This window comes from Aphelocoma coerulescens (genome assembly GCF_041296385.1).
Source record: "Aphelocoma coerulescens isolate FSJ_1873_10779 chromosome Z unlocalized genomic scaffold, UR_Acoe_1.0 ChrZ, whole genome shotgun sequence".
NCBI lineage: Eukaryota > Metazoa > Chordata > Aves > Passeriformes > Corvidae > Aphelocoma > Aphelocoma coerulescens.
In genome coordinates this window covers 25,865,874-26,427,331 of record NW_027184085.1, presented here as the reverse complement: position 1 = coordinate 26,427,331, position 561,458 = coordinate 25,865,874, and the positions used below count along the sequence as shown (strand labels likewise).

At 41.8% G+C, this 561,458-nt stretch overlaps 6 protein-coding genes across 12 annotated transcripts in view; 2 read left to right on the top strand and 4 right to left on the bottom strand.

Moving 5' to 3' along the window:
- The window catches only part of DMRT1 (doublesex and mab-3 related transcription factor 1), a 56,684-nt gene extending 1,382 nt beyond the window's left edge, over positions 1 to 55,302 (bottom strand). Inside the window, exons 1-4 of the mRNA XM_069001602.1 lie at positions 55,018 to 55,302; positions 51,720 to 51,903; positions 32,335 to 32,618; positions 22,684 to 22,846 (exon numbers count right to left, since the gene is read on the bottom strand). Coding sequence (XP_068857703.1) covers positions 22,684 to 22,846; positions 32,335 to 32,618; positions 51,720 to 51,903; positions 55,018 to 55,302 — 916 coding nt within the window. The remainder of the gene's footprint in view (positions 1 to 22,683; positions 22,847 to 32,334; positions 32,619 to 51,719; positions 51,904 to 55,017) is intronic.
- Positions 55,303 to 74,130: 18,828 nt separating this feature from the next.
- On the bottom strand, positions 74,131 to 203,916 carry KANK1 (KN motif and ankyrin repeat domains 1). Of its 2 annotated transcripts, XM_069001036.1 has the most exons (13): positions 203,833 to 203,916; positions 171,318 to 171,448; positions 124,475 to 124,591; positions 98,059 to 100,710; positions 88,022 to 88,240; positions 87,061 to 87,169; positions 85,845 to 86,054; positions 84,472 to 84,559; positions 81,582 to 81,801; positions 78,750 to 78,892; positions 78,019 to 78,219; positions 75,734 to 75,832; positions 74,131 to 75,115 (listed from the first exon to the last, which is right to left on the bottom strand). In XM_069001036.1, exons 3-13 carry the CDS (start codon positions 124,509 to 124,511, stop codon positions 75,053 to 75,055), a joined length of 4,041 nt encoding a protein of 1,346 aa, XP_068857137.1. In that variant the 5' UTR covers positions 124,512 to 124,591; positions 171,318 to 171,448; positions 203,833 to 203,916; the 3' UTR covers positions 74,131 to 75,052. The 2 variants fall into 2 exon arrangements, with proteins under 2 accessions (XP_068857137.1, XP_068857136.1); XM_069001035.1 differs by lacking the exons at positions 124,475 to 124,591; positions 171,318 to 171,448; positions 203,833 to 203,916 and adding an exon at positions 101,657 to 101,854.
- Positions 203,917 to 223,461: 19,545 nt separating this feature from the next.
- On the bottom strand, positions 223,462 to 313,527 carry DOCK8 (dedicator of cytokinesis 8). Of its 4 annotated transcripts, none has more exons than XM_069001483.1 (48): positions 313,250 to 313,527; positions 295,308 to 295,410; positions 290,929 to 291,104; positions 287,888 to 287,959; positions 284,476 to 284,599; positions 283,525 to 283,737; positions 283,046 to 283,131; positions 281,804 to 281,870; positions 281,400 to 281,549; positions 280,687 to 280,767; positions 279,737 to 279,896; positions 279,002 to 279,141; positions 278,675 to 278,768; positions 277,376 to 277,538; positions 269,708 to 269,825; positions 267,950 to 268,020; positions 267,141 to 267,279; positions 265,528 to 265,629; positions 264,688 to 264,783; positions 263,339 to 263,573; positions 262,242 to 262,406; positions 260,315 to 260,490; positions 258,500 to 258,595; positions 257,455 to 257,550; positions 256,512 to 256,661; positions 253,970 to 254,083; positions 252,885 to 253,040; positions 250,035 to 250,174; positions 249,290 to 249,459; positions 247,845 to 247,990; positions 246,959 to 247,141; positions 246,209 to 246,344; positions 245,528 to 245,615; positions 243,725 to 243,821; positions 242,887 to 243,021; positions 240,793 to 240,945; positions 239,585 to 239,743; positions 238,721 to 238,821; positions 238,088 to 238,280; positions 233,393 to 233,536; positions 232,424 to 232,555; positions 230,680 to 230,814; positions 230,024 to 230,113; positions 229,361 to 229,597; positions 228,577 to 228,720; positions 227,427 to 227,533; positions 226,417 to 226,584; positions 223,462 to 225,812 (listed from the first exon to the last, which is right to left on the bottom strand). In XM_069001483.1, the coding sequence occupies exons 1-48, from the start codon at positions 313,300 to 313,302 to the stop codon at positions 225,749 to 225,751; spliced, it is 6,318 nt and encodes a 2,105-aa protein (XP_068857584.1). In that variant the 5' UTR covers positions 313,303 to 313,527; the 3' UTR covers positions 223,462 to 225,748. The 4 variants fall into 4 exon arrangements, with proteins under 4 accessions (XP_068857584.1, XP_068857585.1, XP_068857586.1 ...); XM_069001484.1 differs by having other exon boundaries at positions 283,525 to 283,734; XM_069001485.1 differs by lacking the exon at positions 313,250 to 313,527 and adding an exon at positions 300,859 to 300,905.
- Positions 313,528 to 321,360: 7,833 nt separating this feature from the next.
- On the top strand, positions 321,361 to 343,248 carry LOC138102977 (zinc-regulated GTPase metalloprotein activator 1A-like). 3 transcript variants are annotated; one of them, XM_069000831.1, is made up of 15 exons: positions 321,369 to 321,590; positions 322,718 to 322,804; positions 323,677 to 323,773; positions 324,972 to 325,063; positions 326,134 to 326,193; positions 327,247 to 327,284; positions 330,405 to 330,451; positions 331,212 to 331,298; positions 332,053 to 332,097; positions 334,605 to 334,661; positions 338,035 to 338,086; positions 339,924 to 339,992; positions 340,093 to 340,158; positions 341,930 to 342,059; positions 342,727 to 343,248. In XM_069000831.1, exons 1-15 carry the CDS (start codon positions 321,479 to 321,481, stop codon positions 342,798 to 342,800), a joined length of 1,113 nt encoding a protein of 370 aa, XP_068856932.1. In that variant the 5' UTR covers positions 321,369 to 321,478; the 3' UTR covers positions 342,801 to 343,248. The 3 variants fall into 3 exon arrangements, with proteins under 3 accessions (XP_068856933.1, XP_068856934.1, XP_068856932.1); XM_069000832.1 differs by lacking the exon at positions 342,727 to 343,248 and having other exon boundaries at positions 321,361 to 321,590; positions 341,949 to 342,053; XM_069000833.1 differs by lacking the exon at positions 342,727 to 343,248 and having other exon boundaries at positions 321,361 to 321,590; positions 341,914 to 342,000.
- A 13,735-nt stretch (positions 343,249 to 356,983) lies between these two features.
- PGM5 (phosphoglucomutase 5) lies at positions 356,984 to 432,171 on the top strand. The gene is made up of 11 exons (XM_069001855.1): positions 356,984 to 357,333; positions 363,855 to 364,017; positions 366,557 to 366,703; positions 370,069 to 370,194; positions 372,714 to 372,904; positions 373,800 to 373,954; positions 405,762 to 405,877; positions 414,588 to 414,723; positions 415,671 to 415,854; positions 419,209 to 419,343; positions 430,601 to 432,171. The coding sequence occupies exons 1-11, from the start codon at positions 357,073 to 357,075 to the stop codon at positions 430,688 to 430,690; spliced, it is 1,704 nt and encodes a 567-aa protein (XP_068857956.1). The 5' UTR covers positions 356,984 to 357,072; the 3' UTR covers positions 430,691 to 432,171.
- A 7,142-nt stretch (positions 432,172 to 439,313) lies between these two features.
- TMEM252 (transmembrane protein 252) lies at positions 439,314 to 442,484 on the bottom strand. Its single transcript, XM_069001382.1, has 2 exons — positions 442,064 to 442,484; positions 439,314 to 440,212 (listed from the first exon to the last, which is right to left on the bottom strand). Exons 1-2 carry the CDS (start codon positions 442,414 to 442,416, stop codon positions 439,918 to 439,920), a joined length of 648 nt encoding a protein of 215 aa, XP_068857483.1. The 5' UTR covers positions 442,417 to 442,484; the 3' UTR covers positions 439,314 to 439,917.
- Between the last annotated feature and the right edge of the window lie 118,974 nt (positions 442,485 to 561,458).

Below are 561,458 nucleotides of genomic sequence, written 5' to 3'. Positions count from 1 at the left end.
TAATACTAATGTTTGTGTAGCTAACTGCCAGCATCTGCCACGGGCTTCTTGTACAACAATAATAGTGAAAGGGTAACATTAGTGCTTCCCGGGTTAATTCAAATTCTGTTCATCAATAGGAAAATCTATGATGTAATTAGCAAAATGCATCGGTGGTTGAGGCAGTTGGAGGGAAACTAAATCACAGCGGGAGCTCCATGAGCCACTGACACCTTTATCATCAATACTGTGTTCTGGATTTTACTGTTCAGTGGAAAGTATTACCAGCCTGTGGTCTTTTAAAAGAGAATATTGTTTACGGCCATTGCTTGTTTTTCAGAAGCCATGATGAATCTAGTACAACTGCACAAAAACAAGGAATATGAAGTTGAGGCTTAAACTCTGTCCTGCAATCACACAGCTGTGCCTAAGTGAGCTGCTCCTCCACACTTGAGCCCTGGGTGCTTGCAGACTGGGGACTTCTAGTAGCCCTGAAGTTCAATGAAAAAGATGAGGTCAGGCTTGACTTTGACAGCCAGTCAAATCCAACAGGATTCAAGGAAAGTAAACTGCACCATCTGGATTTAGCCCATTACTTACGAGAAAATTAGAAATACGCTCTTAAAAAAACACCAACACTCCATTTCTGTAGTATCCCGTGTTTTTGCAGTAACTTTCATTTGCAGCTCAACTTCCAAATTTGTTCTGTTTTTAAACACAACACTGGTTACCAAGAGATGGAAAAGACATTATGAAGTTGACATCACACACACCATTTTCACCTACTAAACCCATGCACAGACAAAATAGCAATTTCCATTCCTTTCAGGGAGTTTTGACCATTTTTGATATTGCAGAACCTGGCTCCTTGATTTAATGCAAGTGTCTCATTTGATGCATATAAGGGACGACTAAGGCTCTAACATCACTCTGCCAAAGCAGACTCTATTTACTTTTAGATCTGACATAAATTTTTTAACTCCAGGGAATGGGATATTAACCCTATATTACATTTTTTCCCAGCTAAAATACAAAGAAAAGAACATAGTGCTTAGACATGAGGGAGTGACAAGGTAGTCAAGGCAATTTCCAACAGTTTTTAAACATCCAGCAAATACTGCTAATTGGTTTAATGACACAGAAAGAGGAATCTGGTCTGCAGCATCACGTATTCCTTCGCTGTGTGGTCAAATGCACAGAACAGCCAAACAGGTCTCCAACACTTCCAGGCTTCAAATAACCAATGCACTGATTTGCACTTAGAACAGGCTGGAACTGCACTTACATAACCTCGTGGTTGGGAACAACTGTTTAAATTTTTACTTTTTTCTAGCTCACCAATCCTGAAACCAAGAAGTGCTGCAGAATCAGAAATGATCCTTGTAGGTTTGCAAGAGCTGAACTCTCTTCTGCCATGAGAACATACTAGGAGATTCCTAATGGTGTGTTTTCCTACCTTTCCTTTTTAGTGTTTAAGCAGGGCTGATGGTGGAGCCCAAGGAAAAGTTATATCTGAGTCCTCCGTGTCTGGTGAGGATACTAGTTTCCTTCCACTTCACTTTCTCTATTTAAAAGTCATTTTACCACGGCCTAAGAGCTCCTAGGACTTGAACCATGTGTAAACATGCAGGTTACAAGAAGTAAGTGGAATAACAGAGGAACATTTCTGCTCCTCTGCAAGGGAAGCAGCACAAACATATTCACTGTGAAGGCCCAGTCTGCACCACACTCCCATGATCTGAAACACACACCATGCACTATATTCCAGGTGAGTATGTGGTTCATGCTTTGACTATGTAACGACAGAGCAAAGACGCTCTGTAGGTTCACATGCCAGTGTCTATGGGGAAATCACCTTCAGAAAATGCAGAGTTATCACCTCTCCCGATGTGCCCTACAGACTAGCTCCTCAATGGTAATTCACAACTTTAGGTTGTGCCTGCCAACAATTGCAGCTTTGGTAGGATCTGGCCAGGTCTAGCATCAGGAATCATCCCTTTCTCCATAAGGTACCTTGCATTATATAGTAATGCAGCCGGCGTCACCTTGGCAGGGCTGGCTGGCTCAAGGGCTCAGCTCTCTAACTCTTGGAACCTCATTCTGCCCTGATTTAGCAAAGCCCAAGTTGTGTGAAGGATTAGGACATGCTGTAAGGATTCTGTGTTTCTGGACTCCAAGAAAAAAGTATCAGGGAAGCGACTGAGGTTAAAAGGGGCTAATTTTTTGTTTACTCCCAAGCAGCCAAATGGTCAAGAAGTTTATTTTAAAGGATTTGTTAGTAATTCTGAGCATGCATGTGCCTGAAGTGATGGGAAGGCCCATTTTTAAATACTGAGATCTATAAATCTCTGTGACAAACTTGCAGGAAGTGTTTTTTTTTCCCCCCAACACAACGAATCCTACAGAAAACCCACTCAACATGCTACAGTACAGATGTTAAAACCCTACCACAGCAAAACTGCCGCTTTGTTTTTGTGGTCTATTTTTTGAGCAACTCTGTGTTTCATATAAACCTGCTGAATGACAGAGAGGACAACTTTTTTCGGTAGACAGACAACCAATCTCTTTCTTAGCATCTCAAACGGTGGCTCCTAAGTCTTCTGGATCAGTGAAGCTCCACCAGCTTTTCCACTGACTTCCAAATTAATCAAAGTTTTGATTGTCAGGCAATTTGGGCTACATATCCTGGTCTCTGAATATACACAGGGATATGTAATAAGAGCCACAAAGATTTTGTGACACTACCAAGATTTACCTGGAACAGGTAAGAGAGCTACTTCTGCATCCAAACCCGAACTGCTTTATCAAACAGACCTCCACTGCAGTCGACAGTCACTGAAGTCAAGCAAGGTGCAGTGAGTAGGGGCAATGCTGATAAAAAGTACATGATACTCAGACTGGGACTTGTAGCTATAAAAAGGCAGCAAAAAGGAAATAAGCAATTCTGTTCCAGTGTTTTAATCACACAGCAATAAAATGTAGAAATTCCAAGTTCAAAGAAACAAAATCCATGCTCTTTGTGATTTAAGTATATGAATTTCATCTGTTTGCGGCTTGCGGCTGATCCTCCTACAGTTGTTGCACAGCCTTTATCTGTGTAAAAAACAGTACCAGAATTGGGTCTGTGACAGTTCAAGACCACTCCTTGATCTAATTACCTTTTACCCTTGGGAAAGCACCTGAATACTTTTGAGCCCTATGAATCTGAAAAAAAATTCAGCTAGTATCACACAGGAAAAAGAAGTGAGAAGGGATCCCAACTATAAACACAAAACCTTGTGTCTTCTGACACTGGAAACTGCATTGACTTTTAACTTGAGTGATCCCCAAAATTCAATGGACTGAAAAGAATAATACACTTTCAGTGATGTGAGGAATCAGGATATTCATGCTTGAAAGGTAAGTATTTTCCTGAGTTTACATTTAGAATACTATTACACTCTAAATAAGGAGCAATTTGTAAAGACTTAAAGTTGAGTGGTCCAATTCATTTTTCAAAACTCTTTCACCTTTCTCAGGGAAAGAGAAGTGAGTAAGCATGTCAGTCCCACACACTGATAAGGGCCATTCACATTTTCCTCATGTGCACACTTGTGTGTCAGCACAGCCACACATGTAGAATGAAGAACTAGGTGCCACTGGCACTTGATGGCATGGGAGCATCACTAAAGCATGCCTAAGTTTTTGGCATGAGGGTGGACAGGAACTGCTCTTCACAGTACTTTCTCCTCCAAAGCAGTTTCCTCTTGCAAATATTACTGCTGTTGCAAGCAGCAGCTTCCACTTCAGGCTACAGAGATCCCACATAAAAAGCCAAAACTCTTGAAAACCAGACTGGCCTATGAAACCACTGATGGTGTCCTTCTCCTCCCTCAGGCCTCAACTGAAGGTCTGGACCAGGGGATAGCTTCCACAGGGACAAATCCTGGAAGCCCACTTGAAGCCAAGGGTTTTTGCTTGCTGCGGCTCTGGTCACCACAACACAGTGTGAGTGCAGACTTCTTTGCAGCAGTGTAAGAATGATGCACAGCAGAGTGTAAGACGAGGAGGCTGATACCAAGTAGTTTACAAGGGGAAAAAGAAAACTCAGCTATGGGTCTGCCTTGAAACTGACCTCCACATATTACTCTGACCAGCTGAAATGTCTTTGGGACTTTTCTTGTGATCAGTGTCTTACGGACTCTTCTCTGCTGACCGCAATGTGGACCAATTTGCAAGAGCATGGGACTGATGCTCCTTTTCTGCTTTGCATACTATAAACGCAATGGAAACCCGTCCAGTTCTAGCAATATATGCCTGTGGACATCTTCTGGCTGACAGGAAGTACAACAAAGAGAGCTGCTTTTTGATGCAAAAATAAAAACAAGCCTAAGGATCTTTAAATACATGCTCCATCTGTGTCTCTTAACACAGGTATACTATTTCATAGTACAGCCCTTTTCCCCTTCTCGAACACTTACCCTCGTCACTAACGTTTAAGGCAATTAGGATTATCTTGGATGCCCACAGTAGGGCACATTTATTGTGTATTTTCAAATAGCATTAATTTTTGGCATTAGGAACTCAGGATAAAAGGTAAAGAGCTGAATAGAGATCTTTATTCAGTATGCTTTACCACGGATTATCTCATTCTTTTCCAGTTCATGCTTGTAGTTTTAGCAACTAAGAACGAAGGGCTGTAACTGATGTAATTAGAAACCAGAAGCTGGAGGAAATATCCTCCTGCTGACTCCCTCACCTCTGGTTTTAAATTCTCTTACAGTAATATGTGAAACAATCAAACAAGGCTTTCTACCTCTCACCCACTACCAGCTAGACAGACAGGATGCAAAAATGGTATTTGGGAAGCATTGGCTTTTTTCTCAGACTCCAAAACATGGCTTGAAACTACACCTATCTTCTACAAAGCAACTGCCCTCCATGCCTGCATGCCCGAACTGGAGCAGAGCAGTAGTGATGGACCAACGCTCTCTCCTATCACCAGCTTTACATTCTGTGGCTAACTTACTGTCATTAAGCCACTCCTGCAGGCTAGGAAAGGCAGAGAATGAACAATCTCAGAAAAACTTCAGATGTGCTGAGGTGTGTACCCTTGCTTTGAATGACTGAAAGGCGACGTGCAGAATTCAGCTGATAGAAGCTCTCTTTTTGTTTGGCAGAAGTGAATGGTTCCTTGCCTCAAGTGCTCACTCTACTGAGCCAGGTCCCAGCCAGGTAGACCTCCACAGAAACCTCCCAGGTTTATATTCCACTGCCAGGAACCCTAAAGGCTAGTTCTCTCAAAAATAAAACATTATTTTAATCATTTCACAAAGATTTTGTGCTAGAAGACATGAAGAAAAACATTCTCCAGCATCTCAACATAAAGCAGGCATTTCCCACTGCTGGGTAACAAGGTAAAACAGGCATTTGTGTAGATCGTTTTTGATTCATTTTTAAGTGAAAACATTCTGTATGACTACACATAAAGCATGACAATTTCAGCCACAGAAGAAGCTGGGATGAAGTTTGACTTGACCTATTTTTAGCTGGTAGTAAGACTACAAAGAAAGGCATCATGATTAAATGCAAAAGGCATCTCCCTTTTCCCTCCCTAGCCTTCTCCAGTCCTTTATTTAATCCTTGTCCTGGGCACACAGCTGCTCTGCAACACGGGGAATTATAATGAAGAACAGCTGTTGTATTGCCAGTACTGCAGAGATGCACATGCTTCTCCTTCGGGCTGTAACTCTTGACAAGCAGACCTACTTTTGGAGATCCTTACTTCTGTCAGACATTCACATTCCACCACAGGACCCAATGGTTTGCATGGCTGTACTCTACCTCAGAGTACAATAGGACTTTCTGAAAAACAGAAACCAAGCCACCAACAAACCATTTAAAGACTCAAGATTAAACAACAGCCACAGAAACATAGGGGGAGACACTGATTTCCAGCAAAGGAAGATTTAAAAAGTGGCTGTGAGGGATAGGGGGTATTTGGACATCTGTCACTAACTGAGGAGCAGCAAGGAATCTCAGAGGAATGAAGCCATTTGCTTCATCATGTAACAAGACTGTGACAAAGCTGGGACCTTAAATCTCTTTATTCCTCGAAGTCAGATACTACTTCTCTATTCCACACACAACACTGGAGACTGAGTCTCCATTAAAAAAATATGTCCCTGGTGTGTTATACTCAGAAGACTGAGAAAAGACAAGCAGCATTGAGAAAAAAAATGACCTTCAAATCCACTCTAGATTGTTTTTCTTACTCCTATAGTAATCAAAACCTGTTCTAACAACAAGATTAAAATAAAAGGATCAATCATTTCTCACAAGAAATATGAAACTATCTTGCCAGCTGCTGGTGCACAGGCCCAAATTTCCTTTTGAGCATTTTATCCTGCCAGGACTGGTTTTGCACAAAATTGCTGTGGGGCCAGAGTCTTACAACTCCCTAGACTGTCCCACTACTGCGCACAGTATAGAGGCAGGTCTTAGCACCCCACATGCCTCTCCTGTGTGGCCACCTTTGAAGCCAGATCCATGAAATGAACTGTGTTTACAGAAGTTTGTTTGGGTCTCCCCCCCCCTGCCCCAAGAAAAGAGAACAAACCACAAATCAGAGTCACAGGAGGCCGCACAACCATGTGAATGGGCAGCAACCCTTGATGGCAATGCAAGAATAGCAACAGACTGCCTGCAACTCCAAATCTTTCACAGGAATCATAGAATACTTTGGTTGGAAGGGATCTTCAGGCCATCCAGTTCAACTCCCTTGCACTGAGAAGAGACACCTCAAACTAGATCAGGTAGCTCAGAGTCCCATTCAACCTGACACTGAATGTTTCTGTGAATGTTTCCACACATGACCTCTCTGGACAACCTGTGACAGTGTTTTACCACCATCATTGTAAAATACTTCTCCCAATATCTAGTCTGAATTTACCCTCCTTTAGTTTAAAACCATTATTCCTTGTCCTATCACTACAGGCCCTACAAAAAAGCCTGTCATGCCCTTTCTTATCAGCCCCCTCTAACTACTGAAAGGCCCCACTTAGGACTCCCTGGACTCTCTTCTCCAGGCTCAAAATGGACCCATCATCCATGTGAGACTGTTGAGGGAAGAAGGCCACCTGAATCCCTCTGTCCTGTTCTAAGTTTGCAGAAATACATGATTTCAGCAAAACCAATCAGTGGGTTAGATTTTTCCAAAACAGAAGTTTCTATCAGAACAATTTCCAGCCAGCTCTCAAGAAGAGAACATGGTATTGTCTCTGAGCACCCTAGAGTTCCCTCAGACACAGTTAGGTGACTTCATGCTAATTTTATGGAGACTGCTTACTGTCCACCTCCTCCTGGGGTCTGCATCTTCTCCTATGCTGAAGATGCCGGCTTTTCCATACATCCCTAACACCACCTAACCAACAGAAAATGCCACACAGAGGTGACTGAAATGGACATCCACAGCTGCTCTTAACGGCAAAATGGTTGCACATGCTTATCAGGGCCGTTGTGTGGCAGCACAAGGGAATGAACGGGCAAAAGGCTTTTTTGTGGGATGACTGCTGATACTGAGGGTGCAGATGGAGGTGGGGACCGATTCCTGTTGCAAGGCAAGACCTCACAGGCTACACCTATCTCCTAGAGCAACACAGGAGACAACTAGAGAGAGTCCTGATTCCTCATCCACATCACTACAATACAGCAGCCCTTGTTTTCTTAAGATATATTTAAAACCTATCTATACAAGAAGTTCTTTGGGAATAATTACCTTAGAAGCATCAATTGTCCTACCTAAAAATGCACTGCCATTTGCAACAGCTGAGGCAATTAAAAGTTTTTTGAAAAACATGGTTAATTTGAAAGGAAAGAGTGCACTTGAGACTCAGGATTATGTTAACAAGTAGCAGAGTATGTGGAGACACAAAACAAAAGGCACAAAGTTTCTCCCCTGTGTAGCTATACTAAAGGAAAGAAACAGGATTCCAAGAGCTCTAATAATCACATAAAACCTTTTGGTATTCAGCACAGAAATCCAAACACAACACTGTTTTGGCTGAATGTCTCTCCATTCTTGGGTCAGAAAGGCTGTTAATCTTCACTAGTGTATCAGGAACAAAAAAAACAGTTTGCACAACACCAAGACTAGCAATGTAAATGTAAATGTTAATATGGTCACTTCTCTTTGTATTTCATTGTTGCCAGTGTCACTTTCAATTTATAAAATTAGGATGAAATCCATGCTCAGGGTCATCAGTCTTAATATTCAAAGCATAACCAAATAGTTAATAATGATGGACTCAACTCTTTCAGCTTTAATGATTTAATTTTAGAAAATACTGTCTTAGTGCAACATCCCTATATTATACAGCTTAAATTTTTTTTTTACATAACTTGCAAGCTTTTGGAAGTCAAGAGGTTACTAAGCAATCAAGTCAAATACTGCGTCTAATGCAAGTGATGTGTTATGGTAAATACAATATATTTCCACTTGCAAATAGATTTATTTACTTTTTAAATTCTCTTATAATTCAACTGTCTCTGCTGGGAAGGGAGAAGACAAGGATCTGCAACTTGTACCATACTTGCAGAAGGAACAGGAGGTTTGTCACTGATTTCAGCATGAGCAACACTGTACTCACCAATGACTGTGCCCAAAATTGAGTAAGAGGAAAGAAATAAAAAGCCTTATCATCTATGTCTTACAATTCAAATGAATCTGCAGTTTAAAAAGCCCAGAAGGCTTTAAAGTGACTTAGCATTACCATGGCATTACCATTTTTAATATTAACTTTAATTTGATGCAAGTTCAGCAGATCTGCTGTAAAATGGTTCAACGAGTATTGATGAAATACACAGCACAAGATGGGTATGTGCAGAGTAAAAATGTTGCTACTTATTTTAAAGTGAGATTTATTCCCCTCAAAGTTGAGGAACCCTGCTGCAATAAGTCACAATACTTGAGTAAATAGGGACAAAAACAGAACACAAAACACTTTTGGGGTAGTCAAGTAAGTTAGATGAAGTTTCACACAACATTAGGCTTAAGACAGATCCGATGTGTTGTATTTATATTCATTTCCATGAACACAATACAAGTAATGCTGAACGTGTGCCATCAGCTGGAGGGCACAGGCTGTGTCTAATGATGCTGCTGGTGCTGCCAGCTGCATCTCCACAAGCCCACTGATGTCCTACAGCCCACCTGGTGATGCCCACATGGTGGGAAGGTCAACCCACCAGTATCCAGCATTTTCTTCTGGATTCTGACAGCAGCAGCCTTGGTTCACACTGGATCACACTGTTACTGTCTACAAGCTGTAGGGCCAGAAGGGCCCAAAACCCTTGGTTGTTTTAGACTCCTACTAGAGTACTAGGTCCTCTTGTGCCATCCTTTCTTACTAATATTATAGGAATGGGAGCAAGTGTAGCCAACAAGTTTCAACATGCACTTTCCCTGCCCTTGCCCAGCACTCTCTGAAGTCCAGATGGTGAACCTTAAATCATGCTTAAGTGGCAGAAAAGTTCTAAAATACTTAAATAGATGAACAGAAAAACAGAATTTTACTACTGGCATCTGTTGTAGAGAAAATTTTAAGACAGGTTTCTGGGGCCAATACAGACACTGGTGGCTGCATCAAAGACTGCCTGCCTTCAAGGAAATCACTCCAAGACTCCATCTCAGTTAGTTTCCACAGTGCTGAATGTAACTCTGGTCAGTAAGGAAGTGGTTCGACACTCTAAGGGCAAGACAGGCAGGATGAGGTAAGTGAAAACTGGAGCTCATCCTCTGCTGCATCATACAGCCCTGCTGCAAGCCACCACGGACACGGGGCAGTGAAGGAAGTCAAGAGCATGGGCTGCAAGGAGCTTGCACTACACAGGAACTCCATACTTGGTGCTGTTCAGGGTCAGGACAGGGGTTTTCCCCCCCTCTCTTGAAAGATAGGGAAGGCGGTCCTACTCCACACGCATAGCTGAAAGGCAGAGCAGTTGAAGGCAGAAAGAAAAGCAGATGAAATGATCCAAGCTGGAAAGTTAAGAGTCACAGCTACAGAGGTCAGCCCACAGCTGAGAAGGGGTAATTACTTTCAAACTAGGGGCCAACCCACGTTCCCCCCTCCTGAGGTCTTTTTAACTAGTCAGGCAGTTGCATACTCATTTCGGGTAGTCACAGGGAACCAGTGCATCCACCTAACAGGAATACATCAGACACCTCCTAACAAGCCAGTGTTACTTCACTCCGATGTAGACTCTGTTGGCACAAACCTATGTGCAGTGTTTATGCCTTGGAAAAATTAAGAGACTCAGTCCAGAAAATTAAAGATCCTGAAAACACTTGTGACTCAGGGAAGCATTAGGGCAAGATGTGTTGGCAGAGATAGCTTTACGAGCTAGAAGTTCATCTTTATCCAAGGGAGGAAAAAGCAAAAATTAACATGAGTGAAGTCTTGATTTAGAGTAATTAGGAAAATTTATACTATATTTAGGGATACACAGCTAGCTCCAATCTGACTCAAGACTGACATTTATCAAAATGTGGTGTTTTATAAACTCAAAAGCCAATACAAAAACAGTCGCTAAAACATCTAGTATAGACATCTACTCGTTCCAGGGTGGGAAAACAGAACCCTCCTTGCAGTGTCTGCAATTGCTCTGAGACAGAACTTGAAAGGCAAAATGATTTATAAATGAATGGGAGAGAGCTCTCATTGATTTTTCTTTTCCTTTTATGTCCAGAAAGGAAACAAAACTACCGACCAACTGGACTAGGATATTCTTTTACTTTCAGCAGTCTGATACATGATTAATGCTATGCTTGGAATAAATAAACAACCTACACACAGCATAGGGGTGTGATTCAGACCTCAGACAAATCTTCAACTTGTAAAACTGATTTAACAGATACTGTGAGATGAACATCAGGCATGCAGCTTGGAAACTGGCATTGTAAAATTATGAGAAAGCAGGGAATAAATGCAAATATATAAATGCCAGTGTTGAAGAAACTAAATTATAACTGTTTGGTTTATTTAAAAATGAACTACAGGGAATAATCTGTTTAACCTGGCTCCCACTCCTTCCTGATCACATAGTAAAATGAATCCCAACAAATTAAGTGTTCAATTCTCAACATACTTCAAAACCAATCTCAAGATTTTGTCAGACTTTTAAGAAAAGCATATTTTAAAAATAAACACTCCCTCCAATCCCTTCAAACATTTTTAAAGGGAGCTGTAATCCGTACACAGAGGCTTTCAGCTTTTCTCACATCAGCCTGTGGGTACCAAGTGCAGAACCTTTAGTAGCAGAGGTGGGGTACACTGCAGGGAAGGGTAGGGAGCTGATGGCATTTGCATTGTGGCTGCACCACTTTGTGTGTGCTGTGACACAACGGGAATGTGCTCAGCAAAAGGCAATCAGTGGGCAACCACCCTGGAAGAAACCACCAGGTCTCTTCAGTCTTCTCCTTAGAACACCAACAGCACTAAAAGTTAAAATGTGGACACCTCCTAATTACAGAGAATAGAGCTGAGTCTCTCTCCTGTTCCATTATTCACAATCAGCATTAATATTTATGTATGATCATAATTTACACATGTGGAAGCAGTGAGGGGAAGCAAATTCTTTTACAGCACGCAAAAAAAGTTCACTGGCTTTGCACCAGTATAGCTTGACAAGTCTGGTATTTTTCCATTTTTCCAGTGAAGGAACCCTTTGCCTTGTTCTTCGTGTATTCTCAGTACTGCAGAACACCAAAATGTCACAAGCAGAAAACAGGTATAACACCGGCATGTCTGATCTACTTCAACAGGTTTGGAAGAAACGAAATGTAATTTATTACAGCCTATTTATCTCTGCAACAATTACCCTTCAAAACCCAAAGGAGAACAATGTAATTGAAGTTACATGCCTTCTTCCCTGCAGAAACCTCAAACAGCCTCAGGCACAAGAGCCAATACAGATGTAGTACAAGGCATTAAAAGAGTGTTGGATGCTGTAGCTAGCAATTATCCTGGTATTTAAACAAATCTATCGCTCATCAGGAAAGCGTTTACTGCAGTAGTCGGAGCGAGACAGGCTGACACGGAGCACAGCTACTTAACTGTCCCCTCCAGCGATTACACTTTCTCAACCTGAGTCATGTCAAATTAAACAACTACACATTGACTTTTCACTTCTATAAACATTAAGGTATGATTGACAATTCTTGGATGCTATAAGGTAGTCATTATAATCAGCCAACATACTGTTAGCTAATTTGTGGTGTAGGTATTTTCCCCTATTCTGAGCCATTTCTTCTGGACTATTTTTACAGTGCTCTATAGATAACATCTGCTCTGGCTCTTTGCAGGGTCACCGTAACAAAATGTCACCAAGAGATCTTTGTGTGAGAAAATAACATATAATTGACTTGACCTGGTCTACAAAATACCATTTTTTTTCTCTTGGTCCTGGCCCACACTTACCCATTTAATTAAAATTCGGAAATGTCTGGACAGCAACAGCTGGATGCTAACACTGCACTAAATACCGTTAATTTAGCATCTAGAGTATTTTTCCCAGTTCCTACCCTGACTCATGGAGATCTCTTTGGTCTATGTAGAGCAGACATTGCAAGAGCAAGAAGTCACTTTGCAGAATGGGAAATTAAATGACAAGTTCTACAGAAGTGTTCTGAGTACATATTCATAAAGACCTCCAGCTTCCTGAGGCTATTACAGCATCCCTATGACAGGGCAGCACTTACTAATATCTGAAGACTGCAGCTTAGTAAAGTTACTAGAAATCAAGCAGATACATAAAGCAGTCAAGGTTGTGAAGAAATACACCCCTTTGATTTTATATGCAACATTCTGCTGCCTGAAACCACTATGTTATAAGTGACAGTTTCACTATCTACCCCACTAATTCAAGCCACAAAAGTAATGGTGTCCAAACCTCCTCCTCTCAAAATAAAAGGAGTAAAAAAAATTTCATAAACAATACTGTATCATTAAGCTAATTATGAATACAAGTAAGATTAGAATGCTATTGGTAAGCCTGGAAGCCTCTACACTTGCATGATTAGTCAGACTGATGCTTTACCTTCATATTGGCTGTAGCAGACTCAAAGTGTTGGGTTTTTCAGATAAATGTAACAAATCAACCAAATAAAATCAGTACTAATAAACACATTTGTGAAAACTGTTCTGAGCTAGAAAAGTACAATTTCACTGCAGTATTAGCACTTAAAGCAAAAACAAGTGTAGGAACTGAAAATAGCTGAGGAGGACAAATAAAGTATAGTTATCTCTCCTGTCTGGTAGTAACAACTGCAGTCCCACTCCTTTTTGCACTTCTTTGCACTATATTTAATACCTGAGCATGGTCTCAGAAATCTAAGATTAAATATAACAGTATTTCAAATGTATCTCCCCTTCTGCTTGAAAAGTCAGGCAATAGTAAAACCAAAAGACTTCAGTGAAGATTCCAGAAAATGACAGCTTTGTTTCAAACTCAAAGCAGTCACAGCACTGAAGACAATGAAATACAGCTTAATTCACAGGCTTTGCAGAACAGCACTGAAATAAAATACATGAAATCACAGGAAGCACTTAAAAACTTCACTGGTCTGTCTCAAATAGTTTCTTTCTTTTTCATCAGTTAACTACCACCAAAGTACCTAACTTTTACTGAAGCAAGTTACTGTCCTTGTCTGTAGGCCAACCAGTACAGCATGCTTTCCACTTTATGTAGCTATTACTGCATAACTCCAGAGGTGTTTCTCAGACCACCAGATGTCCAAGACAGCATATTTTATCTCCAAAGACTCCGTCTCAATTTACTGATACATGAAGTGTCTTGGCTGCGTTTTGCACTGACTTCCCACTTACATAATTGGAAAAAGGCATCTACTATTTTATCTTATTCTCAATGACCTTGTGTCCACACTGCAATTGAAAGGGCTAACACAAGCACGGAGAACATGTCCAATCCCAGCACATGGCCATGTGTGCAGTAACTTCCACAGTTTTTGTATTTCAAAGCTCTTGCCCAAGTTTTCCCCAAATCTTCTACTCAAAGCTTCATCTTCCAAGCTCTAGGAGACATTCACACATAAAACCCCCCACAAAACCCAAACCTGTTTGGCACTGTTTCAGTGGTTACAAGCCACCTGCATCATCTCTTTGAAAAAATAATTTTCTGAAAATAAATATCTACTTCACTGAAGAGATAACGCTAAAATGCAGCACTTTAACAAAATACTGAAATATTTATTAAGAAACAGCATAAACATTAAGACAGGGTCCCACCACAGAAATCTGTGAGGGTCTGCAGTCTTTGTACATAGAATGTGCACATAGTGTATCTATATATCCATGTATATCGATATAGGCACCCACACACAAGTGCAGGTATGTGTAGATTATATATATTATATATATAAAGCTAACTTTCAGTCCTCAGAAAACAAAAGCTATCCCCATATAACAGCCAAATTCCTACATAACTCAATTTCGACATCTCATCTGGTGTGAACTGCACTCATTCCTAGTGTAAACCCCAGCGCGCTCTGCAATGATATACTGTAATGTCACATCGCAATCTGGATTTACTATAAAGGGCTGCTGACGAGTTTCAGAGCAGTAAACATTGCTGCGAGGTGTATTTCACACTGAGCTGGTTTTTATGAAGAACACTTCACCGCCCAGCCACGGCACCCAGATGATGAATGGTGAAAGATGCATGACAAGCTTCATCATTGTTTGTAAATCTTAACTGTTCCTGCTCACTAACTCTGCAGGCAATTTTCAAAGACAGCGGCCGACAGAAGGACAGCACAGCTTTCCTGAAGGTTATTCAATCTGTACTTGGCCTGAGCTATGCCTGTGAGGAGCACTGGAAATAAACTCGTCGGCTACATTGAAGCATAGAATTAAAAATGTTTGACGGGCAGGCACACTGACAATTGCCAAATTAAGAAAGCCCATTAAGTAGCCTTGGTATCTCTCCCCTACCCTGGTCCACAGGGTTACATTCATCATGTGCAGGGAACAAACTTCGGTATTATTTACACATGCAATATAAATATGTATATTTATAAAACAGGCACAGTGAGTTATGGGCTGTCTGGTCCTGCTCCCACGCGACGATTCATTGTTATCCTGTGCGTTACACACAGCACTCCAACATCCCCCAGCAACTTTGCCCACTGCTTGTAGGAAAGCTACTTCCCTTCTGATAGAAGTTTGCTTTTGTGTCGGGGGAAAGGAAAAGACACAAAACTCCTCATAGCATGCAAGCATGGCAGTGGGAACAGATGTTACCCTTCTTTGTTTCCCGAGATCATTCTGGGAGCAGCACCATGGACTGCAACAACCCCTTGCAAAGAGTCACAATTCAGATCCCTGCAAGAAGCAAGGCCAGCCTACACTACAGAACCTTAATAATTATTTTTCTTTTCCCTTTTTCTTTAGAGCTCAGTAACAAATGCTTCTTTTGCTAGAGTTTCTCACAATCTGCACAGGATTAATTTATAAGCAGAAGCTGCAGAAGAACTGCAGCTCAGATGAAGACTCTCACCTGAGCTGCAAAACTGGCATGAACTGCAAGGTGGTCTAGCCAGGCTCTCATGCACTGAAAAGATACGGAATATGGAGCTCTCTCTTCTCTTAACCAGACAAGTTACGACATAAAGAGCAGCTCATATATGCAGAAATTTAAGTCCAGGGGTGCAGTGGGTATAACCCACTGGTCTCTCAACATGTGGCTCTAAAATGCTTGTAACTGCAGGAGGCACTGAGAAACCTCCCTCTGCTAAGAGAATGTAAAGCAGAAGAGGGGAGGTGTCCAGGGAAAGCTAACAAGAGCCATTATGTACTCCAGGATAGCAGCCTAGCAGGTGCACAGAGAGATGCTGATGCCCTGTGCAGGCTCTCTGCTGCACCGTCAGTGAGGCTTTCCTGACTGGGATTGATGGGACACCACAAACTTCTTTTCATAGAAGGCAACTGAAGAAAGCAAATGTAGTGCTTTGGATCTGGCACCTGCCTTGGCCAACTGTACCACTGATGTGAGCTTCCTCAGAACAGGACTTTCATCAAACCCGTGCTTTACCATCTCAAGGCCTCCAACTTGTAACAAAATGCAGGCTTCAATTTCAAAACCCCTGCACCCTTTGATCCACACGAAATACTAAACAACGGACAAATACATCCCATGAAGAAAAACTTCCTCTGACAACTACCCAGTCTGACCCCCTTCTGGGTGCATGTGGTTTTGCAGGTGTGGGGGGATGGGGTGCCACTGGCAACTACTGAGAGTTCAGGCTGTCCCACTCTCTCTTGCTAGGATGCTAAAAAATGAAAACATTCACACACAGTTTCCATGAGAGCTTAAAATTCCTGCTAGGGGACTCTAAAGATGCAGTCCAGAAATACTGCTTTTATACAAAAACAGGTGGAAAGCCTTCAAAAATAGTTTTTTCTACTGCTCTTGAGGAAGGATCAGCAGCTTCTCCCAGATCAAAGAGCAAGCGTTTGTCAGTCGCCCTGACATGAATCAGCAAAACCTGTGAATCAGCAAAAGGCATGAAACAAGCCTGTAATTCTGCAATCACCCAGTGCAAAGCCGCTCTGTGTGCTTTTGAGTGAGCATAACATAAATGTTGCATTTGGAGAAGAAACTACTAAGATGAGCCTTTTAATCAGGACTGAACTAAAGCAGAATACACAAAAAATGCTCATATTACTTTATTTATAGGAATTCCCATCAGACCATATAAAGTTGTTTTAATATTGTTCAAATCTTCACTAATACAACCCCATTTAGAACACAGACCACTAATTAATTTATAAAAAGGCTTCAGTACACAGAAAAACGAGTAACCAGAGCTTATACTGAATATGCCTCACATTCCCAAATGTATTTTGACAGCTGCTGTTACAACTATTGAAATTATCAAGTATGATTAATACCGTCATGAATCAGGGTTAGCAACCCGATTAGTTTAAAAGATAAAAAAATGGCCACGCTCAACAGCTGTCTGTTCAGCTACAACCAAAATTCAAATTTTTATTGAAAATGACATGTTAAAAAGTCATTTGCCTAAAGAGATCGATAGAACATTGCCGTGCACATGCAAAACCAGCAACGTAATTAAGGCATGCAGAAATGCAATATGGAATCTGTTCACCATCCTTGTAATCAGTGCCAAAGGGAAGCTGCATGCAGCATAGCCATTGAGGACTGTAAGGAGAAATGAGAATGCACAAAAAAAAAAGCAGCTGCCCCAAGTTCAAGTGACCCACTTGAACTAACTCTTCAAGATCTACAGATTTTTATCATCACCCCTTTCCTCTTCTTTGGTGTTATTTCAAAATCTATTTCTAAGAGTTTGATGTAAAATGATAGTGGAAACTAGAGTCTTGAGTTTTCAGCAAACACTGCTTTTGCTCTTTCATCATTAAGGACAAACATTCTTGAGTAGAGGTCACTTTTTAAGCAAAAGATGCAGACAGACACACATAACACACAAGCTAAATACGGCTGAACTTCTGGGTGCAAACTTTCATCCTCCCCATAACACTCTGCTGCTGAAACCCTTCCAAACTCAAAACGATTTCTGGTGATGCTCTGCAAAGAGGTAGAAAAGGAGTAGAAAGACAGAGTAGAAGAAAAAGAGCAGAGCAGGAGTACAAGAGGTACGTCTCACACCTGCTAACACCTGTACTGCCTGGGACTGAAACAGCTATTCTTAAGCTTACACAGATTGTGGCTAGCCAGCTGACAGAAGAGAATTTGGGCTATTTGATGCAATTGTTCCCCAATTCCGAAGCACTTTATTAGTAGAGCTTTGTCAGTGCATCTTCCCAGCCAGCTGCAAATTAAGAGCAGACAGGGGCAAGGCTTTTTGCTGTTCCTTGAGGTAATTTCTCAGCCATATCAAACCAGCCTGCTTTGTTTGCAGTGCTGGATTTTTAACTTTGATGCTTGCAGAAAGCAGTTCAGGTCCAAGGAAATTGTCTCAGTGACCTTTTGCTTACCACAACTTCTTGACCTCTCTGATCCTACCGCCAGGTGCCTGTGGCTCTGAATTGTTACTCATGTGTCATGGCATTCACTTCAAGGGCATGTGTTCATGCAAACATACGATATATTGGAAGCCGCAAAAAAGGGGAATAACTCTGGTGCACAAAAACCCAGTTGGGAAGAAAACATCATATCTTTCCATCTCCCAAGCATGTTTCTGGGGCACACAGCATTCCTTGCATTCCAGCAATGTTTTTGTCAAAGTGAAACTTTTTATCTTAAGCAGGGAGACTGCTTCCAACATGCCCTTTCTTGTGGATCTACTGGAGGAGGCTCTTCACAGAGCTGCTCCAGTTTGGCTGGGCTTCTCCTGTGACTCAGTACTGTTGTTGATACAGCATCCAAGCAGAGAAGCAAGGATGAGTCTTTAAATGCAGATCCTGGAAACATCTGTGTCACTTTCATTTCCACAACTGGGGATACCTGCTATTTGAATTCTAGAGAAGACTGTGAACAAGTGTTTTAGTGCTGGAAGCTGTTATGCTGACACAGAAAACCTGTTACCAGAAATGTTCTTCTTCATAAAATCGTGTTTGCTTATTTACACAAAATTGCTGATGTTTTCTGCATCAAAATATCATCTTTTCTTCCATGTGTTTGGGAGAACTTTCAGACTCCTACTTAATGTTTAAGCTGCAAACGCAGCACTGCTCAGTGCTTCATTCCTTGTGTTTCCAACACTCATGACACCTAGGACAGGAGAACAGAAATTCAAACCTGTCCAGCAGCTAGAAAAAAATTTTAAATGCAATATATCTTTTTCACCATGGCCAGACGTGGTGTAATTATCTCAACATTTCATGCAATGATGATAGACGAGGTTTTACGCTACACCAACTTTAAGACCAGGTAACTACTCTAAAATCTGAAGTGTCTGCAGATACAGGGATGTTTATCCTTTGTATCTTTGTATTTGAATGTTAAATTTTTCAGCCACTTTCCCAAACCTGGAAAACACTTTCATACAGATAAGCAAATGCTGAACTTTCACGCAGTGGAAACAGGACACAGAGTGAGACGTGTGTTGCGTGTGCTTTCTTGCTCTCTCAAACCAAGGGCTTGTGCAGGTCTTTCACAAATAGAAATGCTGGAGAGGCTGACTGAAGAGCATGCAAATGTCCCACAGAAATCAATAGGAATGAAGTACTTGGTTTTTGGAGACGAAATACCTTGTTGTGTCCCACTCTCACTTCCCCTCTTCTCGTCTTCCAAAACTATGCTTTGGATGCACATGCACAAGATTTGACAACAACTTCTCACATGTATTTTCCTCACATTGCTTTTGCAGAAAAAAGGAGAAGGAAATTCTGCAGTACTGAGTATAAAATGCCCCTCCTACCTAGAAACTACCATCTAAAACTTAAAATTGGTGATCTAAGGAAGCCCTCTAAAAGCATCCTTTTGCCATTTGTCACTGGTTTATCAACTTTTTCTCCCCATTTTCCCCAGTTTCTGTTGAAAGGGAAGCAGCTGTGCTTAGCTGGAAGCAAAACATTTTACTTGGAAACACTTCAGACTGCAAGGAGGTTGACTGATGGTATTTTGCCACTCAGAAAATGTCAGCCCATTACTATATGCAAGACACTGTTAACATGCCATGATGGTCCGGCACAAGTGCTAGAAGCTTCCTGAGATCTTCACACCATTGAAATACAGTGTAGATCAGTGATCTGCTAGTTCATCTCTCACCCCTTTTACTGTAGCTAGTCTAAGTAGGCAGTTAATGTACCAGAACAAAATTAGTTGAATGGTCAGACTCAAATACCAAGACAACACATGAACTGGCAAAGCCTCTACAATGCTGAAGTTGCAGCTGAAGTGTGGGTAATAGACTGTATGTGTGTGTTGCAAGACCACTGCAGGTTTGTGCCTGAATATTTAACAGCCATTTTTTGCTTAAGATGCACATTTAGGAAACGTGAATTTCCTAAATTTGAAAATGTGGCTAAAAAATATTTTTTTTATTTTGACCTGCAGCTCTTCTAAGCACACTGTTACCCTCCTGCAAAATTTCTGGGTTAACCATACCATACCATAAGTCTTCACAGAGATCTTAAAAATATAGTCACAGCCTTGCTGCAGGAGTTTAGGTGAAGTTTTACAGTCTACTTATATAGCAAATTAGATTAGATGATCCTCATGTTGCCTTCTGGATCTAAAATCCATCAACACATATTTTTAGAAGGAAGCCTCTGAGCATGATTACCACTTCAAACATACAGAAGGAATGAATAAAATACGATTTGTTTCTTTAAAACATGCACTGGAGTTGGCTTCAGCAAGTAGCAACCACTAACCCTGCAGAAACATGTTACTTGGGCTTCATAACAAAGGAGTCAGGCACTGGACAGCCCAACAATCAACAGAGAAATACTTAAGAATGTGTCTTTTATAGGAGACAGCAACTGAAACATGTGCATCAATACTTTGGGGAAACGACCCACCCTCTTTAATGCACAGCATCCACTCAGCACTCACACAGGTGACAATAAAGAGGCAACAAACCTCCAACCCTCTGAGGTCTGTGAAAAGCACCAGAAGAAAAATGTCGTGGGAGAGTAAATCACGTATTTACTGGGGATGTTATTTTGTCTGTAGACAGAAGAAGTAAAAACAGTCATCTCCTCCAAGAACATGTGTAAGAAAAAAGAAGATGCTTCTAAGAAGCCTGTTGGCTATGATGCTGCTCACAGGTTCAAATTTCTTCCAAAAACATTAGTGCCTCTTTCACCCACTAGCTCCCTGCTATGGAAAAACACTTCTTCAGAGTCTGGAAAATGCTGTTTGATCTCAGTAAATTACATCTCACTGCTTGTCGGTTTCTGATTGATGGTGTAACTTAGGGAACAATATCTGTGTATGGAATAGTGTCTGGAGAAGCAGTCAGGGATTATTGAAAATACAGTATTTATGCAGTTTAAAAATCAGTGGAACATTACGTATAATTTTTTTCTAGAGTGATGAAAAATTACTGAAGTGCATTTGGGAACAAAGGGTATAAGGTCTTTTGTCTATTTTTAAAAACACTTGGCTGGTAAGACTTCTCAGTGAGTTAGTAGTGATGGATGCAAGAAAAAGTGTCAACTGCAGTTGAGCATAAAACCAACTGCTTCTCCAACCAATGGGCAGAAAGGAAGACGTCACTGTTCAGTGGTGGTTAGAAAAGAGGGAATAAAATAAAGTTGAAGAAAAGAGAAGGAAAATGGACCAAGGATCACTGATTTCTCTAAGCCATTTAAAACTACTAGAGAAGGAGGAAAAGTCTAAGGTTTTATCGCACCATGTGCTGTTTCTTCATCCATCTGATATGTCACAGTTAGTTGGAAGACTTTCAGAAACAGTCACTATGAAAGAACAACCATCTCCTCAACATAAATGATTCTGGAGTTAGTGAATACAAGGGCTCAGTGCTGACTTACACAAGCCACAGGTATGACTTCATACACACTTCACCTTCTAAAACATCATTTGGATCCTTAAGGTCCTGTCATGACACAACCACATGACACAAACTAAACAAACACCAGGACTTTAGCCACAGAAAGACCACTATGGAACCTACACGACATACATCCTTCCACCAGACAGAAAGAGGACAAGATGGACTTCAATGTAGAAGGAGAGAGAAGGAAATGAGGATGGATGCTGTTACCAGTGCTGTGACTCTGAAATAAAAAACCAAACAAAAACAACCCACTAAAACTTGGCAGGTGTAAAGTAAATGAAAAAAAATACTTCCCACAGACCTTACAAAATTAAACTGCCAAGTTCACTGATTGGTACAGAGAAACAAAACACATGAAAAGCTTATTGTCCTGGCTCAGGATACCTTTGAATGCCAAAGAGTGTGAAGATTTTGTTCTCTGTTTCTCTTCTTATTTCTCTAGCATCAGTTACTGACCAGATTCAGTGATGGAGAGGCAGCTCAGTAGAGTTGGACTACTCCAGCAAAGCCATGCTAACATCTGTGTTAGCACTGTCTGCTATGGGAGTAAGGAAACAAGGAAGCATGAAAAACACTGTCAGAACAACAAGGTAAATTCACCAGCGCTGGAAATTACTGCAGATTACAGTAATACTTAGGAGAGCCTGAAACACAATATGGAAAGGAAGATTTATCTGCAGTAGTTTTAAATTAAGCAACACAGTATGATGAGTTTGAAAAAATAAAATGGAAGCAAGTCTGCAAAGGGCTTCATTATATGGTTGGGATGCAGGAGTAGTTCCTACATGTGGTTAAGAAAGGATGGCAAAGGCTCAGTGGGAGGCCTGTGGAAAAAATCACAGCACTTCTGAGAAGAAAGGTAATTCTGAGGTTAAAGATCATTTACTCCTGTGAGAGAGTCAGGTGGTAAGCACCAAACACAGCACCTCAAGTGACTGTACAACTTAAGAGACATACGTAAGTGCAGAAGGTACAACTGACTGGACTCCTGAACCAGGAGGCTTCTGAAGTAAAAGACGCGTGACTGTACACCATCAGCCTTCCACCACTGCCACCATGCTACAAGCCTTCCAGTAATCAGCCACTATCTTTAAAACAGCTACTCTATGATGCTTAGCTTCCTTCCCAGCAGCAACCTACACCTCCTGGGTGCAGGTCCAAGGCAAGGTGGTGCCACGTACCCCAGTGGGTGCACTTACCTCTTGCTCTCGACTCCGAGGAGGAGGGGATCTCCTCAGGGGTCAGGATTTGGGGGAGGCACATGGGAGCGCCAACCCCCTGTCCCAGGTAGGAAGCAGGTGGGTAGTAGGAGCACATGCGGTACTGGGAGCTGATGGCGGGGTGTCTCTCCATGCCCTTCACCTGTCAGGAGAGAGAAATGCAACAGCAGCCTGTGAAAGCCAAGCCCCAGTGCCACAGGGGAACCCCACTATCCCCTCCCTCCACCCCTCCACGGCTTTGATGGAAGTCACAGTGGGTGCATGAAAAGTAAAATTCTGACATGCTGGCCTTGGGTTTTTGATTTGGTGGGTTCACAGTCTGCCCGCACTGACCAGCTACAGGTGGTGTGGTATGAGATGTAACCCAGCAGCAGCAGCAGCAGCAGCAGCAGCAGCAGCAGCAGCAGCAGCACACCTACGGCTGTTTTATCTTACTGCAGATGGAGATGCATCTGGCACACAAGCAAGTACCTTTCATGCAAGCAGCTTCCTGCCGAGTCTCCAGCTTATGGCAGAGAGAAGAGTAAGCTCCTAGCCAGTGTCAGAAGTGAAGTGTCCATCCAGCTCCTACACCTCCCCAGAGACTAACCCATCTCAGACTGGTGGTAACTGCTCTGCCAGGGACCTACTGGGTGGCTAGGGAGGACAGTCCTATCGACCGACTCCCACAGGATATGCTCCATGGCATTGAGCAGCGACACACAAAAACAAACACACTGTTTTTCTTGCAACACTGTAAAATGAGAAAAATATTTTCCTGAATTACTGAAAAAAAACAAGTTGTGTTTAGACTATACAGGAGCCGGTTTTGGAGCCACAACTGGACACCAGCCAGAAGTCTGCTATGTCAGCAACGTGTCCACCAGATATGCCTTCTACCTTCCACAGACTGCAGCAAAGTGGCAACACTCAGAAATCAAAGTTTGTCCTACTCTGATGCCCTGAAATCATCTAAACCGATCTCCTCAGAGAAGTGGTAAATATTTCATAAATTTCTGTTTTATGAAAGAACTATCAGCTACTAGTATTTGTTACAAAGCCCTACAATGCAACGTGGCCTCAGTGCTCCAAAAATGCAGCCAAAACACTTTACGAGATTAACATTTTCAACAGGAAAGGTAACACTAGCTGGTTTCCCTAAGTATGCTGGGAAGTGACTGATTGAAAGATGAAAAGCTTCTGGGCAGAGACAAAATACCAGAGTTTCGCACCAGTTATTGATAGCAGTAGCAACAATAATGCACACCCAGCTATGCCATTACACAACGTCTGTGTAAGCTGACATGCTTGACAGCCTTTTCAGAGACGTCTCACCTCAGGTCTGCCAGCTCCAGTGTAGCTCCCTCGGGTCTGAGCCAGCAGCGCCTGGAGCCCTATCCCTCAGCCCTTCCCAGGCTGCAAAGCTCAGAGCCAGGGAGCAGTGGAGGCTGGGTGTGTGAACCTGCTGTCCCAGATGGCTGCCCCATGCCAGCAGACCTACAGGGTCTGGTCCTGGCAGTAGGAGCCACTAGCACCTCCCAGAATGCGGTCACCCCTTGTTTTCCAGGGGTCCCTGTAAGAACTCCATATTCATTTTCACATGCCTAGCTGCAAATAATGTGTCCCGAGCCACATAAAATCCTGTTGGTGCTCTCTGAGGCAGATTTGCAGTGAGATTAAGTGCAGAGAGAGAGAGAGCATGGTGGCTGTTCACAGGGAAGCAAAGTGCACCTCTGCCTGACTTCTGACAGCAGCACACTCACATATTCTTGCACATGTACTGGGTGACTTCCTTTCAGCCTGTAAAAGTTAAGAGTTTTTGTATTATAAATTAAAGCAATACTTAAAACTTTTTGTTTTCTACCTTCACGTGCAGAAAAAGTTTCATCCAGAATAAATAGTAAATTGCTCTTCAAAATTTCAATGAGTCATCCTGAGGAAGCCTGAACTCAAAAGAACCACTGACATTGGCTCTCCTCTTATGATAAAGGGCACTCTCCTCTTTGAAAACAAGACTCCCTCAACAAAACCTTGCCTCAGTGCAATACAAACTGCCCAAAAGCACAATCCAAAGGGCATTCTGAACCGGCGTATCTGCAAAGCTCAACAGCTCTGGAAGTACTGGGAACAAAAAAGCTGGCAAACTCCTCTCTGTCTGCTGTGTTGCACACACTGTCTTCCTTCCCCTGCTGGGGTAGGGCAGCATCCATGGACCACACGTCTCCACCTCTCCCTTGTGCAAGGCCATGTGCACACTGGTACAACTGAGAAAAGCTTGCCTGAAGGAGACAGCATTATTTCAGCTGTAAAAAAATGGAGGGATCCCTCCCTGGCACCAAACCGCTCATGCACACGTTTCCCCTCCCTGTAGAGTGGATGCAGTGATCCGCCTCCTTTCAAGGATTTTTTTAGGGGTTTTCTCCATTTCTTAAAAAAACAACTCACCTAAAATCTCTAGATGCAATGAATTACTACTATTATTATTATTAGTGTGTGGTAGCTGGCTAGCAAGAGACATGTTTTATAATCTTATTACCCACACCAAGTCTATGAACCACAGTTCGACTGACAGCCAGAGGCTTGGCTGTGCAAAGAATATGCTGTGTATTAACCACTGAAGAAAATCTAAAAGCTTTTGGTTTTGTTTTATTAAACTGTTTAGAATCCACACCACAGTAAATCTGAACCATAAGGTTGCCTTTTTATAGTGCTTAGCAATCCTGTTTTACAGTAACAATAAAAAAACAACCAGTTATAAAAATTCTTGACCTTAGCGCTACCATTAAAAAGCGGGCTTAGGAGACCACTATCTCATGAGAAGGGACATTTGGTCTGTATTAACTCCTGCAGCTCTGTGGAATCCCTACAGGTTTTTGGGTGCTAGAAAGGGAGATCAGGACAGCCTTGGGGAGGCCCTGGAATATTCAGATTATTTTCAACCCAGGGCAGTTCAGCTTTCCAAATGCTAGACTCATGTACCAGGTTTGGGATCCTGTCCTCGGTCCTGTCCAGGGGCAATGCTGGGGTCATGCAGGTATCACAGGAGGAGAATGCCTGGCATTTTGGTGTCTCTTTCTGCCTCCCTTGCCCCTTCCAGCCCTACAACAAAGCTGAGACAGGCATGAGCTGGGGAAGTTCTACAAACCACTCTGGTTTGTATCACTGCAGGGTACACGCCAAAATAACAAGGCATATTTTAGGTGAGCAAGAGTTGCAGAAGGGAAGGGCATGCACTAGTCTTTGCAGAGAGCAAGCTGAGCTCCTAAGTCGCTTCCCTTCCAGCCACACACTGCTTGTGCCCTGCTCCAGCTGCAGGATTCACCAAGTACCTCACAGACTTTAGTGGGAGACACACATCATCAGAGCAGCACAGTTGGTCTACGGAACATTTACAGGCTCCCCTAAATTGTACAACACAGCACATACTCAGTAACGTTCTAAAAGGTGTACTGCAAGCAACAGTGGGATGCTTACACTTCATGAACAAATAAATATGGCCTGATTTGAAGACCATGAGTGCATTGGAAATTCCCTCCCTGTGCCTTGTAAAGCCAGTGTGAGGAATTGAGAGGCAGCTACAGTTTGCCCTCGTACAGATAAACTGGAAACAGGACTTGTTCATCACTGAGCAAAACAGTCAGTGCAGCCCTCCAGCTGTGTCCAACAGTGACAAAACACATAGCAAGATCCAGGAAAAACACCAGGGAAACAACACTCTTGCATCAGACCATTCCTGTAAAAAATCTTTATCAACAGCTGGTGGAAGAGCATGTAAAGCTCAGTTCCTCTTTCCAAGCTTCTGGCAGCATCTGCATAACCTCTACATATCTTTTCATGGAGAAAGAGCTGAGGGGAGAAGGTAGCCAAACCAGAAACAGGAAAGTGACAAAGCAGGCACCAAGAGGTGACTCACTTCTCTAGCCTCAGAGACTAGAAAATTGTCCTGCCCTTCCCAGATATTTATTTAGGCAAAACATCACCTGTGTAATTCTTTTACTTGCAGGAGCTGCCAGACTCGATCTCCTTGTGAGCCACTGTTATTTTAGCAGTAGCTTCACACTTTGCAGTTGATCCTGACTATGGCGTTTATTTCCAAGAAAAACAAATAGGAAGAGGTCATGGATGCTACTCCTGGGTGACAAGAGCTGCAAAAGTTTCAAAGCAACACAGGAGATCAAAGTGCAACCCTTCAGCTCTGCCACTGGTGTGCCACATGACCTTGGCCAAATCATGTTACCCAGGATTTCCATCCTTTTATTTCACCCATGAGTCAGCAACAGCTTCCTTCAACCAAACTCAGTAATTATGGAAATACCAGAGAAACTCTTAAAAGTTTAACATAGCCTTCTCCTTCTGTCTTGATCTTGAAGTCAATCTTAGTGGGCATAAAACTGCATTTGCATCATTGCTTGTGAACAACAGAATTCACAGGTTGGTTTTTGGCATGGGCAAGAAGGCATCCACTGGGCATTGAAATCGAAATTCAGGCATCAGTAATCTCCCCTCTGTCACCTGTGAGCTGTGTGACTGTGGCAAGTTATTTAACACTTCCCTGCCTCAGTTTCTGCATTATAAACCAGGTTTGCTGCTCTCTCCCACCTTGCAATACTGGGCATGTGCTGACCCCTCACAACTACTGTTGCACTCATGCTGCCCAAGGTGTTTCATTCCTTAAACCAGCTGAGCATGTTTTCCAGCACAAGGAAAAAATGAGACTATGATACCCTGCCTTGACTTACTTTGATTTTAGTACAGAAAATACAAGACACATCTATATCTGTCCCTCCTTGATAGACAAACTTAATTAACCTTTGCTATTCTGTTCCACCCCATTCTTTTAGACAAAGGCAGTGACCCATAAACAATATGTTACCATCAGAATCTCAACTGCAGTGACACCTAGAGATATAGCCCTATCAGCAGTATTGGAAAATAAACCACTTAGATTAGCTCCCTCCAAGAAATATGGATTGCATTCATGTCACACATGAGCTATCAGAAACATGAGGATACTTTTAGCATAAATCTGTAGTGTGAAGGGTATGTTATGAATACAGTAGATAATTCACTGCTTTCACATAAAATTGGGACTGTCTTGGGTGACTTGCACAATGTGTATATATTTAAACACACATGCACACATTTTACACTGACTTGTGAAGAGTAAGACTGCAATTTCTGTAAGAGAGACAGGCTTTTTGGAGGAAAAACTGGGCCAGAAACCAGAAGCAGGTGGCAGAAGTTGAAAAGAGCCATCTTTTTTTACTAGCAAGTGGCTATGCTTCAAACTCCTAGCTGTCCTATCAGTCATATTCCTCTGGATTGAGTAAAAGAGAATTTTTTCACATTTAGTAGTTCTAAGAAATCCTTAAAAACGAGTTTCCTACATCAGCAATACTAAATATTTCGTTTCCAAATGGTAAATGTAAATCCCACATTAGAAAATGAGTTAGAATTTCCCAGTCTCTCTCAAGTATTTATTTTTGCTCTAAACTGGTGTAAAAAAAAAGCAGAGGTTCTGGAAGTGAGAATACCGGTTTGCCAAGTTGCACTAAAGGTGGAGGGAAAAAAAAAAAAAAAAAAAAAAAAAAAAAAGAAATTGCACAAAATTCTGAAATGTGTCCAAAACCTCCACACTAGCGTTAACCCTTACCAGGACCAGGATGCCTGGAGTTACCAGAGTAACAAAGAAAAAGCAGCCACTTGTTCCCAGGTGTGGGGGCACATTCTGCACCTTGCCAGTTTTTAATGGTTTAGCTGTATGAACCAAAGTTTTAACATTTTTTGGGGATGATGTTGACTCACCTCGAGTCCAGATGAGACTTGTGCTGTGGATCACATGCCAGCACTCTGTCATCTTAGAAAATCAAGTCTGATTAGATTCAGATGTGTCCCTCAAGGTTTTACTTTTGCTGTGATAGAAAATGCTGCAATCACCCCATATTTTTCTATTGCAGTGAGACCAGTTTCAGAAGCACCAACTTCCAAGTACATCAACCTGCTCTAACCTGCAGTATTTTTGTTGGCAAACTGATGTTACTGTTAATTGGACTGAATGCACACAAACTCCCATTGTAATGAGCAAATACAAGAGCTTCAAGGGAGACTCCAGATGCTCACACAGGACTGGAGTGAAAGGAGATGTACAGTAACCATCAAAACTGCTACACCTCCTACCAACCTAGGCTTGTCTCTTCCTCAGGTGCAACACCAGACATATCTGATTATCTGCCTTAGAGCTGACAGGAGCAGCAGAATATAAATGACCAAAGGAGTCTCAACCAAAACAATGATCTTCATTACGCTTATCAAATCGTGATGGATACAGCTTCTGGTGTGACTGTCTATAGATGAAGAAAACCTACAGAGAAATATACAAAATATTTGCACCTTTATGAATCCACTCAAGCATGTGAGCCTCTGCAAAGAACAAAGACTAATGAAATCTGACATTAATCTACATTAAAGATTCAGTGATTCAGTTTATTTGCTGATGCTCAATGATGCATTAATCCTCATCTCATCCCACACACACTCACATGTTTCCTCCCTGGCTATTCTCTTGTGCTCCCTAAATTCTGAAACAGCAGACAACTGGGCTGCTCAAGGCCTTGTCTGCATCCAGAAGTTAGCTTACATTAAATATGCAATTCTCCCTGTGTGGTTAAAGTTGTTCTAGGATCCATGAGCCTGCACGAAGTGAGCCTGGAAAAGCCAGGTGCCTTGTCTACCCAGCTTAAACTAGAATACCTTCCAGTGAGCACACCGATGACTTCTACACTCAAATAAACCCTCCTGTGAACTCAAACCTGAGCAAGCTGCCCTAATTTGGTTACAGCAGGCACAGCCCAGCTATGATTCTGGCAAAGAAACAAAGATCAAAAACTTTGATCAAAACAGTTATAGCAATAGAAGTTAGATAAGAATATTCACTCCTACCGGACTCTGGTTTAAAAAAGCCCATTCATGTAAAAAATAAATTCAGTCAGTACAACCAGCCCAGCAGAAGTCCCTGCATAGGTAACAGCTATGTGTTTCCTCTGAGGAGGATAAGCATGCACAGGTTTGCCGGCAAAACCTCCTGAATGTGTAAGCAAGGTCTGATTCCTCTTTGAGGATCATGCCTCGAATGAAACCCTCCTTTAATTCCTTACTGTGCTTGACAGAAAGCTCATCAGTTATTCAACCCCCATTTAACACTATTTCTGTGATCCTTCCTGGCTGGTAACCCACATGCACAGAATTGATGTTTAACCATGTGCAGCAATGGAGACCTCGTTCCCCTTACAACAAACCATCTTCAGTGCCACATGGAGTTTTACAACTTCTGCATCACTGCACCCACTGCCACCAAATGTTTTCTAGCCTCTCACTAAAACTTTTAATAATTATTTGTGCAGTGTTATGCTGTTGTAAGAGTATGCAAACCCTATGACTCAGAACTCTTTCAGCAATAACAATCCTACTTGCAGATCAGTCTGAGAAACAGCCTGTAAGTTACATAACACTGCCCTTGAACTACACTCTGCCCTACTGCCCAGGAGAAGTGGGTCCTGGGTTTAGGACATTTAGAAGCTGCGGAAACATCACTTCTGCAGGCAAAAAGCAGCACCTTTATTCTCTCTGCTCAGACATCTAACCAAAACAGCACTGAGGGATCCCAAAAGGCCTGCTCTAGAGAAATTAAAATCTTAGATGTGCTAGATAACTAAATTCACACGAAGGTGAATAGAATCATGTGATATATCCCACAAGGGACATCCACAGCTTTGAAGCTGCTGGTAGAAGGAAAACAGTCCTTTCTGACAACAGCCATCTCTTTTTTCCTTACTTACCTCTTCAGTATCTCACTAATTTGAGTGGCACTTAAGCAGAAGTTAGTTTCTGAAGGGCCTGAAGATAAAAATTAATGGAAACCTTATTTCTTTAAGGGGTGTCAAAGGTTCCACAAGCAAAAGCCAATCTCCCAAGTGAGACACAGACTCTCTAAGCCAAGACTTTTTATATAAATGACAGTACATGACAACAGAACCATGAGGACACCACATCTTCATTCCAAGGTTTAACATATTTTAAATCAAACACTAAGTGCTAGGTAAAGTGTGGGACTAGCAGCCTGCAAAAGCATTATTTTCCCAAGGCAAATGTTGCCACCCTTCACGTGTGTTGTGATGGTGTCTCCATGCATCAGAAAGCTAAGTGCTGCATGCAGATGCTTGAGAAATAACCTTCTATCTGAAATACTCTGCTATACCAGATTAACCCAATCAACCAAAATGAAAGAGTTAAAAAAGCACTTGGCATCTCACTCCATTACCATGCACAAAATCCTGTAGCTTGCCTTGACTCATTTTCCCCTTGGTCTGGTGATCAAACTCATCAGCTAGAGAGGATGCCATCCACTGAAAAGGTGTACCTTCATGTATCAACACACCGAGAGAAGAAAGCTCTCATGGCATGGGCTTGCACCGCCCATGAGTGCAAGGAAGAGAGACAGTTTCTTATCCCATACAGCTGTACTCATGGCAAAAAAAGGGACATGGAATACTGATAAATGCTGCAGCAATTGTCATTGCCCTGGCATTAGTTTCAGCTCCTCAGTATCAAAAATTAAAATGTCCTTTCAGAGCTGGTCCCTGTGCCAGAGACACCTGGCTAGAGAAACTCTCTGTCAGCAAACAGGACGACCTATCTGTTCCCTTACACAAGGATGTTTTGGTGGACATTTCATTGTTGAGTGGTTTCACAATACAGCCTTTGCAGAAGCAGCCTGCCCTGTCTTGATGCTCTACAGAAAAGGTCTGCCCCCTCCTGTCCTTACACAAGGAACACAGGCATACACAGACCCAGAGGGTACAGCCTTACTAGTTCAATCTCAGACGGAAAGAGCATCTCTGCAGTGCAAAACTAAACAGTTTCAGAGTCACTGAAATGTTTCCACTTTGCCAAGAATCCCCCACTTTGGCAGATTTCTCCTTTTTCCAGTTTCTGGCCAGTACTGAGTTGGATGCTACAATTATCAAGTCTTAGAGTGATTTGCTTTATATCCTAACGAAGTACATAGAGCTCTGGTTTGAACCTCTCAGGTACTGCCTGTAACGTGAACTACAGAAGTCAAAAGCACAAGCTCTGAAGCTGTCATTGCCAGAACACATAATCAGCAATATGCCATGTCACATTCAACTGACTGCAACCAAACCACTGTACAACAGTGTGGTCTCCTGGGTCACCTCAGCACCTCAGATGTGAAACATGGAAAAGAATACATTTCTGAAGAGGAAAGGCTCTCAGAAATTACACCTGAGGCTCTCAGGATGCTATGTTGGGCAACTAAGTTGGACTCTTTTTCTGGAAAACAATCTATAATCTACTGTGACATAATACAGAAGATAAAATCAACTGAGTGCTCTTTGTGCTTGTGGCAATTTATCCATACCATTATCACTGTCCAACTATGTAATTGCTTTTGTTGTGCTGCATTGCAATCACCCATTCTGTCTAATTTTCTTAAAATGGGTCCTAATGCCACCCTGGAATATGATTCTGGTTTTGCACTGCCATGAAACCAGCAAACAGGAGGTCAGAGACAGGTCCAGGAAACAGCTTGCTGTCCATCTCACTCTTCCATGTAACACCTCTGTAAGATCATACCTGCCACTGTTTTCCTGACTGGCTTGGCATGTATGTCGCTGGGAGGCTTCGAAGGCTGTTCTTCATGGCCGACCCTACAATCGTACCCCCTGTCTCACTTGAGGAAGGCTCACTGGCCACTGCCATCTGGTACTGGGAGTAGTTGTACAGGTTGTTGTAACAAGGATACAGGGACGGCTGGTAAAAACTGCTGTAGTAGGCGGAGTCCACAACCAACTCAGATGTGCTCTCCAAGTGCCCTCTGCTGGGGATGGAAGGGATGTCCTGGATGAGCATCCGTCCCTCTGGAAAAGAAAAAAAAGACCATTATCTTTCACCTTCTAATGAGCTACTACTCCTCCCAAAGGCTGGACAGAGAGTGCTAAGTAAGAAGAGGTAGGAGCTGAAAGTGAAACACGGCTGAGTGTTTGGTGGAAACTCAAGCGGACCAACAGCTACTCAGAGTCCAAGACTGCCACTTACATGCACCACAGACCGGCAAAACAGCACACAAAACCAACTGCAGGTTAAGACAATGCTCTGAATCCTCAATCAGTATCAATTGCCGGGGATAATGATTTACATCACCTAACTTTGCAGTCTATTACTTTTTACCCTGTAACAGTGTGCTAAGTCTCTTGTAACTCTCTAGAAGCAGAAAGGAACTAGCTACAGAATGACTCCTTGCAGCCAGTGTCCTGAAGGTGAGAGGACACTTTCTGAACATGCCTCTAGGAAGGGCAAACAGCGCAAGGCAAGAGAAGCTGCAGTAGGGAAAGTAGCACAGGATCAGCCAAGGTGTCCCAGAAACCCACATGCTACCTGTGAGCAGTAAGGTCCTCAATCCTTGCCGAGCCTTCAAACCCAAATTTTGCTCCTGTACCTACAAAATCATGAAGCAGAGCAAGATCCCCCACCAGCAGCAAAGGAGAAGGAGGAGAAAGGTATTGCTCCTGACTTGCTGCATCCACTCTGGAGTGCCTCCAGACCAGGGGTTAGCTGGCTGCACTCCCGACAGGCAAGGCCTGCCTCCCTGTCATTCCCTAAGATGGGGATGCTTCTCAGACAATGAGGAGCCATAATTTCCCCACTCCACTGCAAACCAGTGCCTTGTAATATTTGCAAGCATGAAAAATGGAAGGTGCTTGTTGGTACTGTTGCACACCAAGTTCCCTCTGATATGCAGTATCAGTTGCATTGCCAAGCCAGACACAACAAAAACCTGCCACAATCTTATACACAATTACAAGGGAAAAAATAAAATATCTAAATCCTGCCATATCTGCAGCTCTGGTTCCAGTGTGCATGTCTGTGACCCTGCCCTGTACCAGTCCTCTGTAAGGAGCTCCTGCTCTTCCCATGACGTTTGTCCAACTGTTTTGTGGAGGAGAAAACAATGTAGCTTAAAGTATACTGATGAGCTCCAAAGAGCTACTGGTATGGACATGAAGCAGCATGGGCAACAGGCACATAGGAAGTAACAGCCCTAAGCGACATTTCAGGCAGGCCTAGTTTGCTTTGGATCTTTCTCTTGGTGTACCTGTATCTTGGTTACTTACCTGCAGAAGCAATATAGTGGCATTTACCAGCCTCTCAGAGCCATGGTAACAACTTCTACTGTACTGTGTATTAGCTGCATACTAGATCCAATCACCAATTTTACCAGTTACTGCCATTTATAATGCAATTCTGTTTCACTTCTTCAGCTGTAATGAAAGCTTTCTGCAATCATGGATGATCTTCTTCCGTGTCACTAAATTACACAGAGCCCCCATTTGGTTCTTGCTGACATTCTGTTGACATCAATGAACCATACACATTTATTAGCAAAGACTGTTTTATGCCTCCTGCATCTGATTTTTCAGCTGGCCTTGTTTATCTGGAGTATTTCTCAAATTCGCACACAAAACAGAAGTGCCTGCAATGCCACAGAAGACTTTTCAGAGTTTCTGCACTTTCATTTTTATAATTTTTTAAATTGCTATTATTCTGCTTCTGGGCAAGACTCTTAGATCCTTTTGTCTGTGTCTTTGATAAAATCAGAACTTAGACCACTGGCATAGCACAAGCCTGACTTCCCTCCCTAAATTTACCTCTCAAATAAAGCTGCATTCTAATTGTTCTGCTTTAAATGCTGCAAAATAGAAGCCAAAAGCAAAATCCTCCAACACGTTCCTTGCTGGGATACAGATTTCATATGACAAAGACATGCAAGGCAGTTGTCCTCTGAATTCCTGACAGGGCTGTATTATGCTGTACAAATGCACGATTTCTTCTAAAATCTCTGCAGTCTTTCAATTTACAGTGCATCATTAGAAGGGCTACTACTCCCCATTAAAAATACTAGCATCAGGAAGATGAGGTGTTTTTACACCTACGTGATCTGATGAGGGGATCAAGATTATCCTCAGTCAGTTCACAACAACAGTCAGTCAGGCAGAAGTGCTGATCTGCTGGAGGGTAGGAGGGCTCTGCAGAGGGATCTGGACAGGCTGGATCATGGGCCAAGGCCAGCGGTGTGAGGTTCAACAAGGCCCAGTGCCGGGTCCTGCCCTTGGGTCACAACAACCTCAGGCAGCGCCACAGGCTGGGGCAGAGTGGCTGCAAAGCTGCCCACAGGAAAAGGACCTGGGGGTGCTGGTGACAGCAGCTGAACATGAGCCAGGGTGTGCCCAGGTGGCCAAGAAGGGCAATGGCATCCTGGCCTGAAGCATCAACAGTGTGGCCAGCAGGACCAGGGCAGGAATTGTCCCCCTCTACTCAGCACTGGTGAGGCCACACCAGTATCCAGTTCTGGGCCCCTCAGTACAAGAAAGGCATTGAGGTGCTGCAGCGTGTCCAAAGAAGGGCAATGGACCTGCAAAGGGTTTGGAATACAAGTCCTGTGAGGAGTGACTGGGGGAGCTGAGGTTGTTTAGCCTGGAGAGAAGGAGGCTCAGGGGGACCTTATCACTCTCTACAGCTGTCTGAAAGCAGATTGTGGCCAGGTGGGGTTTGGACTCTTCTCCCAGGTAAGAAGTGGCAGGATGACAAGAAACAGCCTCAAGCTGTGCCAGTGGAGGTTCAAGCTGGACATCAGGAAGAACTTTATGGAAAGGGTTGTTAAGCATTGGAAATGGGCTGCCCTGGGAGGTGGTAGAATGACCATGCCTGGAGGGTTTCGAGAAAGGGCTGGATGTGGCAGTAAGTGCTATGGTCGAGCTGACAGGTAGCAATGGGTCAAAGGTTGGACTCAATGATCTTAACAAGTCTTTTCCAATCTAAACAATTCTGTGATTCTGATTCTGTAATACACAGGAAAGATGAGCCACCCTACATCCTAGCTAGCAGCTAAAAGGAAGAGGGGGAGAAAGTAGCAGGTTTTGTTGCAACTTTTGGAAAGGCCTTATGCACCACACTTCCTAACATGGGACAAGATGGGCTAGGCTAGAACAGAAGCCCTACCCATAGCTATCCACCAGATCACACACACAGTCCTGACATTCCTGATGCTTCTGTGACATTCTAGTGGCTGTTAGTGCTACAGCTCCCTCCTGAAGAGCAGCAGTGGCAGTATTCTGCTCCAATAAGAAGGAGAAAAATTAAAATGCTTTTTGATTGTTTTTTCCTCTTTTTATCTCCTATCTGTGGTTTGCGCTACCATCATTTGGCACCAGAGGTGCAAAAGGTTTGACTTGTCACACATTTTCCTTTATGTAGCTGCACAACACCCACCAGTGGTACAGAACTCAGGGGCTGTTACAAACCCACCAGGAGTGTCCTCTGCTCTCTTTCAGCTGTCCCTCCATGTTCCAGTAGTCTTTACACTACTATCAGCTGTCTCCAAAGCTGGTCTGTAGAGCTGGCTCATTCAGCCACGCATGCACCCATGTCCATAAATCCCCCAGCATCAGCAACCTGGGGCATTTTTCTCTTAGAAACACAGAGATATGAAATCCATGGACCTTTTAACATCTCTGGCACACAACCCTTCTGAGCTGCAGGGCCACGCCATAGAGATGTGCCCCAGCAGATTGACAAAAATAGGAGCAAAAGGAAAAGTTCAAATGGAGGGAAAGACACATCCAACTCCTTGAAGAACTAGGAATCCTGTGACAGCACTGGAAATACAGCTGGAAGAGTCCGTTTTCCTTTAATCCCACGAGACATCGTGCTTCTGAACGTGAAAGGATAGACCTATAGCAATCAATGTCTGCAACCATCTAGCTGGGGTTCCTCTGGCTGGTCCTTGGCCCACACCTGTAAGGCTAGACTCCTACCTACCAGCTGAACCTTCCTACACCCATGCCTCCAGCAGCTCAACCAGCCAGGTGCTCTCCTCCAGGGAGCCTGTCAGCCTGCAACTGTTTTCTGCCATCAAGTACAAAATACCCAGCTTAAGAAAGCAGCTTTCAGCTGATTTCTTTCTTTCTTCCAAATGTAATTCAACACAGCTGAATGGCTCTGCTGGCAAGAAGAGGGTCCTCCCCTGCCATAGAGCTTGCAGCAGTACAACACCTGCACATCAGGGTGCAATTTAAGAGGAATTAAGCTCTCAAGAAGGTAACCCCTGCTGCACTGTCAGGCTCCCACTCTGCCCCTCCACCTGCACTTTAAAACAGGAGACTTGCTGCAGGAGCTGGGTAATGCTTTGGCTGTCTTTACTCTCTAGATGGAAAAAGTAGGAAGGGCTCCTAGGCCTTCCTCTTGCTATTACACACAAGTTTTAATATTTTGGAAGTTGCAAATAGGACATGATCAAAAATGGGACTGAGCCTGTACAAGGAGGTATGAAAATTAGAGTAATAGTAACAAAAAAAGAAACGGTTGAAATTCTCACTCAGATTTTGGAACACCAGATCTACTAAGTAGGGCCACGCAGGCTCTCCATCCATGAGCAACACTTCTGCAGTGAGACCAGAGTACCCCTTCATGCAGCTGTGCCCTTGGATCTCTAAGTTCTTTTCTCTCTTTACTAATTCCTGTAGAGAACTGATGCTACTTTTTTTGCACTATGTACACAGTGTGAAATATGGCCCACTCTTTCATAGAAGATCAATATGATGCACAATAAATACTGTTATTGATCTTGCAGCGTTGTAGACGACTCTCCAGCTCTATGGCATATTAATAGTAGTTAACCAGTAATTCATTTCAGGGTGGCTGGTATTTTCTTTTAAAGAAGGTGAGTACTAGGGGTCAGTTACACATATAGGTCTTTTACATTCAGTAACCTATGATGGGCTCCTGCCTTCGCTTAGCAGAGCATGGTGAAAAACACTGGTCCAGTCCTTAGCTAATGTAAACCAGTCTCAGACCATTTACTTCAATAAAGCTATGGCGATTTACACAAATTGCGGATATGCATGGCAAAATCAACGCAGAGGCCAGTATATAGATCATTCGGGACGAGAAAGGAGAAATGCCAGGTAATTTACAGGAATTTCTATCATCATCTCTTTCTCACAGAGGCAAATGTATTTTTAAGGATATATACTGAGAAATACAAACACTGAAATTTGAAGGCTGCATAAAAGTGAGTATTTTCTATTCCTACTGGTACTGTTAATGGCCAGTTTTACATCTTATTATACGCTGACAATGTTAATTTAAGTATGTCTGGGTAAGTGTCTGATGTGAGGTCAATGACACAGAGTCCATACTACTAGACTTTCTCAGCATGTGAAACAGGGTGGTAGCACCAAAGTACCTACTGGGAATAGTTTCTGGACCACACAGAAATCTGGGGGAGATTGTTAGTCAGCTTGTAACAGATGTACACCAGGAACTGCTTTATAAATCAGGATAGCAGAGCCACATTTCAAAGTCTGGGAGCAAGCAGCAGCATGGTTCAATTTACTCATGTGGCATTAAACCTGATTAGTCTCCATCTGATTGTGTATTTCAGAAAAGGGACTTGTATATGCATTGTGACAATTAAGAGAATTTCTCTGCCCTCATTTATCGGCATGTGTTCTTATATAAAGCAATGGTTACCAGTTTTTATTTTTACTATGCCTACAGAGACTCTGCACATAGACAGCTCTGTTGGTGAAACTTGACTACTCAAGTAACACACTGACTCAAGGAGCAGGCAAACACCGGCCAGTGAGCCGTTCAGCTACTGGTAAGTTTCCATTTCCTGTAGTTTTCAATTTAGAGTGACTGTTTTCACCAGTTTTTGTATCTTCCTGCAACCCAGCTTCTACAGCAGGGACAGCTGTGCCATTAAAACACACACAAAAAATTATTCAGTCAGGAAACATCTGCCTTCATCTGCCTCACACCTCAATGGAATCTTACATCTGTATCTGACAATTTCTCCTTGCTCAGTACATAAAGCATTGATACACTCCTATGAGCTGGTTTAGCAATATTAAGTCTTACAATGCATTAGTTTAGTTCATATCTGGCTTTGAGGTTGGACAGTAGCCTTGAACAAAGTCAGAGTGAAATCACTCCCTAGCATCATAATCAGAAACTCTGGTACAATGTGTTTCTCCCACCAGACAATCATGACAGAGCTATTTCAGATGTCTAAGAAAGCTGGCACCATTACTTTCTGCTGAGAAACTCTGCCTCCCAAGGAAAAAAACCCGCATGCTTGCTCTGCCTTTGAGAGGAGTATTTCTGTTCTCTTCCTATTAGAAGTTGTGGATTATCTCTGGTTCCAGCATTGAACTTTTAGCTTGATATAAAGTTAATGTGCTAGACAATGTTCATTTCAGGCAAGGCTGTGGGGTTGTGTAATTTTCTGCCACCCCCAAAAAAGGCCATTATCTGTAATTACCCATTACCATGCATAATTATTTCCTCTATTCTGGTCTATGGCCCCCAGGACTTCATGATGTTACAGCTCACTGCATTATCTTATCAAATTTGTTAAGGAAGCTTTTTTGACCTTTTGAGCACTTGTCACAGCATACACAAAAGCTGGCAGTAAATTGTCTAAGCATGTAGTGTGTGATTTATTATTTGTACTTTGCATAGCGATACCATACAAAATATTACACATGAACACCTTCCCTATTCCCACTCCCTGCTTTAGATAAAATAAGGAAAGTAAAGGAAACCCCTTCAGTAAGAGAAGGAAGGGAACGGGAAAAGGCTGGAGTCTCTCAATGAGAATTTAAGGAGCATGACAGCAACAAGCGGCTAAACTTGAACATCAAGCTCTGAAGAAGATCCCAGCTGCCTCCTCTCCAATTGCACCGTTTCTCTTTCTCCTCTTCCTCCAGAGTCTATTTCATTTTGTTTTCATAGCTTTGTAACCTGCTGATCCCTGCTCTTTCACACCGAAGGCCATTCTACTGCTCCTTCATTATGCAGAACACAAACCACCCCACCCCCCATTCACAGCTCTGGTTAATGCAGTACAGGGTCTTGAGACAAATTTGGCTACAAGCAACGTCCACAGAGCAGGAGGGGAGACTGCCTGTACCCCTCCTGGAACCTGGTTTCTGACGGGGCTCTTTTACTCTCATTCACCTATGGAAAGCCACATCTGCAGCCCTCCCAACTGTTTTGACCAGAAAGCTTTTCAGAAACTGCGTCTTCTCCTCTCTCCATCAACTGCCAGTTTTATGGCCCTCTTCCAACATGAAATCTGGTGCTTCTTTTTCCTTCTTGTTCAGATTACCTTCCTGGACAGCCCTGGGTATGCAGCTGTACTCTAACATCTATTAGAGAGAGAGATGGAAAATATCAAGTAGCAGCCATATCAGACATGTGGGCTAACAGCAGCCATGTCTCCAGGTTAGGAGTATATAGCATAGCCAAAACACCTTACTGACACCACAGTACCTCTCCAAACCTAACCAGAAATATACATCATTCTTCTCAAAGCAGGAATACACACTTAAACAAGCAAACAAACAAACAAACCCCAAAGTGTGTGGTCTAGTAATTCTGAGCCTCTTGTAGGCCTCTGGCATCTTCCTTGGATCTGAAGTGTGCAAGGACCAATGTATTTCACCTCTTTATCACAGCTATGCCTTATCACCTGCCAACTCCTACCATCCCTCCTACCACCTCCTCCCACCACAGCAAGACGAAACAACCAGTCACTGCAGCTTTCCTGCAGTGGGTCTGACAACTAGGGCTGCATGGGTGTCCCAAAGAATTCCTTGCTAGGTGCAGCTGCTGGGCTGTTGAGTTCAACCAGCATTACTGGTGAGGAGCTGGCATGACGGCAGCAATGTCTGCGGGCACAGGGCATGTGATCTGGAAGGAAATTGTGATATCTGCCAAGACATCAACATCTGTGCTCTCATGCTTCTCAAAAGCTACTTGATTGGAAGAACTCAATTTCACTTGGAAGGAATGGGTTATTATTCTTTCCTCCCCAGTTCTACTTCTGAAGGGCTAAACCAGTTCTAAGTGCGACAACAGACTTTAATAAGAACAAAACTTGCCAGAAAGAGGCATAACTGTTATGCAACAGGGATAACACATGTCAGGGAAAGCTGGGAGACCTCATAATTAAGGTTATTTCCTATAGTCTTTCTTGAGCCTTATGCTGAATTCATAGGATTTTGCATTCCCAATGCTGCTGCTGTTCACAACACCAAACCTACCCCATGAAACAACACAGAAAACTTCAACTGGAGCTGGCACAGTCTGGCAAAGGCATAAGCAATCAGAACAATCATACTGGAGATTAAATAAAGATTATCTAAGGGGATCACTAAAATGTAACATAAACTGCTGACTTTCACTCCAGTACATGTTCTCTGGTCTTTTAATCATTCCTTTGTCTCCTGCCTGAGCTATTCCGAGTTCAAGTCCAGGTGTGTGGGTCCAGACCATCACTACATCCCCATCACTAGCTACAAAGAGAAATCTAGGGAACAGTACCAACAGGGAAACAGATGTACTTCCCTTGTCCCCTCTCCCAGCTTTCCACTGGTTTTGGTTCAGTGACGCCCTTCCTTCCAATATTCATTTTGAGCCCACTTTCTGGTATGTACCATGCTCCCAGGGAAGGAGTCCCACTAGCAATAGCTCCATGACCATCTCACCAGCTTTCTACCACCACATACCTGCCTAGAAGGACTGTGCCAGTTTTTGCTCATCCTCTTTCACCAGAACCATTAACATTCAGCACAATACCCCCCAGGATCACCAGCTGTGCAGTGACAATGTTTCTTCGGGATAGACTTCTCCATTTTTCACTTCTGGTATGGGTTAAAATGGCTTTTGCTTGCATGTGACCAATCATCTAACCAAGCCTTCCTGCAGTGCACTTTTGTCTTCTGCAGCGTTTGCCAGTACGTGCACCTTTCCATCACCTACCAATACAACCTGTGATAATGGCAGATCTCCTTCCAAGACACCAATGGGATGATAACAGAAAAGAGCAGGTTCCTGTGAGATGCCTCTAGAAACACCACTGTGTTAAGATTCCCCACTCAGACCTACAAACAAATAGGGTCATTCTCCTTAAAACCACGTAACACATGCAATACTGATTTTCTGTCCATTCAGGTTCCTAATCAAAATGCCAGAGGATACAAAAATCAAATGCCTTGCAGGATTTGTGACTGCATCAGTATGTCACTTCACTAAACAATTCTGTAACGATAAAAGACTACCAACTTGACAGAATCTTTACCCATAAACTTCTGCTAATTCATGTTGTGTGAACATCATTTAACAGCTGCATTTCTCCCCTTCTTGCATATTTCATTTTGCCGTGGATTGTTCCACTATTTTAAAAAAACTGGTATCAGGCTGATGGATTTGCAGCCACCTACCCTACCACACTCACTTTTCTTGAAACACAGGCATGACATAAGCTTTCTTTCAAAATTTAGGAATTTCCCCGATGTTAGAAGACTTACTGGAAATCACAGAGTGGGTCAGGTTGGAAGGGACAGCAGTGGGTCATCTGGTCCACCTACCCCACTCAAGCAGGGTCATCCTACAAAACATTTTACAGGATTGTGTCCAGACAGTTCTTGAGTATGTTGGAGGGAGACTTCCCATATCCTCAGCCAAGCAGGTGTTTTTTTTTCTTTTTTCTTCCTAATACTGCATATGAGTTGTCCAATCCTGCTGATTTCAGTTCCTTTTGGAACTGGAATGTCACCATCTCCATATACAGCAATAATACTATCTGTCTTTTTTCAAAGCAAGGACCAGAAAAAAATTCTTGAGCATTTCTTCCTATCTTCTATATCTAAAATTATTCCATAATGTGTGAAATTATTGTTAACATGGGGTGTGTGCTTCTAACACAATTCAAAAACCCTCTCAATTTCAAGATTTTTGGTTAATTTTAATCTTCACACAAACCTGTATTTTTAAAAAAAATGTGATTTGTGCAAAGAAAAAAAAAAAAACAAGGAGAGAGCAATTTCATCTAGAAGACGGCAGCTTGGCATAGTAAGTTTCTCAGTCCTACACAGAGACCCAGTCCAGATCCAGCTAAGAGAAGCTGAAATACCTCTGATTTCAGCAGAACTGGAGAAGGCACATTTTGTTCACATTTAGTGTACACTTAATAAAAATGATCTGCTGCAAACATTTAGCGTGCAACCTAATAATCCTCCTAATATGGCAGTAGAAATAAAAACCTACAGAAAACAGTATTTTATTTCCACAATTAATTTAAGTTCCAGGCCTTCAATACGGTATCTACAGCAGCAAATTCAACTTTCAATGTCTCTGTCACTGACTACAGCAGAGCAGTCGACCTTTTTATGTGAGCTGGGGGGCAATGCTTGTTTTTTCTTGCACTTTTGGTCACCGTAACACAACTATAGCAATCGTATTCAAATCTTTAGCAGAAAAAATATGAATGGCTTTGGAAAAGAAAATACGTTCAAAATCTTTGAATATGGCTTCAACTGTGAAGGTGCTGGACACTATTTTAATGCTCCAGCATATGTTTGTCCACACTGAACTGAGACACCAGGATTATTTACATATCTGAAGCTATTAGCATGTGTGACAGCTAATGGGATCAGGACCAATAAAATCAGTGCTTCAGAAAATTAAAAGCATGAGAAACGAGGACCACTTTCAATCCTCAGTATAAAAGCTGGGAGTATGACTACTGTGTGTGCATATCTATGCATACATGTTAATATTCACCTTGAGATACTCGATTCAAGAAGGAAACTTACAAATATTTAACTCTTTGTGTGCAGACATCCAACATGCTACTGAAGTGAGTAACGGAGACAAAAATAAAAATCAACGCAACTTTTAAAAAACAGAGGAGGAAATTAAAAATTACAGTAAATTAGGAAAGAAAACCAGATTTCTGGACAGTGATGAAAAACAGCCCAGACACATGCAGGGGCAAAGAAGCAAATTCAGAGGAGGAGACAGACACTCGGTGTGGATTAAATCTAAAGGGATTTAAGTCATTAACAAGAGATCAAAGAAAACATGAGAAGGGAGGGAAAGCTTTACAAGTGTCTGAGATAGGAGACCTTGGAGGAAATATGAATAGGATAAAATCACTATGGCTCACACTAAAAATAATAAAGGGAGTAGGACGATGGTTGGAATTAGCTGGAGCCTGTGCTTGGTTATAAGCTATTATGATGACAGAAACCCAAAAGTTTCTACAACAGACTAAACAGAAATAACAGGAGGGCTTTTTAACTCAACCTAATATGTGATGCAAAAACTAGTATCAGGAACAGTGAAAAAACACTGCAGACACCCAGCAGGCCTGAGCAAGTGAGCAAGAATCACATGGATGTACATGACTGCCAGTGTTGCATGGATGCAACAACATTTGCACCCAGAAAATCTGCTTCAGTGCAAATGCAAAAGGATCACCAATGAATGTCATTCACGCATAACTGACAGAAATGCACACTGACTTGAACTACAGCTGCGTAGCAGCTGCTGAGATTCAGCTGTGCCCATTACTACAGACATCCAAATCACCAAAGAGTGGCTTATTCTGCAAGCAATAAAACAGTAGGAATAAAGACTAGAGACAGGAATTAAAACAAACAAAAAAAAATCAGACATCCAGTTTCACTGAAAAGGAAGTCAAGCTCAGTACTTAACTGACTCTGGGCAAGCTTTTCAAGAAAACACAGGACAGATGTGCATGAACAGTGTTAGTTACTTAAGTAAAGGAGCTGTTCACAACCCTAATTAAGATTAGGAGGTACTCAAACTCAGAAGAAAATTTAGTAAAGTTCAATAAAACAGATGAATTAGAAGAAGCATATGAAAAAGCATTCCTACAAAAGAAACTTTCAAAACTGCATCTTAGTTCCCATGTCATTAAGTGCCAAACCTACTGTAAATGGAAAATGGGTGAACAGGCTGAAATAGGAAGTTAATTGATAAATTAAGCAAATGAAAGCAGTCTTCAAGGTAAAAGAAAGCATGTGAAACAAAAGGAGAAGCAAGAAATCAAATCAGTGTTCAGTTAGGGAAGCGTGCAGTACTCCTTCACTCCTCACTTATATCTTTTCTTTGAAACAAAGAGCCCCACACATTCAGAGAAGTTATAATAACTGTTTCAAGGACACAGAAAGGAACAAGAGGCTAGCTGAAGATAGTGTAATAATGTGCCCATGGAGAGTAAATTCTTAGAAACTCCTAGTACATTTTCTGCTCCTGCTCCACTCCTTATCACAGTGTTCATAATAATAAATGGAAAGCACAAGCTGGCACAGATAACTCTCTAAATCTGAATGTACATATCCAAATGCCAGTGTGACAGAGGAAGAGATTCCAAGGCACAAAGAACAATAGGATGTGCTGACCAGCCCTTTTACTTTAGGTAGGGAAAAGAATCTGGTGCTAGGACAGTGTACAATGGCAATGTCTGTCCAGCACACAGCAAACACCGCTTAGCAGCTATCTTGCTCTAACCATAGATCTGTGTCTGGAAGCCTCATGTGGTGTGAGAAAAGTTGGACAGCAAGATGCTGAAAACACACAAAGCCCTATGGTGAAGTATTTTTGAAAATAAATAATAAAAAAAACCCTAAAAAAAAAGTCTACTCCAAATCCTTTTGGGGAAAAGATTCTCTTCTGCAATGTGGAAGAAGGACAGAAGTTAACTGCTGAGCTTCCTGTGTTTTACCTCCATCTCAGGGCTGAGCAGCCCTTTTCTCTCAAAGTAAGGGAGTCTGGGTAGGTCATGATCATCCCTGTCACCACTGCTCCCCTGCAGAAAGCTCTCCCCAGCCCCTGCCTCTGGTGAAGACAGCCTTGGACAAGGTTTGGAGTACCACTTGCACAGAAAAAGAAAAGCAATCTCCTCGAGGGTTTTCCAAATCTGTTTACAGTTCTATTTGTTTTTACACTTCCAGTGAAGCATCACACAGGACTGAAAGCCTGACAGGAATAACAGAACTTCTTAATTTACAGACTTTGAGAACTGACACTAGTTCTACCCTGTTTCACCAGTATGATGGAAATACCACTCTTTTGACAAGGGTCTGTGCATCATTGAATGAATATATACAGCACCTCAAACATTAGCTCAGTTAAAACACAGGCACCTACACACACTCATCTGCGTGTGCAAAGCTGCAATAATGAATACTGCTTGAAAAGAGGAGCAGGGAAAGTGCAAGCTTTGCAAGAGAACTGGAGAATTAACTGGAAACATCTAATCAGGGATGCAGAGCCCTGTAACATTATGATTTATTTAACACAGTTGAACAATGGCTGGAGGCAATGAATCATATAGGAGATGACAAAGCTGCAGGAGATTTCCGTCATCTACTTTAACCTGCACATTGATCAGAGTTTACCCCGTATTAATCACTTGAGATCATAATCTAACACACTCTTAAACACCTCTCCCGATTATGCTTCACTTACCCCCTTGTCCTTATGCAGGTCACTCCACTGCTAATTGCACTTCTAGTTAGGAAAAAAAGTGTCTAGTGTCTAATCTAATTTTGCCTTTTTTTAGTTTCAAGCCGTTGCTCCTTGTTATGCTGTCTCAAGCACTGTAAATAATCCCTCCCCCTCCTCCATATTATTACCTCTCAAATATTTATAGACTGTTTATATCCACCCTTAGTCTCCTTTTCTACAAGCAATACATCATTTTTGTCACCCTTCCCTCTATCCTTTCAGATTTATCTATGTCCTTTTATAATGAGATGCTCAGAACTCCTCTACCGTTTCCCCAAGTACAGTGAACCCAAAGCAGCAGAGAGAAGCTGACTTCAGAAACAACTCCTTTTTACACAGCTCTGAGAAAAACATGTTATTTTAATAGGAATTGAAAATTACAAAGCCACAGCCACCACACTGTGGAGTGCTTTGTTCATTGCATACTTTTATCAGTCAGGAATTAAAAAATCCTATTAAGGGTAAGTTTTATCCTAAATCAAGGAAAGATTGTTGAAAGCTCCCGTAATACTTACTTAGTCCAGCTTGGAAGAGATTTAGTAACTAAGAAAACTACTATACAGGCAGAAGACCACTTCCAGCAACTGTTTCCCAAGACAAAATCTAACTTGCGCTGTGGGAATCATGTCAATTCAAGAGAGGTAAGACAGTCCACCAACTCTTAAAAGAGACACATACAAATGTGATTCTTTTTGTCTTAACTGCAACGAACTGGAGAAAACCAGATGATGATGGATTAGTTATTCACAGGTGAAGGACACAAAACTTCTTTGTTAGCTGTTACAATCCAGTAAAGAGAGGTCATGTTTAACTACGCTCCTTACTTTTGAGCAGAGATTTGCTGACTGTGGGAGAAGCCAGGGAAAAGCACCAGGAAGCAATGGAAGGAGGCGGCAGGACCAGGAGGCAGCCAGCAACTAAAACTGCTAAAGAAGCAGCCAGGGGTGCAGCAGGAGAACATCATCCTTAGAAAGTAGTGAGGAGACCAAGAGAAAAGCAAAGAGCAGGAGGATGGTAACCACTGCAGACCCACCAAGATCTCTGAGGGCATGCAGCCATCATGTTAGTCCTGGCCCAGGCAGCCAAAGCAGCTACTGCCACCTTCTTACTGCTCAGCCTTGCTGAGGCCTGCTGCCACCTGAATAATCAATCCCCTCCCCCTCCTGATATTCCCCACTATGTTCTCCATAAAAAAAAAAATCTACCATTGAGTAGGTCAAAAGGGTCAGAAATTCTTTCACAGGCTTGCAAATGCTTATCAGTATTGAGGCTGGCTGAACTTCAAATTTCAGTATATTGGCTTAATGTCAACACAAGCTAGGAGGAATTTCAGAGATTCACACAACAGTCTAGTTTGGAAATGATCTCTGGAGACCAGCTGGCCCAAACTTTACTCAAACCAGAGCCAGCTTCCCAATTGGATCATGTTGCTTACACACCATCCAGTCAAGGTTTGAGCCTCCCCAAGCATGGAAACTCCAGAATCTCTCTGGATAACCTGTTTCAACCCCTAAGCACTCTCACAGTGAAATGGCCATGGCAGCTTTCTCATGACTAAAATGAGGCTTTTGGGATGAAACTGAAATTCTGACAGCACATGACACTATGCTATAAATACTAAAGACCTTTCTTCAAAAAGAAAATTTCTCACTTTTTTTAACCAGGCTACAGTATCTTTCAATTATAACAACTATTTTTTTTTCAACTCATCACCTATGCAGCACAACAGCTGCAAGATCATGGCATCAATTTTTGAAATCACAACACAGTGATCAAAAAAGTAAAGGAAGAGTAAAGAAGGCATGGTAGAGTTTTTGCAGACAACTAGGGCACTGAAAATTCAAAGGGATCTCAGTACCATCATACATTAGGCACTGTATTACTGCTGACCTCACTATAAAGATAAAAGATAACGAGCAGATAAAAGAGCAAATAAAATCCCTTCTACTTGTCAAACAGTTTCAAAGTGAAGGCAGCACCTACTTAGAGAAAAAAAGAATACTATTTTGTTTCTGTCAAATGTAATAAATGTAACAAAGGGAAATAACAAATACAAGCTTACTACTCACAATTGTTGAAATTATATGTTTGTCAACCAGTGATACTAGGAAGGCACCTGAACACTGCTGTCATTGCAAAGACAACGGGGAAACGTCCACAACAGAGCATAGGCGCAGGAGCTGGCATTTTGCATCACACAGTAATCCCATCTATATTGGATGCTTCTAAATTGGGCCAACAGCAGTGCAGAGCAGCAGAAAGAAGGGGTGCTTTCCAGCACCTTCCAGTCATCTGGTGACATATGTTGCAGCCACTCCACTGGCCAAATGCCAAACATGACCCTTAGTCCGTGACGACGACCAATATAACGAAGAAAAGGTGAAATGCATTCTCCTTCCTTCAGTGTGAGAAGATTTCTTTCTTTTTTTTTGATAAACTAAGATGTTTAATGACCACATTTGCCTCCCCTCTCTGCCCCCTGGTGACTTCTAAATATTAAAATGGCAGAGGCTCCAAATTGACATAGACCAGTGAAGAACACAGGTGTTATAAAATGAGCATGTCTGAAAAGCACATTCTACAGGTTCTACCATAGTCTTTCCTAAATTTTGCATATCTGTTAACCTAACAAGATGTAACTATCCTGCTGAAGGAAGGGCAATTATGTCAAATGACCTGGGATAATGACTTCTGTTGCTCCGTACAATTAAATGGCCTTTTCTTTCAGCAACCTACAACTTTTTAAGCGGAAATGCACAGGAACAACAAATTCTGTCTGTAAGACACTCTACTAATGCCCTGAAACCATGGTCTGCTCCCTTCCAACTACCCTGCAAATTCCCAGTTTGCTTTTGAGTGGGAACACACACTCCATCCAAAATAAACATGCTTGACATGGTTAATGTCCAAACACCTATGCTATGACTGTGATAATTCATTTTTCCCCTTTTCAAAAACAGCATGTCACAATGGGATCTGAAAAACTGCCCCTGGTCTCCAGGTATCATACTATTTCTGATCTGCTAATAAAATGGATACAGCAAGCAATGACTCTCTCTCTGGCACTATGTCTGATTTGTGTGACTCCTTCACACATTACTCCTCTGCTGGCAAACAATGCTCCGTGTGATGCGAGTCCAAAAGAAGAACTGCTCTCACAAGCCAAAAACCTTAGAGGAGGAACAGAATTACCACTGTCAAAATCACCTCTTGCCCAACCTAATGTGTCACACAGGACATGCTGCAATCCCAGGAGCCACCGCTTCCCCTGGGGCTTGCAGGGAACTGCTGACTCCCCATGACATGAAGCGTTTCACTTTCTCTGCTTGCTCTAATAATTACTGCAAATTCATGAAAAATCAGCACCTCAGCCTACCAACCTGAGACAATGACACTTGCTCTGATGGGGTCTTCATTTTGCTTGCAGTTTAGAGTACCAACAAAATCATAAAACAGCAATACAAGAATCCATCAAGTACCTGGTCCTCAAACAACCCAACACATAAAGCCAGAACTTAATGTCACTTGGCAATTTCTCACCTAAAAATAAAGGTCTTTATGTGCTAAAAAGAAAAGCCTAAGGTCATTTAGGCTGTATTCCTCACCAAAGCCTGTAGTCAGACACCTGATAAAGCTATCCTACAGGTCTGCATAAATGCAGAGCACCTTCTCCAACTTCAGAGTCAGCATGCAATCACTGGTATCAAATCAAAACCCAGAAGTACTTACATTACTTTCAACAGATGAACCTAGCAAAATTATTAGGGACGTAACTTTATTTATACAGTGTAGTCACCTCTGAGCTAAGCACAAATGTCTGTTGCTACTTAGGTGCCTAAAAGCAAAACTATGAACCTGATTTCCTATTCATTTGCAGATGTTTCCATTTCTGGTGAACAAGGTTGACCCTGTCTTGATTCTTGACTAGAATCACATCTTCTTTCTGGAGATGAAGCTGTATTTCAAATGTTGCCATTCACAATCAGCTATTTATTTGGACACAAATAATAACAGTTAGTTATTTAGTAAAATGCTTGAGAAACAATGTATTTAAATTGCTCAAAATCCATTGTAAGAAAGATGACTGCTCTGACCAAAAATAGTCAAACAATTCAAATTATTTTAAAATTAGGCATTTTATGTTTTCAAGTCCTTATTCAAGCATGTGAATTACCTTAATGTTTGGTCAATGTTTTTAATTAAAAGACCATAATTTAATTCAATTAATTAGCAAATATTAAAATGGGGTTAATAAATTAAATACTGTCATCTAAAAAACATTAAGATCAAAGGTTATGCCAGTTTTGTCAACAGTAAAATTATTTCATTCTTTGGCCTTTCTGTATAAGCAAGGATCTTCTTGTCCTCCTGAGTTACACACAATCTCTACACATTACTGAATATACTACTTTAATCTTTAGCCAGCTTTTTCCATGTCTACAGACAAAGCATGCAGTAATGCAAATATGAAAGGAGTAACTGCATCAATTCAAAGGTGACACTAACATAATGAAAACAAAAAAGCTAATAAAAAGCTATTTATTGCTTTATTAAGCAGTTCTTTTCAAACCTTCCCAGCAAAATTCCTCTACAATGGTCTGAAACTGCCTGTCTGCACTAGATCCAACAAATCCATCTGACATACTTTTAATGGCCTGCAAAACAGAATAACGTCACTTGACAGACACACTCATGCACTGTCCTTTTTATAATGCAAGGCATTGCCCACTTTAGAATCATCTTTCTATCTGCCAAGTATATTCACCTGTATTACTGACGTATACAGATGATTAAAAATGGATGAAATTTTCTTTTATCTATATTTGTTTGCTTTTTTTCTATCTATACACAAGAAATCAATTACACCAGCTCCTTTCTTCTTTCTTATATATGTTCAATCACTGTGCCTGTCAGGCACAGTTAGAAAAGGGAAAAAGCAATTTGCATGGAAAAAAACATTTTGCCTAGAGTCTTCACTTGCACAGCACCTTCAAATCCCATCTGTGCTTAGCCATGCTTTCACTGAATCTACAAATATTGTCGTTGTTGTTGTTTTGGGGTTTTGTTTTACAAGTGTCAAATGCAGTAGAGTAAGTTGTAGTAAAAGAGAAGGACTGTTATCAGTCTTTTGTAGTTCATCACACCATGCCACACAGAACCAATGTACCACCACATCAAGTCATGTCTGCTGCTCTGAAAACTCTTGAATTTTGAAGATGCTACACAGCCAGCCAAAACACACTTACCATGACTGTGGCAGGAGTATATGTTTTGGGACAAAGGACAAAAGCTTCCCATAATTCTCTACTTGCAGTCACACATCCTATTGAATTTTATTACAGCACCAGTCTGTGTAAAAGAAATTTTGATTTTCAAGTAAAAATGATCAATTAAAATATTAAAGACTGATACTGGATCCTTCCCTTTTGCTAGTTGTACCAAAAGTATATGCTGCTATTGGGGAGAGGATTCTCCACAACCCTGTCACTGCAAAGAGGTGAACAGGTGCCAACAGCAGGCATAGGCAGTGCTGGCCATTGTCCCCAGCCATGAGCACCGCTCTCCCAGCACTTCACCTGATGGTGTACTAGCTGCTGTCATGGCTGTACTTGCTGAGTGCATTGGGCTGCTGCTTTCCAGCGAGAGGCAAGAGCTGCCACCACTGTTCTTCTTAACAAATGTCTCCGGGACATTAGGCAGGGGCACTGGGTGGCTGATTCCAAGTTCTTCTTCCTGAGCTTGCTGTCTTCTTAGTGCAACCTGAGAACAAAAGACAAGACATAGTGCATGCTCTGTGGTTTTGAGCACAATTTATACTGGCAACAATGACAGATTCAAAGCTGGTTTTTCACTCTTTCTATTCTGAGTAGTGTTGATCATAGAATTACTAAGGTTGGAAAAGACCTCCAAGACCACTGAGTCCAGTCTTCAACCAAACACCACCATGTCAACCAAGCTACAGCACTAACTGCCAGGTCCACTGGCACTTTCAGGGATAGTTACTCCAGTACTTCCCATTTCAGCACTTGACAATCCTTTCTATTCTTCCTGATGTCAACCTGAACCTCCCCTGGCCCAGCTGGACGCCATTTCCTCTTGTCCTGTCACTACTGGTTGTCTGGAAGAAGAGGCAGACCCTCGCCTTGCTACAACCTCCTTTCAGGCAATTGCAGAAGGTCCCTCCTGAGCCCTCTGTTATCCAAGCTAAACAACCCCACCTCCCTCAGCCACTCCTCATATGGCTTACTCTCTAGGCCCTTCCCACAATCCAGCCAGGGGGTACAGAAGTATATAAAGATATTAAAAACCAACCCCTTTTGGTGTTCAAGCACATATAAACAAGCCTATGAAATGCTGGTGACATACATGTCTTCCTCCACCAAGGCCAGACAAAGACATATTACAGCTGACTACACTTCCCCAACACAGCTGCTCCTGGGACAAACACACTGCAGAAAGTGTAGTCACTACCCTCTTCTCTGCTGATACATAGCTGCTGGGGCTGAGAAGTTAGTCTGCTTGCAGGGTTCTGCTGCGCCTCTTATCGATATAAAGCAGCTCTTTATGAGGGCTTATATCTGCAATCTTCTGCTCTATCCAGGCCTGCTAGGTTCCCTGCTGGCTCTTTGCTAGAAATTTCCTCTTCAAGGAAATTTCAGCACACAGTACCCTGTACACAGAGAACCATTAAGGAAGAAGCATGGCAAATGTGAAGTGTCATCCTGCAAGCAACTCAGACAGCATCACACATACTGCAGACAGCTGGGCACGTCTGGAGAAGCTGGAGCTTCCCATTTCTTTCCCAACACTGACAATGTTCCAAAACCTAGCTGGTAGTGGCCAAGTCTATAGGCACTACACAGTTTCGATGTGGGTGCACACAAACCATATTCACTGCTTACAGACAGCCCCTTCTGCCTCACCTGAACTAGTAGATCAATTTAACCCATCTGTCCACCCATGCCATGTGTGTAGGAGATAAATATAACACTGCTACAGCTACCTACCCTGCTACTTGTCAGGTGACTGATTTGCATCTTTACCTGAACCTTGGAAATCTGTTCCAGATTACAGACTGGGATCATGAGCTTTTCTTGCTGGAAATTCTCCTGAATATCTTGGACAGGACTTCCCTACATTTTCATGTTCAAAAGCCACACTTTCTCCTAATACAGATGTATAATTCTGTTAACAGAAATTAGTACTAGCCTTTGCAATAAGAGACATCCCAAACAGAAGGTGCAGACTTGCAAACACCACTGAAACTTTGACTTCACAAGCCAATAACCTTGACCTGTAAAATTCCACCCGCATCAAGGGACTCATTGCAGAAATATATCAAAAGGGGGAAAGACAGACTTTCAATGTGTAACTCCTACACAGATAAGGTTTAGCTAGGGAGGCTTTCAAAGCTACTTTCAAATACTAGGCAGGGAAGAGAATACCCCCAGGAGGGCCATCACCAGAGCCTGCTAGCAGGAGGCACCCAATGCTGAGAAGCAAAAAGAGTCTCTGTTGAAGGGGATGCTTGCACGGGGAACACTGCACTTTCTGCTCCCTTCTCCGAGGCAGACAGCAAAGGGATCCACGTTTATTATCCCATGGTTCACACCAGGCAGAGAAAGCGCATGTAACTTGGGCATAACAACAATTTCTGGACTGCCATACCACCACCAAGGAGGAATTGTTTAAATGAACGAAAACTTACTACCATTGAGTTCTGAGGACGTTTTATATACCTGCACTGAATAACAGAATCAAAAAGCAGGGAAGGATTTAATCCAGGGCCGCTTAGGTTTCTAAAACCTGTCAGCCCGACACACATTTTATGCGCGATCATGGAGCTCTGAGCACACATCAGTTGCAAAGTGACGCGTGCGGGTGTGCAAGCACTGCCTTCCCTCGCACCAGCAGCCCTAACGCCTTGTCAATAATTTGCCCGCAGGGGATCGTTTGCACTAACGAGGGCGTACAATGCCCCTCGCAGAGCTCAACTACTCCAGCAGCCATTACACGCCCAGGACTCCTCTTAATGAAGTTTGCAAGATGAAGATCGCAAAGGCTAATATAGCCCTGCATTAACACCCCGGAGTTGTGACTTCAGCGAGACTACCCAAAGAAAAAGTTACTCCTACCCTGAACTGGATACCGTTTGTTTTCTTAGCCCTCAAAACACTGAGCCCTCGTTTAGATTTAAGATGACACACCTACACAGCTAACTGAAGAGCTGCTATATACAAAATTTAGAACAACGCTGTCAAAAAAAACCCCAAACATTAAAAAGTTAGAAGTGCGCTCAACTGAAGCCACCATCATCAGGAAACACAATTACACTGAATCTGAAAACACCGGCGCAAAATATTCTCCATAAGCAATTAGCTGGCTAGATTATTCATTTTCTAGTTAAAAGCGAGCTGGAAAACGACCACTGACGGTAGCTTAGGGTCCCGCTCCATGCAGGTTCTACAGCCGCCCACACCCTGTGGAGCTGTCCACAGGGCTGGGCTGCACCCGGCTCGGGGGAGCGGCGCTCGGACGGGGTGCGCAGCTGACCGCTCACCGTTGCCGCTCGCCCCGACTGCAATCCTCCGCGCCTTTGGGGCATCTCTCTTTTTTTATGGAAAAAAAAAACAAAAAAATTTGAAACAAATACAGCGAGAAGTCTCGCAAACATAGGAACGCGGCGGTGTAACTCTTGACTCCAGTCCAGGGCGAGGCTAACCCGCGGCTGAGGTCTCGCAGCGCTGCGCACCGCATCTCGGCGCGGCCGCTTGGCCCCGACGGGCACGACAAACCCTGGGCACGGAGCACACACACGCCCCGCTGCCAGCAGCGCGCCGGAGGGCAGCCCATCCCGCTACGGGCACAGCTCACCTGCGCTGCCATGACGCGCTGCCGCTCGGCGATCAGGATGCACTTGTTGCACTGGCAGTCCCGCCACATGCAGAAGCGCTTGTGTCCCTTCAGCGGCGAGGAGTAGCCGTGGTTGCGGCAGCGGGCACACTTGGGCAGTCGCGGCCGCTTCCTCCCGGCTGTAGCGCTGCCCCTGTCCGCCGGGCCGGCTGCCATGGGGGCCGCCGCCTTCCCGAAGTTGCTCGCCTTGTCCCCCGGGCCCGCGACGTCCGGGGGCTTACTAAAGGCCGGGGTGTCACTGGGCATCGCGGCAGGCGGGGGACAGCCGGCAGAGCGGTCCGCGCGGTGCTGTCCTCCCCTCTCCTCTCCTCTCCTGTCCCGTCCCGTCCCACCACTCCGCACGTTTTGGCGGGCAGCACCAGGCGGGCGTCGCCCCTCCTGCCGCGCCTCCCCCACCCCTGCTCCTGGGGGGTCCATGCGGCCGCGAAATTATTTCTTGCTATCCCGAGGGAGCGGCCACCCTTCCCTCTGCGCTCCTCCCTCCCCCACCAGGCCGGCCTGTGGCGGCAAAGGCGGGCCCCGTCCAGGCCGGTCGCAGTCGGATGCACGGCGGAGCGGTGGGTGCGGGGCCGGGGGTGGCAGAAGTGCTGCGGGGCTCGGCTCAGCCGCGCTGCCCGGCAGGTCCCGCACGACAGAATGCCCAGGCCCCCGGTCGGGGGCGCTCCGCGGCCGCCCTGCGGCCTCTGCCCACCCTCCCTGCCCCGCAGCGGCCAGCGCAGGCCGTGTCCATGGTGGTGATGCCGGACGAGGTCTGAGACAGCAAGGCGGAATCGATACAGAGAGGCCCGTGCTTAAGCCCAGTGGTCCCTCGGGTTGGGCAGGTCAGGTTTGGGCAGGCGACCAACATGGCCTAGCCCAGAGAGAGGTGTGACACCCGAATAAAACACCCGAGTTGCCACAGCTCAGCTGCTCTTTGTTGTGAGGCTGCTGGCGTCTGGCTGGACTGCATCCTCCCTTTACGGGTTACCTCGCAGTCGTATCCCGCAGTGTGTATAAAGACACCTTGATCAATATCTGTGTGGGCAGGTGATTCCAGCAGGAATCGGGGCAAGTGAGAGCATGGTGATAACACGGTAGCCATCACCTCTGGAGCTGGTGTGGGTGGCAGAGTGGCTGAACTCTGCAGGGGAAGACAAGCGAAGATGCTTTTCTTTACATAGGCCGCCCTTCCAACTTGGCACTGTGATTTATACATGCATGCAGCTCTACAGATATTATTTACAGTATTAATATTTCCTCTGTTACACCTTTAAATCTTTCTGGGCTCAACTTTAAATGACGCTATCTTCATGCTGAAATGAAACTATTAAATTACATCTCAATCTAAGATGAATGACAACTGTCAAATGAGTGACTCAACAGAGATGAAGCAGAAAGCATCTGAGATTATGTGAGGCTGATTTATAAAGATTGCATAAAGATTTCTATAACCCCAGCTTCATGACTCAGCATATCAGATGGCAGTAAGTTACAGTAGGTAGAAATTTATTTCTGCTAGAAGAAGCCAAGAAAGGCATCTCTCTCTTTGTGATCAGCTAACTCCAAGCTAATTCTGCTCAGACTGAGCCTCCATGCTGGAAACAGTGAGTGCCTATCTCTCAGCCTGAAGAAAGCCCCAGATCCTTGCCGCTTGATGCTTTGCATTAGCTTTTAATAAATGACATTTAAAGAACTTTTTCCTTCATGGTACAACAATGGAGACATTTATGGCGCTTTCCATCCTCCAGAGAGACCTCATTCACACCCTCCTGTTAAGCCCCAGTCACAAACAGTCAGACAGTCCACAAGTGAAGGCCGAGCACAAGCTGTGTGGGCTTGGTATGACCATCATTCAACTCACAGAAACTGAAACTTTTCCCTTGCATCACTTTGCTGGGATTGACATTTCTGATGTCAGTAACTGCACATTTTCCCACAAGACAAGAGAATATGCACACAATGTTTAGAGGAAGAAAATTGGGATTTGCCTTTACATGTAGTGGCACATATCACTAATGTTTAAGGGAGGTGAACAGTGTAGGCATACTTAGCTTCACATATCAAAACATAAAACTCCACCCTGAATGAAACCAGTTGAGATCTTCTCAAGTCATATGGGCATTGATCAGTTTCCAAAATTTTGTCTAGGAGCAAGCCTTGAATATCCAGTTTGTGAAGTTCAGTGCATGGTGGAACACACACAGAGGAATGTTTTCAGGTTCTCCCCTACAAATTATCTTAAAGTCAATTGAAAATGCAAATTAAAAAGTAGATGAAAGGAGGCTAAATCAAAAGACCAAGAAAGGCAAAATAAAATAAACCCAACAGAGGTAGGAGAAGAAAATCAGAAATGACAGCAGGGGTGGAAAAGGAGAAAAGGTAAGAGAAGGAGAGTACATAAAGCAGACAAAGACAGACAAAGGAAAAATAATATCAGTCACCAGGTGTTTATATATGACTTTTCACTAGAAACTTTAGTGGGACAGCCAACCTCAAAGATGAATTACAGGATGCAAAAAATGCAACAGTTCCAAGAAGAACATTCATTTATCACTCTTTCATGTAACTAGTATTTTCTCCTCCTGCTTTTCAGGCCAACTGCACTGATCTGTATTATCCATAATGTCACAGAACCTACTGTACAGAAGAAAATATTAATGTTGTTAGTACCTGTTTGGTGTTTTGTGTTCTGGATGAATACCACCGAAATATATAGATGCCTCATGAATACAAGTACATGATTGATCATTTAATAATGAATTGCTTTAGTTTTGCTAGCTCAAGTCACACTTTAAGTATGGGTTTAGAGTGCAATGTTTTTCTCCATTTTTTTAATGGGTATTTGGTGAGGTTGACAACACATTGCTGGATTTGTCATCTGTGGAGTCATGAAGTAATAGGAGATGGTCATAAACTGCCGTTAGTCCTAAGACGAATCACAATGACCTCACTGCAAGTCTTCAGGAAATTTAGTCATTCATTTAATGTACGTCTGGGCATCTCTGGTTTGAGTCTGTCCAGTGATTATGTCAGTGACTTAAGATTACTGCAGTTTGCTGTCACCTTTGGAAATAACTGTAATTAATATTTCTGATAAAAAAAAATAAGAGGAATCAAAAGACATTTTTGCTTTTCTTTTTTTTTGTCTTAATAGATATCTGATAGTTGTCCTTTAGCTTTAACTTCTTCTTTAAAGTCCAAAACAGCATCTGTTAGTGATGATCTGTCCTTTGCTGATTCATGCCTTTAGCTGATCTCTTGAACCTTGCAAAAATATTTTATTTGCTAACAAGATTATAATTTTGAGGGACAAATGTGGGCAAGACGTGATCCCACCACATTTCGTATGAGTCAGCAATCCAGTGGGGAGATTACAAATTAAAAAGGATTTAATTCTAATGCTGTTGCCTGGGAAGTGATGACCTTCAGTTTCACAGAAGTCAGTGGGGTTGAGTGCATATCATTTTAGAGAACTGCTAGACCTGATTCTGTTTAATTTTTCTTTTTCCTGTCAGTGGGTCAAATCAGAGGGTTTGTGAGATGTTTTTGACTCTGACAGATCATTTTATAGACTGTATCCCCAGGGCTAGTTTGTGGATTCCCAAAAGAGCCTCAGCTGCAGGAGTGGTGAGAGATAGAAGATAAAGCATGCACACTGCCAGTCTGCATTGTTTGAAAACATAGATGTGTCCATAAACACTCTGGACATTTTGAACAAAATATCAAAGACAGAGGGAGCCAAGCAAAGAAGGGAAACCATGCCAGCACATTCCCTGACGCACTGATAGGAGCTGGGAAGCTCCTCAGTGTTGAACTTTAGTGTTTGCCTGCAGCTTTGGGTGTTTTGGCTGCCCTACAGCCATCTGTTTAACAGAATAAACAGGTGTAGAGGTACTCTCGTTTCTGCTCCTCCAGCTATGTCAGTCTGTACATGGGTTTACTCACGTGGGTCATCGGCTAGTTTTCAGCTGGTTTACTTGTGCCAGTAGTCTCCCATGCAAGTGTATTCGCTGGAGTGACAGACATCATCACAACTAAAACACTTGAAAAGATACTTCAGGAAAAATCCAGTAGGTGGCATAAATAAGCCATGCATTTTTTATTTATTTTTTTACTTTCATTTGTACACATGTGCAGTTCTCTTTCATTCATTCCTTATTTTAGTCCTCCTTTAACTTACAGGGAAGCTGAAGTTTTGTCACTTGGCTCTTAGAACTTCATTCCCCAGGCAAAGTTTTGTATTCAAGCAGAGGATTTTCTCCATGCTTTCTGGAAGCATATAGGTTTTGGGGTTGTTTTTCCTCCCACCTCTCTATTTATGTTTCTAGCAGTTTCTGTTTCCAGGTTATACTACCTGCAGATCTTGAACTGCCTGCACCACAACAAAAGGAAAGGGTTTCTTACTGGGCAGATATCTGAACCCAAACCTTGCCTTGAAATGCTCAGTATTTACTAAATTTTATAGTCACCCTTACAGCTGTTCTCTCAGACACTTCTCTGTGATGATATATTGAGTACTGGCACCAAGAGCATTACTCCAGATCAGTGAATTCTGATAAACCACTGATGGCTTTTGCTAAAAGTCATTTCAGTCAAGCTGAATCTTTAATTCAGACTTAAGATTTTTAAGTGCCTCAGCCTTCCTTGCTCCAAAAATGTTTCTGTGGCATGGGCATTTAGGGATAAGGTTTCAGTGTGCTACTTGGTTCTCTTCTCCTCAAACTCCTTTTTCTTCCCCCCCCCCCCCCCCCCCCCCCCCCGGTGCCCAGGGCTCCACTCTCACTGAGTGAACAGCTAAAGCAATGTATAGTGCTGCCACCATTTGGCTATTTGCTGCCTTTCCTCAGTGAGAGTGAGGAGACTCCTTGGGGTGGTCCACAGCTTGCCAAGTGAGCTCAGGGCTGTCTTTCTGCATCAGCCCCAAAAGCTGCTCTGCTTGCAAAGACTACTGGTTGTAGCAAGATGGGACAAATTGTGTACACTCTTCAGCACCCTCAGTTCATGTTTTTTTCTCTTGGTACAAATCCATACTCACTGGGAAGATAAGGTGTCAGGGGACCCTTCTCCAAAGGGTGCAAGAAGGAATGTTGGCAGGGAACAGCATCATGCATATCCCAAGTTGAAGAACAGGCCTCCCATAGCAGGTGACATGCCTTAATGGCCACTGAAGCAGCGTGTTTATTCACACTCTGCTTACTGGTATTCTTCCAATAAGTATGGGGCAAGAGAGCCTTCACATCAGTAACTTCGGATGAGCCACAACTGAGAAAAGTGATGGGTGCCTAAGCAGAGATGTTTGTTTGCAAGATACACATTAATCAGAATCTAGAGTTTAATGGTCCAAATGTCAGGGTTATGGTAAAAATTATTTATGTAAAAATAAAGAAAAGCCTACCTGTTACAACAAATGGCTCTTCCCCTTCATGGCTGTGAGTCCATATCAAGCTAGGTAGCATCTATTGTTAAAACGATTCTGGGAATTATTTTAATTATTTTTCTGGCTTTCTTTCTCTTTAGTTGCCTTAAGAAAGTTTTATTAAGGGCTATGGGAAGAGCTTTCTCTTCTAGTAAAGAGGGGGGAGATGTTGTGGTGGTCAAGGCCACCACAGAAGTGACCAAGGAGTCACCAGGCCCAAGAACAGCGGAGGTCCACTGGTGGGCAGGTACTAATGTACAGAAGTGCCTCCGTGGCCACTTCTGCGGTGGCCTTGCCCACCACAACATCGCGACTGTTCCCAGAGCATCCTATGAGAGTCTGCCTGGGCAGAGCGTAGACAGCTCTTGCACACTCATGCAACACCCGGGGCGGGTAAGCACATACACACACAAGCACTTCGGTGGACCACACCGAGAACAAAGAGGCTGGAGGGGCTCTTTCTGTGGAGTTCCACGGACACAGCTTATTCCGTAGGTGAAGGGATCCAGGGACAAAGAGCCTGGATATCACAGCGTCCAGGGATTAAGTAAGGGGAGGAGAAGGGGCAGAGAGAGGACCAGGGACCAATGGAGAAAGAGCCGAGGGGAGGAGCATAGGGGGGGCCAGGGTACACAAACCGACGGGGAAACATGGAGGGAGGAGTTGGGATACAACAACCAATGGGGTGTCGAGGAGGGGAGAACATTCTGGAACTAAGACTTATAGGGAAGAAAGGGGGCGGTAGGCCAATGGGCCAACTAACTGGGAGTAATCTACATATCACGACAAAGGACTGTGGGAACTCACTGGGACTACCATGGCATTTCTGTACCTTAGTACCTGCCCACCAGCGGACTTCCGCTGTTCTTCGGTCTGGTGGCTCCTTGGTCACTTCTGTGGTGGCCTTGACCACCACAACAAGTCCAGCGAATGAGATTGTCCCACACTGCTCAATAAAAATAGGATTAACTGGAAACAAAATTCACTTTGTTACATTATGCCAAATATAATACAAAACCAAAGCAGTTTTCAAGTTCAATGAAGCAAATAGAATGGAGATACTTAAAAAATGCATATGTTTATCATGTTTCCACCCTGACTAATTTTACCAATAACAAAAAATTAGCATTTTTTTACACTAACATCTACATTCTTCGTTTCCTCATTTGTTCATGCAAATTGGAATAATTTCATTGCAGACATAAAGGCTGAAGAAAACACCCTGTGAGCCACTTGAAAATTTCAGTCATTGTTAATAATTGACTTGGATAGCTATTTGAAAGCATTATTAGGCCCAACGTATAAAATAGAAGTTAAAAAGCAAGTGTGGAGAAAACCACTGAACTGCTTCTTCCCAGTATTCATTGTTCATTTTAGGCACACTTGAAAATTAATTGGATCCAGTGACTTAGAACATTGAAGATTCTTGCATGACTCATTAAGCTGACATTTCTAACATTCCTAATTCACACAGTAAGAATGATAGAGTCGCATAAGCCATCTATACATTTGAGCTCCTTCATCAGGGTAGGACTACTGAAGAGAATGCCCTTAGTCTTGAATATCATCATCAATTCAGCTCTAAGACATCTGTAATGGAGCTGAGTTTGATAGACTGCCAGAATATGAAAAACTAAGCTCCAGCATCTTAAAAATAGGCAACACAATTAATTGCTAGTTTTTTATTTATGGTCTTTAATGTTTTAATAGATACAGTTAAATTTCCACTTCACTGAGCAAACCAATTGGGATTTAAATGAAGAAATAGATCATTTCAAATTATAAAGTGCTTGCTTTATTACCTATGCCTTCTCTAATGGTGCAAGTTTTTATTATTTTGCATTCTTGATCTTCAGAAACTTACAGCTGCTGAAACTCTGTGGTTCTGAAGGATGGTTACAGCTGAGGTAACAGAAGGGGTAGGTTTTGCTATGTCAATTTACTATCCCTCCAGTTTTTTTATTTGTGTATTATTATTTGTTGCACATAATTCTGATGCTCAATAGAAGCAAGGTTATTGTTACAATATCTCCTTCTGATTTATTTTCATCTTTTTTCCTTAAGCCTAAATAAATATATTTTTCACATAATTTACTGCTCTCAGGGGAGTATTCTGTGAGACTTCCCATTAAAATCAGTGAGTGTAGCACACATGCTTGAGAGCAAAGTGTTGTGCTGCTCTTCCCCCATTTCTTCCCATTTCCTGTGGGAAGCCTTTCAGATCCACTGGGTGGGGCAGGGGTATCAGAATTGCCTCCAGAAACAGCTGAGCTCTTCCAAATATTTTAATCAAAGTCAAATGACTGTTACTTAATCAGTCATGCTGTGAAATGACCTGATGTGAGCTGCTGACCTTTCGCATTTCCTAGAATGGGAAAGAGGCTTTCTTCTTTGCTGTCAGCTGGCCTCTCTTCCCCTGCACCCTCTCCCATTCCAGCCTCCATGCCCCAGAGCTCCTAGAGCAACTGAGCAGTTCAGAGGTGGTCCCTAAATGCTATGGACAGTGAATTGGGTCTTTCCATCTTCAAGGGTTTGTGTTGTCATCTCACCTCCATGATAGGAATCCAGTCCAGAGAAGGGACCTGGGAGATCTGGGTCCCAGGAAACCTATGCCTATCAAGTAAAGCTTTACTTAGTGCTATCAAGATAATCAGAGCACTTAGTTGGCTTCCTTAGGCAACAGTTTTCTTCTATCACTTGTGTGTCTGTCAGCAGTGTTGGGGTTGATGATCTCTGTACATCATATGTGCACATTTGGTAATTAACAGTCATTGAGTTCCTCTGATACTACTGGTGAGAAGCTGGTAAGGAAGATGACACACTTACAAATGTGTTCAAGTGTTAAGCTATTAATTTTAATTAGGCTGGCTTTGTCAAGACACTGAGATACCTTGAAAGGTGATGGAAACACTGTATAAAAACTAATTAGCCATCTTAATTTTTTGTCATTTGTATGCAAACAGGGCATTTGCAGATGCCAGAATAAAGTTGTTCTGAGCCCAGCTCAGCCATCCCAGCTAAGTGCATGAAAATATTCACATTGTCTGAGTAAAATATTTTAAAATATCCTCAGAGTTTGAAATTGTAACAGATAGCACATGATGAGGTTGAGAACAAAGAGTATCTTCTCTGCGTGGTTGTTTAAGTCATTCTTTTCTCTTACCTAATTTCAAGAAACCAAGGCATGGAGATTGCCTTTTCACTGGAAGGCAGCTTCTGTGAATTCACAATAATGACATCTAAGAAGATTGTTCATTAGGCACCTAAGGTAAGTAGGGTACACCTCTAGTATTGCCGGAGTCTCTATTATAAACATAATAGCCCATAATTCCTCTTTGCAGGACTCACTGTGTTCTACTGTCTGAATGATACATACCTTAAATACCTGCCTGGACACTCACTTTGCTTTATGGCCCATCAGCTTGCTGATGTTTTGGTCCTCTGGGTGAAGAATACATGCCTTAACCAACTTTGAGTAGCTGTTTTTTCTTATGTGCTGTTGTGAGATCCCTCCTGTCTTTTTTCAAAACAAACTTGAGGAATAATGTGAAAATTACACATAGAGACACTCATGTACCTGGGTTTTTTTCCTTTTTTTTTTCGGAAAGAATAGTCCCTTGGTTACAATCATGGTATTGTTAAAGTAGGAGCTGTTATCAAGGGTGGCAATGTTATTAACAAAGAATATCTTGTACTTTTATTCCTATTCAAGAATGTATCTAAAATAATTGTTATTATCAATATTAACTTCTAGAGGGCACTAGTTAACTACCTAAGATGGTCAAAATAACTGATGTCCCAAACCAAGTCATATGAGATTGCACTGTTGATCATACTTCAGAAGTGGACCAGTGATGGTGGTGGTGGTAAAGGGAGACAATGGAATACTAGAATTCAGGAATGGCCTCAAAATTAATACAACCCTTTTCCTAGCAGGGGACAGAAGGAGTGACTTCTGCAAACTTAGATCTATTTGGATGCTACTGAAGTAGTAGGAAACACAACGTCACTCTGATGAGAGACTCACTAGTTTACTCACCATCAGCAATGCTAGAGAGAAGTAGAGAGGGTAGGGATAGAAGAGCTGCACATTTTCCCTGCAATTCTAGGCTCATGCTGTGCCCAAGGCTTCATTTAAAGTCAAGGCTAAGTTTCCACATGCAGTCTCCTCTCTACCTTTGCCCCACCAGTATCTCAAGAAAAGACACGGCAGTTCAGGATGACAACCTAGGCATCCTTGTGCTGTTGTTTGTGCTTTTTGTTCAGCTTTAGGATCAACACACTCGGCTGTGCTCAGCCACAGAAGAGGATCAGCTTTGCTCTCTGTGGAGGGCAGTCACCTACTTCAGGTACTTTTAGGCAGTCTGTATTACATTTCAGGATTAATTCTTTGGAATAACTAGTTCCTCAGGTCGAGTATTTATGCGTTGGACAAGCACGTCCTACTCAGCTTGTTTTCGTGTTTCTCAGTAACAATGCATGACAGCAGCAGACCATCAGAACCCCTGTTCAGGTCCATGATAGGTGATATTTTCAGGTTTGTTCCTGCCTTTGAAGAACTTTTTTTCTTGAAGTCTTGAGGAGAATAATACAGAAACCTTCCTGCAGTTGGAAAAGAGTTAGTTACAGCCATCATCTTTGCTGCTGTAAGTTAGGGCTAGTGCCCCTTTTGATCTGCTCTCTGGTGAGGAGTGGGGGCTGGGGTGACCTGTTTGTGTGAAATATGTCTCCTGCACCAGATTTCATGGCAGGTAATTTTGTTGGCATCCTCAAGAAAATCACCCTGTAATTTGAAGAGAACTTTAATTTCTAGAGCAGAGGTAGATCTCAGAGCCTGGGTAGCCATCCAGTACCTCTTGGGTAGACTAGTTCCTTACAAGTGAAAGAATGCAACCCCCAGAGTTTTCTCAGAAGGTAAAGTCAGGCTCCTGAACTTCTTCCATGTTGACTTGGTAGAATAGCTGTAGAAATCCTGTGGTTTAGCACAGGGTTACATGGCAGGGTTCCTTTCTCTGCCTATGGAGCTTACCTTTCTGTTAGCAGTTGTTTTACAGTGTTCATCCCTTCTTCCAAAGGCAATTCTGGGCTGCAGGGCACAGCATTTTTCCATCTCCTGACACCAGATCTTAGGTGAGAATACTGCTTGGTCTCTTTGCACAAAATTTGTGTAGAAAGCAATGGGCTACTAATTCAATGTTAAATTAGAGAAAATAATTGTGACCAAGATTTGCATGTGTCAGCTCATACATGCAGCCCTGATATGTCAACACTTGAAAGGGGGTTATTAAAAGAGGAAGAATTAATGAACTAATACCAGAATACTGAAACAAACAAACAAAACCCCAACTCAACCAATCAAAAAACCCCAACCCAAACTCAAAAAGAAACACATAAACAAAAACTCAAACCCCAACAAACCCCTGTAACTAACTGCCCTGTCAGAGAATCTGGCTGTTGTCTTCTGCACGCCTGCAGCAGTGCTGGATTTATCCTGTCTGCAGAGGTCTCCCCACTCCACAGAGAAGTCATGGGGAAGGCTGAGGGAGGGGGAACAGCCAGCATCTGCTAGGTTGCAGCTGGGCTCTCCATCAGATCTACAGGGCACAGTGGGAAGGCACTGGATGATTTTGTTATCCAGCTTAAAGGAGGCATTTACAGTCATATCTGTAGCATGTTTTCATAAACTCACACATACCTATTTTCATATGAATATGTGTCTTCTTTGCTTTCAATTCTTGACCATATTCTGACCAAATATGAGTTGTGTGAAGGCTGGAATAGGCAGTTACCATGTGAGACAAAGAGGGAAACAAACTCAATATTAATTTAATTCATTTTAAAACTCACCCAAATTTCCTGAGAACTAAAACCTGGTTTTGCAGAACTAACCTGGAGAGTTTTCTGTATCTCTTTGCCTGTCTCTTTGCAAACCATTCGCAGAGCTTATTATTTCAGCACTCGCATAATGAGAGATGTTCTAAATTCCTTATTTACAGGATTTGTCTCTTATCAAAACAAAACTACCCTTTTAAACTTCTTCCTTATTTTCAACTTTCAACTTTTTAGCAGCTGTTGTTTGCTCTGTTGAGGGTGGCAGACTTTGGACCTGTCTGCTGGGGACACTGTGACTGTAAATGGTGTCAAGTTGCATTCCATCTTCCAGTGTCAGGTGCCTCTGCTCCACCTGAAATGGACAAAAAATGTACAGATCATTTTTTGTTCTCATCACACTGCTGATTTTTGTTTAAGCAACTCTCTGGCAAGTTCTCTTTTAGTGTTACAGATTTCCAACTTTCTATCGTGCCCACAAATACATAATACTTTTCCTCAGTTGCTTCAGTCTGGTATTGCAAAAACAAATCTCATTTTGTCATACTGTGTTTCTAATCTCTCCCAATCTCTTTGTGCAGCTGTTCTGCTCACACTTCTCCCAAATCATCAAATGCAGAGGGCATAACATGCTTCTTGCTCCTCCTGCTAGGCTAGTGATGCAGATTAAGCCACCACAATAAAGAGCCCCTGAACAGATGTATCTGGTTGGACTGGAAAATTCTCATGATAAATTTGCAAGAATGAGTGCATGGCGGTGGAGTGGGGCAAGCCATTTCTAGGGCCAGCCCCTGCCTGCTCCCACCTCCTCACTACCAAGGGATTGTAACTGTCTGACACTCACCCTTGGGACTGGGGAAAAGTTGCCTTTCCAGCAAAATGCCCAAGAGCAACGCAGGGGTGCTGCAGGATGACTGCCAGACACAGCAGGTGGTTTTTCATGCCTCAAAGAAAGGTGTGATACCATAGCCCGGAAGAAGAGAGGGATCTTTCCTAATCTGCCAGTTCCGCCATGACGTGCAAATGAAATCTCATATCTTCACCTCAGTAAAGTTAACATGGCTCAATGAGGAAGGACAGCATTAACTGGGGGAACATGAGCTACCCTTCCAGCTCTGCAGCTAGCCAGAGCTCTAGAGAATGCAGCAAGGGCTACTTCTGCAGCAGTGCTAAAACCATTAAGTGAAAAGTTGAAAAAAAATTACCAGTACATCTATTAGAAATACCTCTTAGCTACTTACATTCAAATCAGCACTTAAAGATTCCAAAGCACACATACAGCTTTGAAATAAATGTTACCCCTTCTATTATCTAAATAATAATCCTGCAAATGAGTGTAATGGTGTTTGGAGTACATGGAGATTGAGGTTTGTCATTCATGGCTGAATGTATTTAATATACTCTGCTTAAGTATAATGAGGCCCTTATTTATAGGTCTCTGCATAGAAGTCCTTGAAGGGCAGTTTTTATTGCAAGAACTATTTTAAAAGGCAGTTTATTTTTTCTGGTGTTGGCTAACCAAACATACATAGATATGGTTCTCAAGAAGAATGGCTACCACTCACCAAGTGGCATAGGGTGAAGCAACAAGGCACCGGTGAATAAAATGATAGAGAGAAAAAAAGGTCAATCAAGCTTGCCTGCCATGCCCCCACTTGCTTTAAGGCCCCAGGTGAAGTGCTCACAGGAGGTACCAACTACCTAAAGACTCCTGTTTTCCCTAATAACCCTCTCATTCTTGAGATCTCTTCAAGAATGATGCATAGGGTGGGAGTTTTGGTGTGTGGAAACATGCTTTTTCTTTCAACAGGAAAAACTGAAAATAGTTAAGGAAATGGAGCGCTTACAACAGAAGTTTTGAGAATTCATTAATCACCTGTAGTAAGGAACCATCTGATATATTGACAAAGGTTTGTTGTACTGGGTTTATATAGCCAGGTTTTGGTAGCTGGAGTGCCACAAGGGTGGCTTTTGTGAGAAGATGCCAGATGCTTCCCCACATCCAGTGCCAGCTGGCTCCAAGACAGACCCCCTGCTGGCCAAGGCCGAGCCCATCAGTGATGGTGATAGCTCTTTGGGCATAATTATCACTGCATCCCACAGTGGTAGGGAGGAGGAGAGAGATCCAGCAGGCAGGAATTGTGCAGCAAGATTGATTTATTTAATTATTTTACAAACTCTTTTATAGACTTTTTTTCTTCATAGTCTAATTGGACAAAGGATCAGCCACCCCCTGGGGTGATTGGCTAAAATCTTAAAACATCCATTGTCAAAATATTTTTCTACTATACCATAATCATAGTTCTACAAGGTTGCAGGTGTTCATAGCTTATAGAACTTCTGCTATTATCTTCCATGAGAGAGAAAAGTATCTCACAGCTTAGAAAGAAACAGGAAAATTTCTTACTAACAGCATTTTTGTATCCACATGTAATATATATAAGAAGGGGGAAAAGCTGCTCAGCAACAGCAGCTAGAAGAGAGGAGTGAGAACATTGGAGAGTAACAGTTCTGCAGACACCAAAGTGGAGAAGGAGGGGGAGGAGGTGTCCAAAGTGCTGGAGCTGAGGCTCCCCTGAAGCCCATGGTGCAGACCATGGTGAGACAGCAGTGCCCCTGCAGCCCATGGAGGTCCACGGTGAAGCCGAGATCCACCTGCAGCCTGTGCAGGACCCCATGGCAGAGCAGGTGGATACACAAGGGAGGCTGTGACCCTGCTGGAAGCCCACTTGAGCAGTCTCCTGTGTATCATAGAGAGAGGATGCACAGGTCCTGCCAGGAGACTACTCCTGCCTGCTGGAGCAGCTTTGTTGGCAGAACTCATGGCCTTGTGGGGGACCCACATTGGAGTGAAGAACTGCAGCCTATTGGAAGGATTCAAGGTGGAGAATTTGTGGACTGTCTCCCATGCGATGGATCCCACACTGTAGCAAGGTAAGAGGAGGGAGGAGCAGCAGAAGCAACTTGTAATGGACTAACTACAACCCTCATTCCAGTCCTCCTGTGCCGCTGGTGGAGAGGAGGCAGAGAATTCAGTAGTGAAGTTGGGTCTGGGAAGAAGGGAGGGGAGAGGGAAGGTGTTTTAAGATTTGGGGTTTATTTTCTTGTTATCCTAGTCTGATTTGATTGACAGTGAATTGAACTAATCGCTCTGAGCCTGTTTTGTCTGTGACAGTAACTGGTGAGTGATCTCTCCCTGTCCTTATCTCAACCCACCAGACTTTTCTCTCTCCCCATACCATCTGAGAAGGGAGTGACTGGGTTGTTCAGTGGGCATCTGGCATCCAGCCAGGATCAACCCACCACAGATGTATACAGCTGTAAGACAATACTACTTTGAGCATGACTTACTTATGTGCTTTGTTTTTGTTGCCTAACAACCTGTCAGGAAAACAAATATGCTGTTTTACAAACAACTTTAAGCAGTGGTTACAATCCTCTTTGAAAAAAAAAACAACCCACCAACAAAATCTTGTGTTTACTGAGTAGTTTCTTACAGATAGGTTCCTAAATATTTGTGCAGGTAGCATGCAATTCTGCAGCTCCTTAAACAGCACTTTACTGTCCAGTGGTGCCCAAGGTACTGACACATTGGATGATGTTACATGAACTAAATAAAAATTGCAGCAACTGATGGAAAAAACAGCAACCAGGTGGCTCAGCTTTAACCAGCACTTCCGTTCAGTGCATGTGTGCACAAAGACACAACAGACAAAGTGAAGTAAAACAGGCAGGAATTTTAAAATTTACTTCCCCAGGCATTGCATTAAGTTGTGAATAGTAAAGGCTAATACTTCCACAATTCCAAACTGAAATACAAAACAAACCTGAACCTGGGTACCCCTTTCCTCTAATCTCACTGTGGTCATTTCTAAAAGCATTTAATGCAAAATCCTCCTTGCATGTCTTCCAACATTGCTCTTTGGCCCCTTACTTCTGTCCCTTGTCCCACATCAGGCCTTCAGACACAGGCCCAAGCATCAGCACGTGAACTGAACAACTGAAAGCATCTCTTTTTAGTGAGGAAATGTTTGTAATTGACACACCTGGGTGCCAGCAGAAGAGCAGGAAGGGATGAAGTTTACAGACTTGCATGCAGGCAGAGTCCACTGAGGAGAGCTGTCTGCAGCTGCAGTAAGAGCATGAATGCTTGAATGTTGTTTTGGCCAGCTTTGCTGGTGCCTTTCAAAGGCAGGAAGATGCCTGTAATGTTTGGGCTGCTTTCCTTCCAGGAAACAGCTAGTCCTGTGTGTCAGGGATTGACGCCAAGGTTTGCATTAATTCACACCATGGTTGAACTGGACTTGTAACAGCCAGACTTCTCAGCCAAAAGTATGAGACACCAGGAGAAATGGACTAAAAAGCTATTTCTAGAATAAATTGAATTCTTCCAGCTGTATCAAGAAGATAAAACCTCTGCAAGTATGTCTTGTAAAAAATGCTTTCTTCAGTTGCTTTTAGATGAATGTTTTGTTGGCTGATTTCCATAATGTAAAACTCTACACCAGTAACTCTCACCTTTTAAGTGGCAGACTCACTTAAAGTATAACAATGTATCTGGAAAAAGACAGTGCCATATTTTACAGTCTTGAAAAAGTGCCAGATCTCTTACATATTCACTGACAGTCAGAGTTCAAAGGTGATGACAACATCATGCTTGGATATGCTGAGAGTCACTCATCATCTGACCTGAAAAACAAATGCCAGCAGGAGTGTGTAGGGGGAGCTCAGGTTAGAGCTGGTATGCATGGTAAACCCCTTAATCCCAGCACTGGTGATAAATGCCATCCAGCATTACTAGGTGGAATTAAACTTGGCATCAGGGGCATCAGAGGATACAAACACTTTTGGGAGCCTCCTAACTATTTCCTGGGGAAGGGCCCGACTTCCACAGTATGAAGTACTTCAGGTGTCACCTCTTGGAGCTGGGAGTACCATTTAAGAGAACAAAATTCTAAGGGAAGTAATTATTCTTTATTTTCTTTTTCTTATTATTTTTTTTTAAGTGCTTAATCATTAAGTCTACCCAAATAGGATTTTAAGCCAGAAGTTACATTCACTGACTTTAGTAAGATAGTCAAGTTAATTTTGTACTTTTCATTTATATTCACTAACACATACAAAATTTTGGTTCCTTTCAGCAATCTTCCTGATATGGCATACCACAACAGCCTACTTTATCATACAGCTAAAACTGGGGTCACTTTTCTTTAACAAGGTGTTTTAGCCCAGGAAAATGAGGTTTTGAGGAGAAACTGAACATTGCACAGAAATGCAGAGCTCAAAAGTTTCATCTAACATTTTCTGAAGCTATAGGCAGTTAGTTTCTTTTGCTACCAGGAAAATGGCAACTAAATAAATGCAGGGACTCCAAGTTGCATAATCTGACACTTGTATGGTGTCAGGGTGGTCAGATTCCTCCACAGGTTTCTGTCACTTAGAAAATGTTTTAATTTCTGATATACCAGTTCTATTCAGGGGTGGGAGAAGAAAACAAAAGAAAAAAAAGGAAGAAATGTTTATTCCACATTACTCCTCTTATGCTTTTTTTGCAGGTATTAAAGTACCTTTGGTGACTCTCGCTGTGTCATCAGTCACCCAGACTACCAGACGAGTTGTTTTAAACCCTTTTTATGATAGCTGCACATCCAGGAATCCCATCATGCCCAAGACTCCCACTGATTTTTGCAGGGAGAAACAGAAACCTGTTCCAGCATGGAAAATAACAGTCATGGCCCTCTGCTCTGGAAAGCTATATTCATGGGCATTTTACATTCTTTTTTTAGCTCCATTACGTACAAAGAGGGAGTTTGGCTATAGTTTGTACAAATAGCACGTGCAAATGAAGCTCAGTAGTAAGGTAAGAGCACAGCAACAGAGACCATAGTTTAAAAACTATTTTGGGGGTAAAGATCCATTAGACGTGTTACTAATTAACCTATTTCCTACGGCAATACAGAGGCACTACTGAAGAGACCATTTATCAGATGGCTCAGCATACTCTTTATCAGTCAGACTTTGGAGCATAATCTACATGCTTTAAAACTGCCTTCATAGCCTCACAGAACCACAGCACATCTCAAGTTGGAATGGACACATGAAGTCCAACTCCCCACTCCCCTAAAGACTACCTAAAACTACTGTCATAAGATAAAAGTCAAGAGTTAAATGTGTGATCACTAACACCCTTAAAAAAGCACAAGTAGTCTGGCTTTGGTCAACCCAGTGCTAAATAAAAATTACATTCTTGGTAAAACTGAAATTAGAAACCTTCTCGTGTTCCAAATTCTGTCCTGACAGTATGTCTCTCTGCTAGACAAGAATTTGATCCATGAGATACAGGCAAGCATGTATAAGTAAGTGAACTGGATTTTCTGTAAAATTAGATTAAGTTCTGGAGAAAGATTAAAGCAGTCATCCATTTTCTCCACTTCATCAGCTTGATTTGTTTATCTCTAGCACCGTGTGTATTTTAAACTCATGAAGACAAGAACAGATTCTTGCCTTTGCTTTCCAGACAGTTGGTCAGCTGGGGCAGGAGATGGCAGATCAACAGATCTGAAAAAGACTCAGAAGCAACTCTTGTCATGCCCAAGCCAGGGAGATCCAACTTGCACTAATTCTGTTTAATGATAAAACCACCCAGATCCTAAGGGAATGAGGAATTCATTGGGAAGCTGGCACTGCCGTTGTGTACTATGTATGATGCAATCTCAGGTCATTGGGTGGGTGCCTCACAACTCAGCTCCTTATTACACAGGACAGCCTACACTCACTGACTCTTGACAGATGGCAAAGTGAGCGACATTTTTCTGGTTTTTTGTTTGTTTTTTTTCAGCTGCTGCTCTCTTTGCTGTCAGTCTTGTGTCAGAGGGAAGACCTTATTTTCACAGTGATTTGGCTTGTTGGGTGATGTACCTCTATACCTGTAGCATGTAGGATCCAGGTGAGAGAGCATCCGCACATTATTAGATGCCAAGTGAAGAGTGAGAAGCTGGCCAGAGGAGTGCAAGAGTAAAAACTGACTGACCTCAAGGGGTGGGGGGGCTTGTTTGGGACCACTGTGCTATGTCCCCCCCAACAGAGATACTTAACCTGCCCTTTGTCCAGGAGACACAAGAACTGGGGTACTAGCCTAGCACTGGTCATCACACCGTACCTGCAGTGCTGGAGCAAAGCAGGTCTGACAGAGCTCACAGAAACTTCTGGGCAGGCCAAGTCACCCAGTCAATGTAGGCCAAGTGAGAATGACTTCAGTGAGTCCCTATTTCAAAGGGACTTTGTAGGAAAAGCTGTTTGATAAGGACTTGGGGAGAGAAGGACAAAGGGCAGAGAGTAACAGAACTGTTCAGATCCCTTGAAGGAAGGCACTGAGGTGTGTTTCTGTCTCATCAGGTAGGTCAGAACTGACAAGGATACATAGGCACTAGCTTAGGACTTGCTTCAATGCCATCTATAAGCTTCAATGCCATCTAAAAAGCATCCCCTCCACCAAGCTGCCAGGATTGTTTGTAAGATAAAGCTCAAAGGCTTTTATTTCAGTTGATAGCTACTTTTCAGTTCAAGTAAACTGCTTGAACACAGTCCTTCAACACCTCCCCAAGATGCTTCACAAGGTTGAGAGGTCACTTCTTAACCAAAGGGCAAAGGGTGCAGCCTTGGCAACATGTGCAAGACCAGCAAAGGTGGATCATCTTGGGCAAAGTTCCTCCAGTCATCAGGAAAAGCCTCCTGTGGGCACTGTCCAGTCCTCCCTGCCATGATTTACCAATTTAGCTTGTTTTCCTGCTGCAGTTGTAATGTGCAGCATTTCTGGATGATGACAAATCACAAGTAAAACAGGAGAGGAGTAAAACAGCATAATGAAATTTTATTCTGAAAATACGGCAAGAGTCTAAGGCACTTCAAACATTTCAATACACTTGACTAAAGTGAATGTGACAAGGTAATAGCATTCCATAAATACTCACCAAGAACTACACTCAATTCCACTCAAGGGGAATATACAGCTGGTACCCCTAATTTTATTCTCCAATAAACATATATGGAGCTTATAGACTGACACAGTTAATAAAAATATGGTAACAGGCATGTAATTCTTCATGTAGGTTTTAATTATTAAGGATTATAAAATGTTGAAAATACTGTGTGAGTTAATTTTATAGATACTAGTATCTTTTATATAAAAAGTTATACATTATCCCCAATTAGCAACAAACTTAGTGAACTTCAGACCTGACAAGAGGCTCTATCCCCATTACCTACCCACTCACCCACCAGCTCAAGATCCATGGAGCTGACTACATAAGCAACTGCAACTTCTGAATTTCAAAGTAATTAAAAACATGAAAATCATGTTGGAATGAAATTTATGAAAAGTTTACTGTGATGAAGTCTAGGCACAGTAAATACATTTTAGAATGACTAGAAATAAGCCACTGGGACACCCCTGCATCGACAGCTTTAGAAGTCTTAGTTTGCACATTAACATACGAAAGGATAATCTACAACAAAGAAAAACAGGATTTATGCCAGTGTACAGAAAGATGAGTATGTGAGCAAAAGAACAGTTCTGGCTAAGGTTCTTCACTGAGCACTACTTTATGCTTGCTTCAAGTTTACAGTTTTCTATCTTTAGCACTAGATCTCTGCTTTCACTTCGCTGGTGAGTTCAGGCACAAGACAATTACATTCAGTATCTGTCTCAGTAAAACAGTAACATTTAGCAGCTTAAAGATGGCATAGAGATTTTTTACAGATATTTATACACTACTACTCAAACGTGGCTCTGTGGGTGGGACCAGGAGATGTCCTCCTGCTAAGCCTAGGAGTGCCCTAAAAAAGAAGAAAGAAGAGTTAATCAAAATGAAATTATTCCAGCCAGCTGATAGAAAACACAACACTCAAAGTTACTCTGTTCAATTCCTTACCTTTAATTGTACAGATAATTTCTTTTTTTTATTTTAGGAAGCAAAGTGCCAGCTATTGTACAGCCTTTTAACTGAGAGCACACGTTGTTTAGACAGTGAAATGTTTAGCAGCAGTTTATCAGGAGAGTGAGTCAGGGCTAAAGAAGAGGTGGATAGCTGCCAAAACACCTAGAACAGCTATGTTTCAGTTTCCAGGTCAATAATTATCATTAAAATGATACAACAGCACCTCGGCGCACTAGCCAGAATCAGTGAACCTTGCTAGTGAGCTATCTGTACCCCCTGGTAATTGAGAGGAGAAGCAGGAACTATCCCCCAGCCAGGCTTCAACCTTCTGCAGTCACCATGTATTTTAAAACGCACATTCCACTTAACAGCACAGAAATTCTCTTATGAATAAACTCAAAATTTCATGTGCTGTACTGCTGTCCAGCTGTCAGGGAGTACACTTCTTGTTTACATTTCACTATATTGATCATCAGCAGCAAGGCAGAACATAAACTACAGGAGGTTGTGTACTAACCGGTGACTGGGTTTTGGAAAAGTTGACATGGGCGTAAAGGAGAACCGCTATGTCCTTATGTCCAGCTTCCAGGGCTATTGAAAGTGCTGTGCTGCCATCCTGAGAGAAGAAAGGGAGAAACAAAAGAATTAGTGCTTGTACGCTTTAACAGATCTCTTAAAAGCCCTATCAGCCCACAGAGAAGTGAAGTTATTGAGGCCCTACTGCTCATGCAGACATTAATTTAGAGTCTTGTTTAATTTCTTTTGTTTTAAGGCTTGCACTGCTGTTTTATGAGGCAGTCCAATTGTCAGAGCCTCATAATTTCTCTCAACGAGGAGTCTCGATTATTGCTGTGGAAGAATGAGCACACCATTATCACAATAATGTTACCATGTAGTGCTGTGTAAGATCAGAAGATTGGGCTGTCTCAGAGAAACTACAGTGTCAGTAAAAAGCAGAAGAGATGATAAGGGAGGGAAGAATGCTCGTCAAATATAATGATAATTGCTGTGTTAAAATGATAATTTTTGTGGCATAGCTCCCATCAACACTAAGAGGAATTGCATTCATCATTTCAAATGCTCCTTGATGGAAGTCTAAATACAAACAAATGGACTTTCCTAGTCAAATACTGCCACCTCAGTTTCTCAGAAGATACTATTGCTTTCAAAAACCCCAGCTCTTGAGGGTTTTAGAAGCAAAAAGTGCTTTAGCTGAAAGAGTGTTTTACTGATCTGCTGGTTTTCATTTGGACCATGTCTGGTCCAGGAAGAAGCAGATGTCAGGAAACCTGTGATGTGAACCTGCTGCTTGGTTCACTGCTGGGCTTTTGGCTGTTGCGCACAGAAGTTTCTACAAATAATGCCAGTATTTGAAATGTCTCACGGGGATGGAGCACACATTCCAGCCACTGCTGTAGCACTGGTATTGGAACAGCTGGCACCAGTTTTTAAATGATAAACTCTTTTTCCAGCATGGTACACAATGGACAGCATCCACATGGAAAGTCTTCTTATGAGACTAAAGGGAGCAATTATCCATAAATCTCATTGTCCTGAGCAGACAGGGAGCTGGAAGAGCTGTCTGCTACAATGCGATATAATGCATGACAAATGCACAGCACTCACTCTCCAGTCAACACAAGTTCTTAAAGAGAGGTGCTGAACCACTGTGGCACATGTTAGTGGGATGATGCTCAGCTGACTACTGATCATGCAGACTGGAAGGGCATCACTGTGACACTCAGAATGGCATGGGGAATGCTAAAAATCTCAATCCATGAATATGGACAAATCCATGAATAAGCAGCAGTCAAACTGTACTTGGGAAACTATCACACTGGCCTCAGTTAAGTATAATGTCCCCATAAAGACTGTTAATTAGTCATTTTGTATCTAATAGTGCCAACAGCATCCAAGCAGCAATAATCTAGACTGCCCCCAAAAATGTTTGTTAGACTGAGGTCCTCTTCATTTTCCCCTCAGGCCAGATATTACACACTGCTAGCACTACAAGCAACTGAGCTGCCTCCTGTAGCAAATGATTGAATGAAGAGAAATTATGTCTTTGCCTCTCTGCAACAGCTTCAACAAATAACTACCCACTGCCCCCCAAATCCCAAACCCAGGCTCCATTTCAGCGTTCACTAGGAAAAGCAATAGGAAGACCAGAGAAGTATTCAAGAAATGTTGTTAACAAGAACATAGTACTGGCAAGAAACAAGCTAAGTCAACGTTTTCTAGCTTGAGAAAGCTATATATCAAATTGTCTCCTGACAGTGTAGGCTGCAATGATCCCTGCAAACAAGAAATATGCAGGTGTCTCACTTGGCACTGAAGTCACAGTCTGTATCTGTTTATTGTCAGGACAGTGTAGCTTCATGGCTAAGACTGAACCTATGGTCTCAAAAGTCATGTGTGACAAAAACACAGTGTGAACATCCTGTCAAGAGAATTGTAGCACTGATGTTTGCCATGGGCACAGAGAAGTAACACAGCGAGGCCTTAACTCACCAGATAGGGTCCTAACCAAAAACTGGAAAACTCCTTTGAAAGGGGAAAGGAATGTCAGAGGGAAAGATATTTTACTATGAGCTAACAATTTTTTTTTTCTCTTTTGGCCACTAAACACCTACAGCTAAGCACAGAAATAGCTACCAGGTAGGTCTGTTAGAAAAGTAAAAATACTAGCCAAATAATCACAGCACTTGCTATCATTAAACAGAAGATTCATGTAGCTGGTACTTTGGTACTGAGTCAGGCATTCACCCAAGCAGATTTCAGAAGCACTGAAAGGCAACTCACATTGTCCTCCAGGGTGCTGTTACACCCAGGCTGAGCCAGCAGAAGCTTAACAATCTCCACATGTCCATGCTCACTAGCGCACATCAGAGCTGTAGAGCCCTCATCATCCTGGATATTGACATCTGCACCACAGGCCAGTAAAGCTTTAACCATGTCTATCCGGCCATGACTCACAGCTAGCATCAGTGCAGTCTGACCAGCCTGCATGGAGAGAAGAGGAAAACCCAAGTCACTACAGAGACAATCAGTGACAAAGCATGAACACTTTATTTCTTCTGGGGGGGAAAAAAAAATGTTATTTTGAACAGTACTCTCAAGGCTTTGGTTGCCATTATTTAAACACCTTTTATGGGTCATATATCTCACATTCACGTAGATATTTATTGAATTAATGGAAGACATCCAATCTATTTTCAGACAACTGTAGTTTTTTCAAAGGAGCAAAATGTTGCAGAATTTGTAAATGCCACCCAAAATTCAGTAATTCAGTACTTTCACACAATAATCAACCTTCATTTTTAGAAGAGGTCCAGACCTGAGGCTCAACCATTCTTCCACACCTCCATTTTGTATACAGCAATCAAAAACATACATAAAAAACCCACAGATGAAGAAAGCAAATGAGAGCAACATTTGAGCTGACAGAACAGGGATGGGAGCATGGAGGAACAGTAAAAAAGGCAAGAGGAGTACAGCAGTAGGAACTGTGCCTCCTGAACCGTTTGACTGACCTGGCTGGCTTTAGCATTCACATCCCCACAGCTGAACAGTTCCTCCACTGTCCTCATGTCCTTCTCTGCTTCCACAGCTGCAAGCGCAGCAAGCATGATGGGGGTATAACCAGCCTTGTTCTGATGATTTACATTACAGACATCTGCAGAGGGATGACATAATTTCTTCAGAAAGCAAGAACCCAAAAAGCAGTAATTGTGCTAATCAACTGAATAAAGTGTCAGTAGAGCGTCCTATAAAAAGAAAAAGTAGCAACTGGTTTCATAATGGATGCAATTCAAGGGAAGGTGAGAAGAAAAAAATAAACAGAGGAGCTCTTGAACCTGAGAAAGAAAATAATTCTTTTGCACTATGTGTACAACACAAGAGACAACACAAAGACATTTTATATATTATCATTTAGAGCTTTATTAGTACATTTATTTTTCCTTTTGTAAAAGCAAGTGGTCTGAAATTTGACATGATATTCAGAAACACTGTCAGGACAGTCCTTAAGCTCTTCTCCTAAGGGCATTCACACTGCAGAATAAAAATGGTCCAGCAACATGGTCAGTGGAAAAGCTACTTCTCTTCAGCACAAACATTTTCCTGCAACTGGTGTTATTTTAAAAATCTCCAAGTGTATTTCAACGTGTTTCGGAGCTGCCAAAAAAACTCCCCTTTAAATTAAAGACTGCTGCCAGTTCCACAGTGTATTTGACCATGAACAAAACTGCTCTGGCAGCAAACACAGGCAAGTCCTCTGACCAGTGCCAGCAACTGACAAGAGTTCTCCTTTTTGTTCAAACCTTGCCTCCAGTCTGTCTCTGTTCCTAAAATTCTGCAGAAATTCAGCAGTGCTTATTTTACTGGGCAGCAGAGTTTTCAGTGTGCTCATCATATTGGAAAGCAGGGACTCAGATTTACGTAAACACTATCTGTAGACTAGGGGTTAAATTGCACCACAGATATCTTAACAAGCAAAAGTGGTTTAGGAAATTTTTCAGACTTAACGACAAAAGATTTTTTTTTTCAGTGAAAACAACACTTCAGAAGCAATGCAAGTGCAGATGTAAGATACTGCAAATTTTTTCATGTTTGGTAGACATCAGTGATGATACCTTATACCCAGTAGACCAGTACTACTTTCAGACATCACTTCTGTGAAGCCACTGAAGCCAGAGAACACAATACTCTGCTACATGCATTACATCATGAGTAATGAATAACTTGTAGAAGTGGTGTGTTCCTACTCTGACTAGACTACTTCAGCAGAGTTTTCTGAGGTCACAGTCAGCTCCTTCTCTATGTGGCTAATGAGCGAAACTGTTCTCCTGTTTGTTCTCTTGGTGAATCTGCTTCATGCTATGGAGGATTCTCTCATCTTGTCCACTCTTCCCACCAAACACAGACACAGAGTTCTTGGACTAAGAATCTACCTGTGATACAACCACACTGCAAAGCTGACCGTAGTGACCATTCAGACACAGTCCACAGGAAGTTTGTTGAAATCTGAAGGAATCTGCCTATTTGCAAGCATTTCCAAGTACTGGCATGAGCAGTGTTCTCCTGCAGAGAGAAGTACCTGGGCACTAGTCATGATTGTTAGATTTTACAGGTAACACCCCTGGTGTTCTCACAGGCATACACTAGCAGCTATAACCTACAGTTATAGGTTATATACAGGAGTCATGACTTACAGGAAGAGATGAGCATGTTCCTGCTACTCTGAGACACCTAGGGAAGCAGAGGGGCAGCTCCCTCCCACCACACTGTGCTGCAGAGCCAGCCTGCCCCATTTCACCACGCTTCTGACATTCCCTGAATTCCCCTGCTGTGACTCACTCTTCCTAAACACAGACTGCCTTCAAAAGGACCAGAGATTTCAAAGTGCTCACTTTCCTGCTGAGGAAGTCTCTCCATGTGTGACACATGTGCTAGGTTATCAAAGCTGAGATTTGTATCATTAATATCCTTGTTTATCTGATGCTACCCTTCTGGATTTATTAATATTGCTTGGCTTACACTCCAGACATGTCACTGGCCTAGTTAAGCCTTCACAACCAACTGTGACAGGTTTTTCAACTAGTTTAGAGAAACAAACTTCACTCAGGGAGCAAAACCAGGATTAAGCAGATTAAACATCCAGCCTGGGACCAGTTTCAGTGTGTGATACCTTCTGCTGGATGCCATCTGGCACACTGCATGTGGGGAGCAGATGCTCCAGAGTCTCCCCTTTGCCACTACTCTCTCTGCCATGTGTGTTGCAAGGGGATCAAGAAAAGGAAGCAACAAAAGCAACTACATGAAGCAGCATCACATTGCTTATGGACTCAGAAAATGCTCTTCTGAGACAGAATGCCATATTGCTTCAGTTTCTCAGGAAAGCAGCACAAATAGGTCCATGTAGTGGCCAGAAAAAGCTTCTGCACTGCTCTAGATAAAGCTAGACTAGTTTGCATGCTCAAGACAGGTATTGAGGTGTACCTCAATGCATCTTCCTCCATCAGCACCCTACAGAGTGCTGAGCAACAGCTGTGCTGCCTCCAGAGAAAACTGCTGGAGGCTGGTGCTGCTGAACTTGGGACTACAGTCCAAGAGTCAGGAATCTACCTATCTCAACTCTGTATATAATTCACTTAAGTGTTTTTTTAACTTCTTCAAGAAGCATCACCTCCAAAGCTAGTACTAGAAACAAAGATTCTAGACCACCTAAGTGAGCCACCATATAACAGTTAACAGTTAGAACGCCTGCTGGAAGAAGACCAAACTTGACCTCTAGCCCATCAAGGATTTCACCCGTGAGAATTGCAAACCCAAGAATAATTAAAAAAAAAAAAAAGCAAACCTACTTGCATCCAGAAGAAGCTTCACAATTTCAAAGTTAGAATGTGAGACACTGTAATGCAGAGCTGTGTTTCCGTTTCCATCTGCCATGTTGATGATATGTCTGAGGACAGCAGGAGAAATCTCTTCAAAAGCAGTTATGTAGTCTCCAACCATTTCAGGGACAGCTGACTTCTGACTTGAGACACGAAACCATTCATGCTGGATGGTATTTAAACAAAACCTCTGCCGAAACCAAGACAGAAAAATTTACATATGGACAATCTATTTAAAGGATTTTCCATCCCACAAGTCAGCAATGCAGGTCAAGCCTTTTTTAGTTCAATGTGGGAAGAAAGTATTCAACACACAAACAAGATGTACAGACTGAAGCTTCCCCTCTGACTACAGCCCACTTTAAAACACCAATTTTTTACTTCCTCTCACTTCACCTGACTTTCAGGAATGGTTCACCTCTGAGGGCACAGAATTTTAACATGAGAGTACTCCCAGAATTAATGGTTATCAAATACTGGTGAACAGAAAAAAAGACTTGCATAACGATTTCCATCACATACTTAACTAAGCTTATGAATCACTGATAAACTCAAGACTTTCTCACTGGACTTAAACAGCATGCTGAGTCAATTAGGCCCAGTTCTGAGGCACAAATTATCAAATGCACAAAATATATGAGAACTGGATGGACAGCAGTTCTGAAGAAGAAGAGCTGAGCATTACAGATGATTACAAACTGAACCCAAGACAACAACATCACACTGTAATGTAAAAGGTAAATACTGTTTTGGGGTGAATAAACAGATTTATAGCTTGCATAGCATGTGTTGCAGTCCCTTCCTTCTGCCTAGTACTGTGAAGACACCAGGTGGACTCCTTTTTCTGGTCTGATCACTGAGTAACACAAAATATTTGGTTGAAACAGTTTTGAAGATAAGCAGCAAGAATGAACCGAAGTCAAGGAAATCTGACCTACTGGACAGACAGGAAGGACTGGAGATGCTCTGCTGAAAGAACCGCTGGGGAAAGAAACCCTGTAACATTTGTTGCAGAAAAAAGAAAAAAAAGAAAGAACCCGTTCTTCACCTGAGGGCTGGCTGGCTGTAGTAATGAGATTTCAGTTGCAATGAGAAGATGCGGGCTACACATTCAGGATAAACTTTCCCATTGGTATGGACTGAGACTGGAGGACTAGGTGACCTGTCTGTTGTGACAAGGTAGGTAGAGCAGATCTCACTGTGAGCCAGGAAGGCTCCCACAGTCACCGCCAGTTCTGACTTTGAGACTGACTGGAAGGACCACCATATCTCCTCACCTACAAGGTGGCCAGTAAATTCAAGGGCAATTTTGCAGAGACAACATTCAGAAAGCTTATCTAGCCTCTAGGGAAAACACACCGGTAGCTCTAGAGGTGGCCTGTGTCTGGTAAAGAGAAAATATTCTACACACACCAGTACTACATATATATCTGTACTACATAAACACATTTACAGAATATTTTACATCAGTGCTACTATAATGTGATGTATGTATTTTGTGAACATGGGGAATTGAAACACGAAAGTGCCCATAAACCGACACAATAGAATATTTTTTATTATTAATTTACGCAGTACTGAGTGCAAAATACCACTAAGAAACTATTTTTAGTCACTTATCACACACATTATTAAATAAACAACACACTTTTTAAATTCCATTAATCTATCACATTCAAAAAGGTGCAGTCCACAACTTTTTCTGGTGTAAACTGCAGCTACAAGAGCTGAATATGTTGGAAGAGGTTGGGACAACTTATACAGATCCTTAGCTATACTGACATTTAAACTGTTTGGACAAGACTTCTGTATAAGCAGACAGACAGAGGACAAGAGCTGATTAGTCTGCAGCTTCCACCTACAAAGCACTGTTTATGCTGAAAAACACTTTAGGCACAAGAAAGAAAAACGTAAATTCAAATTACACTTCCAAGGCAGAGATCATCATGTGGTTATGCCATTTTTGACACTTTCAACTCCAAGAGGGCCTAAAGCATTTGTTGTTTGAATGCCTAAACTACTGAAGGACAAACACAGGATTAAAAACTATCTGTCACAACTGTATGAAACAACCTTTCAAAACATTCCCTGGACCACAGATGTCAGAACTGGACACAGACAATACTACTGTGTCATACAGACGACATTATTGTCTTTAAGAAGCTGCAGATGCTCTATAGTAGAGGAGAATGACAGTGAACTGTTGCCTTTTATATGCACAAGTGTAACAAATGCAAAACTCAATTTCGTATCATTAAGCAGTGTTCCTTTGCTTTCAGACTGCCCTCACAGAGTAGCATAGGCAATCCCTCTATGAAGCATTTCCAATAAGGCAAATACCATTTTGTTTCTTGAGACTTGAGTATTTAAGTATTAACAACGAATCCTCCTTACTCTCTGCAGCACTGATAAAAACCACCCGTGCAGTAAACAAGACAAGCTGCATCCCTGTGCTTAGAAGGAGGCAGATCACCTGGTGTTTCAGAACAGACTCTGAGGTTTTGTCATAGGAAGCAACAGGCTCCTCACCCACTGCAGTCTCCTAATGCGAGGCCTGAGAGCTGCCCAAAGCAGTGCTAAACCAAAACAACCACAGGAATAACACAGGAACACACAGGTTGTGTTGAAACCACACTTTCATGTTACTATTTTTATGCATGTGCCGTGAGACAACAACACTGAAGCACACCAGGTATATCCTCTGGATGAAAGTGTACTGATAGAAAGAGATTTGTGAGTCTTGTAGGAAAAATGAAATCCTCTTCTGCCTACCACTGTGGTTTCTGGTAAAACCAGAAGTTACCCCTCCCTAAAGTTTTCCTGTTGCATCTCAGGGAGAATTTTGACCTGTATTGCTTACCACGTCTTTGTTGGTTAATGCCTTAGGGTCATCAATGTTGTTTCTCAGCAGGTTACAGGCAGAAAGCATCTTTTCACTTAGCTCATATCTGAGGGAGACAGCAAAATACATGGCATGTTTCAATTTTCATCTTAGCATTTCAGTACAGAAACATTTGTTTTTCTGAAAGTTCTCTGGGAATTAAAGTTTCCAGGCAAGCCATCTGCTCCCACCATGCAGAAACCACGCTGGCAGCTCTTCTCACCGACACTCCCTCCACACTGAATGGAGACAAATGGGGGAAGAGCAACAGGAATGAAGAGTGGGAAATACATCACTTTTGTGTTCTAAGACTTGGCAACCCTTCTAGTGGAAATTCTCACCTACTGCTATATGACTGCAGAGCACACATTATACGTTGTGTGCTTTGATTACTTGATTAACAAGGAGCAATGCCAATAGTTGTGATGGAAACAGAATTAAGCAGTGGGAAAGAGCTCAAGAGGCGCCTCCCTGCCAGCTCCCATTCACTGGAACTAGCCTTTCTCATCCCACCCACTCTGGAAATTTACTCTCTTTCTCCAGCCCTCTTTAATTTTTACACTTCTACTCCCTTGTCATTACAAAGTTCAAAAATAAGGTCAAATGCCTGTGCCACATGTATACCAGGCTGTAGCCAACCATCCTTGCCTACAACCTGCACAGAGGATAATGGCAATTTTTCCAGAAAATTCTCCCAAAAATGAGAGAAGCTAACACACTCGTGTGTAAAGTGGGCATTTTAGCCCTCATGGGTTACAAGCCAGCTGGTAGTACTTCTAGAGTAATGAAATTCTCCATCACTGCATGGACCATGGCCATGCATGGCCACGTGCCCTGCCTCTTCCCCTTGAAGGGCATTGCCAGAGCAGTCAGCTTGAAAAGAACATGCTCTTTAAATACACATGGCTATCTAAGCTGTCTGCTGCTCTTCCTCCCAATCACCCCTTGCTAGTGTAAATATAAATTAGAGAGCTCTTTTGAGAGACTGCTCATCTTTTTATGCCACCTGTAAAATAACAGGCTATGCTACAGTACTCAGTAAGCTCAGGGCTCTTCAAAACACACAGCTCCAGGGCCTCCAAGCTCTTAATTATTAATTTCTGCATCTCTTTTATTGAACAGCTGACAATTACAGATAACTTGATGCTAAGCTACATCTCCAGTGAAACATGACATTAATTTTGTTTTAGCTCTTTTACTGTTATTATTCCACCTACATAATTTTCCAGGTTAGCATGCTGGCAAACCCATTTTCTATAAGATATCCCTTCACTGTCTCTGTTTATACTTCCATGCCACGAGGCAGAGGTGACCTCCTTGGAGGCACACTCTGGAGAGGGTGGGCAGCCTACCTCTCTCTGATTTCCACCTCCTCGGCCTCACACTCTGGGAGAGGACTGTCCTTCTCTGCCCCCACGGCGCAGACCTCTGCAGCATGGGGGGTGGGCTGCTTCTCCTCTGTGTGCTGGTCGCAGGGGTACTCGTGGCCCTCGCACTCCTCCTCCGAATCTGAGGAGGAGCTCTCCTCGGAGCTGGAGTCGTCGCTGGATGTGGTCTCATACCTACAGGGAGAATGGGCAGGGGCAGAGGTGCTTGCTCAGTGCCAATCCATGGTGGTGAGTACCTGCTTGCACTGGCACAAGTAGAAAAATGTCTTGCAAAAGCTTTGTCCTCCTGTTTTCTACTAAGAGACCTCTTCTACTCACTGCACTCAGTGTTACTGGCAACTGACACTGTCATTATTATGTACACAGTGTGTAATGAAAAAAGACCAACTTCTTTTAAACATAAGTCTTAACATTTTGTCAAACGTTGCCTTATGCCCAAAATGAAATTACTTTATTCAGAGTAAATTGTGTTGTTGCTTTACTAGGCAGATATAAGTAGGGAAGCTAACATACCTACATTCCCTCACTATAAGCAATGGTATTTTTATCTAATATATAGGAGATTAGGTAAGTGAGATATTTAGGCGACATACTGCACAAAGCATTTGTACTGAAGAAAAACTAATCTAAGGAAAGGGCTAGGAAAGGTATATAAAAACAATTTGATTAAACCATTTTAAAGGTCTTTGCAACATTCTCGAAAGGCAAGTAATATTTTTTTTAAAAGGACAATTTTCCATACTGTTCTCTGTATCTGTGTAGAAAGGTCTCTGTGTTTATTTAACACAAAGGCAGAAAAATTAATTCTAGGGCAATGGCATCTCTTGCTGTATTGTTTAATAATATAATGCTGTGCTTGTCAGCTGCCAAAGATATATACAAGTTTTCCTTACTAAAGCATTGCCTGAGAAATGTCCCCATGGCTAAGGTTGTTTCATTTTCCTGTGTTATATCTGGCAGCAAATCTCAAGTATTTGAGACTGATGCCATATATGACTTGCAAGCACAAGAGGATTAAGAGGAGCTCAGCTGTTCCATTCTTCCTTCTGATCCTTACACTCAGCAGTTGCACCCCAGCCTGAAGGATAGGCCAAACCCATGCAGGCGCTCCTGGGTTCTTTCTCTTCTTCCCACTGTGGAGGTGCTACAGTGACAGATGTTTTGGAGAAAGGTCTCTTACCCGCCATTAATGCCGACAAACTGCAGGTTCTTCTTGGTGTTGCTCAAATCCTTCTTCCCATCCCTTTTCTTCATGATAGATTTGAGTGTGTTCTCATTATTAGCACATACTGTTAGAAAGGGAGACAAAGCACTTCTATCAGTATAAATCCGTAGCCGTGCTTTGAATGCAGCAGCATTAGATGATTTTTCAAAACAGCTCTCTATTTTTCAACAGCTCTCTGTTAAGTGTACCATCTGAAACTGGGTTTTCTAGTATTTATGTATATACAGTCATGGTATGACATGCACACTGGAAATACAGAAGAACAGCTTCAAAATCAGCTCTGGAAACTAGTTAAGCCTAACTTTCCCATCTTTCAACATGCTGCTGATCTTCATGATGCTTTAGAAAACTTCAAGAAAAGACACGGGCTTTTTGCTTTTCTTTGCTATTTGTGAAAAACTTTTAACACTGAAATTGGTTATTCTGTTAACAAAATCTTAATTCTTAGTGTCAGAGACCAGCAGCTCCTTGCCAAAATGAACACATTAATACAGACAGCATGTTTAACAATACAGACAGCATATTTAAAAAACTATTCAACAGGGTGGGTAGGTTCAGTCAAGGAAGGCCTTTCAGATTTAGTATTCAATGAAACAACTTTTAAACCAATCTCTATGCATAAGACAGGTAAAAACATGCATAAAAATTTAAGTATTTAAAAAAAAAATTATTAACCCTTTATCTTTCAGTAGATTTTTCTTATGAAAACACTAAATGGCATTTCACTGATGTGCTACAATCTGCCATTTAAAACCTAACCACTACCTGCAGACACAGGGTCTCACACTGTGACTTTCTCCTTAGCTGCATCTTTTCTTGCTTTTGCTTTTCTGAGAATATTGAGAACCTTCTTTAACTGTATTTCATATTCAGACTCCACTAGCATGACAAAAGGTGAATGTGAGCCAGTTATTACCATAGAGACCTGAAGCAAGCTGATCATCCGTCAGGTTAATTGGAGTGAGAGCTTTATCCTGAGGAGAAAAAGACTTCCTTCCCCGAGCAGCTTCCACCAGGGGAGTCTTCCTCTCCTCCTGAGTGGGCACAGTGTCCTGCTCCAATTTCAGTGTTCGCAAATTTGAAGTTAAATGTGTGTTTGCAAGTTGGCCATGAGGGATGTACTCCAAAGTAGCACCTGCCAAAGAAGACAGTAGGCATCAGAGAGGAGTCAAACGAAAATATTTCCATCAATACTGTGATCAACAGAAAAAAACCCAAGCTGGAAAAAAAAGGGCACTGCTTGTGCTTTTAAATACTCTTTTCTGAAAACCTAACAGGAAAAAGACTGTAACTGCTTTCAGAAAATGCAAAAAAATGGCCATGAGTTTTTCTTTTGATAAAGACATACAATACAAGGACAATCTATAAAGATACTGGCTTTAAAAATGCATGAAAGGAATGGTCCTTCCTTTTCCTTCTCTTTCAGTATGAGCAGTGACCCCAGCTCCTGCCACCCTGGCTCAGGGTGGGCTCACTGAGCTGCTCCTCGATGACAAGCTTGAAGAGCACAGCACATTCACAGGCTCTGCAGGGTTCCTGCTGCAATAACAGTAACCTTTTTATGGCACTTGTTTTTTAAAAAATGTCATTTTCCATGAAAGCAGAAATTTTTCAGGAAATTTTCCTTTTTTCCCAGTACTCTAGCTAATTCTGAAAGCTTTGTGCTTTGCCCAGTTACTGAGACAACTGCAATGAACTCCCCACACACTACATTTCTTTTTTTTTTTTTTTTTTTTTTGACAGGATTGTACTGAGCTAGTAGCCGTATTTAAATCAAATTCCAAATGTTTGGGTTATACTTTTTTCCCTCGCTGATTTGCTGGCATTCACTCACTTTTTCCCTTTGTGTATTTAAAAGGCAGTGCTAATTACGCACAGACTTTTACAGATTCCCCTGGAGTTACTCCAGCTGTGCTATTACAACTGCTCTACAAATCTGCACAAATACTTTTGTTTGTGCAACACACTGAGTGTTTTTTACACTTGTATGCCTCCCTAAGTGATATTGTTAGCCTTCAAGGAAAAAAAAGCTAAAGTTTAAATTGCTTTAAACACTATCACTTTTTTTCTTTCACTCTCTTCTTGCACCCATGATGCGTGCCTCCATATTATTTTTTGCCTTTGTACTTACCAAGAATTAAGGCACAGCCTCCTCATTCAAATACGAGCAGCACTGCACAGGGTGCTAACACACTGTAGGTAAGGTAAATTCCAAACCCTAATTTTTAGACACATAGCTACATCTCTGTCTAGCAAGCTGTTCTTGTTAGACTGCCTTTCCCCCTTGTTACTTCACCTCAGTGAATTTTTCCTACAACAGGACATAATGAAGCTGATTTTTCCAAACACTGTCACTTCCCAACAGCTTCCTCTTTTTTGTTCCCGTTCCCACCCAAGCCTCTGAGTTACCAACCAAGCCTCACCCCGCATGCATTTCCCAGGGCACCTTCTTCAGTTGTGAGAGCTATTGCCCAGTTCCACCACTACTTACAGCTTCTCCAACATACAGGGGAAGCTGTCTGCAGGGAAAGGCATGCAGCAGGGTATCGACAGTCATGTCACTACAAGCACAGCAGAAAAGCTTTTTCTTAAAGAGTGAAACGTGTGTGTGTGTGTGTGTGTGTGTGTGTGGTGTAAGAAGGTGGCAGCCTCCCAGGGCCCTCTGGGTAGCAGCAACCCTTCTGGAGACATGTCTGAGCACTTGGGCACCCATGAAAAGCAAGAGGGAAGTCCTGCCCTTGCTCCCCTACCACTCCCCACCTTGCAGCACTGACTGACTTTGGTCGAGTCTCTTCCCAACAGCAAGCATCATCCCTCATCCAACAGCTGAGGAGAAGAGGGCTGCCAAGGTGATGGAGCACCAAGCCAAAACTAATGATTTTTAAACTCCCTTAAATGAAAAACAAGGGAACTGTCTATCTGCTTGCTCGGAGTGGTAACAGGTACAATTAAAGAGTATAAAACACAGTAACCACTTCCAGCTGCAGCTGGTGGTGGCTGCCTGGGCTGGTTTTACCAGGTCACCCCTTCTGCTCCAGACTGGCCTCTGAGGACATGGGAAGGAGTGGAGGAAACCTGCTTTGAAGCATCAGGGATATGCAAAGATTCCAAAGATGCCCAGGTTTGCTTTCAGCAGAACTGTCTGCATCCTCTGCCAGACATCACAGTTCTCCTACAAAAGCAGCTGTGACAACCATGGCGTGTCCGGAGGGGCAGGTGGGCTTGTGCATGCCAGAGCTGAGGGCAGGACTCTGGCAGGGCTGTGTGGGGCTCCAGCCTGATGTGAACCAGCAGCAGCACCTGGTGCACCCTTGTCATCCTCCTGAAGCCCGAGCCTGAATTTCCCCATGTGTCTCCCTCCTGCCCTGGGACAGGCAGGGGAGGGAGCTGCAGGATGAGACAGAGAGAAAGGAGGACAGTAGTAGACTTCTCTCCCCTGACTCACAGCCTTTCTTCAACCTGCCTCCAATGCAACAAGATCTCAGTAGGTTCTCTCTTATGGTTCATGCATCATTGGCTGAGAAGCACCACACTGAATTCAGGATATAGGGCATGATGTCTGTGCCTTCTAATGAAGAAAAAAAGGGTTCTGTTCAGCTGGCCCCTGACAAAAGAGGATTACATCAAGACTCGAGGGTAAGGAGACAACAAGTGTGCATTAGGCAAACCAGTCAGAGCACTCATTCTCCCTGCAAAGCTCTTAGATGTCTACACTTACTGCATGCACAGTACCCAATGATGAGGGGAAGAGCTTTGGGCTTAACTCAGCATTAATGCTCCAAGCAGTAAATTAGCATTTAATATCAGGTCCCAGGCCTTCCCCTTTTCAAGACAGCCAACATAAAGACACTTGGAGAGCACTGAGTTTAACCATAGAAAAACAGACAGAGGAAGGAGCTGTGCCACCCAACATTATGGTCAATGATTTAACAGATTGATCTACTGCTGTGCAAACCAAAAAGCCGAATGAGAGGAGTTCCTTCTTCCTCCAACAGAACTGCAGGGCCACTGTTGGGGCTGGAGGCAGCGCACAACTCTCCAGCATGGAAATGAAACCCTGGCTGAAGTTCACCACCAGTCCACACAGATCTTAAAATACTCTTCCTCTCACTTCACAGAGCTCTCAAGTATGGTTGAGCAGAATCCTTCTCCAGGTCACGAAGCACACCACCAACAGCAAATTCGCCAACAGGTCAATACTTAGTCAGGCACTGCCTCCAGACAGAAGCCCTCAGGCAGACTTCCCCTGATGATACTCCTTAGTTTACTGTTCCAGGCAAATACTGCAAACTTGATATAAGTTTCTAAGTATTGATATAGAATAGCAAACTACAGCAGGGAGCTGTCAAGAACTTCTAATGTATTTTGCAACATAGTGGGGGATTTTGGAAAAGTTCAGGAGTAATTTACAGGCAAAAGTATGACAGAACAAAACAAAAAAACTTGCTGACTTCAACTGTACATAAACACTTACACAGAAAGCTGCTCTCATCAGTTTCAGAGGGAAACAAGTGATTGAAGCACCCTCAGTGGTTTAGCTCCAGTGGTTTGAAGGAATGAGAGAGCCTATTTTTAATTTTTTAGAAGGAACCTCCTCTCATAAATCACTTGTGCTTCTTTTGAAAATCTCACCAATTAAAATCAGGGTGACAGCAAAACTGCTACAGAGAAGCAGCAGTTACCCATGCCATTTCTGGCACCTATAAAATCTGTCTACTGTTACTAAGATGCAATTTTCCTTCCTAACTGCAGACCTTCCCTCACATTTATGACAGCACAGTCATGCTGTTAGCTGGTTCAGGGGACTCAATAGATTATTCTGAATTTGCAGTGAACTCATGGTAACAGAAGTCTGGCCTTCAACTGCTTTTGAAAATTTTCCATTTAGTTTGATGGAAGCAAACCTAAGTATTATTATAAAAACAATTTAGCCTGACAATACTTTTATCCCACTGGAAACCAAGAGAAGTGCAGACAAGGCCGGGGGATTAAATAGCATCAGGATGAGAACGTAGCTCTGGCTGGAACATCACAGGCTTCTAGCTTAAAAAAGCACACGAGCTTATTACTATGTGGTAGCTCCATAAAGATTTTATTTTTAACATGTTGGTGGTCAGTGCAAGCATTTATTTGCACAGTATGTTTATAATGGTCAGTGATACAACCTCTACATTCCCTACTAAAGACAGTGCACAAGTATCGTCTGGAGCATATCTAGCAAGGAAATACTTCTCTTTCACACTGCATGATTTCTTCACAGTAGAAATAAGCTCACAAAATTATTTTAACTGAAGCACTCAAAGTCTCCTCCAGTGGTTTTAAATCTTCATGCCTAAAAAGTCATTTTTTTTAATACAAATAATTTTAATCTGCTTTCAATTTGATCTATTTTTCAGAACTGTTGGAAGAAAAAACCCCATTCTACTAAGGTAAATAAAAAGGCAGTGATGAGCAAACATGTTATGTTTAAACATTTACAAAGATTGATAGTAACCCACCCAACCAATAAATTCAGTACCTTCAGAAGACTAGAGCGTAGTTGCATTTTAAAAGGTACTTTTGAGCCATTCCAGGTTAAAAGTCAGTGAATTTAAAAGTTCTAAACAAAAAATTGCCACACATGGGCTTCTTATACAATACACTGACAGAAGGCAGATTCTCTTGGGGCCCAGGCATAGGTAGATGTTGAACTACCATTCAGCTCCAGGCAAAACACTCCTAATAGGATGAGGGCTGTAGTAAGAGGACTACAAGAACAATCTCATTTTCACTCTCTCTTTAGCTGTTTTCTCTGTGCTGAGAAGTTGCTTTCTATCCCCAAATTGGATTGTGAATCCAGTTTGTTGAAACTGTAAATTAAAACCAATTCCTTTCCTTAAATATGACTGACCAGAAAAGATCACACATCTTTGAGTCAGCTAATCATCTTATTTATGAAACACACTCTTTTCCTAGACAACTGTGTGTGAAGCTCTGTGAGACCCATTCCTCATTTTCCTGATGAGGGGTGGATCACAGTATCTCATGATGCTGGGCACAGCAGGAAGGTCAGCTCAGAGAACTTCTTTCTTTCTCATTCAGAGGATTTGATTTTCTCAGCTGAAGCTTTATTGTTGCTGAAATATGACAGTACTTCCTTGGGAAAAATGGGAATCTCTTGCCATTAAGTATTCATAGATGTGCCTGTTACCATGGGAGCTGAACTCCAAGCAGAGCTCAGTGCCTAAACATTATATCCCTGTGCCACAGCACAGGGAGAGAACTAGGGCTCTATCTAACAGACAGCCTAGCAGGCTGCAGCTTGCCTCTCTCTAAGCAGCAATAAATTTGAAGAGAAAAATAATCTATGCTGTGGCAAATTATGCTCTTTGCTAACTGAAGCAGAAGCCAGGAGACAGAGCAGCTTTTAGATTCAAACACTGCATGTAGTGTGCTACCAGAGAACCAAACCAGCAAATATTGTAATGCTAATAATGACAACAGTAAAAAGCTTGTGCTAACATAGGACCAGGGAAGGTGTATCAAACTTCTCTGAAGATGTTTAGGGAATTTAATTCAAATAATGTCTTTATAGGGCAGTTACTGACCAGGTCTCTGCTCTTCTTCTGATATAACTGGATGGCTATTTAAAACCGAGAAAACCCTGCTAAACACCCTAGCTAGCTCCTAATAGAGAGGTTAGTACCATTTTTGAATGGCATTCCCATTTGAGCTTTCCATATTGTCACAACTAGCAGAAACCACCTGCCACATGAAACATGCAGAGGAGGCACTGTGTTCCCTGAAACACCAGCCAGACACATGTAAATAAACAGTACTCATGTGGCACGTAAGTGGGACCAACTGCATGGCTGCAGATGCACTACCTTCCAGAGAGTGTGGAAAATGCTTCACATATGTCAGTCACCTTCTTCCCAGCAGACTGATGGATGGATCCTGTTTGTTACACAAGAAGGAACATCTGTACAGAAACTTAATCTGCTGATTAAGGCATGCATCCATGGCAGAGTTGGAGCTTAGGGCTTCCTCCACTTGCCTGGACATAGGTACAACCACCGCAATTTGTAGCAACCCACAGCTTCACACAATCACCACCATACCTGTGCCACATCAGCACAGGCTTCCGAGCCTCAGGCAAGCCCCGAGTCTTCAACTGCAATGGCGTGGTCCATGCTGCCAGGAAAGAAGTTGCTAACCTGTCAAACTACACAGTATTCAAGAGAAAGGGCTGCCAAACACAAGACCTGTAAAGAAAAACAGCTTTCTCCAATTTCCTGCATTGTAACTGACAACACAGGAAAAGATGACCATGTCCACACTACCTCATTAGTCCTACACACTGATATGGGAGAACCAGGGCCTTCTCACATTACCATCATTCTTTTGGTCTTTCCATTGTCCCTCAGCCTGCTTCCCCAGCTCTGGTTTAAATTTAGAAGTTTAAAATCTTGGAAGATCTTTCCACCAGATGGCACATCAAGATGTCCTTACCCTCAAGATTTTCTGACACTACTTGCTTCCCACTTTCTTTCACTCCCTGAAGTTTTAACTCAAGAAGCTGCCTCCTTCCTCATGATGATTCATTAGTGTAATACTTCCACTAGGATGCTCAGCTAGGATTGTTCTAAAAAGCAACTGTAAAACTGATACCTGAAGATCACTGAGGCAAAATAGTCATGCATTTTCAGGTCAAATGTGCTCAGATAGTTTTTTAGGGCATGGCAGATCTGTTGTTTTTAAATACCATTCTCAAAAACTCCCTGCCACTGAAAGACATCCACCTACAGGACTTGTAAAAAGTCCATGTAATTAGGACCCGCACAAGTGACGTTAGGCTTCTGGCAGGTATCTTACAAAACACATCATACGAGCATTCAAATCTAACATCCTGAAACTTCTTTAAAAATACAGTACAACAAACAGAGGAGATGAATGCACTCATCTCCCTTTAGGCTTCCTATATGCTGTCTGGTCTAAGAATATGGATCAATTAGCATCTAGGCTTATGACCCACATCCATATGGTTAAGCTGGACACACAGGCCGCCAATGGCAGCTAACATGACTTTGCAGAGTGGAAATGCACTCATCTGGCCAGTAGGTCTGAATTCCCTCAGGTCACTAAGGCTTCTGAAAGACAGTACATACGTAAATAGGAGTTGCCAAGTTACAGAACGGAAGGTGATTATTTTACAGCAAGCAAAATACCAATTGCTAATAGACTCGGTTCAGAGATCATCTGAGAGGTCTAAGGTGTCTAGGGATGAAAACTGCCAGCCTTTGTCCTGTTCAGCAGGCTCCAGCTTTCCTGCCTGTGTCTCCATCACCTGCCACAAGCTGTGTGAGGGAGGGTGAGATGGCAGAGGCCCCTGCAGCACACCTTGTCTCCCCAGCAACAACAGGGAGAAAAATCTGCAAAGCTGAGAACTTGACTAATGTGCTACCTCAGAAGCAGCATAGACCACTGAGCCATTAGCATGGCAAACTGGTACCCAAACCACATGCCTCAAAGCCAGCTCAGGTATTTTTGCCCTAAAAGAAACTGGCCTCTAAGAGATGCTTCCTAAGGATGCTCTTTGAATAAAGCATTAAAGATGATGCTACTGATGCTAACTGGAAACCAGAGGCTTCCGCCTCTATTTTCACCCTGTTTTTCTAAGAAAATGAGGCTTGTGAGGTCACACTTCTCTCAATAACTTAAACTCGATTGTTTATTTGAACTGAACTGGAATAGAGACTCAGTGCTCTGAAGGCTTTTTGTGTTTACACAGGTTTTACAGAAATCAGTCTGAGATTCCAGGCATGGAGAAAGGGGCACTGGCTGAGTTGACACACACAACACCTGAAAAGCTACATCCAAGAGAACTAAATGTGAGGAAGGACTTACTAAGAGCTCATAAGCTATCATGAGATACTGATGCATGGAAAAAAAAAAAGGCTTTATTAGTTCAGTGACTACAGAATTATTCAAGTTAGCGCTTCATTCAGCAAAACATCTTTCTACAGAAATATGTATCACGTGATCTGTAAAACTGCAGGAACACGCAGAAGGACCAGCAGATAAATGTATTAAAGGCAGTATTTTCAAAATTAATAGAAAGAGATGGGGTAACATTTCAGGCTTAAGACCTCTTTTCCACTCCAATTCTCTGTGGGTCTAAACTGTTATAGCCCATAGCTTGATTTATGTATGCAGTCCAGGCATGTAGTTCTCACCAGGGACTAAAAATAAAGAAATTTTACACTCATCATCCACAGCTAAAGATAATGGCATTACAAACGAAAATAAAATTATTCCAGAATAATTTTATCAGGAATGTGAAATCTGAATCCAAGTATGAATATTTTTAGTAAATATGACCTATTTCTCCACCTGTGTCTAAATACTTTCAAGCCTCTAGACTACAAATTTGATACTGTGCAGTAAAAGCTGGGAAAGGAATTAAGGATTTACAGCTAGTGATAACTCTGGTTCACTGTTTTCACAGACACTTTTGCTGTCTGCTAGATACCCTTATTATTATTGTATCACTACTTGTAAGAAGACTAGAATATAAAGTGCATACCAGTAAGATAAAAACATTGCTTATATAGTACCATATTGCATGTATGCAGACAGAATATCATATATTTTCCTTACTGCTACATAAATGTTGCTTATTCCTTCACTATGGGAACCTAAACATTTTACCTCAGCTCATTAAATGGATGATTCTATTTAGCACATAAACACTGAAAACAATCAGATTTACCAAGCTGCATTTTAACAAAAATAGGTAAATTTTAAGACAGTAAGCAAGCTGCAAGAGCTTTATACAGTTATCTGGATTAGCCAATGACATTATGCTGACATTAAATAGTACTTACTCATGGGTTTTGTCCCGATTCAGCATCTACAATACAGATGCATTGGCACCAGTTTTTCCCTTCTCCTTAACCTCTTCTTTCAGTCACTGTATGGCAGGAGCAAGAAAGAAGTATCTAACAGCCACTGCCAGGCATTACATACTGGTTTCCAGGAAGCCACCATTTATAAATTTAATAGTGATGTGGTTGGATTCACCAGCAAGGTACTAGAAAAAAATGGCTAAGTTTTAAACTAGAGTATCAGACACATAAAAAAAAAATTAAAAAGTAATCAACTCTACCCCAGGGAATAAAGAAATCCCTCAAACTAATTGTGTATACTTTAACATTAATAAATAAAAGGCAAGGAGTATTTAAATCCTGATTCTTGCCTTTCCTGAGTGTCACCAAAACCTCCAGCAGTAATTATGCCTTTCAAACACGAGGTTGTAATTAGGGATTACGACAAACAGTTACTGGAACAGAGAAAGCCCAAGATGTGGTTTCTGTGAAGCTCTCTGGAGTTGCCTATTATAAAGCAATCAGCCCTGCTGGAATGGGGAAAGCACCCCACAGGTCTCTGTCTGAGCAGCACAAGGAACAAAGGCAATGGAAGAAACACTATGAAATCCAGGGAAAGGTCTGTGGAAACAAGTCAGTTTGATACAGACACTGTATGTGACTTTCAGCTCCATCCAATCTGACACTGCTGTTTTTAAAAACATGCATGCCAAGTTTAAAATTCCAAACCCATGGGCATTAACCTCAAATACTCCTAAAGTTATAAAATGAAGTCAGCATGTTGCACAGTGGTTAAACCCTTCGTAATTTTAGACACCTTTCTTGCATGGTCAGAGCTATGGCACCATCATCAGGACCTTCAGAGCCTGCTGGACTGGGAGAGATAAAACCACCTGTGGTTTTTCAGCTACCAGTGATGGGCTGGACAGAATACCCAATGGGCACATTCAACAACAATGCTCTGTGCTTCCTTGGGGAGGGCTACACAGTGGCTTCCAGACTAAGTGAGAGCCTAGTAGGCAACTGATCTGCAGCCCTGCAGAAGAGCTGGCCAATGCACCAGACATGTGCCGGACGCCGGGCTTACCTGACGGGGAACTTCTCTCCATGCACTGCTTCTGAAGGTCCAGGCTCCGCAGCTCCTCTGTACTGGCGTATTTCATGACAGAGTTGATGGAGGTGAGGGTGCTGATGAGCTGTGAATTCAGAGAGCCAATCTGGGAGTGGGGCTCCCCAAAGGCTTCTGCCAATTCACTGTAATTTTCAGCAAGCAGCGTCTGCTGTTCCTGCAGCAGCTTCTGCACACGTTCAATGTAGTGATCCAAGCCTGTCCTCAGCTCAGGCGGAGGCAGAGGGTTCTCCAACTGACCACTGACTGGGTCGCACACAGACTCTCCCCCAACACCTATGCTCCTGGTGCCAGTCGGGACAACCGGCAATGGAGGGGGTCCACAGGCGATGCTCCTCATTTTCAGACCAACCAGGTAGTTCTCATAAACACTTATCTGTCCAATGCCACAGTCTTTGGTTTTTATTGCAGAAGGCTTTTCAAAGCCAGGGTGGCTAGAGAGCACGGTGCCGACTCCAACTGAACGCATCTTAGTAGACACGTGTACGTCCTTCACCCGGCCATCCCCGACGGCCACACTCCGCAACTCCACACTGTCTGTGCTGGTCTGCTTATCGCAGCTGCTCAGAGTGGTGTTAGTCCCACAGTCCACCAGGCAGGCCACCTCTGTGCTGGTGCACTGGCTCACCATCTCCAAAGCAGTGCTGGTTTGCTGGCTAGCTGTGGAAGGCATGGCCATCACCATCGCCTCTGCCCTGGGTACAGCCTCTGTGGCTGTTTCACGGGACACGTGTTCCTTGGGCACACAAACCACCACGTTCACCGAGCAGTCCCCGCAGCCCACAGACCTCACCGCTCCAACCGCCCGTGCCATCTGGCAAGGGCTCGGCACCTCCGCCAGCTCCTCCGTGTTGACACCTGTCTCACAGATGCTTGTCTCTGTGCCCACTGACTTATCATGCAGCTCCATGGACCTCTCCGTACCCTGATCTTGCACCTCTGCCCTCTCCCTCACCAGCCATCGGCTCATCAGGAGCTCGGGGCCCGCAGCCGCGCACCGCGTGGCGGGTCTGCAGGAGGTGCCGATGCTGCTCATCTGCAGATGGTTTCCCACTGACGAATCAGCAACCTCCACGTGGTCTCCCACCATTTGGTCTCTCGTTTGTACGACAGCCTCCACCATCCTACTGACAACATGGGGCTGAGCCATCACGGCTTTATCCACCTTTTTTCTAGACCCAGCTGCCTGCAACTCCTGTTTTAATTTGGTCATTTCCCTGTCATGGGTGGTTTCCTTTAACTGAACCTCTAGTCTGTAAATCTTCTCCTTAAGGGCTTCGATGGTCTGCTGCTGAAGCTCTATCTCTTTCTCAACCTCTGTAGACAATCCGAACATGGCCTCTGTCACCCCAACTCCACACTCCCTCATTTCTTTCTCTGTTCCCACAGCTACTTCTTTGTGTTGCCTTGCAGATCTGTTGTATATAACGACATCGTTCATGTTCTCATCAGCACCCACAGCAACAGATCGGGCTTCTTTTGCCAGACTTTCTCTGTTCACCCGAAGGTTTGCTGGACTTTCATAGTTGCTATCTTGGATTTTTTTCTCCAGGGCTTGCATCTCAGCAGTCAGCTGTCTGAACTCCTCTATCCTCTGAGAGCTCTGTTCCACACTCTCCATCTCTTCCTCACAATCTATGTACAGTTCTCCACCTCTTCTCACCTGAGACATGTGTTCCCACTGCTCTGCATTTCCTGCACTGTAGGATCGCTTTCTGAAACCGTATGTGTCGTTTTGAGTGGCTTTCCTGTGGTTTTTGAGCTCAGCCATCATGTGCCTCTTCTCCTCCTGCAACACTGAAATTTTGACCTGCAGCACAGGAATAGTCTTCACTTGTTCCTCAAGCTCCTTGAGACGCTTGAGGGCAACTGCCATTTGCTCCCTAATGTGCTGCAGATGCACCGGGCTCACATTGGTGACCGGCGTGGATATTCCAGAGCTCATGGGGCTGTGACGAATGGAACTGCCCAAGGAGGAGCTGAAACAGACGCCATAGTCGCCGTTCCCCTGATACCCATTCTGCAGGTGCTGAGACATGTGACCGTACCCACTGGATCCCACGAAAGAAGGGAGGGAGCTTGTGGAGCCCATGCCTCCAAAGCTGGAAAGTCGAGGCCTGCGGACATCTCCAGGTGTGACCTGCATCATCCTCTCCTGCTCCAGTCGCCTCCGTGTTTCCATGAGGGTTTTTGTTACAAGGAGGTTGTGCCGAGGAGGCTGGGGGGAGGGAGGAGGAAGCTGTTTATTCTCTGGGACAGTTAAGTAGGTAGGAGATACTTCAAAGGAAACTGAAGGTTTTGCAGGGACGGACAAGGTTACTTGACTCCTTGCTGCCGAAGACTGCTTGTTTTCATCACTGTTTGATGAAGAGAGAGACTCTGTGGAGGTCCAGCCACTGCACCGGCCACCAGAGTTCTTGGTACCCACTGAGGCTGGTACAGCTTTCCTCCTCTTTCGTATATTTAGTTTCTTAATGGTATTCCCCTTTTGTATATCATCCACGTACTTCAGAAAATCTAAGTCTAGCTGGTAGCCATAAGGTGTTTCCACAAAATAGGTGTCTTTCCGTTCTTGTTCATCTTCTCCATTTATAGTACCTTCCTCTTTTTCTGGAAAAGAAGAAACAAAATCAGCATTCAGTAAACTACACACTCACACACAAGTGCAGAAAGACGTGTGTTCACCGCATGCCGGAGGCAGAAACTGCTGCTGCAGCTCAGCGAACAGACCGACTTTCCGCTGACTGACCCTTAACACTAAATCCCGATTAACTTTTAAAAAGTTAATCAGTGGGGTTTCAAATGCTGAGAAGTGCATACCCACATAAACGCAAACATATGCATACACACAGATAGTGTCTGTTAATGAAGGGGTACAGTCAGTAGCTCAAAGCTGTCCTTGCCCAAATCCTTCCAGTCTTCCCATGCCTCACCGAGCTTCCACACATGCTATGTTATCATGTAAAGACCACAGGATTACAACGTACCACACGAATCATCTGGAGACCAACTTGTCTAGAGGGTGCATTCAAGCAGGTGATGGGAACTCTGACCCCACTCCTTATGCAACCAATGCCATTAGACTTTACACAGCTCTGCAGCGCTGTTTTATTGCTCTAGAAGTGTGCTCTCAACTCAGCTCATATTACTTCCACCAGCACCTCTGCCTCTTTCATTTCAAACTCCGTGAAGCCCCCACCACCATGACAGGCAGCTTAAGTCCCTTCCAGCAGGGTCCCGAACCCCACTGCTCAGGGACAAGAGTCATACAAGAGGTGCACCCACCTGCCCTCCACACGCAGGACTCGCCTGTTCCCGAAGTAATCTAAACAAAACTTCAATACATCTGCTGGGTTTTCTCAGGCTGCATATTTATATGCAGCACTGCCATACAACCTGCTCCTCCCTGGCCTCATACTTGCCAGGAGTAAAAATACAAATAAAGAAAAGAAAAAAAAAAAAAAAAAAAAAAAACCAACAAAAAAAACCAAAAACGGAAAAACAACTATTGCAAGTTATGCGCTGGAGGAATAATAAAAGCCGGCTTTCCGGTTACCTGAGTTAGCCACATGTCTCTGCCCCCACACTGCAAATTTTCCAGCCACGTACGGCTGTCCCAGCTTCATGTGTCACACGCCAGAGCCCTGCCTCCCTCCAGCTCGCTCCTGCTTCGCCCCATAAGGAAGAGCCGTCGCCCCCGCGCTCCGCCCGCCGCGCTGCCCCTCCGCGGGCTGCTACCGTGCCTGGGCGCGGAGTCAGCGCTCCCCTTCGCTTCTAAAGGGAGAGCTTTGGGAGCCGCGTCTTCTTAAAGGAATACGAGCCTCAGGGGAGGAGGACGTAGGGGGCAGAGAGGGGAAAAAAAAGAAGCTCTCGACTTACTGCAACTACAGGAAGTGACTTAATGTTGCACTAAAAAGGTTTTCGGCGGGGGGCGGGGGGGGGAGCTCTTGTTTTTCCAGTCTCCTTGGCATACTTAAGAAAAGCTTTGCCTACAGACAGTGTAACTGCCTTCATGGCGATCCGTCAGGCTTTTGGCTGCCCCAGGACATCCTGAGCAATAGATGGGAGGAGGGCACTGCTCAGAAGAACCCACCATCCCCAGTTCGGGAAAAGAATAGAATGGAGGCACAGACACAGGCACGCACATGTGAGAGCCACAGCAGTGGGACCGACCAGAACACCTCAGTACCTCGGTTCTGCAGTGTAGACAGACGGTTCGACAGACACAAACAACGCACCCCCCCCCCCCCCCCCCCCCCCCAGACCACATGTTTCTGGTGAAAGACCAGAGTGTCAGTATGGTGTGGTATTTACTTACAGATACACCCAAAATAGCCATCTAAATACCAGTGGAAGCAAAAATACATGCATACAAAAACACTTCAGACACATAAGGACACACAGCTAAGTTCTGTCCAGTAGGAATGCCTCGATGTTAGACAGGGGAAAAATCTCCAGGACTCCTGCTGCCAAGAGAGAATGAGAGCATATTCTCTGAATTACTCTTCCTCCCTGAAGATTCTCATGCTGGCTCCATTCCCGGCAGACAAACAACTCTCCTTTCCACACCCCACGGCTCCACACCCTAGGCTGGTCCCGCCTGCACCCTTGGTTTGGCCCCACTCTCTTGTCCCTCATTCCCTGTACCCTTCTGGGTTCTTTTTGCCTTCTTCCCATGCTTTGGATTTCTCAGCCATTTTCTCTACTTACATCCATTTGCTTGCACCACCAATTATCGGCCAAAACCTGGTTATACTCTCACCCCTCATCTCAGGTTTTGTCCTAGTCACTTTACCCAGCCCATGTAAATTCAAGCTCCATTGGTTTTACCTGTTGTCCCATTTTTCCCAGTTCCTTTTCTCTGCTTGTCTTGGTCCTTGTCTTCCTACCCAGCAACACCTCTGATTCTCCCATCACTACACCAGTGAAGTCAAACAATTTCTCTGAACTGTCCTTGGGCACAATGCTTAAGTGCTGGATGAGGGAGGGAAGAACAGACTCTTCCTCTTTGGAAGGCCTAGGACTTAAGAATTAATGCACCTTTGGAAAAATATTCATAAAACCTCTAAAAAGACATGCAAATCTCATGTTCAGTCATGGGAATCAAACTGGGATCTCTAATGTACTTTCTTCTTCATGGAATTAAGATTGCTCAACAGAAACCTATAAAAAATAAATAGTAGTAAAGAAACAACCACACTGACACTGAATCACTCACTAAACTTCTCCACAACACGTGCAGACAGCTCGGTGTCTTCACAGTGGAATTTCTCTGGTCCTCAGCTGAAGCTGGCAGCAGTGCCAGGATGCAGTTTGCATCTGGTGCAGCACAAGACGGTGCATGGAGCTGACTGCCTACTGCTTCTCCTTAAAACAACACAATGGACATTCCACCAACGCAATCCCAGTATTGTCCGTTGATCCCTGGAGACGCTTCTTGATACGTTAAGACAAATGAGGATAAGGCATGCAATCCAGTACCACCAACACAACACTGAGGCAGCATGCAGGAGCTGTGCCAAGCCTTTGTGCATTTTGTTGTCTCAAAGAAAGGGCCAAAATGGGTGTGCCTGTTAAATATGAAACAAAACAAAATGGATGGCTGTTCTGAAGCAATAAAAATGGTTTTGTTGGTTCCAAAAGGAAAAAAAAATATATAATAAAGATGAAATTAATGAACACGTAAGGCTGCAGCCCTCCTTTTCAGCCCTTACGTGGTGGATGAACCATGGATACTTCCTAACTTTGGTGGGTGAGTACCAAGTGCTACACCAGCAGGTACCCCAGATTAACCTCAGAGGAAGCAGTGTCCCTCCATGCCCAAAGACCTCAAGTGAGCAAAAGATTCCTATGCCCACACACAGAGAAGTATTACAGCAAACACCACACTGTACAAACACTCTTGTTAGGCTCCTTGTCTCATCCTTGGCCAGGTGATCATGGACACTGCTAAAGTTAGAACTATTCCCTAGGCTCTGCAGAATATCAGGCAAATATTAATCACGTGTGCAGATGCACAAACACATACACTTCTGTCTGTACAAATGCTGCAATACACTCCTGTTTTCATAGAAAAGGAAGGTTGGAAAAGACCTTTAAGATCATCAGGTCCAAATGCAATGAGACACAAACACACCATGTTTTAAAGCCAGTACCAGTGAAGTAGAACATTCTGTGAAGCATAGAGACCTCGCTGTGGTACTGTCATTATTAATGCATTTCTCCAGAAGTATACAAAGACTTCATTTCCCTCTCCCTGCTGCAGGATAACCATGGGCAGGACACAAGTGGCATTTAAAAAATGTACTCCTCAAATCTCACTTTCTGTACTGCTGGGACTGGCTCTGTTCAAACATTCCAGTCTTGCCAACTTCTATTAAATTATATCCTATCCAATGCACTACACAGGAACATCAGTATATTAAAATATTGAGTCTGCTCTACCTGAGTCCACACTAACCATGGCAGCTTCCAGACCAGGAGAACTGGAAAAAGAACAGAATATTTAGTTTCTGTGCTACAAGACTTCTCAGGAAGACAAAAGCAAGGGAAATGTGGGCATGCACTGAGTTTTGGTTCTGCAAGCCAGAAAAACTGTATTGTAGAGCTGCACCTTGGAGGATTCAAGGGCAAAGAGAAGCCACTGAAGATGTATTTCCAACACTGAAAGTCTGAGGTGCCTTGAAAAATATAGACATCCCATGTTAGGCCTGCTCTCCACATCTGGTTATGATATCTGCTCTAATGCATTTTTATCATGGATCTGACTGCTACTAAAGTAGTCTTTTTCACTGAAATATTGTTATGAATAACAGTCTCCTTCCAGAGTTGTGGCATATGATAATTCATAAAGAATGCTGCAAAGGAAAAAATACAGAGGCAACAGTTGGCATAAATGGAGTCAAATCAGTATTTTTGTATGATCAACTTCAATTTGAAAGGTTCTCTGGGGCAGGAAAAGGAATTAAAAAAAAATTTCTGACTTTTTGATTCCTTACTAGAACAGAGGAAAAACTGGTGCATTTCCCCCTTCTCCTCCCACCTCCAAAACACTACTTTTGTTCCTTTCTTTTTCTTCTCTTTAGCATATATAAATGACTATCAGTCTCACCTTCTGAAAAGAGCCAAAACTCATGAGGCCACGCACTTTTTTTAAAAAAAAAGCAGAACTGAATATTTGGCCATTTTTTCTTTCATTCTCCTTTTCAAGTGTTGGGATTTGAATGTAAGTTAAACAAAACAACCACAACAAAACCTCTTGGAAAATAGACCTTAACCTTCCACCCTCGTTTTATCAGTTTTCTCTTGGCTAGCAGTATACAGAAGATGACATGAAACTACTTGCTCCCAAACAATTCAGTATAGCTCTCTCCTGCTTTCAAAAATGCTAGTGGGGAAAAAAAACAAACTAGCAGTTGACCTAAAAGATTTTTATTTTATTCCAAGAATCTAGAGGGGAAAACTTACAAAAACAGCAAGTAATTTCTGTACTTTTCCAGACACAGCAGGAGCATCAAGTGTTTTATTTTTCCCTTTGCAGTTAAAGCACAGGTGTGGAGTACTCAGTGCCCCAGCTGGCTGCTCATCTTCTGCAAGGAGGAGAGGCATGGCAGCACAGCAGCCAAGCCACCAAGCTGCTCATGATCATACCCAGTGCTGCATGCTGGGATGACCCAGCTCTCCTTGTACAAGAACACGGCACAATTGGACAACTGCCCAGAATGCTACACTGTACTGTGGATATGGCTGGTAACACCTTCCTCTCTTTTTCTGCCATGCAAAAACAACCAATAAATACTGCCTTGTAAGGAAGGTAATCTGTTTTGCTCATGCTCAGCTACAGTTATGCCCCAAGCAAACGGGATTTAACTCCTGATGCACCTGATGCTGTTTGGTATAGGGTATTACAGTCCAAACCAGAACACCCCAGCCAGAGAGGGATAACAGACCCTGCTATCAAACCCACACTTACAGGTGTGGAGGATTCTCCTGTTACAGAGGAGCACTGACAGCACATTTTACCAAAGAAATAAATCTCCAGTGTAAAATGTTTGCTGCAAATTTAATCTGAAAGAAAAATAAGGAGTAGAAAACTGGGAAAACAGTTATATATGGTTTATAGATTACTTTTCAAAATTTATGTGTCAATATCCCGGCTGGAGAGCTGACTTCTAAATATGACACATAAATACTCGGTGCTTAGGGTGGGGGTTGTAATCAGAAAACGGGGGATAGCAACTTCCCTGATGATAACAGAGAAGGGCTGAAGCAACGCCACTGTATAATAAACAGGGTTTTATTTCACGATGTCGATGCTCCAGCTCAGGTATTTGCACTGGTAAGCCGCAGAGATGTGAATTAAGGACAGCACCTTAAGCCAGTGAACATAAGCAGCATCAGATGAAGAGAGATGGTTCAGATGGCTGCTGTGTTTTGCTTGGGTTGTGAACACAAACACCAGGGCACTGGGCTAAGATGGCACATTTACCGTGCAACACTGGTAAAAGAAGGAATTTAAAGAATCAATCTGCTCTTTTAATACCATGCTCTTTCTCGAAATACGATCATCACAGAAATAGGAGAAAAACTCAAAACCATCACAGCCACAATGCAAATAACATTAAAAGCATCACTGCATGCCCTCATAGAAAGTGCCTCTCCAGCTTTCTTGCAGGCCCCCCTTAGATACTAGGAATGTTGCTGGAAGGTCTCCCTGGAGGCTTCCCTTTTCCAGGCTGAACAACTCACAGTTTCTCAGCCTGTCTTCATAGGAGAGATGCTCCAGCCTTCTGATCATTATAATGACCCTCCTCTGAACTCACTCCAGCAGGTCCACATCATTCTTATGCTGGGGGATCCAGACTTGAGACACAGTATCCCAGGTGGGGTCTCACAAGAGTGGAGAAAAGGGGGAGAATCACTTCCCTTGGCCTGTTGGTCACATGTCTATGGATACAGCCCAAGGTGCAGTTGGCATTCTGGGCTGCAAATACACATTTCTGGGTTATGTAGAGCTTCTTGCCAAACAACATCCCCAAGTCCTTCTCCCCCAGGCTGCTTTCGGTCCATTCTCTGCCCAGCCTGTCATTGTGCTTGGGATTGCCCCAACCCAGGACTTTACACTTGGCCTTATTGAACTTGAGGACACAGGCCCACCTCTCAAGCCTGTCAGTCCTTCTGGATGGCATCCCTGCCCTGCGGAGTGTTGACCACACCATACGGCTTAGTATCACTCACAAATGTGCTGAGGGTGCTACCACTGATCACGTCACCAATAAAGACATTAAACAGCGCCAGTCCCAATACTGACCCCTGAGAGGGGAGTCACCGATCTTCATTTGGACATCGAGCTGTTGACCCAAACTCTTTGAGCGCAAACACCCAGCCTATTCTTTTTACATCCATCAAATCCATGTCTCTCTGGTTTAGAGACAAGGATGCCATGTGGGACAGTATCAAATACTTTGCATAAGTCCAGGTAGATGACATTGGTCAATCTTCCCTCATCCCACCATCCACTGTAACCCCACCACGGAAGGCCCCCAGATTTGTCAGGCATGGTGTGCCCTTAGTGAAGCCATGCTGGCTGCCAACAACCACCTCCTTATTTCTCACGTACATCATTTTCAAGAGGACCTCCTCCATGATCTTGCCTTGCACTGAAGGGAAACTGACTGGCCAGCTCTCGCTTTGGTACTGGTGATCAGATGGATGCACTAGTCACTCACTGTCACCTCCTCCTCAGGGGTCAATTCCTCAACCATAGAACTATTTCTTAACCTTGCAGAGGTTAAGAAGAGACTCTAGCTTCTCTTATTCTTCCTTTTGGTACATGTTTGCCAGCTATGACAGAGCATTTTGGTATCACATAGGAAATGCTGAGAATGCTCACCAGCCAGCTAATCAAAGGAGAATATATGCAGCGAATAGCCTTTTTGAACGGGGTCTTTCAAGGTCACATTACCTATTTTTACACCATTAAATGTTTTCTTTCACATAGTACAAAAAGACTTACGTACAGAAGTTATATCTGAACATCACATAACCACAGCTAAAAATTATTTCTGTGAGCTGAAAGCAAAAACCACCTTCCAAAAACACACCTCTTAACCCTCTCTAGTCTTTTTAATGTCTAAAAGTTTTACTTCTAGAATCTCTGAACTGAAAACTTGCAGCTCAAACAGAAGTTCATTTAAACTAGAAAATACATACTATAAGAAAGGTGTGCAAATTAATTAACCCTGAATTAAAAAAATAATCTTTTTTATGAGAAATATGTTCCTGGGGAAGTAAAAAGCACAACCATCTTGAGAGTGACTGCAAAATGCCCTCCATTAAAAATTCACAAAATCTGCTTTATATTATTGACAACTCCCTTATTTGAGGCTGATAATAAATGTCCTTTTCAAAACACTTGGAATAGCTTGGTATCTGGCACTTTGGTGCTGGGACATCTTGTGTGTGCACCACTTCAAGGCCATTAACCAAAAAAACTAAGAGGCCAGGCTGTTTTGCCTCCATCCCAGTTCCTGACTCACAGGTCCCAAGGGCAGTCAAACTACGAGTGGCAGGAAGCAGGGCATGGGTGGGAAGGGATACAGTCATTAGCTTAGTCTGCTAAGCGCCCCACCAGCAGCAAGGAAGAGCAGAGCAGAAACCATGATGGTGACTGCTCCTGTTGCCAACAGCACTGCCACTTCTGGATAGAAACAACTGAAAACAGTGGCCACTTTGGCCAATTGCTGTGACAAATCCAGATGAGGGTGTCCTGGGGCTTTGAGCATGATGAGCAGGTTTACTATCAGGCAAGTCAGAAACAGCCTTAGTTGCATTTCACTAATGTGCTTCCCAAATCATCCTCCACCAATGCCTCATTAATGCCCATGTCAACCAATGTAATTGAGACAGAAACAGCTTGTCTTACACTGAAAGCAAATCACTGAATTGGTGACAGGGGCTCAGTTGACTCAAACAGAGAAAACGCTCTCCCCTGAAAGATGTACATTTCCTCATTGTGAACTTAGCCTCCTGCTCTCTCAGTTATCACTGAGAAGAACAGTGAGGTGTCATCCTTTACTTCTGAGCTTGAAATGGGGGGCATCTCTGTCCTGTTTAGTTATGCTGGAAAACTAGATGCTAACATGGCAAGTCCACACCAGTATGAATTTATTCTTTTCAAGCACTTGATTCCCTGCACTTTTTTTTCGTCTTGCAGTATTTGTCTACCTGAAAACTGTCCTTCATCATTCCCTGAAATATTTATTTCATTCACATTCTACCATCTGCATGCTTTTTGGCTCCAAGCATATGTGTGAAAAATGAAGAGCATTCATTGTAAAGATACTCTCCAAATCAGAACAGCTCAGGCCTGACAAAATAATCTGGTTTTTAATAATGTAAGGCAAACAGTAGATACCAATCTCAGGTTCCTCACAGCCTGGGAGGAAGACATGCAGTGATCTACTCAATTCAGTGGGAGAGAAGTTCCGTTTCACACCATGGCCCTCTCCTTTATGAAAATGCATCCCAACAGATCTGAGCTTCAGACCCCCACAGTCCTCCTTTCTGTAAATACATCCCAATAGATCTGGGCTAACAGTGTCAGCCGGTGATGCTGATGAACACGAGGTTGACTCCCAGTGTTGATGAAGCACCTTGCTGTCCTCTGTGGCACAGGAGAAACCCCACAGCTCCCCTACTTCTCTTGCCAACTCTTGAAAATGTGGCACACCTGCCCCACTCTTCCAGCAGTACATCATCCTCTGCTGCCTTACACTACTTCATTATCACAATAAAAGTGACAAAGGAAAAAACAGTTACAAAGTCCAGGGCTTGAATCCACATAGTAGGATGGGCTTCACAAAACTCAGGTAAAAGGCTGGTAAAGCAAGAGGAGCAAACCCCCAAATTTTTATCTTCCTTCCTTCCTTATCCAAATCATCTCCCCAAAGGAGTCATGGATGCAAGCTGGCTGTTTGCCTGAAAACATCTTTTTACACAAAGGTGCATCAGTGTTACCTGCTGAAACACGAGCAAAGAAGGCTCTATTCGCTGTCTATCCAAGAACAACTGAATCACAAACCCAAAATATTTAGATTTATAATGCCATTACCCTTCTGTGCTTATAAGTCTGAAGAAGTGAGAAGTAGAGAACAGATACATAGGGCTATTGTAACAGGAATAACCATCAGGAAAGAACATGGACTCCTGGGATATAAACCTGCTGTGGAGTATTAAAACTGATTTACAGTTTCAGTTTCGTCTTACAGCTGTGCAGAGAGTGGAAAAAATGTAAGAATTGTCTTCTGCAAGAATGCTTCAACAAATATTTGTTGTTATGAGTCCTGGAAGGACATTATTTTGTCACATGCTTGCCTCCATAAGAAATATGGTTTATGCTGCACAACCAGTATGATATTTCAAATACTGGGAATTGTTCCCTCCTCCCCTTTTTTATATTAATCTAGTATGGATTCCTTCTATGACATGTGTATTGCTTTCCAAACTTCAAAAGCCTAAAGGATTTGTATTTGCCAAAAAAATTGAAAGCTTTTCCTCTGCATTTAAAACAGTTCAGAACAACAAACTGATTTTCTCAAAGAAGTTAAAAAAGGAATCACCAGATTAAATATGGAAAAGGTCATTATTACAATTAATTCTTTATGTACATTCTAAATAACTAAAACCAGTGGTTTATAATTGAAAGTCTATGAAAAATATTCAAAATTAGCAACTTTGAGGGCAAACCTTTCTGCTTTTTTTTTTTTAGCTACCTTTCTGCTTTTGAAATGATGCTTTGCAGCAAATAGGTTCACAGCCCCGCTCCCTTCACTGGAGCTTTCACAACACCGATCTTCCATGAGAAAACCTGGGCTTGTTGAAGGGAACAAACTACTCTGTATGTAAGGACAAAAACAAAGAGGCTACCAGAAGTGCCTGAAACTGCAAGTGCAAGCTCTCTTCAGATGGCAGCACTTGTGAGACAACCCGACTCACCCAGCACCGTCAAAAACATGAAAAAATCCCTCTACCCATCCCAACTTAACATCCTATCAGAACATCAAGGGTTGGTTTTAGCAGAGCCAGCCCCTCACCCACACCCATTCGAGGATCTCACTCACCGATCCATGAGAAGCAAACCCCTGGATGTTACTGTGTTCAGTTTTTCAGAAAATTAAGTCTGAAGCACACTTCTCCTTTGCCTTAAAGGGACTGCATAGTCCTGACACATCAGCAGGCAGGGAGCCCAGTGGTTGCTACAGAGCATTTATTTATACTCATTTGGAATTTCCTGAGACAGTCCCAGCCCGGCAGCCAGCCCAGCCCAGCGCCAGCGGTTTCCTTCACAGCACTTCACATGCTGTGCAATGCCTCTGGTTCCCCAAGGGTTAAAATACATTAAATGGGCAGCAGGACAAAAGGAACTGTACCAGATGACACACTAAAAAGATGCTAGGTTTTTGGTTTTGTTCTTTTCAGAAGAAGACAGATTTAATTCCCAAAAGGGAATTATAAGTTCAGGTCACTTCTCTTCCACTCTGTGTTCTCCCTTCCTCCCAAGCTCTTTACCCCCCACCTCACTTATTTCTCACTCCCACATGTGGACTGAGAGCACAGAAAGGTTCATTGATATAATTTGGGCAGAACGATTACCCATGTTGTAACCACCAGTGCTTGCAATTTTGTCTGTGTTACATTCAATCTTGTTTTATTTACGCTTCTCAAATGCAGGTTATAATTTGAAGGATAAAAATAAGAAGTTCTAGTATATGTTTTCTTTTTTTTTCTGAAACACAGCCAAAATATACAAGATATCCTTCATGCTAGTAAAAGCACTTTGAAAACAATGCACAGACATATCTGATTTTTCCATATTCAATTTTCTTGTTTCCACATAACACCAAGTATTAACTCAAGTAAGTATAACTGGGATTCCAGATGCAAGACGACTCACTTCTCAGCATCACAAAAAGAGCCTCAAAGCCCTGAGCTCCATCTCTTTTCACCTCTGCTTACAACAACAGTTGCTGTTAAAAGTGACAGACTCATTTAACAAGGGCAAAGGTCCTAAGACTTCACAGGACTAAAGGAAAATAACTTTATTTCCATGTTTTCCATGCAGATTCCCAAGAACAGTTAAAAAAAAAAGGCAGGACGGGGGAACGACATGAATTCTAAAAACAGTTTCCAAAATCACTGCAGACTGGAAGAGCTGTGCTTCAAACAGAAGTAGGATCTTGTGCTGAAATGGCAGGAGCAAGGTCCAAGTCCTCCACAATGCCTTCAGCTAAAATTACACAGACTTCCAATAAAAGTGTTTCCTGAATGTCTGATGGTTTCAGTGGCATTTAATATGAAGTAATATACAATACTTCCAGGCATCAGCTTTTGGACTCTAAAGTAGGTCCTTCCCTCTAGGTAATTTTAAATTTATTTCCTTAAATTACAAGTCATTGAAGTATCCAGTATAAAACATGAGCTCAGAAGAAAAGTCTGAAGAACCCAACTTGCTTCATCTGTGGACCACAAAGGTACGGAACTGTAATTGAACTTGGTTTGCTCTGTGCTCTAACTACCCCATGCATGAAGAAAAACAGCTGTCCATAAAATATTCTTTGGGAGCAGTTCCTAACTATGGTTTGAAGTTTCTGCTAGAAGACAGAAAAACTCTAGGGCAGCTGACACTCAACCCATGCTTTCAGTTCAGGGAAAAAGCAAAAATTCAGCTCTTGCAACACTGCCTGGAGCCTGCAGCCACGACTTTGTGCTTGCTGCTCTTCAAGCCGTATCATTCAACCAGCCAGGTGGGAATGAGCAGTGCAGAGCAGCACTGGGTGTTAGTGATGGGCATCTCTATCTCCATCAGCAGGTTCTTCACACCTGGGGAGATCATTAAAATAACCATCTAGTTTTCTGTTGTGAAAACAAACATGACACTCGGAATAGCGAAGTGAAGAGAGAGAATGGCCAGAACATTCTTCTCAAGAGTTAGGATTCTGCTCAGAGGAAAAAAAAAAAAATCTCTTAACATTATATGGTTTCATTTTTCTAAAAAAAGACAGCATGATATCCTGTTTAGAGAAGAACAGATTTTAGCAGCTGTCTCCACATGCTCCATCTGTTTACCATTACTCTGTGGTTTTGAGGGCTCGACATTTGAACAGGCACTTCATCAAGTCATGCACCTTGAGTGGACTGTCCTCAAAACTCCACGCTGAAAAAGACCTGCCACGAGTGCATGTAATAACCCACAATGAGTATCAGCACATCAGCTCTTGTCCAGCAATTCAAATATGGAGGCACATGTCTGGGTTAGCACCAGTAAAACCTAAAGGCAAAGAGTATATATGTATTTATTTTCTTGGCCTTTGAGACCATTAAAGTGTCAAATAAACTCACTCAGCTACTGTTTGCAGTAGAAACAAAACTGAGGTCAGAGCACAGCTCCCCAGTGACCAAAAAAACCTGACTTGGTCTGAAGCAGAGTCAGTGTAAGGTTTGGTGTATGGGCAGCCATCCAGCTGATAAATTCTTATCTAAAAAGCAGGTTATTTCACACCCCTTCTGAAAACAAAAGGCAGAGAGGGCACAATGGTTCTGTGAAAGGCAATGGATGAAACACAGCTCTTTAAAACACGTGCCTCCAACAGACCATTTCCTCAGCAATGGAGTTGCTCTGCTTGGAAAGAATGAAATAATCTGCCTGATTACAGTGATACAGTCCAGGGGAGCACAGAGCTCGGCCATACACACCACTCTCAGGTTTATGTTCCTATCCCCGAAAACAGCTGCTGCATTTTGATGAAATTTGGATATGGGGTTCGTCTAGATTTTAATTTGTGAAAGAGTGGGGCATGTGCTATTTTGTTGTTTTTTTTTTTTCGTTACAGCCTTCCAGAATTTGGCAGCTGGTTTCCACAGAATTATTTAAAATCTGCTAGCCTTTGAGGTCAGACATGAAACTGATCTGGCCCAGCCATCTCCTTCCTAGCAGATGCCTCTGGAAGGGCATAAGAAGAAAGCAAACATACAGCAACATTCCTCCTCTTGGCGTAGAGAAACCTGCAACCCAGAGACTTCCCAAGCTGGGGTGGCCCAGGATGGGTTTTGAGTCACAGTGTCAAATGTACATTTTCAGGTGCAACTGATAAATGCACCCCATTATTATCATTATCTAGTAGAGGTTCACACAGAATGAACTTCAACTACTTGTTATTTTGTGTGTCCTCAGGTAAGTAACAATCCCTACTGTTCTCCCAATGTACCTGCTTGGTAAAGCTAATGGTAAGAAATCTTGTGGGAGCAAGTAGATCATTCAAGCCTTCGAATCTCATGAAATATTTTTTGTCTTGGAATCATAAAATCACAGAAACTTTTAGGTGCCAACAGACCTTTAAGATCATCAACTGTTAACTCAAGTTCACCACCATGTCCTTTCCCATGCATTGTGTCTACCTGTCTTTTCAACACCTCCAGGGATGGTGTTTCCACCACTTCCCTGAGAAGCCTGTTCCAAGCTTGGCAAGCCTTTTGGTGAAGAAATTTTTCCTAATATCCAACCTTCCCTGGCACAACTTGAGGCCTTTTCCTCTCATCCTGTCACTTGTTGCCTGGAATAAGAGGCTGACCACCACCTGGCTACACCTTCATTTCAGGGAGCTGTACGGAGTGATAAGGTCAGCCCTGAGCCTCCTCCAGGCTAAACAACCTCAACTCCATCAGCTGCTCCTTAAACAACCTGTGTTCCAGAGCCTTCACCAGCTCTGTTACCCTTCTTTGGACACAGTTCAGCACTTCAGTGTCCTTCTTGTACTGAGGGGCCCAGAACTGAACAGGGATTTGAGATGTGGCCTCACCAGTGCTGAGTAGAGGGGGACAATCCCTGCCCTGGTCCTGCTGGCCACACTGTTGCTGCTACAGGCCAGGATGCCATTGGCCTTCTTGGCCACCTGGGCACACCCTGGCTCATGTTCAGCTGCTGTCACCAGCACCCCCAGGTCCTTTTCCTGTGGGCAGCTTTGCAGCCACTCTGCCCCAGCCTGTGGCGCTGCCTGGGGTTGTTGTGGACAAAGGGCAGGACCCGGCACTGGGCCTTGTTGAACCTCACACCACTGGCCTTGGCTCACTGATCCAGCCTGTCCAGATCCCTCTGCAGAGCCCTCCTATGCTCCAACAGATCAACACTCCTGCTGGAGTTGGTGTTGTCTCTAAACTGTGTGAGAGTGCCCCTGATAATTCCTCATCCAGATCAATTATAAAGACATTAAACAGAACTGGCCCCAGGGCTGAGCCCGGGAACACCACTGGTGACCACCCACCAGCTGCACGTAACTCCATCCACCACCAGCCTTGGGGCCTGGCCATCCAGATGTTTTTTTACCCACTGAACAGTGGGTAAAGCCACTGAGCCACAAGCAGCCTATCTCTCCAGGAGAATGCTGTGGGAAACAGTGTCAAAAGCCTTACTTAGTCCAAGTAGAAACATCCACAACCTTTCCCTCATCCACTAAGCAGGTCACCTTGTCGTAGGAGATTAGATCAGTTAACCAGGACTTGCCTAATGGGATCCATGGGAAAAACTACACATCCTATTAATGTGCCATGTAACTGATAAACTGATAAGCAGTGCTTGCAGTACATCACACAGGAACAGGACTGAAAATGGACAGTAAAGCTGGACTGGATGAGATGCTACACACAATTTCATAAAGAGATGTCTCTCCTGCTGCTGTGGTGCTGTCTTGTTCTATGGGCTGAGATGGTCTGGCTGAGCCATGTATCTGTAGAGTTGCAGCCTTACAACTTTTCTCTGCAAAGGGACAGTAAGTAGTTTTCTCAGAATTGTCAACAGTGTGTTTTTCACAGCACTGAAAATGGGTTGCAAGGAAGCAGAGGCAGAGGAGAGTTGGGTATCAGTCTGTACTCTTCAGGGTATAGACATGGCGAAGTCCCTGTGCATCCCTGGGGAGAGCTGGGGTGAAACCAAGCACTGGAAAAAAGCACTGAGAGCAGTATCGGGGAACAAAAAGGGAAGGATGAGCATCCTGGATGGCAGACACACTGTCTGAGAGAGAGAAAGGGACTAGAACTGTAACTAATGATGACGAGGGAGAATAGTCAAAGTCTAAAGGGCGATGCAGAGGATGCATGGGCATGTAAGCACATCAAGTCCTGGCAATCTTAAAAGCCATATAACAGCCATCTGTCTCCAAATACAAAAAACAGAACAGGAGCAGAAGAGAATTATTCTAGACAGGAATACCTTTTTTTAACTTTGTAACTTAAGATATGGAAAAAATTTAAAAATTAAAGAATCACACTTCTGCTGGAGGGAGAGGAGAAGAGGGGACAGGGAGAAAGGACTTAGCCATGGACTTACTGAAGTAAAAAATCCCTGCTGATATTTGTAGGCCCTTGAAACCTGACTGCCCTGATCTTGTCTTTATACTTGTATCATATGCAAATATTAGTCCACTTTTTTCAACCATGGCCATGCGCTTTGCTGTATCTTCTTGCACTGTATTTTTTTTTTTTGAAAGCTGCACATTCTAGCTTTACCAAGCAGTGTACATGAAGTGTTAAAAATTGACCTATTTGCTAGTATTAGACCTGAAATTCCAGTAACAGCAGCAGAGTTGCACAAGTGTTTCCTTTCTATTATTTGATCTGCAAACCATATGACAGTGCTCCAGGCAGAGAGGTTGGCTGTGTGAAGCAACGGTAGGGAAGGGGCTAGGAGTACATCAACAACATGCCCCTCAGCAGTAAGAGACTACTCTAGACAAGGGATGTCTGGTTTACATAGGGAGTACTGTCTGTTCCCAATTATCAGGTAATTTAATCCTCACCCTAATCTGACCAAATCTTCAAACCCAGATATTAAAAAGTACCCCCACACACACACTTTCAAACAAATACTGAAGGTCAATACAAAAATATCACAGACAGGTCCTATATATTGAAGGAAATCAACATATTGTTATAAAGGAAAAAGATACAGGAATATATTGATTTTAAAAAGAGGAGACAAATACATAAACATTAATTACAGTGCAAGATAACTAGGGAGGAGACATTGGGCAAAATAAAGGGATGGACTGTGAGAAGGGGTAAGGGTCACGTTACCTACTTCTACAGGTAAGAAGGCTTTGCAAAAGGTAGGGAAGGATGGACAGAAAACATGAAAGAGTATATGACTGGATTGCACACTCACCTACCTCTCCAAACGTCTGAGCATTTAGCTTTGTCGAAGTCTGTGTGAAGAGTCAGATGAAGAAAATTCTCAAGAGACTGAGGATATGCTCTAAAGAGTTTTAGAGTTAGAGAGATAGGGAGCAGGAGAGCCCTTTTTGGACCTGGCTGATCTGCTAATTCCCCCCAGACACCCCAACCTATATCCCACAGCAGAGGTCAACCACTGCTTTCTGCCAACATAGTAAGTATAATTTCTGGATGAAATCAGAGGAGGCAATGGCAGAAAAAAAAGGGGAGGCTGGATACAAGCATGCTTCTGTCCCAAAGCTTAGAGCTGGTTACACTGAGACATCCCGGCAGGAATCCGTACTCTGCTACCCAGGGGAGTCATGTTACCAGAGGAAGGAAATGGAAATACAGCAGCAATGCCAACGTGGGAAGTCCGAGTGCTCCCTCACCCCCTAGAAGTGCTGTGAAAACATGATACAGGAAGGGCTGCCCTTCTGTCATTTCTAATACAAAGCCTTACAAATGGCTCAAAAGAGTGGGAGGAGAGAGGTGGCCACTAGAAGAAGCTTCCCAAGGACTTCTGCTCCAGTAGTAACGCTTTTGTAAGGAACATATCTAAATGCAGCCACTCAAGTGTTTACAGAAGACAGCCAACTGTCATCAGACTATTTTCATCCAAGTCATTTTCCAGAAGGACCCTGTATTTTTAAAAGAAACAAATACCTTCCCTTCCCACAGGGAGGACATTCATATGCATTATTCATAAATTGCTTTCTGCAGAAGAATCTGGGAAGTGAGGAATACTGTAGAGTAGTTTAGGGAAAGATTTACTGAGTTGTGTGTATCTTGAAAGAGGGGGAAGGCAGACAATGAAGAGAGAATAATTTTTCAAGTCTGGAAAAAGTTTATCCTTGGTGTTTTTCCTGTGACACGTGCCTGCCTACTGGTGCTTGCTCCTTACCCTCACCCCAGCTGACACCAGACAGTGCAAAGCAGTGACTTCCACCACGAGAACTTAGGGGTTTTATCAGTTTTAGTCTCCAGTTCAGTAAGGCGGCACGGTACCACAAACAGCAAGACATGCCTGATGAGTCCCTAGAAAACTACTGGCTTTAAAATACAAGAGGAGCACCCTTGAGCTGCCTCCCAGGGTGTAAAGGGCACGTATTTCCACAGGGAGCAGCAGCAGACCACAGGAGAAGGTCCAGGTACTGCCCACACAAGTGCATCACAATGGCTCAGAGAGGGAAAGCCCGCATTGCTCCATGAGCAAGCTTTCATCAGAGAGAATGAACAGTCCTCTGCCTAGGTGAGATGTAAGAATCTTCTGGGCAGCTGCAGAAGATAATCCAGAACATGACACAACTGTGGTAATCGCTGAAGAAAAGATAGATCAATTAAATCTGTTCCTTTTCTCACGGCTGCTTTGGCCTCCTGCAGAGCATCAGCATCTGTGTATAATGGCTTTGTATCTTGGACCATCTCTTTCCCATCCCACGTAATTTCCATTTCTAAGGACTGGGCTACCCAGAGCAGACTCCTATGTTCTCAAACTCCCAATGACACTGTATTTAGCATATCCTTTCTAACTTCTTCCTGGCCCTTACCTTTCCACCAGAATCCAAAATCAGACCTGTAGCACATTATTTGGGCAACAAGTCCTGAGTAAAAGAGGATGCATGGTCCCTGGTCCTCTGCAGTCTCATAAAGGCCTTTAGGTTGGGCAAATGTAAGTCAGTGCATTTTTAAGCTTTCTGCTGCTGAGGCAAATGCACCCTTGGATTACAGGCATTAACTAGCAGTTGCAGAAACACTTACTAATTCAAGTAAATTCACAGTGAGAGCACGTGCTTCAGCTCCAGCCATCTGTCCTTAAGGCAGATCTGGCATCAGTGAATGTACTACAGCATACTGATGAAAATTCTGATACAACTTGTGATAGAGATTATGTGAAATCACTGGAGGCTCACTCAACCTTCTCCCCACAGATTTCAGGGTCCCACCCTACCTTGTTTTTAAATACTGGGCACCACCAGAGTGACTCACAGGATCACTTGTGGGTGAGGCAGCAGCCTGGATCCCAGTGACAGCCATCTGCCCATCCCAAAAGCTCAAGATTGCAGGCCAGTTCAGCAGGCTCTCCTGATGGCAAGAGCCTCTCACCAGCTGCCAAAACACACCTTGGGCATATGCCCATCCCCATTAACTCCAAGAGTTACTGGAAACAGGCTTGGAGCAGGGAGCATGGTAAGTGAGGAATAGGTCTAAATAGTCCCTCAATACACAGTCCTGACTCGAACAAATTACCCTTGCATGGCTGATTTGCTAAAAATACAAACTCACCTGAATCCTGGTCACTTGCATCTGCTAAACTAAGCAAACTCAGAGGCTGCTGAACGCAGAGCTTGGTGTGTCAGTGGCACTGCAGCGATACCTCAGTGACAGCCACCCTGCAGGAAGCAGCAAGAGAGGCTGGCAGCTGGGCTCTTGGGGCAGGCATCTGCAGTACTCAGGAGTAAAGGCTCCAAGCAGACAGACTACTGCCTTTCAATTAAACACTTTCAACTGCTAATTTCTTCATGTCTGTAAGTTCCCAGATTGATGGTCTGTAATGAAGACTGGTGGATATTCTGCTAAAGTGAGTAACAGTGGTAATGTTCAATGCACAGCATTTTCTGCTTAGACTATATTTACATTATGAGGCTAGAAATCATGCAAAATTCCTTGCATATTGCCTAATATGAATGAGGAAAATTGAATCAAAGGAGAGACTGTAAGTCAAATAATACAGTAACTGAAAGAAAAGTGTGTCTGCAAATCTTTGGTAAGAGTTGTTACAAATCAATGCAGAGGATGTGTGATTAAAAACGTTTGCTCTAAGGAAATGTGTGTTCTATTTATTAGCTTCAATTAAAAGGGTTAATAAGCTAGCTGGGGTTTTCATAATACTTTTCAACAGTTGCTTAAGCATTTATATACCAGCAGATGGAAAACACATTTATTAAACATTTGGTCTTTGAGTCATGCTGACGTTAGTATCTCAAGCAACATTAATTCAGGCAGCAGCTTTTTGTAATGGCCTCATTCTCTGACTAACTGGTGCACAGTTATAACTTCACACAGGAGTCAAGAAAACTGCTCAGATACAAAGAAAATCTGACCAGAAGCCCACAGGGTGCTCCAGAGTAACTGTGCACATATAAAATATGCAGAGGGATGCCAGGCTGCTGCAGAGGAAACAGCGGTCCAAATATGGTTTGTATCTCTCATCAAACCACCTGTGGTCCCAGAGGCCTGGCTTGCTCTAGGGAATGGAGCTGGATGCCCAGGTCAGCTGGGAGTGAAAAGAGTAAACTGGGAGCAAAGACACTTTGACAGCTGCAGACTGGCTATTACAGCAGCAGTTCTTTGCTTTACAGGTGTAAGGACACGAACAGTAAAAATGATGTTCAGGTGCTACAATGCCACTGCTTTAAGAATTGTGCAGGAATCTAAAGCACGGAGAGGAGTTAAATATGCAGAGAAACAGCTCGAATGCGTGCAAGATGTAGTGCTTCTGTGTGTAGAGAGGCATGTTAAAAATGGAATGGGAAGGGGTGAAAAGATAAAGCCATACGCTAGACTGAGGAGAAGGCACAGACAGAAGGGAGGAAAGAGAAAGGGTCAGGGAAATCTCCAACACTACGTAGAGAAAACACTATGCATTTGCTTTACTGCAAAAGAAAGGGTTTGTGCAACAGCCTTGCTATACTGACCCCTGCAGCCCATCCTTCCAAGAAAACTGGAAATGCTTTTTTGAAGTCTGTTATGAAATGACTGACAATTCTGCAGTCTCTGGATACAGAGAATGAGGTGCTTAGGGAAGTCAAATAAAACAGATGTTTTTATTACAGTTAGTGACAAATACAGTTTTTAATCCTTTATCTTTTTAAAATCAGTCTCCTATGTTTGTTTTGCTGCTTCCTTGTTTTCCACATCAGAATAAATAGAATTAGACTGGAAGTTTATTCAGAACTTTCAGAACATGTGTTTTGCAAAAGAGTTTTCACAAACCAGTTGTTAGTGAAAGGAATGAAAATCCATCCAGAACTATTTTCAAACTTCACTGTAAGTTTTCTGCTTGTGCACTGTGCTTTTTGTAGCTGACTGGAAGACACTTCTACAGATACCACTACAGAAATGTTAGCAGAGCCTCATTAAATAGATGAATTATGCATCAGTCCTAGCACGCACAGAAGGTAACAATTACTGGAAGTTTCACCCAGCAGTTAATGGAGACACTAATACTATTTAGAGAAACAATCACCTCATTTATTTTTTTTTCTTGTACTATGCAAAGAGAAATTAATTTGTATCATGTACCAAACCAACTGCAGACTCCCAATAGCTCCCCACAGACAGAGGGTATTTCCCAGCTCCTGAGGCAGCTTCTTGGATGACTGCACAACATGCCCTGGACTTGCACTGCACTCCTTAACTCTGGTGAGTTTACTGGACTGAGCAGTGAGCTCACATGCCACCAGGGCAGACTCTAAAGAGCAAACAGTTACGACTATCCAGCACCTGATAAAATAAAGCAAATTTTTCTCCGAGCACCAATTTATCTATCACTTTATCTATCACTAGTGTCACAGAGAATTCAGCTCTTTTCTGAGCAGACAGCACAGCTTTGACAAAGTCTAGTCCAAAATCACTACGAAGTCACAAAAGTAATTCCCAAAATGGATAAAAATGAACAAATAAGCTTGCAGCCCAAAGAAATACAGTTCACTACAAGACCTCTGTGCAGTGAAACTGTGAAGAGTGATAAAACTTTTAAGTCAGCAGCAAAAAAAACTATTGACAAACAGTACTGAAGCATAAACCTGTCTCTCTCTAAACTCTGTCATTTATTCACCACATTTAAGGTTCATCTCTTTACTGAGATAGGCAAGAGACAGAGAAACTTACGATAGGTGCTTTCATTATAATATCATCACTTGCTTTGTAGTTTATCTCCCATACACACTCACTAAAATATTTACAGCAAATGTACTTCCCATAAATATCCCTTAAAAAAAATCTCTATACAAATGCAAAATAGCTAGATCCTTTCCTGGAAATAAGTTCCAAATTCAAGCATTCTCTACAGATTTCATCTGCAGCAGCAGTAGTCCATATAGGCTTGTACACTGAAAAAAATTACCGAAATGGCACATAGGCATAATCATTTGATAGTGCAAGTACTCACATTCTCGAGTTAACCAAAGCAAACCACTGCTTCTTAGTCACTTCATACTTGAATGAAGCTGAACATGTGGTCAGACTTGCCAAAATATTCAAGTAACATAAATGCAGCTTAGTAGTCCCTAACAAGTCTTTCTAGTTCTTTTTCCTGCTGCTGATTGATTCAGAGGGTGCAGAAAACACCACCCCTGAAAGTTTGTCTTTCCACTCTTAGAGCTCCATGCAATTAAGAAACTTGCTTCAATACCTCCAACGCCCAGATCAGCTCCTGCTCATCCAAAGGCATGCTCTCCCAGGCAGCACAGCAGCACAACAAATCATAGGTATTTGCAGCCCAATATTCTGTCTGTTATGAACTGCTGAGGATTTGGAGACACGGGCGTACATAGCTGCGTGTTAGAACGCCAGCCTCAAGGGTTTGCAAAGCCAACAAGTCCTGACAGTTTCTGCAAAATGTTGTCCAATTTAATTCTGAATTAAATACTTGCAATTTATTACAGCGTCTTTCTACAAATAAGGGAACAAACAGCTTTATCCTGCAAGAAGCCTTGTTTGCATAACAATCCTGAAACAAAAACTTCATCTTGCATTAACACATCCCCCAGTACAAGCATTTAGATTCTTTTAGACTTACACGTCAGCCCACCAACTTTTTCAATAGACAATTCTACTGCAGGGAGAAAAAAAAATTAGTAAACCAATCAGTAACACTCCATGCCCAATTTTTCTTTCCTTGTAAGCAGAGGAAATTTTTCTGCATGACTTAAGTTAAAGGCATATTACAAAGAAAAGTCAAGTTACATGGGGGGTTTAGGCAGCAAACAGCTACAGTTAAGTCACACAGCAGAGGTTTTGCAGTCCACTTTCTCAAAAGGATTACTGAAGGTTACAAAAGGATATGGTTTCTGTCTTAAAGAATATACTTCTAATTATATAAAAAGGGGGTGGGGGAAGGGAATAGGAATATCTTATTTCAGCAGATTTAACATTGGTGAATTTAACCTTAAATCATCAACTGATAATAGTAATTCCAAATACTTAATGTAACTTTCACTAGCCTTTAAAAGAAACTTCTTGTTTTGCATAAACTGCACATAATGACACTCCATATTTCGACTGTCCTGCACACAAAATGTTTTAATCCCATGCTCTAATTAGAGTAATTCTACAGTGAGTACAGTGAGCAACCAACAAGCTCCTGCCATGCACTTGAAATTTTCCATGTAATCCTACTGTAGCAGCCTCAGCTTCAGTGGGCTAAAACTGTTTGTGCAGTGATCAGAAGAGGAAAATATTGACATAACCACAGGAGGAACACTGCTGCTGTGCTGTTATCAGTCGTTCTGCAATCTCTGCCCCCTCCTGACCTGCCAGCCCTCCTCAGCAACCTTTGAACATGCCAAGCAATCCATTTCACAGAGTATCACCCAACCAAAACAGACATCTTGGGAGCTTCTTAAAAATAACAAAAAAGTGAACACCTCTTCAGGATATTGCCTGAGAAATGTTTTTATGCTTTGCGGAGAAGCAAGCAACAAAAATTAGACTGACCAGTAAGGGTGACCAGGACAGGCTGGGTATTTGATGTGCAAGAGTTGGTTAATCTCACAAATTAGTTACAGACACAGGGTAACAGCCACATGATTCTGCAGCAAAGCCCTAGGCCTCCCAGAGTCTAGAGTAAGCCCCTGCAGGTCCTTGAGAGCAGAGCACACTGCATGCTGAATGACTGAGTGCCAGCCCTTAAGTCTTCCCAAACAACTTTCCACATGATAAATATTTAAAAGATTATCGGGGTGGGGGATGGGGGGAACAGATGGGCTCTGATCTACCAGGAAACATGTTTTCAGTATTTAAACTGCCATTACTTCCTTTTCCTGCTCGCACAATGTAAGAATTTTTTTAATTAATAATCCAAAGGGGGAAATTGTTCCCGTTTAGTTACCTGTAGCACTGCCGTTAGTATTTGCTGGGTAGGCCATGTTTGCTCAGTGACACATCCACAGCTAGGCTGTTTGGTGTCATGCAAATGCCATGCATCAAGTCCAACCAGACATGCAACCTGGAACAAACAAGTAAAAAGCAGTTAAAAACATGTAGTTTTAAGAAGTTAGGTACATTAAGACATTTCTGAGTGTTTAAAGTGTCATCTTCAGTCCAAACTTCAGCACAGCAGTAACATGCTCCTCTTAAATCAGCATCCTAGCTATCACAATCCCCAAAGGTGTCCAAGTGACTGAAGCTGAACTGTGGTTCTTTGAGAACCTCCAGATCTGTCGTCAGTGAGGATCTAACTAGCTGAATTTGCAATTGGCCTTGTTTTTTTCTGGCCTGCCCTCAACTTTTTTGCAGCTGGTCTTTAAACTCCCCTGTACCACCACAGATTCCTCACATTTGCTAGCATGTGTATAAAGTTTTAGATTACCCAAGATCTTATGTAGGCAGGGTTAGAGGATTTTTTTAGGTGGAGAGCACCTACAGAAGTGCGGTACCAGCAAGTGGGGGACCAGTTGCAATTTCTGAGCTCAGACGTCCCCCAGGGGAGGTGAGGGAAGAAGAACCCTCAGATGCAGCCAGAGCAGGCATCTCCCTGCCTGACAAACCTAGACACTGACACCTACTGTGTGGAAGCCGGCAGCGTGGGGGGGACCAGAGGTGGCACGGATGCTGTCAGGAATGGTGCTCGTCTGACTACTAGACCTCTCCACTGCAAGTTCAGCAACGGGTTCTCTGGGTGTTAGGTTTTCTTCCAACCCAATCATGGCAGATTGAACCAGTAAGCAGCACTTGCCTGAAGCTCAGGCTGCAGGTACAGAAAAAGGGCACATTTGGCTGGTGAGAAGAAGCCAAATGAGAGGTAGAGACCAAATCAGCAGCAGTTCTGTGGCTAGCTGCCTGCTGGCCATCTCTGCAAAGCCAGACTCGTTAGCTCTGCAACAGGGCTCCTGGCTCCTCCTTCCCTGCCCACCTTCGGTGCAGGGGGCAGCCTGACTACAACTTTCATGCTCGGAGCAACAGATCTGACTCATATGAGGCTGCAGAGATGCCTCTTCGTGAGTCTGCTGCGAGTTTTCTGCAGTCCAAACAGCATTTCATTTTGTTGACTCAGATAGGTGGAGCTTAGGTGTATGAAGAACACCCTGCTTTGCCGACCCCTGTCTGACTTGGGCTGACAACTCCTCAACAGACTAGTCACATTTTTCCAATTATATTTGATTTGGCTCTGACAGTATGTGCAGGGAAGTATTTAAAAGCTAAGCAGATTAGCAAAGTAAAAGAAAATCAAAAATTAATGAGCACAGGCACCATGTGAGATACATTGAGTCAGAGATACACTGACTGATAGAGAAGCTGGCTGTCTTTAGAAGCTGACAGAGCTCCATCACACAAGCTAATACAGCTTCACTTTCTCCTTCAAGGAACACATGCACAAATGCCTTCATTTTTAGTACAATCCTGATACCAATTTCCCAAGAATACAGAAATATCTTCATTGCAATTCCCCCTTCCCTAGTTCTGCCATGTATGCTGGCATTTACCATCTCTTGTTCAGTGGAGGGCAGGACATGAAGCTGCCATAAAGACTGTATAAGTGAAAGGCTACAAACAGCAAAATAAAGCAGGAATCCAACACAGGCCATGATGCAGAGAAGCCTATCACAAGATTCCAGGCATAATGACAATTATAAAATTTCTGAAACAAAGGAGCACGACAAGAAAAAAATAGAAAAACATTTTGCTGGCAGAGTTTGCAGCCAGGACAGAAGTTTTAAATCTGTGAACTTTTAGGAAAATATTAACTACTTCCTTTCAAACAGAGATATTTTAAAGCATCACTCCTGTCTCTGCTTGCTCTAAGGATATAAAGTTATGTTTTAAGCTGAACACAGGCAATTTTTACTGAGTCACAATGAATGCTTACTAGAAAATGATCTACTGTCTCCATGTGAAGTTGCTCAGGACAGCCACTGTCTCAGGGCAGGCTGCACTTAGCAGGGCATCAGAGTCTACCAGCAGTGTATCCTGGTAAAGATAACTGATTTACCCACTTCTAGTTTGTTCAGCATAGCTCTGTGCTTTCTCAGGAGCATTAACAACAGGTGTGCTTCCCTGCTTTCATTATATACACTGTACAAGAGTACCTGAGAGCATGCACCCATGGGTAAGAGGGGATCCTGGGCGGGGATGCACCTCTTTTAGGTGCAATGCAGTCCCAAATATGAGTGGGTCAACCACAAAAATGAGGCCCGACTGTGGCGTGCCTCATCATGGGTTTAAAAGTAAAATCTGTTAAAAACACTGGTCACCATTCACAGGCCCACATGAGAAGAGCTTCCCAATAGCAAGAAACAAATGTAATTGGGTGAGAATTGACATAAAGTTAATAAAAACAGTGCTGAAAGTCTAAACAAGGCCTAAGATCTACATTTTGTTGTGGCTTGAAGAGATGTAATTGACCTGTTACAAACTGCCTTGTGGGTATGCTTCTATTAGTTTCAAAGCTATGCAGGCTTGAGTACCTCAAGCAAACTTCACTTGCTGCTTCAGAGCTTAAGTGAGGATTAATTAAATTATTCAGGAAGCATATTCCACCCAACAGATAGAAACAAAAAAGAGAGAAAAAACACAGGATCTAATAATTTGTTAGCTAAGTGGAAGGATTTATAATTGATTCCTTTCTTTCTTTTTTTTTAAAGATTAAATGTAACAGGAATTGACAATCTGCCTATTAAACAGCTCTTTAAGTACAGAAAAATATCTGATCTCGCTCAGCAAACTCATGAAGGAAGGGAATTTTCTTAAAATGTGCTTTGAGCCATACATTGGGAAGTGTATTTCTGAAATAGCAACAACACATACATGGATCATTTTTAGAATGGTGCCACATGTGATTCCCCAGCTGCACATACCCCAGAAGCTGCATTTGGACACAAGTCTCTCATGTGGGCGAGGCGCAGGACAATACTGGAGGCCAGCTAGAATACTGAGAGGAGGAAAACAGCCTCCTCTATAGCAAAGCATATTCTCTCTGGTAGAGACATCTTACACAAGAAAATTAGTAGAGGAGCTTGTATATTCCTTTCCCAACTCTTCAGCTCTTTGCCCATGTGTTTTTACATGCTCAACCCATGCTTGCCTGTGAATACTGTGATTTACAGATCCTAGGGCAAATGCAAAACAAGCAGAGACTAGCCATATGAAGAATTATTGCTCAATGAAGCAGTTGTTTAAAGTGTTTTGCATTAGATATTCAAACTCTCTTCTGCCCTGAGGTTCAATAGCAGAAAACTTAAACACACATGATCCTCAGTTTCTACAAACGTTCATGACATCCCAGAATTTACAGGTTTTTCCAGAATGGTGATTTTTTAGGCAGAACATAAAGCCTATGTCCTAATCCTGTCCTAGGCACAAGGGAAAAGAACCACGCTCCTCTTTTGTGCTGCATCTAGCCAGGTCACCGACAGCTATTCTAGTGTTTCAGCACTAGAAGTATCTGAGTACTTATAGATCAGTTCTGGCACCCATACAGCAGAACTACAGAAATGTAGTAGCCTCAAGAGGCACAGACCTTGCAGAAAATCCAGGCTCACACTTCAGTCTGATGTTTGCAGGAGACACTTAAGATAGAAAACAGTTGAGGTTTGGTCTAAGAGCAGCTGTAGAACAGCATGTTGGCAACACAGTAATTAGAGGAGAAATATAACTCAGCTCTTAACTCAGAAAAGCAACCCTGAAAGTCCTCCTGTCCAGGGCTGAGGTCACATGTGGGAAATGGTGATGGGCACACACTGGTTTGTGGGATTCAACAAGACAGATTTTGGCTTCCCAGGCAAGGAGGCTTTAGGCTAAATAAATAGGTATGTAACTTCTTTTTTCCCATGGCATGCAGATTCATAAGAGCAAACAGTCACATCAACCACTCCAAACAAGCTCCAGATCAACACTGTATTTTGAACCACATACAGGGTGAATGTAGCTCGGACACTACAATTCTGTTGTTTAAGATCTGGATTAAAAGTGGGAGCACTGTAGGTCAGAACTGTGAAGGATTCAAAGGTACTGGCTCCCAGTTGTTCAGATGGATTCAGTCAGGGGATGGTTCCAGAAGAAAAACCAGCTCTGCAATCCTATCCAGCAAGTGCAAAGTGGTGATTAAATGTCTTAGGGTAGAGGGGTTTGACAGAGCAGGTCGACCCATGAGATGCAATACTCAAGAAGAACTGGTACTGCTCCATTCCTGCTATACATCAGTGCCAACAAGACTTCTACCTGAGACTTCCCTCTCACATGTGGGTCGTTGGCAGTAGAACTTGCCCAGTTTCATTCTGCAAGACTCTGATAACATTTGCAAACAAGAGCCAAGATACATGCAAAACCCATCTAAAAACATAGATGGTAATTTCTCTAGCTGCAAGAAGAAATTGGCACTGGGAATCCCTCCTGCTCAGCTGGAGTGGTGAGCACTTTTCAAACTTGTGCTTCTCTACAGGAAACAGGAATGTCTGCAACCTGTAGGTACCAAGTATGCCAGGTGCAATTTAAATGAAACAAGGTCTGTTGCCAACAACAGCAAAGGAGAAAGTATGTGGGGAGTTGCTCTGTGGTTGGTATCTACCCTGGGATAATGACTGTATCTCCCTGATACTTTCTTTTCAATCTCATTCCTACTTTGGTTGTGTTCTTCTTACCCTTATATTTATCAACACGAGTGGCCAATAAATTGAAAGGCAACTTTTGTAAGGGAGAAATATCTTTTTTTATGGATGCTATTTTAGAATTAAAGATAAAGAACAAGTAAGAATGCAGGCATATAAGGATTTTTTTTCAGATCAGACACAGTAATCAACTTTGCGATAAGGGTTGTGAATGATTTTAAATTTTACTTAATTATTTAATAATATAACAATTCACCCATTCATATACTTTCTACAGCAAATGTCTTTCTAATGTTGCATCCAAATCACAAGCAAAATTATGCAAGTTGCTGTTCAAGTCTCACTAACTGAACAAAATAAATCAGTAGCTAGGCCACCCTAAAATGCAGAACGAAAAATCCCCTGGGACCAGTGTTTCCTGCAGCATCTCTCAGGCTGCAGTCAGCTGTGATTCAGTCTCTCCATCACAAGATACAGAGATGATTCTTACTATATGCAGTGTGACAGGTAATTTATTTTGGACAATATTTTAAGTAGTCAACCAAAAGAAGTCACCTCTCACTGTGGGTTTTTTTTCTGCAGAACCTGCAGTAGGATGAGAGCAAAAGAAGCCTTGTAAATCCTTTCAACAAGCAAGTTAATTAAGGAGATATGGCTACGGTCAGCATGAATTTACCTGCCTGCTTTCCTTACTCCCTCCACTTATGGCACTGGTCTGTAAAAAGGTCTTTCTTTACAGCAGAGCTCCAGGCAAAAGCTGAGCTAAGCTCTGTTAAGAAGAGAGTGATGGCTCAGAAACTCTGGGACCTGAGTCAGCAAGCTGAAGAAAAGAACAGTCAGAGTGCTCCCAGCCAGGGCAAATGCTTCCCTTCTGTCAAAAACAACAACAAAAAAATCAGACCCAACTCTAAGCTTTGTTGCTTTTGAAGTCCCAGCTAGTGCAATGTCAGGCTCCAATTCTCAAGCTATGTTGGAAATTAACATAAATCAGTTTCATGGGGATTCCCTCAGTTGTCTTCTTCCCCAGCCCCCCAGCCTCTATCTCAAGCAGAGTTGCATTAAGCTTCTCTGCCCACCTTGTTATTGTCGGAAGTGGAGAATAAATGTGCCACCTTCAGTAATGCAGGGGTCTGAGGGGTTTTCTTCTGCATACTTGAAAATCGTCTTCTCATCTCCTGAGAAGGGCTTCCACAAAGCTTCTGCTTCACTCTCCCAAGCCACCTACGTGCTGCACAGGAGCAGGGCTTTACTGGGCAGCTTTCAGTACAGAAAATGCCTCAGAAAATGGATATACATGGAAATATTTCCAAGGCACTGGATCCTTCTGGCTATTCGAAATAACCCAGCAATTTTCTGAATTTCTACAAGTATTGCTTTGTCACATTTGCTACCGATAGCAGAAATGGTCTACCATCAGCTGCTGGGTTTTAGTTTCCCTTCCACATGGAGTTATCCCAGTAGTGTCTGGAGAATTCAGAAGAGAAAGCAGCCATTCTACACAAGCCACTCATTGACTTGCTGGGGAAAGAAAGAGAAACAGTGAAAGGATTTCAAAATAGTACCCAGCAGAAATAAACATAATAAGCATTCTATAGAGGCAGACAAATGATCCATCCAGACTATCTTGTTTTCAATAGTAGCAACAACAGATACTATTTAAGGCTAATACAAGTGCCTGATGATGAGTCCATGCTTCTGTATTCTCCCAGCATCAACAATTATTGGATTTGGAATATTTAAAGGTATGTCCTTAGTATGCCATTTTAATATTCACATAAATTGCCTGTGAATTTGACTCTTTCTGACCCTGCTGCTGCCACAAGCTTCTGCTGCCTTGTGGGACAGGAAGTCCCAGGCTGTCAATACCCGCTGCATACTTTTTTCTTATTTTAAACTGATGTTTGAGAAATTTTACTGCTACCAAATTCTTGCATTGCAGGACTTGGTCAAAATCAGTGCAGATTCAGCTTATCCGCACCCTTTGTGATTTTATAAACTATAACCTTCTCTCTCAGCTCATAAGCAACACAATCTCCAGCTCAATTTTAGTTGCCCTTTCTGTACCCTTTCATGTACAAGTCACCATGTGGAAAATCCTGGTCATGAACAGCATCTTACTAAAAAGTTGTCTGCAAGAACAATCTTTCAAAATGGTGCAAAGTACATTAAATTTTGTTAGTATAACCAAGCTTGGCTGTAACAACTAGCTAATGTGTGGGAAGGAAAACCTCAGTTCTAGTAATTCTTGTTAAGGAGTTAAGGCAAACAGAACTTATCTGCAAGCACAAGCAGCTTTCCCTGGTATGGACCAGAGGCTGGACACAGCCCTCCCAAGTATCCGAAAAGACAGGTCAGCCAAGTGGACTTTTGGTGACCATACCTGTTCTCAGAGATCCTGCAGACTCACTGTCAGCCAGAAGTGGCAACTCTTGCTATTTTCTAACTATCAGGATCACCATTCATTAGTAAAAGGAAATCATTGTATGGATTCTGTAAATCATAGTTGGCATGCTTTTGTCACTTGTAATAAGGAGGACATCCTGTCCATACAAAACTGGGTGACAGTCTGAGGACTTGGTGGTCCTTGTCTAATATGCACAAGCATGATCTTCACTCACGTGATCTCAGCCTAAACACAAACATGTATGCTTGGATGACACCCATGACACAGTGCTGCAAGGCCCCCCACACCCTACGAGCATTCTCAGACCACCCATCTCTTCTGGAAATTATTCCTGACAACATCATTGTCATCATATTACATTATGGAAGGAAAAAAAAACACCTTCAGGAGACTGCATGGTTCTGCAACTCAGAAACCAATTTCTGTTTATATTAGAGAAAAAAAATCAACTAAAAAAAGAAAGGCAATCCAAGGTAGAAAAAAACAACTTTTTTTTTTATACCTGAAATTCCTAATGGATGATGTAGAAGACACTCCCTTTTATTTTTGCCAGTGAATAATGAGTTACATAAAAGTACATGAATTCAAGCCAGTATGATATTGCTATGGGTTGTAATGCTTGCTGCGATAGGGAGCCCAAAGGATGCAACTGGCCTATCCGCATTTTTCTTGTGGAAAAGCAGGAGGGATGAGACTCCCATGGCTTGAAATAGTTCAGTCTGATCATTCTCCAAGAGGGAAATGAAACGTGTGCTGAGTGGCATTTTTATCTGCTCTGACAAAGACTGAAATCCAGCATGAATAACAAAAAGGCTTCCAAAAAGTTGGGAGAGAAATGAATGCATGTTGGGGATGATGCATGCATGCCAGTTGCAGTATACCTGTGGCCTCCCAGAGCTGACAATCCTGGAATTGCTCTGTCTGGGACAAGAAACAGTTCCACTTTCTTCTCTACAGCATGTATATAAACTACCTGTCACATAGTTCACTCAGTGGAGCAGGACAAAACACAGCATCCCTTCCACTCTATCTTTAAACATTACAAGTTGTACAACAGTTAGAAAAACACATATGCAGATCCCCATAATTTAAAATTAATTCACTTATTCAAAGAGAATTTACAGGTAGACAAACTTGAAGGCTGAGATGAACAAACCAGTCATGGATGTTTATGAAAGGGACTGTGATCTTGTTTAGACTTTGCATCTAAGACAAACTGCAAGGATTTTAAGGCACAAACTCTGATAAATAGGCAAATCTAACTCTTCTGTAAAGTACCCAAGTATTTAGCCTTCAGTGACATTTCATATGTAATGGTGCAAGCATGAAACATACTTAGAGGTGGACAGTCAAGTCTCAGTCTGTCTCTTCTTCTGATTTTAGGTCTGAGATGCTATACCTAATCAGACTAGCCATAAATCTGCTATGACGAAAGGGCAATGATATGGGACAGCTGGCAAGTTCAAAGACAAATACTTTTGTCTAGCAGCATTTGCCCATGTAACTATTCACCTGTGACCCCAGCTGAAGGTGTATCTTTACCTGAGAAAGCTCCAGCAGATAAGCTTCGTCCCCATCTAGCCCTAAATGCCGCTTCCTCCCCCACAATAATACCCAAATCCTGGTGTCTCTTTTCCTTTTTTTTACTACTAATATGGGTACTGTGGACCGTGCTATCAACCTTACATGAACAGAGAAATTACAGGCTTTTTCCACAATGAAAGTGGAAAAATGTAGGTGCAAGGAGACAATATTGTAAGGACCAGGCTCTTGCTTTTCATCTATCCCAGTTTACAGCAGAGGACTTCAAGTCTCACTCTCCATTAGACTCAGTCTATAGCCCACACTGCCAACATTTCATCCCCAAGTGCTAGACTGGGTCTACAACCTCAATACTAACATGGGCCCATTTCTCTTCAAGCTGCTTGAAGTGGCCCTTCAGAAATACAAGGGGACCCTACTTGCCACAACTCTTCTATTGAGACCACAATCCCACAGCTTCAGCATGGCCAGGGAACACACTCCACACATCCTCCAGGCTGCTCCATCACATAGCATCCCTCAGAAACAGCCAGCACATGTGCAGGTTTTTTTACCACTTCCCTGAACCACAAACCATCTCTTGTGAGGCTTTCCACATTCATTCCAGGGGTGAGGAAGTTTCCCTTGTCCTGCCTCCAAAGCCACCACATGTCCACACCACTATGGACTGCAAGCCAGCACACTGGCAGGAGGGAGGCAGGATATTACAGCAGCAAAAACCTGCCAGAGGCTGCTCCTCCACCCCACCACATGCTATATGGCCTCTCGGTACTGGTATCTGGCAGCAGCTGCAGTGAAGCATGATGGAGCCAGTCTAGCTGGGTATCTCCATACTTTTCCTGCTCAACAGCTCACAGAGAAAGACTTGTCAGCTTGCCAGGCAAGTGTCAGAGCCTCTGCATTGCATGCGGCCAAAACCATTTTGCTACGTGTGGACACCTACAGGGAACTTACCCACCCAAAAGAGGGGACCACAAGTTGGGGCAATGCACTTGTCCCTCACCAGGGATGTTCCTCTCTGCAGCCCAGTCAAACCAACATTAAAACAACCTGTTCTTAATGCTCTGGGACTTTGTAATTTAATCTGAGTAAATTTAGATCAGCATAGAGTTTACATAGAGTTCATTCCTCCTTCTCAGTGAGAGAGTGAACTAACACTTGTATTAATTATTCACAGCATCTTCTTATGCTCATGCTCCCTTTTTCAAACAGATGTACAGTGGCAAGAGAGTCCAGTGCAGACAAAAGTGTGCTGATCAACTTACTGCACAAGGAGTTTTCACCTTAGGAAGCCAGGACTCACTGAATTATGTCTCTCCCCTGAAAATTCTAATCTAAAGCCCTGCATCTGGTTACTAGCATGAGGCACACCACTGCTGTGCCACAGGGTGCCAGGCAGGAGAGGTGCTGACAAGCTGCTGGGACATGTGTGGTACGACTGCTGTGTGCAGCATCGAGGCTGGCAGTGCTGACTCTCATTTCTGTCAGTCACATCCAAATAAACTCAGCCTTCATTCACATTGTCTGTCAGCCAAAACTGTATCTCAGCGCTGACATGAGCTGCAACAATCAACAAACAAGGGGCCATCTATATCTTACAGCACGTGTTAAGTTAGAATTGAATCTGTAATTCCCCAAATGGTGTATGGATCTGAAACTCACCCTTGTTATAACCCTGAGACAGTGGATTGAGTCCACCACGATCTGCAAAAACTATACCTTTAAATGGAGATCCATAAATATGTTGCCTTTAGTCTTTATAGTTGATCTCTTATTAGACAGCAGAATGTTAATAAAAAAATGGCAAAATAAGGTGTATTTTTATCAGTCACCATATGAGCAAACAGACAAATAAATGGCAGTGCATCTTGCACAACAAACCAAATCCTGGTAAAAAAGGCAACGCAAGAACTTAAGCTTCTGAAGAGCAATACAGCAGTATTGTCACTGAAACAATGCATCCTCGATGTGATTCATGTGTTTCTTCACAGAAGACAAGTCCTAAGCAGGAAATTATGTGGTGTAAATAAAACTAAAACTAATTCAGATGTTCTTAGTAATAAAAGAATGGCTTTCATATTCACTTGTATTATTATCCTGAGAGCAGAGCAAGCTGCTGCACAATTATCAATGCCTACCTCAAACCATACCACAAAGGTCCTAGCAGAGGGGCACTTTCTTTGTTCAGATTATTCCCCCCAAATGGTGATTCCCCAGAAAACTAAGCCATACTTGAGCTCTCCCCAGCCCCAGTGCCCATGGATTTCTGATATACACACAGCCACAGCAAACAAATCAATACAGAGCTTAAAAGCACATTCATCTATCTTCTTGGAAGAGCTGCAAAACAGAAAATACACAATTTATTTATACCTGGCCCCCTTTTCCCTCATTCCATGCATACTCCAAAGACAGAAACTGAATTTGAACAAGGGCTGTCCCAGTCAGATAAAAAGGAATATTTTCAAGATTTGGGTTCTATTTTTTTCAGTCTGAGCAGAACTTAAGGGTCCCTTCTGCAGCCACTGTAATTTCCTTACAAAGTCTAAAAATAACCCTTTTTGGCAATACAGCTAATCTCTTACTGATTTTAAATCTTGAGAAAAGTTCTTACACAGGAGAGGGCTCTTAAAGTAGATGTTCTCTCCCTGGCTTTTTTCTTAAGATAGGCTGAATTTCCTTTTTCCCACCTTACTTATCTGGAAGATAAGATCTTCACTTATCTGTGAATAATTTTTGCTGTTCTGTCACCAAGGATCTATGCACCTCTCTTGGGGCTAATCAGCCCTAATTTTTATCTGCTCCCATTCCTTGGAGTAACAACTCCAGTGCCTAAAAGCAAGCAATAGGAATTGTTACACTTCTTTATATTTTTACTGCAAGGGAAGACAATAGACAACCAAAACCGCTACAAAGCAGCACCGCATGACAGGATTAAAGACCTTTGCAAGTCCTCCTTCTCCTTTTAATTTCTTAAGTTTCTAAAGCTATCTAATCACCATATGAGGAAATACCAGCGTTAACTCTTTGTTCTTCTCTGCTGTGCTGAATGGCCTTTTTTTTCCCCCCTCCTCAATACAATAGCAAAAGCAAGCACAGAGTTACAACTGAACGTCTGTGGACATATGTATTGCTAATTATTAATCCATGTTTTGCCCTTTGTTTCTAATAATGTACATCCAGTATCAAAATGTTGCCAAGAAAATGAACAAAATGAAGGCTGCGTGCTGATGTTAGCCTGCAGTGAAGTTACAAAAGCTGAAACAGGCAAAATTTTCATTAGGTAAACAGTTCATTTTCCATTCCCTACATCTGAATGCCATCACATATATTGTATATACATACTTATACAAAGGGCATATTCCTTTGCTATTAAGCAATAGGGTAAATAATAGATTTAAGATATTAGATTGCACAGTATTTAGAAATATTCTGTATTTCCCTATTCAAAAAAGCAGTTCCTCTTGTGGGGAGGAAGGATGTCATCAAGGTGGGAAGCTCCCTGCAATCATTGAAGCTGGGGAAATACCTTGTTGAGAAGAACGTGATCCGATTTTCAAAGACTGCATGAGTACAGGCACAAAACCTGCTAGAGTTTACCTCTACCAGAACAGAATTGGCCGTACAAAATACTTCTTGTAAACAGAACAATATTTCCAACAAAGTGTATCTGCTTCACCAGAAAATTATAAAGAGAAAAGAGAAGAAACATCAGGTAAACAATGCTAAGCTTGCAGAAGACACACCTTAAGATGTGAAATGAACACTGTGTGAATTATTATTTTAAAAATATGATTTAAGAAGCAGACTATATTTAGGTATGTAACAGGGTATTACAAATAAAATGCTTTATTTTTGCTATATATTAATTATTTTACAGCACAGAATTAATTATTCGTAACTGGGAGAAGAAATACAAACCCAGATGAAAGTTATTTTGAGTTATCTGAGGACATTGGTATGCTTCTTACCTGCCGCCATCACACTGAAGAACAAATGCTATGAAAATAGGACCTTTCCAAGAAAGGAAATACTAGCTAGGTCACACATCAAAATAAAGTTCTTAAAGGGTGAAAACCAGCATTTGTTTCCTTATAAATACAGCTGAATTCATCATATGATAGCTCAGGCACATGAGCCTCTGAGAGCACATAGACGAGCACTATTTTCATCAGCAGCTGTCAAGTAAGGCATGTTCTTTAAGAGCCAATTTTAAGAAAGCTAAACGACACTTAAACAACAAAACTCCTATGGAGACTTCTTCAGTTTACATTGTCTTCACTCCCACTAAAATTAGGAAAGCAAAAGTTAAACGTGGACAGGTCTAAAATTAGGTCAAGCCTTACTGGGCAACATGCATCTCACAAACTGATGTGCCAAGTCACACCAACTTCTACACTGTGAACCGTGCTTGCAGCTAAGAGTGAATAAAGAAGTGGATGACTGCAAATTTTATCCTTAACTGAAGTCTTGTAGCTGCAGCGTAAGACCTCAAACCTTTGCATGTATCTCTCCGCTTAACTAGAACCAACTCTCAGCTGATTTTAAGAGAACTGTGATATTTGTCTTTTGGTGCATAAATCACACATGAACAGTTGCTCTAGAATAACAACTAGGTAGCTATGACTGCTGACAAAAATTTTGGTGGGTAGCTTTTTTTTTTAAAATTTTTGTAGATAAATACATGGGGGCTTAACATACTGCAGAGTAACATAAAAAAATCAGGGTTATTTTATTGTATTATAACTCAGATACCAGAATACATTCTTGAAAAAGTGTGATAGAAATAGGAAGAGTTAACTTAGTGGCAGACACTGCAGTGTAAAAAGTAGACTGCAGACTTTCAGTGGTACTTCTTCATTTTTCTTATGGAGCTCGTTGCAGGACTTGCAGAAGCAGCAAAGGACTTTCAAAGCTTACTTGGAGAACTGCTGATAATCAAATTACAGCAGGGACTACCAGAGCTGCAAGATATGTGAACATCCCTCTCTGTGATCTAGTCTGCTCCCAGCTGCCAGGAAAGGAGTAGCATAAAAAGCAGTTGAAACAAATTTCTTAGCATCAGTGTTTAACAGCAAGATTTCTCAGTCCATAACTAATGGGATTTTTGTCTCAAGTAGGAGTTGGCCTCTCACACAAGAACTATAAAGATGAATCAAGGTTTTCAAGGTGCCTCCCACCATCATCTCCCTATCAGCTCAGCGACACCCACAAATGCACTGCTCTTCATGGTGTTTACCTCTCTCTGCTGAGAGCTTGAGGCAGCTGGCCTTGCTGCAGGCCAGGCATATAAACCCTGACTCCATATATAAGGTGACCTACGGTTGCTCTGGTGCTGCTCCCTTTACAGCTGTGTATTTTGGAGCTGGGCAGTTTTTAGCTCATACGGAAATAAACACAGCTGTATGTGTGGACACCACTCCATCTCCTCCCCTCCTGAAAGATTTTACATGCATGTGGCTGCTATGCTCAAAAAACCTGCAGAAACAAACATTCCCCAGAGTGCCAATTAGCAAGTATATGTATGGGAAGGCAAAACCTGAACAGGTATAACATCTGGCGTCAGCAGCTCTTTGCTCGGAAAGCAAAAAGCATTAAAGGTTAAAAAAAACAAGAAAGAAAAAAGGCAGCTTTAAAAAATTCCACTTTTGTTTTATTGACTTGGCAGCAGTGAACAGTGGCAGAAGGAGTGCAACTGTGTAGAGAACATTTTGTTCATTCTCAGCAGCACACAGGTTGTTGAGGCAAGGTGGGACAGAACAGCAGAAATTACTCCCTAAACCTGTGAAGACATCAGCCAGCCCCTCCCAGAAGCCATGAGATTAAGGTGTATTTACATTGCTGCAATAACAAAATAGCATTCAAAGCAACAATGATGATAACACACATTAAAAAAAACCTTTAGGAATAACTGCTACTCTATGCATATGAATACTATCTGTAAATAGAAATTGCATCTTATTAAAAAGTGTTGATAAATACTGCAAGTTAGAGTTGACTCATGATAGAAAGAGACAACTGCTGTCTAAAGACATAATTAATTTCTACCGGTGAACAACTTTAAAGGCATTAGTTCCAGAAAATAACTATTGCAGGCTGAGCTTTTATAGTTACTTAGAAATTAGACGTTACTCCATTTGCCCATTTCTGGAGGGAGGACACAATAAAATCAGAGACAACAAGCAGCATGAAGATACTTGGACAGTCCTTCAGAAACATTTTTAGTCCCACCCATTCATCATGCAGAGCAAAGTACTGTAGCATGTTCGACAAGCCACTGCGCTCATCTACATTAGCACTCATGATGAGGATGACAAATTCTTGTGCTCTTTTTTCTGTGCAGCATTGAGAAGCACTTGGTCTTGCCAATATGAACTGCTGCTACTGAATAGAGCTCAATCTCATCAAATTCCAGCTGGGCTACTGAACACCATCCTCTTTCCAAAAGTGGGACACACTCTCCACAACACAACTGCAATCCTGCATGGTATCACTGAGTGGCAGCTCCATAGCTTTATCTGTGTATAAAGGAACTTGGAAAAACCTGACCCCAAAGAAAAATAGCACCTCAGAATGAGATTTCAGAATACCAACACAGATTATTTCATAATAAAAGACAGTTTCCACAAGAACAAAAGTTATTTCAACACACCCCAATGGCAATCATATTTTCAACAAAAAATTGCTTTTTTCTTTTTAAACAAAGTTTCACAGTTCCAGAAAATGACCTCATTAAAAAACTTACCATGCACTAAAAAAGTTTACCATTAAAAAACTTGGATGCCCTCTTCAGCATTACAGTGATTAATTACAGTAAAAAAATCACTTTTAACATTCAAATCACAACACTTAAAACCTATTTGTGCAACACTATGAAGCAATTACTTTTTTTTATTTTCAGCTTTGGTATCAAGGCATGTGGCTTCTGCTCCCAATCAGGTGGAACCTACACAGCTTATTCCCTAATTCGCTAAAATCATCAGCGGGCATAGCATTGCATACCTCTACAGAGCAACCACTAAAGGGAGTAGGGGGAGAATAAACATCACGCTTCCCTCAGGGCCAGCTGTGTTTTGCATCAGCTCATAGTTCCAGCATGGGTGGAAATTTGCATTAGTGAAAAGTAGGAGGAATAAATAACAGGAATAAAAGATAAACAAATCTCCCAGTGAATGTGTTTTAATCATTTCCTGCCAACTCTCCCACACCAACCTCTAATCCCAGATGAGATTATTTATTAATTTTATTTATTTATTGCCTATTCTTCATGCCCTAATCAGTCCTGGTTTTGATCTTGCCAGATCTGTTGATTAAATGACTGTTACTTATGTGTATTACAAAATCAAAAGGCATCACAATAACTTGTGGCAGACTTATGCTAGTGCTAGTTTTAGCAAACTTTTGTCAGAAAATTTCTGAGTCTCTGTACAGGTGCAAACAGGAAAATACCTCTGCTCTTGGCAGGACCGTAGCTCCTGCCCCCATACCGCAGGTGCTGCAGCAGACTGCTTAATATTCCCAACCAATGCAATTCAAAGTGAAGCAGGATAGGGAGATGCATTGCAAGCCAAGAGATACGCTGTTTTTGCCAGGAACATCTTCTACGCAAATATGGAGACCAGTCAGCTAACAACGGCAAGATCTAATGGAATAGTGAGGACCCTGTTTGGTTTTCAAAAGGCAGGAATCCACTCAAGCAGTTATGCTAGTAACATGCTAGACTTTAATACTCCTAAAAGCCTCTGAATTTTGACCCAAATACCAAGATCTGTAAGCCTCCCAAGATGCAGGGGAACAAGTTTCACAGGCGATGATAGCTGCTCCCACACAGCTTGTGGTCTGCACCACTACTAGCTTGCAGTACCTTGACTTTGCTCCTGCAAGATGGTTAAGATCTCACTGCAGGCCCATTCAGGGAGTGAAAACAGCAGCAAAAACACCCACAAAGAGATATTGCCAGTTTAGTAATTGAGTAATTTATTTCCCAGACCAGCCTCCAGCGCTGTGCCCTGCTGAAGACAGCGTGCATATGCATATTCCCCAAACCAAAGCCTGGGCTGCCCCATCCTGCCCTCCAGCCCAGTTCTACAGCCCAGCCATTTCCTTTAGCTTTATTCTAGGCGATACTGGGAGCTGACAAACTGAAAGCTAACACCAAGCACAAGGTATTATTATTGCCCCCTATTTTGCAGAATGTCAGAGGGAGTATTAACAATAGGCAAGCACAGGATGCATAAACACCCAACTTTCCCAGGCATTAGCAGTAAAAATGTGAAAGCAGCAACCCATGCCAACTGATAAGCAGCTGTTTCAGTAAATTCACAGCAGAGTTGAGCCCAGGTTCAGAGCAGTTGCTGTGAGCTCCCACGTGAACAGTGTGGCTAACATCATATATATGAATCTGTTTCTTGGTGTGTAACCCACTCTGGAAATGGTTTAATTGCCCAAAAATTGACTGAATGATTGAACTTCATTAAGTGAAACCAGAATTTTCAGACAAAATTTCTCCCAGATGGAGAAGTCAAAGTTGTAAACTCTAACTTTATTACTTGCTTCCTATGCTTAGTCAACCTCTCTGGCCAAAGCCTTTCAGCTGCAGATGCCTCTAGTATTTTGCAAGGTGTGACCATTTTCCATTAAGTAGTCCAAGACTCAATACATAAAAAAAGAAGGTATGTGTATTTTTTGCTCTACCTGGAAATACAAGTTTTTCAGCACACCTTCAGCTATTGAAGGCAGAAATGGCTAAGGCCAGTGTGAAATCTGGAAGTAATTTCAATCTTATTTACTGACAAATGGTGATTAATCAATAGATAAAAGGACTACAAATCTCATTTCCCAGCACTATGTCTACTTCTTCAGGAAACTCTATGTTCCTCTCAGTTGAAGCTGATTCAACCAGTATTTAATCAAGATAATTTTCTAAAAAACTGTGCTGAGAGTACTGGGCAGTTTTCTTTGCAATAACCCAGTCTTTTCCTACAGAGGCTTCACTTCTGTGGGAGACATCCTATCAGTGAGACACAGCTGCACAAATCAAGCTTCCCTTTGCCCCTAGTGAAGGCACACAATTTAACAATTGTTCCTGTCAACAAATTCCTCTTCACTTACTCACAGAAATATACTTGACTTCAAGCACATTCAGCCCGGTGGTTACAGTATAATATAAACCAGTCATTACCCAATTTTCTGTAACTTTTATATTATAGCATGTATGCATTTCCATTTATCTTTGGTAGACCACAGTCTTTTCATTGGCACCACTAGCTCACTTTTAAGGTCAGCTGTAACTCCCAGCTGGAAAGAGGGGTTGAGTTTTCTGTTTGTTTGTTTAGGACCACAGTGTGAAATAAAGAGCCATAATTCTTAATAAGCACCCTTGGGGAAATGGTCATCCAGAAATATTCCCCTATACTGGATACACTGTATCGTACACAATAATGTACTGGTAGAGGAGATCATGAAGGAGAAACAGAGCTGAAAGGATGTGTATTTTTATTTATTTATTTTTGCTAAAAAAGGGGAGTAGAAGAAAAAGTAATACATACTAGTTTTGTTATCCTTTTCAAATACAAGACAGGCAGAGAAAACAGATGGTTTGTATGAGCTGAAAACTGAAGCATCCTTTTTCCATATTTATTTTTTTTTTAACTCATACATGTTGTGCCGTTTATGTACCAAACCAGCTGCATTCTCTTTACCCAGAATAGCTTTCCTAATTTTTGCTCTGAGACTTGTCACTGCTTATTCATTTCAGAAGGACACCTGGACACTTAGATATATGTAGACTAATCTGACCACATAATATGTTGTGGCACTAACCTCGTTATCTATCTCAAAACAAGATAAGGCTAGAGATTTGACTTGTTCTGTATTTAAGCAAAATCCTAGATGTTTAAAATAAATAACTCAGTATCTTCTCATGATGACAGCTGAATGAACTGCACCCTTGTTTAAACCACAACATCAATTAGTCTAACAGTTAAGCAAAAAGTGACATTTTTAAAATGGCTGAAAGTCCAATTTTATTAGTAGAATGAAGGATGGCAACTTTGTGCATGGCTGTGAATTGTGGCAGAGACACATTTAAGAGGGAAGCTAAAGCAGGGGTGAGAAATTGAGCAGGTACCAGCAGAACCACAGACGAGACCCACTCTCTGCCCAGTAGCCTGCAGGATCATCAGAAAGGTTAGCTGAGGCTGCAGTCACAAGCTCTGCTTAGATGAGACGTGCTACTTCAGCAAGAGCCTAATCTTTGTCTAAGTTTTCAGTTATCTTGTACTTAGAACACGGCCCTTTTTCAACCACAAAGATTCCCTGGAGCAGCAAGATCAGAGTTTCATGTCCAAGCAGTAATTGTTTTACGCAGTCCTTTAGCTTTGCTACTCAGTCAAAGCAGAGCAATTGCACAAGAAATTCCTTTATAACATCTGTGCTCCTTCTTTGCCTGCCATGTCTCCCCACAGATATACTTTAAATCACTGTCTAGGAGGACACAGCTGTGACAGAGCACCAGAATCTTGCAAATTTTCATCCAAAGCACTGAAATGTAGACCAATCCTCAGCAGTGCCCCTTACAGGCATTCAGAGAGAGCAAGTATATGTTACTGAATTTGTTTTCTTTGCTTGAAAAAAACATAATCTGCATCTGAGTGTCTAACTGGCTACACCATAGAGCAATTTCTCCCTAAGAAACTTGATATTAAGAAGCTTAATAAACAATAGGCAAAGAGCAATGGACATTAGAGAATAATTACTCATTCCAATAGCATACATTTGTGGACAAACTAAGTTGTATTCATATTAAGAAATAATACGGTATGTTAACAAGCAGACATCTGAACAAGACAAGGAAAGAATATGGACCCTGCAATAACAAAAATTAAGCTTGTTAAGCTCAGCAGTCTGACCATTTTATTTCTAGTTAACTGACCTTAAGGATTAAAACACTTTTATATTAAATATATTTACATTTTTAAAATATATTTAATATATTTAAACCAATAAAATGTATTTTATATTCAATACATTAAGAACATCAATTAAATGATTTTATTTTTTCCAAACCTGCTTGCTCTCTTCTCAGTATTTTTACAAAAACAAGGTGCATTTTTATTTGAAAGGTTTTGTTATATAGACACACATAACATTACATGTGTTAGTTAATAGGTATCAGGTTTGACAATCTGCAAGCCACAATTTATTCCTACTGTTGACCGACTGGGGTTTTTTTAATGGTTATTCTTTTATTTCATACAGATAGCACAAGCCATTGAAAGATGCTGTCACTTTAGTGTAAGAGCATCTGGGTATTGGATACATATCTGCAATTAAAAGTTTCATAATTCTCTCCCCTAGCAACATAATTAGCTTTACCTTAAAACCTTTCTGATAATTGGTCTCAAATCACTAATCTTGATTTTTTATTTGCATTACGTATGAGAGCTAAAGGACATACCACAAAACCACTTGGTGAAAATACACTTTTACACATCTAAAACAAATCTAAACTTTCTGCAGAGGTGCCTGCATGGCACTTTTTCTCATAATACCTAAGAGTTGAGTAGAAACAGTTTCTTACACCTGATAGCAACATTTTTCCTAACTCAAAATAAATGCAAGTGGATTTGTCACTAATTATCTAGACTTTCTTTCCAGGTGAAATCCCTTCTCTCTTCTGGTAAACAGGTCTTGCAAAAGAGAAAATGTGGGACCACAAAGTCCACCATCTCAGAGACGCATGCCTTGGCATAAATGGCTCAGGACAGGGATCACTATTTTTCCCAGCATCCAACAAGCTCATGACCATCTAGTCAGAGGAGAACTTCAGATACCATGTCTCAGTTCAGGTCTGCTCTTCAATTTCTTTCAATGTAAAGCAGCACTACTGAATTTCAATAAAAGACTGCCAGTGTTCACCAGGATTTTACTCTCACATTGGCACTCAGATGTGGGACAAGCATCCTGATTTAACTAAGTTTATCTACTGTGCTTAATATTTCACCTGTATAGAAGGAATATTTTTCTTAATTACGGCTTCATTTCGATAATTTGATAATATTTCTTCAAGATAGCTGCAACTTGATACACCTATTCATCCACTGCTAACCCTGGACCAGTAGTAATGTGTAGTCACAGCCCATAATTCTAGCATACTTCTCAATATTTAGCAATTGTCCCTCTTCATCCAGCAGAATCCTCCTCAGGCTTGTGTCTGCAGGACAGAAGCAACACATCTTTAGAAGTGTGTAAATGAACACTCAGCCCTGCAGGACATCATCGCTTCTGAGATGTAAGAGGAGGAAATGAAAAGGAGAAAAACACAGTAATCTGCAACTCTGAAAACTGGCACCTCCTACACGAGCTTTTCAGATCTGGAATATACTTTTTTCCCCAGCACAAATGTGTGATGGACAAGCAATGAAAAGTGATTTTGCCCTCACTATAAAGTGATTTTATATAGAATACTTTCTAGCATCAATCTTACGATTTTTCTGAATAAAGCAAGTTTCCCATTGAACTATCCACACTGCCATCTAGTGCAAGAAGCTGGGTTGTTGTTTGTTTCTTTTTAAAGAGATTAAACTGCTAGTTTTAAGGGAGCAGATTTTCAGCGTGTTTATCCCATACAAAGAAGCGAAAAGATAAAAATTGCAAAACTCTTCTCCTGTATTTTCAATGGCCAACAAAAATGATCTTCTACTTTCGTAACTGCAGACCATAATAGCCAAAGGTGTGAGATCAGCATTGCAAAAGAAGACTTGTTCACGGACAGAAATGAGTTTATTATTAAATCAGGTATTGGGAACAGAAGAGGTTTTTCTGTTTCCTTTTTAATAAGCACATCAATTATACAGAAACCAGGGTGTGTCTGGGAACCTAATGAAATGCATCCAGCAACTGTCAGCCCACGGGTAAAACACACAGCCTCACCCCGAGAGGATGGCAGATGTTACAACAAAATTATTATTTGCGTGTTACACTAATCATTACACTACATCTGAAGCCAAATCTCTGCTGGCTGTCATAGCTGTCAAAAGCAAACTGCACAGGACAAGGGTTACACAGCTCTGCCTCTTCCTGCAATGGCTTGTGAGCCACTGCTGCCAAGGGCACAGAGGGACAAGAATGATCAGATTAAGGCAGCCAGTGGCACCTTGGGTCAGTTTCTGCCCATCTACCTGCTGGGGGCAAGGCAGGAACACGGACATGGCCCTGGTCACCTGGTGCTCGACACCCTGCCAGAGCAGGTTATCATGGGATGCTGAGGGGTCCACACTGGCTACTTCTTAGCCACCTTTCTGGTCAGCAAGAGGTGTAAGGAAATCACATTACGAACTAGGAATTGAACCTGACTCTTTCAGGCATCACCGTCTGGCACCCAAAAAAGATGCATATTGTTAAGTATGAGTTATTTCCGAACCAAGGAGTTTTTATGTCTCTAATGTTTAGCTCCTCCTTTAATATTAAGCGCAGAGGCTTTCCTCTGTCCGGGAGGGGAAGAGATGGAGCTCCTCCCTGGGGTCAAAACTCAGTGATTGCTCCACGTTATCCACTGCAGGAGCCTGCCTGCTTTCTCCACCAACTAATAAAGTTGATGAGGAAAATGATGAAACCTGCCTCTTGGATTATATGCCCAAATTACATGACATTTATAATCCATAAGGCTTTCACTTCACTTAGAATAAAGTGATGCCTTCACAGGACCCTGAATGCATCTGGTTTTTAGCATTTTGAGTTTTTCTATATGAGAAGCAGGAATGTTTGTGCACAAACGAATGCCCCCCTCTAGTATGGTATCTGCAAAAAGCTACCTGTAATAGTGCAAAAAATCTTTAGATAGCAGCCTGCTCACTTGTGACTTTTACTATGCGCTGAATTAGTAACAAAAAAATTACACCAGAAGATCTGGTGTCTAAATAAGCCCCCCTACCCATGGCTCTCAACCAGGACAGTAAAACAGTTACATTGCTCAGTAACCCTGTGAGATCAGAGTGGTTTTCCTGCTATGAAAGAACAGCTCTCCTTAGAGCAAGTCTTCTGCATGAGTTTACTTTCCACTTTGGGACTGAAGACCTTGAGAGCAGTGACCCAGTGACGCTCACTCTCTCAACAGCATCCCAGAAAACAATGGAAAGGTCTTTCAATTTTGTTATAAAGAAGTAAGTTCCACCAGTTTACAAAAATCATACAAGTGTGGAGTCTAAAGCTTCTTAAAAGAACAAATTCTTTGCTAACTAATTGGCACAGTCTGAAGAAGACTCTGTATTTTCATCAGATATTAGAGGGTTTTTCTGTTGTCCCTTAAAAATCATTGGAGAGGATCCTGTAGAGTGCATAAGCCATGGAAAGCAGTTGCTTTCTGTGCCACTTAGCTCACCTGCACTGCTAAACAGCTCAGAGATGTAAGATCAGCAGTCAGTGGACATGCTCTAGTCTGGCACCTTTCTTTCAAGTGGAATTACAAAGCTTTTTTACTTGATAATAGGACAGAGTCTGCTCCCAAGGGCGTGGATTGCACTGCAGAGAAAAGTAAACTAGTCCATGGCACAGATAGCTGCCTGGTAAATCCTGTCACCTTTGTGACCAAAAGACTACAACCTGCTGTGTGTGGACAAGGAACCAATCTCCCCTATCTATTCTTTTGCTGTCCTTCATCAACAGAAAAGCTTTGTCTGAAACTGCAGAGATCCACTACCTACAGTTGAGCCTTTATCCAAAAATAAAATTTAAAAAATCCCTCACTTTTGTGAACTTAGCAAAAAGTAAGAGGGGGAGGAGGGTAATGACCCAGTCAAAGACACCATGGTAAGTAAGATGACAGCAGTAGCCTCCTGAAAGCAGTCACCACTAGCTGTGCCAGCTGCAGGGGCCATGCTGGTTATCTGTTCCAGTCTGTCTCAAAGTCACAATGGTCACCTGGTACCATGAATTTAGGAGACTTTACCTTTACCTGTATCTCCACCCCACTTTACCTGGGTCCAGCCTAGCCACAGCCCATCAGTGGCCACCTGGAGGGACACTACTCAGGTCACCTAGTACCAAGCAGACTCCTCAGTGCCATTTTACCCTGCAAATAAGTCCTACAGAAATTTGATCAGTCATAAAGCTGGTGAAGAAACAATCCTTTGGTTTGGGAGGGGGGAGGACTTGACAACTCCTTGGCCAGCTCACCAGATTGGCAACTCAGGTCTTACCATCTGCAGGCAGAGCCAATGAATGGTGATGCTGATGATGATACAGCAATTAAGAAACCAAACCTGAGCTGCAAGAAAGGAGAGGAATTTCACTGTCAGAGAGTTTCCTCCTCTCTCACACTAAAACAATGACTACCAAATGCTATGAAAAAAACAAGCAAGTCTTTGTTAAATATGTAAAATCCCTAATCTTGGATATTGTATGCACAAGCAAAACAGGATCTCCTTGATTCCTGCCCCCCTCCTCCTCATGCAGTGCTAGAAATACTCAAAATACTTCAAAATGGGAGACAAAAGACATATCTAGAAGTTCCACAGTCATATTTTTACAGTTTAACAAGAAGCCTTCAACAGCAGCAAGGAAAACCAAGTATTTTTCCCAGTATTGAGCCATCAAAACAAGACTGGGCAAGAAGGAGAAATAATGTACATTACCAATATACTCCCCGACACCACATTTAAAGTATTCTGTAATTTGCATTTCAGTAATTTTTTAAATTATCATTTGAGATACAAAGATGCTGCTTGCTACTCTAGGGAGAAAATTTGTGTGGCCAAAGCTCAACTGGAGTTGAAGCTGGCCAGTACTGTGGGGGATAATAAAAAGTGTTTTAAAATACATTAATAGCAAAAGGTAGTGCAGAAGTAACATTAGCCTGTTGCAACATGAGGATGATCACTTCACAGAGACATGAACTTCTGCACAATCTGCTGCTCCAGCTGGATCCCCGTAAATCTATGGGGCCTATGGGATTCATCTGAGAATATTTAAAAAGCTGGCTGACATCAACCACAAGGCCTCTCTCATTGATTTTTGAATGGTCTTGGAAATCTGGAAAGGTCCCAGTTTCCAGGAAGGGCAAGAAGGATGAGCCTGGAAACTACAGGCCTGTCAGAGTCTCACTTCAGTGCCCGGCAAAATTTTGGAGATTACTCTGTGAGGTATTGAAAAACACCTGAAGGACAACACATTCATTGGTCACAGCCAAAACATGTTCATGAGGGAAAAACCCTGCCTGTCAAACTTAATTTTCTTTTATAACAGGGTAATGCACATAGCTGATCAAGGGAAGAAGAGTGATGTAAAACCTTTGGATTTCAGTTAAGTTTTTGATACTATCTCTCACATGATCCTTCTGGATATGTCATGCAATGGGTGAGCAACTGGCTGATGGGCTGAGCACAAAGGGTTACAGTGAATGGGGTGGCATCAGGCTGGTGACCTGTCACTGGTGGGGTTCCACAGGGCTCCTCCTTAGGGCCAGTGCTCTTCAACATCTTCATTAATGACTTGGAGGCAGGACTCAAAGGGATACTAAGCAAGTTTGCTGGCGATGCTAAACTGGGAAGAGCTGTTGAAGGCAGAGAGGCCCTGCAGAGAGACCAAGGCAAATTGCAGGACTGGGCAATCATCAATCACATGAAGTTTATAATAAAGTGACACATTGTCTCAGTTTTTAAGACAGAACTTCAGGAGGAAACACTCCAGTGTCTCCTCTGAAGGGAAAAGGGCCTCCCTTTTTTTCCTCCATCGAGACAAATGGGTTACAAGAAGTGAAAGTGGGAAAAAGAAACCACAGTTTATTAACACTAAACAAAACAGGGTAGAACAGGATAAAAAAACCCTCAAAATAGAACAAATGCCCAGAGAGGGAACAAACCCATGGGCTTGGACCAGCCAGGGCCACCTCTCAGGCTCCCCGGACTGGCGAGGAGGGAAGGGAGGCAGTGAGGGAGGGAAGTGAGGAAGGGAAAAAGAGCAAGAAAAAAAAACAACAGAACTTTTTTCCCCCTAGCTGGAACACAAAAGAAACCCAAAGAGCAGCACAGCGCTCCCGGCGCACTCCCTGCCGAGCCCCACCGAGCCCCAGAGCCCCCGAGCCGCTGGGCCCCGTTAAACTGCCCCCACTCGGGCCTGTGGCCCCGGGTCCATCCTAAAGGCACAGCGTCCTTGGGCACTGAGCGGATGGTCAAGGAATAAAGCGGCTTCATAACATCACCCCAGGACACACATCTAGCACCTGGGACAGGGCAAGCCTGGATGTACAGACAGACCGGGATACAAAAGGCTGGGAGAGCAGCCCTGTGGAAACAGATCAGTGCGTCCTGGTGGATGGCAATTTGAACCCGAGTCAGCAGTGCCCTGGCAGCCAGGAGGGCCACCTGTGCTCTGGGGGCATCAGGCACAGCATCGCCAGCCAGGCAAGGGAGGGATTGTCCTGCTCTGCTCTGCACTGGGACAGCCTCACCTCCAGTGCTGGGGGCAGTTTTGGGTGCCAGAAGGATATAAAGCTATTGGAGAGTGTCCAAAGGAGGGCCACGAGGACGGTGAAGGGCCTTGAGGGGAAGCCGTGTGAGGAGCAGCTGAGGGCACTTGGTCTGTTCAGCCTGGAGCAGACTGAGGACAGACCTCACTGCAGTTACAGCTTCCTTGTGAGGGGAAGAGCAGGGGCAGACTCTGATCTCTTCTCTGTGGTGACAGTGACAGGACCCAAGGGAATGGCCTCAAGTTGTGTCAGGGGAGGTTTAGGCTGGATGTCAGAAACAGGTTCTTCACCCAGAAGGTGGCTGGGCACTGGAAGAAGCTCCCCAGGGAAGTGGTCACAGCACCAGCCTGAGAGAGTCCAAGAGGCCTTTGGACAATACTCTCAGGCCACCACTCACATGGTGTGATTATTGGGGTGTTCTGTGCAGGACCAGGAGCTGGACTCTATGATCCTTGTGGGTCCTTTCCAACTTAGCATATTTTATGAATTTTTACTGGTGTGAGAGAAAAACTTCCATTAATAAAAAGACATTAAATATGTGGTTTAAAAACTATGAACAGATTTACAGGAAGCAAATGTTTTCTAAGTTTGCAAAAACTAGTGGATGTCAGGCAGGATAAAAGAAAAAAATAAAAATGAGCTGCATTCATACAACCCAAGTAGTTCATGAAACTCCTTGCCACAGGATGTTACTGACTGTGCTAAAAGTCACCCAAATTTAAAAACCCCAGATGGAAGAAAAATACAATGTATTTGTCCACGAAAGGTTGTTGAAACAAGCAAAGATTTTTTGTGGCTTAAGAAAGTGGACCATAAATTGCTAGAGATTAGTGGTATATTCTCGGAACGCACTATATGCCTACCCCGTTCTTATGTTAAATTCCCTGGCCACATTTCCCTGGTCACAGACTGAACCCTGTGGACCTTGACCTGATCCAGTAGGGACACATCTGTATAAACAAAACAGAATAAAGTGACAAACGGAAAGTACCACTTCAGATCATTTCTTCCACTAGTGGCAGCCTTAACAGAGGCAGTTTGAAGTAACTGTGTGATTTTGAAGTATTCAACCTCATCCTTTTATGGACAAATGCACGTTAAACTCTGCAACTCTAGAAAGAGCCTAAGGATGGTGTAGCATACCTGCACTTCTCCGAAAGCTTTTCAGACAGCTGGCTTCCTGGTTTCCTTTTTTTTTTTTTTAAATCAACACTTAGCATTTCAAAACTATTTGGAACAACATTTCAAAGAAGGCACAAGCTCTGTATCCCATCTCCAGACACATGCCAAAATTTACCCATAATTGCTAACTAAATTTCAAAGGCATGGAAATATTTTACTAGCTCTCCATCAGGTTGTGCAAGTGTCCATAGACAGACACTGTTTGTGGGGGTGTTGTTCATCTACCAAAAGGCCTTTTTCTAAGGAATGCCTAACCTAAACTACACATTTGAGAGAAACCTGGCAAATCTAGGGATTATCACAGACTAGGAAATCAAGGATCTTTTCACTCCCACAGCAAGCTGTGTTGAAAATTTGTTTTTCTGAGATGGAGAGGAAAATCTGCACACCTTTCTAATTATAATGATTTATTTATATACACACTATGTTATGAAAAACAGTGTTTGCAAAGGAGGCCATCCTGTTGAACAGAGAGAGAGAACATCCTTCAGGGCATACTCATGCAGATTTACACTGATATTACCTGATAGCTGAGTCCTAAAGCAGCCTGGCTCTTGAGAAAAACAGAGGTGCTTGCTGCCAAACTGCTGAGGCTGCTCACCCTCCTCACGACTGCTGCATAGACTCCTGGGAACTTCTGAAGGTTGCTTTGTTCATTCTTGGCTTATCCTCACTCTAAGTTTTATATCTTGATGATTATTTCATGCAGCACCTTCTTCTCTGCTGAGCTACCTACTGCACAGCACCAGGATTTTCAGCAAAGGAAGGGCAGAGCCCTAAAGGAAAGCCAAGCCTCTGGAGCAGTTTTCTGCCCAGAATATGCTAACACTTATAAAGCAAAGCCTTTAACATATTTTTTTAAAAAACTGTTCAAACAGGTTTCCCATGAGCATGCATGAATACCAAACTGCATCACCTGCCATCTGCAGGCAAAAGGGCAGCAGACTTGTATGCACAGAGTGCACGGTTCTCACCCAGGCATCAGTTGTGTCCTCATCACAGATGCCTTGCATCAATCTCTGCGTTTCAGTAACTGCACTTACTGTACAGACCTGTGAACTCCATCTGTGCTCACCTTTCTGCCCAGCTCACGCCTCACAAGGAGACAAGGAATCTAGCAGGAGACTGATTAATGAGTCATCCAAATGCTTAGACTAATTCCCTTAAATATGATTTTGAAGCCAATGCAGAATGATTTCTGTAGTATTAACACTGTGCAATATTAACACTTTTTTTTTTTTTTTTAAACAATCCAGTGCAGACTAGATTAAGAACAATCCTATTTTTTCATATTGGTCAAAACTGTCAGTCCTGCAAGGCATCTGACAGCTAACAGACTAGTTCATGTACCATATCTTTCTAGGGGATCTAAAGACTCATTCAGCACATTTTGGAAAGACTGACCAAGAACACTCCATTCTATACAACAGACACAGCCATGAGTTGTGGAAAACCCTAAGTAGACAGAAGAGAGCATGTGGAGCACCCCGGGTGCTAGGTGGGTAACACCACGTAGAGACGATGCTGCTGAGTGTAGCAGCATAGGCAATGCCCCACTGCAGCCAAAGGAAGGCAGCTGGCCTATAGAGAGACCAGGCACTGCTGCACTCAGAGAGTCACGGCAAGTGCTGCACAGTGATAAAAACTCTTGTGTTTCCAGACTTGTTCTGCAGGTAGTGCAGAAGTGGACTCTAGGATGATACATCATTCCAAGTGCCCACCATGAATGGCTGCTGTGCTCACTGGAAGCACGCCTTTGTTCAGAGTGAGGAAAGCACCAGGAATTAGGACAGGTATTGTAGTGCTATGACGGCGCCAGCTCTGCTACTGCACAAGTGTGCCAGCAAGGGCTTTGTCTAACTCCCAGGATGGGATCCAGACTGCTCGGGTGCTCCTGCACTGAGGGTGAATACTGCAGTGTACCTCTGATTTCCTTCTAGTTCAAGGCTATGAGTGGCCCATAAATAATGCCAAAGTCCACCCACTCACCTCTTCCCCTTAGCAAGAACATTTTTGGCAGCGTTAATATGGATGATGTAGAAACCCCTGGGAACTGTCTCGCTATATATCACTGTCTTTAATACTTTCATTGTGAAGTGAACCATGCTTCTGAAACCTTAAGGCCAAGTTTCAAAGCTCATGATTATTTTGGAAGCAAGTTGCGCTTTTATGCATAAATACCAGGAGACAACAGAAAGACTGACAGAATTCATCAAGAAGCCAATATACACACATGGAGACAGTGCTTAAATGCAACTTTTAACCTTCTCATTACTCAAAACCTGGACATGCGAGTACATATGCAAAAATCTAATACAAGAAAAAAAATCCCAGCAAACCAACATGGAGATTTCTCTCGTATCTTGTTGCTGTCATCTAAAACCTACAACAGCACTGCCAAAATAATTCTCTTTATTAAGGACAGAGTGTAGACAACATAGAAGAAACCATGACTTTCAATCAACCAGGCACATTAGAGCTGCCAAACTATCTTTCCTATTTAGACTAATTGTCACATCACTGATGTGTGCCTAAAGTCTTTGGTTTCCTTCCTATGTTACATGCATCTGGTGACAGGCTTGTACTGGAGATCTATGAAAATGCTTTCAAGCATGAAGTACTGCACTGTTGGGATTAACATAAAATTCTCCTAACAAAAGAACATTGCACCTGTGGAACAGTTGTTGATTATTAACCTGCAGTGACTGAAGCTGTACAGCAAGCTCTTACTATACTTCCATATATCCTATGTAGAGTATCAAATAAGGACAGAGTACCCAAGCAGTCTTGCAGAAATTAAACCATTTTGACAGTGCTACTTAGAGTGTCCTTGTGTGTGTAGTGTCACAGAAGACACATGGGGAATTGTGCATACCAGATCTGATATAAATGGTGTATGTTGGCTGAAATAAAAACACCAGTTAAATTTATCTGCATACTGTCTCTTGGTAAGGCACCAAACTCCACAATAAATAACATTATTCCTTGTAGCTTGTCTGTTCTTTGCCATTGATATGTGATTCTCACTATCTCAGTTTCTCTAAATCTTATCTCCTCCCTTACAGAAATCCAAGCCAGCAGCCCTACTTTCCTTCAGAAAGCTATTTGATACAAGTAGACCAAAAGGAAAAAGGGCCCCATTTCCTCTGCAACCTCTCCTTCAAAAAGTGAAACCTGGGCACTGGCATGTGAATTGCAAGGAAACCTCTGCTCCCCAGCCAAGGCAGAGAGCAGAGCAGACAGCAAGGCATCCCCTTGCAGACAGCCAGCAGCAGTCTGCAACACCAGAGTCCTGCACACACCTCAGCTGACCTCGCTGGCTGTGGAAAAGAGAAGTCTTTCTAGCCCTGACACTCTGCCTGAATCTGAAGGCCCCCTGGGTGCCTTTCTGCATCTAAAGATCAGTCTAGCCATCAGGGATGAAGCATGTAACTGTCCCTCTGGTAATTCCAACATATTTGTACTGCAACTCTTATTTTCCAGGATTAATTGCCCAAAGAATGAAAAGGGACAGATTAGTCCATTCAGTGGTTGTCCCAGCATGTCATTCAAAAAGCATGACTATCACCTGCTTCCTCATTTCTATACCAAATTTTAATTTAAGGAACAAACAAGAAAGCGGCAGCAAAATTTTGCAGCAGCAGCCTTGCTCCACTTGGAAGGGAGTCATAGTGCTTTTGTTACCTTTTCAGTTTCTAATGGAAAGGATCTTTTTCATAATGAAACAGCATAATCATTTTACAGTGCCTTGTAACAGACAATAATGCTACCTCCATCTTATCTCACCTGTAGAGCCTGCAACAGAGAACATTTTGCAACAACAGAGGTAAGCAGACACTGGACAGTATTTCCAGGTCTGTTCAGGATACCAACACCTATCAGCTTTTGAGAAAGTCTGAATTTATGGGGTCTTGATTTGTTCTAACTGCTTGACAGGACACAAACACTGCTAACACCTTTTAAAATTAGCCTGCATGTAGTTGAAAATGCATTTTCTACAACCGAGAGCCACCTAATGGACACTGTCTGCCACATCTGCCCCAAGTGCGGCTCCAGGCCTTGAATATAGAGCACACATAGGATAGAACTCTGCTCCTACAGAGCTGTTACTGGGTTCATGACTTTGGGAACTGTGACACCTCAAAATCTCCTGAATTCCACAACAATGTACCATTTTGAAAAACAGACTCACAGAGATTAAGTGACAAAAACACACCAATATTTTCCAGTGAAGAAGTTTATTTTCTTCCTAAACATGCATGTTTTTATATGCAGTGTGTTAGATTCAAGAACACAATCTCTTGCTTCCCAAAAGAAGAGGGAAAGCAATCTGAATATGGATATATTCATGGCTATCAGTACCTCAGACAGAGATGCCTGAAAAGCCTCTGCAGGTATTCTACCTTTTCCTGACCACACAGGAGGAAAGAAGATCACAGGTACCCAAGATTACCAGTCAGCTTTTATTGGCTACAGTAAATGAACAAGAGAATGTACCCATGATCTTTGACATGCCTGAAGGTCATTTCTATAAGAGATTATTTTTATGGACTGAAGCATTAACAGCTACTGTCTCCTGAAATGAAACTGAGTAATTTTACATTTCACTCTTCATTCTGGTATTCACCCAGTCATTCAAATGGACTTCTGCAAATGCACACTGAAACCCAGCATTCAATATTTCCCTGAATTCCTCTGTGTGAAGGAAAAAAAAAACAACAGTGGACATCAAAACAAAAAACAATTAAGGTAAATTACCACTGTCATGCTGTTCTGTCCTATTCATTATCCAGGTTCTCACTCCAAGTCTCATTCAATTGATTAATTTCACTAACACAGTAGAAATCTTTCTTTTGTCAGGTTAGTTTTCTAAGCAGCATGCTGAATTAGCACTGCTCACTTTCCAAACTGTGCATTTATCTTGTTCTCCCTGTCTTTCCAGGGCACAACTGTCCCACCTTGACTCAAACTAGGAAACTTCTCCAGCTGAAGAACCTGCTGGAGGACAGTCTGCAGTACGCAGAATACACATACATACCTTCTTTTTCTATTTTCCCTAAAGAAGAATCTTTTCCTAATATTCCTGTCTTCTGTGGCATCTGTCCAGCCCAATCGGTGCCTTCCAAAACCACAGTACAATACAAACCTGTACTTCCTGCACTCAGTAAGAGTGATAGCCTACTCACTCCAAAGATATGGCTCTAAAACATATGCTAAATATTTGCAGGGGGAAGCAAGGCCACTCTGGTTTTGAAGTCCAGTGCTAAAGAAAAGTGTATGTTTTACAACCTCAGTAACTATGAGGCTGTCAGTAGGGTAGGATATACAACTGCTAGGTCTTGTTGATAAGCTGAAGAACACAAACAGCCTTGCAAGAACTGTGATCACTGACCACCTGCTGAGGTACTGCCACCTGAGGCCACTCACCACTCTACTCACAGAAAAGCTCACAACCAAGGCTGACCTACGAGATCAGTGCTGCCCTGTCTCTGCAGCACATAGGGCTGAGGGAGCACAGTAACCTCAGCATGAACACTGTAACCTCCACACATAAACAATTTCAGAAAAATTCTGCTAAATGCCAGAATATTGCTTAAAATTTGCATTTCTTCCTTTCCTGCACCTGTGTTGTGGTACAGTGTACTAAGAGGGAGAGAACATTACAGCTCTTTAAGTGACAGCTCCCTTGACTTACTTAATCCACTTTATGCCATTGCTTCTCAATGGGAACACTGGCAAAATACTGTGCTGCAGCAGTATTAATGATAAAATACAATTATTGAATCAGAATGCTGTTCCAAAGCTCTCAGTGGAGAAAACACAAGGAAGATAGGAATTATAGAATATACAGGGAAAACAGAAGAAAAAAAATTACACAAGATAAAAAAATCCTTTTACTTTCCATTTTCTCTCATGATGAGGGAGGATCCATCTGCAGCAAAACAACAAATAAAATCTACTGCAAAGTTCTTGTGTTCTTACTGAAGCTTGTTTTGCTTTTCCAATTATTAATTCCTCTAGTGCCACCATAGTTGTTGGGGTTTTAAGAGGACTAGGGTTTTTTTTTTTTCTGTTAAAGGAATTTTCCCCCATTCTGTTACTAAGACAACAAATCGCTGGGTACTTAAGGAAAGACAAAAGAGCTGCCCACTGAAGGTGGGATGGGCCTGGCTACTCCTTTGTTTCACCTGGGTGTTAGGAGAGAGAAGCTGCAGAGGGAGAAGCTGCTGGTTCTTTTCGATCGTTCTTCCTTTTTCTGCGGAGAAAGACCCCAGGATCCCCGGCCCACCTTCCCTGCCCCGCTGGAGGCCGGGCTGTGGCCGCCCTGCCCCGCTGCTGTTTCGAGCCTTCGCTGCGTTGTAGCCGTGCTCACCCTGCCTGCCCAGAGCTCCGGGGGGTTCCCTGTTTGGATACATCTCATCTGCCACCCGGGATTTGTGCTCATCCCTGCCGTTCCAGCCTGCTGTTCCCGAGGGTCCGGCCAGACACCGGGATCAGCTGCCCAGGGGTTTGTGAAGCCTTTGTCCCATCCTTCCCGGGATCCCAGGGCCCCAGTGCCGCGTGCTCCCCGAGCTCGCTCCGGAGCGCCCCCTGCAGCCGCGGGGGAACCATCGCACCTGCCCTGCTCACCGGGAGCCGCCAGCGCCCCTGCCGGCTGCGAGCGGAACTGCACCCGAGGGGAAAGGGCCCGACAGCCGAGAAGGCTGGGACCGGGTTTGGGATTGTTTGCTGTTACTGCCATGGTTATTGGTGTTTGTTTGCCTTGTTATACACATATAGATATATAATAGTAAAGAACTGTTATTCCTATTTTCCCACATCTTTGCCTAAAAGCCCTTGATTTCAAAATTATAATAACTCGGAGGGAAAGGGGTTACATCTGCCATTCCAAGGGAGGCTTCTGCCTTCCTTAGCAGACACCTGTCTTTCAAACCAAGACAATAGTATTTATTGAGGTTTACAACAAAAACAGCTGTAGGGTGTACAGACTAACTGAATATCAACACATTTCCAACTATAAACTAGTTTTAACCACATCATTACTAAAAAGAAACTCTCAACTTACATTTGGGATTTACAAACTAGAGACAAACTAAACAGCTTTCATAATTTTAAACACCTTTTTTCTGTTCTTCCCTGGCCTGATGAGAGACAGCTGTTCCCTGTTTGAGGAGGAATGTTAATTACTGCTAAAAACTCATACAAAGGACACCATCACCTCTGTTTTGATATACTTTACAAGAAAAAAAAAACCAAAAAACTTATTATGTACTCCATCTACCTCAGTAAAATATCAATCTGTTTCTCCAGGTTTGTCTAAAAATTGTTCCACTGAGTAAAAGGCAGGGAAAAATGAATCTTTATCAGAAATTAGGAGGAAGGGGAGAAGTCACTTCTGAGACACACAGTGATACCATACCTCTGGGAACTACTTCTGACTTTGGTTCTTCAACATTAAAAAAAAAAAAAGAATATTAGAATGGGAGATAAGCATGCGATATGCAAGATGTGCGCTAACGCCTTTACAAACACTTAGATGGGTGAGGGCCTTTAGGAGGAATGGGTGGTAATATCTTTGAAATGGGCCTTAATGTCTCTACCAACCTCACACCCCCAAGTTTGTTACAGAACCTAGACAGTTTGACTCCTGAACTTTAGTGTAATGGACAAATGGGTCCACACAAAGTCTATTCCAGAACCCAGATAGCCTGAACTTCTGAACTTTAAAGGAAAACGACAGGTTGAAGGGGGGAATACATGGTAGGTGGTTTGGGCAGGCTGTACCTTCCGAGTACCTCAGCCGAAGGGGAAAGAAAGAGGGCAACATGCAGCCAGGAATTTAGGATAAAAGGAGGCTGCACCCTCCGAAACCTCAAGAGAGAAACCCCACAGCCATGTGCCCCAGTAGACTCTCTCCCTTTATTCAAATAAAGTTGCAGACTCCTCTGTTTCCTTTATGGATGCTGACTTTTCATAGTGTGATACTCTGCAGACATGAAATAGGTCATAATCTCTTCATTTGGATTAAAATGCTATGAAGAATGTTAATTTTCAGAGCCTCCATCTCTTTCTTCTTGGTCTCCTTACAGACTAGTTCTGAGATATTTTGTGTGTTCCACCTTCTATTTCAAGTAATGTAAATATCCTCAACTTTCCCAGAAGACTGGTTTTCCACTATGATCCATACACCATTACAAGCTTTACACTGCATCAAAAGACTTCAAAAGTGGAACAGTGTTTGGGCTTGTGGTCTTCTCTTAAGTCCTGTTATCTTCTACATATCCTTCCTATCCCCTTCTTCCAGACTCTTATATTGTCCCATTACGTGCTCCTGCCTGTGCATTAATTTCTTCCATTAAACTTTAAATTTAAAGTTCACGCATTTGGAGACCAAGGCTCAGGGTAGAGTTCTCTGGGTAGCAGCTGCTGTGGTCAGTTCTTATCTGACTTAAATGAATCATGTGTCCATCACTCTCAGAGAGCCTTTTCAGAAGTGCCCTACCCAAGAAGATTTTGTAGTACTGTGTTAGGCAACTCTTAATCACCTACAGAAGAGGAAGCATGAAAGTCAACCTCTGAAGTTCTTTACAGCTAAAATAATTGCTTTCAAATTCTGGGATTAAAGCTTTTGTTGCTCAATGCATTAGCAATCTTGAAATTAAAAAAAACACAATAATTGCCCACCTCTAAAGCACATGAAGAAGTCTTTACATAATTAAGTTACTTTACATCAAAAAAGACTGTAAAGGAAGGTTAACACCATAGCTAATGCTGAGCTAGTATGAGCTAAGTAAATGACTTTTCTTCCGAGGAGCAAACCTGATACAGAAGAGATGATCATGGCTGCAGAGTGAATCACCTCTCTCAACTCCTTCAGACCACAGTTCATTGCCAGGGTATGTCCCTACCTTCTCCTATGTTTAGAAGGCACCTTCACCGTCAAAATTCCTTGAGCTTCTCAGCTGTTTTTTCCCTAGTTGTCTAGGAAACCTTTTCCTATTTCCAATACACTTCGAACAATTACTCTTTGACCACTGATAGATCATAAATTGTTTCCGATACCTAGCAAAGGACACAGTGCCCTAGTAGCCCCCCTTCTTTTTAACATAAAGAAAAATTGTTTGTGTTGCACAAAAGGAGATTTCCATTTTAAATACATTACTGATTCTTACTGCTGTGCATTTTCAGTTAAAAGAGAATGCACAGCTAACCAACCTCAACAAAGGCACACCGTTGTGCATTTAAACCTATGATTACCTGCTTAGTCTGCTCTCAGTCACTACTAAAAGGAATGTTGGAGGTACCTTAAAATACACAGTCAAAAGTTAAATAAATACAAACACATAAAATAATGAGATGCATACTTCTGCTGTAAAGTTACATTAACCAAGCCAAACTCGTCCCTGAACAGAAATGCCATCAATTACTGACTTTGAAAGGCAGTCACCTGGATTCTCCGTCTCTCCTTCTGAAATATGCCTTTTTTTTTTTTTTTTAAAGCAGAGGGAGCTAGAACTTGAAGCAAAATGAAGGGAGCCATTAACCTGAAGTGATATGACAGAGAGACAAGTTTAGGGTGGTAGCATTTCTCACAAATGAGGGGTAACCTGGCAAAAAATACCTTCCTCTTTCCTAGAGTTTTTAATTTGGCCAGAACGAGCCATAATCCATCATTCACTGAGGACAGACTTAAAATAAGATCTCTTGCTACTCTGTTGGATTTGGCACAGGAACTCTTTTACCCTTTGGGAATCATGGACTCACTCCAGCAATGGAATGGAAAATTCATTTTTTACCAACCCTTTTAAAGTTATTCCAAAGTTTAAAAATTGGTTCAGAAAAATCAACAATGCAACATTACAGGTTTACTTCTCAGGGAATTAACCTTAAGGCTTTTGATAAATATTTTAACACAGTAACAACTAATCTTTAAAAAAACTCCCGGACAAATTTTCCTTTTACACCCCAGGGACTGCCAGCTACATTCAGCTAAAATAACTCCTAAGTGCCTGTGCCCACATTTGTCTTGAATGTTGATGACACTGTTCTCATCTGAAACTTCACTCTGATCTTTAGGAAGCAACAATGTACATCTTTACCTTTCATCTTTCTTTAGCACAGAAAATAATTTATAGCTGCTGTTACATCTCTGCTGAGGCTGCTCCAGTCCCTATGTGGAAGCAAGGCAACAAAAGATGTCAAAACATTCAAGGCCAAGGCAAAGAAAACAGAAAAAGCTGGAATAAAACCTGAAATCTCTTGTGATTTCACTCCAAAGTAAACCACAGGCCCCTTAAAGTGGTAGGTACTTCAAAACTGTAGGGGGGAAAATTCCTTGTGTATAAGACACATTAAGCCCAGTCATTCATGGCATACCTTTAAAATGAAGCTCTTCAACCCATTCTGTATTTTGAAACCTCACAAGCCAGCTCTGCCTTTGCTATAGGCACCCTACAGAAAGCTTTCAGGAAGGCAATTTGTCTAGCACAAAATAAATGTAACAATAGAAACAAAACTGCATTTTTATAGCTCAGTTTTCCAGGTGCACAAGAATATCCCAGGTTAAACCAGAAGAGGAAGGGTGAGAAACCTTGAAGAACAGCTGAGGATCATGCTAGAGCCAAATCTTATTTACTCAATTTTCTATTTCATAGCAAATTTCAGCACTAAAAAAGCAGATCATGTTTCAGGTACTTAAAGCTTGCAGTGAGGCAACACGTAACCGCTCATTCAATTATTTTGTAATTAGCCAGAGGTGCAATCATTTTCCCAAACAACATTACTCAGTTTTTCCCTACCTAGCAATTCTTCTGCCATATCTAACAATGTTTTGTTTATACTGCATCCAGCTTTGATGTGTTTGCATTGATGTATACTGGGAAAATCTCTGCTGCCATCCCCTAGCACCTCATGAAGAGCAGCACAAAAGGGAGGAGGAAAAGGAACAGGAGGAAAACAGGAAAGCAACCTGCCGCTCTGTGTTCTGTACACATAGCAGAGGAGTAACATGCCTTAACCACCACATTTAATGGAAACTGCATGAACATTACCAGCCAAAATGGTTGTTGGAAGAAGAAGGGTTAAAAAGTGCTCTGCATTTTGCAAAAAGGGACTCGCCAAGTTCACTGTGGAAAGATCATTAATAGAGTCTTCTAGAAGGACAAAGCATGATTTATCAGGGTTACAGACATTAGGCAAGGACACAGCACTACTTAAAGCACGTTTTGCAGAGAATTCATTACAGCTGAAAGTTCTAGGTGAACTCATTAAGAATCAGTTTCTGCTAGCTCAGAGCCTCTCAGAGCAGGTAACTGCATTGTTGACACAGTAATTTGACAGAATCAGGGGGTTCATTCATTGTACTCCTCATCTCTTTCAAATTAGTGGAGGACAATACAGTGTAACAACAAAAAGGAGGAAAGAGATTTTGTCCACAACGATGTCTCTGTGATTCACAGAACGACTGTGTCCTGGCTGGCTGATGTAATCGAAGCACAAGGCACCTGTGTTAGAACCAACACAGGTTTTGCACTAGTAATCAAACCTGGAAGAGGCCTCTGAAGTTTGTCCCCCTCAAACAAGCTTAATACAATTTTTTTGTACCAAGAGAAGGGAAAGCAGGAGTTTTATTTCCCTTTTAGTAGGGCATACTGCAACCTGTCAGAGACAAAGCACTTGGTGTTACTCCTGGGTGGGGATGGATGCAGTGACACGTTTTACTCTCTTCCCCTATGCTTTTAAAAAGAAAATATTTTAGGCAGTGCCTTCCAAAAATAATTGAAAGATTTCCCCCCTTTCCCCCATTAATTCCTATACTGGAAAGAAAAAAATTTAACATCCTCTTTTGATGCATTTGAAAAGGAAATACCACCTTAAAAGTAACAGAAGGTTTCCAGGTAACTTCTGTTCACAAGCCACCTGCCTCACTTCTCCCCTACCACTCTTCCATTTATACTGACTGCTAGGAAAAGTCTCTGGTTTCCCTTAGACAAACTATGCTTTTTATATTTTATTTACTTGTTTTTAAATCAACTACTTTCAGGTCATTTTGCATCATGCCATTCCCATAATGTCTGTAGCTGTCCCTGTATTTTGAGCGTGGGCTGCAGAGATCAGTCACGTGAAGCTGATCTCTTACCACCTCATCCATCTCACTTTCCTCCACAATGGCCTACCCAAGAATTCTGGATGGTAGCAAGCAGCACTCAGGTCACTTGCACAGTACATTTCTAATCTAGGTACCTTTCCAATAGTCACTTGACCTTTCTGGACCAAGGCATATTTTGTTAGTATGAAGAAAATAAATGTCAAATTGCATTAAAGCTCTTTTGTGTTTGTTGGACTACTGAGTGACTTCTGGGGAGGGGGAGGGGGTAAATGAAGAGGTCTGAGTAACACCATCCATGCACTGCCTGAAGAGAGTGGGCAGATGCAGAGGAGAATCCAACCCCACAGTACTTTGGGAGACTTCCTTATCTTACAGTTTTTCATTTCAGTAGCTTCTAACAGTGCCAGTGAAAGATGCTCTTTTTAAACAAACAACAGGAACAAAGGATTTTCAAAATTGCATTTCACTACCAAAAATTACACACACGCTCATACTCCCAAACTGTCTAAAACCAGAATTGTAAATAACATGGCTGAAGCCTGCACTTCTGTAAAAAACCAGAGCTGCACAGTTGCTCCAAAACCAAAACCACAGGCAAGTCAATGTCCAGATGTTTGTATTTTCTGTAGGATCAAACCAAAGGTATCCTCTTCAACCAGCACAGAATTTTTAGATGTCTGTGTAACATCTGAACTGTGCAAGTATTTAAACTGTGGTAAAATTTGCCACTTTGACTTACCAAGTGAATTACCACAGATCTATTGGGTGACCTATAAAGAGAATCTCCTTTTTCCCTTCCATGACAGCGTTCTATGGAGCCACAAAATTAATGATGTAGAATATCAAAATCTTCTTCAAGAGTTGAAGCTTTCATTTAAATATTCACAGCCTCAACACTGCTTTAAGATAAATGATTTTATATTAACAGTAAATGAGTCAGATTTACAAAGTCAGTAAGAATTCATAAGTTTTGCATTTTAATCACTCATAGCCAGTGTATTTGATTTACTCCACAATTTCCTCAGAAAATGAAAAAGTTTTGAAGAGTGAGTTATTCTCAATGTAAATCTCTAGCAAGCCTCTGTCAGCCATGTTAGTCCTTTCACCAGTGGTTTTTCCTGCCTTCTGACTGCAACAACACAACCAGTTTAATTACTTCATTACCTAATGATTTGTAACCTTAAAAGATTGCAAATATATGGAAAGTTAAACTAATAACCAGCAATTCTCCATGGAATAGAGGAAACCACTGTAAATATCAGTATAACTTGTGAATTCCCTACCCCTACACTTCTACAAAGACAAAAGTAAAAATCTGTAGAGGTCTGGAATACTTCTACCAAAGGATATGTATGTACCAAACATAAAAGAGGGAAATAAAATTCCATAATTCTAATACAATATTTGCTTGGCACAAATTGTACATTCCCTTGGCTGTATTACAGTAACAACCTGTGGGAAGCTACCATTCCAAAAATTGTAGCTTGAGAAGAAGTTTCAGCACTGGACATTTGTTGGGAAGACTAAGCCCCTTGTAGTTTTGCTGGCAAGTTGGGGTTTTTTTACTTATATATTTATTAATTTCCAGTTTTCAGCAGTTCATTGTGCCTTCGTTCAACTACAGGGAAAGAACTGTTTAGTTTACAGCACAGTTTTATATGCAAATTACATTCAGTAGAGTCTCCACTCATCATAAGTGTCAACAGGAAAAAACAGCATGACAGATTTAAAGCTTGAGATTTTTTCAGAAACTTTGAAGGAACACTGAAATTACAAAGCATGCTGAACTCACTGTAAAGCATTTTTTCTAAGCATGTGCCAAATGAAGTATATTAAAGTGCTTTTTCTTCTAAATGTGCTGTGAGACTTCATGCTCTATTTTCTAGTTCTAAATATCTGAGATAATTAGGAAAGTTCTGTCTGCTGCATGGAATCAAACTTACTGTTTGCTTAGGTCCCCCTGAATTTAAGTTTGCTTCTACTCTGTGAAAATATTTCTATTACATTTAGTAACACTGGAGACAAAGCAAGTTTTCGACCCCAAACAAATCAAAATTCAGAAAATTCGGAGTTCAAAATGAAGAGATATTTTACTGCCAATAGGAGGAAAAAAAGTCTTAACAAATCAGCCAGTTGCTGCACTAACAACGTCAAATAAAGAAATTGTAGAGCTTATTCTACCCTTTATCGATAATGCATGGCTGCGCACAGACAATTTATAGCTGTTTTCCATCACTGGGTATTGTGCAGTACTAAATTAAGTCGACAAAATTCAAGGACAGTCCACCCACACAGCTACTGTAAGCCAGCCAGGCCACTTTGAATAAACATTTTAAAGGCATAAAGTGAGTTTTATTAGCATGCTGAGACACAGTTCCTAGTGGACAAAGCGTCTCCCTTGAAAAAGTAAAAGTACATTTAGCAGAAGGAAAGATTACCCTTGTGCCTTACATGTAGAGAAACAGCAAAAGAGGAAATAAAAAAGAGATAGGTAACGGCTCAAAACCCTAAACTTGTTAAGACTAAAACATGAAACAAGAGAATTTATTTTCTATACTAGAAACTGATTGTCATTCTCAAAAAATTCTGAGAGGTGCTGAACTGGTGTAAGGTTCTGAAGGCAAAAGAACTAAAACCCAAAGATGTTTTGGCAGGATTTTTTTTTTTAATGTTTCAATTGTTCCAAAGATTATTAGAATTATTTTTTAATCGTTCACAAGTAATATAAATCAGAAAAGTACACAAGCCTTTTATCAATATAAAGATCTAGTAACTGTACTGAAATAACTCAGCAGCATTTATTGTGCCAGTAAAAGAAGTGAGGGGTGGGGTCCCTTCCACAGACCAAATTCACCAAAATATGGTATAGCACAGGCTGGTTGCTTTTGGTCAGTACCACCACTTCCAACCACAGTGGGCCCCCAGCACCTGAATGCCTGAAATGCAAGAAAGCACCAAGGAACTTGGAGCACACCACATGCTGGCCACCAGCAGCACAGGACGCAGACGCAAGGTCTACACATCCAACAGTCTTCCCCGGACTCTGCTCCGGCAGTGAGCGATACGCAGCTGGGGCCTCCACCTGGGCCCTCCTCAGCTTGGTTTCAGACATGGAGTCAGGTGCAACCAGCTACAAGGTGGATGGCAGCACCACCAGGAGGTGGGTTTGGGTCACACCGCAGACTTCTACTGCTGTTTCTTTTACAGCCAGGCTACACAGATAGCTTCCCTCCAGGAAGTGCTGGCAAGCATGAGGTTCGTGACAACCTCTTCATACCCAAAACACCACTCCAGCTGGGACCCTCCAGGTGTCTCTGGCAACTGGCCTGACAAGATGACAGGGAAAAAGTCCTTCTGTACAATGTGGGAAGGTGGAAGCTGTAACACAGCACGGCTGGGTAGCTTGATGGCCCTGTGGCACGTTTAAGCACAACCACAAATAAGGGGAGGAAGGATGAAAGAACCAGAGCTTAAGCCACAACTGTTTGAAGTTAGTCAAGTGAAAATACCTGGTCAAATTAAAAAAATGCGACTGTATTTATTGTGCAGTCAATTGAGAGTTGTGCAGTCTGTTGAGAGAAGAAAATCAATTCTGTTCGGTGGTATTTGGATTTGAGCAAAGCTTAACTTCACTCACAATACATGTACTTTCTCAAAAATCAGATCTCCCTTGCACATGAAAGTATGTCAGGGACCTCTGAAGCCAACTAATCAGTGTGTAAAACTCCAATTTAACTGCCCCAGCAAGCACAGAAAATTCAGAAAGTGAAAGGCCGGATTTCAAGATAAACAGAAGTGTAAAAAAACTGCAGCTTAAGGACCAGCTAAACAAGGCGATTGTTGAGCATTTGTATTTGAACCAGTCTGCATTTTAATCTGTCAGAAGTAACAGGTTTTCTTCATAAGGTTGGTTGTTGTTTTTATTGTTTTCCCTCTTAAATAGGCTGAGTTTCTGCTGTAAAAAGTGAAAATGCTGTTTTGAGTCTGATGATATTGCAGTAAACCCTCATTTTTACTTAAATCAAGACTAAATTAAGGCTACAGGACACAGCTTTGAGAAACCCCAGGCAATCCCAGTGAAGCAATCATGGTTTTATAAATGGAAATTAATTTTAATAAGTCTGTTGCTCATCTCACATTGCCAAAGTCTGTGATCCAATTAGAAGTGCAGTGCTTTAATGATCTGCACAGGGATCACACTCAGTGAAGTTCAGAAATAGACAAAATGCTCTTGGGCCCTCTCCATGGAGTGTATCACACCAGTGAGATGCTGGCTTTGTAACTCACAGGCAAAAAGCATGGGGGTGTTCACATTAGTACTTCAAGTATCAGTACCTGTATAAATGCAAAATGCCTTGAGCACTATGAAATGTTGTGTTACCATCACAGCACACATGCTCTTCAAACACTGTGTTTTGCAGAGAGAAACTAAGCCCACTTCTCCCAAGACTTGCTGAATTAGTAACTCTACATCTAGTGTACTGAGATTTCATTGTTAGCACCTCTCTGTGCTGATGGCTATTGCCATTAATGCCTCCCCTGCCCTCTCTAACTGCCCAGTGCTACTGACGTGTACAGGACTGCTCACCACGCCACTCCACCCAAGGACAAGCAAAGATGCATTTGTATCTATGTATGTATGTAACTTGGAGGGTACTTAAACTCAGAGCACCTGAAAAGGAAATCTCTTCACCCTGCTTCTCTCCATATCCACAGCCTTGTGACAAGAGCTGACACTGTCCACTTCTCAGTGACTTTACCTAGTGCTCCTGTGCTTTCCAAGGCAGTCAGCAATCATCCCCGTTGTCAGCTCCCTGACAGCAGACACAAGTCTGCTCTGGATTTTCCAGCCTTTCTGCAATCATACTCTTCCTCTCTGTCTGCATGTGTTTTCTTACAGCACCCTCCCTCATCTCCCATCCTGTACCTTGCAGGGCCACCCATTGCACCCTGCTGGACATCCAAGCTGTGACTGCCCTATGGTACTGGCAGCTGCTGCAGTGCGCTGGCAGGCCTGGGGATCTTCAAAGACAACCTAAGAACCCCTATGGGCATATATACACACATTTCCTCCACTTCAAAGCACACGCTTGGCTGAGGGCATCCACTTCTACAGCCAGAACATAGCTGCAGCACACAGCCACACGGGAACTGGGACCAACCTAATCACAGCAACAGTATGTTTCCTTATTTTGCCTTCTCTAAGCATTTCTCCTTCTGTATCAAAACACTTCTTTGCCACCAGCAAAGATAAAATCCACCTACAGATGCTTTTCCTGGTGAAAAGAATAGTCTCCAGAAGAGCAAGAGCCCAAGTACACCCAAGTGAAGAACAGCATCCTGCAAGGAGGAACAGACACCACTCTATGAGCGAGAGCCCAGGGCCAATCCAAAATGCGCTGGTATGAGGCCTGCAGAGGAAGTGCACACAGGCTTCCCAATCATGGCAGCGTGTCCCAGGTCTGCTGCAGCACCCTCTGCCCCCTTTCTGAACTCCTTTTTACACAACAGAGAGTCAGCAGAGTTTGGGTGTTTCCAACTACACACACAGACCTCTTAACGCGTCTAAAGTTCATGGAGTAATGAAGAATGGCAGGAGATCTGCTTTTCCACACTTTCACAATTGGGGAAAAACAGCTGGTGCCCACATGTCTTTGGAATCACTAGGTTCAGGAGCCCTTTACCTGCCCCAGAAGCTGGCAGCAATTCAAGTCCACATCTGTAAGCACCAAATCTACTCCACACTCAAAAGCCAAACGAGCCATCCCCCACTGCTTGTTTGCACTCTGATTAACACAGTAAAAATAGCACAAGACAAGCAATTAGCCATCCTAGATAATAACAATTGTCAAGAGACTAAATCTTTCCTCTTTAAAAGAGAAGTTCAGTTTTAGGTGTATCTTACCCCTCATCCAACTCTGCAGCACGCTGCAGTGTATGTAATAAGGTGGGCAGGCAGTGACACTCATCAAATGTAAATAAAAACAGGATTCACCTGCCACTTCAAACAGCAGCTGTCAAACATGAAGCAATCCAGGAGTCAGTAGCAAAGAGCCTTTACCCAGCTGGGTTTCCTTTCTTAGAGATTTCATTCAGGCCATGCCTTTGGTGTTGCTCTTAACACTGATCTTCGCACAGGGAAAAATAAAAAAAAGAAATCTATACAGCCCTGTCCTCCTGGGGTATTTACACACAGTCACTGGTCATCTGCAGCGATAAGAGGCCATGCTGCTCGCTGGGCACTGCACAAATGTGGTACTGACTGACTCCCTGACAGTCTGGTGTCTGGCTGCTCTGCTATGCTGCTGAGAAAATGCAGCAGCACTACAGTGCAGCTGAAAAGGCAGCCATAAATCCAAAATATGCGTACAAAACGGGGTAATTAATGAAAGATCACAGCAGCAGTGTCTAGTCAAAGCAGAATGGTCACTTTTCTAGCGACAGTCATGTTTAGCTTGACAGCCTCATTCTTCCTGATGGAGAATTTGTCTCAGCAGGGTATTATATAGGGACTGAAGACCACCTACTACTAAATAATTATTAATACATAGATAGAAGGACTAAGATATTCTAATGGAAAGATACCCAAGCACTTAAGAGTGTAGAATTAATGACTTAGGAAAAGAAAATAAATTGTTTCATAATGAATGTTTCTTCAAATTGCATGGATTTTGTCTTACTGAAGTCAGTGAATCAGCTTCTAACCAACAAATACTGATAGCTGGGTCCAATACAAGACTTCAGGTTCATATAGTTTTGTGCTGGTTTTGGCTAGGGTGGAGTTCATTTTCCTCACAGTAGCTGGTAAAAAGCTATGCTTTAAATTTGTGCTAGTAACAGGATTGATAACACAGGGAAATTTTAGTTATTGGTGATGAGTGCACGCATAACGTCAAGGCCTTTTATTGCTCCTCATACCACACCACCAGCAAGGAGGCTGGGAGTGCACAAGAAACTGGGAGGGAACACAGCCAGGACAGATGACCCCAGCTGACCAAAGGGATATTCCAGACCATATGGCATTACACACAGCATATAAAGCCGAGGGAAGAAGGAAGAGGGACCATTTGGAGTGATGGAGTTTGTCTTCCCAAGTCACTGTTATGTGAGATGGGGCCTGGCCTTCCTGGAATGGCTGAACACCTGCCTGCTCATGGGAAGTGGTGAATTAATTCCTTGTTTTGCTTTGCTTCCATCCTGGTTTTTGCTTTCCCTATTAAACTGTCTTTGTCTCAATGCACGAGTTTTTCACTTTCACTCTTCTGGTTCTCTCCCCCATCCCACTGGTGGGAGAGTGAGTGAGTATGGGAGTGAGTATGGGAGTAAACCACAATAGATTGATTAGACAGCAAGAGGTGGGGCTAGGACAGTCTGTGGAACCATGTCTGTCTTCTTCCTGCTACCCCAGCAAAAGAAATCATATCTTACCTTAAAAGACTGTAACAGAAGTGCCAGTCTCTACTTTCCTTTAGGCCTTTTTAAACATCAGAAAATGCAGCAGATTCAGCTAATTCAATGTTTCAGCATTTGACAGCACATTCAGGAACCTCAGAGTCTTCCTACAAGGACACAAATTAGAAGCACCAATTAGTCATTGCATATGTCATGCAATGTATCTTATGCTTAAAACTGCTGATGCCTGGTAGGGCCATGCTGCTGAACAATAAGGAAATTACCAACAACCACAAAAATTAAAGACTAAGTTATTTTTTGTTTCCAAGGTGAAATGCTCAAGCACACTTCAGCTACAGCACCCTGAGGAGAAAGCATGCATCTCGCAATAGCTGTGTCACCCTGCCCTGCCTTCCCAATTTAAATCTTTGTTCAAACAACAGTCCATGTGAATGCACAGAAACAAAGCTCCAGGCATGTCAGGATACACCAGCCACACCAGTTACAGAAACAGAGCAGTAAGTGTTTGCAACCTGGTACTAGTTTGAACGGGGAAATGCATCAGAAGCCCATGTGAGCTCAGTATTAGCACTTCATAAGCAAGGATCTTGATGTATGTGGAAGACACATGGAGGTACTTCATAAACTACAGGATAAGGAGAAACATTTACAGATGGACTTGGCTCATTTCCCCGGACAGGCTTTTCTCAAAATTCTCATCTTACAAGCACTCAACCTGTACTAAGTAAAGACACTCCAACTGTAGCAGAGTTCAGGCCTGCACCACCACGGCACATAAGGCAGCTCTCTTCCTCCACAGCAACTCAGCAAAGATGTTCCACCACTAAGGTTTGGATACTTGTTTTTCAGCTCCAACACGTGTTTAATCCCCCACAAGAGCAAACTTCCCAAAAGTAGAGGCACATCCACACACACCCCAACACGGTTCCTTGCACTGAGATATCCTGCCTCACAGCCACTCACAGGTACAGTCCCATTCAGCTGCACCCTGAGGTGGTGCCAATGTGTAACAGCTGCACAATGATGCCACTTTGACACTTGACAGCTATGGAGTGATGGGCCAGCAGAAAAACTTACCTATATCTAGCATGGTTACTCAAGAGAGTTTTAAAGATTATTTTCAGGCAAAAGACACTTCTTATCATCCAGGTTGTTAAGTACTTCCCTAAAGCATTGGTACAAACATACAAAGTGACCTCTGTCCCAGTTTGTAAAATGACAGCGATTGGGGGCTTAATGGAGTGGAAGCCAATCATATCAGGTAAAAATTATAGAGGCTTTTATTATAAATTAATAAAAAATCTAGCACTGGAAGCATGTCACAGGCCAATGCGCCTACACAGAGATAGATAGATTGTTCTAACCCTACACTGTTTACAAATCCTTTAAAAAGCTTCCTAAGGGTTAATTATCTTCATAAACTAAAATAAAAAATAGCATTTGAAAGGAAACTACAAGGGTCCATGTCTTTGGAAGGAGTGGAGGGGGAAACTAAGTTGGACACCTACATTTGTTAAAAAACAGAAATCCAAAAGCCCCAATCTTAGATAAGCTTTAAATTAGTATTCAGTGTTCTTAAGTTACTCCAAGGAAATGGCAATCAATTTCTTCCCCCCTCCTGTTTCCAACACTTTCTCAATTTACTTTTACTTTTAGACATTTATGTAAAATATGAACATTTTACACAGCAAGTTACCTATTCATGATACCTTCAAAATGCCTGTCTTATAATGGGGGTACATTCTAAGATGATTACAAATATCTCCATTTACATAATAATAAAGACTGCAATGCATAAGGAAACTTGAGATTACAGGAAACAAACTATATCCTTGGAGCTCTATATTCACAGATTATGGGAAGTACCACAATCATTGCTTTTCTCTATAACCTCCTGCACTACACTTCTGAATAAAGCAGTACAGCAGTTTCCAGATGTTCAACCAGCAGTTATACACCCTGGGCCACTGTTCAAGGACACAAAAACCTGTCTTTCAAACCCCTGCTGCCATGTGTCCCTATACCATGGTGTCAAGATCATTCAGGTATTTCTCATGGGTTAATTTTTCTCCAGCAAATTTCACATTCTGCACATTGTCCCACAGCTAGCATAAACGCCCTACTGGGTACTCTGTGTAATTTAGCTGAAGAGAGTTTATGCCCACACCTGTTCCAGATCAGCCTGAAAACACAGTAACTGTGCAACACCAAAGGCCAGAACCAGGATGCAGCTTGAGCCCCAAGATGAACTAGTAACAATGTGGAAATTGATCCTTTTTGTCAAAGAGAACTGATCAAAAGTCAGAAATCCTTTAGGAGCTAAGATTTATCACATACTGTACTGTTTTCCACACCAGATAGAAAGAATGCTTCAGTTTCACTTTTTACCCCAAACAAATCACAGCATGCATGTGTACACAATCATCTGACTCCTACACATCCAAGCACAACCAAAACAAAAAACAGTACACCATACACCCATTTTTTCCCTTAAGGGAAGAACAAACCACACCTAACAGGTATTAATAAAAACACCAAACATTAGAAAACATTCTGTTACAATGGGTATTTTAAAAAAATCTATGTAACATTAAGCAAAATTTAAATCTGTACAAAATGGATGGATGTATCTCACATTAAAAAAGTAACTGTTCTTCTAAACTGCCTCACAAATGGCAATCTAATTTCATTTCCAGCCAGAAAATTTACTCAGTGATTAGCATGACAGTGTTAAGCAGAAGGAAAGAAAAGCAGAAATTAAAACAACATCAAACAGTTAAGCAGAGATATTGAATATACAACAGGAGTGCATTTACTGATAAAGTTGTAATTTTTACATAAAGTTCAAACCTTTGTAACATTTTAGATATAAGCAAAACTTGCTGTGTAACAGATAGTCCTTAAAATCCCAAAGACATGGTGTTAACAATTCTTAACAAAAGGTCCACATGTTTCACAGCATACTTCACTAGCCTGACAAGTTCCCTACAGATGGGTAACACATGTATTCCATCTTCTCTCCTTTTCCATTCTAAAACTGTTCAACACCTCCTCCCACACACTCCTCCAACACACACACTTCCCTCCAGCAGACAGCAGCCTGATTCACTTATCTAAAGAGGAATTTATGCTGGCCTGAAAAAACACCAGCCCCCTCAACTGCAAGGACATGCCTGGATAGCTTATTGAGATATGCTTCAGATGTTGTGTCCAACAAGCACTGCTAAGTCAGCTAGAGATGTCCTGCGTAGCACCAGAAGGGTAGTTACATTCTCGGTGTGAAGGAGACATCATTTTAAAATAAATCTGAGTGTAACATTTCCAGTGGTAAAGATACTATTTCCTGGTGAACATGTTCTACCATTTTTGGTCAGAAAGCCTTTAAGTTGTCAAAAGCACTATCCAGCCTTGGTACATTTCACTGACGTAAGTTCTCATAATTACTAAAGAAAATAACTAAGGCTATGTCTGGGTGGCACAAAGCACCATGCTAATTACCCCTTCAGAGACACTAATTAATCCGGGCAGGGCACCACAGTAACGTGACTGCTCTGCCTGGGGAATCTCCCAATGCGGATGTATCGTGCCATTTGGATACCCGCCTCCCACCCCAAGCAGTCTCTGTCAGATGGAAGAAGAGTCTTACACCAGAGATGAGCCCTCCATGGAGGGGTGTTTCCTCCAGAGGCTGTGTGTTTTACTGAAATCGACGATCTTCAGCACACAAGAGTGAACTGCACCAATTCTTGACAAACAGTAAAATAATCGACAAGCAATTACTGAGCATCCTCGGCTGCTAGGAGGAGCAACCCTCTCAGGGTATACCTACAGACAGTCTCCTGGGCCCCAGAAGAAAAGGTTCAGGTCAGCATCTCAGAGGAGCCACGTGTAACGATAATGGTGATTGTCTGACAATCAGCTGCGGCCATTCACGCCACATTTTAACAGACACATTTAAAACAGACCACGGAGAAACCCCTCTAGCACTAGCATAAATGTTCTCCATTTAGTAAGCTCCGAGGAGCAGGTAATGGTGCGGTTGTTAGCAGGGCAGAAGTTACACTGTTGCCAAAGTGACTTTGCTTTCAACTTTCTGGCAATAAAACAAGCCCTGCGCTAAAGCCAGAACACTTTATCTACTGTACCTGATGCGACCTCTTGGTACCGAGAAGTGCTCTTCACGTACTGCAAATGGACTTTGATCTTCTTTTGACTTGTTAAAACACATACAGTAAGGAATAACGTACTCAGCAGTCGCTTAAAGCACCTGTCCCAACAGGAACTGGTTTTTGAACAACCAGAGTGCAACAGGGAAGGGGAACACCTGACACACAATACAACCTGCAGGAGAACACAGCCTCATACCTGTCCACAACAAAGAATGAAAAGACACAGAATGGTCATTCCCTGTGGCACAAACAAGCAAAAAGAAAGTGGAAGTCTTTTACTGCATGCAGAACAATTTCAGATTCTGAAGAGCCCCTATTGAGTCCCCTTTCTCCTCCTCACAAATACACATTCAAAAATTAATAATTTCTGAGACAATCCTGTTCTTTTGGCCTCTCTCAACAGAGACCTTCTGCAAAGCCCAATAATTCCGGAGGATTTACTTAAGTGACATGGATCACGTTGCAGGTAAATGGGATACACCAGCTCAGCTAGAAGCGGCAGGCAAGGCTGGCTTCTCACGTGTCAGTCACTTTTGCACAGACAGAGGTCACAGCACAAGGAAGGGCAGCTTCACCTTGGGTTTGTACCACTGTGTTCAGAAGTTGGTGACTGCTTTTAACACGTGGGCTGTTTCTTGTGGCAAAAGGACAACTGTCCAACAGAGTGCACTGCTCTGAGACAGGGAGAAATCACATCGATTAAACAGTATCAAGAGTCCTTGAGACTTTCATGGTCTCAGCAGAGAGGATAAATACTCAAACTTAAGTCTGCCAGATACAGCACAGATGAATAAAATACTATAAAAAGCATAATAATTCACTTATGATAAATTAAACTGCATTTCATGAATAGGTGTTAAAGCAACGGTTTGCACACTTACTTTCACACTTACACAAATACTTCAGCTCATGAAAAATATAAAGGTGTCATAAAATACACATTTACTACCCAATCCATTCCAAAAACATTCACAAATGTTGTCAAAACATATGCTGTACATCTGAGTTTAGGACTGCCTAATAAAAGGCTGTCTCCTTCAAAATACTTTCTTCTACCCAAAGGCTGACTGTGAGTTGTACACAGTAAAAGTGACAAGACAGGTAAACACTTCAGTCTCCAAATAACAAAAACTGGTCAAGATTGTGACAAAACCCACCAAGCCATACAAATGTGGGCTGGACCTTAATGCCTTTAGCTGTCAAGTCAGGTGAAGTTAACTCAGCATTCAGTGTACACTCAGAGGTCAGATACATGTTCCATACCCTCCTCCAGTGCCTTCCCTACAGAAACTGTGGAGTTCAAGCTGGGCTTTGTGAGAGGAGACCTTTGCTTGGTAGGACAAACAATACCATGACACAACCACCACTGCAATGCAGATGTTCAGCTGGCAGACAGAGATCTGAGTTTTAACCAGAAATGGGCAAAGTTCTGAAAAGAAACAGCTCAAATATCCACTCCAACAACTGAGGCTGCTGCCAGAGATGAAGCCTCACTGACAGTGCTAGAGTTCACCCAGGACTTTCTTTTCTCCCATCTGCAGGGAGACTGCTACTTGTGGACTTCACTCATATAGGGGATTCACACCCAGCGACTGAGGAGATAGTCATTAACACACCCCAGCTTTGTTTGCGAGGGGTTTTTTTCCCACACATGCCCATGTGCAGCCAGATGTAATTCTTTGTTCTCTGACTGCAAAACTAAGCTATCAAATCTCAGCCCAGATTTTAAAACATAATTTATTTCTTATGGCTCTAAAGCAGGATGGGCTCTACAAGGCCAGTTTAGATGGGAGACTTGATGTTAGGCACTGAATGGAGGGAGAAGAGGGTGTCGCAACAGAAGCACTGGTGTGAAGTTACCTAAAAGAGTGGTTCAAGAAAGAAGGAAAACTGGAAAGACCCTCAGCTACCTATCATCTTCTTTTAACTTTCCTCAATACATCAATTAAATCCTGTACTACATCTCTTATCCAGTTACATCCTTTGCTTGTTTACATCACCATATAAAATACTGCTGATAAGCAACAACACACATGATAAATCTGTGCTTGCTTCCTTAAGGCAAGCAGAGATTAGGAAAGGGCATGAAGGTATTTCTTTTGTCTTGCAATGAAAAGAAACTGGAAAGGTGGGGAATGAAACTGAAAGGCATCATAAAACACTATCTTGCTTGCCTTGTTCCCAGGTGAGACAGCCTCTCACCTCTCTGTGAGACACATGATGCTCCTGAGGACAGCCACTTGCTTACTCCTCTGGTTCCATCTCAGCTGGACAAGCAGAGGAAGGGAGGTAAAGGGGCCTGGAAGCTTTTAAAAGGCAGAAGATACTTCACTAAGTATCTTAACCTTTAAAATTCAGTTAAAGATACAGAACTGATAGACAATCTCCAGGAGCAGCAGATCTGAAACACTAGTAACATTTATGAATCCCAAAAATGTTTAGTTGCTAGATTTCAAGTGACAAAAGCAAATCTCTGTAAAAACTCCTTTGTGCTCTTTCCCCATCCACACAGAGCATGAAAACATTCCCAGCCAGATGTCAGTCACCACTACACTTCATGGGTGTAACACAGCTATGGCTAACAAGAGGCAGCTGGTCTGCTCTAGAAGCATGCCAAGAACCTGCACCTGCATCCTGCATTAGGGAATTCGTCCTTCACATACCCATCTCCATATCTAACCCTGAAAGCTGAAGCTCCCCTTACTCAGGGACAGGCAACATCCTGAGACTTCAAGTCAGAATGACAATCAACAACAGGGCTCACATCTTCCTCTGGCACCAAGTCAAACCCTGGACCAGGTCACTGTGCAGCTTGGGGTTTCCATATGCATGTTACCTAGCTGGCCTTTAGGGATTTTCAAGTGGATCTTAGGACTGTCTTCCTAGTGATATTCTAAAGTTTATATTCCTGAAGAATGGGAATTTTGGAAGGCCTGTGGTGGACCAGCATTCAAAATCCAGAAATGTTTGGGAATAATCTTCAGCACTCACCACATGCTCCTGTAATAGCTTCCTGTAACAGGAAGTTATGATACTGAACCTAGATGAGAAAAAAAACTCCATCATATTTTCAGCCTAAAGCTCTGAAAACACAATGAATTGATGAACCCCAAGTTGCACAGTGCTATTGGGTTGCACACTCCTCACTGCAGCAGGCTGCAACAAGAAGGGTCCTCAAAAGTTACATGGCGCTGAGGGCCATTGTCATGGCAATACTGTTTCCCTTGTGCAAAAAGAAAAAAAAGCAGCTATGACAGCTGTCTCATCAGATGTTCTGAATCAATTACTTGAAGAAGAGCTAAAAGTAAGGTCATTTTGAATTTACCTCCGGTGAACCAAACTAATCCAGAATAACTACTGTATGTTCCTATGCCTTCAAGAGCACCACGTTCTAGACAAAACAGTCTCTTTTTAGATGAGAGATGGTAGACAAAAACAGCATTTCCAAGGATTCAAAGACCAGGAAAATTATGTAACCAAGTATGTGGCCTCAAGGAAAAGGACAGATTATACCCCAGAGTTCCACCATCAGCTCTCAACAGAACAGCTTTCCCCAATTAAACTTCAAGCCAAATCACGGTAAGACATTTGTCAGTGTCCCTAAAAAACAAAGCAGTTTGTCCTAGCATAAGGAAGGAAGATTAGCAAGGGGAGGACAAGCAGGACACAGGCAGCGCTGGTTAGGATGTTCTTCTCTTCTGAAACTTATCATAGTTTGCATATTCAGCAACAGCACGGAACAGGAACTCTACTACAGGCAGCATACACAAACGGCAATACTTTTGGAATCATAAAATGGTTTGGTTTGGAAGGGACACTAAAGATATCTAGTTCCAACCCTCCTGCCATGGGCAGGGACACCTTTCACTAAACCAGCTTGCACCAAGCTCCATCCAGCCTAGCCCTGAATGTTTCCAGGGATGGGGCATCCACAACTTTTCTGGGCAAACTGTTCCAGTACCTCACCACCCTCACAGTAAAGAGGTTTTTCCTAATATCTAATCTAAACCTACCTACTTTCAGCCTTAATCCATTCCCTCTTGTTCTGTTGCTACAACCTCTTGTAAAAAGTCCCCCTCCATATTTCTTGAGGGCTCCCTGTAGGTACTGAAAGGCAGCGATTAGTTCAACCTAAAGCCTTCTCTTTTCCAAGCTGAACAATCCCAATTCTTTCAGCCTTTCCTCATAGGGCAGGTGCTCCATCCCAATAACCATCTTGGTGTCCCTCCTCTGGACTTTGTCCAACGGTTCCATGTCCTTCCCATGCTGGGACCCCAGAGCTGGATGCAGCACTGCAGGTGGGGTCTCACCAGAGCAGAGCAGAGGGGCAGAATCCCCTCCCTGGCCCTGCTGCCCACGCTGCTTTGGATGCAGCCCAGGACACATTTGGCTCTCTGAGCTGTGAGTGCCCATGGCTGGGTCATGTCCAGCCTCTCACCCACCAATATTCCAGTTCTTTCTGAGAAAAAATAACTAGTGAGAGACTCTCATTACAATATTACAACACTCTCTCTCCACATATAGAACATCACCCCCCTCTCCAAAACATTAAACACTAGATTTTCATGCTCCAGCTCACAGACATTAAGGCTGTAATCTAACAACATTCTTCCAAAGTAAACTGGGGAAAACACATGTGCAGTGTGATTGTCACTGTGTGTTTCTCTTAAAATGCTAAAAAATGTCCCCTACATGCACTGTCTGCCCACACAGTGCATAAAACATGAGTGTCACTAAGCAAAGTGACCTCAACCAATTCTGCCTGAAAAGTTGCAGGCTCTCATTTGCGAGGGCAGCCAGCAAAAGACAGGGGAGGGAGAGCACAGAATGGAAATGCAGATGAAAAAAGCCAGCACGAGCTTTGCAACACTACTTTATCATCTCAGCGTGCTTGCAGGTATTCAAGGTCACCATGGATGAAAAATCACAAATTTAACTGTTGTCCCACCACTGCTTCTGCCGAGCAGAATTTGACTTGTGTGGGACTGTTTGGGTTACTGCAGCAGTTTGCAAACAGTTTGTTTACCAGAAAGAGACACCAACCAGGCACACACACACACACACACTTTAATACTCCTTCTACACTAAGTACTGCCATTCAAAAACAAATCACCACTTCATGCCACAAGTCCTCTCCCATTTAGATATGTTTTAAAGAGTCCATTAGATTGTAACACCAAAACCTACCCAGTGACACAAACCAGATCTGATTTCACTGTTTCCTGAAAGAGCCAAAAAAAACAATATTAAAAACTTACAGGCTGTTAGTCCACCGTTTCTCTCTGGCACACGGTACATTATTTAACTGCATTGCCTGAAACAGTAACTTGACCTCTCTGGGAAGGTGGGCGGTATTATTCAAGCTGAAACATTAGAAACATGCATAATTACTCTGGCTATTTGCCACACATTCTTTCATCCGTAAACCAATATGAATGGAAGAGTCACACTGACACTCCAAGCTTAGATCATATCCCAGCCATCAATTACGAAGATTTTTCATGAGGTCCCAAGAGAACAAAATTTTTTAGGGCCAGAGAAATTCTCTGGACTTAACTGTGCATATGTTACAAAGACAAAATGTCAGTGCTACCAACTCAAAGCCAAGACTTCAGCAGGCTAAACCATGAATTTTGAGCTTTCTGCCCCAACACTGACAATACTGTAATTTTGTTTCCTTCAACCCCACACACCCATTGCATTCATTCATGGGGCACTTCTGAGGATGCCTGCTGTAGCACCAGCCACATCCCATCATTCATCCACCCATTCCTGCAAGGTGTTGCCTCACACACCTGTGGGGTGCCTGCCTGCTCCTCAGCAAACCCAAGGACTTTTGGCAGAATCAGACCATCCATAGGGCTGGTTGGAATAAAAACCCACTGGAAGGTAAACAGGCAGATGAAGCTCAAAGAAAAGAGACCATGCTTGTTCCTGACTCCAGAGGGATCGGCAGCTCATATCATGGCTGCCTAAGCTTATGGCAGTTATGGCAGAGCATACCAAGTGCCCTCTGCATATAGCCTTGTCTTCCCTTCAAGGATAAAGCAGCATTCACCTTTCAAGTTTTGGGTGGCAGAACCAGAAAAAAAAAAAAAAGAAATACTACAAGCCAATATTCACAGCTGGAGCTGTGAAATACATAAAACTGTCAGTAGTTTTAAGGCTAGAAAACAACACAAAAAGCAATTTTTTCTGAAGAAGGAGGAAATGCCATTCACAAGAGAGAAGAACTGCACACACATGTCAAGTAACAGTCTAGCTAAATTCCTGCATCCCTCAAAATCAAGACCCAGCTGCACTCCTGACCAAGTGAGATGCAGCAGTATCTACAACTGTTCTGATCCCAGTTGCCCCTGAACTTATTTTGATACCAACATCCACATCGTGCTGTTCTGGGCAACATGTAACTTGACTAACCCCTTGCTACAATGGAACTTCCAGTGTTCTTGATTCAGCCCATTTCATTCTTGGTGCTTGGCACAAATACACGTGGAATAGAAGGTATTTATTTCAGCTAATTCCCCAGGCATTAGGGACAATGCATGCATCTGGAACACTGTTCCAGCAAAGATACATGAGTAATTCTAGAATCATTCTTCTGATTTGTTTTTCAAGCAGCCCAGCTCCCTGCATCTCTTGTTTGTCATATACTTCCAAAACTTTGGAAATCACAGCAGTGCATATAGTGAAACACCTCTCAATATTTTAAGTCAGAATTTGTAGTTTCAACAATGTGTTTTCCCTTTATGCAGGATAACTGTGGATGTCAGGGGATACAAGTTGCCAAGGTAACCACATAGAAAGTAAAACTTCAGGGGCAACATTTTCCACATGTGTTTGAAATCTCAAGATACAAAAATTGGTCAGTGCCAAGTTATTTTGACTACATAACCAGAACTTGCTGGTGACTTTTTTGGCAAGTTTTAAATATGTTTTTGTAAACAATGGTTTATGCAGAGTTTAAAACCTGCATACCTTCTTACACATGCATGAAAAATGTGGACAGCTTTATTGTGAAGATTTTCTCCCTCTTCCACATAACCTAAAAACAAATTAAAAGATGACAAAGCAACCATCTTAAGCCTTACCTAAAATATCTATTCAAAAGGTTTGAGGTATGCAATGAAAATGCTTTAAGTCAAACAAAAGTGGCTTGTAGTAAAGAGAGGAAACAGAACAAAGATCTGAGTTTCCATCAAATACTGGTTGCAATCATTTAATTGCCACCGTTTAAGAGCAGGAATTTCTCCAGTCTGTTTCAGTATTTGCTGTTCCAGTAAATAAAAATAAAGGGAAAAGTCAACATTATAGTTTTAAGGTTCCAATTTTGAAGCGGTTTGGTAACAACCTTCCGCAAGTCATTCTCATGGAAAAGAGCTGCTAGAGCACAGAGCTAATTAGGGCTTCTCAGTTAAGCTCTTTCTCCTGCTTTGTTCAGAAAACCTGGACAAATAGCTTATCCATGGATAGACCTGGGGGCCTTTCACAAATATTTTGTATTCCACAGCAAGCTTAGGCACATTACATAAACATCTGGAGTACGCACTAGGAACACGAACCTCCCTGCTCTGCCCTGCAGCAAGTGTCTTCATGACACTTTCATCAACAGTGACAGAAAGAAAAAAGTATTATTGTGGGCTTCCATCCAACAAAATGTTGTCATCTATAGCCTGTCTGTATGGACGCAAGGATTTGGGGCAAAAGGGAGGAGGGGTAATTCAGGTGCGTAAACAACTGTTCTAGTCTTCCTTCTCAGTACTTAAGTTCTGAGAGAAAGAAGGAAAGAAAGAGCCCTGTATCATTATTAAAAGAGAGACTATTTCCAGAATAATTGGAGACTAAACTGCTTTGAGGTAAAGCAACAGTGAAAACAGATACGTTCATATTTTCCCTGGAGGTGCAGTCCGTTTTGGAAGTGCTCTTAGCATACCAAAGTTAAGATGAAGACAACTCATTCTGATGTGCTCTGGCACCGCCTCAGACCAAGAGCAAAGAGAAAACCACAGACGCTTTATGAAAGAGGGAACCTGCAAAACATCTCTGCTGTGTTGACCATGCCAGGGCCCACAGCTGATAAACCAGTTGCTCACAATACAGCAGATAGCTTGATACCACATTTCACAGCATAGCTGGATTTGAGCCAAGAACCTACTTGCTCTGGGAGCCAAGCTATATAGAAGGAGGGAAAGGCACATGCTTCCCCCAAAGTCCTAGAACAGCAACATCAGTGCCTTCAGTTTCGCTGCAATTCTGCTGGCATCTTTGCAGTCTATCAAGCCTAACCACTGAACTATTTTTTTTGTGTGTTTATTTTTAAAATCTGTAGAGCTGTACTTTACTGTACATTGCAGCAACTGCATAAGAGGTGCAGCTTAGCTACCTCAAAATATTCCCTTCACAAAACCAGGGAAACAAAGTCTCTCTTCACTGCTTCTCCACAGGAGAGCACTGAAGGCTTCTGGTAAGAAAGACAAAAGCAACAGCAGACAACCAGTGTGATAAACTACCACTCACATTTTACTCTAAGGAGTAGTAATTAGTCATTTAAAAATACACAAAATCCATGCATGTGTTAAAACATGAAAGAAGCTGTCCTGAGAGCTAGATGCTCCTCTGAGATCACATTTCAAAGCAGTGCAGTATCATTCTGTTAATCTTTTGGGAAAACCAGCATGGATATTCTGCTGCAATGTAATTAAGGCAGGAATTCCAGCCCCTCCATTGTGACCTTCGCAGAAACCCCAGGGGTCAAGAGCAGTAGCCTGTACCCTGCTACAGTGCTAATATAGCTGTACTATAAACAAAAAACCTCCTGCAACAAGAGTACCAACAAGTTTCAGGGAGGAAAAGGGGGACATGTAGATGCACTCAAAGATACACCGCCATAAAACGGCTTCTACCACAACCATAAGTGAAAAGTTGTTTTTCTAAAGGCTGTTGCAGAAATTTCATTTTTACTATGTAGGTGGAAAAAAGTTGACATGTTTACTTTCATTTTTTATTCTCAAGAAATATCCATGCTTATCAAAACAGTAACTAAAGACTTGCTTTCTTAGAGCAATGTTTAGCGAACAAAATGAAGACAAGGGAAAGGTGACTTCTTGCTGTAACTGAGAGAGGGTAGGTTTGGAGAAAGTGCTGGGTTTTTTAGCCCTTGAGCCACAGTAACTCCCTGGTGAAACTTCATGAGCACAAGCAAAGCTGCAGCCTGCAGTGACAATGCTAACTCTTGCCCTTCATACTGTAGCAGTTGTGCCCTCTGTCCCCAACACCTCTCAGCAGTGACCAACAAGGACTGCCCCAGCCAAGGGACAGCATGGACAGGCAAAGTGTGCAAACTGGGAATGGCAGCAGCCCAGCTCCTGGTTGAAACTTTAACTGAACTCTACTCAGAATGCTTGGCATAAACTGGCTCAGGCGGGCCAGTAGCAAATCATGACAAGAGATAATCAGGTAGGTTTTTTTCTCATTCTTACCCTTTGCAATCTGAGAACAGTGAAAGAGGACACCATCTAGCTAGAAGGTTGCTAATTAATTCCTCCTTACCCAGGCACTGCAATGCTTCTAGCTGCAAAGTACCTGCTTATCTAGGAATAAGCACTAGATAGCATTTTAAGAATGGGCTTCATTTGTTTTGAAAAATGCCATTAAAAAGGCACAATCATCTCAAGATTTTCTCTATCAGCAGCGAGAAAAAGTGAAAGTAAAGCACAATCACTCTTGCCTGACTAATTTTCAGAGCACCAACTTACCCTGCCCAGTGAGTTTGGTGGGAGGTCAGCCTGCCAAAGGCATAGATGCTTTTAAAAGTATAATGAGATCTCACATCTCTTAGCTGAACAAGTTTCCCTGAAATAAACTATTTCTGAACAAGTTGGAGCAGGGCAGATATGCCTTTCTGTAAGGACCAAACTGCAGTTGCAAGTGACCTGGGTAAGACATGGGTAGCTAAAGCACTTTAAAATCAAGGAAGCAAGACTCTGTTGTCTTAAGTGTCAGTTATCTTGGATCAAAGGCTAAAAAAAGCTGCTTGGGTATAGCACTAACACAAGAGATGAGTCAGACAGAAGATACAATGGAAAAACACTCCACAAAAAGAGTTCAGCACACTTTTCACACTATGGATCTCAAGCATTCTGTGAACAGCAATGGTTTGCCTACTAAGGCTGCTCTGTTAGTACTATCACAATACACATAACAGAAGTCCCAACAGCAAAAGTCAAAACCCTTGGCTGTCATTAGGCAGACACATCCAGAAGTATCTTCTGAAATATCTGCACTCAGTTGTAACGTTCTGGAGTGGCAAAGCAACACCACAAACATTAAAAATGTATAGAAAAATCCACCTGCATGAAAAAAGACTCAATAATCTAACATATGTTTCTCCTTTTCATTCTATTTATGACTGAGATGTCCCTCATTTTAGCTAGGACAAAAACCATGGAGTTACTTAAATTCATATTTTGGGGTTTTTTTAAAATGAGGAAGGACAAGTAATAAACTGGTGCCACACCCAAAGTAGCTCTAATCTCATTGCCTTTTTCCAGTTACATCAGTAGCTCCCAGCACTACTTCTCTTCATCTCTTCTTTACCCAGAGTAAAGCAGGAGCACCAAGACCACGTATTCACAACTGCATGAGTACAAGTGGGCAACAGGCCAACTGGACAAACACAGGCAATGGAAATTTTTTTTGGTGTGTTATCACCCTCTAGATACACAGAGCTCAATGCACAGGAGATGTGCAGCCTAGCCAGCTGTGTTTTCTCACACAAAATTTTCATCCCTTTGTCCCCATCCTTTTCTTTCTACCCTCCCACACAGCAATTTCAGCCACCTCTTTTTCCCTGAAAAAAAAAAAAAAAAATTATAGTTTCTGGCCTTACCACAGCATACAAATGTCATTGAAATCTGAGAAGCAAGAATGTTCTACTTTGTTTGAACCTGAAGACACCTGCAGCTCAGTCTCAGGTGAGCAATTCAGAGCCAACAGTAAGAAAATGAAAATGTCAAGGACCAGATACTTTCTTAAAACAAACCAGACTTTGTGCTGGGCAAACAATAGGAATACTATTTGTTTTGCTTTCTTCTTTTTAAAGCAGAGACCTTCATTGTACAACACATCATTCTAGTTAATGAGTCCCTCTCTTCAAGCTCCTCTCTGACAAACTTACTAGCTTGAAGCCCTTCTTTGGACAAGAAGTCAGGAAAAGGTCAGCTAGAAGACCCTGCAGATGCAGCAAGCTGGATCAAGAACACCGATGTCCAGAAGCCAGGCTGGATAAGCAGCTGCCCTCTGGTTGATTACCAGGCATTTCACACCAAGGCTATTCTATCTGAAGAACATTACAAAGAACAAAAAGCATAGGGACACATTTCCTACTACATTCTGTTACTTCTTCGAAAAAGCAATAAAATTTCGTTCTTGAGTGTGAGAATGAGGGCGAGTCCTTCCCTACTTGGAATAAACACATTTGTGCACATTCCTTCCTTTCGTGCTGTGTACATCTCTACTTGGCATTGCAAGCTGTTGCAAGATGACTCAGCTTGTTACTGATTAACATCTCAAAGTCTTTTCTGTGTGCCTCAGTCCAACTCTCCTCATATCCATCAGGCATCCTGAGACTACGCATTTCTTTCCATTTTGCCCTCAGGTGCACCAGACAAATACTAACTCAATAGCCCAGAGTTCACCATGTACTACCAACTTTCTTCCCCCACCTCTCCAGAATACAAGATACCTGATAGATACTGGCAGCTGAGCCACCATGCAATGTATCACTCATTTGTTTCTGGAGAGCAGGGCCTGGCCTTCCTGCCCAGAGAGGGCATGTGTGCACATACAGGGTGGGGAGTTCCTTTAGGGTGACTGAAAAACACAGTAGTTCAAATCAGAGAGCAGGGAAAAACTGTGTACTTTAGTTTTGGGTATATTTCACCCAAACAAAATTTTTATAGGAAAAAAACCAACCTGTTCATAAATTTTGAAGAGAAGATGTCCATCCTTCATAATGGGACTGCTGTCTTGAATAGTCATACATAGCTATGTGTTCTCATGGACAAAAGGAATCACCCCCCAAAGAAGCTTTCTTATAACAGCTTCTAAAAAGTGATGTTACCCAGCCGCTACCTCACTGCCTTGCACCCTGACCTCCCCCCTCCCACCTTCTCCTCAGGCATCAACACAACCTTACTCAGCTTTATTTCCTCACAGAACACATTCCCTAGCTGAAGACCACCTCCATCTGTGCCTGCAGCTGATGCTTCTCCCACCAGCACTGGCCCCTGCACAGACATGCACACACCTGTCCCAAGAACAGCACCCTACCTGTGTGGTAGGGAACAAAGGAATCCCAGGCACAGGATCTAATCCCTTCTCTCTACTCTACTCCCACAGCATGGCATTTCCAACAAAATATTTGCAAACACACAGATGCACAAGCTGTGAACGCTCCGAAGTCCTGCCCAGGGGGTCTTACTTTACCACATTTTTGCAGGGCACGATGAGCACCCGTAAACCCTGCAGTTCCCAGAAGCCCTGAGAGGAGTGCACACGGGAAGTCACATCTCCACAGTGCCACAAAGCCACCAAAGGCCAAGGCAGTGCCAAGTGACAACAGTGCAACTGTCTTTCAGACACAGAGGTAGAGAGAAGGCAAAGAGAGAAGTCTCCGTCGACAGTGGAAGCTTGTTTGCTGCTTTCAGAATTATATCAGGAGATGAGCTAAGACACCTTTTGCCACCTGCACACAACTTCCTGGCACACCTGATCTAATTTCAAAATGTGATCTTTAACAGTCCATGCAGCCTGTTCTGTAAAATTAGCAGTGTCAACCCCAGTATTGTTCGGGTTATAGCCAAAAACCACTCCTGTGCCAGGACCACTCAGTCACAATAAATATCAGACAATATTTACATATGCATCAAACCCACAGTTTGGCAAAAAATTAATTCACCCAAGACTGCTTTGATCGTCTGACAAATCATTTCCTGATTAAAGTTGAAACAACAAAAAGGACTTTGGACATCAACCAGCTGTCACACTTGTGTTGTGAGCTGGCACTAAATCCCACAAAGCCCGGGAGGAAAGATTTAGGTGGTGGGAGGGGAACAAACGGCCTATTTGCATTCACAGCATGTGGGAAGTTCCTTCTGGAAAGGCAATTCCTTCTCTTGGTACCTATCTGAAGCAAGCTAATGGAACAGGGATCCATGAAAATTTACCAAAAGGAAAGCAAGCAACTGCAGGACACTTTAGCAGTACTGAAGTATTGCAAAACTTGTTGGATGTACTACAGCTGGAGGTGTTATGTGTTAGAGGAGATTTCTTTTTGGGATTTTTTTTGGTGTTTTTGGGGTTTTTTTTTTGCTTTGCTCTCCAAAGGATGCTTAGAAACCGACAAATTTCCAAATGCAATGACCCATTTGAAACCTCTGGGCCTGAGCTGACTGAGAGGAAAACAAAAAATGAGCTTAACAAAGATCTGAGACAGCAGCTGGGAAAAGTGAAGGCAGAGCTGAGGTCTAAGTCATCTCCTTTTTTCCTACTAAAATGAAGCATTCACAGTTACTTGTAACCATAAAAAAAGTCCTGATGCTAGCACACTTCTTTCAACATTCTTCATCAGATAAGTCTCTCAGTTATTAATATTTACCCGTGCTTCTACTGGCAAATAGAGCATTTGGCAATTAAAAAGAAATGCAGCTTGGGGGGACGCAGATTAGAAGCATATTTTGCTACATAGTTCTGATATGATGAACTCTTAATTAAAAATAACACCAAGAAAACCCAAACATTATTAATCCAACATGCTGAAAGAAACAGTCCACAAAACAAAGTAATTTCTTCCAAGCTTCAGCCTCATTTTTACTGATGTGTTTTATCACCAGGCTTTGAGAAACTGGTCCCACCATCTCATTAAATCAACAGTCCATAATACACAAAATAAAAAAGAAGAGACTGACTAACCCCTGAGATGCTCTTGATGCCTTGGTGTTTATTAACTTATTTTTACTAGACGTGTCATAAAACCGAACTCCTGAAACTTCTCTTTGTGACAGACTTGATACTATTCTTTCTCATTAAGTTTTCTCGGCAGGCAACTCTCAGATGTGCTGCTTGACCTGCCACCTGCCTACTTCCAACGAGATCAGTATCTTCAAACTTCGCAGCACAAAGGGACCAACTTGATCAAACTCATGCCTGGCACTTTGAACTGCCTAACACCAGATCCAGAGCTGACATTACCCCAAGCCTTTCACAGGGCTCTGTTGTGATGCAAATAAAGTACAATCCCCAGACACAAAAAAGTCATTAAACCGGAATTAGGAGCTATAAGTAACTGGCAAACTGAAGGAAAAATCCGGGTTAAAAGGAACACCAAGGAAAGACCTACACAGAAAGTGGGAAACGGCTGTTTACAATTACACTTCAGCAAACACAAGGAAACAGGTATGAGGACCGCAGTGCTCTACAGCAGGCAGCTTCCACGGCAGGCTCAGCCGACTTCGCTTCCACAGCGTGAGCTGTGCACTCACGTCACCCTTCTCCCCCATAAGCTTGACAGACTGTGCCATCCAGCTCTGCCCGTGGGCTGAGAGCACTGACAGCACTTTAACTTTGCAGCCTCCTGCTCAGCCCGCCAGTCATGCTGGCCGGCAGAAGAGGCCAAGGCCAGCAACCAGCCAGCTCTGGGAGCGACCTGGAGCCAAAGCCAGCCAAGCTCCCAGCAGCTCCCCAGCTGCTGACCAAACAGGGAATTGAGCAAACTGGGCAACAGCAGAGGAAACACATGCTATTAGGTCAGGAGTTAAAATATCTCAATGACCTGCAACTTCCATCATAAACGAGGGCTGATAAATGCCAGAGCCTTAGGGAATACAAACTCATTTACAAAAAAAACCCATCCAGGCTCTGATGCAATTTCTATCACTTCCAATAGACAGCAAGACAAAAGTAAGAAGGGTTTTCTTCATTCTGAAAAAAAAAAACCCTAAAAAACAAAACAAAAAAACCCCAACCAACCAACCAACAAAAAACCAACAACAACCAAACAAAAAAACCCCACCATGATGTAAAATGAAGTTTTCCAGAAAGCATCGAGGAAATGGATGGGGCTAGTGGAGATCAGAGAAAAGCTCAGCATGCTAGTCTAGCAGGACAAACACTACCTCTTTTTTCATGATAAGAAAGTTAACGAGGAGCCTCTTTGCCTGTAACTCCATCTTCAACGTCAGCACTAATCACCTCATCCATCAGCACCATCCAACTTCTGTCCTGATCAGGCCATCCAAGATGAATTGCAAATCCATCATACAGCAGAACAGCCTTCTTTCCACAGTAGCAAATCATAATTCATACAGGAGTAGTCCCAACACAAATTGGGGCTATTCCTGACCCAGAACACATGCGGTCCTGTAACAACCAGCTGTGAATTAACATGTTAACAGTGAAAGGAAATCAAGAGACCCGTTCAAAAAATTATACAAAAATCAGGCTAGAAGAGTGTTCACAGCTAAGAAAACACCTGACTCCTGCAGAAAGCAGGAAGAGCTTAAAAGAGCAAGTATGTGCTTTGTGCCACAGGCACAGCTGGTCACAGCCCATGGCCAGGGGAGAGGGCAGTGAGGAGGCTAGTCCACAGCCCCCACTACCCAGCTGCAAACAAGAGTACTCACTAAAGCAACCGTGGCACTTCAAGCATTTCTGCTGTGACCCCTGGTCACTACATGGTTTATCCCAGGTTCTATTCTGCTGAGAAGACGACAAAGTTCTCAGAAACTCAGGGACAAGACAAGGTCATGCTAACATTCCTTGCCAGAAAAACTTCTCTCTGCACACTGCCAAATAGTAGTACATATAGCTTTTATTAGCTACACAAACTTTCTGTGCAATGCTGAGCCTTGAACTTGGTACCAAGAATAGGCCAGTATATCTTCTTTTCCATTTCCAAACTAGAACATTTTGTAAGACTGCAACAGCCTAAAAAGTCGTGGCAGTTGCCCACTGCTGCTGTTGTTATAGTGAGAGGCAGCTGTGTCCTTTTTTCCCCCCCTCAATTCCAATGGGGAGAAAAGGAACTGCACTACTGGCTCATTACTCCTGCTCCTGCAACAGCCCCATGAGACAAGGTTCAAAACTAGCAGAAATTTGATGACAGGCCGAAAAAGTGAAGCAAAGGACAGTTTCTCAAGTAAAAGCTATACTTGTCAGATTGGACAGAGGAGCCTGAATTCTATCAGAGACAGCTCTTTCACTTCTCCCTTTTATTTCTTCAATTTTCTTCTCGGTGACCCCCCTTCTCTGTATTGTCTTAGAGACTTTGATTGAACAGAGCATGCATTCAGGGTCAGGGTGAAAGAGGAGGAGCAGGCATGACTTGATGGGCAGCGAACAAAGTGTGCGCTAGATAGAAAAGTTACAGGAAATAAAAGGAGTCTGGAGGGCTGAGACAGAGGAATAGCAAAAGTATGAGAACAGCCAAGATGCTTCACAGACATGTCTGGGCAAACGTTCAAGGCCATGAGGTAAAACTACCAGAAGCCAGGAGTTACATTATGCTTCTTTGTACTGCAGTAAAACCTACCCTGAACATCTCCAGGGAGGGACCCATGGGCAACACCACAACTTCCACTCCAGTGACTTATTCAGAGATGGGAGAAACCAGCTGTATTAGATATCCAGGACTCCCCTAATCCCTCTTAATCAATAAGCAGCTGGTAATCAACCTGACTTAAGATGAGACGATGGGCACAGATGGGCAATGAACTCACAAGGTTAGTCATGAGGGTGGCTGGCCAGCACGGACTAGTTGGAGCTGTGCATTGAGCATGTTTAACCTCCAGTATCAAAGCCAGTATTTCTAGCAGGGGTATCTTCAGCCTCCTCATATCTCAGAATATGCAGTCAGAAACTTCCTGCTAACTCTCAGAATTATTCTACTAATTCTCCAAAACCAGCAGGAAGTTGATTTCAGTTTTTCTGAGGAGACTGTGCTGAAACCCGCATTACCATGAGCTGCTCAGCCATCCTGCTCTGGGCAGATGATGTTCTCTGTGTGGCAGATGGGGAGAAGTATCATTCAGGTATCTGACTTGAATTTACCTCTGTATGCAAGTCAAAACCACCTCAACCATAGTCAGCCTCTTTCTAGCAAAAGCCAGGATAACATACTGCAGTTAAATCCGTACCTGAAAGCCACCACTGCTTTAATTAGATTCAGTCAAATCCAGGTCTTTGCAGTCTAGACGCGGTTTAGCAAGTGCTTTTATGTGAGTAATTCATTGAGAGAGAATACATGTGAAGTTCTATCTGGAACTTACCTCAGTTTTGGCAAAAAAATAGCTGGATTTTGACAGACCAAACACAGTCCAACCTAAATATTCAAGCATCAGTCCAAGGGAAGATTTTACTTGACAAAGGAAGGAAAATGTTCCTCCTTGAGCCTAAGGCTTTTCCAAAGTTTAGCCAGCTGCAAAAAGCTTTCCATTCAAAGCAAGAGCATTGAACATGACAATTTTGTAACACAGTACAGACATGAATTTTGAGGCAATACAGAATACAGACTCCATCCCTTACTCTGGCCCCTCTTGCAGTCTCTGTAACACTCTGGGTTTTTGACGAAGGTCCAGAGACTAAAACAAAGGCGAGAGAAAAAGCACATGTGGAGTAACTACTGCTTCTGACCTATGGTACATACACACTGGTCACACACCTATTTACAGCAACTTTATGCAGGAACATCAGGGCAGCTTTGTGGCTTGACAACTTCTGCACTGAAATCAAAGGGATGAGATGCTCCAGCTCCAACAAAGTCAGTTTGATTAAGCTCTAATATAGATACAAAATGGCTGTTTGCTGACAGCCAATAAAATTGTTAGTGCTCATAGCTGTGTATAAATGCATTACCACTACTTTTTATTTGTGCAAAGAATCTCTGGATTAGCACTAGTAAGACATGGGAAACACCGCACTGTTTCTGAAGACTGGATGTGGAAGAAAGTGCCTTACATATCCAGCTGGTTCTTCTACAGGGCAACACCAGTATCACAGGCCAGACAGTCCTCCTTGCAATGAGACTCTCTCAGCACTGATGCAAGAACAGCTGTAACTGGACACTGTGGTAAAAGAATATCAGACAGTTCAATTAACAGTTGGACTTGAATGCACCAGTATGCATAAAGCAACCCATAAATCATCTCATTTTCACTCAGAGTTGAAGAGAATTGTTATTTTCTGAAACATAGTAAGGAAACAACCCTGGCTCACTTTTGTGATGCAAATTAGCAAGTTGCTTGGAGGAAGAGGTGGGGAGGAAAAATCTTTTAACTGAAATGACAATGAAACTTCCTCCCTACATAATAGTCATAGACACCAGTTCCAATGGAGTCTCCTCCAGGACCCAAACATTCTCCTTCAGCCCAAGCACAGCCAACCCTCTGGCTCCTGACTGCACATTCTCCTCATTGCTGCATCCATCTGCCACCTCACTCACTTGCAGTCACCAAAGAGACTGTGAACCACCCAGAACAGCCACCAAATGTGTTACACTGGGGGACATAAATTGCTGCTCTTCCATGAAGATGTAGCTACAAGCAAACTTTTTTACCGAGCAGTAACAGCCTCCAAAGCAAAACACCACCCCAAATGAAATGCGGCTCAGGAATGTGAGCTATGTGGGCAGGGGGGCTCTGATGGATATAAAGGGAGGACAGGAGCAGGCAGGCTGCTTTCACAACAGTGGTTTCCTAGCCAGAGCAGAGGACCAGCTTAGCCGCCTCCCTCATCCCACAGTGCACGCAGAGCTCGGGAATGTGAGCAATGTGGACTGGGGGCCAGGGGGCCTTGCTGCCCAGGAGAGAGGGATGGGAGGGAGTACCAGGGGAGCAATACAAGAAGACCAAGAGGCAGCTGGGGTTGCTGCATAGTTGTAGTGCTCCTTTTGGGGGGAGCAGGGGGGGAAACCTGTGGACAGGTCGAACGGCTCAGCTGCAGGCTGCAAACCAACAAGTGTTCCTTCCTGTCCCAGTCACCCTGTGCTCATGGAAACAAAACTTCAAATGTAGCTTTGCAATAAACCTGTCATTAATTCTACCAGCTAAAACAAACTGCAGGCCCCTCCTGGTTTTGGGCTAGTTGCTGGCATGAAACATATACCTGCACTAAGACTAATAAACACATGCACTTAACACATCCTGAGCCAGAGATTTAATATTCAGCTGTACAAGCACAAACCTTCTCTCCCCCAGGCTAACGAAAGATGGAGTTGCTACAGGTAACAGCCCTTAAACCCTGTCAAGTCTGCTTCAGCCAAAACCAACAATCTCTTACAATGTGAACAATATTCTGTCAACCGCTTATTTTTAAGCTTCTTGAAGAACTCCATTTTATTTCGACCATATTTGCTTGAACCCCATGTCCCAGTCCAGCCACTAAGTGACTGAGCACTATCTGGCTGGAGCAGCAGCTTCCCAGGAGGGGCACCTCCCACTGCCAGAGTGAGCACCGACTGCATCTCCTTAGCACGCCTACCGCATAACTCGTGACAGTCATGATGTGTGCACGGATACAAAGAAGGGTTTGTTTTCCTTAAATTTCCTCAGTGAGAAGGCTCCCGGCAGCCACTTGTATTTTTGTTGATGTGATCCTGCAACATTGCTTAAAACCATGACAGTGGGCACAAGTAGCAGCAGTGATGGGATGAGAAACTGCAAGAAAAACACAAAGGAGACATAAAGACTCAGTGCTAAATCACAGATGGGATCAGGACCAAGGCAACTTCCACTACACACACATCAGAACCCTTGTCTACTTGAAAAAAAAACCATGGGTAAAGCAGCCCATAACACCACAAGAACAAAGTAAGAAGCATACATCAAGTTTGTCAGTCCAGTTAAACGATGCTGACAAGATACAGAAACTGCAGCTAATCATGCCTACATCTTTTCCAGCACCTCTTTGTTTCAGAGAGATTTCATCTTAGTCTTGCAGGTGATTATATCTCATCTTCAAATGTTACTGACTTGTCATGCACAGAAAGCCATGTGAGTAGGCTGCTGGCAAAACATAAGTTGAGAAAAATGGTCAGTGATGCCAGAGTAAGACTAGCATTCATCTGAGGAAAGAAAATCCTTCAAGAGCTTATCTTCAAGAAAAAAAAAAAGAAAGCAGCAACTTGAAAGTTTAAGAACAAGTTCAGCCCCACGTATCAGGAAGGAATGGAACTTAAGCTAAAAATCTCTTCTTGTATTGCATTTTCTAAGCCTTAAGATTAGTCTGGGGAAAAGACTATTGTTTTAAAAGTGAAGTTATTAATTGAAAAATGTGACGTGTGATTTAAAAAAAAGAATACCATAAAGTAGCTTAATTCTAATCACGTTCATGTAAATCCAGACTGAACACCTGAAAAGAGCCAGATGACGTTCAATGCCTTAAAAAATGGAAGAAAAAAACCCAAACCTGTCTCCCCTGCTCAGGAACCCTAACATTTTACAGTTTGATTTGGATTTTGTCCCCTTCTCTCCTTTTTGGTTTGTTTGTGCAAAACTAGGTATTATGAACAGAGTTTAGAGTAACTTGAAAACTTAAATTTCTATTAACTTCATTGTGAAGCAGTTTCAAAACTGAGTAGTAACAAGTGCTTTTCATTCAGCAAGCTCATTTCCTGTTGCTAGACTCTACAAGACAAGATGCTACTGCCAGACAGAGAGAAAGCTGAAAAATACAGAGCAGCAAGAGAAGGGCTCTGAAAATCACAGGAGGCTATAGAAATTCTGCTTCAATATAGCTGTAAAATCCCACCTTGGTAAAGCTGCATGATATTCCACAACATCCAGATGAAGTTTTGACAACTGTCTTCTGCTTTGTTAGGATCTCTCCAGCCATTCTGCATCCATATTTTACTTCTGCTCTCTTGTGCACTTACACCACACAGAACAAAAAAGCTAAGCCTGGCCTGCCAAATTACTTCTGCTTCCTGTCCCTGTTTGCCCCAGAAACCCAATTACAAAGTTAACTCATGCTAATGGAGCCTGAAGGGATGTGCACTCACACTCAGCTATATGACAGGTTGCAGTGAATGAACAGCCTGATTTTCACCCTGGTTTGGTATCTGAAATGTAAACAGTGCACACTGAAGTTATCTACTACAGAATGGCAGACACATCTGGGTGTATCTGTGGCTAATTGGAGTGAAAAGTCAGATTCCAACATATGAGTCATTATCCACTGAAGCACTCTGCTTGAAAACAAAACAAAACAAACAAACAAACTCCCCACAGTAGGACTGACCCCTGAAAGAAACACCAGTTTCTACTCTGAAGAAAGATTCAGCTAAACTAAACATCTTTTCTTAGCAGGTATTTTGCTGTGTTGATTGAGGTAGATACACTCTGGGGAAAAAAAACCAAGGCTCTGCTCTAGTACAGCCCTCCAAAAACTGAACTGCAGTGGGAAGTAGATTATGTCGTAACTTATCAGTCTACTAACACTGCAAAGGACACTGAAGAAGAACTGAAACAGCTCTGTCTACAAACACGGGGGTTAATAACAAAGCACTGGTGAGAAAATACCCACAACCTTAAATTGAGTGTGCCAAGCTGCAAAACAGAGAAGACCTATCAACTCTTTGATTCTGATTTCTCTTCTGTTGGAAGCCTGGAAATTGGGTGAAAAATTCCACAATAATATTTCATTTAGTAACTATGAATGAGTCAAGCGTCCATGCTTTTGTCTCACGATCAATATCTCGACTATCCTTCGTTACTTTTTATATTCTAATTTTAAAACACTCAAAAGTGTCTACTTAAATAGAGAGAAAGGCTCCCTAGTCTGAATCCAAATGTTACTTTCCCCAATCACTGCACCCCTTGGCAAATTCCCTCTGGGGAAATACTGAAGAGCCACATAAAACACTCATGTATGTATCTTTCTTTCACTGTCCAAACTAGTTTAGTTCAGTATAACTCTCAGAGATCCTCTGCATCAACATATGCTGAGACAGGAAAGCATCATTTGCAGAGAGTTCACTATTGTCTGAGGTCCTTGGGGGCTTTTTGACACAGCTGTTCCAAAACAGCTCTGGAATGAGCACCATCCTTTTCTCATTTAACAGCTCATGAAGTGAATGAAAACACTGTGATGGAAGCCCCACCATGCACAGCCATGTTTATGCACCTAAACAAACATATTCAACCTCTGACATTGTCTCACTTCAAGGAAGACTTACAGCCGTTAACTGGGAAAACAGTTGCCGTTAAAAAAAAAAAAAAGAAAAAGAAAAAGAAAAAGAAAAAAAAGATCAGAATAGCGTGGAGGAGATAATTGTTTTAAACTAAACTCTTCATTTTTGAGACTAACAGGTTGCAGGCTGGTGGCATGATGAGTAGAAAATGCAAGATAGGAGCTCTTCCAGTCCCACCCACAAAGCAGGGTTTTGATGATCAGTGCTTCTGATCATCATCTGCCAAAAAGGTTCTAACAGACCAAAGTTTAAAACACATCATATGGATTTCCAACTGCTCACAGGCTTGGGAGGCAATCAGAGTACCATGATTTCATGCCTATTAATTTCTGACACATCCCGGTACTACCGCTGAGGCTTCCCACCCTCTCATGCTATGTTGGCACAGCCCGTGGGACACTGTGCACACATCAAATAGCCGGGGCTGGGGGGGAGGGAGGGAGGTATTTTAGCATGTCTGTTTCTAGCCAGATCAGTGTTCCAATCTGTTTTGTCCCACAGCCACATAAATATTAGCACCAACAGAAAGAAAGTGGCAGCAAAAGTGCAGAAGAGCTCACAGCTTTCAGCCAGGCACAGGTTTACTGCCTGTGGCACAGGCAGCTGCAGTCAACAGGAAAGAGCCAGGAGGTGCAGAGATTGGTACGGGTGCTGAATAAAACAGAAACATTTCTGGCACCACTTGGCAATTCGTAGTGCAAAATTATCTGAGTCAATCTGGGCAGCATCCTCCTCCTTAGTAATGACAGTGCAGAATTGGGAAGGGATTGGACATAGTTATAAATCATGAAAGAGGCCTCAGTAAAACAGTTCAGTTTTTAACAGGCCAAACAAGACATTATTTGGAGGGGGCTGGTGGATTATGTAAAAAAATGAAAGGTGCATAAAAGCTAAATCAGTTTGTCCCTATGTCAAGAAGTGTTGATCAAGCTATCCAATTAGGAGGCTGAAATGTGTGCACACATGCTACAGAACTCAATGTCAGTGCACAGGAACCATAAAGGCTATCAGCTCAGTAAAACCAAGGCAGGATTGATCATTTGTGTGGGTAACAGCCCTACCTGCAGCTAAACTTAGGAATACTACTTGAAGTATTCAGGAAAAAAAAGTCCAGGGACTTAGGGTTTAAGAGTCAATGTTCACTAATTACAGACCCACAGAAGACATATGGGATTGATTAGCCCTCACCAGTCTTAGAGGTAGGGGTACCGTGCATTTGATAAAAACCTCTGGTACAGAACCTCTCAACCCAAGGCAGCCTTACTAGGGCTAGGAATCTTGTCCAATAACCAACATTTTGACTGTTTGTTTGAATCTTCTTGGAAACCCAGTAGCAGTGCAACCCAGACCTGCTTCACGTAAATGCATGGGACCCTTTGGGCCAAGAAGACGGTAGACCAGTAAGAAAAACTAAGGTCCTTGGGATGAGGAAAGGGTACCTTTGGGCAGCGAAGAACTCAACAATAAATCCTTCTGGATTTCCACAACCAACACCTTAAGGCATCTACAGGCAGGAAAGACATCATCTACTTCAGAGCTCTAGCACATGATGAACCAGGCCTAATACATCACCAGGCCAGAGCAGATCAGCAATCCATCCCATGAAATGTGGTGTCACAAACATTTGTCCAAGAAACCCAGTGAGGTGCCCCCACTGCCCTCCTGGTCACCAACCACCTCCAAACACCACAAAAAGATGCCTATAGCTCCCAGCATACACAGATGGAGAAAAAGACATATTACACATATAGGAGACTTCTCTCACTGACACTTCTTTCCTGAGCAACTCTGCGCGTCACACAGCAACATCCCAGTGCTCCAGGTCAGCACAGACATCTCTGTCTGTGTGAGGAATGGGACAGAGGCACCATCCCTGAGCCCCAAAGCAGGCTGGGACAACCCCAGTGCCCAACACCCTCCCAACATCACCTTCTCCAGAATATTTTCTGGAGATGCCTTGTTTTAGGGAAAGGCAGTTACAGCCTCCAACGCATCTGGGTCTAGTTTTGGCTCCTGTGTGCAATAGGGAGCCCATACATCAGAAGAGTATGGGAACAGTAGTTGGGCTTTTAAAAAGACCAGACTCAGTTTGGCAATGCTTATCCACAATTAAGTTGCAACTGATCTTGTCCGACTCCTCTGTCTTCAGTCTACTCGCATCTCTAAAGAATTAAAGGGACATTGAAAATACACATTCATGACTCATGTTTAATTGTCAGCTCTCCTTCCTCAGTACAGCTCTAATTAGAAATCAGAAACACATTTTTGAGCTCAGAAAGACACAAAAAATTGGCATTAACTGACAAGGTAAGCCTGTGGGAGTGTTTTAAGTCCAATGGGATGCCGCCTTCTAAGTTACACTTTAGCCAAACTAGTCATTGGGCTTAATACAGGGTTCAGAGCCCAGAGTCTGTGGCAGCCTGAAAGAGAGATCAGATGCTCTTGCCACCCCACCTGAAGGACAAATTTTTTTTCATTACTGTCAAAGTTCAGAAAGCATTTCCTATATTCACTACAGCATCTCACAAGCTATTTCCTTTTTTCCTCATCATGGACAAGTACACCCTTAATGATGAAAAAGTGACTATCACCACATAAATCTTTCTGCTATCTGGAGTTTGCCAGGGAACCTTTGGCAAAGTAAAAAGATAAACATGACCTGAATCACTATTCAGATTTAACCACAAGTCTCAACACTACTGTCATGATTGCAGATACAGTTTCCCAAAGTAAAATACATGGGCAGCATTCAGAATTAGAGAACATGCTAGATAGACCTTATGAGTATAATTCACAATACAACACTGCTAGGAGTAGTCTGCATAAAATATATAAACTGAAAAAAAAAAAAATCAATTATGCCAACTGTTCATTCCTGACATGTATTTATTTCTCTTCAGGTACCAGTCTTTTGACAGCTGGGAACAGTCACATAATTTGCATGTTATTTCCCCTCAATATATAGCCTCTATAATGGGAGCAAGAGACAACTGTGGAGTGTCAGAGTTGACAAGCCTAAGTGGTTTTCCTTGAGACGCCTAAATGCCTTTTTACAGCACCACCAATTATTCAACCATGCAAGCAGATACTATTAAGATACTTAAAATGAATCATTTCCCACTAGACTCAAACACATTATAAACCTCATCATAAATCTCCATCTCTAGTCAAGATGAACGTATTTAATAATGTTCATACTTTTTTTATTTCATAAAGGCTTGTGAAATATGGTTATATACATAAGGCTTATTAAAATAGAATGTGATTTTTAAATATATTTTTAGATAGTTCAAACAAAAGACTTCTCAAATTCTGTAAAAGAATTATAGCTGGCATTTCAAGTCATCCGTAAACTACATTTACTGCACCTTTAAGAAGTTAGCCGGAATCATAACTTTTTGGAAGTAGTTCATTGCTATTTCTTGTTGCAATTCCACATGAACTTCTCCTGATCATTATGACATGAAAACCTAGTCATTAGCTTAACACTTGTCATCTTGACACAACCCACCAAAATTTTAGATAAAATTCATACATGTGCACGTACATACACACAAGCTTTCAAGCCACTTTCCAAGTACTATGTTTCTTCCCTTTCTAAAGTGCAGAGGAGAATTTGGATGGATGAACAGTACAAGCAATGATGCCTGAAACACCTCCTTTGGCCCATGAGTCAATTCCATTAGCTAAATGACTAGGAAAAAACCCTCCTTCTCCATGACCTACCACTTCAACAGTTGCTGACGCCACCAGAAAACCTGCAACTCCCCCTCAGTTAACAACTAATGTTTTAGCAACTAAAAGCACAATCAGATGCCCGTTCCTGACAGCAGCTCTGCATCATTTGCAAAACTGACTCTTCATTTGGACGTTTTCATTTCACTTTCAGCATCTATTATTTAGACATGCAGGGCACTGCAGAAATTGATACGGCAAGCTGTACCAGAAGCTTACAAACCTGAGAAAACTGCCAGAGTGAGAAAAACCAAACAGATGCTGAGGGGGAGCTACTGGACCAACTCATCTCACACTGAAGTCATTCGTGCTACAAGAAATACTTCCACTGCTGGTTCTCCCAAGGAGGTGGGATTTTAAAGACACACGTAAAACCAGTCCACATTCAGTTTTCAATCAAAGGACGAAGCTTTGTTCTCAGTTTCTCCAGTGCAATTTTAAAGTAAACCCCAATCTTGAAAGAAAGCAGGTGAGCACAAATTTAAGAACTAAGACACTGGGGACTCCTATAAGGAGTGCTACAGAAGTTGTCACTAAAATACACACTACAATATGAATTTCCTTCTAGTTAGATCACAAGCGATGAAAAGGGACAAACCACGCTGTGATGTCAGACAAATGAAACAGAGTTCAATGTAACAACAAAATTCCATTCAGCAAAGCCACAGATTTTGAGGGACACAAGAGCCTGCATCCATCTACCCTTCAGCCCAAGCCGCGCTCTGGCAATTGGGGTTGTGCCGCTGCCCCTGGCACTGGTGTGACCCACACTCAGCACTGTGTGGAATGCTCATGCAACAAGTTTCCACACCCAATCGCCCTGCACCTCCGTGCGCCACAGCTGCACCCTCTCTCAAAACGCACAGGGGAAGGACACAAGCTTTCCTGTCATATGACGATATCTCATCTCCTGTTGAGGACACAGTTTTGGGGTAGAATCCCATTTCACTTGGTCACTAATAGCTGGCAGATGTTCCCAGACAGAAGACAGACAAGACTTCAAAGATGCTGCTTGCAGCACGGATTGGGTGCAGCCCTACTCCTGTCAGCCAGCACCACTGTGTCCTCCTGGCTCCCACTCCCTTTGGAAAACTGACTCTGGACTTGAAGACCCAAGCAGCACTTCTAAGGACTTGAAACACCACCTGAACAAAAATGTCAGGGCTTTCTCTGCACATCATGAACACTTACTAAATTAGTTTGGCCTTTCTAAAACTCACATTAACCCAATCAGCCCCCTCTCACTCTTCTCATATTTTCTCCTTTTTTCACGACTGACACCGATGCAACCTTTAATAAGACCCACTCTGACACAAGGGGTGAAATAAAAGGGTAAGATACAGCCAATATGTTTAATCAGCAAATTGTCATGCTATCTTTTATGGCCTGCCAAGATACAAGGTTGTCAACTATGCTACTGAACTGCCAAACAGGCTTTAGCACTACTTAAATGTTTGAGGGCTTTCATTTAACAAAAAGCACACTGTGCTTGACCTTAACATAGGTACAAGAGAAGTTAACTCAGCTTGGTCTTATGTGTAACTCGGGGACAAAGCAGTCACAAGAATGTCACTATCATTACTGAGGCTTGTAATTACACCTGAATCACTTTTTACACGTAAATGTGTATCAAGCTATAGGGTCCCACAGCGTTGTTCCAGAAAAATTAAGACTGTTTTCAAACACTTCAAGGCGTCTTTAATAGTTTGCGAGTTGGGGGTTTTTGGTTTTTTTTTTTGAGATTCGTGAAGAGCAGCCAAAGTTTCATGCACTTTCATGTACTAAGCATCAAAGCCCAAGACCTTCCCCTTGTCCCCTCCCCCTACCCCAAAAAATTTCTCTACTCTTTTGAAGTGCCGGCTTACAAGTTAGTGACGGTCCATTTAAACAAAGCACCGGTGAACACTGCTCTCACATGTGATCCACTCCACCCCCTCCTCTCCCCTGCCCAGGTGCTTCCCACTCCACCTGGCAGCGCTTCCCTCGGCGGGGGAGCCGCCGGCGGGGTCCCGCGGGCAGAGACGCGCCTCCCTTGCTCCGAGAGCGGGCGGGATGCGGCGATGCATGGAACACGCGCGTCTGTGCCCCGCTTGGCATAATCAAGCATTTTCACTCAAAACGGGGAGGGCTATCAAAAACTCTTCGCGACACGCTCACATACCGGACCGCCGGGACCGCCGTCTTCCTGCCAGCGGGGCAGCGCCGTGGCTGACCGTCCGCTCCCCGCTCCCGACAGAGCCAGGAGTTCCCCGGGGGCCGGGGGGAACCGCGCTGCTCCTCCGGACGAGAGGGGCGGCAGTAGCTTCACCGCCGCTACACTTCCTCCTCGCCCGAGCGCCCATCTCCAGCCCCATCCCGTCCCATCGCATCCCCCGCCGCTCACCTCCGGGCTCCGCGTCCCGGCGAGGAGGTGGTGGTGGGGCTCTCGCGATCCCGGCAAAACTCCAGCCCCCCTCCTCCGTCCCGCCCGCCGCGCCGCGATCCGCAGAGCGCTCCGGCCGCCGCTTTGTACCCGCGGCGGCCGCACTGCGGCTGCGCGCTGCCCAAAACCAACACGGCGCCTCCGGCCCCCGCCCGCCCGGCGCTGCGGCCGCCGGCCCTCGGCATCCCCCGGCCCTCGGCATCCCCCGGCCCTCGGCATCCCCCGGCCCTCGGCATCCCCCGGCCCGGCCCTCCTGCGCCCCGCGGGACGGGGGCGGGCGGGAGCCGTGCGCGGCGCGGCACAGCGCGTACCCCGCGGAGCCCCGGCGGCGCGCTGCGGGGCGAGGGCCGCCGGCGGCAGAGAGGAGTTTTCTTGCCCCCCGTTTGAGAGCCTGGGTCGGCGGCTCGCCGGGATGCGGGAGCTCCGTGCCAGGGAGAGTAGGGTTACCGTCGGGGCTGCGCCTGGAAATTCAGCATCCTTGGGAAAATCTGCCTGGGGCTTACCCAAGTGGAGTCCGCGATGTGTGCGGGTTGGAGGGACTGGTTCGAAGCCCACAAAAGGAGCGTCGGCCCCAGCAGGTCCGATAAAGGGGGTCAGATCCGATACCTGCCCAAGGCTGGTGCACAGCCCAGTGCCCAAGGGATTGGGATTCCCCAGTGGAGGCTGTCGTGTGAAATGCTTTCTTCATATTGGAGCCTCGGCAGAATGCGCCTTCCGGCTGCACTGGGTTGGATGGGGTCCTCGGCAGGGCTTTCAAAGAGCAAAAGGGGCATCAGCTCCCTCTGCTCTGTTCTGTGAACCTCAGCTTAGAAACAAAGTTTTTAGACTTCTTCCTTGATTTTTACTGACCGGAACAGGCGATCTCTAAAGCCTTTTCAGCTGTGAAAGGATACAGTAGTCCCTGCTTTTGTGTGCCTTGAATTTTTTCGCTTACGGGTTTGAATATTCGGAATGGATTGATGAGTGGTTTCTTTCACTCCTCCCACTCTTATCTCAAGCGCTATCTCCATTGCCCCGGGGCTCCAAGGTCTCCAGGAGCAAATGATTCAGAAGCTTTGTGATGATGCCAGGAAGGGTTTCACAGGACAGTCCCTCCCGAATACAAGTCAGAATCCACAGGCCAGGAATGAGCAAGATGCAGGAGACTCAGCGAAGTCAGGAGTGTGATAACACCCGATTTTCTTTTCCAGCTCCGGATATATAGGACCCTGCGAGGTGATTATTGTGAGTTACTTCACAGAGCAAAAGGACACAGCTGAGGTGCACCATTCCTTGCTTTTTCTGGTTTTCCCTGTAATGTGCTATCAAATGCTGGCAACTTCTGATCCTCCCTTCTCATTTCTTTCTTTCTGTGTCATTCCTCTGCTTTTCTTCTGCCTTTCCCTGATTAATTCTCCCAAAGCCCTGCATATTTCCAGCTTTTTTTTTTTTCAGACATGATACCTGAAGATCATGAACAGAGACAAGTGAGGTTTCTCTCAGTGAATATTGATTCCAGATTAGACCAAGGAGGATATTAAGGAAATTTGAAAATCTCTGGGGTTTTTTTCCCCTATGGACCCCACTGAAGTAGTGGTAGACAACAAATGTTAGGGTTTTCTTGTTCTATAGAAAGCTAATAGGCTCAGTGACATTTCCATCTAAGTAATTTCCAGTATTTTTTCTGAAATCTCTGAAGCCATTAAAACATTTTAAAGATTAAATCACATCAAATATTTTTCTAAGTAAAGCTGCTATGACGTTGATGTAAACCACCTCTCAAACCACTGAGCTTTTAGTAAAAAAACCAAACATTTTTTATACATTTTAATTCAAACCCACATATTTTTAGAAATATTGACTGTCCAAATTTGCAAACACAATTTGCAAAGCAAGAGGCCCTGCAGCTCTTTAAGATGCTAATAGTTATTAATCCTGACTGCTAACTTCCCATCTAGAGGCTATTCTTTTATGGCTGAATTACCAGCTCTAGAAAAAATGGGGTACTGATGAAAGAAGTAATTGAGATAAGAGTGAGCACCACTTACCTTTTTTTACATTAACAACCAAAAAGAAAGTGTATTCAGACTAGCAAGCAGCTCCTTACCATCAGCTTATTCATCTGAATAGTTGGGTCAGGACCATGTTGTACCAGAAACTGTGCAAATAGAATGAAAGCACTCAGGCAGTGAACAGAGCAAGCAGATAGGACTCTGTCCACTTCTTCCACTTAATCCTTTTTTTCAAGAGCTGCCAGCTCTTGACAGTTAAAACAAATGAAATTAAATAAAGAAGTCAATTGTTGCATTACCTATGTAAGAAGACAGGAGAAGTCGTTCATTGTGGTCATGCAGTGGATGGGGCTTTTTGCTTTGATGGTGCAATTAAAACCAGCAGATCTTGGTTCACCCTTCAGCTCCTTGGAGCTTATCTGGCCCTGCAGAGAGCTTGCAGAATGCACTAACTGGGAGCCTGGGGATCTGCCAAATAGGGCAGAGGGGTGTATAAGGGAGCCCAAAGTGAGGAGGGCCAGTGAGCACCTGCCAATCTGCTCCATCTGCCCAGCACATGTATATAGAGAAGGCTGGGAGAGGGGACATAGATTCTACCCTGTAGAGCACCAAAGAGAGAAACTTGTCTCTCTCTAAATTAGCCCAGCCAAAGCCTCAAGGACAAAGGGGGATGAAGATGTCATTGTGTTGCTACTCTTTCACAGGTGTGATCCATGGGGAGTAGGCTGCTCCTTCCCAGCTGGGCACTGGCACTGGCCTTGTCACCATCAGAGTTGCCTGTGCAGCTCCCACCATCACCCGGGGCTGTGGGAGTGAGTGTTTGCCTTGCTCAGCCTATGCACCAGCAAGAGACACTGAGGAGAATAGGTGCTTTTGCAGGGCTTTTCTAGCTCCCTGGGGTGTTCTTGATTTCGGATCTGCTCTGCCAGGTAGGAAGTCTGGACTAGTGAGCATTTAGGAAAAAAAGCCCCTACAACCCCTAAAATGCCCAAACCCACCTATTTCCATCAAAAAGCCAGATGCCCCATGTCTGAGTAGGAAATCATAAGTGGCATGTCTGGTAGTAAGTAAAGGTAATACTTTGAAGAGAGAGAACACATCGTATTTTTTCCATGATCTGGTCCAGATAAACATTGTGGTATGCTTTGACAGAGATTTCAGGGTGCTCACAATACAGATAAACCCTATGCACACGTAGAGCATATGTTCAAAACAAGAAGAGCTTAAGAGAAATCATCCTGCCCTTCTGCACTGCATTGAGCAGAAGCTCAGGCAGAGTGAGTTCCCATGGACTGTCAAGCCCCGTCCTTCTGGGTTTTAACATTTCCCATGCCTGAAACCTGTTTTGTGTTGGACACCCCACACAACTTACTCAGGAGCCACTGGGCCAGCCCCATCAGCATCCTCTGTGCTGGAAGTGCACCTGAGTGCAGGTGATCTGGGGGCTAAACTTAGAGGCAGGTTGCATCAACCCTGTTGCCAGCTGTGGCCCGTGGCCTGTGTGAACATGTGGAAAGGAGGGGGATCAGACATTCCCTCTGCTGCTGTATCTGGCAGAAAGTTTTTGCTTTGCTGCCACTGTAGAGGAGCATGAGAGGCCACAGTTCTCCTAGATGGGTTGCCTTAGGTTGTCCTCAAACTGCAATATATGTCTGTGGCTCCACAGCAAGCAGCTCCTCAGCACACTAACTCATAAATTGCATCATTTCCCTTCTCCCACCTTTCTCCAACCTCAGAAAATTGGATGCTGTCAGTTCCACAAGGCTCACAGCTTCAGGGAAGCCCCTGAAGCCACAGCGAACTTCATTTGTTTTGTTGTGGTAGTGGAAACAGCCCTGACGTATAAACGAATCTATACAATGAAAATTTTATAAAAGGAATAATTCTGATTTTGCCAAACAAAACAAAAAGTTGAAATGTTCTTTCCATAGGAAATGGTAATGCTTTCCCATGCCTTATTTTGGCTATTCTAGAAATACCACTTACCTGAAAAAAACACGTATTTTTTTTTTACCCCAAAGGATGACTTGGCATGTAGGAAGTGGCGTTCAAGCACCACCTAAGCATGACCAGAACACAGTGACCCTACCACCCCTGCCCTCCAATTCCTCCCTGCCTTTGTGGTGTGTCACACTTAGAGGGGCTGAACACCGGCAGGGCTGTGCTGCTGGAGTATCCCCCCTCTGAGGCCTCAGGTGCACCTCTGCCTCTGAAGGACACTTTGAAGTGCTGACAATTGCCAAGCAGCTGCCAGTGCCAAAGCTGGATGAATTAAATAAAACCCTATTTAAAAAATACTGGACTTTTGCTGTCCTGAATATTCTGCACAGCACAGTGGAAAGCAGGGGTAATGCATTGCACTGGTGGGAATGACCCCATGCAGTGGGCATGGCAGCTCAGAGGCAGAGTAATTCTCTCCACTGCAAGCCTGTAAAAGCCCAGCTTTTTCTCTCTTGTGCATCTGCCATTCTGACTTGCTTTTAGGGATGCAGCAGTTTCGGCAGATGTACATTCTGTCTCTCTTTTCCCAGCATGGGACCCCACTGGCAATTCACACTGCATGGCTGGTTTCTGCAGAGCCCCATCTGCAAAGGAGAGATGTTACCCAAACACTAAAGAGGGCAGGCCATTTCTTCTGCCCTGGTTCAGGGCTGACATCAGTGGCAGCAGGGAAGAAATACCATATGCTTGCCTGAGAGTCCAGAATGAAATGAAAGAATGCAGCAGTGCACCTGATTTTCCATTATCAGCATTTCAGTGCTGGACGGTATGTGTTGCTGTTGCTGATTTTCTTGGATCTCACCATTAGGCCTATGGATATTTGAGGCAGAACCATGTTCTTGATTTGTGCATGAATGCACAGGAATGCAACTCCAGAAATCATTTACTAGATGAAATGCAGCACTTCCCTTTCCCCTTATCTTTGGAGAAGCAGTGTCAAAATATGCCCCGCAAGGTTTGAGCAACTCTAATAAGACAGAGGAAAAAGTTGCCACCAAACTTTTATTCTCTGAGGTATTTTAAAGAATGCTTGATTGTAGAGGGATTCCTTGTGGAACAGGGGCATATGATACCCCTGGAAAGATTGGACAACCCAGGGTTGCTGAGGAAAAACCCCTGTACTGGCCCCTGGCTGCAGGCAAGCCTGGAAGACACCTGGCTGCAGACACCCCTGAAAGTCCTTGGCAAAGTTATACACTGGTCAGCTCCCCTGCGGATCAGAGGCCGTCAAGAGGGACTGGGCGTGAATCTTTGCAAATTGGATATGAGCTTGGATAGTTAAACAATAAAGTGGAGAACGATGCTCAAATCGTATCGGTGCATGGCTCGTTACTCTGGCCAGCTCTTCAGTACTCGAGCCCCAAAACCTGGTGCCCGAACAGGGACTTGAGTGATTTTTCACTTAAATGTGGTTTGGTTTTCGCTTAAATCCGTTTCACTTAGATGCAGCAAGACTCCGAATCATTGCAAGGATGGTGAGGAGCCTGGAGGGCTAGAGCAGGAGTGTCCCGGCAAAAAAGTTGAGCCAAAGACCGGAGCTCGCATGGCCAAGCGAGCCCCTGCAGGTAAGAAGCTATGGAATACGAGGCTGGCACTCGTCTCCTAGCCAGTATCCTCTCTAAGAGAGGCGAGACTGTAAAAGATCGAGATCTTTATGCCCTAATTACGTGGGCCATCAATCATGGACATTTCAATATGCACTTCGCTTTTGTCCTCCACCAAAGAGTGGTGGAAAGTTGGAAACAGACTGTGGCTGTCCATGATTGAGGGTGGAAAGGAAGGTAAAGAAGCTAAAGCTCTCGGATTAACGTGGAGAGCCGTGACTAACACCCTCGCAGAAATGAAAGCAGAGAGGAAGGTGGCCATGGTGGCCATGGAAGCCCTGGGGGGTGGTGGCCCCAGAAAGGAAGGAGACAGGGGTTTCACAGAGTGGCGGCCAGAGACCAGGGCGGAGTCCAGGGTTGCGCGATTCTTTGGGCTGACCATGGGTAGACCAATGAGGGGAACAGCAGCACCCGTCCGCTCACTGCAGGAGCTGCTGGACCTGGCGGGGAAGGAAATTACCCCTCTGAAGTCTGAGGGAGAAATGGCTGCAAAGGTGGAAGCGCAGGCTCCCGACCCTGGGGGTGGGGCACAGGTGAGCAGAGGAGAAACGAGTGGTCCTAGCTCCCGGCTGAAAATGGCAGCACATCACCCCCCTGTGCTGGACAGCGGATCATCGTCCGACTGCGAAGCAGCCTCTACGACTTTGTCGCCCGCAGAGCCAGAGCCAGCCAGGGCTGCCGGGGGCCAGCCCCAAGAAGAGGAGAAGCACCAAGAGATGATGCATGAATTAATGAAGAAGCTTGCTGAATTGTCTATGCGTCAGGACGCACTGGAGTCTAAGGCTTGTGAAACCACACCATCAGCACCGTGGTGTCCTGTGGACCCACCGGTCAAGACAGCCACCAGAACTCCTACATTCCCGTCGGGAGAACCGGGCACAGGGCCTACGGCCCCTCCCTTCCCGCAAGAGGAGTTGCAGCCATCACCTCCATCAGCCCCGATGGTGAGGACTGACCCATTGCGAAGGAGATGGAATGGAGTTGTCTGTAATGCAATCATTGAAGGAGATTGGCAAGCCGTAGATGCCCTGGCCTGCCCTGTACTGATGCAAGGGGACACTGCAAAATGGGAACCCCATGACTGGAAGATCTTGCAGCAAGCAAAGCAAATGGTCACCATGCATGGTTTATGGTCCAAAGCTACACAGAGCATCCTGCAGTTTATCTTTACAGCAGATGTCCTGTGTCCTAATGATTGCATCAGCATCACACAATTGTTGTTAACCCCTTCATAGTTCCTGCTCTGGGAGCGAACGTGGAAGCAGCTAGCACAAGAAGCTAACAAACACCAAGGTGACACACAAGACCCACTGTATGTGATCCAAGCTGACATGCTAACTGGGAACGGGGCTTTTGGAGCGACAGTGACGCAACTGACCATGCCCACAATCATTCATCAGTTGTCACAGACTCTTGCCCATAAAGCCTTGTTGTCTGTACCTGAAAAGAAGAAGTCCCCTCCGTATGCAGCAGCCCCTCTGACAGGGGCTGTCAGAGCCATATGGTCAGTTCATTGACCGTCTGTCAGCAGCCTTGAAGGACACAACTGAGCTCTCCAAAGAGCTCCAAGAGCAAATATTCCAGACCCTTGCCTTTGAAAATGCTAATAGGCAAACTAAGACAATTCTTGCTACACTCCCCAGGGAGCAGGAGTGGATGAGATGCTCGTGCGTGCTAGCCATGCGGAGCAGTTGTCTCAAACAGTTGCATTTACTGCAACGCTGCAGAATGTCTTGCAAAAACAGGGACAAGTCATCGCCACAGCACTGACCAGAGGGGCGCAAAGAAAAAAGGGGGCGAAGGCCGCTGGCCCACCTCCTGGTCCCCAGACAGGCAGAGTAGCCTGTTTCCGATGCGGTGAAGAGAGGCACCTGAGGCACACTTGCTGGAAAACAGCGTGGTGCCACAGCTGCAATTCTGGCAACCATGCCACCATAGCATACTGCCATGTGGGAAATGGCCAGTGCAGTGCAGTGGGGCCACGCACCAGGACACAAGTGAGCACCCCAAAGAGCCACGAGTTGAGTGCAACCCTGGTGGTTTCCTTCACCGGAACTAGCCAGCCACCCGAGGGAGCCTCGGAGTGGACGTGGCAACCTCAGTAGAAGTCACACTGACGAACCACCAGATCACCCTGATCCCGACCACAGCCAAGGGCCCCTGTCATCAGACGGCCCTCGTCTGGGTGGCCTACTCGTGGAGCGGTCATCAACCAGCCGGCAGGGAGTAGTGGTGCTCCCTGGAGTCATCAATGCTGACTACACCGGCGAAATTAAGATCGTGGCCTACATGCTGCAACCACCCATGACTATCCTGCAGGGCAGTCACATTGCCCAAATCATCCCCATTCCCCTAATGACCAACGGGGGAACCAGCAACAGCAGTGTCCGCGGAGACCACACTTCTGGGTCCTCTGGGTTTGATGTGTTTTGGACATTGAACCTGGCCCAGAGACCTCAGTGGCAAGTGATCCTGCGAAGAGGGGCAGAAGCCATCAAAATACAGCCGCTGTTCGACACAGGGGCCGACGTTACCATAATTAACCAGGCAGTATGGCTACCTGGTTGTTGACTGGAAAAACCAGCAGCCATGCTGGTAGGGGTGGGGGGAACACAAATCCCCCAAGTAAGTGCAGCCCCAATTACCCTAGAGTCTGAGGACAATGAAACCATTGTGTGTTGCCCCTGTTATGAAGCTGCCTCAGACCCTGCAAGGCCTGATTGGACGTGACATCCTTGCGCAGCTAGGCCTTGTGCTCACCACAGACCAGCATTTATGCTGACAGCCGCTGCCAATCAGCCACCCATACGGGCTCTCACCTGGTTAACAGATGACCCTGTCTGGGTTGAGCAGTGGCCAGTAACAGACGAAAGGCTGACAATAGTAGAACAGCTTGTTGCAGAATAGCTAGCGGCAGGACACATCAAGCCTTCAGTCAGCCCATGGAACACCCCCATCTTTGTAATCCCAAAGAAGTCAGGAAAATGGCACCTCCTTCATGACCTTAGACAAGTGAATGCGCGCATGCAAACTATGGGGGCGCTGCAACCTGGGCTACCCGCTCCTACAGTGATCCCAGCGGGATAGCAAATCACTGTAATTGACTTAAAAGACTGCTTTTTCACAATCCCACTACATCCAAAGGACACAGAATGTTTTGCCTTTACAGTGCCCACAAAGAATCACAGTGAACCTAAGAAGCACTACGAGTGGGTTGTCCTACCCCAGGGGGTGAAAAATTCCCCCACGCTGTGTCAGCTATATGTTGACTGGGCACTATGTCCGATTCAACGACGCTACACAGAAGCATTCATCTACCATTACATGGATGACATCCTGATAGCTACTGCTAAAGAGTTCCCAGATAAAGAGATGCAATGGGTCAGAGAGCAACTGTGCGAGACTGGATTAGAGATCACCCCCAAGAAGATCCAGCGGACTGCACCATGGAAGTACCTGGGCTGGCTCATATCAGAATCGCAAGTTAGGCCCCAAAAGATGGAGCTAAACACAGAAATCTCCACACTCCATGATGCGCAACGGCTGCTAGGGGATCTGCAATGGGTCCTCAGAGTCGCGGGAATCACGAACACTGACCTCGCCCCCTTCCTGCCATGGCTGCATGGGACGAATGCTGCCGAGCCTTGAGAATGCTCCCCGGACCAAGCAGTGGCTCTTGCCAAGGTCACAGATAAGCTGTGGCATGCATGGGTATCACGCAGAGAAGAAGGAGTCCCACTCGCCATCCTCATCACCCTGCTCAGTGCAGCAGGTTCGCATGCCATCATCCACCAATGGCAAAAGAAAAAGGGGGAGGACATCCGGATTCTTGAATGGATCTTCCCGCCGACTCAGCCACGCTTCAGACTGCAGTCCAGGGTAGAGATGGTGGCGCTTTTAATCCGAAAGAGTCGTGACCGAGTGGTGGAGTTGGACGGCAGGGAGGCAGAGGACATCAGTATACCAGTCCGGACAGGGGACTTGGAGTGGATGCTACACCATGCGGAGGCACTGCAAGAAGCTCTGCTTGGATTCACCGGCGTGGTCCATAACAAGCCCCCACAGGGAAGGCTGGCGCAGTTGCTGGGGCGCTATGAGTGGCTGGACCACCCACTAAATGTAGAACGGCCAGTACTAGGGCACACAGTGTTCATGGATGTGGGGAGGAAGATGAAGCGGGCCGCCTGTGCGTGGAAGGAGAATGACGGCTGGAAGACTCATGTCATAGCAGGAGAACCAGCCGACAGCTTGCAAACACTCGAACTGCGCACCATGGTATCGGCCTTACAACAGTGGTCGAAGGAACTGGTGAATGTAGTCAGCGATTCCCTATATGTCGTTGGAGTAGCCCAACGGATCCATGATGCAGAAATCCGGCGTACCAACAACGAACATCTGGGCAGACTGCTCATTGCATTGCAGCACACCCTGCAACAACGGACACACCCCTATTGTATCCTGCACGTTCGGAGCCACCAGTGGAATATCGGGCTGGGAGAGGGCAATGCCTGCGCAGACGAGGCAGTGACCTGTGCCCCCATAGTGCATCTCCCGCCTGCGAGCACTTTTGAGCAAGCCAGATGTAGCCATGATTTGTTTCACCAAAACGCAAAATCCCTGCAGAGACAGTTTAGGATCCCGCTGATAGAAGTGAAAGGCATAGTGCGGGCTTGTCCCCGCTGTAGCCATCATGGCCCAGGGTTGGGTGTGGGAGTTAACCCCAAGGGTTTGAAAGCCCTCAAGCTCTGGCAAATGGACGTCACTCACATCCCTGAGTTCGGCCGACAGCGCTGTATCCATGTAACAATTGACACTTTTTCACACTTCCTGTGGGCTACAGCTCAGACAGGAGAGAAGGCATTGCATGTGGAGCGGCATCTGCTCTCTTGCTTTGCAGTAATGGGGATACCCAAAAAGATCAAAACAGACAATAGGCCAGCATACACCAGCAGTTGCCTAGCCAGATTTATGCAGCAGTTGGGGGTAGAACATATCATGGGAATCCCACGCTTGCCCACTGGTCAGGCAGTGGTAGAGAGAGCCCATTGTACACTAAAAGAATATCTGGGCCGACAGAAAGGGGAAGAGATGGAACCAAGTAAATGGCTAAGCAAAGTGCTGTTTACATTGAACTTCCTCTCTCTGGCCAGGGATAGGGAGGAGCCTCCAGTGGCAGTCCATCATCAGACAGTTGGTAGGGGAATCGAGCGAGCTCTTCCAGGAATAAGTGTTTTGTACCGTAACCCTTGAACGGGGTTGTGGGAAGGTCCCAGCCCAATGCTATTTAACGGCCAAGGATATATGTGTGTTTCCTCCCCAGAGGGACTGCTGTGGGTGCCCAGCAAGTGGTGCCGTGCTACGCATGCAGGACCCCAAAGCAAGAAGGCGCAGTCAGCATCGGCTCCTGAGGAAAGTGACGCCACTACTACAACAGCTGGAACGCTGGGACCCCCATCCCGAGAAGCCTTGGGAGAGGCTGCAGATGTGGCTGAGTGAGGGGGCTGAGAACTTCCTGGTCCACCACTCTCTGTAGTGGGTGAAATAGTGAGACCCTGTGGCGAATGTAACAGCTGCCCTCGGTGGTTGCTAGTGACTTGTGGTGGTTGTTGGCAGACCCTCTGGATACACAAGCTAACGTTAGAAAGCAGGTGGTATACGTGCCCGCCTTGTGCAGACTGTGATCAAAGGTGGAACCAAGAAGGGGAGTTGCATAAATTCTTGGGTATAGCACCAGACACAGAGGCAGAGTGGGGAATTGTTTTTGACTGACCTGAGACAAGGGCATTGGCGGACATCTTTGATCGGCTCTCCACACATTTAGACTGAGTGAAGGCAGTACGGAGTGTGGCAGTGTTAGGGCAAGAGTGTAGCACACAGGTTCCTGTCCTGTGGCAGCATGTGGTGGCCCCTGAGCACTGGGAAGCGACAAAGCAGCGCTGGGCCTGCAAACATTCTGAGAGGTTTGCTTCTTGTAAGCATCCTAACCGGGTCCCACGCAATGTTGACAGCAATCCAAAAGAGACAAAACATGTGGGTCACCCTAGCTAATTTAACGGGGCAAGACTCCATGTGTCTGAGCCTGGCCACACCAGGGGACCCATTTTGCACCTGCTTAATTGGGGTCCCATATTTCAACCCACAAGACATTGGAGGGATGCTAGACAACAGCTCCCTGATAGGGAACGCCACAGGCAATGGCAATTGTTCAGGGCTGATGGGACTCAAGTCTGCGCAGCAGCCTGTCTGCTGGCAAGGTGCACTCTTGAAAAGTATCAATGTCACCATGGGAACACCAGAAGAGTTAGACCTACTGGGTTCCACAAACCAAACTGGGGATGGTTACATGACATTCAAGCCTCCTACTACCAGTCAAGTAAATGTTAATAGGCACCTTTGGGCCACTGTTGACCCTCTTGCAGACTGGTTTCTGAGAAACTACGAGTCCGAAGCAATTTACTACTGAATCAACCTCACAGGTCAAGCCCTGAAACGCCTCCTCGGTGGTACGTTCTTAATATGAAGGGACTGTGCATGGAATGGGGTTCCCGCCAGCCCACATGGGGGACCATGCTACTTAGGGAAACTCACCCTGTTCTGTCCAAACCTGCATCAACTCTTAAATATCACCCACCGCACTGAAACCAGGGTGAGGCATTCAATCCATGAGCTCAAATGTAAAAAGAATGAAGAGCCCGTCTTTTGGAGTTGTGGTATAATTTGGCTAGCATCTATGTTTGTACCTGGTGCTTCAGCAGCTAGGGCCCACACAACATTACACAAACTTGCTTGCTGGGCGAGGGATGAACTAAACGTAACTTCACAGATGCTTGATAATAAAGTGGAGAACAATGCTCAATGCTCAATGCTAAGCGCAGATGTTACTAGTGTTAGGCATGCGGTATTACAAAATAGGGCAGCCATTGATTTTCTACTATTAGCCCACGGCCACGGTTGTGAAGATTTCCAAGGTATGTGCTGTATGAATCTTTCTGACCACTCTGTCTCAATTCACAGGCACCTCTCTGACTTCCAGAGGGGCCTGCACAACCTTCGGGAGACAGACGACCCTATTGGAGATTGGCTTAAGGGTCTGGGTATCACTGGATGGCTGCGTACCTTGGTAGTAGAAAGCTGCCGATTGCTATTTATATTTATATTAGGCTTAATAGTATTTGGGTCCATTTTTTCTTGCATTAAAGCGGGGCTGTGAAAGATCATCGACCGGGCCTGGGTTGCCCAAAAAGAAAACAGGGGATGTGTAGAGGGATTCCTTGTGGAACAGGGGCATATGATACCCCTGGAAAGATTGGACAACCCAGGGTTGCTGAGGAAAAACCCCTGTACTGGCCCCTGGCTGCAGGCAAGCCTGGAAGACACCTGGCTGCAGACACCCCTGAAAGTCCTTGGTAAAGTTATACACTGGTCGGCTCCCCTGCGGATCAGAGGCCGTCAAGAGGGACTGGGCGTGAATCTTTGCAAAGTAGATATGAGCTTGGATAGTTAAACAATAAAGTGGAGAACGATGCTCAAATCGTATCGGTGCATGGCTCGTTACTCTGGCCAGCTCTTCAGTACTCGAGCCCCAAAACTTGATTCCCCAGAGCTCCCAGACCTTTATTTTTGAGCAGGGCAAGGAGGCCACTGCAGTTTAATGTAGTTGTATTGTCAATACAATGAAGTTGTGCAACCAAGCTCAGTCTCTGCAAAAGGCCTTACTTGGACTTGATGTATGTCACGATTCATCTGAGAGATTAACAGAATAATTTCCTTAATGGATATGTGCATAGAGCAACTGGGGTTTTGAACTACACTGGAGAACCATGCTGAAGCATAAAATTATCACCAAAGGTCTATTTGGATGCCTGTGCTGGGGGAGATGAGCAGGTCTGCATGACAGTTCTTGAGAGGCAGAGTTGGCCTGAATGAGGTTGGATATTCACAGGATACCTGTCTTACATGCCAGGGCAGGGGGGAAACATTTTATAGCACCCCAACAGCAAACTGGAGACCTATAGTAAAAGGCAAAAGCAATAACTGTAGGAAAAAAGCAGGACAGAAAAACCATTGTCAATTTCTTGCTGGAACAAGAAATTTATAAAATCAACTCCCAAAATTAGACTCATTTGATGCAATCCTAAATTTGTGCGTGTTCAACCCAAGGAATGGCAGAACGAAGAAATGCATTATCCCAGCATTTGTTTCCCTGATGTGTGGGTCATTGGAGGAGTTTCTCCTTCATTTTGGCTCCACAGCAGGATATAGGTAAGTCCTGAGGCATACTTCGAAGGAACTCTACATTTTACATACAAGGCATTTGGAGTTTTCTATGTTTATACACTGCAGATTCTCATATTAAAATGTGCTCTGTGCAAGAATTGGGCCAGCAAGGACTGCTCTTCTGCACAGACAGATTTGTTACTTTGTACAAATGATGATTTGATTCCTATGATCATGATTTGATTTCATCAAATTCATTAGACAACTCTCCTCTTAGAATGGGGTTTCTCAACCCTCATTCTAGTTTCAAATTCATGAGAGGATTTTAACTTAGAGGCATGGTATATTATTTAAAGAAATAGGATCAGGATATTTAGGGCCTTAACTGTAAAAATGCAAGAAACAACTTTATGTACTTGGGCATTTTGTCGAGAAGGGTGGTGGAGCCATCTTCTGTCTTTCTCACCTGCTGACTGACTTAAATAAGGACCCATCTGATGGTCATTTAATGACGGCTCTCAACACTAAAGGTCTCACCTTGACTGGAGATCAAGCTGAAGAAGACCACAGGTGTTTTTTTCCTGTTTTGAAGACATTAGTGTGCAGCTGCTTTGCAGAGACTAGGGACAGTTTTTATCTGTTCTTGGAATGTATGCCATGCTGATTAATCTGTGCTTTATAGCACTGGTTGTGGGTGTAGATCCTCTCTCATAACTCACAGAGATTTCTCATCCTGAAGCATCCGACACTGGCTGTTGCAGCAGCAGGGGTGCAGCATGCCTGCTGTAATAACACTGTTATTTGTGTTTCAGTGAACTCGTGACTAGCAGTGTAAGCCTTCAGCCTTCTACCTACTGACAACACAACCTGGCACAGACAGTTAAGTACAGATTCATCCATTAAACAAAACCATTTCTTTATTTTTGGTAGCCAGATGCTTCAGCTGGACCTGACAGTTGTTGTTTGGACACAGGTATCTTCTCACTGCTTCAGGTATCCTCTCACTGTCTCAGACCACCCTGGAACACATGGAGAGTCCCAGTTTTTAATACATGGTGTGCAGTTCTCCCTGGATGCAGGGAATGCACCTTGGTACTTTATTCATGCCACTGCTGAGGATTCAAAAAAATAAGTTAATCCCCAAATGACTTCTTGAATTTGGGCAGCTTTCCGTCCTCCTTCCAGCAGTGGCATTGAGCAGCTCTGTCAGTGTCCTGTGCTGGCATGTCCCAGCTCTCCTGCATGGTCCTTGTTCCCAGTATGCCCCTGCAGCCAGCCATGCCTGTGGAGCTGTGAGCCACTCCACCACTTTTGTGGACACTCCTCTCTACACTGAACTGTCTTACTCAAACCACACATAGGTTCACAGCAGTCAGGTAAAGGGATCTTGCGCAGGGAGTGACAGCAGTCGGGGAGAGCAGGGATGGGAACTGTTCAAAAGACAATGCTGAAGTTAAACAGAGGATTAAACAAGTTCCAGTTTTGCAACCACAAGTACCTATGTTAAATGCTTTTCCTTACTAGGCTGTGGGAATGACCAGCATTGTAGGAAGGCTCAGATAGCCTTTCTAGGAAGATTTTCTCCACCACTGAAACACTCTGAGTGCTCTCACAGCAGCTGATGCCGCAGGGCCAGTGCCCCAGTGACGGTGCTTGCCTTGTGAGCAGGATCCCAGAACTGCAGAGCCACTGGGGGGTACATTTGGGGTGCATCCTCCATCAATTAGTAATGGAGAAAATTATCTGTGAACCAAAACTAGTGGAAATAATGGGACATGCTGCAGTTCCCTGTGTTTCCTCAAACTATGCCTGATTATGAATTTATTTCCAAGCTATATAATTTCTATCCACAGCACCCCTTTTGTGCACGGGATGTGGAACAAGTGGTCACTCTTGGCACCCATTACTGCAGGAGATGTGCAGGGCCATGTCACTCCTCCTAAACAGCCTGAATCCTCCCCTGGAAGCAGCAATCCCAATGTTTATTCTGCCTCCTTCAACGGAGGGATGAGAAAGCATGTGCCTTTTGTTTGTTGCTTTTGCAGTTTCCCAGTTCTTGGTGGAAACTAGCAAAATCCAGGAAGTCAGCATTAAAAAAATCAAAACAAAGTGAAACAAACCAAAACCCACATAAACAACAAAACAAACAAACCCAGCCCACCAAATCCACAAAAGCCTCACAAAACCTAAGAATATTTTTATCAGGAAAAGAAAAATAGACTTTTCCCTATTTTATGTATTTGTTTAAATATTTTGTGATTACTTTTTGCCTGACAGCTGCCATTAGTGCACAACAGTCCTCAGTTTGGTGCTGAGTGTCCCACATGGTCTAGAAAGTGAGATGCATTCAGCAATTTACCTTGCCCTTTTAAAGAACTGCTTCCTTTGTTCCCAGCAGTGTGTTGGGTTTTTGATCTTTTCCTCTCTGATTGCTTATTAACGGATGGATTTCTTTCACCCAGCTGCAGCCTTTGTCCTAGGCTGCAGCAGGCCTTGGGGGCAACTGGGTCTCCCTAGAACCTGAGCTGAGCAATCCTTTTTACACAGTCCTGTATGCTCTTTAACCTGACACAGATTACAGGAGTTTTGCTCTTCCTAATTCAATCAATGGTTGAAGCCTCTTACATAAACCAACCTCTTTGAAATCTTTTAGACACTGTTGATTCAAAATTATTCTCCCAATGTTAAAAGCTGGCAGTATGAAGTACAGTGAAGATGCCATCCTTCCAGGCTGCCAAGAAATCTCCAGCCTCTGAGGCAAGTGCTAGCAACTTAATTTTTGTAAAGTTGTTCTTGCTATCAGCCCCTTCCCTTCCCTTCCCTTCCCTTCCCTTCCCTTCCCTTCCCTTCCCTTCCCTTCCCTTCCCTTCCCTTCCCTTCCCTTCCCTTCCCTTCCCTTCCCTTCCCTTCCCTTCCCTTCCCTTCCCTTCCCTTCCCTTCCCTTCCCTTCCCTTCCCTTCCCTTCCCTTCCCTTCCCTTCCCTTCCCTTCCCTTCCCTTCCCTTCCCTTCCCTTCCCTTCCCTTCCCTTCCCTTCCCTTCCCTTCCCTTCCCTTCCCTTCCCTTCCCTTCCCCTGGGAAAAATGCCTCCTCAAGGGTTTAGATTTGAGCCTGGGATTTTATGCCTTAACTCAAAAAGGAGCACACTCCTTTGGAGCACTTCCAGCCTTTCTCTGGTACCTGAGAAAGGACTGTTCATCTCTCTAAAAGCTGACCTGCAAATAAAGGAAGGGATGGGGTTTTGTCCATACTTCTTTTCTTCACTATGTATTAAGTCCAGGAACAGTTGTTTGCTTGAGGTTCTTAAGGTTTTAAGATAGCTTTCTGGCACTTTCAAATTCTAGATGTATCAGCAATGCTAAGCTTGCATTTGTTTGTTTCTTGGGTTGTTTGTTTCCACTGAGCTCTTCTTGGGGAAAATAAATTTGCACAGATGTTCACATTTGGGGAAGTCAGAAATGTGTGATAGGAAATCTTCCCTTCCAGTTGTTTTGCAGGTGTTTATTAAATGCACAAGACATAGTCCTCTTGCCATCCAGCTGGAACACCTTGTCCCTTTGGTTATTTAATTTCCTTTTGTAATTTGCATCCTATTAACAGTTGCATGTTTAGAAATATTCCATGAATAGAGGCTGATAGTGAAAAACCTTTTTTCTGGAACAAGACATAGTTCTAAATGAACACAGAAAAAAAAAGGTGTCTAGTGATTTAGGTATCTTTTAAATCCATGAAGGGAAACTTAAAAAAAAAAAGTAAAATTCAATTTTTTTTTTTCTAAGGAGAAAATTTTGTTTTGAGGGGTGCAAAGCATCAAATTGCTTAGAACAGTCAAGCTGAACAAAATGTTCAAGGCTTTCTAAATTATTCTGATAAAAGTTACTATTGAGCATATTCAGGGTTTTAGTTTACTTGGTTTGATCAGCTAAACACTTAGTTTGATGTTTTCAGGATTTTTGACTGACCAATATTGAGGGACAACATTGTTTGCAAAAAATTTCTTCAAGGTTAGTTTTTTAATTCTTGAACACTTGCAAAACAGTCTGGTTTGTAATGAAAGTGAGTAATTTAAACCAATCCCTCAGTAAGAACATAAGGAGTCACAGAAACATATTCAATACACTATGTGAAGTGCTCAATGAATGCCAAAATGTACTGTAACTTTCCAAAACACTAACTGGGTTCTACTGTGAGAGTGTATTGTCTGTATTCATGTAATCAAAAAGGACTTTTTCCACAGGGGCCCCTTCTCCTTTCAGTGCACTGATTAGACTGGAGCATTACCCAACCTGAGAGGCCTTATTCAAGACCTGTTGGTTATTTTTCAGTCACTCTGTTTAACCCATTTAAAGGATGGTTAGAACATAGTCAGCCAAGCAACTCCCCAAACCACCCCACTCCCAAATTCAGCACTACAGGCAACACCCTATGAACACTGCTTGTACATGTTCCCCTCTACCAGAAGGCATCAGCACCATAGTGCAGTAAACCCCAGTAAAACTGTATTATTTTCATAAGAACCATTGCTTTGAGAAACACCTGAAAGCATCCTAGCTGGCTCTGTGTCAGGCTGTGTGCTAAGCTTTAATTGCCCTTTCTGAAATATTTGAGGCAATACTTCCAACAGACAAAAACAACAAAAAAAGAGTTTAAATGTTTGCTTTTGCTTTTCCAAGCCTTCACAATTGGTGGGAAACATAATGAGAAAGCATTCAGCTTCCCAGGAGAGGTCAAGTAAACCAGACCTGCCAATTTTAAGTGACAACACTGCTTTTCTCTGTAGCAGGCACAAGTGTGGCTACTCCTACTTATAGCTGTGCCTGTTCGGTCCATCACCTCTCAATGTCATGGTTTCTTTCAAGTAGCATGAAAGGTGTGCTCCCTGTATAGATGCTGTTCTGCAAACCAGGAAATCCAGCATTAGGGCTGCCCATGTAGGATTCGTAGTGCTGACCAAAAGCATCTACCTCAATGGTTCAAATGTTTTCAAAACGCGCTGACATTTGTACTTCCAGGCATTATTGCTGCCTTTTCACAGCCGGCACGGACTCCTTACATCTGCCTGATGTGCAAGTGTGTGCTGACACCTGGTCTGGATCGGCTGTGCTCTCCTGCGGCAGCGGGGCTGTGCACAGACCTGAGGCTGCTGGTCACTGCCTTGCCACCTGTGTGCTGCTGCAGGACGGGGCATGGCTGATGTGGTCAACTCCTGCTGAGCTAGAGGATTCCTGTGCCAAATTCAGCACCGTGCTCCTAAAAGCTGGTGCTTGCTGGTGGTAAATGCAAGGAGTGAGGGAGCTCTGGTGAACTCCCAGCCAAATGTCTACGATGGTGTAGTGCTCACCTGCTGGTTCCCCTTTGACAGCCTCAGCAGTTTAGCCCTGGACCTACCTAGTCTGGACACACAAAACTCTCCCTAGTCTTAAATCACCCAGATGGTGAGTTCAGGAATCAGGCATATTTCTGCTCTACAGCTACAGCCCAGAGGAAGAAGTGAGGGCACTTCTGTCACTGAGCTTCCCACTGACATTTTTCACATACATTGAATGAGAAACAGAAGTGGGAAGCAACTTGCTGCTTGTAATCCCTGCAAGACACAATTTGTCCTAAAGACAGACAAACACATAATCTGCCCAAATCTTTATATTTTTTGCTGAATGATGCTTCTATAAGAAATGTTCTATAGAACATTTTCTATAAGAAAATGTTGTTCCTACTGAAATTTTCTTTCCAGCTGTATTCTATTGAGGTATAAGATGCAACACAAAGGCACTTCGAAGTATGCTGTTTAACAGTTGCTTTATTGCAAAATGAATATCCTAAGATAGAAAGTTTGCTTCACATAGTTCAGCTCTTGAAAGAAATGTACAAGCCACGTTCCATTTACAAGGGATGTGAAATGCAAACTGAGGGCAAGACTGGCCATCTGATTGCAAGGTGCTCATCTTGTAAAATGGGAGTGAAGAGTCCATCAGTATTCATATTATCCTGAGTATTACTTCAATTCAAGGAACCAGTTCATTACTTCATTACTAGTTTATTGTACACCTGTAAGGGGTTTTGTTTACCTGAGGTTTCTGTTGGTTAGGCTGTAAAGGATAAGTATCTTGTAAACAGCGAGGTTGAATTGTGGGGTTGATAAATGACAGTATTATGACCTTTATCCTTAACTAGCAGTTAAAAACAACAGATAAGGGGCTAGGTTCTGATAGGCAGAGATCTCATAGCTTCAAAACTTTAGGAAATTAGTAATCTTTTCAATCTAGAATTGTTTCAGAGCAACTTGAATATAGAGAAGCCACTTTGACATAGAGGCATCTTTTGCTTTGAGCTTTTTACACCATTTGCTTATGTACTTTGGATGTGTTCACTTCAAAATCAGGGAGTACTTATTCCTGATTATTTCATTTAACAATACAATGAGTGAGGAGGGAAATTATTTTCTTATACTTCAAGTTCTGTGTAACTACAGGGTTTATTTCACCTATTTCCACATCTCATCTTGTTTGATGATCATCCATGCGGATCTTCTACAAAGCACACTGAAAATATGATACAAGTATCAAGGAAGCGCTTAGAATATTCATATTATCAAACGGCAAGGCTGCAGGTGGCTGTAAAAAGTCAAAATGTTTCCACTAAAAGCCAACAGCCTCAATCTCCCTTACACTTTTGGTGCAAAGAGGCCTTGCCTTTAGAAACATATGGCATCAGCTCTGAGAAAGTTCACTGTAACTTTTTAAAATGAAGTACAAAGGAAAAAATTTTGTTGAATTTTATCATTAAATTCAGTGCTTGGGCAAATGGAATTGGTTGCTTTAATCAACATTAAAGTATAATTTCCAAAACATTGAAGAGGTGGCATAGAGGAAGTAATATTTAAGACGTTTTCATAGATCTTTGTTTCAAAATACTAACATTATGTGGTAAGCATAGTTACAATAAAAATTGTAGCTCTTCTACTGCCTCATAAAAGGAGTTCCAAAAGACCAAAATGAGTGCCAAAGTCCTAATTTATCCTCTCTCTCCGCATCCTCATCCGCAAAATTATGTGATAACATTTCTGTACTTCAGAGAGGTGCTGTAAAGGTTATTTAGTAAGATGTTTGCTGAGGACTCAAAAAATACCAAGTACTAGGTATTATAAATTATGTGCTAATTTCGCTTAAGCAGCAGTAAAGCCTTAGCCAAGTGATTTGCAGGAAATCCCCATTGTGAGCTTCTGTAGTTAATTTTGGATAAGATTATCTACATAAGAGCTTTATGTAATAAAGAATCAGTCATAGCTTAGCATCTTCTTTTTAAACTATTACTTGTTAGCTCTGCTAAATATGTCACAGATTACTAACTGCATGTCAAGTCGCTATAATGCATGTCCCTATACTTAGAAGAAAATTTAGAAGATCTGTAAGAACTATTTATTACTACTTCTTGATTTTCATGCTTTGGTTGAGAAAACTTGTGCAGAACTCCCTGCAGTTAAGGACCATGACAGAGATCTGTTCAGAAACTGACTGAGGAAATTACCCTTTCCTAGAGCGCTAGCACAGCAAACACTGAGCAGGTGACCATGTCCCTCCTCATTAAGACAATATTTAAGCATGTGGTTAACTTGCAGAATGTGCTTCATTGCCAAAAGCACATGGATAAATGCTGTCTTGGAAAAGGACCATAAAAACATATAATTTGTTGTTATTCCTTAGACATGTTATTTGGATTCACCTCAACCAAACCATGTGAAGTTCTATGTCTGTTACCTAGTCATGACTGACTTCATGCCACTGACCACTCTAAGGTCCCCCCCCCCCGCATTAGGTGATTGTTGTACAATATATACAAAAGTATCTAAAAAGCATCCCCTTCCTTTCCAAGCCTTCATGATATGTGCTTGATTAGGAATTATCCCCTAGTTTTCATTCAGTGATCTTGTGTAAATGCTCTTCTGCATGCTATCCAGAAAGCGCACATGCTGTCTTGTGACAGATTTCTGATTTCATAGATGCAGAATAAATACTCTGTCACTTCTTTCTTGCAGCATGAAGCTCTTCCTTGGCTGAAGCAGCTAGTTCTTAGGTGCTTTGGGAAGAAGTCTGGGCATCATATTTCCTAAAACTGTGGTTACGAAAAGATTCCCTGAAATGAAATAGATTAATAAATAAAGTTGGCAAATGAAAAACAATCAAAAAATATCAGTCTTGTGAAAAGGAGCTGAAACATGCTCTATGTTGGCAGGTCAGAGTTGTCATTTCTTCTCCTCCCACCCCACACTGGGCACAGTGGCGTTGTGAAGAAGCATATATTCATAAGCAAAGAACATTAGACTCTTCTGTCTCAGTCATGTGACTGAAAAGGATTATGTTTTCTGTAGTGAAAGGACAACTCAGTCCATGCAGCTTAAGACCACATGGTGCCATACTTGTTCTATCTCCTTCCTGGCTTCAAAGGTTGAAGAAATCACAAGATGTTTCCAGGAACTTTGTTAGGGTGAGGTGGAAGTCTTATCTAATGATGCATTAAAATTACAGAAATCCTCTACCCCTGCAATGTGGAGCTTGAGAAACACAGCTAACCCTACAACTATCTCCAGTGGAAGTCAGCAGATTTTCTTTAATCAACAATGGAGAGGGCAGTGTATATTCTGGCTTGGTTTTAGCTGCCAGTAAAACTCCCCTTCTTCCTTGCAAAAAAATAGCATATTTTTGTATGGCCACAACAGATAACCCTGCCCTAACTATACCTTGTGCTGTGGACTTTCACTACTGGTTTGTACAGCTCTGGGATCTTCCTCTCAATCATGGGCCTAAGGTTCTCCTTCAGTTTTGTGTAGTTTCTTTTGAGCTCCTGATGATACTCCCGCTGGTCAGCAGTAATAAGGTGCTTGTTTTTCTCCACTGCTTCACCACACCTAGGCAAAAGGAAAGAAAAAAAGACATGATAAATATAATCCACTTCTGTTAAACTCATTCACTTTGTGTTAGGTGATTTGCATGGACAAGAATCCAGTTCCTTTGGTCTAGGCATTCCTCTGGTAACTTGTCAAGACTAAAGTGATAATGAACTAGTAAGAAAGCTCTGTCTTTTCCAAGTACATAAATTGAGATGATATTTTTCAGATATTAGGAAAGCATGAGTGAGCTAATAAAAAATAAATTTCATGACTGCAGAATACTGAGCTAGCTGCCTACTTACTGTATAAACAGATGAATTGGCAATACCAGAAATTAGAAGCTGTAACTTCTGCAGAAGACTTCCTTTTATTTAACTCAAACTTACCCTTCACCAAGGAGGATATTTTTGACTAAGGAGATGAGCATCTTCATATGTGAATATGCTTGTTGAGATTTATAAACAGGACATGTGTCTGCCACTACCACTGTGTCTGCTTGACAGATAAGGTTTTCTTATGAATGGCTTTCTACATAAGAATGTCTTTTTATTAAAAATGAAATCAAGGCAATAGTCTGAAATGTTTTGATTTCAATAAGATGTTGGAAGATAAAACAAATGGAAGATCTTAATTTATGCATTATTAGTTTAAATTGTTAAAGTGTTTCTTCCCTTTGAGATGCAATGCCCACCTAGGCATTCACATGAAGCAGAGATAAGAAGGCTGGTCCAAGTGTCTGAAGCAGGAGATGCCAGGATTTATGATGCTAACTGCATAATTCCTCAGTTATATTTGCGTTGCATTATTGCTAATATTGAATGTATTGATGCAATTCAGCATTTCAATTTTGTTTTACTGACCTCATTATAAACTCTTTGAAGCACAGCCTCAGCTTGTTGTGATGTCGATAAAGTTTGGGGTCTGCGGGAATTTCAGCCAGGAACACTTGCGCTACCTCTAGTGGTCCCTTATAGAAATAACACAGGAAAATGTCAAAACCACCTGCTTAGACTGAAAACAGACCACACGTTTGTTTAAAGCTGTTTGTTATTTCATTAGTGGAATTACGGAAGAAAATAAATCTATGCACAGATACCATAACAGGATGGTTTTTAGCTCCCCTTCCCCCACGATGTTTCCTTTGGCAAGCAGAATTTTTGCCCATCATATCTTATCCTCTCCTGTTGTTATTCCTCATCCAGTTCCACAACAAAGGGAACAAATTCTGCTCAGCAGAGAGGAGCTGGGACAGCTCTAGTGACAAACCTGGTTATATTAGAGAAACACAGCTCCTGTGTGTGGTATTACAAGACCTTCAGGCAATAAGCCCAGTGCCAAAAAAGATTACTCTCCAAAGCTTATGATGACACATTATTTCAGACTAGATGCTTTGGCTGATGAAGAATCTGGAGAAACTGAGAATATTTAGGCTTTCATCAAAAAATTCCAAGCTCTGTGAAGCTGTGCATAACATCAAGTTTTTTCTCAGCCACATGGCTTCATCCTTCCATTTTCAATTTTTTTAATTGCCTGGGCCTTTTTTTTTTTAGTTTGTGTATTTATGTTATACCTATTGCATCTCAGCTTTCTTTTGGGGCACTCAGGTCTTGACTTCATGTATTGACTTAATTTCAGTGAAACTGAATTTGTGGTGGTTCTACAGGAGAATTGTTATTATTATTCCCATTCCCCAAGGATACATCTGGAATGAACAAAATGGCTGAGATGGCTAGCAGGTTAGAAATGAAAAATCCTTGAATGCATTCACAAGGCTTCTGTGAATTTCTGCACCTACAGCCAGGACAATGCTTCCCATGACTACTCTCACCAAAAGCATAGCTAATGAACAGCATACAGTGACTAAATATCAAGATGAAGTTTAAATACACACAGTGACTAAATATGTCTGACTAGATGTACTTCTTTCAGTGCAAGAAATAGGAGCAAAAAAGAATGCACAATGAGAAAAGTATGCAGAATCTCTTCATCTGGCTTATTTGGATCCCTTACCTGATTTACAGTGGCCCCAACTGAGCCCTGCAAAACCATCTGGAGCATTTTGGCATCTGGTGGTTCTTGGTTGGTGGCTGCAGTTAGTTCCTGTGTTTTTTTACGCATATCTTCAATAGCAACTTCAATTGGGGTTAAAATAAACTAAGGAATATGGAAGAAAAGATGGTTTATTACCTGAATAATGCATGCAGCTGACCTGTTTTAAATCTGACAATATCACTGTCATTCTCCTGTTTCAAAAGCAGTGGCTGTGAAACCCAGGAACACTGATCAATCTAACTGTCATCTTGGTAGATGGTGCATCAGTTCCAAAGCTCTTACCATTTGCAAGAATAGGGTGTGACTCAGACCTCCTGCTCACATAAATTCATTACTATTCTAAGTTACTCACTTCATGCCTGAAATGGTGTTTCACTTTCTACAGTATAAAGATCCCCTGTCTCTAAGAAAGCCCTGAGCCCGGTCTCTGACTGTACTCTAGCCTACTTCTACTTTATCAGCTAGAAGTACAGCTAAAAACGGAGCTCCACACATCCTCCTACACAGCATTAAAGCTAGGAGGTCAAAAGAAGAATGTACATTGGCTATCCTCCCTTCTCCATAGTAAATCTCTATCTTGCCTTGTCTGTCCCTTCTGTGATACTCCTGTTAACAAGAGCCACATCTGAGAAATTCAGCATCCTTTTTTTTATATTTATGCCACGCATAAATTTGGAAATCTTCCCACCCAGAGACTCCTTAACTCCTTGAGAAATTAGATGTGTCTTCAAAACCGAATTACCTCTTCTCTTTGGATGACACTGATTCTAGTTTTGATGTAGGGGAAAGCATGCATTGTGGTTAGAATGGTGTTCCTCTTGTATTGCTCACTAAGCTCTCCTCTGGGGCGCCCATCCATGGTGAAAGGTGTAGTGTACATGAACCGACAGATGTTGAAGTTCTTTTCAAAGTAGGTAACTCTGTCCTTCATCTCATACTCATCAAAATATGGCTCCAAAAAGGTAATTTGTATGTATGCCTAAGAAAAGAGGGAAGAGCCATTACAGTACTATACAACCCAAGGAATGTAAAAGGAGTGGCGCATGTGAACTATCCCATAGTACACATTGGCTAAGGATGGAAATGCGCAGAGCTGAAAATCCTTCAGGGATCCTTTTCTTATTCAGAGCCGACAAAACTTGCATCTAGGAGGGCACAGCTTAACCCTGGGGATCAGAATGAGGGCAGGGACCAGAGATCAGAACTTCTAATTTCCATACTCTGCGACAAGCTACCATGCTAAGCCTGTCACAGAGACTTTAATACCCCTGGACACAGAGACACGATGTTGGGGGGCTTCTTTTAGTGCTGTACTGTTTGAGCATAAAAGTTGCAAGGGGGACTTCCTCTCCTCCTCTCTCTTGTGTGACAAAGCACTCAACCCTCTCAGTAGTACTTTCCCTACCTTATTGGGATCCAGCTTTCTTCTGTCTACAGGAGCAGAGTCCTTGATTACTTCCACAGCATCCTCCCCAAAACACTGGCCATAAAATCCCTAGAAAAGACACAGAATCATCCCAAAATGTTTTTAGTTCTTAATGCAATGCTAATGCAATTCTAGGAGAGAGGAGAGACAACCACGATGATTTCTGGGCTTTGTACAGTCAGTATACTGCTCCACAAACCACAGCTGGCCAGGGTAAGGCATCTTCTGACCACGATCACTGTGAGTTGCTCAGACAATCACAGAACTTGAGGTAAAAAATTCAGAAGGGAACACAGCAATTCTATAAAAAAAGCTAAAAAGATACCAAAGCAAATATCTGGCGTGCTCAAAATCATTCAATGTATTACAGGCCTGCTGCTAAGAGACATAGCCTCAAGAAAATGGATCACTTAGATAATTATGCTTTAAAAAGGGATACTGTGGAAAGGATATGCACCAAGGAAATAACCTTGTGCATGGTTATTTTATAATATGGTACAAATATGGTACAAATCAGCTTTTTAATAGAAATTTTTTGATTTTTTTTTATATAGCAATAATACGTTTTGGACTGTGTGAGTTCATTGAGAAGTATAATATAACATTTGAGATAACATTAACATGTTTTTCCTTACCTCTAATCTGTGAGAAATCTCAGGGAGTTTTGTAATTGCAGGCTCCTTATAAACAAATTCCTGTTCATCCAAGTCCCCAAATTTGGATCCATAGAAACCAACACGGAAGTAAGTTCCAAACATTCGTTTTTGACCCTAATTGATAAAAAGAAAGAGGAAATTCACAATTGCTTTATGTATGACATGGTAGTATTTGGATCCCTTTTTTTCCCCAACTGACGTAGAAGAAAACCCACTAGTCCTACATTTTCCCCATTTCAAAGCCACTTCTATATATCATCAGTGCTGATGGATTAGAAGCACATGAAAGAAAGCATTCAAACTAAGTGGACATTTGACTGAAATCTAACTTAAAATTTAAGGTGATCGTGAAGGGGGTTTCACAAAACAAAATACCTTACTATTTTAAAATTCCATTGAGGACATGTAATAAAATTAAAATTTTGCAATTTTGCAATGAAAATTTATAATAATTTGAAACTGACTAGGCTCAGCAATAAGGTTCTTCTGCAGAAAGAGAAGGGACAGTATGAGTGCTAAGAATTTAGATGGGTTTTCATATTTCTTCTGTTTTATAACTGAAAACACTAGTGAATTAATAAAGTTATTTTTGTTAAACAGATGTGGCAAGGTGGACACAGACATGTTCAGCTAAACCCATTTTATATTCATCTCTGCTTTTTTTGTATGGAGAGCCTTTTTACACTGTAGGGCTATGTAGGTAGATGAAAGCAGATGGAAGCTTTTGTTTGAAAAAGAAAATGGAACTATTTCAGATTCTGGTGGGTTGATCATGGCAGGATGCCAGGTACCCACCAAAGCCTCTCTATCACCCCCTCCCTGCAACTGGATAGGAGACAGACAATGAAAGGTTCATGAGCTGACATAAGGATAGGGAGTAATCATAAATTGGTTACCATCATGGGCAAAACACATGTGACTTGGGGAAACTAATGGTATTTATTACCAATAAAACTCAAAACAGGATAATGAAAAGTAAAACAAAATTTAAAAACACCTTTCTCCCTTTCTCCTTCTTAGGCTCTACCACTTCTCTCCCAGTGGTGCAGGGAGATGGAAAATGGGTGTTATGGTCAGTTCATCACATGTTTCTACCACTTCTCAGGGAGAGGCCTTCCCCTGCTCCAGCCTGTGGTTCCTCCCTGCTGCAGTGTGAGCTTCCCATGGGGTCACAGCCTCCGTCCAGGCATCCACCTGCTCTGCCATGGGGTTCTGCACAGGCTGCAGGCGGATCTCTGCTCCTCCGTGGACCTCCATGGGCTGCAGGGGCACAGCTGTCTCACCATGGTCTGCACCATGGGCTGCAGGGGAATCTTTGCTCTGGCACCTGTAGCACCTCCTGCCCCTCCTTCTCCACTGACCTTGGTGTCTGCAGAGCTGCTGCTCTCACATATTTTCCACTCTTCTCTTTTCTGAGCACAATTACATGTGGCCAATCACTTTTTTTCCCTTCTTAAATATATTACCCCAGAGGTGCTGCCACTGTCACTGATGGGCTCAGCCTTGGCCAGCCTCGGCCAGCAGCCAGCATTGGCTCTGTTGGCCATGCATAAAGTTTCTAGCAGTTTCTCACTGACATCACCATTTTAACCCTCCCCCTCCACTGCCAAAACCTGTCCACACAAACCCAGTACACACATGAACAGTTTTATTAACACCAGTCTTAAACAAATGGTGCAACCCAGCAATGTGTCTTGCTAGCAGTGCCTTGCCTCACAAGTACCTTATTAATAATGCTATCGAAGGCCTTCTGTAGCTTGCTGTGTGTCAAGGTAAGCTTCCTGAAGTCTCGATGTGCTTCCAGTATGGGGATGACAATTTTGTACACCTCATTCACAGTTTCATACAAACCTCCCTTTGAACATTAAAAAAAAAAAAGGAAAAAAGAGGAAGAAAATAAATGAGTCTTCATGCACTCTGAAAAGAAACTAGATCTCCATCAATGGCTTGGCTGAAAAGGGGATTTATGGGACTCATCTGTTAATCTGCTATGTTGCTTCTTTTGCCATTCTAAAAACTAGTAATAGTAAATGGGCAGTTCTGAACAGCAGATAATGAACTGGATGTAATTTGGATCTCTGATCTGTTGGGCTCTCAAGCCCAAACTCCTTCATAAAGCCCTGGATTCTGCCTCAGGGCTAGAAGAACTAGAAATACAGGTTAGCAGCAGGAAATAGATTTGTTTATCATGCATGGTTCAGGGCAACCAGAGCAGTGTCTGGACAAAAGGAACCCAAGTGATATCTTTAGAGATGCTAAATCATGACTCCTTACATAGTAAGTGTAGATTATGAGGCTGGTGTCGAAAAGTGTAAGAGTAATTCTGACATGCTTCCTAAAATACATACTTTATGCAAGATCTTTTTCTTAAATGTACTATGCCATGATAATACCAACTGAAAGTCTTGGTTCCTGCCCGAGACAATCACTTTCTGTTGATGCTGCCTGTGGTCTGCACAGTAGAGGTGGGTATGTGGCTGAGCTAGGCTGAAAAAGCCTAGATTAATCAATCTGACTGAGACAGTCATTGGACAGCCAAAAATGTGTCCTCTTGTTATTTAGAGTGTGGCAGGTCTGGAGTGCCTGGGTAAGCAGTCCTACATTGTTTCCTCATGTGCAGGAAAAGAAGCTGTGGATCTGGCTCAGACTGCTCACTGTCCATCCCCTCCTGGTGATGCTGGTCCTCACTCACCGTGCTGAAGAGCTCTGCAGCTTGTTCCAGCAGCCCTACCAGTCCACTTTCTGAGAAATACCTCCCAGAACATATACCATCTTCATCTGGAGACAAAACATCATCTGAAACAGCAGATTCCTCCAGCACATTGGATGAAATGTTCTAAAATACATCAGAGCACACAAATCAAAAACTTAAATAAACGTACATCATAAAGATTGAAGAGACAGTTTCAACCTATTTACATGATGAGAAGAGGAATGAGATTATTCAGGTGCAACCAGGGGACACATAGTTACATTCTTTTTAGAAGTGAAAGTAACATCATAAATCTCCATAAAATGGGAGATCAGGAGTTTCACTGCAAGAATCATGAATTTTCTTTCTAGCCTCAGGTTTAAAATGCATAACCTCATGTAGGTCTCAAACTAGCTGTTCTCTGGTGGCTGGATTTCCCTGGAGCTGCAGTGAGCTCAATCCCCAATACTACTTTCTGCTGCACTACTTTCTGCTGCTGGCACTTGGCTGTGGGAAATTCCAAACTGCACTCCAGACCTTCTGCCACCTGCTTGAATAAATTGAACTTTCAAGTTTTTATTTGACTTTTCCAAGCAGAGGAGAAGTAGGACTCAGACAATATCCCTCTAAAAACCACAATAATTGATTGCTTCTTCTTGGTTCATCATTTGCCATATTACATTTTAATCCTGCAGAATTTACTCAGTTTCTTGTTAATATTATGGATCTCATTGTGCATTTAAATCAAACTAGATAAAGTCACTCTTTTGAGATAGTAGACCATGAAATAACATATCTACAGTTCTTCAGGACTCTTTTGAATAAATGACACCAGGTGGCATAAACATTAAAAATTTTGTAATTTTTATATATAGAAACCTGCAAACCAACAGCAAAATATGTGTACATACAGTATGGGACTGGCATATGTAACTTTCAACAGCAGCAGAAAGGCTAAGCTTCGATTTTCTATTAATTAAAAGGAGTTAAATTAGTGTCATAGTGTCTCACTTCAGCAGAAACTGGCAATGACAATCTGTCTGAGTGCAGGATGGATGCCAGCTGGCTGGCTGGCTGAGTCCTTAAAGGCATCTTTATAAAATAGCAGAGACACTGAGGGCTGTTACTATTGATCAGATTTCAGATAAAAAATTGGCACCACATACCACTAGCAGCACTGGACTTTCCCCCCTGGGTTTTGTGGATGTATTTATTTCTCCATGGGTGAAATTTATTCCAACCACGCTGCCATCACACTGCCTAAGTCTGCACATTGTATCAGCTCTACTGGAAGGGTGAGCACAGCCTCAGAAGAGCATTCATAGGAGTTAAGAATACATATAAACTTTGGCCAGAAGGAAAACTATAGCACATTTAGCACATCTATGCCACTTTTTACTGACCAGTCTTACTGAAGAGAGTGACTTTAACCAGACTTAGGTTCACTGTCACATACCTCCAGAAACTCACAAGCCATGCAGCTCAATTTCTAGTTTTCCTTTTCTATACCAGTACCCACTAAAGACTCTTAAGACTGTTTTCATGTCACTCTGGTGGCCTGGTGGCTTTTTTTTTTTTTTTGCAATTCTCCTTTTGTAGCAAAGAGAAAAGAGTCCAGGGAAGTGATTTACATACAAAAGTAATGTAAAAGTCACGGACACCAATTACTCCTTCTCCACCTTTAAGCCTCTAAAAACTTATGTCAGGAATGTACTTCCATGTTTAACAGTCCATGCATTCTAGTAGGAGAGAGCCTGCATGACATACTCCTGGGGCTTGCGTGATCTTTTGCAAATATCAACTTTAGCCTTGATCCACCTTTCATACTGAAGAATTTTACATATCCCTTGCATAATAAAGGCAATATATAAATCACCATGTATTTTATCAGCAATTATTTTGAATTTCACAAGCCTAGTTTTCGTTAAGGACAAGAAATACTTGTGTCAGTTCAAAAACCCCTATGACCCCCCAGCCTTTATACCCATGTTAAATAAGGCCAGGGTAGCCTACAACCTCGATCCCCCAACAGCCTAGGCAAATGAGGCTGCTGCTGAGCCCTGTGCCTCAGCAGGTAGACACATACACTAAGTACTTGTCTGTGTTTATATAAAGTGCTTTAAAGGCAGTCCCTATGCACTTCATACTCTCACTAGTTCTGCTTTACCGCTTGTAAAGTGGATTTAGTGTAAAAACAAATTGAGCTCAAAGGGAAATCCACTGCAAGTGACCCCATTCTGATTTTGAGGGATAGTTTTGATTGCATAGAGGGAAGCACTTTGTCTTCTACAGTATAAGGAAAAGTGTTGCTCTACTGAGTCAGTTTTCTGGATGCTGATAGACTCACGGCAGAAGATCAAAATCAGAACTGATTTGATCTTTTTCTGACTCATTTTACTCATCTGTAAAAAGGAGATAATACTTCCACTCATCCAGAATAATATTTTTATTCACATTATTATCTCTCTCAATTCCACAACTAAATGTATATCACCAATATTAGTTGATCTCACATCTGAGCCAAATGAAGAAATAGTCACAGAAAGCGTCAGTGAGTGAGACCTGTGACTACAGGTAAAGCCAAGCCAGTGTGCATTGTGTTTCCCTCTTTTAACAAGGTAATCTGAGTAAGATCTTCAGAGGTGCTACAAAACATAAACCTGTTTGTAAAGAATGGGAAACCTTTTCTTGAAAGCCTATGTAAAAATGCAAAGGGTTATTACAGTTAATTACTGTTATTGAGTAAACTGAAATTCAAAATTGTGCTGTCAGATAAAGAGTTGTGTAATTAGGTTCTCGTCATTAGGGCATTTTATTACCTCTTTCCTATGGGGCAACTGTTTCTTTGACAAACATGTATTTACACAAGCATTTTGATGAGAGAAATTGATTTGCTGCTTTTAAAGTCCTAAGTTTTTGCTTGCCTAGTGCCTTGTAGAATAGACTTAAATTCTCTAAAATAAATGAAAACATATCCATTTATAGCAATCTGCATAATCTAGGAGCAATGGAGGGAGGAATTACATTAGGATCAAGTGTGTGAGCTTACAAGCACTCAAGGCAGCCTGGGAGCAAGATGACATTGGGAAGGGAATGCAGATTTCACTTATCTCTAAATAATGATAGTATCTAACATACAAAAGAACTAAATAGAAGTAATGCATGGAAGCAAGAAGTTTCATGATATAAAAAACTGATAAGGGATGCAAAATGGCAGAAGTATAAATCCATGACCAGAAGTTTAGCCATTAAAAAGAGTATATACAGCTGTCTTGATATGGAAGAAAATCAAGAATAAACACTTGTCCATCACCTAATTGTTAAGGTGGAATTGGAAATACTAATGCCTGACAAACTAAATTCAATGCAAAATGCCAAGTGGTTCAATCGTGTTCACATTCACTATTTTGAAAGGATAAAACCCCAAGTGGTATGGATATATCAAGGGAAGATGAATGCACCAAATGTTAGTGTTAGGTATTTCAAACTCACTTTGACAATAAAATATGCTCTTCAACAGGTCAAAAAAGCTAAGCAAAAGTATATTCAAGCAGTGAATACTGAGCTGCCATATGTTTTAGAAAAATGGGGAAGTTCCAGAAGATGAAATAAGTTTTGGGGACCATATATTTTTTAAAAGTATACAAGATGAGCAGATAGTGTTAGGTTTATCAGACTGCAGCAGGACAAAGTGGTGGAAATACTGATACAAAATTACTGAAGAACACCTTAAAGGTATTCTACTTAGCCTGAATCAATGCCAGATTATACAAGCCTGATACTTTCTGAAAAACAGGGACTACAATCTAATGAAGGTAATAATGTCTAAACAGTAGATGTCTTTAGAACATCTAAGGCGATCCTACAAAATATTTCCACTAGTTTAAATGATTCATAATTTACTTTAATCATTGCAGCCAACAGTCCACTAGTCTCAGGGAATAATGATAAAAGAGGAATTATCAATACATGGTAATAAATTAAGGGTTTGGCCATTTCTATTTTTAATAATATGGGGAAAAGAAGCACTAAAATCACTGAATTTGCATATGAAGTCAGTTCAGGTAAGGGCATTCAAAACTATGTAATCTGATAAACTAAGTATATATATATATGCATTTAAAAATGCCTACCTTTAACCACAAAGACTTATGCTCTCATCTATCTGATGTAGAAAAGTAAGGTGAAAACCAAAACCCAAGAAAACTGTCTGGAAAAGATCAATGCATTACTGAGTAAAGAGCTCAACAACACCAAAATAACCAGTGGAGTCTCCAGAGAGATAATCTGAGAGCTACCTCCCACACTGAAAGAATTTACGGGACATTTTTACTTGACTTGGATGTACTGGATTGACTGCAGTGATTGTGTTACTCTTCAATCAAAAAGGTTTGGTTAGTAACTTGAGGGCAGTCAAAGGACTGGAGAACATGCTTGAAAGAACCGAGCAGCTCCAATTATCTAGATTATGAGAAAGAAGTTTGAAAGATGCATCTGTCACAGTTGATAAGTAACAGCCCTAGAAAAGGCATGCGGTAACAGAGGGGTTCTACTTAGCAAATAAGAGATTACAGTATCAAACTGCTGGAAATAGATGCTAGAGACTGCAATTGTCACTTCTGCCCCATACATGCACGTTTGCTTTGCTTAGCACAAGAACAAATACACACACCAGAACTGCCTCATGCCTTTTACCTGAAAACTGACACTGCCCACAGGGAGATAGCTCCGATCCTCAAGCATACTCAGGTACTCTGCCACCAGTGCTGCAGCATGGACCAGGCACATGGCTGCTTCTGTGTAGCTCTTCCTCTTGGTGTGCTTCTCTGCCATGTTCTGCAGCCAAGTCAGCCTCAAGTCCGGTGATGTCTGATATCCTTTTGCAATTCTAACAACACAGGCCAGAAAGCAGGAGTGAATGACCACTTCTCAAGTAACAAAAATACCCTTATAATTCTTCACCTCGGTTGAATGGAAGAAGACATCTCTGTCTTTATTCTGTACGATTCACTAAACACAAAGCAAAAGAAATGGTTAGGCAGTGGTGGGGAGGGGACACAGGGGCTATGAGGAAAGTAAAACTACTGCACCCAAGACTTTTCAATGTTCCTGACTCTTATCCTTGCCCAAATCTACATCCACCTCCCAAAGGCTCCCCTGCAATGTGCTCACTACTGCAGCCTGGGACCCTGGTGACAGATCAACTGTGCTAAAGAGGGAATGTACACAAGTAGAACAGATAGAGTTTGTCACAGCTTGTCTCTAAAATGCATAGTTCAGCTCACCTCACTGCAGAATTTTCTCAGTAGCAATTCTAAATGGTTTCACCTGTACATGAGGTCCATCAGCATCTCTGGATCTTCCTGAAATTCCCTCATTTTCACCGTATCAGACAGGATGCTGTTCAGATTACACAGCAGCTCCTCTACCTGAACCAATACAAAGATCAATGTACAATTCTCAGGTGTTTATTTTTTCCTTTCTGGAAAAACAACAGCATCTGCACCCAATGATGTTACTCCCTTTAAGCCTCTTTCACCCAAAGAAAATGTCAGGATTTTTTTTTCAGCTCTGTGCAATGTGGCAAAGACTGCTGACAAAGCAAATATTACACACATGTTTTAATTAATCAAAATGAGCTGAAATCCTTTGATCTATTTATTTCTGAAAGAAAAAAAATCAAACTAATGGAGTTCAGCTTTAATTGATCTTTGATCTGAAACCAAATGTTTTTGTAAATTTTCAGCACAACCTGAGTTACTCTAAGAATTTTAGCAAAGCATGTAACAGTTGCCTGAACTATTTTCTATTATTGCTGCTGACACCTTATGAGTTGGCAAAGAGAGAGAAGTTTCCCTGATGATACTTGTCTGAAAATATAATGAACCAAATTCCATCTTGGGAAACTCTTAGAGGGCTCAGTTCCTGCTGGGGTCTAGGAGAAAGGTGTACTCAAAACCAAGAGATAATTCTCCTGTAATGTGATTTCAGGGGAAATTCTTAAGAGTTTATTTTATGGAATTATGTCATCCAGTTCTTCCCCACTTATTGTTGTGCTAGACATAAACTCATGCAATAATGTCCGCATCCTTATTTTCATTGCTTTAGAAGACCAAGATCTAGAACTGTGCTTCAAGCACATTCTTATGTTAAACTCCTGATAAAAGCCATAGATGCCATAAAAGATTGAACCTGAATGGGAAATGGAGTGGCCTGCATATCCGTATCTTCCTCTGCATAGGCCAGGATGGTTCGCAAGGATCGTCGAAGGAATTCCTCATTAAACTCAGGTGACTTTCCAACCAGAGAAGCTAGTGACATGGTCACCTGCATCTTCACTCTTGAAAAATTCTTCCAGAAGAAAAAACCAAAGACATGAAAGAATGATGGCTGCACTGCAGTTCACATCTCCTCTATAAACTAAACCCATTTTCTCCTGCCCAGATTGAGTGCAGTAGACTCACTGCTCACATAAGTGGCTTCTGGTGCATCAAACCTAATCCTGTTTCACCCACTTAAGCCAAAGATCCCTAATTCTGGCATGTGTGTACTTTGGGGCTAGAATGTTCCTTGAAATATGTACACGTGCTTGAGACAGGGAAAGCCAGAAGCCCCCCTTTCCCCTTTTGCACAGGCCAGAGGCTGTGTAGATCACACCACACAGAGGAATAGATGAGGAAGCATGACTGGAAAAACATTCTGGAAACAAATCTGGGAAGCAAAAGACCTCTGGGAGCTTCAGCTGGTGATGTACTGCACCCATCAGCTCATGGTGTGTCTGCAGTGTATGCAGCTTATGCTTTTTACATATCCAAGGCTTTTAAAGCAGTAACTAGTGAAGGAAATTCTGTGCAAGATCAGATGCTATCCAAAAGGCTAATGCCTGTCCTTTTCTGCTAGAACATTATGAATCTACATGCATAATGTATGTTTTTTGCTCCATGTGTGCGGTAAAAATCAGAGCCTAGTCCTAACACCAAGGAGCTGGTGAAGAATTCCCATTAATACAAGTATACATGAGTTCTACTGAGGTTGCAATTGCATTAGAATAGAACTAGACTGAGTCGTTCTGATGCAGGAATGAAAAAAAAAAGACAATGTGAAGAGTATTGCTTATGCATTGTACAGTCTTTGCTGTCAGAGGCCTACTGTTGCTCCATTTGAAGGTGCATTTACATATGTTGCAGGAAAAAATCACGTTTCCCTAATCAAAGCAGCGAACAATAATTAAAGCTACTTTCCCCCTACACTTCTAGCACTTCTCTTGGCTCAAATGTGTGAAACAGCAGACCAGGTGACTATCTGCAGATGCATTCTATTTGCTGTCGCAACTTCAGTCTTTGTTTCAATTGATCACAAGAAAGGTGGCACAAAATATACTTCTGCTCTCAAAATCTTACACTGGTAGAGCTGAAGCTGTATCTCATGAGGAGATAAAGAGTGGCACAGGCTTGAGTCCGTGTAATATCTATGCTGCTGCTGCAGTGATGGAGAACTCTCTGACACAGGTCAGCACACTGTTCAACCTCCTCTTCAAACAGCAAATCTCCAAACTAAGGGAAAGAGACAAAAACATTTATTAATCTCACTTCTAGCCATTAAAACATCATTAGCCTAATGCACAAAAAGTCACAGGATTCAGAAAAAGTCTGAAGTTTTCAAAAACTACATTTTATACTCCTTTTTATTCAGACTTCTGATTCCTCTGATGCTGTAGATTCCATTTTTAAGATTTTCTGCAGGGAAGAAGGGTTTGAAAATAGCCTTTGTGTTTTGAAAGAAAGAGAGATAGAATAAACTCAGAGTATGATGGCTTCAGGAGCTTTTGAAAAGATAAAATATTGCTAAATTCTTAGAAGTGTGGAGATTTGCTATTTCAGAATACATACTGATTGATTAAACATGCAAATACTTCCTCAAGTATATGGAGCAATTTTTAGCTCTTTGCACCAACGCCCTACCCTTCCCCAGGCCTCCAACATGTTCTTCCTCCTATGGTGTGCCACAAAACTTCCACTGCCCAGCTTTCATGCCAGACCCTCCTTTACAGTGTCTTCACAATGCACACAGCAGTCAATAAACTCAGGGGGCAGGATGTCTGTCCAGAGAAACTCTCAGCAGAGACAGCACAGATGCACCAGTACCATATGTACATACACAGGACTGGTAAAGGTGTGTGAGTGAACACAAGATATGGTTTCCAATTTGCCGACCCATTTCCCAGTTCTCAGCCTTTCTTCAGTCCATTATCTCACTGTTTTGTGTTTAATTTATATTACAAGCCTGCTGGCACAGGGTTTTATCATTTTTATTTGTAAAATAACATCTATATGCTCACAGTGTAATAGAAATAATTGGAATGATTGCTTCATGAAATACAGAGCCAAGTCACCTTAACTATGAGATCTATTTCAATGAGAATAACAATTGCTTCACAAAATTCATTACTGTAATTGGAAGTTAGCTCTTAAAGATAAAGTGAAATGAAAACATAATTATTACTTTCATAACTATTCAGATATCTACCCTGTAATTAGGCTTTGTCAGCCAATCTGCATTTAAGAGGAGACAGGCATTAATTGGACAGGAGTATCCTGTTTCTTATTTGTATTTTAGAATAGTTTAGGGAAAATAAACATTTAATGGGTTCTTCTTTAGTGTAACTGCTCTTCTTTGCAGAAGGATGAATTTAAAAAAGATTTTAGAGTCCTTATGAAGCACTCAACCTATTATGACCTCTATTAGAAAAAAAAAATTACTTTGGGTCAATTTCTGTCCTCATATATGTTTTAAGGTTTGCTGGGGTTTTTGTTTTGTTAGGGCTTTTGTTTGTTTGTTTGTTGGGGCTTTTTTTTTGGGGGGGGGGCTGGGTTGGTTTGTTTGTTTTGGTTTTGGTTTTTTTTTTCTGATCTTGAGTTTTTGTATTGGTGATAGAGAAGTGGAAGAGAGATTACAATTTGGCTTAGTTTTCAGGCAGAACAAAGAAGAAAACTGTCAATGTCTTAGAATCTACTTAGAATTTTGAAACCTGTCTGAGAAGTAGAAACCTAGAATGATGCCCTCAATCTCTCATGAGTTTTGATTTCTCTGCTGCAACAGCCTTGCTGTTAAAACAATTTAAATTGGAGTTTATGGAATTCTGTGTGGTTCTTGGCATTAAGACTCCTAATAAAAATCAGAATGTATTTGAAATAATATGTATGGAATCGCTTACCTTTTTATTAGTAAATCTTATATATTTAAGAATAGACTGCTAAACCCAGAAGATTATTCAGATTTAATTATTTCATCTTGTGTGGTCCATGAAATAACCTTACAACAGCTGTAGAAATCCTGTAACAACCCTATAGATAGTAATTTGTATTTACATATGCAAGATATAGTTAATAAATGTCAAAGAAAAGTGGTAAGTGAATTCACACAGCTCTGCTCTAGAAATGCTGCTCTACTAATTTTACTGGAAGCATGAAAACAAAATTATATTAGGAGCCTACCTTGGCAATGAGTGCTCTGAGTGTAGCAAAGCAGTGAGTCAGGTAAGTGGTGCTCTGATCATAGCCAAGAGAATTTACCAGGACCTTCAAAACTCCTCCCAAGAGATTATCTCTGCATTCTGCTGCAAAGCTTGCCTGCATATGAAGGAGAGAAACAATAACTGTATGAGATAATTCAGCAATGAACTGGCACACAGGAACTGAAATTCTGCTCTCTGGCCCGTGAGACATCCAGGAGTTTAGAATTTGCAGTTTTTTCATTTGTTAACATCTGCTTCAGAGATATTTCAAAGCACATTTTGTAGTGATCAAGAAGACAGAGGGGAAAATGCCCCAAACATTTTTCAAGTTCTGAAGACCTCCAATGCATTTTTAAGCTTAGTCAGCTTCTGCAGTGATTTTTGAAGCTCCATTTCTGTTCTTTCCAATCCTTCATGTACTTTGGATTAGGAACTGATCCTGTGGTGGGCAAGCACCATCCTTCCCCTTGCACCCTCAATTTCCTGAGCATCTAGGCTAAACAGACATACTGGTATATTCTGATCAAACCCACAACCAAAACAGCGGGGAGACTAGATTGTATGAGTGGTGTCACGTGAAAATAATGTCCAGTACAACAAACGTCTAGTAGACAAATGCTTTTCTACTAACAGGTTTCCAAGCATGAAGTTTTCTCCTCCCTACCTATGAATTTTTTTCTATTCAAGACTATACAAGTTTACAGAAGATCCTCAAAATATTTTGCACTGTCTAAGAAACAATAGGAGAATTTAATCTTTCTTCCACTGGCTTCTGAGGGAGCAGGGATTGGTACTAAGCCAGCTCTACTGTTTCTCACCTGAATGATGTTCTCTTGCATATCAAGAATGATCAGGTTAGCTTCAGTTGCCAGGTTTCCGCTGATCAGCGCTTCTTGGTCTAGCTCAGCTTTTGTCCTGCAAAAAGGAGTTCTAATTAAAGCATGCAGAGAGTACTCCAAGAGTTAGATGACCTGCTGTTTAAACAAAGCCAGAATACATATTATACCATTTTGAATGATCCTGTAAGAGCTAACAATGACAGTAGTGTTCCAAAGTGTTTCTTAAAAACTATGGAATGAAATTAGCAAAGCTGCTGTTGTAGAGGAGCAGTCGCAAAGGGGACTTTTAAAAACTAGGCCTCCAGACAGTTCAGATAGATGCTTTTCCTCCTTAGTAGTCATCTGCATACTGGCGACTTAATACGATGTTCAGTTGTTCAGTAAACTATGCTGTAATTTCTGAATGCATTGCCTGTAGCAGGACACAAAACTCCAAAATGGAATAATGGATAACTGATCTGACAAATCCATAAAAAAAAAAGTAAAAATGGTAGACTAGACCAAAGTGGAAATTTCTTCAGTGCCATAGAAGCACTGTTTAATGTAGGCAATTTAAAATGTTGATTCCTGAGACTGTTGACAACCAAAGACAGCAAGTCCATGCAGCAGTGTCCCAGGCCATTTAAGAGAGAACTGAAATATTTATAACAGACAGGAGATAGTGGCAGGGCAACACATGATACCTTCTTAGCTGAGACTTAAGGACAAGGTCTGGAACACAGTTCCTCTGCAGCTGAATAAGCACAGGAGCAGCTACTAACAAAACTGCATTTTCACACATCTCTTCTGTGCCAGAAACACAAAGAAGAGGCTTTTTTCTTTTTCCTACGCTGCTCAGAAAAGTGCTGTTGCCTGGCAAGAGGCTGCTCTCTTGAGCTTGAGATTAAAGATCCTGTGACTTCAGCCAAAGTTCCTCAGGTGCATTGCTGTGGCTGGAGCAACACCCTTACAATCACACTTCTGAGCGGCTTCAAGATGTATAGCTGCTCTGCTATATTCATTTACTCAAAAATAAAACCAGAAGAGCAAAGAGCCATCCTTTAGTGCACAAACAGGTAATTCTGAGGAGGGCCAAGAAAGGAAATCAGGGAAGTCATATGGTTATTAACTACAATGACTCAAAGCTACAAAAACCAGAAGGGACTACCAAAAGTTTAGTGGTATAATAAGGGCAGAAGTCCCAGTATGAGTAAGAACTGAACAAATTTAGTGAACTTTATAGGTGTTTGAACTATTTCCAGCAACCACTGAGCTCTGTACATTATCCATGCTGACTGGATGTTCTCTGACATGACACTTATCTTATAACTGCTGCTACAATCCCAAAGCACTATCTTCCCTGACTCCTGCTAACAGTGCTTCTCGATATTAACACAGCATGCCAAACACAGCTCAGCTGATTTAATGTGGCAAAACATATACCACAGTACTGTATATACTGAGGAGCCAAGAGCAACACCAAAATAAACATTGTAGCAAGCTTCCATGGAGTATTTGATATGGCTCTATCACTAACTAGTGTTTGCCACACTGTTAATAAGAAGAAAAAACCTGCAGATAGCTATTTAAAATTCTCCTTCAAGTATTTGTGACCTCTTTGTTGTGTCACAGCAACAGCTGGATATTTCTGCTCCATAAACATTTTCTTTTTCTTTGACAAAAGAGGGAAAGGATTGCAACTGCTGATTTTGTAATAAAACATCCTAGGAGAAAGAACAAAACATAAAACCCCCAAGCAGCTTGGTTCTAATAAAAGCAGTATGCATTAATTAAATTACTTACTTATCTGGTCTTTCATTTGCCTGCCGCCACTGAGTCTGCTCCTTTCTCCAGCGCAGATTTTCATTTAGCCCTGCTGATCTGTCATTCCCTTAGAGTGTAACATATGTCAGTGATATTAAAACAAAAGGGGACATCTGAAGTCTGCTAGCTCACCAAAAGACAGAGATAGATTTCTGTAGCAGTCTGTCAGAACTAAAGCCATTCAACTTACAGGTTCAGGGCTCTAGTAAAAAGACCCATCACTTTTTTAGTTTAGGATTTTTAGAGCATTAACTTGCTTAATGCCTACAAAAACCAACCCACAGATTTCCCATTTATTCAATGAAGCAAACTTTTCTGCTATGAACAATTTGTTTTTACTGATAGTTTTGACACTATTTCTTGGCTCTTGGTAAGACATTAACATTAATTTTTAGAACATCTTGAAACTTCTTTCTTGACTTCATATTTTTCACATGAAAAGAGCTCAGTCCTAGCTACATCTTGGATAGTTGAAAGCTAATGATATTTTCATCCATGCAAAACCAAGAATGGTCTGCAAGGAAATGGACTGTGGGAGAAAAGGGTGTGAAATTGACAAAGATGAAAATGGGTAGTGTGCAGAAACTCAACAAACTCTTTATGTCCATAGCCACTTGAGTTCCTCTCAAAAGGCAATGGGGGGAGAGGGGTATGAAGTACCAGCTGGTATTCTGCAGCGCTTCATCATTTCTCCTCTGGCTCCTTCTCCTCTCAGTAAAGCCTCTTCTAATCGGGCTTTTACATCTCGTGACTTCTGGAGTGCTTGGGTGCTAACTTTATCTGAGCTTTGCTTGCCCTGAAAGCAAAGTTAAAGCAATCAACACCAATGCTTCCATTTCTGATCATGAGACCAAATTACACCTCCAGAAGGAGACGCAACAGGAGAGACCTGTAGAAGGGGCAAAGAGCAATGAATATGATCAACTAATACATAAAGTCTAATAAATGTTGCAAATGAGGAAAGAGGTACAATATGTCCTGCTAACAGAAACAAAGATGCAGTTCAGTACTACAGAGAGAGAAATTCACAGAGATGGTTGTTTCAGACAGATCCTCTCAGAGAGAGGAGTCCTGACATTAAGTCCCTGCTCTTAACTAAAGAGTCATCCTTAGTGTCCTGTCCAGTATTTGCAGGAGCGGTCAGTATAATTCCCACCAGAAATAGCCTCAAATACCCAGCTAAAAGAAAATAATTAAATGATTTAGGACACCTTCATAGGACTTCCTCATAGGTTTCAGCTGCATTTTTCTTGATGGCTATTGTCAGTTATTTTATCTGAGCTAATTTGTCTAGATTAGAAAAGTGCTAATTTAACCACTGTCAATAATGAATTTCCCCTGGACAAATGGAATTTAAGGAAAAAAATTGAACCAAACCAGGACAATAAAACCACGTGTTGTTTCACTTACCTTATACTCAAAGCATGAAACACAAATGAAGAGGAGGTCTAAAATCCTGTTCAGCTGCATGGATGGAAGGTCTGCAATCCATTTCTGTATTAGGTTTTGATCAGCGTTTTTCATGATCCAGAGGAAACAGATCAAAAGGTTGCGAGTTGTATCAGGACCTAATGTGGCACTCTGTCTGTAGGGCTAGGAGCAGATAAAGTAAATGTCAATTGAAAGAAGAAAAAGGGGAGGAAGGCCATTTGGCTGAAGTAATCTTATTTAAATTTCAGTGAAATCGAATCTCAGGATGGAACTTCAGTAAGTTTGACCTCTTCCAGGTGATAGTTACTGTAATTTTGAATGTATGTGTAAATAGTGAAAGGACCGGTTAAATGCAAGTGAAACACAGAGAGAAGCACCAATTTGCTACATGCTTGTATATTAATTTCCTGACAATAGTGCAGAAAAAGATTCTGTAACTGTTTGCTTCCCTCCTGCCATACAGTCGTGTCAGCCAAATTGCACAGTAGATAAAAAAAGCACATGAGGAAGGAGATACATAGAGAAAAAGAAGCCCCTGAATCCACAGATTCAGGTAAGACTGGAACTGTGGGACTGCCACAGTGGCATCTGCTGATCTCCAAATGAGTTTAGGTTTGGTGTGGAAATGGAAATAGGCATACGGGAGGAAAAAAGTGAACAATGTATGGTAAAGCAGTTATCAAATGACTAGAAGAGAACAGGAGAAGACGACAGGAGGAATAATGAGGAATTCTTCAGGGTTGGAGGAAACAAAAATGCAGTTTCTCATGACTGTAGCTATTAGTGGCAAGAAAGGATAAAAGGAGAAAACAAAGGAAGATGAAAACAGATATAAGAAAGGAGATTGGCAGAGCAGTGTACATACCAGGGATGCCAAAGATATTCCAGAGTTCCTGATGTTGACTTGATTCCCTGCAATGGCAAGGGCCACATTTTGGTTGATTGCACCTGCAGACTCTTGTTCTTCTTCTGGGTTTCCTGTGCGTCCCTTTCCACTGCGAATATCTGAAACTAAATTTGAAATATCCCATTGGAACTTCAGGAGCAATCCAGTTGCTGCTGCTCACGTCAGAGTTTTCCACTGGTCTGTAACCTAGCAAAACAACTGGCACCTCTATCCCTGAGACTGTCTGGCTGATGTACCAAGCAGTGAAAGAAGCACAGCATCAGCAAGAGCAATTGCAGCCATCTGCAAAGACTGCCAAATTATTAAAAAATAAAAAATACATAAGCAAACATGAGGTTATCTCTGACATTCAAAGCCAAGCCAGCGCTTTGTAAGACTTGGAAACATCCAGTTCCAGTTCATTTCAGTCAAGAGGAGAAGCACAGAAACTAGACATAGATTTGGTGGTATTCAATGAAGTATGTAAGTCTGCTAACAGCCGACAGATCCAATATCGCCTGCTGACTTAAACACAAGTTTTATTTCAGGCATCTAACTGCTTCTATTCCCTGCTGGTTCTTGACATCACTTTCAGCAAATGAAGTTATTTATATCTAAGCTTTGTAAAAATCTTGTCTGATTCTGAGCATCCATTTTGTGTTTTTCAAGTTCTGTTTTTCAGAGAAGCTGAGTGACCAGCTGGACACTATGTGTTCAGAATGCGATCACAGCCTCTTGTGACAGATTCTCAAAAGGAAGGCACTCTAAAACCTAGACATATTGGTACACCTGGGCTTCTTCATAATATCTCTTTCATCTACAGTATAAAGATAATACTTAGATTAAAAGAATGATGTGAGATCTGATTAGCCAATGTATAGTAAATGCTTTCACCTTACCCAATTGAAAGTGCTAAATAACACTTTCATATTAGTAAGGTTTTTGTTAAGACATTTAAATGCAAAATATTTTCAGAACCAGTGACCAAAATATACTCTTGAAAGTTTATACCTTTAACTAATCAATTTGGGTGTCATGTTAGTAGCAGTAAAAAGCAACAGAAAAAGAGAATACAATCCTATTTCTATAATTTTGGTGTAACATGATGTCAGTATCATTATCAGTATCTTCACTACTGTCTGTTAAGTATATCTAGAGCTAAATATTTCTTGCAGACCCTGCAGGCTTTATTTGGAAGGTCATAAAATTTACACTAAGAGATACATAGGAGTACTTAGAGATATCTCTCATCTATCACTTCCTCATGAAGTGAGGGCACTGAAGGTTTTTTCTGTCTGTAAAAATCCAGTTTACTTCTAAGTAAAGAAATATTCAACCTTACTAGACTAATCTCTTATGTTTGATAAATTATTTAGACAAGTCCCTCTTAGAAGCTGAAAAACTGAAAGGCAAAAAGGTCTTACTTGTAAAATCATGGAGTTGCGGTAATGAATCCAAAATGATACCAACCAAAGGGAGGTAGAGAGCTGCAATTTTAATCTTCACCTCTTTTTTGGAGCAACGTGGGTCTAGGTCATGGGAACTCAGCAGGCTAAGGATAGCACTGACAGCTTTTCTTTGCACCTTGCTAATCCTGTTAGCACAGAAACCATCCATAAGTTCCCTTCATGGATCATGCACAAATCAGTTATAAATTAAAGATTTAATAAACAGAGAGGAGGTGAAAGAAACAAATTAATACACCAATATTCACTCAATAATCTCTTTAAGCAGAGATTTGTTCCTTGCAAATGATAGGTATCTTAAATCTCCAAGACACTACCACAATCAAAGAGCACCCAAGTCTTTCAAACTTCCAAAATTCACTGTGGTAAAGAGAGATGCTTAAGGAAAAGCATCAAACTCTGGCCAAAGTTTAGCTAAATGCTAAGTTCAGACAAAGACAGAGGTGTTTTAGAGGGAAGAGCAACTGAAATTTTGTGTTCTCAGTTTGTGTATTTAGCCAACACTACCACCACAAATCATGTATTTTTTTCACTAGGAGGAACATACTGCAGATAAAACCGTAACTCAGTCATTGCTATGTTACAGAGCAACTAACTAAAAAGAGTGGGAGAACCAGGACTGTCCTGGAGTCAAACTATGACCTTGCCAGGAGTGACAGTGTGACCTGATCCCATTCTAAAATCTGCAAACTGGGATACGCACCCCTCGCTGTCTGCGTCCAGTGCTGCTGCCAACTCAGTGAAAAGTAAGCCAGTCAGGAAGTGCTGCTGACGGTATTCAGCTGAGAGATCAAACATACCAGTAATTTTCTGGTCCTGGAAACTAGAGCAGGAGCTGGAGTTCTGGGGGAATATATTAGAAGTGTTAAAGAATGATCTCCAAGACCAACGTTTCTTAAAGAGATCACAGTCACAGTCAATGTAGCTAACAAAAAATCTCTACCAGAGGAAAACTTTGAAAGAAGGTTGGACATTTTGGAGAAAGACATCTGTTGGTGAAATTAAAAGCATCTGATTTCAAATGAGTTGCTTGCTAGGATGCAATCTCATCCTTTCCATTCTGTGTGAGCAACTCATTTTACACCTTTTGAGATGTAAAATTCCTACCCTGTATTCATTAGTTTGGACAGGATGCAAAGCCAGAATTTTCTCCATGTTTACCATTCTTGTTCTCATTGTTGCAGAGCAGCCATTAGCTATCACAGAGCAAGAAACTGCTTCTACATTAAGAGGGACTTTGGTGTCAGAAGCTGTTCACTGTTCTTCAGCATCCATGATGTCTAGTATGGAAGGTCAGTCAGGAAAGACATGTGGACAGTGTTTCCTTTTGCCCAGGAAATCCTTGGCTGAGCTTGCTGGTAGCTGGCATAATTTAGACCAGCCTTCAATCTGCTCTAACTTATGGCTGTGACTGATACACAGTCAGCCCAGGAATGGAAAGTTGCTGCAATATATGTGTTGTGAACTTCTTAGCCTCTCCAATCATAGGTCTGTGCCACAGGTCTCCTGGAATGTTTTTGTCCCATGATCAGGTGAGCGTAAGTCTTAGATGCTACTTCCCACTGCAGCTACTGGGTTTTATGAGTCCAAATTGTGCTTTTAATTTATATTCTTCAGTATTCCTTCCCATTATTTCTGTCAGTCCCCTGGGAATAGTCCCTGAGCCCAAATACATTCAGTATCAGTACACCACACAGTGGCAGCTGTCTTCTAGCATATTGGGTCAAATGAACCCCGTGTCTCTTAGCAGCCCCGTATTTTGGACAGTTGTACTTAGGCCCACTCCTATTCAACCTCAAACAGACAGGCATTGGCTGTACAACGTTTGTGTGAAATAATGTTGAAGTGTAGAGCACCCAGTTAAGTGAATTTAGCTTCTCTCAAAGAATTTCAAAAGATTTATTCACAAGGCCATATTTCTACTGAAAGTCTAACTCAAGCTGGGCCACACTCCTGCAGACAGATCAAAATTACTGCAAGGGTAGTCAGCCAGTGCATTAAATCATGCAAGGGCCACAAAAGCCTTATTGATTTGCGCAGGTTGCACTTTGTAGGTTACTCCTAAAGGCGAAGAGAATTGATGACGCTGCTTGAAGGAAAGATTAATTAAACTAGTATCTGCCAAGCTCTGACTTGCTAGAACTAGTTACAAGAGCTATGTTGATATTTTTTATCCTCATAAGCAGAAGACTCACATTTCCAGCTCTTTAGCATCCAGGATTAGTATTAACCAAATGTATTGTGACATCTGACTCTAAGACTTTGCTGCCTTGCTTTTAGGACCAGGAAAAACTTCAAGTAAATACTATTTACTGTTACTGACCTGTGACAACCCTTATTAAGGTATGAGATGTAGCACATCTTAGCATCCAACCAATTCTTTGGCAATGACACTCAAAAAAGAAGCCATGAATTTGAACTGCTCCATTACTCAGAGTGTTTTTGTACCTCCCACCATTTTTAGTTTCAATTCCATTCCCCTGCCTCCAAGCATTGTGGCAATTATGGAGCATTCCACTGAAATGCTTCAACCCAGTCCTGACCTCTGCAAGACCACTGAGATGGAAAACAGACATGCGAGCAGCCTTCGACAGAGGGTTTGCCCCATTGTAGAAAACCAAGAAACCATCTCCACAGAATGTAGATGAGAAGAGCACAAGACTGGCAAAACTCTGTGTGGTGTGCCAATCAACAATTTCTTTCTTGGATGTGTTTGTGAACTCTATGGTCAGGAAGATTATGGGATGTCCTGACATTAAGGAAATCTAGAGCTGTGTCAGTATCAGATCAAGCTGCTGGAGAAATGAGATATGATGAAGGCTGCATGGTCTACTCAGGATACCTGAGTGTTTCCACACAGAAAGTCATAAAGTTCAAATAAAAAGGAGAACATTGTCCAAAAAACCACAGAGAAATCATGGACAAAGACACAGCATGACCTACTGCAGTGGGGAGAAACCTAGAACAAAGAACACTGCTATTGGAAAAAGAAAGCCTGATAATCCTATTTTAAGCAACACGAAGGCTCAACAGAAATTCACTACTCCAGGATATTGAAAATTGCAGTGTATTAGTCACTAACTTAGATAGTGGTACTATCTACTTCCACCTGGAGAGTAAGAAATTCCATTAGAAGGCAAACATACAGGAAGTTTGCTGTGCACTTCTGCATGCCATAATTCTCCAAAACAGACACTGAAATATATACTTGTGGTTGTGTGTGGATGGGATAAGGGCGTGCCTGTAAACTGGCCTTCAGACCTGTGTTCCTTTTAGACCTTGTATGTCTACCTCAACAGTCCTTTTCTGTGTGCATGTTTCCATGGAAACACGTGTCTGTGTCATGTTCAGCTTTAAGTGCTGTAGGTGCAGTTTTGCAATAGTACTGCGGTAGTCTTTCTTCTGCTGTTGCTTTTTTTTCCAGTGAGAAATTTTTCTCCCTGATCCAACAGTGGCTAATTCTAACTTCAGCATCCAAATACAGAGCCATGTAAGTATTTTTCTACATGTCCCTCATGTGACATTCATGCAATACCATCTAATGGATGACTACCTGGGAGGATAAGGAGAGGGAGGGAGATGCTGGAGCAGATGCAGATGTCATGAAGAAGAGGTTCAGATTGAGGTAATGCTCATGGCTGCAGAGAATTCTCAGGAACTCAAGTCTCATGGAAATCAGGGTGGAGAGTGAATTCAGCTTGTTTGAAAGCTAGGAAAAACAAACAAAAAGGTGTCAAGTGATGGGCTGGTACTATTTGAATTACCATACAGTGAAATATCCTGCTCCCTGGAAAGGAAACAGACATGTAGCCTGTGCATGCATTAAAATGCTCACTGCACCTACTAGTTTCCCTACATTAGTTGCTCTTTGTTTGACAGTGATGGTGTCTCTCTCCCTGCTCCCCAGCTGACTTATCCCAAGAGATAACAAATTGTTTCTTTCTTCTCTTCTCCCAAAAGAGAAAGATACTATATTTTTGTCTTTTGCATAAGACAAAAATGAAAAACAAACTGAACTTTTCTGAATCCGTGGCGAAGTCATAAAACGTCCTGCTAAGCAACACAGGACATCAGTGGTCTTCTCATTTCCCTTCTTATCAACAATGACATCAGTGAAGAATTAGTGGAGATACCTAAGGGACCTGCACGCATTCAGGTCACAAAACAGAAGAAAATGCTCCCCATCAAATACAACTAATAATTTCATAACAACATCCTGTATCACCATTTATTTTTAGTTTTCAGAGACCTGTAAAGCAAGAATACAGATGTATCATTTTGAGTGACTCCCCAAAACCTAAGTACTGTTCTCACAGCACTGGAGGAGTCAGAAAGTTGATCCTCATGGTCTGCAGACCCTACTGCTGAGGGATGTAAAAAAGTAAGGGAAGAAAAGTGGTTCCATGGATGTTTTGCAGCAGTGCAAGCTATGACATTTCTAAAAGAGTCTTCACCTCAGCTCAAATTTTTTCCTGCAGATCACAAATTAAAAGAGGTTTTAATATCATCGCATATGCAATAGGAAATAGGAAATTTACCTGGACCTTTAACACAGCTCAAAGGATCTTGATGGATAAAGTAATCAAACAGAACAAAACACATAAGCCAAATGCAATCCAAACCATGCATGGTGCCTACCTGATTACAGTAATGTTTGATGAGATTAAACACAAATCCTCGATCCATTAAAGAAAGAAGATCATACAAGAAAAATGCCAGGCTGATATTAATTTTTTCTGCTTGTTCACTTTCCTTAAAAAAAGAAAAACCACCAGTTATAATATATAAAACTTACATAAAGGTGGAAAAACTTTTAGAATAATGAAAAAATAGTGTAGGGGTCAGGTCCCAGAACCATCTCAGGGAAAATACAGGACAAGATTGTTTTAGTTCTCCAGTTCACATGATCTTGTTAAAATTGCACAGAATCCCTTCTGTAAATTATTTCAACTGTTTCACAGCTTTCACAGGGAAATGTCACAGGATGAATGAACAGTTCATTTGTGCACAGCTTTGGGCTGACAACAATGAAATGGAATTTGAGACCTGTTCTGAATTCCCTATTGGCTGCAGTCCTGCACAGAACTTTTTTTCTACTGAACATCAGAGAATGCTGGGTTAGGTACTTAAAACATATAAAATATTAATAAAAACCTGAACTGGCTTTGCTGATGGAATGCCCAGTATTTTGTTTAGAAATTTTAAATGTAAAACTGATAGTAACAAAATACTGGTAAGATAAATCCGTGAAGTTCACCATTCAGCACCTAAGCTCTTGTATGCTTGGAATTGGCCTGATTACCAGACATACACAGCCTCAAGTAATAACCACAAAGAACTTCGTGTACCCTCTAAAATGAGGCTACAGGTACTTCAAACATACCAATTTAAATCACAAAATCTCAACAGCCTATGTCATTCACCAAGAGGAATTAGTAGAGATGCCTGAGGGCTCTGCACACATTTAATGCTCAAAACTGACAGAAGACATGACTGAGAAAAATACTGCCTGTACTGGCACCTCTGACTAGTGCAAACAGGTGTGCAGCACCTCAGGGTGGCTACAATTCACTTTTTCATTTTTCAAGCTTTTTGTTGCTGTTCAGGAATATATATATATATTCCCTACAATCTGGGATTTGCACAGGAAAACATTTTTCTACAGTGAAAAAAAAACAACTAGTTTTCCACTACCTTATAGGGCAGGCAAGCCTATGCCAGACATATCACTGTAAAAATCCAGGGCAATCTGACATGCTCAACCATGTATTGAAATATCGATTATCACTGCTTGGATTTAAAAATCAGACACACATTGCCTACTACAAATCAGACACACATTGCCTACTACTCTGTACACCTAACCAATGGCCCTAATTCCAAAAACACAACAGTGGAATTTTCACACACAATCAGGTTCTATATGCTCATTCTATCAAAACTGAATTGAATTAACAACCCACAAAAACCTGTGTATTTCTTGGGAGGAAGCCATAAATACTAATCTCTTTGCAAAGCCTACAGTTCTGTTAAAGCATTTTCAATGTAACAAATTTTTATTCCACAATTGATTTAAAAAAAAGAAGTCACTAATGCCCTAAGTAAACATTTCTGTGGAAATCATTTCTCTGCATGCGGCTATCACAGAAACACAACAGTGGATTGAGCTTCAAGGTAAAGCTTCAAGAACAACCTTTTGGTGGACAGTGACAATTCCTTCTGCCAGTCTCTGCCCCAGTTTTTCTGGCCTTGCTCTTTCCCAGTTTCTGCTCCTCAACAGCATGTGGAGAAGTGGATCAGGAAACTGAGCTTGTTGAAAAGTGACCTAGCAGGCCAGCTCTCCAGGCTGCTCTGCCCTGCCCTGCAGCCAAGCACTTTGCTGGGCTAGCACAGTGCATTTGGCAGCTCTGGGGCATGAAAACAAGTTGGTTACAACAACTGACTGAACAACAGTCACTCAGTGCCTATCTGTGGCACTAGCTTTTTCTAGTCCAAAGTGGTATCAGTGATATAAACTGACAGTAGCAATGTTAAAATATAAATTACAGTCTGTGATCCTTTCAACTTTATAATCTGTTGTGTCAGTGCAATTTGTTAAAAGTAGAAAGACTTTCATGGGACTTGTGGCTTAATTCTTGTCTTCAATTTTCAAGTGGCCAGTGCCTCTTTAAAGAGATCAAGGGTTAGATCACTTGTGGCTGGCTTTTGCAATACCCACAAGGAGCACTGCCTTCTTATGGCATATCCCACTGCTACAGAGAAGTCAAATGAGGAATTAAACACAATGCAGTAGGATTAAGGGTAACTGCAAAGGGGGGGGGATAAAAGGAGTAAGTCCTGCTGAGGCTGCAGTCTGATGTGCTGGCTAACCTGGCATAAAGCATCACTGCAACTGAAAATGGATATTCAGCCTTTCCTGTAGATAGGAAAGGGAACTCTCTTCTTGCACACTGCAGCCACACTGAGAAGCAGGCTGAGGAACTGAGCTGAACAAAACCAAACCATCTGCCAAGGGAGTGCAAAGGCTGCCCTTTACACTGCCACAACTCTCACTTAAGGTCCATGTGAGAATATTGACCTAATTCTAGCAACACTGCTGATACAGAAATGATATTAAATGTAGCTCAGTGTAACACAAGACGAGTAGCAAGGCTCCATGGTGCTTATGTCGTACACTTACCTTCGGTGGTTTGACTACAAGTGCAGCAATCTCTGAAGTAATCACACTGACTATAGTGGTAATATCATCTTTGAAACGATCGGAGAACCGGCTTCTTCGTGGGTTATCTTCCTTCTCTGTGTTGTGAACATACTGAGCCATACTCTTTATCTACAAAGCAAAAAAAACAATACTAAAAAAATACCCAAACTGGAGGTAAAATACTGCTTTAAGTTTGTTTATGAGAGTAAGATTTCCTATTTCTTTTTCCCTGAATTTAATCACTCCTTTTCTCAGAGCTGCTGTGATAAATCCTACATGTAGTGGCAATGATAACAGAGGGTCTAAGACTCAAATGCAGACAGACATTAATTCCTGCTCATATTCAGGCAGTTGGCTACTCTCAGTACCTGAAATCAGAATCAACCTCCCTCAACCCCTTGCATCTGCAGTTCTGAAATGCTACTGCTTGCAACTTGTACCCTTCATGATGACAGACATGGAGTGATACTCGTGGAATTCTTATTTCTTGACCTGATCCTGCATTACTTGTATGTTGACAGTGGGAATCAGTATATTTTTCCACTGACATACGTCACCGCGAGGCTCTGTAGAACTGTGAGTTTGGGGGGCTTTGTCACTGCGCCCATGTTGTTAACAAAACGGAAAAGACAGAACACATATTCACCAAAAAGGAAGGGCTTGGTTGATGAGTGTCTCTCACTCTTTTGTAAGCTGTGGACTACTGCTCATGTAGCTCATGCAGAACTTTGCCATTAGTGCTACAGTGAGGAAGGGGGGGTAATATAAAGAATTCTTTAGTTCTACTTTCATTATTTGAGACCTCTTCTTTACACAGAGAGGCGGAATAACTGAAGAGGTTACCACCCAACTGAATCTGTGCCTGGAGTACCTACTAGATGCCACCATCAACTAACTGTAAAATACCACTGTCAAGTCTTACCAGGAGCTCAAAGAAGAACCAGGCATACTTGAAGACTGCTTCTCTCACCATGCCCGTGCTGACCACCATCTGCAATGCCAGTTCCTCATGGAAATGCTAGATAATAAACACAGACTGTTGAAAAATGGCTTTTCAATCAACTCATCCTTCATTTTCAACATCTTCCCTGTGGGAAACTTCTCCATACTGGAAGGTGAGCAGCTGGATGGGGATGTGTGGGCATCTTTGTAGGATCAGAAGGCAGATTTGACCAAAATGACATTTAAAGAATGCTGCTGGCAAACAGACATGGATACCCATTTTTCTGTGGATCCAGAACCACAGATAACTGAAGAGGGAAATGTCTTTGGACTATTCTCAGGTCACTGTCTGCATGCATGCTAGGGAGCAGCTATGTTTCCCACTACCTGCTGAGTGTTTTTGTTCAGCACATCCACGTTTTTCTGAGAGAAGGCAGAAGTAAGATTGATTCTGTGGTGGGAGAGAAGGACAGAGCAATAACCACAGCAGACCTTGTACAGACATTTGTAGTTGGAGACAATACTTTTTACAGTGAGATCTGAACACAAGACACACAATCCCAATTACCTAAACTTTTAGGAAATTCAAATCTGGACTATTTGGTTCTAAAAGCTACAAAAAGGGACAAAGAAAAAAATTCTTTACAGAAGAAAGAGGAGGCAAATATTTCTGAATGGAGTTTACTGTAACATGTAAAAACATGCATTCAAGGGTAAACAGCAGTGGAAAACGACTGAGGCTCTAAGACCTTGATAAAGAGAGTAAAGGGAGGATCCAGACAGGCTGCTACTTGTCGAAATCTGTCCTGGAAAAAGAATCTAAAGACTCTGGAGCCAAAGCAGAAATGTTTGAGTAATGTTTAGCCACTGATTCAATATTTCATCACAAATTCCTTGTTTGATAAAAGTGGTTGATATTTTGTTCTGTTGCTTCCCTCACCGCATTTAGAAGTGCTAATTGCCAGCACTACCTCAGGACCCTCTGGATTCTGTAAGGAGTTCCCTCACGCACAGCCGTAGCCTACCTTTTTATTGGGTGGTCTTGTGCTTGCACAAAGGCTTGACATGTCACTTGTTCCTTCAACACAGTAAGACATCCGACTGGAGCTGTGATCCATAGGCTGAGGGCCACAAATGGAAGAAATACATAATAGTAAATTAATAAGTAACTTCATCTAATTAACCAAGAAGAAATCACCCACAGTGGGCAAGTTGATTTTTTTTTTTAAGGTATGCACAGACGTTCATCTAAACAGTTCTTCTCTTTCCTTCTTCCCATCCCCCTGCCCAGTCGAGGCCGAAGACCACCTGACAGCAGCAGCAGGAGGAGGAGGAGGGTGCAAATGCCAGCACTGCCATCGCGTGCTCAATTGCAGAACTGCAGCTCTACTTCGGAGGATACGATTACGATTCACCCTTTAAAAGGTGTAAATTTATCCCCCGGCTCTACATCGAAAATAATTAGCCCCTTGAAGTCGTCCTTCCATTAAAAGTAATGCCAATTTACAAGATGGCGAAACATCAGCAACCAATTGTAAATTGCTACGTTTATCAGTGTGATGAAGCTGTAATATCAAACATTTTAATTTTGTATTAATTTGGAAAAATGCCTTGAGCTCTGGTTTGTTTGTTTGTTTTTTTTCCCTAGGACACAGTACATTAGAGTAAAAGTCGTAAAGCTATTAAATTCAAATCTACATTATTAAAAATTGCTATGGATGGATACATATGCCCATATGAACAAATTAAATAAATTGTCAAACCTGTGTATCTTACTAGTTCTGGTTTAATTTGCTGAAGACAAGTACCTATTCATTTTAAATGGAGAGACACACAGTCATTCAATAGAAAAAAAAGACTTAAAATATATCTGAAAATAACCTACTTGAGAAGCAGTATTTACATATATAACATTTAAAGAAAAGCAAGGGAGGATATAATTCAGAGCTCATCAGACATGCTGCTGTAGAGCTCTGCCAGGGCTGCAAGTAGCAGCAGGCTCCTTGTACAGGGGAAAAAAATCCTGCTTTTGCCAGAGGCATAGTTTCCCAGCTCCAGCTGAATGGTGAACTCTAGGTTTTGGTTGTCCCAGACAGCTGTGCACAACCATTCTCATAAAGCTCTGAGATGGGCTGGGATGCTGTACACCAGCAACCCGGCACCAATCACAGAAGCAAAATCCTTGTTGGATGCTGTCAACCTTTTTGTCCTGCAAGCCACTGGTGGCATATGTACCCGTGGATGAGAACACAAAGGAAAGTTGTATTTCACTGTGTAGTTGCATGAAGTACTTGGAAAGACCCAGGTGCAAATTAGGCACATGGCATCTGCACTGTAGCTGATATAAAGCTATGGGGCTGCTGTCATATAACTGACTAAATTTTTTTTAAAATAGGAAACTATTTTCCAAATACTATTTCCAAAACTATTTACTATTTTCCAAAAACTATTTTCCAAAACCAAACAAAAAAAAAGGAAGAAAGGTTTGTGACTGCACTGACTCTATGACTTGGACCAGACCAGGTCACCAGCTGTGAACAGAACTTAAATACCTGGAAAAACAGGAGAATGGGGCATGTGAAAAAAAGTAAATGCCTCTGTGGAGTGTCTCAGGCACAAACAAGAGACAGAGTTCTTACCTCTTGCCCTCCACTGGTAAAAGACATCAGAATTTAGTGATGGGATTTAACATGTACCTATGCCAAATCAGATAAACAACAAATGCTTCTGGTGATACATACAGTGCTTTTACAAGGAGCAAATCCAACCCTCAAAGACAAAATATAGATTATAGGTTTTGGGCCATACCATTCTTCAGATAATTTACTTTGTTCTCTTACCTTGGATGCCACGATGTTTTTGACCTCCTCATCAGTAGCAGCTTGTGTAACAGTGATGTCAGGATTGCTGCAGCTGATCACTCGGCTCTGCAGGAGTTTACTTCCAACAGACACTGCAGAAGTGCGCCCAAAGGTGTAATAACGAGATTCTGTTGAAATGGCACTGCTGCCTCCACCTGCCACAGCAAGATGTTTGAATTAAGACTAAAGAACATATATATGAGACAAACATGAGGTTCAAGCCAGTTTTGCCCAGTGCTGTTACAACATCAGCATTTTGAAAAGCATAAAGCTCCTGAAAAACCCACTAACAACTGCTTTATTAACAATTTACATAGGCATTGAATGACAAGTTACAGGTATTATCCCAGTCAACAGCTCACAGGGTGATTGCACAAGCAGTAACAAAAGATTAATAGGGCTACCTAAGAAGCAGCACTATTACAATAGTTCTTTCTTCCCATCAGCTCTTCTTAATTTGCTGTAGATTAAGTCAATATTCAAAGGCCTAAACACAAAACACCACCTACAACACATATGATTTAATACTAGGTTCAAATACCCAAGCAAGCAGGAAGCACTACCATCAGGAATTTCATTAAGTGATATCTAGTTTTCAGTTTCACCATGGACCTTATTTTTCCAGGATAAAGAATTTCCAAAATGTATGTGAGCTCAGAGATTTTAGCACATCCTAACATCAGTCTAAATGTCCTTCAAGGGAGATTTAAATGAATATTCCAAGGCAGAAAAAGGCCTACTTCTCTTTAGCTCCCACAGCATAGCTGCTTGTGGTAAGTCATTTAATATATACCACTTAATCAAATGAATCCTATAGGCTTTAGGACAATGACTACAGCAGAATAACAGAATGGCTGAGGTTGGAAGGGCCCTTTGAAGGCCATCTGGTCCAACGTCTCTGCTCAAGCAGGGTCACCTTGAGTCAGCTGCCTGGGACTATATCCAGATGGCTTTCTACTATCTCCAAGGTGAGAGACCTGGGCAACCCATCTGGCCAACGTGTACCAGTGCTCAGTCACCCTCAGAGGAAGTGTTCCCTCATGTTCACTGTGTTTCAGTGTGCACCCATTGACTCCGAATGGGTGCCACTGGAAACAGCCAGGCTCTGTCTTCTTTGCACTCTTCCTTCAGCTCCTTCTCTACACTGAAGATCCTTGCTGAGGCTTCATTTCTCCAGGCTGAACAGCCCCAGCTCTCTCAGCCTTCTTCACTGAAGAGATGCTCCAGATCCTTTGTCACCTTTGTTGCCCTTGGCTGGTCTCTCCAACAAGTTAATGTCTCTGGGGAACTGCTGTGTCCAGTACATGAACTGGGGAGTTCAGGGCTGGACACAGCATTCCAGGTATGGCCACACCAGGGTTGAGGAGAAGGATCACCTGTCTAAACCTGCTGGTCATACAGCATTTTATCCTCCAATGACATCCTTAATGCAATGGAGATATTGCGTGAACTTGGAAGGAAGTCATTTTGCATGGAAAGTAATTTACTGATGTATAGGTCAGTAAAAAATTGGCATCTTAAGGCCATTTTAATTTATGAAGGAAATTCTTCAAGAAAAAGCTTCCGTTTAGGCAATCTCTCTTGCATTCATCTTCATTAAGTTACAACATTGCTTGTAGCTGTGGAAACCTCTCACCTCAAGCCTTCATATTAAATTAATAACTGAGGGATGGAGATTATGAGGGGCAAGTCCATGTTACTCTTTGCAGAGTAAAGGTATTCCTGACCTACCTCTGAAAGAAATGGTGTATCAGAATAGTGTAGTGCTAAATGGTATGCAGTCTGGGTCTGAGAAGTTGTGTTTGCTATCTTACAGGTCAGTGCCTTAAGTCCTCTCAAAAGTGCCATGCTTAACAGCATGTATCAAGAATAAAGAATACTTTTGCAACCCTTCCACCAGTAATACCTGGTTTGACCACTTCTCTTTGTGGGTCTGGCAGACGAAATACATAGTACACATAAGATGCCAGAAGGCAGTTCCTCCCATGCTGATCCTTGCTCAGCTCTTTGCTGTTGTGGAGATTGTTCACTATTGCAACCACAGATTCAAAGGCAAACTGTGAGAAATTGGCTGTGAAACAAAGGCAAGAATTAGAGTCAGCACTGAAGGGTATAACGTAATTAGGTGAGGACATTCTTTGTATCAACAACTAATCTTACAAGGTTCAATTCAGTCCTTAACAAGTTCAGAGTTTTAGACAGCAATTGCTATGCCTGTCCAGACCCAAAGTCTACACAGGCCAATAAACGCTCTTCAGCAGACCCACTGACTTTCAACCTAATCACTGCTATTCTGTCACTCTGTACTACATAAAAGCAGGCTGTAACAGTTAATTACATTTCTAGCAGCCTTCACACATTTCCTATAAACTGTATTCTCACAAAATACTAAGACTCATTACTCTCTAGCTGACAGACAATACAAGCTAGCAGGCTTTAGCACAAATATCGGAGTGGATGACAAGTGTTGATTATCTAAATGACATAGGAAATTAACTACACCCCTGCCTCCAAGTATGCCATTCTTCCAGAGTTAACACATGTTACGGGCAACTGGCACTTCAGTGTTCACTATTATATTCTCTGATTTTGTGCTCACTCAACTCTGTCTAAAGATATTTGGGTAGAGGATATGGTGCAGACAGCAGTGTCAGTTGTAGGATAATGATTTTGCTGGTGTTTTACTTGCAAAACAACTCAATTCCAAACAAAGTTGAACCACAACCCACTTTTTGACCTACATTTTTAGGTAAGTAAATTACCACAGTTTAATGTACCTCCTGACCAGAGACTAAGTATTATATGTAGGGGGAAAGGAGAGAAGGCAGGAACTCAGTTAAGCCTGTTTAAATTTTGCAGTGAAACTTTGTCTTCAGCAGCACAACTCTTTCTGAAGTGGACTGCCCTAAAACCTAAATCTGAGCCTGGATATTTTAGTAACCATTTCCCACACATTCCTAGGTTGATTGAGAAGTCTCTTGAAGGCCATGAACCACTACATACCTGTCTGGCCAGCTATGACCATAGGCTGTACAGCCAGCTGGAAAAGTTTATCTAGTACCAAATGCAAAAATAAGACAAGAGGTTCAAGGCGTGAAGAATTCAAACAGATAATGCTGAGTTTCAATTCATGCTCCAGTGAAGCCTCTGTAATCTTTTGATCCATCAGTCGAATGGGGAATGTCACTTGGCTTTCCAGAGAATGGCACAAGGTGAAGAACTTCTCCAGGTGGTTGTCCTGCGAATACAGTGCACTCAGAGTTAACAAAGTCGATACAGTTCAGCTACTGCTAGCTAAGCAAAGCCTGACTATACCACCTGATGGGATGAAAGGAAAGATTTTTCACCCTTCTGGCTTTCAGCACTGGCTGCTCTGAGTGGTGAACTTGTAAAGCAGCTGTCACAGCATTTTGTTTGCTCCTATTCATCTGGTTCAAATTCAGACTGCGGTGAGATCAGCTTAAAGGCAGAAACGCTACGGCCCTCACTAAACTGATTGCTTCATTTAATGAAAAGACTTTTCCTTCTATCTGATAAAACTCTGTCACATTGTAGGTCTATAGTCCCTCTGCCACTCATACCAGAATTCCATCTACACACAAGTTATGTGCCATACGAGTATGCCCTACCTGTCTTTAAAAAGCACGCTGCAAAAGGGTGATGGACCTGCCTCAGACACAGGGCCTTCAGCTGTTAGGACATATTTACTAGGATTAATTAGAATGGGATAAGGGGTAAGAGACACTGAAAGGCAGCAGAAACAAAACAAAGCTGATCTGCCTCAACCCAGAATCTCAATAAGATGGGCAAAGATCCAATTTCCCATGGCATCTAAACGACCAGAATCATTGAGTTCTCACCCAGCCCTAAGCTTGTGTCCCCAAAGCAACGGCATTGACAAGTGAGCTGCTTAACACATACTGGCAGCGTATAACCTGTCCATGGAGGCAGGGACGTGCTGTGTCTTTGGAGATGTGGACACACATTGACTGAACTAGCCTTGAAGAACAGAAGATGCAGACTGCAGAAACTGGCACTGTGCCCTGCCAGCGCCTTTCAGTCACAGCCTGAGCAGACTCCTGCGGAGCCGAGAGGACACCAGGCTCTACTGCTCAATGTGACTTGCTGCCAAGACTGTTCATTTGTTCACTTCTACCAATAGAGTTAATTTCACCCGAGGATTTCATTCACCAAGGGTATCAGGTTATTTCGATAGCTCCTATTTTTTTCTTTTTTAAAACCTGTGTGGGCACCTCAGTTCACCTCAGTTTCATAAATCTGCTAAATTGGCCTGGACATCCGAATTTTCTTTGAAATGAAACTACAGATGTGTCTTACTTCTGACGCATTACCTGGGTGTGAACAGATGACACGGCTTGAACTTCAACAATGAAAACGCCCTTGTGTCCTTCAACCCACTTTATAGGGGGTGTCTGAGATGGAATTTTCTGGGATGAAAAAAAAAAATAATATGGGAATCATCTTCCTTTTAATGATCAAACAGATAGTCTGTTTACATGAAGGTCTATAGGGTATTCCCACTATTCACTTCATTTTAGATACCCAAATTCAGTACCACAGAGAGGATGACAGCTAGGCATCTCCTTGTTCTCATAGACATTTGGACAGAAGCTGATTCACTGAACGGAGAAATTCAGAGAATTTCAGCTGTATGTCTAGCACATGTAAATATACATCTTCTGATGGGATATTGTCAAGGCTAAAATTTCCCGGTCAAAGCACTGCCAAAGGCACTCCATGGGGATGTGGTGCAGTTTATACCCTCCGGACAAGTTTCCTACATGCCATGCTTACTGAGAGGGCCCAGTTTTCTACTCCAGTAATACCACCTGATTCCATTTCTAGTCCCCCTCCCACAAAGCCCCAGAAAAAAAGAACAAATTATCCTGTGGAAGAAATAGAATTATTGACTTGACACTCTCTAAACAAATGTATCCCTGCTTAGACAATTTACAAGAATTTGCTTGCACAACTAATTTAAAAAAAAACCAGTATAATGATATAAAATAATAACACCAGTGACAACAACAACATTTTTCTCCAGACCTTTCTCCTTTTAAAGAACTACCTTTAAAAAAGGCTACCAGCAGACAGCAATGTTAGTTTGTAAAACACTTATGCTGTTCTCCTACATTAGAAAAATACTATCTTTTAATAATTTTGTTTGTTACCTCAGGAGAGTGAATTGAATAGTGTAAAGGCAGCTTATCCAATGCAACAGGAAGACTATAGTGTCCAGTTTGAAGACGATCATTTAATAGAATTGGCAGCCACTGAAACAAACAAAGAGAAAACACAGCAATATTCATGATGATATATGATTAGACCTATTTATTTAATTTGTTAGATACAGTCAACAAAACAACAAATGAGATATTGACCCAAGCTTCTCTGCTCTAACCCATTCAACAGTAATTTCTTTGTATTTTAAATTCAAAGATAGCTGATAGCTACTGTAGAAAAATGTACAAGACTGCTTTACAAACCATTTCTTTTGAAGAAAACAAACACAGAGCTTCTTATGTGTGACATATATTTTTCTAATAAATCCTGTCAGAAGGATTTAGTGGAGTCCATGTTTTTATTTAAAAATTCATGTATCCTGAATACACTGCTTCTTGATATTGAAGCAAATCAACAGCTAAAGTTTTGCTGGAGATAAATTGAACATCTTCCTTGTGGTCACCATGCCAGACTGACTTTTCACATCCCTGCATTGATACTCGGACACATTTAATTTTTTATTCAAGTCTGAAAGAGGCTATGCAATTGAATATCACACGGCAGAAACATTTTGTATTTAGGTGAACAGAAACTTGAAAATTAAGTCCTCACCTATGTCAAATCTTGATCCTGAACTAATTTATTTCTTAACAATCCCACTGACATTGGTAGGACTATAACTGTCCATAAAATAAAGTCCATTTGAAAGGATTCTCAGTACTGTGATTAAAAAACCCCAGAAGCCAACAAAGAAACAAACAAGCAAACAAACAAAAATACACAAACACAAAACTGCCCCAAACTTCATAGCAAGAACACATGGAAAGCATTTTCCTGGCTCCACAGCTCAATTGCTAACCACAGCTTTAGGACATTTTCAAATCTGAAGCATTACCATCTTCAATGCTTTCCTTTTATATTAAAATCTCTCCAGTTAAAAATACTGTTTGATAAAGAAGAAGGTCAGAGAGACTATGCTACAACATGCACTTCTTAACCTAAGACATGCTAGTCTCAACATGAAAATAAAGAAGGCAAGAGAATGACATTTTAGCTTATAGTTCTTCCTGGTTTTTTAGTTTTTAGTGGATAAAAGACAATTTAGAACAGAGATGATGTGCCATGTAAAACCTAACTGAAAATATTACATTAGCTCTTACCCCACGTATGAACATGATAACAGTAATAATTGTAATTACATACATTTTAGGGGTTTTTTTGCAATAAATAGAATCTAACAGAATGGGATTATGTGCTATAAAGCATTGCTGTTGCAAACATTTAGGTGCATATTTCAGTTAATCGGGTGAATTCATTAAGTTCAAAGACAGTTAACACGGTAAAATTATAGGATGAGGATGTAACATACCTCAGACTACATCTAGCTTCTATGAATTCACACTAAGACTTTCCACTGGTTTTGATGTACTGCCATAACCAGAAAGGGAACAAATGACAAAATTCTTGGCAAGCAAAGAGTCTGTTTGCAAGGGATACACATAGACACACACACCCCCACACCCCCCCCCCCAGCCACTCTTATGTATCACATGGAACTTACTGAATACCCTAGGAGGGTTTCAACAGATGCTCCTTGCTTTGGTTGGCAGCTGATGTGATAGAATGTGAATAATAGATGGTGTTTCTCTGTTAGTTTTGCTGGCAGCTTAATCTTCACTTCTTCATAGAAGTCAGGGGATCTGTTTAAAAAGAATGCCAAGCACATTCCCAAAGTTAGTATGAGACTGAGCAAGAGGCAAATTTGCCAGCAGGTTTTTAGATGCTATGGTTATAAAACCAGATAAATCTTGAAAACAGAGCTGAGTTAAACAAAGTATACACACATATATTTATGAATTTAAAATCAATTATGAATGTGAAAGTTATACTTATGAACAATCTACAGCTTTGAATCAGAAGAAAACAGACAGTATCAGCTGGACAGTTTCAGCTTCCACTTATCTCTATACTTCAGAAAACATTCAATCTCAGTTTTGGATTCCAGCATAAGTATTCTGCAAATCCTAAATCCCAAGCTCTCATTCACGAGAATGAGAATGTCCCTTCAGCTCTTTTGGATCTATGAATTCACTGAAGTGAATGATCTTAAAGTTCTTTAAGAAGTTGTGCTGCTTCCTGCTCCTTAACCTTCATAGTGGGAATATTCTCAATGACTAAAAAGCTTCAAACAAGAAAAGCAATGGTCGCTTATGCAACGGCCACTTATGCAAATGCACGTAGCAATCCAAACTATGATAAACTGCATAAAATAGAAATGTTTAAAATGGTGAACTTGATGAACTATGATGAGTAACAATTGCATAAAGAGATCATGATTAATACTTCTCAAGTCATATTAACAACACTTACTTATTATGATATGTGATAGCTGTGTATATTTCTTGGACAAATTCTGGACCTGAAGATTTCCCAAAAATTACCTACATTAAGAAGAAAAGTAACAGTAATCAGGACTACAGCATTTATTTGTCGTCATCTTGTATAAATTTTAAGACAGTATTTGAAGACTTAAAATGACTCCTCAATTTTATCTTAGCTCATTGGCATAAATATCTTATTACCAAGTACCTTCCCCACAGTCCATTCAGGGTAAAACATCAGGAAAATGGAGCAGAGTTCTTTCTAGAGTCACTGACTACCTCACGTCACATTCTTTAGTCATGAACTAAAAACTCTGGAATCATAGGGAAAAAGTTATGGTAACCCACTTAAATATTGTCACATTATCTTTATCTAAGTGCTAAAAAGTGAAATTAAAAGTATTTTTAGAAGTTTTGTTTTTCAGTTGTAGCCTGTTCATTCAGAGTGAGATTCATCTCACCTTACCTTAGAGGTCCCAAGTCCCTTCAAACTCAATGAAGAGAAATAGGCATTTCTGGTGCTAGATTTGCTTCCCTAAGACATGCGCCCATGGTAAGGTCTTGAAATCCAGTGATTTAAAGGGAGCCCTGGGAGATGAGCTTACACAAGAATCCCTGCACAGTGCAAGTCTACGTATGTACTGAGAGGAAGGTCACTTAGAGTGGAGAGGGAAGTCAGTTGAACTGTGTCTGTTCTAAGCATTTGTCAAAACCTAATCGTAACACAGGCAGAGTTTAAGGAAATCAACAATGCAGCATTGTGCAAAAGAAGGTGTTACATTCACATGGCACAGCTCCAGCTCTGGAAGAAATGTGGCTTGGAAAACACTGTGCTGATGCTCTGATTTCAGGTCCACAGGTTACGTGGAGCAAGTCTGTCAAGTACGTACCAAACAATGTCAGCACACTGAAAAAGGCTGGTTGGGTGATAGTCCTTGGTCCAACATACTGTTGGACTAAAGTTTCCTCACAGTAATTTTTCCATTCATTTTTTCTTTCCCTAACACATAAAATCCCAGAAAATTTTTGTCTCCATGTCATTTTCAAATAGCCAACAACACTGTCTGAAAATATAAAAATGAGACTGAAGCAAACATCTGGGTAGAACACTTCAAACTGAACATCTGAAGCTTGGTAAAGCTGAATAGAGGTTCTTACAGTGAGAGATGTTGAATAACCTGAACAGACAGGACTGCCTGCTCTGCTAGTAGTGTACACGTATACCCTAAGACACAGTGTGTTTCAGACATGGAAAGCTCTACCTACACTGCATGACTGTGCATCCATTTGTGCTCAGGCAACGAAGATCCCAACTTTTATCTTCCAGCATAATACCTGAGCATTTGTGTAAACACAGTGCACGCAGAGGAGCTACCCTGGAAAACAGACTACATCATTCTTAAATCTTAAAAGGTCTCTGAAGCTCTGTGAATTTTACCCTTAGAAATTCCAACATGATACTAATGTAATATTATGTCATTCTTCTGAAAACAGGGTAGGAAGATTTAGATAAGAGAGAGCAATATGCGTCTGGCTCCACTAGAATGACAAGTCTTTCTTGCTGTGGGTAAGGAACATGGCCCTGTTTTAGGATGAGAATGAAAGCTTCACAAGCTCTCTGATGTTAGGCTTCTTAAGGCCCCACTAGGAACTGGGTGATGGGAAGTAAATCATGACTTATCTCTTCAGAGGTTTCTCAGCAATGCATGTAAACAAAAGCCTGCTAAGAAATCTCAGCATTTATTACCGGCATTGCACAGGATGGGTCTTCACCACACATAAATTGGATCTTGATGGTAATGTTTCTTGCAGAAGCCAGTCGGTTAGCAAAATTCAGCCTCTGAGGGTAAACATAGAGGAGATTTCTGGAAGAAAGATAAGGAAGAATAAAATGGGTAAATGGCATTTCCTGTTTGAAAATTAAGTGCACAAATTAGCATCTTCCTGATTCCTCTTCCTGTCCTTCAATTCCACCTTCATAGTGAAAGATTTGTCAGAACTCAGTTTCAAAAGTTCACAAAGAAGGGTAATTTCTTGGTGTGACACATAGGTGGTCCTATGTTTAAGGTTACACCTACACTAAGCTACGTTCTGTTGCAAACAAACTATTATCTTTGCTTGATGTACTGAAAAGCAGGAATGTCTCGAGAAAACAGCTCTTTTCTCAGGTGTGAACAATCTGATTTTGGAAGCGGGAAAGAATCACTCAGAGGTGATAAAAGCAAGGAAATCAACAACTGAAGTTTATCAATTCGTAGCTTATAGCAAAAAATGGCATCTATTTCTAGGTTATACAAATCAAAAAGCAGTATCAGTGAACCTGAGTAAATACAAATAAGAAAATTTGAAACTGTAATTCTGTAAGCTACCTCTTATTAGTAATGAATATGAATAATGCTTTGAAATACAGCATACTTTGCTGTTTACTAGGTTCTGTATATGAACATATCACTAAACAGAAAAAGCAGCTTTAATTTCTTTGGGGAATTTTGCAGCATAGATGGTCTTCTGATGTATAATTCTAATAGAAGAGTAAAAATATTAATAGAAAGATTTTTCTCTGATTAAGTTTATGGCAAATCTGAGATTTCAGCTAGACCTAGATTATATGCAGATTCTGGAATAGTGATGATGTCTCTTTACTGTCTTGTTTTCCCAGTCTGGCATGGGATTCTCACTGTTTGTCCTCTGAGTGTAAGGAATAAGAGTAGTGTTGGAGGAAACATGCCAGCGTTCAGTGAGAAACAATGAGGACTACTCATGGACTTTCACGCTTTCTTTTTGCGTGTGCCAGTCAGAAGCTGCATAGAATTGCACTGTCCTTATCACAGGTATCTCCTCAGTACCTCTGTCAGCTGAAAAAGTCACACAGTCTTGGAAAATACTGTCATTAAGTCAGTCCATCTTCCATTTATTGTATCCCAAGACCTGGAAAACTGTGGTTTATTCTCCTGATTGCCACGTGTCACAACATGACAGTATTCTTCAACTACACAGTCCAAGCTACTTTTTTTAACCAACATGTGTAACATGGGACGTGGCATGCCTTAGTAAAAAAACTAGCAAGTAACCCGCCTTTCCCTTCATTCAGAATGGTACTTCTGCCTGTCACACTACTGCACTCACTTACTACCTTATGTGCAATTTCTGCTTTGCCAAATTCTCTGCCAGATGATGTTAAGGAAAGCTAAGTGAAAGAGAGAAATATATTGGTAACCTCTACTGAATTATACTTGGGGGACTGACATATCAAATGAAGAATATTGTCAATACTACATCTGCCAGAAGTGAAGAAATACATGTAGGGAAGGCTGAATAATACCATCACTGCTTCATTAATCTGCAGCCTAGGACAAGATGTCACAAATCTATATAATGTACCTGAGCACTGGATTTTACTTTTAGACGTGACTTGAGATGAAAGATATGTAAAAACACAGAAAGCTCTCTGCTGACTACACAACCAAGGAAGCATTATTCCAGCAAGTACTGGACTGAAAAGCTAAAGCTTGTGCCATTTATGCTCAAGCAGTTTTAGGGATCTTGCTTACATGTGTATTAAACCCATCAGCACTGAGGAAGAACAGAGGCAAATACTGACTCTGGATATCCTGCAGAGACGAAAGTGATGGCTGACATCTAAAGCAGGAAGGAGAGAAGATGACCAAAAGATGTTCCCTCACACAGCCATGAATTGTAGACCCATTGCTGACCACTGCCTAAGTGCTACTGCCTGCACTCCATCCATATACTCCAAAAGACTGAGGGGAATCAAAGACAAGGAGCATTTTCACAGGGCAGTTAGCAGGGCCATTGGGGCAGCAAATACTGCTGTCTTTTAAATAACAGGACAGCTAGGATGCCCATAAGGATGTGGTAGGCTCCAGGAGGCATTGGACCCCAAGGTTCTGCACTGAGCAGAAATAGAGCAACATGTCACAGCAAATACTTTTGGTCAGTGTGATTAAATTTCTCCCTTTACTCTCCCTGCAGAAAGTGCAGGGCTCTAACTCCAGATGGCTCTAACCGTCAGATGTGCTTAAAAAACCACAAGAGCCATTCAAGGGACAGCATGAGTCTACAAAAGCCATGGCAGAACACCCAACGTCACTGAGAATACAGTCCCAAAGACCAGCAGTGTCCTGGGTGAGGCACAGATCCAGACAGCTCCTGTGGGTCAGAGACTGACCCAGAAGAGTGATAAGAGACTATTTCAGAATCAGTTACCTCCTGGGAAAGATTAAGGTCCCCCTAGCCTGGCACACGACACCACACGGCAATTCTCAGGCAAATTTGTGGACCTTCCTACACTTTCATAGTGCTTAGCAGTGATTTAATCATTTCCCATGGGAAAACAACACAGACCTACCCTCTGCCAAAAAAAAATCTAGGCAGAGTTTCAACTCTGTGGCCATTCTTATTGAATATTCCTGTTTGTAAATATTGCTTGTGCACAGATGCACATAAAAGAATCCTCCTCCTTGCTAGATTACACCTCATGTGAGGTGTCAACAAGTGCTTCTTATGAATATTAGGCATCTTCATTGGTGACTGTGATGAGAATTCCATACACAGCAAAACTCAACATATGTGCAATTAGTCCCTACTGATACAAAGTAGAAATGTTCTGTAGGTGAGGAGTTACAGATGAGTTAACGTTGATATTTAAAACTTATGGTACTAGACACAAAAACTGATGCACCCATTAGTTACAATTTTCAATATTTGTTGATTCTTCCACAATTTTGGTGGAGAGCCTTCAGGAACAAAGAGATTAAAAATTAAAAAGTACATCACAGATGTTTAACCAAACATGGAAACTGTTCTAGTCAGCCATTGACTAGGAAAATAGCACAGTGACAGAACTTCAAAATGTCACATTCAAGAGGATGTGTATGAGTTATATATTCTGTATTTTAGGATGGATAATTTAGAGAATAGTTTGAATGATTTTTTCTCATGTTGGTAAAATTTTGACTCATCTGAAGAGTTGGTGGACAGATCTAAAACTAGACCAAAGGCCCGTAGAAGAGTCACATGTAGTAGATATGCTCTCTCTGGATTCCATGGGCAGAGAGGCAGAGAGGAGCAGATAATGCTGTGAGAGGAAGAACAGGAGTAAGACACCATTATTCATCAACAGTCTTTCCTCACCCGAAACAAGTCAAGGATGGGGTAGAATGATTCCACCAAAGCGGAAGGCCTCCAGCTCACACTGCAGACTACAGCAAGTCTGAGAACATTGCTAAGTGGTTTGCAGTTAAATGAAACGAAACCACAAAGAAGAGGGCTTTTTTTTCCCTTCCTCCAAAAATCCCCCAAGCCTTAGGTACTACCCCTATCACAGACAGGACTTCCTGTGCCTGGTTAAGCTGAGTTACTGCTGTAGTGATATGACAAATTCCTCTTCCTCAGCACCAACATTTCATAGTGGCAGTAAACAGCATCATTTTCATTTATATTTAATGAGAAAATAAAATGACAAACAAACTTTAAATTATATGATTTTTCCTATTAAAAATAGAGGGGTATGAAAGAAATAAATCTTGGAATGTTTTGACATTTTCAGGGAAATATTTTTATTAAAGAAATGTAAGTACACAACAAAAAGAAGTGCTCAATTTCACAGTGCACAAAGAAAGTGGGCTGGCTGATCTCTCTGGCATAAATCAGAAATAGCATCATTTAATATAATGGCATTACACCAGTAAAAAAAAAAGCTTGCAAGACCTGAGTTCAAAGACTATAACAGAAAGCTCCACTTTTCCTATTACAAAGCAAAAAGCTATTATAAAAAAAAAAAACCAAAAAAAACAACTTCATCCCTCTGAAATACCTTTGACAACCTCCCCCCCCCAATGTCTACATGTGTAGCAGTGGTGAAAGAAAAATGGTTTGCAGACTTATAATCAAAAATTAGAAAACATTAAACTACATGTAGCACCACGACACACATCTATGACTAAATGTTATCAAACTGCTTAAGTAAGACAGGATGATTCTACTTTTCAGATAAGAGGAAAGGAAATAAAATAACATTAAACACTTCATATTTGGCTCTACTCAAATTCAGAGCTACTTCTCATGGGTTAGTTTCATCTCAGACTCAAAATGGTATTCACCATGTGGGGAACTAAAAGCAACAAGAACTGCATGACAGTTAAATTAAGCAAAGGGCCATAGGGTTCCACAGTAGGCTCTGGACAGGCTGGATCAATGGTCCAAGGCCAGTGGTGTGAGGTTCAACAAGGCCCAGTGCCGGGTCCTGCCCTTGGGTCACAACAACCCCAGGCAGCGCCACAGGCTGGGGCAGAGTGGCTGCAAAGCTGCCCACAGGAAAAGGACCTGGGGGTGCTGGTGACAGCAGCTGAACATGAGCCAGGGTGTGCCCAGGTGGCCAAGAAGGCCAATGGCATCCTGGCCTGTAGCAGCAACAGTGTGGCCAGCAGGACCAGGGCAGGGATTGTCCCCCTCTACTCAGCACTGGTGAGGGCAAACCTCAAATTCCATGTTCAGTTCTGGGCCCCTCAGTACAAGAATGACACGGAGGTGCTGAACTGTGTCCAGAGAAGGGCAACAGAGCTGGTGATGGCTCTGGAGCACAAGCCCTCTAAAGACCACCTGATGGAGCTGGAGTTGTTTAGCCTGCAGAGAAGGCGGCTCAGGGGGGACCTTGTCACTCTTTACAGCTGCCTGAAAGGAGGTTGTAGCCAGATGAGGGTTGGCCTCTTCTCCCAAGTAGCAAGCAACAGGACAAGAAGAAATAGCCTCAAGTTGCCCCAGGAGAGGTTTAAATTGAGTATCAGGAAATATTTCTTCACCTAAAGATGTGTCAAGCATTGGCAGGCTATCCAGGGAAGTTGTGAAGTGACATGTAGATGTGCTGCTTAAGGGACATGGTTTAGGGGTGAACTCGGCAGTGCCAGGTTTCCAGCTGGACTTGATGTTCATCAGCCTACATCACCTAACTACGCTTTTGCACACCAGAGCACTGGCATGATTGTGAGGCAAAACCAACTCAGATGTGGTGTGATTAGGTGATTCTGGTTTGCAGGGAAAGAGGTGCCTCCAGTGGCACTGCACAAACACTAGTGTTATTTCCTGGCCCCACCAAGTTCCAGACTCTGCTCTTTCAGAATGTTTACAAAACTTCCTCATCTGACTTACCAGGGAATTATTGCTGGAGTTCATTAACACTTTCAGTTGGCAACTTTACTTTCTCAGTCCAAATATGCTTTACTGTCACAAGGTAGTCAAAGTGTAATCTAGCATTTCTGCATTGTTTAAAATTTCTAACTAATTGTCTTTAGATCTTGTTTGGATATTATCTGATTGATTACAGCATAACACTACTTATGGCATGTCAGCAGTGTCTACCATTGATTGACTAACTAAGGTAAAGATTAATGAAAGCAACTATTCTTCATAGATGTTGTCTTCACTATTACAAGTTACGCTGAACAAATCCTGCTTTCTTTTGTTGCCATGACTTTTAATTAGGGTGAAAATCAAAATAGAGACTTAAAAGAAAAAGTTAAGCATGCTGGGTGTGAAGTCTTGCTGAAAGAGTGTGACTGTTGAGCGATAGCAAGCATTTCCTCTAATGTGGATGTACGTATTCAATACAGACACCCTGGCAACTGAAAGATAGTGTGGAGACACCCAAACTTGTTTTAGGAGAAGCACAAATTAATTTTTGGCATGGTGGCTTTGATATTCATTATGTCTGGCTGCAGAAGTGAGAACTTGGTGAGAACTAAAGCGAGAATATTCTGTGCAGACTCAACTGTTGTTCCAGCTCAGAAACACAGTGGTTGCTAATGGTTTTTTGTCAAAAGTAGATCTTTAGATGCTATGAGGCTGCACACTGGAATTGACATTTGCTAAGGCCAGACAACGAGTAGGAAGGTTAAAGTTCTGTCTTATATTTTAATTAAACTAAAAAAAGGCATATTTGCTCATGTTCATTTACATTTCCACTTTCAATTCTATAAAAACTACTTTCCCTATAGAAATGTCTGCATCAAAGTTCTACCACCATCCAATTCTATCTTTGATACACAGAGAAGACAGAAGCACCATAACTCTCTGCATTTTAGTTTACTGGTGCTGTGAGCTGACCTCAGGAGTTTGAATTGTGGCAGAGCCCAGGAATAACTCCTTCAAAACTTCTCAGGAGGCTATAGCCAAACTGGCTTACTTATGTTCCTGCCAATACCACACTGCAAGTCGTTATTGTAAGATAAGATTTGCCACTTCCTCTCTTTGCTTTCCTTTAAAGTTGAGACCCAAACCCAGGTGTCACCAACAGCCAAACGGATCTCTAGTTTTCTGTGAAGGTGTGGAGCATCTCCCTGGCATATATTAGTTTGCCACAGTGCAGTTCTGAGTTGAACAGAACCACAAGTCTTGCCCTTCCCTGCTCCCCTCCTGGGCTGGGTCAGGTGAGCAGGTGGGAGAGCTGGCTCTTTGCTAATCTCCTCTGCAAGAAATTAATAAGCATTACATCACTTTATTCAGTGCCTTTATTCTGTGATTCCTTATTGATAGTCACATTTTTGCCACTAATACAGTATCTAGCTACTGTTTTAGGGATCAGAAACACCCCTTAGAATAGTGTCACCTACAATTACTGTTAGAAGCATTATGCTTTGCTCCCATGTCTTGACTAACACAATGGTCAGATGAAAGCCATTATTTCAAGTTATTTCTGGATCTATAATACTGCGATACACACCATCAGAATTACTGTCAGCTATTACTACAACACTGCTCACTAGCAATGAAATACTGCACAAACATCTTGAAACACATTCTTCTGATGCTAATTTCTTATACGACACTAACATGTTCCACTCTACTAAGAAACAAATGATGGGAATTGCTCAGTTGCATGCTACTGAACACTGTGATCACCTTGAAACAACCAGAACAGAACAGATTTAAAGAAATTAAATTACACAGCCTAGAGTGCTCATTCATAGTTGAAAAGTTCACAGAGCAACACATTATTTCCTCAGATACTCAGCTGACTCAAATTAACAATAGAAACCACTGAGCATAAACATTTACCAGAAGTGTTAAAAATTATAATAAAACGTACTGGAAAAAAACCCAAACAAACAAACACAGAGGAGGAAAGCTAGCTTGCTAGCTAGCTAGATAGATGCCAAGTCAATGACAGTTGTTAAACGGGTTTTTTTTATCTTACAGAAAATTTTTCAAAAGACAACACAATTAGATTAGTAAACCCATTATGGAATATGGGTATTTTTTCTTGTAGGCTAGGAAGACTAAATCATCAGCCCAAAACATAGCCTTTAGCCTTTTTTTTTAGTATTTTAGGTTTCTATTTCTGAAAAAAAATCTGAATCACGTTTTTAAAGAAATATTAAAAATATATGTTATTTCTTACCTATAAATGGTGTGGGGAACATAAACTTCTCTAACTGGGAATTCCAAAATCTCTTTGTGAGGACGATTACGGTTTTCTGAAAACGGCTTCAGTGGGAGTAGTTCTGGTGTCAGACAATAACCAACGTTTTCTGGAGCTGGGGAAATCTCCACTTTAAGTGTTCCTTTAAATTAAATCACAAAATCTTAGCAAAAACAATAAAAAAAAATCAGTGTATAATAAAAGAAAAATTAAAACAATATGTAAGGTTACACAGCAACCGTGCAGAAATAAGAACTGGTTCTTGGGCTGCATGAGAAGGAAAGCATATGTGCAGAAAGATACAGAGGACGTAGCCTACACACATCCCTTCACATCAGGGCAACACACAGCTCTTTATGTCTACCCTGCAGTATTCCAAAGAAAATACAAAGAAAGAAGGAATATTATATGTTGGCTGATGTTCTAGTGTCTTTCACACACAAGTGATATAACATTTGTCTGGGAGACAAACAAAAGGGGTGCTGTCTAATACAGCTCTCTCTTACTCCCCCTCCCCCTCAGATTCTGCTCTGATTAATCTCTGCCAAAGTAGGCACCACCCACCAGGAAAACTAGGCTTTCTGTGGTGAGCAGTTACACAGTTAATACTGATAACATTTACCCCGGTATAAACAGACTGTCAATTTAAATTCTCTGCTGTGATGAGTGAAAGCTCAGACTTGTCATTCTGGCCATCAGCTGGAAAGGAAAACCAGCTTTGCTGTCAGTTCACATTTTTAAGGTTCCTCCACACTGCAGAAGAGGTTGAACTGTCATTTACTTAAAAAGAAAAATTAAGCTGGCTGGTGTTTGACAGTAGCTAAACACTGCCTGTATTTCTCTATTATGTTAACCAATGCTGACCCAAACACCAAGCTAAGGTGACATGTGTATACATTTTCATCTCTCTCTATGTAATAGGAACCATTTCAAAGTATTGCAGGGAAGTAGCAAGGATCCTAGAAACTTGCTTTAAAGCACTGTCTTCAAACAGTTTGAATAATAACAAAAGATACCCAGTACATACACTATAAACTAGGGAGAAAAGCGAATAATTAAAAAATATCAAGCTGAATTTAAATCTCCATACTCATTCATGCAGAAAAAAAAATCTAAAGCAACTGTGTTTAGGCAGACACCAGGAAACCAAGAAGTTACACAATGGCACATACTATAGGCTTTAAACCCAAGCCAAATGTATTCTGGGGCTGGAATTTACAGAAACGTTTAGGGGAGAAATATACATACACCACCTTCCATCCAAAATTAATTATGTACCTGGCAAAGTCTTAATTCTTCTTTGCAAGGAAGATGATCTTTTGAAGTCAGCTAAAAATTTAAACAGATCTTCATCACTGAGCCTGTCTCCTTCCTATCAAGAGAAAGACAAATATCGGTACCTTTGTAACAATACTCCATAACATGGAGAAAAGGTTTGGGAGTCAACCATGCCCTTGAGGCATCCAAAGCAAGCGGGTTACGATTCACTTGACTGCAGTTATCCTCTGTTCCCATACATATATCACGGGTAGCTTTTCCCAACATAATCCATATTACATAGATGAAAAATGTCTTATGAAATCAGAACTAAAGAGAATCCCACACCTGTTTGAAGAAGCTGCCAAGGGTCAGAGAGATTGTTTTGAAGTTTGATGCTGGATAGCTGTCCTCTGAGTTGAAACTTCTCTCAGAAAGTCTTCTCGCCTGTAGCAGTGTTGCCTTTTTGTCACTACTGGATCCTTTCCCTTCAAAGGGAAATTAAATAAATCATCATCTTGTTTTTTCCTTTTTGTTGCAGTACAAAGATTCTCGGAATACACTAGAAAACCACAGGAACATTTCACCAAATCAGAGGGGAGCACCTAAAACATTCTGCTTCTTTTATTTCAGACTATGTGAAATAGTGGAATACTAGGACACACCTATTGAATTGACATTATTTCTGCTGCAGAGAGAAAGTTTATTTAAATTTTTAGTTCATGGGTTATAAAGCACATTGGTCAATTGAACAATGGTCCTGCCTACCAAACTGAGATGTTTGCTCAGTATTGATAGCTAACTCCATGGGGCAAAGGGAATTTTACTTCTACAAAGCCAGTGTTCAATGAAAACTGGGCCTAAACCATGAAAGAATATTTAGCAGACATAAAAATAAATATGTTGAGATGACATGGTGAGCACAATTAATCTGTAAGTGTTCGCAGGACTGAAAAGGAAAGCTGACAAGACATGACTTTGAATCTGTGATTCACTTTTGATGCCAAAGTGAATAACATTGTTTCCAATACCCAGTCCTACTGAAGAGTCATTTTGCCTTACTTAGAGAAGTTAGACAAATACCGTTTAAACCTTCGCCTTCTTGTACTTCTCGTTCAAGTGTTGAAAGGTTGAAGAAATTACTTAGGCTTATGGGAATCCAGGCAAATGGCATTCTGTATTTCCCCAACCTCTGACAAAACGACTCAGCTTGTGCTTTCAGTTTTTCAATCTTCTCTTTTGTCTGAGACAAAGAAAACAATGACTGTTTAAAAAGCAATTAGTTATTGTAATGCTGCCATAGATAAAATTGTAAGTTATATATTTACAGTTCACTAAATAATGTGCATTGGTATCTCTCATATTTTCCTGCTATATCACTGACAGAACTGTAGCTGTTTTGATTTCTTTTCAATGAGTTCATCGGTATTATAGAAATGGAGAAGGCCAATCTTTTTGTAGTAATCTTCAAATCCAGAATGAACAATCACCATGAAATTTTAGCAGGTTCTACTTCTTTCATCAGATACAGAAAAAATATTCTATTGAAAGCAATATGCTAAAGATGAGACATGTGGAAGCCCAGCAAACATTGTCAGTCTGTTCCAGGGAGGCAAATGACCATGAATTCCTTGAACAGAACTCATTATCTCTGGACAACAGTACTGAACTGGACAGCTGCACACTACAACAGGCCGTCTGCCCATCCAAAACAATAGCACGTCTCTGAGGCATAAATATTTCTGCTAATTCTACATTTCAGTCATCTCCTTTGCTCACCCCTATCAGCTTCATGACTCAAGACTCTATCAGTATTGATTTCCAAAGGAGCCAGTAGCAATAATGCACCTTGCCTTCTCCTGATTTCTTTCTGTTGGTCACAGACATCAAACTGCTTGCACCATGGATGCACCATGCATGGCTTTTCCTGCAGTGTTTTTGGTATTCCATCCTATTTCAAAGAGTCTGCTCTTTCTCTGTTTTTTGGTTTGTTTTTTGGGGTTTTTTTTTGATCTAAACAGTTATTTACTTACCTTGCCAGCCTCGCTTTCTTTAAGAACCATGTAGGGTTCTGCACAGTCTCCGATTTCTCCCTGCTGAAGCACTTTTTCTATCTACAAAAAGCAGTAAAATAAGACACTCACAAGGAAAAAATGTCATCCAAATAGCAACATGTTGTTTCTCTAGCAATTTGAAAGAGCCTGCCTGGATATATAGCAGTGTATAATGTCTTAAAACTGCCTTTATGGAGTAACTGATACTAAGTTTCCTAGTTTTCCATCTGTTAGAAAGCAGAAAACATATGTATGTATGTGACAACACCGCCAATCACTTACTACTGCATTTTCACTGAAATCAGGATAATTAACATATTCCAAATGAAGTGTTTCAGACTAACTCAGTTTCAGAATTAAGCAAACAAAAGGATGCAAAGTGCACTAAACCAATGACAAAAAACCTCCACAAAACATAAATAAAATTTTTGAAAGTGCCTTATTTCACTATACTCTTAATTTCCCTTAGGCAGAGATAGGAAATTCTATATACTTGGTAGAACTGGTACATGGGATATTAATATAACTTTTTAGCTTGAGAACGAGATATACCACTGGACTCATACTACTATTAAAAACTATCAGAATTCATCTCATCTAGACAAAAGCCATGTTTGTCAGTTCCATGAACTCAGACAACAGGGACAAGCTGAGAACAGGCAGAATGGTGTCAAAGTAGCACTGCAACATACCTTTATTACCAGATATATATCTGATGAGGGATAAGTGACAGAAAATACTGCTGATCTTGCCTGAGTAGACAAGTCAATGGAGGGTGTATGAGAACGCAAGAATCCTCTTAATGAATCAGGATTGAGGTCACAATGAAAATTTTCTGAGATCTTGAAAAGAAAACAAGGATTAAAATATATTTTAAAGCAAAAATGCTTCAAATTTTATTTTAAAACAAGTCAAAAGTTGTAACTACAACTACAAAATAAACAATTGCAAGCATGTGACTTTGACTGAATAAAAAGAATCCTGGATAAGACTGCCTGTGTAAAAAAGTTGCAAGTTTTTTGTAAGTTTTCCTAAATTATTACTCCAGAGATAAACACCCAGGCCAACTGGACAAAAATATTGTATATACACTTACCTTTCTTCTTTCCTTTATGTCATAGAGAGCTATGCATGCAAACAAAGGTTCTATCTCTATATCAAACCTGTTAGGGAAAAACACATAAAACACTGACTGATACTCCACTCATATGGCTATGTATAATAAAAAAAAAAATGGAAGGGTTATATTTTGACTGGCACTTTCATTAAAAAATACAGAGAAACACTTAGTTCCAGACCTCAGCTCTCTCAAAGTCTCGAAGATTTTTTTTACTAGTGCATTAGATCAGATAATTTCAACAGGGAGAGAAGGGTAGTAAACTGCGTGCAATGTATTTTCTAAATTTGACAGGAAGGTGGTCTCAGAGATCCATCAAGAATTATCGTATTTTGATTTTTTTTTTTCTGTTTATGAAGTTGTGCTGGTTTTGGCTGGGGCAGAATTAATTTTCTTCAGAGTGGGGCTAGAGTTTTGGATTTGTGCTGAACACAGGCTTGATAATATAAAGATGTTTTTGCTGCTGCTCAGCAGGACTTGCCCAAAACTAAGGCCTTTCTGCTTTTGGTACTGCCACACTAGTGAGGAGACTGGGGGTGCTTAGGAGATTGGGAGGAGACACAGGACAGACGACCCAAACTAACCAAAGGGATAATCCAGACCACATGGCAACGTGCACAGAATACAAGTGGGGGGTAAAAGGAGCAAAAGGGGGAAATCTGGAGCGAGATGGTGTTTGTCTTCCCAAGTCACCCTTTTCCTCTCCTGGAAATGGATGAACATCTGCCTGCCCTTGGGAAGCTGTGAGTTAACTCCTTGTTTTCCTTTGCTTGTCTTTCCACTATTACACTTTCCACCACTTGCTTTTCCTATTAAACTGTCTATATCTCAGCTCATGAGTTCTCCAGATTTACTCTTCAGATTCTCTCCCTGATCCTGTTGGGTGGAGGAGTGAGCGAATGGCTGTGTGGGGCTTGGCTGCTGGCTGGGGTTACACCACAACAAAAGTCCAGTAGCGTATAGGACACCAATCGCCTTTTTTTTTTTTTTTTTTTTTTTTTTTTAAATATATCATGTGGGCTCACTCCCAACTCCTTTTCACCCTGGCAAGTTAAAGACTTCTGTAAAGATGGATAGAAATAATCCTCTGCTACATTAAGAAAGAGCACTTGAGCAGTAAATGCTGCTGTACAGGACACCTGCAGTGTTGTAACAGGGTGTGCAGCTGTACGCTGTTGTGAACACAGAAATGGCAATCAAGGCCTGTAAAGGATTACTTACTTCAGAGTCTGCAGCTTCACCAAAATCCTGTTGCCCAGATGTTCCTTTGGGCAATCTGGCACTGGCCGTATCTCCACTGCATCCTCCTATCATTAAACAGTCATATTCAAATAAAACAACTGTAAATTTACACACTTGCATAAAACATTTATGTGACAGCAGCTGAGCCACTGCTACAGACTAGCATTTTCCTCCACTCAGTGGACATTTAATCTCTCCAGAGATGAAAGAAAATAGATTTATTATTTCTGAATATTAACATTCCTGACCCCCCATCTAGCATTTACACCAAATATTTACAGACCCCAAGTAGATGCTACTATGAAAGGTGACACCCTGACACAGCCATATCACCAGCACGTGGCTTGGCCCACACCGAGAGCAGTATAAGGTCTTTCTGCTGAGGTGCAGCTTTAACCTTGGACGTGCTGGGACAGCCACCTGGGGAAGACTAGCGGGACAGGCGGCCTCCCACTCACCTCATCCACGGCGGGGTAGAGGGCGAGGAGCTCGGGGTGCCTGTTGGTGCGGCGCGCCTCCTCGTTCAGCCTCTCGAACTCCTCGGCGCTGAGGTGCCGCAGCAGCTGCTCCAGCCGCGGGTCCGGCTGCAGGCTGCGCAGCTCCAGGTCCGAGCAGGCCAGCGTCGCCCTCGAGGCTTCCTCCGGGACAGCGTGAGCGTGCTGGGGCACCTGCTGGAAAACAAGAAAATGGCACGCTGTGGCTTGGGCACCAGGCTGTCATGGAATATGGCTCTTGGCGGTCTGGCAGAGGGGATCTTAATGCCTCCTCTGCCATGACGCTTAATGGTAAGCATGGTGCTCTGTTTGATGCCACCACAGATCACAGAATCACAGAATATGCTGAGCTGGAAGGAACCTACTAGGATCACAGAGCCCAGCTCCTGGCTCTGCATAGGACCATCCCCAAAAATTGCACCATGTGCCTGAGAGCATTGTCCAAAGGTTTCTCAAACTCAGGCTGGTGCAGTAACCACTGCCCTGGAGAGCCTGTTCCCAGTGCCCAGCCACCCTCTAGGTTCTGAAGAACCTTTTTCTAATACCCAACCTAAACCTCCCCTGACACAGCTTTACTCCATTCCTGTTGGTCCTGTCACTGGTCGCCAGAAAGATCAGTGCCTGGCCCTGCTCTTCCCCTCACAAGGAAGTTGTAACTGAGTGAGGTCTGTCCTCAGTCTTCTCCAGGCTGAACAGACCAAGTGCCCTCAGCCACTCCTCATATGGCGTCACCACAAGACTCATCACCATCTTTGTGTCCCTCCTTTGTGTCCCTCCGTTGTCCCTCCAATAGCTTTATACCTCTCTTATATTGTGGTGACCAGAACTGCACATTCAAGGGGAGGTCACACCAGATGCTTCTTTTGAGGGAACTCGCTGTATTTGATCAGTTTTCCCAAAGTGAAGAAAATGTACCTGAAAAGTTGCATCACCAGAATCCAATGTTTCCGATTCAAATGTTTGTTTTTGAAGTGTTTTGTGAAAATCTTTTCGGGATCCCTTGTTTTTCAGGCTACAAGTATCTGAATTCCCTTGGTTTCTTTCATGGAGAAGCCCGAGAAAGTCAGGATAACATGAGGAGGCATCAAGGAAAAATAAAACAGAAAAGACAAATTCAAAATTACTTAAAAACTGAAAAGACTGTTCTGCAAAAAAGCAGCATAGCACAGCTTTTATGCAAAAATGTGACATTTCACAACTTTAACTTGTTTTAACACACCATTGCAACTCTATCATGTATATTAAGAACAGTTTTAAAAGGAAAAAAATTCAGATTACTTTTGTATAAAGTATAAGCTTGAGACAGCAGGAAAACCTGACCTAGGGACAAATTCTGCTCTGATCTCCTCATCAGACACAGTGATTATTTCAGTGACAGAACATGGATCAGGATCACTTATCTCTTGGCTGGCTTCTTCAATTATATACCAATTATATATCAAAGCTCTTACTGCTCTTATCCAGGACCTAGCTAGTACCCCAAGTTAATCACATGCAACAATCTACACCTTCCAAAAAAATGCCTAGATAGAAGAGGGCTATGTCTATGCAGCAATGTAACACTCCAGGCTGGCAACTCTGAAAAATTCTCCTGAAATTTCAAGTTACATTTTTGAGGCAGATGGAAAAAAACAGCAGGTACCCTGAAAAAAAGGTGAGAGCTCTCTTTCTTTCACTTTAGCATGCAATTCGTTAAATCCTGTGATAGCCTTTTTGCAATCAGCCTCCTTATTTGCAACATCCTGCTGCATTCATTTTCCTTTCCATAACACTCCCAAAGAAATGACTGAACATCTGAGTTCTTTCATAAAGAAGACACAATAAGCAATTATTGATCAGAGAGACACCTTTTTATTACATTTTGGGAGTAACTGAATTATATGCTCTGATGTGTTTTAATTGTTTGCATTTTAATCGTTTGCCAGTTCACTGCAATGAAAACTGGTCATAAAAAGACAATCCCAGCTCTCCTTGGATGTGACCTTGTTTTGGAACCACTGTAATCATCCAGAATAGAATACAGGAATTCTGCATGACTTTACGACATTTAAGAGTCCAAAAGAGGTTGTATAGATTATTTTTTTCACTACCTCTGGTGGCAAACAAATGATTAATGGAGAAATTTATGTACCTGAGTTCACACTTTCCCTGTAGTGTAAAAGCTACACTAGAGATGCCTTTCCCCTAAAGTACTCCTGGGAAGTTTATTTATATTGTTTATTTATTTTGAAAAGCATGATAGTAATTAAAACTCACCAAGTGGCAAACCATGGTTTTAGCACACATGTCAATTTAATGGGCACACACTAAATAAAGAAAATGAGATGAGCAAAAAGAGCAAAGGACAATTGAAAGGAGAAACAGGCACAGGAACAAGCTTCCTATTCAGCCTCCTGCAAGACCATATGGACTCCAGATGTGCCCAGCTTTTCTGCCTCATACCTCTCTACCCTGGGGCCTGAGGATGACCTCTGCTCATGCCACCCACTGAAGTCTCCTGTTCTGAACCTTCATATTCTTGAATGGATCAAAGTCACTCACACACTTTTCTCACCCATAGATCACCAGACAATATATTCAGAGACCTGTCCTGTAACATCTGTCAAGTAGGCAACTACAGTTTTTCCAGCCTTCCTCAAAACAATGGAAAGCCGCCTACAATTACTCTTTTCTCACTTCTCTCTTGATATCTTTTCTTTCTCTCATGCCTGTTTCGGAAAAATACTGTCCAAGCATAACATGAGATTCCCAATAACAATGTATCACTGGTTTATGTGACACTGAAGCATATTTCGTAGTGTTTTGTTTGCAATTTTTAATAACTTGTTTGCATTGCTATCCACAGCTGCCAAAGCTCAGCTCTCTGGCAGGGTCCATCATCATGTTTACCACAGAGTCAACTGCTCAATAAAGATTTTGAATGCAAATTCACCTCACCCAAATTAATGAAATAGTAAAACACTCAGAAAACCTTTCCGCGTATGTGTATTTCTATGGCTCCATTCACATTTCTACCAGTACACCTAAATGCAAAAATATCTATGTTCTATTTTTCACCTCAGCTACTTTACTGCTCACTCCCTTCTCCTGTGCCCAAACAGAGGTACACACTGGCTTTTTACAGCATGCTCAGAACAGCACTCTGTGAAAGAGTTAGTGCCTCTGTTCTGACTGGTGTGGGAGGAGAGCCCACAAAACCCACTAGCCTACTTCTAGTGACTCACTGTGGAACATTTCTGAGAATTCAATCAATTTCATCAGCACCCTTGGAGGAAGTCTCTTAATAACCCCCAGCACCTGCTCCGCTGAGGAGCACAAGCTGCACAAGTAATGCAAATTCCTTTACAATCACCACTGTAAACCCGTAAGGCACTGACTGCTGATGTACATCATGTCAGAAAAATACAGAGTAACAAGGGTGAGTGAAGGGGCACAACGAAATGGCAGCAAATGTGTCAGCACTCAACCAGCTGTTTCTTCTGCTTCTCAAGAACTGGGCATAAGTGCAGGACTGGATAAAGAGGAAGTGCTACAGAAAAAACAGAGCTCCAAAAACCTCTTTCTGAGGAACAGGATGAGGTGATGGGGAAGGAGGCAAGACATCCCACAGACTCCCCTAAGAGTCTAGGGACAGACACGCCTGCAACAGAGAGCCCTTACTGAGAGTTCCCTTCACATTTTACATATGAAATGGAACACAACAGAATAAAATAAAATTAAATTAAAATATAATGAACTAAACTAAAAGAAATTAAGTCCCTTATAATGACTACAGGCCCAACTCGGTGTGTTGAATTACACTGACCTCAAGTGCAGAAATCATTTACTGATGTAAAACAGTAAATTTGGGTATAACTTATAATCCCATGAATGCACTCAAGTCACTGGTGGGAAAACCCATAATCCTTGAGTTTTCAGACATATTTAAAAATCAAATCATGTTGAATTTTCAGGGCATGAATAGGAGAAAAGCATGCAAATGTACTCTTTATCCCTGTTATCTTTCCTTTTAGTGGGATCAAATAGTACTAGTTTTCCTGATTAAGATAATTCATCATTACAGAGGGTTGATGTGAATTTCTTCCCATCAACTTCCCATCCATTCCCAGAGTGCCTGATAATTAAGAAACACATGCAACCGTATTTAGCAATGCTCACTATCTCAAACAAAACAATATAGTTATTTATACTACTGAAAAGTCAGTTCTTATCTTCAATCGCTGATTAAAATCATTGTAATTCAGGATTACTTATAACAGCAAACATCTCCTCTCTGATAAGTAAGATGCAATGTATTTTTGATTTTATTTAGTTTTATGTAGCTTACTTTCGATTCACAATCAGCCATTCACGGATATAAGTCTGAACACAGTCTTTGACATGTGAGTCCAGTTCAACCCTGTGGAAAAAGCAACATATTTTAGCATCTAAGTCATACTTTCAGGACAAACAAATTTATCTAAACATGCTAGTCAGATAAAGACCTCTCTATTAGTCCTCTCCTGTGTATTTATTTTACTGCTAAACTATTGTTTGAGGTTTAAAAATATCTTGTGTATTGCGTGAATTCCCTGATGCAGGTTTTTGGTACTGTGATGATTAATTTACAAACATACATTTAACAGAGGTAAGCACTTGCCACAGTATCTATTCGTAAATATAAGAGTGCTGTTGCCATAAAATGTAGTAAAATTAAATAAATTATACAACATAACCAACTTTGTGCTTTTCAAAACTTGATAATGAATCTCAAAATATAGAGACATTTTTTTAGCCTCAGTTCCTGGACTCTTGCAAATACATAGTTTTTATGTATGTGCAATTTTCTCTTTCTGACAGAAACCAAGAAAAATCTAAAAAGGGACTGTAAGCTTTTAATCAGATAGTATAACAAGACTTTAAGTTCTAAGAATACATTATAATTGAATTTTCTGTTTTTCAAATTTCATCTTTAATGTAGGGTATTGTCAGTGCTGCCTGACAGATTGGATACTATTTGGAACTGCAATTCTATCAGCCAGAGACAATGTCCATGAACTTCATGTCATGATGCTGTAGCACAATTCCCCTACCTCTATTCTTAAAATTCTTTATGACCTGTTCCAAAATACTTTGTAGCATTCTCCAGTCCAAGTGAGTAAAATACACATTCAATACAGGAACAGGTGAAAGGTATGATAATTTTTAGCACTTTCCACATGGAACTCTTAAGAGATTTGCAGCTGGCTACTGAGGCCGGGTAACAGCTGACCACGTTTGTGTGTGCACAGTGGGATGGAGCCTTGGCTGATGCCAGGCTGCCGAGTGCCCCTGCCTCTGGTGGTTCCTGCCTCTGGTTCAGGTGGGAGGTGTATTTGCTGGCAGGCAGCACATTAACCCAGTTTGGTTGGTGGTACCTGTTTCCTGCTCTCGGTGCACACAGACATCAAAGACTGCATTGCCTGCAGGCCAATCCTTGGTGCACGCCCCTCCTGTGTTCTCATCTTCCCTAACACATTCTGGCACACTTGAGCAATATTTTCCATGAAAACACTAATATCAATGATAGCAGTGTGAATAGTAAATTGCAAACTGCTGTGTAAAAAAATCTGGTGAAAGCATTTTGTTGGTATTGACTATTTGAGCTTTGCCACAGACTCCTTAAAAACCTCTTCATATCTTAGTGGTGCAAATCAGGCTTAAAACTCGTTGTACAGCATGAGCCTATATGGTCTCCTACTGGAAAAACAAATAGATAACTGCTGTTTTAAACATCAGGCATGGTGGGAAGTAACCTTGGAAATAGGGAAGAAATGGTTGTATTTTAGAGGTAGTATCAAAAGTTGAATAATTATTTCAGTATTTTTGTCCATGATTTAAATAAATGGGAACGTCAAACAAAAAACCCCATTCATTGTCTCCCACATCCATTCTCTCTCTCAAATCCACAGGAAACCAAGAATTCATTGTAAAGATTAGAACTTTTTCTATGAGTTTTCTAGGAGTAACTTCAAGTGAAAATCACCTTTTGTGCAAATATTAGAAAATCCCTTAGAAGCTGTGTGATTCAAAGAGTTCTCAGGTGACACAGCATGTCACCTCATCTCTACTGCCGCTGTTCTGAACTTCTTGAAAGAAGCACTGGGCCAAGAAGAAACTTGCAGACTGAAACCTTGCTTAGAGAGGGGTTCTCAGCTAATCTACAGTGGGCAAAAATCACACAAACAGTGTTTCCCACTTAGCCTCATTGCATTTGGTATGTTGGGCAGAAAATACTGGGCAAATATTGCTGTTATATAGGCTCTAGTTTGAACAACTGGCTGGTAAAAACTAGAGCAGCCTGTAGCAACTTCTGCAGGAACAGAGGAGGATACCCTGTGAGCCAGGACATCATAAACAAAGCCTATTTGTCTCTCCAGCACTGAGGTTCAGCACAGCACAGAACATAGCAGCCTGTGCTGTTCATTTCCTGGATACACTGGAAGGAGCCAGCCCCCCATCCCAAACACAGTGCATAGTTGGCCATCTCTGCACATGGAGCACTTTGGGGCTAACTGGTGCTGACTTCATGTTTATCTCACTGTTATCTGCTTGCAAAACTCAACAGGCCTTTGGACTTCTACTTAAAGGTACCATTTACAGTGAAACAGTCTTTGAAGAGTATTTTGTATACAATGCATAGCCTTTCTAATACCACATTGGACATCTATCTCCAAGGGATTTTCTCATTCTGAAAAATTATTTTGCTCATAGCATGCCTGTTTTTCAAACCAGCTTAAATATTTGCAGGACCATTGAGCACCAGTGTCAACACATGCTACCTGTTTAATTTAAGCTGTTGAAAAAAGTTTAATTATTTCATCAACGTCAGCCTAAAACCACAAGTGACTTCTACACTAGAAATTAACACTCACACCCTCCCAAAACCTTGTGAACTATGAACTGTTTCCTCCCATTTAAGCAAGACAGGTACTGAGAAAGAGATTCTTAGTGATCTGATCAATGCCATGTAACACACAGCTGGCAAAAAAACAAACAAAAAAACCCCCAAACCTCAATACTGTGCTTGTTACATGATCAGAATCAATTTTCATCTCGGGCACCACAGCTGCAAGAATTATTTTTCATACCATCCTCCTGCCCTTCTTTACTCTTCTTCCTGGTCTATGCCTACCTCACTTCTGGCCTACCAACAAGCTTAGGAAGTTGTGTAAATACTTGCTTAATTTTAAGTGTGCAAACAAGCCTAACAGAGTCAGTGGCAAAGTTCAAACATTTGAAGTTCAGGAACTGTGTAATGGATGGGTGGCAGAGTAAGGTATCTGGATCAACGTCTTCAAAACTATTTTTAAACCTGCAGCATTTCAGAGGCACAGAAACTCTCCTTACCCATCCTCTGGGACAGAGGGTTGCAAAGTCCTGCACTCTTTGGGTGTAAAGACAACATCCAGATCATCTTCAGGAAAGTCTCCAAGTTCTTGTGCTAGATCTAAGTCCAAGTTGTTCAGCTGCGTCATCAGGAAGCCTTCAAAATCTACTGGGTCTACTGCATCATAGAAGGAAGGCTAATGAGAAACAAAGAGGCATTTATTTTAGCAACAGAAGGTTCTTCTTGGTAGTGTAATTTAGACTTACTTAATTTAACAATTGTAATTGGTTTTTTATTACACAACAGAATTTATTATACAACACAAACAAATTTCTAAACTTCTAACCTAGAAGCAAGAAAGGATATAGGGAGGTGACCAAAATGGCAGCGATAGGAAGTGCCGATGGACAGGAGACAGCAGACAAAACACACTAGGAAGAACAAGGCCAAGTCTTGGAAGTTACTCCAAGTGATGGAGCTAAGGACCAACTATAAGCACTGTGGCTGCTGCCATCATGAAGATGCACTCATTTGAGGTGCTGTGCCTGAAAGACACTATTAGAAATGCTCTGTGCTTTTGACTGCAAACAAAGCTGAGGCCAATATATACTCAAAATCAGAAAAAGTTAAAATTTTTCATCTCTGAATGTTACTGGTTTGTCTGTTATTGGGGCTCTTAATTTATCGGATTTGTCAAGGGTTTGTGCAGTGCTTTTGCAAACGATTACATGAACTACTAAAGCTAGTACTTAGGTATTCCCCATTTCTACAGCACATGGCATTGCACCTTGATAGACAGCTGTTGTATCTCGTTACATTTAATTAGCCATTCTTAAACAGAAGGTCCAATCAGAACAAAGTTAAACAAGTACAAGCTCTATAGCTCATGCATGCTGTTAAACTGTCTGCTTTTTATCTGTTTAGTGTCAAAAACAGAGGCAGAAACTCTAGTTTGATTTGGTACCCAGAGATGTTCTACATACAAATAAATGTGACTTCATGTATTAGAAGTGTATGTTATTCTATGTATAAATAAAACTGAAAATTATTTTACCTGCTATGCAGCAAAAAAACCCCCCAAAAAACAACCAAACAACCCTGTATATCTTTAGGAAATGTCACACGTGTCCACTTGAGTACAGAGACTAGAATCTCTTATCATTGATTTTCTTGACAAGTAAAAAGTAGATCTAAAAACTACAGCTTTAGAAAATCTATAGGTTTTTTTCTGTGAGTTCCAGAAAGGCTGGACACTCTTAACTCAGCACAGTAAGAGTGAAGAAAATTAGTTGCAGCATTAGAATAATAGCACAGGAATAACTTATTTACTGGGAGGAAGAATTCTAGCAAGAACCAGCTATCAAATCATCCTTGTCTGTAAAGAGTGAGGACTGCAAATCTCAGGTACCTTTCACAAGGCTGTCTTCTGAAGCTGCCAGCAAAAAGTACCTCTGAGGTGCTGTTGATGTGTTGGGGGGGAAAGAAGGCACCCAATGTCCCTGGTATCAACACACCTTCATATTCAATGTTATTCTGCCTATTGTTTCATCCAATATGTTCTTAAGCTTATGCTTATACTCCAGTGTTCTGCACAGAAAAAATCTGCAGGTCAAAATCAGCAGGTCTTCCCTCATTAATACTGAGAACTGCTCATGCACAGCTTTCGTGGAAGTCAACAGGAATTTCACCGGAGCATGAAGTGACAGCAGCATATACCACTGTTATATCTACAACATCAGAAATTTTAGCTCAACAGGACAATGAGAAACTTCTCAGTTTAGGACACATGCATAGAGGCTCAACAATGGCAAAGCTCCAGTAACTCTGAACTAAAATGGCTCACACTTAATATGCCACATCAGCCACAGTAGATAAGAAGATGTGTTAAAAACGAGTAAGGGTAAATACAAGCTTTGGAACCTTTTTAGTGTTCTGGAAATATAGGTGAGGAAGTTTCTCAGGTAACAAAAATCCAAAAACATCTTGCAGAAAGTAATGCATCTTTAGAAGAATCGTGCTGGAAACAGCTAGAAGAAGCAAACCAATTTAAACTTCTGAAAAAAACCCAGATGTGGTAAATACTCCTGCAAATACTGTAGTAGAGATCTTTGAACACAACCACGTACCACCCCTTACTCCAGGTTCCCCTTTTATAGGGAAACTATATTGGACTTTACATAAATACAGTCTCTGAGCTCACTCCTCTGCCAGTACATTTAAGGCATCAACTGAATTATCAAAAATGTCTTTGGGAAAAATCTTTCCCTTTCTTTGCTCTTTTTAGCCAAAGGGGAAACCAAACATTACCAGCAAGTCCATCAAATTAGGAGGCAGCCAGACAAAGAAATATACTCTGCTGGTTTTTAGTTTAAGCACTATCGCTGGTTTGCACATAGTGTAGTGCTGAACATGCCAGATCAATAGTTATGAGCAAATAGTAAACCTTATTTACTATTGGTTTTTAATTATCAGCACAATATCCTTGAAGCTCACTTACTGTACTGCCAGTGGGTAAAACATTGCATTTTAGTATATAGATATGTAAATTGGTCTATATAGAGATTTGTAGATCTAAATATATAAAAAAATAGAATAAATAATATATAATAAATATAAATATATATAACATATATTTTGATCTACTAAAGAAAGCAATTCACAGAAGATTAAAGTAAAATATAGCTTAAAGTATACAAAGGCATACTAAATATTTTCAGTTGGTGAAGATGTAATGTTTTGCACGCATAATTTTTGATTAAGCATTGCACTTCCTTTCAGAAATCACACTTTTCCATTCTGATAAGTCAAATCCATTGTGTTTCATTGTGTCCTCTTTTTCTAGTCCAAGTGTTAACAATAACCTTTAATCACTAGAAATATACGCTTTTGACTACTGTAAATTAGACACAAATGTAAAAAAGATAGTGTAAAAAATAAATGCAGATGGAGGGAAATGGTCTCCATAAAAACTGGAGAAACTTTTCAAAGGAAACAGAGAAAATGGTTTAAGTAAGAAGCCAGCACTCCTTTTCACACATCATAAAAATGTGCAAAACAATTTTCTACAGAAAATGCCACAAATCATTACCGCAAACATACCTTATTAAGGATGATGAATTAGAGGCATGTAGATTGTGACAGCACACAAAATGAATTCTACCAAGTTTTTAGTAGAACACGTGGTAGTCTGCGTGCAGAAGGACCTGGCCTCCTCAGGCGGAGTAACCTCAAGGAAGAAGTTAAGACCGCAGGCGCTTCGCTTCAGATTAAGGAAGTGAGTAGTGGTGGGGGGCCCTGACACAGGGAGCAATGGCTTGCATCTAGTGTTCTACACTTTTCACAATCACTGGTGCACAAAGACTCTTCCTGCTTCTACTTATCAGGTCTCACAAAAATAATTAAAAATTAAAAAGGTAGGGACAGGGAGAGTGCCAAAATCGTAGTCAGTTTCATTTATGGCATAGTATGTCTGTAGAATATTTATCCTCCTGAACAGCAATAAAAAGATCTGTCATTTTTTTCCCTTTGTCATAAGGTCAGTGTCATATGATCTGACTTCTTTAGAGGGTGATTACATGTGGAGGGCTGAAGATGATTTGGAGACACGTAACAGTTGACTCAATTATATCTATGCCAATAGGGACGTACTTCATTTCTCATTTAACATGCATACTCTACAGCACTGAAAAACAGTCAGCATATTGTCCCTGCTGGTAACTCTGGAAACTGTGTATTAAGTTGAGCTTGTTGAGCCTCTACCTGTCTTTTTTTTCTCTTTATTCATTGATCTGTGCTGGTTTTGGCACAGATACAGTTGATTTTTTTTCTTTGTAAATATTACAGGGCTGTGTTTTGGATTTGTGCTCAAAACAGTGCTGATAATAAAACAATGTTTTCATTATTGATGAGCAGTGCTTACGAAGAGCCAAGGCCTTTTCTGTTCCTCACACCGCCCCACCAGCAAGCATACTGGGGATGCACAAGAAGCTGGGAGAGGACATAGCCAGGATAGGTGACCCCAGCTGACTACAGGATATTTCAGACCATGTGGAGTCATTCTCAGTATATAAAACTGGGGGAAGAAGAAGGACCACCACACAAAGCATTTACTTGAAGAAGTTGAATGTTTCCATGAGGGAAAGAATGTAATATATCCCAACACTTACTAATTAACTTTGACTCATAGTAATATGCAGAGGGACTGTCTATTCCAGGCTCCAAGGAATGTTCTCCTTCTCAAAGGCATTATTTCCTCAGTTCACCAGAGAGTATTTTTTTACAGTTTCAGATAGAAGCCAGTGGAAAGCAAGACAGCTTAAGAAGATCACTTAATTTACCCTAAAACCACTAACTAATGTACATGCCAAACCTGTGCAAAGAAGATAAACCCAGAACTTACCAGATGAAATGTAGAAAAGCCAGGGGTACTTAAGCTTCGCTGACAGGATTGTGCAAAGCCTGGTTGGAGAGTAAATTGCTTTCTTATTTCTGCAGAGGAGTGCCTTTAATTAAGCAGAGAAAAATCCTTATCATTACAATTATCCCCATACAAATTCCAAATGTCAGAGTTTAGCCAATTTAGTCTCCTGTCCCAGTGTTTAGAAAGGTATTTTGATAATGGTCTAGACTCCTCTTGGTTTGTAGTTGATGCAAATCTCATAAAATATTTGCAGTCCTATATAACTAAGATTCTGACACTTTTCCAACAGATTTTTATCATTATATTGCAGCCCTCACAACTGGGAAAGGCTATGTGAGAAAGCACAACCTTGGCCTTAAGTGAAGTATGACTGCAACCTTCAAAGCAATACTTGCAGATTTACTTTTGCAAAGCAAAAATACAGGATAATAAAGCAGAGAAAGAAAACTGAACATCACATAAGCAAATATTTTAATTGATCAAGAGATAAAAACAAGACAGGACCACTCACTGAACAATGTAAACCCAGACTTACACTACTAATGCAGTTTGCTGTGAAAATCCCAAGACAAACCGAAGAAGGAAATGAAAAATCTGCCTATACTGTATCAACTGAACATTTGATTGAGGAAAAAACTTAAGTGCTAATTAACTGATTTCTATGGGAGCAGAAAGAGCTCAGTACTGAATTATTCAGAAATCTCAGGGTGATAATAATGTATCCAGTCTGAAAATACAGCAAAGTAGCTTTGTCCTTTTTCATGGAAATTAATCAACTAATGCTTAATATGATTTAGAATAATCAGTTTAAGAATAATCAGCCATAAAATGGTAACAAAACATCTACACTGTATTTCACCGTAAGTTTTCAGGACAAGACTTTTAAAACAAGATTCCAAGCAGCTTCCAAGTAAAAATAATAGCCTGCAGCCCACCAGAGCAGTCAAATGGGAAACTGGACAATACAGAGGTAAGAAAACACTCCCTTCCATATAAGACTATTTCAACTCCAGCAAGCATTAATAGGCATCTTAGAATTACCAAATGCCACAGGACAGTTTTGCCTGTAGGTCTGCACCTTTTCTCCTCTGTGGCCGCTTGATTCCTATGACTACTGCACCTATTTTGTGACACTTACTACTGCTTAATAAACATGACAAAAACCTAAATTTCACTTAATACATTTCTGCTCCTGTTAAGCAACAGGCACCTGACAGAAGATATTGGAAGTATTAGAGGTATTAGGACTGATTTAGAAAATACAAAAGCTGCATAAATGAGAGTGGTTCCTTTTAGGTCAAAAGGCCATGCCAGGTGTGAGTGTGACGCTGTTCCTATCTGACAGTGGCAGAAAATGCCAGAATTAGAGAGAAAGTAAAGAGATCCATTTGGAAAAGGATTTTTTACTCATCAGTCGTATTCCAAGAATCAAAAATGAGATCTTTTAAAGGTTATTCAATGATTACATAAGTAAGAAGCCATGTAGGGAAAATGACGAAGTCTTTGCATTCCTGAAATTATCTTTGACCTATTTAACAAAGAAAGGCTGCTTGTATATCAGGGTTATTGTTACTCAATTTCCCATTGCAAATCATCTCTGATAATGAATGCATGTACAAAACTCAAATTATTCAAAATTATTATTTTACTGCAAACTGAGTCAGTTTCTACCCTGTGCAGAAGTATCTGTTACTGATGGAAATAGCAGACATAGCAGCAGATGTAAAAACTGTGTTGCAGTCTATTGCAGAAGTTGCTGCTGTAAACAATGATATAAGACATCTTTAAATTACCTCCAATATGGGGTCATCATATGCTTCAAAGAAGAAATTGTATGAAATTTCAATATGAAAGAAGAAGCACACATATGGATGAAGGGCCAAATTTGTTCTGGTAAAAGCCTGGGCAAACTCAGCTAATTGAGAGCAAATATAGTTCTGAAGAGCACTGACATCAGTTCCAGTGTCTCACCAGTAGAAAGAACCTGCAAACTAAACCAGTTCAATGGATGACAACTATGTAATCTGTAATGGCGACTTTCAGACAAGAACAGTTCAGCTGACTGACTTCATGGTTTTGCTATGACTGAAGGAAGAAAGCACAGTAAGAATGACAGAAGACAGCAAAATTTGTTTGAACCATCTCACAAATTACTGCCTAGATCTGCTAGGATTAGCTAAAGGAAAGTCCCAACTGCTAAAAGACACTAAACCAAAAGCACAAGTTAACCACACCAACAGGGAGGAAAGGTGGGTGTAACAGTTAGAGATCAGCATGGAAACTTTTGAAAACTTGAGAACTAAGGTGGAAACAGAGGTCCTTCTAGACAGCTCTTTGATAATGCCAGAATAGCTGTTGTCTGTGACATGCCTTTTTGCCATTCTAACAGCTGCCTTGCGCACTGTTGGTGTACTTCCAGGAAAATGGTAGCTCATTTAGTGCATGTCATGTCTTAGCTTTCAGTCCATCTGCAGTCCATCCATGCAGTCCATCCATGCCTGGCTATACTTTCACCCTCCCTGTCTGTACAACCGGCCTATCTGATTCTGAGGAGATCTTTACAGTCATCCTTGGCTGCAACAATGGTCTATCTATATGCTAAAAAAGAAGGAAAGAAGGCAAATGGTTAAGGATAAATGCAAAGCAGTCAGTGAAAAATCTGAGAAAAAATTCAGTGGTTTCCATTCAGTTGAAGCAAAGGGACCATGAAATTGCACTTAACATTAAAATGTACATCACATTAGACATGCCTGTTTATTAATAGTCTGATGACGAAGTGTATGGTGGGCAACTAGAAAATGTGGACTGAAGTAATGCTGGTCCAAAAAGTTTGACAATTTTTGGTATGTTATTGGCAATTATTAGGAGATGATGAACAGCCAATATGGATTATCAAAGGGCAGTCATGTAAAACCAATCTAATGATTTTCTGTGGGAAAAAGGCTGTTCCTCAGGGCTCTGTCTGGGGACTGGTCCTCTTCCATATCTTCATCAATGACATCAACAGTGACATCGAGTGCACCCTCAGCAGGTTTGCTGATGACACAAAGCTGAGCAGCGCAGTTGACACAACAGAAGAAGGGGATGCCATCCAGAGGGACCTGGACAAGCCTGAGAAGTGGGTCCGTGAGAATCTCATGAGGTTCAACAAGTCCAAGCACAAAGCGCTGCACCTGGGCCAGGGCAGTCCCAGATATGAGTACAGACCGGGAGAAGAACTCATTGGAAGCAGCCCTGTGGAGAAGAGCTGGGGAGTTCTCCTGGACGAAAAGCTGGACATGACTGAGCAGTGTGTGCTCACAGCATACCAAGTCAACTGCATCCTCGGCTGCATTCCAAAGAACTGTGGCCAGTAGGTTGAGGGAGGGGGATTTTGCCTCTCTACTCTGCCCTTCTGCAACCTGCCTGGGGTACTGAGTCCAGGTGTGGGGTCCTCAGCACAAGGAAAACATGGACCTGTTGTAGCAGGTCCAAAGGAGAGTCATGAAGATGATCAGAGGACTGCAGGTCCTCTCCTACAAAGACAAGCTGAGAGACTTGGGGTTGCTCAGCCTGGAGAAGTCTCTGGGGAGACCTCATCACAGCCTTTTACTACCTTGATGGAACATGTCAAGAAAAGGGAGTGCGACTTTTTCTACAGGCAAATAGTGATAGGACAAAGAGGCAACAGTTGCAAGCTGACAGAGGAGAGATTTAGATTAGATGTTAGGATGAAATTCTTTACACAGAAGGTGGTGAGGTACTGAAACAGGTTGCCCAGAGGAGTCGTGGATGTCCCAACCTTGAAAGTGTTCAAGGACACACGAGATGGAGCTTTGAGCAACCTGGCCTAGTGAAAGGTGTCCCTGCCCATGAAGGGGAAGGTTGGATCTAGATGACCTAAATTTAAGGTACTTTCTGACCCAAACCATTCTGTAATTCTAAGCAGCCATCTGGTGACTGCATAGTGACAAGAGCCCATTGGCGATATCCCTGAACTACCTGGAGAACAGCATCTGAGCAACTACAACCCTTTCGAAGACCATCAATGGGACTCACCAGCGTTAACAGCTCTACTGATCACTTATATTGATAGCCGTTCCTTTTCACTAGCTGAAAATAAAAAGGTGTGGATTTGGTGAAGACCTTTCCACAAAGGTCACTGCTGAATTCACAGTTTGTCAACATCACATGCATGCAGAAGGATAGTGTAAACCTGTAGAAAGACAGCAGATGAGAGAAAACTAAAGATTTTCTGGATTTTAGGTCTTTGGCTGAACCACAGTGTTGGAGCAAAATAACATAAATTGGAACTTGTTGTTCCACTCTGTGATGTCTTGGCCCCTGAATGATGATGACATACTTCTCTGGTGCAATTCTTGAAAAAGCTGGAACTCACCAGACTTCCTGATCCACCCAGACAGGACTGGAGAGTAGCCAAATAAAAACAACCAACCAAAACAAAACCCAGACCCCAAACTGGTGCTGCTCAATCTCAACTTCACCAGTGTCTGTCCCATAGGTAGACATAAACCTCCAGCAATTGCTAGCAATTGCTCAGCAAACAGCTGAGACACAGTCTTAGTGTTTCACAAATACTCTCCAATGCAAAGCATACAGTTTGCATAAGATATTAAAACAACAGTGTAACCAAAGTAACAGACTACACCTGGAGGTTCTTAAAATTAAATTCATCTTGTAGGTCAAATGCTGAAATGTTTCTCAGGGCAGAGCTCATTGAAGGATCATGAGCTTGGAGATTTGGGTTATTAGTTGGGCCAAGATGAGGTATCAGAAAAGGAAGATAAAACAGCCATTTCTTTTCTCCTTCTAACATAGGTTAGATCTGTGGCTGAACACTGCTGGTTCTATAATTAAAATTATATGAATGCTCATAACGCATAAAGCAGGTTCTGCAGTTTCATTGTAAATTCTGCTCAATGACATAGATCTTTGAAATATGTAATTTAGAAGCAGGCACAATGGGTATTTTGTTAATGTGTATATAATATGAAAATTTAAACAGAGAACAACAACTTAAAAATGAAAGAGAAAGAGAACAGCTTTAAAGATCACCTATTAACTGAAAATCAGAAACTTCATAATAAAAAACCTAATTTTAAAAGTATGTTTTACATGCCTACTGAATGAAGTTCTCCAAAGTTACTTACTATTAGAGGGGAGGAAGAAAGAGTAATCCTTAACAACCTTACAATGCCTTCCAGCAGATTGAATTTGTCTTCTGCAAGAGTTGCATATGCAATTAGACAGCAAGGAAAGATGAAAGTAAGTACATAAATAAAAAGAGAGTACAAGAACTATCCCCAAAGACAGAAACATTCACACTTAAAGGTACACAGACGGCAGACTCATAAAAAAATACTAAAAACTTTTACTTAACAGGTAAAATATACAGTCTTAGTTACATCTGACACTGACAAAGAAAATTCACAAATTTCTCTTTTCTGAGCCTAAGATGAAACTCCTCTAGCTACAAAGGAAAACAAGCACCTAAAAAGCTCTAGAAGAGAAAAATGTAACAATTACCTACCACTCTCCTTCACTCCCACACACAAGCACACACGAAGTTTTGGGCAATGATCCAGATCGTGAACTAGCAAATATGGGAATCTCGCTTAGATCTCCTGTTCTAACTGCCAGTGGAACTGCCTGTTTTTCTTCTAAGTTTCTAATTAGTCCTTAAGGCACCAGAGCTCCACTTTGTTAGTCACTGTTTACAGCAGTGGTCGATCTGAACTGCTGCCGTTTCCTTGTTGGCTCAGGTAGGCTGTACACCCTCTGGCACACGCCCACTTTGGGGTCTGCCACATTAAGACTCTGTATCAGCTAAAGCAATAAAGATCCTATGAAAGATGGTTGAAATTTAACAATTTTCTTACAAGGGATGGAGTGGGAACAAAGAAAAAAAATCTAGAAGAGGAAATCGTTGACTTCATTATGCTGTCAGCTTTACAAAGTAAAATGCGCAAGACCTCAATTTTTATTTTTTTCCCAGGTCATGTATGTTATTTATTCAGTGAAGATTTTTCTCTGCTTTTCTGTTTTGCTGTTTCTCCTTCAGGAAGAGACATGAGCACCAATAAAAATTAATTTTCTAATCCTGGCCATGCAAAGAAACCAAAAATTTATGATTTGGTCCTGATGAACAATACTTTTATACAGTTTTTAATCGGTGTATGGATAATATGGAATACCTATGATATAACATTCGAGAAGACAATGTGTATGCATTGTTGACTGGTTGGCTCTTGCAATGAAAGTGGTTTTAGGTGTGAGATTTTATATGATAGTTTAGTGGTACCTCCTGGAAAGCAGAAAGTATAAATCAATTTCATCTGTCACCGTATTATAGACTTAGACTAGTCATGATAGTTTATACATGCCATAGAAAATTTGTAATTAATATCTCATTTGACGCTAATTAATTATGCTAACAGAAGACAAATATGTGTGTATACATCAGAATTATTTTGTTGTACCCGTTGCCTTAAAATATACCAGCACACAGCAATATATACCCAAAGCTTTCATTCTGAATGGATTAACCTCAGTTTATCTAAGGACAATTTTCTGTGTTTGGCTCATAACACTCTCTGCTTGAAGTACTAAAGCTCACATTGGTGCCTTATTATTTTCTTTCATCTGAGATGTCTGAAGAAATGCTTTTTAACAAATGTGCCCCAGTACTTAGGGCATAGCTTTTTTTTTTTTTTTTTTTTTTTTTTTTTTTTTTTTGGTGCTACACTGTTTAAAAGTTTTCCAAAAGTTACATTCTCTACAATAACAATGATAATGGCAATTTCAAAACCATTAATGATTGTATGTGCCACCCTCCCTTTAAACTGTGATTTGAAAGTAATAGAATAATGTTAGTTTACTCTTTTAGGTTTTTGTTTTGTCTGCACTGTTCAACCAATTCACAACAGTGATTATGAAATAAGTGCAAGGACTTACATCCCAGCTCGTGTATTATCTGAGCATCCAAAAGGCTTCACCAAGAAAATGCTACTGTAATACTGATAATTTTGCTAAACCTGTAGCAAGTTTAATAGTTCTTGTGCTTTGTTCACTTTTTTACTAAGAAACAATTATTGATACTAAGTGGAAAAAGTCAGACATTAATAACAATAATAAATAATATTATAATAAAGACCATGTACATTTTATTTGAGGGAAATTTTTCTTTTTGCTCCTATAAGGCAGGTTTTATTTTTTTTATCAAGGTCAAGGTTGGTATTTTTATCAACCAGCAAAAAATGTGGCTGTCAACTTCAAATAAATTCATAATATATTCACAAAAGGGTCTTTAATACTGAGTACATGAAAAGCCAGAGAAGGAGATAAGGACAAATGGGACCGAACTGGATAATATGTGTTACTATATTGGCCCCTCATTTCCTAAGAACACAGATTTGTGGAGCTTCACTGTGACTTTTCTGCTATGGAAAAACATGAGAATTTTTTTTTTTTCAGTCACGTCTTAAAACAAATTTTTTTTCTTTAGAGCTAAGTTGCACTACAAAAAGTAGGATCACATACTAGGACAATAAGCCCCCCAAAAAATAGGCCAAATTTCAAGCACATGAGGAGGCCCTGCTATTTGCAGAACAGGGAATTTTGATTCAACTTCAGCAGGAGCCAAAGCAGTATCTAAGATATATTTGAAAGCTGGATCTTTCACTCACGCTCTTAAAAATAAGAATGTTCACATAATGTGGCATATATTAAAAACTATTGTTAAAAGTAATATATTTTTGTATCTTCTGGTTGTCCTTGCATGTACAAATTTCATTATTACATCATTACACTCTCACAAACATATATGGATTATGCAAGACATTTTGTATTGTAAGTTACAAAATAAAATACCTGGAAAATTTCAAGCTTGGAGAAACGTTACATTTTACTCCATGTTCTAAATATGAGGTCTTGATACTATTAACTTTGTAAGGCTCAGATCAAGTGACAACTGAAATAATATATGCTCTTACCTAATCCAGCTTACTTGACTTTAGGGAAAAATACTAATACTGAGTCCAGGTGTGCTGACTCTCTTATAAAAGATCTCCGTTACAACCAAAGCTCAGAAAGCTGTGATTCATCATGTGCAAGTATAATTCTACAAAACTCATGAGCAAAGGTATTCGGGACTTTTTGAATGAACTTGGCCCAAGAGCTGGTTAGGCCTGGGCCAATTTTCTGTAACTGCATTTCTGATGGCAAACACTTAGTGTAATTGTTTTATCAGATAAGCACATTCACGGACTACATTTTTCCTACTGCTACAGACAATGGTAAAGTCTGGTATGGGTTTCTCAAATCAAATTTTAAAAAAAAGTCAAGTCAGAATAGAAAAAAGGACAACTATACAGACTTGTGCTCATGAACTGTAATTTTTAATGACCATAAAACCTGAAAATGGCAGAAGGTATAAAATACAACATTAAATATTTCTTTCTTGCTGATTTTCACTTCGTGTTTGAAAATGAAAACTGTTTGGAACAATGAATAAGAAATATTCATACATAGGACCTGGTGGACATAAACATGTTTCTTATTTGCATCTACATTTTCCTTTGGTAAGCCTAGCCTTTCCTTGACTATACAAAAAAAAAAGAATCTCATCATAAATTGCAGCCTAGGCTTCACCATGCACATAGATGTCTGAAGTCTAGAGGGACATAAGATCTTAAAAAATTATTTTAAAATGCTTTTCCGAGCTTTTCTGCTCAGAGTTTGAAGTCTATTTCAAGGCCAGCAGCCATCTTCCAGAGAAAAAGCAAATATCTCATTACTCATGTAACAGAGATTATTACACCTGAGTTCAGTGATTGCACAGATATGTAAGTGCTGTATAATACTAGTCTTAAACAACTGTAATAGAAGATAGATGGTTATATTTTAAACCCTTTTTGAGTATGCAGTCTGAGTTAGAGAGCTTCCTAGCTGTAAATAACATCTGTCTCAACTGTAACAACAGTATTCTGCTCGCATGACCAACTGTTCTCTAAAGACACGGTTTCTACAGCTGCCTACCAGCTGATAAAGTGTACACTTGTATTATGGGGCCTATCTTTCCCGCATTTGTAATTTTTCACAGAGATATGGTTGGGTGGCAACCTCCTATTTAAGTGGCTACTATCACCTTGATTGTATGGCAGGCAGACCACTGCAGAAAGGGTAATCAATAACAACCAAAAGTAAGTCACTGTGAATAACCAAAGGCACCAGTACCCTCTGAAAAGTAGTTAAGAGGGCACTTTCTTGCTATTTCTTCTCTACTTCCGAAAAGTTAAAAATATTTTAGGCACAAAATGTTGCAATTTTTTCAGAGTATGCCAGAGGAAAGAGCTTTTACTCTTTGTGATGGACACTATGATGCCAAATGCAGTAAAAGCATCATACTGAATAACCTCACCTTTGAAAAATGAGGAGATACAGGAATCTCTAACAAAAATATCAACTAATACCCTATGGCACAATCTAGACATATGATGTTGCTTTCTTCTTCAGCTTATTCCTGTAACTCATTTACAAGCCACTTCTGGTACAGGAGGAAGCAATATTCACACAGTTCCCTGTCAGAATTAGACACATCTTAAGGGCATGCATACAGCTTTGGACAGACAAACATGACTTTGCACATTGTTTGCTTTCCTTTTTATTATTTTTGTGCTTGAATAAAACATGATGGCTTGCAATCCAAGCCTAGTCCATAACGAAAGCTGTAGCAGCGTTTCTCCTTTCATGCAGTTGTCTGTCTTTGGCTTCCAGATACATTCTAGCTCATATGGTCTACAGCACAGCTTACTCCCAGGTACCATTCAACAGGCTGTGTAAATGCAGACAGGCTTTGATATAGCTGATCTTAAATGCAGTAATTACCAAAGCCAGAATGTGAGATGCAAATCAGCTGATATTGGTTTGAATTATACACAGTGACCAGCCAAAGAGTATACTGCCTAAGTTTGTCGTTTGCTCAAATGTGGTTGTAAAACTTTTTAGAAGTACTGCACTGACATAGATTTAATCCAAATTTGACTGCTCTCTGGAAACACCTTAGCAAAGGCAAATGAATTGTCTTTAGCGTAGACAAAAAGATAACTTCTCAGGGATTAGGAAGTTACCTCTATCAATTTAGAGCTATTTACAATAGACTGGATCCATCCCTATCCTTTAATATTCTTGACTTTGTGGTAGATTTAGAAGATCACTATTCTTGCAGTTTACATCTCTCCCTTGGAGTGGAGGAGTATCTGTAAAACTGTCCCAGAAGATGAGACACAGGATAACATACCTAGGGAAAGAGACATCTGAGGATTTTAATAGCTATTTAGCCATTCACATGCTGTGAGCACTTGTAATTGATACAGCAGGAATGAAACCGTCTTATCTTTTCTGCTCCCTCAAACTGCTTTCATTTCAAACAGTGGGCAGGTGTGAAGTAAAACATCTGTGTGCAGAAGCTGCTGTGGGGACTGGTCTTCATGAGTAGCATATGAAGTTGCAGAGCACCCTGTCTTCTCTCTCTTCTCTTCACCTACATTAGAGCCATGTACAGTCTATTCCTTATGCTAAATACAAATCCAGAAGACACCAAGACAATGATGCCACAACAAGCTAGGAGATAACAGCTTGGAGTAAAGAGATGAGGTTCTTCATCTGTTTAAAGTAATAATGTCTAAAGCTGTGAAGTATGAGCTGGATGAGCAGACAGTGAGTTGGACTGAAAACTTCCAGAACAGTTGGTGATGATCAGTGGAAAGAAGTCTAGCTGGAGGCTATGAAGCAGCAGTAAAACTCAGGGGTCAGTACTGGATCCAATCCTGATTAACATCTTTGTTAACAATCTGGATGACAGGGCAGAGTGTACCCTCAGCAAGTTTACTGATGACACAGAAGTGGGAGGAGAGTGAAGCATGACCCTCTTCATGCACCAGAGTGTCATGATGCCGTTCAGAGAGAACTCAATGGGCTAGAGAAATGGACTGATGGAAACCTTTTGAAATTCAACAGGTGCAAAGCCCTGCACCTGGACCATCACCGTGCACCTCTATATGATGGAGGGCACTTACCTGGAAAAGAAGCTTTTCAGGAAAGCATCAGAGGTCCTAGACTGTGGGGATCTGTTAATCCATTGCTTTTCCTATTTCACATGTTCCCCCTGTTCCCTGCCCTAGCCCTGGCCAGTCCCTCGGTTTCTCCCTATTTGCTCCTGTACCCCAACCCCGCCCAGGGACCGCCCCTGGGCCCCTGACAAACCCCCGCCCGCACCCAGACCTCCTTGTGTCTCTACCTCTGAACATCGTGGGGACAAGATGTAATTAAAGCCATCTCAAACCCTCATGAGACACCCTCCTCTACCTTCTTTACCACCACTGCGTTGTGATGCTGCTGGCTGCCGGAGCCAGATCGCGGGGCTGTCCGAAATGGACTCCGGGATGCGACTGCTCGCATGGCCCTAGGAAACCCTCGCTGAGCTGTCAGGCAGCAGCAGCCTGCTAGGCAGAGTCCTGCGGTCACAACACTAGGGGACCATGACTACATTGGTTCTAGGAGACTATGACTTCTGCAAAGTTGAACGTGAGCCAGCAATATGCCCTGGTAGCAAAAAAGCCAGATGTTATGCCAGGGTGCACTGGGCAGAGTATTGCCAGCAGGCTGAAGGAGATGATCCTTGCCATCCACTCAATGGTGGTGAGACATGCCTAAGTTCTGTGTCCAAGTCTGGGCTCCTCAGTCCAAGAGAGACATGGACGTACTGGAGAGAGACCAGCCAAGGGTGACAAAGGTGATGAAGGGACCAGAGCATCTCTCCGGTAGGGAAGGACTGAGACAGCTAGCACTGTTCAGCCTGGAGAAGGGAAGGCTTGGGGGGATCTTACCAATTTATACATATTTCTAAAAGGATAAAGAAGATAGAGCCAGGCTTTTCTCAGTGATGCACAGCGACAGCACTAGAGGCAATGGGCCTGCCCTGAAACTTGGGAGATTGCATGTCAAACATTTTTTTCCTATGAGGGTGACTGAGCCCTGGCACAGATTGCCCAAAGAACTTGTGGAGTCTGCCTCCTTGGAGGCCTTCAAAATCCAACTGGATGTGATCATAGGCACCTAGCTCTAAATAGCCCTGCTTGAGCAGAAAGGCTGAACAAGATAACTTCCAGTGGTTCTTTCCAACCTCAACTATTGTGTAATTCTGTGAAAGAATTGAGCAGATACTTTGCTCAGTTCATAATCTATCCCTGTAAACCAGAAATAGGAGATAAATGCTGTGGACAATTGTAAAGAAACACATGTTGTAGTCAGCTGAAGAAATGGAAAAAACTGAATGAAAGATGAAAAAAAGATAGTGATATTCCTGTATACTCCACTATTTCTTTCCTATAGCCAGATTAAACAGTTTGCAAACAAAACCAGCATCCAGGAACAGTGCTAGTCAGCCTTACCTCAGTGCTTGGTAATATCACGCAACAGATTCTCCTGAAAGCTACATTGAAGCACGTGGAATACAGATAGGTGATTAAAGACAGCCAACATGACTTCACCTAGGGCAGATTGTGATGGACTCATCTAGTGGCTTTCTACAATGGAGTGACTGCATCAGTGGACATGGGAAGAGCAACCAGTGTTACCCACCTAAATTTCTGTATGGTACCCCACAACTTTCTTATGTCTAATTTGGAAAGACATATTTAATGGATGGAGTCTTAGCTGGAGGAGGAACTAGCTTGATAGCTTCACTGCTTGATCTGCAGTGAATGCGCAATGCCCAACATGAAGTAAGTACTGAGCGCTGTTTCTCAAGGGCAAGTAGAGGGAGCAATACTACTTAATAGCTTCATTAATGACATGCATAGTGGGACTGGATGCACCATCAAGATAAGTGCTTCAGTTGATTCACTTGATGGAAGGGATCTGTCGAGAGGGAAGGGACCCTGACAGACTTGAGAACTGGGCTCATATGAACCTGATGAAGTTCAACAAGGCCAAGCACAAGGGCATTGAACGTGTTCAGGGCAACCCCCAAGACCTGTACAGGTGGAGAGATGGAATTGAGAGCGGTTGTTCAGAGAAGGAATTGAGGGTACTGATGAATGCAAAGCTGGACATGACCCAGCAATGTGTGCTAAGGCCCAGAAAGTCAAATGTGTCCTGGGCTGCATCCAAAGCAGCGTGGGCAGCAGGGCGAGGGAGGGGATTCTGCCCCTCTGCTCTGCTGTGCTGAGACCCCACCTGCAGTGCTGCATCCAGCTCTGGGGTCCCAGGACAAGAAGGAAATAGACCTGGAGTGAGTCCAGAGGAGAGCTGAAGTATCTCTCCTGCAAAGATGGGCTGAGAGTTGGATTTGTTCAGCCTGGAGAAGAGAAGGCTCTGGGAAGACCCAATAGCAGCCTGCCAGCACCTAAAGGGGATCTGCAGGAACTAAGGGGAGGGGCTCTTTACAGGAGCCTGTAGTGACACAAGGGAGAAAGACTTTAAAGTGAAAGAGGATAGGTTTAGATTAGCTAGTAAGAAGAAATTCTTCACTGTGAAGGTGGTAACACATTGGAACAGGTTGCCCAGAGAAGCTGTGGATGCCCCATCACTGGAAATGTTCAAGGCCAGGTTTGTTGGGGCTCTGAAAAACCTGATTTGGTGAAAGATGTCTGTGCCAATAACAGGGAGTTTGGAACTACATCATCATTGAAGGTCCCTTCCAATGCAAACCTTTTTAGAGAACTAATATGAAAACCTGGTCTTTATATCCTGTACACATGAACTCCATGTAATTGTCCCAAGGATTTAAAAGAATAATCTCATTTATTTTTGCGGAAGTCTTAGAAAAATGCCCATTTACTATAAACTGTTACTAACATTGCTATACCTAACATATGAAATACATACATCTTACTTTTTAAACTGTCACATTTCATATTCTGTGTACCAAATACAAAACCACTACCATTTCACACATGTATGCATGAATACACTAGATTTTTATATTTACTACAGAAACCTATTTTACATACATAAGACTGAGGTCCTCTCTGCAGCTTATTTTATATATTTAGAGTTTGAAAAGAAAAAATAATGAAAATAAGTAGCTGGGTGTATACAATGGAGTCTCGTCAATGCTTTAAAGTAATTAACATCTTATTATATCCATATAACTAGGGCTTGAAATTCAATCCAAAGATGACAGCCTCAGGCCCATAAAGGGGTTGCATTGAACAGAAATTTATTATCACAGTATATAGGAAATGATCAGTTCTGCCACTAAGATAATTTTTGCACTGTACTTGACTCTTCCACAACACCCTTTGTCATTTAGGGTAAATTCTTATGGGTCTTCAGACCTGAAACTCGGTACAATACAAGATTTAAGCTGACCTTTTCCTTTCAGGTAAAAATAATTTAAATGTATTTTCATCATTAATGTAAAATGGAACTCCTGGGACAATTTGAGAATTTTGTACGAGTGTGACTTTTAATATAAGCTTTTAAAAATTTGAAATCTTTAGCTAAATTATTCCTCTAATAGTGGTAGTGTGGGTTTGTTGTTCTTTTTAATATGTCTATGCATGTAAACTCATCCTTAAGCACGTCTTAAAATTAGAACAGGAAAAGCAAACTTTGTTTCACAACTGGGAAATTTCAGGGACAAGGAAATGAAATTACAAAAATGAATGTTGAAAATTTCTTATGTAATACTTGTGAAATTCAGACAACAGTTGTCTGTAGAGGCAGTTGAAGAGTATGCCTATTGGGAGGGTTTCTAATTGCAAGAATCACATGACTGGAAGTTAAGTGATATGTTATGGACCTGTACTGCTGTTCTTGATAACCTTTTGTTTTGTAATTTGTGTGTTGAAATGTTTTGAATGTATACCGTTGGTGACCAGGGCCCCAGGTAGGTGCTTAAAGCACAATTGTCTTCACTTGAAGGCAAAACAAGTAACTACTACTGCAAGACCTATGTGAAAGATAAGTCAGTAAATTGCACTAGCTAAACAAAAAAAAAAAAAAAGAAAATCTCTTCTGCGTTTATCCTAACACTGAGACAAACTGACTAAAATTCAACTTTTCTGGTCTCTGAAACATACACTGTTCAGCTGGTACATATTAGAGCCCACATTTCTAGCAATGGTGAGTTGTTTTTTCCTCAGTGGTTTACAAAATTATTTTTCAACTTACTTGATTCCTGGGTATAAGTACTGTGATTGGAAAGTAGACACACTTAAATTGCACAATCCAGATATCTTCTAATTACTATCTCAAATTAAACTCAGCAAGGATGATATGGCTTTCTGTATCCCATGCTGACTTCCAGCTGCCTAACTTGAGGGACACTAAAATTTTTTCCTTCACTTTTACATATTAAATGAACATTATTATTCATAAAACCTATCCTATTAAAACAGAAGGAACTACTCACATACATGCATTAAAAACATATGTGCAAGTCTTTGCAGGATTAAAAAAGGCAGGAAGCAACAGGTTGGGGCAACAGACACCAGATGAGTGGAAGGAAGAATTAAGTGATAGGGAAAACATGTTTACGTGGGCAGGTTGCATACAAGAGTTTCAAGGCATTTGAAGGCCTGCTTTTAAAGTTTGACCTAGATCTAAACAAAGGTGTTGCTTGTCATGCTCCTGAAACATCTGCAACTCCAGTGCCCGTGAACTCACACTAAATTTAAATCATAATGAGACCACTAACACATTTTGTATCATGTTATAGCTAATTTTTAACAGAACAGCGTTCATAGGGTTGGTCAGATATCTATCATGGCTCACCAAACACACCAGGGTACACCTTAAGTTCGTAGCAGGGAGGTGGCTGATGTTTAGGCAGAACAGAGCCTAAAATTCTGGTGGTCCTCATAAAAACAGTATATAGTTTACATAAATCACTGGCAGGAGAAAGAGTGTGAAAAAAAGTGCAGCGTTTTGCATGCAAATTTGTAGTGAATGCAATGTAATTATAGAGGCAATGTACTAACTCCTGTAAATGATGCCTTGTTAGTAATGTCCAACTTTCACTACAAGTTGCATTTTGAAGAAGTAAAGTCATGAACTCTAAAGAGAAAGAAACAAAATTTTACAGCTGCAAGTTAGCCTTTTGTGTACAGTCAAGAAAGCTAACACACTGACCTATTATTCCTCTGATTTTGAAAATTACTTTAAAAAAATCCAAACACCATATAAAAAATGCTTCATGCGAAGATCTATCACTCTTCTGTCAGCAGAACAAACTGCATTGGAATCATGTAAAAATGTCCTGCTCCTTTTGAAGAAAGGGAAACAAAATACCCTTCTAGAAAGTATCTACTGTACTGATAAAAGAGAATAAAGAGTAAGTGTAAAAGAGAATATCCACGCTCACAAAATAAAAAGGCAAACTGTTAAATTAGAATCATATTCAGATTATGTTTATAATACATTTCAACATTTAACTTGCTATGAAAAATACCGAATATTTCATTATTGATTCAAAAGAAAAAGAAATGAAAAAAAATTATAACAGTAATTTAATTTCACAAAAGTTCTTACTAGCAAAACTTTTGTGAACCTTTGTGAAATGAAGCTGAACTAATTGTTATGACTCCACCACTTTGTAAGGCTTTAGTCATAGAGATGAACAGTGACCATCACCACAGCTAGGGAAAGCTGCCAAAAAGCTGACCCTAAAAATAGGAAGTAAGAAAATAACTCAAATCCTGTAAATATCGGCTAGTTATGATTTCTGTTCAAGCAAGTCTCCAAATGATCAGGAATTGTGGTACAATCCTCTCATGAGCTGCTCATCTGATGGCTTCCAAATACAGTGTCTCACTCTTGTGAATATTCCACCATAAACTTAAAATAAATTCCCAAAGGATACAGAAAGGTACACATGCATATTCTGCCATGAGAAAGGCACATCACAGAGGAGCTAATTTTATCCTCCCTGACTGCAAACCCCATGTCTTCCAACAAATTGCTGAGGAGGTGGAGTTTCTCTGCATACTTTTCTCTCTGGCACAGAGACTTATCCTCAGTTTATATTGCCATTACCCTATTTGTTCTTTTATGTGTCAGCAAACTTGGGTACCTGGTACTTACATCAACACCCTGGAAACACAGTTTTTGTCTCAGACTCTTGAAAAGGAGGCCTGTTTTTCCCTTGAACCTAACAATATGAAAATAATTGTCTTGGTTTCTTACTGTCACCACAGAGCACAGTCCAACTGAGAGTCAGCACTTCCCTGGGAAAAGACACCAAAGTCTATCAGACAGCAAGTTTAGTCTCAAGAGTATGGTGTTCCAACAGCTGAACTCTAATTTATTTGGTTCAGGGAGGGAATGTGGGAGGTAGATATATTTTCAGTCATCGGGGGATTTTTCCTTTTCATAGATGAAAGAATGAAAAAAAAAATCCCAGGGATGTATGTCATTGCAGTATTGATGCCCTACATAAACTCATCATTTCCCAGGAGTGCTAATTTAGAGGGATTAGGTAATTTTGCCACTTCTTGTGAAGGGGAACCCCAATCACATGCCCCGTCGACACTGAGCAGACCCTCCAAAGAATTCGGGACTTCTTCGGACAGAACAGATGGGCAACAAATTCCTGGGGTGAGACTGGACGTCACCTCCTCGCCAGAGGACACGGACCCACAGCCGGTTTCATCGGAGTACGCTTCATCAGAGCAAACCTTACAGCAGAAGTGCAGCCCGGGTCTGCAACTCCCGCACTCCCGCAGGAGCAGCGGGCGGCGCGGAGCCGTTCCCGTCGGAAGCTGGCTAGCCCGCTATCGGGAGCTCTCAGATGGCTCTCCGCCCCGGGGGTCTCCAGGGGAGGAGCCGTCCCGCCCTGCTCCCGCCGCTCGCGCGCTTGCCTTGGCCGGGCTAAGACTGGCGAGGGATAGTTGCCGGGTACGAGGAAAAGTGCTTACCTGTTGATTTTCAGGGCGAACGCCCTCCTGTCTGCGGCAGGTAACGTCGCCATACGGGCGAGCAGCCGCGGGTGGCGGCTGCCGACGAGGACCGAGACTGGCTGTACGCACGAAGGGCGGCTTTATTTCATTTATTTATTTTTCTTAATTGCATGCTCCGGGCTAAAAACCCGACGATCCACTGACAGCTCTGGGCGGCAACTGGCGCATTTCACCGAAATTGGCCGGAGTGGGAGGGATCTGTCCTAGTGCACAGCAGGCTGCTCGCCCTGCCGCGTCTGCTCCACCGCCAGCAGCGCCCGGCCCAGCGTCCCGGGGGCTTCCGCCGCCTGTGCGCCTCGGCCGGGGCGCCCACGGGCACTGGGGGACAGCAGGAACTTCCCCTCCCTCTTGTACAGAGGCGAACCTCGAGCCGCGCCCCGTGGGCATTTTGGAGGGAAGCAGCGGGCGAGGCAAGCGCTTAGGCACGCACAGGAAGGGAAGGCACCGTGCACATCTGAACGTGCACAGTTGCGGGCATCTCTGCGCATCCTGAGGGATTGCACCTTTTTTCTTTTGGAAACCGCAGTGCGAGTGTCAGACACCTCCCCCTCCGCCCCACCACACCCCCCACACATACACACACCCGCCGGGGGTCAAGCGCTGCTCTGCGGGGGCGGGCGAGGAAGCAGCGGGCACCGCTGGCCACCGCCGTAGCCGGACCGGCCCCGGGTGCCGAGGATCCAGCCCGTCCTTCCAGGCGGAGCAGGCGCGGCCGCCGGGCCGGGCAGGATCAGGCGGAGCAGGCCTGAGTAGGGCTGCTCGGAGTAGGGCAGAACCGCGCCCACTGCCGTTCCGGCATCAGAGATAGCCAGGGGCCTTCCTTTGGCCCCACTAGAGCAGGGATGGAGCTGTTCTGGCAGGGAGGGACAGCAAGTTGTAAGAGGTAAATACATGTCAGCTCTTTACCTGGCACAATATTTTGCCAGTACACATGTGTGCTCAGGATCTATGTTTCCCGTACACCTAAACTGTATGTGTAAGAAGAACTCACAGGTACCAACACCAGATACCAGCTCAGCTTGGCATAAAGCAGGCCTCACTGCTGTTCTGTTTACCAGCACTTACAGGTCAGCTTTTAGAAAAGGCCATATTTATTAAGTATCTTGTGGTTCTGTTACAAAATTATGTTTCCTGATTGATATTTTTCTTTCTGCCTTGATGCAGTTTTCACTGCTTCTTTGGATAAGGAGAACTCACCCTTCATTTGAAAGGGGAAACAAAAGCCAAACATGGTTTCTACAGATGAATTCTGAGGTAGTAGAGGCAATTCAGTTTTAGGTTGTCTTGTTTTTATTAAATCTGGGCTTTGATGGCAACAACATTAGGATTCACCTACTGGACGGCAGTCATAGCCTATCTCTCCATTCCCAGTAAGCTGGAGGGAATCTAGAGGAAAACAGTGGGATATGAGGCAAGGAACAGAAGACTGTAAAACACTGAAGGCCTAAAATTTTCTACTAACAATTACCTTTTTCTTTGTAGGATTCACCGTTCTTCAGAGTACTGTTAAGTATGTGTGGTCTCAAATATGAATGTTAACCTCTAGGTTAATCTCTGGCTAAGGGCCCCTAGGGAAATGTAGAGATGCTGAAGAGGTTTAAGAAAAAGAAAACAGGAGTAAACAAAAATTCAAAAATTGAAACAAATATGGGTATCTTTTTGGAAAAAAAACCCACAAGGATCTAGAGCAGAACAAGACCTGAAATAGTTCAAAGAAACTCACGAAAGAAAATATTAAAAACTACTATTAATAGGATGTTGTTACCTAACAAATATTTGCTTTGGGGGAATAAATTGGATACTGTATTGCATGGAACTTACCCGCCACACCCATCCTGTCTTTACGTCACCAAGATAAAGCTAAGGCCACTTACCTACATGTAACTTGAACTTAAATATCGCTTAGTTACAAATCACTGATATGTAGCTGTGGTCTGACATGTATTGGTGACAAGAAAAACTTTTGAATGCCACAGATACTGGCTCTGGCAAGACACTACCTCACTGAAGCTACAAAAAAAAGAGTCCAGGCTTCATTTTAGTAGCTCACGTGGCATGAAATAGGACCTTCTTTGATTGCTAAGTCTTGCTATAGAAATAGAGCTAGCAGAAATGTAGATAACATACCAATGTGCACAAATACATCCATTTATTAATGATACAATTGTTTATTTTGCAGCTTCATACATTCCTGGTAAGCATGGACAAAATGATTGCTCAGAAATATATTGCCACATGCAGGAAAAAAATGCCTGAGGAGAAACACAAAAGTAAAGTTTCCAAAACTTTATATTTTGGCTAGTATATATTTATGTACACACTGAGAGAGAGGGTACTGTCATGGTTTAACCCCAGCTGGCAACTATGTCTCACACTCTGAGCCAGTGGGAGGGGAAGAGAGAACTGGAAGGATAAAAGTGAGAAAACTTGTGGGTCGAGACAAAGACAGTTTAATAGGGAAAACAAAGGCTGTGCACATAAGCAAAGCGAACCAAGGAATTCAGTCACTGCTTCCCATGGGCAGGTGGGTGTTCAGCCATCCCCAGGAAAGCAGAGCTCCAGCATGCGTAATGTGACTTGGGAAGACAAATATCATCAGTTATAAGGCCCCCTTCTTTCTTCTTTCCCCCAGCTTTCTATGCTGAGCATGATGCCATATGATCTGGGATGCCCCTGTGGTCACTTGGGGTCAGCTCTCCTGGCTGTGTGCCCTCACAACTCTATGTGCACCCCCAGCCTCCTCAATGGTGGTTTGGGGTGAGAAGCAGAAAAAGCCTTGATGCTATGCAAGTGCAGCTCAGCAATAACAAGAACATCCCTGTGTTATCAACACTTTTTCCAGCACAAATCCAAAACACAGGAACATACCAAGTACCATGAAGAAAATTTATTCTACCAAAACCCAGACAAACCAGCCAAAACCAGCACATACATTCAGCAGATATAGAACAAACACTTAGATAATTTTAAGTTATCATCTTTTTGGATGAACTGAATTATCAGAAGCCTACTTTGGCATATGAGCAGCAAAACTCATCAAATACTCCTTTTAATCTATTATGTCAGCAGTTACATTGCCTTTTTTGAAGGGGGAAAAATAAGAAAAAAGTATGGACTTTTATCAAGAAAGTTTACATGGTTTTAACTTGGAGAACTACCAGATGAGAAGTTGGTGGTTTTTTTAAGCTATCTTATCCAATTCAATATTGTCAGAATGAGTGCTCCAGTTTTTTGCTACACAAACACTATCGTTGGAATTCCTGCAACAAACCAACCTACTAAATACAAGGTAATGAAATCTAAACATTCCTTTCTAACAAGAAGTAGAACAAGATCTTTCCAGTCAGGGGATTAAAAAATTATATGAAACCAGGTTCCAGTCAAGGCATCAAAAAGTCAAAATTAAAGAAAACAGTGCAATTCAGAACAGACTGTGGTTTTCCAGACCTTGCTTGCTTGGATGTCAGTAGCTGGTATTAGGTGTTCTATAAGATACAGTGGAAACCATGCTGACATTCCCCATTTCCTTATCCCCATCCTTCTGTCATACACACATACACACATCCCAAATGGTAGTCCTAATCATTGCTTCACCACCTCAGCCCTAGAATCAGTTATAAGCTATGCTCCCCTCTAATTTCTCTTGGGCTTCAAATGCTCTCACCCTACTTTGGTCTTCCTCCTGCACCTGACTGGGAGCTGTTGGGTCTGTGGCCGGTTGCATGCTGTACCTGGGCAGGCTGAGGAGCTGCAGGCCCAGCCACAGAGAACAGCTGAGTGGTGGTAATGACAGCACAGGTTCTGTATGGGTGCCTGGGCAGAATGGATACTGCTGCATACTGTTTTGAAGGAGTTTTCAGGCTGGGATTAAAGAAACTCTGGAAGAAATAATGATTGGCATGTCTATACATCACCTACCAAGGATTTTTTTTTTTTTTCAGGCACACATTTCCAAACATCTTTTTTGTTCTTCACTGGCAGTGGTATCCCTGCAAGGAATGCTACTGCATGGTAGAGTATCAGGGCACCATAAACATTGTTAAAACACAACTTCATGTCCCAGCACAGTCATGGTCTGTATCCCAACAAAGCCCTGCTTAAGTGTCACCTGCTTATTTGTAGAGGATGTACCTTTGCTGATGGACCAGCAATTGAGTTAGGTCCATGGGAGTTTTCTCAGTATCTTTTACAACGTTAGGTTTGCATCCTTGGCAAAAAACACCAGTGGTATGTAACTTCAGCAATGAATAAATGTGATTTGATTACCCCATAAGAATATCTGGAGATTCACACCAAGACTGTGATGATCTCAGTTTGCAATTCGTGCCAGGAGCACACAGTGCCTATTAATATTTACTCATATTCCACCTTCCTACCACATCACTGACTTCTAGAAGAGTGTAATGTAGCCAGCACAGCTAGATACTCCTTCCTTAGAGGAAGCTGACATGCCATAGAGTTCAGTGCTTTTGCTGGCACAGATCTCAACTGTATCCAGCAAAATCTAAGTGATGTAGTCAAAACTGTTTTAAACAAAAAATGTTACATGAAATTCAGTAGGCTAAATCTCAGAAAAAATAAATGTAATTTTTTATTCCTATTAATGTTTTAAATAGATTGGCAATGAAATACTGAACTCCCTTAAAAAAATAAATTTAAAGAAGTCACTCCTAGGTCTGAGTTTCGTTTTTGTGTTGGTGAAACAGAAGAAAGGGAACTTAGATCACTCTGCAGCCTTTTTTTTTTTTTTTAATAGAACACTTGAGTCTAAAGAATAAAAACAGTCTATGTGAAAGCTTATCTTCTTTCTTCTGGAGGAACATAAATGCTACTGGCCAGATTCACATCAGAGTTTCTCAAGCAGAGATGTTTCTTTGTTCACCTTCACAGTGAACAAAACTCTAGCAGAGACAACACTCACAAAATTTTCCCTTACTGATATCATCTTCTTACATACAATAAGGCAACTTGCTAGATGAGGTCTGATATTTAAATCCTGACAGTAAACCATACCTTTTTTCTAATGTTCTTAGTTTCAGTAAGTTTCACATTATAACAGCATATTAAGAACATAAGCCATAAAAAGTAGCAGTGTTAAAAAGCAGGTGCACTGGCTGAAGTAAGATCTTCCTTCTCTTAAATGACACATGAATAATCTACATTCTTCAAAGAAAAAAAAAGTCTTGTCAGGAGGAACTGTCAATGCAAGTACAAATAAGAAAATAAAAATAGTATAATATAGGAATAGTTAAACAGATAACAGACGAGAAAGAAGTAAACATACCCTGGGGAATATGCAAATCATACTGACTGAAGTTATGCACCTGTCTACCAGCTAATATTTTGAGATCATAAAACAGAACTTAATACCTGTTTCCTTATTGTTTTGCAGGTTAACTGGTATCATTGTATGAATTTGCAATTCCTTTCTCTGAGGTGCTGAACTATATTGTGCTATACTGGCTAGTAGTACCATATGGGAACTTCCTTCTCACAGGGCTATTAGGCTTTAAAGCTCATATTCCATATAATATTGAAATGCCAATGATTTTCTTCTGCTGTTTTGCTCAGATCATGCTCCTCTTGCTCCTGTATCAGGAATCAGCAAGTTGCAGTATTGCTCTTCCTTATTTTCCTGTTATAGCCTTCTTCCCCAATCTTCCCCTAAAGCCTTAAACACTTTAATCAAACATTAAAATCAGTCTTTGGTCCATCATTAAAACGACTTTGGCTGCACTGAGATCTTCAGTATTTGGGAAGAGACTAAGTTATTTCAAGCGCAGCCAACTAAAGCAATAATTAGATACAACTTCCTGGTACCCAGCAACACTTCACTGTTTTCTGATGTTGTATGTCTTGTCTACAAATACCTTAGAATAAAACACTTCAACTCTGCCACCCAGATTTAAGTTTGCAATACTCATTTAGCTGCCACCACAATAAACTATGCAGGTTTTACATCTATCTTTACAAAGTAGACTTTATTACATGGTTCAGCAGAAATGAAAGGACAGCTAACACTTACAGCAAAATTGTAGTATTTGAATATAAACTTTAAAGAAACCAGAAGAAAACCCAGAAACCATAGTATTTATTTTAGGTTATTTTGTTCAAAAGGAAAAATAATGAGCAGTGTTATGTGAGCTGATGAAAAGCAGAACCACTTAAAGAACCACGACACTGGTTTAATCACCTTTCTTTCCCAGTACCAGATGTCTCACTGAAATGTAACTGAAATTTCAGTATTACAAATAGTCTCATTTTGAAAGACAACTTGCACCTATTTTTTAATATGCTCTGCAATGCAAAACTGCTCATTCCCAATGCCTTTCTTTTTCCTCTTTTACACCATAACCTTCTTGCCATGAAAATCTTGTATTTTTTTTAAATCAATACCTTAAAACCAGAATTATATAAAGCTGTGCAGTCCCAGGACAGCAAAAACATCTACCATCAGGCGAGGTTTTAGCAGATACAGCTTTGAAAAGCTGATCAGATTTTTTCCTTTAAAATAGGATGCATCATACAAAGGGATGACCTGAATGGCTGAAACAAGAATGCAAAAAGATGCATTTTATAATGCATTGGTTCTAAACTACTGTATACTGTAGATATTTCTGTTGGAAAAAATATGGTTATATTTCAAAGGACAAGCTGAATCAATTGATTAAATAAATTATTTTATAATTTCTTTAACCGGACTTTCACATGCTTGTTAAAATTAGAATGACTAAATGAGAAGCCAAATATTTAGACTGGAATATCATCAAACATTATCAGTATTCAATATTTTAACCTACACAAGTATAGGAAGAGTCAAGGATAAATACCAAGTATTTCTCATATTACATATGGCATGTATTACCATACAAGGCAATAGACATACAAACAAGATGAAGTGCAGTACTCAAACTGGTGCTACTGAACCTTATTTTGAGATCAGAGAACCCCACCTAGGTCTTGGGTGTGTGCACGAATCAGCATGCATCCAATCTCTTCTCTGTGCCTCCGCAATGCTGTTACATTTATGCCTTCTGACATGGAGAAATGGAACCCATTTGCTAAACCTACGACTCACAAGAAGTTGGGGAGCACACAACACTTAAAATTAACCGTAGCTGTGTCTTACACATGGTGCCCCCTCACAGTCCCTAATGGAGAGCAGAGAAAGCCTTGCTGATTATTTGATTATAGATAGATGACAGCACATGCACCCTGCAGCGGATTTGTTCATCACGCTGGGGCTCCTTCAGTGCTCCTGGCGTGTCTGAACCATGTTTGGGGCTGATCTGCTGGGAAGCAGCTCTGCAGAGAAGGACATGATGATCCTGGTGGACAGCAAGTTGTCCATCACCAGCAGAGTGTCCTGGTGGCCAAGAAGGCTAATGGTATCCTGGCGGGCATTAGGAAGAGCATTGCCAGGAGGTCGAGGGAGGTGATCCTGCCCTTCTCCTCAGCCCTGGCAAGGCCACAGCTGGAGCGCTGTGCCCAGTTCTGGGCTCCTCAGGACAACAGAGACATGGAACTCCTGGAGCAGGTCCAACAGAGAGCAAAAGAGGTGATTGAAGGAGAGTGTTTCTCTTATGAGGAAAGGCTGAGGGAGCTGGGCCTGTTCAGACTCAGGAAGAAATGACCCCACGAGAAGAGCGGACCTCATCAATGTCTTATTGGTGTCTGAAGGGAAGGTGTCAAGAGGGTGGAGCCAGGCTCCTCTCAGTAGTGCCAGGCAACAGGACAAGAGACAAAGCACTGAAACCTAGGAAGTTCCACCGGAACATAAGGAAGAACTTTTTTACTGTGCAGGTGACTGAGCACTGGAACAGATTGACCCGAGAGGCTGTGGAATCTCCCTCACTGGGGATGTTCAAGAACCATCTGACACAATCCTGTGCCGTGTGTTCTGGGATGCTTGAGCAGAGAGGTTAGACCCCACGACCACGACAGTCTCCTCCAATCACCCAGGGCCGCCGTAAACCAAAATTTCCTTTATTGACACCGCCGCGGCCCGCCCCCCCGTGCTGCGCCTGCGCAGAACCCCGAGCGGGGGAGGCGCCGTTTGGGCCAGGCGTGGTGGCGCGTGACGTCGCCCCGGTGACGCCACTCGAGCGACACCACCCGAGCGACGTCAGGCGTGTCGTCACACGTCAGGTGGGCGCCCGTGCCGGGGTCGGGGCTGTCCGCGCTCTTATGGAGGACGAAGACTGCCCCGACCTGATCCCGATAGGCGCCGACAGCGCGGAGGAGACCGATGCCAGCTCCGGCCGGAAGATCCCCGTGACGATCATCACGGGGTACTTAGGTGAGGAGCGGGAGGGGCGCGCGGCAGGGACTGCGTGCAGACAGGGAAGGCCCGGGCCAGCGGGCGGGCTGCCGCGGGGCCAGGGCTGCAGGGGCGGCCCGCTCGGCGCCGGGCAGAGCAGGGGGGCCGATGGCGGCCTCCGCCCCGGGGGCCGGCTGAGCAGCGCGGGGTCCTCCGGCTGGTCCAGGGGGATTTGCAGGACCACTCTGAGCAGCCGCGTAAGCTCCCGTTTCTGCTTTTATCTCTCTGTTTTCAGGGGCCGCTTCGTTCAGGTCACGATTGACAAATGGCTTTTGGCCACTTAATGTCGGAATAGTGCAACATATTTGGCTCAGTTAAATGCAGACTGCATTGCAGTCTGAAAAACGTGAGGTTCGGCGCCTTTCCCGTACCTCTCGACCAGTATAGTTACTGTGTTCTACACACAGTTATGGACAGTAAGGAGCTGGTTAAATTTAGGATCCCCGTCACTGTTCTGAAAGTTGTAACTTCGTGCTGCATCACACTGTTTCAGAAAAAAAAAAAACAATGAAGGATAAGTAAGGAAGGTTCTCTAGTTGTAGTGATCACCTGGTTTGGACTAGATGATTTCCAGAGATCCCTTCCACCCTTGACAATTCTGTGATCTTGTGCATGGGATGAAACTGCTCCTAAGGTAGTATCGCAGAGATTGTGAACACCTTTATTAACAATGCCCCGTTTAAAGGCAGTTAATAGCACCTCCGTGGCTACTGGGGACAGAACTGGTCAGAAAGGGCAGTGAGAGGGAGAAGATTAAGTGTGCCTTTTGTTAAGAGAAGCATGCAAGTCAGTTTTCTAGGAAAAGACTGCCCAGCTAGTAAGGAACTTTTAAGTTTATCAAGTACTGACACTTAATGAATGGAAAAACTGTGAGTCATTAAAGATTGACATTTAATGTCCTGATAGTTCCATGGGGTTAAATGTCTCTACAAATTAATTTCTACATCATTAGAATGAAAACTGATATTTAGAAGAGATTTGCTTGAAGTATGCATGTGCATGCATATTTTGTTATTATTTGTTTTTGTTTGAAAATTTTGTTTTTATTTGAAAATTTAAGTGGTTTTTTTAATATTATTTTAATAGAAATATGGTCTGTGTTCTAGGAGCTGGAAAAACAACTCTTCTAAATTACATACTGACAGAACAGCATAATAAAAGAATAGCAGTTATTCTGAATGAATTCGGAGAAGGTATGTAAGTATGCAGAAACCTTTCTTTTTTGCCACAAAATGACAAGTACCTAAAACTGCTGGAAACCAACACTATTGTCACTTTAAATCCATTACTGAAATTATTGACATACCTTGGAGTCTTCAGAAGGGCAGAAAGACCTTTTGATGGTTTTCATAAAATAGTGATATGCATTAATCTGTTTTGCACATAAATTTAGGCCGTCAGAGTGAAGTAAATGAATATATCACCCTGTTGGAAGTGCTATACTTCAATTTGTCCTACTCATTTCAAGCAAATGGAAATGAAAATAATGTGCTGGTAGATAATATTTTCCTTTATTTCCTTTCCCCTCAGCCATTTACAGATGACAAATTACCCTAGACCAAGAAAATGGGGAGATGTGTGCTTGATGACCATGGTTCTTCGAACTCTTTGCTTTCAGGATTTTTTATTGCTCTAGCTGTAATTTCATATCTGTACCACAGTCAGAAACTTACATTGCTTACAGTTTGCACTGTGTTTGTGGGGGGCTTTTTGTGTGTTTGTTTTCATCAACAAAGATGTATGTCACTTTTCTGGTCATGGAGAAAATGAAAATGAAATATACAGACAGTGCCTTTATTTGATATGGAGGCACAGGCTGCCATCCCTTTCTTTTAGACAAAGTTTGTGGCACTTGTGATGTACCATCATCCTGTGGGGTTTGATCTTTGTAGAATGAGCTCTGTCTTGGCTTTTAAATTTCTCATTAAATGTAAAGTACAAATTTCTTAAGAACATGTCAGAAACATGGTCTCAGGAGAAAAGAGCATAATCCATGTATCTCTGTCTTACAGGCATTGTCATGCAAGATTATGGATTAAAAATATAGCACTATTTGTATTTTCAGGAAGTGCTTTGGAGAAATCTCTGGCAATCAGTCAAGGGGGAGAGCTCTATGAAGAATGGCTGGAGCTCAGAAATGGCTGCTTGTGCTGTTCAGTAAAGTAAGGAAGGACTATTGTACAAGTTCTTACAGTGGATATTGTGGGGAATTGAGGAAGGGAGAAGACATCCAGGATTTGATTCCTGAAACTGATGGTAGAATTGATTGAGACTTCTTTTGTCAGATGAAACCAGGATTAGAATTTAGGAGGTAGAAATTTATTTCCTATTGCTGCCTTACGGGATTTGGACTTGGTGTCTTTCAGAAGAGTAATCTAAATACCAACTTACACACCGCTGGGGTATTGTAGAGGAGGGAGCTGTCCCTCTTTTGTTAGTATTATATGCTTCCGTGTACAGAGCTGAAGATTCAGGTAGGCTGGAACTAGGACTCAGGTTTCCCAATTTCCTCATTAAATACTTACTCTGCTGCTTTCTTTGTACATTCGTTACTACTTCAATATTGTATACATCAGAGAGGGAAAATGGAAAACCTTTTGTGACCTAATGAAACAATATCCAAAACTGTAAACTGATGGTCATGTTAAAAAGCAAGAGATTATTTGTTTCTTTGACATGTTTTTTACCCTGTTTGTTTGAATGCTGGATTGTTTGTGCAAAGTTTGTAAATAAAGGTCATGGCCTGTGTGTCCTGAAAATTTGGGAGAACTGGTCTTATGCCTTAAATAGTAATAGGTAGTAAGTGGAAAACAGAAGATCCTATTGCATTCTGTTGTTCTGGGGTGCAAGGAATGCTGTCTTGCTGCTATGTTTTACATACATTGGTTTCTTATATAAATGCTATACACCTGCTTCAGGCTGTCATCAGCTCTAATTTAAGTAAATGGCACATGTTGATCTTGTTGTAGGTGAGGTAGAAAGGCAGGGCAACATGCTTCACTTCTACCTCACCCCTTCTTTCTGTAATTTCAGCTGCCAAACCAAATAGTTACATATCTACACAGCCCTACTGTCCTTTACAGTTCAGTGTTTGAAAACAAATCTTTGTTTAATTCACCTGGTGGGATTAGGCAAATAACTATTTCCAGACTAAAATGAAACGGTGAACTAAAATTTGCCTAATATTAGACCAGCAACATGATAACCGAATTTTCATTGTAGACTGTAAATCTGTGACTGTCCTGACTCAGAGCTATTGCTTTGATGATACTGACACTGTGTTCTGCATCAGAAGATACATTTAAATATATGCTTTAGCATGTTTTCTCTGTTCTCAGGTTTAATTGTTTCTTCTTACAGGGACAATGGTGTGAAAGCAATTGAGAACCTGATGCAAAGGAGAGGAAAATTTGACTATATATTGTTAGAAACAACTGGTTTGGCAGATCCAGGTAGTTCACATTACAATTTTCATAACCATGATAATCACTCTGTTTTTACGAAGTGCTTATTTGCTCACCAGTTAGTTCACTTTGACAGTTCTAATATAAAGTGGTGAGTTGTCAGGCACCTATGCTTTGATTGTTGAATAGACTCCAATGAATTGGTTAAGGTGCAAATATGAAGCTGTGGATGGATTGTTTGGTTGATCTTGCTCTGAATTGAATCTAAAGCTTAGCAGAAATCCAGCTAAAATACATTTCTATCAAGAGAAGACACTAGGCTTAGCAAAGAGAAGGATACTCTGAAACTAGTAGTTTTCAGTAAACTTTTGATGTTCTACATTCCTCCATTTAAAGTCTAAATTGTTAGCATCTGATGTATGATACACTGGTTGTGATAGGCTTTATATTTTGTGAAGTGCTAAAATACATTGTGAAACAGACTAATACATTCTTCTTAAAGAGCAATAATAGATTTTACAAAATCCTTCTGTGCTCTTTAGTAATACTTATTATAAAAAGGTATTTAAACTTGAGCTCATGTTAGGAATAACTATCTAAAACAATTTTCTCTAAACCATCTGCATTAAAAGTGTGTTGTAGATGGAGAGGGAGGGAAATTCTCATCAGAAATTCAATTGTTTCCCCTTCAGGAGACTGGTGCTTCCCAGCTCAAAGCTAAATAGTTGTCATTATAAAGTAATTTTCTTCAAAAGACAGGACATTGATTTGGCCTCTGTTACACACAAATTCTGCTTGAGTCGAATTGGAAAACTATTAAGCTTTTTGGAAGAAAAGTCAATAGATAACAGAAAACGATTTCATGTTGTGACCCTTGCTGTATCTTGCATGAGTAAGCACTGTGAACAACTGACAAAAAGGTATTTGGGTTTGATACAGAGTGGTGTTAGAAAGACTGCATCTGATCACTTCAGGTGGACAGTGGTAGCTGTTAGAATGACTTTAATTACTGATCTTATTAGCACTACAAATACAGTTTTTTCTATGAAATACCTGAATGTTGGTAGTTTATTGGAAAAATCTCAGTTTTGCAACTGTATATATACTGCACTTCTTAGGAGCTGTGGCCTCCATGTTCTGGGTTGATTCTGAGCTGGGAAGTGACATCTATCTTGATGGTAAGAAATGCAAGCTTGTTTTCCTGTGTATTGGCATTTCATATCTGGATTTAGAGTAATGTATTCTTGGTGTTTGAGGCAAGGTTTCAGAAAATGTTCGAAGTGCATGAACTTGGTTTTCACATTGCCATATTTGGTCACAGAGGTATCCTTGCTTATTCTGATGCTTTTTTATCTACTTGGTGGGATGTTTCATCTTGCTAAATCCAACAAAAGTTGGTAATGTTTTTCTGAGGGATCAGATATGGACAGATCTTGATTGTGTTGTAAGGGGGGGGGCAATTCTCATTAGCTAGATGTTACAGAACCTTATTTAGAAGTAATATTACAGCACAGTTCTTTTCTCTTTCTGCCTTCCTCCCCCCTTCTCCTGCATTGCAGTGTTTCCTAAAGGGTTTCTTATTTTTCTGAACTTGTAACTTACGACACCTGAATGCTTCTGCCTTTTGCCTATTGTACTTGTTGGCTCTAATATTTGCTGTGTTCCAATAAAAACCTGAGAGTAGTGAAAAATCATCATTATACGCAGATGAGCATATAAAGATATGATACAAAGAACAATTTTTTAATATAGGAAAAAAGTAACTGTGGCTTAAAAAAAATGCCCTACTAACATTTTGGTCCGTCTGTGAAATACCCATCTAGCCAAGGAAGGAAACATTAAGTTCAATAAGAAAGAGCTTCCTAAGTTTCTTCCAGAGACTTGCAAATTCCTGGTCATTTACAATAAGAACAATTGCATACATCAGTTAGTCCCTTAATTTGTTTCAATATTCTGTAAAAGCATACCTCAGCTAATTTGCTGTTGTGGAAGATGAGGCATCTACCTTCTAATTTATCTCACCTGGTTCTGTAGACATTTAACTACCACAGATATGATAATGAATAAAAGAATATGCAGGTAACAAATGTGCAGATACTTCCAATGCTTTCAGTTTATTATAACTAGTTGTATATATGCTGATATTGTTACCTTTGTACAGGAGGTTTGCAAGTTATTGAACTGCCAGCTGCTTTCAGCACATTTCTGTTCACTTTAATATTTTGTTTTAGGTATTGTGTCTGTTGTTGATGCAAAGCATGGATTGAACGTAAGTTACTGGATTTGTTACATGGTTTAAAACTGCAGCATTAGAACAGCTATTGCAATAATGTTCATGTGGATTAATTAATTTTTACATTAGCTATAATTCTTACATTGAATGAGGATGTATTTCGTCATTACTATGTTTTGAGTGGGAACAAGGAGTACTGATATTTGCAGGAATTCAGATTCTTACAGACACAGCAACATGTCTGACAAGAGTTGTCAGCTTGCTAAGTACTTGGTTCCTTCTAGTTCTATCACTTCACTCAGGAATCTTGCTTTTATTCCAAACAGGCATTTGGAGAAATTGGTCACTGGTCTGTGTTACTTGAAAGGAGAGGACTAAGAACAGTGTAGTAACAATTGAGTTAGGGCTCAGACTGGGAAGGGTGCCAATGTAATGGCAGCTGTGGTGGGGAGGAATGAGAGCACAGGTGTCCTGGTACTGCTTCACGTAAAAATGTTAATATGGAAGCAGACAAAACCAGCAGGTATTAGAGTAATCTGTATATAAAGTATAATGTAAGAACAGACATACAGAACAGTGAGCTTGGGTCAGCAAAAATATTGATTAAATCAAATACTTCAGTTAGTTTTTTTTTTTAATAGGTTGGTGTAAATATAATTATTTACAACTTAGTAACTTAGAAGGTTACTGCTTTGATTGGGTATTGATTTTGCAGGATTCAAAAAAAAGTGACCATAAGAAAAAATGCCTTCATCATATAAAAATTACATGCTGTGGAAGTGTTTTTAATATTTCTGCATTTACAATGGCTGCAAATGGCTCAGAGAACTAAAGAATAATGGTTTAAAAATAAGAGAGTGATTCTTCCTGTTTTTTTGTTTGGGTTACTTGAGTTTCTCCTTTCATTTGTGCTGATCTCATAGCTGTGTTACCAAAAGGGTAGCAGTCCTGTCTTCTCATCAATTTGTGTTGCACTGGGACAGAACAACGCTAACCTCATAGTGAGCCAGTTTGGCAAGTTACATTCACTGTGTTCTGCAAGGATGTTTGTGGGGAAGTTGGTAGAAGAGTGAGGGGGAGGGTTGACTGGCCCTTTTAAGCAGGAGCCATCTTCTAAATCAGCTCAACTAGCACAAGAAATCATACCATGTTTTTGGTCAACCCCTTTTCAGATGGGTTCCCTCTTACTCATTCAGATGTGTTTTATTGCTTGCAAAAATGTTGTTCTGTTTATCTTTTTCTTTATGCAGTGCTGAATTATTGTCTTTAAGTCAAATATAATTGTGTTCCTCACAGCAGCACTAAATTATTACTGTTTGAAAATTAGTTTTTTAAATATTTAAACTTTCAAGTAGTATAACAGAAACAACTCAAAAATGCTTTGAAACATTCACATTTTCTATCTACTGTTACCCTTGACAGCTCGATGAAAACAAACATTATCTAATCAGTAAACCTGTAAAACACTGACTTCTACTCAGAATAGTAGGAACTTCAGACTTTCTCAGTTGTGTACTAAGTAAACAACTTTTGCTTTGTATGAAAGGACTTGCTAACTTGTTCAGTTCCTCTGGTCGCAAAGCTTGACCTCAACAGCTGCTTGTTATTCAAATTTTGAAAGCCGTACTGGTAATGACATTGAGATAATAGGCAGCAATTTAAGTATGTCATGCTTCAAAGAACTAACCCATCACAAGAAAAGCTGACAAACATCCCCTTGACCAGTCAGCTAAATTGAAACTGAAGTGGTAATTAATACCATGGGTTATCACTCTAATGGTTTTGTCACAGAGCAGTCTGAAATACTAAGTTTTTAAATCGAGGGCAAACAATTGCACAGGTGAAGTTGCAGTCCTCAGCTTCTAGGACTTGACATCTGTACTACTGACATTTGTTCTCTTCAGGGCAACAAGCCTTAACATTAATTGAATGGAATCAATACACAGAGGATTACAAAGAAAAGGTCAGAGGAGAGAGGTTCCTGGCAGTCATCTTGTTGTTATGCTCCACTTAGGTTGTGTACAATCAGGAAATAATTTTGTTTGTTTTAAACATGAGAGACTCACTATATGCAATAACCTATTTTTGTTTTTCAAGTAAAATACTGTTAGATGCCTGATAATTCCAGTAAGGAAAAAAAAGTTTTCTAGGCTTTTTAAAATCTATATATTTCCCGTGACAATTGCTTCCACTTTTAATTTGATATTTCTGTAACTTGAAACCCAAATTTTAAGTAATACTCCTGATGTGTTTAGAGCTGATGAAGGAATGCACAGGACTCTAATCTTCCCAGAGATGTAAGCATAAGTGGCAAGTTCTTACTAGTATTACAGCACCAGTTTGAAGTTTTACTTCCTCCAGATGCCTGTGATGTTCATCTCCTTCAGATTACTGCCTTCATGGCAGAGTGGGCAGAAAATAACTTGTAGCTAGACCTTTGCTGCTTCAGTGTCATCTGTTGCTGTGCCTGAATTAAATAAGGCTTTGTGTTGCTAAACTTTATGTTGCTGCTTGAGATACAGGTATTTTTTCCCTTTTACTAATTCTTCTGTGAAGACATTAGCTTGGGCAGACAAGTGGAGATGATACTGAGACTGCTGCAGCTTCTGATCTGCCAAAGAGCAGTGGTTTATTCATACAAACCTGGAAAAAGTTACCAGTTTTTACTATCAAAGTACAGTTTGTCTTGTACAGTCCTTCAGAGAAGAAGAGTGTGAAGTTACATATATGAAATGCTGTATTGTAAGCCTAGCCTGGGTTTTAACATGGTTGAGTTCAAATTCATTTGTAAAATTACTGAACCTTCATTTTCTTCCAGATATATTTTTTCATTGTTACTGTATGTCATGGTGACTTTTTTACTTCATTGTAAAGCTGAAAAGTAATTAAAATAAATACTATAAAGTTTTCCAACTCTTTAGTATTCTAATAATAAAATTAATTAGAAGAGTTTGCGTTAAGGTAGTTACAAATCTCTGTAATGGTGAATGTATAAATGTACTTCTTCACCATAATTTAACAGAAAGATTCTAAATGCCATCTTCCTCAATACTTTGTTGAAAAACAGACCTCAGCTGAATTGGGTTTGACTTTCTTTAATTGCAAATGAATTTAAATTTAATTTGAATTTGATTAATTATTTTAATTTTTGTTTAGCACTTGACAGAGGAGAAACCAGAAGGCCTTATCAATGAAGCATCTCGGTATGGATGTAGAAATTAATTTATATATCACAGTTAGGAATTGCACTGTGTAGAAATTCATTGGAGATGGATTCTTTTTCTTTTATAGAGCTTTTTTCTCCTGCTTTGCCTAAACCAAGGTAGATTGGTGTAATGAGGTAAAATACAGAAAAGTAACTTCATGCTCCATTTGATCTCTCTGCCAAGATCTGACTCTTCTATTTTAATAGTGGTGGGATTTTATTTAAATGAATGGGAAGCACCTGTGTTGGGGGAATTAAAAGTTTCATGTTGGGATCTGTCATGCTTGAAGTAGAACTAGAGATAGAGGAATACTTTTTACTAGATTTGTTGCCACAATAATTAAGGATAGTTGTAACAATTGAAGTCTTCATAAAGCAAAGAGACTTCAAATATTGCATTCCAAGGACTACATGCAAGACAAATAGGAATTTGTGAAGTTGTTAAATCGCTAAGCACTTTGATTTAGATGACATAAAAAACCCCACCAACCAACCAAACAATCAAAAAAAACCAACCCTGAAACAAAAGAATCTAGCAAGCCTTGATTTGGTCTCTTAGGGCACAGAAGAACACATTGAGGAGAAGCCAGTAGTACTTTAATCATTTTCCATGATGTTCTAGTTTTGATTAATGCTTGCCCCTCTGTACTAACAAGGTTGATACTATCTTTTGGGGCTGTAGGAGAGATGATGTTTCTGCCTTTCAGATAAAGTATTTGTTCATGTTGTCTTTTTCTCTTTTTTTTCTGCATACATAGGCAGGTTGCATTAGCTGATCTTGTAATCATCAATAAAACAGATTTGGTTTCAGAGGAAGAATTGAATAAAGTCAGAACATCTGTGAGGTATGAAACTTCTGGCATAACTGTAACACTGTACTGCCTCAAAAATTAATTTAAACATAGTTACTTCTTCCCTGCTCTTAGAATAGAAATTGAATTTCATTATTAGTTTGAGACAAATTGATACGCTTATAAGGGAAAAGAGACTGCCTCTTTCTAAAGGTGTTCCAGTACTTCTGTGTGCTTACACAACCTTCGTATTTTGCCTATCTAGGTAAGATTTGATGTTATGTACTAAGTACAGGCCTTTGTCTTAAGTGTTCGTGTTTTTCCATTTCTGAGCAGCTGTTGCCATTTTTCAGAATTAGCAGAAGTGGAAAAAAATCTACTGGTAAATATGAGTCCAGTAGCAAATGCAGAGATATATGGAAGAAGTCCCAAACAATTGTCATGAGAGCAGAAGAACCACTGGTCTTAATCAGATTAGTGATGACCTATGATAAACCAAATTAAACACAAAAATTTTTAAATACTTTACAACTGTATTAGTTGAAAATTATATGAAAATAAAAATTCTTAGATGCAGCAGAGTGTATTGGTAAGAGCTTTGGATAGGAAAATTATGTTCTCACTGGTGATATCCTGTCAGAACTCATGAAGCTGTGGTGGAAACCAAATTTCTCAACCCAAATATCTGATGGATATAGAAGTTGGTAACAGAGTTGGGCTATTTCACATGATGCTGTTCGTGTTTAATGTATTCAAACAATATATCACGGTTGTATTTTCATCTAAAAATTTTTCTGTTTTATTTTAGGTCAATAAATGGACTTGTTAAAATTCTAGAGACACAAAGATCAAGGTATTAAATGGCCACTATTACTAGGTACTAGATCCTGCTTCTTTTGTGACAGTTTTAAAGTGTTCTTTTAGATGAACTTGATTAAAGGAAAACTATTGAATTTGAAATATTTAATGCAAAATTTATTTTATTATTTATTTTGTTTATAAGCATCTGGAATTTTTTTTTTGAGGAAGTAAAAATGTTTTTTTACTTTATATTTTCCTTTGTTAGTGTTCATATCACAGACCTTGACCCAGAATGAGTCAAGGTTGGATGAGAGCACAGTAGGTCATCTGGTCCAGCCTTCTTGCCAAGCAGGGTCATCCTAGACCACATGGCACAGGATTGTGTCCAGATGGTTCTAGAATATCCCTGATGAGGGAGACTCCAGAGATTGACTCTCTGGTGAATCTGTTCCAGTGCCTGGTCACCCACACAGTAAAGAAGTTCTTGCTCATGTTCAGGTGGAATTTCCTGTGTGTCAGTTTCTGCCCATTGCCTCTTGTCCTGCTGCCCGGCTCGGCTGAGCAGAGCCTGGCTCCATCCTCTGACACTGTCCCTTCAGACACCTGTATACACTGAGGTGGTTCCTTCTCAGTCATCTCTCTTGAGTCTTAACAGGCCCAGCTCCCTCAGCCTTTCCTTACTAGTGAGGTGCTCCAGTCCCTTAATCATCTCTGTTGCCCTCCCCTGGACTCCCTCCATGAGTTCCATATCTCGCCTATACTGAGGAATCCAGAACTGGGCACAGCCTCACTAGAGCTGACTAGAGGGGCAGGATCACCTTCCATGAACTGCTGGCAGTGCTCTTGCTAATGCACCTCAGGACACTCTTGGCCACAACCAATCTTGTAAATGAAGAGCAGCTTGCAAGGCCAGGTTGGTTTTGAGCCAGTAATTGGTCATGTGCACTACAGTGCTTTCCTTTTATTGTGTCACCTTAAATATTATTCTCATGATGGCTGCTGCAAATAAGTTGTTACTACAAAATGACTTTGAAAGCAGGGGAAGGAAGTTTTAAGAATGAGAAAAATCATTGCACTGTTTTTGTTATTTTTAATTGAAATTCTGACTCAGATTTCTTTTTAAGTAAGGGCTTAAGTGGATATTGTATTCCCAGGTGCATTAGGAGAGCAGTGTATCTTCCAGACTGCTAGGACTGATTTGTGCACTTTTATGTCAATTAGTGGATTCTTGTGGTAAATGTTCCTAAAATACAGGGGTTTGATTTAAGCAAATTTAAAGGGAAGATAATAGTCATAACCTTAATGGAGTATACTTGGCTTTTTAAAGTTATTGTCAAATGTAGTTGGAAATAGTAAAGAAAAACACTTGCTGCTGTTGGGTCATCAGACAGGACTAATTTTGAAGAAGATATTAAACTACATGCTTTGTGTTTTAAACGTCCTTTAGTGGGAGATCCAATATGTGATCTCTTCACAATACTCTATGGTGTCTGATGCCAGCTAGAACTATGTTTTGGGTATGAGATAACTTGAACTTCAGATTCAGTCCTCGATGACGATTCTTAGTTACTTGTAAATATTCTTTTGCAAAAGGCACATAGGCTCTCTTCCATTTTTAAACATTCCAAAAGTGAAATAAGCACAAAATTAATTTATTAGAATTTTATTTATGACATACTCTTTTTAAGGGGGGGTTGTCCCGCAAAAACCCACACTTAAAAGGGAGGGTTTCTGTGTGATTTTGTAGAACACTGCTGAGAACAACTGGCACTGAGGTGGTCATGAATTTCACACAGGAATTGTTTGTATATTACATTATAAATCTTTCATCTTAGAAACTGCTTGGTACAACTACTGTTGAATGTAAAAGTTTAATAATTCTGGTTGTATTCCAGAGGTGTTTTTTTGTTTTTTTTTTAACCTCTCATGTTCTTTTTATTTAGTCAGGTCATTAACTGCATCTGAAAAGCTATCAGTTGCTATTAGCATTGAAATCTATAGTCTGTATTGCTTTGTAAAGAGAAATTTCTTATGCAAGTTTGGCTACCTACAGGTAGCCATTCTTGTGAGCAGGTATTATCAGTACTGCCTATTCTGTGTAACACTTTTCAAATGATAGAGTTTAAATTCCTCGTAGTTGTGCTTGCTTCATAAAGTTACTTCAGTTTCGTTTGCTAACAGTGAGTCAGTATAAGCTACATATATTCCAGGGGTTTGTGTCTGTCTTGAGAGGCTCAAGGTTCCTTTTCCCATTTAGGGAAAATCATTTATTATTCAGGCATCCAGTATAAGGGATTTTATCATATTTTTTGGAAATACCTTGTATTTTACTGTATTTTTAAAAAAACTTTTTTCTGTTCTTATGTATTACTGTGGAAATAAACACAGCATTTCCTTGTAGAAGACAGTACCAACCACTGATATCCAAAAATAAGGATAAGTATTAATGGCATTAGTGTGATAGACAGGAAAAGAAACATAAGCTTCAGTGAACATCTTTAAAACATGATATTTAAATACACCAAAAATACAAAGCTTTCTTTTTTCCCCTCTGTTTAGAGTTGATCTCTCTAATGTCTTGGACCTACACGCTTTCGACAGTTTATCTGGAGTAAGGTATGGTGATAATTATGCTGTCTTCTATTAGAAAAAATATCTGTATGTGAAACAGACACGCACAAATCCTGGCTTAAATTTGTGTTTGAGTTTCTGTTAGAAATTCTAGTTCAGTCTGTCGTGTCTAGACCAGGATAGTCACATTATTGCTTTGTAAGTGGTATTACCAGTTGGAATTCTTTTCCTCTTCAAATGCCTGCAAAACCCTTTTTGATCTTACAAAGTTAAATGAGCCAGAGTGTGTGTGGTTGGTTGGCTTTTTTCCCCAAAACGCAAGTTTTTGTTTAATATCAGTATTGGAGTAGATTTGTATACTTCTCTGGTTCTTTTAAAGCATTTAAAAATTTTTCTTCTTTGTATAATGATGGATTGGAGGCCTCCTTAGATTTCACAGAAGGGAGTGAAGGACTGAGGCTCCGCAGCAAACAGAGGCTCTACAAATTCTGATTGCTGTGTTTCTCATTCCTGGGGTTTTTTGATGCCAAATGCATGCTTCAGCATCCTAGATGGGTGCAGAAGTAAAATGGGAAGGAAGGGGAAAAGGTCTTTTTGTTCATTGTGTGTGCTGAAGCTCAGCAAAGAGAGGGAGGAGTACTGGAGCAATCATAAAGGAAAGGGGGGAATATGCAGTTGAGGGCACTATCAGCTTCATTTTTCTTCCTGGTTGCACACTTTTCACTTCAGATAATGGAATGGAGCCACTTTCTCATTCACAGAAGAGAGAAATTGCAGGACATGCAAATTAGTAACCTCTATTAGAAAACATAGGTACTTGTGAGATTTGCCTCTGAACTGATAGCTGTTTTCTTTTTTTTTTTTTTGCTGGCACTGGCTTTTGTCTGATCAGTGAAATACTGTAATGTTTGTTTCAAAATTGCTGTCAATGGCAGCATCAGGGAAATACTAAACTGGGCATCCAAAAGAAAGTTACGGGAGGAGGGAGGCTGATACATCCTTTAGAGGCAATAGATAATTAGTAGTTCATAAGCCAGATCCTAAATTCATGTTCTGAGTTCTTAAGGATCAATTAACTGAATTGATTCATTCTGGAGCCACACAGCAGAGATAAAGCAGTAAGAAGATGTGAACCAGAAAAGGACTGTTCTTTATAACAGCAAGTCACAGTTTGATCTGATTACTTGTAGTATTAGGTGGTGGTCTGCAAAGTTTACTAGGAAGTGCTGCAGTCCACAGCACTTCTGAGAAAGTCCTTAAGGAGCTGACAAAAAGTCTTTATTGCTGTCCTCAGTCTAGTCTTCTCTCCTATCTCACTCAGTTACTTTAGAGCTTCTCAGTATTTGGTATTAAAACAGAGAAAACACTCTAAAATGTCAGCATTTAAAGACAAATTCTAGAAGTACCAAGAAGATTGTGGACTACTTAAATGAAGTTTATTTTATTTTGTTTTATGTTTGAACTTTGCACAGCAAAATTGCTTACCCCATTTTTATTTAAGAGATACAGAAAGTCCTACATAAAATATTAGTGGTGGTTTCTGTGCCATCATCTGAGCATGTGCCAATTTGGCCAAATTTAGAAATATATCCTCTTGAGAGAAGGCAGGCCACAAACCACCCTTCCCCCACCAGGTTCGGGAAAAAAGAAACTTTTTCTTCAAAGGAAAGTGAAAGAGATAAAAACTATTTATTTAACAAACACACGGGAAAAGGAAAATAATGCTAAATAATAAAATTTCTCGCTGTGGAGAAAAACCTGGGAAAATGTTAAGAGTCCCCCCTTTGATCTCCCTCCTCCTCAGAGCTGGGGCTTGGCCCAGGCACAGGCCCTCTGTGCTGGGTGAAAAGTCCTCCCAATGTGTTCTGATATTGAAACAGCCCAGCAGAAAAAGGGAAAAAATCCGAAATTCCAGAAAAAAACAGAGGTCCAACTCTCCGTCTCTCTCTGGAGAACAGAGAAGCTGAAAAACTGGCTGAAAGCTGGCTGGAAAGCAAGCTGCCTCCTCCCGTTTCCGCCGATGCTGTTAGAAGCAAGAGAAGTCTGTATCTCTGTGTCCTTAAAACATGAAAACAAAACTGCGAAACTGCTTTGAAAAAGTTCTGCTCAGTTTTTCCTCCCCCCTTTCAGGCTCAGTTTAAAGGCATAGAAAGGCACAAAATTAATTTCTGGGCATGGGGCAGTGATATGGGATACAACATAAAGTCACCCCAAGACAGAGCACAAAAATTCTTTGCATACAGCACCACTTGAACACAACTACACACCAGTACATTAATAAATTTGTTCTTTTAACAGCATACTGCAGTAAGGATTTCTGTCAGCATAGCAGACAGATACAACATCTGATTGGTGTGACTGAGTGGTAGAACCTTGTAGTCTGTATATACCCTGAAGTCACAGGAAACACATCAAGAATTCTGGATTCTGTGAAGGGCAGTATGAGAATAAGACAGGAAAACAAGGCAGATGGGAGAGGTAGGAATGTGAAATGTTACTTCTGTAGCAGACAGTGCCTTTTTCCCCACCATAAAGGCTTCTTAAAATTTAGTGATCAAATTAGGAGGAGGGATTTTTATGGGCAATCTTTTCTGAAGTGGCAGAGAGTTGTCATCGTAGTGACTTGTGCTGCAGTATTTCTTCATGTTATTCATAAGACACAGAGAAAACAGAAATAGTACAGAAGATGGTATTTGAAGAAATTTTGTGCTATCTTGATTAATCAAGACAGATGTGGATGTGAAATCTAAAGCCACAGTAAAATTATATGTTGTCATCCAAAAAGATGCCTTAAGACCCTATATATTAGTTTACAAAAGAAGTCCCCAAGTTCCTTTATCAAGTAGAGAGGATCTCTTTTAACTTAGCAGGCACACTGCACAGTAGAAATGAGCTCTACAGCTGAGACGTGGAAGCTGGTATATAGCATTTAACTTAGTGTTACAGATCTTGTTCTCACAAGCAACAGCTTTGTACATTCCTTTCTTCTTGATTTTCAAGTAATTGTAAAGTTTTTTAAAACAATCAGCATCTATTAACTTAATAAATTCTAGTGATTTATTTTTTCTTGCTTGCTTTAATGATGTAGTTTGCCCCTTTTTTGCACAAAGGAGTACCAAGGGTGTTGTATTCATTGAAGTATAAATATTTTTAATGCTGAAGGTACTGCAAATCAGGACTATAATTCTCATTATGTTTTAAAAACCCTAATTTTCTAACACAGACAATTAACTATATCAAACAAATATAATTAAATATTTCTATTTTGAGATTAAAACTGAATTAACAGTTTAATCTTATTCTGAATATATAGTCTATCTTTGATGTTTCAGTTTTGCTCTGCAATACTGGAATTTTTTAAATTTCATAGTAATGACCACCCTACTCAAATGCGACATTTAACTTCACTTATTTTCAGTTTGCAGAAAAAGCTTGAGCATGTAAAGACAACACATGCGCATCTAGATAAGGTAATTATCAAAACTGCTGCTTTGCTGTTTTTGCAACAATGGGGTCATTCAATATTGCATGCTAATTTTGTTACCATTTCAGAAGGTTTCAGTAAGGGAGTAACGTATTCTAAGGTATTTGGAAGGTTACCTAGATTACACAAAAGGAATGTGCTTTGTTGTAGATAGATTCTAAATGGCTACGTTGAGTCTCACTTTCAAAAATAGCTTATAAGCTTCAAGTGCTTCAGTCAGTCATGTCATTTGTTGATTCACATGGAGTATTAGTGAAACAAATAGGACTGCTTTTTTTTAAAGTATTTGCAGAAAAAAGTCTTAAATTTGTAGGCAGTCTGTCGTGTAAGTTTTCTGTCCAAAACAAAATCTCTCTGGTTGAATTGTGGGTCACAGTCCTCCTTGGGATATCCCAGCTAGGTGGGTGGGGTTCACCCATAGGCCACAAGTCCTGTGAGTGGCTGCAAAAAGTAAAAACTTCTATTTTTTCTAAGAGTCTTAGAAAAGTGTGCTTTCCTTCAGATAGTTTTGATGATTAAATTTAATTTTCAAATCAAAATATGATGCATACAATGCCTGTATTTTTCTTCTTGAACTGCGTATTTTAACTGTGAAGTTGCTAGTGCTGAAAACAGGAAAATATAACCTAATTTTGGAACTAAAGATTAAATATAAAATCAGTTCATGCTTAGTTATAATTACAATGACAATGTTAAGTTGATAGTTTTTGTTTAATTAAAATTCTTTATAAGCTCAGTTATGGAGTCTTAATAGATCACTAAAGTAGATAAAAAACTTAAGTAGAAGTCTTCCTGAATGTTATGAGTTATAGCATCCTTGTATTATTAACGAGATTATTGTTAGTTTTGTAGCTGGAGCCATTCACCAGTGATAATTCATTCTTACTATCTCTGTTTAGCTTAACACCCACATATTTAAGATGTTTGTTGAGACATTTGAGGTATAAATGAGGGCAGAACACTTCTCACAGTAGGCTGCAAGTCCTTGTTGGATGATAAAGTGTGCTTATTATCGTTGTGTAGAAGGTCAACAGAAACAAATGGCACTATGCTTGGAGCACAGTGAGCTTCTGTCTGCTGTGTTTTGAAGCTGCGCAGAGTGTTAGGTCTTGGTTGTTTAGCTAAGTTTACTTGGTCATTAGACAAACATTTGCTGCTTGGTGCTTTAATCTTCTTTAAGTTAGACTAGTCATCTGAAAGTAGTTGTGTGAAAGGATTACAGGAAGTAAATCTCTTTCTGTTCTTCTGTACCATTGAGCAGTTACAGTTACAAAAATAAGACTTATTTTGTCTTTTAAAAAATGGTTAATTTTAAACTACAGGTTTTATTTTTATATTTTCTTTTGATAATAATTGATCCTGAGCAGTAAGCTGGAGGTTGCTTTGGAACAAAACTTAACTTCAGACATTTTATTTTCTAGATCTGTTCCTACATAGTCTGTTCATATACAGCTTTTCATATATGTTGATTATTTTTTGTTATAGAATTGTGATGAAGATCAGTATGCCAAGAAAATAGCATTCTTATCCATATTTGAAAGCTTGATCATAATAGTCTCTACAGCAAAGAATTACATGGTAGCAGCTAATGGCATTCAACTGTTCAAAGCATTGTGTATGCCCTGTAAGTGCAGACCCAAACAGAAACAAAAAGTAGAGCTTAATTTAGCAAATTAGAGCAGAAGTAGAGATTTTTTTTAAAATTTGATGTTGTCATATACTTGCCTTTTTATGAGGCCAAGTTATAAAGAATGCTTTTTGAAATTACTGTAACAAGATGTTTATTCAGTGTGGTAATAATAAGTGTGTCTTCCCACTTGCAGGCTATAATTACAGTAACATTTGAAGTTCCAGGAAATATAAAAGAAGAAAACTTAAATCTGTTTATTCAGGTAAGTAATACATCACTGTCAACTCAAAAAAATATTGTGGCTTTTTATAGAAACTCATCCCATGCCATTTTGTTTATGGAAACAACTTTTCTTTTCATAGAATCTTCTATGGGAGAAGGCTCTGAAAGATAAGACTGGGTGCACCATGGATATCATAAGACTGAAGGTTAGTCAGAAATTCCAAGCTTCCTTATTTTGTACTTTTCATCTTTACACCTAAAAAACTGCAGTGTGCTGTCAGTTACAGACCTATCAAAGGCGCTGCTGGATTACTCTAGCAGAGCAGATGAAGTGGAGAGTAGCAAGTTGTTGTTCCATGAATGACTCAGAAGATAGCAAGAGGAGTTAGAGGAGCAAACATTGATCCTACTTGTTTTGAATGGAGAGGGCAGATGTACAGTCCCAAACATCAGTGGCAGGGTTAAAAATCAAGACACAGTTAAATCACTTTTCATTTTCCACCTCCATTGCTTTGAAAGATATCATCCATCTCACATATCTAATGTTCAGGTACTATAGATTGGATCCTGTAGATTGCTAGGTGTACTTAAAATTATTGCCATAATATGCAGAAATTCAATTTGGCATCACATAGGGTTGCAATAGTAGTTCTGGTCTACAATTAACATTTTACAGCATTTTCAGGCTGTAGTTTTAAAGATGCAGCTCATAAGTATTCATCTTCATGGGTATTTCATATATGTTTCAGTTGCCTGGTTTTGAGAGGAGTAGAGGTGAAAATTCAGGATTTATTTTCATTTACCTTATATCAAGCAGCCAAATAAATAATGAAAAAATGGGAATCCAGTCAGTCATTTGGCAGGCTGTAAGAAATAAAAGAAAGTAAAGCTCTGGTTTGTTTCCTGAGAGCAACATAATTATTTTAATTTTATTGGAAGGAAAGTTGTTTTCTTGCTTTTTCAGCAACAAAATTAGAGTAGCCTTTTCTTCCCCTTCCTGACAAATAGAAGAAAGTAGCCGCTGATGTATCTGAAGCTACCTGAAAAGCGGTAATGCCAGGCACAAGTACGTTTTTGTTGTATTGAGCATTAGAATCAAACTAATACTTTATGAGATGTGAGGCCTGTGATAAGATGTGTGCTGTTCTTCAGTCACAGACAAATACACCAAAGCAAATGAACCCCAAGCAACTAATTACAGAAGGGGTTTTAAAGTTTGTTGCTTTATGTTTTTATTTTATCTGCAATCATAACCCTTTTGGCAGTAATAGTCATAGAATTCCAACTAATAGGTCAAATGGAGACTTTTTTTAATGAAATATTTTTAACTCTTTTTTTCTTTAGGGCATTATAAGACATGCTTTACAGAATGTGTTCCACTGAAATATTTTAGAACATTGTACTGTAAAGTAATGAAAACTATTTTAATAGAGCTTTTGATATGTGGGTTAATGGACTCACTCTGACAGTAATCCCTTCTAATTCTGTTGCTAGTTGTTCTACTTCACAAGTGTTTGTTCTTTCTCCAATATTCAGAGATTCTGTTTCAGAAAAGTATATATGCTGAGCATAAGAGCTTAATTGGAATAATCTGCAATCAGACATTCTTGTTCATTTTACATCATCTTGTTGGCAGGCAGGCTTTCATGGACTCCTAGGTCAAACTCCACATATGTATTCAAAGAGGCATAGTAGATGATGACATTTAATTTTTGCTTGAGCAGGCTAGGTACTGACCAAACAAGGAGCAGAAGGTAAAGTGTAATTCTTAGCCTTTAACAAAGTAAGGAGATGTGAAAATAGATGTTAATGAGTAGAAGTGATGATTGATATTGTATGTTTATTTTGACTAACAAGTACATAGTTGCCAGAAATACTATTCCCTGCTTGAACTACTTTGAAAGTTTTGTTTCCCCTCTTATATATTTTATTTTTAAAGTTTTATTTATATACCCTAACAGTTATTTTTCTGATAAGGGACTGGTATCTATTCAAGGCAAATCTCATCAAGTGATAGTCCAAGGTGTCCATGAGCTCTATGACCTAGAAGAGACTTCTGTAGCCTGGAAAGAAGATGAAAAGAGAACAAACAGACTGGTCCTAATTGGTAAGAGGAAGTTACACACCTCCTTCTTGAGTTTAAGAAGCTCATTTTTTTCACAGACAGTCCTCTGACTTGGCCAGTGAAAAGCAATCAGGCTAACCTGGCTAGAATAAGTGCAGTGAGTATGTTCAGCATAACCCTCACTCAAAGGGTTATCCATCAAAACTTCTGTGGTTCAAAATTGCAGCTGAGGGGAGTCTACACTATCCCTATTAGTGCCACCAAAATAAAATAAAATACTAAGTTTTCATAAATTATGTTGGCATATTTAATGTTATTTTTTAAATCTGTAATTATAAATTGGGTGATGGGAATAGTTTGAATATTTGATCAAATATTCAGTAACTGCAAGGAAGGTTATTATAGCCATTAAAATGTTTTAAATCAGTTTTGTTTCTGAAAAGCTTGCAATGCTGAGGTTCTATGTTTCTATTTTCTATTTATTTCTATTTGCTGTACAAAGTGTTTTATGACCAAAAATAACCTCGTTTTTCTCCTTTCCCTTACTTGAGCAGGTTGAAGTCTGTTGTTGCCTTAATTTTCATACTGCTGTTCTCACTCATTGGTATAATAAACATTTTCTTAGCTGAGAAGAAGCAGGTTGCTACTTGCATGTGGTTTTCCATACTACTCTGTAAAATACAATTAGATATTTTATTTCTCTTCACAGGCAGGAACTTGGACAAGGAGACTATCAAAGAAGTATTCATAGCCACTGTGAGAGGAGAACGAGGAAACAGTTGACATCAAACTATAAAAAAGATTAAATGTCTGTTTTCATCCTGCAAGGTTTTTATGATAGAAAAGACTGAATGGCATGGGCTATAGTAGTTTCTCTATCCTCTTGCAATTTATGCAACAGTTAAACCCTGAAGTCTTCCTAAGAACTCCAGCTGACCTACTGCTTAAAGATTAGCCCTTATGGTGTAGAATCAAAGTTCTCTTATTTTGGATTTGGCTGAAAGTATGTTAGCAAGATCATGTACCTTTGCAGAAATACAGCTAGGCAAAAGGCTGTTACGTTCTACATGAACCGTTACTGTGGGGATATGGGAAACATGTTTGAAGCCTAGTGCTTTCTCTTGCTAACTCTCATCCACTGGGAATGAAGCAATAGTGATTATTGCCAGTGATGTAATCACAGTACAAAATATTTAGTGTTTACTATTAAACTGTCTTCCATCTCTTTCCACTTGCTTTGTGATTTTTGAATGTATGCACCCATCCCAGGTACCCCTAAACCTGTTGTATAATGAAACTAAAAATACACAGGTAGCAGAGGCGCAAGATCACTTGGAGTATGTGCTGTAGGCACAAAAGCTGTGAATGCAGTGTTTGGTGACATAGTCAGCAGTTTGAAAGATGTAGCTGAACTCTTAGATCTTCTAGGCCAGTTCAGGATCTGGGGAACTGGGACATTTCCACTGTGTTCAGGCTGCCCTGCATGATTTGTTACTGGGTTCTGTGACACTGCTTTGAAAACCTAGTCTGAAGCTTCTGTCTCTCTACTCATTGCAATTTAAAGTTGAGCTTCCTGCCCTGTATATTCTCCAGTACTCTTCATTCATCTCTTAGCTTTAGAGGGATATTTTGACTACAGCTGGGTGAAAGCAAAATGAGTGAATGCAAGAAGATAATGTAGATTTAAAAATGTTTACAAATAAAATTCTAGGACATGCAGTTCTGAAAAATGGACTTCTAGCTGTAGTGCTTTCTGGGGATGCTTGGTGTTGTGTCTGAGTAAGTAGAAATCTGTTTTCAGTACTAGAAGTGTGTTACTTGTCTCATACCTAACATTAAAAAAAAAAAAGGAGGGCCATTCCCTCATCAGTCGTCTTAAGTTTTTTCACTTCACTTCTACTAGAATATATGAGTTTGGAATTTGTTTTCAAAACAGCTGAGGATGGAGACATCTCTTAATCTTTCACTGCAAGGTGCTGGTGTCTCAGTTGATTAAAATATTGAAGTCAAGTATCTTATCTACGATAGAACTCTGTAGTCTCCTGGTAGATACATACATCAGCAGGCATTACTTCATTCCTCACATCAGAAGTAGTTTTAGATAGCTTGAAGTAGTTTTCAGAATTTAATTTTTCTCTGAAGCGTGGTGTAAAGAGAGAACAATCTGCTTACACAATGTTGTTTTCTGTTTAGCAGAGCTCGGTGGCATTTGAGTGAACTGGGTATATTGCTGAGTGATACTGTGACTGTTTCCCTTAGCAATTGCATCTCTTCATTTTTAAAACTAATATACGTTCTCACACCGGGAGAACACTAATATGTATTCCCACACTGTTTTGGACTGCATAAATGACACAGTCCTGCATGAAGATTTGTCAAATGATTGCCATCACTGTGACTCACTGAGTAATAAGATCACATAAATGCAAATTTGTGGATAATACATTTGTATTTTTTGCTGCTTTTGCTTTCATTTGCCACAGGAAAAGTGATCAAAAAACCTCTTATCTTTTAAATGCCTCATGTAATGGAAGGACTCAATTCTCTTTAGAAAGATTAATCTCTGAAATGTTACTAACTTCTGAATTGAAAGAAAGTTCAGAGACTTAATAAGAAGAGCTTCAACCATGAGTCATAAGGGAAAAAGCCATGGATGACATACTGTCATATTTTACATGGTTATTTTTTAATATTTGTTCACCCACCACACACTGCACCTCACTCTAAAATTCCCATGATGACTGTCAATATACTGGGGGCTTTTTGTTGCTGTAGAGGAGGGCATCTCTGCAGCTGTAAGTACATGCTCTGCACTCGATAGCTCTTGTTGATACTACTTACCCTTGCTAGGACTTACCCTGCACTGCTTGCAATGCTGATGCCAGAGAAGCTTTAGTCAGTATGCACATCTTTGTCTCTGCTTGTCTTCTGTAAACTGCCTGCATATTTCAAGGGATCCCCTGGGATGGAGAGCAAGCAGCTCCTGGGCAGGGTGGGAGTTTGTGCTCCTCTGTCCTTGCTGGCTGTCAGGATGCCCCAGTGCTTTGTCCTCTATTCTGTTCACACATAATGACACTGGTAGCATGCCAAGGGCCTCTTTATCCTCATCTCCCAAGACCACTGGTTACTTTTCTTGGATATTTATTAAACCAACTTTTTCTGGTCTGTTCTTACATGCCCAGCGTGGGGTACTATGTCTTGTTTTGCATCATGACAGAATGAAAAGAGGAAAGATAATGATGGCTCTGTAAAAGCTGCCCATAGTGAAATTGCTGTAATATTTGTGTTAGCTATGTCAAGGATGGCCTTCTCCAAGAACTAGAATTGGTTTGAAGTGAGGTTGTGGAGGAGGGTGAAAGGGACATGCAGACACCACTTAGTCCTGTCTCGGGGTTGTGGTGTGGATGGTGGGGCAGCTGGGGGATGCTCAGGTTGGGGTGAGGAGAGATCTGGTAAAGAAAATCATCAGCAGTTCTTCCTGTGCAGGTCCCAAAAGGGGCACAGCCACACCTCCTCTGAAGAAATTATGGCCATCCAGATCTGAGCTTACTTCCCAGCCAGGTAACTGCCACTTAAGGTGCTTCAGTCCCTCCTCCAAGACACATGAAGTACTAGGTAGGAAGTGATCTTGTCAACAAACTCCACACATTTTGTTCCGTAGCAGAGGCAGAGGAGTTTCTGTCCTAGAGGTAAATTGCAATGATTTGATCACTTCTGTGCCTTCATGAATATCAAACATCTACAGAAATAGACTTTCCAAAGCAGCATTTTTCTCCACAGTATTCTACTTTCCACGTTTTTATGAGCTCCATTAAACTTGAAACTAACAAAAATTATATTCTTTCACTCTTGCGCCATTTGTTTGTATCATCTGTTGTGTTTAATCTTCAGGAATTACCCAGGAAGATGAATGGGTGATCATGGTTTAATTTATTATGCCCTTTAAAATTTAGGTGGTTCTGAATTTGGTAGTATTTTACTATATTCTTGCTTTTTAATCCATATATATAACCTCCCACCTGCTGGAGCAGGTTGTTGTCCATGTTCCATCTGAGCTCCTGTAGGCAGGATGTGGCCAGAGGGGACAGGATGGATAGGGTGGGGGCCCCAGCCACCTGCTGTCCTCGTGAACCAGCCTGTTTCTCTGCTGCTGTCATCAGCCCAGCTGCCCTGCAGAGCCCACAGCAACAGCATCCGCCTCTCCTTGTGGGGCATTTCCTCCGCTACCAGGAGCATCGGCCCTGCAACCATGCTTTGCTGATCCTGCACTGCTCTGCAGCTTCACATTGCATCCAACTTTGTTATATAAATTACATATATGTTGCCTACACTGTATGCAGGTTCCAGTCTGCATGCTTTTAACTGATTGTAGTGATTCGTTTATAGCAGTGGAATTCCAGGGCTAAGCCTGTGCCCCCTTTCTTATCACCCCTTATGTCTGTATAACGCAGCTTTTGGTGCTCGAGGCACCAACTCTGGCGTGCCCCAGGTCAGAGTCAGTCCAGCTGCATTACCTCCATACGTCGCTGAAGCGACTTCGGAATCAGGAAAAGAGCTGCTGGCTGGGCTAGCTGTCTGGCTTCTCAGCAGAGGAAACACAGCAGGAGCCGATTGGATGGGCTCACTTAGCTCAGAGACAAAGGAAGAGAGAGGCTGTTCTGGTCTGACTCCTAACAGGTTTATTGTTGAAGGTTCGCAACCCGAACGAGCTTGGAAGGCTGGGATCCGATGTGATGGGAATGATGCGATTGTGATGGGATGGGATACTGATGCCCCTCAGTGTTACAGGGAATTTGAAAACCGCTGTGAAAGGGGAAAATGAATTACAAGCCAGGGGGAGGATACAATGTTACAAGAACCACTGTGATAAACCCAGAGGCAGGAGTTCTAACAGAGAACCAGCGAATAACCGAGTAACCGAGAATTTTCCCGAACCGGGGGAGGCGGCTTGGACCTGGGCACCGCCCAGGGGGTGCAGCTGAGGCTTCTGAGCCGCCCCTCGATCCACCCTCTGAGTCTGCCCCTCCGGGAAATTCGATCCAGGGGATGGGCTGGGATTGATTGGCATCACGCTGCCCCAGCCCCGCAGTGGGCTGGGTCACACCGACACCTGTACTCCCCTGCAACACATCCTTGTCTCCACTTCTCAAGGCCGCTGATGCTGTATCAGTAATGTTTCTCTAGGCTACATCATTACGTTAAAGCCATAAGTCTCTCATCCTACACAGAATGGCAGCTTGTTACTACTAGCTGTAAAATATATGGTTGTAACATGCAAGGATAAAAAAGTAAAACAAATTAGCAATTTACACCTGGCCAGTTAGGGAAACTGCTGTCACAAATAAATTGAAAGACTCAGAGCTTCAGGCAGGTCAGGGAAAGATTGGCCAGACCAGGTGTGGCAAACCTCAGCCCTGAGGTGTGGCACACTCAGTGCAAAGCTTGGGGCCTGTTACTGGCAGTGGCATCCTGCAGGATGACAAGGCTACATTACCATTCCAATGCCCTACATGTAGTCCTTTGCTCTTCCAGCCGTGTACATGCAGGCAAAGGGAACAAAGAGGAAATCCAAGTCTGGCTATGAACAGCAGCTTCATAGAGACAGTCTGCTTAAGGCATCAGGTCTGAGTGCACTTTGGCCTCAGTCCCGCACCCACTGACATCCACAGAAATTTTCAGAAAAGAATGCAGCTGTAACTGATCAAGCATCAAGCAGTCTAGGACATGTATTGCCCATTAAGAAATGAGTAAGACACTTGTAATTTGTATTTACTTAAAAATGTTGGTCTAAACTGTGGCTTTATTGTACTGCTTCCAGTCTTTAAGCACAATGGAGAGTCCCAGTGATCTTACTGTCCTCACTCACCTAGTCTGAAATACCTACTAACTTCACACTGCTCTCTTAATAGGACTCAGATCTGTTGCATCTCTTTCACTTTAACAATTGCAATCTACAAGCATAACTAATTTGTTATTTGGTTTATTTATTACTTTCTCTGTACTGTTCTTGAAAGTTTCAAGCTTCTTTTTAATTGGAATGAGCAGCTAATAATGATCTTATACTGTTACAATTGGTATTTTTAATAATTTCACTTAAATGCAACAGACAAAGCTACCTTTCTCTGTCTTGACCAGTGCAGAATTTTGTTTTAATTCACAAGAGGTTGCTCAGAATCACAGCATTGAATCTCATCTTATGGACAAAGTTTATTAAAAACCCCTACATAAATACTACAACTGCCTGCTAACAATATATAACAACATAATGCCATTCTAACATTGTAAGAAGATGAAAGGGCCTGGTTGCTGTAAACTGTTACGGCTGCTATCAGTGTACTGGGGGCTACCTAAGCAAAGGCTTGACATTCCTATGACATTTAAGCTGTATTTTCCAGGAGGTTTCAATCATAACCACAGAATCACAGAACCATAAAATAGTTTGGTTTGGATGGGACCTTTAAAGGTCATCTAGTCCAACCCCCTGCACTGAGCAGGGACATCTTCAACTAGATCCGGTTGCTTATAAATAATAGCCTGGATAAACAAAACTTCTTAAACTTCATAGTGGTTTTATTTGCTTCTGTGTAAATGTTCTGCTACTTGTTTCTCAAAACATACCTGTGGGATCAGCACCTGCCTTAAAGCAATTGGAGGAAGGTGAGTGAAAATCAAAACCAACATAGTGGCTGGAGTTCTGGTTTGCAAACAGGAATATGAGAAAGTAATTTATCTCAGAGGATAACTCAAAGTTACAACTGTAAAGCAGCATGCTACTTGAGCTGAAATAATGACTTTACTATGCAACAAGTAAGCAAATTTTACTCAGTGAAGAACTCTGCTGATGTTTCCAGGGGGAAACCGAATTTGTTCCAAAAGAGGATTTATTCCAGTGCCTCCACTTCTTGGTTTTTACCTTCTAGTAGCCGATCTGCTCACAGGTAGGAAAATGTCACAGTAAATGAGTATTTGCTGTCATCTAGTGGTAACATTTGTTCCAGCAACTTTGTTAGCTCTTAGCGATGGACATGTAGTCTTCTAGGAAATTCTATCTGATTTTGGTCTTAAGGTCTTTTCTAGATGATAAAGGAGAGAGTTGATGAAAAATAAAAAAAAAAATCTGTATCCCTTCAGTCTAAAATCAGAGTGAGATTATTTTTTCCCTGCAAATTCTTTCCTCTTTCTTCTAAGAGTAAGAGAATACTGACTTCATGTTTTTGAAGAAGGACTTTGCTGACATAGTTGCAAGATTGAATTATGATATCAAAAGTGCCTGAGAGGGTAAGTTTTAGCTTTCTGCCCCCCCCCCCCCACCATAGTGATGCCTTGAGAGGCCACCTAAAAACAGTGACTAGAAAAAAATAAGGGGATAAAGGTAGGTATTTATTTGAAAGGCCTTCGAAGTACCCCCTGAGGAGCCAGAGGCTATTGCCAAGATGGACCCCAAGATGGACGACAGATCATGAGTTCTTCACACTTTTATAGGTTTGGTTCATTTGCATATCAGGGTAAATTCTCCAATTAAAGCTTCAGTTAATGATGTAGCTTCCCCAAGCTTGCCCCCCCTTTCAGAGGCTTTGGTTTACATTTTGGGCCTTGGATGGTCTGAGTGCCCTTGGAGAGCAGGCCCAGAGAGGCTTTGTTATGTCTACCTAGCATGAGAGAGCAGAAGTTAACAAGCTACAAGAAACTTCAGAGTTACACACTAGGCAGTACAGGATTTGAAAAATATGAAAGTTAAAACCTAAGGCATCAATAGGAAGAGGGATAACTTTAATCAGATTCTTCAAAAAGAATGGTCAGAGTGCAAAGTGTTGTCTTCATGACATATTTTTAGTTTGGTAGGGATTCTTTTTTTACCTCCCCCTACTCCCCAGGTGTTCAGGATGGACAGTGTTGCTGATTAATCATATGGCCATGAAAGTGACTGGACGGGAATTGGCATCATTGACATAATCCGATTCAAAATAAAACCTGATAGGTAAAGGTCAACAAGAGCAAGTCAAACCAGCACCCTTGGTTAAACAGGTAGAAATAGGCCTTCACTTCTATGCAAGAGGAGCATCCTGGGAAAAGGAACTGGTAATTCTAGAGTAACTAAGTCAGCATGTTACTTCTCTGAAAGCATTACGGTCTAAATAAGACAGACTCATTCAAGCCAGTTCCATTACAGATTAATTTTTGCAGTGGTAGACTCCAAAGACCTCAACCCAGGTGTGAACTGCAGGTATAAATATATACATTAAGTCAGTGTCCCTGGCAATCGTAAGGAAATGCCCTACTTCACACCTGCATCTTATTATTTTACTTTAGATAACTTTCTATTGTGACAGTGAAGTACAATCACATTCATTTTTCCCACAGTACATCAATTTTTTTCCACTTACACTTTCACAGTATCTAAATAAGAAAATCTTAAATTACCCTGGGATGAACCAGATGAAAGGTCAGGCAAAACCAAGAACGGAAGTCACACCAAAACAGAAAGGCTAGTTTGTCTGACAACAATTTTCCAAAGGTACACATAACAAATGGATATCTCTAAATAAGCATCCTTTCTGGCTTGCAGGTCGGGAGAAGTGAGGGCAAACTCCTCAGAAATGAGCCAGAAGGTTTGGTAGTTTACACAAGAGAAAAATAAATCAGACATTGGCTGTGGATAGAGCTCCACAGAGGCTGACACAGCAGATATACCCACAGAAGGAGGCGCTGCTCGACCACTTTCCACACCTCTCAGCGGCGCCTCCAGTTGCGCGTGGTCCTCAGCTGTGAGCCAGGATCTAAATGTCTTGAGTTATCCTGAGATTAAACTTTTGATTCATTTTTTAATGATTTTTCCGTGGACCTTAGTAAATGGTTTCTTCTGGATTATTTTTATAATTTTAGGAACTATTCTGGTGTCTGTCTAAGCTTTTAAAAGAAACAGTGATTGTCACTTGAATATGGAAAGGTTGTTTAGCAGACATGGCATGTTGGTGTGAGAAATTTTCTTCCTTTCATCAGCTACTGTCAGAAGACAGTATGCCTGTGATTTGGCAAAATCAATTTGTCAGGTAGAATTTAGACTATGTATGCTGAAAAATTATTCGACCCTTGACATGAGAGAGAGAATAATTCTTGAAAAGAGAAAAATTTCAAGTGCTTTGTCCAATAATATTCCCTTAAGTGGCAGAGTCAGACACAGCTGGCATAGTGAAGTTAACTATTTATTTTTCAGTGGGTGCAAAAAAGCCCAAAGCAAACCGTTAACCAACTACTTAAAATGATCAAACCCATGATATTGACACTTACTAAGGAATCACAGGAATTATGTCTGGGACTCTTCCTTAAAACAGGGCTTTTTAATCCGTAGGTCTTAACATGCTTTCTAAAAGGCCAGTGCATTTGTTTGTTGAACTGCAACTCAAACATATTGTGTCTTTCCCAAAAACTCAGAAATAAAGCTGCTATTAAAATCCTCCTCCATTTGAAGGAGCTGTTTTTCTATGCTGCTTTATTCTTTCTTGTTTGTTTTTGTTTCTCTGTTTGTGTTCCTGAGAAATTTAGCTTTGAGTTCTTGTCAGAGATGCTGTGACTCAGAGCAGTGATGGCATTTTGCTTTCATTACCTTGCTTTCTTGTTGTAGAAGGCCAACATACGTGAGGCAAGGAATCCCTGTACCAATCATTATGTTGAGTGTATATATTCCTTCAGATATAGTGAAGAGGTGTTGTGGGAACATGTATTTCTCTGCATTCATAACTTTTCATATGCTTTGACTTAATGCTGAAAATCACACTCTTTTAAAATGGATAAGCAATAGATCTCTACCATAAACTCAGTCTCTCTTTCAGGTACTAATCTGTTTCTACAGCAAGAAAACCAGCAGTTTTTCTGCAACCTTTACTACCTTGCATCCCTGGGCTAGGAGATAGATAGGCAGGATAAATTTGAGAATGCATGTCCTATTTCTGTGTTATCACTGCTCAGCTCCCAGCATCAAACCATTATGTCTCAGCTGAGGTTTTCATTTTACTCAGTAATTCCACCACTGAGAAGGATGGACATACACAGAGTACATGCTTGCTTGTAAGGAGTGGACTTTAGACCCTGAAGAAATTTGTTTGCCAGTGCACAAGTGGGTGATGATGTGAAAGAGGCCATTCAATTGGCAGTGTCTGTAAGATGTATTTTGTCATGGTTGTAGAACATGATGTCATCTGAGCACTACAGCCTGGAGGGCCTTGTCGTGTGTCACTCTCACTGGATGCAGTGGCAGTACCTATTTCTTGCATCTCTGAAAATCAGACTGGGAATCTGCAGGTCTGCAGCAGGAGGAACAGTCTGTAAGTTGTGTTTTATTCTATGCATATCATGTGCTGCAATGACAATTGTATGGATAAATTTTCCACTCTTAACTGGGGACATAATTGGTAAAAAACCATAAATGGAAGTGTAAGGCTAGTGTAAGTGTACATGAAATAAGTTCCTGCTAAATCAGGCCTTGACAGCACAGTGCTTACTTGGCAGTACAAACAGCTTGTTAAACAGAACATATCTATCTCTGTTGTCTAGCAAGATTGTGGAGACTGCACACTTAATTTTACATAGAGTAAGATTAACTAACTTATTTTCAGTTAGAAAAAGAGTATCACACACTTGACAGTGGCCAAAACTATTTGAACAAACTTTCTGCACCATTTGGACATTTTGGAGGATTTTTTTTCACAACAGTTGCCTTCTCTCTTACATTAATGATTGAAGATTGTCCTGGTTCCTTTTCTTAATCCTTTTCTTCCTTCTGGTTTCTCCTGATTAGATGGATAGTAACAGGCAATTTCTTAAGTCAGACCTGATTTACACAACATCACAAGTTGCTGGCATAGCAGTAAATCAGTTATCAATCACGAGAAATATGTTTTCAGGGATTTTTTTCCGGTTTGGGCTTTGTAAATCAATTTTCATGTAAGTTTGTGTGAAAATGTTCCTTAAAACAAACACTCTGTTTCACAGTAATTACAGACTTGCAGCTGTAGTGAAATATAGCCTTTCTGGGGATTAAGTAAGATTTCCAGAAAAGAACTTGACTGGTATCCATGAGATCATAAATACTACTTCTCAATAAAACTCTGCAACAAGGGAACTAACTTCCCTATAAGAATCTTCATATCCTTCTCTGCCTTTTCTAGCATAATAGAAATGCTTGCATAGAAAAACTTTAATTTGTGAGCTGAAAGACAAGACAGATAAAGTCAGTCAAAATATCTACCAATTTTTTGATTTTATTTTCTCTTTAATTTTTTTTTAAACTCCTAAGTCATTTACATTTTGGAACAAAATCATTGCAAGTCAAAGAAAACAATGTGGAAAAAGCTTCATTTGGAAGCACTGGGGTCTAAAAGTGTTTTTGGTCTTATTGGCAAAACAACATATCAATTGAGTTGCAATTTTGGAGTGGTTTAAAGAAGCTGACATTTTATTTTTAGAACTTTTTTGCACAGGTTAACAACTTACAATAAGTGTATGCCATTCTTCATATGATAACTGCACTATAAGAGGAACTGGAGTATCCAGTTCCATGGCAGAATGAGAATTTGAACTTCAAAATATGGTAATTTTGAGTATCCACATTTCTACCTCAAACACATACTACATGAAACAACTGTAAAAATATGTTTTCGTCTAAAACTCAGGTATTATTCTAGTGATGAATTGTGAGCTTAATGGCAAAACTTGCTTAGTTAATGGCACTTGTTCAATTCTCCTACAACATTTGCAAGCCAATACAAGATATTTTTCCTTAACAGAAAGGAAGTGTCAGGTCCAGTGCAATTTCCTGTATGTTGGCATCAAATCAGAGCTGGGCTGGGTTTCCATAATCTACCTTCAAGAAAATCCATTAGTATTTTCTGCCATCTTGTAGAGGCAACACTTCAGGTCACCAGGTCAACTGAATTAAAAGTAATTGTGTGGCTATAAAGGGCTTCTGTTGCAATGGGACAGACTTCTGTCCTTCAAGCCCACACAGGCAACAGCCCAATGCCCAGCTCAGTGCATGACAAAACCGGACTTAAATGGACAAAGGCACCAGTACAATGCTGGTAAAAAAACATGGGCAAGCACAAGAATTATACATCTTAAAGTAATTAACACTGCTATGTTGTCACAAGACAAATGAGTTATGGTAAACATATTAAGGCTCAGGAATTAAAGAGCTTTAAGAAACAAATAAGAATCCAAGTAGGGGGTGAAAATGTTCCTGAACGACACTGCATTTGTCAAACCATGTTTCTAAAATTGGCATTCAGAAAGCTAATTGTTTTAGTTGGAAACAGAACAAATTTAACATGTATCCTGTCACTCCATTAAGTTGGTTTTTATTTTAACAACCTTTAAAAAACTCACTCACAACAGAGTTTGGTAATACTAAGAATATATTTAGCTGTTGTTTTCCAAGAAGACATTCCAGACTTTTAATATCATCCCAAACTGATAATTATTCATTTGTTGAAGATACACACCAGTAATCAGCTAATGCACTGCAATACTGGCCATTTACAGAGACCTCCACTTCTCAGTGACATCTGCTGAGAACAGGACTGCTTGTGGGACTTGTATTGCTATAGAACAGAAATTGAAGCACTTACCCATGGATAAATGTATCAACAGAATGCTAATCTGGGTGCTGGAAAACTGAAGAATTTATTTCAAAAAGTAAAAACATTGTTCCTTTTCTTCAGCTTTCATCTGAAAATGTTCAGGCTCTCTACATTAACTTCCTCATGCTTTGCACCGCCACTGAGAAGGCTGATAATTTATTTTTTAAAACAAAACCTGAGGTCCTTCTGAAATAGTATGACTTAATAACACTGAGTTTTGCAAAGTATTTCAAGAATCATAATGAAAGAGGGGTTACATAAAGTTTTGGTTGGACTTACCTAAAGCAGAGCTTGAGTTTGAACTAAAAAATTTACAGTGCTCATTACAACCCATTACACTTCTGGTAGTGCCTTTGTCAAGGCAATGCTTGAAAAGACTGTAAAACACATTTTTTCATTGCTGTACATAAATTATATGGGTGGAGACAAGCAATTTCGGAAAATTGTCACTCTTAAATACACATCCTGAGAATGTCAGTGCTTGCAGAGTTTTTAAAATGGATTCAAATTAATATATTTTCTTCCAAATGCAGTCAATTCTTTATTTCAAAGACTATCAAATTTCTTACTTTGGTCATGTGTTTTCCTTTATTTAGATCTTATGTGTTCTTTGTAATGCTTTCCATCTTTGCTGCTGTTTCCTTGTTGGGTACTTGCTCTGGTAGATAGCAGTTATCTGATTTTATTTCAGCTTTCACTAAGGCACACTATATGTCTTGGTTTCATTGCTGGCAGTGCTCAATATTATTTAAGATACAGCTACCTCATTTAAACTGTGCCTTGTTTACATTGGGGATATGAGAACTGGCATTTCCACAGGGCAGATTTTTTTTCTTTTTGCTGTTTAAAATGCATTCTGAATCAGTACAGGAAGCCACAATCATGACTACAGGCTAAGAGGTCTAATAAAAGAGAGAGACGAGATTACTGTTTCCCTGTATGTGCTCTGGCCCTCTGCTGCTAAAGGTGTTCTCCCAACAGGGCTAGAATTCTTGCATCTGCTTAAATGAATTACTTTGTTTAAACTAAACTGTTGGGCCTTGCCTACCGTAGAGTGTTCTACTGTGATGGCAGCCATCCCTGCAAAAGGGATGTATGGGTAGCAGAAAATTAAATTAACCACTAAAAAGCCTGCAGAAATAGGGCTCAAAATCACGACTGAGTTCCATTCATCAGGTGACACTCACTGACTCTTAATGAACTACTGAATGAACTATTTAATGGACTTGCAGCCTCTGTAAAAGACAAAAGCATTTTACACCATATTTACCTGGCCACCTCCTATCATTGCAGCTAACATGTTGCTTTGTTGAACCATAACACTCCACTGGGCTTCTGAGTGGTGTATGAGCAGATTCCTTCAAAGAAACCAGAAAAATGCCTTACAGAACTATTTTTGCCTGCTCAGATGCAGGTCTACACCAGGGATTTCCTAAGCACAAGAATGACATCGAGGTTACATGACTATTTTTTCCAACTCTTCTACCAAGAGAATTGTCCTGGCAAAAAAGTGCTGTGTGGGCCCAGTGTGAAAAGAGCATTTGGATGGAAACTTTCAGCTGATGTTTGACAGTCACAGGCATCTATAAACACAGCCTTCATACTGGGAAATGTCAGGCATCTTCACAGTCGCTAGTGCCACCACCTCTGCATTTCATTGAAGCAGAATGAACCCATGAACTAAGCCTCGCCATACATCTGTATGAAATGCCTTGGTTTATCATAGGGAAAGGCACCTTGAGAGTTGGCCTTACAAAGAGTGAGCCTGGAGAGAACGCTTACTTAGCAAGCCCCTGCTCAAGTTTACTCACTATACAAAAAACTTGCTTTTGAGCAATACAGTAAGAAAAAAAAAAATCGATTCCCTTTGTTCGTGCTTTAATTGCCTGCTCCCTTGTTTCCTCGCCTGGGACAGTACCACCGCCAGGCCTACTCCAGCCGAACTCTTCGCTACATAGGGGCGCTGCCCTCGGCCGGAAGGCGCTGCCGCCGTGCCCGGGGTACGCGGCTGCCGCGGCCCGGCGGGGGTCGGCGGGGGGGCCCGACGCTGACAGACCGTGATCCCCCCGAGCAAGTGTGCGGCGCTGGCTCGCCCGCTCCCCGCTGCCTCCAGTTACATCCCTGGCAGGAGCCCGCGGCTCTCGGCTTCGCTTTCCAGGGTTATTTTTGGACGGGGCCGCTGCATGCTGATGGCAGCGGGCTGGCGAGCCGCGGGCGCCTTGGCGGGCAGCGAGGCGCCGACGGGGCCCTCGGCGGGGCTGGCGGGGAAGGGGCGGTGCGCACCCCGCGCCCGCCCTGGCTCCCCCGCGACGCCGGGCCCCGCCCGGGGAACGCCTCTGGGCTGCCCACGGCCGGTTCGGCAGCCTGCGCCAGGGCCGCCGCTCCCCAGCGGAGCCACAGCCCGGCGGGCGGCAGCCGCCATGGAGCGGACCCCCATCCCCGTGCTCACCGTGCAGACGGCGCCCTACGAGGACCAGCGCCCGACGGGCGGAGGGGGCCTGCGGCGGCCCACAGCGCTCTTTGAGAGCCAGCGCAACTACCTGCCCAACTTCGTGCAGAGCCTCCTCTCCTCCGTCGACCTCCGCGACCGGCAGGGCTGCACCATGGTGGTGGGCAGCGACGGCAGGTACTTCAGCAAGACGGCCATCGAGATCGTCGTCCAGATGGCCGCGGCCAACGGGGTAAGCGGCCCCTCCCCTCCCCGCCGCCCCTCGACGGCCCCTGCGCCCCGTCCCTGGCAGCGGTACCCGCGCTCTGCCCGCGCCGGCGCTCCCGCGGGAAGCACGGGCAGAACCTTCCAATGTCATCACCCGGACAGCGCTCCAGACACAGATGGAGCCCGGAGGAACTCCGCGTGCGGCTGTATGTCAGCGCTGTGCGCGTCAGGTGCCCGAGCCAGCCCCACGCGTGCCGGGTCGTGCGTCCGCTGGGCTGTGCCGCTGGGCCCTGGCGAGGTGATGGCTCTGTCGGGGTGTGGCGGTGGGGATGGTGGCAACCTCAGGAGACTGCCAGCCGTGCCGTGCTGTTTCACACCTTATTCTAGAAGGAAGAAGGCATGGGAGCTGAAACATAGGGTTCACTCTGCAGGAGAAAACGAAGCAGTTAAAAATAGGTACATGGGAAACAAAGGTATCAGACATGCATCTGCTGCTCAGGATATTTTACACATATTAAAGGAAAATTGTATTGTTGAAGGAGGAATTCAGCATTTTACCCACATCTTAGGAAAATAGTAGTTCTTTTCTATTGGTCACTTGCTAACAAATTGTAAAATGCAGGAAGACAACAGTGGCAGAAACCTCTGGTCAGACGGGATACAAACGTTTCTTGTGCAGTTTTGAAAGTAGGAAAGAACTTGGGAAGAAGACTTATGTCTTCTGCTAGATACATGCGTGTGTAGATGTCTGTGTACAGAAAGCTGGAAACACCAGATAATGCAGGCTTGAAGTTCCGCTTCAAAGCAGAGTTGAAACTGCTCTCTTGTTGTGATGCCTAGACTGATCCTCTAGATTTGGCAGAAGGAGTGATATGATTTTACAGGGTTTCTTTTTGTAGGGGTTATTTTTTGCAAAAGCTCAGTGCTTTAAAGGCAGTGCTTTCAGAAGATCTTTCATTTTGAAATGAATCTTCATATGTGTTTGAATTTTCCCTGCTGATGTGTTGTCACGTACAAGCTATATAGACCAGTCAGTCTTGTATGAATAATGAATATTTTAAATTTACTTCTAAAACATGTTCTCAATGTGCTGATAGTATCAAGCAGATGCTGAGTGATGCCTGAGATGTCAGACTGACTGTCTTACATACTGTCTGCCTAGTGCAAAATCACCATTCATATAGGGACTTGGCAGAGGCTGGGGTTTATGTGGCCCAGGGTGTGGAAGGGCGCTGGGGGGTACACTGGTGGAAGTGGGGACAGTGGCAAGACTGGCACAGCGGTTCCATCTGCAGTGTCAGGGAAGGGAGCATGCAGGGAGTGGGTGTAGGGCAGAGGAAGTGGGCTGGTGTGTGGGGAGTTGCAAGAAAGGTGGGACAGGACGAGGAGGAGTGCTGCTCCCTAGCCTCATTGCCCATGTAGCTCAGTGGAGATCGTCTCACTGATGGAGTTGTACTTGTTGACCAGGTGAGATGAAGTGCAGCAACAACTAAAGAGCCCGACAGAAAGAACTGCGCTGCTGAGGCTGAAGTTCTTGCCTGTCCTTGCATGCTGGTAGGAGCTACAGGAATGGGTTACAGTGCAGGGTGACCACAAGGACTGAGGTGCTGAAGGAATTTAGGGTTTAGAAGAGCAGGAGCTTCTCAGACAAGTTATGCTGACTAATTTTTCCTATCAGCCTGCCTCCTTCTTACTGTCACATGCCCCATCTTCCTTGAATATCGTTCTGCCCTCAGGTGATTTCCAGTTTGACATATTTCTGGCACTGTGCTGTAATAATGCTTCCCCTTTCTTAAGTTACTGTAGATTTCTTAGAAACACAGTTTCTCCCTAGTGTCTTCTGAAGCCAAATCCCAAACTCCTCTGCTCACAGTTCTCACAAAGATGTGAATTCACGCATGATTATCTTGCTAATGACACAGTCCTCAGAAATTCAGCAGCCCAGCTGGTAGGGAGCTACTGAAAGGGCTTCCCATTTCCGTGTACTCATCCTCTATTCTCTTTGTAACGTCTTCACCCTGCTCACCCTCACCTCTATTTCTCTCAAGCACAGTGCAAATGCATAAGTCTCATGTTTACTTAGTTAGTACGATTTGTATATGTTATTTTTTGGCTGTTAAAATACACCTACTGGGAAAATATCTAAATCTGCTTGATAGCATTGCTTAGTGCTGTGCTATGTAAGCAGGGGGAGAGGAAGAGAAGACTCATGAGAGCAAAAATCTCTCCCTTTGGATGAGGTTAGTATCATGAGAAATCATGTAGCCAGTATGACAGTGAAAGAAATGAACTGATGGTAGGCTGGATCAGATAAAATGTGGGGAAGGCTTGAAGGTGCATTGAAAATGTTCAGCTGCCCTGAGTGCCAGGAGAGGAATAGACACACAGTGCTGATAAACTGAACTTTAATCTCCTTCCTGGAAGATACATACCGAGTGTCATGGTTAGTTGTGCCTGCTGAGTACAAAAATAAAAGTGATTTTCTATTATCAACTGTAAATGGATTGCCCTTTAGAGTTGCTAGGTTCCTCTTGTTCTGACTTGGTGACTCATCCCACATTCCCCCTGTGCTAACAGCTTAGCACGGTTGGCATAGGCTCTGGTACAAGGAGTGAGATGAGGTCCCTTGCTCAGTCAGCTGCCAGTGCTTGGCCTGCCGTCTGCTCATCCTGGGTGCTGCTGGCTCATGCCCTCCAGCTCAGGGCTGCAGGTACATGCCCCACAGCTGCAGCCTGCACAGCTTTCCCATGCTCTGCAGCTGCAAGCAGCACATGCTCCACCATCTCTTTCTCTTCAGAGCCGAGGGTGGCTCACCTGGGTCACCCTTCAGTGGGGCACACAGCTGGGGCTGTAGCAAACGCATTTGGGTAAGGGAGTGCACGTCATGGGAAGGTAGGGGAGCATGAGGAAGGCCAGACAGAGGTCCTGTGCCATTCTGGGTTGCAACAAGCAGTTTGACAAAGTGGAGTGGTAGGAGAGTATCTGAGACTCTATTTCCCTTCCCACCTGTGTCCTGCCAGAGTAGTGTCTGTCAGCCTTAATGTCTGGAAGAACTGAGGTAGAAGGCTCCAGCAGTTGCAATACAGTTCCTCTACAAATTAGATGCAAGTATTAGACTCACCAGCTGGATGGGGTGTCTCATTTTTGATGGAAAGTTTAGAATAGGTTTAAATGAAAAGCTGTTGTTTGTGAGTCTCAGTGGCAGGTGAGAAGCTAATGATCTTGCACGTATTTATGGAAAGTCATGACAACATGCTAGAGAGATTGCAGAACATTGATAGTGATGCTGTAGAAGTTTGAGATGGCAGAGAGTTGACTTTTCTGGTTGTCTCCTATGTAATACCATATTGCTTTTATTTTCCATGGCTTTTCACGCAAATCTTGCCTTCCCTCCCTGAGTGTGTGGGATATTTATTTTCTTCTACACTGAGTGTGGTTTTCAGTAATTTTTAGGATACTATAGTAAAAGATAGGAAGGCACAGCCCCAAGTTGTTCAGGTTGTAATCTGCTTGCTTCATGTTCTTTCAAGTATAATTGACTGAGGCATATGAGAGATTACTGGGAAAAAGAATTTAAAAAAGCATTAAGTGACTCCATGATAATCAGCTGAATCGTCTGAAAAGGCACAGCTGCGAGCAGTAATGCTGCATAAAAGTGTTCTTGTAAAGTACTTGTTAGGGTACTTTATTCTTTCAGCTGTAACTGTTTGTTGAGGCTCTTTGTTTCTGCTGTTGCTACTAGAAGTACAGTGACAAAATAGAATGTGGCATAGGGACGCAGTATTAGAAGGGATGTTACATGCCTGTGATCTTGTAGCCATGCAAGTCTTTGAATTCCAAAGATAATTTTTCCATGCTATGAAATTGTCCAAGATTTTCAGAAGGATATTAGTGGAACTTTAGTTGTGAGTCAGTATGTGGGTAGAGTTTGGTTACTGTTTTAGCCCAGATTGCAAGAAGTCTGTAAAATCGGATATTAATTAAATTAATTAAAGAAATAATTAAATGCTAGTTTAGTAGTTGGTTCAAAATGGAGATTCTGAACCAGGAGAAGATGACCTTGTGCATTCCTGCCACCAAAATGAAGAAAGCAAAGGAAGATGGGTAGCACATTTACACCTCTAAGGCCTGCACTCTCCTCAGGGAGTTTTGTAGAAGTACTGATGACCTTAATATAAGGTGAAACTTTATAGTATTCCCTGCAAATAAAATACCAATGTATCTTACGTAATTTGATTTGCAGGATCCTTAATTTCGCATACTAAAAATTGCAGTATTTCTATAGTATAGAAATTAACATAATAAATAATATTTTTAAGTAGTATAGAAATAGTAGCATCATGACAAATGCTTAAGGCAAATCAGATTATTCATATTTATATTAATATTTGGCATCCAGAAAAATGGAAAACCCAGTTTGTGCAACATCTGCTGAATGGGAAGAAATTAAATATGATGAAGAGATAGTCCTAGGTAATTTGTGCATTGTGAATAATTTAAGTATTCTGCTAACTTTTAAAACTACAGGTGTTGTGCATGAAGACAAAAACTAAAACTCACTAGTTTAGATTTAGAAATACCAAAACATGTTTGTGATAAGCCTGCATGCAAGCATAAATGCATTTGTACTTTAGTACCTCCAGATAGGTTGTGTGGTTGTTTTCAAGTATTTTTTAAAATGTTATCGCTGTCATATTCCTTTTGTTTACCCATACACAATACTGTTTTAAGAGCTGGCACACATTTCTGACAGCTGTATTTGGAAGATTGAGTCATTGCTCTAGCTTTCTACATGCTTCATAGTTTAAAAAAAGGGAGGGACAATATTCAAAACTATCAATTTCAGGTTGTTTTTAATAGTATTTTTCTTTCCATTATAATTTTTTGTTTGTTTCTTAACTTCTTAGCTCTCCTGTTTTCCAGCAACATTCCATAGGCTTCAAAATTATCTGCAAAAACTCTGAAAAGAGAAGCAAGTAGACAAACAATCATTCTTTCATGAGAGCTTGAGGTAGAAATCTCAGATAGGAGAGTGCACATTTTTTAAAATTTGAAAGCAGGTCCTGTGATTCTCAGTGAATGAGAAACGGATAGACATAGTTTCTGATTGGTGAGAGTTATCGAAAAAGTAATTTATGCTTGCAGTTGAAGTTGATAATTTCTTCGTAGTCTTAATTATTAAAATAGTTCACAAAACCGGGTTAAATAATCTCTTAATCCTTTGCTTTTCTGAAGTTATTTGGAAGCACACTTAAGGACCGTTAAGGTCCTCACCTGAGTGCCCAGGAGAAGGTCATCTGTATATGAAGGAACAGCTCTTCATGGACAGGAGGCAGGTAGTGACACCTCCTGTGCTGTTGCTTTGCCACACAGACTGTAGAGATATCGTATCTCCTTCAAACTAGAGAATGAAATTCGAAGTTCAACTCCTAGTCTGTTTTTAGATGGAGAGTGGGAGGGATTCAGTGTTCTGCTTCTCTCTCTGCCTCCTCGAACTGCCCTGCACCTTCCAAACTACTACTCAGTAGTGGTGGTGGTGAGTGGGTTGATTTTTCTTTTTTTTTTTTGTATTGATGTTATTGAGACATCAGTATCCTGAGGACAGTATCCTTTTAAGCTCCATATACAGCTGCCTCAGTTCTCATCTGTAACTCTTAACCTCCCCGTCTTCCCTTGGTTTTTTTTGGTCTTCCTGTTTCCCAGAAATTGGAACTCTTTTGTATTTCTTTGTAAGTACATTTCTTGTTGGCTCCTAGATTATTTATGTTAAGCTGAAACTGTAGTATTGGTGTAGGGGATGAAGGCATGGTTTTGAAATTGGAACCTTGCAGTGGAACTGCACGTAATACCAAACACGTTGAGTCAGTGTTTAATAACACCACCTGAAAGGTTTTCTTTTATTTTAAGAATGGTGGTAACTTCCCCTGCTCAGCTGTGCCCTGGGAAACACACCCTGTTCATTTGGAATAGCCAAGGAGTCACTGATGGCTGAAGGAGGTGCACTGCTTTTTATGGGGCAGGACATCCAAGGGTGTCTTGGCAGTAGAAGTGTAACTACAAGAGTCTGCAGGTCCTAGTGTGGAGTGATACTTGTGATTGCACTGGAAGGCTGCCCTCTATGAAAGGCAATTCTTTTTCTGTTCTCTTTCTATTATAGTCCCAGCCCTGCAAATGTATCCACAGAGTCAGCCCTAAACTGTGCTGATATCTGAGGGGATTTGCTGATTTGCAGGGTTACCTGGCAAGTTTTGGTTGCAGGCTGACAGCCTAGTATTACGCTTGGGAGCTTTGCAAATCTGTATCATTGCTGTACTCCTGCTTTTCTGTCATATCCAGGCCACTGGGGTTAAATGTGCCAGGATACAGTATTTTTTGTCAGTGCTCAAGATTAGCTGTACGTATATTTCTCTGCAAAAGAATATGTTCCATACCAGGACTTTACCATTTCAATCCTGTACATACATGCCCGTATGTGTGTGTGTTTATATACTGATTTTCAAAAATTTAGTACTATTCAGAGTACTTTGGCTTGTTTTTTCCACATAGATCGGCAGATTGGTTATTGGACAGAATGGGATCTTATCCACACCTGCTGTTTCGTGTATCATCCGAAAGATCAAAGCAGCTGGTGGAATTATTTTAACAGCTAGCCACAGTCCTGGGGGACCTGGAGGAGAATTTGGAGTCAAGTTTGAAGTTGCCAATGGAGGTATGGGGTTTTTTTTAAAACACGCTACAACATTCTATCTTGGTATGCTGGAAATACCCTTACAAGGATAACTAGGTGTTTGTAACTGTGTTTTTCATTTACTCTGTTAAAACTGTGAAGAACGTAGGCATCTCTCTATCTCTCTATTATTTTTTTTTTAATAATAGAAGTATATTTGCCTCCACGGGTCTGAAAAATAAGCATTAAATGTTCATTGAAGCCCTTGGGGTAGCTGTAAGATTTCTATAAACAACAGACTTGCCACCCTGTTTTTACAGTACCTTGTATAGTCATCCAGATCACTGTAACAGTTCTGATCCTTTTATAAAGATGCCTGTGAGGGAGTTCTGTTTTCCTCATATTTCTGTGTTGCTTGTCTTGGCATTTACTTTAAAGCATGTAATTTCAGAAGCAGTATAACTCATTGTTTCGAGTGGAAGAAAGCACTTCTTATGTTTATCCAGGAAGTAACTGATCTTATCCAGGTAGCGAGCTGTACCATTTTAGCACAAGTCCACCACTGAATAATGGAATTTGTGTGTATAGCTAAAGTCTTGTTTCCCAAGATTGACAACTAACACATGTAGGTATGTTACACATTCTGTATGTTTTACATTATAGATCTGTGTGCACTCATATAACGTTATGTGATGGTAGCTGACACCTTGCATACCTCACACAAGTAGAGTGCTTTCCATCTGAAAAAAATGAACTGAAAGGGCTTATAAAATGTTTCCTCCCCCATTTTGAAGGTTGGAGAACTTGAGAAGGAGTGCTTTCTCCCCTCTCCCTTGTGTAATTGAAAAACATGCATGGTTAAATGAGTGTGATTTTATAAACAGAAAAGGCTGGAATCCCAGAGAGATTAAAAGGACTGTGTCAGGTCAGCCAGTGAGAAAGCCAGGGTCACAGCACACATGTACCAGAGCAAAACCATTAGATGCATTAGCACTCTATAAACTTTAAAACGCCATGTGCATTTAAAATCTGCTTGGTAAATGGGTAACAGTTGGTGGTGCAGTCTTTCTAGTGTGCTTTGCCTTTTTAAAGAGAATTCAAAAAGGCTGTTAAGTTTTATATATGAAACACTGCTCAAACACAGGTCACAAGGTTCAATTATATATGTTAATCAACAGGGCCATAATGAAAAGTAGTTGGTTTAAGTTCCAGCTGAGAAAATGTGGGTTAAGTATTAGGCAAGGCGTTTGAATTAAGACTGTGGTTAGGCACAGCAGCAAGCTCCTAGGGAAGGTTATTGTTGCTCTATATTCTTGCTCAGTCTATTTGCAGATCCAGGTCAAGCAGAAGTGGTTTGTTTCTGTAGCTGTAGAAGAGAATGTAGAGGAACTCTGGGGTATCTCCTTAGCTGGAAATACCAGTAGACAATACATCCATCTATCAAGGAGGAACTGGAGCTATTGACATCCTCACCCTTTGAATGGGTTTGGATTAGATGAGTAAGAAGTAATTTTCTAAGCTAAACAAAGAATTAAGTAGCTGGTTTTTGTTGTATTGGTTTGGACCATCTGGTACACTGCATCTGAGATGGAAGACACTAATTTATGTGGCAATGCACTGCTCTAGCAGCATTGCTGGAGGAATGAGAATTTTGCATGGAAAACACCTTCAAAGACACTTTGGATTAGGAGAGAGAACATGTAAAAGGGAATAAAGGAAATAATTTTTAGAGTGAAAGTGTAGCTTTAATATAAGCTGTGAAGAGTCAGATCAGCTGGAAAGGACTTTGTTGCAATTCATACTCAATTACAACTCAGACTCAACCTTTGCACTGCATATGGCATAGTTCATATAGTAATTTTTGCATCAAGCCTGCAACTTCTATTTGGTTTACAGTAAATCTGTGAAAATAAAGCCATTTTTCAAGCTTTGGCAATGAAAGTAATTCACAAGTAAGGTGCGTTTTCTGTTTCTGAATGACATAACTGATCCAGGTTGTAACTGGTAATTGTTGAGCAACTGAATTCTAACAAAGATAAATTTCGTTCAGGTAGTGGAGGGAAACTTCAATACAGTACCACTGTCAAACTGGTAAGACTTCTGAAAATGGTATGTTTTTCTAATGAAGTAATGGGAAACACCAAACTATCTGATCTTCACAGGTGTGCATTTGCAGAAAGTCCTATGAAACATCAGAACCTGCTGCTGAAGAACAGGCTTTCCTTTAATAGCTATGTTGAGATTCCATGCAGAGTGAAAAAAGGCAGTCTTTGACCAATAAACCCAAACAAATGTGACTGTGGTTACATCATTCTCCCTGCCCCTGGATAATAATTGATGTAAATACTCTATGTGAATCAAAATGTTGTGAGTAATGCAGTGTATTTCCATGTTTTATATTTTGAAAAATATTTTAAACCTGTGTTGTGAAAAGACAGACCTTATTTACTATAGTACTTTGGTTTTATTTATTCCATAGTAACTCAAATATATTCAGAAAAATGTTTGCTATAGCACTCACTTTTAAAATAGGAAATCTTCATTTGAAAGAAATGACCCACCACATTATTTTCTCTTATAGGACCTGCTCCAGACATGGTTGCAGAAAAGATCTATCAAATCAGCAAAACCTTGGAGGAATATGCAATTTGTCCAGATCTCAGAGTTGATTTATCACGCCTAGGAAGACAAGAATTTGATCTGGAGAACAAATTCAAACCTTTCCGAGGTATCAGTGTACGCTCTTATGCGTACTAAATCCATTGGGTCTAAACATTAGTATTGTGGCAGAATTATAATGGGTAATTATATAAGCAGAACTTCAACTCTTGAAGATGCCTTACTAGAAGTTACCAAAATAAAAGGCAAAGTATAGAATCATAGAAGGGTTTGTGGTGGAAGGTACTTTAAGGATCATCTTGTTCCAACCCTGCTGTCATTGGCAGGGATACCTTTCATTAGACCAGGTTGCTTAGAATTCCATCCAGCATGGCCTTGAACACTTCTAGGGATGGGGCATCCACAGCTTCTCTGGGCAACCTGTTCAAATACGTCACCACTCTCACATTAGAGAATTTCCTCCTCAAATCTAACCTGAATCTCTTATCCTTCAGTTTAAAACCCTTCCCCCTTGTCCTTACACTATTTGCCTGTTTTGAAATTCTTTGTATAAGGTCCCGTTTAGGTACTGGAAGGCAGCTGAAGGGTCTCTTCAGAGCCTTCTCTTCTCTGTGCTGAACAGCCCCAGATCTTTCAGCCTGTCATCATAGGACAGGTCCTCCATCCCTCCAGTCATCTTTGTGGCACTACCTGGGACCTGCTCCAACAGGTCCATGTCTTTCTGGTACTGAGAACCGCAGAGCTGGATGCAGCACTGCAGGTGAGGTCTCACCAGAGCGGAGCAGAGGGGCAGAATCCCTCCACTTGGACATAGAGCTGTTGACCACAACACTCTGGCTGTGTCCATCTAGCCAATTCTTTATCCATTGAATAGTCCATCCATCAAATCCACGTCTCTCTGGTTCGGAGATAATATGCCATGTGGTACAGTATCAAAGAGCTTAAAGAAAGCTAGATAAATGATGTTGGTCTGTCATATATCATCTGAAAGATGATAGCAGCTGCTGGAATTATTCTAACAGCTTGCCACAGTCCCAGGAAACCTGGAGGAGAGATTGCAGGGAAGTTCGAGGTTGCCAGTGGACGTAGGGTTTTTTTTTTTTTTTTTTTTAATAAAGAAGATGGTCTCATCAAGAGACTTCTCGTGTCAGGTGTCCTGTAGTAGACCCCAGCCATGAAGTGTCTTTTGTTGGTCTGCTTGATTTTCATCCTCAGGGTCTCAGTCTGTTTGTGGCTGTTTCCCAGAGGAGCTCTTCACAATCTGACCCTTCCTTAACATTGAACACAGTGCCCCCACCCCTCCTTCCCAGCCTGTCTCCTGAAAAGCTTGTGGCCCCCAGCTGCAGTGCTCCAGTCATGTACCTCATCCCACCATGTTTCTGTGATAGCAGTTAGGTCATAGTTTTCTAATTGCACCATGGTTTCCAGCTCCTCTTGCTTATATCTAATGCTGTGTGCATTTATAGCTGTTACGTTTGTTTTGCACTTAAGGAATCTGAGTTACAGACTTCTAAGTGCATCAGGCCTCATCTTTCAGCCAAGTATCTTGCCAAATTTATGTTCTTATGGTTCTAGTAATTAAACACCAAATGCAAACCTTTTTGGACTAGGAATGGTTTGCTTATTGAAGTCTAATTGACAGAAGAGTAAGTGAGACTCTCAGTTTATTCATCCTTTGCTCACACTTTCTGAAAAGTTGTGGGATTTGTACATCCAGTGACTCCAAATGTAAAGGGATTGCTTAAGCACATATTTAATTTTAAGCATGTGAATACTCTGAGCTTAAATTGATTTAAAATTATCTAACACAGCTGTTTTCTTGAAGGAGTCAAAAACAAATAAATAAAGGTTCTGACATATATTTCAAATTTCATGTATATTTCATATATTTCAAATACTGTAAGACTCTATTGTGGCCTCAAGAACTTTTCCACATTCCTGATGCCCTAGAATTAAAGTAATTTTGTTTTTCACCCAAACTTCATCTTTCAAGACAATGTACATTTTGAGAAATAAAGTTTTTCATTTAAAAAAGTCCTTAAATTTTGGTTTCGCCAGAATATTTTATTTTATTGCAAAGAACATGTTTGGCTTTTTTTGCCAAACGAAAGGCAAAGAGAATGTATTTAAAACTTCTGCTTTTTTTGTTGTATGAACTAATTCCTGTGAATCAGGCTACAGAGGTGTTGAAACAACTGAGGTTAGGTTTGGCAGGAGTTAAAATAATTTTTAGACTTTAATCTTACATGTGCTTTATCTTCGCATGTATGACGAGCTCCACTGTAGTTGTCACATTTGTTCATATATGTAAAGCTTAGGGCTTACTAAAGTGCTGTTAGGAGCAGGGCATAGAAGAGATGAAATACTATAACCTTAGTGAATGTTTGAGACTTTCAATATATACAGTAGAATTGGCTCTTTTTCAAATAAGTTTTAGATTGTTTTTCAGCCTTGAGAACCTTTCTTTGTTTCTTCAAGCATATTGTCACAATCTATTCTAAGTATTTTTCTCAGGCTCAAAAAATGTCTGTGTCATTTTCATGTTACTCTAAAGAAGAGCATTAGTGTGAGGTCAGTGTTTCTGAGCAAAATTGGATGAGATTTTAAGTAATAATTCAACTTGTAAGTAAAGTATTTCAAGATACTCATTTAACCAGATGAAAAGATACTTGTATAACATATGCTTTTTAATTTAATCAGGAAATCTAATTCGTTCCAAGATGACTGAGAATCATGGCTTTTGACAGTTGTTTCGTAACTGCTTTCATTATGACAGACTTACTTTCATTAATTCATTTTTGTTTAGTGTTTTACATCCAAAAGAACTAAAGAATTGTACTGCTCTGCTTTTATGAATTTAAATTTCAAGTTATCAAGACCTTAGCAAGAAAACAGATGTTGTGTCTGAGCCTTACTTTCCTGAATCAATGAGATTTACAACGCAAAAGTATAGTTTGTTGTCTATCTGCAACAAACTGAACACAGGTATTCCAGGTGCTCAGAATTTAGAATAAGGGGCTGTATGTCTTTCTTGAAGGAATGATGCAGAGCGATACTGCTGTCAGATACAAGAATAGAACCTCTCATGTCAACTTGTCATGGACATCTTCCTCCTCTGAGAATAAACCTATTTAGCTTGCAAAGTTTTCTGGTGGTTTAGTGAATGATCTATAAAGAGTTTACTTTGATATAATGTATGCTCATTGATGTCTTCAGTGAAATAGGAACTGTCAACTTACATTATCTCTGTAGTCTTTTAGCAGGCAAAACTTGATCTTTTCAGGGCTTAAAGCTTGAGGGTAGTCACACTGTAGGCAGTGGGAGACTGACTTTTCCTCTGTAGACTTCAAAGCAAAGCTGTGTCATATAGGGGTTGTGTACTCTGACTTTAGTTGAGTTGGGTGGAAGAGAGCTGGAAGAAGTAACCTAGCTTTTGTGAACTGTAGTCACTTTTCTGCTGTGTGATTTTTCTAGTGGAAATTGTGGATTCTGTGGAAATCTACCTCAATCTCCTTCGAACTATTTTTGACTTCAGTGCCATCAGAAATTTGCTGACCGGACCCAATCAGATTAAAATAAGGATTGATGCCATGAATGGAGGTATGAACTTAAATGCTATTGGGGCAGAATTGTAGGTACACCGAAATAACTTCCCAATTAAAGTTGTACCCTGCAATGATTTCTGAATAACAGTACAGCATATAAATGTCAGACTTTTGTGTAATAAAAGTTAAGTACAAAAGTAAGATTTGAACCTTATACTACCAACAAAGGCAATGGGTTAGATGCCTTACTAGGCAAAGAGGTTTATCTTACTTGGTAAATAAGTAAAGGCATATGTGTCCAATAAAAGTTTTCTTTCTGCATTTGGAAGCAAGCAGGATGAGGTAATCTTGCCATGACAGGGTCCTGAAGTATATTGCAGTGTCCACTGACTGAGGAGGTTACAAGGCAGTCTCTACTAAGAGGAAATTCTAAATGGTATAAAACTAGTTAAGTCTGAATAAAGAAATTAAAGAGTTAGCTGAGACCTCTTGTCTCACTAATGTTAAAAGTGAGCAAAGTTCAGTGTCCTGCGGACAAGGTGAAAATGTCACAGAAGACAGCAAGGGGGTCAGTGGTATGTTGATATTAAAAAAATAAGCTGTGTCACTTGGGGAAACACAGACCAGGATGAGATCTATTTTAGGCTACATTATGAAAATATAAATAAAGATTTCTGCAGATAATAAGTTGAAGGGTAGGAATGTAAGTAAGACTGTTCAACATTATCTTATCGAAAACAGATTCTATCAAGCAAACCAGGTTTCATTCTTTAATGGGTTTACAAAAACAGACCCATAAAAGGAGCTGGATAGACTTAGAAAACTTCTGTGAAGCATTTTATCTAGTACCGTTCAAATATCATAGTGAGTTCACAGTCAGTGTGAACACACAGTTCACTGTGGCCAAGGATTATGGTCTGCATCCAATGAGTGTGAACACCCAGTTTTGCCAAGCTGTGTCCAGAGGACATACGGTGTCCCTGAGCCATGCAGTGAGGAAGGCAGTGCCTCTGGCCACGTACCATACTGGAGAGAATGTTACTAAAGTGCCTTATAAAGCTCTGATATCCAGGTCTGTTACTGACTGTTAAGAATTTTTACATGTTGTCAAAAAGATGCATAGTCTGTCTTAGGGTTAGAAAGCTGATGCATCATAAGCATTTTAAAGGACTGAGTTTGTTTACTTTATTTACAAGGTGACAGAGAATTGGCTTTATGACCTTGCTTTTTGGTGGAGAGATATCCGTACTATAATTTAAAGTACATGTAGATTAAGTGTATACACGAATACTTCTTGGTACAACAAAGAAGGTAGTTTCTTGGTTTTTTTTTTTTCTTTTCAGAAAAAAAAAAAATCGGTCTTCTTTTCTGAAAATTGCCAAAAAGAATCAATAAAGAGAGATGAGTCCAGGCAAATTCGGATTGAAATGTCCCTCACATGTTTATGCGTAACAGTGAATAGCCATTGGAGCAATCTATCAAAAATCATTGGGGTTTCCCTTTTCTTGATGGCATCTGATCAAAAGACTTTCTAGATGAGATACATTAGCCAAAAGTGAGCCACTAGCCACCATATAGTGACATTACAAAGGACCACATGTATATGTTGACAGACTATCTTCTGAAATTTATTTTAGCTCTGCACCTCTGGAATATATTTTTATGCCTGTACACATTGGTAGCTTAACATTGGCAGCCAAAAAGAGTACTTTGACAGGAGTACTCTTTAGAAAAGAACTCGAAATCATAGTATATTTTACAGAGTTAACATCTACATTTTCATGAAAAGAAGTTTTTCTCACATAGTTTTACCTCAGGTCACAGCTGCTCCACTTAGCAAGATTTGGGAGTAAGGTAGGTGAAAGAGCAGTCACTCATGCATTTTTTACCTCTGAGTGACCTATTCACACTTGTACCAGGAATGCAGAGTGATTCGGTAGTGACTGTTTAGTCAGCAAATGCATGTAATAATTATGGTATATAACAGCATGGGGTCTTCATTGGTCATGTCTTTAACAAAATAAAGAAGTATTTTGGAGTTAGTTTTGAGAAAGTTTTAGTTTATTCTCTGCATGGCAGCAAGTAAAATGTAGTAAAATGCTTTGGTGGACGAATCTATTGCAATTTTCACATGCATTGGGATGTTAAGGTAGGTATATTTCCCATTTGCATTCCCCTACTGTTTACTTTCCTTGCTATTATGTGTTATTTAGATACATGCAATAGTGTTTTATTTTTATTCTAGTGAGAAAAACTCCTTTATGTGTACGATAATTTCTTTATTTAATAATGGGTAAAAAAACTGTGCATCTTTCACCATTCAGTGATTACTTTTTCACTTCCAGTAGTAGGGAACTGTGGTTTTCATATTGAATTGATTATTTTCATGCTGATAATTATTTAATGTGAGGACAATCACATACTTCTCTGAAATAATAGTTTGGGGGTTGTTGCAAGGACAGATGTATAGAATTGCTGAAAGTATGTTTTGTATCAAATGTCTACAGTGCTGTGAAAGATATGAATGTCAAGCATACGCTTTTGTGACTGCATGGCAGATTTCTGTTTCCACAGTTATGGGACCCTATGTGAGAAGAATCTTGTGTGATGAATTGGGAGCTCCTGCAAATTCTGCCATAAACTGTATTCCTCTGGAGGATTTTGGTGGACAGCCTCCTGATCCAAACTTAACATATGCAACTGCCTTGCTGGAGGCTATGAAAGGTGGCGAGTATGGATTTGGAGCTGCTTTTGATGCTGATGGAGTAAGTATTTAGACCTGTCTTGAGGTTCCACCATAGTTGTTGTTTTGTCTGGGGTCAGATATGGGACATGTAAGTATAATTTGTTTGCTTTTTAGTAAGTCATTGAAGCTGAAAATGGTATTACTTTCAGGTACAGATGGTAACATTTGCAACCCATAAATCTGACACATATGTTGTAATTTGTCTCTGCAGATGACTGCAAATTAAGCAGGATTTGAAGGCAGAATGAGAATTATTTAAATAACAGGCTGGTTTTTGTCTTGTGCTGGTGTAACACTTTTTTCCCTGGTTAGGAACAGACCAGCATGTAGATAATACAGACTTGTCAAAGCAAACAGTAACAATGTTAAGTCCTTTTTGGTTAGCATCATAAATTAAGAGCTTTTTAGCTAAACAAAGCACTGAATCATAATCTCTGTTTATTTTCATTTTCTGATGTCATATTATCAGCATTATAAAAAGCAATGTATTACAGAAGCAACTTTCTCCCCTGACAAGGTGGGAGAAGGATGAAAAGATTCTGGAAAAAAAAGCTGTCTTCTGTTCTCAGTAAACACAAAACACTCTTCTACTCCATAGTAGTGCATGTCATTGGCAAAACGATTCTCCTACACAAGCATTCTCTTGGCAGAAACAGAGCTGCTGAAGTGACATGTAGGAGGCAGAAGCTAGAAACTGATCTGGAGCTTTGATTTGGAAGGCAGGAGCGAGTGATGGTGTGATAGTGAGATTATAAACCTGCCAGAATGATGCCCCTAAATTTTTCTGCCCAAAGGGGGATGTGAGTAACCTAAAGCCTGTCCTTTTTTTTCTCTACTTCCAGTAGATCTAGGAAAAGAAATTATGTGTCCTCAATACATGAAATTTAGGATGCTATTTTAAATTTCTTCTGCAGGACCGCTACATGATCCTTGGCCAAAATGGTTTCTTTGTTAATGCATCAGATTCACTGGCTATAATTGCTGCCAATCTGTCTTGCATTCCATACTTTTGTCAGATGGGTGTCCGAGGATTTGGAAGAAGCATGCCTACCAGCACAGCTCTGGACAAGTAAGATGAAATATTTGTTTGTATCACCTTGGTCATTACATTAGTTATCTCTACTTTTTATTACATAGCAATTCCAAAATTGTGAAGTCTTTTGATAAGAGCTTCTAATTTTCACAGTATTTATGTGCTTTATTTTTTAAACTGGTTTTGATGAGATTTTGATTTTACCTAGACTAATTTTTCCCATCTTTACTTGCATTAAAAGAGTTTAATTCAGTCTGGAAAAGAAATAAATTGGTAAATCTAATGTACAGTTGTTTGATGGAATTCTTCCAAAAAACTTTGTTCTTTTAAGAGTAAATAATGGTTTACAGCCTAATCTGGCAGCCCTTTTTATGAAAGTCATGGAAGTTTAAAAGAGATAAAGTAGTAATTCAGTACTAAACAAATATTCAAAAAATTAAAACCCTCCTCTTATTACAAACTGATGAAATATATAGTCTGTTATGATATAAAATGTCCTATAAGAGGCTGCAGGCAGTTGACAAATCCATTCCCAGTTTCAAGACAGATTAAAAGTATATCTAAAACTATTTCTGATGAATCAAATCTGCTCTTCAAAGATTTGCTGGATGAGCATCTTGTGTTAGCAGCTGAATTTTGAACAAGTCTCATCCAGGCCTAAATTTTCTGTAAATATCAAGATAAGATGATCAAATACTATTGCCTTAATATATTCTGTGTGGAAAAAACATTGGCTAAATCAGTTGTGTCTCAATGTTCATCTGGCTGCATAGCTTTACTACGACAAGAGTGATCTACTGCTTCCCTTAAATGTGTCCAGTCAGGAAACAGTAATTTTAAAGTGTAATGTAGGTTGTGTGAAAAGGTTGATCGCTCTATCTACAGTCTGCCTATTCAGGAAGTTTTGAAAAGTTACTAAATTCAGAGCCTTCTGCTTCCTCTAATGCTTGACAGGTCTTTGGGAATATATTCCTTACTTGTGGGTAGATACTCTAGTTTAAGGAAATATGGTTAGGTCAGTGTTTGATGTATTTTGTTTATTCTGTTCAGCAGTCCAAAAATCTCATTATCGTTATGTTGAAATATGATATAAAATACATAGAGTTAATTTTGTGTATAAACACCATATCTGCACTCCTGTAAGAACTGAAGAAACACTGACTTTTACATATGTCTGTCTTCTTTTCATGAAGTTTGATAAATATGTCAGAAAGCATGAACTCAAGTCCCCTCCAATAACACTGTGACTGTTTGAATTATATTCTTTGCAATGTTTACTTGACCTTCTGGTGCAAAGATCGTCTCATGGTGATTACTGCCTTATTTAGTTTTGTGGAGCTAAGCCTGATTATTAAATAAAACTGAGCAACTGATAATGATGGAAGGATGTATGTATTTTCCCTTCCATTCCTACAAATATTTACGGTTCTGCAGTTTTCAGTCTGTATCCAGGACAGTTGATTTATTTATTTTTTATTTCATTTTGTGGTTCTCCTTGTTTTCTTGAAGACCTAGAAGTTACATGTTGTCATGTAGTTCAGTGTAGATCATGCAGTTTTCACAGAGATCGTCTAGTTCCAACCCCCCTGCCATGGGCAGGGACACCTTCCACTAGTTGTGCAGCTCAGGCACTGTGGCTGCTGAAGACTGAAGCAAAACTGCCACTGAGTTCCTCAGCCTTCTTCTTGTCCTGGGTAACCAGGTCTCCTGTTTCTTTCTGGAGTGAGTCCACATTTTTCCTAGTCTTCCTTTTATCACCATTGTACCTACAGAAACTATTCTTGTTGCTTTTGACATCCCTGGCCAGATATAATTCTATCAGGGCTTCAGCTTTCCTAGCCCTATCCCCAAGCTACTCGGACAGTTAATCTGTATTCCTCACAGGCTACCTGTCCCTGCTTCTACCCTCTGTAGGCTTTCTTCTTGTGTTTAAGTTTGCCCAGGAACAACTTGTTCATTCACACAGGCTTCCTGGTGTTCTTGCATGACTTCCTCTTCGTTGGGATGCATCTCTGTCAAGCTTGGAGGGAGGTGATCCTTGAATGTTACCCAGCTTTCTTGGGCCTTTCCTTCCTCCTGGGCTTTATCCCATGGCACTCTGTCGAGCAGATCCTTGAAGAGGCCAAAGCCTGCTCTCCTGAAGTCCAGGGTAGTGAGCTTAATGTGTGCTCTCCTCACAGCCCTGAGGATCCTGCATGCCACCATTTCATGTTCACTGCACTTCACGTTCCCCACGAGCCCCTCCTTGTGGTGAGATCAAGGTTCAGCTTAAGATGTCTCCTTGTTAGTTCCTCTGTTACTTGGAGAAGAAAATTTTCATCCATGCACTCCAGGAACTTCCTGGGCTGCTAGTGCCCTGCTGCGTTGTCCCTTCAACAGATACCAGGGTGACTGAAAGCCCCCATGAGCACCAGGGCTTATGAATGTGAGGCTGCTCCTATCTGTTTGTAGAGAGCTTTATCCATTTGGTCTTCCCAGTCAGGTGGCCTGTGGCAGACCCTCACTGTAATGTCTCCTGTCCCTGCTCTCCCTTTAATCCTCACCCATAAGCTCTCTGTAGCTCCTTATCTGTCCCTGGGTGAGTGTACTGACTACATGGATTGGAACACCGTTAGAAGTATCATAGACACCTTCCTTGGAGATTCACTGCATGAGTTATTGAGTCTTCAGGTATTCCGGAATTCCCAGGTGTAGCGGGTTGGGTTTCAAACCGGGCAGAAACACCAATTTAGTGTAGTGGTTTGGCCCAAAATACTTATTACTGTTTATCTTCTGTGAGATAAGAATTAGGAGAAATGCAAAGCAGGCACCAAACTTGAAAGAATATAAAGAAGTTTATTAACAGACCTAAAAGAGGGAAAAAAATATTATACCACCTTCAGAACTCTCCTCCTCCCCCCACCTTCCTCCCTTCTCCCACTGACAATGTAAAAAGACAACCCTTAAGATGTTCAGTCTGTTTACCACTTCCATAATAACCTTGTTCAGTCCATTTAGAAAGAGAAGTCTCTTCTTGCTCGTGCTATGAAAACATTATCACAACGAGACAGCCGCCCACTTCCAAATATTGTTCAGTCCATTTAAGAAGAGGAGTCTCTCTGCTTGCATGTGAGTCCCTTCCCCTGACTTGCAGCTTTTCCTACAACTGCTTTTGAGGGTCCACTCTTGACGGTTTTTGGGGTACAATTTTAAGGTTGAGCCGTTCAAAAACAAAAGTTCTCTTCACCCATCTCTGGGAGCATTTCATCTCTAAGAACAGAGGCCTTTCTCCTTCCCTGGGAGCAAAGGGTCTTCCTCATCTTCATCTCTAGGACTATCTCTTGGAGCATCTCTAGGAACTGAGGTTTTCTCCTTTCCCATTTGGAGCAAAAGTTCTCATCTGGTTCATCTCTCCCTGTCCAAACTTCTCATGAAATTACAGCTGCGTCAGCATCTGCCCATCTCAGCGCAGGTGCTTTTGCTTGCGAGTTGAACACTCCACCCCCCATATCTTCATGAAATTACAATGGGATACTCTGATATATCATAGCTACACAACAGAATTTCAGCTTTAAGCATCTCCTCTTTCTCTTCCCTCAGGTTTTCAGCTCTTCACAGCAATAAAAGGGTTAATCTCACCTTGGGCTTGCAGCTGGAATTTTGCTTATCGCACTGGAGAGGGGAAGCCAAGCTGCTCCGGCTGCCCACAGCAAGGCTGTGGGGGGGATTCTGCAGGTGGAACAGGGCCCATCGGCTCCAGGATGGCTGTGGCCCAGCCCGGCCTGGCCTGAGCAGGGCCTGGCCGGGCCCGCTGGTCCCCGCACGAGGCCTGCAGCCACCTGTGCCAGCGCCGGAAACGAGAGAGAGCTTGGGGGGGAGTTTGTCTATTCTTAAGTGTGGATCACAGAGGCGGTCACAATTTTAAGTGGCTTAAAGAATTGTCCATATTCAAACTGGCCAGCTGATAGGTTCTGTCAGGTCATGGGGGGAAGCTGTAAGCACTCCTTTGCGAGAACATCACTTCCGAGACTATGCTAGCCAACCCGTGACACCAGGGAAGCCTACCATAAGAAACTGGTGACCTTCAGGAAAGATGATTGTCTATAAGATATATTTTTCAGTAAAACTGTATAATATCATTGTCTGAAATCCATTCTATTGCTTGAAGGAGAGGCTGATGGAGAGGTTGATTCTCAGTATAGGTTTCATGTTGATGTGAATTTCAGTATCATGTGTCTGTAAACATAAGGAAAAGTTCCGCAAGTGTCAAGGGCATCTTACAGTGGGACAGTGGTGTAAAAGAATATGCATAAGGCATTTATGATTCCTGTAATCTACACTGTTTGCATACTTTTCTAAAACTCTTTGGCTTTTGTCTTCTTTGCAACTACTAAGTATTTAGACCAGTGTGGGCTCTTTACCACCTGCATTTTCTGTCAGAAAATATCCACTTGATCTACCACTGTTCTCTCCATAGGCTGCAGGGAGATGCAGCGCCTGGAGCATCTTTTCTTCTGCCTCTCTCCTCTCTCCCTCCTCAGTATTCTCAGGCATTTCTTCCTCAATCTCCACTGCTGGATGGCTTTTTGCCCTTTAAAAGTGTGTTTTCCCAGAAGGAGCAGCAGCTTGGCTGCTAGGCTTATTAATTTTCTCTTTTTCGTTTCTTTTCTTCTTTGCCTCTGTTTTGTGAGTTCTTTTACTCAGAATTCAGATTGAAATGCAGTAGACACAGAGTTTTTCTTCAGACTCAGATGTTTATTATTTCTTATCTGTAGTATAGTATCGGGTATGCCCAGCCACTGCCCTGGAGGGACGTCTGCTGAGATAAGGAGATTGAGCAATCTCCCAGCAGGACCTCCCCTGGAAAGGGAGCTACTCTTCAGTTACAGTGAGAAGAAGACAGACCCAGAATCCTCTGGGAGACCCTATGCAGATCCTTTGTAGCCCATTGGCCTTTACCCTCTGACACCCACCCCCTGTATCCCTATAAAGCCAGCCCCTGCCCCTGCGAGGGCAGAGAGATCCTCGTCCCTGGCTCCCCTTTGCCGGAGTACGGACCAATAAAGCTACCTCATGTGGAACAGCTACACGAGCCTCTCGTCTCTCTCCCTGGTCTGGCCTGGAGGCTGCCCTGCAGAGCTGAGCTGGAATCACGAGCTGACAATCACTAAAGAGCTGACAGCCTCTGCATGGGCCCTCCTGCCAGCAGCTGAGGGAAGACACCGGGCCTCGGGAAGGCGATTCCTTTTGGGACCATCTCTCTGGACTGGTCACCTCTTCCTGGGTCAGAGCTACTGACCCCACACAGAATGTGCCTCTAAGTTAACAAGGTGAAAATGGCCCCCGAGTGCTACCTTCCAAGGTCTTTTAAAATCCAATCTATCCAATTATGGAATGCTAACTAATTTATTTTTACTTAAAATCCAGTAGCTAATCATTCATGTTCCACACTGCGGGTTATTTGAACCAATACCAAAACACCCAGATTTGTGAAGAAGAAGGAGGAAAGAAGAACTAACCTACACCCAAAATCCTCCATTTTGTTACTTATATATTACTATATCCCATAAACCTAAATTTTCTGCATCTCTACATATGCCACCCAGTGATACAACAAACTTCTCTTCAATTACACAGCAACAATCTCAGTGCTATCACATAATCTGGGAAGCCTTTCCCAAGGCCTCAGGTCAAGTGCAGTGTGCTTTTGAAGATCATTGCCTGTCAGCACTGAAAGACTGAAATTCTCTGAACCCAGGGTTCCAACATTTCTTCCTCAGTCTCCACTGCTGGATGGCTTTTTGCCCTTTAAAAGTGTGTTTTCCCAGAAGGGCAGCAGCTTGGCTGCTAGGCTTATCTGTGCCCGTCAGGATCTGTTGGCGCTGACTGAACTGACTGTGTCTGGCATGGGGCAGCCCGGGCCTCTTCTCATTGAGGCCACCCCTGCAGCCCCCAGCTAACAAACCCCGCCATGTACACCCAGTACAACATCTAAACCAAATCTCTTAAATAGTTAAATATTATCTCGTATCTGTCATTCATTCAAGTTAGTTTTTATCCCATTTGAGGTAGAAGATGCATAGCAGGTCTTCATAAATTCACAGATTAGGTGATAAACTTTGTTTGTATTCGTACCAGTCTATATCCATGGGTTTCTTAGACATGTCTCACTTACTGTGGTAGACTTAATCTTAAGTATGACAGCTCGAGTTAGTTAAAATTTGGCATTTAATGCATATTTAGTACCATCTAGTTCTGTGGAAATAATTGTTTAAAAGTACTTTGAAAAGTGTATTTTGTTAGAAATAAATAAAAGAAAAAGAATTCCAGGCCAACTGTTACCTACGCTATGTAATCATATGGACAAGGGAGGGGGGGATATCATACAACAGGGGAGGGAAAGCATATTTAATAAACAGAGTACTTAAAAAAATTATGCTGTGTTGTTGAGTGCCGATATATCTTTATTTTCTGTATTTTGTTCTAATTCTGGGAATAGAGAAACTATTAAAATAAAGAGGATTGAAAAGGGCACAGCAACATTTATAATAGTAGGTGCAGTAGAATGGCAGAAATAGTACCTAGGAAATGAAAAGAAGCTTATGTTTTACTTATTAGTCTTTCTGAAGGAGTTAGGAAGTGCTAACTTTAAGCACATCTAACTAGGATTTAATAATACGGTCACTACTCCACGGGAAACTAAAACAATTGGAATTTTTTTCCCAAGAGGTATTAATAGAGTAGGGAAACAGAGATAACGGTGATTGAAAGTATCTTGTATGTGAATATCCTTCATGTTTTTTGCTTGAGAGAAAGCTGAATTCAGCTGGAGTACTTTTGTATTTGATGATGTCATCCCAATGTCTGTGGGATAACAGTTCTTTGGTCATGAGAGCTCCGCTATTATCTGAATGGCGTAATTTGATTTGTGTTTGCAAAATTAATGGTACTGTAGTGTACTCAGCTGGCTCTTTGGCCTGCTTCTGAACCTTGGTAGGAAGAATAGCTCTCCTGTGGGGGAACTGGATCAATTCCTGTCCACTTGGCTACTGTCTTCTGAGGTCATGGAGGTCTTCCCTGAAGTCTGTGCTAGACGACAAATGAAAACCACCACTTTGTATGGTGTGTCCATATTGTGTGGCCACAGTTTAGCCTAAATAGTTGAACTGGAGCTTTTCCTTAATGGTATTAAAGAAAAACAAAATTATGCACAGTAATTTAAAGAAAGGATTTTAAAATTCTGTTCCTTTTTAACTTGTGTGCATGATGCATTGCTTAAGACTTTTTCAAAGGGAGTTTTTAAACTTAGAAAGAGGGAAGCAATAATCCAAAGGACTCTAAATGTTGCTGAGGAATATGGCATTAACAAATGGAGCAGTGAATTACAAGAGAATTCACTCAGAGTATTTAACTAGTGTTGCATGTGTTTGCTTGAGGTGACTGCTGGAATATACTAGTGTGTACTGTAGGGGGAGGATAACACTTGACAGGAAACATCTGTTTTAATATGCTCCAACATCAACAGGATTGTGGCAGTACGTCTCCAGACTTCAATTCTCTGGCAATGTGTACCCTTAGGCTGGTGTTCTCTTTGTTTTGGGGAATGCAAACCATGTTCCCTGTTCAAAAAACTATTTTTGTTTCATATCCTTATATTCTGATATACCTGATGCCTGCATAATAGGAAGAGAAATGAAATACTGAGGTGTTAGCTAACAGTGTATAAAATGAGAATCAAAAGGGTGAGTAAAAATTGTTTCTGTAGGAAATACGAAGTTGAGTGTGTGTATAAAATACCAGTCATGATACTGGAGAAAAGGATTTCTGGGAGAATACTACTGTGACTAGCATCATCTGATAATTTGTTTCTACAGCAAGGTTATTTCAACAGCATGTATGTGCTTACACTTAGCCTGGGCAAAGCGAAGCACCTTACTGTGCTGCACCCTGCCACTTTACATCTGGGAGTAAGTTGCCACTTTACATCTGGGAGCCTGTCCCTTAATGCAACTTAGACACATCAGTATTCTGTCTGCTGTTTGTCTGTTTATTGTCTGGTCATCTAGAGACAGCTTTTAAGGGGGGCTGGAGTGACAGTGAGTGTTCTGACTTGTTTAAAGAAACATCCTGATGTGGTGAAGGGCAGAGATGCTATGGGCTCTAACCAGTCTGTCTTGGGTGCAGGAAGGAGGCTGACCCTGGCAGCAAGAGACTTGTAGGTTTAGAGTGTGGTGCATTTTGTCTGAAGCACATCAAGAAGCTTTGCTTTGCATAGAAACATTTAGGTTGGAAACATTTTCCTTCCTGCCTGCCTTCCTTCCTGCCTGCCTTCCTTCCTGCCTCCTTCCCTTCCATCCTTCCATCCTCTCTGCTTCCCTCCCTCTTTCCCTCCCTTCCTTCCTCCCTGCCTCCCTCCCTCCCTCCTTCCCTCCCTTCCTCCCTCCTTCCCCTCCTTTCCCTTCTCTCCCTCCCTTCCAGCTTTTATTCTTCTTTTGCTAAACACTTCCTTTTATTTTTATCTATTTTTGTTCTCTTTCTTACCTTCCATATTCCTATGTTCTTCCCCTACTCCTCTTTTCCCACTTCCTTCCCATTCCGTGTCTGCTCTTTTTCTTCAAATAGATACCTCAGGCCATGGAGAACAGCACACCACATTCCACTTGTGCCTTTGTAGTTATTTACTTGAATTCTTAAGATACAAATCTTGTGTGGATTTTTGTCTGTCTTTTCTTGCACATTTCTTCTGTGTTGTTGATTGTCTGAAAAAGTGTGTGCCAGAAGCAGGGTAGGCACTGTGTGTTTCTTTTTCTCTACATGGACATCCTTTACTGTTGAGTTTAAGGGATTTTTTCAACATAAAGGCTTCTCCAAGTCATAAATACATCTTTCTATGTGGTTGATACTGCATTCACTCTTTGACTGTGATTTGTTCAAGTTATGCCAGCCATGACCCTACTCTTTTTATCTTTCTTCAGCAGGATAATTCAGTCTCACTCCCTCTTATCTGAAGTAGGCTCACTGTGAATTTTTTAAGACACCTCTGTCAAACTGAGTCCATGTCACGTACAAACAGTTTTTAAATTAGATAGAGCAGAAGGACAGTTTGTGTTCTGGAATGCTGCAGAAGGACAACTGCATAAAACCTTCATGAATGTAATTTAACATGTTTGAAACATAATATGAAGTTGTGGAGCACTGTGATGGGAAAGATGAATTCAGGATTTGTAACTTTTTAAATAACAGTGCAATATTAAAAGTATCCATATGTCCTCTGTATACCTGCATATTTAGTAAAAAATGTTAGTTTTTTCTGTATCAGCTTTCAGATATATTCTACAGGTAAATGTTTTATTTACACAGATATGACATGTTTGAGAAACCTTGCAGAGGAAAAACCAACTATCATTACAAGGCTCTAATGTTCTTTCTTTATGTGTGCCTCTTAGTTTTATTTCTACAATGTGCTTGTAATGTAGCTGCTACCCTTTTGTCCTTGAATGGTTTTTAAGCAGTGGAGGTGATTTTTCATTGCAAACATTTTCAAAGATATCCTTAGGGAGTTGTCTTGGTCTTTATGTTTTCTTTGATGCTGGATTTGGTATGCTTTAGTATAGTGTGCAGCATATTTGACTGTTGCAAACCCACCATGTGCTCGACTATCCAGTGTTTCATTATCCTAGCTGGCACTCGTGAAAACATGCTACAGTCATAGCAGGGATATACATTTTATATGTATATGGAATAAAAGTTTATTCCTAACACTTTACAGGACAACAGCAGCTGGATACTCAAACACTGTTTCAGTGAAAGATGAGAATGAGCATACATCAATGTATTGCATACTGTTGACATTTACGAGAGAGAATTGATCTTGTCTTCCTCAGTGGCTGCTTGTGAAGAAAAGGACAAAAAACATGTTGGTGTCCTGTCCTGTGAAATACCAGTAGAATATTGATATTTCAATCACATCTGAGTATCTGTGTTGTCTATTATGGATGAATGGCAAGAGAGGCTAAGCAGTCCCATGGCTTGCCTTCTTTTACTTGGCACACAACTAAGCTTTTCAGTCTGAGAGGGATTCCCTGGCCAGTTCTGGGCCTGAAGGCAGCTGTTCCCCGCTGAGAATTGCAGGCTGCAGAGCAGCCTTACACAACACACAGCTCTTACTCTTATAAAAAGGTAGTTGGATTCTGGCATGTGTGTGGAGTGGACTGTAGTAGCTGCTTAGCTTAAAATGAGCAGGTTCATTGGCTGTGCAATGTGAAGCTTGCAGGGCTGAGTACATAATGCTGTATTGAAAGCTTTCTTCATGTAAGAAGAGGAGTTGAAAATTATGCAGTGCTCTGTTTCCAGCTTAATCTTTGGCTGAGAATGAGATCGGTTTGTCAGCCACAGTTAGAGCAAGATTCGGTGCTTGGTGAGAAATAAATATGTTTTGTAACCTTGACTGACTCCTGTTTAGAAGTACGTGTATTCGTAGTTCTCACAAGCAAAGAGACTCTTGTCTAACTTAATGTGCCATATCTGAAAAACTACCTGAGAAAAAGAAGCATTTTGCAAAACGCCTGAAGCAGGACTTGCGCTGTGCAATAGATTGATGTTGGGTAACAGAAAGTCACAGATTTCTTAGTGCTGCATCTGTCTTACATCTCAGAAAGTATACAGCTATGAATAAACAGCAGGAATTCCTAGAGATGTCCTGGTAAAAAGTCCAAAAGTGTTATAATTAAAACAATCTGAGGAATTTTGCAGCAAGTCAGTTACAGAAGACTTCGTGACTACTTAAGTTTAAAGGCCCCTTTGCTTTCAAGGTCTTATGTAGTCTTATTGTGTGCTTCAACTTAGAAAGGCTCCCTGGTGGATCAGCATGTCTGAACATGTTTTGCCCTTGCTGGACAGCACAGCTGGTATCAACCCAAGAGCAACCTCTCCCATCAAAGGATTTTTTGTCAATGGGTGACCTTCATGAAGAATGCTTCCTACTGATTTAAAAGAAAACTTTTCTGGCACAGAATTTCAAAACTGTTTAAAATTCTACTTCTAGTGTGTATTAAAGTATACTCTTCCTAGGTTGTTTACAAATTAGGAGGAAAGTAAATTGTTCTTTACATTCTGGGTGTTTTGAAGAAGATGATTATAAGACTGTGGCAGAGCCAGGGTACTTAAAATTATTTGAAGAAATTTGACAGTCCTTTTAGACTAGATCTTACTTTAAGTAATAATAATTTGAATTGTGATACTAATTTTGAAGGAGAAACATTGTCTCATGTTTCCTTTTGTGGGGAAATGAAAAAGGCCTAAAATATTTTCAACCTCAACAATTCTTTGATTCTGTAGTAACAGTCTTTATCTATGATATACTATGCTTTCTTCTTCTTTCTGTACTTTTTCCATGAACACTGTTATATAGTTGTGAAACTGCTTTCTTCCTTTCCCCTCCCAGGCAAGTCCTACAACCAAACAGAGTACTTACTAATTTGCAGTCTCTAAAATCGACAGAACAGTTTGCAAGAGAGAGAAAGGAAAATTAGTGCAAAGCCAGGCAATCCTAGAAATCTAAATAGCATCATTAGGGAGCTACTAGAATAAATCATGTCTAACCAACCTGATTGCCTGGGTTGATGGAATGATGGAATCTGTTGATGGGGTTAAGAGAGCAGGTGTCATTTACTGCTGTTTTAGCAAGGCTTTTGAAACTCTCACATTATTCTTGTATCCAACTCAGGATTTTATGATTTGGATGGGTGGACAACTAGGTAGATAAAAGTCTGGTTTGATGCTCAGACTCATGGGCAATTGGTTAATGAACTAGTAAATGTTCTTGTTTAATGTCTTTGTCAGTGGTGGGGATGGAGGACACTCAAACCAAGTTTGTAGAGGACACCAGTTTATGTGTGTGGTATCTGTTGATGTGCTGGAGAGCAGAGCCAACCAGTCATAGAATCATCAAGGTTGGAAAAGATCTACAAAGTCGTCCAGTCCAACTGCCCACCTGGCACTGCCACTGTCACCCCTAAACCTCTGAATCCATGACCAGATCCAGAGACCTCTTGAACGTATCCAGGGATAGTGACTCCCACCTCCATGGGCAACCTGTTTCAGTGCCTGACCACTCTAACAGTGAAAAAATTTTTTTCTGGTATCTAATCTGAATATCCCCTATCTTAGCTTAAGGCCATTTCCTTTGTCCTCTCACTGTAGGCACAGCAGAAGAGACCTACTCCCATCAAATAACAACGTCCTTGCAGAGAAGTTGTAGAGAGTGATTAGGTCTCCCCTGAGCCTCCTCTTTTATAGACTAAACAAACCCAGATCCCTCAGACATTCCTTATATGACATGTTTACTAGATCCTTCATGAGCCTTGTTGCCCGTCTCTGGACATGTTCCAGAATGTCAATTTTTTGAGGAAAGTGGCCCAAAAATTAACATAGTACTCAAGGTGCAGCCTCACCAGTGAGGAGTACAGGAGAATGATCTCTGCCCTGGTCCTGCTGGCCACACTGTTGTTGATACAGTCAGGGGAACCTGGACAGCTGGCAGGAATGGATGGCAAAGACCTAATGAAATTCAGCAAGGACAAACCATGAATCCTGCCCTCCAAGAGGCAGAGCCCTGAAGTGATGCAGGCTGCAGCAGATGAACTAAGGAGCAGCTCTGCAGAGACAGCCCAGCATCCTGGGGGACAGTTCTCTGAGCAGTTGTGTGCTCTGGAATCAGAAGAGGCCAGTGGCATCCTGGGCTGTATGAATAAGAATATGGTGCAGAGAGTGGGGGAAGTGATTCTTCTCTGCTTACCATATGTGGAACCACGCCCAGACACTTATGTTTGGTTTGGCATCCCCACTGTAGGAAAAACATCAGTAAACTGGAGTGAGTTCAGCATAGGATCACCAACACAGATGGGGGCTGGAGCACAGGCCCTAAGAGGAGAGGCTGGGTAATTGGGTTTGTTCTGCTTGGAGAAAGATGGCTTCTCTGGTGGGACCTAACAGCAGCTGCCTACACCTATGGAGTGACTGTTGAGAAGCTGGAGCCAGACACTTCACAGCTGTGCATGGTAGGAGGACAAGAGGCAAAGAAGTGTGAAAGAAGGAATTTCAATGTCCAGGATGTTGAACTAGAGACCTCCATGGTTGCTTCTAATCTAAGTTGTAATACTGTGTCCCTATGAAGAGACCTTTGCTGGAAGGTCCTTACAGTACCATAGTTGTTGAGCTTGCCTGCACCTTTGCACTCTTGTAGTTACTGTGTAGCAGCAAGGTGATGTATACAAAACCTTCATGTTGCCAAAAAAAAATTTTAAAATTATTTATTTTACAATTTTTTTCAAAACCAAGAAATTGCCCATCTGGAGAAACTGCACTGTTTCTATGCTGGTCATTTTCTGATCTATCCTTCTGACTCTGCATGAGAGGATGGAAGTAGTATTACAGTCCTTAGGAGGTGAAGAAGTAACTGTGGAGGCAACCGGTGACTTCTGATACCTAAAGCCATTCTTTCTCTGTTCAGATAATTCAGAGTACTGATAACCCAATTTGAATCACTGTCAATACAGTTTTGTAACACATATAGTGGTTATATTCACATCTGGTTTGCATCTTTGTCAATGAGCATAGGCATGGTGAACCAGCTGACCTCACTGTAATAAGCTTGGAAAGGCTAATGAATATGAAACATGTGTACTCCTGTGTTAATGGAGGGTATTTTCCCTGTGCTTAGTTCATAGGATTGCTGCATTTCCTGAAAGAGACCGTGGGTCTTGCCAGTCTTTAGTTCTGACATTATTGAGGTTCACCTCACTAAGTATCTGCAGAAGAATGTAAGGAGAGTACCTCTTTATTATACCTTATAATTTATGACATCACTTTTCCAGTATAATAAAATCTTCCTGACAGTTTCTGTAGAACTAGAGAAGTTACAATGCATTCCTTCCTTGCCTTCATAGACCTTTGTATTGCTGAAAACCCCGTAGGTTCTGTATGCAGCAGTGACTGTGCAGGACTTGAGACTAGAATAGAAAAGGTCACTGCTTAGGGGTGGGGAGTTGAGAAGGCTTTAAGTACTGTTTTTTTCTTGTTCATGCTTTGGGATTTTTTTGTTTTTCTGTAGTTTGTATTCATTACAGACCTGGCTGATATTTCATTGTTGCACTAAATGCGAAGTTTTTACCAAATCCTTAGTGAGACAAGGCCCACTACTAGAATTCATTTGTGTCATTTTCTGCTCGGGTGAGTCTTGTATTATTAGGTAAGTTTCATTTTCCAGGGACCAACTTGCTTTATTCAGCCTTTTTGTTTGTTTCTGTTATTTCCATGCATTAAGAAGATTGGTCTCCTGTCTTATTCAGGAAACCAGCAACAAGCCAGGCTGTTAACACAGCGTACTACAACGTAGCAGTGACAGCTGTTTTTCTGTATGTATATTCAGAAAACCCTGCCTTTGCTTGCAGAGTTTAGCTCGTCACAGGCCATGCTGTTGGGAATGAGGCAGAGACAGACTGTCTAATACTAAGTCAGTTGTTGTTGTAAAAGAAGTGGACAGTGTCTTTTCCAGAACAAGGCATAATCTTCTGCTTCTGAGCCATGGCAGAATTTGGAGGCTAAAATAAACTTGGAATTTTTAAAGGAATTGCATTTGTTGTGTAAAAGTTCACCAAATGCTAGAAGTCACCATGTCTGATCACTGTGCATTCTCTTCGTCCTACTGATGAGAAGTTAACTTTCTCTGTAGGCATATGAATGCTGAAATAATAATGAAAAGTGATTCTTTTATCTCAGCCAGCAGGGGCCTGATCCCTAGGGATTACTGCAGTACATCTGGAGAACATGGCCACATGCTTTCCATCTGGTTGGACTTTTCTTCATTACTACTGTGAACTCTGCAATCAAACCTCATTCTCTGTGGATATACAGTACATATGTGTGCAATTTGTCACTGGAATAGGATTTCCAGGGAAGTGGTTGCAGCACCAAGTCTCTCAAAGTTCAAGGAGCATCTGGACAATGGTCTCAGTCATATGGTTAATTGTTAGGTCATTGTGTGTGGAGCAGGGAGTTGGGACTTGGTGATCCTTATGGGTCCCTTCCAAACTGAGATATTTTACAATTCTAATTTCACCTCACAAGGACTCTGAGAACTATGCCAGCTGGTTTTATTATGTGAAAGACAAAATTCTGTTGGGATATGTTGCTGCCAAAGCACATCTCTCTCTCATTATACTCACAGAAATGTGTGTGTTTGCTAGTTGTCTGTAGCAAAGGAGCTTTTGTCTCTTGTTTTATCCTTACTTCTAGCCCAGCCATAGCTGAATACTGTATAATGTCAACAGCTGTTTCTAATCATTCTGTTAGAGCTTGTATGAAAAGGACAATGAGGTTTTCATAAGGCATGGAGTCAGAGGCACTCTGTCCTGAGGGTTATACTTCCTTTGGGAGTTGACTCTTGAAACATACACAGAAGAGGGTGCAAAGTTATGCATTTTGGATCTGAATCTTAAACTGATGACTAAAGCAACATGAGACAGCATTTGATGTGGAACATCATGATGAGTACACCTGTTAACATCCCACACAATGAGGAAAACGACCCCATAATAAGAAAGTTACACAGACTGCATCTTGTGCAAAGCTTTCCAGTACATTTGTAACCAAGAGAAACACTTGGAAACAACATTAGTTGCTGTAATACATTTTGTTAGAAGTTATCAGACTTGTACGTTGGGGTTTGTGGAAAAGCACACGTCAAAGGCAATTACGGCATTTTCACAAACGTGCATGTTATAAGTGGGGAAGTATGTTACTTAGGTTAAAGAGAAGATATGTTGCCCGTATGTATTGTTTGTGACTGTCATATATCAGTACTTTTAGCCTATCTGGTTTGACCAAGAACACAGTGAGAATTTTCGTGTTTTCATCACTTTTATCAATTATATCACTCATTTGAGTTTATGAGAAGTATGGGCTTTGTTGTTGATGAAACTTACTATGGTTTTACTGTCCAAGTAGCATTTATTACCACTGAAGCATCATGAGGTTGCCAAATTAGTACAGTGTAAACTAAGCCACAGTCTGTGAATTTCCTTAAAAGATGGCTCTTTTTTGTTTATTTCATTTGGCACTATGGATCTGAGGTGTGGTATGTGTAGTTATGGATGGTTTGACTGGCTTGCAGAATCTTTCTGTGATTCCAAAGAGGAATAATACAGATATAGCAAATGTCTCCATACACTTACTGCTGAGTTGTATTAGGAACTTAGCTTAGTCATAGATTTATTTGTAAATTGTAGAATCAAGTTCTTAAGCAGGTGCTCCTGACTGGCTGATCCTCAGTGCTGGAGTAGCCTGCTGGGTTGTTTTATCTCTACAATCACCCAGTGTCATATTTTTATCAGTATCTTTTCTCTCAAGGGCAGATTGATTTCTTAGAGAAGACAGAACATGATGGGACCATAAGGATAGCTCCTTTGTGGGCCAGTCAGCATTGGTTGGTTGTCAGCCCTTGGGCAGTGGTCCACACCATCTTGAGGTCTTGAGTCTTCCAGAATCAAGAGCTGATTCTACACCTCTCCTAGTTAACAGAATACTGAGTAGATTGCTCTTCAAAACCAGAAGAAATTGTTGTCTAAAGTCAAATGAATATGGTCTCAGGAACACTGCTGTGAGCTTTTAGATCTCGAAGAGTACTTTCTCTTGTTCAAATGCATCAACTCCCTATCAGGTACAACTAAAGGTCTGTTTGCTTCTTTTTGTCAAATCTCTGCACAAATACTGTTTCTTTTTCCTCCTCCATCATACAGAAATGCTTAAGATGCTCAATTCATTCTTGCTTTTGCCAGTTTGAGGATTTTACTGTCATTATTACCAGTCTGTGAGCTGTATGCTTCTTGTCCATTTTCAATCTGACTTTGCATCTTTGCAAAAATTGTCTTTGTGGTATCACTCAGCCAGCATAATTAGAGAGCTAATTAAGGTTGTTGTAACTCACTGAAATGACATATTAGTAGGCTGTCCTGCTGAGTTTACTGTAATGATACTTAACTGCAGTTTGAACTAACCCATCAGACCCTTCAATTTCTATCCTTACAGCCACCATTAAAAGCGGGATGTATCAAGGCCCACATGTCATGTTTTTCAGATAACTTTGTTATTTTTATCAGGATTAGTCAATTCTTTGTTTCACTGGACAGAGTTGTGGAAAGCCTGGCAGTATCGTTTCTAGAAATTCTTCAAATGAATCATTCAGCACATTAAAATTTGTTAGTGATGAATGGATGAGAGTCTTCGCAATGCTTTTGCATGTCTAAGAGTATTTCCATACCTGAGACAAAACGGGCAAAGAGTCTACTGTGTTTCCCCTGTGCGTGTTGCTTATGCCTCAGAGCTGTTTTACGTGCTCCTTATTTAATTACCTATCTTTACATCTTTTAAACTTTGCCCTGTGACTTGGGAGGGTGCTGGAAAGTCACCCCAAGTGAGTGGAATCTGTATGGGCAGAGTCTCAGTGAGGGAAATTCACTTCTTAACATTCAGTAGCTGTTTATTGTAGGTTTTCTTTCCTCATGTGGCTCTGACAAACTGACCTTCCTCCTGTAAGCTTTGAAGTCTATCTCGGGTACAATTAACTTAGCAGGGATGACTGATACTTGGTCAAGCTAATTGGTTTGATGGACTTTAAGTGCAATGTTAAGAGTTTTTCCTCTAGAAAATAGAATTTCCCTATTGGTACTTCTGTTTAAAGACAGGTTTAAAGGAGGTGTCGGCAGGGGCTAGGCAGGAGGAACCCATGCAGTCTGTAGTCTCAGCACAGGAAAACCTCTCAGCTAGCTGCAGTTACACTGCAGAATCGTTTGGATTCTTTACACAGTGTGCCCACATCATTCTGTTTTTCTGTACAGATTAAAACAATGATGAGAAATCAGAAGCAAGAGGATGAACCCATCCATTTTGTACTTTGAAATTACTTCTTCCCTCCTTTTAAAACAGTAAACCTTCCAACTTATCTTTATTTACACAGACCTATTACCTTGGCATAATTTTTTCCCCCCTCTTCCTAGGGAGTGGTATTTCTGTCTGTAAGGTGCTGAATTTGTTAGGAGATTTCTTGGAAACAGCTCTTACAGTCTGCATAATTAATCTTGCTTTATAATGGGTGTTTAATATTCAGTAAAGCAAAGTAGTTGGCATTTTCCTCTTGGTACCAGTTTAGCAACATAATTAAGCACATTTAACTTTTGGACTCATGAGAACGCCTAGAGATTTGAATGGAAATAAGAAAGCCTTTTGTAGAAGTTTATTAAAAAAATTAATGGATGGAGAATATAGAAAAAAAGAAGATCTGCACAGACGTATTGGTTTTTCTATTACTCCTTTGTTTTTTATTTTCATCCATTTTATTTTGTACTCATTTCTTCCTGGCACTGAGCCCTTGTATAAAACACTTTTTGCTCTGTAAAGGAGAAATTGAAGCTGTGCTGTGATTGAGTCAGCATCCCCCAGCACAAACCTCTTAGGTTGCTTCTCTTCATAAATCTCAGTGTGGGTGGCATGCTGAAGATGGGCCAGAAGGACATAAGACATGGAGGGGGAAGAGTCTCAAGAACACAACTCAGAAGATGGGGTTGCATGTCCACAGACAGTTCTGTAATGTGAAATCATGCAAAGCTTGTGAACATCCTGACCACTGCTGCAGTTAAGATACAGATTAAGCAAAGCCTGAATTACACCTTCTTCACACATTGCAGTGTTTTTTGTGGAAGCCTGGATAAGCCCATATGTCTACATGGTATCATGCAGAGCAGTGTAGGGATATTCTGCGGAGTCCCACTGCCAGTAAGTACCAAACCTGGCCTGTGAAGGAGACCAGCCAACAGGGGCACAGTGCCACGCTGATGGGCCGAGACTGCTTCCTGCTCAACAGATAGCTCCTTCACCCCGAGGTTACAGATGCCTGCACCATGCTCTGTTGCTCTGTGTAACATTTAGTATTTGCACCTTCAGAGGTGCCTAAGGTGGGTGAGTATCCAGCAGGACTTAAATCACTAGTCCTCTTCTCCCACAAAAATTTTGGCTATGAACTTTGTAGACCTGCCCCTGAGAAATGCTGCACAATTTTTCTGATCTCCTTTCTTGTTTATTCTCATCTTGTCATGTCTGTGTTTTCCCTCAAACACAGCAGAAAACAACACTATTATAAATACCGTACGTAAAATAAATGCTTGCTCCTAGCAAACTCAGTCCAGATACAGGCATTCAGGTTGATGGTCTGGGTTAGTTTTAAACACACTGGATTTGTTCTGAATTTTATCATTTAGGGGAAGAGAAAGAAGAGATAAGTGTTGGTAATGTGTTAAGTTCAAAAGGGTTAACTTTTTAATAGTTTGGAAAAAGAATTTTACAATCAACTTATTCCTAGTAAAAAGTAACTAAGAGTAATTTCTAGCAGTTTAAAGTGTATTCACTTAAGATCTGATTCCATTGTTTGTAATGAGAGCACAAATATTTAATCTGAAAGTAAGGGTTTTGCATTATGGCTAAATTAACTTTTCTTTTAAAAAAGGGCAGGAATATTGTTTTTTTGCTTGACCTAGCAATGTATTTAATAGAGATGAACAAGACTGTGCTCCTTAGTAGCTCTACTCATAGCAAACACCACGGAATCAGTATTTACTCAGTTAAATTTTATTATTATTGTACCAAAGGGTATTGTTTAGGAGTTCATCCATTTCTGATTCCTTTTGCTCCATGCTAAAATCTGTGCTGTGATTTTTTTTAAAAGCTGACAGAAGGGATTTAGGTTATGATGTTTTTTATTTTCTGGAGGCTGCAAGGAATTGTGTGTTTTGTAGTCTGACCTACTGTGCTTTCATGCTGACAGCACTATCCATACCATAATAGTCTGAGCAGAAGCCGGTGCCACAGATTTATTGGCCAGTTTCACGTCTGAAGTAAGGGGCTACTCATAAAGTCCATGGTGGGATTTTTTTAAGGCTGTATTTCCTTGAAAGGAGGGATAGCTCTCAGTTTCTGTATATTCAAACTTCAATTAAATTGAATTAAACACTTAGCTCTTCAGAGAAGTGTTTTCTCCTATGGAATCTCATGGCTAGAACTCTGTATTATCATCCAGATTTCAGAGAGAAACTTCTAAGCCAAAGTTGTACTCAAGGCCTTAAAACCTAGGCTTGCATTTGACGACTCCACCAATGTAACTTCCTAAAAGTGATTTTGCTTTCTAGAAAGCAGATTCTTTAATGCCTCGTAGTGCTCCCAAATTTGGGATGGTAACAATCTCACTATGATAACATGTATGTAACTTGCATGCTCTTGATAGTTTAACACAGGCAGTAATTTCATATCTTGATCACTACAACAGCAACCTATTTGCAGCACCTGCAAGTGTGGGGTGATAAATCTCAGCTTTGCATGCCATCTGCTTCATGTATTTTTTAAAGGTGCATTTACCTATCCCTGTTCACCCATGAGATCTGCATCAGTGGCAGTTCACTCCATCACAAATTACTGAGACTAGGCTAAAGTACAATGTCCATAAAAAGTATCCTAGCACCTCCTGCCCATGGTGGACAGGATTATCACATTAGTTTGGAAGGCAAAGGCAGACTCAGCAAGGAGCTGTGCTGGCTATTTTTACTTTGACCACTTAACTCCCTAAAGAGTACGGAAGAGGCAGTGGCTTTCTGCAGTCCTTTCTCAGAGGTTCAGAGCAGAGCTGTGCTGCAGCTGTTGGCCTGCTTGCAAATGCATTTCAGTTCTGCAGTGCTCCCCTGGCTCTGCATCTGGCTATGGAGTTAGGCATATGAACTTAGTTTTACCCTCTGGGATATAATCAGAAAGTTGCCTGTTGGGATTGGGACACAAATTAGTTTCCATTGTTTTGTAAAGTGTCTCAAGTACTTCTAAAAGTGCTTCCTTTTTGTATGTTGCACGAGGTGCTTGTAACATTTGACTGAGGTACTACAGAGCCTGCGTAGGAAAACTTGATGGCATGAAATATGGAGCTGTGTGTTCACACCATGACCTACAGGCGGCAACAAGGAATATGATTGACTGTGAAGCCTCACTTTAGGTACTGGGGAACCTGAGTTCCCTGGTGAGTGTTTTAATTATCCTTGTGATGGTGCAAGTCTGCTCCTAAAGGAGACAAATGAAATCAAATGAATTTGAAGGGCCCAAAGGGTAATACTGAGTTTTAAATTTGTTTGGTTTAGAGGTTTAAAGCCAAGTGTCTGACTTTCCACACAGTATTCCTTGGGTATAGTGGTGGTTCTGCTGAACATGAGTTCCGTGTAGCTCAGTTTCTAGTATGCGTGTATGGTTGATCTGTATTACGAGCCAGGTAGATTGTATACGTGGGGTTTATTAGACAAACCGAGCAAAGGAGAAGCATTACTGGACTGGGACCAGTGTGGGTGAGCTCATTAGAGAGGTTAAGATCGGAAACTGAGTGGAATGTAGTGACCATGCCTGGTTTGAGTTCATGATCCCAAGGAGCATTGGCCTGGCAAGGACCACAGTCTGGACGCTGAATTTTAGAAGAGCAAACTTTACAGTTGTTGAAAGAATTAGTGAATGTGATACCCTGGGAAACTGTCCTTAAGAACCGAAGAGCAGACCCATAGCTGGCAACTCTTTAAGATCACTGTTCTTTGAGCACAAAAGCTTTCCATCCCAGTGTTTAGGAAATCAAAGAGTGCAGGGCAGAAACTGGCATGGCTGTGCAAGGATATGCTTCTCAAACTGAGGAATAAGAGGGAAGTGCATAGCCACTGGAAGCAGGGACAGGTGACCTGGGAAGAGTGCAGAGATACAGTTTGGACATGTAAGGATGGATCAGGAAAGCTAAGGCACGGATGGAATGGGACTTGGCAAGGGATGTGAAAAATAACAAGAAAGGATTCTGTAAGTATATAGGTCAGAAAATAAAGGCCAGAAAATAAACGCCATGGTGAATGAGAAGGAAGAAGTGATGAAAACAGATATGGAAAAGTCTGAGGTGAGTTCTTTGTCTCAGTCTTCACTGGCAGTCAGGGTTTCCACATCTCTCAAGTCCCTGAACCTCCGTGTGGCGTCTCAGGGAGTAATGTTCCCATCACTGACAGTGAAGAGCAGGTATGAGACCACTTGATGAAGCTAAATAGTTACAAGTCTATAAGGCCTGATGAGATGCACTCCAGGATCCTGAGGGAGTTGGCTGATGTTGTTGCCAAGCCATTCTCCATCATATTTGAAAAGTTATAATGGTCACCTGGAGACTGGAAAAAAGGAACCATCACTCCTATTTTTAAAAAAGGGAGAAAGGAAGACAGGGGGAACTGCGAACTGGTGAGCCTCACCTCTGTGCCTGGGAAGATCATGGGGCAGATCCTCATGGAAGCGTGTTAAGGCACATGCAAGACAAGGAGGTGATCCAAGGCAGCCAGCACAGGTTTGCTAAGGACAAATTGTGCCTGACCAGCCTGGTGGCCTTATATGATGCAGTGACTACAATGGCTGACAAGGGAAGACCGACAAATGTCACATACCTAGGCATTTGTCTAATGCCTCTGATATGGTCCCAACATGGCATCTTATCTCTGAACCAGGGAGACATGGATTTGATGGATGGACTATTCAGTGGATAAAGAATTGGCTGGATGGACACAGAGAGTTGTGGTCAATGGCTCTATGTCCCCGTGGAGGCCAGTGAGGGGTGGTGTTTCTCAGGGCTCTGTCTGGGGACTGGTGCTCTTCAATATCTTCATCAGTGACATCAACAGTAACACTGAGTGCACCCTCAGCAGGTTTGCAGATGACACAAAGCTGAGTGGTGCAGTTGACACAACAGAAGGAAGGGATACCATCCAGTGGGACCTGGACAAGCTTGAGAAATGGGTCCATGAGAATCTCCTGAGGTTCTCGTGAAGTTCAACAAGTCCAAGCACAATGTGCAGCCCCTGGGTCAGGGCAATCCCAGATTGTACACAGGTACAAACTGGGAGAAGAACTCATTGGGAGCAGAGCAGCCCTGTGGAGAAGGACTTGGGGGTTCTTGGGGATGAAAAGCTGGACATGAGCTGGCAATGTGTGCTCACAGTCCAGAAAGCCAATTGTGCCCTGGGCTGCGTCATAAGAGGGATGGCCAGCAGGGCGAGGAAGGGCATTCTGACACTGTGAGACCCCACCTGCTGTGCTGCATCCAGCTCTGGGGTTCTCAGTACCAGAAAGATGTGGACCTGTTGGAGCAGGTCCAAAGGAGGGCCATGAAGGTGATCAGAAGTCTGAAGCACATGTCCTGTGAGGACAGGCTGAGAGACACGGGATTGTTTAGCCTGGAGAAGAGAAGGTTTTGGGGAGACCTCACTGCAGGCTTTCTATACTTAAAGAGGGCTGTAAAAAGATGGAGAACAGCTTTCGACATGCACACAAAGTGATAGATCAAGGGGCATTGTTTTTAAACTAGAACATGAGAGATTTAGATTAGATAATAGGAAACATTCTTCACTGTGAGGGTAGTGAGGCACTGAAACAGGTTGCCTAGAGAAGTTGTGGGCAACCCACCCCTGGAAGTGTCCAGGGCCAGGTTGGATGGGGCTATGAGCAACGTGGTCTAGTGGGTGGCATCCTTACCCATGGCAGGGATGTTGGAACTAGATGATCTTCAAAGTCACTTGCAAACCAACTCATCCTATGATTGTGTGACTGTGTGATTCTATGACTTTGCCTTTTTGCTAGGGCAGTTTTTAGTTTTTGCTGTTGAAAGATTTCAAAAACAAAGAAAGGCCAGTGTGAGACTGAGAGGCAGGGGAAAATATTGGAAGAGCTTGTTGGCACCGGTTATGTTACATGAATGCCAGAAGCCTCTGTCGTTAGAAAGCTAATTCACGTAGTCCTGATTAGAATTTATTGATGATTTCTGCAATTATTAGCAATCCATTACTCAGGACTATTGTCAGCCAAAAAAAAATCCGCTTGAAGTTACTGGTTTTCAAGACAGAAACTACCCCTGAACGCCTTTATTCCACCTGCATAAGTATTGTAGTTAAAACATTGCAGGGGTTGGGAAGAAGGAAAATAAAAAAATCCTAACTCGTTTAGATGCTTCATAGTTAAAGTGTCTCCAGATGCTTTTTCTTTAATGATTTCTTTTACTATGATTGTTGTCTGTGAGATGTAGTATGCTGGAAAGCAAAAAGTAAAGGAACTTTTCTACTACCTATTTTTTTCTCTGCCTTACGGTCCTGACAGCCTCTTTGCCAGATGTGACAGCTTATGTCTTATCTTAGTGATGTGTCCTGGTTATCTGTGTTGTGTGCGAGGGCTTAGCATTCCACCGCTTTTTTGCTTAATAAATTAAAGACTGGGAAGGAGTTACACTGTAATACTTGACCATATAAGGGAGGTGACTTGTTTTAGTTCTGCTCCTTGCACAATGTGCGGTTGAAGCCTTTTAAGGGAAGGTGGTGCAGACAGAGTGAAAACATCCAGAAGCAGAACATCTATTTCTTGTTATAGCTGGTGCCAGTGCTGGTGCTGTCATTGCTCCTACTGTGAATTTCTCACAGTCTATTGCAGTTGCATAGATAAAAAGGAAAGACTTAGCGATGGGACTAAAAAAAAAGTTACAACCATTTGGTTCATGACTCTTCCATCTTAAGAAATAATGAGAATGAAGAGAGAACTGACCAAAGGTGAGATTAATTAGACTTCAGAAATTGAAAAATGAAGTAGCAAAGAGCTCTCCAGAATCAGGAAGAGGAGATCAAAGAGAGAACAAGTGGAAATATCATGCAGTGAGAATGGGATAGGGACTCAGTGATTAATCAGGCAATGAATATTATGTCAATAAAGTTAAAAAATAGTTTGGTGCTTTTTGCAGGAGAAATTTGAATGTTGAAGAGGGTGTTCCAAAAGAATGAACCCATTAAATTTTGGGTCTGGTTGCAAGTACAATTAAGGCAAAGTCTGTAGTATATGGTTAGAAAGCAGCCAACCCAGTATCTTTAATAAAGGGATAGCAAAATTGATGCAGGCAAACATAAATCACTTGTGTTGACCTCAGAAGTGTCCAGAGTATTAGAAAAAAATCCAAGCAACTCAGGCAGTAAAATATCAAATAGAAAGATTTGTAGGCTAAGGTTAGACTGTGTGAAGACTTACTTTCAGCTAGAGAAATTATTTTGTTGATAAATCATATGCAGGTCCCTAATTGAGATATATTTAATTCTTTGCATGAGGAAGGACTACAGAAGTGGAAAGAAAACCAGTTTCTGTTAGTTTCAGTCAAATAATAGTCTTGTCTTTGAAATAAAATATGCTTCAGACCTAAAATCAAATGAGGCTTTTATCAGCTGGAGATCAGATAACATAGACTACTTCAGTGGCTAAGTAGAGATTTAGAAGACCTAGTGAGAAACCTTTTTCTTCGACAGCCATAGTAGCTCTGAAAGAAACCATTACAGAGGTTTGATCTCTTATGGAATGCTGCTGCAACACACTATCCTTCAGTGGCCCACATATCTGTCCTACAAATTCCTTCAGTTCCTGATTGTTAGCGCCTGTCAGGGCTTACCCTTCTGCAGAGTAAAACTTGCTCTTCTCTGAATTACAGCACCTCCTTTACCTAAGTGCTGGCCCCACAGATTGAAAATAAATGTATCCATGGAATACCAATCAGTGTTTTGAAGCCTGTTCACCCAGGTCCCTATGAACATCTTCCACATGTCAGCTGATCTTCAGGTGGTGGAAGATGAGAGACAAGGACATGCAATATAGCTGCTTCTCTAGTGTTTCTTTCATGAATACCTATTTCTTCCTCCAAGTTAAGACTCCAGAATGAACATGATGCTGCAGTTTACCCTAGAGAGCATTTCAGTACAGTACAAAACTTTAGCCAGTCACTTGCATCTTTACAAGTTCAGGAGACCTGTCAAAGAAAGCCCTTCCCCCAGTGTTGTGATCTCTATCTTTGTGGTGAACAGGCATTACAACTTTGGCAGGATAATTCTGTCTGATTGACTGATCTATTCTTGGAAGTTACAAGAGTTTCCCTGGCATAAGAACGTCAGCTTGCCGCAGGCTGTTGTATCTGAACGATTTATATTCATCGGGATGTTTTTGTGGCATTGTAGAGATTAAGTTGGAGAAAACTTCCCTCTGACTCTTGTGAATGTAAGTCAGGGTAATTCTGCTGATGTCAGAGGTGTTTTGCTAGTGCAAGACCACATGTCTGGGAGATACCATCAAGGACCACTTTGTTTCATTAGCCTATCTGTGAAAAACAGTCTGTTGTCTCTACTGAAAACTGAAATAAAGGTATCACAAAGATCTTTAACACTTTTAAATTTTTTTTTTTTAAGGGAAAGTTATCTTTTTACACAATTTAAGCAGGCTAATATTTTTAGAATTCCAAGGAAAATAATCAGGACTATCAAGAGTCCTGTACCCTCTGTTTTCCTGGTTAGGTGACATGTAGATGGCTATGAAGTATAAGGAAGAAGACCTGGGATATTCAGGTGTGCCGCTGTACAATAAGTAGTCCAGTTGCCTGGTAAAGAAAGGTAAGTTTTCCATTAGTCTTTTAGGTCTTTCAGGAGTAATATTAGAATGAGCTGTTATTTTTTTTTTCTGTCAGGAAATGTTTAAAATTCTAATCTTTATTAGAAGGCCGTACTTATGTTCACTGTTACCTTTATTATGAACTGGCCAGCTCATGCTTAGGCAAGACTTATTGTAGAGTTCAAGAATTGGCTTAACATTCTATATTGGTACTAAACTCTCCAATAATTCTGTTTACTAGAGAAGAAATTAAACTACATTTTGGGGTTGCATTGTATGCATTCTCCTTATGTTTGAATAAAAAATGGGCATTTGGTATAGGTAGTGTGGGACTAGGTCTTCAAAATAAAAATGACTGTGAAACTGAAACAGCAGGAGGGTAAATTTAACTACATAACTGTACAAGAATTTATACTTTTGTTTTAACTCATTTTGTTATCTTCACATTTAAAAGCATCTGCTCCTGCCTTTTAAAAATTCACAAAATATAGTTTTAAATAACATGTGTAATTGCAAAAAGTACAGTCCACTCTTCTTTAATTTTTTCTCCTTAATTAGTATTTCAGCATCCTGGGAACATAAATGCCCTTAGTTCTGATATGGGCAGACTAGCTAAGGTTATTCTAGGGTTATAACTAAGATTACCTTTCAGTTTAGTTCCAAATGTAAATACTCTGTTTCCTAGTCTAGCAAGGGGTAATTACTGCTACATCCAGACTGAAGAAACTTTATTGTATAATCTCATTGATGTAGTGAGCACTTACAATAAAAGGAGGCAAGCAAGAGTAGTGTTTGAAGTCAGTCCCATTAAATGTCCAAGATGACAAGAACCAGAATGTCCATAGTTTGTTGTATTCTTTCTACACAGTTCATACTCATGGAACATATAAATGCAGGTATATCAACTGTGTGATTAGACATAAATAGAATGCCTTCACTTCAAATAGACTAGGAAGATGAACCTATTTACAGGGCATATTTTTTCCCAGTTTTTTATTTTGAATTGCTCTGGAAGTATATTCCATCCATGAAGTCAGGCCTTTTAACAGCCAATACCTACAACATGAAAGCTTATAGCTTGAGGTATTGCCCTTAGAGGTGCACTGCTGCATCAGTATCTTGTTGATGATGTATTATACATATATAAGGATGCATAAAATTTACTCTGTTATGAAAGACCTCTGCATGATATAAACCCTTTGCAGTACTGGTTCCAAGACTCACTTCCTGAGAGAAGTAGTATCCTGTCTCATCAAGAGATCTTATATAGACAAATTCTTAACTACTTGACTTTACATATCTAACTCCCCAAATTTAGGGATTCTAGTGTAAGTATACAGAAGAGAAACTTAAAAAGCTGTACATCTATAATCTTGATTGAACTGCCCTGTGAACATACCTTGCTAAAAATATTGTAAAATGTAATTAATGGACCTGTGATGTATTAGAGATAAAAATCCTTATTGTGATTCATCAGCAGTTCTTGCAGAGTTGCAAGTTCCTGAAACCCTTGTCCTAAGCATTTATTTGCCTAGCATCTATCAAGCCTGTCATGAAGCCATATGCTCCATTAAATAGTGCTGGAAACATTCAGTTCAGCAGTACACAGAAACTAATTTCCAGATTTTGTTCCATAGGGATTCTACCAGTCTCAACTGGTAGAGTCTTCAAAAAAAATCTGGCTTCTTGTTGTAGCAGTGATTGAAAGCTCTGATTTAGTAATTTTGTCTATAAAAAAGCAGATTGGTAAATATAAAGTGAAAAAAAAGTTTTGGTAAATGAAGATTCATTTTGGTTTTTTTTTGTTTGTTTGTTTTTTTGTTTTTTACCTCACTGAAGTAATTTCAGTCATATTTTTAGTTGGGAAAGACGTAGATGTAGGAGCATTAATAATCCCTCCCCTTTCCTGAATCTAATCTCTGTTTTCCCTGGCTTTGAAGATCTAGTAATTTCACAGTCACATATTAGTTTCCGTCCTCTGAGGGTGTTTTCCTGTATTTTGTGTGATTATTTGTTTGATCTGATGCAGCATATTATTTCTCGGAGTCTGCAGCTTTGAGAATTTTTGCAACTTCCCCTGGGAACCCCCTCATGTTTTCTGGAGTGATTTTTCACTTTGAATGTCTATAGGCTGCATAAAGGCACATTCTGCATTTATTGAGACTTCCAGTGATGATTCTTTATTTCAGAAAAATGTCAGTAAAAAAGGAGTATGCTTAATTTTCAGTGTACTTCTACTTACTTACTCTGTTAAAGTATTAAGAGCCAAAAACAACAACAACAAAAAGAAGTTGCATGGAACCATCTGTCATATTCCTACTATGAACTATTCATACTATAAACTCTGTACAAAGTGGGCCCACATGCCAACAGAAACAACATTTGTATTTTCATTGCTAGCCTAGTGCATAGAAATCTTTGAAAACAGCTACAGCCTCTGGAAGGCTTTAGTGCTGGTAAAGGTAAATCCATCTTACCTTTACCAGCTGTTTGTTCCCCAGCTAGAGGAGTATAGAAAAGTGAAACGGAAAGGATTTCCTTCTCCAAAAACTGTACCAGGATATGGCAGCAATTCTGCAAGCCAACTGTATTGTTAGGCTACCTCAAGAGCACTGGTTTTGCTCTTCCAGCATGTTAGGTATTGCCTTCTGATTTATTGTTTTCTTTCTTTTTGGCAGTACAGTCCTGTTTCCAGCCTGAAGTTACTGTCACACAGAGATGAAATTCTTTTACATTCTTGATTTTTTTGCAGAGCCTGTTCAGCTGTGCCCTGTGAAACCTCCTTTATGCAGCAGCATTTCTAAGGGTCAATAATATATGTAGTGCTGTATAAACACAAGGAGGTACATACCCACCCTTACCTCTAAACTAGAGGTATGAAATCTGAGTTCAGGATTAAACATTTTCATAATACTCTTTTTTTCATGTACATTCTTAGCTCTTTTCAAATAAACATCAGCAATTCTTAGTCTGTCATTTAAAACCCACTAATTTTAGATGTTATATACAAGTACAAAAATGAACACGTAGGCTCAATAGGAGGAAACTTAGATAGCAATGGGTACTCTTACATAAAGGAAGAGTTGATTTGGAGACTTTATAATAGAGCAGGCTAACAGTGTAAAAATTTCAGACAGAACACTTAAGGACTGAACTGTCGTGTCACCACTTGTGGCGGTGAATGGAACTAAGTCCAGTTGGTGGCTGGTAACTAGTGGTGTTCCCCAGGACTCAGTACTGGTGCTGGTCCTGTTTAACATCTTTATCAATCATTTGGATGAGGGGATAGAGTTCATGGTCAGTAAGTTCACAGATGACACCATCAGGCAGGAGTGTTGAACTACTGGAGGGCAGGAAGGCTCTGCAGAGGGATCTGGACAGGCTGGATCATGGGCTGAGGCCGATGGTGTGAGGTTCAACAAGGCCCAGTGCCGGATCCTGCCCTTGGGTCACAACAACCCCAGGCAGTGCCACAGGCTGGGGCAGAGTGGCTGCAAAGCTGCCCACAGGAAAAGGACCTGGGGATGCTGGTGACAGCAGCTGAACATGAGCCAGGGTTTGCCCAGGTGGCCAAGAAGGCCAGTGGCATCCTGGCCAGCAGGACCAGGGCAGGGACTGTCCCCCTGTACTCAGGGAATGATACTAAGGTGTGTTGGAGCATGTCCAGAGAAGGGCAGTGAAACTAGTGAACGGTCTGGAGCACAAGTCTTGTGAGGAGCAGCTGAGGGAACTGTGGGTGTTTATTCTGGAGAAGAGGAGGCTGAAGGGGACCTTATCACTCTCTACAACTGCCTGTAAAGGTTGTAACCAGGTGGGGGGTCAATCCCTTCTCCCACGAATCAAGTGAAAGGACAAGAGGAAATGGGCTTAAGTTGTGCACAGGGAGGTTCAGATTCCATATTAGGAAGATTTTTTCGCTGAAAGAGTGGCTAGACATTGGAATAAATTGACCATGCAGGTGGTAGAGTTAACTCTCTCAAAGTGTTCAAGAGGTGTCTGGAAGTGGCACTTGGAGTGATTATGGTGGTGCTAGGTTGATGTTTGGACTGGATGAGCTTTAAGGCCTCTTACAATCTTGATGATTCTGTGATTCTGTAGTTTGGATATATTTATGTACCAGGTTTTGAAGGGGTCAGTGCTGGCATATTTGGGCAGTTTATCCCATCTACTTCATGCACTTAAGACAGAGAGATGTGCCATCAGAAAACAGATGTCTCTCTGTTGATCATAAAGGTGATTGCTTTCACTTTGATACTTTCAGACAGATTATGTTAAGTGTGTTGAATCCACCTTTGATGGATCTGCTTTGCTTTGGCTTGACTGGAGTTAAAATTAAGTAAACTGTCTCACTTCAAGAAATCTTGTTAGGTATGTTAGTTGAAGCAGTCGTAGGGTCCTTGGTAGTTGGTCAGATTGCTTCATTGTATCTTAATTCTTACTTTTTATATTATAAAACAGTTGGTTCTGAAAACCTTAAGTGCACAATGAAAACCACCAAATATAATTAGAAACAAGAAGATTGGTAATACTTGTTCTGCATAAATCCCATCTTGGGATTTAGAGTTCTTTAGAGTTGCTGGGTGGGTTTTTTTTCTTTCTTGTTTTATAGTCCAAGAAAGGTTTTTTTTTCATTATAGTTTATAACAGGAATATTTACCAGTTAACAAGCTGGGGAAGAGAATGCACATCCAGCTTATAAGGTGGTTAATTTTGTTTCTTGAAAATACTGGCACATCACTCACATTGTGGGAGAATTTAATCTATTACGTAAGAGGAGACAGGGAAAGTAAGTTCAGATTCAGGTTGAGACTGGGGAAGGTTTTTAAAGAACATACTGCATAATGGAAACATTCCTATATTGTCTTGCCTTTGAAAGCATTACAAAAAGTAGAAGTATCTTTCAAACATTTTGATATTCACCACCTGTATTTTTTAAAGGAAGGTGCTCCAACATAATACTTTAACTTCCATTTAAAATACTAGTATAACAAAACTGTTCATCCTTACATTATGTGTTTTCTTGCTCAGTAAGAAGAGAAAGATACTGGTAAAGCCTATTGAACTGAGGTCCTACATTTTCCAAAATACTACACTTAATGTATAAACATAACTGGATTCTGGTTGAAGTTAGGTGCTGAGACAAGGATCAGTTTTGAATCGTGGTGTTCTGTTCTTGGTTTTGGATTTTTTTTCTACTTCTAGTGCACCTGTCAGGAGATGTAATGAGACCTAGAATATTCCTCAATTGACCTCAGACCTCATGTAAAAAAAAGCACTGTCTTAATCATGTGGTGTTTTATTGTTTGTTTTCCAGAGTGGCAAAAGTAATGAAGGTTCCTGTGTATGAGACACCAGCAGGATGGAGATATTTTTCAAATCTCATGGACTCTGGACGTTGTTCCCTTTGTGGTGAGGAAAGTTTTGGCACTGGTAAGTAATACATCATCAAAAATTACCAAGACTTTAAATCTTTCCTGGATGCCTCAAGTCAAACCCAAAAGAATTAGCAAATTAGCTCTGTCTCATGCTGAACCAACTTTCTGTTCTTCATGTCATGAGGTTTGTCTTGTAAGTGTGGTGTCCAGCACCTTGAGGCGTGAAAAATGGATATTGAGAAGCGGCAAGCAGTCTTAACTACTGTCCAGACAGCTTCTGGAGGTGCCTGGCACACTCTTCTGACTTGGACATAAGTCAGAAAAGCTTCACTGGTTCCACTGCAAGTCTTTCACAGACTGCAATGGCATTTGGTGGGATTTTGCCTGTATGGGAGCCACTTTTTTTTCCTGATGTAATTAGGTGTAGAAAGTATGAGGATTGGTATATCTGATGGTACATCTGAACAAAACTGTTGCAGGCATCTCTTTTTGGAGCATCACAATTGCATAAGTGTCAGATAAATTGCTCAAGTGTCATGTTACATGTCAGCATCTGTGTTTTCCCTAGGTGTTTCTCCCTTATCTGTCACAAGAACCAATCAAACAACAGAATGCAGAATAAATGACAAATTTGAGCCATCAGAAATATAGTATTGACAGTAAGCATTAGAGCAAGTAGTTGAACTGTGTAGTCTGTAAATCTGCACAAATGTGGTTTTAGTTCATGACAGTAACTGAATAAATTTCAAAGTGCTTCTTTTTTTCTTTCCTGGATTCTGGCACAGAAATTCTTCCTTCTTATTTATTAGTAGGGCTATATTACAAGTCTTTCTGAAAAAGCACAGACCAGAATAACATAATAATTTGCCTGGCTAATAGTTTATTCTATATTTTGATGTGAGTTCTATGGAGTTCTCTATTTTGAATGTGTAATTCCTTGGCTGCAGCTCTTCATAGAAAATTAGTTACCATGCAGTGAAAGTTGATTACAAATTTCATTTGCTTTAATTGACTTTGTCAAGTATTAAGTTTGTTGGTTGGGGTCAGTTAGAGCAGAATGCTGCTTTTTTTGAAAATGAGGATACCTTTAAGCCATAGACATGCCACTTCATGTGTTATCTTGTTTACTGTTTATATCTGAATGGGCTGTGATGGAAGAACCAGAAATATGTTCGATTTCTTTGGGTCTTACATGTAAAAAGGAAGAGAATTTAAATTAATAATGAATGTTAATTTACTTTTTGTTGTCAGTGGGAGCCAACGTCCCATGAGTAGCAAACTGTATGCCTCCACTGTTTGCTGTGAGTGGCACAGGTTTGTATTACCTTGAATGTATCTTTTGAATAGATACTTCCTCTGCAGGGTGTTCTGTGAGGTCATTGAGAGAGATGTAATTTGGGGGGAGAAGGGCAGGGAGATCTTGTATCTTTCAGAATATACTGCTGTTTGTTGTGTATTGTTGAACTGTATCTCCATTAACCCACGAGAGGTGTGAACTAGGTTATTTTCAGCTCTCACTGCTTTTCAATACTTTTTCACTGGGCCAGTTATGTACCCCTTCCTTCTAAATACTGAAGTTCTTCTTGCTCATGCAAAACTTTCATGAAACTTGTGTGGGTGTAGAGACATCAGTATGATCTCATTAGCACCCACATTATTTAGACAAAAACTCCTGGCTTCATCGTCATGCTGAGGAAAGTTAAGTGTGGTTTTTAACTGGACGGAGCTTGTAAGAGTTTTGATAATGAGTTCCTATGGGTTGAAGTAATCTAGCTACCTTAGCCCACAGAGTGCAGCACCTCCTGTTGCATGCAGGCCTGTGTGTAGAGGTATGTAAAACAAACAGGAGTGGCCTCTCTGTGCCATATGCCATGACAAACCCCTGCCACAGATCTGTCTCTGCTTGGGAAATTAGTCTCCTAGGCCATCTTCATCTGGTGATGTTGAGTATGGCTCTTTCAGATGCTGTTGTGTGAGGGAGAAGGGAGGGATCATTGGTTGCTTAGTAGAAGCGATGTCTTTTTTTGAGGAAACTTGCCATTTAAATTTTATGATGCAGTTACAAAAAAAGACAAACATCAAATTTCCCTTTCACATTGCAAAAGCATGTTCAGGTCTTGCTAAAAAGGCTGTCCCAAGTACCAGTGGACTTTAGCCCTGGAGATTAGTCGCATAGAAATAAAAATAAAGTGTTTTGATCTACTGTAACAGTGGGGACATTGTGATCTCTGTTGGTCTACTTTTATTATCCTGAGTATCTGATAGTGGTTGAATTTGGGAAGAGAAGCACTCAGGGAGGTCAAGGAAGTGCCTCTAGGATTTGCCTCTAGATAGGCAATAAAATAACCCTGACTTCTCTCTTCTCTTGCCATTGACTTTTTTCTTTGCTTCTGTCTTTCTGTAAGGCCTTAAAACAACAGCGTTCTGTTCTCCAGCCTGTCTTCCAAATTTGCAGCTCCCGTCTCCTGACCTCAAACTAGTCTCTACATTCCTTAGCACTCTGTGTTCTTTATATTAATCTGGTTCTTCCATCCTATCACCAATTTTTCAGATTCCTGATAAATCCTGTCTCTTGTGAATGCTAAGGGTGCTTGAACAACATATTGCTAGCCAGCATGGAGAGCTGGTCTGCAGCAGTATCTCAGCATTCCAGTATGTTCTGATCAGATTAACTTTGTTGTACCTGCAGCAATTCAGTGCAGAAAGCCTCCTGACCTCCAGTTTTATCCAATTCCATCTAAAGGCAAATCTGGACACTCGAGATATGATCCCATGGGCATCTAGAAAACTTGAGCACAGGGTTTAAATTCCTCAGTCTGTGTGTAGTTGCTGTGTAAAAAAAAATATGTGACAGAAAGAGATTTCCTAAAGATGTTGTGGAGTCTCCCTCACTGGATACATTCAAGAACCATCTGGATGCAATCCTGTGCCATGTGCTCTGGGATAACCCTTCTTGAGCAGGGAGACTGAACTGGTTTCCCTGTTGTGGTCCCTTCCAACCTGACCCGTTCTGTGATTCTGTAATACTTACGGGGCAATTACACGATGGCTGCAATGTCTAAAGTTTGGTTTTCTCACTGCCTCAATTTCCTTACCATCTTTCAATTCAACGCAGATGTCTGAAATGTGTCCTTATATGCCAGGAGGTTTATTTGTAAAACATAGTCTGGTTTGTAGATGACCAGTACTTTAGCAATGTGAGCTGTTTTTAGCAGTAAATATTTACCTTATTGCGAATCTTTTAGTAATGTCCTAAGCTGTGTGACCCTCACATGTTTCTGCCAGTATTGGGCATTTGAATCAATTTTACAGCTTTTGCCCAATCATATCTATTTAGGGAACTGAAATTTGGCACTTCTTTAGCTTTCAGCATGGAATATTTTTATAAGTGTATGATATAGTGATTGGAGTGGGAAACTTACTGCTTTGTATAAGAGGAGGGAGTTTTAAAAATCCACCTTCTGTCATCAAACTGCATTGGAAACCAATTGCTTGTGTACCCAGGTAATCCAGCCTAGCTGGAACCAAGTAATACAGAGCCCTGGTTTTATAACAAAAGGGACTTTGCTCTGGCAAGTAAATAAAAGCAGATTTTCTGCTATAAAAGGAGAAAAGATGTTGAAAATATCCCATACAGCTGTATTTCCCAAACTTGTTTTCTGGCAGCTGATCTTGGAGCTCAACCAATGCTTTAAAAACTTCTTCCATTTTTGTAGCAGTGTGGGGAGCTTGTCAAATGAGGTTAGTAGCTTTCTGGTTCTATGACTAATGCCCAGCACAGAGTTCAAAGGAGGGCCTCAGCAGCAGCAATTAGTTTCTAAATTTCATCAGCAAGCTATTAATCAGGATTAGGAGAACTTTGTGTCTGATTTATCTCTCTGCAGTTTAAGCCATTTCAGTAATTGCTACAACTTTCTTAAATTTGCTTGCTTCATCTCCAGATTTCCAGATTCTATTGACATCAACCCCCTTCTCCTGCAAGATTATGTGGAAGAACCTAGAGGAGAATATGAAAATATGCTATTAGTGAAATGAATGAAAGCCTCAAAAGAGCTGTTTGGTGGTGTCTGTTGCAGTAATACAAATCTAAAATAATCTCATTAACTTGAATAAATTATCAGATCAGAATGTCCCTAAATCTCCATTTGCCTAAAATATCATTAAGTTTCAGACTGCTGGATTATAAATTTGTGAGACTCAAGTATGTGAAAACAAAATGATTTGTTGTGAATTTGTGTACTCCTGTGATTTTCTTGTTTTAAAATCACATTTAGAGAACACAGTGATAGACAGGGATTACTAAACTAGAGAAAAGTAATTACCTTTTATTCATGCATATGACCGACAAAGCTTGCTTCCCCTGTCAGAATTGGATATCCCAGATACAGATAAAGATAGACATCTTTCAAATAGTAGAAAAATCATAATTGAACACATTTGCATGACTTTACTTTGTTTCTCAAGCTACTGCCTCTGAAGACTTTTTTCAGTCTAAAACTGTGTAAGCTGACTATTTCTCTATGAATGGGAACATGCTCTGAGAGTTTTTCCCAGGTTGTTTACTTGAGTCTGGATGCAGCAATTTACTGTAGTAAAAAATAACTTTTGCTACTGTTATATGGAGAAATAACAAATTAACTTAAAAATAAGTTGTTGAAACACTTGCAGTTACTATAATTTCCCTTACCAATGGAAAATTAAATATAAAGTGTTAGAAAAAATATTTGTTGCCTCCTCTGTTCTGTTGTCTCTTTCTGCTTTAGCTCATTAAACAGAATCAGGAATTCCTTAATTCTGTGATGTTTCAATTAAAAGTAGCACTGAGAATCATACTGAGGTTACTCAGAGCCCCTATTGCAATTGGGGAATACAGTATTGCAATTTCAGAAATACAGAACTTCGAGGCACCTTTTCCTTCTTCCCTTTGCACGGGACAGATCTGCCTCTGCAAATTGATTGGATCTGTGAAGCAAAGAATGGAGTTAGCTGAACTGAGGCAGCAGAATAAACTCCCTCCCTAGAGTCACTACGGTGTGAGCTGGGCTGTAGGACTAAGTTAAGAGAGAGCTAGCAATAACACATACAGATGTTGGTAGGTGAAAATCAGAGTAACAAAATTGCAATAATTGATTTTAATTTGCTGAAAGAAGGAAGGGCAGAAAACACAACAACATATTTGCATGCAGTAACCATGCTGATGGATGTGCTCAGTTTCCCTTCTTTTCAGACTAACAAACTGAAACACTTTCTGGGCACACAGGATTATTGTCCCTGTACTCATATCAGGCTAGCATTTTTAATTGTGACTTTTGATTCTGGAGCAGTTAAGTTGCTTCTAGCTATCCAGACTTTTGTCTCTGGATTACTTTCTCCCACTGCTTTCTCTTTCCAGAGAAGCAACAATTTCTGTCCTCTGAGGAACATGCAAGGACAGAACATATGCCAAATCTGCTAAATGTATATGAAGAATAGTCTATTCAGCCCTCCTTACACAGATTTATGGGCTTAAGCCATACCAGAACAAAGCTCAGAACATAGCAAAGAGCTCTTCAGAAATTCTTCTGTCCATGTTTCACTAGAACATTTTGGTTCAATTAAATGTACTTAAAGTGTTTGCTACATCAGAATGCATCTTTTTGATGTTCAGCTTAGCCTGTTTCTCCATTGTCATGATGTATAGACCATTTTGCTGAACAACTGCAGTGCTTTTCACTGTATGATTTGCTGGCCAGCAGTCTGCAGAGTGTTACATAGCAGGAGAATAAATGGTCATTCATATGGGAACAAATTGCTGAGGGGTTAAGCTCATTTCCATGTCTCCGTTTCCTGCTGGTGTGTGTTGAGACACTTAAGCCATTTAAGTGGCTGGTGATAATCGGCAACAGAGATGACTTTTTTAGGCGAAATGGAATTTTTTCTGTGCTAAGGATGAATGGCTGAAAGGAGAGGCAGGCAGGTTAAGAAGAAAAGCAACAGCCATGCCGGGGTGAGCCTGCTGTTACCAGGGCCCTGCCTGGCCCCCCGGCGCTCCCCCACTCTACCCAGGAGCACCTCCAGGGCCGTCAGCCCCTGCCCCAACAGTGCTGCACCAGGGCCAGTCTCCAGCTCCCCACAGCCCTGCTGTGCCTGGACAGGGGTTCCCCAAAGCCAGGCCTGACCATGCTCCCACCTCCTGGCCTGGCCTTTTCCATCCCCAGTCCAAGGCAGTGCCTGCTGCCCGGAGCTGGGTCTGCCCTTGTGTCTCTGACTGCCCTGCTGTGGGGCAGTGGGACTGGGACAGGCCCTGGCTGTTTGTGCTCTGCTGCTCGAGAGAAGCCCCGCTCTTCCCAGTCCCCTGAGCGTCCCCAGCCCCCATGGCGATGTGATGACCTTTTCTGCTGTTACCAGAGGAACAATGTTTGCTGGGAGGGAAGAGACAGCTCTATTCTAGATTTCTCTTTTGGTGGCAGGGGCAGAAGCCTGCACCATTATCTGGGAACAGACTCTTGGCTTCGGTGACAATGACTGTGACTCTGCTGTCTGCTTTGCCTACAAGTAAGCTGACTTTATTATCCATAGGACATACTGCTGGTGTTCCTGTAGAAGATATCCTTACAGTAATCTAGCATATTACTGCAACGAGAGAGTAGAAAAGGTGAGAGGGAATGTCCCTTCCAGCCCAAACAATTTTATGATTCTGTGACCTGAGTGTCTGAAGGACTGACTTTCTGTAGAGGGACATTTGTTTTCCTTTCTTATCAAAGCTATTTGCAAAGCTTTGAGAGCTCATAAATAACCCTGCCCTTTTTCTTCTGACTGGTTGGCACTCCATGCTTTCACAGCACCCAGTGCTGGAGCTGGGAACAGAGTAACCTGGGGCTCCTCTTGCAGCAGCTCCTCAAGAACCAGCCCTAAATTCTGGCTGTTGTTATAAGAGACTGCTGTTGTTGCAGAGAGCTCGCAGATTACAGATCAAAGCAGATAACAAGTGGCAGAAAAGAGATATTCTTACTGTCATGATAGCTACTTTGCAAATGTGAAGGCATGCTACTGTCTCAGCTCTTAAATCCATCTACAGTGTTCGATGTCCTCGTTTTCTGTAATGCCTAATGGATAGACATAGACACATAATCTTCATGCAAATCTTTATCCTCATCAGCAAGTGTTCAGTAATCATTCTTGTACAACTTGAATATTGTGCTGAATAGCAATTTGCATTTATTTAACCCTGTGGTAGTTAAGCTAATGTTAAGATTAATGTTAGATTCAGAGTGTTGAGGTTGAATGTAACTAAAGAAGCGTAAGTGGCAGGCAGATCTGTGGCAGACCCAGGACAATGGACTCTTAGAAAATCCGTATGAGCACAGGCTGATACCCTGATAGTTGCTCTCACCCAAGAAGACAGACTGCAAGTTCAAGGCAACAGCAGTGATTGGAAGACTGAACTCTAGGAATCATGGTGTCTCTCTGCACATCTTGTTATTTTCCTTATATGCCTTTAATATGTTGACAGTTTTTCACAGGGTTAACAGCTTCAGTGCATCAATTTATATTATGGGAACTGTCCTCTGCCAGTAGCAAAACACAGCCGTTTTGACAGATGACTGTGTGGACTTTGCAGGCTGTTATGTAAAACCAAGCTCTGCAAAGCAGTCTTGCTGCAACAGGATTTTTTTGTTTGGGGAAGGAGAATATTTCAGAAAACACGTTTTCAGCCTAAGAGTTTTTAGATTCCTCTCTGGTGGATTTTATTAAGTATCTTCTAAGGATGGATAGTTCAGTTGGTGGCCTCCATAATCAGTAGGTTCTTCATGCAGTAAACAAAACTTCTGAATTATTGCTTTCTACTCACAATAATGTGTGACTAGACAGAAAACCACAAGGCTGCAGCCAACAAACTTTAACCCAAACTAGTAGTATTATGCCAGATCAATGGCTACATGTTTGATACCTCTTCAATTTTCTTGAGTCTGTTAGCTTATTTAACTGCCATCAGTATCTACTGAGTGCTAGGGGTCTTGGATCTTACTTGGATCTGAGACTCACGTGTTAAATCATATGAGGTAATCCAAAACTGCTTGTAGTTTTCATTGTTGGAACAATTCTGTCTTCATAAATACCTTCATAAAACCTATGAAGGGATCTAGATTGGAGAATCCAAACATCTTTACCACTGAGAGGTATGGAAAAATACAGAAAAGGGAACAATCCTGCTCTCTGGTTTGTTTGATTTTTTTTTCTCAGGGAAAAATCTTTTAAGTTCTTGGTTGTTGACCTGACGGGAGGTCACGAACATTATGGAAATCTGCAGTTTTTATGGAATGGGAAAGTTCTTTCTCTGCAGCTTGACGTCTGCAGATGAACATCTGCAGAGATAAGGAGAGGGTGTTGAACTCGACCATCATCAGATCATTCTGGCTCATGGCTGGGGTTTGCATATCTAGCCTAATTCTGCGAAACAGTAGCAGAGGTGTGAAAACACTCTGTACATCAGTAAGCAGGAATAATGACTAAAAATGTTTTCATAATGCTACTGTTTCTATTCAAATGCTTGTACATGTTTTTACTTAACCTTAGAAGTATGGGCTTTGTCATGCATAAATAGATCACATTTTAAGCATTAGTTCAGGTTTTCTGTCTGGAGCATTTCAGAGGTACTGGGGCTGGTACTATTGATTACTGTTATGTGACATAACACAGTTAAATGAGATATTTGCCCAGCCTCCTTACCTTGTTTTCTGATTTGCAGTGGTACCAAATAATGTGCTTAACGTCTGTCTCTTTAGGGTCTGACCACCTTCGGGAGAAAGATGGACTGTGGGCTGTGCTAGTTTGGCTTTCAATCCTAGCAGCTCGAAAGCAGAGTGTGGAGGAGATTGTCAGGGATCACTGGGCAAAATTTGGCCGGCACTACTACTGCAGGTGAGAAAAATGAGGAAAAGGCACTTATGCAGCTGATAGGAGAATTCTGATACAATAATTGCTTGTTTAAATGTGCTCATCTGCACTTAGGTTTGCATTTGCTGTGCCTACAGAATGAAAATCTGCCACAGATTATAACTGTTTTATAGACAGATTTTTCCAGAGGAGTGTCAGAAAAAGGAGCTATACATATATGTTACTGCTAGCATATGCGTAATTGAATTTTTTAATATTGAATGGCAAAAAGATTTGAATTATTTACTTGTGGAATATGTAGGTGCAACTTGTTACATGATGTTTAAAAAGAAACATAATCCCAGCAAGATTTACTCCTGCATTTTTTTCTCTAAGTGCCTCCATGTGACAGGGTTTTAGTGAGAACTGAAACCTATGCCTGCTTCCAGTTCAGGATAACTCCTCCAAAGATACAAATACTTACTTATTTTTATTAAGGTCTCAATATGGTAAGTTCTAGCTGTCATTTTCATCTTTGCTTCTGCCTCTTTCTCAGTCCAGACTTAATCCAGAGCAGTTTGCAATTTGTAACATCTTTTGCAGGTATTCCTCAAAACTTGTAAAAAAGTTTTCTCTATTTCACTTGTCTGTTGAGCACTGCACTGATTGTGTCATTAAACTTTGAAAGCTAGCTGTGTATTAGTGATGTTTTCTATGCTACTTTAGAAACTGCATTTTCTAGATGCTTTCTGTTGATTTAGAGTCCGGTGGCCAATGTAAAGCTGTGGTTACACACATGTAATGGTTAGATTGCACAGGACTTGCATGTGTGTGCTGGTTTCATTTGCAATCAGTAGTTAAGTGGTACACTTCTGATTTTTGAAGTAAGCAGTAAATTGCTAATTGTGAGTATATACAGGTCTGTGAAAGCAAAACTCTTATCTCTGGGCATTTACTTTCTGATTCTACTTTTTTTTTAATACATGTGCAAGGTTTGATTACGAAGCACTGGAACCCAGAACAGCATATTTCATAATGAGAGACCTGGAAGCTTTGATCACTGACAAATCATTCAGCCATCAGCAGTTTGCTGTGGGTAACAATATCTACAGTGTGGAAAGAACAGACAGCTTTGAGTACGTAGATCCTGTGGATGGCACTGTGACCAAAAGACAGGTATGGCTGTAGTGTTGGTTTTGCAGCTGTCGTATTGTCTCCAACAGTGTTGTTTCTGAAGTTCAGCTGGCAAGACTGTCCATTTATTTATGGGATGGTGTTTCCTTTGCTGTGATAGATTCTGCATTTCCTATTTAAGATTAGCTCAGTCTGGATAAGATAATCCACCTTTAGTTTATCTTGTACTTGCTGTATGTAACTGGAGACAACAGTGTCACAGTGAACGTAGGATGGGATGAAGTCCCTGTTGACAGCAATGCATGTGTAGGGAGGGTTCCTTTTCTGGAACAGTGGAAAATGTCATATAGAAAGAAGGTCTTTATTTTTTCTATTTGCTGTCTGAAATCTCCACTGGCTATACGTTACAAAAAAAAAAAAAAAACTTCTTGCTCTTGGAGACTGACAGGATTTACATAACTGAGGTGCAATATCTCAATACCTACTGTATCCAATAGCATGCAGAAGACTTTTTAAGGTTGTAGCCTATGTGGGCACATTTGACTTCCCTAGCCCAAATTATCAGTTCCTTCTGGATTCTGTCTATACTGAGATTCCTTGGTTATCAAGAACTGCAGTTCAAACTGAACCTTTAGTGTTCGGAAATTCATGATGTGCTCAAAAGTAAGCAGGTACTTTTACCAGGTGTAAATGTATATTCAAGTATCTTGAATATGAGCTATGACTCCTATTAAAGCTTGTCCTGATTTTATGCTATTTATATTTTTATGGTCCTGGTTTCTCTGGTTTTTAAATTATTTGACCTAAACAGACCCTAGCAAATGATATTACAAGCCATTAAAACTACTGTCATGCCATTCTGCTCAGAGTCTTTATAGTTCCATTCATCATTGCATCCAGAAAATATAAGCAGCCCATCTGCCACTGAGCTACTCTCTTTTTGTGTATTACTACTGAAACAAGATATGAGGATGTTGTCGTATCCAAGTCCAGTGGAAAATTACATGCACAGCAGACTTGTGACCTTTGTAGCTTAAAAAAGCAGCTTGTGAATTTTCATTGCACTTTTCTTTCTCTTAATTTTTTCATCCAAAGCACTTACTCTATGTTGGAATATAATTGCTAATCATATCACCATGTAACACAAACAGAGAAACATGACTTGGCTTGTTTTCAGATGGACCCTGAAAGGGAGCCCATAAAACCAGAAAGAAAAGTCTTTTCACAGGGAGAAGCTCTTACTTATTCAGAGTACAGCTCAACCAGTTTGTCCTTTGGCAAGGACACATTCCTAGCTTCATGTGTCTGCAGCCTCAATGGGATTCTCCAAGCACAATGAAAGTGGAGAGGATATTGATCTGTGCAAATGAAACAACAGTTCACTGCTGCCATTTTCCTCAGGTAGCTTGCTCATCATCTAAATGCAGGTATCTCTTTCAGACTATCATAGGCTTCATGTAGATTTTTCAGTTAAGTATTCAGGAACATGTTCCAAGTTTTGTTCCCCAGTAGGTAGGGGAGAGAAATTTATATTCAGTGCAACTGCACTGTCTCATGAAGCTGGCTACATAATAATTATTCAGTGTTAATAAACAACATACTCGGAAAATAAACACAGCAATGAGAAAATAGGCAGCAAACAATACACACAGACTGTTGCTTCTAATTAATTCTGTCTCTTGAAATCCATGAATATTGTTTATCACAGTGCAATAATAAGACTTAAATGAAGCATTCTGTTGTTCTTGAAGACTGTTTTAATTTTTAAAGCTGCACTGTGCTTTTGCACACATAAGCACATAACAGTGCTGGTCCTGAGGGTCCAGTAACCCAGGAATGGGACCAGTTGCATTTTTGTGTGAAATTTGAATTATGAGGATGAGAGGTACAGGTTGGCCATTATACTAAGAGACAAAAGGCTCCAGGGAGACCATATTGTGACCTTTCAGTACTTCAAGGGGGCTTGTAAGAAGGATAAGGACAATCCTTTTAGCAGAGCGTGTTGCAGTAGTACAAGTGGTAATGGCTTTAAACTAAAAGAGTAAATTCAAAATAGATATAAGGAAGACTTTTTTTTACAATGGGAGTGGTGAAACACTGGAACCCGTCCAGAGACATGGTGGATGCTCCATCCCTGGAATCATTCAAGGTCAAGTTGGATGGGGCTGTGAGCAACCAGATCTAATTGAAGATGTCCCTGCTCACTGCAGTGAACACCATGACCTGATGACATCAGGACTGAATGACCTTTAGAGGTCCTTTCCAACCCAAACCATTCGATGATTCTGTGATTATCAAACAATGCTTTATATGGTGCTAAAGATGTTTTGGCATATATCCGAGGAAACAAAGATTTTACTTACATTTTACTTATACTTTAGAATATTGGCACACTGTGTTTCTAACATCATTGTCTTGTCAAGCTCCTGATAAAACTGGAAAAATAAAATGCATCTCTTTTAATTCTCTTCTCTCATTTTTTGGTTTACTGCCCTTTAAACAAAAGTAGCAAGGATCTTAGTTTGTGCACTAGACCTTTGTCAATGGAGGGACTAAGGGGAAGAAAAGTTCACTGGCTTATCAGTGGTTGCACTTAGTCTAAGGGTACCATTTACACAAAGGGAACTAGAATGTGTATTAGTGCACAGCTGATAGAATATTGCAACACTACAACTATTTATCTGTGCAATTTAGTCCTCTGGCCTTAATGGCCTTCCTGTACAGAAACTGTGGATCCAAGTATATGGTCTGTGGTCTGTAAAAAAAAGTGTTCATATATGCAGTACAAAAGAGGGGAGGAGAAAAGAAAAAAAGATGTGAAAATGGGAGCAAAGAGCGATTTTTTACTTAATTAATAAATTTATCAATTGTCTTTATTATGCACACAGTTAATGTGCATTAATTAGTGTACTTGAGATTAACACCTTAAGCTTTCTAAATTGTACTACAGACTTACTGAAATTCTTGCAGTCATATATTGATGCATGGTGTTTGAGGGGTAGCAACTGGTCCTGTCTTTTGTATTCACTACTGACAAACTGTTTTTTGATCCAGGGATTCTGTAGGTGTTTCTTAGGCCCTGTATCTTTAGTGATCTTATACCTATTTCTCAAGCCATTGATTTTGTGCTCTGCCACACAGAATAAGAGCAAATCAAGTAAAAAGAATAAAAACATCAGTAAGAGAGTATTTGTTATGAGGAGTGGGAGGGAATGCACAACATCATTTCTAGTCTTCTGAGGGGAAAAAAGAGTAATGAATGAGTTGTCCGAAGTTATGGGGAAAGAAGAATGGCATCCAAATGACTCTTCCTTTCACTTTTATTTTGAAGCAGTGAATGGCAATTTGTAAAGGTACTGCCACCTTACATATATGCTGTTCCTTCTTCTTTCACAGGGGCTGCGGATTATTTTTTCAGATGCTTCCAGACTCATCTTCAGAATGAGTGCTTCTAGTCATGTGAGAGCTACTCTGCGGATCTATGCAGAGAGTTATGAAAAGGATCCTAGCCAACACAACAAGGAACCACAGGTAATGCAACAGCATTGTAATAAGTCAGTAAGTAAAGCACTACCTCTGTAATAGCAGTGGCTACAAGTTTTCATCTTTGATCAGAAGCAACACTCAACGCTTTGACCCATGTACTGTGTTTGTAGATTATTTTCCTAGTCTTGTAAATGTACACCTTTTGAGGAAGGACCAGCAGTTTTAATATACGTTAGTGTAATATCCAACACAACAGGAACATGAAGGGCTGAGATGCCTCATGTTAAATGCTGGGCAGTGACTTCAAGTCTATTAAGAGAAGCCATTCTAGGCTGAATTTTTTTCAGAATTTTTTTAGAGTTGTGATCTGACTTATGGAACAATATTTTAAAAACAAGATAACCGTTTTTCAAGCAGATTATCTGAGAGCCACTTAGGGCATCCCAAGGATTCCTCACAATCAGAGTGCAATTAGGAAATATGGGTACCAGAGTCTAAACAGTGTAGGGATTCCTTGTAAGGGAAAGACTTTCAGCTGTCTTAAGAATTGTCATATCATAACCAGACTTTTTCCGAAGGAGAGTGAAAGTTGAGAGCAAATTGCTGGGTTGTCCAGCAGATGCCTTACACAATTAATAAAATAAATCACCCTTCACACTCTCAGATTCTTCCCAGTAAATGTTCTTTATGCTGTTATATACAAGAGAGGACTAAGGATGTTTTGTGGAAAAGAGGTTAAGCATTTGGTTTGTAATAAATAAAAATGTTGTAGTTTTCAGTCTTGTGTGTTCATGACTGGAATGCAATTGCAAATCTACCAAAACATATATGCTATCAAATGAATTTGAACCCTAGGTAAGGGTTGATGTTTGTCTTTCACCAGATTCTGACCATAAACTTAGTTTGTTTCTTCTTATGCTACTAAACAGTCATATATCAGTCATGAAAAGTGCTTCAGTTGTCACAGAAATGTTGCAGAGTCCATGCCTGCAAATATGATCTATTAAATTTATTTGCTTTTTTTTTTAAAGTAACAGTTTGCATCCTCAGTAACTTCTTGGATAGAATATTTAAAATGTTAAAGCTCCAACAGAGTAAAGGACCATATTTTAGCAATTTTATTGTTTTTCTGTGTATCTAGCTTTGCCCCGCTAGCGGGATCATTAATATATTTTGCCTGGGGAGGAACACTGCTACAACCCCATTTGCACTTGCTGCTATACTGGGTTTACATGGTAAGTTTTGGTATCTGGGGGCTGCAGGAGTGGCATCTGTGAGAAATTGCTAGAAGTGCTTCTGTGTTAAAAAGAGCCAGTTCTAGATGGCTCCTAGATGGACGCACCACAGGCCAAAGCTGTAGGCCCTTGTGATAACGTCCTTAAGCAGGGCAATAAACTCTCTGTGCAACAACAGCAGGGAAGGGAGAAAGGGGGATACTTGCGAGAGACAACTCTGCGGACACCATGGTCAGTGCAGAATGGAGGGAGAGTGATAGGGCAGTTTGGTGGGCATCTGACAACCAGCCAAGGTCAATGCACCACAGTTAGATCAAATTTTGTTACTGCACAAATTGTTTATCAGTTGTGACTGCACTGACCATTTTAAATATGCTTGTTTGTGCTATGCAGATAAGGCATAGATGAAATGAAAGTAAGTCACAGTAAGAGACAGGCTATGAGTTGATTTTAGAGGTTTGAAGTGGACTTACAGTAACTTTGTGATACATAATCAAAATATGTGATCTGAGCATGTTTCTTGTCTGACAAATCCCAGTAGAAAATACAAGAAAACAATGGAGCATATACTGGCAACATTCTGTAGCTAAACTTTGGACTATTTTTTTGCAAATGAGCATGGACATTTTAAAGTGGAATTGTTACTGCATTAAAAGATTGTTTTATTTTTTTGAGAGAAGTCATACTCTGGCAGAATTTAGGCTTGTGTGTCTCCTAAAGTAACCTACGGTCAATGCTCAGTATTTATCATTCGTTCTTTTAAATGAGTGGAAAACAGCAAATGTTCTCAGTGATTTTTCTACTTGTGAAGAGACTAGATTGAGGGAGCAGTGGTTGTCCTCAGAAAATGAGGAATGTGCTGCCCTGCTGTTACATTTCTTTCCTGTTCTGCTTGCAGTTGCTTGAGAGAGGCACATAAAGTCTCACCAGCAATACAGACCATGTCCAGGGAGCAGCAAGAATGGGTCTGCTGCACAAGGCTGTAGGAGCCAGACACCCAGACCTGCTTCACCACAGGCAGTGCCCTCCTTGTCCAGGGACAGTCCCACAGCAGCAAAGAGAGGAGGACAGGGCAGGTCTCTGGTAACAAGCTCCCTTAACAAGTGATGGATCAAGTTCAGGGTTCATCTGGAGCAGCAGGAGATGGGACCAGAGACAAAGCTGGAGACAAGGCAAGAGTGTGGACCTACCCAGGAGACAGGGTCAAAGTCAAAACTGGAGACAGGGTCAAAGTCAAAACTGGAGACAAGATACAACATATATCCAAGCAGTTTTTCAGGGAAAGGAGCTGCCTATAGCATGAGCCTGAGGTCTACTCAGGCAGCAGAGCCAGAGATAAGGGTGGAGACAAGCACTCCTATAGCTTAGCTCAGGCAGGGACCAACACCCCGGGACAGGCTGTAATGTGCCATGGGCTGGGTGCAGGAGAACGTCCTCAGGGGACCCTAAGCAGGTTGGTATGGCTTATGACTGCCCTTGAGGATTTCAGTTTGGTCTTTTACTCTGCACACCAAAAAGGGTCTGTTATTCCCAAGGACAGAAAAAAGGCTAGAAGGGATTTTTTCTGTGCATGTATCGGTGTCTGTCAGATCGCAACACTTTTGCTCTGTTTAATCAGGATATTCATAATAATCCCAGGGGTAGGAATGTCATAGTCTTGAAACTTGCTACAGGGACTTTCCTGCATTTATACAGTGCAGACAGGCATTTTAATATCCAGACTGCCTCAGGAAATACATGGTACTGTAAGCACCCTCCTCATCTCCTGCCATGTCCACAAAATCTGAGATAAATAGCAGTTTCATCTCAATTTATACCATAAATTCTTTATTTAATTTCTCACTGCATATTATTGCACAGTTCCCACTGCTTCTCTTTCCTTGCCCTGGCTGTATGCTTTGCCAACAACAGGAGTGCATTAGAAACAACAAGGTCATAGATTGTATCCAACAGGCAGATGGCAGACTTCAAGGCGGGCCATAAATTTTAGGAGATCCTCATGTACAAAAATAACTAAGCATTTCCCAGGAGAACATTTGATAGTCTTCAGTGGAGTATGTGAAAGAGACGGAATAAAAACCACCTTTTTCAGAAAACAGCATTGCTAGGAAGGAGTGCCATAGTTTTCTTGATACTCTTAATTCCTTTTTTTGTTTGGTTTGCTTTGAAGTTCATACTGACATGCACACATCTCAAAGAGCTGTGACAGATGTGAAGTTTCAAGAACTTTGTTGTCTATTTGCTGTCAGTAATAGGAACATAGCATATATGTAAGTGGTCAGTTACGGAAAAAGCACTGACATAAAGAAGTATGTTAAATACATACTTTATGTATTACTGTATGGTATTTAAGAAAATTGTTACATTTGGAATAATAATGCATATTTTTCTGTAATTGATCTTTGTAATTGAAGAGACGACTGTATGTAATTTCTGTATTATTACACTCTTTCTGAAACAGCTCATCAGGAAAAGCTCCCTTCCATACCTTTTATATCATAAACCAAGACTTAAGATTATCTGATGGTTGGCTGCTTAATTAAATACTCACTTGGGTCTGCTTATTGCACCACCTCTTTCCAGCATCTTAATTTAGATAATGCACTGCTTCATGTTTTTGCATGGTGACAATTCCAGTCAATACGTGAATTGAAAGGCAAAAATACCTTGATATATGTTTTTGCTTTTTATCACAAGAAATAAATGTCTCTGTCTTGACAGACAGCTCACTCGTGTTGGAGGTTCCATTTTGTGGGATCATTATGGTAAATAGCTTGAGTTCGCCTCGTACTAGCATCCTTTTTTCCTTCCTTTCTTTTCAGACAAAGCCTTTTCCAAGATTAATCATCCAACTTTTCAGTAGTGTTCAGGTTCTTTTAGTTTGCTTCTGTAATCTTTGACAATGTAACTGCTGATGGTGAATATTCCACAGATAAGCAAATATCTGAACTACATCTTCCAGTGTGCATGTCGAGATGTGCATATTATTCTGGAACACCAATTATGGCACTTTCTGAGTTGAAGTGGACCTTTTTGACCTTTTGTTCAGTTTATATGTAGGCCAGTAGCTGTGTTGTAAACTATAGGTGTTAATGAATGTAAGAGTCACCCAAATCATGTTTTAGTACCATCTTTCATACAATCAATTGGTAATACTTTCTACCTCGAATAAAGCATAGAAGACTTCCTGATCTACAACAAAAGAGTCCAGGGGAAAGTGGTAAAATACGCTAATAATTAGAAGTCTGAGGTCATGGATAAATGTGAACAGCAGTGACTTCCAGCTGTTGAATGATCCACTTAAAGAAATTTGCAGAAGCAGCTTCATGGACACCTGGGAGATAAGGGGTGGCTACTTTTTTCCATTCAGTTCTTTCTGTAAGCCAGTATCAACAGTGAAAACCAGGAGCAATAAAGAAAAATTACTATCATACTCTCTGTGAAGTGTATCAAAAACAATTCAATGTTTTCAATTCAAAGTAATCAAATTCATTTCAGTGTGTTATGCATTTTAAAATTGTGTAACTTAGAGTGGTGATGCAATCTAGATATAAAACAAAGTCTTGAAAACAATGCACAACACTTTCCTAAAACTGAAATGTTCTGCTGTAGAATTAAAGACCACTCCATTGATGTGCCTTGTCACAGGTGATGCCCTTCATCTCTGGGCATCCCTGAGAATATTGCTTTCCAGATAGTTTTTACATGGAGGATTTATATTCAAAAATTATTTGTTTTTAACTATTCAAATAGGCATCCAACTAGCATTTCAGAAACCTCAGTTCATTGTAACAAGCAGCATGTTTCTCTCTGACATCTTATATGCATTGGACCTTTATGCATTGGCAGGCATCTTTTTTTAAGTGAACAGAGTTATGAGTTGTCCTAAATTTAATATGGGTGTAAAATGTAGAGATATGTTAATGGGCATGAGGTACTAAAATAAGAATTTATTGACCCTTAGTCTCATTTATAGCCTTAATTTATTAGGTCACCTCATTATTTGATATTTGTACATCCCCACACGTCTTGTCCTTTGCCTTAGCCACATGGATGTATTATTGAGCTTGGATAAGATTCAGACAGGAAGTTCATATACAAAGACAACGAAAGAAGTGATCCACTATAGTTGTACTTGTAAACCCAGTGTGTTCTTTTACAGTATGTCCTGCTGTTCCAGGGTAAGTGTCCTGGAAAGAGTGTAGTCAGTAGCCCAGATTATTCTGATAATGACTTAATGAGCTCTGTTTACAGTACATTATTATTTATTATGGAAATTCTGTCAGCAGTAAATAGGTGTTGTCACAGAGTCACAGAATTACAGAATGGTGTGGGTTGGAAGGGACCTTACAGATCATCTAGTTCTAACGCCCCTGCCATGGGCAGGGACACCTCTCACTAGACCAGATTGCTCAGAGTTCCATCCATACCTGGCTTTGAAGATGGGGGATAGGACTCTACAACTTCTTGGGGCAACCTGTTCCAGTGCCTCACCAGCCACACAGTAAAGAATTTTTTCCAATCCAATCTAAACTACTCTTTCAGTTTGAATCCATTCCAGTCCTGTCACTGTGTCACTGTAAAAAGTTTCTCTCTTTCTTGTAGGCTCCCTGGAGGTACTGGAAGGCTGCGATTAGGTCCCCCTCTTCTCTTTGCCAGGCTGAACAAATTCAATTCTATCAGCCTTTCCTCATAGGGCAGGTTCTCCATCCCTCCATTCAGCTTGGAGTCCTTCCTTTGGACTTGCTTCACAGGTCCATGTCCTTCCCATGCTGGGACCCCAGGGCTGGATGCAGCACTGCAGGTGGGGTCTCAGCAGAGCAGAGCAGAGGGGCAGAATCCCCTCCTTGGCCCTGCTGCCCACGCTGCTTTGGATGCAGCCCAGGACACGTTTGGCTTTCTGGGCTGTGAGTGCCCATGGCTGGGTCATGTCCAGCCTCTCACCCACCACTATCCCTAAGTCCTTCTGGGCAGGGCTGCTCTGATCTGTTCATCCCCAGCCTGTGCTGATACTGGGCATTGCCCCAGCTGAGGTACAGCATCTTGCATTTGGTCTTATAAACTCCATGAGATTCCCATGAATCCATTTCTTGAGCTTGTCCAGGTCCCGCTGGATGGCATCCCATCCTTTAGGTGTGTCAACTGCACCGCTTAGCTTGGTGTCATCTGCAAATCTGCTAAGGGTGCACTTGATCCCTTCATCCATGTCATTAACGAAAGTACTAAATAACACAGTATGGATCCCTGTATGGACCCCTGAGGCACCACTTGTCACTGAAGTAACATTGAGACTCTGAGCCATTGACCACTGACATTACTGGACATGACTGTCGAACCAATTCCTCATCCACCGAACACTCCACCCATTGAATCCCTCTCTCTCCGTTTTAAGGGAGAAGGAGGTTGTGGGAACTGTGCCCAAGGCTTTACAGAAGTCCAGATAAGTGACATCTGTAGCCCCTTCCTTGTCCACTGCTGCAGTCACCCCATCACAGAAGGCCACTGGATTGATCAGGCGGGACCTGCCCTTGGTGCAGTTGTGTTGTCTGTCCTGAATCACCTCCCTGTCCTACATGTGCACAGCTCTAGGAGCATCTGTTCCATGATCTTCTCAGGCAGAGGTGAGGCTGACAGGTCAATATTTCTCAGGGTCCTCTTTTCTGCCCTTCTTAAAGGTGGGTATAATGTTTCCCCTTTTCCAGTCACCTGGGACTTGCCCTGACTGCAGTCACTTTTCAAATATCATGGAGAGGGGCTGTGCAACTACATCAACCAATTCCCTCAGTCCTGAGCCATCTGTATTGGGTACTCTTTAAGCATGATGCACAAATGCTGCAATTACTTTTGCCAAAGACTAGTAACAGTGTGCTAGTTAGCTGCACCATCATTAGATTAGCAGCAGCCAAGCAGAGATTTTGGGCCAGGAGTTGTCTCTTGGTGTTTTTATTGAAAAAGGCAAGCCAATTAAAAAGGAAAAAAAAAAAAGGTTAAAATATGTCTTGATCATCAAACACTGAATTTCTGAAACCATTTATGAACAGTGAGTAGCAGAGGAACAAACTCCCTGATTTTCAGGTGAATCTTGTTTGTTACATGAAAAAAATTTGTTACATGTGATTGTATGTATGAGTGATTATGTAAAGTGATTGTTTATGGTGCGAGATGGTCCAAGAGCAGGGAACTGAAATCAACAGTTCAGAAGTTCTGGGTTCTGTATAACTTAATTGTGATAAAACGAAAGGAATCTATGGTTCTGTCAAGACACTGAGACAACACTAAGCACAAGTGCAGTTTGCTAGACAATTATTGCCTCTGTTTATTTTTGAAGCACTGGGTTTTTAGCATGGCACGGGTTAGCTATTAGAACATACAGTATGGTCTATAAAAATCATATAAAGTTGTTCTGGTTTCATCTGGCTAGAATTAGTTTTCTTCTTAGTAGATGGTAAGGTGCTGTTTTGGATTTGGTATGAGAATAATGTTGATAACACACTGATGTTTTAGTTGTTGCTAAGTAGAACTTAACCTATGTCAAGGACTTTTCAGTCTCCTGTGCTCTCCCAGTGAGGAGGTGCACAAGAATGTGGGAGGGATCCTAGCTGTGACAGGTGACCTGAACTGGCCAAAGGGATATTCCATACCCCAGAACGTCATGTTCAGTGTAGTAAGTGTGGGGGAGTTAGCTGTGAGGGACTGATGGCTGCTCGGGTCAGGCTGCTCATCAGTCAGTGGGTGGGGGGCTGCTGCATTATGCATCACTTGAGGGAGTTTGGTTGGATTTTACTCCTTATTCTTACTCCTTTTTTGATTCATTTTGTTATTGTATCTTAGTTTATTTCAGTTATTAATCTGTGCTTATCTCAACCCACGGGTTTTACATTTTTCCAATTCTCTACTGATCTGCCAGGGTGAGTGAGCAAGCAGCTGTGTGGTACTTAGTTGCTGGCTGGAGTTGAACCATAATAAAAGTTTTGTCTTTACTATTAAAATTTGTAAGATTTTCTTAAAGGACACACAGAATGTGGAGACTTAATCTGTTTGAACATACTCTTAGATAATGCAGCATGTTTGTGCTATTCAGGTAATTTAGCTTCAGATTCTTCCGAAATTCACACCATAGAGTAAACAAATTTTAGTTCAACTGGGACTGCAAAGGAAATAAATCATGGGACAGTAATTGTAAAATATTCCACAAATCAAGGAAATTAGTTAATCAAACCTGATCTTCCCCCAAAGCTCTTTAGATATACCAGAAAAGAACTAATCTTTTGCAAACACAGATGTTTTCATGCACCACTCGGTTTACATTTTCCTTCTGTTTATTTCACCCATCATGCCTGCCCTCCTCTGTTGCTAGCAGCAGAACAACTGGCTTCTTGACCCTTATTGTAATTTTGTTTGAGTTAACAGGCAAACCGTGCACAAGAATAGAGAGGTCAGTTTCCTTTTTTTCTGTGGAAGATGTGCTTCACAGTAATCAGCTGAACACCACCAGTGCTGTGGAAGTTACGGAGTCAGTTCAGTTTCTTTCATGATGAACCACAGAACTTTTACGACAGGTGGCTGTAGCATAAACCTTTCCAAAGACTTCTGGGTTTTTTTGGAATGGGAGGCCAAAGCAGGCACACTGTGCTGAGCTGTGTGTTGAGCCCTTTTGGCAGAAGCCCTGCAGGATGTACAGGCACATGCTGAGCTTTTAAGCTTCAAGCCCTGTACATTTTAGCCCTGCCTAAATCTTTGATAAACTGGATGTATCATGGGACAAATCTTATCTGAGACCTTGATTAGAAGAGAGGACATTGTATGGAATTTTCTTGCAAGATCACAGAGAGAAAAATTGCTAATGAGCCAAGCAGGAATGATACGTGTCTGGCAGCTCTGGTACAGATTATTCCCAAGCAAAAGGCTTTTAATCTTTATTTGCCTGATGTTAGATATCTGCTTGCTTGATTTATTTCCTTGTAATCATTCCTCCCAGTTATTTTTTTAGAGATATAACTTCTATCGGTGATTGCTAAAGTAAGATTATTATTAAGTCAGTTCTGTTAGTTTTCAATTCTTAAATTTTATCTAAAGTGTAACATACCATGTGTCCTAAACAGTTGCCAAGAGATAAATGTGCTATTTAACATACAGAGTAATTTCAATTGTCATTTAGAGTTGAAATGTCAATGTACAATTTCTCAAGTAGACAGAACCATTGAAGAATACTTTTTAAAAAGATCTCCTTGAGATATAGAAGTATTTCTAGAGGAATATTAGCGATAAATGATTTTTGGCTAAGATTTATCTCTTGGAACTGAAATGTAAACTATTCATGGCAGAGGTAAAGGAATTTTTAAAAGCCATATGCAGTCCTTGTTTCTTGTCATTCTGTCCTGTTCTTGCCATTCCAAATATAATGCACTCTTGCCTTTTTTACATCTTTTGGATGAAGAAAGTGTAAAAATTAAATTGAAGTGTGAAAAGACAATTGAATAAGGACTTTCTCTGTTGAGAAGCATGATTGCAACAAGCAGAATACTTAGTAGTAATTGGAATCATTTGGCAAGCTAAATTGTTATGTAAATGAATAAACTCATTTGTTTCTGTGTTTTTTTCCAGCATTGTGTAGTGTTGCTTGTGGTTTTGGTTTTTTAAAATTCAGAATACATTTGTTGCCTAAAAAGTAGGGTCAATAAAGTGGGTCAGTAGAGTTGCTTTTTAATTTTTCCTGTGCTTTTTAGATTAAATAAGGAAGAGGTTACTTAGAGGAGTGCCAGAGAACTTCAAATGCTTTAGTCTCCAGCCTTATAAATTGGCACATTTTAATATTTACTTTTGCAGCATTTGCTCACAGATGTGAATTTGTGCTCTACATATTAATCTTCTCCAAGTATGTTTGACTTTAATAGACTTGTGTTCTGCTTCAATGATTATTCAGTAGATAGATATCTACAAATATGGAGCTTTTTAAACAATAACATGCTCACACTTGCGCATAACTGAGCTTAATCATAAACTCACTTGACACCAGTGGCGTTCATGGTGTTATTCCATGACTCTGCTTGCACAGTTAGTCTCTTCACTCTTGATATAACTGTCTGACTGTTTGCATGAATAAAGCAATCGCCTCATCCTGTCAGAAACTGTTAGGTGGCTGAAACAGATTCAAAGTATTGATTATATTAGGCTTATAAAAAAAGATGTCTGTAAATTTCTCTAGAATTACTGTTTTGTTTCATTTGATTTTCAAACCTAATGTGTGTGAAGCTGGAATTAGTTAACTTGAAAGGGGCAGCTGGGGGAAATCTCCAGGGGTTGGAGAATTAGTTTGGTTACTAAATATATGATTCTCTGAAAAGGAAGTTTCCAGACAAAACTCAGCTCTGCCATTTTATCTTTCTGAATCATTTAACTAACTGAAAGAAGATCCAATTGCCATTTTAAAAATAGCTTTTTACTTGATTTTCATGTGTTACTACCGTAGTTGTTATCTGTAAGTCACCCATTCAGGTATATAAATGGCCATTTTATAAGGTCTGTAGCCTGAAAGTTCATGCTGTTCTGTTGGAATTTATCCTATTAATACAATTGTATGTGGTGGTACTAGTCAAAACACACATCTGTGAATTCTGTTAAGGTAGTTGTTACAGTAACTTCTGACCCTAAGCTTCACTTATTAAATGTATTTAGGAAGAAAATACCATCTATGTGGCTTCCACTCATCAGAATAGAAACAATTCTACCTCTGTGATTTCTAGGTTGTTTTGGACTGCAGATTTCAAAGAGCTCCACAATTCCTGTTACACAGAGACGTGATCAGTACAGTGTATATTTACTGGTTTCTCTTTTCTGCATAACTTAGGTACACTCAATGTAACACTTCACAAAGCATATACTAAGCATGATACTTCATTGAGTCAAGTATAACAGTAATAGACACTAGAGCTGTATCCGTTTTTGATATTATTAAATTATTTACTATTATTTTTGTATAATTTTACAGTTACAAGATGGATTTATAAGTGTAAGATGTCTTTCAATATTTCTGCTTTATGTAATTCAATGTATTTCTTCATTTTTAGGCTGTGCTGAGTCCTCTTATAGCAATTGCACTGAAAATATCTCAGATTCATGAGAGGACAGGCCGAAAGGGACCCACTGTCATCACCTGAAGCCATGGAAGATTGTTAAACCAGGGCCAAAAGAGGAACAGCAAGGAAGAGACAGAACCTTGTTAAGACTTGTTAGCCATTTGTGCCTTGTATGATTTTAAAAGTTTTCTTGGGGAGAGAAGTAGGGTGAGAAGAAAAATTCAATATAACATTGAGCATAATCATTTGCATTGATCTCCAAATGCAATAGTATATTGACTTATTTGTTTTACCTGCAGTATCATAATTTCTGGTAACAGTATAACCAAAAAAAAAGGCCTTAATGTTCAAATGTTGTCAGTAATGTAGCAGAAAATGACAACTGCTTGGTTTTGAATGCTGTGATAAAAGTCGGAGAAATTTCAGTTAGGGAGAGAGAGGGAGGAATTGCAAAGCAAAGACATGTTTGGTGAGTATTGTTTGGGATTCTCATCACCTTCTGATAGGTTTCTGAAGAGGCATACAGAGCATGTCTGAGTCAGAAGGCCATGTACTAAGCTCTGCACAGGGTGTGTTTCCTCCCCTGGCACCATGCCTCTTCTCCAGCCTGTCCTGTTGCTCACAGATGCACACTGACCGCAGTGGTGTATACACACTTACGCTTGCTCCCAAAGATGGGGTTATTCCATATATTTTTACCCCTGCTTTTAAAACATATCAATGTGATTTGTGCCTTCAGATTTTCCATATTTTTTGACTCTTTGGTTGTTTTCCTCCAAAAGGAGGCCTTTGTGCTATAGAGCTGATTTTGTCCTTCCAGCAATATGTCGGGTATGACTGTCTTCTGCAATATTCCTCATGTCAGGAGATGATACTGGTGCTTACTGTGTTTGAAGGATATTCTCTGCAAGTTCAGCAATTCTTTAAGAAGGAGTTACAGAAGTTTTTTTAAGTGTTTGGAATACTCATGCTCCACTTACCACAAAGTGAGTGAGTGAGAGGGAATTAAACAAACACTGATCAATTGAATAGAAACACTAGTCTGATTCACCCTCTGGACACGGTTTCTATTAGACTCTTGGTAACAGTGGATCATGCAATAAAAATTTGGGGAGTGCAAGAGATGTCCCGGCATAGGTCTGAGAAGGCTGTTGGGGATATGGACATCAGCATTTTTCTGCTTGTGAAATGATACAGAAGTTCTAGCTACAATACTGTGCTCTGAAAAAGAACACAAACACTTTATGCATGTGATTTGCTTGAAAGCTTTGCTTCCTTGGAAACAGTGTGGTCACTTCTATCATTCGTCAAGGTGGCTTTGTGCAGCTTGCGTCTTTGCAGTGTATTTCAATTCATTGTGGTTGTCAAATTTTAGTACAATTTATATAATATCTCAGCAAAGGAAATTGTTTCAATTTCTTTTAACACTTCTGTCAAAAAATGGCTATGGCACTTAGTATACAATAAAGAGTAATGCTGTATATCTGTCTTAATATATAATTGTGGACAAGACACCCTGCACTTTCAAGCATCCTAATAAAATTGCCTTTATTACAATTACATTATTACTTAATTGACTCTAAACAAATGAGGTATGAATGTTCTCACGTAGTGTCCTACCTTACGATTAAGTGTTCCCATAAACCAAAAGAGATTTTTAAGACTTCAGTTCTTTTTATAAAGATTTTTCTTGTATATGACTATGACATTCTCGCACAGTTTGGACATCTACTTCTGAATGTATGAGCATTCATCTTCACAAAAACCTTGTTTATCTAATACTTTATTATAGATTAAACTTCTCTACAAGCAGGATAATAAGCTCCTAACTAGTAGATAACACATGGTCAAGCATAGACACACTCTGGATTATGATGGTTCAAATTACTGCGTTGTGTGAAAGAACATTCTGAAAGTCAGTCCACTAAAATTTGTAAAATCTCTTGCACACTCTCTGACAATGAAATGATTTTTGACCACATAGTGAACTAGCTGTTTATACTATGGAGTATCCCATTTGCCAAGCTTTTCTGGAATGAGGAGAATGTAGTTTAAAAAGATGTACTGAAGCCAGGTGCCCTTCAGGGTACAGTGGGAAGACTCAAGAAAAACAGGTGAGGACTGTGAAGAATATATTGTGAAGAAGCACATATTTGTGCTTTTAAAGGTGTCACTAGAGCTGCAGTAGATGGCAGTCTGCTTTCATGAAGGCAGTCATTGTAAACAAAGTGTATGTTTTAAAAATCTCTGTATTGACTTTGTCCTGGGCTGCAGAAACATTAGTTGTGCCTATGTACTGAAATGGAGAAAAGGGCTGCCTGTGTGTGGTTTTGAATAGCTGTCAAACAGCAGACTTGCAGAAGTAGCCTAACCCCAAATCCACTCACCATCCCTTTTTTTATGGTGGTGGGTGATACTGATAAAATTTAACTGGTATTTTCCACCAGTTAATTGTTTTTCTCTGCAAGAAGATAAATAAAACTTTGTGAGGCTTCAGTACAGCTCTTTATACCTGATGTGTGTGGGAGAGGACTGTAGCTGCAGTCTCATAAAGTGTGCTGCATTTCCTTAGATCTTTTAATTATTAACATGAGAGATGAATGCATGGAAAAAAGCAAAGTATATGAACTTAAAGATGCAAAGCTTCTAAAAACAGATCATACATTTAGCAGAGAGAAAACTATTATTAATATTGTTCATCTTATCACAGTGTCTAGGCACTGTGACAGAGACCCACACCCTTTTGTGCTATTGTTTAATTATCAGCTTCCTCAAGTCTGGAAGTTGCAAGATTTCCTGTATTACTCAGCTGTGATTGCATTAACATTTACTTGGACAATTCTCTTTCCCAAAACCTCAGCTTTTCTCTGTTCAGAGACAATTTGGAAGGCAATATACTACTCATCTGAACCACAGGATCACAGAATCCTCAAGGTAGGAAGGGGTGTCTTGGTTTGAAAGACAGGTGTCTGCTAAGGAAGGCAGGAGCCTCCCTTGGAATGGCAGATGTAACCCCTTTCCCTCCGAGTTATTATAATTTTGAAATCAAGGGCCTTTAGGCAAAGATATGGGAAATAGGAATAAGAGTTCTTTACTATTATATATCTATATGTGTATAACCAGTCAAACAAACAGCAATAACCATGGCAGTAACAGCAAACAATCCCAAACCCAGTCCCAGCCTTCTCGGCTGTCGGGCCCTTTCCCCTCGGGTGCAGTTCCGCTCGCAGCCGGCAGGGGCGCTGGCGGCTCCCGGTGAGCAGGGCAGGTGCGATGGTTCCCCCGCGGCTGCAGGGGGCGCTCCGGAGCGAGCTCGGGGAGCATGCAGCTGCTCTGGGGCCCTGGGATCCCGGGAAGGGATGGGACAAAGGCTTCACAAACCCCTGGGCAGCTGATCCCGGTGTCCGGCTGGACCCTCGGGAGCAGCAGGCTGGAACAGCAGGGACGAGCACAAATCCCAGGTGGCAGACCAGGTATATCCAAACTGCGGAGCTGCGGTGGGAACCCCCTGGAGGTCTGGGCAGGCAGGGCGAGCACGGCTACAACGTAGCAAAGGCTCAAAGCAACGGTCGGGGCAGGGCAGCCACGGCCTGGCTCCCAGCGGGGCAGGGAAGGCGAGCTTGGGATCCTGGGGTTTCTCTGGCAGAAGGAAAAAGCAGCCGAAGAAAGCAGCCTCCCTTTCCGCCCTCCAAATGCTGGGACCGACTGTCCACACACCCAGGTGAAACAAAAGAGTAGCCAGATGCACCCCTTACTCAGTCGTTAGGTCTTTGTTTTTCTTAAGTACCCAGCAATTTGTCCCCCTAGCAACACGTATGGGGAAAATTCCTTTAACAGGAAAAAACCTAGGAGAACTCTTAAAACCCCAGCAAGGGGCCATCCAGTTCATCAGGACTAAAATCACCTAGTCTGTGTCCCAGCTCATAGGAGAGTCAGGTAGAGGAGGCTGCCCAGGACCATGTCTAGTTGGTTTTGATTATCTCAAAAGGCTGAGATGCCATAACTTCTCTGGGCAAACTGTTCAAGTGGTTGACTGCTCCCATAGTGAAAAAAACCAAAAAAACCCAACAAAAAACCCAATACACAAAACCTTCTTGAGTGTCCAGATGATTCAGTTTGTGCCCATTGCCTCTTATCCTGTTACTGAGCCTGAGTCCATATAGTTCTTCCTTTCTCATCAAGTATTTCTAGAAATCAGGAAGATCCTTCTCTTCTCCAAACTAAACACTCCCAGCTCTCTCAGTGTCTCGTCATACGACAGATGTTCCAGTCCCTTTTTCTTTGTGGCCCTTTGCTGGAGGTACTCTGCAATGTCCATGTCTGTTTTGTGCTTGGGAAGCTCAGACCTGGCCCTAAGCACTCCAGATGTATCTTTACCAGTGCTGAGCAGAGGGGAAGGATCACCTTCCTTCCTTCACCTGCTGCTACTGTTTTTCCTGATGCAACCCAGGATGTCATTTGCTGTCTTTGCTGTGCAGGTGAGTTGCTGCTGAGTTGACAACTTTTTGTTCGGCATGTGACCCCCAGATCCTTCTCTGCAGAGCTGTTTTCCAGCCCACTGGCCCTAGCATGTGTTGGTGCCTGGGTTTGTTCATCCACAAGGGCAGCACTTCCCTTTTTTGAACTTCATGAGGTTCCTGTTGGGCTATTTGTCCAGCCTTTTCAGGTTCCTCTGAATGGCAGCACATTCGCTTGGATTGCCAGCTGCTCCTTCCAGTGTTGTATCATCTGCAAAACTGCTGAAGATGTGCCCCACCCCATGATCCAGATGATGCCAGTATTGGCTCCCATATTGACCCCTGAGTGACACTGCTGGTAACTGGCCACCAGATGGACTTTGGAGCAGTGATCACAGCAGCTGGCTGCATAGCTGCTTTTCAAATCCACCTCACTGTCCTCTTACCTAAGTTATGTTTTACCAGTCTATGAAAATGTTTTTGGAGATGGTGTCAAAAGCCTTACTAAAGGCGAGGCAAGCAGTATTCACTGCTCTCCCGTCATCCACCAAATGAGTCATCTCATTACAGAAGGTCATCAAGTTGGTTAAGCACTATTTGCCTTTCATAAATCCTTCCTGATCCTAATTACCTTCTTGTCCTTGGCTTTGGCAAGGATTTTGTCATAGCTTTGGCAAGGGTTTCCAGCATTGGCTACTCCATCACCTCCCCAGGAACTAAGGTGAGGCTGGCCAGCCTGTAACTACCCAGATCCTCCTTGTCTTGAAGACAGGAGTGATACTTGCTCTCTTACCTCAGGGACCACTCCCAATCACCCACAATCTTCCAAAGGCAATAGAGGGTAGCTTGCAATGGCATGAGTCAGCTTCTTCACCTCTGTGCATGCCATCCTAAGTCATTCCATGGATTTGTGTATGTCCTGTTTTCTCAAGTGGTCCCTGACCTTTCCTTGCTCCATCCAAGGTAAGTCTTCCTCACTCCATATTTCTCCTCTAGTCTCAAAGGCCTATGATTCCTGAGGCCGCTTTTACCAGTAAAGATGGAAGCAGAGAAAGCATTGAGCACCTAAGGCTTTTCTATGCCCTCTTTTAACTCGTGTAGCTCTAGAAACTTTTCCCATTACGCTTCACATTTCTCACCTGTCCTAGTTTTGGCCAGGACAGAGTTACTTTTGCATTTGCTGGGATGGGGGTGTGGGAAGGGCATGGAGACTGGAGCCATATGGATGTGCACAGGTGATTTATTCTATATGACTCATGACATCGCTGTGGAACACAGCTTTGGATGGAAGAAACGGCAGAGTGGGAGCATAGACATTTTTGTTCTCTCTTTACCTGTGGGAGCAAAGCACCGGACAGAGGGGTGCAGTTGGTGTGGTCTGGGCAGAGAGGTGCAGATGGTCTGGCTGGGGGGCCCGTCCATAATTTTTTTCCGTCGTCTCAGGCTTGGGATAAAAAGGCCCATGCTGGCTGTGGTAATGTCCACCCTTGTCTCCTTTGTCTTGGGAAAAGCTGTGTGGCTACCAGGGCTGCGGTAACATCTGCTATTTTTCTCTTTTGTCTCAGAAAATGCTGCATGTCACTGGCCATGGTAAAAATGGGGTGGTTGGACTTCCATAAGCATTTTTTGCATGTAATCTCTCTCTTTTCTACATTGTTATTATTACTATTGTTGCTGTTACTGTTTGTTTTCCTTATCTCATTACTATTTTTCCAGTAAATTGTTGTCTCAACCCATAATCTCTGCCTTTTTTGTCCCTTTCTCACTGGAGAGGATGGGGGAAAAGGAAGTGGCTGCTAGGAGCTTATTTTCCAGCTGGTCTTAAACCACAACATCACCTCATTCAACTCCAGGTGGGCTTTGGCTTTCCTCATCTCATCCCTGCATGATTGGACAGTGCTCTGTATTCCTCCTAATTGTACTGTCCCTGCTTCCACTTATCATACATTTCCTGTTTATATCTGAGTTTAGTCAGGAGCTCTCTGGCTATCCATGCAGGCCTTTTGCTGCCTTTGTTTGATTTCTGCATGTCAGTTGAACCATTCCTGAGCGTGAAGGAGGTGATCTGTGAGAATCAAACAGCTGTCCCAGACTCATCTTTTCTCCAGGGCCAGACTCTTCCAAGCAACTCTAAAGATGTTAAAAGTCTTCTCTGCAACCTGTTCTCCCTCCTCTCAAATTTCTGAATTCACTGTTTCATGGTCACTGCAGCAAAAACCTTCTCATGCCCTTGCATTTCTTCTGGTGTTGTGAGTGCCAAGATTGGCTCTTCAGTCAGCAGTGTCAGGAAGTTGTTTGTCAATGCACTGAAAGAATCTGTTCTGCTCTGAAGCTTTAGTTTGACTGGTTCATATCCTTTACCCAAAGAAAATTTATTTTAATGTAAAATTTCCAGCTGCTACTCTTGGCAAAGATAATTTAATGCTATTAAGTATGATCAAAAGCAAAGTGTTTAAAAACTTTGCTGCTTTCAGATTGACATTTTTGAGCTCGTTGTCCATGCCATTTTCCATTCATAATAAAATTGTTCATTAGCTGAAAAGACAAACTTAAAACCAGATTGTATCAAAATATTAGGTATTAACTTTAATGTTCTCCTTATCTCAATAACTTTTTTGTATCAAATACTTTATTGCATACTGCAGGTTGAAGATGCATTTATCTTCAGTTTCACATTTCTGGATCCATTATGACCTCACAACATCTGCAAAGGGCCGGAGCTAAAAAGGGGCACTGCAGGACTCTCGTGGAATTGGGAGCAAGGAAGAGAGGTTTAGGTCTTCCTGATTGTTCATAAATTATGTGGAAATGCTCTGAATGCATCTGCTATAGTGAACTGCTCCAAGAGCAAACTTTAGTGGTGCTCCTGCAATACTTGCTCTCTGTATGACCCAGAACTGTAGTCCCAGCCATTTCCCACTCATTTGGTCTTGCTTTAATATCACCTAGTGGAAAAGTTAGATATCCATAGGAAAAAAAATAATCTAAGCATGCACAGGACAAGCATTTTGCTGTGGGATATCTCTTGGTTAATCAGCCTCATCTGCCGTGATTGATGCCTGCACTGATACTTGAGCAATGCCAGCTGTCTTCAGAATCTGGAACTCTGGAGTAAAGATGCAAGAGGTTTTGGGGGATGGGTATGGTAATGCTAAGAGGTAAGACCATAACAATGTCACTCAAGTAGATCCTCTCTTCAACTGTTTTGGAAATAATGTGTTGTTCCTCTGACTTATTCTTCTCTGTGCTGTGCTGCTTCTCAGTCACTTTGAAAAATGTTTATATCTTCTGTCTCTTTCAGGCACTCATTTTTCTCTCTCTGGGTACTTTACTACATTTCTCATCCCCAACTTGTCTTGAAAGGATTTTTCTTCCTCTATAGTTTTTCCACCTGATTTCATTCTTTTCCTTTCTACTTACAGCCATTGAAGAACTGTATGTTCTTCCCATAAAGGATGAAATTCTTTGAAAGGAAAAACTGATGCAACTGTCAGTTTCCTGGCCTTAGCCATGGCTACCATCATGGCTTGCATGTACAGCCATTATACTTGACTTGTAGTCTTACAGTATGTGAGCATCTGGAAAGTGTGCTAGCTTTTCTGTCTTGCTGGTCTGTGACAAAACTGGGAACAGGTCATCCAGAGAGATGATATAGGCCCCATCCCTGGAAAAATTCACGGTCAGGGTGGACAGTGCCCTGACCAACCTGATCTCATTGAAGATGTACCTGCTCACTGGGGCTTGGACTGAATGATCTCTAAAGGCCCCTTCTAATTCAAACCTTCCAACCCAAAAAGAAAAATTCCATCTAAAGTAAATGTTACAAGTTCAAATCTGAGTGACCCTCATGAAATTTTTCTTGTAATCTGGAATTACAGATGACAGTGGCCTGGATGCAAATTTGCCTCAGTGATTTTGTGGGAGGAAGTATACATGTAGCTGAAGAAGGAAGAGTCCAAGCCTGTGTTTTTTCTGGTGTTGTGTAATTATGAGGCCGCTTGTGTCACAAACAGGGTACAGGGTCCCTTTTTCAGTTCCCATAGTCTTGAGCAAGCTGTGACAGAAGCAACTGCTCTTAGAGTTGGCTCAGAGGAGTCAGAGATTATTTTTCCTCCTGCAATTGCTAGCTCCCTCTGAGGAGCTGTAAGTATAACCAGAGCTCTCTGTTTGGCAGCTAGGTGGTTTATTTTATTGTGCCCTTATCCTGAATCATGGGCACCTCAAATCATATAAGCAAATACAAGGCATTTGTTTTAAATACAAAATTTATTCATGAATTCACTAGTAAAATAGCAGTTATTTTTACCCCCACATAAAACAAATAACTTGAAAGGCATACAATACGAAAATAATCAGTTGCAACAAATAATCTGCAAATTTCAAACAAAACCTGAGCTAAGAGGTTTCCCAAATCAGTTAAAGTTTCAAAACCATAAATGACAGCTTTCATCTGAAACTCCTTATGAAGCACAAGACAAGATTGAGAACACCATGATGCTTCATTTATCTTGCAGCATAAGAAATTCCTGTTGCCAGAGATGGTGACTTCTGCAAGACACAGCCTGAGCATTTCTATCTCTGCGGAGATTTATTCTAATCTGCAATACTGAGCACTTTTACATATCCCCTCCAACTCCACTCTAAGTTGCAAATTATCAGTATTTTTCCTGTGCAATTTCACAGGAAATAGTAGTGTACTATTACAGATAGTATCAATAGTAGTGTACTATTAGGATCACTGACACAGCTCTTCTTCCCCTCTTCTTCAAGTTTTCCCTGCTTCACAGATCCAGGATTTTACTGGCTGCCTGTCTCTCATGTTTTGACAGGTGTTGCTCTTCCTGAGGCCTTCTAGAAGTCTGTATCCTGTTGGCAACTGATTTCTTGCATGGATAGATGAGAATTTAACTCCACTCTGGGGTTTGGGTCTTGGTCAGCTGTTTGCTGCTGCTCCACAGAGAATGTGTATGGTGGTGGCTGTTCCTGCTCATTTGTTTCACTGACAAACTCTGCACTGCTTTCACTATATGGAGGCGGAGGGATATTGATGAATTCTTGCTGTTTTAGTGTGGAGGCAACTGACAGTGGGGAGACAAGTTTTTCAGGATCTATGCTGTCTTCATAAGAGGGAGGAGAGAAGTCAGGCCTAAAATAAGCAAACCAAAAAGAAACACATGATGGTAAAGTGTGATTTATCTCACAGAGCTTGGTTAGATGCTTTTTCTGTTATGTTTCCAAAATTTAGATGAGGCTTTAACTGTAAACAGATACCTAAGTGTGTTCAGAGCAATGGATTATATTAATATAAAAAAGTAGGCACAACTGGAATCATTTCCCTTGTCTTGGTACAAAATATTTTATTAAAACACAGCATTCTAAAAAGACAACCCTTCCCCATGAAAATTCCCAACCATGGCATACAAATACTCATGCTTGTGAGTATTTCAACAAGTGCCTGAGAAGAGTTTAATTTGGAAGAAGAATGAGATCAGTGTTCAAAGTTATTTATTATTACAATAACCATTGTTTTCCACAGTTTTAAAATAAAATTGGTCTGTCTGTGCTTATCTAACCAAAATTTGCTGAATGTTGTTTTTATAGTTCTTTTAGAGCACCCATTGTCAGTGTTTCTAGTGTGGTTTCCACAACAGTACAGGAAAAGTAATTTGTATCCAGTGACCCTGTTAAAGAGTTTTGCCAGGCCTAGTGCCAATCAGTTTAAGAAACTCTCTCTCTCAAAGCATCAGACTTTGTTAAGAAACAAAATCATAGGGTCACAGAATGTTTTGGGTTGGAAGGGACCTTAATGATCATTTAGGTCCTGCTATGGGCGCAGGCACCTTCCAGTAGACCAGGCTGTCCATCCAACCTGGCCTTGAACAATTCCAGGGATGGGGCAGCCACAGTTTCTCTGGGCAACCTGCTCCAGTGCCTCATTGCCCTCACAGTAAAGCATTTTTTTCCTAGTATCTAATCTAAACATAACCTTTCTCTACTTGAAACCATTCCCCCTTGTCCTGTCACCACATGTTCCTTTTAAAGTCCCTCTCCATCTTTCCTGTAAGTTCCCTTCCTGTACACAGGGTGCTGTGGTCTCACCGGAACCTTCTCTGAGCTGAATAGCTCCAACTCTCTCAGCCTGTCATCATACGAGAGGTGTCTCATTCCCCTGATCATGTTCATGGCCCTCCTCCGGATCCACTCCAGCAGGTCCATGCCCTTCCTGTGCCAAGGACCGCAGACCTGGACGCGGTGTTCCAGATGGGGACTCACAAAGACACAGCAGAGGAACAGAACCCCTTCCCTCAGCCTGTTGGCCACACTTCTTTGGATGCAGCCCAGGACACGTTTGGCTTTCTGGGCTGCAAGTGCACATTGCTGGGTCACATTGAGCTACTCATCAACAAACCCACCCAAGCTCTTCTCCCCACGACTGCTCTCAAACCATTCTCTGCCCAGCCTGCGTTTGTACTTGAATGTGTGCCAACAGATGTGCAGGACCTTGCACTTGGCCTGGTTGGATTTCTTGAGATTTTCAAATAGGGGGGACAATTAGACAAGAAAATTTAAGCAGGAGCCATATAATGAATGAGCTGAGGCCCCCTGCATACTTCAACTCTGATAACCAACATGAGCATCTACCCCATAGCAGCATCTTAAATTGTCTGCTGAGATGGAACTCAGGATGCTCCTGAGTGAGGTTGGTGTAACTCCACCTGCTGCCTCCATGCATGACTTTGGAAGCTTTGGAAACTCCTAATCTTTCTCTCTTTCATGCGGTATATGCTACCTTACGTATTGTTTGCATGAATGGCTGTTTGCACATTGCTGCTTGCTCTAGCAAATAAAAATTCAGACTACAGTTCTCTCCACAGAAATATAATAAAATGGCTACATGATTTGCATCTTGTAAAAGTCTTGTATTGCTTCTTTCTTCTCACAGTATGTTTTAAAAATAGCATCCCTCCCTCCCTCCCAATTCATCTGCAACACATACCTGTCTATGGTGCAGACATGTAGTTCTCTGTGGCTGGGATTTCGAATGAAGATGCCAAGGGCCCTGTATTTCAGGGCTTCATGGAAAGTGCTCCAGAAAATGCCAGTAACAAGGAGAAAGAGCCCCAAAGCTAACAGGCAATAAAATACCATCTTGTTTTTTCCACATCTGCACATAGAGGAATCTGTGGACATGCAAAGTACTCCCAAGCAAAGAGTGGAGAAGCTGAGTAAGAGCATAAAAAGACGAATCAAAGTAAAAAGACATTTTGGCATCTTCTGCAGAAGACACAGCACTTTGTTCCTGTCTGCTGTTTGTTTGCTGGCTCTCTCTGCTGTGCTTCTCATCTTCATGTATGGGTACCTTATATACTACAGGACCAACTGGCCCTTAAACAATTAAGAAAAGCAGGCAGTTCTAACTTACTCAGTAACTCTTTGAGAGACTTATAAACCCTTTTGAGATTAATTTGTAACCTTCTACCTACTTTAAGGAAGGAAGCAGAAACTTTCTGAACCATCCCTTTGCCGCAATCTCCAGAGTGTAAACTTGGCTTGCTACGTTCATGGCATGATTTGCAGCGGTTTATACACTTCACTGCTTATGAATGAGACCTGGATTTGTTAAATTTGACTTTAAAAGAAAAACAACCAACAACCAAAAAAATGCTGTTCAGAAATCCCCATTAAAAGTTTGAAGGGAAAATATGCTTTGTATACATGCAGACATTGACATGGGAGGGGAATGGGCATAAGTAAAAACTGCTGTTCTTTGAGGGGCCATGTCATCTCACCTTTTCTCTCTGACTTGCCAAGATAAGGTAGCACTAAAGAATAGTATGTCTGACAGGTATCAATCTAGGTTCAACAAAGGATTTACTTCTCTGAGCACTAGCTGTTGCTATCCAATACCTTGGTCCAGAGAACCTAGGATGTTGACATGAAGCACTTGCATGACCTTTGCAGTACATAAAGTAGCCCAGCACCTCAGATCGGGACACAGGACAGCTCTAAGGGGTGTCTGTGAGCTCCCAGAAGCAGCAAGAGGCAATACATCTCTTAGTAAGCAGGTTTCCGAGACGTGAAGTTACCCCAAAGATATGCTGGGCTCTGACTAGCCCTCACAGCTTTCTCTCCAGCTCCCTAACTTGGGTGGTTATTACTGGATGGGTATTACAGCAGGCAGCTTACACCTCCCTATACTGCTTTGTAAGGTTCGAGCTGCAAAAACAGCAAAAAAATCAACTGCAAAAACAGCAAAAAATTCAACTGCAAAAGCACCTGCTGAGCACAGCAAACAGATCACTTCCCTTAAAAGAGCTGCTCCACTGGAAAAGACATAAAGTAGAGCAGATTACCACTAATGCAAGTTGCCACTTAGCATGTGTGCAGGTGCATGCTTCTCAGGGACAGGGTGGGTCAGGGAAAACTTATTTTAGGCACTGGCTTCACCAAATTCAGGTCTTTACAAGAGGTGGCCCAGTTGTGACAGAGGAAATTGGTAACCAGGAGGGTAAATTCATGTGTTGGGGTAGGAGTTCGTGCAGGGAAGGTGCGTGTGGAGGCTGAGAACATGAGAGGCAGGTGAAGCACAGTGAAATGGTAGAGTCAGTGCTGCTGGATGCCCACTCAACAGCAACAGCTGCTCTTCCAGAAATGCAACTGCGAAAGTGTAGTGTGACGGAAACACATTAAAATAAACAGTTTTTATAAGCAAGTAACTGACATCTGTCTTGCCAGCTATAAATCCTCCAGTTCATCTTACTACTGCTGCAGGGCTGTTTTCCAGGACATCTTTGCTTCATGCTCTGTTGTTTCAAATATTAATAAATCGTCTTCCTGCAATTAGTTTTCCCATAGGTCAACAGATCCAGCTGAGTTTGCAATAATACTTTTATCTGTATAATTTCTACTTTCTGCATATCTGTTAAACATACTTTATTTTACAAAATACTTTTTATTACGTCTGGGTTTTTAGATGTTTCATATCTTAACTCACCTAAATAGAGATACTGAGTGATTCATGACTGCTATCTAAAGTTCATTTAATTAATGTAATTCCCATCTTCTGTAGTGCTATTCCCTCTGCTACAAGATGTTATTTCTGAAACAATGATGTTGATAGGAATAATTTTTACTTCTTGTTTTCTATACAGATCTGTACTCATTGACCTGTTTGGTCACTGAAATTTATAACTGGAACATTATAGCATCATATCTGTGGTGATAGAGAATTAGTTAATTGTAACAGGAAAAACTGTAGAGAAAATTGTATTTCATCTATGTGAAAAAAAATCCAAGAATTCAAATACACTCCCTTTCTATACTAGGAAAAGAGATAAAAAGGGATAGTCTGAAAAAATCCTTAACAAGGAAGTTAAAAAGATTAAATAAATGTTATTACTCTCAGAAGAATCAAAGCCAGTGACTACGCTACACTTCACTTATGGGGAAGAACTGGATTGCATGATAAACTTTAGCTAAGGAAAAACTAATTTTCTATGCCAGCCAGTTCCCTGAAAACCATAAGAAATTAAAGGGAAGCCAGCGAGACCTGTCAGTGGCAGCTGCTGACTCCACAGGATGGTGAAAGCAGAACCCATGCATGGGGAGGGAGCAGGCCTGTGGAGAGGCTGCAAGGTGCTCTGGCCAGAGAACAGCCAGCTCAGCACTGCCCGGGAGCTGAGGACTGGGGGGTCACAATTAGGGGTTAGTCCTTGCGATGCTGTGGGAGAAGAAGGCATACATAGGAGCCCCTTTTATGGGGAAGGTATATATCTGCCTCTTGTTTTGCATTTGGAGATTTGCAGGGTTTTTTTGTAGGCTGCAGAAGTTCGGTGATTTCTCCAAAAGGTCAGTTTAATCTATTGCAACAGACTACGGATATATTATCCTTGAAAACAGCATTTGATTCTAAATTACTGCATCTCACTCAGCAGGTATATAATGGAAAAGGACAAAGAAAAGTGAGAATAGCTCCATAACGCTGTTTAATTATCAGGGTTCCATTATTTTTCTTACTTTCCATCACTTCATATTTTCTGTAATGTTGTTCTTGACCTTTTACAATTTCCCTAACATTTTGCAGCTTGATTATTTTATTGGCAGTGAGTGTCTTGGACTGCATCAGACTGGATGAGCAGATTTCCTATTTCTCTTAAAAAACAGGAAGAAAGTTGCTTCTAATGAGATCAGGTGGGAAAAGGGAATAGTTAACACGGTGTAAAGGTTAGTGAGCAGAATTGGCTGCTGACCAAGGTCAAAAGGTAGCAGTCCAGATGCAGAAAAAACACTTCTTAGGAAGTCTGATTGAAGATGAACTTAATGGATGTTCCACTGGATGATTTGACGATTGTGATTGTTTGGCAACTTGCATTTCACTTGGAAAGGTCACTGCTTATCCTGTATCCTGTTGAAACATGTAAGGTTTCAACAGACCAGTTTCTAGAATTATGCTACTCAAAAAGAAATTTACGATATCATACACATTTTTATGAGAGTTGTGAAACACAAACTTATTTTTTAACTGCTTAACAAATGGAAATCTTGATAATCAGAAAATAAAAAAAATAACTTTTTCTTGCAAATATTTGGGTTGTGTTAGCGCCAGCTGCATATCATATCACAGTATATCAGAGAAGATAATGTTATACTAGAGGTCACATTTGCTACTAAAAAGTGATGTTTTACCAGACATTTGAAGATTATATGTTTTGCTCTAGTCTGAAATGAATTATTTTTAACAAAATTAAAACTCAGAATTTACACCAGTCTTGTTTTTCTCTTCTCTAACTCTATAACATCCTTATCTGACATGATTTGTTGTAATAACTCACTCAAAGGGTTTTGTATGTTGTTGTCAATAATACAGAGCAGATTTGCCAATGGGTTTCTTTAGTAATTCCAGTATTCATTGAAAATATGCAATTGAGGTAATGAGAAATTATTTTAAGCTCTGCAGATGTAGTCTCTTCTCCGTATCATACCTGAATTAATTGCAGTGGTTTTGAGAACATAGAAAACTTTAAGAATGACTAAGAGTTGATGCAATATGAACATCAAAATCATATTTCACAGACCAGTTCCCAATCTGAGAATTTGATGATGCCTATGCAAAACGAGATGCGTAAACACAACCAGGGCTACTCCTGGTTTTTGAAGATATTATGGTTTTAGGAGGTGTGGCTCCTATTTGAGAATGAATGATTGAATTTCATAAAGGAAACTAGGCATAATTCATTCTACCGCTACTTGAAAAGAGAAGGGATAAACTAATTTGATTGAAGACAGTACACTGCAGGATTTTTTTGAGAAATTTCCCCAAATGGTTGAGAATAGTTTATTCTGGATACAGGTAACATAAACAAGCAATAAACATTTAAAATAAAGAGAATTTAGATACTAAGTTTTAAAATCACCGAGAAAATGTTGAGGTTAACAGATGATATTTTAAGAAATATTTAAACTTTATTTTTGGTGAATCAGATGTTCTTTTTTCCCAGGTATTCTTTCCAAATTTTATTGTTTTATTTATTTACTAAAAGAATGAAATACAGTAATTGTGATAACAATTGTGATAACTAACAATAGTTTAAAGTTTAATAGTTTAATGTTTTATTATTTTAAATAGTTTGAAGTGATGATGTAAACTGGCTAGTCAGAAAAAATTACACATAAATGGGACAGTTCCCTAATGAATTTGGAACTATCTTCAGTCTGTCAGACTATTGATATATCTATCAGAACTTGTATATTTTTGTAAAACTTTGACATGAACATGATGGATTATCAGCAGATCTGAGGCCTTCCCTTTTAATTTGTATCTGGCAAAACCAGAATGCTAGCTGTGTAAAAAAAAAACAACAACAACAAAAAAACCCAAAAGAAGATACAGTAGCTATCGATCTTTTTTTTTTCTCTGAGCAAGAAGATTTAGAGGAAGGCTCTACCAATGAAAACACAGGCATGCTGTATTTGTCTCATGTTCACATCTTTAAAAATATCACATCTTGCATGATATCTAGGAGCCTGGGAAAGCTATGAACTGCATATGAACATATATTGAACCAGACACTATGGTCCTTTCTGTGGAATTAAGAGTTAAAAATTATCATGTGTACAGTGAAATAGAAAGCTTTTAAAATGAAAAAAAAAAACCAAAACAAACAAGAAAAACCAAGCCCACCAAACAGAAGGCCTTGGTGTCTGTTTGCCTAAGCACAAGAATCAGAGCTGTGGGTAAACAGTGACAGCCTGGCTGAGAAGGGTGGATTAGAGGGTATGTAGGGCCTTCATCTCCGTTCTGCTCTGTTCCAGCTGTTTGTGGTGCCTCCAGGACAGTTGTATCTGCACAATTTCTGAGTAGGAAATAATTTTACAGCCCTGCTTAGCAAATATGGATAACTTTGACCCCAAAGAATAAGGATCCTCTGTACATGAGACAAGTTCACTTTTGTTCATGCATCAGTAGTGTAGATGATATGCCAGCTGAAATGTTCATTTTACAGAAAGATTTGTATTCCACCACCCCACATGTAACGATTTTGGCAGAATTCCAATCATAACCTAGTAAAAAATTACCAGTTAAATAACAGTGATATCATAGCAAATTAGGTGATTATATTGTTTAATGACAGTATAAAATGTCTTGGGAAAAAAATTACTTAGGGAGGAAGTGAACAAGCATTATTTTCCATTCAAAATTTAAGTGTCACTCTTCTTTTACCTCTTACTCCTCCTTCATACTTTTCTCCAGAAGATGGTTGTCCTAAGGATTTTTAAATTGAGGTTTAGGAGTAAAAATATGTTTTTGTATGAGGACTCAAAGCAAGACATACAGCCTCTATAGATACTTCCAGATAGGGCTCAGATAATCATGAGAACATAGATACTGCCATATGAACAGTGCTGTCCTCCTCTAGGAAAGGCAAGGACTGCCCTGATCAGTTTTTAAATCTGTCTTTAGCTTTATGGTGTGGAAGGCACTGAAGCACAGTCCTGTTGGCACTGATGCCTATTTGCCATTGGCAGCAGGAGCAAAGTCAGGTATTTTGTCTTGGCTTGAAGGCTTCAGCAGTTTCATCAAAAGCAGATCAAAACTGAACTTTGAAGTGCTGGTAGCTCTTGTTCTGGTAAAGCACAAAACGCTTAGAGCTAGCTATTTAGCAGTGCTGGAAGGTTTAATATTAAAACAAGAATTCCTACTGGCTTTCAAATACAGTTAAATATTGTAACACAGTTAGATTGAACCTCCTGAAACTCTTCTTATTTGACATCATTCCAGGAGGTTGGCTGAACACTACAATCCAATATTGTACATTAGTAGAGTGTAATTGTCATAGGTGTAACTTTTAAGAATTTTAAGTGGGATAGATGCAGAAGTCCTGCTCTAGGTTAGAGGAATATCCTGTGGCAGAGTTTTATGCAAAGATGACAAATGGTCTCAGGTAGCAGGATCTTAAAATATTTTTCAAAATTATTTTCAGAGTGAATCTGGTGTTAGAAATTACAGTTATCTGTATTTGTTTCTGTAATTGCAGTGCCTGCTTTGGTATGTAACTTGAGTTGCAGAAGGCTACTCATTTCTGATTTGAACCAAACAAGTTAATCAGTTCTCAAGTAAACCTCAACAGTCTATCTTTCAAGCAGTCAGGTTTGTAAAGAAGCAGGTTTTCAGCACTTACAGCATACCTTCATTTGCCAAAGAAAATGAAGAACATGGATATCACAAGAAAATACAAAATGATTTTTAAAAAGAGAGTAAAGCACAGTGGCTGAAGCAGCAGTTAACACAAATATGAATTGACTGGGAAAGCACAGAGACAAGAACTACAGCCATGTGTAAAGCTTGCATTGTGCAAAGCTTTCGCACTTCTGTGCAAATGAACAGGGCAGACTGATGGAGAACAGGTAAGCCATTCCCAGAAAAAAAAAAGAGGCCAGAGTAATAAGAAGTGTCTTAGGAGGTGGGAGTTAGAGGTGAAGGTCTGTGTTTTGACAAGTGGACTCAGAAAAGTCAGCAGAACCCCCCACAGCTCTTCAATTTTCAGTTTGTAAACCAGACTGCTGATACTGGTAGGGAATACCTACACAACACTGCTCATTAATGCATGGAGCAAGGAGACCTACATTTAGGTTGCTGCTTAACAGGGAAATGGAGTGCAGGAGGCTGATATCTCTCTGATGATTCAAGGAGAAATGTCTCCAGCTACTGCAGGATCTGAAATGCATAACTCACATGTGCATGCAGAGGTTGGCAGTCCCATTGCAAAAGCTGACTAATTCCATGCCTCTGGGAAACATTTCCATTCTCTTTGCAGGCTGCTACAGAAGGCTGTAGTGGCATTGCTTCTAATGATTTGGATATACATGATACAGGAACATCTTCAACTCCTCACAACATATGTGCTAACTTGTTGCGAAGGAGGGAAAATCCAGACGCTCAATATGAGTGATCAGCAGGAATTCGTTTATTGATTGTATACAGGCTTCTTATATACTATCAATAATAGGCTCATGCATATTCGTAAAGGCGCATTCTAAGTGGTTCACGTTGTCTTAGCTGATTTCTAACCCCTCCTAGTTCCTCTTCTGTGGTCAGCAGTTCTCCTTTTTCTTTGTCTACAAGCATTTTATTGTTTTACTGCCAAAGACTAACCTTGCTAACTCTGCAATAAAACACATAGCTCAGCAATAAGAACTCAATGGTAGCTCAGTTGTTAAGCAGGCTAAGTGCAGCTTTCTGGAACTTCAATTGTTACACAAGATGCGTGCGGTGTTGAGCAAGGTCTTGCTCAGCAAACTGCAAAGGGTCTATTGTGCCCTTTCTCACGTAGCCAATTCCTCACACTAACTCTGTCTCCTTTGTAGATCATCAGATTTTCACTTAGAGAAGACTAAAGGGCACTTCCCACCTCAGAGGCATCTGTTAGGGTGGTCACGAAGGTTCTGCAGGAAAGTCAATGGCTAAGTCCTTCCATTGGTGTGGAGTGAGAGAGCAGACCCTATTTCTGGTCAAAGAAATGGTACAGACAGATGTATGCATATCTAAAATACAACCTGGTCTGCAACATCATGGAACTCCAAGTGAATTAATGGGGAGACCTCATCACAGTCTACAGCTTCCTCACAAGAAGAAGAGGAGGGGCAGACACTGATCTTCTTCTGGTCACCAGGGACAGGACCTAAGGGAATGACATGAAGTTGTGTCAGGAAGATGAGATTAGATACTAGGAAAAGGTTCTTCATCCAGAGAGTGTTTGGGCACTGGAAGAGGCTGCCCAGGGAAGTGGTCACAGTACCAGCCTGACAGAGTTCAAGAAACATTTGGACAACACTCTCAGACACTTGATGTGATTCTTGGGGTGTCCTGTGCAGGCCCAGGATTTGGACTTTCACAATACTTGTGGGTTCCTTCCACCACAAGATACTGTATTCTGTGAATCCCTTGATGGATTCTATACTCAGAGACGAAAAAAGCTAGCAAAGACCCACATTATTCTTTAGGGTATAAAATTTAGGGATGTTTTAAACACATCTAAAGTGTGGCTGATGGGGCTGATACTAGAAACACCGAGTAGAACCACAGCTCGTGGTAAGGCAGAATCAGTGTTAGGGAGACCATAGGGTGTAACACAGACTTTTGTTTTCAACAAATCATTAATGACCTGGTGGATAATATGATGACACTCAAAAAGAATCTAAGAAAGTCACTGCTTTTGATTGATGGATTTTTGATGATTTGGTTATAGGACAAGGGTTAATTGTTTTTTAACTAAAAGAGGGTCAATTTAGATTTGATATAAGAAAGAAGTATTTTACAATGAGGGTGGCGCACATTGAAACAGGTTACCCAGAGAGGTGGTAGATGCTCCATCCCTGGAAACTTTCAAGGTCAATATGGACGGGGCTCTGAACAGCCCAAATTAGTGGAAGATGTCCCTGCTCTCTGCAGGGGAGTTAGGCTGGATGACCTTTGAAGTTCCCTTCCAACCCAAATACTTTTATGATCCTGTGATTCTGTGATTGAAAACACAAGGAAGGAAAGGCACAGGAAAAAAACCAGCAAGCTAACAGAAAACTGGAAAAAAATGTAATTTTTCCTTTGGATCATGGGTCAAGCAAAAGCATTGTCTGGATGAATGAAACAGCAACTCTGCCTTGAATTTAAGACTAAAGAGGAACTGATGAGTAAATCCAAGCAATATCAAATATTCTTGGCAAGGAGAAGAAGAAGCAGGGAATGTAGTTCATACTGGAGTGACTTCCAAGTTCCTTGGAACAAGAGGACTACACAGAGAAAGGTAACATTTCACAGAGAACATTTCTGTCTTCACAAAAGGGGAGGGAAGAAATCTGCAGTACTGCTGATGACAATCAAGGCTCAGTGGCACAACTGTAATAGAGACAGATATAGGAGGCCTCAAGAAAGATCTCTTCTGCAGGAATGAAGAAGTGTTAATATTCATATTCAAAGGCATTGGTTCTATACATGACTTACGATATCCTGGTCAAGGTTCCTTTGAACCTATAGCAGACACACAGAGGTGCCATTGAGTAAAGAGTGAATCAGCAGGCCTTTGTACAGGAAGAAACTGAAGATGCTGGACATGGTGTACTGGGCAAAATTAAAGCTGAGAGGCAATATGGTTATTGTCCACAAATGCATCAACAAGGGAACACCAAGGGCAGAAAGAAAAGAACTACTAAAATTATTGATTATGGAAGCATAAGAAAAAAGGATTCAAAATCACCAGAAAGAAACTTAGCCTGAAAATGAGTAGACTTAGAACAGGGAAATTCCTGATTCATTTCAGAAACAAACACGGAAAAAATATAACAGCTATGAAACTAACTTAATAGAAAGGGACTAAATACCAGTGAATGCTTATCCACAGTGATGAGTTTCCCTGCCCTGTATTCCCGAGACATCTATAAAAGAAAGATATAGACCCTGTAAGGGTCTATTTATGAAGTTAATTTTAGCAGATTAATCTGAACCACAGTTACTGTTTTGTGAACTCATACAACATACTCTAATTAAAATAGTGTAGTCTTTGAGAGAAATGATGTCACTGCCTTTTGTCCTTCCCAGCCCCTTTTCCCCTCCCTTCCTATTTGATCCAGTATTTGCATGCAAATGGCCACAGTTTGAATCAGAGAAAAGAACTTTTTTTCCCTTTTTTCACTCATCCATTTCAGCTTGCAGCTGCTCAGCATCTCCACCCAAGTGAAGGAGCAGCTAGAATTGGGCAGCTGGGGCAGGAAAAAGGGCACAACTTCACCTTTTAATAACTGTGTACTTGTTGCTTATATCCCCAGAGCAGAAACAGTTCCTACCTATATTCTGAGTAGGGTTTTTTATTTCTCAGGCTGAAGTTCTGCTCTCTGCTTTTCATTCTCTCTCTTCTTTCCTGCTCTTCTTTGTTCACCATTTTCTCCCAGTTTTTTTCTTCCTCTTACCCAATCCTCTTTGCAAAGCCAATGTGAGGAATGAGACAACTCTTTGTAGAAATTAAAACAATTTATTAAAACAGAAAAATTGAAAAATTGCAAAAACTAACAAAATATAAAAATTTGGGATCCAGGTGGCTCAAGGTATGCCCCAGGAGCGCAGGGATTCAGGAACTTAGGCTTAAGGCAGCTCTGAACCTCAGGTAGAGAAAAAAAATAAACTTGTAGTTTAGGCTGGTCAAAAGGAAATCTATTTCTAAAAGCCCCTAGAAAGGGGTAGGCTTCTCCAGCACTGCCTTAGCAAGCTGGAGAGGAAGGGAGAATGAGAGACAGAGCACGTGTCTTTTTCTTCCTTTTATAGCTTTTGCTCCACCCACAGTCCGCCCACAGCCCACCCACAGCCCACCCCTTTGGTTCAAGGCGGTTGGTGTTTTCCCCTTGACAGACCACCTCTGTCCACCAATGGCTCCTCCTGGTCAGAGGGGTGATATTAGTTGAGATAAGGGTCATGTGCTTATGGGGGGCTGGGCTGTTTGTTGCAACTGGGGTTTTTTTAAAATCTGCCTTGAAACCAAGATACAAGTAAAACATAAAAATACATCCAACACATCTTAAAACACTTGTAAAAGTATACAGTAAACACAGGAAGACCATAAAAACTTGATTAGTGTACCTGGACTGATGGATTGATTTTAACATTCAATTTAAAAATATTAAGCTCAAATTAATTAAAGCACTTAATATGCAAAGACCAAGCACAAATAGGGATTTCATGTATGACAAGTCCCCCCTTTTTCTCTTATGTTCACATCTTTGGTCTTTGCATTTAAGTGGAGGTGGATAACTCTTCAGGGATAGATTCAAGCTCTTTAAAACTGTCCCACACTTGCTGGGCAATTTTTCTCTCCTTTCTAGTTTTCTTATTGTTACTATTATTGATATGCATAATCTTTTGAGCGAATGGTGGACGCTGCTGTTGTCCTTGAAGATCCTGGATCAGTGGCATGCCTTGGACGACAGTGGTGATTAGACGGATGAAACAAGGGATTAAACAAGGGAGAAAAATAAGTCCTGTAAGGGAAAGTCCAACAATAATTAAAGCTTTCTTCCACCATTGTCCTTGGAAAATATTTTCCCACCATTCAGAAGTGATCAAGGGCTGCCATTTCTGCACTGGAACATGGGCTAGTTTCCTGATGTTTTGGGTAATCTTGGTGATGGCTTCACCGTGATCATCAATATGGATGCAGCAGTCTGAGGTGTTAAACTTGCCGCATACTCCACCTTCTTCAGCTAGTAAATAGTCCAATGCCAGCCTATTTTGGTACACGGCTGCTCGAGTTTGCCCTTGCTGTGTGTTAAGTAGTTCAAGAGCAAGAGAGGTCTCATTAGTGATTACCTCAATTAGTGCTTGCAGTCTGATGATCCGGTTTAGCATGTAGATGGGAGTTCGGTACCCCCAGCTCCCATCCTGTGCCCATGTTGCAGGTCCATAAGTCTCTAGGATCCTCTCAGGTGGCCACTCTTCTTCTCCCCATCTCTGGGTCCCTCCTATTACATGTCTCTTAGTACGGAAAAGTTCATCATAAAGGGAGATTCCAAGGTGGGCTCCAGCGTTTTCAGCAAGTAGGAAGAAGTTTGGTTGAATGGCTCCAAGAGTGCAGCTCCCTTTCCAGCGAGGTGGTAAGTTGGAATAAGCTCGGTTACCACAGATCCAGTAGAGGTCTTGTGGTGCTTCCCAGAAGTGGGGTTGTATACTTGCTGCTGTAATCCAGTACTTGGAAATTTGTGGCAGGACAGAATATGGATTTCCTTGATCCCAGCACTGCCAGAGTTTTTTAACAGGATTCAAAATGCAATTTTTGTTTTTAACCTTTTCTGCAGACCAGAATACATTTGGTTCTTGAGGTATCCACCAGTGTTTTTGCCCATCAGTTACCAGGTACCTTTTGCATATTGTCTCACCAACTTCTTCTAAAAATTTTCTTCCTTTCCTCCAGATGCATTCTTCTCCAATAACAGTATTGCTTAGCAGCCAGGTTTCATTGTCATGTCTGGTTGTGGGGGAGAGATTACTCAGTCGGAGTAAATCAGGGGGTCCAAGACTGACTCCCCGCCAAGGCCAACTCTCCGATTCTAAAGTTCCTCCGCACACCCAGCAATTTGTTAAATTTAGCTGTTGTCCAATCCTTTCTGCCAGGTCAATAAACAAGTTTTTCCTTGACATCAAAGGATTGTTTTCTTTTTGTTTTTCCTTTTCTTCTATGACCACCTCTTGGATCAGGTCAGTGTCATAGGTCTTTCTTTTCAACAAATCTTCTGTCTTGGTTATGTACCTAAAATTGAAACAGAGCCAATTGTCTTGGGAGGGGCACTCTCCCTTCTGCTTATGTATTTGGGTGCCAATGTTTTTGCCAATCCAGTACTTGTGACCTTTTTCTGAGCAGATACTCAACCTTGTTATGTTGTAACAAGATGGATTAACATAAGTATGTGCTCGGAAAAAGTGTCGAATTTGAAATGAGCCTCCTTCTGCCTGGTACACAGTCTTGTAACATCTGTTACAGCGGCTGTCGGCTGCTTGTGTAAAGGGAGGCCAGAGGACCCAGAGACAGATGACACTCAGTAGCAGGATGTTGCTCACTTTCCCCTTTTGGCATACCCGAGAGGAGCTGTCAGCATTTGGGTTGCCTCTGCTGGTGGGGGTTGTCATCTTTGCTTCTTTCGTCCTTTCTTTAGGCATCTCACCTTCAGATGGTTCTTCAGTGACCTCAGGCTTCTGGAAACTCATGGTTATTTTAGGGTTGGCCTTGTCAAAGATTAGAGTTATCGTGCCCATAATTTTGGAGTCTGATTGGACTGTTATTGGAAGAGAATGCTGGCTTCAAATGGAGCCTTACTATACAGTTGATGTGACAATAAGGTTGTGTGAAGGCAGAATCTGTAAAAGGGAATAACAAAGAACAGAATTAACAGCAAAATATTTTCAACTTAGTTTAACAACTTGTAGCTAGCACTTATTACTGAGGTATAACTGGGGAAGAACTGGGAGTACAGGATTTTATTAACTTGGAGTGAGGGATGCTGAGTGGAGCTTTCAAACAGGGTGTTTAGTTTGATGGTTTGTCTGGAGGTTTCTTCTCTTCAATTGGTGGTGCCACCGGACCCTTCACCCTCTTGACATGCGTCCAGCCCTTCTCAAATGTCCGGACAGCTGTTTCAGTGGTTAGCTGGACCTGAAATGGACCTTCCCAGGATGGGGTTAATGACTTTTCTTTCCAGGATTTTATTAACACCCAGTCACCTGGATTGATGTGATGTAAATTAAAATCAAGTGGGGGAGTTTGTGGTAGAAAACCTCTTTCCCTTAGCAACTCTAGATTTTTGGCAATTATCTGTACATATTGTTGTACATTGGTGTTTCCACACTCTTTCACATTCAATTCTTGTGGTGTAGCAAGGTAGGGTAATCCATACAACATCTCATATGGTGAACAACCCAAATCAGATCTTGGCTGTGTCCTGATTCTAAGAAGAGCAAGTGGAAGGCATTTTACCCAGGTCCATTTTGTTTCCAGCATTAATTTTGTGAGGGTGTTCTTGATTGTCTGGTTCATCCGTTCCACTCTCCCAGAGCTCTGTGGATGCCACGGGGTGTGTAATCTCCAATTTGTTCCTAATTGCTGAGCCAATTGTTGTACAATTTGGGAGGTAAAATGAGTACCTCGATCTGAATCTATGCGGTGGACTATCCCATAACGGGGGATAATTTGCTCGAGGATCACCTTACTCACTGTCTGGGCTGTTGCATTGACAGTTGGAATAGCTTCCACCCAGTGGGTAAGGTGATCAACGATTACCAATAGGTATTTCCACCTCTGGACAGGAGGCATTTCTGTAAAGTCAATTTGAATGTTTTGGAAAGGCCTGATTGCTAATTCAATTCCTCCGCCAGTGTTCTTTTTCATTACCTTTTTGTTAACTTTTTGACAGATTACACAGTCCCGGGTTATTTGGTTGGCTATTTCATAAACACCAGTGCATCCAAAGGTTCTGAGATAGTGATCCGCCAGAGCCTTTGAACCCCAATGATTGCTTTGGTGGATATTTTGTAGAATTTCTCGGGTTAAATTTTTGTTTAAAATTTGGCGTTTATCTGGTAAATACCAGCGGCCTTGAGAATCCTCATTGGCACCAATTAAAACTAATTTCTGTTTTTCCTGATCAGTAAAAATGGGCGTGGGTAAAATGTTAGTTTGTGGAATAGTGTCAGATGTGGTGGTGTTAGTTGGAAGTTGGTTTACTTCCATCACTTTTACCTCTTCTTCCACTGCTGCTTCTTTTGTTGCCAAGTCTGCTAGGTTGTTCCCTCGAGCTTCTTTTGTGGTTCCCGATTGATGACCTGGAATATGCACCACTGAGATCACCTGAGGCAGTTGCAGTGCTTTTAGAATTTTTAGGATCAATTCCTTATGTAGGATATCTTTCCCTTTGGTGTTTAGGAACCCCCTTTCGGACCAGATTTTTCCAAAGGTGTGGACTACGCCATAAGCGTATCTGGAGTCAGTGTAAATGGTCCCGATGCTTCCTGCTAGTCGGTGGAGTGCTTTTTCTAGGGCATAGAGCTCACAGACCTGAGCTGACCAGGTTGGTGGCAATCTGCCCTTTTCTAGCACACACATTTGGTGTCCATCGACCACTGAATAGCCAGAGCATCGCTTTCCATCCACCACTCGAGATGACCCGTCAATGAAGAGGATTTCCCCTTCATTGAGGGGACAGTCCACCAGGTCCTCTCTGACTTTTGTTTGGATGTCAATTATCTCAATGCAATTGTGTTCAATTTCTTTTTCTGATGGGGTCCCATAAAGAAATTGAGCTGGATTTTGGTGTGTACACACAACTAACCTCAGGTGGTCTGAGTGCATGAGAATGGCTTCATATTTGACTATTCTTGGGTCAGTTAACCACTCTGCAGCCCTGTGAGCTAAAATGGTTTTGATTGAGTGTGGTGTATGCACTGTCAAGTCTCCACCAAAAATGAGTTTTTGACTCTCCGAGACCAGAACAGCTGCTGCGGCGATGGACTGGATGCAGACGGGCCATCCTCTGGACACTGGATCTAGTAATTTGGAAAGAAAAGCAACCGGCTTCCTGACTCCTCCCCACTCCTGGGTCAAGACGCCATAGGCAATTCCCTTCTCCACATTAACAAATAGATCGAAGGGTTTTTCTAGTGAAGGAAGGCTTAAAACAGGTGCTTTTGTTAATTTCTCTTTCAGATTTTGTAATTTTTGTGTGTCTGAATTAGTCCAATTAAAAGGTTCTTCTTCTATTAGTTTTTCATATAAAAATTTGGCAGATTGTGAATACTGATCAATCCACAGTCTGCAGTATCCAAATAGGCCTAATAATTGCCGGATTTCTCGTTTTGAAGTTGGAGGTGGTAGATTTAGGATTCCTTCTACTCTTTCAGCACTGAGTTTTTTTGTGCCATGGCCAATTAGATGTCCCAAATACTTCACCTCCTGTAGCACAAATTGTAATTTAGGTTTTGACACCCTCAGCCCGTTCCTCCCTAGAAAATTCAGTAACTGAATTGTAGCAGTTCTTACCGTAGACTCCTGTTCCCCAGAGAGGAGCAGGTCGTCTACGTACTGAGTTACCTGAATCCCTTCGGGTGGAGAAAAGGAACTTAGCAAATCTTCTAGCGCTTGGCCAAAGAGTGTGGGTGCCTCGGTGTACCCTTGAGGCAGGCGAGTCCAGCGCAGCTGCTGCCTCCGTCCAGTGTCCGGATCCTCCCAGGTAAATGCAAAGATGTCTCTGCAATGAGAATCTAGAGGACATGACCAGAAAGCATCTTTAAGGTCAATAACAGAGAACCAGGCATGTGCTGGGGGTACCCGACTCAGGAGTGTATAGGGGTCCTGCACCAGTGGGTACCTGGTTTGGACTCTCTTATTGACCTCACGCAGATCTTGTACAAGCCGGAATGACTTATCTGGTTTCTGGACAGCCAAAATTGGAGTGTTGTAACTGGATTTGCAGGTCTCAAGAATTCCATCTTGTAATAAGTCCATGATAACAGGCTTCAGGCCCTTTCTTTTGTCCTTGGAGAGGGGATATTGTGGTACACGTACTGGCTGGCTATTTGGGAGCAACTCAATTGTTAGAGGTGTGATGTCCATTTTTCCCCGGTTGCCAGGTTTGGCCCACACTACCGGGTCAATGTGTTGCTCATCTACTAAAGATAAAACAAACAATTTAGTGGTCATTTTTCCACCCTGCGGTACCACCCCAACCCTCAGAGGTATTTGGAAGTCACGTCCTAAAAGATTGATCCCAGCTTGAGGTAGGTATAGCACATCCCCTGTATGGGTACGTCCTTGTATGGAAAGGGTTACATTTTTAATTACAGGAACAGCAAAGCTTTCACCATTAGCACCATATATATCTAATGTATCTTGAGAAATAAAACATCCTGGAGGTGTTTCAGTGACACAGGTTCTTTCAGCACCTGTGTCCACTAAAAACTCCACTTGTTGTCTCTGGGGTCCAGCTTCTAATTTTATCAAGGGCTCTTTAAGATGTTTTTGCCCCAGAGAATAAAGCCCCTGACCCCTTCAGTTGTTCAAAATTTGTCCCTCCATTTGAAGGACTCCTTGATCTCTCTGCTTTTTAAAACAGTACCACTGCCCGTGGCCTGGTTTATTACAGTATGTGCAAATTAACCTCTCAGGTCTTTGAACAATTGGGGTAGATTGTTTATTGCAAACACAAACCTGTGGCTGTTGCTGAGAGCAGATTTGGGTTTGCTGTTGTGGGATGCCCCTTTGGGAAGTTCTTTGTGTAGGAGGGTTGTGGATTGGAGCATTAGTACTGTTATTCATTATTCGGCTTTTAGCCTTCATCCTCTCTTCATCCCTCCTAACAAAGACTTTTTGGGCTTCCTCCAGTAATTCATCTAGTTCCCTCTCTGGCCATTTTTCCAATTTTTCCAATTTTTTTCTGATGTCAGGCCAGGAGTGAAGCACAAAATGTACCTTTAGCATAGTTTTGCCTCCCTCACTGTCTAAGTCAATGACAGAATAAAGTTGAATGTTATTCCTTAACCGAGCCATCCAAGCTGTTGGGGACTCATCCTTTTCCTGTTCCCCACAAAATGCTTTTTTCATATTATTAACTCGAGGAACAGCTTCTCTAATGCCTTTTATAATTAAATTTCTGTAGTCTTTCATGTTCCTCCTGCCCTCTTCTGAATTTGGGTTCCATTCAGGGTCTGTCAGTGGTAATTTTTGTTCTCCAATTGGGCCCTGATTAGAATTATTTTCTCTGTCCCAGACTGTCACTCCTGCAGCTCTAATCAATTTTCTTTCCTCAATGGTGAATAAGGAGTGAAGGATGGATTGTATCTCTCCCCAATTATAAATATTAGGGCCGAGGAATTGATCAAATTGGTCAGCTAGACCAATGGGGTCAGCCATCAGGCTTTTCATTTCCTTTTTAAATTCCCGTACCTCAGATGAAGCTAGAGGTACAACTACATAACCAATTCCTCCTTGAGCATTTCCCATGGGTACCTCCCTAAGAGGTAAAATTTTAGACTCATGGGGAGTGCTAAGGCAGGTGGGACAGTCAGGTGTTTTAAATGATTTCTTTCTAGTGCAAGATGCTGGGCCATCCTGGCTAGAAGAAATCCTTTGTCCGGTTGTCTTTTTGTGAGAGCAGGAAGGAACAGAATTTTCTTTTTCACTTTCATTCTCATTTTCTGAGTCCCTTTCGATTGGGTGGCTTGAGGAAGGAAGGACCCTTTCTTGTTCAATTTGGACCCTCCTTTCTGGAGGAGTTACTGGAGGAAGGTAGTCTAGGGGGTCCCACTTTGGTTTATTTAATTTAGGTTTTTGTTTTTCTTTCTGTTTGTGTTCTTCTGCAATGGAAAAAATTTGGTTTGAATTTTTATTAAGTCCAATTGAATTAGATTTAGTTTCCTCTTCCAATTCTATTTTTTTGCTTTGGTCTTCATTTTGTTTTTGCCAATAATTTAACCAAATTTTAGCATAGTCTAATTCATCAGAATGTTTTGGAGCTTTGTAATGTACATAAGAATGCAAAGCCTCACAAAGCCATTTTTCAGAAGACCCATACTTGGGCCATCTGAGCCCATCTTTGTTAATTTTATGTTTTGGCCACTTAAAAACACAGTACCTAATCATTTGACACTGGTCTTTTTCTTTAGTTAAAAGATTTTCTTCCCACTTTAGGAGCATTTGCCCTAACGGACTGTCTGGGAAGATTTTGTATTTCTTCATTAGGTCTTTCTTTTTGCTATTCGCTTGTCCCATTTTGTTACTGGGAAGCAAACAAGTAGCTAGTGCAGAAGAAAAATTTTTTTTTTTTTTTTTTTTTTTTCTAATTAAATAAACCAAAGTATTGTATTATATAAAACAATTAAAATATTGCATAAGGAAATAATATTACAAAATAACCTAAATTCAATACACTATCACAATAAAAAAAAATGATAATAAAGTTATAAGCATAAAATACAATACAACTAATGTAGAGAAAAGCAAGCAGGGTTAGTAGATATATAAGGGAATAAATGATGGCGAATCTGTGGGAAAAAAATTAAATATGGCAGGCTGGTGAGAAACAAATATGTTGCAAGAAAAATTAATTTTAATTATAAAAAGAATAATTAGTGAATATTTAAATTGGTTAAAGTATAACTGAAATTTAGATAGTTTTATACATATATACTTAAAATTTAAGAAACAAGAGTTGTCTTTATTAGCAAAGGAGAGATAAATTTAAAATATTTATAACCAAATTAAAGGAAAAAGATTATAATGAATAACACAAACAGTAATTCAAAATATCAAAGTAGTGTCTTATGATTAAAGCAGATAAAACAAATTACAACTACAATCCAATAACCCAAACACTCCAAACTAACAGGAAGTATAAAGGTGCTAGATAGCACTGACCACAAGAGTGCAGCTAAAACAAGTTCACACATGCACAGGGGTAGCAAAGGGGTGCAGTTCAAATTAAAAGGACACAAAATGGCGGCCGACCACGTGGAAACCCGAAATTTCAAAATGGCCGCCGACCACGCGGCGAAAAGGAAAAGAGAGGGGTTTAAAATGAGGTTTCTCCTCAGTTCTAGACCCGAGGAGACTGAGACACTAATAAAAATGAATTTGGGGCTGCGCACACCCCTAAAACGTGGAAACCTCCCCCCAGAAAGGCTGATCACCACACTCGATCTTCCCCTCTGTGTCTCTAAAGGGTGATCCCTCGTGGTGCCCTTAAAAATGAACCCTTTCAAGCACACTCTCACACACACTGGGGGCGGCCAACCCCCCACACACTCTCTCACAAAAGGAATTCCACTCGGAGGTTCCCCAAAAACTAATAGCCCTTAAAAAGGGTAAGTCCCTAACTAAGTTCCCTTTAAGAAGGGTTCAAGCCTTACCACAAGTCTTTCTCCACCAGAGGTGTCCTTTCTCTGCTGCAGTAATCCTTGTGGGAGCCCAGAAAATCCAAGGGGAAAAACCAAAAAAATCGCAAAAATTCAAAAATAGTAAAATTAACCAAAATACCTGGATTTTAGGGCAAAAATAGGATCCCGGAGAGCCCCCAAAAGAGTTGTGAGGAATGAGACAACTCTTTGTAGAAATTAAAACAATTTATTAAAACAGAAAAATTGAAAAATTGCAAAAACTAACAAAATATAAAAATTTGGGATCCAGGTGGCTCAAGGTATGCCCCAGGAGCGCAGGGATTCAGGAACTTAGGCTTAAGGCAGCTCTGAACCTCAGGTAGAGAAAAAAAATAAACTTGTAGTTTAGGCTGGTCAAAAGGAAATCTATTTCTAAAAGCCCCTAGAAAGGGGTAGGCTTCTCCAGCACTGCCTTAGCAAGCTGGAGAGGAAGGGAGAATGAGAGACAGAGCACGTGTCTTTTTCTTCCTTTTATAGCTTTTGCTCCACCCACAGTCCGCCCACAGCCCACCCACAGCCCACCCCTTTGGTTCAAGGCGGTTGGTGTTTTCCCCTTGACAGACCACCTCTGTCCACCAATGGCTCCTCCTGGTCAGAGGGGTGATATTAGTTGAGATAAGGGTCATGTGCTTATGGGGGGCTGGGCTGTTTGTTGCAACTGGGGTTTTTTTAAAATCTGCCTTGAAACCAAGATACAAGTAAAACATAAAAATACATCCAACACATCTTAAAACACTTGTAAAGGTATACAGTAAACACAGGAAGACCATAAAAACTTGATTAGTGTACCTGGACTGATGGATTGATTTTAACATTCAATTTAAAAATATTAAGCTCAAATTAATTAAAGCACTTAATATGCAAAGACCAAGCACAAATAGGGATTTCATGTATGACAGCCAACTTCTTTCTTTAAAGCTCCTGCACTCTTCTTTAAAACATGCAGCATTGCAAGTTGAACAGCACGTAAGTGTCCAACTTTAACTCCTCATTACAAAACAGATAGCAATATAGTTGAATGACTCTTGGTAAGGATGACTCAAATAGCTGTAGCTGGAGCATAGGAAATATGAGAAAAGGTTAGGCAGAGAATTCCTGTTTAGCCCAGTGAGAGCAGGAGGTGATGGTGAAACTAAAGCAGCCTTCCATCTCATGGAGGGATGTTGGAGTGAAAGCTCCTCTGGACTCAGGCCCAGAAGGAAGCCAAAGCACAGGGATTGAATTAAAACCTTTGGACAAGCTGAGATACATAAAGCCACACCAAAGTTAAATAGAAATAGAGATTTTTAACTTCAGTAGAAATATATGCTAAGTGCCTTAAACATTAAAAAGCTGTAGCAGAGAACTTAAACACAGTTCTTGCTGCAGCAGTGTTACCTTTTCACAGAATTCTTTACTTTAGACAAAATACAGATAGAATTATACTGTTCACATTTTTCAGATAGAGTGTTCACATAAACAATAAGAACTGACAGAAACTGTGTATGCAAATCTGTGTGATACCTGTGTAGCACTTGTGTAAGACTTACGATTGTTAGAATTAGAGCGGGGTAGGTTAAGAAAAGGAAAACTAGAATCATGTGTTAATTTTATTGGTCAATTAACAAATATAATCCACACTTCTATAAGAAAAAATATATAGTGTATAGTATATAGTGTATAGTATACATAGTGTATAGTGTATAGAGCATACAGAGTATAGAGCATATAGAGTATAGAGTATATGGAGCATATAGAACATATAGAAGGCTGGTTTTGCCTGCTGTTGCTGCTGCTGCTTGGCTTTGTCATGTAATCCCCTTGAACTCTGCCCTCAAGAAAGCTGTGAGACTATGAAATAAAGAACTTAGCAGAACAGCAGCCTCCTCTGCTCTTTTACCCTGGTCTGAGAAGGAAGAGTACCCCGTCAAAAGCTCAACAGAGGGAGATTACTGAAAAGAGTTTATTATAAGACAACTCACTTTGGAAACACTGTAAGCTAATCCTCCTTTACTATTAAATAATGTGTTATTTGCTTAATGACAATAGATATATTTTAGAGAGAAAAAGTATCCAGTACTTGTTGGGTTTCAACATTTTTCACTCTTTTCCGTTTTTCTGACTGACTCCATCCTACTTGCTTGCAATCCACTCTCCTGAACTCTACAGGTCCTGTTCATGGTTACTGAAAAAGAATACTTCTTCCCTTTATCCCTAACCCTTGACTATGCAGCTATCAAAGCTGATGAAGACTCTACTTACCCTTCAGTACCTTGTTCATTTTTAATTTGCTTTACTTTCAGTTTCATTTAATCTCAATGTCTGATTTACTCCTGGATTGTTTCCACTGGAAATGCTGAGGCCAGCAAAGATGATGTACATGGAGCATGACAGAGAACAAACTCTCACAAGAAAGTACACCTGTGAACTTTATGGGGTTTCACTATTGGAAATTTCACTTTTTTCTTTAAATTCTCAGGTACAAAACACCTGAGTTTCATGTAGCAGCATTTTACTCTTCAGACTCATGATGTTCAGCAAATGTCAACAAACATCAGTGTTTTTTAAGGGGAAAAAGAGAGCTCTGTGAAATTTCTTGCTATCCTTTAATACAGAATGTCTGCACATAAACTAGAAGGCTTCCATATAGATCTTAGATAGGTGGAAAAGGAAGGGAAGAGCATATGACTGTATTACAATTCAGGCTTTTTAATAATATTTCATAGTCCACACACAATTTCAATTCTGCCATTGGTCAGTGCTTCTGTTCCCTGCAGAAGACCAGATCTGTATCCATCTTCACTGTCTAAAGCATACCTACAGAAGACTGCTAGAAGATAAATAATTAAATTTTGCATTGTTACTTTCTTGTAATGTAAATTCAGTGATCTCTCCCCACCTGTGCAATAACAAAGACAACTTTGTACCGTGATCTCACTGTGGGATCTATTTCCTTTGATGTAACTCAAAACATCTTGAACTCCTAGTGAGAAATTTAATGTTAATGTTAATGGCTCTGCTGTACTCTGTTTTCAAACTTACCTGATGGAAGGGAGTCATCTTGCAGTGCCAAAGGAGAACCACCATACTCACTGCAGTCTAATTACTAATGTGTGTGCAAAATATGCCTTTGTAACACCACCCCAACTCCCCGGCCCACAGATTTCCCATTTGAATTAAGATTTTGTTCTTAACAAGATGGACATTTAAATTGATGTTCCAGGTCAAGGCAAAAAGTGTCGCGAGACGGTCGGTGATGAAAGAGATGGGGCAGATTGCTTGGATGCAATAAGCCGATTTTATTGATACAGAACTGAGTATTTATACCTTTTTAGCAGTTATATAAGCAGCAATCACTGTAACAACCATATCTATGTTTCTTAATGACATTGCAAAACTAGAAGCTAGCTAGGTACTATCACAGGTACGTACCAAGCATGCCTTTTATGCTGACTGTTTCATTTTAGGCCTTACTGCCTGCCACGGTTTGCGGCCTAGCAGCGTTAGCGCGTCTACTTCTGACATGAGTTTAGCAGTGCTCTCACTTCTGCTTTCTAGCTGATTCTCCACAAAAAAGGAGACTGTGCCTTCAGCCCTGGCCTTTGGAAAACTTGATCATGGGAGTATTTTATCTTCTGCAGTGAGTGAAATAAGTGGATAATTGTAGAGGGATTCCTTGCGGAACAGGGGCATATGATCCGTCAGGAGACTCTGGGCAACCCAGGGTTGCTGCAGAAGAACCCCTGAAGGGGCCTCAGGCTGCAGATAGGCCAGAAAGACACCTGGCAGCAGGCAGCCTTGAACAGCCTTGGGAAAAGTTACACGCTGGTCGGCTCCCCCGCTGCTTAGAGGCCGTCTTGTGGGAATAGGGTGTGAATCTTTGCAAAGTAGATATAAGTTAGTGAAAGTAAACAATAAAGGGAGCACAATGCTCAAATTGTATTGGTGTTTGTATCATGACTCTGGCTGGTCTCCCCAGCACTCGGAACCAACCGCCCCCCCGCTAATTAAGTAGTTTCATCATTTTTTTAGAAGTACATGTCTATTTTAAGGTTTCATATGACCTTCCTAGTCATCACCTTTTACACAACAATCAAAAAGATGGTAATATTCTTCACAAAACTAAAACTTACAGATAAATATCAATCTCTTTATCTTCTCCACTGGCCTGAAATCCTCCTTTCTCAACTCATAGGTTCAGACACTGCTGGCACCTTTTTATCCCATGCAGTTCCCCACCTGATAATTTGGCTTCATGAGAATATTGTGAGACACTGCACAAACATGAATTGAAAAAGATAACCCTTTGAGCAGAAGAGATGTCAGACTAAATACAGAATAAAAGACCTGAGCTGCCTGTTAAGCACATAAGTGAGAGTAACATGATCACAAATTCTCTCCAATTTAAGAGAGAAGGATGTTGTGAGAGACTGTGTTGAAGGCCTTATAGAAGTCCAGATAAATGACATGTGTAGCCCTTCCCTTGTCCACTGATGCCATCACCCCATCATAGAAGGCCATTAGATTGGTCAGGCAGGACTTGCCATGTTGGCTGTTCGAGTGGTGGCCCTGACAGGTACCTCCATTCTGGTGCACAACATCATTCCTGTGCAATGCCATCTGTGTTGAATGTGCCTGGGGCACAGCTGACATCAGACTGACTTGACTATCCAGCTCAAGCACTCATGTGTAAGCTGTATTTTGATATTTAAGAGAAGCTTAAAAAGGGAAATGTTTCCTCACACCTGATTGACTATAGAGATATGCATCATACAAATTTCCAGATAACTGCATGGTGATGTATGACTTCAGATGAAAGTGTTCCGTTTTATTCTCTGTATATACAAAAAGAGTGCAAACAACCCTAGAAATGTTAGAAGAGCGCGAGAGCTCTTCCTGCACTTCACACTACAGAGGTCTTTTTGTGAATATTTTATTTTTCTGTAGGATTAGGATTAGGATGTAGTGCAAAAGGTGCAGCATTCTCATCAGGAAAAGGGGAGATTCACACACTGGTGAATGTCTAACATGAAAAACGTCTCCATCAACAAGCTAGCAACAGTAATTTTTATTGTTCCCCTTGCTACTTGAGTACTTTGAGGTATTATGCTTTTGGAGCTCTGAAATGTACTTCCATTGCTTTCAAAACCAGCAAAATTGTCCATCTGGTACATATAGGCCAAATAATTTGGGTATTTCTAGAAGGCAGTAATAAACATTATTGCATTTAGAGAATGCTGCTAAAAAGAAAGCCTCTGGCCAGTACTTGGCTACTATTGTAGCAGATTTCCCTCTGTGGTTTCATCTCTGAGCATGCATATCATCATACTGGTGGCAGCAACTCAGTGCAAACTCATTGTGTGTGATCCTTCTGACAAACATCACACATGTACATCAATTAAATCATTGCTTTCTAATAACCATAATATCGGGAAAAAAGAAATACCAGAAGCTGAGCACAGCAGAAAGTGCCTAGCACTTAGTTTCTTTGGAAACCAAAATCATACACATATAATATGTAGAATTCAACTGGTATACATGTGTTAACACTCTTCCAAAACATGAATGCAAAATAAGTCACACCATATTGCTACAAAACAATACAAAATATAGTTCTATATCTACATCCGTAGAAGTAGTTGATAGACTCTTTACTATTTGATTCCCCCGTGTACAGGCAATCCACAAATCCCAGCTTATTTCCACTGTTGATATTACTGCGTCCCTCAGCCATAAGGAGGAGGAGGAGGAGAGAAGATCCAGCAGGCAGGAATTCTGCAGCAAGATTGATTTATGTAATTATTTTACAAACTCTTTTATAGACTTTTTTCTTCATAGTCTAATTGGACAAAGGATCAGCCACCCCCTGGGTGCATTGGCTAGAAGTCCTAAAACATCCATTGTCAAAATATTTTTCTACTGTACCATACACAAAGTTCTACAAGGTCGCAGGTGTTCCTAGTTTACAGAACTTCTGCTATTATCTTCCATGAGAGAGAAAAGTATCTCACAGTTTCGAAGAAGCAGGAAAATTCCTTGCTAACAGCATTTTTGTATCCACATCAACTCATTCCTTACTTCAAAAGAAACCTTGTCTGATTAAGTGCAGAGTCCAGAAGACCTTTAGCAAACCTCTTGAAGTAAAACTCAAAAATTCAACACTCATCCATTCAACAAGTAAGGCTGCACAGTATTTGCCAGCCCATGCAGAAGTCAGAGATGTTGTATCTTCAAGATTTGCTGTACAGAAACAGCAAATGTATTATTTTGTTTGGTAGAACATAAGTAAGTAAGTAAGTAAATAAATAAATAGAATTCTACTTATAAATCCTTAATACTTAGTTCAAACCAACTTGCTGAGAAGCCAACAAACACTAGCAGCTACAAGGGTGATCTGCAGCAGAGGCAGCCCTGAATGTACTTCTCAACATGCCCTGCCCCATGGAACCACCAGTAAATTGTTTTACTCCTCCCCAGAGGCAGAAGCTCAGCAATAGTGCCTCCCTGTCTCCCATACGCTTCTCCCACCCGAGGGTTCTGCTGCCTGTCTGCCTTAGATGCAGCTGTGGTAGGACACAAAGGCATTTCCTTGACTCAACCAGCCAGCTGGTGAGACAGGGCTGTGCACTGTTTGGGGATTCAGAGGTTTGCTCCATGGCTCATCTCAACACGTGCACACAACCTGTGGCCGCTGTTTGGAGGTGTAAGCTTGAACATCACAAAGGACCAGAGCTGCAGCACTCAGACACAACCTCAGACAGAAATTACAGGCAACTTGGTTCTCCGTCCTAACACATAATTGGAGTAGTCTGCAAGACTAACAGGTTTGGAGCTAGATCTAATGGAACTTTTTTCCTCCAAATAAAAAAATCACCAAAACTCAAATCAGCTCAATGGGACAATACAATAAAATAATTATGACTTTTCCCTTGAATACTGTGTAGATGCTTTAAAGATTATGATGAAGAATGGCAGCTGGAGAGGTTTTCAGTAACCAGAACTATTTGTAAATTTTTAGGTATGAAACTACTTCACTGATAGTCAATAGTGTAGATTAATGTAAGTCGGTGCAGGCTGTAGTGTTGGTTTAGTTGCTCTCTCAGTTACATCAGAAGGATTTTTGAACAGCTGGAAATTAAGTGGAGTTTTCAAAAGATACAGTAGTTAGCATAATGCAGTTCTACATCTTGTCAAGCTTACACTTGACATAAAATCTCATGAACAGTTATTTTTGTTTGGAAACTTTTACCACACTTCAGATTTAAACATTATTTTTTCACGGTGCCATAATATTTATATCTGCATATATAAATACGTTCATGTGTTATATTGATACTTTTTAAAAAGCAATAATTTACGTTAACTTTCATTGCACAACAAGAAATTTTCTTAATATATTATTTCCTTCACTCAGGGAATAATTTCCCATGGTTTTCCTTAGGACCATCTTCTCATTTCTTTAAGAAACCTGCATGATTGAAGCATTGCACCTTATTCCCTTCTCCTGCAAGCTAGAAATTTCACACTTCAGAAATGACCATATGCATAACTATTCTTCTCAACAACATGCTAACAGCACCACGCAACAATCATTATTTCATGAGCGTCACTGCTAGCATCCACCTCAGTTCTTTCCTAGTTCTCAAATTCTCTACATTCTTTGTAAACCTTAAATAAAAAAAGTTAAATCAAGGAAAGTAAGACCTCACAGAAGTGAGAGTTTCCATAGGATGGGCAAAGATGCCTCTTATTAGTTTTTCTAGAAGTGCAGTGCTAAAACCTCTGAAGAGCCACAGACCTGCAAGCACTGCAATCCTAGCTCCTGGATGTCTGAAACAGCTGCACCCAGTCGTCTCTTCCAGACATGTCTGTCAGAGGCAAAGCAGCCTAGCCTCATCCTGCAGCTGAGTGTGCTTGACCAAGGAGCTCCCTCGTGCCCTGGCTTGGCTGGGATTGTGCCAGCCTCAGCAGCTGGTAGCAGCCCTGCTCTCATCTGAAGCCAAGGTCACTCTCAGTTGCATCACGGAATGATCGGAGCAGCCATGTAGCTGTCTTCCAGCTTGATCTGTAGCTCTGTTTTGACAAGGGAGGGTGATTTAACACCACAGTATGTTCCCTGTCAGAAAGGATTTTCTGCAGGGAATTTGTGATAATGTACACCACCCTGGAAAGGGGTGTGTGACACAGGGGTTTTTTCACAAATGAAGAATCAGTAGGCATTTGCGCACACAGCTAGGATGATATAGAGCAGTGATCTGCGGGGAAGGACTATATGCCTTTTTCTCCCTCACAGCAAAGAGGTGCTTTACATCTGTAACTCCTGTGTGGGAGGTGTGCGTCAGGACACATCCCCAGACGGTGCCAGGTGGTTCCTGTGAGGGGATGCTGTGTCCTTCATCTCCTGAAGGAGCACCCTGCTTGAATGGAGGTCACAAAGATGCAAATAGCATTATGCACAGGTATACAGCGCAGGAGACAGCTGTTTAGTTGATCACATGCCCTAAGGACAGCTACCAGGATCCATCCCCTCTCTTTGCCACATGAGTTCTCCTTAAGACCCATCTTGCCTTCATGACTGCAAGAGCCAGATGTATGCCATGAGCCTGGGCTGGGTGTGGGGACTGTGGAACAGCCACATCTAAGGTGCTTCTCCTCTCCTTCACTCCTCCAGCAGTGCTCAAAGTAGCAGGAACTGTTTGGGAAGCCTTAATTTGAAGGGCTGCAGGAGGCACTAAGTGGCTGGATGGAACTGGTGTGGAAAAGTACAAATGAGGCAGAGCTATCCAGTGCTGACAGAGAACATGAGCCTGGACCTGCAGAGTCCAGGGAAATAAAGGGAAAACACACTAGGAATTTAGCACATGGAAGGAACTATGGGATGGGGAAACTGGAGGTGTCTGTCCTGTGGAATTAAAGAAAAAGAGATGGGGTTTTATGCCACAAAGGAAAGGATTAGATCAGTGTGGAAAGGAACTGCCCTGCTGAATTGTTGAGCCTGCCTCATTCTAGGGATGTTTGTTTCCGAACTTGCCAGGAAATGTCTCTTGAAGTCTTTGAAAACTGCATGTTTTCCAGGTGATGAGCCTACAGTCATGGAGTTAAACTATGTTTAACTTCTGTGGTTTAATCCAACTCAGGGATTTTTTGCCCCCAAAATGTCAGAAGTGCTGGTCTTTCACTGACACCTGTGGATGTAAGGCAGAATTGCACACAGGCTTTCATGCTCTGAAAGTCAGACGTTTCAGCTCCCAAACATTCTGGAAAAGAGTATCTTCCCTCAGACTTTTGCCTGAGGAGTCAGTAACAGTGTTCATGATGCTGCTGCAGTGATACACGTTAACTTGGGAGATCGAGGTTTGTCTTTCTCTCTTTCCTGGTGGAGAATTATCCATGAAAAGTGATTTAGGGATTCTGCCTTCTTCTATAAAAGCTAACCATGTGTTAACTGCACCCCTAACCATTTTTTTGGTTTTACAAGATCAAGAGCAGGGCAAAGCAGTATGCCTTGTAGTTGAAACAGGCATGAAGCATCACTGCCCATCCAGAAGCTGGTTTTGGCCTGACGGTGGTTTTGGTGATGAGGAGAACAGTGGGATGGGAAGAGGGAACAGTACCTGTTGCACACTCTGCATTGCTCCTGCAGTTAAAAGTGCTGCTGAAATAGTTATAACACTGCTAGCACCCTGTCCTAGACCTCCTTAGGTTAACAAAGGCTCACATTTAGCGCAGGCTGAAGCACAATTTTAATCGTGTACCTTTTAACCATATACCTGAAGAACAATTTTGATAACTTACCTGCAGGATAAACTTTTAAATGTTTATTTTGCTGACGCTTGCAGGTGTGGAAATCCCTTGGCTGACATACAGGATTTCTAAGTGGGTTACTGGCTTGTCAAAGGCAAACTGCTGCTTGTATGAAAAGTTTTACATGAAGCTAGGATAAATTGACCTCAAAATAGGATGACTTCAATGCCTAAGATGCATATTTTTGGTAAGACCAGTGCCATGTGCATGAAGAACATAGTAGGAATTAATTTACAGGCAGCATAATAGAATCATTATAAAAGAGAGAAGGGCAAGGCAAGGCAAGGCAAGGCAAGGCAAGGCAAGGACCATCCCTTGCCATCCCAACACTCCCACCAATGAGGCCAGTGCCCTACTGGAGTCAAATGAATGAGTGGGGCATTCATGTATCACCACTTGCAGTTTACTGTTGTATATAGCACATGCTCATTAGGAAATATTTATTTCCTCGCCTTTGTCCTCTGTGATTGTTTTGACTGTCTTGATAGAACAACAGCTCTTGTAAGATCATTTTTGTCCCTGACACAAAGGTGCGCACTAACTTCAGCTCCAGCTGAAGCCAAACCTAGGAAAAGCGTGGCAGTCATTTGACAATCATTTGTGGTCATACCGATTAACTGCAAGGGTACCTTTCCCTATCTCAGAAGTACCCTCTTCCCCAGCCTTCTTTCACAGATTTGTGTGCTTTGCAGGAGTTTTGATTTGCAAACCCTTTATTGCAAATGGGATTTTGAAAGAATTATGGTATGTAGTGGGGCTTCTGCTAGATGCTGGAAAAAAAAGACTTTTCAAAATCATTTTCTCAGTGATATTTGTCATGTTTTGGAAAGCAGTATCTGATCTACAGCATTACTGGGAGTAAGATAAAAAGAAAAGTTTTTTGCATTGCTGTAGGATCTTCTTGAAACCAGTAAAGTTTAAACAAAAAGGTTTGGTTAATGGTGGGGCTTTGCTACCATACCAATAGAGAAACATTCACTCTCACAGCTTTCAAGAAATGAGGGTCTAGGAGCAGCCCTCTGGCACGGAAAGCTTGGGAGAGAAAAAAGCTCTTGGTGATAGGACACTCTCTTTGTTTGCAATAGACCTTGTTAAATACTACAGTTATTTTTTTTGTATGCTTTAAACCTTTTTCAAGACCTTCAAATAGATACGGACCTCTCTGTCAGGAACTCCTCCTATTTGGCAGTGTTGGCAGCCTTTTCTGTATGCCGTTCCAGTGTTATATCAGTATCTCCCACTGAATGGCAGTAGCAGGCTGTCCATATAATTCTGGTGTATCTAAAATGCCGGGTATTAAATTGTGTACAATAAAACCATTTAAATGTTGCACTGCTCTGAGCTAATCTGGACATCTCACCAGTACCTTATAAATACGTGTTTTATTTACAGTTCTGTGATTAGATTGAAGTAACCTATTATCATAATGATAGTACTCACTCTGTATATTTAATATCATAGAATAAACAGAGGTATGCCATGAGCCTGGGTGAAGGCACAGTTATAGTAAAAAGTGAGTTCTCCTTAAGGGCTATTACTTGCAGCTTTACAAGTCTATGCTATGGTGACCAGAATTAATCTTCTTCATACCTGTGGTTTATATATCTTTGCGCAAGGGTGGTGTGGTCTTAATGCACACTTCATACATTTGTTGCCAGAAAGTTCTCTTCCAGAGTGAGGACAATAATCCATATTTAGAGAGGCAGCAAATGCAGTAATAATATTCCTTGATTAAGGTTTCAAAAGGATGTCAGTAGACATGTGGGTCTGTGGTTTATAGCTTAACAAAAAGCTAGTCCTTTTTGTTCCTCAGTCCTTTTTGTGATCTGTATGCACACAGAGTTGATGAAAGCAATACTTTACTCGTGCTTTTGTGGTCATTTGCGCTCAATGAAGAAAAATATCTCTGTCTTTCCAGCCCTTATTTATGGGAATTGAATTGAGGGGCCAGAGTTTACCACTTCTGCTTATCAAAGAACCATGGAATGGCTTGGGTTAAAAGCAACTTTAATTTGTTTCCAACACCCTGCTGTTGCAGGGACATCTTTCACTAAACCAGGTTGCAGAAAGCCCCACCTTACTTGGTATGGTTATGCTAAAGAATTTCTATGCAGTACCCAACTGTTATCACTAGTGCCCTCTTGGACTGTTCAAATTTCTCATTTAGCTGAAATAACACCGTGAGATGGGGTAGCTCTTCACTGGGATACCTCAGATTGCTATCAAAACACCAAAAAAACAGCACAACTTCATTGCACCAAACAGCTATTCCTCTTTATGTTCCATTGTTCTCTGTAAAACACATTGCTAGTTAAAGCAACCAGTGGCTTGTACCAGTAATAGTGTGGCCAGCAGGACCAGGGCAGTGACTGTCCCACTGTACTCAGCACTGGCGAGGCCACACCTTGAATCCTGTGTTCAGTTTTAGGCCTCTCACTCCAAGCAAAACATCGAGATGCTGGAACAAGACTGGAGACGGACAATGGAGCTGGGGAAGGCTCTGGAGCACAAATCCTGTGAGGAGCAGCCGAGGGAGCTGGGGGTGTTCAGCCTTGAGGCAGCTCAGAGGGACCTTATCACTCTTTACAACTGCCTGAAAGGAGGGTGGAGTGGTGTGGGGCTTGGCATCTTCTCCCAGGTAACAAGTGACAGGACTAGAAGAAATGGCCTTAATCTGTGCCAGGGAAGGTTTAGATTGGATGTTAGGAAAATTTCTACACAGAATGGGCTGTCAAGCATTGGAGCAGGGTGCCTGGAAAGCGGTTGGGTCATTATGCCCGGAGTTATTTAAAAGACATGTAGACATGGCACCTAGGGAAATGGTGGACCTCAGTGCTGGCTTAATGGTTGGACTTGCTGATCTTAAAGGTCTTTTCCAACAAAAATGATTCTATGATTCTACAGTGATATCCTTTCATGTGCTTTTTGTAACAGTACTGCCCCATTCAGCATCTCCCAAGCCTTACTTGGAGTATATTACTGATTTCAACTAATAAAACAATATAGAATTAATTCTGCATCTGACAAATTCTGAAGAAGACTAAGGGAACTTTAAGCTTAGTTTATGTGGAATCACACTGAAACTGCAGCTCATCACTGCTGGAAGATTCCCAAATAAGCAGTGATGCCATTTTACAAGTAGCTAGCTTCCATGTTAGAGGTGGTTGCTGCTGAAGTGATTGCTACCAGCAGTATGCAGGCCCATGGCAACTAATATTTCATTTTGAAATATATCTAATGATTGTCCCTTTAAAGCACTTTTGAATGTCTCCTTAATAGTATGGCTACCTAAATGTATTTTTTAAAATTGTAACTGCAAACTGAATAATTGCTAGAAGCATATAATTCATAGAAGCATCACTGATGTGTGGTTGATAGACATTAAGAAAAAATGGAATTGCAGGTATTTCTGCTACCACTAAATTAAGTAACAACACATGTTTTTTGGAGCTATTGAAGTTCTTTTTCAAAATTTAATATTTTGGGGTTTTGTTGTTGTTGGGGGTTTTTTTGTTGGGTTTCTTTTGGGTTTTTTTGCTTCTTTTTTGGTGCTCTAACTTAATGCATAGTTAAGGAATGCAATTTTAATGCTGGTTGCTCAATAAAGCTTGCATAGAAAATGATCAGAATATTTTAAAAGAAAGCTGATTTTCCACCTTATCCAGGACTTGTCTGATGACTAGGAAAACAAAAAAAGCCCATAATATGCCCCAGTTACTTCAGTCCATAAAGAGCTGTCATAGTCAATTACTATGCATATTTCATAATGCTAGACCATAATTACTGTTTTCTGACCTAAGCATCATTGTGTGTAGCATCATTGTGTGTAGCTCACTGAAATATCTGCTCTACAGGTTCTAGTTGTCATGGGGAAATGATAAGGGCATGTTTTTTCCCCCTGAATATCACTGTTGAGAAGACACTCCATTAGTTCCATAAGAGGACTGAGTGGCTTGACAGCTTCAGGTCAAGTGCTATCTGCACTTCTTGTCATGGAAACTTTGTGAAGGGAGTGGAGGCCATGGAAAATGAAGACCAATAGGAATAACCAGGGATAGTGGCATGTGGGCCTGAGAAGAAGATCTCTGATTTCTGTGCAGTAAAAACACAGCCTGTAGCAGTATCTCTAATGATGTGGACTATAACAGAGTCATGAAGGAGAAGGTTTTTAATGGAGGGCTTGAAAGGGGAAAGGCAGAGGTAGCTGAGAAGGAAAGGGGTGTTATGACAACCATAACAGTTTCAGCAATGTGCATATGAGTGTCTGAAGCTGAATAAAGAGGAAAGAAGGAGAAGCAAAGCCAGAGAGCATGAAAATAGGGAAGGTTTCTGGCCTCAGCCCCAGGCTGAACTCTGACCACGATGAAAGCAAGAAACAAGCTTAGCTCCTGCATTGTTACAGCCTGAAGATGGTGGGTTTTTTTCTTGAAATCTAGCCTAATGCAGTCATCAAGGCATTATTTTTTTTAAAAAAAAGTTCCTCCTACACTTAGAAAAAAATCCAAAAGCAAACAGTTCTGCTTGTTGTCTTACCCCTGACCACCAACAGTGTTGACTGAAGAGCTGACAACAAAGATACCGAGCCCTGCCATCTCCAGAGGCTGCTGATGTGCCTTTGCCAGAGTTTGGGCACATGCTGATGGGACATTACACCAAAGCACAAGTGATGCTCATTCCAGTGCATGTCAGAGGAAACTACAGAAAATGCCTCGGGGATCAAGCTGGAACTGGGGGAATCGGAAGGAGGTGTTGGAGCCACAGCAGGCTTCAGATCGGAGAACAACACGGATCTGTGGTCAAATCCCTGCTCAACACCAACCATGGGTTTCTCCAGACCTTTCCACAGATGGGTATGGGTATTTCACAGCTTCATCAAGCAACCTGTCTCTGTGTTGACCAGAGTGCTGTAATAAGGGCCAATTAAAGGAAAAGCAGAAATTTTAGCTGCTACAGATCTTAGGTTACAGACCAATCTCAAGCTCAAACTGAAATCAAATTCTAACTGGACCTGTAACTTCATGGGGTTTTGAGACCAGTATTTAGAATGTGGCCTAATTGTTTTTGTGATTTTTCTCAAGTTCTCTGCATGGCTTAAGAAAAAATGTTAACACATGAGCATGTCTGTTTGTTACATAAGTGGGTGCTTACACCACAAAACATGAGCAGATGGTGATGCTGGAAAGCAAACATTTTTGAAAGGTTACAGAATCACGGAATCCCAGGATGGGTCAGGTCGGAAAGGAACACAGTGGTCGCCTGGTCCAGGCTCCCTGCTCAAGAAGGGCCTCCTAGAGCACATGGCACAGGATTGTGTCCAGACAGTCCTGAAGTATCCTCAGTGATGGAGACTCCACAGCCTCTCTGGGCAATTTGTTCCAGTGCTCAGTCACTTGCACAGTAAAGAAGTTCTTCCTCATGTCCACGTGGAACTTCCTGTCCATCAGTTTCTGCCCACTGCCTCTTGCTCAGCACCACTCAGAAGAGCCTGGTCCATCCTCTTGCCACCCACCCTTCAGATACTTATAGACATTGATGAGATCCCCTCTCAAATATCTCTTCTTGAGGCTGAACCGGCCCAGTTCCCTCGTCTTTTTCTCCTGAGAGGTGCTCCAGTTCTTTAATCATCTTTGTAGCCCTTCACTGGAACTGATCTAGGAGCTCCATGTCTCTCTTGTTCTGAGGAGCCCAAAACTAGACACAGCACTCCAGATGGGGCCTCACCAGGGCTGAGTAGAGGGACAGGACCACCTCCCTTGACCTGCTGGCGATGCTCTTCCTCATGCCCTCCAGGATACCTTCTTGACCACAAGTACTCACTGTGGTTACCTACAGTGTTGTCTCTGCTGCACCGTTGTGTGGTGGGCACCATTAGCACTCCCCTGTGCTTTAGTAAAAGCTCAAGTAAAAGAAAGAGCTATAGAGGACATGAGATGAAAATTCCCATTTTGAAAAGCCTGCTGGTACTTAATTTTGCCCATCATGTGCCAAATAAGGCATAGATATATGCTACTGTCATCCCAAGATATTATTTCCTTCGCGAAGAATAATATGACTAATTATTCAGGGTTGTGAGGGTGGGAAGCCCCTGATATAAGTGCAACAGAGGCATATGGCTATTCCTCATGCCTCCCAGGAGTGTGCAGGCACTGGAAGCCAGCCTGGCCCCATGCAAGCAGGGGGCAGGAGGAGAGGTCTCCCTGCACCCAGTGATTCTCAATGCACTCGCCCAGTTGCATGGTCAGCAAAGACAATGCAAACAGAGCTGTCCCAAAAGCAGTTTAGTCTGCTTTTTATCTCCTTTTAAAAATGATGACCACTGGTAATACTACTGGGTAATTTTTAAAACGCTTTTATTATTTTAGGAAATTGCAGTGGAAAGATCTAAAAAAGCAGGAGAAATCTGATCACCCTGGCATTTACAACACAGGCAGCAGTGTGAACAGCTGATGCAGAGATGCCTCATCTGTTCTAAGTTAAACAGGGAAGAGGCCCGTGTTCATAACCCAGTGTTAAAATTAACAGGATTTCTTTTGAGAGGAGTGCTGAGCCACTGATGACTCTGAATGCAAGACAAGTTTAAGGCTTTTTTATATGTGTACTGTTTTCTTATCTGCCTAGTAATACAGCTACCTATTTATGAATCTCTTGTTTAAGATCTGACATCTGGCTTGGTACTATATGGAAAGTGTAAGAGAGGCAGTCCTTTCTTCAAAGGGCTTATAAATCAAGTGCAATGGGATTTTTTTCTCAGTGCTTTCCTACTGTGAGGTAAACAAAAGGAGAGACCAGATCAGTACTGGTGTAGAAAAAACACAAGCTGTTCTGAAAACCCTGTACATGGAAGACTCCTGTTTTTGCATCCGCAACCACAACTCCTTGGCCTGGTAGTCTCACAGGGTGGTCCTGTCCCTAGAGAAACTCTGTTTCCTGGGTTTGGCTGAGCTAGAAGCAGCAAAAAATAAGTGGTTTGTGCTCTGCTTGTTTTGCTGCTCCTGATGTGGGACCAGAATAGGAATCGTGGCTACTGAGGAAAATAGTTATGTTTAAAGACAATCTTCCTGATAGTCATCTGCAGGTAGGAGTTGGCTTGAAAATGACAGTTTAGGTGAATGGAAATGCGTTTCCTCTCACCTCTTCAAGAGGCCAGGAGTGACACAACACATCTGAATTTGCCTTTCCTGGGAGGTGAACCAAGTTCAACAGTGTGCTAGTTTGAAAACAAACCAGTGGGAGGCACCAAGTCAGAATAACAATTTAATGGAAATTAAAGGAAAGGAAAAGAAAGTAAAAGAAAACACTGACAGAGTCAAGATACAACCTGAGTCCCTGTTAGGCAGGGTGGTGGTAGCAGTCCTCTGAAGTGGTGATCCTGTAGTAGAAGGGGTCTGCTCTTCCTCAGAAAGTCCAGTGGTGGCTGTGTAGCTTCTGTCCTCTGGAAATCCAGTGGAAAGAGTGTCTCTGGTGTTCAGAATCTCAGATTATATCCACGATGGGATGCTTGGTTCCTCCCTCTGGGTGGAGCATCTCACAATAGGGTAATGAGTCATGAGGCCAAGTGTTGATAAGGCTCATTAAGCAGAAGATGGTCCGGAGGGAGTTATCTCTGAGTCATGCAGCAGGGCAATGATGGGCCATTAACAGAAAGATAGTCTGGGGGGAGGAGGCAAGGAAACACTGCCCCAGCTGGTTTCAACAGCTCATGAGGATGGTAATAGAATACACTGCAACCCAGGACAAACAGGGAGGTAAAAAGCCTAAAAGGGGATCTAGTGGTGGGGATCTAGTTGCTGTTTCCAGGTACCTAATGAGGGTTATAGAGGACATAGAGACAGAGACTTCTACAAGATATAAGGATAAAAGGACACAATTTTCACCAAGGGAAATTCTGATCATGTACTAGGAAAGGGCTCTTCATTGTGGCAATCTTTACACTGAAACAGGCTGTTGAGGGATGGATGATGTGTGGTCTCTGTCCTTGGAGATACACAAAACCTTTTTGGTTTTTTATGAGGCCATTAAAAACCTCATGTAATTTTGGTATCAACTCTGTTTCAAGCAGGGAGTTGGATTAGAAACCTCCAGGTTTTTCTTCCAGGCTATAAAATTAATGAATATATTGATGAGGTAAGTTGATAAGTTATGACTAACTATTCTATGAGACTTTCAGACTTCCAGAGACTATCTTACTATTCAGGGTTAAAAAGAAATCAGCCAGTTAATACAGAAGATGGGAAAGCATGCTTGATCAGACTCCTCTCAGGCAAAGACTTAGCTAAGAAGCCTGCTATGTCTCTAGCCTCCGCCCTTACGTATTACTCTTACGTTTTGACACAAAATAAATGTGTAAATAAACCAGTATGTGTATTTGCGAGGGGATGACAATGACTGTAGATATGTTTAATGGCGCACAGCGTAGCATGGTATATTATAATTATCTATTCTAAATAAATGTAAATGGGCTCTATAATAACAATTGGTGGTGAACATACTATTCGATTATATCCATTTTTAGGTAAAGTACACAAACATGACAAGCTGAGCAAGAAACCAAGAAACTGTGCATCTATAATTGGCTTCCATGAACAAAACCCTTGCTGCGGTGCTCCTGTGCCGCCTCCAAAAGCACCTGTGATGCTTGAGCTAATTTGAGAGAGATAATCCTTTTGCAGTGGGACTTTCAGTGGTACTGCATGGTCTCATTGAACTTTTAGGTTCCTTTTCCATTTGGATTTCATTATTTGTGCCCACTGAAGCTGTCATCACAGGGTACATTTCTGTCTGTAATCATACAATCACACAAGGGTTAGGGTTGGAATGGATTCCTAAAAATCATCCAGTCCAAGCCCTTACCATGACCAGGGACCCCTCTCCGCACAACCTGTTCCAGTGTTTTATCACCCTCATTGTAAAAAATTTCTCATATTTTATCTAAATTGAACCTCCTTCATTTTAAAATCACAAGCCCTTGTCCTGTGACAACAGACCCTGTGCTCAAACCCCAAAGTTTGTGCTCATCTTCCTTACAGCTCCCTTTTAAGTACTGAAATGCCATAAGGTCCCCCCACATGTATGTATTGGAGCCTTTAAGAGTTGGGAATTGGTATTCCTTTTCTCTTTTGTCTATGGTAAATCTGCAGGAATATGACCTGAGCCTGGGAACTCCCTCCACATTAACATTTCTTACCTGAGCAGGGTGAGCAGGACCTGTCCCCAGGCTAAGGGACAGCAGTCCCAGCCACCCCAGGACAAGGCAGGTAAGAAACATAGGAGGGAAAGGTGCTTGCCTCCCCTGTCCCTTTCGGGGACACTTCATGTGGGCACTAGGTGATGAATATTATCTCCCTATGGAGAAATGGTGAGGCCTAGGAAAGCCAGTGCAGCTGCATGACAGATGGCTGTCTCTTGCTAGGCAGAGGCAGCAATGCAAACAGGGGGTCAGGCTAAGTGCATTGACTTAAAATCTTAACTTCAACATTTAATTAACATTTCCAAAGTTTCCTGGATCCTTATGAGACTTTTTCTGTTGAGAATCAGCCAGTATTGTTACTGGGCAGATGCCAGATTTCTTGGCTTTAAGTTTGTAAGTCTGAACCACACTAGTGGTTTCCCAAGCTTTAAGTCTTGATCTCTGATAACATATTCACTTCTCAAATGGAAATAACAAGTCTTTACAGAACTCCTCAGATTTTTTTCCATCCAAGTGTGTATCTATGCACATACCCTGCAGCCAATCTGCTTGAAACTCACATCCAAGAATTGCAGCAAGATTTGAAATCACTGCTTGTAATGAATTTTTTAAAAAATAAAAATAGAAAATATACATATCAGAGGATATTAAATAATGCATCTATGGCTGGTTGCTGGGAAGGGTGGCTTACCGCTCCAGCAAGCATGACAAATGTGAAAACAGATATAGCATATGTAGAATGAAGGGACCCAAAACCAGCACAAAGCAGTGAGACTTTTGAAAGGCTTAGGGTGAATGCCATTAGAAATCTCCCTAATGAACACAACACCTGGGTCCTGTTAGAAAAGTATACAGGGTAGAAGGTCAAAAAGAGTGCTTGGAGGGGCTGTCCCAATGGTTTAATGGTACATCTAACCTGAGCCAATATAATGTAGCCTTACACACCAGGGAGATAAAACATGCTTAGAGAGCCTTGCTTAAAGAACACTCTTAAAGGAAAATTAATGTGTATTCTGTATTGCTATATTGGCATATTCTGTATGCTGAATAAGCCATAGTACATTTGAATAGTTTCGCTGCTGTCTCCAATTTTTTTGGGAGACAATATTTGTTAGAAGTATGATTTGGAAAAGACAAATGTCTGAAGGGACAAATGAGGAAATACAGATACTTCATGAAGGCTTCATTTATTCTATAAATTTAATTTGTTATTAGTCTTCTCATTCTTGCTCTGTTTTTTAGCTCAGGCACTAAAATCCTGCAAATGGAGCAACTTGCGCACGTGGCAGTGCACGGCGTTGTCTGCTCCTGTTTGCTCAAGACACTGTTATTCTTATCTCAGGTGCATAGTCACCAGAGGGAGGTGGACACATGGGCCTGCTCTTCTCACACTTATCCCAGGAGGGAAATTCATAAGTAGTGACCAGAAAAGCTTTTCCAGGTTAGTGCATTTCTATGTAGACCTTGTCAGGAGATGTCGCTTGTGGGGTTATTTAGAAAATTATCATAAAAAACCTATACAAAGAAACAAAACCAACCCTTTCCCAGCTATGAACATATTTTACTGAAGCAGCCATACCTCAGCCAGCACCACTCAGTAAAGTGTTTCACCTGCATCAACAGAGGGCACGATTCCCATAAAAATCACCCTCACTCTTTATTTAAATGAAGTCCAGGAAAAGCTTAGCTGCTCGGGCTCTGAGCCTTTGGGTCTTAAAGAGAAATCATCATCTGCTGCTGCTCCCTGATGCAGGTGTCCAGGTGGTTTTGGGTGAGCATTCTATATTTCACAAGGGCATTTTGCAAGTATTAACATAAATGGCCATTATCCAGGCTAATTTTCCACAAGCTGTTGAGGTAATAGGTCTCCAGTTTTTGAAACTGGTTGTTGGAACCTGATACCAAAAATCCTTTAAAATGTAGCCTATTGAATCTACACAGCTGACTCTTATTTTTTTCTGATGGTTGCTGTGTCTATGTTCCTTGTGGAAGCATCAACAAAGAATTGCTTTTAAAAATTTCAGCCTTAGTATGTCACTGAATTTCAGACAAATCCTTCTTTCTGACAAATACTTCAGTAGTTATTTGATAATAGCCAGGGCTCATGGTTTGCTGTTATAATCCTTGTGGTTATCTCTCCCCGCAGCACATCTCACCATCTGCTTTAGCATTGCTGCCTGGGGCACTGAAATTCCCTTTTTCTCTCTCTTTCTAAAAATTGTGTAATCTCCTTCATTTCTCTAGCCAAGGAAGATAAATTAGCTGATTTCAGAAGTAGAATACCAATTTTTGCAGTCTTAGCTTGCAGCAGAGCATCTTCAGCCTTGGTGGCACATGGAAGAAAGACTCCAGACCAGTAAGCACCATGTTCCTGGGGTATTCAGCTCAGGGTTTGGGTTCTTTGATTTAGATCCATCTCCCATGGATGTTAAATAGCAGTTTTGCAGTGGGCACACCAAGAAGCAGCTGAGTGCCATTTGGCTGCTACTGGAATTGAGGCAGGCAGAGACCCAGTACAGAGGTGGGAAGGAAGGGGAGGGTTTCTTTTCCTTTTCCTCATCCTGTTACTCAGGGTGGATGAGAGATGCAGGCACAGCTCAGTCCTGCTACCTGTGCTTTGGAGAAGCTAGAGAGAAGCTCTGGGTGCTGTTCATCTGGAATGACACAACTGTGAGAGATGTTACAGCAAATGTAACATCTCCAGCACCAGCTGGAGACAAGGAGTCTGCAGCAGCTCCTGACAAGGAGTATGCTTTATAAGGAAACCACAGCAGCAGACTCCTTTAATGCTTCTGAGCCTGATGCAAAAGAGTGCGGCTGTTCTACATGTGGGCAGTGGCAAAGCATGACAGTCTGGCAAACTCTGAAGAGCTGTTACCCAAAGAGACTCAGCTGGGTAGTAGGGACAGGAGCCCAGCTGTGGCTTTCAGCAGCTGCTGTTGACTTGGGTATCTGGCTATGGCCACTGGTAACACAAAATGGAGGTTGGTGGAAGGTATGTGTCACCCCAGTGTGGCATGCAGAAGGTCATAGATAAGACTCATTCTGAAAACTTATGTCAAAAAATAATGGAACAATCTTGTAAATGCTTTCCTCATGCTCTTGATCTTATTTTGCTCTTTCTGGATAGAGTGTTTCTCTCATCTTTGAGTTCATTACTCAAAACTCTAAGGAAAAAATAATAGCTAAAAAGAAAGTGAACAAAAGCAAGGGTTGTGTGTACAGTGTTGCAGATTGCTCTGTATATGGATGGGAAATGACTATGTCTCACACTCAGCTCCCAGTGCTAACTTGGGTACTGCCGAAATAGAAATATCCTAAAAGATAATGTTTAGACATTGAAGTACTTAGTGTTTGTAACCTTGAACTAACTTCCCCATTCACCCTTTACATTCCCCTTGAACAGGCAGCTGTGACAGAGAATGTCACACTTGAATCCATTTAATGTCCTCTTGAGAGCCTTTAGAAGGCAGATTCTCAGCTGATTTAGGAAAGCATGACTTGCAGGAGCTGACATTTTGAGATTCACTCTCCACTGAGACTAATTAGACAGTGCACAGGAGTAAGTTCACATGTTTTGCTGCGTGGGGTGAGGTCTGTGCTGCTTTTCATAAAAGAAATCTGTGGAAGAAGCTTATGGTTGGGGAAAACGGGCTGGTCTAATCAGGCACCCTCCCAGTTTGTGGGGAAACCCTTTTGCCTTCTTCAGGGTCCTCAGAAATTAGTCAGTGGAATCAAAAATATTTCCTGTTCTCTCTAAAAGGCTCACTATGGGCTCAGAGTTTTCTTAACCAACCTGTAAGAGGAAAGGTTAACCACAGACCCTGAATGAGTCCTCTCTGTTGTTGGTCTCTCCTGCTTTGCTAAGATGGCCAGATGTTGCTGCCTGTTCTGAGCTTCCCCTCCCCCTCCCAAAGACAGGTGCTCCTGCCACATGCTCCGAGCTCCTTTGTTCCAAGCGCGGGCAGAACCAAATGTAACTCAGACTCTTTAGCAGTGTCTCATTGGCCGCTCACCCCGGGTCTGCCCCCAGTCCGCCCCTTTCCCCTTCTCCGAATAAAGGATAGTCGAGGGGAGGCTCCGCCCTCTCTCTCAGCTCAGCTTTTCCTGTGAACATCTGTAGTTGTCTCTCTCCTTTTTTAAGGCTTCTAACTGCAGGAAATTGAGCGGGCAGGGAGCTATATTTCTCCCTCTTTGCTTCTGCTGATGGTATTTGCTCTGCAGCTGATACAGGTACCGATTCAGAGCTACTAAAGTGCTAGATCGCCTGTGCTGCCTCTCTGGGCTGCTCGAGGCTTTCTAAGGCATTGAAATACAAGCGCTAGCCAGTATAAAGCTGAAAAGATACCATCCACAGCCAGATAAGGGGAAGGTTAAAACTCTCTCATTACCTGGAAGCTGTCTGAAATCAGGAAAGGACTAAAGTCTCCAACTTGGGAATTTCACAAGGTTGCTGTCAGGTTGACCAAAGCCATGCTCAAATGAAGCCTGCATTTTAGAAAGCTTTTAGAGAGTGAGATCTTGGTCTGGCAGGAACAAGGCATTGCAAAAATCAAGCATTGATAGAGTTGTCTATTTTAAGCTTGTTGTGTGTATAGCAAGCAAGAAAGAAACAGTAGCATTTGAGATATTGATATATTTGTAGCTGTTTTTATTTTAACTGCTGTAACAGCTGGTGATGGATGGCACAATTCTAATGAAGAATATTCTTCCATAGAAAAGTAGTGATTTTCTTCAGCATTTATTGTCCTTAGGGTTTTGAGTTACTTGTGGTTTACTCTGTGTTGCATATTATATTATTTTCCAGTTTGATCGGCATTTTGCTGAATCACAGCTTGGTTTTCAATTTCCCAGTGACTCAGGAGCTGGTAGCAGTTGTGTGGAAATATGCACTGCAGAACTGGGCAGTAGTGTATGAAATGCAAGGGGCACCACAGCAAAAAAGAAAAAAAAAGAGAACAGCTTGTGCTTGGCTGTAGTGATTGGATTTAGCTACAGTGATCTTCTCATTCCTGGATTGAAGGGAAAAACAACAGAGGAGAAAAGCCCCTCTGATCGAAGGCCCTCCACATCTTGTTTCAGAAACATATTTTATCCGTAAAATTCAATTTTCAATTAGATGTAACAGAAACCTCTGAGGAAAAGAAATTAATTTATTGATATACTGTGTGCTTCTGCCAGGAAAAGAACAGCTTTTCCAAAATGCCACTTTATCTAAAGGAAGGCCTAGATTTCTGCTTTAACTTTGGAGAAACCAAATAAGGCAACTGCTACATCAGCTGTGGTCTTTGCTAAGCTGTTTGCTGATAAATGAGAGGAGATGTTCTAATGCCATAATTATCTCTCTCAAACATCACACTGTCCATGACTTTTCTTTGAGTGATAAAGTCTGTAGAAACACAGTCATTGCAGACTTGCTGACTCAAGTCCTCCATGTTTCAGGGTCAAAATAGAGTTACTAAATACAATTCTGACTAAGCTATTCAAAGACATCCCCTTCAGGGACATATTCTGAACATTCATTCTGCAAAAATACATAAGTGACTGTGGCTGTGATTGCTGTAGCAGTGAGAATCACTGCTGGCCCATTGGAAGCAATCTCCTAAAGGGTGGGAGGAAAGAGCCTGTCATAATAAGGTTTGCATAGGAAAATGTCCTTTTGTCTGTAAAACTCACAAATTAGTGAACTGTGTCTGGTAGTGACAAGCAATGTCATCTCAGAAAGGACTTTGTGTTCTGTCCAGAAGATGTGTAGAGCAGTGCTCACCTCTTGCAAGCTTCTGACATGTTTTCACAAGTGCACAGTTTTGCATTTGGAAACATCACAGTTAAAGGAAAAAGTGACAAGACTCAGGGAGTAAAGTTTGCAGAGGGTACAATTTTACTGATTCTTCATCTGGGAGAATGACATAGGTGCCAGCTGAGCACCCTAAGGCCCACAAACCAGATCCACAACTGTAATTAAATGTCTATTGAGCTCTCTTTCAGGTAAACACAGGGCAATACTTTTTACCAGTTCCAGTTACTGGAAAACAGTCATTGCCCTGTACAGTGTCTGTACAACTAGTGCAGCATTTTCCATTTCAAAACAAGGTGTTTATTCCACAGAGTTTAGGAGGAAAGCGAGAACGTGGCACCTGATGCAGAGAAGATCTGCACAGACAATGAAATATTCCAAGACAACAGTTTACAGATATCCCAGCAATCCCAGACCTTGCAGCGGGATGTACTAGGATAGGAGAAATGGGAAGCATCCAGAGATGAGGGAGTATGCTGTTGTGGAGCCTGTGTGCCTGCAGTTTGACATGCAGAGGAAAGGCCAGGTACCGCAGCCACAGAAAAGGGGTGCCTGATGCTTCTGGGGGAAGGAAGGCAATCACAGCCTGATCCCTTTACAATGGAGAGGGAATTTCATTTTCCTACTGTGGGCTGACTGAATTCAGACTACATCTGTCCTGGGTGTTGAGTACAGAAGGTGATACAGGAACAGGGAAGAGGACAGTCTGTCTTGTTGAGTGAGTGTATTTTATATGTCATTGGTTCTAAGGCAAATTCTTCATTCTTCCTTGCTGTCTGTTCCAAAATGCATCTTTACCAAAGTCTACTTTCTACTCTTCAAAAATGAAAGTTCAGTCATTGTAATTTTCATATTAATGTTTAAAATGGTACTTTGATGGATACAAATGGTGCAAAGGTCTTAAAAGATGCATACACAAACACTACTGTGTTTCTCAGCCTACAATATTATGGATATGAAAAAGTGCTACCAAGCTCGATGGCAAGCTTGAGACACTGAAAGGCCAGCAAATTTTTCTGCAAAATACGATACGATAGGATAGGATAGGATAGGATAGGATAGGATAGAGCAAGATTAACCTGTTTCAATTGCTAACTCAGTTCATAAAGTGCAATCAGGCCTGAGATTGAATATGTGATGAAGTGAAATGACTTTCCAATTCCCTACTTGCCTATAAGATGTTCCCAGACAAATAATTTCTTAACTCTAGAACAAATCTGCTGAAGCAAGCTTTGGGCCCCAGCTTTTCTTCAAGGAATGCATTGTTTGTGTATGTTAATGCATGTAGAGTCAGATTTTTCTAATTGAGCTGGTACTCAGGTCAAAATTATTGGAAGTAAAATGTAATAGCTGATAGACATGCTCAGCCTTTCAGCAGCAGGATGAAGCCCTAATTGTCTTGTGGGAGGATGCTTTGGTATTTGGGCATGTTCACATTTGACAAAATGAATTTTTTATCATTCTGAAACACTTTCTGCAGATGAATAAGAGTATTTCAGAATTTGTTATAGTCTTTAGGATTAAATTATGACTATCTATGGTGTATTTTGCTGCATAGTTTATCATCTAAATGGAACCATTATCTACAAGTAAATTTCACCCTACTTTTCTGTTAATCTCTAAATAGATAGTATTTCTTCATGCTGTGTTCCAAAATCATCCGCAAAACATAATCTGTTGTCAAGATTCAAGATGTTTGGCTGTAGCACAGTCTTTACAGATACAAAAGCTCATATGCAGCACTCTTGTCTCAAAAGAATCCCAAAGCAACAACCAAAAAACCCTACCAAACCCTAGGATTATTTCTTTTTAATTCTGTAATAAAAACCAGATAGGCAAAAATTTATTTCCAGAGTTTCAAACAAACTGTGCCCATATAGACAACTATGTGCACCTGAGACAAGACTCCAGTTCTATCCTCTGCTAAAAGAGGGAGTATGGTATCGAGGCAATATGTGGATTTTTAATGTATAGTACAGCTATGTGCAAAACTTGAATAAAACTTACTTTATTACCAATGGTATGAATAGGAATAGCATTATAATCCAGTCTTTCTGCTTCAGTCACTTTGTCATTGTCTTTGCCCTCTCACTATTACCCATTGCTGATATTCCAGGCTGGCAGTGATGAGATTGAAGAGGAGTGTAACAGCAATTAAAAGGGACTTTAGGGCACTGGGTCAGGTCATTGATGGGGTGGGAGCGCAAGTAGTTTCTTCCTCAGGCCCTCTGGTGGCAGAAAAATACAGTGAGGAATAGGAGAGCCCACATTATCAACAAGTGGCTCAAGGGTTGGTGTCATCAGCAGAAATTCGGGTTCTTTGATTTCATTTGATCATGGGGCAACCCTTACAGCACCTGGCCTAATAGAACTGGATGGGCTGCATCTCTCTGTTAAGGGCAGAAGAATTTTAGCTCATGAACTGGCAGAATTTGTTGAGAGGGATTTAAACTAGGTTTGAAGGGGGAAGGGCATGTAGCAGGGCTGTCTGGAAGCAGACCCGAGGGTGGCAAGCCTGAGTTAGGGGTGAAATCAGTAGCCCAGCTGAGGTGAATGTATACTAATGCACGCAGCATGGGTAACAACCAAGAAGAGCTGGAGACTATGGTATTACAACAAAGCTATGAAGTGATTGCCATCACAGAAACATGGTGGGATGAGTCAAATAGCTGGAGCACTGCACTGCATGGCTACAAGCTCTTCAGAAGAGACAGAAAAGGGAGAAGAGGTGGAGGGGTGGCCCTTTATACTAGGGAGATTTTGGATGTCATAGGTATTGAAACTAATGACAATGAAGTTGAATGTTTATGGGTAAGAATTAAGGGGAAGGCCAACAAGGCTGACATCCTACTGGGCGTCTGTTATCGACCACCCAACCAGGATGAAGAGGTGGACAGCTTATTCTATAAGCAACTGGAGAATGTTTCGGGATCATCAACCCTTGTTCTTGTAGGCGACTTCAACCTACCAGACACATGCTGGGAACTTCATACAGCAGAAAAATGGCAGTCTAGAAAGTTTTTAGAGCTTTTTGTCACTAGTGTTGGGTGAGCCCACCAGGGGAGGAACTATGTTAGACCTGTTGTTCACAAATAGAGATGGACGGGTGGGTGATGTGGAGGTTGGAAGCCGCTTGGGGCACAGTGATCATGAAATTATAGAATTTTCAGTAATTGGTGAAATCAGGAGGAATACCAATAAGATCTTTACACTGGACTTCCAGAGGGCAGATTTTGGCCTGTTTAAGAGACTTATTCAGAGAGTTCCTTGGGAAATAGCCCTTGAAAACAAAGGAGTTCAGGAGAGATGGGTGTGCTTCAAAACAGAGATCTTGAGGGCACAGGAACAGACTGTCCTTTCAGCCTGTGGGCTGAAAGATGAGTCGACAAGGCAAACGTCCAGCCTGGATGAGCAACGAGGATTTGAAGGAACTTAGAAATAAAAAGAAGATGTATCATCTCTTGAAGGAGGATCTGGTTTCTCAGGAAGTGTTTAAGGGGGCTGATAGGGCATGTAGAAAAAAAATTAGGGAGGCCAAAGCTCAGTTTGAACTTAAATTTGCAACTTCTGTTAAAAGTAATAAAAAAAGTTTTTGCAAATATATTAATGGTAAAAGGAAAGGTAAGACCTACCTTTGTTCCTTATTGCGTGAGGCAGGTAACCCAGTAACTAAAGATGAGGAGAAGGCAGAAGTGCTTAATGCCTTCTTTGCCTCAGTCTTTAGTGGGAAGACAGCTTGTCCTCTAGACAACTGCCCTCAGGGGTTGACAGATGGTGTCAGAGAGCAGAATGGTCCTCTTGTCATCCAAGAAGAGGCAGTCAGAGAACTGCTGAGACACTTGGATATTCATAAATCAATGGGACCAGATGGGATCCATCCCAGGGTGATGAGGGAGCTGGCAGATGAGCTTGCAAAACCACTGTCCACCATTTACCAAGAGTCGTGGCTCACTGGCAAGGTTCCAGATGATTGGAAACTAGCCAATGTGACACCCGTTTACAAAAAGGGTAGGAAGGAGGAACCTGGTAATTACAGGCCAGTTAGCCTGACCTCAGTTACCAGGTAAGGTTCATTACCAGGTAAGGTAATGGAACAGTTTATACTGAGTGCTATCACACACGGCTTACAGGACAGCCAGCACGGGTTTATGAAATGTAGGTCATGCCTGACCAACCTGATCTCCTTCTATGACCAGGTGACCTGCCTGGTAGATGCAGGAAGGGCTGTGGATGTTGTCTATTTGGACTTCAGCAAGGCCTTTGGCACTGTCTCCCACAGCATACTCCTGGAAAAGCTGGTAGCCCATGGCTTGGACAGGAGCACTCTTTGCTGGGTCAGGAACTGGCTCAATGGTCGGGCCCAGAGAGTGATAGTGAATAGTGCTGCATCCAGCTGGCGGCCAGTCACCAGTGGTGTCTCTCAGGGGTCTCTACTGGGACCAGTTCTGTTCAATATTTTTATTGATGACATAGATAAGGGTATTGAATCCTTCATTAAATTTGAAGATGACACTGGGAGCTTGTGTTGATCTATTGGAAGGGAGGAGGGCTCTGCAGAGAGACTTGGATCGGTTGGATGGATGGGCAGAGTCCAACTGGATGAAGTTTAGTAAGTCCAAGTGCCGAGTTCTGCATTTTGGCCACAAAAATCCCCTACAACATTACAAACTGGGGACAGTGTGGCTGGACAGTGTCCGGGAGGAAAGGGACCGGTGGTTGCTGGACAACAGCCAACTGAATATGAGCCAGCAGTGTGCCTTAGTGGCCAAGAAGGCCAACGGCATCCTGGCTTGCATTAGGAATTGTGTGGCCAGCAGGAACAGGGAGGTCACTCTTCCCCTGTACTCGGCACTGGTCAGGCTGCACCTTGAGTGCTGTGTCCAGTTCTGTGCCCCTCAGTTTAGGAAGGATGTTGAGATGCTTGAGCGTGTCCAGAGGAGGGCAACAACATTGGTGAGGGGCTTGGAACACAAACCCTATGAGGAACGACTGAGGGAACTAGGGTTGTTTAGCCTGGAGAAAAGGAGACTCAGAGGTGACCTTATCACTCTCTACAACTTCCTGAAAGGAGGCTGTAGACAGGTGGGGGTTGGTCTCTTCCACTAGGCAGCAACTGACAGAACAAGAGGACACTGTCTCAAGCTGTGTCAAGGAAGGTATAGGTTGGATATTAGGAAAAAGTTTTCCATGGAAAAAATAATAAAATACTGGAATGGTCTGCTGGGAGGGAGTTGGTAGAAACACCAGGGAGTTGGTAGAATCACCATCTCTGGATGTGTTTGAAAAAAGACTGGACATGGCACTTGGTGCCATAGTTGAGGTGTTAGGGCATGGGTTGGACTCCATGATCTTGGAAGTCTCTTCCAACCTCGTTATTCTGTGATTCTGTGATTCTGTGATTCTGCGTTTTACGTTTCTTAGCAAGAACCCATTCACAAACTGTGGTAGAAGTTAGGCTGGAATGTCTTTCATGATCTTTCATGATCCATTTTCATGGTGCCTTATGGTTGAGAAGTTACCGTAAAGCCTTATGGCAGTTATCTTCATAGATCTGTGCAGAATCACTTCACTGCACCTTCTAGGTGCAGAATGTCTCCTTTAAATGGTCTGGTTTGAGCTGCTGTGGCAGATTAGTGACTGTCACACTCAAGATGTACACACAGATTAACCTGATCACTTGAAAATACATAAATAGAACTTATTTTTAATATTAGGTCTTTCTCACCCTCTGTCTCTACATTTAGCATACTGGACTAATACTGGCTTAATGCAAGCACTGAGTAGATTGGGATAAATGTATGGGATATAACAAGCCTCAGATACCCAAAGGTGAAATTATATAGTTTAGTTCTCAGGGATTTGTTTTAGGCAGGCAGTAACTATTCGGAAAATACTTTTCAAATGTTGAGGTGCTGCATTTTTGGTTTTTGGTTTGGGTGGGGATTTTTTTGAGATTGAAATTTTTTCCATACAATAGACAAAAAGACCAAAAGGACAAAACTATGTCCTCAGCTACTAAACCTTACCAGAGATCTCCACACAATTTGTAAATCCATCCCCTCTGCTCCAAATTTCTCTTTGCAGTCCAGCAACATGACAGCAGCGCAAGAGGATAGTGATGCAATGCAGTGAACCTCTGTGGTTCCAGCTTTCCCTTGCTCTCTGGCTGCTGCACCTGGGCAAACACTGACCTCTGGGAAAGTCTCCCAGGCAGCTTGTGAGCCTTCTGGAAGCAGCTGGCTGCAGCAATGCTCACACTCTTGCCTGGCAGCCTTCTCTCTGAGTCATTTCCACTGAGTGCTCATATCCACAGGCCCTGGCACTCAGTAAGTCTTGTCCTCTGCATACCTTTCCATTATGAGCATCACAGCTGCAAAAGCAGAGGTATGATGTCTCAATAGCCAAAATCTCAAATATGCAGCTTTCATTTCAGATGTGTAATTTAGCTGTGCTCTGAGAGGCTGTTTCTTGTCAGTGAAGATTTTCCATCCCAAGAAATAAATCAAAGAAGTAGGAGAGAGTCTCAAGACAAGGTATGACTCATTTGCCAATTGAAGCTCAGCTCTAAATACTTCAGGCCAAGAAAAATATGAACTGAGACAAGTTTTATGTTTTGGTTATAGCACTAATGTCTTCAAATGGACTTTTGGGGTGGTTTACTTTGTGAAATTCAAAACCAGCTATGTTTAGCATGCAGTAAAATAAGTAAGCAAAAATATTTCATAATTATGCCTGTACAAAAATAGCATTCCGGAGAAGTTAAAAAGTATTCTAAATATTTAACATCTGTAAGAATACTAATTAATTCTTTGTATGGTAGAAATATTGACTGAAACACTGAGAAATGTTTATGAAGGAAGGCTTTATACAGGGGCTTTGTAGAGAGAACCATATATTCAGTTTGAGCATTTCTGTGTGATCAGATACATTAATAATGACATTCTCTTTTTTTGAACTGATCTTATAATTAGCCATTTTTGCCAGTAGGTTTGCTAGAGTTAAATTCTCAAGTATTAAAGAAAGTGTGATTTTGTTAATGCACATTTTTCAATTTCTGCATAGCTGAAGATCGATGTACAACAAATACTCTCACACATTCCCTGTCAGTCTCACGGCCAAGGCAAGCATCTTGTGACAACTGCACTGCTAGTAACAGGGGTTACCACTTGATTACCTAGTGAAGCTACTAAAGTAGCTTCAGTTGAAATGGATGTTTCAGTGTTGACTAATATCTTGAAAATAATGTCCTTGTTAGGGATGTCCATGCTGTGATGGACAAATTTTCAGGACAAAGTAGGACAATTTATTGGCTGAGCGTATAGTTACTAATATGAGCATGCTAAATATGCCCAAAAATCAGTTTCTTTAAGCAGAACCTAAGCTGGTTTTGCACTCTTTTTTATTGTATTTGTTTGGAATAGTAGCTTGAAAATTGTGATAGTGGATGAGTATCTAATCCAGTATTCAGCAACGAATGAAACAGCTTTGAGACACACATGCAAAGGTTCTGACATGGGCAATCATAAATCAACCTTTCCAGAAAAGAAGTTTTTTTATAGTCCCATTTGATGGGAAACTGATGTGTGCCCCGAATAATGAAAGCTTATAACATTGCCAAAACTCACGGCTTTTTAAATTAAATGTTTTACTGTAACGATAGTTTTTATCTTTGTTCACAATGTAGTTCAGTTATTGTTTCAGATCCTTTGAAGCTCTTTCCTTTAATGGGGGAGGAATGTGTAGCTCCTGTATAATACCTTTTTCCAGTAATTTTCTAAGAATTTCTTAAGAAGGTCACTATAATTAAAATATTCTCTTTTTTAAACTTAATCTGCAAAATGAGTTTTATGAGATAAACCACTTAAGAAATGGTTTCACAATTTAAAGTATGCCATTCTTTATATAAGCATAGGAGGCAAGAAGCAGCAAATCTACCCTGCTTTCTTTTCAGCCTTCATTTGATTCTTTCTTACCATCCATCACTTGTTTTCAGTTCTTTTTCGTAAGATTTTCATTGGGATCTTATATAAAACGTAGAGAATGAAATTACTGCCAGAAGTATTGGAGTCCATTATCAGCAGATTTGAGTCTCTCTAGTGGATGATCCCACTGTATTTGGCCCTCTGATAATCTGAGCTCAGGTGAGTATCAGCGTTTCACAGTTTCTCAGTCTTGGGACCTGAAGACACCCCACAGCTCCAATCTGTGGGTATGGCAAGTGTCCCCTGAGCTGAGCATTGGTACTTTGGGCTTTCCTGTTGTCTGCCAACAAGGAGCAGAGGTGTGGGTTATCCCTCCTTTCCGTGACCATCTGGTAAGCTTTGTGGTGTCTGCACAGGGAACCACCTGGACAACACACAACCCCTCAGGCCTTGCACTGGAAACACCACCTTTCTGCTGTCCAGCTTCAGCAGTCCCACTGCCTCCTCCAGTGGCGCTCCCCAAGGGGAGTGGGACAGTGATAGCCAGGCTGTGGGGCTTTGAGATGAGCTGCCGTGGCTTCTGAATGCTGGTTCTGAGCAGCACTGCTTGGCTCTGAAAACGGAGGTTGTGCTCCACACTGCAGATGTGCAGAGATTATGTCAATAATTTGCAAGTGTTGGGAAACTGTTTTTGAAATTATGAATTTGCTACAGCAATCTGAGTCTAACCCTTGCCATTACCAAAGCAGTGATTTGGGCTCATTAGCTGGGTGAAACACAGCAAAACAATTTTGAACAGCAGTTATTACAAACCCTTTGTGAGAACAAAGATAATTTGCAAAAATTACTTCATGAGTTATTTCTGAATAACATGTATTTTAGTTGAGTCCTGGATTTCTTGTCAACAGCATTAAAGAACAGTGGTATTTGTACATACTTAGCTGTATGATTTATGTGTTTCCAGATTGAAGGTGTTCCCAGACATGTTCTTCTTCCTCCTTTTTTTCCTGGTATGATAAAACTTTAGTAGCACATGCCAAACAATCGTACATTCCTATCAAACATGGCTTTGTATTTCTCTATTCTTCCATCTTACTGAGCTGTGTATGTAGCTTTTAGGTATCTTCCTTGCCCTCAGGGAACATAGAAGCACCAGAAATTATAAGCCCTCATCTTACATTTTTAAATACATTTCCAAGCTGCAGGTGCTGCTGTACATGCACAGATCTGTGGCAGGACTCCAGCAATGAGCAGCAGGAGAGTGATGTCTTGCATTACTCACATTGGGGAGGCAGCAGCCCATCCCTGAACATTTAATGCAGGTGTCATTCCCTGTCCAGCACTTACTCTTGGATGCTACTGGAGACATGAGCCATGAGCAGCAAGAAGGGTTACTGGCCCATGCATCACTCTTGTTAAGGCACCATGTCTGATTATGCAGCGCTAGGTGTATTTTCTCTGCCCTCACCCCTTTGTCAGGGGAGTGTAAGTTTGTGCATTAAAATAGCAACAATGAGAGTATGAGACTGTTTTCCCACTAACAAAAGTGCTGAATTAGGCAAACTGTGAACAAAAGGAGCAGTGCTGAAGAGAGAAATCTTGTGCAAAATCCATATTCTACCCCAATAGCAATTAGGTGGTTAACTTGTATAACATTCTCTGCTCCAGCACTATAATTCTGATTCAATGTCTGGTATCTAATGCTTTATTAATTTTTTTTTCATTTGCTTCAATGTAAATGCCCAACTAGCACTGGAGGCAAATAGAAAATTCTTTCTGTTGCTTCACACATTTCATTAACCTTCCCTCTGCCACTTCTGCCTTCAAAAAATTTCCTTCTGAGGCTTCACTGCTGTTGGAGTTCCTCCCCCCTGCCATGGGGTCCTGGGAGAGAGGCCCTGGGCGGGAGACACGGGGTTTCCCTGCCCCTGGTCAGCCTCGTTCCCCATTGGTTGGTTTGTGCTCCCCTGTGCGGGCAAAGGACCCTAAGGTCCTGTGATTGCAGCAGTTCCTCAGCAGAGCCCCGGCCATGCGGCTGGAGAAATAAACATCTCTGAAACATCTAGCAAGAATCGGTCCTTATATTTCTTTTCCACGGGCTTCGCTATATATACGTGTTGTAGGAATACCCACTACAACACACTGCCATGTCAGGAAACTACTTTTTCCCTTTTATGGAGACAAAGGTGTATTTAAATTATGACACTCCCAAAGTGGGAGTGCTCAAACATGTCCAGCCAACACATGCCAGGCACCACAGCCCCATGGTATAACAGTTTGGGAGATGGTTATGACATAGTAGCCAAGACAATTATCTGTGACTGTAGCCTTGTATGTGAGTACTACAAATCATTTTTATAGCTGAGCTTAAGCATAAAAAGTCTGCAGTGGGCCAAATTTCAGGGAGCCTTTTCCCCTGCTTCTCCTTTCCTTTTCCTTTATCCTTGAGAAAGGAGATATCCTTGCTTAAGGACAGAGATAAAGGGAGGAAAATCAGGATAGATACTACAATGTCTTCTGAGATGAAGGCCTAATCATATAGTTTCTGTCTGTCTATGTGTTCTCATTATCAATCTGTTGTTGAAGGCAACATGTGCAAAGGGAAATAAATAGATGATTGATTTGCATGAAAAAGGTTAATGCAGGTCATTGTACTTGACAGGAGAAAAATACATTAACTCAGGATCTGTGAAGCATCAATGGAAACAATAACCGAACACAACAAACTTGTCAGGGAAAACCTCTGTCACAGTCTGCAGTGGGAAGCTTGCCTGTGTCACTGCTCTTCCTGTGTCCAAAATGCAGTGGAATGGATGAGGGGCTGATGGCACCAGAAGAAGCCCATGGAAGAGGGTGAGTATCTGGCCTTCTAGTTGGCCCAATATTGTGGTTTAACCCCAGCCAAGCCCTCACAGCCATTTGCTCACTCCTCCACCAGCAGGACCGAGGAGAGAATCAGAAGGGTAAAAGCTGGAAAACGTGTGGGTTGAGATAAAAACAGTTTAATAGGGAAAACAGAAGCTGCACTCGCAAGCAGAACAAAATACGGAATTAATTCGGTGCTTCCCCTGGGCAGGCAGGTGTACAGCCATCTCCAGGAGAGCAGGGCCCCATCCCACATAACAGTGACAGGGAAGACAAACTCCATCACTCCAAATATTCCCTCCTTTCTTCTTCTTCTAATGCAAGGCATGCAGTGCGTGAAGGGTTAGCTGTGTTTCCCTTAAATGTTCCTGGCCAGGAATCATTCCGGTGGGTGCAGTATAGCACTCCAGCAAGCTTACTGCTTTCACCCGTGTGGCTGTAAGGCACGGATTCACACACACACACTCAAGCCAGATTGTTCAGCGTTAACAGAAGCAAAGAGTCAGGAGGGCTCTCTCGTGTGGCGTTCCATGCACAACAGTTTATTGCCTCAGCCGCAAAGGCGACCAGAGGCAAAAGAGAGCGGGCCACGCAGTGCCCAGGGTTTATGTGCGGGAGCAGAGGGAGCATCAGAGACCAATGATCTGAGGGGACAGGGGTGGTACAAAGGCGGGACTGGGGAAACAGAGCCAGTGGGGAAGCTCTGGGGGCGTGCAGGGTAACAAGCCAATCAAACAGACCAAGTCTGCATGGCACCACAAAGCCTGATGGGAGAGGCTTTTCCTTTCTCACCATGATTTTAGGGGGTATTCTTAAACCTTGGAATTGGTCCACCAGCGGGCCTCCGTTGTGGCAGTGGCAGCTGCTGCCCAAGTTGTTGGTGAGCCACAGGGCCGAACCACAGCATTAAACTCATGGGGGGCCAGCTCAGGGGTTTGATATCTCCCTTGGCGGTTAAGGTGAGCACCCACAGACCCTTGTGTTAACTACTTAGTCACGATTGGTTCATCATTTCCCCACCCTGTTCTGTGTATGACTCTTCGAATATGTAATATCCTGTTAAATAGGTATAGGTTCTAGAAAGTTCTTTGTTGTTCGATACCCCATTGGTCCCCCTTCCCTGCTCCCTCCCACGTCTCTGCTTGGTCTGTTTGTATTCTCTCCTCTCCTTTGCTTAAACCAGATTGGTTAATTGCACCCCTGTAAGGCCCCTGGACGCTGCCTTGTCAACATCTTTTGTCCCTTGACCCTCTGCTGGAATAAACACTTCAGAACCCATACAGAAGACCCCTCTCTGTCTTTGTCTTTGGTGTACATGCTTGGACATAGCCGTTTGCATTTGGGCCCGTCATTGCTCCTGGGTCTGTGGGTGTTTGTGTGGTGGCTCTACAGCCCCTCCTGAGGGTTGCCAACCATGGACTGGGACTCCAGAGGTTTTCAGATCAGCGGCAGACACTCGGGGAGGCGCAGCACTGGTGCTCTCCCAGACACAGTGGCTTGCGTCAGGCCTCTGCTATTTCAGGGCTCCTTAGCCCCTCAGCCATCACAATTGCTGGCTCAGTCACCTCAACATTCTTCTCCCCACTTTATACACTGAGCTTGATGCCACAGGGTCTGGAGTATCCCTTTGGTCAGTTTGGATCACCTATCCTGGCTGTGCTTCTTCCCAGCGTCCCAAGCACCCCCAACTTCTTTGCCAGATTGGCAGTACAAAAAGCAGAAAAGCCTGCTGAGCAGGCTGAGCACTGCTCAGTAACAACAAAAACATTCTATATTATCAACCTGCTTTCAACACAGGACCAAAACACAGCCTTATGCTAGCCCCTGTGAAGGAAAGTGTCCTGGGTTGAGGTGTATTCTATTACCATCCTCATGAGCTGTTGAAATCAGGTGGGGCAGTGTTTTCCTTGCCTCCTCCCCCCAGACTATCTTTCTGTTAATGGCCCATCATTGTCCTGCTGCATGACTCAGAGATAACTCCCTCCGGACTATCTTCTGTTAACGAGCCTAATCAACACCTGGCCTCATGACTCATTACCTCATTGTGAGATGCTCCACCCAGAGGGAGGAACCAAGCATCCCATCATGGATATAACTGGGACTCTGAGCATCAAAGGGACGGGCTCCACTGGATTTCCAGAGGACAGGAGCTACACAGCCACCGCTGGACTTTCTGAGGAAGAGCAGACCCCTTCTACTACAGGATCACCACTTCAGAGGATTGCAGCCACCATTCCACCAGACTGCTACCACTACCCTGCCTAATAGGGATTCAGGTTGTATCTTGGCTCTGTCAGTGTTTTCTTTTACTTTCTTTTCCTTTTCTTTAATTTCCATTAAATTGTTATTCTGACTTGGTGCCTCTCACTGGTTTGTTTTCAAACTAGTACATAATTTGGCGCCCAACGTGGGGCCTGCTCTGAGAGAAAGTCAGAATTACAATTTTGTATTCACCATGGTGCTCAGCTTGTCTGCATGGGTACTGTATCTTGCTCTCTATATCTTTCCTCACATGGGGAACTACCTGCCTGTAGTATTACTCCTGTTAAAACCAGGGAATGGTATGAGAATTGCTTTAATGGTTTATTATGTCTATAGCATAATAACCTGCGAGGCGATGAATGCCATTCGGAAAATATACTCCATTTTGTTTGGCTGTCCTAGTCTGGGCTCCTATTTCTGGGATCTCCTCAACAATCGCACCCAGCCCCTGGTGGGAGGAGTAGAGAGTGGTTTCTTCCAGCCTTTCAGGCCAGGCACAGCAGTTTTTGAAAATATTGAACTCCCTCTGGATGTCAAAGATAGCATAAACTTGCTGTCAGTTCTGCTTTGTCTTCTCTGTACAGCCTGCACCATGTACACCATGCTCAGAATCAGAGCTATGGCACAGCATCCTCAGGATGAGGGAGGGAAGAAGAGCAGAGCAACAAACACCATGTCTGCACAGACTGTCGCAGAGAAGAAAGAAACCAAATGCAAAACAACAGCGTCCATGTCTACGCAGACTGACACAAAGGAAAAAGGAACCAAACGCAAAGCAACAGTGTCCATCTCTACGCAGACTGACACAGAGGAGAAAGAAACCAAATGCAAAACGACAGCATCCATGTCTACGCAGACTGACACAGAGGAGAAAGGAACCAAAAGCACTGTCAGCATCCCCACGCAAACCATCACTGAACCAGAACAGCCTAAACCGATTGCAGTTGCCCCCGTGCAGAAGAAGAAATCAAAAAGCAAGTCAGTCCGCATAGTGACTGACGAGGATGCAGCAGGACCTTCGCACCCAGCAGAAGAGGCAGAGCCAGAGATCATCACTCGGTCACTATCCCTGGGTGAGCTGCGTGACCTGCGGAGGGAATTCACCCGCCAGACGAATGAGTCCATCCTGACCTGGCTGCTCCGCATCTGGGACGCTGCAGCCAATGACACTATTCTAGACGGAAGTGAGGCCAGGCAACTGGGATCTCTGTCCCGGGATGTGGTCATTGACCAGGGGATCAGGAGAACCCAAGAAACCCTCAGCCTCTGGCGGCGACTGCTTACAAGTGTCAGGGACAGGTACCTTTGTAAAGAAGACCTCCAGGTACACCAAGGAAAATGGAGCACAATGGAACAAGGTATCCGGTGCCTGAGGGAATTGGCTGTGCTGGAGATCATTTTCTCAGAAGATGAGAGATTTCCTAAGAGCCCAGATGGTGTCCAGTGCACATCACAGATGTGGTTGAGGTTCGCACGCCTTGGACCAGAGATATACTCCCGTTACCTGGCAACGCTGCAATGGAGGGAAGGCGAGGACAGGGTGGGCGTCTTGGTGGACAAGCTGAGGATTTACGAGGACACTGTCACAGCCCCATTTCGCACCCATGTCTCATCCGTGGAAACAAGTCTTTTGGCTGAGCAAGTCCGGAGCTTGGTTGAAGAAGGCCATCAGAAATTGAAAAAGGAGCTTAAGGAAGAGATTTATCACATCTCGCCAGAACCAACAAGAGTCTCTGCCATTAGGAGCCGGCGCCCCCCAACCAGGGAGAGAGGATACACGCCACGAGGTAATCTCTGGTTTTTCCTTCAGGAACATGGAGAAGACATGAGTAAGTGGCATGGAAAACCCACCTCCTCCTTAGCAGCCAGGGTACGTGAACTAAAAAGAGGGACAACTACCACAAGAAGCGCATCTAGAGTCAACATTGCTCCGGTCTCTCGCACACAGAACTCCAGACGGTACCAGAATGACAGTATGACTGATCCTCTTGAAGGGACCTCAGGAACATACTCACCGGAAGGGAGCAACATGCACCAGAACCAGGAATAGAGGGGCCCTGCCTCTAGCCAGGTAGAGGAAAGGGATAATCGGGTCTTTTGGACTGTGTGGGTCCGATGGCCTGGCACAGCTGACCCACAAAAATACACGGCTTTGGTTGACACAGGCGCTCAATGTACTCTGATGCCATCAAGGTATGTGGGAGCAGAACCCATTTCTATTTGTGGGGTGACAGGAGGATCCCAGCAGCTGACTGTACTGGAAGCTGAAGTGAGTTTAACTGGGAACGAGTGGCAGAAACACCCCATCGTGACTGGCCCGGAGGCCCCGTGCATTCTCGGCATAGACTATCTCAGAAATGGATATTTCAAGGACCCAAAAGGACATCGTTGGGCTTTTGGGATAGCTGCTGTGGAGACAGAAGATATCAGACAACTGAGTACATTGCCTGGCCTCTCAGATGACCCGTCTGCCGTGGGACTGCTAAGAGTTGAAGAACAACAGGTACCAATTGCCACAGCAACAGTACACCGTCGGCAATACCGCACCGACAGAGACTCTGTGGTTCCCGTCCATGAGATGATTCGTAAACTGGAGAGCCAAGGGGTGGTCAGCAAGGCCCATTCACCTTTCAACAGCCCTATATGGCCAGTGCGTAAGTCCAACGGGGAATGGAGACTGACAGTGGATTACCGTGGCCTGAATGAAGTCACACCACCATTGAGCGCTGCTGTGCCGGACATGTTGGAACTTCAGTACGAGCTGGAGTCCAAAGCAGCGAAGTGGTACTCCACTATTGACATTGCCAACGCCTTCTTCTCCATTCCTTTGGCAGCAGAATGCAGGCCCCAGTTTGCTTTCACTTGGAGGGGTGTGCAATACACCTGGAACCGACTGCCCCAGGGGTGGAAGCACAGTCCTACCATTTGCCATGGACTGATCCAAACTGCACTGGAAAAGGGTGAGGCCCCAGAACATCTGCAATACATCGACGACATCATCGTGTGGGGAAACACAGCAAAGGAAGTATTTGAGAAAGGAGAGAAAATCATCCAGATTCTCCTGGAAGCTGGCTTTGCCATCAAAAGGAGCAAAGTCAAGGGACCTGCCCAAGAGATCCAGTTCCTGGGAGTAAAGTGGCAAGATGGACGACGTCAGATTCCCACCGAGGTCGTCAACAAGATCACTGCGATGTCTCCACCGACCAGTAAGAAGGAAACACAAGCTTTCCTAGGCGCCATAGGTTTTTGGAGAATGCACATTCCTGAGTACAGCCAGATTGTGAGCCCTCTCTACCTGGTTACCCGCAAGAAGAACGATTTCCACTGGGGCCCTGAACAGCAGCAAGCCTTCGCCCAGATCAAACAGGAAATCGCTCATGCGGTAGCCCTTGGCCCAGTCAGGACAGGACCAGAGGTGAAGAATGTGCTCTACTCTGCAGCCGGGAGCCATGGTCTGTCCTGGAGCCTCTGGCAGAAGGTGCCTGGTGAGACTCGTGGCCGACCACTGGGATTCTGGAGCCGAAGCTACAGAGGATCTGAAGCTAACTACACTCCCACAGAGAAGGAAATCTTGGCCGCCTATGAAGGAGTCCAAGCTGCCTCAGAGGTAATCGGCACAGAGGCACAACTCCTCCTGGCACCCCGACTACCAGTGCTGGGGTGGATGTTCAAGGGAAAGGTTCCTGCCATGCATCACACCACCGACACCACATGGAGCAAATGGATTGCTCTCATCACACAGCGTGCCCGTATTGGAAACCCGAATCGCCCTGGGATTCTGGAAATTATAACAAACTGGCCTGAAGGTGAGACTTTTGGATTATCTTCTGAAGAAGAGGAAGAGCAAGTGACTCGTGCTGAGGAAGCCCCACCATATAATGAGCTACCGGAGACTGAAAGACGTTATGCCCTCTTCACTGATGGTTCCTGCCGAATTGTAGGCACTAACAGGAAGTGGAAAGCTGCAGTATGGAGCCCCACACGGCAAGTTGCACAAGCTACCGAGGGACAAGGTGGATCGAGTCAGGTTGCAGAGCTTAAAGCCGTCCAGCTGGCTTTGGATATTGCTGAACGAGAGAAGTGGCCGAGGCTTTATCTCTACACCGACTCGTGGATGGTAGCTAACGCTCTGTGGGGATGGCTGGTTCGCTGGAGAAAAGCCAACTGGCAGCGCAGAGGGAAACCCATCTGGGCCGCTGAGATTTGGCAGGACATAGCCGCCCGAGTAGAGAAGCTGACTGTGAAGGTTCGACACGTGGATGCGCACGTACCCAAGAGTCGGGCTAATGAAGAACATCGCAACAACGAGCAGGTGGACCGAGCTGCCAAGGTGAAAGTATCACAGGTGGATCTGGACTGGCAGCACAAGGGAGAATTATTCCTAGCTCGTTGGGCCCATGATGCCTCTGGTCATCAGGGGAGAGATGCAACATACCAATGGGCCCGTGACCGAGGGGTGGACCTTACCATGGACAGCATCTCACAGGTCATCCACAGTTGTGAGACCTGTGCTGCAATCAAACAGGCCAAGCGGGTGAAGCCTCTGTGGTACGGTGGACGATGGTCAAAGTACAGGTATGGGGAAGCCTGGCAAGTTGATTACATCACCCTTCCCCAAACTCGCCAAGGCAAGCGCTACGTGTTGACCATGGTTGAAGCAACCACTGGATGGCTGGAGACCTACCCTGTGCCTCATGCTACAGCCCGGAACACCATCTTGGGCCTGGAAAAGCAAGTCCTGTGGAGACATGGCACCCCGGACAGGATCGAGTCAGACAACGGGACTCATTTTAAGAACAGCCTCATCAACACCTGGGCCAGAGAACACGGTATCGAATGGATATATCACATTCCTTATCATGCACCAGCTGCCGGAAAAGTTGAACGCTGCAATGGACTACTTAAAACCACCCTAAAGGCACTTGGTGGGGGAACCTTCAAAAATTGGGAAGTGAACTTAGCGAAGGCTACCTGGATGGTCAATACCCGAGGGTCCATCAATCGAGCTGGTCCTGCCGAGTCTGAACCCTTGCACACAGTGGATGGAGATAGAGTCCCTGTGGTACACCTGAGAGGTATTTTAGGAAAGACTGTTTGGATTAATCCCACCTCAGGCAAAGGCAAACCCATCCGTGGGATTGTCTTTGCTCAAGGACCTGGTTGCACTTGGTGGGTAATGCAAAAAGATGGGGAAACCCGTTGTGTACCACAGGGAGACCTAATCTTAGGTGAGAACGGTGTGTAGGGTTTCATTGTATATATATATATATATATATATGTATGTGTGTTTAGAGTTTAAGAAGGTATTGATTTGGGATGATGTAGATGGTAATAGAATAAGGGGTGGATAATGTCCTGGGTTGAGGTGTATTCTATTACCATCCTCATGAGCTGTTGAAATCAGGTGGGGCAGTGTTTTCCTTGCCTCCTCCCCCCAGACTATCTTTCTGTTAATGGCCCATCATTGTCCTGCTGCATGACTCAGAGATAACTCCCTCCGGACTATCTTCTGTTAACGAGCCTAATCAACACCTGGCCTCATGACTCATTACCTCATTGTGAGATGCTCCACCCAGAGGGAGGAACCAAGCATCCCATCATGGATATAACTGGGACTCTGAGCATCAAAGGGACGGGCTCCACTGGATTTCCAGAGGACAGGAGCTACACAGCCACCGCTGGACTTTCTGAGGAAGAGCAGACCCCTTCTACTACAGGATCACCACTTCAGAGGATTGCAGCCACCATTCCACCAGACTGCTACCACTACCCTGCCTAATAGGGATTCAGGTTGTATCTTGGCTCTGTCAGTGTTTTCTTTTACTTTCTTTTCCTTTTCTTTAATTTCCATTAAATTGTTATTCTGACTTGGTGCCTCTCACTGGTTTATTTTCAAACTAGTACAGAAAGTAACTCCACCCCAGACAAAACCAGCACACCCAGGATGAATGCATTATTTGTGTGGCATTATGGAGCTGCAAAAGTCATAAAAACAGCTTTTGGGTTGGGAAAATAGCCATACAGTTTTCATACAGACAATGCTTAAAATGCTTTCCATGGCTCTACAGCCATGTACTAACTTTGTGCTCTAGCTGCTTACGGAACATCCTTGTGTCAAGAGGCCCTTGTGTCATTCACTTCCTCCTTCCTCTAGCAGCCCCAGAATCATGCCATGATGGTCCCAGGCCTGCTGCTGCTGCTGCTGGTTCCAGCAAGGGACTGCATTGGAAGCCACACAGCAGAGTCCTTAAATTGCAGAGAAATTGTGGGAATAGAGCAGGGCCAGACAGTGTCTTTACTTTTACAGCCAAATCAATGCTGAAAGCTGTGGAGATTGCCGTGAAACATTATTATGGAAGATGATAAAAAATAACATTCCTCTACCCCAGGAGCATCCACTCAGAGTACTGAGTAAATTGAAGCCTTGGCCTTGCAGGTGTGCATTGGTGAACAACAGATCTCTTCTGGTTTTGCTCTCATCTCATTGTGAGCTCTCGGATCCTCCATTTCAATTAGGATAGGCCACAGATGGGAGAAACCTGTGCTGGGGCAACACCCATGGCACCACCATGGTCCGCCGAAAAAACAATGCTCACTCCTGAGCAAGGGAAATGTCAAAGCTTCATGAAGGATAGAGAAAGCAGTAATTTTGTTGAAATGTCTCTGAGGCAATGGGTAACTCCTCTTGGTCTCACTGGTAGCCTGCAGAAAGGCAGGTCTCATCGTCTGCTCACTATCCCTTCTCAGCAGCCTCCAACTTCTACTTCTGGCTTCTTTATTTGGCCCTGGTGTCAGTACTCCTTTAATTGACTTACTACCACCACCTGTAGAGGAGCAATGCCCATCATTACTAATGTGCAGAAACTTTTTTTGGAGCTGGATATATAGATGTGAGCGTGTGATGGTCTTTTATGAAGCTGTTTGCTTGTATAAGCAAACAGCAATGACATATTAGCTTCCAGTAAGAGTTAAGCATACCTTTATCCATTTGTACCTAATTCCTCTTGGCTGCTGTTAGCAAAGAAGACACAAATTTTAGTTTCACAGCTTTCACTGAACATGAGACATTAGTGCTTCTTTGTGCCACAAGGTTCCCACATCACTAGCCTGTTTCCTGGGAACACTGAATCATAAAGCAGGGGCACGAAATCTGAACTTAAAAGTACCAGGGTTCCCCTGGATGCCTCCGACTGTTTGTCCAATGCTATTTCCTTTCTCAGAAAAGCCAGCTGCACAACACAACTTGGACCATTGTAAAATGTAGGTGTTGAAGAAGAGATGCTGATATGAAATATCCATAGGGAAAGGTTTGTTTATTCTCTAAAGGTTTCTTCCTCCACCTAATGTGATCCAAATGTAAAATGCCATCTTGATCAAGTGTTATATCTGAAGCAGGGATCTTCTGTCTTGATTAAACCGGTCTTGAAAGAAATTTCTTCTTACTGTGCTGTCTTAGATTGATGAGTTCATGTTTGCTGTTCTGCAATCCTGCTCTTGTCTGTGTATAGTTCAGTGTCTCTAAAAGCTCCAGAACAAAATGTAAAGACCACAGTGACTTTTGTGACTTAACTTCTGAAAATTTTGGAGCAGCTGGAATGTTTTATATCTTTGAGGTTGCAAATATTACATGATGCCTGGGAATAGGGCAAGGAAATATAATATTGGAAGCTTGTACGTATAGTTTTACATGGAGTTATTATTAAATTTGTGGGAAGTAAACTGTATTATAGCTGAGGGATATGACTATTCAATTTCTTGACTGGGGCAAAGCCTTCTGTCTCCCAGTAATTCACTGTGTCAAAACAGACCTTACTTGCAAGTATTAAGCATGAAAGTGAAGGTGAGTGGTGATGCAGGAGGTCGATGACAGGATTACAGGGTTCAAGAAGATAAAGATGCCCACATCAACTCTAAGGTACTTCAGATGGTTTGAGTTGCTTGATTTTGTTTTGCCTCAGTACAAGCTGGTTTTTTACATGATTTTTCTCCCAGAGCTATGCATCCAAGCAAGTGGTGAGCACTCCTTTTTTGGGACCATCTTGTCCATAAATGATCTCATACTTCAGCTGTGCTGGGGTCTGCACTCCCTCCAAGTGCAGCATTTGACAAACCAGGTCCTTGGTGGAGCCTGGCAAGGCAAACCCTCAGTGCATGGTGTGTTTGCTTTGGGACTTGTTGGGGTGGGGGATGTGTGTGAGTCTGCAACTGAAAGCACAGACCATGGGTTTGCCAGTAACTAGCAGGGAGCTGCGGCTGCTCCACAGTCCCCTGGCGCGTCTTCCAGTCCAGTTTTAATTGGCTGCAGCTTGAATTTGCATTCTGCCTTTTTTGACATTCATCATGTGGGTAATAGATGCACACACAGGCTGTCCTCATACAACAAAGAGGGTGCAGAGCTAATTTAAAAGCACTTGTGAAAATTCCAGCTTCAGAGGGCTTATTAAAACAAAAGACCCCAAACTGCTGCAGTACTTCTGTGCAGTGAACCTGGTTATTGCTGAGATTCACGCCACTGTACCACAAGCTTGCTTTTGCCTTTCTTCTTCAACATATATCTATAAGGGAAATACTGCCATAGCATTGCACAAACGCTTTCCAAATGCTAAGTTTACAGAGAAATAAATGTTTTGTATTTCAGGTTTTAATCTATTCTTTCATACAGTTATTTTTTCAGTTGTAGGGTATATTTTCCCCACAGCAACATATTTAGTTTCTTTTTTCTCTCAGCTCCTGTTTTTAATTGTGCCTCTGTTTTTAATTGTAGAAGTCAATACAGTGGGCCAAATTCAGCTTTGGTGTAACTATATTGGATTAAATGTGCAGCATTGACACATTTTTATATTGCACTTCAATATTAATTATTAATGTGTGTACTGAGTACATTGATTCAAAGGGCACTGCATAAGTTAAATGCTTGTCCGTGAGATTAAAACCATTCCTGGCCACACTGAGTGACATTGCAAAACTATTCTGCTGCTGTCACCAGAATCCTTGGCAATTGCAACAGTGTTTGTCAGACACTAATACAAAAAAACTGCAAAACCATACTCAACAGGCAGTAGTGTGAACAAATGCAGCTTTCCTTGAGCTCTGCATCTTGCTATGTGTGTGTAATTACCACAAGCAGTGGGGAGGAAATCGGAACTATGAGACACATACAGACAGAAATATATCTTTTCATACATATAATTACTATCTTCAATGTACCTTTTTAATCATTCTGTACTGCTCACTGACCCTATCTGATTTTATAACCTGCAGAAAAATAATTGCATAGAATCATAGAAGGGCTTGGGTTGGCAGGGACCTTAGAGATCACCTTGTTCCAATCCCCCACCATGGACAGGGACATCTTCCACTAGACCAGGTTGCTCAAACCTCCATCCAGCCTGGCCTTGAACGCCACCAGGGATGGGATATCCGCAACTTCTCTGGGCAACCTGTTCTAGTGTCTCACCACACTCACCATAAAGACTTTCTTCCTAATATCTAATCTACCTCTTCCAGTTTGAAGCCATTCCCCCTTGTTCTGTAACTACTTACCCTTGTAAAAAGTCCCTCTCCAGCTCTCTTGTAGCCCTCTTTAGGTACTGAATAGCTGTTAGGTCTCCTCAGAGCCTGTTCTCCTCAAGGCTGAACAACCCCAAGTCTCTCAGTCTGTCCTCCTAGAAGAGGTGCTCCATCACTCTGATCATCTTCATGGCCCTTCTCTGGACTCAGTCCAACAGATCCATAGCCTTTTATCCTGGAGGTCCCAGAGCTGGATGCAAGGGGGTGAGAGAGTTCACATGCCAGGTGTGGTGGATATGGGGGCAGACATCACTGTGATTTCTTGCAGAGAGTGGCCCCAGGCATGGGAACTTGAATCAGTGGCCAGGAACATTTGCTGGGATTGGGGGTAAAGCTACAGCTTTAAGGAGCACCCAAATGTGACCATTAAGGGCCCGGAAAGAAATTCAGCTACCATCCGGCCTTTTGTTATTGAAACAGGGTTTACCCTGTGGGGTAGGGATACCTTGTCCCAATGGGGAACTCGAGTTGTTGTTCCAGCAGCCCAGGTTTTTTAGGGCGGGGCACTGTTGAGTGTGAACACCCACGCATTAATTGGCTATCTGACACACCTGTCTGGGTGGAACAGTGGCCGTTATCCATCGAGAAATGGATATCCTCATGGAGGAGCAACTTTCCAAGGGCCACATAGTTCCAACTAATATCCCTTGGAATTCCCCCATGTTCGTTCTCCCAAAACCAAAACAAAACGGGTGGAGACTCTTACACGATCTGAGAAAAAACAACTCAGTCATGGAAGACATGGGGTCCCTGCAACCAGGAATGCTCTCACCTTCAGTTCTCCTTCGTACATGGAAGCTAGCTGTCATAGACATCAAAGACTGCTTCTTCCACATACCTCTGCATCCCAGTGATGCTCCTAGATTTGCCTTTTCAGTGCCATCTGTTAATTGGCAAGCCCCCATGTGCAGATATCATTGGACAGTGCTGCCCCATGTCATGAAAAACAGCTCTAGCATTTGCCAATGGTATGTTGCGCGGGTCCTGTCCCCTGTCTGGAAACAGGCTCCAAAGGCAATCATCTTCCATTACATGGATGACGTCCTAGTGTGTGCCCCAGACGAGAAATGCCTAGACCTAACCCTAGATCTGACAATTTGGGCAATTGAAGCTGCAGGTTTTGTAGTCCATCCAAACAAGGTCCAGCACTTGTGCCCCATGACCTACCTTGGCCTCCGGATCTATGAGACGACCATCGCTCCCCAACAGCTTGCCATCGGTGACGATCCCCAGACCCTCCGTGACCTTCAGCAACTGTGCAGTACAGTGAACTGGGTCCGGCCCCTGTTGGGGATCTCCACAGAAAGCCTCGCCCCCCTCTTTAACCTGCTGCAAGGTGATGGTGCGTTGGACTCTCCCCAGTCCCTAACCCCAGAAGCACAGGAGGCCATTGTTAAGGTCCAAAAAGCTCTTTCCACCAAGCAGGCACCCCAGATGGAATCAGGCCTGCAGTTCAAATTCATAATTATGGGCCAGCTACCACATCTGCAGGGCCTTATTTTTCAGTGGGATGAGAGGATCAAGGACCCCCTCCTAATCATAGAGTGGGTGTTCTTGCTGCACCAGCTGTCCAAAAGTATTACCACGCCACAAGAATTGATGGCGCAAAAAGAAAAGCCAGGTCTTGTCTCTGTGTTCTCACAGGGTGCAAATTCTCATGCATTTACATGCCATTTAAGTTAGATGATGTTGATGTCACTCTAAAGAGCAGCAAATGCCTCCAGTTTGCCCTAGATAGCTACTCAGGGCAACTCTCTAGCCACCACCCGCCACACAAACTGTTCCATTTAAATTTCAAATTAGTTCCTAAATTGTTTCAAAGCAATAAACTGCTCTGAGCCCTGACAGTCTTCACTGACGGTTCAGGGGCTGCTCACAGATCTGTTCTGACTTGGAGGAACCCCCAAACATCTGAGTGGGAAAAAGATGTTGAAGTAGTTGAGGGATCTCCTCAAATTGCAGAGTTAGCCGCCATCGTCAGGACCTTCGAGCGATTCCAAAAAGAACCAATAAACATTGTCACCGATTTGGCTTATGTGGCTGGAATGGTGGAGAGAGTAGAGCACTCAATGCTCAAAGAAGTTTCAAATCCTAAATTATATAAGTTGCTCTTGCAGCTTGTCTTTCTGCTGTCCCACCAGGAGCAACCCTATTATGTAATGCACGTAAGGTTGCACACCAATCACCCAGGTCCTATTGTAGAAGGGAACCGGAATGCCGATGCCTTGGCAGCCCCGGTACAATTGGCATTGCAACCGGGAACATTCCAAGAAGCAAAGTTGAGCCATCGATTCTACCATCAAAATGTCCTGGCTTTGGTCCACATGTTCCATCTCTCATGTGAGCAAGGCCATTTTGGTGATTTGCACTGGCTGTCAGAAATACTAGATCCTGTCGCTAGGGTCTGGTGTGTGTCCGTGTGGTCTCAATAGCTGCCAGCTGTGGCAGACTGACGTGACTCATGTCCCCAAATTTGGGAGGTCTAAGTATGTCCACGTCTCCATAGACACCTTCTCAGGAGCAGTTTTTGCCTCTTCTCATTGGGGGAGAAGGCAAAAGATGTCATCAAACATTTTCTGTTGGCATTCGCCACTCTGGAAGTGCCAGTAGAAATCAAGACAGATAATGGCCCAGCATACGTCTCCAAGAACCTCCACCAGTTCTTCGACACGTGGGAAATTAGGCACACTACAAGTATCCCTTATTCTCCCATGGGCCAATCTATAGTCGAGCGTACCCATCAGATGCTCAAAAGAGTCCTTGCCCAGCAGCGAGGAGGAGCAGAGATTAATTCGCCCATTGAGTCACTCTGCAGGGCTCTCTTCACTATTAACTTTTTAAATTGTTTTTTTGAAGAGCCCAATCCCCCCGTATACTGGCACTTTAAAAATTCGACCAGAACCAAATTAAAAGAAAGCCCACCAGTGCTGGTCAAAGACCCTGAGACTCACAAAGTTGAGGGTCCATTCAAGTTACTAGCTTGGGGAAGGGGATATGCCGCCGTGTTGACCCCAGCCAGACCAAAGTGGGTGCCGGCAAAGTTCATCAAGCCGCACCTGACCTCACTTAACAGCGATGACCCCAAAGCCACCACTTGGAAGATGTGCCGACACCGGACTCCATCTGAAGAAGAACTTACTGCTCTCTTCCTGTTGTTCCCCTTCCCTGAATGTTTTCCCTTTTCCCCTACTCCCCAACCTTCCCACACCTACCTCCATTTGTTTCAAAATAATAAAAAAGGGGGAGATGTTGCAGTGAACTATGACAGACCCCAGGGCCAGCCCCAAAAGCCTTGAGCATTCCTAATGCTGTGAAAAATACATAAATCTGTGCCTTACCTTTAGCCACAGCTTCCTTTCCTCATATTTTTCATAGCCGGCCACTTCCCCAGAGTGCTCTAGGGTCTTCTCTAGGTTCTTTGGTAGCTGACTGGTCTCTGTTAGTTCTCCCCACCTACCCCATTTCCCATTTGCTGTATCCCCTTCTCCCCGCCCTAGTAACACCCCCTGGCTGATATATCATTGGCTACTTTGTGTTTTCCACGCCTGTTTGTCGGGGTACAAAACTGCCCCACCTGGCCACGTGGTTTGTCTTTCCTTATGGGTTTCTTACCCTGCAATAAACTCTCTTCCCCCACGTGGAGTCTCTCTGCTTTATCCTACCTCCTTCGCACACCTTGCCATCAGGGAGCCAGGTGAACATGAGCAGGTGCTTCACTGGCTTCCCCCACGCCACGATCGGACTCCATCTGTCCCGCTCGGGGCAGGCAGCAGTTTGCATGGGTACCAGGACAACATGCTAGCCATGGGACAGTACAGCAGCAAGTCTGTGGCAATCCTACCAATTTGTTGTCAGCATTAATTATGTCTGAGATGATCAGCATCTTTTTGATGGTGGCACATATATTAGTAACAGGGATGTTGTCACTGGTGTTAGAAATCAATATTATTGGGGGATTCCTGCCTGTGTTTATCAGTGAAGTGTCTGGGAATGTCTCAAGTGCTACAGCTTAGACCAGCAGTATCAACATGATGCTTCTCAGGAACTGATAGACTGAGACAATAAGCTATGGGTAAAATAAACTGCAAGTAATTTTTTCTATTTCTAGTCCTAGAAAACCTGTGAGCTGGTTTAAAACTGTCCTTTAACATTGCTGTCAAAACATTATTTAGCACTTCATTGATAGAGATCATGGTTCACAGAATATTCTGATTTGGAAGGGACCCACAGCTCTTAAGGGAATGGCCCATACTGAACCTGCAGTCTTGGTGCTATTAGCACCATGCTTTAAACAACTGAGCTAATCTCTATTCTGCAACAAAAAAAAAATCATGGCTGCATTTGCCAGCAAAAGCTTATTTTTGTTCTGAGTTGCAGAAGATGCAAGGCTCCTTTATATAGCTCAGCTGTATGGGAGTGATGCTTTGCGGGGGTGCTTCAGCCTGTACAGTAACATGTGCAGAGCCTAAATCCTGTTCTCATGAGTAGCAACAGCTGGGGCTTCGGCCACTTATTCTGCGACTTGTGCTGTGTGATGATGGGAAAAGCCCCTTTTGCAGATCAAAAAGCCACATGGTAGGCTAGTGTAGGACTCTGTGGAGTTTCTCTATAGTAATTTCTCCCCAGGGTTATATATGCAGAATATGGTTGTGCTGTTGAGAGAATATAAAGACATGAAATGCTCTCTGGTTGTGTGAGACAGTAGGAAAAAAAAATACGCTTGTGCTTGTTTTTAATGCTGTGCTTTTCCTTTTCCTTTGCTGCATTGCCATATTTTTTCCATGTTCAGTTTAAAAAGAGAAAGAGTGTATTTACACTTTATTTTGTGATGAATAAAAAATACAAGGAGAAAGAGTATATATACATTTTGCTTTGTGATGAATAAAAAAACCCAAGAGCCAATACTACCCTTCACAGAGATTCTAATTTATACCAGATGGATTGATCTGCAGGAACACAGGAGATTTGCTATGCATAAAATATGGGACTGTCACAGCTTGTGCTCTATCAGAAAGGAACCAGTCTACGGATTGTGTGGTTTATAGCTGAAAATGTTTTTAAAGTTTTGTACAGATGGCTGACCAGTTAAACCTGTTCTGTAGCTTTCTGAAAGACTGCCAGGGTACTACAACATGCTTTACTGACCAAATTGCTTGGAGTATTTTAAAGCCATTTCCCTCTTTCTTACATGTCTGCATACTGTAACATAGTTATACATAAGACATTTTTCAGCTGTTCCTGCAGAAGAATATATGGAGCAAATCTTCTGAGAGTGATGAAGACAAATAAGATTTCTTTTGCATACATGCACATGGAATGTTTGGTATCCAACCTGTGCTGAATCCATACATGCATTTACCTTGTTGCACCCATGCGCTCTTTAATGCTTGTTTAGGTAAGAGGTAACACTGATGCAGAGACACACACACTTTCCTGTGTGGATATGAATATAGGGCAATGTACCCTTTAGCTGCCAGAATATCCTCAATACATTGCCTGATTCATTAGAGGAGGGTATAAATTTCATACTTGTTCAAGTAGGTTTTCCAAACAGGATATACAAAAAAGAAACCCTAGTTAGACTGCTCGGTAGGGTCTTGCTCTTTATAGCATTAATTTTATTTCAGCAAGTTTTAGAATGGCAATAACAGCTTTGTGTGCCATTAGTGGCTTCATCCAAGAGACTCTTGAGCTCTTTAAAATCAATTACATTTCTAAACAATGCATCAAGTACAATACTTGCATTTCACAATAAGGCATAAAATACTTCGGAGAGGTCAGGCTCTTGTCCGCAGTCTGAGATCAATGCAGTGACCCAAGGATGAACCGAGCTGGAAGATTCTGACCCTTCGGCAATTTTTCAGCCATTAAATCCCTTAGTCAGAAGCTGAGACTTAAGCAAATGCTGTCAGCTGGAAAATAGGCATTTTGAAAAGAAAGGAAAGGGACGTCTAGGGTAAAGTGGTATCCTGCACCTTCCAACACCTCCAGATTCAAACAGCTGTTTCATGACCGATTTCCTGCATCATTGCGAGCAAGGCACCGATAGCAACATTTTAAAAGAGTACCTGCATTTTCATTTCCCAAAGATCTCACTTTCGTTAAGACAAAGACTTAAGGATGTAACTGGATTTAAATCTGCTGTTTGAAGTTGAAGCTTGGTACATGATATTCCCTTGTAACTGAAGGTCTTCTATGTCTCAGTTTCTGTGGTTGTAGAAGAGGATTAAGTGGTGACACAGTATTGAAAGTGTCACCAGATGCCGTGGTGACAGTGACTATGCATGCATATTAGGCAGGGAAGAGAACATTTTTGTAGTCCTGCCCAACACAAGGAGGACATTGACCTGTTGGAGCAAGTCCAGAGGAGGGCCATCAAGTTGATTGAGAGGATGAAGCACCCGTCCTATTAGGAAAGGCTGAGAGAATTGGATTTGTCCAGCTTGGAAAAGAGAAGGCTCAGGATGACCTGACTGTGGCCTTCTAGTACCTGAAGAGATCCTATAAGAAAGCTGGAGAGAGTCTATTTGCAAGGGCACGTAGTAACAGAACAAGGGGGAATGATTTCAAACTGAAAGAAGAGGAGGTTTAGATTGGAGATCAGGAAAAAATTCTTTATTGTGGTAGCGGTGAGCCACTGGAACAGGTTGCCCAGAAAAGCTGTGGATGTTCCATCCCTTGAAGTGTTCAAGGCCAGGTTGGATGGAGATCTGAGCAACCTGGTCTAGTGGAAGATGTCCCTGTCCATGGCAGTGGGATTGAAACTAAATGATCTTTATGGTCTCTTTCATTCTATCATTGTCTGATTCTATGATTCTGTGATTTAGGAGACAGGTAGCTGACACTGTTTCCCCACATATTGATGGTGATGAACCTTATTGATGAGAATTTCTATGCTGTTGACTTAACAGATGGAAGATCATTAAGTATTTTAATGTATACTAACCTAACAGGCTGAGAATTCATCAAAGCACTGGTCTTATCCAAATAAATAATACTCTCAAATGGCCTTCATTTTCACCTCAGAGGAATAAGGCTTGGAATCTGCCTGCCTTGGTCTGTTCTATTGGTGTAGTAGCCCATCAATACAAGAGAAAGTGACTGTTTCCTATGCTGAAATTCAGCCCTTCCTGAATCACCAAAAAAATCAGTGTAACTATTGTCCTTCACTGCTGCTGCACTGCACAACATGTCTTCTGAAGGGCATATAAATTTTTGAACTATCTGTATTTAATGCAGAATGATTCCCACTATATTGTTTTTCTAAGGCATGTGCTTGAAGAAGGGCTTCCTGTCTAGGATTTCACTTGTATTTAGAGTGGGAGAGTTCTGTACATCCATAAAGACCTAAAAGATCACTGCCCAGTTCCCAGGTGGCACATGGATTTTCTGGAAGACATAGAGAAGTTAAATGTGCTCAGAAATCTTCTGTGTTCTTGAGACTTGCATTGAACAGGGAAATCTGTGCTTAGGCATGCTTGGGCATTAGCCTTATAAACTTCCTCTTTTCCAAGCACAAGTATTAACAGCAAATCCCCTCCCATGAAAATAGTCACTTATTCTTACAGAAAAGCAGCACAAAGACAGTTGGGCCTATGTTTATGATCCATACTGGTGAGACACATGAGGAGCTGTGCAGACACCTTTACCAAGGCAATATTCACATTGATGCTACAGTGGAGTTACTGTGAATAGAGATGGGGACCTCAGCTCTCCACAGGCTTAGCCCAGAGCCTGATGAACAGAACTGCAGAGAAGCAGCTGGAGCTCTGCCTGGGGGGGGATGATGAGCGAGATGACATTTTATGTATTAGGATTAAAGGGCAGACTGACAAAGGTGACACTGCTGTGAGTGTTTGCTACAGGCCCTCTGATGAGGAGGAGGAGGAAGTGGACAAACCCTTTTACAGACATCTGGAAGTAGCCTCACAGTCACAAGTCCTGGGTCTTGTGGGGAACTTCAGCCACCCTGACGTCAGTTGAAGGAACAACACAGCAAGGCCTAAAAAATCCCTGAGGTTTCTCTCAGGTTACCCCTGATGTTAACTTTCTCACAGAGGCTGTGAGGGAGCCAACAAGGAAAGGTGTGCTGCTGGACCTTAACTAACTAACAAGGAAGGCTGGAGGCAGCCTTGGTTGCAGTGACCATGGATTGTGGAGTTTAGTATCCTGCAAGGATGGAGAACATAAGATTGCAACCCTAGACTTCAGGAGAACCAGTTTTGGCCTCTTCATGGAACTTCATGGAAGAATGCTGTGGGAATGGCCCTGCAGGAAAGTGAGTCCAACAAGCTGGTCAGTATTTAAGGATTACTTCCTCCAGGTTCAAGGAAGGTGTATCCATCCCCGTGGGCTAGCAAGTGAGAAAAAGGAAGAGGAGACCTGCATGGATGAACAAGGAATGGGGAAAACCCAGGCATGGGGTAGAAGTAGGGACAGGACTCCTAGGATGAATACATGGATATAGTCAGAGTACGCAGAATTCCAATGAGGAAGGTCAAGGTGTAGCTGGAATTAAATCTGACTAAGGACAGGAAGAAGAGCTTCTTCAAATACATCAGTAATGAAAGAAATGCTAGGGAAAATATGGGCCTGCTACTGAATGGAACAGGGACCCTCACTGGTGCCTTTTCCTGGTCTTAAAATCAAGAATCAAACATGGTTAGAAGGGAAAAAGGGATTTTTGCCTCTGTATTTATTTTAAGGATCCTTAGGTGCACCACGTTCCAGGTGTAATGCACTGAAATGCACACCGCAGTGCACACCCACAATAGCTCGGGTATTAACATTATAGGTCTTACTAATTAGCATATCTATCAAAGATTCCCCAATGAGAAGCTCAAGTGAGCCCCCCTCCCTAAGGAACCTTCCCCTGGATGGTTCTATCTTAGTTTACAGAATGTGTTCTGGAGAGGACCTTGGGGTCTGGGGCTTTCTGATCCCTAACTATGAGGCTTCTAAGATGTTTAGTCTCCTAGCTTGACAAATAAGTCTAAGAATGTAGGCTAAAAACCACTAAGAATACAAAAGTTATAAAAAGGCATATAAAAGGGGTATAAAAAAAAGAGGCAAAAAATCATCATGGCACCATCACAATCAAGGTTGTAGAGAAAGCTGAGATACTGAATGCTTCTTTGCTTCATTCTTTACTGCCAAGCCCACCCCTTAGGGAAACCCTGACCCAGGAGACCAGAGTGAAGACCTGGAGAAAGGAAAACTTTCCTTTGGCTGAGAAGAATTGGGTTAGAGACCATTAAGTCAAATTTGACATCCACAAGTTTGGACTTGTGGCCCGGATAGGATTGCATCCACGAGTGCTGAAGAAACTGAGACTTCATTGCTGTGTCACTCACTATCATCTTTGAAAGGTCATGAAGATCAGGAGTGGTGCCTGAGGACTCAAAGAAAGCAAATGGCACCCCAGTCTTCAAAACTGGGAAGAAGGAGGACCCAGGGAACCACTTGCCAGGCACTCTCACCTTAATCCCCAGGAAGGTGAAGGAATGGCTCATCCTGGAGGCCATCTCTGAACATGAAGACAAGAAGGTGGTCAGGAGCAGTGTGCTAGTTTGAAAACAAACCAGTGGGAGGCACCAAGTCAGAATAACAATTTAATGGAAATTAAAGGAAAGGAAAAGAAAGTAAAAGAAAACACTGACAGAGTCAAGATACAACCTGAGTCCCTGTTTGGCAGGGTGGTGGTAGCAGTCCTCTGAAGTGGTGATCCTGTAGTAGAAGGGGTCTGCTCTTCCTCAGAAAGTCCAGTGGTGGCTGTGTAGCTCCTGTCCTCTGGAAATCCAGTGGAAAGAGTGTCACTGGTGTTCAGAGTCCCAGATTATATCCACGATGGGATGCTTGGTTCCTCCCTCTGGGTGGAGCATCTCACAATAGGGTAATGAGTCATGAGGCCAAGTGTTGATTAGGCTCATTAACAGAAGATGGTCCGGAGGGAGTTATCTCTGAGTCATGCAGCAGGGCACTGATGGGCCATTAACAGCAAGATAGTCTGGGGTGGGGAGGCAAGGAAACACTGCCCCAGCTGGTTTCAACAGCTCATGAGGATGGTAATAGAATACACTGCAACCCAGGACAAGCAGTCAGCATGGATTCATCAAAAGGAAATCCTGCATAACCAACTTGATTGTTTTCTGTGATGAAACAACTACATGAATAGATGAGGGGAGAACAGTGGGTGGGTGTTGTCCACCCGGACTTTGGAAAGTCTTTTCATGCTGTTTCCCATGATGTCCTCATAGACGAACTCAGGGATGTGGACTGGATATGTGGACAGAGAGGTGGATCGAGAACTGCTTGAACAAGAGATCCCAGAGGGTCAAAATCAGTGGCACAGGGTCTAGTTGGAGGCCTGTCATTGGTGATGTCCCCCAAGGTTCAGTGCTGGGGCCAGAACTGTTTAACTTGTTCATCCCTGACTTGTAAAAAGGGGAAATTCACTGAGAACACAAAGCTGGGATGAGTGGCTGATACCCCAGAGGGCTCTGCAGCCCTGCAGAAGGACCTTGGCATGTTGGAGAGATGGGCAGAGAAGAATCTTCTGAAATTCAGCAAAGGCAAATGCCAGGTCCTGCACCTGGGGAGGAACAAGCCCAGGCACCAGCACAGGCTGGGGCTGACCTGCTGGGGGGCAGTTCTGCAGAGAAGGACCTGCGGGTCCTGGTGGACAACAAGCTGTCCATGAGCCAGCAGAGTGTCCTGGTGGCCAAGGAGGCCAATGGTATCCTGGGGGGCATTAGGAAGAGCATTGCCAGCAGGTCATGGAAGGTGAGCCTGTCCCTCTACTCAGTCCTGGTGAGACCACATCTGGAGTACTCTGTCCAGTTCTGGGCTCCTCAGTATGAAAAGACTGGAACATCTCTCTTACAAAGAAAGTCTGAAGGAGCTGGGCCTGATCATCCTGGAAAAGACTGTGAGGATTTCTTATCAATGTATATAAGTGTCTGAAGGGAGGGTGTCAGGTGGTGGAGCCAGGCCCTCCTTGATGTTGCTGAGCAATAGGATGTAGATACAAAAATGCTGCTAGCAAGGATTTTCTTGCTATTTTCTCAGTCCGTGAGAGACTTTTCTCTCACACAGAAGAGGTAGCAGAGTATGTGAACAACCAAGCCACCTGCAACCTTGAGTTGTTTATGATATAGTAGAAAAATATTTTGACAATGGATGTTTAGGATTTTAGCCAATCGCCCCAAGGGGTGGCTGGTCCTTTGTCCAATTAGACTATGAAGAAAAAAGTCTATAAAAGAGTTTGTAAAAATAATTAAATAAATCAATCTTGCTGCACGATTCCTGCCTGCTGGATCTTCTCTCCTCCTCCTCCCTACGGCTGCAGGACACGGTGATATACCCTAGGGCCCAGGCCTGCGGTAATAATAGGACAAGAGGAAAAGGGCAGAAACTGATGGACAGGAAGTTCCACCTGAACAAGAGGATGAACTTTTTTACTGTACAGGTGACTGAACATTGGAACAGATTGACCAGAGAGGCTGCAGATTCTTTTTCCCTGCAGATGGTCCAAAGCCACCTGAAGACAGTCCAAGGTCCTGAGGACCCTGCTTGAGTGGGGAAGTTGGACTATATGGCCTGCAGTGGTCCTTTCCAACCTTAATCGTTCTGTGTTTCTGCAATTCTGTGAATGGAAGTCCTAGTCCTTAACCTCTACCCTCCCATTCGATAGCTATCCTTTTTCTGTGCCACTGTGTCTCAGCATGCAGCCTTTGGGTTTCTGTTGCTGACACGTTTCTGTTGCTGTTCTGGTGCCTCACACAGCTGCCATCATATCCCAGAGGAGATGAACATCATTTTCTGGAAGTAGTTTAGCACCATGACTGTGGGTATCTGCTGAAATGGATTGTCTTCCTTGGTACAGCAGTTTTGAATATTTTGTGAGGAAAATGTTCACAGCAGAGCCTATAGTGTTTGTCTTTCGAAGGTTCTCACTGTGAGCCTGGCAGTTTCCTGCCTTGGGGAAAAATGTAGTCTTTGGATTTCACTAATTTTCAAAGGTTCAGTGTGCTTTATTAGATTGCCTGAATCTGCAGAATGATAAAATGGCAGCAATAGGTTTGAGGGGCCAAAAGGGTGAGTTTGGCTCCTGCATACTGTCTTTGGATGAGATGTTCCAGTGTCAGGAAACCCAGACATTCACCTTGAAGAGTTAAGCTTTTAGCGGAGATTTAATGTATGCTTTAGTGTCCCACTCTAAATAATTCACAAAATGTCAGCTGGTGTCAAGAAATGGAAACTTCTGAATCCAACTGAGATGATCGGTCCTGTCTTTGCTTCTAAAGCAAGGCTGGAATTATGCAGGAACAATGCAAAGTACTTTAAATATGCAGACCTTATAAACTGCTCATCATGGACATTAAATTGAAGAACACTCTCTTCTTTCTTCCCCTACCTTCAAGCAATCCTTTGGCAGAACTTCCTGTCTTGGTATCACATACAGTTGGCAAAATCCTGGTGCTGCAAAAATTTGATAATGCAGGGAAAAAAATCAAAGGCCATAAAACACATAAAAGTGACTGTTTAAGCCTTCTGCCTGTTTTTAGGACAATGCTGTCAGGCATTGATTCACACATCTGCCTTTCACCCAAGTGAAGAAATCTTTTTTCTTTTTTTTAAACCTGGGAGAATGTTGGAACCCTGAGTTCAGAGAATTGCAGTCTTTCAGTGTTGATAGGCAATGATCCTCAAAAGCACGCTGCATTTGACCTGAGGCCTTGGGAAAAGCTTCCCAAATTGTGTGGTAACACTGAGGTTGTTGCTGTGTAATTAAAGTTAATTCACTGGGTGGAATATGTAGAGATGTAGAAAAATGAGGTTTATGGGATATAGTAACAATATGGAGGATTTTGGGTGGGGGTTAGCTCTTCTTCTTTCCTCCTTCTTCTTCACAAATCTGGGTGTTTTGGTATTGGTTCAAAAACCCACAGTGTGGAACCTGAATGTTTAGTTACTGGATTATAAGTAAAAATAAATTAGTTGGCATTCCATATTGGATAGATTGGACTTTAAAAGACCTTGGAAGTTAGAACTCGGGGCCATTTTCACCTTGTTAACTTTGAAGCACACTCTGTGCATCTGTATTATAGATAAGATATAATAAACATCTAAATCCGAAGACAAACTCCCTGTCTCCTGCATTTTAATTCGAACTCTGAGTAAAAGAACGCACGAAACAGAGGCAAAGAAGAAAAGAAACAAAACAGAGAAAATTAATAGGAGAAGAAATCAATTCCCAGCTTTCAGGCCTCCACTTTCTCTCTTAGGTACCACACAGCTGGGTGCTCCAGAACATTTGGAGCTGCAACAACAAGAGCCCAGGGCTCAGTGGTCAAAAACCATGGGGAATGATTCTGCAGTCAGCAAAAATGCAGAATTGATCTGTTTTGTAATAAGGCCACTTAGACTTTTGGTATATTTTACCAATCATATCGATACCAATTATTAACTCTAAAGCTTTGTCTTCTCTGCCTTTCTCTGCCCCTGAAACTGTCAGCCCTCCAAATGGCTGGTACTGTAGGGGCTGGGCAGCAGATTTCATTCTGTCCCTTGATATCCCTTAGAAAACAATTTAAAAATATATTTCAAAAATATATATTATTTTCTCCCTTGCAGTATCAGAAGACAGTGGCACTATGTGAATAAAGGACCATTAAGTAAGGCAATTTTAAAATGCTGTAGCAAGAACTAATACTTCCAGTCAAGCTCCTGCAATACCAAAGTAGAAGTGGGTTTTGTCAAATCTGTGTTATATCTCCTACCTGCTCTGATAATCTACTGCTGTACATTATTTATGCATTTAATTTCTGTAAAAATTAAAGTTTTGCAATTCTGGAAGGGGTTTTCATATAACTGGATTTGAGTGCTCATTGACCAAAAGGGCAAAAATGAACCTGTTCCTGGGCTTAGCTTTGTCTCAGCTTCTGCAGCATGCTCCATTCCAGCTGCTGTGAGACCAGACCAAGGCTGTGCCCCCAGGCCTCCAATGCCTGCCTTCACCCAGGAATGGTGGCACTGTCTTTGTCCTCCTCCCCTCAAAGGACAGGCCTGCATGGGCTCCCCAGCCAGTAGAGAAGCTGTGAGAGCCTTTTCCCTGTCTTGCCCCTTGCATTGTAAATAACTAATTGTAAGTGAACTGCTTGGGAGGAAAAAAGGACAACTGACTTACTGACCCACTAAAACAGTGTTAGCAAACACTTGCCTTGTGGGCAGTGCATGGAGTCATGATTGCCCTGAGCAAATGGACCAATTCTGCTTGTCTGAAGACTCATAGGTATGTTTGAGGTGAGGACCCTCTCTCTGGGCTGTGCCATCAGCACTCAGGAAACAGTCACAGACTGGAGGGTCTGTGTTTCCCTCATCCTAGCAGGCTGGAGATGGTGCAGACTCACAGTGTCTCTACACTCTTCTCCAGGAGCCCTGGGGCAAACAGGGAGCAATCGAGGCAGAAGCAAAACTCTTCCAATGGCAGCTAATGTGACTTGAAAGGTGCTATTTCTCAGAAGGAGGTGATTCATAAAACTCCCTGTAACATCCTAGTCCAGAGAGAGGATGAAGATGGTGGCACTGCAAGCTTTGTGAGAAGTCAAGGGGCCAAAGAGGCTATCTAGATCCCACTGCCTGCCTCAGGCAGGGAGCAGGAATCTTGCCGTCACCACACACCCTCACAGCTTTTTAAGAAAGGCTTGTTTGCTGTGAGAGTGCATACGCTGCATCTGCGGCAGCAGCTGCAGGGCTAATGGAGTTACTGTACCAGAAGATGTTGCTCAATGATACACAGCATTCTTTACCACTCTGATCAATGGGTAACAAGAGAAATTGCAGAAGCTTTTTCAAGGAGAGGAAAAAAAAAAGGGATCTGCATAGAAACATATAAACGAGAACAACAGGCCTGACAGTAAATTCAGTAGAGTTTCTAAGAAACTCAGTGCAAGTGGATGACATTCTTATTACAGTCTTGCAGGAAATGCTAGAGCCAAACCTGATTCCAGAAGATATTTAAAATGTTAAAGTCATGTATGGATTTAATAGTAATGAAGGAGTAGGGAAACAGGTTTTCATTGTGCCCTTTGTTTCTACTTATCAGAAAGGCACCAAATCCCTAAGAGCTACAGTCTGTGTAAGATCAGTTGCATTTCTGTATCTGTGTGATACAGAATTGCCCATCTGGAAGACAAATTACCTGCTATGTAGGCGCTGTCAAGATAACTGAAGAAAAATCAGGCATGTAATTGTTCCGTGTTTTTTTGAAAATGACCTTTTGATGTCACTTGAAAATTTGGCTCATTAAGTTTAAAATGGAAAATATGAAATGATATTATTTTTGAATGTCTGGTGTAGTAGAAGAAAAAATACAATACATTTCATGGACTTGCATTAACAGCATAATAATCTTCCATTTGCAAAGATGCGTTAAAGCAAAGCAACATTTAGATCACATTTATATTCTTTGTGGTTTAGAAGGTGGAATAGCTTTTGTGATTTAACATTTGCTTCAAAAACTCTTTACACTAATTTGCTCTTACTTCAGGCTCTACCTGTTAGTCTTTTCATAAACTACTGAGTGGTCTGCAGTCTCTAGGTATGGTGGGACCAATATTGAATCCATTACACATCACCTACCCTTTTCCAGTTTTTACAGGAGTAATTGCTAATAAATACTGGTTGTAGACCAGAGGAAATGTGCATTGCAGTCATTGCAGTAATGAACAAGCTGGCACTGAAGGGCACTGGCATACTCTTCAGTGCCATATACTGTCTCATCCTTGGGAAGGTACAGAAAAGGCCCTGGAAACCACCCTACCACCATTGCAGTAGGCTTAGTATTGGGCATTTACTGACTTAATCTTTACAAAAGCTCAAGCTTTTAGGATTCCCACCTGTCTCAAGGGCTGAAACCAGAAAAACCAGGAAAGTTTTTGCTTTGCAAAGACTGGGACGGCGGCAATACACTATGGTGTCACAAAATCTCTTTCCTACTTTGCTCTCCTTCCCTACTATGCTTTCCTGATCCTTCTCTCTACCATCTGACCAAACTAGTTTCTTCCCCCAAAGCCCTTTCTCAGCGCTATCTTATTTTCACCTTGACTTAAGTCCATAACCACCTTTTTTCTTTGCTATTCTGGTGCAGCTTGGCATATTTGTCCTCCTCTGGTGTATCTCTTGCTTTTTTCTTGCTGTGGTTCTGCTGGGAGCTGGGCTGTCTTGTTTTATCACCTTGCTATACCTGTGGGCAGCTTTCACTGTGTGGTACAGTTGGAGTATGCTGTGGGATGCTTAGTTCTTCCTTAAAAGCGCTGCAAACTTATCTGAAGGAGTAGAGTCTTGGGATACTGTAACAGATGGCAGCATGGAGTGCATAGGTGTGTGTCTTCTGGAGGATAAATATTTTAATGAATAAATGAGATGAGTCAGTGCTCATGGAGCATGTATTCATTCCTGTCTGTGGCTTTCTTGGACTGTTTTAGTTTTCTGATTTGCATTCTGTTCATTTATTCTAGACTAAATCTGTGCATTAGGTTCATTGGCAAGAACAGCAATGATAATAAACATTGGTCTTCCAGCTAAGTTTTTCTCCCAGATTTTCATAGGCTTTTGCCTGATTTCCCACCCAGTTACTCTCTCCTTCTCACTAGCTGCTGCTCATCTGCCCTGCAACCCTATGGAGAAAGCAAGTTATGGGCTACTGAGTGGAACAGGGTGCATTCATGGCCAGCACTGACCACTAGCAATATGGGCTGGGGGCAGTATCTGTGTCCATTTTCTGAGTCATAGGATCATGCCATGGGAATTAGCCTGGTAGAGAGTGACCAGCAAAGACTGATGATAGCAAGGCAGAGCATTATGGGCTCGTAAAATCAGTTTAGAAGCCAAAAGGTAAACACTTCCTTACAATCAGTTAAAAAATTTGGCAGACCTGTGATGATGAATATAGTTATAAATATAAGTCAGAAAGGGGTCTTAGCTCTCCCTCACCGCTTTATAGTAAGGCATGACACAGGCAATCCACAAGCATATGCACAGAGATCACAAATGGTTTCTGTAATAGGTACCCTTAAAATAGCCTTAGGACTGAAAATCCTCTGTCTGCTCTCTCTGTGTTGATGTTTTGCTTCCAGTCCTGGGGCTTGGTCCAAGAAGTAATGTTTTATCAGCACTAAGCAGCAACAGAAGAGGTCTAGAAGGAAGACTCTGCATTTGCTTACTGTATCCTTCCAAAGACAGATGATGACAATTTATCACTTTCTTTACCTTCTTGATACACTAATAGTAGGGACATCAATATTCTATTACTTTTTCCAACAGGGGCTCTGTTTTGAATCCATTTCAGTATATGTTGTACCTGGCTGACCTTTGAGTCCTTTTTCTTGCAGTTAAATGCAGAATTTTGAGGTCACAATCAGTTTTTACACATGGCTGTGTTTTTTGTGCAAAGGACAAAATATGAAACAAATAGGAGAAAAATATATCTTTCTGCCTGAAGTCTTTTTGAAATAGGTAGAATAAAAGACCAGTAATGCAAGATTTCTAATGCAGATCCTTGTAAAACTAACCCCCTTACTGAAACAAAGAAATTTGAAATGACTCTGATACCTTGCTTAATGAAAACCTAACAGGAAGTTTGAGTTCATGAGGAACATCCTCCATATAGCACAGATCATCTACCATGGCAAAGCATGACCAGAGGTAGATAGAAATTTTCATGCTTGGATGTTTATTTCTGCTTAGTAAAATCTGTAGTAAAAAGTTTTTCATTTGAATGGTAGGGGTTTTTTTAATTTTTAAGGAAGATACTGTTTTAGGACAATAAAAGAAAATGGAAATATTGCTTGATAATTTTTTCATCTGTTTAATGTATTGCTATTAGAATTTATGCATAAATTAAAAATAATTTTTAGAATTGCAAGAAAAGTGGAAAAAATATGCAGACTCTGCATGTTGCTTGTATGGTGACTGGATTGATTGTCAGTGATTGTTTTAATTTCTTTGGTTATCATAATGTAGACTAATTATTTATGTGCATATCTAATTTAGGAAAGTGAATAATTTAATTTAGAGGACTACTCACACATTTTAAGTTAGTCTTGTGACAGGATATCATTTAGAACCAAAGCAGTAAATCTAAGCATGTGACCTAGTATTTTTTGTCACTAATAAAGTATTTTCAATGGAGGATAAAACATACTTCTTTACTTCTACCATTTGAATGACACATAAAAGTTTGAAACAGAATTGATGTTTTTGTTTACAAAAACTGTCTCCAAGAATATGTTCTCATCTCACTGAGATATAGTGTAGGGAGGCTAGATTGTACCAGGGAAACAAAGCTCCAGTATTTCTGTATTTCCAGAAATAAAGAAAATGAGATATTTAATTAAAAGAAAAACTCAATTTTTTGATCAGTTGTGGATAGAACGTTTATATAAATATCTAAATTGACCTGAGACAAGAATTTAATGGAACATATCCAAGTTTCATTTTATTAATCAAATTAATTATTTTCCTTTGTCCGGTTTCTAAGGGGGTTGAAAGGACAGAGCATAGACCTGGATCCATAGCATGCTGTTCTATTCATTCCTTGGATTACATCCATAATAAATCAAATAATGGTCATGTCAGATTTTGTTAGCTATGTCTTTTTAAATCACAAAAAATAGCACTATACTACTCTATTTCAGTAGTCCCATACTGCAAATTAATATCTATATTTGCACTAATGAAACTTAGCAACCGTAGTCTTCCTACTACCTGCTCAGTTTGCACAGAAACACTATCTGTGCATGTCACACATAGGCACAAGGTAAATAATATTTTGATAATTCACTACTTTGATAATTTGGTGACACTGTATTGATGATGAATTACCCCAAACTAAGTGACCACATGACTATGGCCTTGCAGTATTTTCCTTACTAAAATAACTGCTGTTTCTAACAAAACTGTATTTTGAAATATTTCTTCATTATTTGCAGACGCTGACAGGTGTCTTCAGGTTGAAGTACTCTTCTGAGGTCCTAGCAACTGAGGAAGTGTATGGGATTAGATATAACCATATGTGTCAAAGACCTGAAATTTCAAAGCAGGTGGAGTGACTGCCTTATAATAACACTGGAAGGACTACAGAAGCACAAGTTACAGATATGTGAACGCATTTATTACAAAATCTCTGTTCAGCAAAAACAACTTGTTTTCTTCAACATTTTATGCCCAAGATCCTATAACTTTTATTAGTCTATTAATTTAAATTAAATGCTATCAAACTTTAAGACTTCTGCCCTATTCTTGATGTTGCCTGCAGTTCTTCCTTGCTCAGTTGGTTTTGTTTTGTCTGCTTTCACAAATTCAAACAGTTGTTTTTAACTTTATCCTCTTCAGCTCATGTTTGCAGGAAATTGTATGGTACGTTGACTTATCTTGACTCCTTGGCATATTTAAATTATCCCTCCTTTGATTTTTCAAATAATGTTTTAATAGTTCCAGTTGCAGGAGGAAATAGAAACTGTAGTGCAGTCCTGCCCGGATCACATCCTACAGAGTATTTCAGACACTCACGTGGTGTGTTTGAAAGTATCTTTGAGAAATTATTGCTCTTTATGTGTATTTGGTTTGTATGGCAAGGATTTGGTAGGGGGGGCTAAGAGGTGTGGCTTCTGTGAAAAGAGGCCAGAAGTGTTTACCATGTCCAACAGAGCCAGTGCCAGCTGGCTTTCACATGGACCCACTGCTGGCCAAGGAGGAGCACATCAGCCATGGTGGTAGAACCTCCAAAATAATCTATTTAAGGAGGGGAAAACCTTGTGCGACTGCAGGCAGAGAGAAGAGTGAGAAGAGAGAAACAGCTCTGCAGACACTGAGGTTAGTAACGTAGGAGGGGGCAGGAGGTGCTCCACGTGCTGGAGCTGAGATTCCCCTGCAGCTCCTGGAGGTCCACAGGGGAGCAAAGATCCACTTGCAGCCCATGGATGACCCCATGCCAGAGCCAGTGGATGCTGGACTGTGACCCCTTGGGAATTGTGGGATGGTGACCAAGGAGCCAGGCAAGGGCTAAGGCTTCCTATCGATGGCCTACACTATGTACCCTCTACATTATCTTTGAAGATGGAGATTTGCACAGTTTGCATCAAGGACTATTCAACTGAAATTAATTTCTGTTTCAGATAGTGCTGCATTTTTTCACAGCACTATTCAAGTGACTATGCTGATGTCAGTGGTGAGATTTTATGCCATTACACATCAGTATTTGCTTTCAGATGGCAAACAAAAAAACACAGTTCAGTGTAGGACTGCTATCCTCTTTCTTGGTATGAATCCTGACTGCATGTAGTCTCTTACAGTTGGCAGTCAGTAAAAAGGGAAAAATATGATGAATTGTTTTAGAATAGAAGAGTATATTCTCTCTTTTAAAGCAGAAAAATGCATTGCCTGGTTTTCCCTGTTAAAAAATAAGACAGTAACATGGAGCTCATAGATAATAACTGTGTTATTACTAAGATCTCACATTGTGCCCTAGATGTTTTGATGGCAGGAACACTCTGCCAGGATTAGCTGCTGCTCCTTTGTCTTTGCCCTCTGCAACCCCTGCTCCTGCCAAACAGCTGACCCAGTGCTTGGTGGGGCTGGGGCTGCTCCCCCTCTGGCATTCCTGCTGAGCATCTGGGCACCTTCGCTAATGGCTTGGCAGCTTTGGGTGGGTGCAGAAACTATGAGGAACTGGCAGTGGAAAGATTTCTGATCTTCAGAAAGTAGATGAGGAACTTTGCAATTGCCCATTCCAGGGTGGGATACACTGGTGAACCATGCACACGGCAAGGGATGGGAACATGCAGGAAGTGCCCACATCTTTTCCCTTGTGTCCATTGCACTATGAAATAGCATTGCCTTTGGTAGCAACAGTAAAGTCCAGCAGAGCTTTGGGTTTGGCTTTGGGGTCTGTTACTTTGATATTTGAGCTATCAGCCATTTTTTTTGCTAGACTTGTAATGGCTGAATGACATTAGGTCTTCAAAAATCACTGGAAATACATTGTCATCATTGTAGAAGCTAAGGTTTATGCCCCAGTGGAGAATAGTTCCACATTTGTGACATATGGCTCTGATGATTTTTAATCTGGTTATTACAGGATTTCTGTAATACAATATCAATAATCAACCGTACATCCTCCTTGCCATTTGGTCTTACGTGTAGGTAAATTTATCTGCAGCATCACTGTGATGTTTTCTCTTTGATTACTGAGTTACTTATAGCCTACATACAAGTGAAGATAAAGTTATCTGTGGAAATTATTGCAAGTGAGGAAGGACATAATATTTGTAGCATAGTACTCAGCAGGGGTTGAGCTAAGAGGGGTAGAATACTCCGCTCATCTCTTAGGAGTTGTGTAGTTGTTGCACTGCTGGGTGGAATAGCCAGCCTTGAAAAGAATATTGCAGTTGAAGCCTCACTGTTACACAAAAATAAGTTCAGTTTGGTTTTATCCCATTTTTACATTAAATCTCCAGACTGAAGCACTTACTTACTGTAAACAGTCTCACCCAATGTCATCTACATGCCAGGCTTTCTTGCTTTATAACTTGGATGGGCAACTAATTGTCACAGTGGAAATCAATCCTTCATTAGTTTTGTGTCTTTTGGGAGTTGTGCCAATCTTCTGTGTGAAATAAATCTAGGCAGGGTAAACAAAAGACTACAGAGATTCAGCAGTGCAGTTGCACTGATGAGTATTTGAACAAATTCATGGTTAATGCTGAACAAATAAATGAAGAGATAGCAAGCATAGTTGTTAGCAGGTGAAGGCATTAAGATATCAGTGATACCTGCGCAAGAGAACCCAGCCTATTGGAATTGTAAAGGCTTCTGAAAACTGCCTTCAACAGTTTACCACAGGAAACATGTCTGGGAGTGGCTGAGTTCTGCCCACATCTCTTGTTTCTGTCTTGATGCACATACTGTGCAGGCAAGTGAGTCAGCACTAGTATAAACTCTGACAAAGGGTTTGTGAGTTTGGGTGCCTCAAGCTGTCCAACTCCACAGATTGCAGAGATCTGATCTTGCATAGGGCAGTGATGACTCATTTTTGAGGAAGACACCCAAAATTTTGCCTGCTCCTAGAAGACCTAGGTGAGCATTCTGTATTTGCTCAGAGGGATCAGATGTGGACTTGATGGTCCCACAAGACAAGATCCACCCAATGTCAGTGCCACAAAGGTTCACACAGCTGGGCAAGTGGGCCCCTGACACCCTGCCAGGCAGCATCATTCTTCTGAAGCACAAGGCCATACAACTTGCTGCAGTAAGGTGAGTGTGGGAAGTTAGATTTCAAAAGATCACAAATGCAAAAGCCATAAAAAAGAACAGGTATTTTCCTGCTGAACCGTAATGTGCGTATTCAGTCTTATCCCCCAGGATAAGCTCTACGCACCCATGTGATTAATAGCTGAGTGTTAGAGCTAGTATGTTGATTACATGCATTCCTTCTGTACTGCAGAGTGCAGAGTGGCAGACCTTTGGCACTGGCATATGACCTGCCATCTGGACAGCTGCTGAGTCAGACAGCCCTGAGTCACATCTGATTGTGCCCAGCCAGTGAGCCTGTGGTGAGCACAGCAGAAATGCTACATCTTCTGAGGAAGCAAATGGTTCATCATTGCCATGTCAAAGCACTGCATTTTTTTGCCCCAGGCTGTATACATGTAAATATCTTGATAGCATCATTTTGATGATTATTATCTGCAGCAGCTCTGGACTCTTTCTGTTTAGGCACTGGAAACCTTCTCTGTTAGAGACAATGTGCTGTGATGTAGCATCTGAAGTTGGTGGGGATTCCCTCTAGAACAGCATGTTGTTGGCTGCTAGAGCACAACAGTTTGTCCTGTGTGTCAGAGTACATGGCCTTCGGCACATGTAGTACAATCACGTGGTGTGGAGCTCACAGCACATCCCTCTTGTTTCTCATGCACCTTACGCACTGCATCCAACCTGGCTTGAGAACAGTCTTCTGGTTTAAATGGTTTGAAAAATGAAGCACTTAAATAATGATACCAGTGCTCAATTCTAAGCAAGACTGCAGAGTCCTTGCATGTCCTCAGGGCAGAGATTCACTCTCCTGTTCTCAATGCTCTGCTTGCAAATCAGTGCCTAATATGTTACTGTGCCCTAGGAGGATTATGAGGGTGCATGTGAGATACATGCAAACTATTGTCTTAAAGCAAAATAAAGAAAACTTCCAGCAGCCCATCTGAGACCCAGATGTGATGAGCCTTGTTGCACAGAGACATGAGGATGCATAAAGGGTGCAAGGATTTCCTGGTGGGATCAGGCTGGCAGATCCTGCCCTGAAGTCTGTGTCCTGCCACAGTGATAGGAGAAGTTTATGGGGCACAGATGTAAGCCTCAGCCCTCCCTCTCTTTTCCTTCTGTGACTGTGGTACAAGATATGTTGGTGAAGATAACTCTGAGACATCCTGTCCATATCCTGTTGTAGAACTATGGTGTATCTGCCCATCTAAAACATTTCCCACCATGATGATGCCATCTATCCCAGACCCCTGCAGCAAATTACAGAAGTTACTACTTGCTGGGTGTACTGGTAAAGAAGGATTTCATGTGGTTTAGGCTTACCTCCTACTGATTTTACTGCATGTTCCTTAATTGACTGCCTGGCAGTCGCAGGGAAAGTGGGACCTGTCCACCAGAAAACCAGGTACCACAAATCAGACATCTCCCAGCCAAAGGTGCCTCTGGCAACCTGAGTGTGGTTGAGATCAAGTTGTCAATAAATCCCCTCTGACCATTCTGCATGTGGCCCCAGGCACCTTCTAGGAGATCCAGCAGCTGTCTGGTCTTCTTGGTGCCACTCAGATAGTATTTTTGCCAAGACAGAGATGTCTCCTGAAGATGCCTGGGCAAGCAGAAAGCACAGGGTAGGGTTTCCCATGGGCAAGGTGGTTTGGTCGTCTCATATCTCACGTGGAAGAACTGAGGTGATTGCTGTGATCAAGACCCAGCTGGGAAATCCTAGTCAACACTTTCATTTTAAGGCTGTCATTTTGACTTTTTATGTTACCCAGAACAGAGGGAACCCCTTTAAATTGTTCTCTCTCTTTTCTCTTTTGTTTTTTCTTTCTTTCTTCTTTCTTTTTTCCTATTTTTTATCTTTTTTCTTTTTCAGAAGCTTATTCTTACTGAAGCATATAATGGAAGGGCTTGGCAAGACTTCCTAACCTGCTCATACAGTGTCTTAGCCAGTACAAGAAACAGTTTCCTTAAAGTTCCAAACCATTCCTTGGACAGAGACGTCTAGAATGCTTTCCTGAGGACTTTTTTTCTGCTCTGCCTGATAACATCTTGTTCATTCCTGAAGACTCTCCTTCTAATCAAATAATCTTTTTTTACAGTCACTGGTCTCCCCCATCATGTAATTCTGCTTGTCAGATGATCTGCTTCTTCCTTGCTGCCTCTGGAGATTTGGAGATTGGGAAACTGCTTTGTGCATCCCTACCACAAGAAACTGGAAGTCCACCAAACCCAGCATGGTGTGGGAGGAGCAGATGTGAAATGTGAAAGCGACAGCATCTGTGCTCGCAGTGCTCAGCTATGAGGTAGGCCAAGAATCACCAGGTCTCCCCTCTTCTTCCCTCTTCTAATCTGAGCAAATGAAAGGAAACATGAAAGCAAATTTGTCAAGCAACACTGCATGAATTCTGCAAACTTTGCAGATACTTGTTCTTTTCACCTCAGTTAATTCATGTGAGGAAAACCACCTGAACTCAGAAGTGAGACCTGCACTAAGTGTTGGTGTTAGTCCATCTGTCATGGAGTTTTGCTGACTCCACAGTCCTGGTGACACCAGGGGTGTATCACTGCAGTCCAGGAGGGGTTTCCTTGTGTTTCCATGTTGTTTTACATTTGGCACAATTTAAACATGTACATACTCTTATTTGAAACAGCTGCTTTTATTCTACTTTGCAAAGAAGTTGTAGCTGTAGCCATGGCTTTCTGACTTGTCTTTGCTGCTCTAGGGATTTCTGTGACTTGTGGTGACACCACCAAATGACACCAGCATGACCTTAATGTGCAACCTGTATTTATAGAGTTGCTTCAGATCATCTAGTGCTGCCCTTGCCATGCAATCACCTTGTCATTGGCAGTGGAAAACTGCATTTAAAGTACAATAAATTAGTGCTTTTTTTGCAGCACCAAACTCATTAGAAGTCTGAAGAGAAAGCCTTGGTATCCTTGTTTCAGAATCAAAGGTACTCATTTGCAAATGTGATCTTTCTGTTATGGGAAGAGGTTAAATTGCATATGCTGATTCATAGAAAAACAACTTATTTTCAAAATTGGGCTTTTACTTGACTTGGAGTCACATAGAGTCAGTTCCAGCTGGACTCACACCTGAACAAAATGTTTGTTTGAACATGAAGGGCATAAGCGTGCTTTTGGAGAGTCGCTTTGCTCATGGACATTGATTCTGTGACATGTCCCCGTTCTGTAGTAAAAGCAGTGGCATGCTTGTCACAAGCAGCTGTAGCTACAAGAGATGTCTGTACACTCTAGGAAAAACCTCCTTGAAACATACTGTTGCAATGAGTTCTGCTCCCTCTAAAGAGGTAAGCAGGGAAGCAGAAAACATTGAAAGTTTCCTGTGCCTCTCCAAAGTGTGCTTGAAATGTTTTATTTTCCCGGTTTTCAGGTCCGACCAGATCTTGTTTCTATGTGGAAGCAGTTTGCAGGCATTCAACAGGTAGTTCTGTTACCATGTTTAGTCTCTACTGTTCTTAGGGCTGAGACTCCTTATATTCCTCAATCCTTATGGGTTTCAAGGCAATCTTTCTGCTATACTAAGTACCATAGTGCAAGAGCTGCTATTTCAAAGCTGTTTCCTTTATTGTGGATTGAATAGCACATATGCAAATTCCTCAGTCATGAAAGATTTGCTCCCTTGCATCCCAGAGGGGAGCAGCCCAAACTGTTTTAATCAGCCTGATCCTTGACTCATGCATCAGACGACCAGCGGATTCACCAAGTTCTGCTTCTTGTAGAAGTATGACTGCATCAGCAACACCTAGATCACATATTAATTGAAAGCAGTGTGCAGAAACCTGATCCATGAAGGCTACAGTTATCTTGGTAGGATTAAGAAATGAACATTATGCATAATTGCAGAGCAAACTCTAGCTGTTTTAAAAGATACTGAATTATGTGAAATGCCTGACAAGAAACAGATGAATAAGGCAATCATAGGAGATGAGGAATGAATGAAATCACAGCAGAGCAGCAGGGCTTTTGCAAAGAGCTACAGTAGTATCTTTTAAACTGTTCCCACAGTTTAAAACAAGCAAAGCTATAGCCCTAAAAGTCTACAGCAATGAAATCTGCATGAAAATTTTCAGCCACTCAGTAACTGTACCATGTTGCAAATAGGCTTTTCATTTTGTTCAGATTAGTAGCTCTCTCACATAACACTGAAGGTTACTGGGTGTTCCAAAGGAGATGTTCATGCAGCCTTGTGTCTCACCATCAGGCAAATGACAAAGCCTGGGGAAGAATGTCAGCTGTCAGGTTGTTCCTGGGGACTGCCAGGACCCAAATCCACTGGAATAAAGGATATGGGGACTATTGGTGGCAACCACATCTGCACTGACACACAGCCGTGCCAGGGCGAGGCAGCAGATGGAGAGGGCGGATGTGCTTTTGTCTCTGCCATTTCTGAACTTCAGCAAGTTTTAAACTTTCCACTCCAGCTCAGAAGCAGGTGTTGTATTGTAACACTCCCATCTGGGGTCATGTGGGAATGAAACAAATTTGGATGTCTGATTCCTTTCTGTGTGAAGGGCACTGATGCTGACTATAGATAGAGACCTCTCAGCTTTAAATGCTGCTGGCTTCCCACTCCTTCCCTTAAGATGTTAAACAATAAAATGTAATTCAAGCTTGAAGCCACAGATGACTGGTGAGATAAGGAAAATGAAAGCCACCCTTCAGCAGCCAAATCTGAGAGAGGAGTACTAATTCAGATAGTGTAAAAAGGTATCACCAAAGTGTTCTGGAAGTTAAGGATAACAATACAGCTTGACTGCTTTGTGTGTGATTAGCATAAGCACAGTAGGCTGAGGTGCTGTATTAATAGGCGTGCATGCAGAACTGAGAAATGTTACAAAGCCAGGCATCAGTGACATCCATTTGAAAATTCATACTCAAATATTCCCTATTTCCAGTTCCAAACTTAGTATTAGTTAATAACCTGTTCTAAAGTTTGCTGTTCAGCCAGAGAGAGGAAGCCAGGTCCTGTGCCAGCCATGATCAATCACATTGTGAGGAATGAATGGCTTGCATTGACTGATCCTGTACCCAGTACAGGAACTGAACCTCTGGGACTTCAGAGAAGTGGGGTTTGTTGGGGGAGGACAGCTGGATGTTACCGCAGGACTGTGACATGGTAATGATGTTCACTGGTACACTGGGGAGAGATCACAGAAAGGAGATCTCTGGGCTGTTTTCTCCTTTAGAAAGGGTGCTTATCATCAATTTAATTGTCAAATGAAAAAATATATTTCTTTTTTGTTTTGAAAGACAGTCTTATTTGTTTAATTGCAGTAAAAAAGGTAAAAGGCAAATGGAAAAGAATATACAGTGTTAGAAAAGAAAAAACTTTCAGTTGACCTAGATAAAATTTTTTTCTGGAGTTCCAGTTTGGGGAAGCTCATGAGATTCTAATTTTTGGCTTGGAGAAAGCTGCAGCATCATTAAAAGCTTGAAACTGGAGGATTACTCCTTGTCCCATTGTCCTAGCATCCCATCTGCCCAAGAGCAAAGATGGTTCTGGAACTGAGTAGTGTGACATGTTCCAAACCTCCTCCTCTGCTGAATAGGTGAGAGAAGCAGCTCAGCTTGCCCTGCAAGCATTCCCCTTGTTTCTGTGGTGACCTGTTTGGTAGTAATACCAGCATGCAGACAGGAAAGAAGGGTTGTGCTGACCTTACCTTTTTCCACAAAGACTCAGAGCAGAATCTAAGTAATATGTAAGCCTCTTTGCATTTTGACTCTTATGAAACCATGTTTGATAGGAAGGAGGCTCATTACAGGAGCTTTTACAGGACAGAAGAGAAATTAACTGAAATGCAGCCTTTTCTTTCTTGTTTATCACAGGTGGCAGGATTTGCGTTATGTGGGAATGATGAGAACCAGAGCTGCTCCTTTGTATGGTAGATCAACTTCATGTGGGAAGTGGATTTCTTCTGTACCCAGTTCAACACTGGCAAAACAACAGGCTGTTTGTTTAACGAGACTAAACCCATGTCTGTTGCGCTGCCCAAAAATATCTCTCACAACTTATCTTGTGACGGAGGTCAGCCTCAGATAACTGAGTCCTTGTCTGTGCCTCACGATGGTGTGAATGAGCAGGCAGGGAGGAAGTTTGCATTTACTCCCTACATTCCCACTGGGGTCCCTGTGGCCCATGCAAAGCAAAATGTGTCATGTGCCCCTAAGCCCCATGGTGAAATTCTTCACTATTCTTATTTATCCAAGACTCCACTTCATTTCAAACATCACTCCCACCAAATTCAACAAAAAACAGGCACAGGAAGCCTCTAGCTCTTGTCTTTTAACAGTGCTGCAGTACTGCTGGGGTATTACAAGCATGGCAAAAAATAAGGCACCAGGAAAATACATCAGCTGCTTTAGCTGATAATTTTCAAGAAATTTCAGCTTTGAATTTTTACATGGGCTTTTTTATACTTACATTGAGTAGCAAATAACTTCTGAGTACATGCTGTGATGTAAAAGCACAATTTCTTTTTGAACACAACCCTTTAAGCAAACACATGTGTGGATAGAGCTCCCTAATAAAATTCCTCCACTGAGCTACATAGGTGATAATAATTGTAAAATTCTGAAGCCACTAGAACCTGAATGGTGATTATCTTTATTCATTTCACAAAAACAACAGCAGTATAGAATAAGTCAATGTATAGGTCTTGGCTCCTGTTTGAAGAAATCATGTTGCAGGTCGCATGCTGTGCCTAACAACAAAAAAATTGCCCACTTAGAAGGGGATTGTAAGTGACTTGGCACAGTGTTGTAAGTCTTTGGAAGCTTGAAAATAGGATGAAAGAGCACAGAAGTTTTGGAACTCCATGCCTTTCTCATCCTTAATATCATATCCGGTCATTTAGTCGGATGGCAGTCATGTGTTTGCTATGCCTTTGAGAGAGTCAACTAAGACACTGCCTGGTATGCTTTACTTGCCTGTAAATTTTTGCTTGAGGTAACTGTGGAGAAAAGACACCTTGAGGATGGATCAATAAACAGGAAAAGGAAGTAATCAAGTCATGTCTTGGCCTGTAGCACTAAGTGGCAGTGGCTGGAGAGGTCTTTGCCTGAATTACTAGCTCTTTCTAGTGGCAGAGGGATGTCAAATAATTGCAACAGAGATGCCCTGACACAATTTAGGCTCCTCTCCTCACTCACTTCTACATGATGTTAATGGTATCTGCCTTTTGCTCACAGTAAAGGAAATACAACTGCAACTTGGCACCAGCATAAATTGGTACGGCATCCTTGGCCAGGATGCAGTCCTTGGGACCTAGACAGTCTGATTTTTCAGTTGAATGTCATCAAAATGCAATTAGTGATTTCATGTTGTCTGAAACACAGGTAGAGTGCTGAGCTGGGTTCAGTGCTTGATAACAAAATGTGCAGGGCAGTTGCTATTAATAGCATGTGTGCTGATCTTCTGCTAACTATCACACATGTTCAGGCAATATGTTTGTCATGCTGTATGGATCAGTTTGGTCCAGCTTTTGATGCACTCATTTCATTTATGACATTATGTTCACTCGTACAAGGATGGAAATTTTTCTGAGGACATGGGATTTATCAAAGAGGACAAGGTTATTCCTGGGATTTAAAGGGAGATCTAGAGCTCAGCTCACTCCCTTTCATTTCAGAAAAAAAAGCAATTATTGACTTTTATGAAGCCATTTCTACCTTCTTTTTCAACCAATATATCTTTTGCACAGCAAAATGTTACGTTGAACACATAACTTCTAATTCTGCAGAAGATGGATATTGCTCTGAAATTTAAAGACCTCTGCACCAGAATTTTCTTCCTCAAAAGTCTACTGAGAATGCTATGAAGGCCTCAGGGTTTAATCCCTCATTTCTTAATGCACTGGAAGTGATCAGCAGTGAATCTTTTAATAGAAAAGAGGGAATGTTTCAAAACCCCCTCATTACTATTCACAGACTGTTTTGAAAGAAAAGTACATAGTGGCTTGCTGTCCAGAAGGGCACATGCCCTTATTCTCTTGTAAATCTGCCCAGGGAGCATTTCACAGGACACCAGCCTGAATTATATTGCTCCTGACAGTGATGTCAGAATGAGCAAATACTGAGGTCATCTACAAGAAATGCTGTCAGCATGGCACAGCAGTCTTCAGCTTGTAGACCTATGTTTTCCTTAAGAAAAAATAAAGACAGCAGAATAACTGCCTTTCAGCTTCACAGTGTGATTTCATGAGCCTTTGCCTCTGGCTGCAAACAGGCAGGGCTCCCTGGATGCCTGCCTGGGCCTAGGACTGCTTCCTCCTCTTGCTGCCAAAGGAGTCAGCTGCCTGTGGGGATAAATGACAGGGGTGAGGGCAGCTATGACCCCTGGCAAGGCTGTCTGCAGCCCTGCTGCCTGCACTGCCTTTCCTGGGGTTTCCTTCTGATACCGTTGATGTCTTATGTCTGCAGGAATTGAACCCACAGTGACCTGCTTTAGTATTTTCTGTGTTTCCCATGTATTTTGGTTCCCCTGAATTTCAAAGAAATCACTTCTTTGATTCTGCTTTGACATGGGACCCTGGTCTGTAAGTGGCCACTGATAAAGGTCAAATTTGTCCTCCAGGACAGACCTCAGTGGTTTTAAAATCTCTTTGCCACAGCACCATACATAAAGTACAGCTGGTAGCAAACAGCTTCCAAACACTGCACATCCAGGTGTTGCTGGGAAGCCTGGTATTGCAACATTCAAAGTCCTCTGAAGCAAAATCTAGGTGAGGCTGAGCATCTGGGTGGAGATGTATGGTCAGGGACATAGAGCAAGCTGCACACTGACTGGTTCCCATGAAGCAATGGCTGCGTTATAGAGCAGGGTGCCTTGGCTGAGAGGGACATGATTTCCCTGAGGTGAGACATGCCTGCAGTGGAGCAGGAGCTCCAGTGGTGTTCTCCTTTCAGCCTCAGGGACAGCAGAGCAATGGAGGGGAGGTGCTGTGTAAGAAGAGAGGAATGAGTTTAGTCCCGTCTTCCCCTGACTCTTCCTGGTTTCATTAACAAACGGAGCAAGCACATTTTCTGCACAGAGCTGGTCTGCTTGGGAAGGATGGGTGTGTATGCTAAATTTGGGTGGGGTTTTGATCATTATCCAAAAACGGAGAGGAATTTTCATCATAACTGCAAAGCTCAACTGTCTACTGCAGATCAGAGAGAGAAGGATCAGTGGAGTTTGTGGAAAGTGCGTGGTAAATACCGCTGGCAGCCGATAACTGAAGTGAAAATCCTCAGCATCTCCAACTGAGCTGCTCTGCATGCTTGAGGCTGCATGTCCCAAAACCTACAACACGGAAATTTCAACCACCCACTCCAGTGAACCCAGTTATACTGTTTCCTGTACTTTTTCAGAGCTATTTTTTATACTGGAGAGATCTAGCCCACCTCCTGTTATTCTTTGCTTTCCAGCCATTCCAGCACTTCCTTGTTGCTTCTGTGAGGGATGAGGGCAAAATTAATCCCTATTTCCTCTAATGCAAAGCTGGTCCCTGAGCACCCCTGTGTCTCTCCCTGCTTCTGCTGTGCAGTCCTTTCTCACAGCAGGGTACCACTGTTTTGATATGGAGGAAAGTTAAAGGCTTTGTTCTCCCTGATGAGACTGGCACTGCCTATTGCAAGTTTGAGATTGACCTAGGGATGCTCTGAAAGAACAACTCCTCACATATGGCATTTACAGCTAAGAAAAAATTACATTTAGGGAAAACAATTGCTAGAATTTGTAAATGAAACGAATAGATGCATCTTGAGGTTTGTTGCATGCTCTCAGAGGTGCAAACACAGGTCTAGAGATAAAAGGCTACTCTGGCCTGGTGAGGTTAGGCATTCTTACAGAAAAGGAGGAGCAGCACTTAGCTCAGGACATGCTGTCTGCAAGACTCTGCAGACTGCAGGTGAGCAAGAGTTTTGCTACCTATGCTAAGAAGCAGAGTGCTGTGACCACTTTAGTAAAAGTTCAAAAATTAAGCAATTTATGTGTGTCTACATGGAAGCATTCCTTATGTAATCCTGGGACTTGTTTTTCTGGAGCTGCAAACTGCTCTGCCACCGGCTATCTCACTGGTGTCCTCTGCCAGAAGCCACTCACTGCCTCCATCCTTAGGTGAACTAACAGACATAGGCTTGGTATAATTCTGCTTTACATGGGGATTTTTTTTCTGCCTTTGACAAGAAAACGACACTACATTATCGAATATCCTCTCTAAATTTAGCACAGGCACCTGGAGTACTAGTGCTTTACATCTCTTTCAACTGAGACAAGTCATGTAATTGAGGATTCATGCCAAACTGAATCTGCTGTTGAAGCAGCAGAACTGTGTGTAACAAATACTCTCATGTGCTGGAGAAGTCAAGTCCACTGTCTTCCACTTTCCATATTAGACATAAATTTAGAAAGTCATACAGAAAAAGATCCATGCATAACTAAAGTGTTGTCGAACTGTTTTGTAGACTGTTTCAAATTCTTTAAAGTAGGGGTGTGAGACAAGAGAAAGATTACCCTTATTTGTGTTTCTGTTGATAAGATACACCCTGAGGTTTTTCACAACATGGTGGGTCACCTGTGACCTCCAGCCAAGGTCAGGGTCTCTGCTACCTGTTGTACAAACACAGAGTAAGTAACAGAACCTGTTCTGGTAAGTGTGCAATGTAAATAAACAAGGTCAGTAAAATGTTTAAAATGAGAGCACAATTTTATGGCCATCTATCTGAGGCACAGGGGAGTTACTTGCCCAAGGTCATATTGGAAGTCAGCTGGAAGGAAAGGGAGGACAAGTGCAGCTTTCCACAGTACACATCCAAATCCTCTGGGGAGCGCCCAGTGAAGGCAAGTGGCCTGTTTTGCCACATCTGCAGTCCTGACTGTAATTTGTGATTCTACATGTGGAAACTGTTTATCAAACTTGTCATTTACAAATACTATGAGCAGTATATCTTTGGCTGTTTGTGTGTTCTTGATTGGTTTGGGGGTTGTTTTTTTTGCATTTTCATTCTGAACTGCATTATGTGCAAGCAAAATTCTTGGTTTTGCTTTTAAAGCCCAGATACCATTAGCAATGTAAAATCAGGTTTTATTTCTCTTAGGCAACAATGATGAGTTTGTGGTTATTGATGAACCTCGAGATCTCCTTACAGTCTTGGAGTTCGATGTTAGCAGCTCCCAGTCAGGGTCTTTCAGGTTAGTAGACAACTGCCTTTAGTGTGGCTAAGTCACCCTCATCTGCAGAGAGTGCACAGCACTTCACAAGCCATCCATCTCTTTCTGATATGTTTGACACCTTCTGAGTGAAGAGCTGTCTGTATTCAGTTTCCTGGAGTCAAATGAAAGAAAAGACTAAGCATGCTATTTTCTATCAAAATGGGTCAAATATTATGCTGGCAATTATAGAGAAAGGTATGAAACCAGAAAATCATCAGTACTGTTCTTACCAAGAAGGATCTTTCCCGCCACCTTGTCTAAAAGTGACTCCCTGCCAGAGGAAGTCCAGGGGGCTGGAGTGTCCAGGGGGCTGGCGTGTCTAGGGGGTGCGCAGGCAGGGATAACCCAACAACATGAATCCTGTTTTGCTTTCAAACAAGCTCCCTTCACTCAAAATAGCATTTCTCATTCCTATTTTCCTTCTCACTGTTTGTGCTGTCTGGATGGTGGGACAGGCATTTCTGCTTCATGTCTTTGTATTTGATTAGTGAATAGATCTACTGCTTCCTTTACACCTTTTATTTCTCCCTGGCCTCTCCTATCACTATGATCTGATGGCAGAGGTCCCATTTGTACATTTAATCATTTCTTTTATAAACCCTGTAGGTTTCATTCTTACACAAACTTCACACAAACATGAAATGTGAAACACCTGATGGTGAGTTTGGGTAGCTGCTGTATGCACGATGCTTATCTTAACAGGGAGGCTTCCTCTGGGGCCCTCTCCCAGCACACTGGGAAAAAAACATTTTGTGGGAACATTTCTGTTCAGTGTGGAAGACTACTTCTGCAGCATACCTAAAGCATGCTGACTGCAAGCTATACCTGTGAATACCCCTCTCCCTCCTCACCAAGCCTGAAGACCTGATGCCACAAACAAGTTTGTTTATCAACAATGCAGCAAAATTTGGGCAAAGGATGGCACAGTTCAGTGATCTTTTCCAAAATGGCATAAATTCAAAGCCAACACTGACATGTAGCCCTGAAGGACCTTGGTCTTCTGGACAGTGAGGTGGGTTGCTAGCAGAAGTGCTTTCCCTCTCTCTCTTCTTGATGACTTCTGCTCTAAAATTAACTGCTTTGTTCTGCATGTTCAACAGGTGAGACTGAGAACAATCCTTCTTGCTCATGTGATGCTATCAATCAGTGTAATCGTCTACAAAAAAGCAGAATCAATCACTGCTCTCCCTTCCACCATGTGCTGCTTAAACAAAGGGGGTAAATGATCTGCTTCCATCTGGTGTGGATGTTGCTTGCATTTGTTATTGAAGTTCACCATGTAAGACCAATACACATTTTTTAGTCAGTAAGTGCAAAAAACCAGACCATTTCAAAATAATTTTGCTTTTCTTCTTGGCTCTGTAGAGGACTATATGATGTGTGAACAAGTTCCTCAGATCCAGGATGAAGTAATTTTTTACAAAATGACTTCAGTGTGTCAGGCCCCATTTCAAAGTTATGTGTACAGATTTTCTTCACCCTCTTTGCTTCACCATTACTGCTTTGGCTTGCCTGATCTTTTGCACTAACACATGTCAGGAAGCATTTTACTTAGTGGTGTTACTATTATTAGTTTATAGAAACAGTAGGCATTTCCAGACATCTAGCTGGAGCCACCTCAGACCTAGAAAATCTGCCAGGTTAGGGAAAGAAAGTCAAGTCTAGGTGAATGATGCCCTCACTGAGCAGGTCATATGTGTAGTGTTTAAGCTGGCACATTTCATGAATGTGTTCAGCTGTACAGAAGTACCTGTGTGTGTTGAATAACATATACCCATTGGTATAAGCACAGCAGCTAACACTACCAGAGTGTACATTTCAGAGTTTTAAAATTCCCAGTCAGGAAGATCTTACTGAGAACGAATTGTGCATTTCAGTCTGAGTTTAGTAAATATAGTGTCAGTCTGTGAGAAATTTAACAATGGTGAGTAGACTTGCTCTACCCATAAATAGGGGTGTATTCAGTGATATTAAACATTCCAGTTTATGGGATAAATATTGAAATATCAATCCTTTTGGCCCTACAAAGATCATGAAAGAAAGATATTGCTGTCTGACTCAGTTGATTACTTTGAATAAAGGTCACAAATCAGAGAAAACATAGGTGTCAGAAATGTATCTACTGCATATGTTTGTAACAATTGATAGAGTTTTTTTATTTAGTTGGCTTGATATGTACTTACTTAATAAACCATATATTTTTATCTCATATGCCATACTTCAGAATTGTGTTTAGACATGTAAAAGTACCTATGCAAGCTGGATCACAGTCATGCACATCAATATAAACACACACAGAGATCTAGGTAGATAAATATAGTATATTATTTATATTATTAGAATTTATTACCAAATACAATATGGCAGAATGATCTCAATGGCTTACTATTACAGAAATATCCAATGCATGTTATGAAACACAGCAAAAATGTAAATGAGACATTATAGGAAAATCATTAATGCTTTCTATTTTTGTCTTTGGAAGATGAATCCTGCCTTGCTCTGGGTCTGTTTTTCCCAAAGGTTAGTGAAGTGTGAATTAAAAAGTGTGAGGAACAGTCAATTTCCTAACAGCTTTTATTTTGAAACCATTCTTACTCTGAGCCTCCTATCTACTGTCTCCACAATACTGTCTCTTCAGTATTGTTCCTTCATGTTTTTTGGAAACAGTCTTTTAAGACTAAGAAACCTTCAGCAAAAGAAACTCATTCTGAAGTCCTAAAGCAACAAAATATTTTTATCCAAAGAAACACAAAATTGAATCAATTAATGGACATGGAAAACACGGTAAAAATAGCCTAAAAATTAAAAGTGTTTCAAATGAAACTTTCAGGGATTGAGCCCAGCCTTATTTGTTTAAGCAGTAGATTTTGGTGACTGAAGTAAGAGCAGAAACAGGCATAGAAATCAAATCACAAAGATGAGTGAAGGAAATACATATTTCTATAGATCATATGTGAAACATTTTTAGCCAGAAATGAGTTTTTTAGTCTAGAAAAGCACTCCCTCAAAATCTGTAACTTTAAAAAGTGATAGCATCTTACAAGGAGAACAATAAACCTTTTTAAAGTTTGCAGGGGGGGGGGAGGAGGGGGTGGTGGTGTGGTGTAATTTTTTGATTTTGGTTTGGTTTGGTTTTGTTTTTAATAGGTCATAAAATGTAAAGTGAGGTTAATAAATCAGGGACAGTCTGGTCTCATGAAGGATGTTACCTGTATCATATGTCACCTGAACATCAGGGAAGTGATGTTCTGTGGAACCCAGAGGGTCAGGCTGAATTTTCTGGGGACAGCAAGGACACATTCAGTGAAAAGAAGGAAGAAACTGCAGGTTTTGAATCATAATACTACTTAAAACACTGAATGCTGTAATTGTGTTACCTATTGTTGCTAACACTGGTTACTAGAGGCAGAATATGTGACAATTCACATGTGAAGTGGAAAATGATGAGTACGGGAAGGAAAATTCCCAGAGCAAACACTAACACAACAATGAAAAGGCATGTAAAGAGTAAATCATTCTATCCTGAGGTTAATAAAGAAAACTATGGAAATGACTAAAGATGTGTAACAAACACTTTAGAGAGGAAAAAAATATTGAACTATTGAAGATGTGTTCTAAAAGAAGGCAGGATAATATCAAAAAGCTTTTGATTATTTACACTTTATTGCACTGAGTCTATAAATGATGTGTCATGCATCATCTCCTTCCTGGGCTGTGTAGAGAGAGCAACCACCAAAATAACACCCCCAGCAGTTCATCTCCCATCAAATTTGTGGTTATATAGATCCCATTCCTCATTTACAAGTGACGTTTCACACAGAAGTGACTTACTGAAAAGTAACCTCCTGGGAAAATAGCTTCATGATCACTGATATGAGAGTGCATAGGCACAGCAGGCAGCTAAAAGGGTATTATTCATAAATATACTTTATTATTTAAAACAAATGAGATTTATGCCATCTTTGTCATTGTGAAACATAGTACTATTTCTCTGACTTTTGTTTTTAACTAGTATTCTGATAGCTTGTTAGGCATACTCCATTCAGTAGGATTGGGCTATGATTTATTTGACTCAGACAAAATCTCTGATTTTTTTCATAGATAGCTCTCATACATGCTCTCCCCTCTCACCCCCCATCAACTCTGAGGTAAACCTTGCATAACTGCAGCATGACAGTGACGTTTGGCTTTGCACAGAGAATGGTAGCTCTCATTTGAATTCAGGACATTACACCCACTTCAATCATCTGCATTTTACTAATACATTTATGTGTATGTTTAGATTAGACCAGAGAGCGTATTTTATTCATTATGGAGAAACTAGAACCCAGGTGTGATATTTCAGTTCTTGCCTGGAGTCACGGTGTGTCTCTTGGCTATTTGCTTCCAGTACGATGGATGCTTGCCTGGGGGATATCCTGCTGAAAAGTCAGTGCCTGCAGGTATTCCTCCTCCAGTCCTTTGCTCCAGACCAGATCTCAGGCCCCAGCCCTTCCATACCCTGCAACCTTATTGGGCATCATGTAGTTTCACTTTCCTGATGGAGGCAGTGTACGCAGAGTGTGCTCCTTGCACCTTGGTACACCTTTTTCCAGAAACCTCAGATAGGAGTGCGGGTCCTTTTCTTCATGAAAGAAAAATTGAAGGTTTTAGTTGAAAGTCTAGCAATAAAAATGTACTTGTAAAATAAAATTTAAGTCACAGTTCTAGCTAAAATTTAAAATGTGTTTAACAGTCTATTAAATTATGCTTGGCAATGCGTGGGGGGTTAGATCTTATAGCTGTCTGAGACTACACACTGTTGCTCTTTTGTGAGTTCACCAGGAAGCTTCTCCCTGGCCTGACAACATAATGCCTGTCAGAGCAGCTAAAAGGCTGCAATTATCCACATAGATTGGTAAAGCCGTGATTTCTGAGAGGTCAACTGCATGATGTAGAGTCCACAACTGATACCTAAATGATGCCAAGGACAGACAGATTAGCAACGTATTTTACACTAGCATGTGGCATCTTCTAAGATGAAAAGACCGTGAATTCAGGATGAAGGTTCACAAAATGAAAGAGTGGCTACATGGAATTCTCTTTTCAAAAAAGCACATATGTTATAATTCCTTTTTTTTTTTCATTTATGCTACCAGAATCACAAGACCTAGTGTGCACTTGGCTATTTCCCTTGAGCCATGAAAATCCCAGCCTAAAACTATTTTTAAAAACCCTGGTATATTCTACTCTAATCATGCACTTCTTTCAAGCAAATCATCACTTTCACATACCTCTAGGTGTGTCTACAGAGAGGCACCCTGTATTTCCAATTTCCCATGGCAGGTGACAGTGGAAGTTCCTGAGCACTGGCCATGACTTGTGCATGTCCTTTCCTCATTGCTGCCCCTATTTTCTTTTCTTTCATGTTTTTCAGTGTTCTTTCCTTAGCAACAAATGCATTTATTTAATAAGCACTGAATTTAGGGAATCTGTTGTAACCTCCTCAAAGGGGCTGGAACCCTGATGTATAGAAGCATTGATAAACCCTAATTCATTCTCAATGATAAAGTTACATTCATTTTTTAGAAATTACAATCTAAATTTAGCTGAAGTCAACAGGAAGAATCATCTGAAGAGACTGTTTAAGTGTTGCTATCTCATTTTCTGAACTGTGTGGTATCTTACTAACATGTCTGGGGAAAAGAAAACCACTGATATGAGGTTCTGACCATGAAACATTCACAAAATTACATTTCATTCAGAAAGATGAACACAGATGAAGATGACGATTTCAAATGAAAGTGGCTTGCTTTCTTTCTGCACTGAAAACATTTCTGGTGGACTTATAAATGCGATGTGTGCATGTATCCAGCAAAACTTTGCATATGTGTGCATACACACACTGCACAACACACACATACCTGCTCAAATCAGTACCTGACAGCCTTTCGTTTCTGACAGGCAATATCAAACTGGATACAGAGCAGTAGTGACATGCTCACATCTGGCATGCAGGTCCAGGCAGCTGACACGACATTCACATTCTGCTGGAATGAGGAATGAAATGATTTTTTTTTGTCTTGTGGAATGGTTTTTTATGGGAAGGCCTTTCTCCACTGGGATCATGTGCACAGTCTGCAACATCTAGCATGAGTTCATGTCTGAAAACTACTGTCAAGTGTTTTGTATCTTGCTGGTGCTCAGGTTTTCCATAAACACAAATACTGTGATTACCTCTTATTTGAACAGCACCTCCACCTCAATCAGGGCTGCTGTTTCTGCCAAGCAAACACAAAGGTCAGTCAGCAGTGCACGGGAGTTGCACAATTGTTATAGAAATCTTCCTGAACTCTTGTTGAAGATCAAGAAACACCATGATCTTTTCCTGTAATGTGTGCCATATTAGTTGGAAAAATGCTGAGATTTCACAAAAGTTGTAAGCATGTCCAATGCATGCAATAGCCTAGTTCTGCTGCCTCTGAGAACAACAGTCTCCTGCACCTTCAGCAGCCCTGTGACTGTGCATTTCAAACAGTACTTTCCAAGCTCCTTCTAGTCTTCTCCAAAGCTCCCAGTTTTTGAAATTGAAGTAATTAATCAGTTAGAGATCATTCACTAGTAAAATTTTATCAATACCTTCTCATACCAAATGTTCAAAAACAATTGTAGGTATTAGCTTTACTTCAGCCGTGGCTTTTGAAAGTCCCATGCCCATGAAATATGGACTCCCCTGACCACTGCCTGGCTAAAGAATTTTGGTTTTTAGGAGTCATGTCAATACATGATCCATGTTGATTTAAAAATACAAGAGAAAGATAGCTGCAAATGGTTTTATCTATGTTCCTAACAAGTTTTAGAGGACCATGTATGTTCCCACACTACTAATCATTTCTGCAAAAGCAGTTTTTTGTCTTTGTCCTGTGTCTGATGAACTTTAGGAAGGAAGGAACAGCAGCAGAAAACATGCTTGTCAGCAAGTACTGCTTGTATGAAAATAACTTGTAATTGTGCTAAATAAATTCCACTCTCAGATTTTTCCTACTGTCCTTTCCAGTGGGCATTATATGATGAAAGCACATAATATACTGGATATTATAGCCAGAGCACCATGGAGAGTTATGAACCCTGTTTCTATGGCCCTGGGTGAGGCTGCACTGAGGGTGCTGTACAAGGCATCTAGCTTCCTATTCAAGGGGGACAAGAGGCATCTCTGAGGGTCTAGCTGGGACTTCAGGTCCTAAGACACATGGAAGGACTGAAGGAGCTGAGGTGGCTTGGTCTGAAAAAAGGAGTCTGCAGTACAGTCTCAGAACTGCCTGCAGTTGTGCAAAGGGTGACTGCCAAGGCAGTGGGGTGGCAGCAGCTGGTGAGATCAGGCCTCAGCGTTGCAGATTGCAAGCTCAGGACAGACATCCTACTCCTTAGGAGGTGATGCAGTACTCCACAGAGGGGTCTCCAACCTTACAGGCTTTAAAGGCTTGGCTAGGCGCAGCCCCACCAACCTGTCAGAGATAGGGAGAAAGTCCTGCCTCAGACAGAAGATCAGAGGAAATATGTCCAGAGTGCCATCCCAGGTAACATTTCTGTGATTCTCTATGTGATCGTATGAACCATGCCACCATGCTTCAGACCTAAATGTACAATGTATTTCACTTTCTTATTTAAAAGTTAAATTGACATATTTTTCTGCCTAAATTCGGGGATGTTTTCTACAGTCCTCAGTGCAGGAGGTGTACAGCAAACTGATCCTTCTGCCCCTTCTCAGGACTGTGTGTGTTCCAACACGTCCCTGCCAGGGAGGCTTGCTGTCCTTTTAAGGCTCACCCTCTCTCTCTGATCTGTCAGGTCATAGTTGTGGAGCTGGATTTTAACACTCTGAATGCATCTGAAGACAAATCACAATACAGCATAGGTGTAATTTTTCTTCAGTACAGTGAGATATCTGCAGCTAGATGTCTCAGCAGCAGAATTCAGTCTGAGAGTTCATCAGGCTGTGACACAAGTTTCTCAAGCAGGAATGAATCTTTTGCATGTACTGGGGAAGAGGAGAGTAAGGAAAGAGGACATTATGAAATAGGGAGAAGCATGTCTCCCTTTAACGTCTCACAAACCAGTTTGCACAAGTTTTCTGAGATGCAGAAATTAATCTACAGGGAAAGTGATGAAGCAAGATCACACCAGGCCACAGATGGAAATACCATAAATATGAGCACAGAGAGACTATCTGTATGTTTATTTATATGTCTATTTATCTGTCAATCATCTCACCATGATGCTTTCATAGCAACGTCAGATTTACAGTCCATCTAATGCCTGTACCTTGACTGCTAAAAATCACTCTCACTTCAATAATCAGCTTTTGCAACTACCACCAGCATGAATCTCTTAATGAAAACAAGCCATGGTGGTTATCCACATGTGAATCTCTGCATCTGCCTGCTTGTTCATTTATTTTCATAACTTTTATGGGTTTTCTTTCCACGGGAGAGTCCTCTGTGAAGACATGTTAGCTAAGTTTACAGTGTAGAGAGAGGGAAAATGGAAGTAATCACCAGTGGGCAGTATTTCAGTTTTCTACAGTAAAAGGAGATTAATTCAATTACATTTGATATATGGCACACAAGCATAGAAGTCAGGGTCAGTGATAGGAACAAATTCATGGGAGATGGTCTCTCATTAGCACAGCAGTGATGAGAGAGAGGAGAAGAACCTAGTGGCAAAGATATAGGAATTAAAAAGCGGCCCTTCAGAGAAGTGTTTGGGTCCAACCTGCCTTTGTCACTGTGCAACCTCCTAAAGTCATTTATTATCAGTTAAGAATCCCTAATCTTCCTTAGATTCTATTTTTCGTGATGCTTTTCAGTTACCTCCCAAACTGATGTGGTTGTTTGCTGCCCTTCTGGTTTGCTAGTGTTTTCAGTTTATATCTTCCTTATTATAATTTCTTTCTTTAAAAATAATTTTTAATAAACACAAAGGTTTCAAATTAAATCCAGGTGACCTATTGCCTTTCATCCTTTCCAGTAGCAGTACATTCAAATCTAATACTTTTTCTCTAGGACTTAACCTAAAAGCAGCAGGCACCTCATAATGGAAGGAAACAATAACCTATCATGGTAATTATCTATACATTTTCCATGCATAACACATGTGAGCTTTTTCAACTCCATCTGCATTTAAACATGTAACTGTCATCACAAATGTCAGCCATTTCTAAAGGAAATTCCAGAAGAAATTTCAAAAAATTAATTTTTCCATACTTTATCTCTGTAAAAAAAGATTCTCTTGTCTTTTTCTCCTTATTATTAGCTCTGAAACAAAGAAAATTCTAGACTGCTGCTTAGACCTCACACCTTTCTCAGAAAAGTTATCCTATTACCTTTCACAGATTGATACATGTGCATTCACAGCATCAGGCTTTTGCTACAAAATTTACTGCAATTTGTTCCTAAGTAAAAGTACCCCAGATGTGACACAAGGACACCTTAGCTTTAACCTTGTTTTTACCCTAAGTTATTCTCTCCCCACTAGATAATTTTCTCTCTGGCTTTTGGTTACACTCTTGTGTATCCCTACCTTCACGGTGGGAGTCTGCACAGTTGTTACAGGGGTGTGATTGCAATGAGAGACCTGAATTTTCTGCATAGTGTGTGCTCCCAAGATGGAATTTCAATACGTGCAAAAAAACACCATCTCACTTGAAGGGTATGGAAAAAACTCTCTTACCTTTTAAAGTGGATGGCTATTTTAGATCTGGCTGCTGTCACTAAAAGGGTCCAGCAAATGTGTCTCTAAAAATATGGAGATTATTTTTCACCTATAAATAGATCCTTTAGAAATGAATAGAAACCTCAGAGAGATTTTAACAGTCACAGGCACATGTAATGGCTTGCCTGTGGTAGTTGTAAGCCACCTAGCACTTAGAGCAAGCAGTAAGAATGTGCAGCTGGGTGATGGATAACCACTGATGAGCTGCGTGCTCGGGTTGCTCAGTATCATTTGTCTGTGTATCTGGCCTGAGTCTTTTGAGCAAAATAGAGCTACAAGCTTCCAGTCAAAGATGGTATGTAGCCCAGCCAGTGAAATGATGAGGTTAACTCCACAAGGCCAAGAAGGTTCAGGCCCATGGTACACCCAGCCTTGAAAAACCTACATGAAAGTCTGGAAGAAGCACAAGGCCAGTGCTTGTCCCCTGGTCTGTGACCTCTCCTTTACAGAAGAGATCAAATAAACCAACCAGTCACAACCTGAACTGTATTGTCATCTCTTGCTGTGGTTTAGAAATGTGTGCAAATTTTCATAACCATCTTATCTCCAAGGTAATGAGCAGTGTTTTGTCCTGAGCAAGACACAGACCCCAAATGGCAGATTAGTATTTGAGAATTTCCTTGTTATTTCTCTAACAACAACAAAACTGCCAAGGAACTAAAAATGCTCCTCATTAAAAGAAGTGAAATAACCAAAATTCAAAAAATGCCCATGCTTGCTATTTTTATACAAAAATGCAGATGTGCCAGGAACTCCTAAAAATACATGAGGGTTTTTGCTAAAATTTGTTGATTTATGTAGAATGAAATTAAATGGTAGAGCCTTCCAAATGCCTCAGATCGATACCAAGCTTGGCTTGCTGAGGCCCACAAAGGAAGGTGGGGTTAGAAAACAGGAGCCGCTGAGTCCTCTGCCTGTTGCTAAAGTGCTAGCTCATTTCTTTCTATTAACATCAGCAGTATTTTTAGAAATGTTCCATGTTACTCTTTTCACTTACCCTTTCAAACATACTTGTTTTCTCTTGACCTATTGGCTGAACTGTAGTTACTGTTTTCACCTTTTACAGAAAAAGCTACTGACTTGTGGAGATACTGCATCTTTCCTTTTGATGTCTCCTGGCTGTAAACTCAGGGCAGCCTACCATTAAAACAGTGTCTGCTGTCCTTTCTTCTATCACTGTTTATTAATCCTTAACTTTTACTAGGCCAATTAATTTCCAGTGTCTTGTCTGGTGCAGTGTGCTAAGAGAGGATGGTTTGTGCTTATAAATATTTTAATTAAAGGTTAACTCAAATATCAGGGTTTAACAGCCTCTAGAACTGAATTTACAATATGTCTGACCTGACTAATCATGCGGTGGGCTAATTAGCAACATGACAGGCACAGTGCTAGTCAGGGGAGTGATGGAAGAGGCAGGAGCTGTGCCCTGTGTAGGGAACCCAGTTTCTCGGTGATGCTTGGGAGAAGCACAGCACAGCTTTGCTTGGGGTAGGAGTTAGTGTTGTGGAAGATCAGGTGCAATGAATCTCTCAGTTTAGCCTCGTGTCTGTGAAAGTTTGCTTCCTGGACCAGCTGGGATTTTTTTTCAGCAAAGCCTCCCCATCTTTATGAACATCTTCTGCAGTGATAAAAATCCGAACTTTTTATAGGGAAGGGGCAGTTTCCCTAAGTTTCTGGACTGAAGACACCATTACTGTATCTGCTTGGAAACAAGAGGGTGGTTTTGTATTAGATCTTTGAAAGCACAAAAGACCAGAAGCAGTCCAAAAAATTTAAATTTGCTTGGGATTGAAAATTTAATTACTCAGAAGGAGGATAGGAAATATCTACTTGTGATGCTGTGTAAATTCCTGATGTGCTGACATGCTGGATGTTCTGTGGAATTCTGTTCCCATTCCTCAGTGGGGATAGGGCAGAAGTTAGAAAAGCCCAACCACAGGCAGGAGGTGACCAGAGGCAGCACAGCCTCTGCCCAAGGAAATGAGAGGGTTTTACCTTGGAGAGGAGCTGGCAGGGTGTTGTTGAGAGGGCTCTGTAGACACTGAAAGACACAGGTACGTGGGCAGAGGAAAAACAGCTCAACGCCTTTTTCATCACATGCTATGCCACAGGAATGTGGATCTTCATGTGACCTGCAGCTGAGCATGGGAACTCCTGGGTGCAGGAGTAGTAGCAGATAGGTGCTAAATTCCCACAGTAATGTAAAAGGCACTGAGCTTCTTAAAGCAAAAGCCACTGGAAATTGCTAATGACAAACCCAGCTGCCCTGGCTGACAACATCCTGTGCTGCCAGTTGCTTCCAGGAGAGTGCTCAGGGGCAAGCTTCTCAACACACTCACTCTGCCCTGCCCTGAGCACTGGATTTTTTGTCAGCTGCCAATGATGGGACACAAGATGAAGATTTGGTCTAACCTGGTACAGCACTTCATATGCAATAATTTCTTCAAATTCTTTACCTGCTTTGTTTTGGTTCTCAGCAGAAGGTGTGTTTTCCAGAGAGAAAGATTTTTTTTCAAAGAACACGGCTGTTTCAAAGGACAAAAATAAATAATAGCTGAAACCTCAGTGAAATGTTTAGAATTTATTCTTTGCATACTTTGTCCCCAGTATCAGGGAGATGCTTTGTAACCCAGCTGAGTGGGGCAGTCATTGGGAGAGCCCTCATTGCCTGCTTAGTCAGGCAAGTGGGAGGTTTCTCAATTCCTAAACACGTACATTGTAAAAGCCTATTAAAAACTGTTCTAGCACTTCTTAGTAAGAGAGGTTTCTTCACAAAGGACTGTAGTTTTTTCAATGGGAAATGAAACCAACCATTCTCCCTCTAAAGAGCTTTTTCAATGCACATACTTTTTTCCTACATGCAGAGTACTAGACTGCTACCAGCTGAACTGCCCCTCAGACATGAAAGTATAAAACATAATCAGCATTATACCAACAGCTGTGTAAAACATAGAATACAAGGTCTGTATTTTTCTCAAAAAAATTAACTTATAGGATTGCCAGTCAAGAATTTTGCACTGATTGTAAAAGGGAAAAGAAATCTGTCAAAATGGAAAGTCCTGTATTCCCCACAAAATCAAAAGTTTCTGGAACTCAGCATACACAGAGAAGGTAAGGCTCTAACTCCTGTTACACTGGGATGAAGATGGTTTACTATAAAGAATATTAATAAAGCTATCAAATATGCAGTGTCATAGAGCCACATCAGGCTATATTTGTGGCAATGGACACAGCTCAGGAAGTGCACAGGGAAGTGCACACACATGAGGTGCGGTCAGGAAAGCCTGTTGGAATCAGCTGTGGATACTCATAAACTGTAACTTCCTAGGTTTAGCTAAAATGTCTCTTAAATTCATAAGAGAAAAGACAACAGACGGGATAAAATTCTCATATCCTCATCATGTTTTCTACAGGTCTCATTCAAGGAGGCTGCTATTTTCCTTTCAGAAAATTCCTAAGGGAGGGTGAGAATGGTAAACAGCACCTGCTTCACCACAGGGACAGGCCAGGCAATCCTTGTGGAGTACAGCATGCAATTAAAAGCCTCGGTGACTGTTGAAGGGGAACTGAAACAGCTCTATAACCTCCCTCCTGTCATCTGATTACACAGAATACCCTGCTTTCACAGATTATAAGAAACGGGGCCACTCATCTTTTAACGGCTGAAGGATACTGCAAGGCTTTTAACTGCAGGCCTGCAAACAGTAGAGGCTCTTGTCCCTTACTCATCTGAGATAGGCTTTGGTGGCAGTGCATCCCGTGCTGACAGTAGCAAAGGTCACTTGAGCAGGCATGGAGCTGACCTAGGAGTCCAGACTTCCTGGGATTTGCTGCAGTGAGGTGGTCTGGGGATAAGTCTTCTGCAAATGCCATCCAGGTTTGAATGTGTAGATCAATGATTAAAATCTTGTTGGTGAATGACAAAATTCACTGCTACTGTGAGGGCAGGTGGCCAGCTGTCCACAGAAGCATGAGGCTATAGCCTTGTCTCTGAGATTTATGGTCTTAACATGATGTAATTCTGAACCAAAAATAGATAGCTGCCAATTGCAAAGGGAGCTGAATGACCATCCTTCCTAATGGAAGCAGAATTTTCTTCTGATAACATCTTTGCAAGAATTAATGACGGTTTTCTAGACAAGTCTCTGGTGCAGTTACCTGCTCTTTTGGGAGCCATGCAGAACGTTTTGTTACTCTTCTTAATGACTGAGTACTGATGGTCTTTTATGTTTACATGCACGTAGTCTTTGCTCCAAAGAGCTGATGGGTTCACATGTGAAGAGTGCAAACATTTCGTTTTCCTAGTGAAGAAGGACATTCACCTATAACATTTCCCAGATATGTTGTGTGACCAGGTCTGTAGTCCTGGCAACTGCTACAGCCTTCTGGCTACCTACAAAATCTATTTTACTTTGATTGTAAATCACTGTTTCCCCTTTTGTTGCCTTGTTGAACCTTATCTTTTTTTGCTAACATAGCACTTGCTTTGAAACTCTTTCTCTCCCTTTCTCTCTTTTTTATTTTTTACAGCACTGGATAATTTCTAGTTTCTTATCCCTGGCATTGACCAACTTTACTTTTTATATACTTCCGTGACTTCTTTTACATTAGATATTTGGAAACTCTGTACTAGATTTTCACCTTTGCCAAAAGCCCCTGTTCAGAAGAGTCTGTTTGGACTCCTTGAAGGAGTGTGGCTTCCAGCTCCTTGAAGGAATGTGGCTTTTTCCAACAGGTATCTACCTACTCCTGGTGGCCACACAACAGGGACAAGCTGTGCTTAAGGATTTGTATGCTGGATTCTTTATCACACTGCACATTGCTCGTTGCTAAGAGGTGTGGGGAAAGGAGGAAAACTGGGAAGATAGACAGTAGTAATGAGCAGGAGAAGGCCTGATGAAGGAAAGCTGACAGGTGATGATGACTGGTATCATCAGAGCATGGATGAGGGAAGAGGAAGGAAATGAGGGAGCATCTGGAGATAGTCTGATACTTTTGCAGCAGCTGAGTGTCTGGAGTGATGCTAGTGTTTGTTGCCTATGAGCAAAGAGGACCCAAGGGACCACAGCAGCCATTGATGGTCTTGCAGGGCAGGCAGCCTCAGGGGAGGAGGAAAATGGCTGAGCTCTGCAATGCCCTTGGCCCAAGGTCCCAGCAGGGAGAGTTCTCTTTCCCAGGCTTCTCACTGTCTTTGGAGCTTTCCAGGCTTGCTGGCTTGATCTTTCTCCTGGTGGTATTTCTGTTTACCTCTGCTTGTTTCTGGCAGGTTGAGCCTTGTGCCTCTTCTTGCGGTGTATAGAGGCTAGCAGTTTGCTCCAGGGATGCAGCTCTCTTCAGGCTGATTCCTGGCACTGTCAACAGAGGAGACTGGGGAGGCTGTCCTGTGGGAGCACTGAGCTGTGCCCAGCCTTCCCCAGGCACCCCCACTGGCCTCTCTTAGAGTTGTGTTACATGGACCTGGAAGTCAGGTCTGCAGCTGCTGTTGTCATGATTTGTAACTAGGCCATAGGAATTAACTGAGTTATTCCTACCTCAAGAGCTCAACTCCTGACACATCTTTAAAGAAAAAAAGGGAGTGTTGATATAAAACATTGAAGTGATAACATTGCCCTAGAAAATTGCTCTATTGGTTACTGTTTTTTTAAACAGGAGGGGTTTTTTTTACTGTGAGTTCAGTTGGCTTCTGCTTCTAGCTGTTTGATCTTGTTAAGCCCCTGCCTGCTGAAGCTCTGCTAGTAGTAATTACCTGCCCATGCAGCTATTCCTGGACAGGCAGCAAGTCACCTCTCAACCTTTCCTCGGCTAAATTGACTAGACTGTGCTTCTTCAGTAAATAGCTTCTCTGGGACTTTCTGTCATTCTCCTTGTTTTCCTGTGAGCTCTTTTCAGTGCTGCAACGTGTCCGTCACAGTGGTTCCCAGCAGAGGTGTGGGATTCCGTAGTTTCTGTACAAATGCCACATATAGCTATGAAGTAAACACATCCTTGCTTCTGCTGACAGTTCTGTGCTTATTGCTTGTTTTGTTAGGTGTGCTGGAAGGGCGGGTTCAGTGGATTAACCTGCTTGACTCTGAACCTTTTTGAATCTGAACTAGGACTGCATTTGTGTCCTATAGCCTTCAATTCTACATGCTATCTACAGATATAATGCAACATGTTAATATGAAATTGTCTGACCACTGGAATACAGATCTGACAGTAGTAATCTAGTCACCAGTCCACCCATTCTGCTTCAACTCCCAACTTTTCCAGCTGTATGTTTGTCATCATCGAAATGAAAATACATCAAATAGCTTTGCACTGTGAACAGACTCCTTTGGCCCATCGGAAATGCCTCCATTTGTCATCTATCTTTGTAACTTCAAGGTCTAACAGCAGGCAGACATCTGAATATGAATCTGCCAAGCTGATACACAACAGTATCTACTGACCAAGTTTATATTGGTGGGTAGGATTTATCCATTCAAAACTGGCCTGAAAGCTCTGCTGAAGTAATGCTTGGCAGAGATCCAGGTCTGTGTACTTCTTAATTCATTCCAGTCTTCAGACCATGGCCAGCCCACTATGGTTGATTAACAGTAATTTTCCAGTAGTTAAGCAATGAAGTATGTCATGAAGGCATTATTTAAAAAAAAAAAAAGCACCCTTCCTGGGTTTGGTAATAACGGAGTAAGAGCTGTGGTGGCTCCAAGGAAGGTATGAAGACAGAAACGCTAGCTTGCTAGGCTTTCGTTTCTGTGCAAGACAGACACAGTTTAGGCCAGTTGGTCAGATCCCCTACTGACCTGAGCTCCTCACCTGGCTCCTGGGACTACTTGCACCCAGGTATCTGAGACCAATAAGCAGTGGTTACTTTTGTCTCCTCTGCCCTCCAGCTCCACAGTATGGGTGTGAAGGACCCCGCTTGGCCCCAGGAATGCTTCTCCCTCTGCCTGCTGCTTTCTGCACTGTGCACAGAGGTTGCAGAGGGCAACCTGCAACTTTAGGTGAAAGTAAAGGCTTGGTAGCTCCTGCAGAACTAAGCAGGGAAAAACTTGCTTTGAGGCAAGAAGGACAGCTGGCATAGTGGAGAGTTTCGGGATGAAGAGGGTCTGGAAAAAATAAACAAGCAGCAATATACATGGTGAGAGTATCGTCTGAGGATTAGCAAGGATGCTTAAGCCTCTGTGGTGGAACAGTAGGACATGGGGCTGAGGGAGCAGGCTGGATTGGTGGAACAGGTTGTTTTGAGCTGGAGGCTGTGCGGAAGGAGTCAAAAACATCCAGAGAATCTCATGAAATAATCCTGTACTGCTGAATACATAATTCTTTATTCATGCAAATGTCCCAAGGAACACACGACAAAAAAAAAAAAGGCTTTCACTGTGGGAAAAGAGGGAGCCTAGAGAGCACATCAGAAACTTCTGACAGAAGTCCTCCATTTCTTTCAGTGAAGAGAAATAAAAGAAAAACCAGATTTGGGAACTGAGAGGTGAAAATTCGAACAAAGGCGAAGTTCAGTGGGTTTGTGCCATTGAATGATTTATATCTTCTCAGCTCTATCATGGTGAAGATAATAAACTAGAAATAGGTCACCGTGAATTACAGAGAAATGATCACTGGAAGGTTACATGCGCTGAGTTTTTCTCAATGTTTTTTCTTACCGAGAGCTTCACTGTCTCAAGGGATTTTGCACATATTGGTGCTTTTTGTGATGTTTTTTACCTTTTATGTGACAGCTTGATTACCTATAAAGTCAATGCAAACAGCTAGCGCTTTTTTCTCTGTAGACACTGAGTTTTGAATTACTGGCCATCAAACTGGGACCTGCTGGACTTGTATGCATAGGATATCTTCACCTCTCTTTCCCAATGAGCTGTGGATTGACAGCTATTTTTGTACTCAGTTTTACTATACCTATCCTTCAATGAGAGTTATTCCACAGTGATAAGATGCTGCTACTAAAAATGAAGCTCAAACAGACTGAAATGACTGGTAATGTCTCACTTGTGGAAATCAGTTTCCAAATACTCCCTACCCTTGTACTCCATTCAATGGTGGAAAAGAAAACCTGAAGAAATAATGATAATTTAAAAAACCCCAACCAACCAACAAGAAAAAAAAACATAACAAAACAAAACAAAAAAAACCTCAAAACAAACAAACACCCAAAAAAAACAAAAAAAAAACCCTGCAAAAAAACCACACACCCACACACAACAAAGCCCAGCTATTTATTGTAGAGTGTGTTCTAAAGGCAAAAAAAAATGCAAATGTCTTATTAAAAGATATTCCGTATCTCAGAGGTGACACAGACAGGCATATGATGTGGTAGTTTCTATAGTGACTACTTGCTTTCCTTTGAAAGTTTGCTAAGCAATCAGACAAAACCAGAGCAACTGGCTGTTCTGATGTGTAATTATTTCCCCTCATCCTCCCCCAAAAATTCTGAATACACAGATTTCCTACCCTTGAATTGGAAATGCCCCTCCCTATAAAATAGCCTTTGTTGCATGAGAGAAAGGAGGGGGAGGTGTCACAAACAGCTCAGCGGTGCTGTGGAGAGCAGAAAATTAGTCATGTTGCTGAACTGGCTTCTGGCTCGTGGTCTGGCATCTGGCTGGCTCCAGCGGGACCCTGGGTGGGAACGCTGCCCGTCAGGCATGCCCGTCAGGCATGCCATCCCTTCCCACGAGGCATCACAGCCAGCTCAGCCGCGCTGCCGTCGGAGCCAGATTACCAAGATGAATAATGTCAACAGCTCTAACAGAAGCAGCACACTGTTACAC

What these genes read in the sequence shown, in the direction of transcription:
- KANK1 (XM_069001035.1), bottom strand. Translation starts at nt 101,726, where the DNA reads ATGAAGCTGGGACAGCCGTACGTGGCTGGAAAATTTGCAGTGTGGGGG. An exon ending in TGAATGCTAAAGCCAGCCAG is followed by an intron (nt 78,220 to 78,749) that starts GTCAGTCAAACG and finishes CTCTCCATGCAG; the next exon opens with GCTGGTCAGACTGCACTGAT. An exon ending in ACAGCACCCTGGAGGACAAT is followed by an intron (nt 75,833 to 78,018) that starts GTGAGTTGCCTT and finishes TTCTTCTCTCAG; the next exon opens with GATGGCAGCACAGCACTTTC.
- DOCK8 (XM_069001483.1), bottom strand. Translation starts at nt 313,302, where the DNA reads ATGGCGACGTTACCTGCCGCAGACAGGAGGGCGTTCGCCCTGAAAATC. An exon ending in GAATATCTTTGGCATCCCTG is followed by an intron (nt 247,142 to 247,844) that starts GTATGTACACTG and finishes ATCTGCTCCTAG; the next exon opens with CCCTACAGACAGAGTGCCAC. An exon ending in TCAGAGCACTCATTGCCAAG is followed by an intron (nt 240,946 to 242,886) that starts GTAGGCTCCTAA and finishes TCTTTCCCTTAG; the next exon opens with TTTGGAGATTTGCTGTTTGA.
- LOC138102977 (XM_069000831.1), top strand. Translation starts at nt 321,479, where the DNA reads ATGGAGGACGAAGACTGCCCCGACCTGATCCCGATAGGCGCCGACAGC. An exon ending in AAAGTCAGAACATCTGTGAG is followed by an intron (nt 331,299 to 332,052) that starts GTATGAAACTTC and finishes GTTTTATTTTAG; the next exon opens with GTCAATAAATGGACTTGTTA. An exon ending in CTAGAGACACAAAGATCAAG is followed by an intron (nt 332,098 to 334,604) that starts GTATTAAATGGC and finishes CCCTCTGTTTAG; the next exon opens with AGTTGATCTCTCTAATGTCT.
- PGM5 (XM_069001855.1), top strand. Translation starts at nt 357,073, where the DNA reads ATGGAGCGGACCCCCATCCCCGTGCTCACCGTGCAGACGGCGCCCTAC. An exon ending in CTGCTTTTGATGCTGATGGA is followed by an intron (nt 372,905 to 373,799) that starts GTAAGTATTTAG and finishes TTTCTTCTGCAG; the next exon opens with GACCGCTACATGATCCTTGG. An exon ending in GGCCGGCACTACTACTGCAG is followed by an intron (nt 414,724 to 415,670) that starts GTGAGAAAAATG and finishes TACATGTGCAAG; the next exon opens with GTTTGATTACGAAGCACTGG.
- TMEM252 (XM_069001382.1), bottom strand. Translation starts at nt 442,416, where the DNA reads ATGAAGATGAGAAGCACAGCAGAGAGAGCCAGCAAACAAACAGCAGAC. An exon ending in CATGTCTGCACCATAGACAG is followed by an intron (nt 440,213 to 442,063) that starts GTATGTGTTGCA and finishes TGCTTATTTTAG; the next exon opens with GCCTGACTTCTCTCCTCCCT.